General features: G+C 38.3%; 1 protein-coding gene across 1 annotated transcript; it reads left to right on the top strand.

Annotated features, from left to right (window-relative positions):
- Positions 1-267,547: 267,547 nt before the first annotated feature.
- Positions 267,548-575,325, top strand: PDE1A (phosphodiesterase 1A). The gene is made up of 15 exons (XM_055397831.2): positions 267,548-267,981; positions 449,017-449,130; positions 476,134-476,316; positions 483,564-483,630; positions 487,696-487,812; positions 488,650-488,790; positions 497,104-497,204; positions 502,641-502,766; positions 508,299-508,400; positions 508,509-508,629; positions 523,252-523,333; positions 525,371-525,491; positions 526,559-526,704; positions 570,760-570,873; positions 573,179-575,325. Exons 1-14 carry the CDS (start codon positions 267,929-267,931, stop codon positions 570,828-570,830), a joined length of 1,545 nt encoding a protein of 514 aa, XP_055253806.1. The 5' UTR covers positions 267,548-267,928; the 3' UTR covers positions 570,831-570,873; positions 573,179-575,325.
- The last annotated feature ends 1,391 nt before the right edge of the window (positions 575,326-576,716 follow it).

The following is a 576,716-nucleotide window of genomic DNA, read 5'->3' as shown; positions in this document are numbered from 1 at the left end:
ATGGTCTTGGTCCCTGTCTCCTGTACAATGTCACGAACCTCCGTCCAGAGTTCATCAGGCACTCTATCAATCAGATCTTGGCATGCCTAGTAGAGTTAAAAGATTATTTGAATTTCTGCTAGTTATGTCTTATATTTGAGGTGCAGATACTCTTTGAGGACTAAGTCAAAGGACATTTTAAAGGATCATTTTCATTTTGTATGTTAGTTAGCATCTCCTCCTAGGGCATGAGAAGAGAGGAGCCTGATTCACTTCATCATTTATCTATTTTGGGTGAGCATGTGTCAGTTTATAACTCTGACACATGCTCACCCAAAATAGATAAATGATGATTTTCTTATGTTTTTTTTTCAGTTCAAACACATATTTAAATGGTTTCAAAATGAAGTTATAGAATGTGCACTATACATAAACCTCAAGATGGCTGGCTGATAAAAGTAAGATTAAGTCAAATCATTCAGATTTTCAGAGATTTTAATTGTAACAAATGTTGTTTTGCTACATAAATATGTCCTTCAGGAGTCTAAGTTTTTTTTTTTTTTTTAGGAGAAAAGTGATGTATTGGTGCTAAGTGAAATGAGGATAACTCATGACACGATGTGGTGTCACTATGGCTAAGAAGCTCACCTGTGGTGGATGGATGTGCAGCAGGTAGAAGGTAAAATACTGGGTAGTGCTCGTCATTAAGTGAGGTGGGGGTGACAAGGACTATATCTAGTCTGGACTACCTTAACTGCTTTGGAAGTCTCGAAGAAGGAGGACCACAGGCTCAGATCAGCCAATTATCAACTCAGGCCAGTGAGAGCCAGAAGACCTTCACAGCAGTGTTTAAAGTGACTCTCATCTCTTAGGGCCAGAGACCAGACTGAGGCTGGAACTGAACTGGACGGTAGAGAAGACGCAAAAGAAGTGGAGAGAAGAGCCCAGACGGGTCTCCTAAGTTGGAGTCAGGGCCCTGAGAGCGAGGACTTGAGAAATAGGATGAGGAAACTGGCCGGATGTGAAAGAGACTTTTTAACTCTTAATTCTCTTGGGCTGGTAGAAGTGACACCTATCCATGTGCTAGAAAAGAGCAGAATCTCTTTGCCTACATGAGAGACCTCAACAGAGCCAAATGCCTTGAAAAATGATGCTTTTCGTCCTTAATAGGTATTCCTTTCCTTTATTGCCTAGAGATGAGACTCAAGTGTCAAATCTAAGCATAACTAAGATGGAAGGCCTGGGGGAATAGTTTACTTTTCAAAGAAATGCAGGATCTGGATATGATATACCAGCTGGAACTGGGGAACATGTGTGGGTGTAGACCTTAAGGGGCTTGGTCTCAGGCTTGCGCAGAATATAAGGCTGGAAAGTGGAGAGTTTACTGACTTGTCTTTATGTTCCCATGATTCAAGGTTTAACAAACTCTCCAAGACACCTGGAGCCCACCCTGATGGTCTTTGTGATAGCTTTTTGAAGCTAAGTGTAGAAAACAAAATTTCCTTGACAGATTATTGAGGAAAGGAGTTAGAAGTTCAAGGAGGTTGGCATGTTAGAACAGATTTATTATGAGAGACTAGAGAACCCATCCCTGACTCTGTTTCCTGGAGAGGAAACATGCCATTCCCTAAAGCAATATGGAATGCACTGTTGAGGGAGACATCGATACATTTGAGAGGTTCTGCCATGGCTGTCCTCTCAAGCTGCAGTTGACAGTTGGACACTGCCATCTATGGCTGCCTAAAGAAAATGGGAATTATAGGATTCCAGAATATCTGAAGCCAGATGACGGCATAACCTTGATAATATATTAAAAAGCAGAGACATTACTTTGCCAACAAAGGTCCATCTAGTCAAGGCTATTGTCTTTCCCGTGGTCATGTATGGATGTGAGAGTTGGACTGTGAAGAAAGCTGATCGCCGAAGAATTGATTCTTTTGAACTGTGGTGTTGGAGAAGACTCTTGAGAGTCCCTTGTACTGCAAGGAGATCCAACCAGTCCATTCTAAGGGAGATCGATCCTGGGTGTTCATTGGAAGGACTGATACTAAAGCTGAAACTGCAATACTTTGGCCACCTCATGCGACGAGTTGACTCACTGGAAAAGACTCTGATGCTGGGAAAGGTTGGGGGCGGGAGGAGAAGGGGACAACAGAGAATGAGATGGCTGGATGGCATCACCGACTCTGTGGACATGAGTTTGAGTGAACTCAGGGAGTTGGTGATGGATAGGGAAGCCTGGCGTGCTGTGATTCATGGGGTCACGGAGAGTCAGACACGACTGAGCGACTGAACTGAACTGACTGAATTTCAGTTGTGTCCAACTTTTTGCTACCCTACAGACTATAGCCTGCCAGGGTCTTCTATCCATGAGATTCACCAGGCAAGAATACTGGAGTGGGTTACCATTTCCTCCTCCAGGGGATCTTCCTGACCCAGGGATCAAATCAGAGTCTCTTACATATCCTGCATAGGCAGGTGGTTCTTTACCACTATCGTCACCTGGGAAGCTTAATGACGGCATATGTTGTTGTTGTTGTCACCCAGTCCTGTCCAACTCTTTGGGACCCCATGGACTGCAGCATACCAAGCCTTCCTGTCCCTCACCGTCTCCTGAAATTTGCCCAAGTTCATGTTCATTGCATCGGTGATGCCGTCCAGCCATCTCATCCTCTGACGCCCTCTTCTTCTTCTGCCCTCAATCTTTCCCAGCATCAGAGACTTTTCCAATGAGCTGTCTGTTCACATCAGATGACCAAAATACTGGAGATTCAGCTTCAGCATGAGTCTTCCAGTGAATATTCAGGGTTGATCTCCCTTAAGATTGACTGGTTTGATCTCCTTGCTGTCTAAGAGACTTTCAGTTTTCTCCAGCACCACAGTTTGAAGGCATCAATTCTTTGGCGTTCTGCCTTCTTTACAGTCCAGCTCTGACAACCATACGTGACTACTGGGAAGACCATAGCCTTGACTATATGGACCTTTGTCAGCAGAGTAATGTCTCTGCTTTTCAACACGCTGTGTAGGTTTGTCATCGCTTTCCTGCCAAAAAGCAATTGTCTTCTGATTTCAGAAGATGATGGCATACAACAAAGTCAGAGTGATTTAAAAATACTGCTTTGACCCATTTGTGGCATGACTTTGATGGTTGCCAGTTTCAAGTGGGGCTCATAGCAAAAGAGTACACTGCAGCAAGTCTAAGCTGTAGTGCAAGCTACCCTGTCTCTCAGGTAGAAACTCCTGATTTTATTAAGAGCTTCTCATGGCAGTGGACCAGCAGCTAAGGAGAGGAATTGTTATATAGGGGAAATGAGCCTTAAGATCATGGAGATCTAGGACTGCTGTTAGACAGTGGAATTGAGGAGATACAGTGGTGTTCACAGGTTTCCCTGGTGGTTCAGATGGTAAAGAATCTGCCTGCAATTCAGGAGAACTTGGTTTGATCCCTAGATTGGGAAGATCCCCCAGAGAAGAGAATGGCTACACACTCAGTATTTTTGTCTGGAGAATGCCACGGACAGAGGAGACTAGCAGGCTACAGTCAATGGGGTTGTTAAGAGTCAGACATGACTAAGCAACTAACACTTTTTTAGTTATGTTTTCAAGTCTGGTGATATTTATGAACCAGCAGTTGCAGTGACCATAGCATGATAAAAACAAAGCAAATAAATGCTCAGATTCTCAGGTTGAAGATCTGGATTATTTCACTAGGCAAGCAACTTGGATAAGCTCAGAATGGAGTGAGCAACCTGGAAGACAGAACAGAGAAAAATACATAAATGGTAACAGAGAAGTGAGATGATGAACATGAATTTTGGTTTGGGTATCAATTGCAGCATTTATAGATTGCACCTCTATGCTTTGTGTACTAAGCTTTCTGGAGAAGCAAACACCTTGAACATTTAGTGATGGATTGTATTTAAAGTAGCACACAAGTTGGTCTGAGTTGTACCAGGGTGGATTTATCAAGGTGACTCTGTTATACACTCTTAGTCATTTTTCCTAGTCCCGTTGTGGCTGCGGAGGATAATTCCGAGTATCTTTTGACCCACTTTTTACTGAAAGCAGGGTGCCTCAATGTATTGTATGTCTCTTATTTCAAGCTCAGGGCTCCACAGATGTTATGCGTAAGTTCAGTTCAGTAGCTCAGTTGTATCTAACTCGTTGTGACCCCATGAATCACAGCACACCAGGTCTCCCTGTCCATCGCAAACTCCCGGAGTTCACCCAGACTCATGGCCATTGAGTTGGTGATGCCATCCAACCATCTTATCCTCTATCGTCCCCTTCTCCTCCTGCCCCCAATACCTCCCAGTATCAGGGTCTTTTCCAATGAGTCAACTCGTCGCATGAGGTGGCCAAAGTATTGGAGCTTCAGCTTTAGCATCAGTCCTTCCAATGAACACCCAAGACTGATTTTCTTTAGGATGGACTGGTTGGATCTCCTTGCAGTCCAAGGGACTCTCAAGAGTCTTTTCCAGCCCCACAGTTCAAAAGCATCAATTCTTCGGTGCTCAGCTTTCTTCACAGTCCAACTCTCACATTCATACATGACCACAGGAAAAACCATAGCCTTGACTAGACGGACCTTGATTGGCAACATAATGTCTCTGCTTTTTAATATGCTATCTAGGTTGGTCATAACTTTCCTTCCAAGGAGTAAGGGTCTTTTAATTTCATGGCTACAATCACCATCTGCCGTGATTTTCAGTTCAGTTCAGTTCAGTTCAGTCGCTCAGTCATGTCCGACTCTCCGCGACCCCATGAATCACAGCACGCCAGGCCTCCCTGTCCATCACCAACTCCCGGAGGTCACTCAAACTCATGTCCATCGAGTCGGTGATGCCATCCAGCCATCACATTCTCTGTCGTCCCCATCTCCTCTTGCCCCCAATCCCTCCCAACATCAGAGTGTTTTCTACCTCGTCGCATGAGGTGGCCAAAGTATTGTAGTTTCAGCTTTAGCATCAGTCCTTCCAATGAACACCCAGGATTGATCTCCTTTAGAATGGACTGGTTGGATCTCCTTGCAGTCCAAGGGACTCTCAAGAGTCTTCTCCAACACCACATTTCAAAAGCATCAATTCTTTGGCGATCAGCTTTCTTCACAGTCCAATCGTGATTTTGGAGCCTCCCAAAATAAAGTCTGACACTGTTTCCACTGTTTCCCCATCTCTTTCCCATGAAGTGATGGGACCAGATGCCATGATCTTAGTTTTCTGAATGCTGAACTTTAAGCCAACTTTTTCGCTCTCCTCTTTCACTTTCATCAAGAAAGTTTTTAGTTCCTCTTCACTTCTGCCATAAGGGTGGTGTCATCTGCATATCTGAGGTTATTGATATTTCTCCCAGCAATCTTGATTCCAGCTTGTGCTTCTTCCAGCCCAGCATTTCTCATGATGTACTCTGCATTTAAGTTAAATAAGTGGGGTGACAATATATAGCCTTGATGTAGTCCTTTTCCTATTTGGAACCAGTCTGTTGTTCCATGTCCAGTTCTAACTGTTGCTTCCTGACCTGCATATAGGTTTCTCAAGAGGCAGGTCAGGTGGTCTGGTATTCCCATCTCTTTCAGAATTTTCCACAGTTTGTTATAATCCACACAGTCAAAGGCTTTGGCATAGTCAATAAAGCAGAAATAGATGTTTTTTCTGGAACTCTCTTGCTTTTTCGATGATCCAGTGGATCTTGGCAATTTGATCTCTGGTGCCTCTGCCTTTTCTAAAACCTGCTTGAACATCTGGAAGTTCACGGTTCATGTATTGCTGAAGCCTGGCTTGGAGAATTTTGAGCATGACTTTACTAGCATGTGAGATGAGTGCAATTGTGCGGTAGTTTGAGCATTCTTTGGCATTGCCTTTCTTTGGGACTGGAATGAAAACGGACCTTTTCCAGTCCTGTGGCCACTGCTGAGTTTTCCAAATTTGCTGGCATATTGAGTGCAGCACTTTCACAGCATCATCTCTCAGGATTTGAAATAGCTCAACTGGAATTCCATCATCTCCATTAGCTTTGTTTGTAGTGATAGTTTCTAAGGCCCACTTGACTTCACATTACAGGATGTCTGGCTCTAGGTGAGTGATTACACCATCGTGATTATTTTGGTCGTGAAGATCTTTTTTGTACAGTTCTTCTGTGTATTCTTGCCACCTCTTCTTAATATCTTCTGCTTCTGTTAGGACCATACCATTTCTTTCCTTTATTGAGCCAATCTTTGCATGAAATATTCCCTCGGTATCTCTAATTTTCTTGAAGAGATCTCTAGTCTTTCCCATTGTGCTGTTTTCCTCTATTTCTTTGCATTGATCACAGAGGAAGGTTTTCTTATCTCTCCTTGCTATTTTGGAACTCTGCATTCAAATGGGAATATGTTTCTTTTTCTCCTATGCTTTTCACTTCTCTTCTTTTCACAGCTACTTTGTAAGGCCTCCTCAGACAGCCATTTTGCTTTTTTGCACTTCTTTTCCATGGGGATGGTCTTGATCCCTGTCTCCTGTACAATATCATGAAATAGGCACTCTATCTATTAGATCTAATCCCTTAAATCTATTTCTCACTTCCACTGTATAATCATAAGGGATTTGATTTAGGTCATACCTGAATAGTCTAGTGGTTTTCTGTACTTTCTTCAATTTAAGTCTGAATTTGGCAATAAGGAGTTCATGATCTGAGCCACAGTCAGCTCCCAGTCTTATTTTTACTGAGTATATAGAGCTTCTCCATCTTTGGCTGCAAAGAATATAATCAATCTGATTTTGGTGTTGACCATCTGGTGATGTCCTTTACGTTATGCGTAAAGGAGGTATGAAATCAGAAGCTGAAGTTTGGATCCAGTTTCTAGGAAGTAGGTTTGTAGAGGAAAATTAAAAGTGTTGTCAGACTGTATAAAGTATTTGAAGACATTGGAGGGAAGGAACTTCCTTAGGTAGAATTTCAAGTGAAAAGAGCAAGATCATGGGGAAATGTCCCAAAGAATATGCGAGCCCATAGATGGAAGCCCACCAGGCTCCGCCGTCCCTGGGATTCTCCAGGCAAGAACACTGGAGTGGGTTGCCATTTCCGTCTCCAAAAGAAAATGTAAAACATTCATATTTGAGGAACAGCTACTATGTGTGCAAAGAGGGAAAACTGGCAAAAGTCTTGAAAAGTGGCTGTGATTGTACCAGGAGAATGCTTAACATTTTCTTTCAAGGATGGTCTTACTTAGCCAAACTCACTGATCTTCTCAACTTTATATAGAGAACAGAAATAATACACACGCATAGTTCTTTACAGTTTATGAGGTCCTTCTAAACATTTTCACATTTGATCCATAAAAGTATATTAAACAAGCTCAGATTTCAAAATTATCCCCATTTTAGAGATAAGAAAATTGGATCCCTGACTTTATTGATGAAAAGGGAATAGCTGGATGTTAGAGCAAAGCCTACCTCTTGCAAAACTGTAGGAAGTAAACTGTTCATCCTTTTAGACTTTGAGTTTAGTTTCTGGTTTAAAGTCTGCAGCTTCAGCCTTCACATGTTGTTTATAAACCTGCTCCTATCATGCCTTTTTCTGTGCCCTCATCCTGACCTGTGTGTCTTAAACAGGCCATTTCTAGTCACAACTCTATTTTAATCAGTATAGGTTGATTCATTTATTTGTAAAAGTATTTATTAGGTATTCTCATGCATTGTTACAGTATATATTACAGCCTTCACATGTTACAATAACAAAGAGTATTTTGGGAGCTTACAGACTGAAATGGACTTAATATTAATATAAACTGTTGAGTCCTGCCCCAGGTCCACTGGTGCGAGGCCTCGTACCAAAGCCACAGAAGAGGAGCCCAGAACAAAGGTCACCTCTGAAGCTGACTGAGCCCCTTTGTAACTGTTGTCAAAAGCTCCCCCTGTCATCACTAACAGGGTCCCTGAACCCAAATCAGGCAAAGATATCCACTCCAGTAGCCACTGTTTAGCACTCTAACCAATCATCTAATGCTACCCTCCCAGCAGGAATTTTCTTTGTCATGAGGCTATAAAAATTGGCTATTAACCCATGAAAACTGTTGACCCTCCCTGGCCTTCAGAAGTTGTTGGTCCGCTGCGCTCACAGTGCCGACATTACCCCTGCCCTTTGTTCTTAATAAACCTACTCCTTTCTGCACTACTCTGTCTGGAAATTCTTTTCCAACCTGCATTTGTACAGCCTCAGCATAAACAAATATGTATAAATAAAAGACGAACTAGCTTACTGGCATTAAATTTGCTTCTAATAAAGTTGTATGTGTAGACCATAGCAAAAGTAAAATAAAAAGGCATACATTGAAAAAAATTTTTAGTTTTTTGATTCTATGTAAATAAGTAATATTCAAAGATTTCTGTTGGGGGAAAATAATTATGCTAATTTTTATAGATACATACTTTTTTTTTTGTAGCAGCAATAAACAAATTTGCCACATTTCTAAATTTAAAGAAACATAGCCAGAAATGGTCAAAACAATTTTCCCTTGATTTGGTATTAAAAATACAAGCAAGACTCTCTGACATAAATCACAGCAGGATCCTCCAAGACCCACCTCCCAGAATATTGGAAATAAAAGCAAAAATAAACAAATGGGACCTAATTAAAATCAAAAGCTTCTGCACAGCAAAGGAAACTCTAAGCAAGGTGAAAAGACAGCCTTCAGAATGGGAGAAAATAATAGCAAATGAAGCAACTGATAAAGGATTAATCTCCAAATTATACAAGCAGCTCCTGCAGCTTAATTCCAGAAAACTAAGTGACCCAATCAAAAAATGGGCCAAAGAACTAAACAGACATTTCTCCAAAGAAGACATAAAGATGGCTAACAAACACATGAAAAAATGCTCAACATCCCTCATTATACAGAGTGAAGTAAGCCAGAAAGAAGAACATCAATACTGTATATTAACGCATATATATGGAATTTAGAAAAATGGTAACCTGAACCCTGTATAAGAGACTGCAAAAGAGACATAGGCATTTAGAACAGTCTTTGGGACTCTGTGGGAGAGGGTGAAGGTGGAATGATTGGGGAGAATGGAATTGTAGCATGTATATTATCATAAGTGACCAGTCCAGGTTCGACGCATAAATTTTCCTCTGTTCATTTCTTTGCATTTGTGCTTTTTTAATAAAAATACTTTTAACTGTTAAAAAAAAAAAAAAATACAAGCAAGACTCTAGAGGGCACTCTACTCCTGTTGCTTTTCAAGAAGTACAATTTCTTTCAAATGCAGCAATGAATGTACATCTAAAATTCATTGTGAATACTTTCAAAGAAGGTTAGAATTCTTTTGCAAGATCTTGAAATTAGTATGTGTTAGTCAAACTTTTGTGTCTTATTTTATGTGCTTTCCCTTGGGATAGTTTATGTTCTTTAATGCCTAGGATGTTCTCAGGAGAATATTTTAAAGCTATATTTTAAAAGTTAAATATTCTAACATGCATAGGTCTAATTGTTTTCTCTGTGTTGCTTACTTATGTTTAATTTCTTTACTTAATTGTTATTACTAGTAATAACATATTATTGTTACTGTTATTATTAAAACTCTTTTGTCAGGGTTTTGGGATTTTTCTGGCAGTGAGGTCATCATGTTACTTTGATCCTTCCCTAATTACATGCACATTAAACGTGTATGGAAAGCGCTCATTTGGTGCCTGGACTACACTATGTGTTAAATGAATGTTCCTTAAATCTTAATCTGAAGGTTAAAAAATCTTTCAATATTAAGATATTTATGTCTGTGCCCCCTTCCAACGGCCATTCATGGGTTTGGTGATGGTAAGAACCTCGTCACTCAGGGTTTACTTTAGCTCTCTGAAGCAGGAAATGTCACCTGGAGTAGGAAATGTCACCCACTCCAGTATTCTTGCCTGGAAAATTCCACAGGCAGAGGAGCCTGGCAGGCTACAATCCACGGGGGGTGACAAAGAGTCAGACACTGAACGACTGAGCACACAGGTTATAAAAACTCTGAGGTTGAATGCATTTAAGCCATTGCATTCTAAATTCTAACAGCAGTCACGTTCCCTCACTGTTGTACTTTACCTTCCTGCTACTTGAACAGTTCTGTGTTCTGAAAACCTCTGGATACATCCAGAATCTTTTGCTGGTAGCAGATGTCTCTGTTAAACATCATTTTGTGTGAGTAAGTGTTGCCTCCTTAGTTTGGTCTATCGACTCCTGTGTATAAATCTCTGGCTTCCTGAATCCCTCCACTTTTTAAGCTGAGATCTTATTTCCATTTGGACCCTTAGCTTTGCCAGACTGACCAAGGAAAACTGAAGTTTTAGGAATAACTCACTTTTGTTTTTCCTATTCTGACTTTGCTTTCAGGGCTAATATCTTGTGTTGCATAAAGCTCTTCTCATGAGTTCCATCCATTTCCAGAAAGTGGGCAGCTTCAGCCTTCACATGTTATTTATAAACCTACTCCTATTATGCCTTTTGTTGTGCCCTCATCCTGACCTGTGCCCCCCGATATCTCTGAATATTCCTCCCCTCCAATATTTCTGAATCTTATCTTGGTTACCTATCAGCTACCCAATTCATCCCCAAGTAACGTGAATCTTGCTTCACTCTATAAACAGTACAGCACCTGGAGATGGTAGTTGCAGGTAAACTACAGGCCACTAGAGGGGGTACGTTATCTCATTTGGTCCCTAAATCGTGTCTGAATCTTTGCAACCCCGTGGAGTATAGCACCTTAGGCTTCTCTGTCTTCCACTGTCTCCTGGAGTTTGCTCAAATTCATGTCCACTGAGACAGTGATGTCATCCAACCATCTCATCCTCTGCTGCTCCCTTCTCCTTTTGCCTTTAATCTTTCCCAGCATCAGGGTCTTCTTCAATGAGTTGGCGCTTTGCATCAGGTGCTCAAAGTATTGGAGCTTCAGTTTTATCATCATTCCTTCCAATTAATATTCAGGATTGATTTCCTTTAGGATTGACTGGTTTGATCTCCTTGAAGTCCAAGGGAATCTGAAGAGTCTTCTCCAACACCACAGTTCGAAAGCAGCAGTTCTTCGGCGCTCAGACCTCTTTATGGTCCAACTCTCACATCCGTTCATAACTACTGGAAAAACCATAGCTTTGACTATATGGACCTTTGTCAGCAAAATGATATTTCTGCTTTTTAATATGCTGTCTCTGTTGGTCATAGCTTTTCTTCTAAGGAGCAAGTGTCTTTTAATTTTCATGGCTCAGTCACTGTCTGCAGTGATTTTGGAGTCCAAGAAAATAAAATCTGTCACTGTTTCCATTTTCCTTCCTTCTATTTGCTGTAAGTGATGGGTGGGACTGGATGCATGCAATGATATTAGTTTTTTTTTTTTTTAAATGTGAGTTCAAGGCAGATTTTTCTCACTCCTCTTTCATCCTCAAAAGGGTCTTTAGTTCTTCTTCACCTTCTGTCATTAAAGTGGTATCATCTGCATATCTGAGATTGTTGATATTTCCCCCAGTAATCTTGGTTCTAGCCTGTGACTCATCCAGCCTTGTATTTGGCAAGATGCACTCTGTGTAGAAGTTAAATAAGCAGGGTGACGATATACAGTCTTGACGTACTCTTTTCCCAATTTGGAACCAGTTCGTTGTTCCATATCCGGTTCCAACTACTGCTTAACACACAGCTTTCTCAGGACAAGTAAGGTAGTCTGGTATTCCCATCTCTTTAAGAATTTTCCAGTTTGTTGTGATCTACACAGTCCAAAGCTTTAGTATAGTCAGTGAAGCAGAAGTAGATGTTTTTCAGGAACTCCCTTGCTTTCTTCATGATCCAATAAATGTTGGCAGTTTTATCTCTGGCTCCTCTGCATCTTTGAAACTCAACTTGTGCATCTGAAATTTCTCTGTTCATGTATGGCTGAAGCCTAGCTTGAAGGATTTTGAGCAGAACTTTGCTAACCAGTGAAATGAGCACAGTCGTACAGTAGTTTGAGCTTTCTTGGTATTGTCTTTATTTGGGCTTAGAATGAAAACTGAGCTTTTATAGTCCTGTGTCTACTGCTGAGTTTTCCAAATTTGCTAGTATATTGAGTGCAGCACTTTAACAGCATCATTTTAAGGGTTCCACATAGCTCAGCTAGAATTCTGTCACCTCTACAAGCTTTGTTTGTAGTAATGCTTCCTATGGCTGAACTTGACTTCACACTTCAGGATGTCTGGCTCTAGGTGAGTGACCACACCAATATAGTTATCCAGGTGATTAAGAACTTTTTTTGTATAGTTCTTTGTGGATTCTTGCCACCTCTTCTCGGAGAAGGCAATGGCAAGCCACTCCAGTACTCTTGCCTAGAAAATCCCATGGATGGAGGAGCCTGGTAGGCTGCAGTCCGTGGGGTCGCTAAGGGTCGGACACGACTGAGCGACTTCACTTTCACTTTTCACTTTCACACATTGGAGAAGGAAATGGCAACCCACTCCAGTGTTCTTGCCTGGAGAATCCCAGGGACGGGGGAGCCTGGTGGGCTTCCGTCTATGGGGTCACACAGAGTCGGACACGACTGAAGTGACTTAGCAGCAGCAGCAGCAGCCACCTCTTCTTAATCTCTTCTACTTCTGTTAAGCCTTCATTATTTCTCTCCTTTATTGAGCTCATCTTTGCATGAAATGTTCCCTTGGTATCTCTAATTTTCTTGAAGAGATATCTAGTCTTTCCCATTCTATTGTTTTCCTCTGTTTCTTTGCACTATTCATTTAAGAAGGACTTCTTATCTCTCCTTGCTGTTCTCTGGAAATCTGCATTCAGTTGGGTATATCTTTCCCTTTATCCCTTTCCCTTCTCTTTTTTCCTTAGTTATTTGTAAAGCCTCCTCAGACAATTACTTTGCCTCCTTGCATTTCTTTTTCTTTGGAGTGGTTTTGGTTACCACTTCCTGTACAAGGTTGTGAACCTCAGTCCATAGTTCTTCAGGCACTTCGTCTGCCAGATCTAATCCCTTGAATCTATTTATCACCTCAGCTGTATAATCATAAGGGATCTAATTTAAGACATACCTGAAAGGCCTAGTGGTTTTTCCTACTTTCTTCAATTTAAGGCTGAATTTTCAGTAAGAAGCTCATGATCTGACCCACAGTCAGCTTCAGGTCTTGTTTTACTGATTGTGTAGAACTTTTCAAAATTTGGCTGCCAAGAACATAATCAATTTGATTTTGGTGTTGACCATCTGGTTATGTCTATGTGCAGAGTCACCTGTTGGGTCATTGGAAAAGAGTGTTTGCTATGACCAGAATGTTCTCTTGACAATAAATACTCTGTTAGCCTTTGCCCTGTTTCATTTTGTACTCCAAGGCCAAAGCTGTCTGTTTTTCTGACTTCTGACTTATGCATTCCAATTCCCTATGATGAAAAGGACAACTTTTTTTTTTTTTGGTGTTAGTTCTAGAAGGTGCTGTAGGTCTTCATAGAACTAGTTTACTTCAGCTTCTTCAGCGTCAGTGCTTGGGGCACAGACTTAGATGACTGTGATGTTGATTGCTGCCACTTAACTGCATTGTTCGGTTCTTCCGATCTGTATTCCCATTGTGGTACTTCCTCACGCACCATTAAGGACATGCCTTGTTGGATTCCCCTGACACCAACACTTGGCCTCATGTTCTTTACTTGGTAGTCATCATCCCTTACATTTATGTAGCACTTTCAAAACATATTGTTTAACTCACTAACTGTATCAGCTCTAATAATAAGGGTTGCTGCTGCTGCTGCTGCTAGGTCACTTCAGTCGTGTCCGACTCTTTGTGACCCCATAGACGGCAGCCCACCAGGCTCCCCCGTCTCTGAGATTCTCCAGGCAAGAACACTGGAGCGGGTTGCCATTGCCTTCTCCAATGTGTAAAAGTGAAAAGTGAAATAATAAGGGTTACAAATTGGATATCATCACTTCTTTTATAGAGGATAAAAATTTGGCTGAAAAAGTCAAAATTTGCATCCATGTCTTCATATTGCAGATAGCAGGTTGCTTTGGTTGGTTGTTTAAAGTAATTGCAAATGGTAATATACTGTAACTTATCTGAACTGCTTAATAACTAGGGTTACTTAATAACTAGAGTCTGCTTAAGCTCTCACCCCACATTGTGAGGCCTCGATAGTTTTGTTCTGCTCATCAGAATCAGATTTCCTATTCTGACTCCTACAGTTGGATTATGATCTTGTTAAGAATTAGGTCCACAGAGACTTCCCTGTAGCTCAAACGGTAAAGAATCTGCCTGCCATGCAGGAGACCAGGGTTTGATTCCTGGGTTGGGAAGTTCCTCTGGAGAAGGGAATGGCAATTCACTCCAGTATTCTTGCCTGGAGAATCCCATGGACAGAGAAGCCTGGTGGGTTACAGTCCGTGGGGTCGCAAAGAGTCGGACACGACTGAGCAACTAACACACATACACATTCCCAAGGCACAGAATTTCACAATAAGCCCATAAAGGCATCTTCTCAGCTAATAACTTGACATTTTCTTTTCAAACAGTGTATTCCAAGCTTACCTGAGAAGAATCTCTGTGGTCTTGTTATATGTGCAGATTGCCAGGTTACTGGATTTCTTCCCTGGGCACGCTGTAGCTTAGCAGGTCTGGGCTGAGGTCTGAGAAATTTAAAACAAGTGTCGTAGATGGTTATCCTTAAGCAAATTTGAAAATCAACTTCTTAGAGCAGAACCTCTTAGAAGGGTGTGAAATTAACCTGTTCATGCTCCTTTCCTTCTCTGTGACTATTTTCCTCACTAGATGAATTTGAGTATTTTTCTTTTTCCCTCCTCCTCTGCCTAGCTCCTACTGTCAATGACAGAATTTCATTGATAGCTTATCAGCCCACTGTGTAATTTCAATCTTGAAAGTTATTTGATCTACAGATGCTCCTTGTTGTGAATTGAATTGTAATAAATGATTCTGAAAATGTACCCATTCAAGGTAATTTGTGCCACAGCATTTCTAAAGCCTCATATTAATGAATGAGTTTTGGAGCCATATGGTGTTGGACTTACATTCTTTCCTCTTCTCAGAAGAAGGTGACACGCTTTTCCTCAAATGACCCTATTCCATCCTTGCAGAAGCTGCCAGGCTATCTCAATGATGCTTAAGTTAAATTCTAGAGACCACTGACACATTATAAAGACAAATCACATATCTAAAGATTCCCACAAGAAAAATGACAATGAATGTAGTGTGGCTATTTGTGTGGCTAAGTTTCCTGTTTTTTTTCTTGACACAATTTCGGGAGGCACTATCAGTGTTTGTAAACAACTGTGATTTTGTAGTATTAACCTTTCTAGTTAAGACATAATTTCTTCAGCTATATTTTAATCTTTAATTGAATTACATTTATATTTCATTGACTTGGAAGTTAATACCTTTTGGAGTGACTTTGTTTGACTATTGGGGCTTTTCTGGTGGCTCAGATGGTAAAGAATCCGCCTGCAATGCGGGAGACCTGGGTTCAACCCTTGGGTTGGGAAGATCCACTAGAGGAGGGCATGGCAACCCACTCCAGTATCCAATATGTTTAACTATTACTGTAATTATCCATGACAAATCTGATCTGTATTCTTATTGACCTAATTATACAGAAGAGTGACTAAAGACCTTTCTTTCTTTTTCTTTTTACACTATACCCTTTCATTTATTGGAGAAGGAAATGGCAACCCACTCTAGTATTCTTGCCTGGAGGATTCCATGGACAGAGTAGACTGGTGGGCTACAGTCCAAAGAGTCACAAAGAATTGGAGATGCCTGAGTGACTAACACTTTCATTTATGTATCTTTTATATCCTTAAGTAGACTATTATAAGTTATTTCACACTGAAAAATAATAGAAAAGCTGTGGATCACTAATTCAGCGATTTAGAAAAAGAGAAAATTTATTTTAGAAAATTCTTTTCTTTTGGATGACACTAAGATGAATAATAATTTACCTTATTAGGAGAGAGAATTTGAAATATGGATTTCTCTTAACAATGGAACAAGAAGCTATTATAACTTTTACTGTTTCCATCAGTCATTTTAATCATTCCAATTATATTGTTCTTGGATTTAGCATATTTTGTTCAGTATTGGCCACATTTGTTTTCATTAGGAATTGAAGACAAACAAGGTAATCTAAAAAAAGATCATGTTTTATTTACTTTAGATATCCATTTTTTGGCCAATTTTTTCCCCTGAGCATAATGATATTGATTAACAGTGTTCTACTATTATTTGAATATCTGGAATTCTTTCCATTAATATTCCAAGTATTACTACAGTTGACTTCAGTCTGACAGAAAAAAAAACAGTAAGTTAGCCTGGCCCCCAACATTATGGATGTGTTTTGAATAAGAAATGTCAGCCATGGTTCTGTGGCTTTGTACAGATGAGGAAAATGTGAAAAGAAATAAATTGGCAGTGATAATTTTATGATAAGTGACAATTTTATTAGAAAGAATAACCCAAAGAAATAATATTTCATCAGGCAAAAAGGAATATTTACAACAACCCATAACAGAAAGCAGTTGCAAAAAATGGGGAACATGTGGGTGTGCCTGAGGATGTAGGAAATGATTTATGCTATTTCAAATTGCTATGCTTTCGAAAATTGAAATAATTTAATAGCATTATTTATCTTTCAAATATATGTGCTCACATAATTTTCCTTATTTTAGAATCCTCTTATGTTCAAACATTTTGGCGAGTTTCACTGGCCTTGCTTATGTCTTAAATAGGACTGAGAAAGAAGAGCAGACCAGACACGTCCCCTGAAATAACTCAGGATTCTAAAGTGAGTGTGAACGCCTTCAAAGAAACCCTTTTCAGAACTTTTAAAGCTTATTTAACCAGTTTTGATATCTTAGCATACTAGGCAGCATATTAAAAACACAGATGTCACTTTCCTGGCAAAGGTCCGTATAGTCAAAGCTATGGTTTTTCCAGTAGTCATATACAAATGCTAGAGTCACACCATAAAGAAGACCGAGTGCTGAAGAACTGATGCTTTTGAATTGAGGTGCTAGAGAAGAGTCTTGAGAGTTCCTTAGACTGCAGGGAGATCAAACCAGTCCATCCTAAAGGAAGTCAACCCTGAATATTCATTGGAAGGACTGATGCTGAAGCTGAAGCTCCAATACTTTGGCCACCTGATGCAAAAAGCCTACTCATTGGAAAAGACCTTGATGCTGAGAAAGATTGAAGGCAAAAGAAGAAGAGGGTGGGAGAGTCTGAGATGGTTAGATAGTATCACCAACCCACTTGACATGAATTTGAGCAAACTCTGGGAAATGGTGAAGGACAGAGGAGTCTGGTGTACTGCAGTCCCTGGGGTTGCGCAGAGTCAGACATGACATAGAGACAACCACAACATCTTAGCATCAAGTATAAGAGAAAAGAAAAGCAGAGAACCCTCTTTAGCATCACTCTTTTAGGGCCCCATCCTTCTCTCATTTCATAACAGTTAGGTAGGCTTCGCCAGTCCGTATGCTATCAATGCCACTGGGCTTATGATTCAGGTCTGACCATTCAGGGCACTGTGTTCCCCTGACTTCAGTGCTTGATACAGGGATGAGCATGTAACTCAACACGGGTGACTCAGAGACTGCCGGGTTTCTAACTTCTATAATCCATATGGTTTTAGGGATACCTGAAACCATTTTGCTGACACACAGATAAATCCCATGTGATCTGAAGCAAAGCAGAGGCAAACAGAATCAAACTCAAAGATACAAGAAAACAAAGTTCTGCTGAAATTGTTTAAACCCCTGAACTCAGCAGGAGATACACTTTTTGGTCTTCTAGATTACATTTTTTTTCTGTCATCTGATACTGAAAATGTTTTAGCTGGAACAGTTCCATGGTGTTAAGCTCCAAATATTTCTCACTATGTTATGTAGTTTATAATCTAGCTGAACAAAAATAAAAGAAATATTTTTTCTCTAAAAATAATTTAATATTCTAGGATTCTTTATCACATGTAGACTCTGCTGAGATATTTGCTATAGTTTAACAGACAAATAAATTTGTCCCATGAAGCTTATAATGAAAATTTTTTCTCATACAGGTCTTTGTCTTTTATTAATTAGGTTAAATGCAATCACTCAGTAAAGAAAGTTTCTACAGTGACTTCAAGTATGCCAGAGTAAATTAGGAAAACGTACAGATATTCTTTTATGTGTCTTTTGACAACTGGAGATTATTTAAACTGTTAACTGTGAAGACATATTTCGTCTCAGATACCATGAATAGGAGCTATACTGAAGTGCCAAACTTTTCAAGTGATTATCATGTCTGTTTAAGAAGAGTAACAATAAAAATGTTAGTTGCAAACAATAATACGTTTTCTTACCTTGGAAAAACTTTGCAAAGTTCTTTAATCATAGTTGTAAAATTAACTCATTATATGAAGATGTAAAAGAAGACTACTGGTACTCTTGGAATATGAAACTATAATAAATTATTAATTATAAATTCATTTCCTTCTCCTTGTTCATAATAATGATTAATTTTTAAAATCTTGGACGTATAAGCCCAATTAACTAATTTTGATTAGAGGCTTGCTCTCGGTTAAAATATTTCCATTTGTATCTGTTTTTTTGGGTGAGGAATGTTGACATATCCAAGATATTGGGAAATATTTAATAATCACTTTAATTTTCTATTAGGTATAAAATATTGGGCATAACTTAACTATGATATGACAACAGATAGAAAGTGGGCCTAATTGTTAATGACTGAATATATTTTTAACACTATATTTAAATCCATTTTTTGATTAGGTAAGAGTAAAATTAATTTAATTAAGCAGAAAATCTAAACCGTCATTTTGCCCCATATACTTAGTTCAGTTCAGTTCAGTTCAGTCGCTCAGTCGTGCCCGACTCTTTGCGACCCCATGAATCACAGCATGCCAGGCCTCCCTGTCCATCACCAACTCCCGGAGTTCACTCAAACTCATGTCCATCGAGTCGGTGATGCCATCCAGCCATCTCATTATCTGTCATCCCCTTCTCCTCCTGCCCCCAGTCGCTCCCAGCATCAGACTCTTTTCCAGTGAGTCAACTCGTCGCATGAGGTGGCCAAAGTATTGGAGTTTCAGCTTCAGCGTCAGTCCTTTCAATGAACACCCAGGATTGATTATTTACTGTGATGAATTTCAGTTGCATCAATAACTTACATATAAAAAAGAAGCCATTAAAATACTAGATGAAAATTTATTTTTCAGTAGAAAGAGTTTTCTAACTATGAATCAAAAAACAAAATCTGTAAAAAAATTAGTGAATTTGGAACTATATAAAAGAAAAAATTTCTTCATGACAAAAATGCCACATGGTAAGTAAAAAGACAAATTGCAAACCTGCAAAAATTTTGCAATCCATATCACAGGCAAAGAATGACTCTTATCGTTATACAGAAAACTCCTAGAGCTCAACCAAAAACCAACAGCCTAAAGTATGAGAGCAAAAAATACAGATAGCTCACAAATAACAAAATATGAATAATTAAAAAATGTAAAAAGGCAGTCAACCTCGCTGAAAATTAGAGATTTTGATAATGAAGGGTATCCAATTGATTTATTGTTCTAGATTTTAAAATTCAAATTATGCTATTGAGATCCTATAAGTTGCATGATATTACTTACAATAATTGCAACTGCAGTTTATTTTCACACAGACTGACATTTTATACTCTCTTTTATTTTGCACCTGTTTTCAATATTTCTGGAACAGGTTCCAATCGCTAGGATGAATGTAGCAATTAAGGGCCCACTAAAGATGAATCATCCATATTTGTGTGAATTTGGATCGCTCTAATATCTGCCACTGGTATTATAATTCATTCTCATTTCATCAAGTATTCTTTCAGACTTATTTTTCTTTTAGTCCTGACATTAGAAAACTGTTTTTCTCTTTGAGGATCACAAAATGCTACCCATGTGAGATGAGAATTTTGCATTCAAGGCAAGGGTAACATTATTTCCTGAATAATAGTGACACCTGCAATCCTTGCTATCACAGAAAATGGTAATTGGATCAGCTTTGTGTGACAAAAATGACAGTTGAAACCCTCCTTTGGCAAAGCAGTTCTCTTGCTACTACTTGGTTTGTTTCATTTGTTTGTGTTCTTATTCTACCCTGTTCCTGAAGTTATTTTCATTTCCTCCAACATTTGGTATCTTAGTATTATAACCATATTGGAGATGGATGGTTATAATACATCCTCCTTTTTTGATCTCTTCTGCAGAGACAGTACCCTGGGACAACTGGATTTTCCTAGGTCTGGCTCAAGCTTTACTGAGTTATACTGGTCTATGAGATCACATTTTACTGAGTAGAGGCTCTCTAAGCACACCTTGACTTATCCAACTGGCCCACTAAACTGGAGTTCTACATTCCCTCTGTACAACATAGCCATACCAGAGCAAGCTGAATGCAGATGACTGAGGCCTTCTCTCTCAAGCACTCTGCTCCTCCTTGGACAGTTGCACACTTATGTAAATCAGGACACCTGGGGACTTCCCTGGTGGCACAGTGGTTAAGCCTCTGTGCTTCCACTGTAGGGGATGCAGGTTTGATCCCTGGTCAGGAAACTGAGGTCCCACAGATTGTGTAGCATGGCCACAAATAAAGAAGCTTGTTCCCACACTTGTTAAATTGTCAGTTTCACTGTAATCACAACAAAATAATTTTAATTACATATTCTGTAAACTGATAAATATATAGAATGAAAAGAAAGTGTTATTGTTTCTGTGACAACTAAACTGAATGCTTTGGAAAAACTCAACCAGAAAGGTCACTTAAAAATTCTGTCAGACATTTCTCTGGTCAACAGGCACATGAAAAGATGTTCATTACTAATTATTGGAGAAATGCAAGTCAAAACTACAATGAAGTATGACCTCACACAAGTCAGAATGGCCATCACAAAAGGTCTACAAATAACAAATGTTGGAGAGGGTGTGGAGAAAGGGGAACCGTCCTAAACTGTTGGTGGGAATGTAAATTGGTGCAGCCAATATAAAAAATAGGACAGAGGTTTCTCAGAAAACTAAAAATAGAATTACCTTATGATCCAACAGTCCCATTCCTGGGCACAAATCCAGACAAAATTATAATTAAAAAAGATACATGCATCCCCTATGTTTATAGTAGTACTATTCACAATAGCCAAGATGTGAAAGCAACCTAAATGTCCATCAAGAGATAAATGGACAAAGAAGATACAGTACATATATACAACAGAGTAGTCAGTTTAGTCACTTAGTCGTGTCCAGCTCTTTGTGAACCCATGGACTGCAGCCAGGCTTCCCTGTCCATCACCAACTCCCGGAGCTTACTCAGACTCACGATCATTGAGTCGGTGATGCCATCCAACCATCTCATCCTCTGTTGTCCCCTTCTCCTCGTGCCTTCAATCTTTTCCAGTGTATTACTCATAAAAAAGAACAAAATTATGCCACTTGCAGCAACATGGATGGACCTAGAGATTATCATACTAAACAGAGTAAGTCAGAAAGACAAAGGCAAATACCATATAATATCACTTACACGTGGAATCTAAAATATGACCCAAATGAATTGATCTATGAAACAGAAACAAAATCAGGGACATAGAGAATATACTGGTGGTTGCCAAGGGGGAGGGTAGGAGTGGGAGTTTGGGATTAGCAGATGCAAGTTGGTGTATATAGAACAGATAAACAACAAGCTCTTACTATACAGCACAGGGAACTATATCCAACATCCTGTGATAAACTATAATTAAAAAGAATATGGAAAAGAATGTATATGCATGTATAAATGAGTTGCTTTGCTGTACAGCAGTAAATGGCACATTGTAATTCAACTGTAGTTCAATAAAAAGAAATTTAAAAACTTGAAAAAAAGGAATATTAAAAAAGCATTAAAAAAAACTCTGTCATATTAAGTATTGGTGAGATACCAGTAGAGAAATGATACACTATGAAAGAAATTTTTTATTCAGATTGTCTGAAAGACATACCTGAGATTTCTGTTTATATTAAAAAACTAAAATGCAGTCTAGAAATCCTAGACAGCATTGTGAGTTTGGTTCATGAAAGGTAACATACAAAACTCTAGTCAGTAGACTCCCAAGTTGTCAGGACACACAGAAGTTTTGCTCTACGTGAAAAAAACTGGAAAATGAATGCATATTTGTATATTTTAAATTCAGGCAACATATTTAAAGTATGTGTGTAACACTTTTAAATGATTCAACTGTTTATACCAACTAATTTTGATGAATTGAGCAGTTACAAATGCTGATGTGTCAGATAAGACAGTTTGTACTGAACTTGAATTTGAATGGTGTCCTTTTAAAATTTTCATGTGGACTTAAGTTTTTCGAGATAGGTAGAAGTTTGTTTTTGGAAGAATAAATGTTCTTTTAGAATGCAGGAGAAGTGAGTAGAAAGATTTATGAGATTATCTGAAATAAAGGCAGGATAAAATAGAAGTGGGAGCAAAATGAGAAAACTGTGGACCTAGAAGTCATTCTTCCTAATTCTGCTGGAAGAAATCTATGACTTAAAAATCATAACTTAACACCTGTTCTCTTCCCCTCCTGGTTTCTTTTAATATGAGACAAAGACTTTGAAGCTAATAGTAAGGATACTCCAATTACAGGTAACTGTACATAACACTAGTCACTTCTATTTTAGTGTGAATTTGTTTTTAGACTTTGTGTAAATGACCAAGACTAGTGAGGTTTCTGGACGGTAACGTGAATAAGAAACAGGAAGAAAAGTACAAACACCAGGCTAGACCAGGGTGAGAGGATGTACCTTCTTAAAGTAGTATTATATAAAGAAAATCTCTTTGACTACATGGATGAAGCTGTTATTTTCAAAATTTTCCACGCAATCAGTGCCACATTGTTGATCTGAGCAACTGAAATCTTCTTGATGTTGTGCTCTTTTGCTCATTTCATGCTGACCTGCTATCACTGTGACAAGATGTATTAATTGTATTTGAGTAAGTCTATTCATCAAGCCATTTTATTTTACTTTGTTTTGATTGTAGCAATTGGAGCCGATATTCATCTTTATTTGTAATCTAGAAGGATTGGAAAGTAAGTCTTTAAGACCTAAATGGATACAACATAACCTGAGTGCTACAAATTATGTGCTTTGAGTTTGTCATGTCATGAAATCATTCTCCTTTTTCTGAGGTCCTGGGAAAAATTATGCTTTTTATTTAATGAACTAAGAAATTCAGAGAGAAACAAAGCAATATTGGCACCTGATAGCAGTCATAATTTGATATCATCTTATAATATCATAAACTTGATCCCTTTACATAAAATTGAGGGGTACTATGTAAACTATGTGTTTATAAGAATAATAATCTTTTAAAATAAAATTTGAATTATTACAAATAATTCTCTGGTGAATTTCATTTTCTTTCAGTTATAGAGATACTTGAAAAATAATTTAACTCTGTAAAGCTAGACAATTACTTATAGTAAATCTAGGACCCATTTGGGCACCGAAGCTGTGAAGGGAAGAAGACATAATTTTCAAGGTAGAAGAATATTGCCTCTTGCAGTGTCTTACAGAGCTATTGTACTGCTAGAGTGAGAAAAACTGTAGCTAGAGAAGCAGGGAACACAATTACAAGCAAAAAGGGAAATATAATTATAATTGAATTTATTGTCAAATGTTTAGAAAGTTTGCAGTTATTCTTCCATTTACTCAGGTGAATGATAAAATCTTGCACAGTTGATAGCAAAAACCTAGGATTTTATATACTCAGCTTTGAGGGTAAAATTAGTCTAGTTGAAATAGACTGGCAATTAAAATGCTTATTTTCAGTGGTAGTACAGTTAAAGAAAGCATACTGTGTTTTTGTTTGATGTTAAATCTGATGAAATATTCGTCTGGAAGAAAAATACTCTTGATTTTGTGTGTATGTCTGTGTGTGAGTGAAGTCGCTCAGTCGTGTCCGACTCTTTGCGACCCCGTGGACTGTAGCCTACCAGGCTTCTCTGTCCATGGGATTCTCCAGGCAAGAATATTGGAGTGGGTTACCATTTTCCTTCTCCAGGGGATCTTCCCGACCCAGGGATCGAACGCTTTAACCACTAAGCCACCAGGAAAGCCCCATGTCTGTGTGTAAGTGCATGTAATTGCTTATGTGTTATCATCCCAAGGCTTTCTACCTTTTCCATTCATCTCCTCACAGTCCAAACCAATTCTCTCTCACATTCTATATACTTCAGTCTAGAAGTAAATAAAACCCTCCTAAAGTTGTTTACAATTAGTAGTAAAAAGGGGGAAATAAAGCATTGACTATAATATAGTATTAATGTATCTGACTGCACTGATTTGATTAATAATGCTTCCAATTTGTGGAAATTATATAAGAACAAATGGTCATTACTGCCCTTTCTGCTGGACTTTGAGTTCAACCTACATTTTTGAGAATAGTAAATATAAATTTTTATAATTTTATGACATTGTACTTGACAGAAATGTAGAGAAATACTTTTCATGTGAAAAGTTTGCCAGAGAGGAAGGAAGTGAATTGTAGCAAAGCTTTTGTTTGCTTTCATATAAAACTAACTTTTACTAACATAACTTCTGTTAAAGCAAATCCCCAAATCCATAGGACCTCAACATGTTTAAATGCTTTGCAATTGTGGGAACTCAAATTCTCACTAAATGAAAACAACATTAAAAATAAAGGAGAAAATGGAGGGGAAAAGGAGAAATGAAAGTTTGGATAGAAAAATAACATTAAAATGTGAATCTTCTCAATGTTAATATAGAAGCAAAATTAGTTTTTAATCAGAACTCACACACTATTTTTTAAGTCAGTTGAAGTGTTTTAAACATTTTTATGAAGATAAAAATGCATGTGGTAAGGTAAGATATTTTTGGAAAAGAGGACTAGAGAAGGAAAACTTGCTCTGCTAGATGAGAACATGCAGTAATTTACTGTATTTGAATCAATATGGCATTGGCATCAGAACAGACCAGTGGAAAAGAATCCAAAATCTGAAAATAGATTTGGTGAGAATGAGAATTTAACATATGGCAAAGGTGATATTTTAGCTCATTGGGAAAGTGTTTTTTGCAGCATAAAATGCTAACATGATTTACTTCCTGATTGGCTACCCATCAGGAAGTACATAATATTTTACCGGTACCTCACACCATATAGACAAATTTGGATGGATTAAAAATTAAACAAAAACACGGTAACAAACACCTATAAGAAAATATAGAAGACCATGGGTATAAACTGAGTGAGGGGAGTGAAGGAGAGCTTTAAATTTTTAAAAAGTACATAGAAAAAGTAATATATTTCAAAAAGATATTTGTATGTAGAATGCAGATAGAAGATTAATATTTATAATATATAAAGAGTTCTTAGAATTGACAAGGAGATATTACAAAAGCAAGTGGGCAAAGGATTATAACTAAGCAAATCAGGAAGTAACTAATCCAAAAATCTCAACCTCCTTTTAGGCAAGCAAAAGTTAAATGAACTAAAATCTGTATACCTCTCACACTGGCCAAAATTAAAAACAAGGAAAACACCACTTTCTGTCCAGAAATGGAGATGTGAGAGTATTTTGTTAGTATGTCACTAACAAAAATGTAAATTATTGCATCCTTTTTGGAAAGAAATGTGGTAATGTCTATTTAAAGAAACAAATGCATAGTCGATTTTGATCTTGCAGTCCCTCTGTTAGGAATCTAGCTGGTAGAAATAATAGCACCCATGAAGATTCTGTATACAGAATATTCTGTTACAGCATATTGGTTGTAATGTTATTCATAGAGGCAAAGAACTGGAAACAAAAATGAACACTCATCATAGCACATTAATACCATGAACTATTTTGTAGTCATTAAAAAGACTGTATTAGAACGATTCTAGGATACTTGTAAGGAGCAGGCAATGGCACCCCACTCCAGTACTCTTGCCTGGACAATCTCATGGACAGAGGAGCCTGGTAGATTGCAGTCCATGGGGTCGCGAAGAGTCGGACATGACTGAGCGACTTCACTTTCACTTTTCACTTTCATGAATTGGAGAAGGAAATGGCAACCCACTCCAGTGTTCTTGCCTGGAGAATCCCAGGGATGGGGGAGCCTGGTGGGCTGCTGTCTATGGGATCGCACAGAGTCGGACACGACTGAAGCAAGTCAGCAGCAGCAGCAGCAGCAGGATACTTGGAAGGATTTCCATGAGGTATTGTTGAGTGAGAAAAGCAGAATACTGACGATACTGCATAATATTCTAACTTTTGAGATGTAAGTAAAATCCCTCACTATAAACATATATAGGAATTTTGGAAATACTTACAGTTTTATAATCTGGGAAATTCTGCCACCTGGGTTACCTAGGTGGTGATGGTGCTGGTGATGTTGCAGCTAAGAGAAGTAGAGAAAGGAGAAAGGTAATGTATTAGTTTTTTGTTGTTGTGTAACAAATTAACTTCCTTAGTGGCTCAGCAGTAAAGCATCTGCCTGCCAATGCAGGAGACACAGGAGAGGTGAATTTGATCCCTGGGTAGGGAGGATCCCTTGGAGAAAGAAATAGCAACCCAGTTAAGTATTCTTGCCTGGGAAATTCCATGGACAGAGGAACCTGGAGGGCTACAGTCCACGGGGTCGCAAAGAGTCGAACATAGACTTAAAACATCATACAACTATTTTCTCACAGTTTTTGTGTGTCAGGAGTCACATCTGCTAAGCTGAAAACTCTGCTCAGTGTCTTATAGGGCTGCAAGCAAGGTGTTGGCAGGACTGATGTCATTTCTGGAGTTCATGATGCTTTTCTAAGCTCACACGATTGCTGTCAGAATTCATTTCCTTGCAACTAATAATTGCAGGCCTTGGCTTCTCTGTGGCTGTTGTCTGGAGGCCACCTTGATGTCCTTGAGGCCACCTGCAATTCCTCATCACATCCTTTTTCATAGACAGTTCAAAACACAGCTGTTTGATTCTTCAAGGCCAGTAGGAGAGGCTCCTGTTGCTAAATCAGTAAGATGTCTTATAAAATGGAATATAATCATAAGAAACAACTCATGCAATCACTTTTGCATATTCTACTGGTTAGAAGAAAGACATAAGTTTCACTAACATTCTAACGCAGATTATTACAAGGTCATGGATCACTGGGGGCAGTGGGGAGATGAAGATTAAGAGTGTGTTTTGTTGTAGAAAGCCAAGCAAATAATGAAAAGAAACAATATTTAAAAAAGACCAAAAACTAACTTAAAACAGAAACTATCAAGATTCATGTGACCATACATATATATAATAAATAAAATGTGAAAACAAAGACCTTTAAAAAAAGAAAATGATTGCCATGTGTCAGATCATTAGTGTTATGCATTTCCTTGTGTTCTTTACAGACCATTAATATGACATATGGTAACGTGTGCTTCTTTGGCTTCTTCATGAAGAATGTGCTTTATTGTTTTCTTTCATATTTCAATCCATTCTAAATTTCATTCATTCAAAAATTCTCAATTTTCAGAGACCCATTATTTTATGTATAACAATGAAAGAAAAAAGAATTTTAGTTAAGCTGAGATTTTCAAACACCATCAATTATGAAACATATGCCAATATCAAAAACTTGAAAACGTGAAAATATATTCAACTAAGATTTGACGAAAATTTCTAGGGGAAATTTTCTCCTTGGGAAGACTCTCTTTAGCTTCCTGCTGGAGGCCCTTAAAATCCAATGGGTTACCTCCTCCCTCTCAGACATTGCCTGCTGAAAGCCATTGCTTGCATCACATTCTTCTATTTCCTAGTCAGATTTAGAAGAGGTTAGGCCAAAGCAGAAATGATGCTCAGTAGTGGACGTGTCTGGTTGTGAAAGTAAAGTCCAAAGCTGTAAAGAAAAATATTGCATAGGAACCTGGAATCTTAGATCCATGAATCAAGGTAAATTGGATATGGTCAAGCAGGAGATGGCGAGAGTGAACATCAACATCTTAGAAATCAGTGAACTAAAATAGAAAGGAATGGGTGAATTTAATTCAGATGACCATTGTAACTACTACTGTGGGCAAGAATCCCTTGGAAGAAATTGAGTAGCCCTCATGGTCATAAGAGTCCAAAATGCAGTGCTTGGATGCAGTCTCAAAAACAACAGAATGATCTCAGTTTGCTTCCAAGGCGAACCATTCAACATCACAGTAATCCAAGTCTATACCCTAACCACTAATGCCGAAGAAGCTAAAATTGAATGGTGTTGAGAAGACATACAAGACCTTCCATGGGATTGAAATGCAAAAGTAGGAAGTCAAGAGATACCTGGAGTTAACAGGCAAGTTTGACCTTTGAGTACAAAATGAAGCAGGGCAAAGGCTAACAGAGTTTTGTTAAGAGAACACACTGGTCATAGCAAACACTGTTTTCCAACAACCCAAGAGAAAACTCTACACATAAACATCACCAGATGGCCAATAGTGAAATCAGATTGACTATGTTCTTTGCAGCAAAAAATGGAGAAGCTCTATACAGTCAGGAAAAACAAGATCTGGAGGTGACTGTGGTTCAGATCATGAGTTTCTTATTGCAAAATTCAGGATTAAATTGAAGACAGTAAGGAAAACCACTAAGCCAATCAGGTATGACCTAAATCAAACCCCTTATGATTATACAGTGGAGAAGATGAATAGATTGAAAAGATTAGATCTGGTAGACAGAGTATCTAAAGAACTATGGACAGAGGTTCATAACATTGTATAGGAGGCAGTGACCAAAACCACCCGAAAGATAAAGAAATACAAGAAGGCAAAATCTTTGGCTGAGGAGTTCTTACAAATAGCTGAGTAAAGAAGAGAAGTGATAGGCAAAGATACACCCAACTGAATGCTGAGTTCCAGAGAATAATAGAAAGGAGAGATAAGAAAGCCTTCCTAAGTGATCAATGCAAATAAATAGAGAAGAATGGGAAAGACTAGAGAGTCCTTCAAGAAAATTAGAGATACCAAGGGAACATTTCATGCAAAGATGGGCACAATAAAGGGCAGAAATGGCAAGGACCTAACTGAAGCAGAAGAGATTAAGAAGTGGTAAGAACATGCGAGAGATGCCGGCCCCAGTGGCGCAGACGCGAGAGACGCTGCCCCTGCGCAACTGACCACGCAAAGAGGCGCGATGGTGAGGAGCTACCCCACGCCTGAGGCCAGGGCCGGCGGCCGAGAGGAGCTACCCCATGTCCAATAGGCGGTGGCTGCGCGGGCACAGGAGGGCCGAGAGGAGCTACTCCATGTTCAAGGTCAGGAGGGGCGGCCTTGAGGAGATACCCCTCATCCAAGGTAATGTGCAGCGGCTGCGCTTTCTTGGAGCAGCTGTGAAGAGATATCCCAGGCCCAAGGTAAGAGAAACCCAAATAAGACAGTAGATATTGCCAGGGGGCATCAGAGGGCAGACACACTGAAATCATAATCACAGGAAACTAGTCGATCTGATCACATGGACCACAGCCAAATGTGGTCCACTGGAGAAGGGAATGGCAAACCACTTCAGTATACTTGCCTTGAGAACCCCATGAACAGTAACAAAGGGCAAAATGATAGGATACTGAATGAGGAATTCCCCAGGTCAGTAGGTGCCCAGTATGCTACTGGAGCTCAGTGGAGAAGTAACTCTAGAAAGAATGAAGGGATGGAGCAAAAGCAAAACCAATACCCAGTTGTGGATGTGACCGGTGATAGAAGCAAGGTCCGGTGCTGTAAAGAGCAATATTGCATAGGAACCTGGAATGTTAGGTCCATGAATCAAGGCAAATTGGAAGTAGTCAAACAGGAGATGGCAAGAGTGAATGTCGACATTCTAGGAATCAGTGAATTAAAATGGACTGGAATGGGTGAATTTAACTCAGATGACCATTATATCTGCTACTGTGGGCAGGAATCCCTTAGAAGAAATAGAGTAGCCATCATGGTCAACAAAAGAGTCCGAAATGCAGTACTCGGATGCAATCTTAACAACGACAGAATGATTTCTGTTCGTTTCCAAGGCAAACCATTCAATATTACAGTAATCCAGGCCTATGCCCCAACCAGTAACACTAAAGAAGCTGAAGTTGAACGGTTCTATGAAGACCTACAAGACCTTTTAGAACTAACACCCTAAAAAGATGTCCTTTTCATTATAGGGGACTGGAATGCAAAAGAAGGAAGTCAAGAACACCTGGAGTAACAGGCAAATTTGGCCTTGGAGCATGGAATGAAGCAGGGCAAAGGCTAATAGAGTTTTGTCAAGAGAACGCACTGGTCATAGCAAACACCCTCTTCCAACAACACAAGAGAAGACTCTACACATGGACATCACCAGATGGTCAACACTGAAATCAGATTGATTATATTCTTTGCAGCCAAAGATGGAGAAGCTCTATACAGTTAGCAAAAACAAGACCAGGAGCTGACTGTGGCTCAGATCATGAACTCCTTATTGCCAAATTCAGACTTAAATTGAAGAAAGTAGGGAAAACCACTTGACCATTCAGATATGACCTAAATAAAATCCCTTATGATTATACAGTGGAAGTGAGAAATAGATTTAAGGGACTAGACCTGATAGATAGAGTGCCTGATGAACTCTGGACGGAGGTTCGTGACATTGTACAGGAGACAGGGACCAAGACCATCCCCATGGAAAAGAAATGCAAAAAAGCAAAATGACTGTCTGAGGAGGCCTTACAAATAGCTGTGAAAAGAAGAGAAGTGAATAGCAAAGGAGAAAAGGAAAGATATAAGCATCTGAATGCAGAGTTCCAAAGAATAGCAAGGAGAGATAAAGCCTTCCTCAGCGATCAATGCAAAGAAATAGAGGAAAACAACAGAATAGGAAAAACAAGAGATCTCTTCAAGAAAATTAGAGATTCCAAGGGAACATTTCATGCAAAGATGGGCTCGATAAAGGACAGAAATGGTATGGACCTAACAGAAGCAGAAGATATTAAGAAGAGTTGGCAAGAATACACAGAAGAACTGTACAAAAAAGATCTTCATGACCAAGGTAGTCATGATAACGTGATCACTGACCTAGAGCCAGACATCTTGGAATGTGAAGTCAAGTGGGCCTTAGAAAGCATCACTACAAACAAAGCTAGTGGAGATCATGGAATTCCAGTTGAGCTATTTCAAATCTTGAAAGATGATGCTGTGAAAGTGCTGCACTCAATATGCCAGCAAATTTGGAAAACTCAGCAGTGGCCACAGGACTGGAAAAGTTCAGTCTTCATTCCAATCCCAAAGAAAGGCAATGCCAAAGAATGCTCAAACTACCACACAGTTGCACTCATCTCACACGCTAGTAAAGTCATGCTCAAAATACCCCAAGCAGGTTTTAGAAAAGGCAGAGGCACGAGAGATCAAATTGCCAACATCCTCTGGATCATGGAGAAAGCAAGAGACTTCCAGAAAAACATCTATTTCTGCTTCATTGACTATGCCAAAGCCTTTGACTGTGTGGATCACAATGAACTGTGGAAAATTCTGAAAGAGATGGGAATACCAGACCACCTGATCTGTCTCTTGAGAAACTTGTATGCAGGTCAGGAAGCAACAGTCAGAACTGGACATGGAACAACAGACTGGTTCCAAATAGGAAAAGGAGTACGTCATGGCTGTATATTGTCACCTTGCTTATTTAACTTATATGCAGAATACATCATGAGGAACGCTGGGCTGGAAGAAACACAAGCTGGAATCGAGATTGCTGGGAGAAATATCAATAACCTCAGATATGCAGATGTCACTACCCTTATGGCAGAAAGTGAAGAGGAACTCAAAAGCCTCTTGATGAAAGTGAAAGAGGAGAGTGAAAAGGTTGGCTTGAAGCTCAACATTCAGAAAACAAAGATCATGGCATGTGGTCCCATCACTTCATGAGAAATAGATGGTAAAACAGTGGAAACAGTGTCAGACTTTATTTTTTTGGGCTCCAAAATCACTGCGGATGCTGATTGCAGCCAGGAAATTAAAAGACGCCTTCTCCTTGGAAGGAAAGTTATGACCAACCTTGATAGTATATTAAAAAGCAGAGACATTACTTTGCCAACAAAGGTATGTCTAGTCAAGGCTATGGTTTTTCCCGTGGTCATGTATGGATGTGAGAGTTGGACTGTGAAGAAAGCTGATCACCGAAGAATTGATGCTTTTGAACTGTGGTATTGGAGAAGACTCTTGAGAGTCCCTTGTACTGCAAGGAGATCCAACCAGTCCATTCTAAAGGAGATCAATCCTGGATGTTCATTGGAGGGACTGATGCTAAAGCTGAAACTGCAATACTTTGGCCACCTCATGCGACAAGTTGACTCACTGGAAAAGGCTCTGATGCTGGGAAAGGTTGGGGGCAGGAGGAGAAGGGGACGACAGAGAATAAGATGGCTGGATGGCATCACCGACTCTGTGGACATGAGTTTGAGTGAACTCCAGGAGTTGGTGATGGATAGGGAGGCCTGGCGTGCTGTGATTCATGGGGTTGCGGAGAGTCGGACACGACTGAGCGACTGAACTGAACTGAACTAAGAACATACAGAACTATACTAAAAAGTTCTTAATGATCCGGATAACCATGATGATGTGTTCACTCAGCTAGAGCCAGATGTCATGGAGTATGAAGTCAAGTGGGCCTTAGGAATCATTTTGATGAACAAAACTAGTGGACATGATGGAATTCCAGATAAGCTATTTCATATCCTAAAAGATAATGCTGTGAAAGTGCTGCACTCAACAGGCCAGCAAATTTGGAAAACGCAGCAGTGACCACAGGACTGGAAAAGGTCAGTTTTCATTCCAATTCCAAAGAAAGGCAATGCCAAAGAATGTTCAAACTATCATAAAATTGTACTCATTTCACATACTAGCAAGGTAATACTCAAAGTCCTTGAAGACATGTTTCAATAGTATGTGAACTGAGAATTCCCAGATGTACAGGCTGGATTTAGAAAAGGCAGAGGAACCAGAGATCAAATTGCCAATATCCATTGGATCATAGAAAAAGTGATGCAATTCCAGAAAAACATTTGTTTGCTACACCAAAGTCTTTGACTGTGTGGATTACAACAAGCCGTGGAAAATTCATAAAGTGATGGAAATACCAGACCTCCTGACCTGCCTCCTGAGAAACCTGTATGCAGGTCTAGAAGCAATAGTTAGAACTGGACATGGAACAATAGGCTGGTTCAAAATTGGTAAAGGAGTATGTCAAGGCTGTATATTGTCACCCTGCTTATTTAATTTATATGCCGAGTACATCATGTAAAATGCCAGACTGAATGAATCACAAGCATGAATCAAGATTGCCGGCAGAAATATCAGCAACCTCAGACATGCAGTTGACACCACACTAATGGCACAAAGTGACGAGGAACTAAAGAGCCTCTTGATGAGGGTGAGAGAGGAGAGTGAAAAAGCTGGCTTAAAACTCGACATTCAAAAAGTTAAGATCATGGCATCCGGTCCCATCACTTCATGGCAAATAGATGGGGAAGAATTGGAAACAGTGGCAGATTTTATTTTCCTGGGCTCCAAAATCACTGCAGATGGTGACTGCGGCCATGAAATTAAAGATGCTTGCTCCTGGAAGAAAAGTTATGACAAACATAGACAGCATATTAAAAAGCAGAGACATAACTTTACAGGCAAATGTAAATATTTTCAAAGCTATGGTTTTTCCAGTAGTCATGTATGGATGTATGAGTTGAACCGTAAAGAAAGCTGAGTGCTGAAGAAGTGATGCTTTCACACTGTGGTACTGGAGAAGACTCTTGAGTGTCTCATGGACTGCAAGGAGATCAAGCCAGTCAGTCCTAAAGGAAGTCAACCCTGAATATTCATTGGAAGGGCTGATGCTGAATCTGAAGCTCCAATACTTTGACCACCTGATGGGAAGAGCTTACTAACTGGAAAAGATCCTGATGCTGGGAAAGATTGAGGGCAGGAGGAGAAAGGGGTGATGGGAGATGAGATGGTTGGATGGCATCACCAACTCAACGGACATGAACTTGAGCAATTTCTGGGAGATGGTGAAGGACAGAGAAGCCTGGTGCGCTGTAGTTCATGGGGTCACAATGAATTGGACTCAAGTTAGTGAATGAATGACAACCACAAGGATAAGTTAGTTTCTGAGAGCAGTTTCCTTAGTGGTTTTATGGTACCAGGCTTCCATTTTCACGTTAACTATGCAAACTCCTCTAAACACATATTTTACTTTAATTTTTGTAGAAAGAAGCATAAGGTGAAAATAGTATAACAAAATTTTTGAATTAATTTTAATTGTCAGCTGCAACTGCTTGGGAAACTTTTTTTAGCTAAGCACAGCAAACAGATGTAATTATAATACACTGTGTTAGTAGTGTTTTACCTTAGATAAAATGAATCCTAATCAAACTTGTAAAGCAATTTAAATGAACTACCTGTTATGGCAATTTCAAATGCACTGAATGTGAGTTAATTTCTTTAACGAGACAGTATTTTTAAACAAGTAGGTCATTTCCTCCTTTACTTGACTATTTCTTTGCTCAAAGTCTTTTGTTTATAAGGAAACATTTTTCTTATGGGAATTATAGGTTGCTGCTAAATTTTTATGTGATATCTATTAGCATTCTACAGATAAAGTCTGTTACCATGTTTTTTCATACCTTAGTATTAAAAACAAATTTAGGTAACTTTTGCTTCCATTGTTAGTTTGTAGATCTGAACAGTTTTCTCTAAACCATTCTCTGAAATTGAATTTCACAGTGCCAATCTAGTTTTCATCAACAAAACACTTTAACTGGAACTCTAAGAATTTATATATATTTCCTGTTTCAAAGTGACCTGAAGCAATCTGGTGTCTAAGTTTTCTTTTTCTTTTCAGAAATCAGTGACAGCATGTCAGATATAGCTTCAAGCTGGAGTCTAATTTTCAGTCACTTTACATACCTCCCATATGCAGATGCCCTACAGATTTCAAGGGCAGAGATGAGATCAGCAGAATCAGTTACCCATTTGTGCTTTGTCAGTGTTATATTTACTATTGTAGGAGTACCTTTTCTTTCTCTCTGCCTTTGTCTCTGATCTTAAGAACTGCTTGAATTTTACCCTTATAAATCTTCTTAATTCCCTGTTCCTTTTTTGATGTTCTCACACACAGGCAGTAACAGATGCTGGTGTTATGGCACACATTGTTGTCTCTGAGGAAGGGTGTCCTTGTTAGTAAATATAAATGCTTGGGTTTATTTTCTTCTGGGTTAGAGTATATGATGGCTTGACCATTTAACCCTGGGGCCCTCAGAAATATACCTTGGCTTTATGATATATGATATTGACAAGGTGAAAGCAACAAACTGATCTTACATTTTCAAGTTTTTATGAAAATAAGCTGAAAGATTTAGCCTCACCCAGAACTGGTGAGTGGAGAAGGAAATGGAAGCCCATTTCACTATTCTTGCCTAGAGAATCCCGTGGACAGAGGAGCCTGGTGGGCTGCCGCCTATGGGGTCGCACAGGGTCGGACACGACTGAGCAACTTAGCAGCAGCAGCAGCAGCAGAACTGGTGGTGCTGCTGCTGCTAAGTTGCTTCAGTCGTGTCCGACCCTGTGCGACCCCATAGACGGCAGCCGACCAGGCTCCACCGTCCCTGGGATTCTCCAGGCAAGAACACTGGAGTGGGTTGCCATTTCCTTCTCCAATGTGTGAAAGTGAAAAGTGAAAGTGAAGTCGCTCAGTCGCGTCCGACTAGTAGCAACCCCATGGACTGCAGCCTGCCAGGCTCCTCCGTCCATGCGATTTTCTAGGCAAGAGTACTGGAGTGGCTTGTCATTGCACCTATATCCAGCCAGTCAGCTAAGGATTATTTCCCCAACCTAATGAAAATTGGGGTCACCTGTATCTTGCACCTTAAAATAGAGACAGCACTTTTCACAATAGCACTCTTACACATAGGCAGCTGCCCCAAACTCAGTTTCACCTATCAAAAATCCAGAGGGCTATACTACAATGTGGGTGAAGGCGATGGCACCCCACTCCAGTACTTTTGCCTGGAAAATCCCATGGACGGAGGAGCCTGATGGACTGCAGTCCATGGGGTCGCGACTGAACTAGTTCACTTTCACTTTTCACTTTCATGCATTGGAGAAGGAAATGGCAACCCACTCCAGAGTTCTTGCCTTGAGAATCCCAGGGATGGGGGAGCCTGGTGGGCTGCCGTCTATGGGGTCGCACAGAGTCGGACACGACTGAAGTGACTTAGCAGCAGCGGCAGCATACTACAATGTAAAACAAAGAGTTTTAAAAAAAGTCCTTAGAAGGCAACGGATATTTGGAAAAAATATTAAGGCTTCCCTGGTGGTTCAGATGGTAAAGAATCTGTGACTTTTAAAAAGTTCTATTGAAAATAGTGCCCATTGGTATCCGTGATACCAATATGAAGACTCATTTTATAAATTCTTAGGATTTAGTGTTATTGGCAAATATTTCCCAATGCATTGGTATGGAGCATTTAATTATTGGTTAACAAATACTGTGGCTTCTGTATTTTCTTTTGAGTAAAGATTTCTTCAATAAATAGCTGCATTTATGAGTAGAGGCCTCCACCTGGGCCTTGAGCATGTAGCAAGCTTATTATTATTTTAAATCAGGAAACCTAAAGCTAATTTCATGATGGGTGATACTGAGTACATTTTTATCTTTTTTGAACTTCACTCTAAAAGGGCAATAAAACCTGTGTCATCATTTACAGGGTTTGTATGAGATCCAAGTGAGATGATTTTATAGAAATTATATAAAACAGTGTTTTTCTGAATAATAATGTAATTCAAATAGCTCAGGCTGCAGCCTGTGGGCACAAATAAAATCATTGGTATTGATATCCAAATAAAAAGGGTTTTTAAGCGATAGCCTGCTCATGAAAGACTCTCAATCCCTGAGACCCTCCATGTATACTCACCTATTTCCTGAAGATTGTCTCACAGGTGTTCAGGGAGCCTCTGTGGCCTCTCGCTTATATCTGTTCTATGTAATAGAAGTCAAGTTGCTGGTGACAATCCTAAGCCCGAGGGCTTAACCCTAGTCTGTGGAAGACCAGGTAAGATGTTGTCTACTTTAATTATTTGGGGTTGTTTTCTGTCTCTTAGGCCTGATGCTAGTCTCCCTGAGACTTCTGCCTGAAATGCAACTTAGGCATTGCTAGAGAAGTATACTAGGTCTGTCTGCTCCCAAATGTCTGGGCATGCTGGGTAGTTACCATACTATCAACTCCATCCTCATTTCTGCTCTCACTAACTTCCCAGTCCCATGCATGCATATGCCTGCATATTTATGTCTTGTCCTTCTCCTTCTTCTCAGATCCCAGAACTTTCATGGATGTCAATTCATGCACTAGAAAATGCCAGATTTGCTCTCCAACTTCTGCAAACAGTAGGTCAGTGTAGGTTTAAGCATAACACTTCATTATACTAATATTGATCTTGTTGAGGACCATTTAGTATAAAGTCACATCATGTTTTGATTGTTGTTCTAACTGTGCTCCACACTCACAGAGTCTCTGCTGTTACTAAAACGCTTTCTTCCACTGAATATTGCTCTTTGAAACTCCACTTTGAATAATTTCCTTTGATTTGTCTATTTTTTGTTGTTGACCCTTTGTTTCTGGTCCCAGCTTTCTTCTCGTATTGGACCTATTTTTATATATGGCTTTATCAGACTCTAGTTTCTGGGCCAGCATTGTATTCCATTAAGTCTAGCTCAGCCTTCCAATACCCTAAGCCCTAGTCAATGCCTTTGCTTTCTACTCACCAGGGAAGGGATATTGGTAGCTTGGATGTAGGATGGTACGAACTGATTCCTAAAAATAATATGCAGTCATTTCTGTCATTTCTATAGAGCTTTGCAGAAAATTTGTTAATTTTTAAATTGTGAAAGACTGCTTCTCTTGGTAAGGACTTAGTTCAGGATAGTTTCTTATTCATATGGAAAATTATCTTTGTATAGTTTTCCTTCTTGTGTTTATTTGCTCCTTGACCTAATTAGATCCAGCACACTCATCCCTAGCTGCACATTTTAAATCATCTCAAGTGATTTTGAAAAAATGCTTTATTCTAGATCAATTGAATCATAATTTCTACTGGTAGATTCAAGACATGAGTGTTTAAAAAAAATCTTTCTAGATATTTCTAATATGAATCTAGGATTGAGAATGACTGGGATTAAAAGAAGGTTTCAAAATAATTGCTTGCTTTATAACTTTAGATATTAATTCTATCTCATACTAAAAACCTCTTTTATTTCCAATCTATTATCTTTACAAGTAAAAGTATTTAAAACATAATTATGCCTCCATTTTTATCTAAGATAGAACCTTTGCATATCTGGAAATGGGCTAACTAGTCTATGATATTCAATAGTCTATAAATGAAACCATAATTAGATTTTCAAATCTCATTCTCTAAAGTCATGAAAATTATCTCCTGAGGCTATTTCCATTATTAAGTAAATGGATTATAAATTAGGAAACCATAAGACTATGTATGAATTATAATTCATATCCTGTAAATTTCAGACTAAATCAGAAACGTTGTTTTTCTTCAGGATATATTGCTATATGCTTATCTACCTATCATAACTTAATTATGTAGAAATTAAATTTTTTGAAATCCTTAGGAATCTTATAATGTTGATAAAAAACAGAAAACATCTTGTTGTATTCACACAAAAATCAAGATTTTAAAATTCCTGTTGGAGACCAAAATTATCACAACACCCTCAAAGGGAGACAGAAACAACAGTTGAAAGAAAAGTTGTTTTAAATATTTGAAAACTACTTGATGCACATAGACAATCACCAAGTAATAAACAAAGATTGAACCACTATTGAGAAATCATTAAAAAATAAAATAATTAAAATTCAAATTAATACAGAAATGTATCAGTAATTACATTCTTAGAGATGCAGACTCATTCAATTCCTATTTATTGAATAAATACATTTAATAAATTATCAACCTTTTATTTATTTTACGAGATCCTGCACTTGGCTTCAGTTCAGTTCAGTCGCTCAGTCATGTCCGACTCTTTGCAACCCCATGAATCACAGCATGCCAGGCCTCCCTGTCCATCACCAACTCCCGGAGTTCACTCAAACTCATGTCCATCGAGTTGGTGATGCCGTCCAGCCATCTCATTCTTGGTCGTCCCTGTCTCCTCCAGCCCCCAATTCCTCCCAGCATCAGTCTTTTCCAATGAGTCAACTCGTCGCATGAGGTGGCCAAAGTATTGGAGTTTCAGCTTTGGCATCAGTCTTTCCAATGAACACCCAGGATTGATCTCCTTTAGAATGGACTAGATGGATCTCCTTGCAGTCCAAGGGACTCTCAAGAGTCTTCTCCAGCACCACAGTTCAAAAGCATCAATTCTTTGGCGATCAGCTTTCTTCACAGTCCAACTCTCACATCCATACATGACCACTGGAAAACCATAGCCTTGACTAGACGGACCTTTGTTGGCAAAGTAATGTTTCTGCTTTTTAATATACTATCTAGGTTAATTCCAATAAAAAATCCCAGCAGATCTTCTTGTGTGAAATCCCAGTGGTATGAATTTCTTCTGAACTATCATGTAAATGTAATGTATCAGAATGAAATTTCAATAAAACAAATAAAAATATATTTTGTAAAAGATGATTTACAATAATGTAAAATCTTAGATCTCAGTGTTTCACAAAGAGCATTTCCCAAACAAAAATAATTTGTTTTTTTAATGTAGGTATCCATTCTATCGGAGAAGGCAATGGCAAGCCACTCCAGTACTCTTGCCTAGAAAATCCCATGGACAGAGGAGCCTGGTAGGCTGCAGTCCACGGGGTCGCTACGAGTCAGACATGACCGAGTGACTTCACTTTCACTTTTCACTTTCACACATTGGAGAAGGAAATGGCAACCCACTCCAGTGTTCTTGCCTGGAGAATCCCAGGGACGGGGGAGCCTGGTGGGCTGCCGTCTATGGGGTCACACAGAGTCGGACACGACTGAAGTGACTTAGCAGCAGCAGCAGCAGCATCCATTGTATCTGCAGTTCTGAAAAAATCTCTACCATCTCCCTTTGTCACTTTGGTTTGATCATGTGACTCTGTTCTTCTGGCTACTGAGGGGTTTGTGTGGTTGTACATTCCTCTGCTTGTGTGAATCACACAGTGTATTCTCAGAACTTGCCCTTTCTTATTTTCTGAGGTATCTATAACACTTTTTGGACATGCTCACACTTTAGAATTTCACACATCAGTAATGTTTCCCCCTTAATTTGGAGGAATTATCACAGTGTTATAATTTTCTATCTGGCCAAGTAAACAAACTGATTACCATCCATTCTTATCATATTGAATAAATGTATATTTCCATTAGAGGTAATAAACAAGGAAAACATAACTACAGAAATTAAGAATGTGGAAATAATTTAATTTGGATCAACTTGTTATAGTATCTTTTTTTATTTGAATTGCAGAGAAATCTGACAACTTAAGTACTGAGTGGCACTGGACCAAAGCCTGGAATTTGGGAGTCACTGCCCTAGATAATGCCTCCTTGTTCTGGCCAATTTCAATGGTGCCCATAATTCTAAGATGGTGTCAGAAGAGGGATTGTCTTTCTCTAAGGTTTATCTTCTTTTTGTAGGGCATTCATTTATTTAACAGACACAATCCAGGCCTGTGCTTTGTGCCAGGGACATAGAGATAAAAGTCCCTGCCTCCTCAAACTCAAAATCTGTAAACAGATAATTTTTCACTTGAATCCTACTGTTACTGACTCATGTTCCTGGAAATAGCTGCATATATAAAAAACATGAAGGAGAAATATAATACATACCACCTTTTAAAGCATTTAACTTATTGTCAACATGCAGAGACAACTTTCAATTATTTCTAACTTTATTAAATTCTCATTTATAACTACTCTTTTTTTTTTGGAAACAGAATCCTAATTTTTATAACAATTCTTACCATAAATTTTTTGACCATTTCTCTTAGACTATTATTGCATACTGCTTGCCTTCCTCACCACTCTTTCAACTTATACTTGGAACCAGTTTGTTATTTTATGATCTTTCCCCTGTTTTTCCCCTATACTAATTCCTTCTTTTGGTTGCAATTATTTTTGGTTTTCCAGTAATTTCTTTCAAATTAAAAAGTGAAACATAATAATGCAATATCCATGACCTCAGAGAGGGAAAACAGGAGAAATGAGAAAGCAAAGCAAACAAGATGAGTATAAAATACTGAAGTTTCTCTGCTGCTGATATTGGATCTTGATCAACTTCCTATCAAGGATATTTGAGGTTAAAAGAAACTGAAAGTAACAAGCTTCAGATGTGAGTTTACAATCTGGCAAATGTACTTTAGATGTAAGTACAAAGTCCTGTGGGAATATGAAGGGCAAACATGTACTATAGATGAAGTGTGGAGGTTTCTGGAAGCAAATGACATTTGAGACAATTTCAAAAATGAGGCAGATTGAGTTGACGATGAATATGAGTAAAGACATTTCCAGAAAAGGAAAAGCTGATGTAAAGACATGGAGAAAGGATGCTGCTGCAACTCAAAAAGAGAATTACTCAGGATGGGGACCATTCGGTTCTTCACAGAGGAGATGATTTGAGCTGGGATTACTGACTGAATAGCCACATGAAAAGTACATGAAATTCCAAGATCACTCTCATTTCTGATGTCAATTGCAAATTGATGCCACTCTCAGGCTTAATAACTCCCTATAAAGACACAAAACTCATCAAAGTCATTACATTCATGGTTATCGTTGATACTCATACATGCTTGCCAAGTCACTTCAGTTGTTTACAACTCTTTGTGACCCCATTGACTGTAGTCTGCCAGGCTTCTCTATCCATGGGATTCTCTAGGTGAGAATACTGGAGTGGGTTGTCATTTCCTTCTCCAGAGGATCTTCCTGACCCAGGAATCAAACCCATATCTCTTATGTCTCCTGCTTTGGCAGACAGGTTCTTTACCACTAGAGCCACCTGAGAAGTTCCATAGTTTATACGCATGGTTATAGTTTATTACAGCAAAAGGTAGATTTATATGATGTAAAGGTTGAAGTGTATAGGTAAGGGTCCAAGAGTATAGGTAAGACTCATGATTCTAGGCATGAGCTCACAGTTTTTCTTTTCCAGTGGAATCTTGAGGACAGCACTAAAATTTCCCAGCAATAATATGTGGCAACACTCCAAGGGTATTGCCAACAAGGGAAGCTTACTTGAAGCTTGGTGTCCAGAGTATATTTTGGGGCTTGGTTATGTAGGCATGTCTGATTATTCACAGGGATGACCTTAGTATTCAGTCATCGGTCTGACACCTTGTGTCTCAAGGCTCTCCAACCATAATTACATTAGCACAGACCATGTGACAATGTCCAAAGTTGTCAAATAAACAAACGCACTCTTATCAGACAGGACTTTTCAAAGACATTGAAGTTACCTCCCAATTTGGGCAAGATTCCACGTCCAAGGTAAGAGAAACCTAAGTAAGATGGTAAGTGTTGCGAGAGGGCATCAGAGGGCAGACACACTGAAACCATAATCAAAGAAAACTAGCCAATCTGATCACACAGACCACAGCCTTGTCTAACTCAATGAAACTAAGCCATGCCGTGTGGGGCCACCCAAGATGGACAGGTCATGGTGGAGAGGTCTGACAGAATGTGGTCGACTGGAGAAGGGAATGGCAAACCACTTCAGTACACTTGCCTTGAGAGCCCCATGAACAGTATGAAAATAGAGAATGATAGGATACTGAAAGAGGAACTCCTTGGGTCAGTAGGTGCCCAATATGCTACTGGAGATCAGTGGAGAAATAACTCCAGAATGAATGAAGGGATGGAGCCAAAGCAAAACCAATACCCAGTTGTGGATGTGACTGATGATAGAAGCAAGGTCCAATGCTGTAAAGAGCAATATTGCATAGGAACCTGGAATGTTAGATCCATGAATCAAGGCAAACTGGAAGTGGTCAAACAGGAGACAATAAGAGTGAACGTCGACATTCTAGGAATCAGTGAACTAAAATGGACTGGAATGGGTGAATTTAACTCAGATGGCCACTATATCTACTACTGTGGGTAAGAATCCCTTAGAAGAAATGGAGTAGCCATCATGGTCAACAAAAGAATGTGAAATGCAGTACTTGGATGCAATCTCACAAACGACAGAATGATCTCTGTTCGTTTCCAAGGCAAACCATTCAATATCACAGTAATCCAAGCCTATGCCCCAACCAGAAACGCTGAAGAAGCTGAAGTTGAACAGTTCTATGAAGACCTACAAGACCTTTTAGAACTAACACCCAAAAAAGATGTCCTTTTCATTATAGGGGACTGGAATGCAAAAGTAGGAAGTCAAGAAACACCTGGAGTAACAGGCAAATTTGGCCTTGGAGCACGAAATGAAGCAGGGCAAAGGCTAATAGAGTTTTGGCAAGAGAAAACATTGGTCATAGCAAACACCCTCTTCCAACAACACAAGAGAAGACTCTACATGTGGAGATCACCAGATGGTCAACACCGAAATCAGATGATCATATTCTTTGCAACCAAAGATGGAGAAGCTCTGTACAGTTAGCAAAAACAAGACCGGGAGCTGACTGTGGCTCAGATCATGAACTCCTTATTGCCAAATTCAGACTTAAATTGAAGAAAGTAGGGAAAACCACTAGACCATTCAGATATGACCTCAATCAAATCCCTTATGATTATACAGTGGAAGTGAGAAATAGATTTAAGGGACTAGATCTGATAGATAGAGTGCCTGATGAACTCTGGACGGAGGTTCGTGACATGGTACAGGAGACAGGGATCAAGACCATCCTCAAGAAAAAGAAATGCAAAAAAGCAAAATGTCTGTCTGAGGAGGCCTTACAAATAGCTGTGAAAAGAAGAGATGCGAAACGCAAAGGAGAAAAGGAAAGATATAAGCATCTGAATGCAGAGTTCCAAAGAATAGCAATGAGAGATAAGAAAGCCTTCCTCAGTGATCAATGCAAAGAAATAGAAGAAAACAACAGAATGGGAAAGACTAGAGGTCTCTTCAAGAAAATTAGAGATACCAAGGGAACATTTCATGCAAAGATGGGCTCGATAAAAGACAGAAATGGCATGGAACTAACAGAAGCAGAAGATATTAAGAAGAGGTGGCAAGAATACACAGAAGAACTGTACAAAAAATATCTTCATGACCAAGATAATCACGATGGTGTGATCACTCACCTAGAGCCAGACATCCTGGAATGTGAAGTCAAGTGGGCCTTAGAAAGCATCACGATGATCAAAGCTAGTGGATGTGATGGAACTCCAGTTGAGCTATTTCAAATCTTGAAAAATGACACTGTGAAAGTGCTGCACTCAATATGACAGCAAATTTGGAAAACTCAGCAGTGGCCACAGGACTGGAAAAGGTCAGTCTTCATTCCAATCCCAAAGAAAGGCAATGCCAAAGAATGCTCAAGTTCAGTTCAGTTCAGTTCAGTTCAGTCGCTCAGTCGTGTCCAACTCTCCGTGACCCCATGAATCACAGCACGCCAGGCCTCCCTGTCCATCACCAACTCCCGGAGTTCACTCAAACTCATGTCCATCGAGTTGGTGATGCCATCCAGCTGTCTCATTATCTGTCGTTCCCTTCTCCTCCCGCCCCCAACCTTTCCCAGCATCAGAGTCTTTTCCAGTGAGTCAACTCGTCGCATGAGGTGGCCAAAGTATCGGAGTTTCAGCTTTAGCATCAGTCCTCCCAATGAACACCCAAACTACTGCACAATTGCACTCATCTCACACGCTAGTAAAGTCATGCTCAAAATTCTCCAAGCCAGGCTTCAGCAATAGTAAGCCGTGAATTTCCAGATGTTCAAGCTGGTTTTAGAAAAGGCAAAGGAACCAGAGATCAAATTGTCAACATCCGCTGGATCATGGAGAAAGCAAGAGAGTTCCAGAAAAGCGTCTATTTCTTCTTTATTGACTATGCCAAAGCCTTTGACTGTGTGGATCACAATAAACTGTGGAAAATTCTGAAAGAGATGGGAATCCCAGGCCACCTGACCTGCCTCTTGAGAAACCTGTATGCAGGTCAGGAAGCAACAGTTAGAACTGGACATGGAACAACAGACTGGTTCCAAATAGGAAAAGGAGTACAACAAGGCTATATATTGTCACCCTGCTTATTTAACTTATATGCAGAATACATCATGAGAAACGCTGACTGGAGGAAGCACAAGCTGGAATCAAGATTGCTGGGAGAAATATCAATCACCTCAGATATGCAGATGACACCACCCTTATGGCAGAAAGTGAAGAGGAACTCAAAAGCCTGTTGATGAAAGTGAAAGAGGAGAGCGAAAAGGTTGGCTTGAAGCTCAACACTGAGAAAACTAAGATCATGGCATCTGGTCCCATGACTTCATGGCAAATAGATGGGGGAACAGTGGATATAGTGTCAGACTTTATTTTTCTGTGCTCCAAAATAACTGCAGATGGTGATTGCAGCCATGAAATTAAAAGACGCTTACTCCTTGGGAGGAAAGTTATGACCAACCTAGATAGCATATTAAAAAACAGAGGCATTACTTTGCCAACAATGGTCTGTCTAGTCAAGGCTATGGTTTTTCCAGTGGTCATGTATGGATGTAAGAGTTGGACCATAAAGAAAGCTGAGCATCGAAGAATTGATGCTTTTGAACTGTGGTGTTGGAGAAGACTCTTGAGAGTCACTTAGACTGCCAGGAGATCCATCCAGTCCATCCTAAAGGAGATCAGTCCTAGCTGTTCATTGGAGGGGCTGATGTTGAAGCTTAAACTCTAATACTTTGGGCACCTCATGTGAAGGGCTGACTCATTGGAAAAGACTCTGATGCTGGGAGGGACTGGGGGCAGGAGGAGAAGGGGACGACAGAGGATGAGATGGCTGGATGGCATCACCGACTCAATGGACATGAGTTTGGGTGAACTCCAGGAGTTGTTGATGGACAGGGAGGCCTGGAGTACTGCGATTCATGGGTCGCAAAAAGTCGGACACGACTGAGTGAATGAACTGAACCGAACTGATCTGAATCCCTTATTGTACACCAGAAAGCTCAAAAATTCCACCCGTATTTCTTCAGGTAAAGTCTGAGATAAGGTGTGTCTCATTGGATCAGTGTTCATATCCATTGAGATTTTCTGGATTTCAACTCTGGCTATATATTGGGCTTACTTAGGAGTACTTAACAATGATGATGTTTAAGTCTGTATCCTCTGATCAAGAGATTTTTATTTAATTTGTATGTGACAGGTCTAGAATTTGTATGATTTTAAAGTTCTCCAGGTGATTCCAATTTGTGGTCAAGATTGGGAACCACTCACTATTGGAAGTAACTGGGAGAATTCTGTTGGTAAAGAAACTCTCAGGAACATGATGCTCTCTGTTGAAGTGTCAGAATAAAAGAAAAAGTTGCCTCTTGCAGTGGGTCTAGACAAAGGTGCAGTCTCAGGAGGAGAATCGTAAACAGAGATGCTGAGTCAGGAGAATGCTTTTCTACTGGAGTTGCTGAGATATCCAAAGAGACATGCCAGTTCTCATGAGGTGTTACTCTGCAATTGCTAAGCTGGTTTTCTTTGTTTCTTTATCCTTAGAGTGGTTATTAACTATCAGAGGTCATCTGTGCTTGTGCTATGCAATTTGATTGAGTTTACCTAATCCTCTGGCTGCTGCCTCTTACCTCTTGGGGCAGGTTAGTTAATCTTTTAAGCTCCAGTTATCTCATTGGTAAATGAGTAGATACCCCATAAGATATTCTAAGATTAAATAAAACCTAGCCGCTATGCCAAATTGTTTAACTTAATACATGGTTTATTTAATTTTTGTAATGTCCCAAAGAAATAAGTGCCATTTTAACTTTCATTTAATAGCTGAGAAACTAAGACTTCTTAAAATTCAATAACTTGTTCAATATTGTTCATGCTTTATTTCATTAATAAGGCTACTAATGAAGTTAATTTATTTGATATTCTTAATCTACTAAGTATATTATTGTCAGCATGTTTATTTAACTTATACACAGAGCACATCATGAAAAATGCTAGGCTGGATGAGTTACAAGCTGGAATCAAGATTACCAGGAGAAATATCAACAACTCAGATATACAGATGATACCACTCTAATGGCAGAAAGCAAAGAGGAACTAAAGAACCTCTTGATGAGGGTGAAGGAGGAGGGTGAAAAAGTTTGTTTAAAACTAAATATTAAACAAAACTAAGATCATGGCATCCGGCCCCATCACTTGATGGCAAATAGAAGGGGAAAAGGAGGAAGCAGTGACAGATTTCCTCTTCCTGGGCTGTAAAATCACTGTGGATGTTGACTGCAGCCATGAAATTAGAAGACAATTGCTTCTTGGCAGGAAAGCTATGACAACAAACCTAGACAGTGTGTTAAAAAGCAAAGATATCACTTTGTTGACAAAGATACGTATAATCAAGTCTGTGATCTTATCAGTAGTCACGTACGATTGTGAGAGCTGGACTGTAAAGAGGGCAGAGCACCGAAGAACTGATACTTTCAAACTGTGGAGCTCGAGAAGGCTCTTGAGAATCCCTCGGACAGCAAGGATATCAAACCTATTAGTAAAGGAAGTCAACCCTAAATACTCGTTGGATAGACTGATGCTGAAGCTGAAGCTCCAATACTTTGGCTACCTGATGGGAAAAGCCAACTCATCAGAAACGACCCCGATGCTGGGAAAATTGAGGTCAGAAAGAGAAGAGGGTGACAGATGGCTGGATGACATAACCGATGCAATGGACATGAACCTGGGCAAACTCTGGGAGATGGCGAGGGACAGGGAAGCCTAGCGTGCCACAGTCCAAGGGGTCATGAAGAGTTGGTCATGACTTGGCAACTGAACAACAACAACATCTGCTAATAAGTTTCTTATTTAGCATCTGATGATATATGGTTTTGTATTGGTTTTGAATTTTTCCAAGTGTTGTAGTTTTGTCTTTCCAGTGAAATTATAAATTTTATATTCCCCATAAGACTATAACTTTCCAATAAGATATAATATACAAGTAACCAACTCTTATATTTTGTTTGCATCCCTTGTTGCTCTTGGAGCAGGAGGAGAATGATCCTGTTATGTTAAAGAGAAACAAACTGATACCTGGGAAGGTCAAATGATTTGAAGTTACTCACTGAAGGGGAAGTAGAACCTCAGTCTATACTGGCTTTTATTCTGGAGATTTTCACTGGACCTCATTCTCATGGAAACAGGAAAGAAATTTATGTAACAATTGCACACCTTCTCAAACCATCTGCCATAGCTACATGGTTTTGGAAAGAGTGAAAATGACATAATTCTGAATTCAATTACAAATGAATTTTCAGGAAAATAGAGTATTATAGTTAACCAAATATTCCGGTTAATGAAGACTTTCTATACATGTCATATAGGAATTATCTACTTAAAAAATCCCATTTTATGAAAACTATGCAGCACATATCATATTTATGTTTGATAAGTCATAAAGGTTTGTTGCTGTGGTTTAAGACCACAGGAGCATCACTCAGGTAAGACTGAACAGATAAACTAAATTACTTTAAATACTATATAATAAAGTAACTTTATAAAAATAGCAAAGAAAACATTTTCATATAATACTACTGCAAAAATGAAAAAATAAGTTAATCAGGAAGACAGAGAATTAACATTTATAGAGTTTCTATGATCATTATTTTATTTTATTTATTTTTAATTTAATTTAATTTTTTTTATTGGAGGCTAATTACTTTACAATATTATATTGGTTGGTTTTGCCATACATTGACATGAATCCGCCCCAGGTGTACATGTGTTTCCCTTCCTGAACCCCCCTCCCACCTCCCTCCTCCCCTTATCCTCCCTCTGGGTCATCCCCGTGCACCAGCCCAGAGCATCCTGTATCCTGCGTCGACCTGGACTGGTGATTCTTTTCACATATGATAATACACATGTTTCAATGCCATTCTCCCAAATCATCCCACCCCCACCCTCTCCCACAGAGTCCCAAAGACTGTTCTATACACCTGTGTCTCTTTTGCTGTCTCATATACAGGGTTATTTTAGATACTTTTACATGCAATAGCAAACTCCTCCTTTCTGTTAATATTTTCTTACCTTGAACACATGTGAAATTGATGTCTCTGTCTAAGCAACCTGATAATATACAATTCACAAGGACTAAATTCTTATATATTAGCCATGTTCATTCAAAACATAGATTCTTATAGATGAGACTGACTAAATAATCTTTAGTTTTCTCTGAATACTGAAATACTGCACATACATGTCTATTTTGGTTGCAGTTAGTACTGGGCTCATGTCCTTTGTGAAGCAAAGTATATTTGGGTTGACTCTTTGTTGTCCTATTACAAGCTGTTGCTTTGATACAGTTCAGTGTTGAGACTGAGACTTTATCAGCAGGACACAGAAAGTGTCTGAGCAGCAGGCCTAGCCAATCTTGTTTTTAGTAAAGTCGTAATTTGGCCAAACATTATCATTCATTTATATTTAACTTTGCTGCCTGAAGTCAATGATCAGTTTCAGGTATTACAATTCTTAATATTTGTGTACTTTTGTACTTTTGCAATTCTTTTGCTTTCAAATAAATCTGATTTTTTCTTTTTTCCTCATTCTCCCCCAGTACATACCTCATGGCAGGGTAAATTGTTAAATTTAAAAACAATGACTAAAGGAAGGTATAAAATCACCATTTTTGGAAGTCTTTAACAATAGGATAGATTTTCTAGGGTTATTTTATTAGGCCATAGGTTAAGGCAGAGAAGAGACTCTTCCTGCAATGCAGCAGAGTACTAGTTTCAACCAAAATAGATATGTATGTACAGTACATACTGTGCTGGGTTTGACCTGGGTTTGATCCCTGGGAAGATCCCTTGGAGAAGGGAGTATATTCTTGCCTGGAGAATCCCATGGAAAGAGGAGCTTGGTGGGCTACATACAGTCCATGGGGTAGCAAAGCGTTGGACGTGATCGAACTACTGACACTTACTTTTTTGGGAGGGGAAATTTTAACAATAAGACAGATTTTATAGGGTTATTTTAGGCCATAGGTTAAGGCAGAAGAATAAATTTGTGTAATTTTCAGAGTCTACTAGCCTTAAGGTTCTGGAATCAATGCTATATCAAGCAAAATGAAAGATGAATTGAGATTTAAATTTACTGACTGCTGGTATTTGTTGAAAGTGAAAGCCTCTCAGTCACGTCCGACTCTTTGAGACCTCATGGGCAGTACAGTCCAGGGAATTCTCCAAGGGCTTCCCTGGTGGCTCAGACAGTAAAGCATCTGCCGGAAACCTGGGTTCAATCCCTTGGTCAGGAAGATCCCCTGGAGAAGGAAATGGCAACCCACTCCAGTACTGTTGCCTGGAAAATTCCATGGATGGAGGAGCCTGGTAGGCTACAGTCCATGGGATCACAAAGTTGGACATGACTGAGCAACTTCATTGGTACTGGTTGAGAAGATTAGATCAATGAAAAGTATAGCAAAAAGGGACTACTGTGCATGGCATTACTTTATGGTGAATCTTTTGGTATTTACATTTAGATACATTTTTTGTGGGGAATGTTTCCCTTCTCTGGAATCACTTTTACCTAGTTTTATATTGAAGCTAATTCTTCCTTGATTTTCCCTAATTCTAAACTTCCCACATATCCACACTGTAGGTGGTAAATAGTTTGGAATTCTGTGTGACTTAGATGCTGAGTAATTCTATGTTATATAGTGCCTTAAAATGTCAGTAAGTGGAATTAGCAGTGGACTTAATCAGTAATTGCACACTTTAGGTATGGAGGTCAGGGGACTGGAGGGCCAGGGAGACAGAAAGAAAATTGGGCACTATAGGGGCACAGCACACATTCACTGCCTGAATGTTGGTATGTCCAGGAGGGATGAGTGAGGGGAATGAGGGACAGAGGTGACAAAGGCTGTCTCTAAAGGCTTTGATGACCTCAGATTCTGCTTTTAGGCTTAAAAACTCTCCTCAGATCTTATGACAGTTCTATTTTTAATTTTTTGAGGAATCTTCAAAAAATTAGGTCCACGCACAGTGGAATAGGGTTCTGTTTTCTCCACATCCTAGCCAACACTTGTTATTTCTTGTCTTTTCCAATTATAGCCATTTTGACTAGCGTGAGGTGATATCTCATTGCGGTTCTGATGTGCATTTCCCTGATGATTAGTGACGTTGAGCATCTTTCCATGTGCCTATTGGCCATCTGTATGTCTTCTTTAGAAAAATGTCTATTCAGATCCTCTGTTCAATTTTTTAAATTTATTTTTTATTGAAGGATAATTGCTTTACAGTATTTTGTTGTTTTCTGTCAAACCTCAACATGAATCAGCCATAGGTATACACATATCCCCTCCCTTCTGAACCTCCCTCCCATCTTCCTCCCCATCCCACCCCTCTAGGTTGATACAGATCCCCAGTTTGAGTTTCCTGAGCCATACAGCAAATTCCTGTTAGCTGTCTATTTTACATATGGGAATGTAAGTTTCCATGTTACTCTCGCCATACATCTCACCCTCTCCTCCCCTCTCCCCGTGTCCATAAGTCTATTCTCTATGTCTATTTTTCCATTGCTGCCTTGTAAATATTCTTCAGTACCATTTTTCTGGATTCTGTATATATGTGTTAGCATATGATATTTATCTTTCTCTTTCTGACTTACTTCACTCTGTATAATAGGCTCTAGGTTCATCCACCTCATTAGAGCTGACTCAAATGCACTCCTTTCTATGGCAGAGTCATATTCCATTGTGTATATGTACCACAACTTCTTTATCCACTCATCTGTCGATGGACATCTCGGTTGCTTCCATGTTCTAGTTGTTGCAAATAGTGCTGCAAGGAACAATGGGATGCATGTGTCATTTTCAATTTTGGTTTCCTCAGGGTAAATGCCTAGGAGTGGGATTGCTGGGTCATATGGTGGTTTTATTCCTAGTTTTTTAACAAGTCTCCATACCATTGTCCATAGTGGCTGTATCAATTTATATTCCCACCAACAGTGCAAGAGTGTTCCCTTTCTCCACATCCTCTCCAGCATTTCTTGTTTGTAGACTTTTTGATGATGGCCATTCTGACATGTGTGAGGTGATATCTCACTGCAGTTTTGATTTGCATTTCTCTAATAATGAGCGATGTTTAGCATCTTTTCATGTGTTTGTTAGCCTTAGCCATCTGTATGTCTTCTTTGGAGAAATGTCTGTTTAGGTCTTTTTCCCGCTTTTTGATTGGGTTGTTTGTTTTTCTGGTATTGAGCTTTATGAGCTGCTTGAACATTTTGGAAATTAATCCTTTGTCAGTTGTTTCATTTGCTATTATTTTCTCCCAGTCTGAGGGTTGTCTTTCACCTTGCTTATAGTTTCCTTTGCTGTGCAAAAGCTTTTAAGTTTAATCAGGTCCCACTTGTTTACTTTTGTTTTTATTTCCATTACTCTAGGAGGTGGGGCATAGAGGATCTTGCTTTGATTTACATCATCGAGTGTTCTGCCTATGTTTTCCCCTAAGAGTTTTATAGTTTCTGGTCTTATGATTAAGTCTTTAATCCATTTTGAGTTTACCTTTGTGTATGGTGTTAGGAAGTGTTCTAATTTCATTCTTTTACATGTAACTGTCCAGTTTTCCCAGCACCATTTATTGAAGAGGCTGTCTTTGCCCATTGTATATTCTCACCTCCTTTGTCAAAAATAAGGTACCCATAGGTACATGGGTTTATTTCTGGGCTTTCTATCTTGTTCCATTTTTGGTCTATATTTCTGTTTTTATGTCTGTACCATACTGTCTTGATGACTCTAGCTTTGTAGTATAGTCAGAAGTCAGGAAGGTTGATTTCTCCAGCTCCATTCTTCTTTCTCAAGACTGCTTTGGTTATTGAGGGTCTTTTGTGTTTCCATATGAATTGTGAAATTTTTTGTTCTACTTTTGTGAAAAATGCCATTGGTAACTTGAAAGGGATTGGATTGAATCTGTAGATTGCATTTGGTAGTATAGCCATTTTCACAACATTGATTCTTCCTACCCAGGAATATGGAATATCTCTCCATCTGTATATGTCATCTTAGATTTCTTTCATCAGTGTCTTATAATTCTTTGTGTATAGTTATTTTGTCTCCTTAGGTAAGTTTAATCCTAGATATTTTATTCTTTTTGTTGCAATGTTGAATGGGATTGATTCCTTAATTTCTCTGATTTTTCATTGTTAGTATATAGGAATGCAAGTGATTTCTATTCATTGATTTTGGATCCTGTGACTTTGCTTAATTCACTGATTAGTTCTAGTAATTTTCTGATACTATTTTTAGGGTTTTCTATGTACAGGATCAGGTCATTTGTAAACATTGAGAGTTTTTCTTTTTCTTTTCTGATCTGGATTCCTTTTATTTCTTTTTATTCTATGATTGCTGAAGCTAGGACTTCCAGAACTATGTTGAATAATAGTGATGAAAGTGGGCACCTTTGTCTTGTTCCTGATCTTAAGGGGAATGTTTTCAGTTTTTCACCATTGAGAATAATTGTTTACTATGGACTTATCATACATGGTCTTTACTATGTTGAGGTAGATTCCTTCTATGCCCATTTTTTGAAGAGTTTTAATCATAAATGGATGCTGAATTTTGTCAAAGGCTTTTCCTGCATCTATAGAGATTATCACGGAGAAGGCAATGGCACCCCACTCCAGTACTCTTGCCTGGAAAATCCCATGGAGGGAGGAGCCTGCTAGGCTGCAGTCCATGGGGTTGCTATGAGTTGAACATGACTGAGACTTCACTTTCACTTTTCACTTTCATCCATTGGAGAAGGAAATGGCAACTCACTCCAGTGTTCTTGCCTGGAGAATCCCAGGGACGGGGGAGCCAGGTGGGCTGCCGTCTATGGGGTTGCACAGAGTCAGACACGACTGAAGTGACTTAGCAGCAGCAGCAGTAGCAGAAGCAGCATAGAGATTATCATATGGTTTTTATCTTTCAATTTATTAATATGGTGTATCACATTGATTGATTTGCATCTATTGAAGAATCCTTGCATTCCTGGAATAAACCCAACTTGATCATTGTGCATTAGCTTTTGGATGTGTTGCTGAATTCTGCTTGCTAAAATTTGTTGAGGGTTTTTGCATCTATTTTCATCAGTGATGTTGACCTGTAGTTTTCTTTTTCGTGTTGTCTTTGCTGGTTTCGGTATAGGGTGATGGTGGCCTTATAGAATGAGTTTGGAAGTGCTCCTTCCTCTGCTAATTTTTGAAAGAGTTTTAGAAGGATAGGCATGGAATATATACCCCTCCCCCACTTTCAGTCTATATGTGTCTTTAGGTTTGATGTGGGCTTCTTGTAGACAGCATATATATGGGTCTTGTTTTTTGTATGCATTCAGCCAGTCTGTGTCTTTTGGTTGGAGCATTTAATTCATTTAAATTTAAAGTAATTATTGACATATATGTTCCTTTTGCCATTCTTAATAGTTTGGGGTTGATTTTGTAGATCTTTTTTCTTCTTTTGAATTTCTTGACTATATAAGTTCCTTTAACATTTGTTGTAAAGCTGGTTTGGTCGTAGTGAATTCTCAATCTGTCTCTCCACAGTTAAGAGCAGCCCTCACCCAGGGATTTCTCCACTACCCCTAATCTCTAGCTTCCAGCTACTGGACATTCCAGGGGACCAGTGTTCCTGTCCAGGGTATGTATGGCTGCGGCAAAGACTGTCTGATGCTCATTCCATTTAGGCTGCCACAGATCAGCTGTTTCAGCCTTAAATGTTTCTCCTCTGACCCAGACAACTGCCCTGATGTGGAGACTGGTCCCCTGCTTCAGCTGCGCCACCTGCCGAGGGCAGGTCCAGTCCTAGTAACACTCTTGTTTTTTCCCCTAGCTCTTTAGTCCTACTGAGTTTTGCGTGGTTCTATATATTCTTTTCCACTGGTCAGGTACTCCTGTCTGCTCTCAGCTGATGTTCAGCAGGCACTTCTGTGTCTGAAGGTGTATTCCTGATGTATCCGTGGAGACAGATGTACTCCTCGTCCACCTACTCCTCTGCCATCTTGTTTCCCTCTCCTCTGTCCACTTTTTAATTGGCTTCTTTGTTCCTTTTGATATTGGCTTGTATGAATTCTTTGTATATTTTGGATATTAACCCCTAATCAGATACACCATTTGCAAATAAATACCCTCTCCCATTCAGTAGGTAGTCTTTTAATTTTATTGATTTTTTTTTTTTTTTACTGTGCAAAAGCTTTTAGTTTTATTAGGTCCCATTTGTCTATTTTTGCATTTGTTTCCCTTGCCTGAGAGACAGATCTAAAAAAGTATTTCTAAGACTGATGTCAAAGAGAACACTGCCTATGTTTTCTTCCATTTCTGTGGTTTCCAGTCTTAAATTTAGGTCTTTAATCCACTTTGAGTTTATTTTTGTATTTGATGTGAGAAAGTGTTTTAATTTTATTCTTTTACATGTAGCTGTCTAATTTTCCCAACACCAGTTTTGAAAAGACTTCTCCCCCTCCGCGCTTATGTTATTGCCTCTTATGTTAGAGGTTAATCCAGCAATTCCACACCCGGGTATTTATTAGAAAAAAAATGAAAACACTAATTTGAAAAGGTATACATCCATCCCAATGTTCAGAGCAGAATACTTACGATAGCTAAGGTATGGAAGGAACCTAAGTGTCCATCAACATATGAATGGATAAAGATGTGGTACTGTGGTATATATAATGGAATATTAAAAGTGAAAGTGAAGCTGCTCAGTTGTGTCCGACTCTTAGCGACTCCATGGACTGCAGCCTACCAGGCACCTCCATCCATGGGATTTTCCAGGCAAAAGTATTGGAGTGGGTTGCCATTGCAAGCCATTAAAAAGAATGAAAGTTTGCTATTTGCAACAACTTGGATGGACCTGGAGGGTAATATGCTTAGAGAAATGAGTCAGACAGAGAAAGACAGATATGTTTTCACTTATATGTGAACTCTAAAAAATATAGCAACTGAGCAAGTATAAGGCGAACAGAAACTGACAGATACAGAGAACAGACTGCTGGTTGCCAGAGGGGAAAATGTTAGGGGTAGGTGCTAAAAGGGTGAAGGGGATTAGGAGAAACAAACTGCTGGGTATAAAATAGATCAGTTACAAAGATGTAATGTCGTTCCCTCAACGTCCTCATGTTCTCCATATTCCTGAACTGAAAAAATGATTACTTTGGTCATTTTAAATGGCTCTTGGTAGGAAATGCATTTTTTCCTCTTCCCTGAATATGACTGTCTTCTGTGATAATGAAATGACTGACATGTATAAAATAAACATCATTCAGTTGCTGTTCTGACCAATTTCCAAAAATTAGCAAACTTCCCCTTGAAATTAATTGTGTAATGTCTTCAATTTTCTATTGCTGGTTTAATCATGGCTCAAAAAGATGATAACGCTTTGAAATTGTTAGACTGGTTGCCCAAACACTTCTACATATGAATGAAATATCTATTTTAATGCACAGAAACCACAAGTTAACCAAAATCATTCCAAATAAAAAATTAAGATAACATTTTATTATAATATGTAATTAGAATCACTTTCAAATATGAATTTGAAATTCTTATTCTATATTGCAATTTCTCCATAATTTATAGTTTCAGTTCAGTTCAGTTCAGTTCAGTCGCTCAGTCGTGTCCAACTCTTAGAGACCCCATGAACCACAGCACGCCAGGCCTCCCTGCCCATTACCAACTCCCGGAGTTCACTCAAACCCATGTCCATCGAGTCGGTGATGCCATCCAGCCACCTCATTCTCTGTCTTCCCCGTCTCCTCCTACCCCCAATCGCTCCCAGCATCAGAGTCTTTTCCAGTGAGTCAACTCGTTGCATGAGGTGGCCAAAGTATTGGAGTTTCAGCTTTAGCATCAGTCCTTCCAATGAATACCCAGGATTGATCTCCTCTAGAATGGACTGTTTGGATCTCCTTGCAGTCCAAGGGGCTCTCAAGAGTCTTCTCCAGCACCACAGTTCAAAAGCATCAATTCTTCGGCGATCAGCTTTCTTCACAGTCCAACTCTCACATCCATACATGACCACGGGAAAAACCATAGCCTTGACTAGACGGCCCTTGGTTGGCAAAGTAATGTCTCTGCTTTTTAATATGCTATCTAGGCTGGTCATAACTTTTCTTCCAAAGAGTAAGCGTCTTTTAATTTCCTGGCTGCAATCAGCATCTGCAGTGATTTTGGAGCCCAAAAAAATAAAGTCTGACACTGTTTCGACTGTTTCCCCATCTATTTCCCAAGAAGTGATGGGACCAGATGCCAGGAACAGTGTATAATTAAAAAAAATTTTTTTTGCTAAAAGCTACATTTTAAGTGTTAGTCACTCAGTTGTGTCTGACTCTTTGTGACTCCATGGACTATAGCTGACCAGACTCCTCTATCATGGAATTCTCCAGGTAGGAATACTGGAGTGGCTTGTCATTCCCTTCTGCAGGGGATCTTCCCAACACAGGGATTGAATCTGGGTCTCCTACATTGCAGGCAGATTCTTTATGTCTGCACTACCAGGAAAGCCTCACGTTTTAAGAAATAATCTATAAATTATTTAATAAAATATATATTTTAATTCAATGAAATATTAGTGGTTTGAGATATTTCAGAGTAAAATAAGATTGCAGACATCACTCTATGAAATTAGAAGTTTAATTTGCTGTAATTTTAAATCTTATTAATACGTTGACTCTTAGTATGGAATTCACATTTTTGGATGATATTTCTAATTGGCATGAGTTTTACCTTTAAAAATGAATTTAAGAGCATGGGAAGATGGGGGAGGAATAGGATGGGGTGACCACTTTCTCCCCCACAAAATCAGCAAAAGAACATTTGAACGCTGAGTAAATTCCACAAAACAACTTCTGAATACCGGCAGAGGACATCAGGCACCCAGAAAAGCAGCCCATAGTCTTCGAAAGGAGGTAGGAAATAGTATAAAAGATAAAAAGAGAGACAAAAGAGGGAGGGACGGATCTCCGTCCAGGGAAGGGAGGCTTAAAAAAAAAAAGCGAAATTTCCAAACACCTGGAAATACGGGCAAGTCTGTGGCGAGCCTTGGAACCTCAGAGGGCCACATAACTGGGAGGCAAAGACATAAATAATTAAAACCCACAGACTAAGTGCCCAGAGGAAACTCTCAGCGGAGAAACGGTGCAGACGCCCGCACCCTCCACTAGCAGGCGGGGGCTGGGCAGGGAGGCGCAGCAGCAGTGCTTAGAGAGAGGACCGGGCCTGAACGCCCCGAGGGCAAGCTGAGGGCGCTAACAGGAGATAACTAAGCACACTGTGCAGCAAAAAGCCCCAACCTAAGACTCTGCCAGCCCTGCTCACAGAACACAGGACTGAGCCGAGCCAGTCGCCTGTGGGCGGCCCATCCCCCAGCCCCCTCCGGGACAGACAGGGTGGGCAGCCAGCGTCGGAAGGGGCACCCGCGGCCCCAGAGAGGCTTCCAATACCAAGCTGCAGGCAGGCTTCATTGCTAACCAAGATTTCTTGGGTTGGGGCCGGTCGATATCCACCTGAGAAGGTGCACCGGTTGTACACCCAGAAAACCGAGTGGCAGGGACCAGGGAGGTGAGAAGTCGCAGCGACCACGCTCGCCAAACACCTGGTCACCTGAGCTGCTTGGACCAGGGAAGGCACAAAATGCAGGCCCAGCCAAGTCTGCGCCTTTGTGGAGTACCTAAGAACCTGAACCTGAGCCGCTCAGACCTGGGAAGTGCATGCAACCCAGCACTGGCCGCGGACAGCTCCCGGCAGAGCAACCTAGAGCCTGAGCAGCATAAACAGAGATAGCACACATGCTGTGAGCGGGAGCATTCCCAGAGTAGTCGAGACACTGCGAGCACTCCCCATAGACACCAGGGATATTTGTTAGCAGCGTTCCTCCCTCCCCACAGCAGGACTGAACAGGTGAGCCGGTGTCCACCACCGCCCCCTGGTGTCAGGACGGGAATTAGACACTGAAGAGACCAGCAAACAGAAGAGCTTTTACAACAGAAGGAACGGCCTTGGAAGTAACAGAGGGAGAAGTCTTGAGCCTACCGCAAAAACAATACTGAAAACCAGAGGCAGAGGCTTAAGTCCAAATCCTGAGAACACCAGAGATCTCCTGTTTCAGAGAACATTAATTGATAGGTGCTCACCAAATGCCTCCATACATACACTGAAACCAGGCACCACCCAAGGGTCAACAAGTTTCAGTGAAAGACATACCACACAAATTCTCCAGCAACACAGAAGAATAGCACTGAGCTTCAAAATACAGGCTGCCCAAAGCCACTCCAAACCCATTGACATCTCAAACTCATTACTGGACACTTCATTGCACTCCAGAGAGAAGAAATCCATCTCCACCCACCAGAACACTGACACAAGCTTCCCTAACCAGGGAACCTTGACAAGCCACCCATCAAACCCTACACACAGCAAGGAAACTTCATAATAAAGAGAATTCCACAAACTGACAGAAGACGGAAAGGCCACCCCAAACACAGCAATATAAGCAAAATGAAGAGGCAGAGAAATACCCAGCAAGTAAAGGAACAGGATAAATGCCCACCAACACAAACAAAAGAGGAAGACATAGGGAACCTACCTGATAAGGAATTTCGAATTTTAATTGTGAAAATGATTCAAAATTTGGAAAGCAAAATGGAGTTACAGATAAATAACCTGGAGAAAAGGATTGAGAAGATGCAAGAAATGTTTAATAAGGAATTAGAGGAAATAAAAAAGAGTCAATATACAATGAATAATGTAATAGATGAGATCAGAAAGACTCTTGAGGGAAAAAACAGTAGAATAACGGAGGCAGAAGACAGGATAAGCGAGCTAGAAGATAGAATTGTAGAAATAAATGAAACACAGAAAAAGAAAAAGAAAAACGGATTAAAAGAAATGAGGACAATATTAGAGACCTCTGGGACAATGTTAAACGCCCCAACATTCGAATCATAGGAGTCCCAGAAGAAGAAGACAAAAAGAAAGACCATGAGAGAATACTTGAGGAGATAATAGTTGAAAATTTCCCTAAAACGGGGAAGGAAATAATCACCCAAGTCCAAGAAACCCAGAGAGTCCCCAACAGGATAAACCCAAGGCGAAATACTGCAAGGCACATATTAATCAAATTAACAAAGATCAAACACAAAGAACAAATATTAAAAGCAGCAAGGGAAAAAACAACAAATAACACACAAGGGGATTCCCATAAGGATAACAGCTGATCTTTCAGCAGAAACTCTTCAGGCCAGCAGGGAATGGCAAGACATACTTCAAGTGATGAAAGAAAGTAACCTACAGCCCAGATTACTATACCCAGCAAGGATCTCATTCAAATATGAAGGAGAAATCAAAAGCTTTACAGACAAGCAAAAGCTGAGAGAATTCAGCATCACCAAACCAGCTTTCCAACAAATGCTAAAGGATCTTCTCTAGATAGGAAACACAGAAAGGGTGTATAAACTCGAAACCAAAACAATAAAGAAAATGGCAACGGGATCATACTTATCAATAATCACCTTAAACGTAATGGATTGAATGCCCCACCTAAAAGACAAAGGCTGGCTGAATGGATACAAAAACAAGACCCCCATATATGTTGTCTACAAGAGACCCACCTCAAAACGAGGGACACATACAGACTGAAAGTGAAGGGCTGGAAAAAGACATTTCACACAAATAGAGACCAAAAGAAAGCAGGAGTAGCAATATTCATATCAGATAAAATAGATTTTAAAACAAAGGCTGTGAAAAGAGACAAAGAAGGAAACTACATAATGATCAAAGGCTCAATCCAAGAAGAAGATATAACAATTATAAATATGTATGCACCCAACATAGGAGCACTGCAATATGTAAGAAAATTACTAACAAGTATGAAAGGGGAAATTAACAATAACACAATAATAGTGGGAGACTTGAATACCCCACTCACACCTATGGATAGATCAACTAAACAGAAAATTAACAAGGAAACACAAACTTTAAATGATACAATAGACCAGTTAGACCTAATAGATCTCTATAGGACATTTCACCCCAAAACAATGAATTTCACCTTTTTCTCAAGCACACACGGAACCTTTTCCAGGATAGATCACATCCTGGGCCATAAATCTAGCCTAGGTAAATTCAAAAAAATTGAAATCATTCCAAGCATCTTTTCTGACCACAATGAAGTAAGATTAGATCTCAATTACAGGAGAAAAACTATTAAAAATGCCAACATATGGAGGCTGAACAACACGCTGCTGAATAATGAACAAATCATAGAAGAAATCAAAAGAGAAATCAAAATATTCATAGAAATGAATGAAAATGAAAACACAACAACCCCAAACCTCTGAGACACTGTAAAAGCAGTGCTAAGGGAAAAATTCATAGAAATACAGGCACACCTCAAAAAACAAGAAAAAAGTCAACTAAATAACCTAACTCTATATCTAAAGAAACTAGAAAAGGAAGAAATGAAGAACCCCAGGGTCAGTAGAAGGAAAGAAATCATAAAAATTAGGGCAGACATAAATGCAAAAGAAAAAAAAGAGACCATAGCAAAAATCAACAAAGCCAAAAGCTGGTTCTTTGAGAAGGTAAATAAAATTGACAAACCACTAGCCAGACTCATCAGGAAACAAAGGGAGAAGAACCAAATCAATAAAATTAGAAATGAAAACGGAGAGATCACAACCGACAACACAGAAATACAAAGGATTATTAGAGAATACTATCAGCAATTATATGGAGATAAAATGAATAACTTGTAAGAAATGGACAAATTCCTAGAAAAGTACACCTTTCCAAAACTGAACCAGGAAGAAATAGAAAATCTGAACAGACCCATCACAAGCACGGAACTAGAGGATGTAATCAGAAATCTTCCAGCAAACAAAAGCCCAGGTCCAGACGGCTTCACAGCTGAATTCTACCAAAAATTTAGAGAAGAGCTAACACCTATTCTACTCAAACTCTTCCAGAAAATTGCTGAGGAAGGGAAACTTCCAAACTCATTCTATGAGGTCACCATCTCCCTAATCCCCAAACCTGGTAAAGATCCCACAAGAAAAGAAAACTACAGGCCAATATCACTGATGAACATATATGCAAAAATCCTGAACAAAATTCTAGCAATCAGAATCCAACAACACATTAAGAAGATCATACATCATGACCCAGTGGGCTTTATCCCAGGAATGCAAGGATTCTTCAATATCCACAAATCAATCAACGTAATACACCACATTAACAAACTGAAAAGTAAAAATCATATGATTATCTGAACAGATGCAGAGAAAGCCTTTGACAAAATACAACATCCATTTATGATAAAAACCCTCCAGAAAGTGGGAATAGAATGGACATATCTCAACATAATAAAAGCTATATATGACAAACCCACAGCAAACATTATCCTCAATGGTGAAAAACTGAAAGCATTTCCCCTAAAGTCAGGAACAAGACAAGGGTGCCCACTCTCCCCACTACTATTCAACATAGATCTGGAAGTTTTGGCCACAGCAATCGGAGCAGAAAAAGACATAAAAGGAATCCAAATTGGAAAAGAAGAAGTAAAACTTTCACTATTCGCTGATGACATGATCCTCCACACAGAAAATCCTAAAGACTCTACCAGAAAAGTACTGGAGCTAAGCAATGAATACATTAAAGTTGCAGGATATAAAATCAACACACAGAAATCCCTTGCATTCCTATACACTAATAATGAGAAAATAGAAAGAGAAATTAAGGAAACTATTCCATTCACTGTTGCAACAAAAAGAATTAAATACTTAGGAATATATCTACCTAAGGAAACAAAAGACTTGTACATCAGTTCAGTTCAGTTCAGTTCATTTCAGTCGCTCAGTCGTGTCCAACTCTTTGCGAACCCATGAATCACAGCAAGCCAGGATTCCCTGTCCATCACCAACTCCCGGAGTTCACTCAAACTCATGTCCATAGAGTTGGTGATGCCATCCTGCCATCTCATTCTCTGTCGTCCCCTTCTCCTCCTACCCCCCAATCCTTCCCAGCATCAGAGTATTTTCCAATGAGTCAACTCGTTGCATGAGGTGGCCAAAGTATTGGAGTTTCAGCTTTAGCATCAGTCCTTCCAATGAACACCCAGGATTGATATCCTTTAGAACGGACTGGTTGGATCTCCTTGCAGTACACTAGTGAAAGTAATCAAAGAGGACACTAATAGATGGAGAAATAAATATAGTGTGTTCATGGATTGGAAGAATAAATATTGTAAAAATGAGTATACTACCCAAAGTAATTTATACATTCAATGCAATCCCTATCAAGCTACCAATGATATTTTTCACAGAACTAGAACAAATAATCTCACAATTTGTATGGAAATACAAAAAACCTCCAACAGCCAAAGCAATCTTGAGGAAGAAAAATGGAACTGGGGGAATTAACCTGCCGGACTTCAGGCTCTACTACAAAGCCACAATCATCAAGACAGTATGGTACTGGCATAAAGACAGAAATATAGATCAATGGAACAAAATAGAAAGTCCAGAGATAAATCCACGCACCTATGAACACCTTATCTTTGACAAAGGAGGCAAGAATATAAAATGGAGAAAAGACAGTCTCTTTAACAAGTGGTGCTGGGAAAACTGGTGAGCCACTTGTAAAAGAACGAAACTATAACACTTCCTAACACCATACACCAAAATAAACTCAAAATGGATTAGAGAACTAAATGTAAGACCAGAAACTATAAAACTCCTAGAGGAGAATGTAGGCAAAATACTCTCCGACATAAATCACAGCAGGATCCTCCAAGATCCACCTCCCAGAATATTGGAAATAAAAGCAAAAATAAACAAATGGGACCTATATAAAATCAAAAGCTTCTGCACAGCAAAGGAAACTATAAGCAAGGTGAAAAGACAGCCTTCAGAATGGAAGAAAATAATAGCAAATGAAACAACTGACAAAGAATTAATCTCCAAAATATACAAGCAGCTCCTGCAGCTCAATTCCAGAAAAATAAATGACCCAATCAAAAAATGGGCCAAAGAACTAAACAGACATTTCTCCAAAGAAGACATACAGATGGCTAACAAACACATGAAAAAATGCTCAACATCCCTCATAATCAGAGAAATGCAAATCAAATCCACAATGAGATACCATTACACACCAGTCAGAATGGCTGCTATCCAAAAGTCTACAAGCAATAAATGCTGGAGAGGGTGTGGAGAGAAGGGAACCCTCTTACACTGTTGGTGGGAATGCAAACTAGTACAGCCACTATGGAGAACAGTGTGGAGATTCCTCAAAAACCTGGAAATAGAACTGCCATATGATCCAGCAATCGCACTCCTGGGCATACACACCGAGGAAACCAGAATTGAAAGAGACACATGTACTCCAATGCTCATTGCAGCATTGTTTACAATAGCGAGGACATGGAAGCAACCTAGATGTCCATCTGAAAATGAATGGATAAGAAAGCTTTGGTACATATACACAATGAGGTGTTTTTCAGCCATTAGAAAGAATGCATTTGAATCAGTTTTAATGAGGTGGATGAAACTGGAGCTCATTATACAGTGAAGTAAGCCAGAAATAAAAACACTAATACAGTATACTAATGCATATATACGTTATGCATATACGAGACCGCAAAAGAGACATAGGTGTATAGAACAGTCTTTGGGACTCTGTGGGAGAGGGTGAAGTTGGGATGATTCGGGAGAATGGCATTGTAGCATGTATATTATCAAAAAAGAAAAAAAAAGAATTTAAGTTAAAGCAACATCTTGTAGAATAAAATAAACCTTCTGTGACTTAATTTAGACAAATTACTTTTCTATTTTGCTATTCTCACAGTTTGCATTTTACTTTAGTACCTTATGTACACTCTGCAACTGTTAATAACCTTTACTCATCCCTCCTTTTTCATTTTCTGGTGACCAGTATAGTTATATTTGGGCTTCCCTGGTGGCTCAAATGGTAAAGAATCTTCCTGCAATGAAGGAGACCTGGGTTTGATCTCTGGATCAGGAAGATCCCCTGGAGAAGGGAATGGATAGCCACTCTAGTATTCTTGCCTGGAGAATTCCATGGACAGCAGAGCCTGGTGGGCTACTGTTCATGGGGTTGCAAAGAGTTGGACACGACTCAGCAACTAACACTTTGACTTTTTCATCATTATAGTTAATACCATTTTCATGGAGTGAATATCAGCAAATCCAGTGACATATTCCTCAACCACTACTTACTGATAGGAAACATGAGAGAACTTCTAGAAGCAAGGAAAGACATAGTACACCTCAGTTATGACCATGAATTTTTCTTTCCATTGATCTGGCCTATCTTTAGACCTGACCATATTGCCTTTCAAGTTGATATCATAGATGAAAGATATAGGGAATATTTCAATGGCCCCTACCATGGCATTATTTTCTTTCTTTTTTCAAGTACAATCCAGTGTCCACTCCTTAGATGCTCAGAAATTCTACTGGGTTATCTTATACGCTTAGATTTAATATAATTGGTTTCAATGTCCAACCTGAAGATCTGGGTGTAGAATATATGATTTCACTTTTTGATTCCTATAGAATCTATAGGTTCTATAAACTATATGTCTGAACTACCAGGAAAGATTCTATAAACTATAGAGTTTAGTACTCTGACATATGTAGTTATTCAGAAATATCATCAGATATCATATTTTAATCTTTAACAGCCATAATTGAACCTCTCTGGTACCTATATCACTAGGGTATGTGCTTGAGTAGGGTGATCTGATAAAATGTGGGACATTCAATTACATTTGAATTTCAGATAAACTATAATTTTTTGTGTGTGTAAGTATGCCCTAAATATCGCATTGGAGATATCTATTTATGCTAACAATGATTGATCTGAAATTCAAGTTTAATGGGGAATTCTGTATTTTTATTTGCTTTTCTGACAACCTTGTCAGCTTAGAACAACATGAAGCTTAAGAGTCAGGATACATACATAAAAAGTATAAGGAGAAACACAAGGAAATACCTTGTGGTGGTTTAAACACACATATCTACAAATTCTTGGGCACTCCGTCATTGAGAGATGGAGAATATGTCTCTTTCTTTGAATCTGGTTTGAATTTAGGGATTTCCTAGTAACCAAGAGAATGCAGAGGAGATGCGACTCCATGGCTATCAAGGCTGGGTCATAAAAGGCAATGTGTGCAGACACTTACTGCTAAAGCACTGAGCTACCAGATAAGAAGACTAATTACCCTGGGGCCTCCATGCTGTCTGGAAGCCTAGGCCACACAGACAGGCTCAAGTGGCTTCTTTAGTTGACAGCCCCAGCTTAAGTCCCAGTGAGGTCACAGCTTAGAGCCAACATCAATCACTAGGCCTGTGAATGAAGTCATCTCCAGCTGGTTTCAGACCCTAGCCGCTGAGTAATTCCCAGCTGAAACCCAGATATTGTGGAACAGAGATAAGCTATTCCTGTTGTGTCCCATCTGAATTCTTGACCTACATCATCTGAGAGCATAATAAAGAGGTTGTTTTAACCACTAAATTTTGGGATAATTTGTTATGCAATAATACTGATTGTGATACACATGTTAAGCACAAAGTGAATGGTTAACATAACCTGTGATTCAGTTTAATGGAGGGAGAAGTCACCAAAAGCTTGGGTAGGGATGAGGCTCCCCTGCTTGGCTTCCCACACTTGAAAGGAAGTGCAAGACACTGACAATGAGAAAAGGACAGTGTGAAAGCAGGTTTAACGACAAAGATATTTGTTCTTTTTCCTTTAAAATTCTTCTCTTAGAGTAATAGGGATTTAAAATAAATCAACTTCCAAAGCAGTGGGAAAAAATATTAAAGGTTGAATGGAGAAGGAATAAATTAAACTCCTGTCTTCATTTGTGGACTATGCTTCTGAGTGTTTAAAGATGAAGCTACTATGACTGTGTATAGGACTTAATAATCTTTAGGCAGACTGATAACCGAGAAAGAGATTGCTGTACTTTTGGTTTGGTGACCCACTAGGCTGACTCAGTCACTTAAATTTCACATTTCTTTAAGATTCTGAGACAAGGGCATTCTTAAGTGTTCTTTTAAAAGAACAGAAGAGTTTCATGGGAGAGCAAAGCAATCCGCAGGACAGGGAATTTTCTTCATGATTTAATGCCTTTGAGGAAGTTTCCAAACTGCAGGATGATGAACGATAAAGGCAAAAAAGATTATTTTGACTTTATTTGTGGAAAGATTTTTTGGAGAGATATCATGTGCAGATAGTGTGACAAAAGATACTGAAGGTTGAGTCCTTTTCTTTGAAAACTTTATAATGTCAGGAGATGTTTATAATGTGAAGAATGTTTGTACAGTTTTCAAAGCTAAAACCTAGAGATTGCTATGTACAGAGATAGTACTACTTTGTATTTTAGGAGTGGACTCCGAGCAAAATGTTGAGGTAGGTGCTGCTGAAACAGCTTCCTTCCTCTCACTGTATTCTTACCCTACATACTCCTGTGCCCTCACACCTCACTGGACCTTCCCAGAACCCCTCAGTTCTCACCCTGTCTGGGCCTATCTATCGATCCCTCCCTTTCTCTACTGCACTTTACCAGCACTCATTTCTCTGAGCTTCCTCCAAGCTATGCTTTGAGGCTATCGATGGCTCCTTCACATGTGCCCATCCAAATAGATGTGTCTTTCCTTGGTGAGATGTGGCAATGACATTGGCTGGGTTTTCCAGGATAGGTATTATACAAGTAATCCCATTATCTCCTTACACTGAAATTCCTCAGAAATCCCAACATTTTGATATTAAACTGTACATCTCAGAAATTCACTCAGATTGAAGAGGGACCCCAAATCCTTTTAGATCATGTGCTTCGATTCCTTGTGTTAAAAATTCTTGTCCTCCATACCTCATTACCCTATCTTTTTAAAAGTCAGTTTTCTGGTTACTCTACAGCTTTCATTGGAGACATGGACTCTTCTTTACTCTTCTTGTCCTTGCCCAAGTTATGGTATTTTCTCATCCACCCACCCATCCATCCATACGCCCAGTTTTCTATTCATGTGGACAGCTCATGTTATACCATAGCTTCATAGTTACTTGTAGTTCTTAACTTTGATACCTTTATTTCTTTTTCACTTTGGTTATCTTGCACATAGTGAACATTACGTTAAGGAAATAAAAATACTTAAATACAAGCATCCACAGATTTTTGTAACAGATGGAATCATCAGGTACTGATATCACAAATTTCACTCACCCTCACTCTCTCTAAGGATGTGGTACTTTTATTGTTGTTGTTTAGTTGCCAAATCATGTCCAACTCTGCAACTCCATGCACTATAGTCCTCCAGGCTCCTCTGTCCATCGGGATATTCCAGACAAGAATAGTGAAGTGGGATGCCATTTCCTTTTCCAGGAAATCTTCCTGACCTAGAAATTGAACCAGCATCTCCTCTAAGCCCTGAAAATTTTCACCCAATTAAGACTTGAATCTCTTTGAATGTGAGGGTGGTGGTGATGTCTTATATATGCCTCAACAGAGTGTCAGGTTCAGTCGCTGTACATTGCCTCTCCTAGTTTTCCTCTGTCACTCCATGAGCTTCTCAATCTCCTTTGCCTGAGGGGATGCTTGTCAGTGCTCTACCTGCAGGTTCAGTTCAGTTGCTCAGTTGTGTCCGACTCTTTGCAACCCCACGGGCTATAGCACACGAGGCCTCGCTGTTCATCACCAACCTCCAGAGTTTACTTATACTCATGTCCATTGAGTCGGTGATGCCATCCAACCAGCTCATCCTCTGTTGTCCCCTTCTCCTGTGCCCTCAATCCTTCCTAGCATCAGGGTCTTTTCAAATGAGTCAGTTCTTTGCATCAGGTGGCTAAAGTATTGGAGTTTCAGCTTCAGCATCAGTCTTTCCAATGAATATTCAGGACTGATCTCCTTTAGGATGGACTGGTTGGATCTCCTTGCAGTCCAAGGGACTCTCAAGAGTCTTCTCCAACACCACAGTTCAAAAGCATCAGTTCTTCAGTGCTCAGCTTTTTTTATAGTCCAACTCTCACATCCATACACGACTACTGGAAAAACCATAGCTTTGACTAGATGGACCTTTGTTGGCAAAGTAATGTCTCTGCTTTTTAATATGCTGTCTAGATTGGTCATAGCTTTTCTTCCAAGGAGTATCTTTTAATTTCATGGCTGCAGTCACCATCTGCAGTGATTTTTGAGCTCCCCAAAATAAAGTCTATCACTGTTTCCCATCTATTTGCCATGAAGTGATGGGACATGATGCCATGATCTTAGTTTTCTGAATGTTGAGCTTTAAGCCAACTTTAAAGGTACCTGCAGCTATCTTCTGTGAAAACACCCATGCTCATGCCACAAGTTCATTCTTTTAGAATTTCCATGTTTTCCAGATCTTTAGGTAGGAAAGAATGCAACCTATTCAGTTACACTTTTGTCTTGGTGACTCAGCAACTTCACTAGGCCTGTCTTATCTCAAATATTCGTTCATGAAACAAATGGTTTTTACAGCTTTTAACTTTCTTGTGCTGTAGGCTTTTAGCAGTGGTTTTCAACCTGGAATGTGCATTAGAATCACCTAGTTAAACCATCTATTTAAAAATGCTGATGCCCCACCCCCCAGAAATTCTGATTTAATACATCTGGGTGGGACCAACATTAGGTGATTCTACTGTGCTGTGAGGGGTGAGATCTTTGGTTTTTAGGCATGATAGGAGGTGGACATAGTGCTTATCTCCTCCCAATCTTTCTTCCAGGTGCCTTCAAAATAGTATTTCTCTTCCTTTGGATCAGAACAGCCTTCAAACTTCAGCAAATCTTATCAAAGCACCTACTTGATGGTGAGAGAAGTCTGAATTTTAGTTTGGTGCTTAAAGTAAGAATCCACAGAAGTTTTTATAAGAATAAATTCCAAGCACAGACTTCCTGGGGGAGAAAAAGCCTTACTGGTACTGGAGGCTTCCCCATTCTAAGCTATCAGAAAAATTTTTGGTCCAGTTTTGAAAAACATCGATAAAAAAAAAAAGCATGTACTACCTCATTTTCATCTTTAACCTATCTGATTTTTCTATTAAATGTATAGGAACACAGTTAATGTCACATATAATATTAATTCTAGATTTTGATAGGTTTTTCAGTTTCCCAGGGTCACAATTTAGACTGAGCACAGGCAAATCATTTGAAAAGTCAATCAATTGTGTAATTTTCTCTGAATAATCTGCAAGGTGGATTTAGTGATGACAATAAAGTTGGGACCTAGAAATGTTGGGACTTAGAAATGTCTCCCTATAATCATACCTTTGTAAAATTTTTATAAGAAGGTTTTTTTATGTTAAGAAGGATTTTCTTCCCCAAACTGCAAAAGCTTCAGCCCTCCCTCAACATGATTATGTGGAAACTTTGAGAGTTGTGTCAAGGTGAAATAGTTCTTATTTTAATGTTTTTATCTTTCATTTTCTTTTCTACTAGAAAGAGTAGCAAGAAAGACTTAACACAGGCTTAATTTAAGACAATATGTGCCACTAACGGTGTACAGTTGTTAAATGAAGTACCACCCTACCTTTTGGTAAAAGAGCCATGCTTCAAGCCCCCAAGTAGCCCCCTATAATACCATTCCATCTTACTGGTTGTTCCCATGAAGCTGATTGATGCCTCCCATGATCCAACCCCTAACAAGGCAACATCCAGCATACCAGGGAGCTCTTCAGAACTCTGTCAGTGCTATGGCTACCAGCAACCAATCTGATTGGTCAATAGTGCTAAATGAATTATTAAGTATGTTGATTATTATTCTTGCTTAAAAACAACTTCAATATTCTGCAGTTATGTATCATAGATAGAAGACTAAATGTTTAATAAAATATCTTTATACAATAAGTGACACTATAAAAAAAACCGATCTCTTTTAGAAATTATTTTTGGAGATCTGTTTTGGGCCCATTCAATATCTGGTTTATATATGACTAAGAAAATTCATATCATATAGAAACCGGATCTCAGCTCAGTCAAAAAGGATTTGAGGAATACCTTAATAGACCTTTAATTTACAACTAGGATATTTCTTAAACTATATTGAAAGAAGGAAGCCAGCTGCTAACATAAAGGTATACACAACTCAATAGACATTGTGTAGGAGTTGCTGTGAGGGTTGGAAAGGAGACAGCACAGATAATCAACAATTGCTTAAATCTTTACCAAGAGATACATTTGGGAAGGTGCTGTACTTAAACTCTATTTAGAGCTGATCCACATTTTAGGTTTAGAGAGTTATGAGCTCAGGGCATTCTATGCATAATTTGGCAACCTAAGAGTTAATACATCTTTTGGATCAGATTTGATGCACATGAATGTTGAAAGTAAATGAAAAATTAAGACTAAGTTGTTTAAAACATATAAGCTCACTTTAGAACATAAATCATAGCATAACCTTTGAAAAGAATAATCTCACATTATTATTTTCATGGATATTTTAATTGTAAACTGAAAAGAATCTTTGGTTATACTATTGGTGTTTTGTTGTTTAGTCACTAAGTTGTGTCTGAATCTTTGCCACCCCATGACTGTAGCTCGCCAGGCTCCTCTATCCATGGGATTTCCCAGGCAAGAATACTGGAGTGGGTTGCTATTTCCTTCTTCATGGTTACTCTATAGTTATATATTTAAGAATCCTCATTTGTTGTTCAGTCACTCAGTCATGTCTGACTCTGTGATTCCATGGACTGCAGGACTTCAGGCTTCCTTGTCCTTCACTATCTCCTGGAGTTTGCTCAAATTCATGTCCATTGAATTGGTGATGCCATCCAACCATCTCATTCTCTGTCATCCCCTTCTCCTCCTGCCTTCAGTCTGTCTCAGCATCAGGGTATTTTCCAATGAGTTGGCTCTTCTCATCAGGTGGCCAAAGTATTGGAGCTTCAGCATCAGCATCAATTCTTTGGTGCTCAGCCTTCTTTATGGTCCAACTCTCACATCTGTACATGACTCCTTGAAAAATAATAAATTTGACCATATGGACCTTTGTTGGCAAAGTGATGTCTTTGCTTGTTAATATGCTGTCTAGGTTTCTCATAGCTTTCCTTCCAAGGAGCAAGCATCTTTTTATTTCATGGCTTCAGTCACAGAAAAACCCTTTGGTAGTATAGTTATTAATAAACAGGTAAAAATAAGCAACAAAGGGGACAGGTAAAAGATACCTTTGGATAAAAAATCATGACATAAATACTTTTTCAAGGCAGGTTCATTTGAAGTTTCATAAATGTCCCAAAATCACTCAAGGGCATACTCAAATTTATAGATGCCAATAGCTTTTCTGAGTAAAAATCTGTCTATTCATTCAAGATTGAAAAAATACCCTTTATTGAGTATGTAATATATTCCAGGTATTGCATTAAACTATACATACAAAAGGATGAAGATGACACAGTCCCTGTCTTAAAGGGCACATTCTCAGTGGTGGAGACAAGCAGGTAAGTAGAAAGTTCCGTTCAGTATAACATGTAAATGGTTTGTAGAAATGAACTAGTGTTCTATATAATTATACATCTTTTTAGTATAGGATGCTGCTTGGCAGAAACTCCAAAGGAGTTTTCAAACCCAACACGCATTCTCTCCCACGAGTATGACTCATCAGGAGAGATTATTCTGTCCTTGTTAAATGGAATCACATTATGCTTGGAGTCCAGATTCCCTGAGTATTTAAATGGTACAACAGTGCAGCAATGGGGATTCCATTTGATCTCCGCCAATCTCTCCCATTTTTCTGGTCCATCTGTACTGCTCTTCTGCCCATATTTCTGAGACAAATACTATCTGTTCTCTGCTTCTTTCATAATGAAAGAAAACTTAGCCATAATTGGATTCAAGTGCACACTTGCTCAGTTTAATCCCCAGTTTGAATCCCAATCCCACCAGCAGGTGGTAGGGAAGTCAAACAGAGTACACCTGTTTACAATCGTTTTGGGCTGAGACCACAGTACAGTAATGATTTTGACACTTCTGGGTAAAAAACATCTTCTATGTTTATAATAACACTTGTAGATATTGTTCTTGATTACTTTATTTGGCTCCTAAAATTTGTGTATTTTTTTGAATTACATTTTCAGTCTCAGAATTTCAAGCATTAGCGTTATTATTGTTGTTAAATAATACTGTGTGAGTGTATTTTTGTTTGGCTATTTAAAGCTTACTTAAAGTGAGTCCCTGGTGACTCAGTTGGTAAAGAATCTGCCTGCAATGCAGGAGACCTGGGTTCGATCCCTGGGTCAGGAAGATCCCTTGGAGAAGGGAATGGCAACTCACTTCAGTATTCTAACCTGAAGAATTCCATAGACAGAAGAGCCTGGCAGCTACTGTCCATGGGATGACAAAGAGTTGGACACGACAGTGCGACTAACACACACACACACAAAGCAGCCATAGTCTTTATTTTCAAGAAGAATACCATTTTAAAATCTGAAAACATAATTCATATGTGTAAGTACAATATATAGCAAAGTTCTCTTTTTAGAATAAAAAAATCTGAGAGTCTATATGGTTGCATTTTATGTATACTTTGTACCAAATATCTCCATGAATGTATTCTGAAAAGCAATTATTTTTAAAGGGCACAAAATCTAGGGTCTGTCTACTTTTTTTTTCCCACGTTGCAGGTGGATTCTAATTTATTTTTGTATTTTATTGGAGGCAAATTACCTTACATTAATATATTGATTGGTTTTGCCATACATTGACACGAATCCTCCCCAGGTGTACATGTGTTCCCTTTCTTGAACCCCCCTCCCACCTCCCTCTTCCCCATATCCTCTGTCCAGGTCATCTCCGTGCACCAGCCCCAAGCATCCTGTATCGTGCTTTGAACCTGGACTGGTGATTCATTTCACATATGATAATATACATGCTACAATGCCATTTTCCCAAATCATCCCACCTTCACCCTCTCCCACAGAGTCCCAAGACTGTTCTATACACCTATGTCTCTTTTGCTGTCTCGTATACAGGGTTAAGGTTACCATCTTTCTAAATTCCATATATATGTGTTAGTATAATGTATTGATGTTTTTCTTTCTGCTTACTTCACTCTGTAAAATAGGCTCCAATTTCATCCACCTCATTAGAACTGATTCAAATGCATTCTTTTTGATGGCTGAAAAATACTCCATTGTGTAAATGTACCAAAGCTTTCTTATCCATTCATCTGCAGATGGATATCTAGGTTGCTTCCATGTCCTGGCTATTCTAAACAGTGCTGCAATGAACATTGCAGTACATGTGTCTCTTTCAATTCTGGTTTCCTCGGTGTGTATGCCCAGGAGTGCGATTGATGGATCATACGGCAGTTCTATTTCCAGTTTTTTGAGGAATCTCCACACTGTTCTCCATAGTGGCTGTACTAGTTTGCATTCCCACCAACAGTGTAAGAGGGTTCCCTTCTCTCCACATCCTCTCCAGCATTTATTGCATGTAGACTTTTGGATAGCAGCCATTCTGACTGGTGTGTAATGGTATCTCATTGTGGTTTTGATTTGCATTTCTCTGATTATGAGGGATGTTGAGCATTTTTTCATGTGTTTGTTAGCCATCTTTATGTCTTCTTTGGAGAAATGTCTGTTTAGTTCTTTGGCCCATTTTTTGATTGGGTCATTTATTTTTCTGGAATTGAGCTGCAGGAGCTGCTTGTATATTTTGGAGATTAATCCTTTATCAGTTGCTTCATTTGCTATTATTTTCTCCCATTCTGAAGGCTGTCTTTTCACCTTACTTATAGTTTCCTTTGCTGTGCAGAAGCTTTTGATTTTATATAGGTCCCATTTGTTTATTTTTGCTTTTATTTCCAATATTCTGGGAGGTGGATCTTGGAGGATCCTGCTGTGATTTATGTATTTTGCCTACATTCTCCTCTAGGAGTTTTATAGTATCTGGTCTTACATTTAGCTCTCTAATCCATTTTGAGTTTATTTTGGTGTATGGTGTTAGGAAGTGTTCTAGTTTCATTCTTTTACAAGTGGCTGACCAGTTTTCCCAGCACCACTTGTTAAAGAGACTCTTTTCTCCATTGAATATTCTTGCCTCCCTTGTCAAAGATAAGGTGTCCATAGGTGCGTGGATTTATCTCTGGGCTTTCTATTTTGTTCCATTGATCTATATTTCTGTCTTTATGCCAGTACCATACTGTCTTGATGACTGTGGCTTTGTAGTAGAGCCTGAGTCCGGCAGGTTAATTCCTCCAGTTCCATTCTTCTTCTTCAAGATTGCTTTGGCTATTCGAGGTTTTTTGTATTTCCATACAAATTGTGAGATTATTTGTTCTATTTCTGTGAAAAATATCATTGGTAGCTTTATAGGGATTGCATTGAATGTATAAATTACTTTGGGTAGTATACTCATTTTCACAATATTTATTCTTCCAATCCACGAACACGGTATATTTCTCCATCTATTAGTGTCCTCTTTGATTACTTTCACTAGTGTTTTATAGTTTTTTATGTACAAGTTTTTTGCTTCCTTAGGTAGATATATTCCTAAGTATTTAATTCTTTTCGTTGCAACAGTGAATGGAATAGTTTCCTTAATTTCTCTTTCTATTTTCTCATTATTAGTGTATAGGAATGCAAGGGATTTCTGTGTGTTGATTTTATATCCTGCAAATTTACTGTATTCATTGCTTAGCTCTAGTAGTTTTCTGGTAGAGTCTTTAGGGTTTTCTGTGTGGAGGATCATGTCATCAGCGAATAGTGAAAATTTTACTTCTTCTTTTCCAATTTGGATTCCTTTTATGTCTTTTTCTGCTCTGATTGCTGTAGCAAAAACTTCCAGAACTATGTTGAATAGTAGTGGTGAGAGTGGGCACCCTTGTCTTGTTCCTGACTTTAGGGGAAATGCTTTCAGTTTTTCACCATTGAGGATAATGTTTGCTGTGGGTTTGTCATATATAGCTTTTATTATGTTGAGATATGTCCCTTCTATTCCGACTTTCTGGAGGGTTTTTATCATAAATGGATGTTGTATTTTGTCAAAGGCTTTCTCTGCATCTGTTCAGATAATCATATGATTTTTACTTTTCAGTTTGTTAATGTGGTGTATTACGTTGATTGATTTGTGGATATTGAAGAATCCTTGCATTCCTGGGATAAAGCCCACTGGGTCATGATGTATGATCTTCTTAATGTGTTGTTGGATTCTGATTGCTAGAATTTTGTTCAGGATTTTTGCATTTGGGACTAGGGTGATGGTGGCCTCATAGAATGAGTTTGGAAGTTTCCCTTCCTCAGCAATTTTCTGGAAGAGTTTGAGTAGAATAGGTGTTAGCTCTTCTCTAAATTTTTGGTAGAATTCAGCTGTGAAGCCGTCTGGACCTGGGCTTTTGTTTGCTGGAAGATTTCTGATTACATCCTCTAGTTCCGTGCTTGTGATGGGTCTGTTCAGATTTTCTATTTCTTCCTGGTTCAGTTTTGGAAAGGTGTACTTTTCTAGGAATTTGTCCATTTCTTCCAAGTTATTCATTTTATCTCCATATAATTGCTGATAGTATTCTCTAATAATCCTTTGTATTTCTGTGTTGTCGGTTGTGATCTCTCCATTTTCATTTCTAATTTTATTGATTTGGTTCTTCTCCCTTTGTTTCTTGATGAGTCTGGCTAGTGGTTGTCAATTTTATTTACCTTTTCAAAGAACCAGCTTTTGGCTTTGTTGATTTTTGCTATGGTCTCTTTTTTTTCTTTTGCATTTATCTCTGCCCTAATTTTTACGATTTCTTTCCTTCTACTGAACCTGGGGTTCTTCACTTCTTCCTTTTCTAGTTTCTTTAGATGTAGAGTTAGGTTATTTAGTTGACTTTTTTCTTGTTTTTTGAGGTGTGCCTGTATTGCTATGAACTTCCCCCTTAGCACTGCTTTTACAGTGTCTCAGAGGTTTGGGGTTGTTGTGTTTTCATTTTCATTCATTTCTATGAATATTTTGATTTCTCTTTTGATTTCTTCTATGATTTGTTTATTATTCAGCAGCGTGTTGTTCAGCCTCCATATGTTGGCATTTTTAATAGTTTTTCTCCTGTAATTGAGATCTAATCTTACTGCATTGTGGTCAGAAAAGATGCTTGGAATGATTTCAATTTTTTTGAATTTACCAAGGCTAGATTTATGGCCCAGGATGTGATCTATCCTGGAAAAGTTTCTATGTGCACTTGAGAAAAAGGTGAAATTCATTGTTTTGGGGTGAAATGTCCTAGAGAGATCTATTAGGTCTAACTGGTCTATTGTATCATTTAAAGTTTGTGTTTCCTTGTTAATTTTCTGTTTAGTTGATCTATCCATAGGTGTGAGTGGGGTATTCAAGTCTCCCACTATTTTTGTGTTATTGTTAATTTCCCCTTTCATACTTGTTAGTAATTTTCTTACATATTGCAGTGCTCCTATGTTGGGTGAATACATATTTATAATTGTTATATCTTCTTCTTGGATTGAGCCTTTGATCATTATGTAGTTTCCTTCTTTGTCTCTTTTCACAGCCTTTGTTTTAAAATCTATTTTATCTGATATGAATATTGCTACTCCTGCTTTCTTTTGGTCTCTATTTGTGTGAAATGTCTTTTTCCAGCCCTTCACTTTCAGCCTGTATGTGTCCCTCGTTTTGAGGTGGGTCTCTTGTAGACAACATATATGGGGGTCTTGTTTTTGTATCCATTCAGCCAGCCTTTGTCTTTTGGGTGGGGCATTCAATCCATTACGTTTAAGGTGATTATTGATAAGTATGATCCCGTTGCCATTTTCTTTATTGTTTTGGTTTCGAGTTTATACACCCTTTCTGTGTTTCCTATCTAGAGAAGATCCTTTAGCATTTGTTGGAAAGCTGGTTTGGTGATGCTGAATTCTCTCAGCTTTTGCTTGTCTGTAAAGCTTTTGATTTCTCCTTCATATTTGAATGAGATCCTTGCTGGGTATAGTAATCTGGGCTGTAGGTTACTTTCTTTCATCACTTGAAGTATGTCTTGCCATTCCCTCCTGGCCTGAAGAGTTTCTGCTGAAAGATCAGCTGTTATCCTTATGGGAATCCCCTTGTGTGTTATTTGTTGTTTTTTCCCTTGCTGCTTTTAATATTTGTTCTTTGTGTTTGACCTTTGTTAATTTGATTAATATGTGCCTTGCAGTATTTCGCCTTGGGTTTATCCTGTTGGGGACTCTCTGGGTTTCTTGGACTTGGGTGATTATTTCCTTCCCCGTTTTAGGGAAATTTTCAACTATTATCTCCTCAAGTATTCTCTCATGGTCTTTCTTTTTGTCTTCTTCTTCTGGGACTCCTATGATTCGAATGTTGGGGCGTTTAACATTGTCCCAGAGGTCTCTAATATTGTCCTCATTTCTTTTAATCCGTTTTTCCTTTTCTGTCTCTGTTTCATTTATTTCTACAATTCTATCTTCTAGCTCGCTTATCCTGTCTTCTGCCTCCGTTATTCTTTTTGTTCCCTCGAGAGTATTTCTGATCTCATCTTTTGCATTATTCATTGTATATTGACTCTTTTTTATTTCCTCTAATTCCTTATTAAACATTTCTTGCATCTTCTCAATCCTTTTCTCCAGGTTATTTATCTATAACTCCATTTTGCTTTCCAGATTTTGAATCATTTTCACCACCAAAATTCGAAATTCTTTATCGGGTAGGTTCCCTATATCTTCCTGTTTTGTTTGTGTTGGTGGGCATTTATCCTGTTCCTTTACTTGCTGGGTATTTCTCTGCCTCTTCATCCTGCTTATATTGCTGTGTTTGGGGTGAACTTTCCGTCTTCTGGCAGTTTGTGGAGTTCTCTTTATTATGTAGTTACCTCGTTGTGTGTGGGGTTGGATGGGTGACTTGTCAAGGTTCCCTGGTTAGGGAAGCTTGTGTTGATGTTCTGGTGGGTGGAGCTAGGTTTCTTCTCTCTGGAGTGCAATGAAGTGTCCAGTAATGAGTTTGAGATGTCAGTGGGTTTGGAGTGGCTTTGGGTAGCTTGTATATTGAAGCTCAGTGCTATTATCCTGTGTTGCTGGATAGTTTGCGTAGTATGTCTTTCACTGAAACTTGTTGACCCTTGGGTGGTGCCTGGTTTCAGTGTATGTATGGAGGCGTTGATGAGTACCTATCAATTAATGTTCTCTGGAACAGGAGACCTCTGGTGTTCTCAGGATTTGGACTTACGCCTCTGCCTCTGTTTTTCAGTCTTATTCTTGCAGTAGGCTCAAGGCTTCTCCCTCTGTTACTTCCAAGGCAGTTCCTTCTGTTGAAAAAGCTCTTCTGTTTTCTGGTCTCCTCAGTGTCTAATTCCCGTCCTGACTCCAGGATGCGGTGGTGGACACTTTTTTTTTTTCTCGGCTCACCTGTTCAGTCCTGCTGGGGGAGGGAGGAATGCAGCTAACAAATATCCCTGGTGTCTCTGGGGAGTACTTGGATAAAATCTTAAAAACGACAGAATGATTTCTGTTCGTTTCCAAGGCAAACCATTCAATATTACAGTAATCCAGGCCTATTTTCCAACCAGTAACGCTGAAGAAGCCGAAGTTGAACAGTTCTATGAAGACCTACAAGACCTTTTAGAACTAACACCCAAAAAAGATGTCCTTTTCATTATAGGGGAGTGGAATGCAAAAGTAGGAAGTCAAGAAACACCTGGAATAACAGGTAAATTTGGCCTTGGAGCACAGAATGAAGCAGGGCAAAGGCTAATAGAGTTTTGTCAAGAGAACGCACTGGTCATAGCAAACACCATCTTCCAACACAAGAGAAAACTCTACACATGGACATCACCAGATGGTCAACACCGAAATCAGATTGATTATATTCTTTGCAGCCAAAGATGGAGAAGCTGTATACAGTTAGCAAAAACAAGACCAGGAGCTGACTGTGGCTCAGATCATGAACTCCTTATTGCCAAATTCAGATTTAAATTGAAGAAAGTAGGGAAAACCACTAGACCATTCAGATATGACCTAAATCAAATCCCTTATGATTATACAGTGGAAGTGAGAAATAGATTTAAGGGACTAGATCTGATAGATAGAGTGCCTGATGAACTCTGGACGGAGGTTTGTGACATGGTACAGGAGACAGGGACCAAGACCATCCCCATGGAAAAGAAATGCAAAAAAGCAAAATGGCTGTCTGAGGAGGCCTTACAAATAGCTGTGAAAAGAAGAGAAGCGAAAAGCAAAGGAGAAAAGAAAAGATATAAGCATCTGAATGCAGAGTTCCAAAGAAAAGCAAGGAGAGATAAGAAAGCCTTCCTCAGTATCAATGCAAAGAAATAGAGGAAAACAACAGAATAGGAAAAACAAGAGATCTCTTTAAGAAAATTAGAGATTCCAAGGGAACATTTCAGGCAAAGATGGGCTCGATAAAGGACAGAAATGGTATGGACCTAACAGAAGCAGAAGATATTAAGAAGAGGTGGCAAGAATACACAGAAGAACTGTACAAAAAAGATCTTCACGACCAATATAGTCACGATAACGTGATCACTGACCTAGAGCCAGACATCTTGGAATGTGAAGTCAAGGGGGCCTTAGAAAGCATCACTATGAACAAAGCTAGTGGAGGTGATGGAATTCCAGTTGAGCTATTTCAAATCTTGAAAAATGATGCTGTGAAAGTGCTGCACTCAATATGCCAGCAGATTTAGAAAACTCAGCAGTGGCCACAGGACTGGAAAAGGTCAGTCTTCATTCCAATCCCAAAGAAAGGCAATGCCAAAGAATGCTCAAACTACCGCACAATTGCACTCATCTCACACGCTAGTAAAGTGTTGCTCAAAATTCTCCAAGCCAGGCTTCAGCAATATGTGAACCGTGAACTCCCAGATGTTCAAGCAGGTTTTAGAAAAGGCAAAGGCACCAGAGATCAAATTGCCAACATCCGCTGGATCATGGAGAAAGCAAGAGAGTTCCAGAAGAACATCTGCTTCATTGACTATGCCAAAGCCTTTGACTCTGTGGATCACTAGAGACTGTGGAAAATTCTGAAAGAGATGGGAATACCAGACCACCTGACCTGCCTCTTGAGAAACCTGTACGCAGGTCAGGAAGCAACAGTCAGAACTGGACATGGAACAACAGACTGGCTCCAAATAGGAAAATGAGTGCGTCAAGGCTGTATATTTTCACCTTGCTATTTAACTTATATGCAGAGTACATAATGAGGAATGCTGGGCTGGAAGAAGCACAAGCTGGAATCAAGATTGCTGGGAGAAATATCAATAATCTCAGATATGCTGATGACACTACCCTTATGGCAGAAAGTGAAGAGGAACTCAAAAGCCTCTTGATGAACGTGAAAGAGGAGAGTGAAAAGGTTGGCTTGAAGCTCAACATTCAGAAAACAAAGATCATGGCATCTGGTCCCATCACTTCATGGGAAATAGATGGAAAAACAGTGGAAACAGTGTCAGACTATTTTTTGGGGCTCCAAAATCACTGCAGATGCTGATTTCAGCCATGAAATTAAAAGACGCTTACTCCTTAGAAGGAAAGTTATGACCAACCTTGATAATATATTAAAAAGCAGAGACATTACTTTGCCAACATAGGTCCGTCTAGTCAAGGCTATGGTTTTTCCAGTGGTCATGTATGGATGTGAGAGTTGGACTGTGAAGAAAGCTGATCACCGAAGAATTGATGCTTTTGAACTGTGGTGTTGGAGAAGACTCTTGAGAGTCCCTTGGACTGCAAGGAGTTCCAACCAGTCCATTCTGAGGGAGATCAATCCTGGGTGTTCACTGGAAGGACTGATGCTAAAGCTGAAACTGCAATACTTTGGCCACCTCATGCGACGAGTTGACTCACTGGAAAAGACTCTGATGCTGGGAAAGGTTGGGGGCGGGAGGAGAAGGGGACGACAGAGAATGAGATGGCTGGATGGCATCATCGACTCTGTGGACATGAGTTTGAGTGAACTCTGGGAGTTGGTGATGGACAGGGAGGCCTGGCGTGCTGTGATTCATGGGGTCGCAGAGAGTTGGACACGACTGAGCGACTGAACTGAACTGAACTGTGGGGAGTGCTCCCAGTGTCTCGGCTACCCTGGGAATGCTCCAGCTCGAGGCGTGTGTGCTTTCCCTGTTTATGCTGCCCAGGCTCTGGGTTGCTCTGCCAGGAGCTGTCCGTGGCTGGCGCTGTGTTGCATGCACTCCCAGGTCTGAGCGGCTCAGGTTCAGGTCCTCGGGTACTCCACAAAGGCGCAGACTTGGCTGGGCCTGCATTTTGTGCCTTCCCCGGTCCCAGCAGCTCAGGTGACCAGGCATTTGGCGAGTGTGGTCGCTGCGACTTATCGCCTTCCCGGTCCCTGCTGCTCGGTTTTCTGGTTGTGCAACCGGCACACTTTTTCAGGTGGATATCGACCGGCCGGAACCCAAGAAGTCCTGGCCAGCAAGGAAGCCTACCTGCAGCTTGGCATGGGAAGTCTCTCTGGGGTCGCGGTTGTCCCTTCTGGCGCTGGCCGCCCTCCCTGCCTGTCCCGTCAGGGGCTGGAGGATGGGCCACCCGCTGCCGGCTCACTCTGCTCAATGCTTTGTTCTATGAGCGGGGCTGGCGGAGTCTAAGTTTGGGGCTTTTTGCTGCCCAGTCTGCTTCGCTCCGGCGCTCAGCTTGCTCTCTGGACGTTCAGCCGGTTCTCCCTCTAAGCGCTGCCGCCCGCGCCTCCCTGCCCAGCCCCGGCCTGCTAGTGGGGGATGCGGGAGTCTGTGCTGCTTCTCCGCTGAGAGTTTCCTCTGGGCACTTAGTCTGTGGGTTTTAATTATTTATGTCTTTTGTCTCCCAGTTATGTGGCCCTCTGAGGTTCCACTCGCCAGTGTTTCCAGGTGTTTGGAAACTTCTTTTTTTTTTTTTTAAGCCTCCCTTCCCTGGACGGAGCTCCGTCCCTCCCTCTTTTGTCTCTCTTTTTATCTTTTATACTATTTCCTACCTCCTTTAGAAGACTATGGGCTGCTTTTCTGGGTGCCTGATGTCCTCTGCTGGTATTCAGAAGTTGTTTTGTGGGATTTACTCAGCGTTCAAATGTTCTTTTGCTGATTTTGTGGGGGAGAAAGTGGTCGCCCCGTCCTATTCCTCCGCCATCTTCCACACCTTCCTCGGTCTGTCTACTTTTAAAATTGACCAGTTATGGTTTCTTTTCAAGACAGGATCCGACTCCAGTGAGAAACTGTTTGGAATGAATAAAAAATTAGCCAGTTAGAGGGACAAGTAGAGGACCAAACAAAAATGTTTAGGTAAAACTGGGGAAGAAGACAAGACATGGGAAATCTCAGCAAGTTGTCTTATTACTTACCTTTCTAAAAACCACTCCCCAGAACAGGGAGCTCTGAAGTTAAAAAAATATCTGAATTTAATGTCCTAAAAATTAATGAAAACCAATTTTACATAAAAACCCCAGAAACTATTCATGTCAAATCTAAAAAAATCATTATAAGAATAAAAGAGAATAAAAATGAGAATAACATTTTTATAGATAACACAGCTCTGTTAAAAAGACATGTTCCTAAAGCAGGTAAAAGTGGTAAAATCTATTATACTACTTCAAAATGAGTTGACAATAAGAAAATGGTGCAAATTATGAAAATAATATAGTTAGAATTAGAAACTCTAAGAAAGTAAGTTATAGAATGTGAGAATTAGAAAAGATAAAGAAATGCAAGAGTTAATAAGTACAACAAATAACGCTTTAAGAGAAATATGAAACAAAGAGGAGAAAAAAGAATTAAATCAAAAAGAAAAAAATTAGGATTTGAGAATAAATTATAGATGCTGAAAACAAGCAGAATCTAATATAACGACAACAGAAGTCACTTGAGAAGAAAAATTAAAGCAATGAAGTAAAATAAATATCATAATATGAAATTTAAGAAAAATCTCCTGAATTTATAGAATATGTATCTGAAACTATGTTTTTGAAACAGCATATAATGAACCTGAGGATACAGACCCAAGTGACCACCACCAAGACATATAGTAATGAAATTATTGAAGGAAGAACTCCTATATTTTTTAATTGAACATTACATGGAAACTAACAATTGTATACCTCTTGTTTGAATGATCAAACTTGTATGTGATTAAATAGAAGTATGTAAAAGTCTAAATGTGACAAATTTGTTAGGTATCTTGAAAGCAATTACTTCAGATATTTTGTCTGTTTACTGGATGTTTGAGGCAGGAGGGTAGGTTCTGCACCTGGATTGCCTTCTTGACTAGAAATGGAAGTGCTGTTTGGCTGCCTTTTAGTATGTCTTACTTTATCTGTGCTTCCACAAGACTCAAATCCACAAAATCTTAGACAGTGTCCTCAAAGCACAGGAAAATATCTGTATTTCTACATAAAATAAATGATTCTTTGACATTAAATTGTTAAGTTTGAGTGTTTTTCCCTGATGTTCCTTGTCAAATCACCAAATTGTCTGTTTACCTTGTATGTTCATACCAATCTTCAAGGAATATTATAATATTTTGTATTGTTGCTGCAATACATTATCACAAATTTAGAAGCTTAAAACAATCCAAATTTATTATCTAACAGTCTGTTGATCAAAAGTTTGGGCACGGAGTGGCTTGAATGTTTCCTTTGTTTCCAGCCCCGCAAGGCTGGAATCAAAGTGCCAGCTGGTCTGTGATCCCTCCTGTAGGCTCTGGGGGAGAATCTGCTCCAGGGCTATTTGTGTTGTAGGCAGAATTTAGTTCCATGCAGTTGTAGGACTGAGGTCCCTACTTTCTAGGTATCAACTGAGTGGGGGGATGCCCTTGTCTTCAGAGCAGGTGAAAGCTGGAGTCTGTACTTGCAAAATGTGTTTCTTAGCACATCACTCCTGACTTTATCACCCAGAGGTGACATATTTAGACAATGGCAACATAGCACTATGGTTTCCCATTGGGTGGAGCATAGCTTAGAGTGTTCCCTCCTTCTCTGTTGGCAGGAGGATCCAAAAGTGAAACCCAAAACATGCTAAGTCAAACAAACTCATTTCTTTCCCCAGACGCATTAATTCTTTTCTTTTCTTTTAGAAGGAATTGAGTAATGAGGGAATTGAGAGACATCAGGAAAATGTAAGATGAGGAGTAACATTCCTTCTTCTCCCCATCACCAGTTTATAGGGATGTGTGATTTCTAATCATGGACAAAAGGTTCTTTCTCCCATGCAAGTCAACGAAAATGGTATTAGGAGTGTATGGGAGGGATTACCCTATTCCACATATCATAGGTACCACACCTCTAGCTCCCTTGCTACAATCTCCTCTGAGAAGATTCTTTGTAGTTCTTGCATAGATGTCCACTCTCACCAAAGAATTTTTCCTTGGGAGAAATAATACTATAGTCTTTTCCCTGGGGGCATATAACTCTCCATATATCCTAAGCAGTTAGTAAATATGAATGGTGTTTTGTGTAGATAAGCTTAGCTGTTGCGTAGAATTTGCTCCAGTTTCTCCTGAGATTTCAGTTGCATTTGTTTCTGGGTGGGTTATTCACACACTGGCACACCTTCATGGATAAGGCCTCTGGGTCATCTAGATCGTTTACACTTACAGTTCTTTGGTGGGTAGATTAGAAGGTCTCAGTACACTGTCCAGGGAAGAAGAACAGTATGTGTGGAAGAGATATCTGTCTTGATAAAAGTATCGATTGTACTCTATTCCCTCCCTATTTTACTTCCTGATTCCCTCTTTCTTTTTCTCAGCATGTCAGTCATAAAGTCTCTGCCACTCTGCCCAGGGGTATAATTTATCGAAAACATCTCCATGGGGCTGTGATTATTTAACTGGATTCACTTGATTTGGCCGGTCCTATTTTTGCTTGTGTTTTATAGAGAAGAAAGTAGCTGCAGCACATCTAATCATGGATGGGGACTAGCCAGTTTTTATCAGCATAATCATTACTTTACACAGGTCTGGCATAACTAAAATTGAAATCAGAATAATCTAAAACCATCTCTCAGTTTTCATTTAGGGTAGTGACGGGAAGATATGCATCAGTCCTCAGGTTAAAGAGCCCATATGCAGATATTCTTCACTACTCAAATCTCATTGTCCAAATATTTACTTTACATATTTGCAAAAATTTTTCCTCATAATTCATTGAACTGTAAACCTTCTATAATAAATGTGTTTGTGCACCAGAAAAATCAGTTTAATTGGGCAGGACTCAGGGGGAGAAGGTGTAAAATATTCTGCATCTCAACTGTTCTCCTAATAGAAATAGCGTATGTGTGCTTTTCTTGTTCAATGAGTTTGCGTTACTGCTATCAGGTTTATTACTTTTGCCCTGAGAGTTCAGCCTTTAAGTTTCCCAGTGTCTGTCTCCGTGAAGTACCTGCAGGTCCTGCCAACCTGGAGTCTAAATTAGACAAATGTTAATTTTATTGGAAACCAGAAGGATGGTTAGTTAGCATTTGAAATACTCTAATCAGGCCTGCTCTCTCAACACACAGTTAGTTAGCATTTGAAATAATCTAATCAGGAAAGCACTCTCCAGAGGCACCTGCTACTAGCACTTTCACTTTCTGCATCTAGATCAATACCAGTAGATGTCCTAATTACAGCACATGGGAGGTTGAAATGATTTTTCATTGGTGAAATGATTGTTCAAGGTATATGGGTTGGTTAGAACTACTGCAAAGACATACATTAAAAGAGCCGAGGTGACCCGTGATCCAAGCAGCCTAGACTGGGGGTTCTTGACTAGGGGGTAGTTTTTCAGTTTGGTAATGTTTATAGTTTTGGTTGTCTCAGTCGGAAGGAGGGGCTGCTACTGACATCTTGTGGGTAGATGCCAGGGATATTACTTACAGTGCTATAATGTACACAACCTCCGCCCCACCAACATCCTCCCAACAAAGAATTCAGTTCAGTTCAGTCACTTAGTTGTGTCCCACTCTTTGCGACCCCATAGACTGCAGCACACCAGCCTTCTTTGTCTATCACCAACTCCCGGAGCTTACTCAAATCGAGTCGGTGATGCCATCCAACCATCTCATCCTCTGTTGTCCTCTTCTCCTCCTGCCTTCAATCTTTCCCAGCATCAGGGTCTTTTCAAATGAGTCAGTTCTTCTCATCAGGAGGCCAAAGTATTGGAGTTTCAGCTTCAACATCAGTCCTTCCAATGAATATTCAGGACTGATTTCCTTTAGGAAGGACTGGTTGGATCTCCTTGCAGTCCAAGGGACTCTCAAGGGTCTTCTCCAACACCACAGTTCAAAAGCATCAATTCTTCGTGCTCAGCTTTCTTTATGGTCCAACTCTCACATCCATACATGACTACTGGAAAAACCATGGCCTTAATGAGATGGACCTTTGTTGGCAAAGTAATGTCTCTGCTTTTTAATATGCTGTCTAGGTTGGTCAAAGCTTTTCTTCCAAGGAACAAGCATCTTTTAATTTCATGGCTGCAGTCATCTGCAGTGATTTTGGAGCCCCCCTCCCCCACCAAAAGAAGTCTCTCATTTTTTCCCCATCTATTCACCATGAATTGATGGGACTGGATGCCATGATCTTAGTTTTCTGAATGTTGAGTTTTAAGCCAACTTTTTCACAACAAAGAATTATCCAGCTCGAAATACTGGTAGTGTTACGGTTGAGAAACCCTCGCCAGGACTCTTCAGGATGGTGCCCTAGGTCTAGGGATTTATTTGTCTGTATGCATCTCTATTAACTGAGGATTTTGTCTTCTGCTTTTAATTAGAAGTTTAGCTGACATTGGCTGCCAGTATACTGCTACAATTCCCTCAAGTAAATCTTTCATGAAGGTGCTACCTGGAGTTCACAACAGGTCAGAGAACTGAGACACCACTATTTTTGTGCCTGCTTGCTAATATACGTTTGAATGGAAAGAACAAATAATCAATATCATGGTCAAGGTGTCCATTTGAGAAAAGCTGGCTGATTATTAGGTGTTATTATCTTGTTAAGTGTGTAATCATAAATCCTGTGAGGTCACTCTGAGAGTGGATGTGCTAATCACTGATATGATGAACTCCCAGCAACTAGACTCACGAGTTCTGGTTCATCAGACTGATGAACAGAATACATGTTAATATACCAATATTTATGAGTGTTGGCATAATCAGGGTATTCTTGACCTTCAGGCACATCTATTTGGAATCAGAATCAGGGCACTGAGATTCAGACACAAATTTCTTTAGTGTGATGTATCCATCTCCCTGAAAGGAAGAATATTTTTCCTGAGAATGCAGTACTGTAAGTGTAATTGGCTAAGATGTTTCCTCTCTTGAATAAAGTTTGTCTGGGCACTCCTTGTTTTTACTCCTTGAATTTTCAGCTTTGATAATTTCATGAGAGAACACTCCTACTTTTCCATGTCCTCCATCAATTTATGATGGACACATTCATTCTTTAATGGTATCATTCATTCAGATTGAATTTTGTCCTTTTGTCCAGGAATCTGTGTACTCATGACTTAGTTATTGACTTAAAATCGCTGTGAAGACTGTCACATATACCGTCGATGAGTTACACCATTGACTGTGCTTCCTTTCCGTCTTCCCTCCTTCCCACCCATCCTCTTTTCTTTACTTTAATCTTCTGTCTCCCTTTCTCTCTTCTTCCCTTTCTTCCTCCCTCCCTCTTCCTTCCTTCTTTTCTTTCATATCCTTTTCCCCCTCTCTTTCAGAATCATATCTACTCTTGTTAAATTTAAAAAATTATAATAATATAATTGTGACAAAATATCATAAAAATTTACTCTTTTAAATTATTACTTTTATTGAGTGCCACTGCAACTTTTAATAATATTAGGAACAACGAATTAAACCTCAATCCTCCCCTGGTAGATTTAGAAACTTAATTAGACATTCAAATATGACCACTTAGACAGGCTGAGATACCTTCTAAAATCTAGACAATAGATATGATAAAATTGTCACACAGGTGTTTATTTTTAAGAATCTTGCAGTGATATTTAAATTTATTTCTGAAGAGAAAATTTGACAGAAGTTAAGAGCTTCAGGGGAAGATTAAGTTTCTAGTACTCAAAAGGTCTTCTAAACATTCAGAATAAGAGAAAGAATTTATGGAAATTTAATACTTCAGGAATTTTTTTACCTAACAGAAAATTCAGCAGACAAGAATTGCTTTGGAGTGTGCTGAGGGTCAAAGACAAGGGGCCCTGGCCCACTTCTTGATGTAGATGACTCTTAATAGAGCTGGAGGGAGAAGTTCATCTTTGCTCTATTTTCCCCAGAGTTCTTTTCCCTTGTTTCATGCTATAATGAACAGATGATAAGGCGGAAATGCTTTCATATTTATTTACTTTCAAATAGACACTCTACAAAGCTTTGCTTTGGGCTATGGTTTTTCCAGTGGTCATGTATGGATGTGAGAGTTGGACTGAGCGCTGAGCGCTGAAGAATTGATGCTTTTGAACTGTGGTGTTGGAGAAGACTCTTGAGAGTCCCTTGGACTGCAAGGAGATCCAACCAGCCCATCCTAAAGGAGATCAGTCCTGGGTGTTCATTGGAAGGACTGATGCTGAGGCTGAAACTCCAATACTTTGGCCACCTCATACAAAGAGTTGACTCACTGGAAAAGACTCTGAGTAAGGATAGTTAATAGCAAAGCAGTGCTACCAGTTCTTCATTCTTCAAATTCCAAACTGATTCCATCAAAAACACATTCTGCTAAGACACAGTAACCCCTCGGCCAAAACATTCTCTCAATATGTTGAGCTTTCATTTGACTTTCTTGTCAGTGACTCAGATAATACTCAAAGTCACATCAAGTTGTTTTCTCTCTCATACTAAATGTCCTCTTTAGTTGTGTGGTATATAGAATAAACATTACCTGTATATTTAATGTTTTTAATTCACAAAAGAACTAAATTCAATGCTTACATAATGGATGTATTAGACACTTAATTAAAAAAAATTATGTTCTTATGATTCAGAACTGCCCAATTGAATTTTAGACAAATATAACAAAATATAACGTCAACTCTTGGAGAGGGGAAGTCAGTAGGCTTTTTTCAAACTTGCTTTTGATTTGCTTCCGTCTTGGTTTCATCTGAAAGTGGCAAATTAATGATATACTTGCCTTATTTTCTTATAGAACCTCTTGGAGCATTACTTGAATTGGTATACAAAAACTTGATTTGATTATAACCACATAAAATATCTTTAGAGTTACTTATGTAACAGTTAAAAAATATAGGATAGTTTTAGTTTTAATTACAGAGATAATTTTCATTCTATTATGGATAGACCTGAAACATTGATGGCTTCTGTCTGTACCTGGTTAAACAGTGAGAAACTGGAGATGTTTTGGGCTAGCATAGACACATTTAAGGACTGACTTACAGCAGAAAAACAATTATCTGAAGTTACAAAAGTCGCAGCTCCCTTGTCCAGAGTCATTGTCTTGAAGGGCAAGACCATGCTGCTGCTGCTGCTGCTAAGTCACTTCAGTAGTGTCCGACTCTGTGTGACCCCATAGACAGCAGTCCACCAGGCTCCCCCGTCCCTGGGATTCTCCAGGCAAGAACACTGGAGTGGGTTGCCATTTCCTTCTCCAATGTGTGAAAGTGAAAAGTGAAAGTGAAGTCGCTTAGTCATATCCGACTTTTAGCGGCCCCATGGACTTTCCCTGGATTTTCCAGGCAAGAGTACTGGAGTGGGTTGCCATTGGGAAAGACCATAACTCACCACTAACCCTAGAATAAAGTCAAAACTCTTTAAATATGAAACACAAGACCTCAAACTACCATACAATTGTGCTCATTTCTCATGGTAGCATGGTAGAATGCTCCAAATCATTCAAGCTAGGCTTCAACAGCACATGAACTGAGAACTTCCAGATATTCAAGTTGGATTAGAAAAGGCAGAGGAACCAGAGATCAAACTGCCAACAACTGTCATGAAAAGTGACAGATTTTATTTTTTGGGGGTTCCAAAATCACTGTGGACAGTGATTGTAGCCACAAAATTAAAAGATGCTTTCTCCTTGGAAGAAAAGCTATGGCAAACCTAGAGGGCATATTAAAAATCAGAGACATCACTTTGCCAACCAAGGTCCATGTAGTCAAAATTTTTCCAACAGTCATGTACAGATGTGACAGCTGGAGCATAAAAAAGGTTGAATGCTTAAGAATCGATTCTTTCAAATTGTGGTGTTTGAGAAGACTTTTGAGAGTCCCTTGGACTGCAAGGAGATCAAATCAGTCAATCCTAAAGGAAATCAACCCTGAATATTTATTGGAAGGCCTGATGCTGAAGCTGAAGCTTTGGCCACCTGATGTGAAGAGCCGACTCATTGCAAAAGACCCTGATGCTGGGAAAAATTGAGGGCATGAGGAGAAGGGGGCAATAGTAGATGAGATGGTTGAATGGCATCACTGACTCAATGGACATGAATTTGAGCAAACTCCAAGAGATAGTAAAGGACAGGGAAGCCTGCGTGCTGCCATTCACAGGGTCACAAAGAGTCAGACATGACTCAACCACAGCAACAACAAAACCTCATGTAATCTGGTCTCTGCTTGTTTTCAGTGCCCCAGTAATGCTGAACTGCTTTCTCACCTACAGGTTTTTGCTTCATTGTCCTCTTTGTCTAGAACAGTTTGTCCCTCTTTAATTTTTCACTGAGCTGATTCCCACTCATCTTTTTGATGTCCGTTTAAGTGCCTCTTCTTTTGTGAAAGCCTTGATACCCCAAACTGTGTCCTTTCATTATGCTCTAGCACCTCTGTGGTAATATTTTACATACTAAATTGTAATTGACGGTTTTCTTGTCCACATCTATAACTAGACTTCAGGTTAGGAAAGGATAAACACTTTATCTTTCTTACTTTTGTATTCCAGTGCTTGATACACAGCATGCATCTGGTAGACATTTACTGAGTAAATTGATGCATAAATAAACAAATATGAATGTAAACCAGTGGTTTTCAACTGTGGTGCTTGATCTTGCTTACCAGGGAACATTTGGCAATTTCAGAAACATTTTAATTAAGATTTGGGGGAGGTGGTACTATATCATTTAGTGGGTAGAGGCCTGGTATGCTGCTAAAAATCCTACAGTGCACAGGTCAGCCTCCCATAATAAACCATTATCTGATCCAAAATGTCAGTAGCATCAAGACTGAGGAACCTGGAGTGAATAATACATGGTTACTGTAACACAGAATACAAAAGTGTTAGGAGTAAGTAATAGAAAAAATGGGTAGCAAAAGTAAAGAATTGGCATGTTTGCAAGCCATTCAAACTGAGATACAAGGAGAATTGTTCAAAACTAAGGTCATGGAGAGCAATAAGAACCAATCTTCCTGTGACAGTGGTACTATGTGTTGTGGATTAAGTAGCAAAGTTCAAAAGTTTCACGCTTAGATATGCTCTCTGATATATTTGTTGTTCTTTTCTTATCCCTTCTAGTTACTGCTTTTTTGTTTTGCCTTAATTTCTCCCCACTGTCCATTAAATATTTGTCACTCAATTCTGAAGTTTAAAAAAATGTTCTTTTTGAATATTTCAGACTGCGTACTGAGGAGGAAAACTGAAAACGAATTCCCCATAATTTGTAAGAAAAAATTGAAGGAGATAGTGATGGCTTATGGTGAATGGTATCAGATTTGTGATCTCCCAAGATTTAGCTTTAGGACCAGGGACCAGGCTTGATCACTCAAGAATTTTTGTGTAGCAGGGTTTTTGTAAAGTGGAAAAGGGACAGGGAAAGCTTCTGACACAGACATCAGAAGGGGGACGGAGAGTGCCCTCCCTGTGCTAGTTTTAGCAAGCTGTTTTATGTCTGTTAGAAACCTATTAATCAGATAAGAGAGACACCTCAACGCTGAAGGATTTTCACCAGGCCCCTCTCCCACAATGTGCATTTTTGAGATAGGATGGCACGATAGGATGGTGTGTCATCCCCTAGCCATAAAACAATTGATACGAATACTGGTTTGTTGAGCTATTATCAGCCCAAGGTTTGAAAAACGTTACGTTCAGGTGGAACCAGGCGTCGTCATGGTAACAAAGAATTTTAAGAGACACTTGCAGCCTATTTCATCCTGCCATTTAAGGGAGAGATAAAAAATGTCTGACACTTGCAACCTATTTCCTCCTTTTGGAGACCCCTGACTTTCCTGCCTGGTACCCTCTCAATAGAACCTCAAGTGTTTCCTATATAAGAATAGAGAAAACATTGCCTTTCTGGTCTGTCTTCTTAGAAAACAGGGATATATTATGTTTTACAGTCTATATTACATTTTCCTTTGATCATGTTTTGTCTAAAGTTAAACATATTAAGACTATTTTTTCTATATATACAGTTGAAATGCATCTAATGGTAAATAAAATAGGCCTTTAAAATCATATTCAGTATAATAAAAATGGAACCAATTTGTAAATAAGAAAATGTTCAGAATATTAAATAAGGACAGATGATATTTAACTGGCTTTGTAATTTATGGTCTATCATTCTGATTAATAATCAGACTTACTGTATCTATGGAAACGAAGGGAAAATTACTTCTGTTTCCAACAAATGTACAAAGATGAAAAATATTTTGCTTCTCTAAATAACTAGCACAGATGTTGCCCTCTTTGTTAACATTGTGTTATTATTACCTGTTTTATCACAAACAGAACAAAGTCATGTGGGTGGAGATCAAAAGATGTAAGATTAAGAAAATGTACTGAAGATAACTTAAAGAAAATTGTATACTATCTGTTAACTGAGGAAATAAAAATTGTCCAAATCTAGATGGTTTCTAATCAAGTCTGTGACTTGACTTATAAATATGACCATTTTCTGTATACTTTTAAGAGAAAATTTTATAGAAAATCTTTAAGATTAAGAACACACAAAAAAAAAAGAACATGAAAGAATAAAAATTAGCCAAAGTGGGAACCCAAAATACATTTCATAAAGATAATATTCCATTAATTTTTAAATGAGATGTCCTATGAACCATGGTGATACCATGAATCTGGTTTTCATTAGGATCTATAGTTTGATGAGATTTCCTGAAAGATATCAATACTTTCCAAGTTATTCTCACCAGATATTAAAGAATAAAGAGAATTTATATGAGAATTGGGCTTCTCAGGTAACACTAAAGGTAAAGAACCTGTCTGCCAATGCAGGAGATGAAAGAGATGCCCTTTTGATCCCTGGGTCGGGAAGATACCCTGAAGAAGGGCATGGCAACCCACTCCAGTATTCTTGCCTGGAGAATTCCATGGATAGAGGAGCCTGGAGGGCTACAGTGCAGTCGGCCATGACTGAAGCAACTTTGCTCGCAGGCATGCATATGAGAATTAGGGCTGAAATGCAATTTCTACCACCCCACATTCATTGTCCATCTCTTGTCTCTCTAAAGAAGTTAAAAGATTGATGTGTTCCTCTATTTTGGCTTCAAGGTTTTATAATCAATATAGCTTTTTAAAAATCAGGGAACTGAAAAGCCCTCCTATTTGCTTATATCAGGCTTTTTGTTTGATTTTGTTTTGTGGTTTTTATGGAGGGGAGGGAGAAATGAAGTTTTTCTCATATTGCTTTTCATGGTGGATTGAATTACTTCTGTCTGCACAGTTAATGATTGGGCTTGGTTCTTTTCTTATGCTCTAGAAAGTTCGAAGCACTGTTCTCTTGGGTTAAGGGAAAGGAGAGACAGTTACCTCATGGATCCAAGCAGGTGCTCCATCTAGACGTCTTGCTAAGAGGTAAGTCACAACTGAAAATGCTGACAGGACCCTGGTAAGAGGCTCCCATCACTTTAAGAAGAAGGGGAGGTGGTGAGAGCAGAGTTTCCCCTGGAGGAGTCTGTCTTTGCCTTAGCACATCTTGTCAATGCCCTTGGTAAACATTGCAGCTCTGCACAGCCATCTACCACTCTATTGGACTGAGACGGTACTAAAGGCCACCATTTTCCTCAACACATTTCCTCACATACAACCCACACAACTCCCTGACCAAGGGAGTAGGTGTATCTTGTTTCGTAAAGACAAGGAAATAATTTGCTCAAAGTCACATGTATAATCAGTGGTAGAGTTACATTTCAAAATGAGGTCTCTCTAACCCCAACACTGCTGTGTTCTCTCTCTACAACTCCTTATGGCTCCTTGCAAATACTCCAGAGTTGTCTTTCCAACTAAATGAGGAAGTAGCATTGGTCATATTTGCAAGTCAGATCACACAGAAAGTTTGTTTTCTAGTCTGGCAATCAGAGGCTAAAGGATTTTATAATATTCTAGAATCTCTTAATTAAAATCTTGACTCAATTATATTGTTAACTTTGAATAATTTTGACTTTTTCTCTGCAAAAAATTCATTGCTCCAGTGTGTTATCTCATACGGCGGATCTGTGGAAAACTTAATGGATGATCTTAAAGTTTCTGTCATGAGACATCACATGATGAAGAGAAAGTGTCATCACTGACTGGGAACACAAAATAGCAGGAATATATCACTAGCTTTTGATATCATTAATCTCAACGAAAAACTGCACTGGACAAAGAGTAACAAGTAGGGAAGGCTTTGCCTCAAGACTACTGCAACCGATGAGAGACACTGAACTCAGTTTCAGTGAAACAAAGGGCTGTAGGGTTTTTAAGAGTTGGGATGAGGAGAATCACAAACCATCTGTACCTCCCAACTGTCCTAACCTAAAGAAAAAGTAAACTTTCGCACATCTTTATGACAGAAAGAAGTCTTGTGGCAAGGTACCCACTGAAATTAGGCTCTAATCCTTGCACAAACTCTGAGAGATAGGGGCACTATCTTCCTTAATGCATGTGATTCAAAATGATGACTGTCAAGGCTTTGGGAAAAGACATTCCCAAAGACTGGGTCATAAAACTAGCAAGACACTTCTAATGAGATCTCTATACATTTCAAAGAGAGCAGAGGAAGAATTTGTGATTGCAAGTTTTGTAAGGTAAATGCTCTAAGAAAAGGGATTGCAGTGTGGAAGAAATGTATTTAAAGTTTAGTCAAGCTGAGGGGAAGGTTGAGGTCATCTTGGTCATTAACAATAAGGCTTTTCTAAAGCCTAAAATTAGTGCTATATCTGTTATACATTACAATGAATATTTGGGAGCTGGTGTTACTTGTTTCCCAAAGACCTATGGGCTCTGAATAATCATATTTCTTTGAAGTCTGCAGATCAAGAAAGAAAAACCCAGATATTTTGGATAAACAGACAACCAGATCTCCATACATGTAGCATAGTCACAAGTATGTAGTAGGCACTCAATAGCTTTTTGTTAAATTACATCGGTCAGTTTTTATGTCTCTTTGGAGAGAATACCCACATCATCATGCCAACTGACATAACTTTAAAGATTCCTGTCCAATTTCTTGCTTTATATTTCCAACTCTTTGGAACGGTCCATCTAAATGAACATTTTGATCCTTTCCACCTTTGCATTTAAGGACAGAACAGCCTATAATGTGAAATCTTGGAATGTGAGTTGCAAGTTAGAGTGAAGGGGGCAGGCAAGTAATTTGCCTTTCTTTAATAGCAGACCAGATCACTTAAAATTCTATAACATAAGAAAACTATTGCTCACTTTGGTGCATAATTCAAACACTGCTGCTGCTGCTGTTAAGTCGCTTCAGTCGTATCCAACTCTGTGTGACCCCATAGACGGCAGCCCACCAGGCTCCCCCGTCCCTGGGATTCTCCAGGCAAGAGTACTGGAGTGGGGTGCCATTGCCTTCTCTGAACTCAAACACTACTTTAGGTAAAAACAAAAAAATAAACAGATTGCTGTCAGTATTCACAGATAATGGAATTCTTATACAAAGTCTCTTCAATTGTGGAATATGTTTGCTTAGCTGGTGCTGCCCATTTTTCAAATCTACAGAATGCTGCTGAATGCTGATTGAGTCTGCAGACTCTCCCCTTGGGATGAGAGAATCTCCATGAAGTAATTGGTGTTTTTTCCCATTCTCTCCTTTTCTGAGTCTACTCTCTAATAGTTAAAACTATGAGAATACTTCAATAACCTTTATTTTTCCTTTACTAGGTATTTCTGGGGGAGTCCTTATTCACTGAATTTGTGTAACACCTATGAAAAAAAGTATTTTGCCCAGGGACTAAGATTTGCTTTGGTATAATTAAAACCAGCTAATGGGTACAGTTTTAAGTTACTAAATTTTCTCTCATCATTTTTTATTGCCATAAAACTCAATTTGTGAAGGAAATTATGACCGCTTCTGTGATTATCTTATTGGATATTATCTAATATTGTAACCTAGACTGAAAGCAGTAGAAATGGGATAACACACTTTAGACTGGGAGAATAAGATTGACATGATACAGAAAAGGCACGTTTAATTTTACAACTGGAGATTATTTTTGCAAGGCATACAATTTACATGGAACAATGGGAAAAAAGAAAAGCTTAAATAATCTCTAAATTCAGTGAATAATTACTCTAAAAAAAGATAAACAATGAAGCTATACAAGACTAAAGCTTTTGTTGAGCAGGTGTTAGGCAAAGAATGTTTATAAAAGCTGTTGAAAAGAAGTCCCCCCTTTGTTAAAGATCTCCTGGATTTTAGTAATGCTCTTTTATTAAAAACTTCACTATACATTATTCCTGGTAGTTAGAATGACACTAAATACATTGAGTAAGTTGGTTGACAGCACAGTTTTTCATTAAAGTAGTAGTAAAATCTTTTCTTTGACCTTGTTATGAGCTGAATTATGTCCTCCCACATTCACATATTAAAGTCCTAAACCCCTCAGCATGTGGCTATGTTTGGAGATAGGGTTTTTAAAGAAGTGCTTAAGTTAAAATGAAACAATAGGATGGGTCCTAATCCAAATGACTGGCACCCAAATGGCTTCCCTGGTGGTTCAGAGGTTAAAGCGTCTGCTTCCAACGCAGGAGACCCAGGTTCGATCCCTGGGTTGGGAAGATCCCTGGAGAAGGAAATGGCAACCCACTCCAGTATTCCTACCTGGAGAATCCCACGGACGGAGGAGCCTGGTAGGCTACAGTCCACGGGGTTGCAAAGAGTCGGACACGACTGAGAGACTTCACCTCACTTCACTTATAAAATGAAGGAATCTGGACACAGACAAGCATAGAGAGAAGACAAATATGAAGACACAAGGTGAAGATGGCTATCTAGATATCTTAGATAGATATCTAAGCCAAAGAGAGGCCTCAGAAGAAACCAACCCTAACAACACCTTTATCTCAGATACTAGCCACCAGGGTGAAAATAAATCCTTTTGTTTAAGCCACTCAGCCAATCTGTGGTACTTTGTTATGGCATCCCTGCTGCTGCTAAGTCGCTTCAGTCATGTCTGACTCTGTGCGACCCCATAGGATACTATATAATCCTTGAGATTAGAATTCAGTAGTTTCTGAATGATTTGCTTGGATTTTATGAAAGGAAAATGAGTTTATTAATAATTTTAAGTCATTTATAAGAAATAAAGATGTAATGTCAAGTTTAAAACTAGAGGCTCCTAAGCATCTTAGGTGGCTGTGGCTCAGATCATGAACTCCTTATTGCCAAATTCAGACTTAAATTGAAGAAAGTAGGGAAAACCACTAGACCGTTCAGGTATGACCTAAATCAAACCCCTTATGATTATACAGTGGAAGTGAGAAATAGATTTAAGGGACTAGATCTGATAGATAGAGTGCCTGATGAACTATGGACAGAGGTTTGTGACACTGTACAGCAGACAGGGACCAAGACCATCCCCATGGAAAAGAAATGCAAAAAAGCAAAATGGCTGTCTGAGGAGGCCTTACAAATAGCTGTGAAAAGAAGAGAAGCAAAACGCAAAGGAGAAAAGGAAAGATATTCCCATTTGAATGAAGAGTTCCAAAGAATAACAAGGAGAGATAAGAAAGCCTTCCTTAGCGATCAGTACAAAGAAATAGAGGAAAACAACAGAATAGGAAAGACTAGAGATCTCTTCAAGAAAATTAGAGATACCAAGGGAACATTTCATGCAAAGATGGTCTTGATAAAGGGCAGAAAGGGTATGGACCTAACAGAAGTAGAAGATATTAAGAAGAGGTGGCAAGAATACACAGAAGAACTGTACAAAAAAGATCTTCATAACCAAGATAATCACGATGATATGATTACTCACCTAGAGCCAGACATCTTGGAATGTGAAGTCAAGCGGGCCTTAGAAAGCATCACTATGAACAAAGCTAGTGGAGGTGATGGAATTCCAGTTGAGCTATTTCAAATCCTGAAAGATGATGCTGTGAAAGTGCTGCACTCAATATGCCAGCAAATTTGGAAAACTCAGCAGTGGCCACAGGACTGGAAAAGGTCAGTCTTCATTCCAATCCCAAAGAAAGGCAATGCCAAAGAATGCTCAAACTACCGCACAATTGCACTCATCTCACATGCTAGTAAAGTCATGCTCAAAATTCTCCAAGCCAGGCTTCAGCAATACGTGAACCGTGAACTTCCAGATGTTCAAGCAGGTTTTAGAAAAGGCAGAGGAACCAGAGATCAAATTGCCAACATCCTCTGTATCATGGAAAAAGTAAGAGCGTTCCAGAAAAACATCTATTTCTGCTTTATTGACTATGCCAAAGCCTTTGACTGTGTGGATCACAATAAACTGTGGAACATTCTGAAAGAGATGGGAATACCAGAGCACCTGACCTGCCTCTTGAGAAACCTGTATGCAGGTCAGGAAGCAACAGTTAGAACTGGACATGGAACAACAGACTGGTTCCAAATGGGAAAAGGAGTATGTCAAGGCTGTATATTGTCACCCTGCTTATTTAACTTATATGCAGAGTACATCATGAGAAATGCTGGGCTGGAAGAAGCACAAACTGGAATCAAGATTGCTGGGAGAAATATCAATAATCTCAGATATGCAGATGATACCACCCTTATGGCAGAAAGTGAAGAAGAACTAAAGAGCCCCTTGATGAAAGTGAAAGAGGAGAGTGAAAAGGTTGGCTTTAAAGCTCAACATTCAGAAAACTAAGATAGTGGCATCCGTCCCCATCTCTTCATGGCAGATAGATGGGGAAATGGTGGAAACAGTGGCTGACTTTATTTTTCTGGGCTCCAAAGTAACTGCAGATGGTGATTGTAGCCATGAAATTAACAGATGCTTATTCCTTGGAAGGAAAGTTATGACCAACTTAGACAGCATATAAAACGCAGAGACCTTACTTTGCTAACAAAGGACCATCTAGTCAAGGCTATGGTTTTTTCAGTGGTCATGTATGGATGTGAGAGTTGGACTGTGAAGAAAGCTGAGCGCTGAAGAATTGATGCTTTTGAATTGTGCTGCTGCAGAAGACTCTTGCGAGTCCCTTGGACTCCAAGGAGATCCAACCAGTCCATCCTAAAGGAGATCAATCCTGGGTGTTCATTGGAAGGACTGATGCTGAGGCTGAAGCTCCAATACTTTGGCCACCTCATGCGACGAGTTGACTCACTGGAAAAGAGTCTGATGCTGGGAGGGATTGGGGTGGGAGGAGACGGGGACGACAGAGAATGAGATGGCTGGATGGCATCCCCGACTCGATGGACATGAGTTTGAGTGAACTCCGGGAGTTGGTGATGGACAGGGAGGCACGTCAGTCGCTCAGTCGTGCCTGACTCTTTGCGACCCCATGAATCACAGCACGTCAGGCCTCCCTGTCCATCACCAACTGCTGGAGTTCACTCAAACTCATGTCCACAGAGTCGGTGATGCCATCCAGCCATCTCATTCTCTGTCGTCCCCTTCTCCTCCCACCCCCAACCTTTCCCAGCATCAGAGTCTTTTCCAGTGAGTCAACTCGTCTCATGAGGTGGCCAAAGTATTGCAGTTTCAGCTTTAGCATCAGTCCTTCCAGTGAACACCCAGGATTGATCTCCTTTAGAATGGACTGGTTAGATCCCTTAAAATAGTGCCAGGCACGTAAGTTTTCAATAAATGAGTTAGGTGCTGTGCTGTATGATTGTTTTGTTTCAAGTAGCTCCTAGTGAAACAGAGACATAAACTTCTAAAAAATTAGCAATTAGCCTAGCTAATGAAATCTACTTGAAACAAAACAATAGAATTTAATTTTAGAGATTGTATTTTTTGAGGTCTGTGCAGAACTTTACATTTTTTCTTTACTAGGTTAAAAAATTACAGAGCAGTACTTAACTGTTGCAAAAGATTGAAATATGTGTCTTTAAATAAAGAGCCTGATCATTTCCTTCAACTCTTCCTCCGGTCCTAAACTAATTAATATTTATATCCTACTGTCTGCCCTTCTATATTCCATTCCAAGTAGGAACAAAGTATATACATTTCTACAACTTGCTGTTTTTTATTGAGCAGAAATATCATTCCCTCACATTCATATGTAAAGATTTATTTTAAAAATAACGTAATTTTCCATTGTATAAATGCACTGATTCAACCATTTCCTTAGTGAATGGTTTTCAGGTCACCTGTCCCCTTTGTTGTTAAAAAGTGAGTTTGTTGGTCAAAGTATACGTAGATTTAAAAATAGATGTTGACAGATTATCCTAATTTACTTTTTTAACCCTTTATAATGTAGACTTTCTTTTTGAAATTATACACTATTGCTTTTTATATATGTTGGAAGTTTTAAAATCTCTATTGCAATCTTTTACTTGTCTGTTATATCCAGAATAAAATTCATAAGAAACTCAAGTGATATGCTCAGTAGATATATAAATCTAAAAGAAGACTCTTAATCTTGCTTCATGATTCCTTCCAAAATGTAGAAAGGAGTTTGGAAGAAAATAGATTCATGTTATATTTTATTATGAAGGTTCCATGATTTAGGTTGGGTCATGATTGAAGGCAGGAGGAGAAGGGGATGACAGAGGATGAGATGGTTGGATGGCATCACCAATGCAATGGACATGAGTTTGAGTAGGCTCTGGAAGTTGGTGATGGACAGGGAGGCCTGGTGTGCTGCAGTCCATGGGGTCGCAAAGAGTTGGACACGACTGAGCGACTGCACTGAACTGAACATGACCTTGGGTTCCTTCTAGACCAAAGCTCACGTTTCAGAAAACGGGGAGAAAAAGCTTTCTTTATGGTCCCTGTGCAAAGATACTTTTTATTTTAACTAAATTCTTACTCACTCTTATTTATTGAAAAGGTTGTGCATCCAACTGTCTTTGGCAATTTCATAAACTGCTGAGTGCAATTTTAGAGACTATCTCAAACAATGGACCTGCTGCCATATTCAAACATTCCTTGACTATCATAGTGTTCAAACCCTTCAACTCTTTGCTTAGTTATTCCAAAAAGTGACAGTCTGCCAGAAGTTGTGTCTGTTTATCTTTCCCTGAGTCTAAGTACTCCACATGTCAATGAAGATTATATGTAAGACATTTGGCTGTCCAAGCTCTGCCATCTGGGGAAGAGTATCTCTTAATCAATGTAATCAGACTGTATGTAGAACTGAGAAATATGCACATTCAAGATGGGACAGAAAGTTTATTCTAATTAATTCTTAATTATGTAAAATATAAATATTTGTATCAGTACTGCAGCATAGTTTAGTAGAACGATTTGAAACTCAGCTTCACTTGGTAGTAGCTGTGTGGACTTGGCCGAGTTAATCATATTCTCCAAGCTACAGTTTGCTCAGGTATAAAACTGGGTTATAACACCAATCTCTCAAGGTAATAGAAAAGGAAACCAGACAGTAACAAAAACAAAATTAGATAAACTACATCAAAATTAAAGACTTTTGTGCATCAACTAGCATAATCAGTAGTGTGAAAACCAACCCATAGAAGAGGAGAAAAACATCTGCAAATCATTACCCTGATAAGGGGTTAACATCCAGAATATATAAAGAGCTACAAATCATAACCCTAATAAGGGGTTAACATCCAGAATACATAAAGAACTACAAATCATAACCCTTATAAGGGGCTAACATCCAGAATACATAAAGAACTACAAATCATAACCCTGATAAGGGGTTAACATCCAGAATACATAAAGAACTACAAATCATAACCCTGATAAGGGGTTAACATCCAGAATACATAAAGAACTCCTACAACTTAACCACAACAAAGATATTCCAATTTAAAAAACTGAGGAAAAAACTTGAATAGACATTTATCTGAAGAAGATATACAAATGGCCAATAAGGCACATGAAAAGATGTTGAACATCATCACTCATCATTAGAGAAAAGCAAATCAAAACCACACAGCCACTGATACAACCATAGACTCATTAGGATGGCTACTGTCAAAAACTAAGAATATAAAAAATGTTGGCAAGGATATGGAAAAATTGGAATCTTTAGGCACTACTTGTGGGGATGTAAAATGGTACACCCACTATCCTCAAAATTTTTAAATTAGTATTACCATATGATTCATCAATTACACTTCTGAGTATGTACCCAAAAGATTTGAAAGCTTGACCTTTAAGAGATACTTGTACACCCAGCTATATAGAAGCATTCACAATATCCAAAAGGTAGAAGTAATATGAGTATCCATAAATGGATAAATAAAATTTGGTATATACGTACAAAGGAAAACTATTCAATCTTAAAAAGGAAGAAGATTTTGACACATGCTCTATCACGGGAGAATTTTGAGGATGTTTTGCTAACTGAAATAAACTGGTCAAAGAAAGATAAATGCTATATAATTCCACTTACATAAGGTATGTAATGAGTCAAATTAATAGAGACACAAATGTGTGTTTATGATATTTGTTTTTCTCTGACTTCCTGCACTCTGTATAACAGGTTCTAGGTTCATCTGTCTCACTAGAGCTGACTCCAATTCATTCTTTTTACTGTACATTTTATATACAATATCCCATTGTATATATGTACCACATTTTCTTTATCCATTCATCTGTCGATGGACATCTAGGTTGCTTCCATGTCCTAGCTATTATAAATAATGCTGCTATGAACATTGGGGTAGATGTCTTTTTCAATTATGGTTTTCTCAGGGTATATGCCCAGTAGTAGGCCTAGAAGAATGGGGTGGGGGGAGGGGAGAGAAGCTCAGGAGGGAGGTGATATATGTATAACTATGGCTGAATTGCTTTGTTGTATTGCAGAACCAACACAACACTGTAAAGCTATTATCCTCCAGTTAAAAATAAATTTTTAAAAGAAAAAAAGACTAATAACAAAAAAATTAATAGAGAAAGAAAGTATAATGGTGATTGCTAGAGGCTGCAGGAAGGTGGGTATGAAGAGTTATTGTCTAATGGGTATAGAGTTTCAGTTTTCATGCTGGAAAGAAATCTGAAGATGGGTGGTGGTGACGGTTGGATAACAATGTGAATATACTTAATGCTTACTAAACTGCATACTTACAAATGATTAAGACAGTAAATTTTATTTTATGTGTATTTTAACACAATTTTGAAAAAAGTGAATCAGGTAATGTATGTATGACAATTGGTATGGTTTCTAGTTATATTATAGCAGATGATTAGTATATAGTTTTTTTTTTTACTAACAACAGTGCTAATGTTTAATCTCAGTGGATTACCACTTTTCTCTGATGTTTTATTTTTAATTAAAAACATCCTTTTATATATATAAGTTTTAAAACATATGGAAAAGGTGAAATAGCAAAGTAAACAACTATAGATCCTTAGCCAAGTGCACCAGAATTAACTTTTTGTCATGTTTATATCTACCTATCCATATATTTATGTGTTTATGTATGTTTGTATACATATATTTGCACCTATTTGACTGATACGCTATTGGAATTTTATATATTATATAAAATATATTTGTACTGAACCATTTAAGCTACTTAAATTGAAATCATCACACTGTACTAAATATTTTAGCATACATTTCTTAGGAATAAGAATGAACTTCTACATAATCATAAGACTATTGTATTAACTAAGAAAATTATGTATCACTCATTCATACACAAATATTATGTCCAGTTATCTCCAAAATATTTTTAACAGATTTTTACAAACCAGGATCCTTTCAAGATTTATGCATTACATTTGGTTATTATATCTCTTTAGACTCTATTCTAGTTCAGTCCCATGTTTGTTTTTTCCTGTGACACTAGTTTTCTAAAGAGACCAGTCTAGCTGCTTTGAGAAACATCACATATTCTAGACTTAAAAAAAAATTATATCCTTAAAGCATGGTTCAGCTTGTTCTTCTATGTCTTCTGTTTCTCTAAAGCGGGAAGTTAAGTCTAAAAACTTGATGATATTCATATAAAGTATTTTTAAAAATAACTTTATTGAGACATCTTTGAAATATAAAACCTATATATATTTAAGGTGTGCATTTAATGTTTTAATATATGTGTACCTTGTGGAAACATCACCAAAGTCAAGCTAAATATCTTATTCTTCACCTCTACATAGTTACCATTGTGTGTATATGTGTGTGTGGTGAGAAAATTTAAGATCTACTCTCTTAAAAAATTTCAAGTATATAAGAAAAAATATTTTGGCAGGAACCACCTTACCAGTAATGTCTTTATATTAGCTCCCAGTTCAGTTCAGTTCAGTTCAGTCACTCAGTCATGTCCGACTCTTTGTGACCCCATGAATCACAGCATGCCAGGCCTCCCTGTCCATCACCAACTCCCGGAGTTCACTCAAACTCATGTCCATAGAGTCGGTGATGCCATCCAGCCATCTCATTCTCTGTCGTCCCTGTCTCCTCCTGCCCCCAATCCCTCCCAGCATCAGACTCTTTTCCAGTGAGTCAACTCGTCGGATGAGGTGGCCAAAGTATTGGAGTTTCAGCTTTAGCATCAGTCCTTCCAATGAACACCCAGGATCGATCTCCTTTAGAATGGACTGGTTGGATCTCCTTGCAGTCCAAGGGACTCTCAGGAGCCTTCTCCAGCACCACAGTTCAAAAGCATCAATTCTTCGGCAATCAGCTTTCTTCGCAGTCCAACTCGCACATCCATACATGACCACGGGAAAAACCATAGCCTTAACCAAGGTCCGTCTAGTCAAGGCAATGGTTTTTCCCGTGGTCATGTATGGATGTGAGAGTTGGACTGTGAAGAAGGCTGATCGCCGAAGAATCGATGCTTTTGAACTGTGGTGTTGGAGAAGACTCATGAGAGTCCCTTATACTGCAAGGAGATCCAACCAGTCCATTCTAAAGGAGATCAACACTGGATGTTCATTGGAGGGACTGATGCTAAAGCTGAAACTCCAATACTTTGGCCACCTCATGCGACGAGTTGACTCACTGGAAAAGACTGTGATGCTGGGAAAGGTTGGGGGCGGGAGGAGAAGGGGACGACGGAGAATGAGATGGCTGGATGGCATCACCGACTCTGTGGACATGAATTTGAGTGTACTCCGGGGGTTGGTGATGGACAGGGAGGCCTGGCGTGCTGTGATTCATGGGGTCGCGGAGAGTCGGACACGACTGAGCGACTGAACTGAACTGAACTGAACTGACTAGATGGACCTTTGTTGGTAAAGTAATGTCTCTGCTTTTTAATATGCTATCTAGGTTGGTCATAACTTTCCTTCCAAGGAGTAAGCGTCTTTTAATTTCATGGCTCCAGTCACCATCCACAGTGATTTTGGAGGTCAAAAAAAAAAAAAGTCTGACACTGTCTCCACTGTTTCTCCATCTATTTCCCATGATCTTTGTTTTCTGAATGTCGAGCTTCAAGCCAACCTTTTCACTCTCCTCTTTCACTTTCATCAAGAGGCTTTTGAGTTCCTCTTCACTTTCTGCCATAAGGGTGGTGTCACCTGCATATCTGAGGTGATTGATATTTCTCCCAGCAATCTTGATTCCAGCTTGTGCTTCTTCCAGCCCAGCATTCCTCATGATGTACTCTGCATAGAAGTTAAATAAGCAGGGTGACAATATACAACCTTGACGTACTCCTTTTCCCATTTGGAACCAGTCTGTTGTTCCATGTCCAGTTCTAACTGTTGCCTCCTGACCTGCATACAGGTTTCTCAAGAGGCAGGTCAGGTGGTCTGGTATTCCCATCTCTTTCAGAATTTTCCACAGTTTATTGTGATCCACACAGTCAAAGGCTTTGGCATAGTTAATGAAGCAGAAATAGATGTTTTTCTGGAACTCTCTTGCTTTCTCCATGATCCAGCGGATGTTGGCAGTTTGATCTCTGGATCCTCTGCCTTTTCTAAAACCTGCTTGAACATCTGGAAATTCATGGTTTATGTACAGTTGAAGCCTGGCTTGGAGAATTTTGAGCATTACTTTACTAGCATGTGAGATGAGTGCAATTGTGCAGTAGTTTGAGCATTCTTTGGCATTGCCTTTCTTTGGGATTGGAATGAAGACTGACCTTTTCCAGTCCTGTGGCCACTGCTGAGTTTTCCAAATTTGCTGGCATATTGAGTGCAGCACTTTCACAGCATCATCTTTCAGGATTTGAAATAGCTCAACTGGAATTCCATCACCTCCACTAGCTTTGTTCATAGTGATGCTTTCTAAGGCCCACTTGACTTCACATTCCAAGATGTCTGGCTCTAGGTGGGTGATCATGCTCCACATAAAAGCAGGTTTTGCTTCCATGAGTTTGCTAAGATATATCAATGGGGTAAGAGAGGGTTGACACATCTTTGTGCTATAAAGGATATAATGTGATTGCCAAGCAATCTGATAAAAACATGTGTAAAGTCTGAGTCCTACCAGCCTTACTGCACATGAAAGTGTAGTGAAAGTGTTCGTTGCTCAGTCATGTTTGACTCTATGAGATCCATGGACTGTAGCCTGCCAGGCTCTTCTGTCCATGTAATTCTCCAGGCAAGAACACTGGAGTGGGTAGCCATTCCCTTCTCGAGGGGATCTTCAGGAACCCAGGGATTCAATTGTGTCTCTTGATTACAGGCAGACTCTTTAACATCTGAACCACCAGGGAAGCCCTTACTGCACCTACCTTTAGCATTCGTTGATTAAATCAATATTTCAGAGGGTGAAGGTGGGATGATTTGGGAGAATGGTATTGAAGTATGTATATTATTATATGTGAAACGAATCACCAGTCCAGGTTCGACACATGATACAGGATGCTCGGGGCTGGTGCACGGGGATGACCTGGAGTGAGGATATGGGGAGGAGGGAGGATGGAGGGGGGTTCAAGAAGGGGAACACATGTACACCCGGGGCGGATTCATGTCAATGTATGGCAAAACCAACCAATACATTATTGTAAAGTAATTAGCCTCAAAAAAAAAATGGTGATGAATTAGAATTCCACCAAAATAAAAGAGCAAGTTAGATATTGAATTCTTCCTCTTTAATTATCAATTTTCAGGGTTAAAATTGGGAAATAGCTGTCTCTTCCAGGGGTGGTAAATGAGATTTGTCTTTCACTTTCAAACACTGTAGGTCATATAAATGTATAGCAACGGATTTTACAACAAAATTAACAATTCTTAACAAGTGCACAGCTGATATCTTTCCATAATTCTAAATTGGGTTATAGTGATCATGATTTAAGGTAACAAACTCAGATCTAAGAAGAGAAGGAGCCTGTTTATACCAACAGAGGATTAAGCAACCTTCTCTTTCCTTTCTCCTTTACCAGATCCCTCCAGAGTTACATCAAATTATTCCCCTTGGTGGAGAGGAGAGATTATTGTATGAATCTCTTCCTCACTCTTCTTTAGTGAATACTCTTTATTCCTTTTCCTTCTGCCCCTCCTGTTCATACAAAAATGATCCTTACAAGCACATAAAACCTACCTCTGGGAATACCTTCTGCTGACTTCCATTCTTTCATCAGCAAACCATTTTGAACAGTTGCTTAACGAAAGGCATATACTCAGTTTCTGGATCTACATAGAGATAAAAAGCACTGTCCTTGTCTTTCAGGAGCTTATGATTCATTTTGAAACTATCTTTTGAAGAGCAGTAAGGTGATGTTTCAAGTATAAGAGAAATAAGCTATGACCAATCAGGAGGTCATTCCAAAGATGACAGCTAGGCATTCGTAGGAAGTGAACACAGAAAAAGGTCAATTTTAAAAAGAAAATTATTGGGATAATTAGACAGAGTTAAGCTGGATCATGGAAAAAGCAAGAGAGTTCCAGAAAAACATCTATTTCTGTTTTATTGACTATGCCAAAGCCTTTAACTGTGTGGATCACAATAAACTGTGGAAAATTCTGAAAGAGATGAGAATACCAGACCACAAGACCTGCCTCTTGAGAAACCTGTATGCAAGTCAGGAAACAACAGTTAGAACTGGACATGGAACAACAGACTGATTCCAGATAGGAGAAGGAGAATGTCAAGGCTGTATATTGTCACCCTGCTTATTCAACTTATATTCAGAGTACATCATGAGGAATGCTGGGCTGGAAGAAGCACAAGCTGGAATCAAGATTGCTGGGAGAAATATCAATTACCTCAGATATGCAGATGACACCACCCTTATGGCAGAAAGTGAAGAGGAACTCAAAAGTCTCTTGATGAAAGTGAAAAAGGAGAGTGAAAAAGTTGGCTTAAAGCTCAACATTCAGAAAACTAAGATCATGGCATCTGGTCCCATCACTTCACGGCAAATAGATGAGGAAACAGTGGAAGCAGTGTCAGACTTTATTTTCTTGGGCTCCAAAATCACTGCGGATGGTGATTGCAGCCATAAAATTAAAAGACGCTTACTCCTTGGAAGGAAAGTTATGACCAACCCAGACAGCATATTCGGAGAAGGCAATGGCAAGCCACTCCAGTACTCTTGCCTAGAAAATCCCATGGACGGAGGAGCCTGGTAGGCTGCAGTCCATGGGGTCGCTACAAGTCAGATATGACTGAGCGACTTCACTTTCACTTTTCACTTTCACACATTGGAGAAGGAAATGGCAACCCACTCCAGTGTTCTTGCCTGGAGAATCCCAGGGTCGGGGGAGCCTGGTGGGCTTCCGTCTATGGGGTCACACAGAGTCGGACACGACTGAAGTGACTTAGCAGCAGCAGCAGCAGCAGACAGCATATTAAAAAGCAGAGACATTACTTTGCCAACCAAGGTCCATCTAGTCAAGGCTATGGTTTTTCCAGTTTTCATATATGGATGTGAGAGTTGGACTGTGAAGAAAGCTGATCGCTGAAGAATTGATGCTTTTGAACTGTGGTGCTGGAGAAGACTCTTGAGAGTCCCTTGGACTGCAAGGAGATCCAACCAGTCCATCCTAAAGGAGATCAGTCCTGGGTGTTCATTGGAAGGACTGATGCTGAAGCTGAAACTGCAATACTTTGGCCACCTCATGTGACGAGTTAACTCACTGGAAAAGACCCTGATGCTGGGAGGGATTGGGGGCGGGAGGAGAAGGGGACGACAGAGAATGAGATGGCTGGATGGCATCACCGACTCGATGGACATGAGTATGAGTGAACTCCGGGAGTTGGTGATGGACAGGGAGGCCTGGCATGCTGTGATTCATGGGGTCGCAAAGAGTCGGACACGACTGAGCGACTGAACTGAACTGAACTGAAACTTGATACAATTGACATTATTTTTGTTTTTTCAATACAAATTTATGGTATATTTAGTAGTGGTGTTGGAGAAGACTCTTGAGAGTCCCTTATACTGCAAGGAGATCCAACCAGTCCATTCTAGAGGAGATCAATCCTGGATGTTCATTGGAGGGACTGATGCTAAAGCTGAAACTGCAATACTTTGGCCACCTCATGCGACGAGTTGACTCACTGGAAAAGACTCTGATGCTGGGAAAGGTTGGGGGCGGGAGGAGAAGGGGACGACGGAGAATGAGATGGCTGGATGGCATCACCGACTCGATGGACATGAGTTTGAGTGAACTCCGGGAGTTGGTGATGGACAGGGAGGCCTGGCGTGCTGTGATTCATGGGGTCGCGGAGAGTCGGACACGACTGAGCGACTGAACTGAACTGAACTGAACTGAACATTATTTTTTCCTAATGTACCAGGAGAGTACCAATTCGTGTTACCTTTAATCCACTAAAAAGTAGTTCTTGCATTTTGCCAAGATTTTCATTTTAACAATGACAGAAAGAGATTATCTTTCTTATAACTCGTGACAATTGTTTTCACCATTCCATACTCACTTTAGATAAAGAAATTAAAATAACTGACTAAATAAATCTCCAAAATTGCACAATTCATAGATGACCATCTCATGTCCTTTTCTTGTACTTCTTTTAGTTTGGGCATACCAACTCTTCTATCATTTTATTCAGAGAATAATACTAAGTATATTTGTATTTTCCTTTTTCATTCTTTTCTCCTTGGTAAGACTACAATGACTCAAGTTTTATCTTTTAAATTAATTAATTTATTTCAATTGGAGGTTAATTACTTTACAATATTATAGTGGTTTTTGCCATACATTGACATGAATCAGCCATGGGTATACATGTGTTCCCCATTCTGAACCTCCTCCCACCTTCCTCCCCATTCCATCCCTCACGGTCATCCCAGTACACCGGCCCTGAGTACCCTGTATCATGCATCGAACCTGGACTGGCAATCTGTTTCACATATGATCATATACATGTTTCAATGCTATTCTCTCAAATCATCCTACCCTCACCTTCTCCCACAGAGTACAAAAGTCTGTTCTTTACATCTGTGTCTCTTTTGCTGTCTTGCATATAGGGTCATCGTTACCATCTTTCTAAATTATATATATATATGCGTTAGTATACTCCATTGGTGTTTTTCTTTCTGGATTACTTTACTCTGTACAATAGGTTCCAGTTTCTTCCACCTCATTAGAACTGATTCAGATGCATTCTTTTCAATGGTTGAGTAATACTCCATTGTGTATATGTACCAAAGCTTTCTTATCCATTCATCTGCAGATGGACATCTAGGTTGCCTCCATGTCCTGGCTGTTATAAACAGTGCTACAATGAACACTGGGGTACACGTGTCTCTTTCAATTCTGGTTTCCTCAGTGTGTATGCCCAGCCGTGGGATTGCTGGGTCATATGGCAGTTCTATTTCCAGTTTTTTCAGGGATCTCCACACTGTTCTCCATAGTGGCTGTACTAGTTTGCATTCCCACCAACAGTGTAAGAGGGTTCCCTTTTCTCCGCACCCTCTCCAGCATTTATTGTTTGTAGACTTTTGGATAGCAGCTATTCTGTGTGAAATGGTACCTCAGTGTGGTTTTGATTTGCATTTCTCTGATAATAAGTGATGTTGAACATTTTTTCATGTGTTTGTTAGCTATCTGTATGTCTTCTTTGGAGAAATGTCTGGTTCTTTGGCCCATTTTTTGATTGGGTCATTCATTTTTCTGGAATTGAGCTGCAGGAGCTGCTTATATATTTTTGAGATTAATTCTTTGTCCTTTGCTTTGTTTGCTATTATTTTCTCCCATTCTGAAGGCTGTCTTTTCACCTTGTTTATAGTTTCCTTTGCTGTGCAAAAGTTTTTAAGTTTAATTAGTCCCACTTGTTTATTTTCGCTTTTATTTCCATTACTCTGGGAGGTGGGTCATAGAGGATCCTGCTGTGATTTATGTCAGAGAGTGTTTTGCATATGTTTTTCTCTAGGAGTTTTATAGTTTCTGGTCTTATGTTTATATCTTTAATCCATTTTGGGTTTATTTTTGTGTATGGTGTTAGAAGTGTTCTAGTTTCATTCTTTTACAAGTGGTTGACCTGTTTTCCCAGCACCACTTGTTAAAGAGATTGTCTTTTCTCCACTGCATATTCTCGCCTCCTTTGTCAAAGATAAGGTGTCCATAGGTGAGTGGATTTATCTCTGGACTTTCTATTTTGTTCCATAGATTTATATTTCTGTCTTTGTGCCAGTACCATACTGTTTTGATGACTGTGTCTTTGTAGTAGAGCCTGAAATCAGGCTGGTTGATTCCTTCAGTTCCATTCTTTCTCAAGATTGCTTTGGCTATTCAAGGATTTTTGTATTTCTATATAAATTGTGAAATTATTTGTTCTAATTCTTTGACAATTACTGTTGGTAGCTTGATAGGGATTGCACTGAGTCTAGAGATTGCTTTGGGTAGTATACCTATTTTCAGCATATTGATTCTCCCGATCCATGAACATGGTATATTTCTCCATCTATTTGTGTCATCTTTGATTTCTTTCATCAGTGTTTTACAGTTTTCTATATATAGGTTGTTTCTTTAGGTAGATTTATTCCTAAGTATCTTATTCTTTTTGTTGCAATGGTGAATGGAATTGTTTCCTTAATTTCTCTTTCTGTTTTCTTTGCAATGACTCAAATTTTAAAACAAAGCACATGAAAAACATTATTCTAAAAATTTGAATTGTAGAGTAAAACCTTCAGTTTCTTTCATGATAATGGTTCTTGCCATTCTCTTCACAATCAGGAAGAACTGAGTGAATAACTTGTGGGCATCTATTGAGATAAAATCCTTGGCCTGCCTTCTCAATTTTCTGTAAGCATTTCAACATTACTGTCTGTTTAACATAAATTAGTAACTATTTTACATAGCAGTTTTCATATGCCAGCTCTTGTTCAGACTTTATCAACATTACTGTTATAACGCTCATATCAGTGATATGGGTACTATTATTATTCTCATTTTGTAGATAAGGAAATTAAAGCAAAGAAATCTAAAGTAACTTACTCAATGCACTACAGCCAATTATTTGGCAGAGCCTGTGCATTTATCTCTATCCTGTGCCGCTTCCCCACACAGTGTCACATGTCAAATATATGGAAACATTCACCTTAAACTTTCCACCATCTGGCCTACCTCAGAAATGAGGTTAAGAGAGTGTTACATATTGATGACTTAAGGATATGTTCCAATTATTTTTATTGTGTCTATTAATATGATTATTCTTTATTTCAAATAATAAGAAGAATATTAAAATGATTCTCTATAAAACAACTTTCGCTGCTGCGTTTGATGTCATGCCTTTTACTGATGAATTCTATAATATTGGCCTTATAAGCCCATCACTGTATTCGACATGGGAATGCTACCAAGGACATTCTCTACTGTATTACTGAGTCCTGCATTATTAAGCACTGAGTGAGAAATTCCTTTTAAAACTTAGTGATAGGAAAGGGATTTACTTTCACTGATAATTCCCCCTCCTTCACTTTTCAATAGTAATTTATAATTGGTCATATTTCCCTTTTCTATTTAGCTACCAGGAATAGCACATGCAGCTTAGTCAAATATGTTTTTTGTTAAAAATGCAGCCAATGTTAAAAGTTTTAAGAGTTGGTGCTTACAACCTCCGTTTTTATATTTCTTACTTTGTACTTCTGTCCTCTTTATGTCTCGGCTTCCTATTTTAACTTTTATTTTACCTGCTCCAGTTTTTAGTGCATATATTATTACTTTTGAATATTCTCTGTAAGTTATCTCAAATGCCTCATGGAATAAGACAAGTACAATCTCATGTCCCAGGGATGCAGAGAAGCAAAAGGCATGGTGTCTGATCTTATGAAGCTCAGACATTACATCATTGGAAACAGCACACAGTCACAAAAATAAATTACTAATGAGACTGAGCACTCTATGAGTTCCAAATGAGTGGTATAGATAAAAATTTCTATCTGAATCTTGAGTGAAGTCCAAGGAAGTTGGAAAAAATAGAAAGATATAGAAACTAAGTTGGACACTGAAGAAAAGCTAGAACTACAATAAGAATAATATGGGAATGGAGGAAGACATTTTAGGAAAGGAAATTTTGCTGAACAGAGATACAGAAATGGAAATATGTTTTAGTTGAATAACAATGGATATAAAGATATGGCAGAAGAGTGTTAGTTCCTTGCTCTGACATTCATTCTCCTGTTTTTCAATTGCTGAATCTTAGTTTTATTTCCAGTAGTCATGTACGGATGTGAGAGTTGGTCCATAAAGAAGGCTGAATGCTGAAAAACTGATGCTTTCAAATTGTGGTGCTGGAGAAGACTCTTGAGAGTCCCTTGGACTGCAAGGAGATCAAACCAGTCAATCCTAAAGGAAATTAACTATGAATATTCATTGGAAGGACTGATGCTGAAGCTGGAGCTCTAATACTTCGGCCACCTGATGTGAAAAGCTGATTCATTGGAAAAGACCAACATGCTGTGAAAGACTGAAGGCAGGAGAAGAGGGTGACAGAAGATGAGATGGTTATATAGTATCACTGACTCAATGGACATGAATTTGAATGAACCTGGGAGATACTGAAAGACAGAGGAGCCTGGTGTGTTGCAGTCAATGGAGTCACAAAGAGTTGGCCATGACTCAGTGACTGAAAAACAACAACAATTTTATTTCAAAGTCAACATGCAGCCACATTAAAAAAAATATGTTTTCCAGCTTCACTTTGAAACTAAGTTCAGCCAAGTATTAAGCTTTTGGTAGTGACATATAAGTACAGGTGTTATGTCACTGCATGGGACTTTTAGAAGGTCTCCTTTAAAAGAAGGATGATAGAAGGAGATGTCCTCCTTCTATGTTGAAAGACATAGAAGGCCTTCCAGCACCCTACTGCCCAGAAGGCCAGAGAACAGTTGGAGCTCAAGTGGGCATCTTAGACCTTCAGGATAAGGGCCACACATAGCCATGAAGCTGAGAGCTGAAAGCAGCTTGGGCCCCTGATGCCTTCCATCAGTAGCCAGACAGCTCTGGACTGCCCACTTCTAGACTGTTTTTTGTGAGAGACTAAAGCCTCATGAATTTAAGAGGAATCTTTTCTAAGTTGCTCTGACTAATGCTAAATGCAGTTCTTCCCTGATAAAACCATTAGCTGGAGTAGAGAGCATACTGAAAAATTTATATAGAGCATAATGAAAAATTGAGGGTCAGAGCAAATATCCGGCAAACAAATACAGACTTTATTACTGAAGAAAACTGATTGTATGTGGACTTTCAAAGAAAAGTTTCTAAGTTGTTTTACTCAGTTCAGTTCAGTTCAGTCACTCAGTCGTGTCCGACTCTTTGAGACCCCATGAATCGCAGCACGCCAGGCCTCCCTGTCCATCACCAACTCCCGGAGTTCACTCAGACTCATGTCCATCGAGTTGGTGATGCCATACAGCCATCTCATTCTCTGTTGTCCCCTTCTCCTCCCGCCCCCAATCCCTCCCAGCATCAGAGTCTTTTCCAGTGAATCAACTCTTCAAATGAGGTGGCCAAAGTATTGGAGTTTCAGCTTCAGCATCAGTCCTTCCAATGAACACCCAGGACTGATCTCCTTTAGAATGGACTGGTTGGATCTCCTTGCAGTCCAAGGGACTCTCAAGAGTCTTCTCCAGCACCACAGTTCAAAAGCATCAATTCTTCAGCAATCAGCTTTCTTCACATTCCAACTCTCACATCCATACATGACCATGGGAACATAGCCTTGACTAGACGGACCTTGGTTGAATGCTCTTAGAGCTCCCTCAAATCACTGATGTGTGGTTTCAATGCTAATGTGTTTATTAATCCCTTCACCAACAGGCTACTTTCCAGCCATTGGCCACACCCTACCTGCTCAAAAGGTAACCATTACTTTGTCCTTTAAAAAGGTAGATTAGATTTGCCTATTTTCAAATCAGATTTGTTTTAACAACACCTAATGTAATCTTTACTGTGAACTGTTTTCCATTTTTGTTGTTCAGTCACTAAGTTCAGTCTCACTCTATAACCCCATGGATTGCAGCATGCCAGGCTCTTTTGTCCTTTACTATCTCCTGAAGTTTGCTCAAATTCAAGTCCATTGAGTCAGTGATGCTATCCAACCATCTCATCCTCTGCTGCAATCTTCTCATTTTGCCTTCATTCTTTCCCAGTATCAGGGTCTTTTCCAATGAGTCAGCTCTTCGCATCAGGTGGCCAAAGTAATGGAGATTCAGCTTCAGCATAAGTCCTTCCAATGAATATTCAGGACTGATTTCCTTTAGGATTGACTGGATTGATCTTCTTGCTGTTCAAGAGACTCTCAAGAGTCTTCTCCAGCACCACAATTTGAAAGGATCAGTTCTTTGGTGCTCAGCCTTCTTTATGGCCCAACTCTCACATCATATATGGCTACTGGAAAAACCATAGTTTTGACTATGCAGACCTTTGTCAGCAAAGTAATGTCTCTTATTTTTGATATGCTGGTTGTGTTTATCATTGCTTTCTTTCCAAGGAGCAAGCATCTTTTAGTTTCATGGCTGCAGTCACTGTCCGCAGTGATTTTGGAGGCCAAGAAGATAAATTTGTCATGGCTACCACTTTCCCCCCTTCTATTTGCCATGCAGTGATAGGACCAGATGCCATGATCTTAGTTTTGTGAATGTTGAGTTTAAGGCAGCTTTTTTACTCTCCTCTTTCACCTCCATCAAGAGGCTCTTTAGTTTCTCTTCACTTTCTGCCATTAGATTTCTATCACCTGCATGTGTGAAGTTGCTGGTATTTCTCCTCACAATCTTTATTCCAGCCTGTGATTCATTTAGCCCAGTATTTTGCATGATGTACTGTGCATAGAAGTTAAATAACCAGGGTGACAATATACAGGCTTGTCATAATCTTTTCCCAATTTTGAACAAATTCATTGTTCCATGTCCAGTTTTAACTTTTGCTTTGACCTGCATACAGGTTTCTCAGGAGACAGGTAAGGTATTTTGATATTCCCATCTCTTGAAGAATTTTCCACAGTGTTTTGTGATCCATACAGTCAAAGGTTTTTTCATAGTTCTGTTCCGTTCCGTTCCGTCGCTCAGTTGTGTCCGACTCTATGCGACCCCGTGGACTGTAGCCTACCAGGCTTCTCCGTCCATGGGATTCTCCAGGCAAGAATACTGGAGTGGGTTACCGTTTCCATAGTTAATGGAGCAGAAATAGATGTTTTTATGGAATTCCCTTGCTTTTTCTATGATCCAATGAATGCTGGCAATTTGCTCTCTGGTTCCCCTGCCTTTTCTAAACCAACCCAACTTGTACACCAGGAAGTTCTCAGTTCATGTATGGTTGAAACCTAGCTTGAAGGACTTTGAGCATAAGCTTAATACTACTAACATGTGAAATGAGCATGACTGTTCAGTAGTTTGAACACTGTTTGACACTGCCTTTCTTTGGGATTGTAATGAAAATCGACCTTTCCAGTCCTGTGGTCACTGCTGAGTTTTCCACATTTGCTGACAGATTGAGTGCAGCACTCTAGTGGTATCATCTTTTAGAATTTGAAATAGCTCACCTGGAATTGCATCACCTCTACTAGCTTTACTCATAGTAATGCTTCCTAAGGCCCACTTGATTTCATACTCCAGGATGTCCGGCTCTAGGTGACTGACCACACTATCACGGTTACCCAGGTCATTAAGGCCTTTTTTGTACAGTTCTGTGTATTCTTGTCGCCACTTCCCATCTCTTCTGTTTCTGTTATTACCATTTCTGCACTTTATCATGCCCATCCTTGCATGAAATATGCCCTTGATATCTGCAACTTTCTTGAAGAGGTCTCTGGTCTTTCCAATTCTATTGTTTTCCTCTATTTATATGCATTCATCATTTAAGAAAGCCCCTTCTTTTATTTTAAATCTCTCCTTACTAGTCTCTGGAACTCTGCATTCAGTTGGGTATATCTTTCCCTTTCTCCTTTGCTTTGCACTTCTTTTTTTAAAACATTATTAATTTTTTAATTGAAGGGAATATTGTCACCTTGCTTATTTAACTTCTATGCAGAGTACATCATGAGGAATGCTGGGCTGGAAGAAGCACAAGCTGGAATCAAGATTGCTGGGAGAAATATCAATAACCTCAGATATGCAGATGACACCACCCTTATGGCAGAAAGTGAAGAGGAACTCAAAAGCCTCTTGATGAAAGTGAAAGAGGAGAGTGAAAAGGTTGGCTTGAAGCTCAACATTCAGAAAACAAAGATCATGGCATCTGGTCCCATCACTTCATGGGAAATAGATGGAAAAACAGTGGAAACAGTGTCAGACTTTATTTTTTTGGGCTCCAAAATCACTGCAGATGCTGATTGCAGCCATGAAATTAAAAGACGCTTGCTCCTTGGAAGGAAAGTTATGACCAAACTTGATAGTATATTAAAAAGCAGAGACATTACTTTGCCAACCAAGGTCCGTCTAGTCAAGGCAATGGTTTTTCCCGTGGTCATGTATGGATGTGAGAGTTGGACTGTGAAGAAAGCTGATCGCCGAAGAATTGATGCTTTTGAACTGTGGTGCTGGAGAAGACTCTTGAGAGTCCCTTGGACTGCAAGGAGATCCAACCAGTCCATTCTAAAGGAGATCAACACTGGATGTTCATTGGAGGGACTGATGCTAAAGCTGAAACTGCAATACTTTGGCCACCTCATGCGATGAGTTGACTCACTGGAAAAGACTCAAAGACTCTGATGCTGGGAAAGGTTGGGGGCAGGAGGATCAGGGGATGACGGAGAATGAGATGGCTGGATGGCATCACCGACTCGATGGACATGAGTTTGAGTGTACTCCGGGAGTTGGTGATGGACAGGGAGGCCTGACGTGCTGTGATTCATGGGGTCGCGGAGAGTCAGACACGACTGAGCGACTGAACTGAACTGAACTGAACTGAACTGAACTGTCAAACCTCAACATGAATCAGCCATAGGCACATATATATCCCTTCTGTTTTGAAACTCCCTCCCATCTCCCTCCCCATCCCACCCCTGTAGGTTGATAGTGAGCCCCTGTTTGAGTTTCCTGAGACATAGAGCAATTTTCAGTTGGCTATCTATTTTACATATGGTAATGTAAGTTTCCATGTTACTCTTGCCATACATCTCACCCTCTCCTACCCTCTCCCCCTCTCCTCCCCTCTACCCGTGTCCATAAGTCTATTCTCCATGTCTGTTTCTCCACTGCTGCCCTGCAAATAAGTTCTTCATTACCATTTTTCTAGATTCCGAATATATGCATTAGTATACGATATTTATCCTTCTCTTTCTGACTTACTTCACTCTGTACAATAGGCTTTAGGTTCACCCACATCAATAGAACTAATTCATATGTGTTCCTTTTTATGGCAGAGTGATATTCCATTGTGAATATGTAGCACAATTTCTTTATCCATTCATCTATCAGTGCACATCTAGGTTGCTTCCATGTTCTAGCTATTGTAAATAGTGCTGCAGTGAACACTGGGATAAATGTGTCTCTTTCAATTTTGGTTTCCTCAGGGTATATGCCTAGGAGTGGGATTGCTGGGTCATATGGTGGTTTTATTCCCAGTTTTTTAACAAATCTCCATACCGTCTTCCAGTGGCTGTATCAATTTACATTCCCACCAGCAGTGTTAGAGCGTTCCCTTTTCTCCACACCCTCTCCAGCATTTATTGTTTGTAGACTTTTTGATGATGGCCATTGTAGTTTTGATTTGCATTTCTCTAATAATGAACGATGTTGAGCATCTTTTTATGTGTTTGTTAGCCATCTGTACGTCTTCTTTGGAGAAATGTCTGTTTAGGTCTTTTTCCCACTTTTTGATAGGGTTGTTTGTTTTTCTGGCATTGAGCTGTATGAGCTGCTTGTATATTTTAGAAATTACTCCTTTGTCAGTTGTTTCATTTGCTATTATTTTCTCCCATTCTGAGGGTTGTCTTTTCACCGTGTTTATAGTTTCCTTTGCTGTGCAAAAGTTTTTAAGTTTAATCAGGTCCCACTTGTTTATTTTTGTTTTTATTTCCATTACTCTAGGAGGTGAGTCATAGAGGATCTTGCTTTGATTTATGTCACTGAGTGTTCTGCCTATGTTTTCCAGTTTTATAGTTTCTGGTCTACATTTAGGTCTTTAATCCATTTTGAGTTTATCTTTGTGTGTGGTGTTAGGGAGTGTTCTAATTTAATTTTTTACATGTAGCTGTCCATTCCCAGCACGGTTTATTGAAGAGGCTGTCTTTGCCACATTGTATATTCTTGCCTCCTTTGTCAAAAATAAGGCACCCTTAGATGCATGCGTTTATTTCTGGGCATTCTATCTTGTTCCATTGGTCTATATTTCTGTTTTTGTGCTTACCATACTGTCTTGATGACTGTAGCTTTGTAGTATAAGCCGAAGTCAGGATTATACTTCTTCTTTCATTCTTCTTTCTCTAGACTGCTTTCGCTATTGAGGGTCTTTTGTGTTTCCACATGAATTGTGAAATTTTTTGTTCTAGTTCTGTGAAAAATGCCATTGGTAACTTGATAGGGATCAGATTGAATCTGTAGATTGCATTTGGTAGTATAGTCATTTTTACAATATTGATTCTTCCTACCCAGAAACATGGAATATCTCTCCATCTGTTTATGTCATCTTTGATTTCTTTTATCAGTGTCTTATAATTCTCTGTGTATAGTTCTTTTGTCTCCTTAGGTAAGGTTATTCCTAGATATTTTATTTTTTTTGTTGCAATGTTGAATGGTGTTGCTTCCTTAAATTCTCTTTCTGATTTTTCATTGTTAGTATATAGAAATGCAAGTGATTTCTGTTTATTGATTTTGGATCCTGTGACTTTGCTAAATTCATTGATTAGCTCTAGTAATTTTCTGATTCTACCTTAGAGCTTACTATGTATAGGATCATGTCATCTGCAAACAGTGAGAGCTTTACTTCTTCTTTTCTGATCTGGATTGCTTTTATTTCTTTTTCTTCTCTAACTGCTGTAGCTAGGACGTCCAGAATTATGTTGAATAATAGCAGTGAAAGTGGCCACATTTGTCTTTTTCCTGATCTTAGAGGGAATGCTTTCAGTTTTTCACCATTGAGATTAATGTTTGCTGTAGGCTTATCATATATAGCCTGTACTATGTTGAGGTCAGTTCCTTCTATGCCAATTCTTTGAAGAGTTTTAATCATAAATGGATGCTGAATTTTGTCAAAGGCTTTTTCTGCATCTATAGAGATTATCATATGGTTTTTATCTTTCAATTTGTTAATACGGTGCATCACATTGATTGGTTTGCATATATTGAAGAATCCTTGTATTCCTGGAATAAACCCAACTTGATGATGGTGCATGAGCTTTTTGATGTGTTCCTGACTTCTGTCTGCTAAATTTTGTTGAGAATGTTTGCATCTGTGTTCATCAGTGACATTGGCCTGTAGTTTTCTTTTCTGTGCTGTCTTTGTCTGGTTTTGGTATCAGGGTGATGGTGGCCTTGTAGAATGAATTTGGAAGTGCTCCTTCCTCTGCAATTTTTTGAAAGAGTTTTAGAAGGATAGGCATTAGCTCTTCGCTAAATGTTTGCTAGAATTCTCCTGTGAAGCCATCTGGTCCTGGGCTTTTGTTTTTTGGGAGATTTTTGATCACAGCTTCAATTAAAGTACCTGTAATTGGGTTGGTCATAATTTCTAATTCTTCCTGGTTCAGTCTTAGAAGATGGAACTTTTCTAAGAATATGTCCATCTCTTCCATGTTATCTATTTTATTGCCATATAGTTGTTCATAATAGTCTCTTATAATCCTCTGTATTTCTGCATTTTCTGTTGTAACCTCTCCATTTTCATTTTTAATTTTGTTGATTTGATTCTTCTCTCTTTTTTTCTTGATGAGTCTGGCTAAAGGTTTGTCAATTTTGCTTAGCTTCTCCAAGAACCAGCTTTTAGTTTTACTAATCTTTACTATTGTTTCTTTCATTTCCTTTTCATTTATTTCTTTGCTGATCTTTATTTTTTTCCCTCTGCTAATCTTCAGGGTTTTTGTTCTTCTTTTTCCAGTTGTTTTAGGTGTAAAGTTAGGTTGTCTATTTGACGTTTCTCTTGTTTCTTGAGGTAGGATTGTATTGATATAAACTTCCTCTCAGTACTGCTTTTGCTGCATCCCATAGGTTTTGAGTTGTCGTATTTTCATTGTCCTTTGTTTCTAGAAACTTTTTGATTTCCATTTTGATTTCTTCAATAACCTGTTTGTTATTTAGAAACATGGTGTTTAATTTCCATGTGTTCCTGTTCTTTACAGGTTTTTTCTTGTAGTTGATATCTAGTCTCATAGTGTTGTGGTCAGAAAAGATGCTTGATATGATTTCAATTTTCTTAAATTTACTGAGGTTTGATTTATGACCCAAGATAGGGTCTATCCTGGAGAATGTTCCATGTGCATTTGAGAAGAAGGTGTATTTTTCTGCATTTGGATGGAATATCCTGAAGATATCAATGAGATCCATCTCATCTAATGTATCATTTAAGACTTGTGTTTCCCTATTAATTTTCTTTTTTGGTGATTGTCACTTGGTGTGAGTCGGGTGTTAAAGTCTCCAACTATTACTGTGTTACTGTCAATTTCTCCTTTTATGTCTGTGAGTGTTTGTCTTATGTATTGAGATGCTGCTATGTTGGGTGCATAGATATTTACAATTGTTATATCTTCCTCTTGGATTGATCCCTTGATCTTTATGTAGTGTCCTTCCTTATCTCTTGTAATATTATTTATTTTAAGTAGTATTTTGTTTGATACGAGGATTGCTACTCCAGCTTTCTTTTGCTTTCCATTTGCATGGAATATATTTGTCTACCCTCTCACTTTCAGTCTATACGTGTCTTTAGGTCTGAAGTGGGTTTCTTGTAGACAGCATATATATGGGTCTTGTTATTTGTATCCATTCAGCCAGTCTGTGTCTTTTGGTTGGAGCATTTAACCCACTGGCATTTAAAGTAATTATTGATATATATGTTCCTTTTGCCATTTTCTTAATTGTATGAGGTTCAGTTTTGTAGATCTTTTTTTTCTCTTGTATTTCTTGACTATATAAGTCCTTTTAACAGTTGTTGTAAAGCTGGTTTGGTGTTAGCGAATTCTCTTAACTTTTGCTTTTCTGAAAAGCTTTTTATTTATCCATCAATTTTGAATGACGTCCTTGCTGGTTTCAGTAATCTTGGTTTTAGACTTTTCCTTTTCTGTACTTTCAATATATCCTGCCATTCCCTTCTGGCCTACAGAGTTTCTGCTGAAAGATCAGTTGTTAAATGTATGGGGTTTCCCTTGTATGTTACTTGTTGCTTTTCCCTTGCTGCTTTTAATATCCATTCTTTGTGTTTAATCTTTTTTAGTTTGATTAGTAAGTGTCTTGGCATGCTTCTCCTTGGGTTGGACTTCATTGACTATTTCCTTTTTCATGTTGGGGATATTTTCAACTATAATCTCTTCAAAAATTTTCTCATATCCTTTCTTTTCTCTTCTTTTTCTGGGACCCCTATAATTTGAATGTTGTGTTGATATTGTCCTAGAGGTCTCAGAGACTATCCTCAGTTCTTTTCCTTCTTTTTACTTTATTCTGCTCTTCCAAAGTTATTTCCACCACTTTATCTTCCAGCTCACTGATTCATTCTTCAGATATTCTACTATTGATCTCTTCTACAGTATTTTTAATTTCAGTAATTGTGCTATTTGTCTCTGTATGTTTATTCTTTAATTCTTCTAGGTCTTTGTTAATTGATTCTTGCATTTTCTCCATTCTGTTTTCAAGGTTTTTGATCATCTTCACTATCATTATTCTGAATTCTTTTTCAGGTAGTTTTTCTATTTCCTCTTCATTTATTTGGACTTCTGTGTTTCTAGTTTGTTCCTTCATTTGTGCAGTATTTCTCTGCCTTTTCATTATTTGTTTTAAAACTTATTGTGTTTGAGGTCTCCTTTTCCCAGGCTTCAAGGTTGAATTCTTTCTTCCTTTTGGTTTCTGCCACTCTTAAGGTTGGTGTCGTGGTTTGTGTAAGCTTCATATAGGGTGAGATTTACGTTAAGTTTTTGTTTTGTTTTCCCTCTGATGGACAAGGCTGAGTGAGGTGCTAATCCTGTCTGTTGATGATTTGGTTTGTATTTTTATTTTGTTTATTGTTTGGATGAGGCATCTAGGGTCTTGGAGTCAGTGCTCCCATTCCAAAGGCTCAGGGTCTGGGTTTGAATTTTTTGTGGTCCTATATATTCTTTTCTGCTGGTCAGGTACTCCTGTCTGCTCTCAGCTGGTGTCTGCATGCACTTCTGTATCTGAAGGTGTATTCCTGATGTATTTGTGGAGAGAGATGTACTCCACATCCAGCTCTTCTCTACTAGAGTAGATGTACTCTACTCCTCCACAGAAGTACTGTACAAAAAAGATCTTCATGACCAAGATAGTCACGATAACGTGATCACTGACCTAGAGCCAGACATCTTGGAATGTGAAGTCAAGTGGGCCTTAGAAAGCATCACTACGAACAAAGCTAGTGGAGGTGATGGAATTCCAGTTGAGCTATTTCAAATCTTGAAAGATGATGCTGTGAAAGTGCTGCACTCAATATGCCAGCAGAGTTGGAAAACTCAGCAGTGGCCACAGGACTGGAAAAGGTCAGTCTTCATTCCAATCCCAAAGAAAGGCAATGTCAAAGAATTCTCAAACTACTGCACAATTGCACTCATCTCACACGCTAGTAAAGTCATGCTCAAAATTCTCCAAGCCAGGCTTCAGCAATATGTGAACCGTGAACTCCCAGATGTTCAAGCAGGTTTTAGAAAAGGCAGAGGATCCAGAGTTCAAACTGCCAACATCCGCTGGATCATGGAGAAAGCAAGAGAGTTCCAGAAAAACATCTATTTCTGCTTCATTGACTATGCCAAAGCTTTTGACTGTGTGGATCACTATAAACTGTGGAACATTCTGAAAGAGATGGGAATACCAGACCACCTGACCTGCCTCTTGAGAAACCTGTATGCAGGTCAGAAAGCAACAGTCAGAACTGTACATGGAACAACAGACTGGTTCCAAATAGGAAAAGGAGTACGTCAAGGTTATATATTGTCACCTTGTTTATTTAACTTCTATGCAGAGTACATCATGAGGAATGCTGGGCTGGAAGAAGCACAAGCTGGAATCAAGATTGCCAGGAGAAATATCAATAACCTCAGATATGCAGATGACCTCACCCTCATGGCAGAAAGTGAAGAGGAACTCAAAAGCCTGTTGATGAAAGTGAAAGAGGAGAGTGAAAAGGTTGGCTTGAAGCTCAACATTCAGAAAACAAAGATCATGGCATCTGGTCCCATCACTTCATGGGAAATAGATGGAAAAACAGTGGAAACAGTGTCAGACTTTATTTTTTTGGGCTCCAAAATCACTGCAGATGCTGATTGCAGCCATGAAATTAAAAGACGCTTGCTCCTTGGAAGGAAAGTTATGACCAACCTTGATAGTATATTAAAAAGCAGAGACATTACTTTGCCAACAAAGGTCCGTCTAGTCAAGGCTATGGTTTTTCCCGTGGTCATGTATGGATGTGAGAGTTGGACTGTGAAGAAGGCTGATTGCCGAAGAATTGATGCTTTTGAACTGTGGTGCTGAAGAAGACTCTTGAGAGTCCCTTGGACTGCAAGGAGATCCAACCAGTCCATTCTTAAGGAGATCAATCCTGGGTGTTCATTGGAAGGACTGATGCTGAAGCTGAAACTGCAATACTTTGGCCACCTCATGCGATGAGTTGACTCACTGGAAAAGACTCTGATGCTGGGAAAGGTTGGGGGCGGGAGGAGAAGGGGACGACAGAGAATGAGATGGCTGGATGGCATCACCGACTCTGTGGACATGAGTTTGAGTGAACTCTGGGAGTTGGTGATGGACAGGGAGGCCTGGCGTGCTGTGATTCATGGGGTCACGCAGAGTCGGACTGAGCGACTGTACTCAACTCGTCCACCATCTTGTTCTCTTCATTTTTCTTCTTTTTTTAGCTATTTGTAAGGCCTCCTCATACAACCACTTTGTCATTTTACATTTCCCTTTCTTTGGGATGGTTTTAGTCACTGCCTCCTGTACAATGTTAGGACCCTCCATCCATAGATCTTCAAGCACTCTGTCTACCAGATCTAATCCCTTTAATCTATTCATCACCTGCACTGTATAATCATAATGGATTTGATTTAGGTCATACATGAATGGCCTTGTAGTTTTTCCTACTTCCTCAATTTAAGCCTGAATTCAGCAATAAGGAGTGGATGATCAGAACCACAGTCAACTGCAGGTCTCGTTTTTGCTGATTGTATAGAGCTTCTCCATCTTCAACTGCAAAGAACATAATCAATCTGATTTTGGTATTGACCATCTGGGGATGTCTATGTGTAGATTTGTCTCTTTTTTTGTTGGAAAAGGATGTTTGCTATGATCAACATGTTCTCTTGACAAAACTCTATTAGCCTTGCCCTGCTTCATTTTGTACTTGAAGATCAAGCTTGTTCTTACTCTGGGTAGCTCTTGACTTTCCACTTTTTTATTCCAATTCCCTATGATTAAAAGGACATTTTTTTTGGTGTTAGTCCTTGAAGGTCATGTCTGTCTTCACAGAACCATTCAATTTCAGCTTCTTCAGCATTAGCAGTTGAGGCATAGATTTGGATTACTATGATGTTGAATGGTTTGCCTTGAAAATGAACTGAGATCATTCTGTCATTCTTGAGATTGAACCCAAGTACTGCATTTCAGACTCTTTTGGTGAGTATGAGAGCTATTCCATTTCTTCTAAGGGATTCTTGCCCACAGATTTAGATATAATGGTCATCTGAATTAAATTTGCCCATTTCTGTCCAATTGAGTTCATTGATTCTTAAGATATCTATGTTCAATCTTGTCATCTCTTGCTTGACTATGTTCAATTTACTGTGATTTATGAGTTTAACATTCCAGGTTTCTATGAAATATTGTTCTTTACAACATTAAACTTTACTTTTATCACCAGACACATCCACAACTGAGTGTCATTTCTTCTTTAGACAGCCTCTTCATTCTTCCTGGAGAATTCTATTAGTAATTGCCCTCTCCTCTTCTCCAGTAACATACTGGACACTGTCCAACCTAGGGGTTCTCATCTTCCTGTCATATCTTTTTGCCTTTCTTACTGACCATGTGGTTCTCCAGGCAAGAATACTGGCATGGTTTGCCATTTCTTCCTCTAGTGGATCACGCTTTGTCAGAACTCTTCACTATGACCCATCCGTCTTGGGTGGCCCTGCATGGCATGGCTCATAACTTTACTGAGTTACGCAAGGCCCTTCATCATGACAAGGCTGTGATAGATGCTTAATGATATTTGTGAAATTCATTCATGTTATAGATTCATTCTAATTCCTGTGCAGAACTTCACTGCATGACTAAAGCTGAAACTCCAATACTTTGGCCACCTCATGCATCGAGTTGACTCACTGGAAAAGAGTCTGATGCTGGGAAGGATTGGGGGTGGGAGGAGACGGGGACGACAGAGAATGAGTTGGCTGGATGGTATCACCGATTCGATGGACATGAGTTTGAGTGAACTCCGGGAGTTGGTGATGGACAGGGAGGCCTGGAATGCTGTGATTCATGGGGTCGCAAAGAGTCAGACATGACTGAGCGACTGAACTGAGTGCACACTTTATCCATTGTACTGTTGTTGGGAATTTGTGTATTTTCCAGTTTGGGGCTACTTGAATAATGCTTTAATAATAATTCCATCAAAGTTTTTGTTTTTGTTGGATACAGGCATGCATTTCCATTCGGAATATACCTAGGATGGGTTTGTTGGGTCAAGAAATATGAGTGTGTTCAGTTTAAGCAGACGTTGCAACATAGTTTCCCAGAGTGGTTGTATCAGTTTACATTCTCATCACTTCTCATCAGGAGTTGTTGTATCAGTTCACAATTCTCATCAAGTGTTTGAGAATTCTGGTTGCTCCATATCTTCACCAACATTTACTATTGTCTATGTAATTTCAACTGTGCTTTGTAGTCAGAGTGATTTTTATTAAAGCCATAAATAAGATTACATCTCTTCCTTTCTTAAAAAACCCTGCAGTACCTTCTAATCCCACCTAGAATAAAATCCAACCTTGTTGTGATTTATAGATGCCTGGTGTGCTGTGATTCATGGGGTTGCAAAGAGTCAGACACGACTGAGCAACTGAACTGAACTGAAAGCAAAGCCATTACTTTGCCAACAAAGGTCTGTCTAGTCAAGGCTATGGTTTTTCCAGTGGTCATGTATGGATGTGAGAGCTGGACTGTGAAGAAAGCTGACTGCAGAAGAATTGATGCTTTTGAACTATGGTGCTGGAGAAGACTCTTGAGAGTCCCTTGGACTGCAAGGAAATCCAACCAGTCCATTCTAAAGGAGATCAGTCCTGGGTGTTCATTGGAAGGACTGATGCTGAAGCTGAAACTCCAATACTTTGGCCACCTCATGCGACGAGTTGACTCACTGGAAAAGACTTTGATGCTGGGAGGGATTGGGGGCGGGAGGAGAAGGGGACAACAGAGAATGAGATGGCTGGATGGCATCACCGACTCGATGGACATGAGTTTGAGTGAACTCCGGGAGTTGGTGATGGACAGGGAGGCCTGGCGTGCTGTGATTCATGGGGTCGCAAAGAGTCGGTCACGACTGAGCGATTGAACTGGACTGAACTGAAATGATCTAGTTCTGCCCATTTCTGATTTTACTTTCTGTCAAAATCTCCCTTATTCTCAGGATTCTAGACTCACAGACCTTATTTCTGTCTTTTGAAAATTACAAACTCTGTCTCACTTAAAATTTTACTCAAGGTTTTAATCTCAGATCTTTACTTATCCAATTTGCTATTTTAATTCTAAAAAGCTGATTATTTAGCCAGAAATAAGGAGAACAAACATGATTTGAAAAGTTCACTTTGATTGGGATATTGTATCAAAGTTTGAAAACAGTGAGACTTCAAACCTCCATTTTGTTTTCCGTCTGGATTTAGGTTTAGCCTTTGTTGGTAGTGAGGATCATCAGAATGTGTTGCCCACGTAGTGTTAGTAGCTCAGTTCTGTTCGACACTTTATGATCCCATGGACTGTAGCCTGCCAGGCTTCTCTGTGCATGGAATTCTCCAAGCAAGAATACTGGAGTGGGTTGTTATTTCCTACTCCAGGGGACTTTCCCTATCCAGGGATCAAACCTAGGTCTTCAGCATTGCAGGCAGATTCTTTACCATCTGAGCCATGAGGGAGAAGAGAAAACTCTTCAATAGCCTTTTGGAGTCACCAGAGTAGAAGTGTTGATATTGACTCAAACCCACTTCCTGATCTGCATAAATTTCTTTTCCAAATGGAGACAGGAGGGAGATTGCATTTTTTTTCCCCTGTGGAATACTACATGGTATGAACACTGACAGTTTAAATATTGTACACTGTTATTTATGGCGAAATGGAAAGAACATCTATTATGCTTGGAAATCTTTTCTCTTCAGCATGGCTCTTACAAATCATTCTTGTCATGCACTATGAAAGAACCATTGGACATTTCATTGTTACTATAGTCTTTGTCAGTGTTCTGAAATTTTAGTTGATTACATATTTGTTGAAAAGAAAAGATTGACAAGATCATGTATCTTTTACTTCTGGTAACAGTACTGGTTTTACGTTGATTTGAAACAATTATGACTGAAGTAGTATTTATATGCTAAAATAATTCATGATTATTAAAGCTTTAATATTTGTGTTTTTGTATTATTAAGAACTGGTAAAGAGTTAAATATGGAAATACAGTGGCAGTGAATACAAATATTAAGTAAGCATATGACGTATGTAAGTTTGGAAAGATCCAACATATTCTTTTTGAATCAACAAATATTAATAAAATATAAACATAAAACAATAATAGATATTAGATTCTAATTCTAATCTTTGTAGACTCACTTGTTGTGCTTGCCTTATAAAAATTAGTTGTCAAACTGTTTCATATTTCTTTGAAAATTCTTCACATCTAATGAGAACAAATTAACAGAAAGATACTGACCTTGTCCCTTCTAAATTTACAAGGAAGACAAATCCTACAAAATTATATAAAGCATCAGTGATAAATAATATTCAACTCAAACACAGAAAAGAACATGAAAATATAAAGAAGGGTGTTAGAGAAAAATAGGACATCCAAAACACATTTTGTACTTAGTATTTGGTACAAAATGTTCAAAACAACAGATTTTTATAACAACTTCTTAAAAAGAAGAGCGCAAATTTTTGTGGCTATGGCAGTTAAGAATTTCAACAGAAATCATGTTGAAATGATTGCTACAGACTGCTAGCCATTTTCAATAGTTGATAATGAAACCTTTTAAAGATTTGCTTAAGTAATGAAATGTTAGCATAAAATTCTCTCTAGGAAATATACTGCTAAAAACTGTTTCCTGAATTATATTCTTCAGAGCATAGAGAAGTTAAATACATTATTAAGTGGACCAATTGAAGTAGGAATCTATTGTATACTGACTGCAAGAACAATCTAGAGATGATAGGGCTGACAACTTATTCTGACAATGATATAAAAATTTAGAAAACTGAGGACTAGATTTTTAAATAACCTGAAGCAAAAAGTATTTTTGATAACATTTTATTTATTCTTGTGTGATGCTACAGCTGAAACTGCAATACTTTGGCCACCTCATGCGACGAGTTGACTCACTGGAAAAGACTCTGATGCTAGGAAAGGTTGTGGGTGGGAGGAGAGGGGGACGACAGAGAATGAGATGGCTGGATGGCATCACTGACTCGATGGACATGAGTTTGAGCGAACTCCGGGATTTGGTGATGGACAGGGAGGCCTGGTGTGCTGTGATTCATGGGGCTGCAAAGAGTTGGACACCACTGAGCGACTGAACTGAAGATGCTTTTTCCATGGTGATGATACTTGGTTTTGAAAGTGAAAAGTGAAAGTTGTTCTGTTGTGTCCTACTTTTAGTGACCCCATGGACTGTATAGGCCATGGAATTGTCTAGGCCAGAATACTAGAGTCAGTAACCATTCCCTTCTCCAGGGGACCTTCCCAACCGAGGGATCAAACCCAGGTCTCCCGCATTGCAGGCAGATTCTTTACCATCTGAGCCTTCAGGGAAGCCCAAGAATGTTGGAGTGGGTAGCCTATCCCTTCTCCAGCAGATCTTCCCAACCCAGGAATTGAACTGGAGTCTCCTGCATTGGAGGCAGATTCTTTAACAGGTGAGCTACCGGGGAAGCCCTATTGGCTTTGAGAGAATATTAATTCTAACAAAGCTTTGTGGAAACACATATTTATGGCACCACCGGTTTTATATATTCATTAATAATATGCATGTACTAATAGTCTGAGGATTTTAAGTTCAAAGCCTACTATATTAAGTATACAGTAACTTAAATGTATTACAAAATGGGCAGAGAAATGGAAATAAAGGCTAAATGAAAAAGACAGAGTTAAAAATGACATAAACAGTATTTTTAAATGTCAGTTAATTATCATGATTTCCTAATATCATTAAGTAATATTTAAATTTTAATTTATTTTAAGAAATAAAATGAAGAAAATGCATTCATCATAAGTAAAAGTTAATGTAAATCCATCTTATAAATAGCCTTCACAATTTTAGATCTTTAAGGGGATGATTAGGCTGTCATTACTTTAAATTCTTACTGTGGCTATTGAAGAGTGCTTCCTAACAGGAGAAGTGTTAACTTCCTCCATTTCTTACTGTTTGCTGTTACTTGTGGTATTATTATATAATTAATTTTTAATTTATTTACAGGAATATTTTTAAACCATTTCTGCATGTTCTGAGAATGATTCAGTTAACAGTATAGAATAACCTATAAATCAGTTTAACCATTTATAGGTAAACCATGAAGACTTAAATATTCTGGTGGCTTGAAACTCTGTTCCTCTCTCACTACCACGACAACCAAATTGTCTTTAGAACTCAGCCTCATCACCATACTTTCTTTTGGTTATGGTCTTTGGTGGGAACCTTTCAGCTCAGATCAGTCGCTAGTTGTGTCCGACTCTCTGTGACCCCATGAATCACAGCACGTCAGGCCTCCCTGTCCATCACCAACTCCTGGAGTTCACTCAAACTTATGTCCATCGAGTCGGTGATGCCATCCAGCCTTCTCATTCTCTGTCGTCCCCGTCTCCTCCTGCCTCCAACCTTTCCCAGCATCAGAGTCTTTTCCAGTGAGTCAACTCGTCGCATGAGGTGGCCAAAGTATTGCAGTTTCAGCTTTAGCAACAGTCCTTCCAATGAACACCCAGGATTGATCTCCTTAAGAATGGACTGGTTGGATCTCCTTGCAGTCCAAAGGACTCTCAAGAGTCTTCTTCAGCACCACAGTTCAAAAGCATCAATTCTTCGGTGCTCAGCTTTCTTCACAGTCCAACTCTCACATCCATACATGACCACGGGAAAAACCATTGCCTTGACTAGACGGACCTTGGTTGGCAAAGTAATGTCTCTGCTTTTTAATATACTATCAAGGTTGGTCATAACTTTCCTTCCAAGGAGTAAGCGTCTTTTAATTTCATGGCTGCAATCAGCATCTGCAGTGATTTTGGAGCCCCAAAAAATAAAGTCTGACATCGTTTCCACTGTTTTTCCACCTATTTCCCATGAAGTGATGGGACCAGATGCCATGATCTTTGTTTTCTGAATGTTGAGCTTCAAGCCAACCTTTTCACTCTCCTCTTTCACTTTCATCAAGAGGCTTTTGAGTTCCTCTTCACTTTTTGCCATAAGGGTGAGGTCATCTGCATATCTGAGGTTATTGATATTTCTCCCAGCAATCTTGATTCCAGCTTGTGCTTCTTCCAGCCCAGCATTCCTCATGATGTACTCTGCATAGAAGTTAAATAAGCAAGGTGACAATATACAGCCTTGATGTACTCCTTTTCCTATTTGGAACCAGTCTGTTGTTCCATGTACAGTTCTGTCTGTTGCTTCCTGACCTGCATACAGGTTTCTCAAGAGGCAGGTCAGGTGGTCTGGGATTCCCATCTCTTTCAGAATGTTCCACAGTTTATTGTGATCCACACAGTCAAAGGCTTTGGCATAGTCAAGGAAGCAGAAATAGATGTTTTTCTGGAACTCTCTTGCTTTCTCCATGATCCAGCGGATGTTGGCAATTTGATCTCTGGTGCCTCTGCCTTTTCTAAAACCTGCTTGAACATCTGGGAGTTCACAGTTCACATATTGCTGAAGCCTGGCTTGGAGAATTTTGAGCATGACTTTACTAGCGTGTGAGATGAGTGCAGTTGTGCGGTAGTTTGAGCATTCTTTGGCATTGCCTTTCTTTGGGATTGGAATGAAGACTGACCTTTTCCAGTCCCGTGGCCACTGCTGAGTTTTCCAAATTTGCTGGCATATTGAGTGCAGCACTTTCACAGCATCATCTTTCAAGATTTGAAATAGCTCAACTGGAATTCCATCACCTCCACTAGCTTTGTTCATAGTGATGCTCTTTAAGGCCCATTTGACTTCACATTCCAAGATGTCTGGCTCTAGGTCAGTGATCACATTATCGTGACTATCTTGGTCGTGAAGATCTTTTTTGTACAGTTCTTCTGTGTTCTTGCCACCTCTTCTTAATATCTTCTGCTTCTGTTAGGTCCATATCATTTCTGTCCTTTATCGAGCCCATCTTTGCATGAAATGTTCCCTTGGAATCTCTAATTTTCTTGAAGAGATCTCTTGTTTTTCCTATTCTGTTGTTTTCCTCTATTTCTTTGCACTGATCGCTGAGGAAGGCTTTATCTCTCCTTGCTATTCTTTGGAACTCTGCATTCAGATGCTTATATCTTTCCTTTTCTCCTTTGCTTTTCACATCTCTTCTTTTCACAGCTATTTGTAAGGCCTCCTCAGACAGTCATTTTGCTTTTTTGCATTTCTTTTCCATGGGGATGGTCTTGGTCCCTGTCTCCTGTACCATGTCACGAACCTCTGTCCAGAGTTCATCAGGCACTCTATCTATCGGATCTAGTCCCTTAAATCTATTTCTCACTTCCACCGTATAATCATAAGGGATTTGATTTAGGTCATATCTGAATGGTCTAGTGGTTTTCCCTACTTTCTTCAATTTAAGTCTGAATTTGGCAATAAGGAGTTCATGATCTGAGCCACAGTCAGCTCCTGGTCTTGTTTTTGCTAACTGTATACAGCTTCTCCATCTTTGGCTGCAAAGAATATAATCAATCTGATTTCGGTGTTGACCATCTGGTGACGTCCATGTGTAGAGTCTTCTCTTGTGTTGTTGGAAGAGGGTGTTTGCTATGACCAGTGCGTTCTCTTGACAAAACTCTATTAGCCTTTGCCCTGCTTCATTCCGTGCTCCAGGACCAAATTTGCCTGTTACTCCAGGTGTTTCTTGACTTCCTACTTTTGCATTCCAGTCCCCTATAATGAAAAGGACTTCTCTTTTGGGTGTTAGTTCTAACAGGTCTTGTAGATCTTCATAGAACCGTACCAACTTCGGCTTCTTCAGCGTTACTGGTTGGAGCATAGGCCTGGATTACTGTAATATTGAATGGTTTGCCTTGGAAACGAACAGAAATCATTCTGTCATTTTTAAGATTGCATCCAAGTACTGCATTTCGGACTCTTTTGTTGACCATGATGGCTACTCCATTTCTTCTAAGGGATTCCTGCCCACAGTAGTAGATATAATAGTCATCTGAGTTAAATTCACCCATTCCAGTCCATTTTAATTCACTGATTCCTAGAATGTCGACATTCACTCTTGCCATCTCCTGTTTGACCACTTCCAATTTGCCTTGATTCATGGACCTAACATTCTAGGTTCCTATGCAATATTGCTCTTTACAGCATTGGACCTTGCTTCTATCACCAGTCACATCCTCAGCTGGGTATTTGTTTTGCTTTTGCTCCCTCCCTTCATTCCTTCTAGAGTTACTTCTCCACTGATCTCCAGTACCATACTGGGCACCTACCGACCTGGGGAATTCCTCATTCAGTATCCTATCATTTTGCCCTTTAATACTGTTCATGGGGTTCTCAAGGCAAGTATACTGAAGTGGTTTGCCATTCCCTTCTCCAGTGGACCACATTTGGCTGTGGAAATAGATACTTATTTCTTAAGGTTCCTCTTGCTCCATGTTTGTGGATACTTTTCAAATAATTTTAATGTAGTCATATGTGACTTCTTTTCAGTTCATTTCAGTTCAGTTCAGTCACTCAGTCTTGTCCGACTCTCTGCGACCCCATGAATCAAGCACGCCAGGCCTCCCTGTCCATCACCAAATCCCGGAGTTCACTCGAACTCATGTCCACAGAGTCGGTGATGCCATCCAGCCATCTCACTCTCTTTCGTCCCCTTCTCCTCCCGCCCTCAACCTTTCCCAGCATCAGAGTCTTTTCCAGTGAGTCAATTTGTCGCATGAGGTGCCCAAAGTATTGCAGCTTCAGCTTTAGCATCAGTGACTTCTTTTAAGTACTAACAATTTCATTGTTGGCAAGGATTTTAGATCTAATATATGTCAACTCCCTCGTTTTAGTATTTGATTTCCTTCTATTAATAATGATTTAGCTTTAATTTTTTCCCTCTTTAACGTTCCAGTTCTTCTGTTTTTCAGCTATCTTGCTAATTATAGACTGCCTTATTTTTAAGTCAAAACAATGCTACATTCAAAGAATATTACTTTTAAAAAATTCCTGATAACTAATAATGACATTTCAAACATTTCCTTTGTTCTAAACATATTTTGGCAAACATTTTCTCAGTGCAAAGTATATTTATTCTCAATACATGCATGTTTTTAAATGGTGAAGAAACGATTTTATGATTTTTAAGACAGTCATTTTTTTCCCCACTGCACTATAGGACATGTTTTTAAAAGAACTGAATAATTTGCATGAAAATAGAAGTTAATTTACATATACAAGAATTTACTAGTTATGGCAAGTGGCATCTACACGGATTATAAATAATTTATTTTATTGTTGTTCTTGAAATCTTGATTCTATTTTCTTACTTCTATTATCAAATGCTCTGAGTATCTTGACAAAACATTTCCAGCCGTGTGTTTGAAAAATGTAATGAACCTCATCAGACAGCATGCAATTTGTTTCCTGTGAATTAGAAAGAAACTTCACAAAAACCTCTCTCTTTTTTTTTTTTTAAGTTAAGGTTCTGTTTATTGTCTAGAGGGTTTTGAGTCAATTAAAAGCTCTGAAGTCAGGGAAGCAATTACTGAATCTATTGAAATTAAATTTGTCATACAAGTCATTGCCCAGTTTTGACGTCAGGTAATAGATTACGTTTGTTCACATTTCTTTACTTTACATGAGTGTTTCAAAACAGATAGCAATGATAAGGTTTTATGGATTATTTAATATTTCAGGTCTTTCCTTATTTATACTTTTGAAATCTTGAAATCCTAACAGGGTATCTATGACATTATGCACATTCTTTGCAAGGAATTCCTTTCAGATTTTATGATGAAATATGGCTAATGAGTGGAACATTTATTTTGGCAAATTTCATCCTGAAACCAAATTTTTCTATCGGATGGTAGAAAGAAGAAATTTTTGAGGCAGCTATCCAATACTGAAAGATGATGCCTTGGAAGTTAATAATAATAATAATGGCATGAACAAAAATAATGATAATACTATCAATCATTTATTGAGGAGTTACTCAGTTTTGGGCACTGTGCTGAGTGCTGCACATGCCTTATTTCTTTAGTATAACACTATGGGTTAAGCGGCAATATTATTTCCATTTTATAGATTAAGATTCTGGAACTCTGAGAAAAAAGTTACATAATTTGCCAAAGTTCACATGAGTGGAAGCGATGGAATAGGAATTTAAATGTAGGTGTGCTTAATTTCAGAGCCCACGCTCTTAACCACCTATCTAGATATATCCTTCTTGGAGATGCAAGCCTAGACCAGAAGATGGCTTGGCAAGGATATGCTAGAAAGGCTTCCAATATCAGCTGGATGGTTGAACCAAGTGAATTAAAACTTTCAAACCCTGAGAATCTGTGATTCTATGTTTATATCACTAAGAAATGTATTTTTATGTACCTTTAAACTTCAGAAGAAGAATCGTGACTAGAGTTTCATCAAAGATGGATTTAAAATCAGTTTTAATTTGAAACACTAAAAAGGAATATGAAATAGTTTAGAAAATTTGGTTCCAAAACAAATGTTCCCTTCAAATTGTGAGTTAAATTTAGTCAAAGAAAAATGGTGCAATGCCTTTGAAAGATGCCTTGTTTCAAGCCCTTGTATCTCATCTAAATATTGAAGTTCCTTCTCCACTGGTCTCCCTGCCTGAGACTAATTTCAATGTATCATTTACTCCAATCATGTCAATCACCACAGAGAGTCCCAGATTTCCTGGTCAATCCATCTTCAGAAAAATCCTGATAATTATTGACTCCTTGAATGGTCCCTTTACCTTCTTGCTCCAGTGGAAATTGGCCTTTCCCACAAGAGCAGTGCTTCCCTGCAGGCTTCTTAGGTTATGGCTGCTTTGTATCCTACAGTTCTTATACAGGTTCCCCTGAAGAAGAGGACAGACATTCTCTGTCCCTAGCTGCTGTTTTCACATAATTCTTTTCTCATCCTCTCTAAAGCTCTGAACTCCATACCAAATTGCCTACTGCTTCTTCTTATTGCTGTTATTAACTAATTCACAGGATACCCCCAAACCTGTATTCTCTATGATTTTGGTTTCTGGCTCAGAATCCACTTTCCTTAACATTGTGACATTATCGGTAAAGATGAAGATCAATATAATTGGCATCCTACTTCTTTGATCTTCTCTTCTCCAATGATCTATCATTCACACTACTTCAGTCACCAACAGCCATTGTCTAAAAACCCTTCTCCCTCTCACCATACTTTGTGTTTTCTTTCCTTCTCTCCCCTCTAGCCCCAGCTGCAACTGTATTATTTTTTACCTTATAAAAGACTATACAATTTAATTCTGTTTTATTCTGTTTTTGTTTTCCCCCATATAGAATGTAAATACCTCAAGACCAGAGATTTTTTTTTTTTTTTTAAACTGATTTCAGGAAGTATTGGCTAGTTATTTTTCAAATCTTTCTTCCTGGGTACACAGGTAGACTGTATTTCACAGTTACCCTTGTGATTTGTTTTGGCTAAGGAAATGTGAATAAAGTGATATGCACCATTTCGAGGCCTGACTTCCATGTTCTCTCTCTTCCTCCATCTGCTCTATGAATATAGAGAATTCAATCTATGACTGATGTTCTCTATATGGTAGTGGAGCCACAAGACAGTAATAACCTGGGTTCCTGAATCACCTCCTGATGGTAGCTCAGCAAACATACTCACTGATCTTTTTACCTGACACAGAAGTAGAGTTCTATTGGGTTAAGCCTTGAGAATTATTGAGTTGTTTGTTATGGCAGTTAGCTATCCTGACTCATACAGTGTTATATCTCAAGCACCTGGATTGTGATTGAAGCATGATAATTGTTCATAACAGATTCATTTTTCCTTTACACTTCAATATGATGGAATTAAAGATCATAAAATAGTTAGCACTTGCTCAGCTAGAATTTCAAAACTAGTCATATACTAAGGCTAGTATAGCTTGGCTCAATTGCCCTGAATTTTTATGAACTATTCCAAGAAAGAAGTAGCCCAGGGCATGATTTCCCTGGAAAATCAGGTTTTACTCTGGCTGTAACAAAATATAATAGAGATGCTAGTGAAATACTCTTATGAATTAATCTATTCCAGACTAAGTTATTTATTTCTTTTTTCTTAGTATTTAATACCTTTGTTTAGTGCTGAGGACATTTTTGATGTGCTTGGAAAGACCAATTCAACTGATTATCTACCATTCTCACATTTATTTTATTTATAGTAATAGTTTTCTAGTATGCCGAACATAGTTGAAGCCCTATTTTAATGCCAATCTTATGATTTTCTTAGATATCTGAGTTTAGAAATATACTGCTTCTTTTCTAGGAATCTCCAAGATTTGCCAAACATTTGCCAAAAATATTTCTCTTTTTATTCATAAATGGATAAAAAATGTGATGACTTTGAATGACAATGAATATATAAGTAAAAAAGTTGCCATGGAAAAGCTAATTACTCTATAAAGATAATACCTAAATTCAGAATAATAAGGCTTTCTACCTGATTTCATGTGTATATCAACTTACCTTAATCAAATGTTATTATTTTCACAAACAAAATTATATGTCACAGACAACACAAACCATTTAATAACCCTGTCCATAAGTGACATGAACACACACACACACAAACAAACCAAGAAACATCTCATTGAAAGAACCCTAATAACTTGGGATTTAAAGGAAAGTAATTTATGTTAGCGGAGAAGGCAATGGCAAGCCACTCCAGTACTCTTGCCTGGAAAATCCCATGGATGGAGGAGCCTGGTAGGCTGCAGTCTGTGGAGTCGCTAAGGGTCGGACACGACTGAGCGACTTCACTTTCACTTTTTACTTTCACACATTGGAGAAGGAAATGGCAACCCACTCCAGTGTTCTTGCCTGGAGAATCTCAGGGATGGGGGAGCCTGGTGGGCTTCCGTCTATGGGGTCACACAGAGTCGGACATGACTGAAGTGACTTAGCAGCAATATATGTTAGGAATACTATTGTGGCTTATTTTTTCTGTATTATATCTATTTAATTTCAAATATTAATAGAGTTTCTCAGTTTTGCCCTTACCTATAGTGAGTGACTTGAAGCAATAATAAAATCTAGACTGAAAAGACATTTGTTTTTATATTTAAGTACACAATTTGATCATATTTACAGACATTTGCCAGAGATCTGCAAATCATATTTTGATTTCCTAATTCACTCTTTTCTTCTACCACATGCTATATATTCACGTATAATACAATCCTCCGTTGCTGATTACATTACCATTAATTCATGACTTAACATATGACTTTTAAATAGCTTGTGTTCTTTCAAAAGTACTGGCTTTATTTCTTTTTAGATTATTAGTCAGTCAGTTTGTCATTCAGTCGTGTCTGACTCTTTGCGACCCAATGAACTGCAGCATGCCAGGCTTCCCTGTCCATCACCAACTCCTGTAGCTTGCTCAAACTCATGTCCATCAAGTTGGTGATGCCATCCAACCATCTCATCCTCTGTCATCCCCTTTTCCTCCTGCCTTCAATCTTACCCAGCATCAAAGTCTTTTCCAATGAGTCAGTTCACATCATGGCCAAAGTACTGGAGCTTCAGCTTCAGCATCAGGCCTTCCAATGAATATTTAGGACTAATTTCCTCTAGGATTGACTGGTTTGAGCTCCTTGCAGTCCAAGGGACTCTCAAGAGTCTTCTCCAACACCACAGTTCAAAAGCATCAATTCTTCCATGCTCAGTTTTCTTTATGGTCCAACTCATCCATACATGACTACTGGAAAAACCATAGCTTTGACTATACAGACCTTTGTTGGCAAAGTAATGTCTCTGCTTTGTAATTATTATTATTAGATTATTAGTAATGCTTGTAATTTAAAGAAGCAAAATATAAATTAATAGAAACATAGCTCTGGTTTGCAAGTTAAAGTAGAGACTATCTCATAAAAACCTTCAACAGGAATTGACTGTGTCTGGTGTTATATTTTTCAAGATTTTTCTTGAAAAGGCTATTCAAATATATTTCTAATACTTTTTGAAACATTCCCCCCAACAAAGAATATGTTTCTCAAGGTATTATGAAACACTGATGACTTAAGGTTTCAAAATTTCTATAATCCAAACTGTATTACATTTGAGAACTTCAAAGTAGCTTATAAATGTTAATTTGTTTTGTAATGTGTACTAGTAAACAATTATCTTCACTCTGTATTATAAGCTGGACTTAAAAATATTTAATATGTCTCTTGTTAGTCTTGTAAATTGTGATTTTAGGAAATGTTTTTTAGTTGGCTATCCCATGGAACATTCCTCCATTGCAGTAGAAATCTCCAAACATTTAGAGAACATGTACTGGTCAGTTTTTCCATTGTGGAGTTGCTATTTGACCTTAGCATGACCTATCTGAGGGAACCCAGAACCGCAAGTGGAATCTGATTCCAAGTGGGAAAAATATCTTATAGTAGTGTGCATGAACTAGGACACTACCGAAGAGTCCTAAGCTACTCCATATGGAAGTTTAGTCATTGAGAGAAATAATTTCATCCACAAAGGTACAAATCTTTAATTTGGGGGAAAGTGCCCTAGCATCCTTATTAAAAAAAAAATCCCTAAAAATGCAAAGAGAAGCAGCATCTGCCTCTTTGTTCTGTGTGTGCTTTTGAATAAACTCCCCAGTGTATCTTTGACCTCAGCACAGCTTATTAAGAGCAGTTGGCAGGCACAGATCTGGGCCCACATTTTTCTAATCTGCCTTCCAAATTCCTTCTTGCATTTTACTTGGTTGTATCCTGTGCACTTCAGCTTGGCATTTTAGCATTTGTCACTGATCCTATTTTAAAAATCTAGCTTGCTGTTGTTTTGGCTCAGGTACTTTAAAAACAAAAATTGAAAAGCAACCAACTATTTAGGAGGTCTTGGGAAAGAAGGCAGGCCAGCAGCTATTTCCTGTTAGTAAGAGTTGAATGTGTAACACAGGATTTCTTCAGGCTCTGGTCTCATCTTCTGTACACTATTTCTCCTCTGATGTCTAAGAAAATATCATATCAACTGAGTTAAGATGAGAATAAAAGCAAATTCCCGTTCCAAATTTCAGGGAAGTTCTTTTGGAAAAACACAAGGTTATGAAAGGAGTTATGTTTATTTTAAATATGAGATAAGAATTAAATGGAAGAGAAGTCTGATCTTGGAGAAACTGTGATATTTGCTTAAGGGTAATGATCACCGAAGAATTAATGCTTTTGATCTGTGGTGTTGGAGTAGACTCTTGAGAGTCCCTTGGACTGCAAGGAGATCCAACCAGTCCATTCTAAAGGAGATCAATCCTGGGTGTTCATTGGAAGGACTGATGCTAAAGCTGAAACTGCAATACTTTGGCCACCTCATGTGACGAGTTGACTCACTGGAAAAGTCTCTGATGCTGGGAAAGGTTGGGGGCGGGAGGAGAAGGGGACGACGGAGAATGAGATGGCTGGATGGCATCACCGACTCTGTGGACATGAGTTTGAGTGAACTCCGGCAGTTGGTGATGGACAGGGAGGCCTGGCGTGCTGTGATTCATGGGGTGGCGGAGAGTCGGACACGACTGAGCGACTGAATTGAACTGAACTGAACTGAAGCCATTTCCATTTCCAGGGAGGCGTGGTGTGCTTCATTCTGTGGGTCACAAAGAATTGGACATGACTTGGTGACTAAACAGCAACAACTCTTAGTCTCCACTTGCCTGATCCTCAGATAAGCAGGGTGACAATCTACAGCCTTGATGTACTCCTTTCCCGATTTGGAACCAGTCTGTTGTTCCATGTCCACTTCTAACTGTTGCTTCCTGACCTGCAAACAGGTTTCTCAAGAGGCAGGTCAGGTGGTCTGGGATTCCCATCTCTTTCAGAATTTTCCACAGTTTCTTGTGATCCACAGAGTCAAAGGCTCTGGCATAGTCAATAAAGCAGAAATAGATGTTTTTCTGGAACTCTCTTGCTTTTTCCATGATCCAGCAGATGTTGGCATTTTGATCTCTGGTTCCTCTGCCTTTTCTAAAATCAGCTTGAATATCTGGAAGTTCACGGTTCATGTATTGCTGAAGCCTGGCTTGGAGAATTTTGAGCATGACTTTACTAGCGTGTGAGATGAGTGCAATTGTGCGGTAGTTTGAGCATTCTTTGGCAAGGCCTCCTCAGATAGCCGTTTTGCTTTTTTGCATTTCTTTTTTTTTGGTGATGGTCTTGGTCCCCGTCTCCTGTACAATGTCATGAACCTTCATCCATCGTTCATCAGGCACTCTGTCTATCAGATCTAGTCCCTTAAATCTATTTCTCACTTCCACTGTATAGTCATAAGGGATTTGATTTAGGTCATAGCTGAATGGTCTAGTGGTTTTCCCTACTTTCTTCAATTTGTGTCTGAATTTGGCAATAAGGAGTTCATGCTCTGAGCCACAGTCAGCTCCTGGTCTTGTTTTTGCTAACTGTATAGAGCTTCTCCATCTTCTCCATATACAAGGCTGTATATTGTCACACTGCTTATTTAACTTATACTCAGAGAACATCATGAGAAACGCTGGGCTGGATGAAGCACAAGCTGGAATCAAGATTGCCAGGAGAAGTATCAGTAACCTCAGACATGCAGATGACACCACCCTTATGGCAGAAAGTGAAGAAGAACTAAAGAGTCTCTTGATGAAAGTGAAAGAGGAGAGTGAAAAAGTTAGCTTAAAGCTCAACATTCAGAAAACTAAGATCATGGCCTCCGGTCCCATCACTTCATGGGAAATAGATGGGGAAACAGTGTCAGACTTAATTTTCTGGGCTCCAAAATCACTGTAGATGGTGATTGCAGCCATGAAATTAAAAGATGCTTACTCCTTGGAAGGAAAGTTATGACCAACTTAGACAGCATATTAAAAAGCAGAGACATTACTTTGTCAACAATGGTCTGTCTAGTCAAGGGTTTTTCCAGTGGTCATGTATGGATGTGAGAGTTGGAGTATAAAGAAAGCTGAGCACCGAAGAATTGATGCTTTTGAACTGTGGTGTTGGAGAAGACTCTTGAGAGTCCCTTGGACTTCAAGGAAATCCAACCAGTCCATCCTAAAGGAGATCAGTCCTGGGTGTTCATTGGAAGGACTGATGTTGAAGCTGAAATTCCAAAACTTTGGCCACCTGATGAGAAGAGCTGACTCATTTGAAAAGACCACAATGCTGGGAAAGATTGAGGGCAGGAGGAAAAGGGGACAACAGAGGACGAGATGGTTGAATGGCATCACCGACTCAATGGACATGGGTTTGCGTGGACTCTGGGAGTTGGTGATGGACAGGGAGGCCTGGCGTGCTGCAGTTCATGAGGTCGCAAAGATTCGGACACGACTGAGTGGCTGAACTGAACTGAACTGATCTTCAGATACTGTTAAGATAAGCACTGTTAATTTAACTTTCTTGAAGGTCCTTCTTCTTCAAAACTTACTTATAGTATGTACTAACCTCTCAGACAATTGTAATTCATTAATTGATCAATTAATTAATGCAAAGTTTTGAAAAGTAACTCTTAAATGCATTGGCTTTTAATTTTAAGTAAGCAGCACTGATGCACTTTATCCTAATCATAGAGATTTTCAGATCTGTAACAGGTCATTTCTGAGGGTCGTTTTGCTCAGAGTGGGTCTTTCAGTAGCTGCCAAATCACATTACATAGGCAGCAACAGCCTTAATCTCTTACATGGGAATGAATGTAGACCTATATTTTTTAGGAGGTTTGTCCATGCATACTTCCTATGCAATCTAAAGAGTTTGACAAGTGTCTCTATGAATTACTTGGTTTAGTTAGCCCTTTCTGGTGCTGTTGGTAAAGTAGGCCTGGCTTCTCTTTCTGGTTCTTCTCAGAGAGATAAACATGGAGAGAATCAAGAAGACACAGATAATATATGCAGAAAAGCAAAGCTAGTAACTGCAATTATAAAGTGTTGAAACAATATTACATACACAGCATTTTAAAAGACATTCTCCCAACTGAAATGAGAAGAAGGAGAAGGGACTGGGAATGAGAAAGAATATATATCAAACAAACCCACCTCTACTGCATTTTTTTTCCCTTAGGCTGACCTTGATTTCTCGCCACCAGAGCAGGTTCCACAGATGTTTAATTTTCTGAGCTAGCCATATGTCCCCAAGGTCATGTTTTAATGAATATTGTACACAACATTTTTTCTTATGACTTAAAGAATCTTCTAGATTCAAGGATGTACGTTCGGACAGTAGAAGGAACCATAAACAATGAAAGGAAGCATCTCTGTTCTTATAGAAGAGAAAATCCTTAAAAGTGGGCTATAAACAGGGGAGAGAAATAAGATGACTGTATCGTGCTTTAGTTCTTTTTTGTTTACTCCTGTCAGGGATAGGCTAGCTGCCGCTCTGAGAAATTTGCTCTGCTTTAATTTTGTCAGTTTCTATTCATCACCTAGCCTTGGGCTCTAATTATGGTCAAGGAATTGCTTCTCACCTCTAATCTCCATTTGGAAATGTTTATATGTTGATAGCCCTATAACTTTAAGCAGGTCACCAATTTTTAATAAGGTTAGGGATCTTTTTATTTTCTGCTTTTTATGATTAAGAGATCCTTATTGAAGAACACAGAGACCACTGTTAAGTAATTTATACCAAAGGCACCCAATATCATGACAGAATTCAGGATGTGGTGGGAGACTGGCAGGTGGGGAAGGAGACAGAGAGGAGTAGTTGGCAGGACCTGTGTGTATCATCTTCTTAGTTTAGAAGCCCATATGGTGCTTCATAATGCTTTGCTCAATTGCCTTATAGTTTTAGTCTAAATCCTATTAAAAATAAACTCTAATAGGAAGAACATTTCAGATAAATTATAAATCTCATAATCTACAAGAATTTTTAAGTAAGAGTGTTTTGAGTTTAATATAGACTAACCTTGAAAGATAAGACATTTACTTTTTTCATGAAAAAATATACTTATTTCTGAAAGGGGTTTCCACTATTTAAAAGTTACATGTTTTTGATTAAAATAAGGGTAAGTGCAATTTTAATGTCATGAACAAAATAAAACAAAACAAGACATAACAAATAACCCCCACCTCCCAAGAAATTCTCCCGCACTCTATTGTCCATCATGGAGTCACGCTTTGCTCCTTTTGTAGCCTGATGCATAAAGATGTAAATCATAATTTTGAACACTGGGGATGATGTACCCCAGAGAAATCACAGTTCTTGACTTTCAGAATCTTGTCATTTAGTTTGTCTGATTAGATACAGCTATAAGAGCAAGTTGTAGTGGCTCACAACAATAGTCAGTAACTTCTTAGGGACTAATCTTACAGTTGACAGTGTGCTGCTTGGAATTAGTCATACCAACCTGTGAGTTCTATTTATTTTTTTTGGACAAATTTTGGAAAACATAAATAAATGTAATTAAAATATTGATATTTTTATGTCTGAGCCATTTACACCATCAACATTTCATATACAGTCCGCTACAAAGCATATTTGGTGGTCTTCAGTATTTGCATTGACTGTGTCAGTGTCAGAGGCTCACCCTGTCTCTGATGGCTGTACTTCCTACTGCCCAATGCTTCCTGGATTTGCAACAATAAAACAGAGAAGCTGACTTGAGTAGACTTACTCAGAGCACACTCACAAAACAGAGACTTCTACAAACGCCAAAGGGAAAAAGAGATATGGAAGTAATGAACATCAATGATAATTTTGATAAATGTACTCACCCTCTGATCTGCTTTATCATTGTCCTGTAAGTTCTGGCTTTTGAATCTGGAGACATATGCTTATTTTCATTAGCATGATTTCTCCCTAAAAGACAAACACATGGGTCTGGCAGAGAGTTCTAAACAAATGTGGAAACTGAGAAACATCCAAGTTCTTATCTTGACAATTGACTTTTATGCACTAGCTGGACATATTTAAGAACTCAGATTTATCACAAATTGACGTAAGTACATGGTGTGGAAATTCTAAAGATATGCCATGGAACCAAGAGATTTCTATTCCCAAAACAAGTATTATTATTATTTTTTAATTAATATTTATTGGAGTATTGTTGCTTTACAATGTTGTATCAGTTTCTGCTGTACAGCAAAGTGAATCAAAGTGTATATACATATAACCTTTTTTTTTCTTTGGATTTTCTTCCCATTTGAGTTACCACCGAGCATTGAATAGAGTTCCCTGTGCTATACAGTAAGTTCTCATTAGTTGCCTATTTTATACATAGTGTCAATAGTGTATATATGTCAATCCCAATCTCCTATTCTTCCCATGCTGTTCCCCACTTGATATCCATACTTGGCTCTCTACATCTGTGTCTCTATTTCTGCTTTGAGAATAAGATCATCTATACTATTTTTCCAGATTCCACATATATGTGTTAATATATGATATTTGTTTTTCTCTTTCTGACTTTCCTCCCTATGTATTACAGTATAACAGACTCTAGGTCTATCCACATCTCTACAAATGACCCAATTTTATTCATTTGTATGACTGAGTAATATTCCATTGTACCACATGAACTACATCTTCATCATGTACCACATCCTCATCCATCCCTCTGCTGATGGACCTTTAGGTGCTTCCATGTCCTGGCTGTTGTAAACAGTGCTGCAATGAACACTGGGGTGCATGTGCCTTTTTGAATTATGGTTTTCTCTGGGTATATGCCCAGTAGTATGATTGCTGGACCATATGGTAGTCTGTTTTTAGTTTTATAAATCTAAAAAACTTCCCTACTTGTCTCTGTGGTCACTGTATCAATTTACATTCCCATCCAACAGTGAAAGAAGGTTCCCTTTTCTCCACAGCCTCTCCAGCATTTGTTGTTTGTAGGGTTTTTGATGATGGCCATTCTGACCAGTGTGAGGTGATACCTGATTGTAGTTTTGATTTGCGTTTCTCTCATAATGACTGATGTTGAGCATCTTTTCATGTGTTTGTTGGTCATCTGTATGTCTTCTTTGAAAAATGTCTGTTTAGCACTTCTGCCCATTTTTTGATTGGGTTGTTTGTTTTTTGATATTAAACTGTGTGAAATATTTGTATATTTTAGAAATTAATCCTTTCAGTTCAGTTCAGTCGCTCAGTCATGTCCAACTCTCCGCGACCCCACACCAGGCCTCCCTGTCCATTTGCAAATATTTTCTCCCATTCTGAGGGTTGTCTTTTTTTTGTCACACTTAAGGTTTCCTTTGCTGTGCAAAAAATTTTTAAGTTTAATTAGGTCCCATTTTTTGAGTTTATTTTTATTTTCATTGCTATTTTATTTTTAATAGGATAATAAAATATACTATAAAGAATAAAAATGAGATTCATAGTAATCTCAAATAATAAAATAGAAATAATATAAGAATGCAATCAAGTTTTACATTTCGAATATATGAAGTATTACATATAATTAATTCACACAGAGCAAATGAGAGAAAGAGACTGGCAAATCAAATATTCTGGTTGATAGTAACAATGTGAACATTAATAGTCTTTTAATGAGGTCATTAGTATAAGCAAACAGGTTACAAAATTTGAAAAAAATTGCATTTAATATATGCATAAACTATTTAGTTTTTCTTTCCAGATTCCAAAGTTATGTCAGGCTTATTACTTGGATCATAAATTAGTTTCATATAGCAACTAACTAGCATGGTACTCAGTAAAAATTTGTAGAAGAATAAATATCTGGAATCTGGAAATATCTGGAAGAATGAATATCAGATGGTAACATGATTCTGCTTGAGACAGTGAATGGCTAACATATTATATAGAATATGTAGCACTTACATTGACTTTACAAAAAAATTTAATTTATACATAATGTTAAATATTTTCATACATTCCTAGTGATTTTTTTTATCCCAAATTTGCTTGATAAAACTACTTGGTAGCAGTTTAAAAAAATTGGCATTTTCTCTACGGTTGTAATTTGGTCTTAAAGCACATACATAGATACATCTGTCAAATAAAGGCTAAAGACACATCTATTTTTTGTTAAATTGAGCATAGTTAAAAATAATCACAGAATATATGTTAACATATATTGAAGTATTTAAAGTTTAGTTTTTAGCTTTAAATATTTTCCTGAAATTAAATAAGCTTAGATATTATAAAATGACAACCTAATTTGAAAAGACAATACCTAATTTAAAAATTATCTAATAAAATCAATGTATTTTATAATTATATAAATTACACTAGGTTTTAAAATATTTTCAGTAAATATTTCTAAATACAGAATGTATGACCCTCAAATTGATTTTAATTTTGAAGCTTTGGACTTAGAATTGATAGGTTTATTAGTTGGAAAAGGAATTTTATGTCCAGGCACAGTCTTAAGGCAGTCATTTCCTGCTCTATTCACATAAAGCTTCATTTACAGTAGTTAATTTTGGATTTTAAAACTTAATTAATATTTCCTTTTCTAACATTTGGAGGTAATTAAGTCAGAGCAGATTTGCCTATAAATATTCATAACTAAGTAACTAAATACTTCTAGAGTTTCTCCTGTGTTCATTGCATTAATACTCTATTATCAGTTAAATTAATTAAGTATGAACAAATATAGGCCTAATGGTCAATCTGGAATGGCTTTAAAAGTAATTTAGATGTATAATAAATTTTCATAAACATTAGCGGCTGAGCCTCACAAGAACAGTCCAAGGTTGGCAGGGTGGCTTTTCTTAGATCGCCTTATTTTGTAATGATAGTTCTCACTTGTTGACTCTTTCCTGCAGTGAAGGACCATGATGACTATGTCACATGCATTACCTCTCTGTGACTTCATGACAAGCTAATGAAGCAAGTTCTATTATTAGTGGCACATTATAGTTGAGAAAACTGGAAATATTAGGTATAATAATTTCCTCTAAGATTACTGAGTGGGTAAATGGTGAGGCTAGAAATAGATATCAGCTTATCTTTACAACACTTTGGCTTCTTATTTATAGACTAAGAAATTCAAATATAAAAAATGCATAAGATGACTAGCAAAATTAGATTACTAGCAAGGTGTAGGGTTACAAGCTGAACTCAGTATTAGTTCTAAAGTATTTCCAATGAATATTTAGATTTAAAAATCTCTATTCACACGTATTGAAGTGTTGCTGTGTCAAGAGTCCATTTGTAAGATATGAATAATTACTAGATTAATTTTGGAATTCAAAGCAGAACATTTGAAAGAAGCCAAATATTTAAGCTATTTTGCTTATATTGCACAAAGCAAATAAGACTAGAGATGAAGTTCCTGCTCTATTTAAAAAATATGGTTTTTAAAAAAAATTAAAAATGTGAAACTGGAGAAGAAAAAAAAATCTAAATTCTCTAAATTAACTGTAGGTCAATATCCTTTCATACATTATATCACTTAATCTTCACAATATCTATGGAAGATGTGGTTGTTCATAACATTTACTTAACTAATATTGGTGGAGCACCTACTTTATTTCAAGCACTGTTCTAAGTGTTGTAGGCATATCAACAAGCAAGAAAGATATGGTCCCTGTTTTTATGGAGCTTACATGGGAGAAAGAACAACACGCCACAAAAAAGTAAAATACAGGATGATGCGACTGAAAGTGTCACCAGAAGCAGACTGGCATTTTTGGTTGGATAGAGAGACCAAGGATATCAACAGAAGCACACATTTGAAGGTATGAGACAGGTGCTGGTGAAAGGGAGAGGAATCGCAAAAGCCCTAAGTGAGGCAAGAGCTTTGTATGTTTGTTTAATCAATGGGGCTTCCCAGGTGGTACAGTGGCAAAGAATCTGCCAGCCACTGCAGGGGATGCAAGAGACTTGAGTTCAATCTCTGAAAGATCCCCCAGAATAGGAAATGACAACCCACTCCAATATTCTTGCCGGGGAAATCCCATGGACAGAGGATCCTGGTGGGTTACAGTCCATGAGGTTTCAAAGAGTCAGACATGACTGAGTGACTGAACACACATATATACATGTTTAATCAGCAGAAAAAAGGCTAGTATAGCTGGAGCAAAGTCAGTGAGAGAGACAATATCAGGGTAAGTCAACCAGAGGGTGCTTTTAGTACATAAATCAGAACCCTCAACTCTCTCACTCAAAATCCTTCAAAAGTGTCCCATTTACACCCTGGTGGCTAAGTCAGTAAAGAATCTGCCTGCGATGCAGAAGACTCAGAGATACAGGATGGATCCTTGGGTCAGGAAGATCTCCTGGAGAAGGAAATGGCAACCTACTCCAGTATTCTTGCCTGGGAAATCCCATGAACAGAGCAGCTGGGCAGGTTACAGTCCATGAGGTCTCAAAGAGTCAGACACGACTGAGTGACTAAACCACTACACCCACACATAGAACACAATCCTTCAAATTTTCAAAGGCCTCTAAGGTTCCACATGGATATAACTCCTGGCATCAATCCAATCACTCATCCTCTAGTTTGCTTTCTAGCAACCTAGCCCCTTGCTGGTTGTCCTGTGTGCCAAGTATCCCTAGCCTCAATATGCTTTTTTTTAAAAAAAAAATTATTTATTTTCTATTGAAGGACAATTGCTCCAGAGAATCCTGCCGTCCTCTGTCAAACCTCAACATGAATCATCCATAAGTATACACATATCCCTTCCCACCTCCTTCCCCATCCCACCCCTCCAGGCTGACACAGACCCCCTGCTCCAGTTCCCCAAGCCACACGGCAAATTCCCGTTCACTATCCACTTTACACATGGTAGTGTAAGTTTCCATGTTACTCTCTCCACACATCTCACCCTCTCCTCCCCTCTCCCTGTGTCCATAAGTCTATTCTCCATGTCTGTTTTTCCACTGCTGCCCTGCAAATAAAATCCTCAGGACCATTTTTCTAGATTCTGTATATATGTGTTAGCATATGATATTTATCTTTCTCTTTCTGACTTACTTCACTCTGTATAATAGGCTCTAGTTTCATCCACCTCATTAGAACTGACTCAAATGCACTCCTTTTTATGGCAGAGTCATATTCCATCGTGTATATGTACCACAACTTCTTTATCCACTCATCTGTCGATGGACATCTCGGTTGCTTCCATGTTCTAGTTGTTGCAAATAGTGCTGCAAGGAACAATGGGATGCATGTGTCATTTTCAATTTTGGTTTCCTCAGGGTAAATGCCTAGGAGTGGGATTGCTGGGTCATATGGTGGTTTTATTCCTAGTTTTTTAACAAGTCTCCATACCATTGTCCATAGTGGCTGTATCAATTTATATTCCCACCAACAGTGCAAGAGCGTTCCCTTTCTCCACATCCTCTCCAGCATTTATTGTTTGTAGACTTTTTGATGATGGTCATTCTGACGTGTGTGAGGTGATATCTCACTGCAGTTTTGATGTGCATTTCTCTAATAATGAGCGATGTTGAGCACCTTTTCATGTGTTTGGTAGCCATCTGTATGTCTTCTTTGGAGAAATGTCTTCTTTGAGGACCTGTTTAGGTCTTCTTCCCACTTTTTGATTGGGTTGTTTTCTGGTATTGAGTTGTATGAGCTGCTTGTATATTTTAGAAAGTAACCCTTTGTCAGTTGTTTCATTTGCTATTATTTTCTCCCATTCTGAGGGTTGTCTTTTCACCTTGCTTATAGTTTCCTTTGCTGTGCAAAAGCTTTTAAGTTTAATCAGGTCCCACTTGTTTACTTTTGTTATTCTCAGGATGCTTTTATTTGCTGTTAACTCTGCTTGGGTTTCTCTTTCTATGAATATGAACATGGCTTCTTCAAGCTTCCCAGGTGACTCAGTGAAAAGGAATATAGTAAAGAATCTGCCTGCAATGCAGGAGACATCGGTTTGATCCTTGGGTCAGGAGGATTCCCTGGAGAAGGAAATGGCAATCCACTCCAGTATTCTTCCTTGGGAAATCCCATGAATGGAGGAGCCTGGCTGGCTACAGTCCATGGGGTTCCAAAAGAGCTGGATATGACCAAAAACAACAGCAACATGGCTTTTTCATGGTTTCATTCACTTCATTTTCATTCTCTGCTCACGCGTTGCATCATTGGAGAAGCCTTTCCTGATTATCAATGAAATCTAATGCCTTCCTATCACACGCTTTTCCTTTACTCTGCTTCATCCAGTTTCTAAGGCTGCATCAGAAACCGTACCAAAAGTTAGCTGCTTAAAACAGCAATAATCATTCTCATCTCCCACAGTGTCTACAGGTGAGGAATTTGAGAGTAGCTTAACTGGGCAGTTCTGGCTTGGGGTCTCTCATGAAGTTGCAGTCAGACAGTTGTGTTTGTCTGGGGTCACCTCTCAGCCTTCATTCACATGACTGGCATCTGGTCTGGTTAAGACTCAAAAGACTGGGAACTGGAACAGCTGGGTTTCCTAAGTTACTTTTCTCTATAAGGTCTCTCCTGCATGGCCCCTTCAGGACAGTCAGAACAATTACTCAGAGAGAGAGAGAAAGAGAGGCATAAGCCATATCACCATTTATGACCTAACCTTGGGAAATCAGGCAATGTCACTTCTGCTGTTTTCTGTTAGTTGGGGCAGTTACAAAATTTTACCCAGCTTCAAGGGAGAGAAGGATATAGGCCTTGTATCCTGATGGACACCCACTCCAGTGTTCTTGCCTGGAGAATCCCAGGGACGGGGGAGCCTGGTGGGCTTCCGTCTAAGGGGTCACACAGAGTCGGACACGACTGAAGTGACTCAGCAGCAGCAGCAGCAGCAGCAGCAGCATCCTGATGGACAAGTGTCAATATATTAATTGTAAGACAAACACGTGGGATGAGAGATATATATTCTTCAATATTTGGAATGTAAAATCTGCCACATTACTTTATTCTTTCTCCAAAGCAGTTTTCACTGTGTTTATTACCTGTTTCTTACAACTCTTGATGGTCTTCTTTGTTGCTGGTTAATCATCTTTACTACCCAAATCAATGATTAGCATATAGTAGGCACTTAATATTTTCTACTATTGAATAAACAAATATTTCTTGCAAAGATCTATCAAGCACTAGTGTTTTAGAGATGGAAATTTTTTTTATAATATTCTGTAAACTGTTCCAGAAATGTAGTCAAAGAATAGAATATACTAAAATTATGCTAAAATTGAGTAGGCACATGATGCGTGCCTAAACAGAAAAATAAATGCCTCTTTTATAATATTTTGGAAAACTTAAGACTTTTTAATGACATACTTACTAAGTTTTTGGTTGATACAAATCACAATAGTAAAAGAAGTGTAAATTTAGGATGTAATCTGCTTCTGTGCAGATTACAACATTGCAAATAGCACATTAACCTTGTAGTCACAGCTGTAAAAATGCCATCATTCAGCTCATTCTAATATCAGTGAAGATGAGCAGGGTCCTTTACTCTATTTTTGACTCTTCACTTGACCATTTTCAGTGGGCCTAAATTTTTGCTATTTTCTAAAATTGAAGTATAGTTGGTTTACAATGTTGTGTTAAATTCTGCTATTTTTTTGACATCCAGAAGGAAAGTATTTCTTTGATCTTTACAGAAAAAAAAATGTAATTTTTCTGAATCCAAGAAATATACATTTGAAATTCATTCTTCATAAGGGTCAGTTAGTGATTTGTAACACAGCCACAGGAATGTGACTTAAGGTTGACACTTTAAGAATAAGTCTTGAGGACACGAGAATCACTACATGAACAAGAAAAATGGGTGATTTTTTGTTCATTCAAATTTAAAACAACCTAAATGCTCACCAAGAATAGTCGAGAAATTAATTATGTACCACAGGTTAACATACAGGCACTTAAAAAGATGTTGCAAAAGAGAAGGCAAAAGATAATTTTTCACAGCTGGTGGGATTACCTAAACTAAACTACCTAAAGCTCCACAATAATTAACTAAAAAAATCAGAACTAATATAAAATTCATTGTTGTTTGGGTAATATGAATTATAAAAAATGAATAGATTTTTGATAAGCAAAATAGATTTTGATAAGGCATAATGGGAAAGTAAGAAAGCATAAAAGCAATGAAATATAAAACAGGACTGACGACGAACTGAGATGGACCAGAGACAATGCAATAAATTTAAGTAGCTCAGCCCTGCTCCATACTCAGCCCCTCAGCAAATGGGCTGAATGGGTCTGCAGACCTTAAATGACAAAACTGTCCCTGGTGACAAAAGTATAAAAAATTGCGATTTTCTGTTTTCACCACCAGCACTTACCATAAGAGCATCTATTCTTTTTCTGATGCAGAGTTTGCCATCCAAGAATGCAGGCAAAGCTAGAGGACTTTTCAATTTCCTTTGCAGGGTACAGATACACAGGATTTAACATCCTAGCATGAGAAGTGAGCCTCAGGCTTGTTTTGCTTTGAAGATACCACTGGGTTGGAAAACTCTCCTCAAATCTGGACCCAGAAAGAATCAAGTGGACACCAAAATGACCAAAGGAATTCTCCAGAAACAGCAGTGGGGCAACCCCCTCCAGAATACATGAAACAAGCCTTTGAAGACAGGCTTCCTGCAGTCAGACTGGGCTGCCCTGTGTGGCCTGGACACCTCAAGCTCTCACAGGTTCAGGATTTTTTTAAAAAACAAATGGCACCTCCAAGGACCAACATCTGGTTCTTATTCTTCAGACACTCCTTCCATAAACACATCACACCCACCTAATTCCTAGAAGATCCTTCAGGGATGCTGTCCCAAGACAGGAGTGGAGAGTCCTCAGAGGCCAGCAGAGAGGAAGGTCCCCAAGCAGACCTACCCAGCTTGACCCCTTCCCTGCTCGACACTTCTGCTTCTGTGAATGTGGCTGCTGTCCCTTGGAAGGACTCAGAAGGGAAAGGCTCATGGTCAAAAAGTCGACCCTTCCAGGTGTGGCACATGAGGCCAGAATGTGGCTTCTCTGATGATACCACCAACAAAATGCTTTCCTCACCAAAGATACCTGACGTAGTGTGTTGAGGATTACACAGAAAAAATTGAAAAGGAAGGCTAGAGATACCAGACACTGTAGGCCCATTCAGGAGAAAAACTCAAGCTCACATATGAAGAGACTGCCCAAATCTGGAGCAAGGCCCAAGTGGAGGCCTTGGCCTTCCAAGTGATCCTGAGGAAGAACCATTCGCTCACTGGAGAACACTCAACAGTAAACTAAAGAAAATGATGAATTGACCAGAATCTGTTGTTTATCTCAGGTATAAGATCTGATGTAGAATTTTCTGACCAATGTCCACCTCTCCCTCCTGTCTGTCTGTCTGGTTCTCTGTTAGACGGTTTCTTGTTCTTCTCTCTTGACATCAACTTGTTTTTAAAATTGATTGCTTTAAAAAGAAGAGTAAAGAGGATGGACCTAGAGATTAGCATAGTGAGTAAGCCAGATAGAGAAAGAAAATATTGCATGATACCATTAATATGTGGAATCTAAAATGATATAAATGAACTTATTTATAAAACAGAAATAGACTCAGACATAGAAAACAAACTCATGGTTATCAAAGGGGAAAGGGGCAGGTGAGGGATAAATTAAGAGTTGGGGATTAAAATATACACACTACTATATATAAATTAGATAACAAACAAGGACCTACTGTATAGCACAAGGAATTACTTTATACTCAATATGTTGTAATAACCTATAATGGAAGAAAATGTAAAAAAGGAATATATATATGTATATAAAACTGACTTACCTTACTATACACCTGAAACTAACACAACATTGTAGATCAACTATATCTACAAAAAAAAAAATTAAAGAAAGCTTCCCTTTCATAAAAAAAGAACTTAAGAGTACTAGTTTTGGAATTAAAAATTTCCCAAGTAGCACAGTGGTAAAGAATCTGCCTGTCATTTGTGCAGGAGACACAAGACATGTGAGTTTGGGTTTGATCCCTGGTTCTGGAAGATTCTCTAGAGTAGGAAATGGCAACCCACTCCAGTATTTCTGGCTGGAAAATGCATGGACAGAGAGCCTGGTGGGCTACAGCCCATGGGGTTGCAAAGAGTCAGACACAATTGAGTGATTGAACACAGACAAACAGTTTTGGAATTACACACTAGATTTAAATTCTGATTCTGTCATGTATTAGCCATAGGGTTCAATCTCTTCTACCTGTTTCCTTATTGATAAAATGAGCATAATTATTGAAATATTGATGCAGCATTGATAGAGATGTATGCCTGGAAAAGGCAATTGAAAATAATATCTTTTAAATATAGTTTAAAATGCATCAATAGCTTATTAGTAACTATCTGTGAGACATATATCAGACAGATGGAGCAATAAAATAGTACAGATCCTTCAGGGATAAAATTCTAGTATGTATAAAAATATAATGTTTGATAAAACCCACAATACAAATCAGTGAGAGCTGAAGAAAATATTCAAAAAATGGTTTTGGGTGAAATCTTTGGGGAAAAAAAGCTAGATGTGTGCTTTTAATGTAAACACACATAAATTCCATAAAAATTAGATTGTTAAATAAATAAAATGAAACTATCAATCAATTAGAATAAAATTGAAGTCATTATGTATTCGCTACTGATATGGGGGAAAACCTCTAAGGCAAAAGAACAATGGCAGAAACACAAAGAAGAGACAGACAGATTTGACTACACAAAAAACTGATCACACCAAAAAATATAATGAAAACTACAAAAGGTAAACTAAAATAATACTTGCATGCACTACATGCACTAAACATTCATGAAGAACACAGGTTAAAAATAAATACCTAAAGAACATGTCAGTTCAGTTCAACTGCTCAGACATGTCCGACTCTGTGTGGACTGCAGCACACCAGGCTTCCCTGTCTGTCATCAGCTCCTGGAGCTTACTCAAACTCAAGTCCATCGAGTTGGAAATGCTATCCAACAACCTCATCCTCTGTCATCCCCTTCTCCTCCTGTCCTCAATTTTTCCCAGTGAAAGGTTGTTGCTGAACCACGAAAGATGCTGGGATTCTTGGCGGCTGGAGAAGAAGAATTCAATCCAGGGCCAGAGACGAGGCTTAATAGATCAGAGCTTTCATGTAATAAAGTTTTATTAAAGTATAAAAGAGATTGAGAAAGCTTCTGACATAGACATCAGAAGGGGGCAGAAAGAATACCCCCCTGCTAGTTTTTAGCTGGATGTTATACAGCTACGAAGAGACGCTGGCTCCCACGGCACAGACATGAGAGACGCCGGCTCCAGCGGCGCAACTGACCACATGCAGAAGTGAGGCTGAGAGGAGCTACCCCATGCCCAAGGTCAGGGCAGTGGCCGAGAGGAGCTGTCCCACGTCCAAGAGGAGGTGGCTGCGTGGGCACAGGCGGGCCGAGAGGAGCTACTCCACATTCAAGGTCAGGAGGGGTGGCCTTGAGGAGATACCCCTTGTCCAAGGTAAGGTACAGCAGCTGCACTTTGCTGGAGCGACTGTGAAGAAATTCTCCACTACCAAGGTAAGTGAAACCCAAATAAGACGGTAAGTATCGGGAGGGGGCATTAGAGGGCAGACACACTGAAATCATAATCACAAAAAACTAGTTTATCTGATCATATGGACCACAGCCCTGTCTAACTCAATGAAACTAAGCCATGCTGTGTGGGGCCACCCAAGACGGGTGGGTCATGATGGAGAGGTCTGACAGAATGTGGTCCACTGGAGAAGGGAATGGCAAGCCACTTCAGTATACTTGCCTTGAGAACCCCATGAACAGTATCAAAAGGCAAAATGATAGGATACTGAATGAGGAATTCCCCAGGTCGGTAGGTGCCCAGTATGCTACTGGAGATCAGTGGAGAAATAACTCCAGAAAGAATGATGGGATGGAGCCAAAGCGAAACAAATACCCAGTTGTGGATGTGACTGGTGATAGAAGCAAGGTCCGGTGCTGTAAAGAGCAATATTGCATAGGAACCTGGAATGTTAGGTCCATGAATCAAGGCAAATTGGAAGTGGTCAAACAGAGGATGACAAGAGTGAACGTCGACATTCTAGGAATCAGTGAATTAAAATGGACTGGAATGGGAGAATTTAACTCAGATGACCATTATATCTACTACTGTGGGCAGGAATCCCTTAGAAGAAATGGAGTAGCCATCATGGTCAACAAAAGAGTCCAAAATGCAGTACTTGGATGCAATCTTAAAAATGAAAGAATGATTTCTGTTCATTTCCAAGGCAAACCATTCGATATTACAGTAATTCAGGCCTATGCCCCAACCAGTAACGCTGAAGAAGCCGAAGTTGAACAGTTCTGTGAAGACCTAAAACACCTTTTAGAATGAACACCCAAAAGAGATGTCCTTTTCATTATAGGGGACTGGAATGCAAAAGCAGGAAGTCAAGAAACACCTGGAGTAACAGGCAAATGTGGCCTTGGAGTACAGAATGAAGCAGGGCAGAGGCTAATAGAGTTTTTTCAAGAGAACGCACTGGTCATAGCAAACACCCTCTTCCAACAACACAAGAGAAGACTCTACACATGGACGTCACCAGATGGTCAACACCGAAATCAGATCGATTATATTCTTTGCAGCCAAAGATGGAGAAGCTGTATACAGTTAGCAAAAACAAGACCAGGAGCTGACTGTGGCTCAGATCATGAACTCCTTATTGCCAAATTCAGACTTAAATTGAAGAAAGTAGGGAAAATCACTAGACCATTCAGATATGACCTAAAACAAATCCCTTATGATTATACAGTGGAAGTGAGAAATAGATTTAAGGGACTAGATCTGATAGATAGAGTGCCTGATGAACTCTGGATGGAGGTTCGTGACATGGTACAGGAGACAGGGACCAAGACCATCCCCATGGAAAAGAAATGCAAAAAAGCAAAATGGCTGTCTGAGGAGGCCTTACAAATAGCTGTGAAAAGAAGAGAAGCGAAAAGCAAAGGAGAAAAGGAAAGATATAAGCATCTGAATGCAGAGTTCCAAAGAATAGCGAGGAGAGATAATAAAGCCTTCCTCAGTGATCAATGCAAAGAAATAGAGGAGAACAACAGAATAGGAAAAACAAGAGATCTTTTTAAGAAAATTAGAGATATCAAGGGAATATTTCATGCAAAGATGGGCTCGATAAAGGACAGAAGTGGTATGGACCTAACAGAAACAGAAGATATTAAGAAGAGGTGGCAAGAATACACAGAAGAACTGTACAAAAAAGGTCTTCATGACGAAGATAATCACAATGGCGCGATCACTCACCTGGAACCAGACATCTTGGAATGTGAAGTCAAGTGGGCCTTAGAGAGCATCACTACGAACAAAGCTAGTGGAGGTGATGGAATTCCAGTTGAGCTATTTCAAATCCTAAAAGATGATGCTGTGAAAGTGCTGCACTCAATATGCCAGCAAATTTGGAAAACTCAGCAATGGCCAGAGGACTGGAAAAGGTCAGTTTGCATTCCAATCACAAAGAAAGGGAATGCCAAAGAATGCTCAAACTACTGCACAATTGTACTCATCTCACAGGCTAGTAAAGTCATGCTCAAAATTCTCCAAGCCAGGCTTCAGCAATATGTGAACCGTGAACTTCTAGATGTTCAAGCAGGTTTTAGAAAAGGCAGAGGCACCAGAGATCAAATTGCCAACATCCGCTGGATCATGGAGAAAGCAAGAGAGTTCCAGAAAAACATCTATTTCTGCTTCATTGACTATGCCAAAGCCTTTGACTGTGTGGATCACAAGAGACTGTGGAAAATTCTGAAAGAGATGGGAATACCATACCACCTGACCTGCCTCTTGAGAAACCTGTATGCAGGTCAGGAAGCAACAGTTAGAACTGGACATGGAACAACAGACTGGTTCCAAATAGGAAAAGGAGTACGTCAGGGCTGTATATTGTCACCTTGTTTATTTAACTTATATGCAGAGTACATCATGAGGAACGCTGGGCTGGAAGAAGCACAAGCTGGAATCAAGATTGCCGGGAGAAATATCAATCACCTCAGATATGCAGATGACACCACCCTTATGGCAGAAAGTAAAGAGGAACTCAAAGGCCTCTTGATGAAAGTGAAAGAGGAGAGTGAAAAGGTTGGCTTGAAGCTCAACATTCAGAAAACTATAATCATGGCATCTGGTCCCATCACTTCATGGGAAATAGATGAGGAAACATTGGAAACAGTGTCAGACTTTATTTTGGGGGGCTCCAAGATCACAGTAGATGGTGATTGCAGCCAGGAAATTAAAAGACGCTTGCTCCTTGGAAGGAAAGTTATGACCAACCTAGACAGCATATTAAAAAGCAGAGACATTACTTTGCCAACAAAGGTCCGTCTAGTCAAGACTATGTTTTTTCCCGTGGTCATGTATGGATGTGAGAGTTGGACTGTGAAGAAAGCTGATCGCCGAAAAATTGATGCTTTTGAACTGTGGTGTTAGAGAAGACTCTTGAGAGTCCCTTGGACTCCAAGGAGATCCAACCAGTCCATTCTAAAGGAAATCAATCCTGGATGTTCATTGGAAGGACTGATGGTAAAGCTGAAAGTGCAATACTCTGGCCACCTCATGCGACGAGTTGACTCACTGGAAAAGAGTCTTATGCTGGGAGGGATTGGGGGTGGGAGGAGAAGGGGATGACAGAGGATAAGATGGCTGGATGGCATCACCGACTCGATGGACATGAGTTTGAGTGAACTCCGGGAGTTGGTGATGGACAGGGAGGCCTGGTGTGCATGCCAGGAGATATTTGAGCATGACTTTACTAGCATGTGAGATGAGTGCAATTGTGCATTGGTTTTAGCATTCTCTGGCATTGCCTTTCTTTGGGATTGGAATGAAAACTGACCTACTATATCCCTACTAGCAGTCTGCTAATTAAAGAATGGAAATGTCTCAAAACTCAGAGAATGGCACTAAGTCCCTCACTTACAAGATGCATTTTGAGATAATCTTGGCACCAGGTGAGTCATCCCAGGCCATAAAACGATTGACATGAATCTTGAAGAAAGGCAGATTCCCATACAAATATAGTTTCATCAACATAGATGAGGAGAACAATGTATGAGTATAACATACTGGTTTATCAAGTCGGTTCTGAGCCTTTAGGCAGAACTGACTTGAAGACAGAGTCTGGGGTAAATGCAAAGTACATCACCATAGTTTAAGACAAACATTTCCATAAGAAAAATGCATTGGTTAGCTCAAGGTTTGAGAAAAGTCAAGTTCAGATGAAATCAGGTGTGATTATGGGAAAAAGAATTTTAAGAGAAACCTCTTTTTAAATTTGTATAGAGGAGGGGAAAAAATGTAATACTAGTTTGTTTCTTCCTGCTGCTTAAGAGAGAGATAAAAAATGTCTGACACTTGCAGCCTATTTCCTCCACTTGGAGACCCCTGGCCTTCCTGCCTATTAGCCTCTCACCAGCATCAGGGTCTTTTCCAGGGAGTCAGTTCTTCGCATCAGGTGGTCAAAGTATATTGGAGCTTCAGCTTCAGCATCAGTCCTTCCAATGAACACCCAGGATTGATCTCTAGGATGAACTGGTTGGATCTCCTTGCAGTCCAAGGGACTCTCAAGAGTCTTCTCCAACACCACAGTTCAAAAGCATCAATTCTTCGGCGATCAGCTTTCTTCACAGTCCAACTCTCACATCCATACATGACCATAGCCTTGACTAGATGGACCTTTGTTGGCAAAGTAATGTCTCTGCTTTTTAATATACTGTCTAGGTTGGTCATAACTTTCCTTCCAAGGAGTAAGCGTCTTTTAATTTCCTGGCTGCAATCACCATCTACTGTGATCTTGGAGCCCCCCAAAATAAAGTCTGACACTGTTTCCACTGCTTCCCCATCTATTTCCCATAAAGTGATGGGACCAGATGGCATGATCTTAGTTATCTGAATGTTGAGTTTTAAGCCAACTTCTTCACTCTCCTCTTTCACTTTCATCAAGAGGCTCTTTAGTGAATCTTTGCTTTCTGCCATAAGGGTGGTGTCATTTGTGTATCTGAGGTTATTGATATTTCTCCCGGCAATCTTGATTCCAGCTTATGCTTCATCCAGCCCAGCATTTTGCATGACATACTCTGCATATAAGTTAAATAAGCAGGGTGACAATATACAGCCTTGCCGAACTCCATTCCCGATTTGGAACCATTCGTTGTTCCATGTCCAGTTCTAATTGTTGCTTCTTGACCTGCATATAGATTTTCAGGAGGCAGGTAGGGTGATCTGGTATTCCCATCTCTTGAAGAATTTCCCGCAGTTTGTTGTGATTCACCCAGTCAAAGGCTTTGGTGTTGTCAATAAAGCAGAAATATATGTTTTTATGGAATTCTCTTGCGTTTTTGAGGATCCAATAGATATTGGCAATTTGATCTCTGGTTCTTCTGCCTTTTCTAAAACCAGCTTGAACATCTGGAAGTTCACAGTTCATGTACTGTTGAAGCCTGGCTTGGAGAATTGTAAGCATTACTTTGCTAGCATGTGAGATGAGTGCAATTGTGCAGTAGTTTGAACATTCTTTGGCATTGTCTTTCTTTGGGATTGGAATGAAAACTGACCTTTTCCAGTCCTGTGGCCACTGCTGAGTTCTCCAAATTTGCTGGCATATTGAGTGTAGCACTTTCAGAGCATCGTCTTAGGATTTGAAATAGCTCAACTGGAATTCCATCACATTCACAAGCTTTGTTCATAGTGATGCTTCATAAGGCCCACTTGACTTCGCATTCCAGGATGTCTGGTTCTAGGTGAGTGATCACTCCACCGTGGTTATCTGGGTCATCTAAATATTTTTTTGTATAGTTATTCTTTTTATTGTTATCACCTCTTCTTAGTATCTTCTGCTTTTGTTAGGTCCATACTGTTTTGTCCTTTATTATGCCCATTCTTACATGAAATGTTCCCTTGGTATCTCTAATTTTCTTGAAGAGATCTCTAGTCTTTCCCATTCTTTGTTTTCCTCTATTTCTTTGTATTGATCACTTGGGAAGGGTTTCTTATCTCTCCTTTGCTCTTCTTTGTAACTCTACATTCAAATTGCATATATTTCTTTTTCTCTTTTGCCTTTTGCTTCTCTTCTTTTTTCAGCTATTTGTAAGGCCTACTCAGACAACTATTTTGCCTTTTTGTATTTCTATATCTTGGGAATGATCTTGATCACTACCTCCTGTACAATGCCATGAACCTCCATCCATAGTTTTTCAGGTACTCTGTCTATCAGATCTAATCCCTTGAATTTATTTGTCAATTCCACTGTACAATCGTAGGGGATTTGATTTAGATCATACTTGAATGGTCTAGTGGTTTTCCCTAGAAATGCAAATAAGGAATGTTTACAAATTAATAATAAAAATTGTAAACCCTCTACGAGAAAAATGAAGAAACAGTGGAGCAAGTATTTTGCTAAAGTGGTACAAAGAGCCAAAAAATACCCCAAAACAGTACAAAAAAATCTCAACAGCAAATTTAAAGACATTTTTTGCTTATCATATTGGTAATAATTCAAAAGAAAAGTGGATAATTAGTATCATTATTAGTCAGGGTACACCAAAATTGGAGCATTCACAGATTGCAGATGAGAGAATAAATTTGAATAAATCTTAAGGAAATTATACTAGATTTATAACTCAACATAAATTTTTTCTACAAATTTATCTTAAGAAATAGAGAATCAACCAAGCACTGATATGTCAAAATATTCATTATTGGATTATTTAAATAAAGGAAAATTGGAAAAAATAAATGGGGATGGCTTAAATTATGGTACAACCAAATGATGGTATACTATGCTGTAGTTAGATGGACAATTTTGAAGTCAAGTTAAGGTAATGGGAAAATGTTCATGGTAAAATTTTAAAAGTATAAAGGAGTACACAATCTTATAAACTTCTATATCATAATCTTCTTTTTAGTGGTTATTTTCTCTCAGGGGTTATGGATAACTTTCATTTTTTGCTTTGCATTTTTTTGTATTTTTTAAAAATTGTCTTTAATATTGATATGTAGTTTTATATTTGGTGCTTCCCTGGTGACTTTATATGTAGTTTTATATTTAGGAAATGTGCAAAATGCTGCTCTTCATAGTAAGTAAGTAAAACTATGAAATGTACGTGCAGATGGTCCTAACTATATAAATGAAAATATCCATTTTAAAATCATTTTAAAGAAAATATAAAAAGGAAAGAGCCTGAGAAGAAAGAGTTTTAAGTTTATTGGCATCCAATGGACAACCTGAGAATGTTTGTGGGAAGGGCATCATGTGATCAAAACAGCAGTTAAGATGAATCACTTTGGAGGGATCTAGAAGGGGACGACAGAGGATGAGATGGCTGGATGGCACCACCGACTCGATGCACATGAGTTTGGGAAAGCTCCGGGAGTTGGTGATGGACAGGGAGGCCTGGTGTGCTGCAGTCCATGCGGTCACAAAGAGTCAGACACGACTGAGCGACTGAACTGAACTGAACTGAACTGAATGGCTGTTGGGTAAAGATGACTCAGATCAGGTTGTGGTAGAGAGAATGGCAAGAAGGGGTTAATATTGAGTTGTTACTCAATGTCAGGCATAGAACTGAAAGTATTTGGAGAGTGGGAGTGGTACATGAAGGATATGTAGGACCAAGAACAAAATTTCCTAAATATTAAAAATATATATAATTATTGTACAAAATTGAAGTTATACAAAAAATACAAAAAAGCAAAATAAAAATAGCAGTAAATATTTAAAAATAAAGTGCCAGTTTACATGGAAATTTGGAGGAAAAGCTGGTTTGCAATAGATGATAAGTTAATTTTTAAACTTAAGTGGATATTTATTTAAAAGATACATAAATTGATAAATTTTAGAATCTGTAGAATTCTAGGAAAAAATAAAAATCAAGGCCACAAGAAAAATAAATAAAATAAAATAAACTTAAGTGGAATGTGTGCCAATAGGGTTCTAAAGATATATTCAAATATCTCCTTTAGTTTTTATTATGTAATATCTGAGCATAGTAACAAAAATCAAATAGAGAAAATTATACATTAATATCAAATTTTGCACTGACTTTCCTATACTACAAGTCCTACTCTTCATTAGTAACCACCTTCAATTTTCATTTACTTTCTCTGGTGATCAATTCCATATTTATGGAACTAAAATCTCGATATTTTGATCTCTTAATATCAAATGCTACTTATTTTCTTCATACTCTGAGTGACCTGGAAACTGTCCTCTCTTAATCTTATGTTAATAATTACTTTTGGATATTATTGGTAATAATTGTAGCATATTATATGTACACTTCTGTAAAAAGTTTACACAGAAACTTTTATGTTTCAGTTGATCAGCTTCAGACAATATTGTTGAAATCCCTCGATATAAACTGAGTGTATCTATGACTATCAACTTTCTTCCACCTCTCATCCCTCTGTTTTTTTCCCCTGTATCTACCAGTTAAACTATCACTTTTAGTAAGGTTTAAAACATTTATATTTTACCTTGTAACTATAATAAAATAATTTATATTTTGCCTAGAGGTTGAATTCTAAAAAGTAAAACTGATAAATAGAATTTAAAAATTGTATAATTATGTAAACATTATTGATGTAGAAAATATTCAGGACCCATTGGGAAAGAAATAGAATTTTTTTTCTTTTCTTTTTAAACAACTTGCACACTATAAAATTCACCCATTTTGAGTATACATTTCAAGATACTTAGTGAACTTACCAAGTAGTGCAATCTTCACTGTAACCCAGCTTTGGAACATTTTCATCACTCCAATAAGGTCCCTCACATCTATTTACAAATAATCCCCTTTCCTACTCCCAGCCTTAGGTAAACATTAATCTACTTTCTGACTCTATAGATTTGCCTTGTCAGATTTATTTTTCTCTAAGAAAAATGGTTTTAAGATTTGTAGATGTTGCAGCATGTACCAGTATTTTGTTCCCTTTATTGTTAGATAGTATCACCTTATTTTGGTTTATCATAACACAAGTTGATGGACCTATGAGGTTTTTCCACTTTTTGGATATTATGAAGAACTCTACTATGAACATTTGTGTGCAGGTATTTGTGTGAACTTGTTTTTTATTTCTCTTTGGTTGATACTTAGGAAATCTAACTTTGTATTTTTCTACACTAGTCTACTCCTGCAATATTGTACAGGTGTTGGGTGACCAAAACCATCCCAAAGAAAATGCAATGCAAGAAGGCAAAATGGTTGTCTGAGGAGGACTTACAAAAAGCTGAGAAAAGAAGTAAAAGGCAAAGGAGAAAGGGAAAGATACCCAACTGAATGCAGAGTTCCACAGACAAGCAAGGAGAAATAAGAAAGCCTTATTACATGAACAATGCAAAGAAATAGAAAACACAATAGAATGGGAAAGACTAGAGATCTCTCCAAGAATATTGGAGATACCAAGGGAACATTTCATGCAAGGATGGGCACAATAAAGGACAGAAATGGTATGGACCTAGCAGAAGCAGAAGAGATTAAGAAGAGGCAGCAAGAATACAAAGAACTGTACAAAAAAGGTCTTAATGACCTAGATAACCTTGATGGTGTGGTCTCTCATGTAGAGCCAGACACTGTGGAGTGTGAAGTCAAGTGAACCTTAGGAAGCATTACTATGAACACAGGTAGTGTAGGAATTCCAGCTGAGCTAGTTAAAATCCTAAAAGATATTGCTCTTAAAGTGCTGCACTCAATATGCCAGCAAATTTGGAAAATTCAGCAGTGTTCACAGTACTGGAAAAGGCCAGTTTTCATTCCAGTCCCAAAGAAAGGAATGCCAAAGAATATTCAAACTACCATACAATTGCACTCATTTTACAGGCCAGCAAGTTAATGCTCAAAATCCTTCAAGCTAGGCTTTAGAAGTATGTGAACTGAGAATTTCCAGATTTACAAGCAGGATTTAGAAAGGCACAGAAACCAGATTGCCAACATCTGTTGGATCATGGAGAAAGCAAGGGAATTCCCAAAAGCATTCTGCTTCATTGACTATGCTAAAGCCATCTTACTTGTCACCTGAGAAACCTGTATGTGGGTCAAAAAAACAACAGATCCAGACATGGAACAATGGACTGGTTCCAAATTGGGAAAGGAGTATGTCAAGGCATACATTGTTAACTTATTTAACTTAGAGGTAGAGTTCAGTTCAGTTCAGTTCAGTCGCTCAGATGTGTCCGACTCTCCGCGACCCCATGAATCACAGCACGCCAGGCCTCCCTGTCCATCACCAACTCCTGGAGTTCACTCAAACTCATGTCCACAGAGTCGGTGATGCCATCCAGCCATATCATTCTCGGTCGTCCCCTTCTCCCGCCCCCAACCTTTCCCAGCATCAGAGTCTTTTCCAGTGAGTCAACTCGTCACATGAGGTGGCCAAAAAGTACATCATGGCAAAAGCCTGGCTGGATGAATCACAAGTTGGAATCAAGATTGCCAGAAGAAATATTAACATCCTCATACACGCAGATAATACCAGTCTAATTGCAGAAAGTGAAGAGGGACTAAAGAGCTCCTTGATGAGTGTGAAGGAGGAGAGTGAAAAATCTGGCTTAAAATTCAACATTCAAAAGACTAAGATCAAGGCATCTGGTCCCATCACTTCATGGCAAATAGCTGGGGAAAAAGTAGAAACAGTGACAGGTTTTATTTTCTTGGGTTTCAGTATCACTGTAGCGATGACTGCAGCCATCAAATTAAGATGCTTGCTCCTTGGAAGAAAAGTTATTACCAACCTAGACAGCATATTAAAAAGCAGAGACATCACTTTGCCAACAAAGGTCTGTATTGTCAGAGCTATAGTTTTTCCAGTAGTCATGTACAGCTTTGAGAGCTGGACCATAAAGAAGGTTGAGCACTGAAGAACTGATGCTTTCAAACTGTGCTGGAGAAGACTTTTGAGAGCTCCTTGAATAGCAAGGAGATCAAACCAGTCAGTCCTAAAGGAAATCCTGTATACTCATTGGAAAGACTGATGCTGAAGCTGAAGCTCCAATACTTTGGCCACCTGATGCCAAGAGCTGACTCACTGGAAAAGACCCTGATGCTGGGAAAGTTTGAGCAGAGGAGGAGAAGGAGATAATAGAGGATAAGATAGCTGGATGGCATCACTCACTCAATATGCATGAGTTTAAGCAAACTCCAGGAGATGGTGGACAGGGAAGCCTGGTATGCTTAGTCCATGCGGTAAAAAGAGTCGGAAAGAACTCAGCAACTGAATGACTGATGACTATCCAAAGGAAAATGTCCCAATTATTAAGAGCTTCTGGAGTTTTTTTTCCCTTATATGTCATTAATTAACTTTGAATCATTGCATATTTTATTATCTAATCATGTTTTTTTGTTCAGATATTTTCCCTTAGAGATTCAAAGCAATTTTAAAATTAATATTGCATAAATGCTAAAAGTATAAAGATTTTACCCATAAACCTCCATATTTACACATGCTTAAGAAATAAAATACTTCCAGAACAGTTGATGAACCTTATGGATTTTACCTCAATAGCATCCCCTCTCTTCTTTTTAGAGATTACCATTATCTAAGTTTATCATCTTTATGCAGTTTTAAAAACTTTTAGTAAGTATATAAGTATTTCTCAAGTAGTTAAAAACAAATATTTATGCAGTTTAAATTCTAACTGGACTTGATTTTTTTTCTCAACATTTATTTGAGATGTATCCATGTGGATAGTTTTTTTTTTTTAGCTGAAAATCATACATTTTAATTGCCATATTGTATCCCATTTTGTGAATATGCCAACATCTACTCATTTTTCGGTTAATGGGAAATTAATGCTTTTTTTGCCACTATAAACATTCTTTGTCCCTGACCCAAGAACGTCTTCTATCAGCATCCAGCAAACTGTTGTAGGCTGACATGACATCCTGTATAAATGGTGATATCTCAGAACAGTAACAGCTCTTAACATTTTATTTATTAATAAGATATAGCAATTTTATTGATCTTCTCTAAGAACTAACTTTTTATTTCATTGTTGTCTCTATTGTTTTTGTTTTCTATTTTATTTATGTCTGCTCTGATATTCATTTTCTTTTTTTAAACTTCTTTTGTGTTTAAGTTTCTCTTTCTCTTCAAGTTTTTTAATGTGGATCCAGAAGTCACTAATAGGGGAGCTTTGTTTATTTCTAATATACTGACATAGTGTTGTAAATTTTCCCATAAGTACTGCTTTAGCCACATCTCATAGATTTTAACATGTTGTGTTTTCACTTTCATTCAGTTCAAAATACTTATTTGTGTCCCCATCATTTTCTTCTTTGACTTGTGGGTTATTTAAAAGTATATTATTTAGTTTCCAAGTATTCGGGGATTTTCCAGAGAACTTTCTGTTAGTGACATCTAATTTAGTACCACTGGGGTGAGAGAACCTACTTGGTATGATTTTTAAAAAATATTATTGAGACTTGTATTATGGTCCAGAATGCAGATTCTTTTGGTAAATATTCAATGTGTGCACTTTAAAATAATGTGTATTTTGCTGTTGTTGAGTGACGTATACTATAAATGTCAGTTATGCAAGACTGTTGATAGTGTTGTTTCAGATATTTTATATCCTTAATGGGTTTCTATCGGTTTTTAAAGTGAGCAATGTTAAATATCTGACTATTTGAGTGTAATTGTAAATTTGTCTAGTTCTCTTTAAAATAGCATTATTTTTGCTTCATGTATTTGAAACTCTGTTATTATTAATATGTGCATCTTCATTTGACACCTTCATTTTATAAAGGCCCGCCCCTGCATTCAAAATTACATTTATTATTATTTTCCAAGATTTGAAAATGTTTTTTAGCCTGGAAAATTTCTGCCATATTATTAAAATTTATATCTTTTCTGGATTTTCTCTTGTCAATTAAAAATAATGTGCTTTCATTTAGTCAATAAAATAATTAATGTTTTTAGTTTGTTGCAATTCTTGATAAATTTAATTCTTTTTTTTTTTTTCTTGAAGCTATCCCTTTGGTTTCTTGTTTTAATTTGAATGAATTTCTTCTTAACAATTCTTCACAGATGTAAACCTGGGATCTTGTTTTTAATCTCATGGCTAGGTTAGGTAAATGCCTCTGATTTTTGTCACTAATCACTTTTTTGATTTTCAAGTATACTGACTCATGCAATTATTTTAGAAAAGTATTTGAGTGATATGGTTTTTGAATTTGGTGCTTCTGAATGTCATAATTTATCTTTGTCATTATATTATAGTTTGCTGGATGTTGAATTTTAAGTTTAGAATTGGATCCACAGTTTATGCTGTATTATATTTTGACATCAATAGATACTGAAAAATCATTCTATAAATTCTGTCAACATTCCAATTAAATATTAGGTAATAAGAATAAAGGAACTTCTTATTATAATAGAGATAATTTATGTGAATATAGAGTTAAAGTAAGAGATGAAACACCTGAAATAAGAGACATATTAGATCAATTTTTGTCTTATATTCAGGACAGAATATAAGAACTTATTTAGAATTTATTTTCTAAATTCTTTTCATAACTAACATTGAATGTTTTGTATTGGCAAGCATATTTTAATTTCTTAGAATCCATTCTTGTTGTCTTATTTCTTTTTCTCAAGTCAAACTTTTTTGATTTAGTTTAATTTTACAAATGCAACATTTCAAAATTTTCTCAACATATTAATTAGAAAAAAGTTATATGCTATTCCCTATGTTCTGCTCTGTTCTCTTCAAAGTGATTTATTTTTTTTATTTCATTAGTATAACTTGCAGACAACAGTTCAGTTCAGTTCAGTCGCTCAGTCATGTCCGACTCTCCAGACAACAGTTAGAAATTAGAAAATAAAACTTTTGAATACTATATATTGACAGAAATAGCTTTTGATGATGCTTAAGGCTAAGGATTATTTTGGCCAAGTAGTTAAATAATAAGATGTTTTATGTAACTTATTCAAAAATTTTTTTATGAAAATTTAAGGCAATAATTAAGCATTTTTGTGTTTTAAGTATGTAATCAATATAGTGTGAGTTCTTAAACATCAATTCAATATATGATAGAAGTAACATACTGAAAGCAAAGGGCAAGTGAATTTTAATGAGGAGATAGCATTCACCAACAAATACGTGAGTAGAATAGACCGCACTCTTTACATTACAATATTATTGGTGAGCTGGCCAATGCCAGGGCTTGAAATTTCAAGGTATGATTAGAAAATCACTTGTAGCTTCAAGGACTTTATCTTGACTCATAAAATAACTGTGGTGGAGTACTTGCTTTTTATGGATATTTTCACTGTGATTCGTCTTTGAGAGACGGATTCAGATGTTTGTTGACTATCTCATTACAACAGAATCAGGTAAGAGATTATTACGTGAATGTAGCTACAATTATAAACGAAGGCACAGTGAAGGTAAAATCAGTGCTTTCAGAGCAAAGACTAACTTACTTCTGACAACTCTGGCAGCTGCTCATAAAAGGGAGGCTGTGATTGTGTAAAGCTGTCTGCTAGCTAAAGACATTAAATTCAGGTCAAGTTCAGGAATTACCTTTTCAGAGAGAGGAAAACTGGGGTTTCACTTGATTCAACCTCTTCCCCCCCTGCCCCTCCCCTGCTCGAAACCGTTTATTCCGTCAACGTTATTTCTACCCCGTGTTTAGAGTCTGAGGGAGAACAGCTTAAGCCCACTCAATGGGTGTTTCTACCCGTTCAGTCAGAGTGGCGGGGCCGCACACAGCCATTGCTGGCACTGAGGCTCGTCTGCAGTGGGGAGCTGCTGGGCGGGCACAGAGGACTCGTCTGTGACCTCAGATGCAGTAGCAGTGAGTCCGGGTGTGAAAGTCCCCCTCGGTCACACCTTTTCCAGACCAGCCTGCTCTTCCTTTCTGTCTCTTCTGGGTCTCTGTGGAAGTGGAGGCCCGGCTGACCTCTCAGGATTGTTGACAAATGATCCTTCCGCGCATGCGCAGAACTTTCCGGGCTAGAGTCTGTCTCGTTGCCCTCTGGAGGTGCTGGCCCTGTCCAAATGGTGCAGAGGAGAGTCTGTGTCATCCAGGGCTAGATGGGCGAGTTCACATAAGAACCTCAAAGGCTGGTGGTCAGCCCTGGGATTGGTAGCCGCTTGAAGCTGTTGCTGTGGAAAGGCTGCCTCTATCTGGTTAGTGAAAATTCTAGAAATGAGGCGGCCAGTAATAGGAGTGGCCTCGGTGGCAGCAGCAAACTTCAACACAGCTCTCTGGCCAGTATCCCTGGAAGATATGATACTGGCATCAGTCTGTTTTAACAGTGGAGCTGTGTGAGGAGGCATCTCATGTTCTCCTCAGATTTCTGAGGCAGATGCCCTCACTTTTTATCTTGTAGATAATTGGTCCACTTGGAAATCAAGGTTCGTGCCACCTCAATAATTTCCTGAGGACATTCTCTTTGAGAGAATTTGAGGACATTCTCTTTCTTCATTTGCAGTATGTCAGAGGCTCAGGACATGGTGAAAATTACCCTTTGAGTTACCACAGGAACCCAGACAAGGTATGTGGACCATTATCTGAGTAGCAGTGAAAAACCGTCTCTTCTAACTTGTTAATCAGAGGGAAATTCAAAGATCCTTTTTTTTCTACCGCTGACCCTTGAACAACACATGTTTGAACCTGTGTGGGTGTGCTTATACATGGATATTTTTCAACAGTTAATACTGTAGTACTACACTGTTGTAGCCACACATTCTGGGAAATAAACTCACTCAGAAGGACAGTGCAGATAGTGGAGGCAGTTTATTACACCGATGGGCCAAGGCAGAGTCTCCTCTTAGCCAAGGACCCCGACCAGTTTTGGTGGAAACCTTATATATCCTAAGTGTACATGCACAAACCCTCCTCTCCAAATTCCCTGACGATCAAAGTTAACCTGCGATTCATATGCCTTAAGCCTAGGTAGTTAACAGTGGGCAATTATCAATAAGCCTGTGGTCACACCCCAATAAGCATAATATAATGTATGATTCTATTTGGTTACACAGATAATTAGGGGATTCTTTTAGGCGATGGACAGCCCTGGAGCTCTTCCTTCCGGGGGCCTGGTTTTACAGTTGATTTTTTGTTTCCAGTCCAGCCCAAGTTGGAGTCCTTCTTTCAAGACAGACCCTGTTCTGTTTCCTCCTTCAACACACTCTGCTGAAGGGGAACTGTGGATACTGAAGAATAGTGAATAGTGAATACAGATATGGGGAACAATGTGTATGTCAGGCTGATTGCAATTTAGATGCAGATTTTCCACTGAGGGCTGGGTTGGCGCCCCTAGCCCCTGAGTTGTTTAAGGGTCTACTGTTCATAGGAGAAGGAAATGGCAACCCACTCCAGTATTCTTGTCTGGAGAATCCCATGGACAGAGAAGCCTGGTAGGCTATAGTCCATGGGGTCTCAAAGAGTCAAACACGACTGAGTGACTGAGAACCCACACACTACTATTCATATTACAACTTTACTAGTTGCAGTCAATGTTTCTTAGACATAGTAGCTTTATAGTGGAAGGATTCTTTGACAGTAAAATCATAGTGCTTATTTTAAAGGATTGGATTTAAATCTAAGGACTGTCTTTATTTCTTAGTTTTAACAATTATTAAATGGAAATATTACCTACCTCATAGACTTGATAAGATTTGAAAAAGTAATATTACTAGGTACTGGGAATAGTGTCCGACACATAGTTCAGTTCAGTTCATTTCAGTCAGTCATGTCCGATTCTTTGTGACCCCATGAATCACAGCACGCCAGGCCTCCCTGTCCATCACCAACTCCCGGAGTTTACCCAAACACATGTCCATTGAGTCAGTGATGCCATCCAGCCATCTCATTCTCAGTCGTCCCCTTCTCCTCAAGTCCCAATCCCTCCCAGCATCAGAGTCTTTTCCAGTGAGTCAACTCTTCGCATGAGGTGGCCAAAGTATTGCAGTTTCAGCTTTAGCATCAGTCCTTCCGATGAACACCCTGGACTGATCTCCTTTAGAGTGGACTGGTTGGATCTCCTTGCAGTCCAAGAGACTCTCAAGAGTCTTCTCCAGCACCACAGTTCAAAAGCATCAATTCTTCGGTGATCAGCTTTCTTCACAGTCCAACTCTCACATCCATGCATGACCACTGGAAAAACCATAGCCTTGACTAGATGGACCTTTGTTGGCAAAGTAATGTCTCTGCTTTTTAATATGCTATCTAGGTTGGTCATAACTTTCCTTCCAAGGAGTAAGCATCTTTTAATTTCATGGCTGCAATCAGCATCTGCAGTGATTTTGAAGCCCAAAAAAATAAAGTCTGACACGGTTTCCACTGTTTCCCCATCTATTTCCCATGAAGTGATGGGACCAGATGCCATGATCTTAGTTTTCTGAATGTTGAGCTTTAAGCCAAGTTTTTCACTCTCCTCTTTCACTTTCATCAAGAGGCTTTTTAGTTCCTCTTCACTTTCTGCCATAAGTGTGGTGTCATCTGCATATCTGAGGTTATTGATATTTCTTCCAGCAATCTTGATTCCAGCTTGTGCTTCTTCCAGCCCAGCGTTCCTTATGATGTACTCTGCATATAAGTTAAATAAGCAGGGTGTTAAATAAGCAGGGTGATAATATACAACCTTGATGTACTCCTTTTCCTATTTTAAACCAGTCTGTTGTTCCATGTCCAATTCTAACTGTTGTTTCCTGACCTGCATATAGGTTTCTCAAGAGGCAGGTCAGGTGGTCTGGTATTCCCATCTCTTTCAGAATTTTCCACAGTTGATTGTGATCCACACAGTCAAAGGCTTTGACATAGTAATAAAGAAGAAATAGATGTTTTCTGGAACTCTTTTGCTTTTTCCATGATCCAGCGGATGTTGGCAATTTGGTCTCTGCTTTCTCTCCCTTTTCTAAAACCAGTTTGGACATCTGGAAGTTCATGGTTCACGTATTGCTGAAGCCTGGCTTGGAGAATTTTGAGCATGACTTTACTAGCGTGTGAGATGAGTGCAATTGTGCGGTAGTTTGAACATTCTTTGGCATTGCCTTTCTTTGGGATTGGAATGCAGACTGACCTTTTCCAGTCCTGTGGCCACTGCTGAGTTTTCCAAATTTGCTGGCATATTGAGTGCAGCACTTTCACAACATCATCTTTCAGGTTTGAAATAGCTCAACTGGAATTCCACCACCTCCACTACCTTTGTTCGCAGTGATACTTTCTAAGGCCCACTTGACTTCACATTCCAGGATGTCTGGCTGTAGGTGAGTGATCACACCATCGTGATTATCTTGGTCGTGAAGATCTTTTTTGTACAGTTCTTCTGTGTATTCTTGCCACCTCTTCTTAATGTCTCCTACTTCTGTTAGGTCCATACCATTTCTGTCCTTTATCGAGCCCATCTTTGCATGAAATGTTCCCTTGGTATCTCTGATTTTCTTGAAGAGATCTCTAGTCTTTCCTGTTCTGTTGTTTTCCTCTATTTCTTTGCATTGATCGCTGAGGAAGGCTTTATTATCTCTCCTTGCTATTCTTTGGAACTCTACATTCCGATGCTCATATCTTTCCTTTTCTCCTTTGCTTTTCACTTCTCTTCTTTTCACAGCTATTTGTAAGGCTTCCCCAGACAGCCATTTTGTTTTTAAAGTCCGAAATGCCGTACTAGGATGCAATCTCAAAAACGACAGAATGATCCCTGTTCGTTTCCAAGGCAAACCATTCAATATCACAGTAATACAAGCCTATGCCCCAACCAGTAACGCTGAAGAAGCTGAAGTTGAATGGTTCTCTGAAGACCTACAAGACCTTTTAGACCTAACACCCAAAAAAACATGTCCTCTTCATTATAGGGGACTGGAATGCAAAAGTAGGAAGTCAAGAAACACCAGGGGTAACAGGCAAATTTGACCTTGGAATACGGAATGAAGCAGGGCAAAGGCTAATAGAGTTTTGCCAAGAGAACGCACTGGTCATAGCAAACACCCTCTTCCAACAACACAAGAGAAGATTCTACACATGGACATCACCAGATGGTGAACACCGAAATCAGATTGATTATATTCTTTGCAGCCAAAGTGGAGAAGCACTATACAGTTAACAAAAACAAGACTGGGAGCTGACTGTGGCTCAGATCTTGAACTCCTTATTGCCAATTTCAGACTGAAATTGAAGAAAGTAGGGAAAACCACTAGACCATTCAGATATGACCTGAATAAAATCCCTGATGATTATACAGTGGAAATGAGAAGTAGATTTAAAGGACTAGATCTGAATGATAAAGTGCCTGATGAACTATGGACAGATTTTCGTGACATTTTACAGCATTGGGCCTTGCTTTTTCACCAGTCACATCCACCTGACGCATAGTAAGTACTCAATAAATAAATAAGTAACAATTAGACATTGTTACTTATCTACTGTCTGTGAATATCTGTACCGTAAACCTTAGGATAACAGACAAGCTTTCATGCAGGGAGGAATAAAACTACATTTGTGTCTCTAAACAAAGTGGTATTGCTTTTAAGTATATTTTTCTTAGCAGCTTGCATATAGCAATAGCTGTTTTGAAGCGCATACTCAAGGTCTGTGCTTGTTTCAAAGAAAGCTCACCATGTGTTGAGAGTTTGGCAGATGACTCAGTTCTGATCATTTTATGTCCACTTTCTCTCATTTGTCTTCTGAAATGCACAAGCAGCACAGCATCGTTTTCTCTCTTCTTCTCCATCTTCTCTTCTCCCTCTGTTCCCCCTACCCCTCTTTCCCTTCAACACATGCACGCAGGCATACACGTTAGTTTTCTCTTATTTGGTTTTTAATCCCCAAGGGACTCACGAAGCAGTCTGTGTGCAGCTGCTGTGTTTTCCACTTGTTAAATTGGCAGTTACCTACTGTGTAGAGTTGCTAGGAGAAGGTGAAAAAGCATGATTGGAGCATCATCGGTGTACATATTTTTTTCTGTAACAACCTGTGGAGCTCTGTGGTCTGTCTTCTGTATGGCTCTTATGTTATTTTTCTCACTGTTGTCATTAATATTTGTTGAATTTATCGTTAGAACCGTGTATATTTTTAACTCTTTAAATTCCAGTTCAATTGAAAGACAGAATCCTTGGCATTTAAACCAACCACTTTTTTCTCAGGGTGGTGCTGCGGATACTCGTTCCTACCATCTGTTTTCTTATTACATCCAGCCCTCCTTCCGTTGGTAGAGAGGAATTCAGCTTCTTCTGGTGCGCTAAAAGTCATTCATGTTTCTCTTTTGAATAATAGATCTCAGAAACTGTAGGCATTCTGATGTGCTTCAGTGCATGGAACAGGAACAGATGAGCTGCTTTGGGGAGAGCTGGAGTGCTCAGTCGGTCAGTAGTACAGTAGCAGGCTCACATGTGCCGGTTGTTTCTGTGAGGTCAGAGGATCTGTTTATACTGCTGTCTGCCTGAAGCGGGGGGAGGTGGGTGATGTGGTGAAGAGTGGATATGCCTGTCAAAGTCAATAGCAATTCTGGCAGAAGCTGCCGTCAGCTTAGCAAATCTGCAATGTTTTGATAGATAAGAGATGCTACTGTATAACTGTTTAAGATTTGTAGTGGACTGAGGAATGCTTGTTCTAGCTGCTGAAACTGACTGTAAATGTATTGCCTTAGGAGTGTCATCATGGGGTCTACGGCTACAGAAACTGAAGAACTGGAAAACACCACTTTTAAGTATCTCATAGGAGAACAGACTGAAAAAATGTGGCAACGCCTGAAAGGAATGTGAGTAAGCTCTTTGCTTGGTTCTGTGTTTTGATCCACCTCTCTGATAAAAAAATTTTTTTTGAGTATTAACATGTTGAATTATTGGCACTTTCTGACTGTGGATTAGTGTTTCCTTTAGAAAGATTATCTTTTAAAAAAATGTGTCAGTCTCAGCTAACAACTTGCTTGAAGGGTGAATAGTTTTTTGTGCAGGTATATTTTATGTAAAGTAAGGTAACTCCCTGAGAATTCACTTCATTGTTAGACTGCATGGCTTCTTTTATGCATTCTGTATGTGTTACTTAGATACGTGGTTTAGATATGCAGAAAAGTAATTAGAAAAGCTGCTTGCCGGGGTATTTGCAGAAATAAAATTTCTCTCAGATAAAAAGAGAGATTGCTATTAGCACTTATTTCTTTGTGATTAGATTTTGAAGAAAAAGGACAGGATTAGTATGATAATAGATCATTATATTCCATTGTGCTTATTCATTATGCTTTAATTAATAATACATTTTTAAGGAGAAAAAGTTTATGTTGTAAAATTACTAGCAGCACGCGAAACTTGCTTGAGAGTTTTGGCTTAAATCAACCAACTCACTTCTGAGAGTACAGAATAGCTCATGGTATAAAATAGACTTTTGTAGATGGGTCAAGAAGTGTGCTTATGTCCGCATGAAATGTAAATACCAGAGTCAAATTTTAATTGCAGTGCTATTTACCTTGCTATTTAAACAGCATCTAGGTTTTTTCCCCAATGTTTGTAAATTATTCCTGCTTAGTGTTAGCACACTATGTTTTATGCTTTATTTTAATTATGTCATAATTGTAAAATCATATTTAATATTTGGATAAAAATATGAAATATGAATATTTACAGGCCATTGCAATTACTTAGCATATTTGCAGACTTCAAATGAAAATCTATTTGCTTTTCTATAATAATAGCTGAAGGAATCTTATACTATGAGATACAGAGGTTTTTCAGGATTCTTATTTCTAATGTTATGTATACATATTGTTGTATAAAATGCAACATTTGAGTAAATTTAATGTTGCTGTCTTGATATATATGAGTTTTTAAAAAGAAAAATTATATCAAACTATGTTAGGTAAAAATTCTACTTTCCTCTATTTGAATGTATTTAGTGATGTTTATATGATTAGTGTTCACTGTATATTTTCTTACACTTTGAAGTAGTACATGGTGTTACAGGGCACTGGTATAAAAGCACACTAATAATGCAAACAACGTTTAACAGAGAATCACTTTTAAAAAGGAAGCCATCTTTACATCATTTGAATGAATTAGAGAAATATGTTTCCAAGACTCATTGAAGATTTAGAAATCTCGGGTTTTCTTTTTCTTTTTTGCAGAGGTGGTTCTCTAGTGAAAAAAACAATCCTAAAAAGCAAATAACAGCTTACAAAATTATTCAGCATAGATGAAAATTAGACATTGGCAGTCATCAGATGATTTGCATCCTAACCTAATGAGTGGTTGAACATCTGTACTGGAAAAATTATATTTCATATTTCTACCTAGTTTAAGTTTTCTTCTCTTTAGCAGGACAGGATGGCTTTGGTTTTTAGTTTGTTCTGTTTTTCTGCAGTTATTTGAATGCTTGAAGATGTATGGTAGTGAGTTTATGCATATGTCTTTAAAAAACTTAAAAAGTGAATGTGGATCTATCTAACATTTTAGGGCAAAGTTATCCAACTTTCACTTTAACTCTTGATCTCAAAGATCAACTTCTCTTTTGTTTTTGGAAGAAGGTGATAGAGTCATTTAGCAGTAGCACTTCATGACTTGATATTCAACATGGATGTAGGATATTATTATATACGTACCTATATATTTTGAATTCTGTCTACGTGGAGCCACTGAATGACCATATAGAACACTGAATGACCAAATTACTAACCAGTTTTTCTTTTTTAATTATTGCTAACCTGATGGAAATAACTGAACACTTTTGCATCCCAAAGCAGGAAAGAATTTCATTTTGACATTATTTTAACTTGTACTTTGACTTAAGACTTTTCCAGTATTCCAGGTTTAGAATTGTCAAAACTAAAAGCTCTACATCTAAAATCTTCATGACTAATGACAACCAAATTGCTTAATTATGGTCTTTTGTGTAGTCTGCATTCAAAGGCATGATGTGAGGGACTCCCTATTCCATTGCTGAGATTATCTTGCTTATTTAAAATGTTATATTGACTCAAACAGAATTTTAGCTTATTGAAATGTCTAGTATTATAACTCCAGTTTTAAGTGTTGGCAATTAAAATTATGTGCCCATGAATGAGATCAATTAATTTTGCAATAGTTTTCTTAGTTTTGCAAAAAAAGACTCAATCCTTCAGATGTTTGTTTGGAAAGTAATTTTTAAAAAGTTTTCCACTGCAAAATGCAAACTTTACAAATGCATTACTTTTACTTTTTTTACTTTGTTTATTTACTTCAACAGGATATTCTCTTTTTAAGTGGGTTTACAATAAGTACATTTCTGAGGTTAAACAAAAATAGAGACAAAGGTTAAAGTAAAATAAGGTAATTCCAGTATGCCTTAAAAATGGAAACAAAGAATCACTACAGGTGTATATTTACAGAAAGTATTTCATAGGTGTATTTATATAACATTATATTTTAGATGTTTATATTTATATAACATTATATTTAAACATTATATATTTTTTTCAGTCCATAGAAGTAAGTCTTACGTTTTGTAGCATATGTGAAAGTGTTGGTAAACTGAATTAAAATATCAATTCTTCTCTATCGTTTTGTTGATTTCTTTCACTGAACTTTTAAATCTCCTTCATACAATATTAACTGAAACAGCACATGCAGTGATGTGCTAGGAAATCTCTTATTCCTTTGTGGGAGCAAAGGTGAAACAGTTTTCTTTTCCCGTTTCTGATATAGACTTGTATGCTTCATTCTATTAATTTACTTTTTATAGTTGCGGCTCTTTTCTTTAGCTTTCTTCAATCTATCTTCTACTACTAATTTGTCACTCAGTATGACAATTTAGGTTCTACACAATGACTCACCATCTCTGATGGTAGAAGTGTTAGCAAATGACTGTGGCATCGTGTTCTTCATAAACTACCTTTAAAAAGAATCGTGTACGTGTCCATCAATTACCAGGGTTTAGGATTTGGAAAACACTTCCTAATTCTTTTGCCATTTTTACATCTGATAAAATTTCTGGTTCAGAAGTTTCCTGTGACTCTGGGACCTATATTAACTTCTTACACACTGAGAATAGTTTTCTAACAGTAGTCTTTGCAAAGTTGTTAAGTTTCTTATTTTCTATGCAGAAAGTTGAAGATTTTATATTTTTTTCATTTACAGATAGTAGTTTTCTCAATTTAAAAATAATCTTTTTGTGTGTCATGATAAAATTCCTGATAAATCCCAGTCTCTATTCTCATGTGGATGATTATGTGACTCTTTTGATGGTTTAGCCAGGCAAATCAGTTAAGAAAATCAATTCTTTAGTCATGAAACTAATTTGAAGAAAACCATCTCATGAAGCTTATATTGGTGTGTAGATAAAATATTAATATAAATCTCCTTGCATAACATTATGTTGTGCATAATATTATGTTACAGTTTCTCTAATGGGCATTGTTGAGGCGAAATACCTTAGAGATTAAGAAATTGAACTCTGGAAAGAGGTATTTTCTAATGCTATCCATCATTTAACTGAGTGACTGTGGAAAGATTCTTAGCTTTTCGAACTTCACTTATTTGTAAAATTGAATTTTTATTTAATCATTCATTCAGTCATTCAATAAATACCTACTGATTGTGTAGTGTGTCAGGCACAGGCACTTACATTCTTGATGAGGAAACAACTGACAAAAAAGTAAATTACAGAAAAGTAAGCTCAAATGGAGTAAGAAATGACCTGAAGAAAATGCACGAGGTCATGTGATCAAGAGTTACTTGGAGAAGATATTTTGGATAGTCAGGGATGACTTCTCTCAGGAGATGACCCTTCAGCCAAGATGGACAAAAATTGATATCTGTCCCATTAGATCTTGGGACAAGGGAGGCTAATGAATGACACATATAACCTTTGCCCAAGTTTAGAATTAAGTGAGGGACAGATATAGGAGTCCATAGATAGAGATAGAAATGACAGTGAAGTATGAAAGTGTTAGTTGCTTAGTTTTGTCTGACTCTGTGCAACCCCATGGACTGTAGCGCACCAGGCTCTTCTGTCCATGAGATTCTTCAGGCGAGAATACTGGAGTGGGTTGCCATTCCCTTCTCCAGGTGATCTTCCTGACCCAGGAATCAAACCCAGGTTTCTTGCATTGTAAGCAGATCATTTACTGTATGAGCTACCAGGGAAACCCTAGAAATGATAGCTTTATTGCAAAACTAAACTTTTAATGGAGGGTAGGATTTTTGGTTTGCAGCAAAAGAAGCCAAAATGTTTCCGAATTCAACTTACTCCCCCAAACTGTGAAAGTGAAAGGGACTCGGTCGTGTCACTCTTTGTGACCCCATGGACTATAAAGTCAATGGAATTCTCCAGTCCAGAATACTGGAGTGGGTAGCCTTTCCCTTCTCCAGGGCATCTTCCCAACCCAGGGACTGAACCCAGGTCTCTCGCACTGCAGGTGGATTCTTTACCAGCTGAGCCGCAAGAGAAACCCAAACTGTAGGCTTTCCCAAACAGAAACAAAACCACTTCTCCTAACTTTATCTTGTGATCTTTAACAGATGAGATATGCTTTCTTACAAGTAAAATATACCTTCCACACCTCCTGAAAAGGACAGCTTAATATACCTAAGTTTAATTCCTTCTGCACAATTCACCAACCAAATGTTGCATCTCTTCCTTTGTGAGTGTGAAAAGCAGCAAAGAGAGGTCTGGAAGGCTTTTCCAATAAAAGGTCTTTCCACCTAGAAGGAAGTTTTAGGATCTGGGAATCTAGATGTTGCCAGAATCAAGATAGTGAAAATTATAAATAACGTATAACTGAAAATGGGAATAATATCCTTATCAATTTTATAGTTGTTGGGAAGATTAAATGCATTAATGCTTATAAACTTCTTAGAACAGTGTCTAGACTTCAAGAAACCCTAAATATATCAACATTAGTACTAATAATATATGCAGAAGCAGAATATTATTTTTTAAGGTAATTTTCTTTTCAGAATTAGTAGGTAGAGGGCTTCCCTGGTGGCTCAGAGGTTAAAGCGTCTGCCTCCAATGCGGGAGACCCGGGTTCGATCCCTGCGTTGGGAAGATCCCCTGGAGAAGGAAATGGTAACCCACTCCAGTATTCTTGCCTGGAGAATCCCATGGACAGAGAAGCCTGGTAGGCTACAGTCCACGGGGTCGCGTAGAGTCGGACACGACTGAGCGACGAAACGGATGGACGGACGGAGGTAGAGCAGGATTGTCAAGATGAGAAAAGAAAGCTTTCTTTTAGCTCAGGGGAAGTGGTCTCACTGAGAGCCCCAGGTTTCTCTTTACCAGAACAATTGCATGCAAGGATTTACATTTCTCTGGGGCAAGAGCCTGTTATGTCAAGATAAAGTGCTGAGGAAGAGAAGCAAACTGGTCTCGAGAGTTTCACTGATAGACAATTGCCTTGATGGATTCATTGTCTTTTGTTCAGCATTTTGTACTGGTCTTAGAATAGATTTTAGGTCTCCATAATCAGGTATGACCTAGGGCTAATCTGGTTTCCTGAGTCACTCAGGCTTGAAAACCACTCATTAGGTCTTTTCTTATCCCTGTCTAGGTCTGATTCTTAAGAGAGTTTATTTGCAAGTAATTATTGTCATGTCCCATGGTCGTTCTTTTTGTCAATTCATCTTAGAATATACCAAATTACCATTATGTTATTAGATTTTGTCCTTTATTCTAACATATTTCAGTCAGCTAATCAAATTTAAATATTTGAGCAAGTCTGATTCCCACCCAAAAGGACTGTGCTATAAGCCATTTGGATTTGAAAGGAACTGTTCATTAGCATTATTAAACAGATGAGAGTGCTAAAGGCTTATGAGAATCCTAGTATTCCTCATACCTGATCTGAGAAATAACTATTTATTGTTAAGAAAGGTTATAAAAATGTTAACAAGGTATAAGAGGCATATTTGTGAGACATTTTGATTCTTGGTTTCTCCTTTAAACTACAATTTCTTGAAGTTGTTCAAAGAGATTATATTTTATTTTATAATCTGTAAAATATTTAAAAACAAATTTTTATTAAATAGATCCCAAAATGCTCAAAGCAAATAGTTTCTTGTGGGTAAAATTTTCATATTTATAGTTATTCAAAGAAAGTTCATAACGAGTCATGAAAAAGTAGTAAAATCTCTAAGTGCCATTTTCTACAGGGCAGCAAAACAGAAGTCCGCCTTAATTAAACTCTACATAATCATGGAGCATTAGAAGATTCTTGGAATTTTATATATGAATCAGGCCCTTGATAAATTAGAAGAAAATCACAATAGACTCCTTATTAGAAAAGCAACAGTATTATTGAAATTGGACTTTCTAAGACTTGGTTAAAAATAAACTGCATTTGGAGCAAGCCAAGAAAAAACTACTTAAAAATCACCTTATAAGTGTATCATAGTAATAATCACACTTTATAATTCTTTTGTGCTTTATTCCTTCTAAAATATTTTTATTTTGATCTATATAGTTCAGATTTACATGGTTCAAATTATTCTGTTCTTCTGATGAGAAAACTGAGCCTCAAAGACATTAAATAACCTGACTAATGTTCCTCTATTAGTAGGAGAACAAGATACCTGGGCCCAAACCTATTTCATTTAATACTGACTTAGATAATTTCATTTAACATTTGAGACTCACTGTAAAACCTGACATTTCAGGAGTTAAAAACTGCTCTCTTATTTTGATTTTTCCACAATCCTGCCATCTGTTTGCCTAATTCTGAATACTCAAAGATGAATACCAAGGGGAGTTATCACTTGGCATATGCTTTAGATGTTGGAAACTCCCCAGTTCTATTTCTCTCCTTTTCTAGGGTATGTACCACCATTATCCCTTTAATTAATTATTTAAACAATGATCCTAGCTAAAATTTAAAAAGGAATTTGACCTTTCCTAAACATCATTGCCCTTTTCGAGCTTGTACTCTTACAAAATTATTCTAATTTATTTGGCCTTTAGTAAGCCAAACAACAGAGAAAGATAACCGTGCATGGTAGAAACATCAGGATGTCTGTCTCTGAAAATTTTTATTTAATAAAGCCAGGAGTTCTAATGATTAACACTAAATTATTTGCTATGCTTTCTCTTCTTTCCGTGTTATAAAGGATTCTAAGCATATGATACAGTTCTTTTTTAAAGTGAGCATTTCTCTTTTTGTTTATTTTAGAAAAATCACCTAAGTGGAGTTTATTCTGCTTTATTGCCCATAGTTAAAGGCACATAGTATTTTCTTCATTGTTTCTTAGAGTGTATTTGGAAATGGTTACTAGATGGGTTAAGGAGGTCTTTTGAACTCTAAGAATTCTCAAAATCTTTGGTACCTCTTGGTGATTCCAATTGCAAAAGTATCTTTATTTGCATGACCCTCTTGATATCCATCCCCCAGCACATCTCTGCTTTAATATCTCAAGTTTTCCAAAGAGCTGTCTATTTTCCAGGAATTCTTTCATGATGTTGTTTACTATTACAATATGGCCTAGTTTGGTCATTACTCCCTCTATCCACTCTAGGATTATCCCTCCCATACTGACCCTGAGCTTGTGTATTGGCTGACTTGCTTTGGCCAATGGGATGTTACCAAATGAGATACAAACAAAGGTTTGGGAGGGGCTTATGTTTTGGGGTTTACTCTGTTATGTTGCTGTTTGGAACTCTCATATTAGTGCTGGAAGAAGCCTGGTTAAGCCTATTGGAGAATGAGCATGTGGCACAGATATAAGCCATTTCCAGCTGAGGCTCCTCTAGACCAACCAGACCATCAACTGTCAGATGTGTGAGTGAGATCTTCCCAGATTATCCAGTTTCCTCAAAATCATGACAAAATAGTCAGTGTTTATTGTTTTCGGCTACTAAGTTGCAAGATGGTTTGTTATACACATACGTAGACCCCCAGACCCCCACCATGACATCAACTGATATATAATTAAAAATCAAACTTTTAGCCTCTAAATTTTTTGTATACTTCTCTGGCTTCTAGATTTTTCCTATTAACTCTCTTCTTTTGTCTTTCATCATCTCCTATCATTCATATCTTTTACTCAATCAAAACTTGGGAAATATTTCAGAGATTATAAAAATAAAAATGGAAGTCCCTTTTTCAGAAAGTTAGTTCAATAAAATTCTCTTCCATATTATTTTCACCAGTAACAATATCCATGATACTCACACACACAGTATTTCTTCCAATACATAATCACTCAGTAGCCTGTGCATTCAAGTTTTATTGCTCTTAGATTTCTTTGAACAAATATAATTTTCCACCGAATAGAAGAGAAACATAGAATATGGCAGAGAAACTGAATAGTTTCATAAGAGAAGATGGTTCATATCCCGTTACCCTGGCAACAGGCACTGGGAAAGCCAGGGCTCCCCACACATCCTGTTGCCCTGACAACAGGTCAGGCAGGGCATGGGAAGGCCCAGTTCCCACTCTTCTAGGCCTTTTCCTTGCAACCACAAAGAGAAAGGAGAAAGTGATTTTGCATCTTGTTCTTCCCTACTGGAATATTTCTTCTATTATCTGAATCATTCTAGTATAAGATTATCTTTCCAGATGTAGGAGAGGGTAAGAAAATAGTGACCTGAATTTTTATATTCATAATCTCTGAAACATTTGCTAATTTTTGACTGAGCTAAAATGATAGGAAAAAAAGGAGAAGGAGGGAATAAAGCAGTAGAGGTAGTAAATTGTGGAAACCAGATCAGTAGTATACGAATACGGCAGCCAAGAGCTGATTTGGAGTCTGTGTCACTTATCTACATTGGTTAGGCTTAGCTAATTTTTAAGGAGCTCATCTGAGAAAGTCAAATCTGTGAAATGGTTGCTTATTTGGTTACCTGTATTTTGTGAACAGGCAGTGCAGAGCCAAACACTATAAAATGACATTCTGTTATAAATTTTTTGCCCAATTAATTTTCAGTTCTGTACAACTTCCCCCCCGCCTTTTTTTTTTTTTATTATTATTCAACTTTTATTATCTTTCATCACTTATCTTTTCTTATGATATAGAGTTGACAAGAAAGCAAGCTGACTGAATTCTTAGTTTCCTTCCCTCTCTCGTTGTTTAAGTAATTGGTTTGATTATGTAAAAGAAATACACTTTGAGGGCTGGAAGTTATTTTGTCTTTATAATTTTTAGTTTTGTATAAACTAGTTGTCTGTATAAAACTGACAGAAACATTTGTTGTTGTCGTTTAGTTGCTAAGTCGTGTTTGACTCTTTTGTGACTCCATGGACTATAGCCTGCCAGTTTCCTCTGTCCGTGATTTTCCCAGACAAGAATACTGGAGTGGGTTGCCATTTCCTGCTCTGGGGGATCTTCCCAACAAAGGGTTGAACCTGTGTCTCTTGCACAGGCAGGTGGATTTTTTACCACTGAGCTTCCAGGGAAGCCCATGACAAATAACATCAGTTATGCTAGTAAAGTGATGCTCAAAATTCTCCAAGCCAGGCTTCAGCAATACATGAACCGTGAACTCCCAGATGTTCAAGCTGGTTTTAGAAAAGGCAGAGGAACCAGAGATCAAATTGCCAACATCCGGTGGATCATTGAAAAAGCAAGAGAGTTCCAGAAAAACATCTATTTCTGCTTCATTGACTATGCCAAAGCCTTTGACTGTGTGGATCACAATAAACTGTCGAAAATTCTGAAAGAGATGGGAATACCAGATCACCTGCCTCTTGAGAAATCTATATGCAGGCGAGGAAGCAACAGTTAGAACTGGACATGGAACAACAGACTGGTTCCAAATAGGAAAAGGAGTACGTCAAGGCTGTATATTGTCACCCTGCTTATTTAACTTATATGCAGAATACATCATGAGAAATGCTTGGCTGGATGAAGCACAAGCTGGAATCAAGTTTGCCGGGAGAAATATCAATAACCTCAGATATGCAGATGACACCACCCTTATGGCAGAAAGTGAAGAGGAACTCAAAAGCCTCTTGATGAAAGTGAAAGAGGAGAGTGGAAAAGTTAGCTTAAAGCTCAACACTCAGAAAATTAAGATCATGGCATCTGGTCCCATCACTTCATGGGAAATAGATGGGGAAACAGTGGAAACAGTGCCAGACTTCATTTCTTTGGGCTCCAAAATCACTGCAGATAGTGATTGCAGCCATGAAATTAAAAGACGCTTACTCCTTGGAAGGAAAGTTATGACCAACCTAGATAGCATATTAAAAAGCAGAGACATTGCCAACAGAGGTCCGTGTAGTCAAGGCTATGGCTGTAAAGAGGAAGTATCTTTGGGAGACTGTAGCTAAGTTAACGGAGAAGACAATGGCAAGCCACTCCAGTACTCTTGCCTGGAAAATCCCATGGATGGAGGAGCCTGGTGGGCTGCAGTCCATGGGGTCACTAGGGGTCGGACACGACTGAGCGACTTCACTTTCACTTTTCACTTTCACACATTGGAGAAGGAAGCGGCAACCCACTCCAGTGTTCTTGCCTGGAGAATCCCAGGGACGGGGGAGCCTGGTGGGCTTCCGTCTATGGGGTCACACAGAGTCGGACACGACTGAAGTGACTTAGCAGCAGCAGCAGCTAAGTTAAAGCTGAATTTCTGAAAGACCAGGTGGGAAAACTGAAGCCTAATCAGAATATCACTAAAATCCCTCAAAAAACATTCAAAACTATGTGAGACTAGATAAAATGACCCATCTAGGTACTCTAATTGTACTTCATGCATTATTACTGGGGGTTTCCCTTGTGGCACAAAAGGATTTTCTGCCTTCCTGGTAACCCTTCCAACTTCCCAAGAGATAGCAAGAGGGGAGAGGTAGTATCCATTTGCCATTTGTTTAGTATTGTATTCTCAGTACCTTAGAATAGTACATTACGTAAAGTAAGAACTTAAAAATCTGTTTCACAATATTAAAAACCAATAATTAGGCAATGTGTAATAGTAAAGCTGTATTGTTTCAGTTCAGTTCAGTCGTTCAGTGGTATCTGACTCTTTGCGACCCCATGAACCGCAGCATGCTAGTCCTCCCTATCCATCACCAATTCTCGGAGTCCACCCAAACTCATGTCCATTGAGTCAGTGATGCCATCCAACCATCTCATCCTCCGTCGTCCCCTTCTCCTCCTGCCCTCAATCTTTCCCAGCATCAGGGTCTTTTCAAAGGAGTCAGCTCTTCGCATCAGGTGGCCAAAGTATTAGAGTTGCAGCTTCAAAATCAGTCCTACCAATGAACATGTATGGATGTGAGAGGTGGACTATAAAGAAAGCTGAGCACCGAAGAATTGATGCTTTTGAACTGTAGTGTTGGGGAAGACTCTTGAGAGTCCCTTGGACTGCAAGGAGATCCAACCAGTCCATCCTAAAGGAGATCAGTCCTGGGTGTTCATTGGTAGGACTGTATTGTTAATTCAGGCTGGAAGGTCAAGAAGTTCTGATGGATTGGTAGAGATTATTGCAGATGAGATTACATGACAAACAAAACCAAAACCAAAAGATAAGCCTTATAATACAGTACTTAGAATCTCAGAGGGTGGTCATATTTGGCTGTTCAGTCTCTCAGTCATGTCTGACTCTTTGCAACCTCAAGGACTGCAGCAGGCCAGGCTTCCCTGTCCTTCACTCTCTTCCAGTCTTTGCTCAAACTAAAGTCCCTTCTCGGTGAAGCCCTCCAACAATCTCGTCCTCTGTTATCCCCTTCACCTCCTGATTTCAATCTTTCCCAGCGTCAGGGTCATATTTTCTAGTAAGCTGGATCTTTGCATCAGGTGACCAAAGTATTGGAGCTTCAACTTCAGCTTCAATTCTTCCAATAAATATTCAGCGTTGATTTCCTATAGGATTGATTATTGATTTGATCTCCTTACAGTCCAAGGGACTTTCAAGAGTCTTCTCCAACACCACAGTTCAAAACGTCAGTTCTTTGATGCTCAGTCTTCTTTATGGTCCAACTCTCACATCCATAGATGACTACTGGAAAAACTGTAGCTTTGACTATATGGACCTTTGTTGACAATGTATTGTCTCTGCTTTTTAACATGCTGTCTAGGTTGATCATAGCTTTTCTTCCAAGGAGCAAGTGTCTTTTAATTTCACGTCTGCAGTCACCATATGCAGTGATTTTGGAGTCCCCAAAAATAAAGTCTCTCACTGTTTCCATTGTTTCCCCATCTATTTGCCATGAAGTGATGGGACTAGATGCCATGATCTTTTTTTTTTTTTTAATGTTGAGTTTTAAGCCAGCTTTTTCACTCTCCTCTTTAACTTTCATCAAGAGGCCCTTTATTAATCTTTGCTTTCTGCCATAAGGGTGGTGTCATCTGCATATTTGAGTTTATTGGTAGTACTCCTTGCAATCTTGATTATAGCTTATGCTTTATCCAGGCTGGTTTTTTGCATGATGTACTCTGCATATAAGTTAAATAAACAGGGTAACAATATACAGCCTTGACGTACTCCTTTCCCAACTTGGAAAAGTGAAAGAAAGTGAAAGTGAAGTCGCTCAGTCGTGTCTGAGTCTTTGCGACCCCGTGGACTGTAGCCCACTAGGTTCCTCCGTCCATGGGATTCTCCAGGCAAGAATACTGGAGTGGGTTGCCATTTCCTTCTTCAGGGGATCTTCCCGACCCAGGGATCGAACCCAGGTCTCCCGCATCTCAGGCAGACACTTTAACCTCTGAGCTACCAGGAAAGCCCAACCAGTCCATTATTCCATATCCAGTTCTAAATGATGCTTCATGACCTGCATACAGGTTTCTCAGGAGTCAAGTAAGTAGTCTGGTATTCTCATCTCTTTAAGAAGTTTCCACAGTTTGTTGTGATTCGTGCGGTTAAAAAGGCTTTAATGTAGTCAGTGAAGCAGAAGTAGATATTCTTCTGATATTTCCTTGTTTTTTCTATGATCCAACAAATGTTGGCAATTTGATCTCTGTTTCCTCTGCTTTTTCTAAATCCATCTTGAACATCTGGAAGCCTAGCCTGAAGAATTTTGAGTGTTACTTTGCTAGCGTGTGAAATGAGTGCCATTGTGCAGTAATTTGAACACTTCTTTAGCATTGCCTTTCTTTGGAATTAGAATGAAAACTGACCTTTTCCAGTCATGTGGCAATTGCTGAATTTTCTAAGTTTGCTGCATATTGAATGTAGCACTTTAACCACTTCATCTTTTAGGATTTGAAATAGCCAACTGGAATTCTGTCACTTTGACTAGCTTTGTTCATAGTGATGCTTCCTAAGGCCCAGTTGACTTTGCATTCCAGGATATCTGGCTTTCGGTGAGTGATTACACCATCGTGGATATCTGGGTCCTTAGGGCCTTTTTGTACAGTTCTTCTGTGTATTCTTGCCACCTCTTTTTCATATCTTCTGCTTCTGTTAGATCCATACTGTTTCTGCCCTTTATTGTGCCCATCTTTGCATGCGGTGTTCCCTTGGTATCTCTAATATCTTGAAGAGGTCTCTAGTCTTTCCCATTCTATTTCCCTCTGTTTCTTTGTACTGATCACTTAGGAAGGCTTTGTTATCTCTCCTTGTTATTCTTTGGAACTCTACATTCAGATGCTTATATCTGTCCTTTTCTCCTTTGCCTTTCATTTCTCTTCTTTTCTCAACTATTTGTAAGGCCTCCTCAGACAGCCATTTTACCTCTTTGCACTTCTTTTTCTTGGGGATGATTTTGATCAGCACCTACTGTTCAATGTTGTGATCCTCTATCCATAGTTCTTCAGGCACTCTATCAGATCTAATCACTTGAATCTATTGTCACTTCCACTGTATAATCAAAAGGAGTTTGATTTAGGTCACACCTGAATGGCCTAGTGGTTTTCCCTACTTTCTTCAGTTTAGGTCTGAATTTGGCAATAAGGGGTTCATGATCTGAGCCACTATCAGCTCTCAGTCTTGTTTTTGCTGACTGTATAGTGCTTCTCCATCTTCCACTGCAAATAATATAATCAGTCTGATTTCGATATTGACCATCTGGGTGATGTCGATGTGTAGAATCATCTCTTGTGTTTTTGGAAGAGAGTGTATTCCATGACTAGTACATTTTCTTGGTAAAACTCTGCTAGCCTCTGCCTTGCTTCATTTTGTTCTCCAAGGTCAAATTTGCTTGTTACTCCAGTTATCTCTTCCCTGATTTAGACTTCCTTGGTGGCTCAGACAGTAAAGCATCTTGCTTACAATGTGGGAGACCTGGGTTCGATCCCTGGGGCAGGAAGATACTCTGGAGAAGGCAATGGCAACCCACTCCAGTACTCTTGCCTGGAAAATTCCATGGATGGAGGAGCCTGGTAGGCTGCAGTCCATGGGTTCACAAAGAGTTGGACATGACTGAGCGACTTCACTTTCCAGTTATCTCTCGACTTACTGCTTTTTCATTCCAGTCCTCTATGATGAAAAGGACATCTATTTTTTGTGTTAGTTCTAGAAGATATTGTAGGTCTTCACAGAACTGTTCAACTTCAGCTTCTTCTACATTAGTGGTTGGGGTATAGACTTGGATTAAATGATTTGCCTTGGAAACAATCAGGGATCATTTTGTCATTTTTTGAGATTGCACCCAAGTACTGAATTTCGGTCACTTTTGTTGACTATGAGGGCTACTCCATTTCTTCTAAGGGATTCTTGCCCACAGTAGTAGATATAATGGTCATCTGAATTAAATTCACCCATTCTGGTTCATTTTAGTTCACTGATTTCTAAATGTTGTTGTTCACTCTTGCCATGGTAATTAAACCACTTCTGAATTACCTTGATTCATGGGCCTAACATTCCAGGTTCCTATGCAATGTTGTTCTTTACATCTTCAGACTTTACCTTCACCACCTGACCCAGCCACAGCTGGGCATTGTTTCCACCTTGGCTCAGGCTCTTCATTCCTTCTTGAGCTATTTCTCTGGTCTTCTCCAGTAGCATATTGGGCACCTGCCGACCTGGGGAGTTCATCTTTCAGTGTCATATCTTTTTGCCTCTTCGTACTGTTCATGGGATTCTCAAGGCAAGGATGCCGAAATGGTTTGCCATTCTCTTCTCCAGTGGACCACGTTTTGTTAGAACTTTCCACCATGACCCATCCATCTTGGGTGGCTCTACACAGTATGGCTCATAGTTTCATTGAGTTAGGCAAGGCTGTAGTCCATAAGGTCCAGTTTGGTTAGTTTTCCACGATTGTGGTTTTCATACTGTCTTCCCTCTGATGGATGAGTATGAGAGGCTTGTGTAAACTTCTTGATGGGGGGCACTGACTGTGGGGAAAACTGGGTCCAGCGTCTTGCTATGGTGGGCAGGCGACGCTCAGCAAATGTTTAATCCGTTTTTCTGCTGATGGGTGGGGCTGTGTTCACTCCCTTCATTTGACCTGAGGCCACACTGTGGTCTTGTTTCCCTGGACTGTTGGAGTTGGTGCTCCTGACCCAGCATCAGGCCACTGTAGACCCACCCTTCCACCAGTCCTCTGAAACAGACTCTTGTGCCCTTCAAGAGTCTGTTTCCCCAGTCCGATGGGAGTTCTGTAATCAATTCCCATTGGCCTTCAAAGTCAAATTTCTGCTAAGATGGTGAAGTAGAACGATGTGTGCTCATCTTCTGCAAGAACACCAAAGTTGTAGCTGGCTGCAGAACAACCATCAACAGGTTAGTAAAGATAGTAGCAGGGGAAAAATTGTGTTTAGGCTCAAACTTCATACTCACCAGAGATGCTGGGAGGGCATAAACAAAAGCTTGTGCACCCTGGGACCCAGGGAAATGAGTACTGACCCCCATAAGAGACTGAGCCAGATCCGCCTTTGAGTGTTTGTGTGTCTCCTGCAGAGGCAGGGTTAGCAGTGGCCTTCCACAGGGACAGGGGCTCTGGCTGCAGCAGACCTGGGAGGCACAGCATGTGGCATAGTCCTCTTGGAGGAGGTTGCCATCAGCCCCACCATAAAGCCAACCCACAGACTGTAGATGATCCACAAACTGAGGAAATACCAAAGAAGTTCTCACCCTGCTGCAAAAGTCCTAAGGCCCACAATAGATTTCCCAACCCGGGGATCCAGCAAAGGGACTGAGACCCCCCCAGGGAATTTTACTTTGAGGGCCGGTGAGATGGTCATGAGGGATAAAATAATGCAGTTAAAGTGCCCATACCCTGTGTCTGGCACAAAATAAGCATCTGCAATTGTAAATTGCCTTTGTGGAACAATTATGTATGAGACAGTGTGTTTGTTTTTGCCCATTCCTCTGCCAAATATAGATTGAGATAAAAGTTGACCCTAAGAACTGTATGATGGGTAGAGGCAGAGCAGATTAAACATTGAGTGAGCTTCCTACTCCAAAACTCTGATTTCCTAAGTTCTATAGAACTCATATCCTTGGAAAACTCAATTTTCTGTTCATTATGTAGTTGAACTGTTGGGATTGTACTGAGAATATCTTTCAGTGATTAGTGAATATTCTGAGTTGACATGGCCCCGTAGCCCATAGAGTTCTTGGCGAGTGAAGACTACTGTGTATCCCATGAGAGTTAGTTTCCTGCTAGAATTTCCAAACTAATGAGTCAGACAAAAGGTGATAAGCTAACCGAATTTGGAGGAGATCAGCTTAAATACTTTATATTGGCTTCTGGGCTGTAGCTGTTTGTCTGCTGCTGAGTTGGAGAAGACAAACTAATCCTCTTTGCACAGTTCCTCAAAGAGAGATTTTGCAAAAGAAGTCTAAAAATGTCACAATTTGACTGAGCAATTTTAACAGTGCTTGAAGTTTATTTTTACCAGACATTCAAGTCCAAGGTGTGTGACAAGGCTTCAATTAAAGTCATAATTTTCAAGCTGTCATTTAATATTTGTGTTCTCTGATTTCATGCCGTCATGTGAATATTTCAATTCAGGATAAATATTTGCAAAATGTGTATCAAAAGATGCCTCTGAGAGCAAACCCTTCTACCATTAATGGAGTCATGAATTAAAGAAAGATCATATATACTTAATGAGTGAGAATGTTCCAAAATGAAATTCATAACCAAAATAGTAGTATACCATTTAAAGAATTAAACTATAACTTTCATTAGTCCCCAAATAACTTTATTATATATATTTTCCCTCTGTTTTACCTAAGGTATTATAACAAATTTTGATTTGTTACCAAAATGGTTTTAGTTTAAAAAAAAAAAGATTAAATAAAATGCTAAAAATTCTTTTGTTTACCATTTTCTAATAGTTCTTTAATTTGTATCTATAATAAATTAGCATAACATCACATTCTCTTATTAGATAAGTTGGTTGATCCGTTGATATTTATAGCACGTGGAAAATAAGAAATAACATGGAATTACTTTAGAGCACTTTGGAATTAGAAACAGGTTGCCAAGTAATCTTAGTTCACTAGAAAGAGGGAATGTTTAAGTTTAGAAATAGGGAATTAAGAAAAAACTCTCCTTGATAAACTCAAATTTTTTTGTTAAGTATATGTCTTATGGGTATCAAAGTAAACACTAATTTACACAGTGTGAGTCAAACTATAGTGATCTTAGTCACTGATTCGAGCTATCGTAAAAATGAGAGTAAGAAATAAAGTTGTAGCAGAAGTTCATCAGGACTATACTGACATTTGTAAAGATATTGAGGTATTTTGTAAAGTAGAACTAGTATTATTCAATTTGCCCAATTCAGATGACTTGTTAATAAAATTTAATCATTTGTTCATTCAATGACTATTCATCATTGGGCACACAGAGGGCTCCAGCATCATTCTAGGCACCAAGGATACAATGATAAAGCATATAGTCATGATCTGTACCTACATGGAATTAATTACATTTTGATGGTGAGGATGGATGATAGACAAACAAAAATATGCAATGTAATGTTAATAAAGGCAAATAGAATAAAATGGCAGTGTATCTGGGAGGTTCAAATGTGGCTATTTCGGTAGAGTGCTCACGGAAGGGCTTCCATGACACTGACTTGTGAAGAGGGCCCTTAGTAAAGTGAGGAGTGAGCTCTGCCAAGACCTGAAGTAATGGGGTCCTAGGGAGAGGGAATTGAGGGCACGGCCCCCATGATGGTGCATGTGGCCTGTTGAGGAAAAGCAAGTCCAAGAGGATCTTGGATCACAGTGGGTGAGGAAAAGAGAGGAAGAATTTTGTGTGGAGAGAAAGGGAGAAGCCAGATCATCTAAACCCCGACAGGTCATGATAATAAATTAGGATTTTATTCTGAGCCTGGTAGAGAGACTTTGGAGCTTTGAAGCAGTGGAGTGGAGTGTTTGACTTAAGTTTTAAGAAGACTTCTCTGGTCATTTTGTGGAAACTAACACTGAAGAGGGGGAAGGCAGGGAAGAACAGATTAGAAATAGGATATGTTAAGAGGTTATGGCAATTGTTCAGTTGGTAGCTTTGGTAACACTGGTACTTATAGAATTGGTAAGAAATATTCAGATTTAGGACATGTTTGAGTTTCAAGCTGGTAGGACTCACGGCGATTTGGATTGGGAACATGAGGTTTGAAAAGAATGAGATGTAATGCCTTATTTTGTATGTGTACCTGTGTATGTGATCCTGATCAGCTGGGTCTGTGCTCCCTTGTCTGAAATCCTTGGACTGAAATGTGATCTGAATTTATAACTTTCCAGATTTTAAAATAGTAATAAGATGCCTATGCCAAAACTTACTGAATATTCCCACTGGAATCCAGGGTACCTACCAGTGAATAATTCTGCAACAAAACATGTCAATATTCACTTAATAAAGACAAAAGTCATCAGTGTTCAATTCAGATTTTGTTGCCACATACGTTCAGGTTAGATCAGATTTTACTGCCAAATGAAAATGTCTGTTTTAGGATTTTCAAAGCTATGGATAAGGGATTATTATTAATCTGTTACATTTCCCCAAATGAGGAAGTTGGTGGTGAAGACAAAAAGTTCTTTTGGAACCATGAATTTTCAGATGCCTAGTAGACATTCAAGTAGCCTTGCAAATAAACAGACAGCTGGAAAAATTTGAGGTCAGGGATGAAGATATAAATTTGGGAGTCATCAATATATGGATATAAAGTCATGGAGCTAAATGAGATCATCTGCGGAGTTAAAATTGGTGTAAGTGAGAAGAGAATCAAAAGTTGAGCCCTCAGCCACCCCAATAATTAAAGGTTGGGAAAGGAGACAGTGAACGACACCGAGGAGTAGCCATTGTACTGTGGCATCTTGGAAGCCAAGAGAAGGCTTTTAAGAAAGTCAGTGTTTTGTCAAACATTGCTGAGGGGTCAGGCAGCATGAACTGTGCCTTGACTATTGGCTTTTGTGTTGTAGAGGTCTTTGGCTACTTTGGCAAAACCCTTTCAACGAAGTGAATGGACGAAAGTCTAATAGGACTGGGTAGAAGGGAAGATGAGGAAAAGAAGTAGGGGCAGCATGAACAGCTAACTCTGCAAAGAATTTTCTGCAAAGGACAGCATAAAGGTAGGGTGATGGCGGGGGGTGGTTAAGGGTAAAGGTAAAGAAGTTTATAAAATAGAGAGATGCTATTAGAGGATTCTGGTGGGAATGATGATAGAAATGATTTTTCAGAGAGTGAAAAATCAGTGCAGAGAAAGAGAGAGAGATCTACAGCTCCTTGAGTAGGTGAGAGGTAAGGGCTGCTTAAGCAAAGAGACTGGATCTAAGAGCAAGATTGATCATCCATGGCAACAGGAATGAAGGCGGGATGTTTGGGAACACTTGCAAGTAGGTAGGTGTAAACATGGTGATGGTCCCTTCTGGTTACTTTTATTCCCTCACAGAAATGAAATAAGAGGCTACTTGCAGAGATTGAGAAAGGGAGAAAGGAGTGGAGATTTGAGGAGAACATGTGAAACAGTCACCTCAGAAAGGAGTGTGACTGAGGTGGAATTGATGGGCAGTGCTATGCATCCACTTCAAGGGTATATTCAAAATGACATCAGTCTACATCCCTTTTGCTTTTTTTTTCCTGCTTCTATGGATGGTTAGAGCAGATGTAGAAATGGATTTACAGAGTTACTATTTTGTCAGAAAATGTAAATGCAATGGATGAAGAAGGGGGAACTGGGGTTGAGGGCCTCTTTAAGGTTAAAGGTAAGGGGAAATATGAGAGCGTGGGCAGAATGATGGCCAGTGAAAAAGTGGACAAGGTCAGAAGATTGGATGTAGAGACAGAAATAATGAATTTCTGGAATGAGATGCTAGAATCAGTGACCTTTTTCTCTTCTCAGAGACACAAACTGATATAATAAACACATATTACGCATAGACAAGCCTATACAAGAAATACAATTTGTGAAATGAATCTATGGTAGATAATTTTATTTTCCCCCTCTTTACAAAAGTCTGCTCTGAGCTCCTTTACATTTTGTTACTAGGCTTTGTCTTCAAAACAGAAGAGGCTGTTAGAAGTGTGACCATTCCTGCAAAGAAAACAAAGCTGTCAGATCTAATTTTAGGATGCTTTTCCTTGACAACAGCCTTTTAAATATTGCTTATACAACAATATAAATTGGCTCCAGAAATTAATGAGAGTGCATTTGGTCAAGGAGTTTCATTCTCTTTTATACTTGAGCTTTTCACAGTGTCATGAGAACATATAATAGGGTTTTTCCTTCACCTTGCTCCAGTGACTGATATTTTACTGTTTATGGCTTTCTGCAAGGAGATCCAACCAGTCCATTCTAAAGGAGATCAATCCTGGGTGTTCATTGGAAGGACTGATGCTAAAGCTGAAACTGCAATACTTTGGCCACCTCATGCGACGAGTTGACTCACTGGAAAAGACTCTGATGCTGGGAAAGGTTGAGGGCGGGAGGAGAAGGGGACGACAGAGAATGAGATGGCTGGATGGCATCACCGACTCTGTGGACATGAGTTTGAGTGTACTCTGGGAGTTGGTGATGGACAGGGAGGTCTGGCGTGCTGTGATTCATGGGGTCGTGGAGAGTCAGACACGACTGAGCGACTGAACTGAACTGATGGCTTTCTTGGTGGTAGATGGTGAATTTTAATATATGTATCAGTAAAACAGGTTGAACATGAAATGAAGGACTGCTGTGAAGTATGGTTTTAACCATAGGATATGGAGGTTGTTTCACTACATAAGGGTTGTTGTTCCTCTTTATATCAATGGTAGCTTGCTGCTGCTGCTGCTAAGTCACTACAGTCGTGTCCAACTCTGTGCAACCCCATAGACGGTAGCCCACCAGGCTCCGCCGTCTCTGGGATTCTCCAGGCAAGAACACTGGAGTGGGCTGCCATTTCCTTCTCCAATGTATGAAAGTGAAAAGTGAAAGTGAAGTCGCTCAGTTGTATCCGACTCTTCGCAACCCCATGGACTACAGCCTACCAGGCTCCTTCACCCATGGGATTTTCCAGGCAAGAGTACTGGAGTGGGCATAAGCTAAATAATTCAGACTTTAAGTTCCTGCTTGAGGACCAAATCAAGTTGTGAGTCTGTACATGCTAAGCAACTACTTGTCTCTTTTTTAAATGATTTTATTAGCAAGAGTAAAATTTGCTTGGTTGAAATTTTATAATAAAGCAGTCACATACATAAATACACACATATTCACACAAAATAATGATATTTAATTATGTACTTTCGTATAAATGCAACTTCCATTTAGTAACTATATTTAATATTAAGCTGATCAAGTGAATTAAACACTGTAGTTTCTTTTGATCTTTATTTATTTATTTTTGACCACACCATGCAGCTTGAGGGACTTAGTTCCCCGACTAGGGATTGAACCTGGTCCCAGCATGAAAGCACTGAATCCTACCACTGGCCTGATTTTTATTATGGTGTCATTATATACAGAATGGTAGGTCATGACATTAAACAGTTGTAAGATTAAAGGTAAAGATCACTTGTAGATAGACTTTATGTTTACTCTTCCCAGTAAATTGAATCTTCTGTTTTTGTGAAATAAACTAATTTGAGGATAATCATATGTGAGTTCTGTGACTATCTGAAAATTATTCTTCTAAAATGGTTGCTGTATTTTCTGTTTGGCATTTGAGGGTTGATCTTATTTGAAATTTGGTACCAGGTTGCTTGCTACTGCTCTTATAATTCTTAGACCCTTGTAGAGATGTCCCCATCAGTTCAGTTCAGTTCAGTCTCTCAGTCGTGTCCGACTCTTTGTGAACCCATGAATCACAGCACGCCAGGCCTCCCTGTCCATCACCAACTCCTGGAGTTCACTCAAAATCAAGTCCATTGAGTCGGTAATGCCATCCAGCCATCTCATCCTCTGTCGTCCCCTTCTCCTCCTGCCCCCAGTCCCTCCCAGCATCAGAGTCTTTTCCAGTGAGTCAACTCTTTGCATGAGGTGGCCAAATATTGGAGTTTCAGCTTTAGCATCAGTCCTTCCAATGAACACCCAGGACTGATCTCCTTTAGAATGGACTGGTTGGATCTCCTTGCAGTACAAGGGGCTCTCAAGAGTCTTCTCCAACACCACAGTTCAAAAGCATCAATTCTTCTGTGCTCAGCTTTCTTCACAGTCCAACTCTCACATCCGTACATGACCACTGGAAAAACCATAGGCTTGACTAGACGGACCTTTGTTGGCAAAGTAATGTCTATGCTTTTTAATATGCTGTCTAGGTTGGTCATAACTTTCCTTCCAGGAGTAAGCATCTTTTAATTTTATGGCTGCAATCAGCATCTGCGGTGATTTTGGAGCCCGAAAAAATAAAGTCTGACACTGTTTCCACTGTTTCTCCATATATTTCCCATGAAGTGATGGGGCCAGATGCCATGATCTTAGTTTTATGAATGTTGAACTTTAAGCCAACTTTTGTCCCCATCAGTTCAGTTCAGTTCAGTCACTCAGTCGTGTCCGACTCTTTGCGACCCCATGAATCACAGCACGCCAGACCTCCCTGTCCATCACCAACTCCCGGAGTTCACTCAAACTCATTTGTCCCCATAGGTAATGCTATTTATTTCTTCAGTTCATGGAGCTATTCCCTCTCGATTTTCCACCCTTTGAGGATTGGCATGAAGATTATCTGAAACTACATGACCCCTGTTTATTTGCCATCAAAGCTGTGCTTGAATGTCTAAAAATGGCAGTCACATGTTTTGTCTGGGTCTTTAGAGAAATGTAAACTTGGCTTCCTTGATACTAATCCTGTACATTGTAGAACACTTTTAATTTCAGAAATTAATTTTCATTTTTATTAAAGCATTAAAGTAGTACTGTAAGACAAGGAAACAAGTTTACTTCCCCACCCCTTGATTCTACCTGGGTCATCTTCCTGAGACATCGACTTTCACCTTTTAACTCTTTCTTCCTATAAGTTGTCTATAGTTTCAAATACCAATTTTACATAGTTGTTCCTTGATTTATCAATTTTGAACATTATTTGACTTCATATAGCAATGGATGAAAATGTAGCACTCTTAGACCAAGTTCTAACCACTCCCTGCCTGACTTACTCACCCCTCATTTTTCTACTGCAGTTCTGTTACCATTCCAGTGAATCATTATTTGGTGCTTTTGGTATAGACTGAATTGTCTTCACTTCCAAGCCAAGACATGAAATATGGATATATTTCCTGTAGAAATAGCCCTTTGTTTTTTTCCTGAAATTAGTAACTATTTCATTTTAATTGTTAGTTTATTGACCTTGATTACTATATACCTATCACTATTTTTATCCAGAGTCATCAAAAAAGTTGTAAGACACTCCTCAATATATTTTCCACATTTCCAAGCACACCATGTGCTTTTTCTGTCCCACTCTTCCTTGGAGACATTGCTCTTTGAGTCTTTGTCCCAGCTCCTTCCGGAGCTCTCCATGCCCAAGGCACAGCTCTCCCCTGAGACTTCCCATTGCCTTCATTCTGGGAAGTACCATCAACACCCTCAGGAGTTGGGTCTGTTATTTCCTGGGTTTCATTCTTTTGTGGTTTACTTTCATTTAGGGTATGAGCTTCCTGCAATAGGGCACTAGAGAAACACACTCTCTTAAAGTACATTCATATACGAAAATATACTTTTTCTTTTATTTTGCTACAATTTGATAGGCTCTGAAACAATAAGTTAAAATAATTTTTTCTCAGAATTTTGAAAGTATTGCTTCATTGTATTTTAACTTTTAGTATTGCTACTAAGAAGTCTGATGCTGTTAAGCCCTGTTATTTTTCTGTGATATTCTGCCCAACCTCCATAAGCCAGGACTTTGTTTTTATTCCCTTTTCTTCAGAAATTCCATGATAATAACATTGGTGTGTGAATTTTATAATGGAAAATTGGCTGGTCCTTTCAGTCTGGAAACGGATGCCCTTCAGTTTGGAGAAATGGCTTCTTTTATTTTTTATTTGATTATTTTCTTCTTGCCATTTCCTTCATTTAATCTTTCTGGGATTTATATGTTTTTTCTTCTGCATTAGGTCTCAAATTTTCTAATGTTTACTCTCTTCTTGTCCATTTTTGCTTTTTAATTTTTATTTATTGAGGCAACATTGGTTGATAACAAGTTTCATGTGCACATTATATTTCAACTGCTATGTATACTAACAGCATGCTCACCACCAGTTATTTTGACCATATAGTCATTTTTCCTTTTTTTAAAAAAATTAAAAACTTTAATGCTTATCTTTCAGTATCTCCAATACTTTCCAAGACCTGATCTCATTCTTATTTTAATGGCTTTCTATTTGTAGCATTCCATTTTTAAATATTAATACATTTAATAACACTTCATATGGCTCTGAAATTCATTTTTGTTGATTAATGTTTTCCTTCTATTTGAATAGATTCCACTGAGTTGCTGTTTTCTGTGTGCTTGTTTCAGTTTCTTTCATGTTACAGACTCTTCTTGAAGGTCTGGTGATTCTTGACTATCTGCTCACTTGTAAAAGGGAGACACTGAAAAGCTAGCTGATGCTTACTTCATGTGAATGGATACCGTTTGTAATGTGTGGGCTTCTTAATTGGATGTGAAGTGCTCAGTTATTTAGATGATTACAAAATGCCTGTGATCAAAGGTGTTTTCTTTGGAGCTACTTATCTTCTATATGGAAGATAGTTTAATCACCAGTCTAAAGATGTTAAAACCTTGTTGTCCTTATTCTAGGACTAAGAGTTGGGCTCATATATTTCATTATGTAGTTTTAAACTTAGTTTCCTTTCTGGCTTACTTCACTCTGTATAATAGGCTCCAGTTTCATCCACCTCATTAGAACTGATTCAAATGTATTCTTCTTAATCCTGAGTAATACTCTTGATGAAAGTGAAAGAGGAAAGTGAAAAGGTTGGCTTGAAGCTCAACATTCAGAAAACAAAGATCATGGCATCTGGTCCCATCACTTCATGGGAAATAGATGGAAAAACAGTGGAAACAGTGTCAGACTTTATTTTTTGGGGCTCCAAATCACTGCAGATGGTGATTGCAGCCATGAAATTAAAAGACGCTTGCTCCTTGGAAGGAAAGTTATGACCAACCTTGATAGTATATTAAAAAGCAGAGACATTACTTTGCCAACCAAGGTCCGTCTAGTCAAGGCAATGGTTTTTCCCGTGGTCATGTATGGATGTGAGAGTTGGACTGTGAAGAAAGCTGATCGCCGAAGAATCGATGCTTTTGAACTGTGGTGTTGGAGAAGACTCTTGAGAGTCCCTTATACTGCAAGGAGATCCAACCAGTTCATTCTAAAGGAGATCAATCCTGGGTGTTCATTGGAAGGACTGATGCTAAAGCTGAAACTGTAATACTTTGGCCACCTCATGTGACGAGTTGACTCACTGGAAAAGACTCTGATGCTGGGAAAGGTTGGGGGCGGGAGGAGAAGGGGACGACCAAGAATGAGATGGCTGGATGGCATCACCGACTCTGTGGACATGAGTTTGAGTGTACTCCGGGAGTTGGTGATGGACAGGGAGGTCTGGCGTGCTGTAATTCATGGGGTCGCGGAGAGTCGGACACGACTGAGCGACTGAACTGAACTGAATACTCCATTGTGTATATGTACCACACCTTTCTTATCCATTCATCTGCAGATGGACATCTATGTTGCTTCCATGTCCTGGCTATTGTAAACAGTGCTGCGATGAACATTGGGGTACATGTGTCTCTTTCAATTCTGGTTTCCTCGGTGTGTATGCCCAGGAGTGCGATTGCTGGGTCATATGGCAGCTCTATTTCCAGTTTTTAAGCATATATATGGAATTTAGAAAGATGATAATGATAACCCTGTATACGAGACAGCAAAAGAGACACAGATGTATAGAACAGTCTTTTGGACCCTGTGGAAGAGGGCGAGGGTGGGATGATTTGGAAGAATGGCATTGAAACATGTATATTATCATATGTGAAATGAATCGCCAGTCCAGGTCGATGCATGATACAGGATGCTCGGGGCTGGTGTACTGGGATGAACCAGAGGGATGGGATGGGGAGGGAGGTGGGAGGGGGATTCAGGATGGGGAACACATGTACAGCCATGGCGGATTCATGACAATGTATGACAAAACCAATACAATAATGTAAAGTAATTAGCCTCCAATTTTAAAAAAAAGTACTTAAAAAAAAAGTTTCCTTTTTTACAACATAGAAACTCACCTCTCTCATCTCGGTGGCTTAATGTCACTCAAAGATAAACATCTAATAAACATCTGTCTTCCATAGTTATGTGAAGCAGACAGGTAGTAGCCAGATATTAAGGAGGAAAATGAGGAAAATCCTACTTTCAGTCTTACTCTAATTCTCTGACTTTTGCAGTCTGGTGCCTCCAATTCCTGTGTCTTTTCATGGTTCTTAGCATGAAACATTTGTTTCTAGCTGATGTTCTTTGTTAAGATTTCCACTCTCCTGTTTCCTTTCCAAGTTTCCAAAAAATGAGTTGATTCTCTTGTGTTCTGCTTGTTTTTTCCCACTTGTAATTATGGGAAATTTACAATGTCTTTGTGTCTTTACAGTCATGATAGTGGAGTTTTAAGTTAGCAGTGATAAATGCATGTTCAATTAGCATAATTAAAAAGATATGTTTGACTGGGTCCTTTTGCTGTTCACCTGAAGCTATCACAATATTGTTAACCAAATACAAAATAAAAAGTTTTAAAAAACTATTTCATAATTTTAAGATTATTTAGGATAAATTCAGGATATCTATTCTTTATGACTCTCCATAAAAATCCAGTTAAATGGCAATTTAATCAAGTTATTCAGTAAATCATTCCTATACTGGAGGTTAGCATCTGATTTACATTATTAAAGATGAGCATTATCAATAAGGTATCTTACTATATATGAGAGTGTGTTAACAACTTATGAAGTATGTATATACTTGTTAAAAAAAATGATAAATTTTGTTTAGTAACTAAATCTTACTTAAATGTGTATATGTTCATATTTCACATTCTAAATGTTTCTTATTTCAATGTCTCTAAATAAATGAATCTAAATGGAAGTAAGGCTGAAAAAGCAAATTAAATGACACCAAAGAAAAAGCCTTTGAGTTGTATAAATTTCTCTAGGAAATAAACATATAACTCTTCACTTTTGAATATGTACTTATTTACCTAATAAGAATCCTAATAAAGAAATGTGTAACATCATTAACCACAGGAAAGAGAGATGCATTAAAGTTTTTCAATATTTTTAAAATTAGTCCAGATTTTCTTTTTCTCTTTAATTCTCTTGAAAACCTGTGAGGTAAGGACATAAGTCCTTATAACATGTAAGGTAACAAAAAGAGGTGATCTTAGAGATGATATTCTCAAAGAAGTAATTAAATTACACAGGGTTTAGTGCAGGAAACAGAAACCATGCTGGCATTTGAAATAGAAGGGGACTCAATATAGGAAATATATGTTTACAAAATCATAGGAATGTTTGCAGGGGCTGGCTGTCAGGAGCCACCACTGAACTGGCAAACTGAATGTGAAGATACTACAGCTGGGCTTCCATAACTAGTGCTACAACCCCACTGCCTCTAGACACCTGCAGAGCGAGTGGCTGGTGATAAAACATGGGGTCCAGCCAATAGAATTGTCTCATGGCCTTGTCTGTCAGCCAAAAACAGTTGCAGGAACATAGCTTCTCCTAAAATTTAAACATTTAATTATAAAGGAATAAAAAACACATTCAATTTTTGCCCAAATGAAATGAGTATCTAAAATACAATAACAGTGTAATTGGCAAGTTTTCTTTTAAGGCTTTTGATCCCAGCAGTATTTGGTAATATTGAAATGGAAGATTTTATTTTGATTTTCATTGCACAGAGCACTTGGACCTATATTACATGCTGAACATTATAGTAGACCACTTGAGGAAAACAGAAGTAAAAGTCTTAGTCTTTAAATGGGTGGATAAAACTAACTTGTATCAATTTGTGTTACATGATAAAATATGGAAGATAAATATTTTCTTTGTGGATGAGAAAAAGACAGTTTGCATGTCAGGAACTATATTTTAATCTTTTTAAATCTTCACATAAAATTTGTAAGTTAAAATTGCCATCCCTAATTTAGAGAGCAGTAAATTGCCACTCATGCCACTTTGGCCACTTCATGAGAAGAGTTGACTCATTGGAAAAGACCCTGATGCTGGGAAGGATTGGGGGCAGGAGGAGAAGGGGACGACAGAGAATGAGATGGCTGGATGGCATCACCGACTCTATGGACATGAGTTTGAGTGAACTCCGGGAGTTGGTGATGGACAGGGAGGCCTGGCGTGCTGTGATTCATGGGGTGGCAAAGAGTCAGACATGACTGAATGACTGAACTGAACTGAACTGAAATTGACACTCAAAAAGTTTAGGGAACTCACCAAATCATGCTTGCATTGGACTGCAGAGTAGGATTTAAATATTAGACTCTTTCTTTTATAACAGTATCCCTCTTGAGATTGAATATGAACCTGCAGGATATGAACATCGACATTTTGTTCAAGCTGCTTTTAGAAAAGGCAGAGGAACCAGAGATCAAATTGCCAACATCTGCTGGATCATCAAAAAACAAAGAGAGTTCCAGAAAAACATCTATTTGTGCTTCACTGACTATACAAAAGCCTTTGTGTGGATCACAACAAACTGTGGAAAATTCTGGAAGAGATGGGAATACCAGACCACCTGACCTACCTCTTGAGAAACCTGTATGCAGGTCAAGAAGCAACAGTTAGAACTGGACATGGAACAACAGACTGGTTCCAAATAGGAAAAGGAGTACATCAAGGCTGTATATTGTCATCCTGCTTAATTTATATGCAGAGTACATCATGGGAAATGCTGGGCTGGATTAAGCACAAGCTGGGATCAAGATTCAGTTCAGTTCAGTCGCTCAGTCATGTCCGACTCTCCGAGACCCCACGAATCACAGCACGCCAGGCCTCCCTGTCCATCACCAACTCCTGGAGTTCACTCAAACTCATGTCCACAGAGTCAGTGATGCCATCCAGCCATCTCATTCTCGGTCGTCCCCTTCTCCTCCCGCCCCCAATCCTTCCCAGCATCAGAGTCTTTTCCAGTGAGTCAACTCGTCGCATGAGGTGGCCAAAGTATTACAGTTTCAGCTTTAGCATCAGTCCTTCCAATGAACACCCAGGATCGATCTCCCTTAGAATGGACTGGTTGGATCTCCTTGCGGTACAAGGCACTCTCAAGAGTCTTCTCCAGCATCAATTCTTTGGCGCTCAGCTTTCTCTACAGTCCAACTCTCACATCCATACATGACCACGGGAAAAACCACAGCCTTGAGCAGACGGATCTTTGTTGGCAAAGTAATGTCTCTGCTTTTTAATATATTATCAAGGTTGATCATAACTTTCCTTCCAAGGAGTAAGCGTCTTTTAATTTCATGGCTGCAATCAGCATCTGCAGTGATTTGGAGCCCAAAAAAATAAAGTCTGACAGTGTTTCCACTGTTTTTCCATCTATTTCCCATGAAGTGATGGGACCAGATGCCATGATCTTTGTTTTCTGAATGTTGAGCTTCAAGCCAACCTTTTTACTCTCCTCTTTCACTTTCATCAAGAGGCCTTTGAGTTCCTATTCACTTTCTGCCATAAGGGTAGTGTCATCAGCATATCTGAGGTTATTGATATTTCTCCCAGCAATCTTGATTCCAGCTTGTGTTTCTTCCAGCCCAGCGTTCCTCATGATGTACTCTGCATAGAAGTTAAATAAGCAAGGTGACAATATACAGCCTTGACGCACTCCTTTTCCTATTTGGAACCAGTCTGTTGTTCCATGTCCAGTTCTGACTGTTGCTTCCTGACCTGCATACAGGTTTCTCAAGAGGCAGGTCAGGTGGTCTGGTATTCCCATCTCTTTCAGAATGTTCCACAGTTTATTGTGATCCACACAGTCAAAGGCTTTGGCATAGTCAATGAAGCAGAAATAGATGTTTTTCTGGAATTCTCTTGCTTTTTCCATGATCCAGCGGATGTTGGCAATTTGGTCTCTGCTTTTTCTGCCTTTTCTAAAACCTGCTTGAACATCTGGGAGTTCACGGTTCATATATTGCTGAAGCCTGGCTTGGAGAATTTTGAGCATGACTTTACTAGCGTGTGAGATGAGTGCAATTGTGCGGTAGTTTGAGCATTCTTTGGCATTGCCTTTCTTTGGGACTGGAATGAAGACTGACCTTTTCCAGTCCTGTGGCCACTGCTGAGTTTTCCAAATTTGCTGGCATATTGAGTGCAGCACTTTCACAGCATCATCTTTCAAGGTTTGAAATAGCTCAACTGGAATTCCATCACCTCCACTAGCTTTGTTTGTAGTGATGCTTTCTAAGGCCCACTTGACTTCACATTTCAAGATGTCTGGCTCTAGGTCAGTGATCATGTTATCATGACTATCTTGGTCGTGAAGATCTTTTTTGTACAGTTCTTCTGTGTATTCCTGCCACCTCTTCTTAATATCTTCTGCTTCTGTTAAGTCCATACCATTTCTGTCCTTTATCGAGCCCATCTTTGCATGAAATGTTCCTTTTGGAATCTAATTTTCTTGAAGAGATCTCTTGTTTTTCCTATTCTGTTGTTTTCCTCTATTTCTTTGCATTGGGATCAAGATTGCCAGAAGAAATATCAATAAACTCAGATATGCAGATGACACCACCCTTATGGCAGAAGGTGAACAACTAAAGAGCCTCTTGATGAAAGTGAAATAGGAGAGTGAAGAAGCTGGCTGAGAACCCAACATTCAAAAAATGAAAATCATGGAATCCAGTCTAATCACTTCACAGCAAATAGATGGGGAAACCATGGAAACAGTGAGAGACTTTATTTTTTTGAACTCCAAAATCAGTGCAGATAGTGACTGTAGCCATGAAATTAAAGATGCTTGCTTCTTGGAAGAAAAGTTATGATCGACCTAGACAGCATATTAAAAAGAAGAAACATTACTTTGCCAAGAAAGGTTCGTCTAGTCAAAGCTATGGTTTTTCCAGTAGTCTCGTATGGATGTGATGGTTGGACTATAAAGAAGCTGAGCACCGAAGAATCGATGCTTTTGAACTGTCATGTTGCAAAGACTGTTGCAAGTCCCTTGGACTGCAAGATCAAACTAGTCAATCCAAAAGGAAATTAGTCCTAAATACTCATTGGAAGGACTGATGCTGAAGCTGAAGTTCCAATACTTTGGCTACCTGATGCAAGTAATGACCCCTTAGAAAATACCCTGATGCTGGGAAAGATTGAAGGCAGGAGAAGGGAACAACAGAGGTTGAGTTGGTTGGATGCCATCACTGACTTGATGGATATGAGTTTGAGGAAGCTCCAGGAGTTGATGATGGATAGGGTAGCCTGGTGTGCTGCAGTCTGTGGTGTCACAAAGAGTCAGAAATGACTGAGCAACTGAACTGAACTGAACTGGAGGATATAATTGGATTTGGATGGAGAGAAGAGAAGGTCAGAGTTGAGTCAAATCCCATGTAGGCCATTGTTGAGGAAGGCGCGTTGAATGGTGACTATGGCAACTCAGAGGATACCTGTTGCCTCTTTAGTCTGCAGCCTGTTAGTTCAGCTTCTATTAGTTGTTGAATCACCAGATAGCCTTGGAAATAGCTGAGAAAAGAAAGTGAAGCAAAAGGCACAGGAGGAAAGGAAAGATATACCCATCTGAATGCAGAGTTCCAGTGAAGAGCAAGGATGAGAAATCCTTCCTAACTGAACATTGCAAAGAAATAGTGGAAAATGCTTCTTTCAAGTGGAAAGACTTGAGAGCTCTTTAAGAAAATTAGAGATACCAAGGGAACATTTCATGCCAATAAGGGGCACAATAAACGGACAGAAATGGTATGGACCTACAGAAGCAGAAGATAGGAAGAAGAGGTGGCAAGAATACACAGAAGAAACTATACAAAAAATATCTTAATGACCTGGATAGCCATGAAGGTGTGATCACTCGCTTAGAGCCAGATAGCCTGAAATGTGAAGTCAAGTGGACCTTAGGAAGCATTACTATGAACAAAGCTAGTGGAAGTGATGGAATTCCAGCTGGACTACTTCAAATCCTAAAAGATGATGCTGGAAAAGTGCAGAGTGAACTGGTGGAGTTGGGGATAAAAGAGGGAGTCCTGAGAGGCAGAGAACAAAACATCACCTGCCCTAGGAACTGCAGTCAGAGGACCTAGAGGGAAATTTCCAAAAATCCTGTTTGTGTTGGGATCACACCAGAGTAAAAGTCAACATCTAGAAGGAACCGACTTAGCAAATCAGTTGTACCTGCTGTATAAAACTGTGCTATTTCTCCTAATTCCCTTTATTATTTCTCCTAATTCCCTAGTGACTTAGAGAGTTGGGCAGGGCTGAGCTTGGTTGGGGGTGGGGGGATGAGGCTGGAAAATGTTTCATTTGGAAAAAACATGTATTTCTAATTATTACATTGGATGTTGGACATTTTGACTTCTACAGTGAAATTCATCTTGTAACTGAGAGGGACCAGAAAATCTGTGCTAGCTGACTTTCATCTGGTAGTGGAAACAAAGAAATTCAGAGGTTGGGTGTGAAGGGACAATGTGGGAAAATAATAAAATTTTCCTGACTGATTCTAGCATGTTTCTTCAACATATATCTGTAGGACATGTCTGCAAGCGAAGACTGTGTGTCTTCATTTGCAATCTTTGGGACAGAGAAAGACAGTTGTTTTGGGGATGGAGCAAGCACGGGATGAGAATGTATAATCAATAACACTAAGTAATAAAAGCTTATAAAGCTTTCTGCATAAAGATTCAGCATTCTATTTTGCCTTTTTTTAAAAAAATTGTAGAATCCAAATGACCTTGTAAGGTCCTTACTTCACATTTAGATGCGTGAACAAAATTGAGAGTGCTACTGCTTTTACACAGGTAGATGGTTAACGTTTATCTTCGCTTAGGAGATAGCGCAATAAAGATCATTCAACTTTTCTTCAAATGATAACACATTACTCACTGACGACTCAGTAAATGATTTTGTAGCTCCTTTGGAGTCCACTGCAGTTGATTTTTAAGATGTACACTTTTATGATGTTAAAACATTTTTCAAAGTTTTAACAATATCATCAAATTAAAGAGCAGTATTGTTTTCTGATTACATAACTTTTGAAGTGTGATCATCTGGAATTTGTTCAAATAGTGGTATAAAATGCATTGCCAAAGATCATCTGAAAAGACCTCTTGCTGATTGCAAGTTTGTGTAAGTGAAGGGGGAATTTGTGTTATGTATGGCAAAGAATGCTTTGACTAATTGCTAATATTTTTGCTTTGAATTCCTGTTAGTGTTTTATTATCTTGGACTGTGTAGCTTCTGCAATGATTATGACTGAGGTTAGCACAGAGTAGATGTTTTACACAATAAAGACAGTGTGGTTGAAAAGCCTGCTGGTCCCCTGCCCATTTTCTGTCACGCCAATAGAACACATGGGCATTGCACTGTCTGACACTCATTCTTAGCCTGGAAATTGTTTGTGTATCCCCACACAATTAAGTATGTGAGTAACAAAGGCAGCACGAATGACTTTTTGGCATGTGGATAGCCCTTGTCACAGAAATCTCTTTGAGAATCAGGCTTTATTTAAAAGCATGTTTCGCTGGATTAAAAATAAAATTCATTTAGCATTGTTTTGAATCATCAAAATAAACAGCAGTTTGTGTTTCACAAAAGCACATGATAGGAAAATTGATTCTCCCCTAAGTGAAACTAATTCACAAGATGAATATTTTTCTTTTGATCCACAGTCTGTTTTAAGGTTATACAGGCAAAGGTTCTAATTTATGTGATGATTTTATAACCCTAAAACACTTAAATCAATAGGTCAGGCAGTTAAATTCAATTCCAGAGTTTGATAGACTCTTGCTACTAGAAATTTTATGTAAGGTTTAGAATTGAAATTTGAAAAGTGTACATAGATCTTCATTTAATCATTCATCATCCATTAATTCACTCCCTGAGTCAACTCACTCATGCACTCATTCAGTAAAATGTACTGAACTTCTACCAGGAGAAGCCTGCTTTTTAGGTAAATAAAAAGAAGAATCTGAAACCTTAGGAAGTGGGCGCTTAAAATCTAATAAGAGAATTTGACATTAGCACAAATAATCAGATGAGATATAGTTATATATTTGTAATATGTGTTTATGTAAGCACATATTTATATATGTATGAACACATACAATGTGGTATGCATGCAACTTGGTGTCTGACTTGTTTTTGTTACATTTTATTCACTGCTGCTTCATTTTCTTTAAATATTATGTTTTACTTGGTAACATGGTGTTTACTGTTTCTTTGTTGCTAGACAACTGTGTTGTTTCTAATTTAGGGCTGCTGTATAGATAACACTAAGAAACATCTTTTCCATAGATTATGTTTTTCTTTCCAACACATTTCCAGAAGTAGGTATGCTGGGTGAAATCTAAATTTAAAGTGGCCAAACCTCCTCTTATTTTTAAGCCTACTCCTCCCAGCACCTCAAATCCAGGAAGTTTTCACCCTCCTGGGACCTCCAATTCATTATCCCTTTCCATTACCTTCTCTTTGCTCCCCTCATGTGGTCATGTTTCCCCGACAGTCTTTAGATTTGTTAGTCCATTCTCATATTTCTTGCTTGTGTACTTGTTGACTCCCTTCTTCCTCTCATAGATACAATTCCAGAAAAATTCTATTTCTGGTTAGTTACACTTTTTGATCATTCATGCCTACACTTATGTAGGTGAGTCTGGCTAGACAAAAACACACTTCTATGCTGACTGCTCTTACTTTAAATGCAGGGCTAGGAACCTCAAATGTACCCTGCTGCTGCTGCTGCTGCTAAATCACTTCAGCCGTGTCCGACTCTGTGTGACCCCTTGCACAGCAGTCCACCAGGCTCCTCTGTCCAGGGGATTCTCCAGGCAAGAATACTGGAGTGGGCTGCCATTTCCGTCTCCACAAATGTACCCTAATTGTCCACAAACACATTTTTGTGTTCCCTGTAACCAAGAATGGCTGTTCTGGGCCATCTCCTACCTCCTGAAACCTTAGATGCTTTCTCCCTACTTCTCTGAGCAAATGTATTACTACCCAGAACCCTCCCCAATCATGTCTACAACCCCACAGGTCTATCCCCACCCATATTCTGCCTTCCCATCTGTTACAATGAATGAACTCCCCTATCTAAGAGCACCCCCTATTCATGTACTAAAGTGTGATTGTCACTCAAAGACAACATTCCTATAATTATACCTGCTTTAGATTGCGTTTCCCTCTTTTCTACCATATAATCATATCAGCCTATAAGTATATGGTAATAATTCCAAGTTGTGTTACCTTCCATCTAAGTCAGATTTCCCCTTTACAGTAAAACCTTTAAAGAGTTGTCTGCACATACTGTTTCTACCCACTCTCCTTCCATTTGTTCTTAAATCCACTTTAATAATTTTACATATTATTTACTTGCTAAATTTTTTTTCTCCCATAAGAATGAAAACTTCATAAAAGTAGTCACCTTTTTTTTTTGATCATTCTCTCTTTCCAGGGCCTGGGTCATTACTACAACCTACTTGACATCTCCCACTTTTTTTTGTTCAGTGGATGAATCAATAGCATTTTTGCATTCAAATTGTTGAATCATATTATCAAAGTTTATACTACATAATTTCTGTGAGGGCTATTTTCATTGCAAACCTACAGGTATTGCATATTATTTTTAACTCTTGCTAGTTTAGAAAAATAAAATTTTGATTACTTATAAATTCCACCTTTTATTTTCACAAAGCTAGTGGAAGTGATAGAATTCCACCTGAGCTATATTTCAAATCCTAAAAGATGATGCTGTTAAAGTGCTGCACTCCATATGCCAGCAAATTTGGAAAACTCAGCAGTGGCCACAGGACTGGAAAAGGTTAGCTTTCATTCAAATCCCAAAGAAGGACAATGCCAAAGAATGTTCAAACTACCATACAACTGCACTCATTTCACATGTTAGCAAGGTCATACTCAAAAATCTTCCAGCTAGGCTTTAACTGTATGTGAACTGAGAACTTTCAGAGGTACAAGCTGGGTTTAGAAAAAGCAGAGGAACCAGAGATCAAATTGCTAACATCCGCTGGATCGTACAAAAGGAAGGGAATTCCAGAAAAACATCTCCTTCTGCTTCATTGACTAGGCTAAACCTTTGACTGTGTGAATCACAACAAGTTGTGGAAAATTTTTAAAGAGATGGGAATTCCAGACCACCTTACCTGCCTCCTGAGAAACCTATATGCAGCTCAAGAAGCAACAGTTAGAACCGACATGGAACAACGGACTGGTTTAAAATTGGGAAGGAGTATGGAAGGCTGTATATTATCACACTGCTTATTTAACTCTATGCATAGTATATCATGGGAAATGCTGGGCTGCATGAGGCACAGCTGGAATCAAGATTGCTGGGAGAAATATCAGTATCCTCAGATATGCAGATGACACCACCCTAATAGCAGAAAGCGAAGAGGAACTAAAGAGCCTCTTGATGAAGGTGAAAGAGAAGAGTGAAAAGGGTGGCTTAAAACTCAACATTCAGAATACTAAGATCTTGGCATCCGGTCCCATCACTTCATGGCAAACAGACGGGGAAGCAATGGAAACGACAGACTTTATTTTCTTGGGTTCCAGAATCACTGCGGACAGTGACTATGGCCATGAAATTAAACGACCCTTGCTCCTTCGAAGAAAAGCTATGACAAACCCAGATAGTGTTTTAAAAAGCTGATGTATCATTTTGCTGACAAATGTCCATATAGTCAAAGCTGTGTTTTTTTTCAGTAGTCACATACAGAGATTTGAACCATAAAGAAGGCTGAGGGCAGAAGATTGATGCTTTCACACTGTGGTTCTGAGAAGACCCTTGAGAGTCCCTTGGATAGCAGAAGGATCAAACTAGTTAATCCTAATGGAAATCAACCCTGAATTGGAAGGACTGGTGCTGAAGCTGAAACTCCAATACTTGGCCACCTGATGTGAAGAGCCAACTCATTGGAAAAGACCCTGAATCTGGGAAATATTGAGGGGAGGAGAGAAAGAGGGGTGACAGAGAATGATATGGTCAGTCACTGACTCAATGGATATGAGTCTGAGCAAACTCCAGGAGATAGTGAACAATATGGAAGTCTGGCGTGCTGCAGTCCACGAGGTCGCAAAGAGTTGGACATGACTGAGCAACTGAACAACAACACTTTCTAGTGGGAGTATAAGAGCAATTGCATCTTATTTTGACTTTAATTTATATTTCTCTAAAGACATAAGTGTGAACACCTTTTCATGTGCTCATTACTTACTTGTGTAGTTTGTTTCACAGAATATCTATTCAAGTTTTTGGCCCATTTTAAAAACTGTGTAACTTATTGTGAATTTTAAGAGTTCTTTATATACTTTTGTTGCAAGTCTTTTATCATAGCTGATATACAACCTACAAATACATATATTTTTCTCTATTGCTTGTCTTTCATTTTCTTAAAGGTATCTTTTGAAGAGCAAACCTTTTTAAATTTAGTGAAGCTCAATTCATTATTTTTTTCTCATATAGATTGTGGTTTAAGTATTATATCTAAAAAAAATTTGCCTAATCCAAGGTTATAGGATTTTTCTGCTATTTTCTATTAGATGACTTTGTAGTTTTAGGTCTCACATTTAAGTCTGTTATCCTATTTGAGTTAATTGCTATGTATGGGTTGAAGTAAGTGTCTACGTGCATATATTTGCATGTGGATAACCAACTGACCTGTCAACATTTGTTGAAAAGACCATCTGTTTTTCACTGGTACCTTTATTCAAAATCAATTGATAAAAATGTAAGAATACATTTCTGGTCTCTTAATCCTGTTCTATTTATCTATGTGCCAATTTACACAATCGTCTTAATTATTGTAGCTGTATAGTAAGTTTGAAATCACACATATAAACCTCTCAACTTTGTTCTTTTTTTAAAAAATTATTTTGGCTATTCTATGTCCTTTGTAATTGCATATCAGTTTTAGGGGGATCAGCTTTCCAATTGCTACAAAAATGCCTGGTGGGATTCTGATAGGGATTTTATTGCATTTATAAATCCATCCTAGGGAATTATCATGTTAACAACATAAAGTCATCAGCTCATAAACATGAAAAATTCATTAATTTTTATTTTCTTTAATTTCTCTCAATAGTATTTTTGTAGTTAATACTGTACAAATCTATGCTTCTTTTATTAAATTTATCCCTTAGTATTTTATTCTTTTTAATGATATTTTGAATGAAATTTATTTTTTAGTTTGAATAGTTATTATAAATACCCATGTCTGACTCTTTGTGACGCCATGGACTGTTGCCCTCCAGGCTCCTCTGTTCATGGAATCCTCCAGGCAAGACTACTAGAGTGGGTAGTCATTCCCTACAATTGAATGCTAGCTAAACTTAATGTGGTAATCATTTCACATTAAGTTATGTAAGTTAAACCATTATACTGTATACCTTAAACTTATACACTGCTGTATATCAATTGTATCTCACTAAAACTGGAAAAAACATTTATAGGCAGAACAATAAAAAATGGAACACTATAATAAAAAATATAAATAAAAAAATGCAGTTTAACTTTTATATTGATTATGTATGCCCCAAACTTGCTAAACTTATTTATTAGCCTCTAGTAGGTTAATTTCAATAGTTCTTTAGAATTTTCTATATACAGGAACATATAGGCTGTGAATAAAGGTAGTTTTATTTCTTTCTAATTTGTATGCTTATAATTGTTTTAGTTGCCTTATTGCCCTGGGTCAGTCTTCCAGTGTGATGATGAATAGAGTGATGAGCACCGAGGTCCTTGCTTATCTTAGGTGGAAAGCATTCAGTGTTTCCTTTTTCAACCAAAGATGCTTTTAAGTTGATGTTCCTTTTTATGCCTTGTTTGTGAATATTTTATAATGAATATGTGTTACATTTTGTGAAACTTTTCTTGCATCTATTGGAATGATGATATGTTTTTGTCCTTTATTCTATTAATATGGTATATAATATTAATTAATTTCCACATTTGAAACCAAACCTTCATTTCTAGAATAAATTCCACTTGGATATTAGGTATAATCCTTTTATATATTGTTGGTTTGTTTTATTTTGTTAAGGATTTTTATATCTTTGTAATTTTCTTTTCTTGTGATGTTTTATCTAACTTTGGATTTATAGAATAAGTTGGGAAATGTTCTTCCAAATGCTATCAGATAAAAGAATATTATTTCTTTAAAAATATTCTAGAATTTACTGGAGAAGTCATCTGGGCCTGAGTTTTCCTTTTTGGGAAGATTTTTAGTTACTTATTCAGTGTCTTGGATTTCCCTTGTGGCTCAGCTGTTAAAGAATCTGTCTGCATTGTGGAAGACCCTGGGTTCGATCCCTGGAGAACGGAAATGCTACCTACTTCAGTATTCTGGCCTGGAGAATTCCATGGATTTTATAGTCCGTGGGATCACAAAGAGTCGGACACGGCTGAGCGACTTTCACTTCACTTCACTTCATTCAATGTCTTTACTTGTCACAGATTTATTCAGAATTCCTGTTTCTTCATTAGTCAGCTCTGATGATTTATATCATGCTAAGAATTGTCCATTTAATCTAAGTTGTCTAATTTTTATTGTAGAGTTGTTCAAATTATTCTCCCATTGTCCTTTAATTTCTGAAGGGTTGATAGTGATGTTTATGTTTTTATCCTTAATTTTAGTGATTTGTGTCTCGTCTCTTCCTGGGTAATCCAGCTATACAAAAAATAATTTTGTTCATCTTTTCAAAGAGCCAACTTTTGATTTCATTAATTTTTCTCTATTGTTTTATGTTATTTATATCATGAATTTCTGAATTGTTATTATTTTGCCTTTTGATGCTTAGGATATAATTTGGTTTTCTTTTTTTAGGTTATTAAAATGGAAACTTGGATTATCTTTTGAAACTTTAATTTTTTTCTAATATAAACATTTAGAGATATACATTTCCTTTTTAACACTGATTTAGATGTGTCCCATACAACTTGATATGCTGCATTTTCATTTGTTAGGTTCCAAATATGTCCTAATTTCCATTGCAATTACATCTATCCATGAGTTATTTAGAGTATTATTTTTTATATATTTGTGAATTTTCTCAATTTTTTTTCTGTTGTTGATTTATAATTTAGTATAGATGTAGTTGGTAGGAAACCATACTTGAGTGATTCCAATTATTTAAAATTTATTGAGACATATTTTACCAGCTAGCATATGGTCAATTCTGGAGAATGTTTGTGCACTAGAAAGGAAAGTATATTCTGTTGTTTTGGGGTGGCATGTTCTTTAAACGTCAGGTCTAATCGATTGATTGTGTTTTTCAAGTTTTCTAATCCCTGTATATTTTCTGTTTAGTTTTCTATCAACTATTGAAAGTCCATTGTTGAAATATACAACTCTATTTGTTTAATTTTCCATTTTCTTTTTAATGTGGTCAATTTTGCTTCAGGTATTTGGCGCCTCTCTTTGGTATACATTTCTATGTACTTTATTTTCCTGATGTATTATGAATGCTCCTCTTTGTCTATGGTTACATTTCTTGTTTCAAAGTTTGTGTTATATGATATAATAGAGCCAGGTTACATCTCTTATGATTGCATGGCATATCTTTTGCCAGTGGTAAACAACCCACCTGCCAATGTAGGAGATGCAAGAACCGCAGATTCCATCCCTGGGTTCCATCCCCTGGAGTAGGAAATGGCAACCCACTTCAGTATCCTTGCCTGAAAAATACCATAAACAGAGAAGCCTGGAAGGCTACAGTTCATGGACTTGCAAAGAGTTGGACACGGCTGAGAGACTTAAGCATGCATGCACACATGCATTTTCAACTTATATCTTGTGTGTCTAAAGCATGTCTCTTATAGATAGCATATAGTTGCATCTTGCCTTTTGGTGTAGTCTGACAGTCTCTACCTTTGGAATTTTTAATCAAATCACATTTAATGGAATTAATATTGCTGGATTAATGTCTCTTATTTTGCAGTTTATTTTCTCTATGTCATATTCCTTTTGCCGTCCATGTTTTTGTTGTTGGTCAATCTCCAAGTCATGTCCAACTCTTTGTGACCCCACGGACTGCACCTCACCAGGCTCCTCTGTCCTCCACTGTCTCCTGGAGTTTGCTCAGATTCATGTCCATTGAGTTGCTGATGCTATCTAACCATTTCATCCTCTGCCTCCCCTTCTCCTTTTGCCTTCAGTCTTTCCCAGAATCAGATTCCAATGAGTCAGGTCTTTGCATCAGTCAAAGTATTGAGTTTCAACTTCAACATCAGTACTTCCAATGAATATTCAGGACTGATTTCCTTTGGGATTGACTAATTTGATTATCTTTCAGTCCAAGAGGCTCTCAAGAGTCTTCACTAGCACCACAGTTCAAAATGATTAATTCTTTGGTGCTCAGTCTTCTTTATGGTCCACTCTCACATCCATACATGACTACTGGAAAAAACATAGTTTTGACTATGTAGACCTTTTTTGGCAAAGTAATGTCTCTGTTTGTTTATATGCTGCCTGGATTTGTCATAGCTTTCCTTCCAAGGAGCAAGCGTCTTTTGATTATTTCATGACTGCAGTCGACATGCACAGTGATTTTGGAGCCCAAGAAAATAAAATCTGTCACTGTTTCCACTTTTTATTCTTCTGTTTACCATGAAGTGATGGGACCAGTTGCCATGATCTTAGTTTTCTGAATGTTGAGTTTTAAGCCAGCTTTTTCACTCTCCTCTTTCACTTTCATCAAGAGGCTCTCTAGTTCCTCTTCACTTACTGCCATTATAGTGGTGTCATCTGTGTATCTGACTTTGTTAATATTTTCCCCAGCAATCTTGATTCCAGCTTGTGATTCATCCAGCCCAGCACTTTGTATGATGTACTCTGCTCATAAGTCAAATAAACAGGTTGACAATAAACAGTCTTGATGTACTCCTTTCCCAATTTGGAACCAGTCCACTGTTCCATGACTGGTTCTAACTGTTGCTTCTTGACCTGCATACAAGTTTCTCAGGAGACAGATAAGGTGATCTGGTACTCCCATCTGTTCAAGAATTTTCCACAGGTTGTCATGATCCACGCAGTCAGAGACTTAAGCATAGTCAGTGAAGCAGAAGTAGATGATTTTTGGAATTCCCTTGCTTTCTCTATGATGCAACAAATGTTTGCATTTTGATCTCTGGTTCTTCTGCTTTTTCTAAACCCAGGTTGTACATCTGGACATTTTCAGTTCACATACTGCTGAAGCCTCACCTGATGGATTTTGAGCATCACCTTGCTAGCATGTGAAATGAGCACAATTGTATGGTAGTTTGAACATTCTTTGGCATTGCCCTTCTTTGCCCTCCATATTCTGCTCCAGATCAAGTTAGGCACCTCCAGCAATGAGGTTCCTGGTTTTAAGGCCAGCATCACTGTGGTAAAACTATTAATGTTGATCCAGCTAAAGTGGTAGATGGAGAGTAGCTCTAGGTTAGAATGCCATAGACTCTCAGCTTTAACTGATGGTCAGAGTTTTTGGTGAATGTATGCTTTTAAATTTGGGTACTTTTTTGCCTTTGGTTAATTTCTACAGTCTTGACAGTAGATTGTTTTTGACAGTATTTCACCAGTTGCATAACATTTGTTTTTATGGAGAGTATTTTCATTCTTTCACTACTCCATAACCAGAATTCCCCAACATTTTAGATTTCATGAAACGTTTTGATGAAATATGTGGGCTTTATTTTTTTCCAACAAATAAAATACAGTAACTTTAAAATCCTATATTTATATTCTTTTCTCTTATAATTGATTAGATTGTTAAAGTTAAGATAAAGGTCTTGGGAAATAAAAGTTATCCTCAATATTGATATGCTGTTTGATCTTATAGCAGTCCAAAGAAAAGCTGATGACCTAAAAGCTATATAAATTTTATAAAGCCTAAAATTTATTTTTTAAATCCATACATCCTACAGTTATTATGGGGATAGTTTATTTTGTTAGTGTGCTTATATTTTTGGTTTTGTCAGATTCTAAATTGTAATTAAAGGTATACAAAGTGTTAATAACAAAGTGAAGTGATTATGTAAAAATTCTACTTTGTTACTAATACGTAACAAAAGCAAGGGAAAGGCAGAGACTCTTCACATGGGCTTTTAGTTAAATCTTTGGTCTATTCTTTTAGATTTTTGTCCCTGCAGAGCAGACAGCTCAGGGCCCCCTGTGTATGCTTTGTTACATAGGGTTAATCAGAAGGAGACTCTCTCATATGACTAATAGGAGATATCTCTTTGGTGGGTAAGAGCTTTAATTTTAGAATCAGGCAGACATGGATCTGCTCTGCCCGTTGGTAGGGTTGGGTGACCAAGCAAAATTAATTTATCCCTAGTCTTAGTTTCTTTGTCTATCAGTTGGGTTGCTAATCACAGGGTTTTCATAAATAATATATACAATAACATATTCCAAGCACTTGAAACAGCACTTGAAAATTAGTAAACTTTTGATAAATGCTGGTTATTATTTGTTGATTTTTAAGTTAATTCAACATATATTTAGTGATTACCTCAGTTCAGTTCAGTTCAGTTCAGTCGCTCAGTCGTGTCCGACTCTCCGCGACCCCATGAATCACAGCACGCCAGGCCTCCCTGTCCATCACCAACTCCCGGAGTACACTCAAACTCATGTCCACAGAGTCGGTGATGCCATCCAGCCATCTCATTCTCTGTCGTCCCCTTCTCCTCCCGCCCCCAACCTTTCCCAGCATCAGAGTCTTTTCCAGTGAGTCAACTCGTCTCATGAGGTGGCCAAAGTATTGGAGTTTCAGCTTTACCTACTATATGCCAAATACTGCACTAAATGTTGGGATTATAAACAGTAATATTTGTTGGGAACAAAAAGCTATTAAAAGCAGTCAACAACACACATTTTGGCTTTCATGGAGCTTATAGACTAGTGGAAAATTCTAGATAGATATGCACATAAATGTATAAATATATGAAAGGCCATTTGTGCTATTATACTTTTAATAATAAGGGAAATGTACAATATTTCTTGCGGTCTAACCATACATTTTTTCTATAATTGTACCTGGTTATGTTATTAAACATCTATCTTCCACACAAAGTGAAGAAATGAAGTGAAGTCACTTAGTCGTGTCTGACTCTTTGCGACCCCATGGACTGTAACCTACCAGTCTCCTCGGTCCATGGGATTTTCCAGGCAAGAATACTGGAGTGGGTTGCCGTTTCCTTCTCCAGGGGACCCAGGGATCAAACCCGGGTCTCCCGCATTGTAGGCAGACGCTTTACCATCTGAGCTACCAGGAAAGCCCCCCTTAATAAAATATCAGTGGCATTAGAAAACTTAATCACTTTTGGTTATTAAATTAATGCCTTTTGTTTCATTAAGGCTTGTTCCTGTTCATTTTAAACTATCAGTCTTACATTCAATTTAAAACTCTTCTCATCCCTTCCTTAACCCTAAGCGCAAGAGTAGAAGGAATGGCTTTTTCTATTCAGACAACTTGCTTGCCGCACCTTCCTCCTTGGTGCCAGATGCTCTGATATTAACCTGGGAAAAGAGCAGGACAGGCCAAGGGTCCCCAAGTTACTGCAAAGTACGGGTGATGGCACTAGCAGAGAAGGAGGGGAGGGAATATCCTTTCCAAGAATGCAGCAGCCTTTCCTAAGAAGTGACCTCCTTCCCATCAATCATTCCTTTCTATCATTCTTCTATATTAGGAGACATCTGTGTGTGTATGTCAATATTTCTAGTTCTGTTAACCAGTCCTTTTTAAGAAAGCCCTTCAGGTAGGTGGTTATCTGTAACAGGTGAAGCTCTCTGACCTTTGAAAATGATCCTTGTAATTTGTGCTTTTGCTCTTAGCTATAGACTTTAATCACCATGTACAGCTTTCAGCATGTGGCACCACTCTGTTCCTAGCTATTAAATAAAATAAATGTTACTTGACCACATAGTACACATGTTGGTAGTAGAATTTTGCCATTGGGAGGGAATATGATACTGGATTCTTTTTTATAGAAAAATTACTATTTTTTTTAATAAACAAACTTTTCTTTTAGCTGTCATATATGTAAATACTATTGATGATCTAACTGGTGATAGTCTATTTACTTTTTTGTTGTTATTCTTGAACATAATGGTGCTGAAGATGTAATTGCAAAAATTATTTGTAATTAAAAGGAGAAGAAATTTACACCATGATTTATTAAGAAGTTCTCTTCTTCATATGAAGCAGATGTGGTAGAATCATTTTTTACCAGGTTACCAATGACAATAGGACAGAATTTATATCTACTAACTCTGTTAATATCCTGTAGAAGTTTACATTGCGTGTCTTCCCTGTATATATAAAGGAATCAAATGATTTTGCAATAAAAGCCTTTTACAAGGATGTTATGATAATGTAATAAGTAAAAACAAGAAATTGTGATGCAAAATATGATATATATGAAAAAAAGTGAAAGTGAAATTTTGTTCTGCCAGAAGAAAAAGGGTTTCCCTGGTGGATCAGCTGGTAAAGAATGTGCTTGCAATTTGGTAGACCTGGGTTCAATCTGTGGATTGCGAAGATCCCCTGGAGAAGGGAATGGCTACCCACTCCAGTATTCTGGCCTGGAAAATTCATGGACTGTATAGTCCATGGGGTCACAAAGTGTTGGACACAACTGAGTGACTTTCACTTTCACTTTCGTGATTATACATTTCTATAACATTTCTAAGACACTGTGTATACTTTATTATATGTTCAATATTTATTTAATAAATGCAGAGTACAATAAAAACAGATGCATTGTATGTTTATCTTTTCTTTAAACTCTTTTATAGTATTTAGTGTTGTGCCAATTGTACTTTATGCATTTTCATCTTTTGAGACTAGATCTACATCAGTTATAGGTCCTAAGCTTGCCTGTCTTCTTTATTTATTTTCCTGTTTTTATTTTTTCATGAAGAAAAGGACAAAATTACATCTGCAAACTTGACACTAATGATTTTGTAAATTAGAGGTTCAATTAGAGCTTTCATATTTCATTAAAACTTGTAAAATCCAAGTTTATCTAAGAATTATTGTAAGTGTGAGTGTGGTAAGCTGTCAACTTAAATATCTTTTGGATGAACTTTCAAGTGGGAGTAAATGTAAAGACAGGCATATTGCTTTCATATATTCTTGAGGTTGCCTACAACTGTGGATTTTTATAAAAGTGAAGTTTGCTTTCCATGCTTTGGGATTGTCTAAGAAAATTCTAACACCTCCTATACAGATTGTCCTATAAACATGTTCTGAAAGGATTATCTTTTGCTAGAAATAACATTGATGTCTTTTTGAAGTACTTTAGGCTGTCATCTTTTATCTTCATTTCTAAGTGGGATCAACAGGAAGTGACATATATGTGTGGTTTCAGTAACTTCAAGTTAAAGGAAGCATCATCAATCAAATGGAGAAGGCAATGGCACCCCACTCCCATACTCTTGCCTGGAAAATCCCATGGACAGAGGAGCCTGGTGGGCTGCAGTCCATGGGGTCGCTAAGAGTCAGATACGACCAAACAACTTCACTTTCACTTTTCACTTTCATGCATTGGAGAAGGAAATGGCAACCCACTCCAGTGTTCTTGGCTGCAGAATCCCAGGGACGGGGGAGACTGGTGCGCTGCCGTCTATGGGGTCACATAGAATTGGACACGACTGAAACGACATAGCAGCAGCATCAAATCCAATGTGTTTTGGCATAAAATGGTATATATTTTCTGTTATAAAATAATACAACAGGAAAGGAGTCATTTATCAGACATCGTGACATCATATTTTTAGTTTGGACAGGAAAGTGTTTTAATAGTCAATTCATCAAAGGCAAGAACAGAGGCATTCCCCACAGTGAAAGATGATGCTGTGAAGATCCCATGGGACAGAACTAAGACTTGACATAGCCAAATAACATTAAGAAAGAGAATGCTCCTAAAATGCGAATTGTGTACATGTGGCATGCATGAATTTCTCTGCCAAGGTCAGACACTGTTCATCTACCATAGCACCCCTTCCCAGTGAGTCTGGACAAGTCCCTCAACACAGGGCTCCAGGTCTGCTGCTAGTCTGCTAGAATTAGGAAGAGCTTGTGTGTGTTTGTGTGTGTGTGTAACAGGAGTAACCAGCTGAGTACTCACTAGTGCCCAATGGATATTTGCTTCATAAATGAACTGAACAAGATTGTCCACAATTCATACAACTTTCTTGGTGCTTTGTGAGTTGTGGCAAATACAGCCCAACAAAGAAATTTCTCTTTGAAATTATTTTCAAACTTCCGGTCAAAAGAAATACTTCTCAAGAAAAACACAGAAAATTTAGTAATGGATCCCTTATGTTTGTTTATATTGGTTTGAACAGCTTCCTTTCAAGATTAATTTCAACCCAACTTGCAGATGCTCTTTTGCTCCCCTCACATGGAAGAGAATCTGTCCTTTATCATGACAAGAATATTGAAGCATGTTCCATGACTTCTGCTCAACAAAACCTCCCCCTTTTCTCCTATGTACCTGATATCTAGAGAACAGAGGTCCTCCAGGCCTCCACCGATGACACCGACTGAATGACCTTTTCGTGACTGTGTTTTGAACTATGCCATACAGCTTCTGTCAAAAGCATAGAAGGGTTTGGGTTTTCCAGTTTTGATAGCTGTCCAGTTTAAGCTAACTATGCAATTCTGGGCTTATATGACTTCAGTTTTCTTATCTGCAAAATGGACATTGCTAGATCCAACCAGTCCATTCTAAAGGAGATTAGTCCTGGGTGTTCATTGGAAGGACTGATGCTAAAGCTGAAACTCCAATACTTTGGCCACCTTGTACGAAGAGTTGACTCACTGGAAAAGACTCTGATGCTAGGAAGGATTGGGGGCGGGAGGAGAAGGGGATGACAGAGAATGAGATGGCTTAATGGCATCACCGACTCGATGGACATGAGTTTGAGTGAACTCTGGGAGTTGGTGATGGACAGGGAGGCCTGGCATGCTGTGATTCATGGGGTCACAGAGAGTTGGACACGACTGAGCGACTGAACTGAACTGAACTGATAGTAGTGCTATTTACTGTTAGGAGTGGTTTTATGAAATGAAATTACATATGTGAAGATGCTTATAAAGTTGTAAAGAAGTGTCAGTTAATATTCAGGCTGTGCACTATGTCTTTTAGAACATGTCACTTAACAAATGGGGAGGCAGGATAATGTGAGAGTTGAAAGCATTGTCTTTGAAACCAAACACTTTAGGGTTTGCGTGTCAGTTTCAGCATTTACTAACTCTGTGACTCAGCGTGGATTTCTTGACCACTCTGAGTCTCACTTTCTCCATTTGTCTAGAGGAAAGCCAACTGTTATAAGGGTTAAATTGTCCCATGTTTAAAGCACTTGGCTCCTTGCTGATGTCAAGTAAATAGCCAATTAACAACAGCTATTAGTTTTTTACTATTTTATTTAAAAATTTATTTTATTGAAGTATACCTGATTTACAATGTTGGGTTAGTTTCTGCTGTACAGCAAAGTGATTTGGTTATATACACACACATATAAATACATGTATACATGCATATATTTTTTATCTTTCTCTTTTCCATTATGGATTTTCAAAGGATATTGAATATAGTTCCCTGTTCTACACAGTTGGACCTTGTTTGTCCATTTTGTATGTAATAGTTTGCATCTACTAATCTCAAACTCCCAGTCCATCCCTCTTCACCTTACCTTCTCCCTTGCAAACACAAGTCTGTTCTTTACGTCTGACAACAGCTGTTGTAATTGATAAATACTAGTTCATGTAATGAAAATTATAATCAGAGAAATGCTATCCACTATAATTTTGTTTGGGCAGGTGGGGCTTCCCTGGTGGCTCAGACAGTAAAAGCGTCTACCAGCAATGCTGGAGACCCAGGTTCATTCCCTGGGTAAGGAAGATCCCCTGGAGAAGGAAATGGCAACCCACGGTAGTACTCTCACCTGGAAAATTCCATGGACTGGAGCTTGGCGTGCTACAGTCCATGGGACCGCAGAGTCGGACACAACTGAACGACGTCACTTTCATACATATTTTAGTGTAGCGTGTGTCAGAGAATCAAAAAGCTACATGCATGAACTGCTATTTATCATCCCGCCCTACAATTATCACTGCAGCACATCAACTTGCTTTGATTGGCTTTGTATTGATGATCTTTTAAAATGATGAAAATACATGAATGCCTTTGAATTATTATGCTGCTCATTTTGTTCTTTGGTTTCCTTATATAACAACTCGTAACAAAGTCTTAATAGAATCTAAATATTAAAAAAGTTTCTTCTGATTTATGAGGTGAAATAAGTTGTACATAATGCATAACATTTCGCTTTTTACCTCAGCTTCAAAGAAATTTAGAACAATGCTTAATTCACAAAAGCTTTAGTGATATTAAGAATTGAAATTTCCTTATATAATTATTGCTCCTTGATCACTTATACTATTGATCATTACATTTTCATGTTAAAATATTCCAGTTCTATAGATTAATTTTTTTGGTAAACAGGCACGAGTCTCTTTTTAAGTAGATGGATCACTGAAAATTAGAAGACTATAAACTGCTAAGTTCTGATAAACTTTGATTCTCCCTTTGCTATCTTGTAACATTTGGATTTAATTTTATTAGATCAGGGTTAATTTTGAGACTTAATTAAATGAAAGGCCCCAGTGAGCAAAGCAATGTGTTGTATGACAAAATGAGTGCATATGAATTTAGCTTAAAATGCTATGCTATGCTAAGTCACTTCAGTCGTGTCCGACTCTGTGTGACCCCATAGACGGAAGCCCACCAGGCTCCCCCGTCCCTGGGATTCTCCAGGCAAGAACACTGGAGTGGGTTGCCATTTCCTTCTCCAATGTGTGAAAGTGAAAAGTAAAAGTGAAGTCGCTCAGTCGTGTCCGACCCTTAGCGATCCCATGGACTGCAGCCTACCAGGCTCCTCCGTCCATGGGATTTTCTAGGCAAGAGCCTTAAAATAGGTAACACTAATTATGATAAATATATTTTATGCTAATTGACAGTTAACTTGTAGATATAGAAAATACATATTTTTTGTCCCAATATTTCCTTTAAAGGAAAATTAGTCACAATGTTAAATAGCCTTTTCAATATTATTATGATTTTTTGAGCACATGGATGAAATTTAACTTTTAGTTTTCTCTTGGTGAGAAAATAAGAAAATTTGTTTTATTCTCCAGGGCTTCCCTGGTGGCTCAGATGGTAAAGAGTCTGCCTGCAATGCAGGAGATCCAGGTACAAACCCAGGGTCAGGAAGACCCCCTGGAGAAGGAAATGGCAATCCATTCCAGTATTCTTGCCTGGAGAACTCCATGGATGGAGGAACCTGGTGGGCTACAGTCCATGGGGTCACAAAGAGTCACACAAAAATGAGCGACACACTTTCACTCTTCACTCACACCTTTAATGCACAAAGTTCTTTATAGGTATCCTACCTTCTGATTAGTTTTACTATGTTATTTTAAGGGCAAAACTGAATTAACTGAAATATTATTATATAACATTTTAGGAAGTAAACATTTAAGGATTAAAAAAAAGCCCTCTAATTTCATTCCATAGTACTGGAGAAGGCAATGGCACCCCACTCCAGTACTCTTGCCTGGAAAATCCCATGGACGGAGGAGCCTGGAAGGCTGCAGTCCGTGGGGTCGCTGAGGGTCGGACACGACTGAGCGACTTCACCTTCACTTTCCACTTTCATGCATTGGAGAAGGAAATGGCAACCCACTCCAGTGTTCTTGCCTGGAGATTCCCGGGGACGGGGGAGCCTGGTGGGCTTCTGTCTATGGGGTCACACAGAGTCGGACACGACTGAAGTGACTTAGCAGCAAGCAAGTACTTTTTACTAAGTATATAGTCTGAGGAAACTGAGAAAACACTTTTGATAAGTGAAATAAAATAGAGTTGTTCCTTATTTTCATTAAAGGTAAGAGAGTTGAAAAACAGGTCTGTTGTATCTGAGAAACATTTTGTGGTACTTGTTTAATGATGGAAGAAAGAGTGATGAGAGTATTTTTTTCAAAAGGTTGTAAAATAATTTCAGTCACAAAGAAATGTAACCCTAGCTTTTCTAGAATGTACAATATTAGTAATATATCAAAGCAGTAATGGAAATGGTAAAACAACGTAACCCAACTCCCAGTTCCAACCCCTTGGAGTTGCTTGGGCTGCAAATCCCTTCTCATCTTTCATATTTATGCTCCTCAGTCAGCTCCCTTTGTAAATCATCAGGACTGTTTGGGGTTGGAGTCTGGGCAGAGGAAGCAGGGAGATTCAATAAGTGTTAGCTCACATCTCTTTCAGGCTTCCCATATGGCACAGTGGTAAAGAATCCGCCTGCCAATGCAGGAGACGCAGGTTCGATCCCTGGGTCCAAAAGATCCCCTGTAGGAGGAAATGGCAACCCATTCCAGTATTCTTGCCTGGAAAATTCCATGGGCAGAGCAGCCTGGTAGGCTCAGTTCATGGGGTTGTAAAGGGTTGGGAATGATAGAGCATGCACACACACATGCACACACATCTCTTTCCTGGTCTAGCCTCTATCAGTGGTGTTAATCAACTAATCAGTACTCCGTCACCTGATGGTCTCCAGCTGCATTTTTTCCTTAGCCCAAGCAGCACTGATCTTGGTCTTTTATCTGGGGTCTCACCTTGACATTGTTGATACGAAAGTCATCCCACTGTTGTCACACACCTTAGAGTAAGAGAAGATTCTGTTTTCTCATTAGGCTTCTAAAAGGGTTTAACTTTCTTTCATCTTTTTTTAAAGAAGCTATAGTCAATCCTTAAGACTAGAGAAGAAGCCATCCAGGGGCAACAAAGAACTACATCTAAAAATGCTGTTCCAAGAGGTCCCTTAGAATGATACCCAGGTTCCAGCCATACTGACTCTTCTTTCTCAGAGACTGTCCATTTTCCATTGGACATGCGAGAGATTGCAGAGGTTTTTCTCTTCACTTTTCAAGGGAGTCTTAATTTCGGTACACCTGAGCCCAGTTGTCCACATTACTATATTCTTCTCTTAGAGTACCTTGTGGTCTTCTGTAAATAGGACTCTTCAGGGTCAACTTAGACAATGGAGAGTTTCTGGGCCTTCTCTCTCTCTTTTTTTTTAAAGAGCAAACTAAGGCATCCCATCAAGGTACCTATATATATATGAAATTGTTTTCATATTCTGTAGTTTCCTTTTTCCGTCTTATTGAGGATAAGCATCAACTTTAGAGGCCTCCTCTATGTCACCAAAATAAATAACCCTGTTAAGCAGCTAGTATGTGCTTCACAATAATCTCCTTGAATTTTCACAGAATTCATGAAAATAGAAATGTGCATTTTATGTATAAAGAAACCAAGATTCAGAGTTGAGTAGATTGCAGATTTACTCCTCAGACTTTTAGAGAATTGAATATCCTGCCTTGCTGTCATACGTTATATGAATACATTCCTATTGGTTCTTTCCTTTGACAAAAGTGTTTACAAAGACATATTTCTCCACTCAGAAGTGAGTCTGTCTTAAATAAAAAGTAAAAATTTCATGATAGTAAAATACCTAGATCCAAGTAAATATGTATCTCTATGCTTATTTATCACTTTCCACGGAAGAGTTATACAATATATAAGCATCAATTAATTGGTTATATTGAGGGAAGCTTATGAATCTGGATACTAAAGGTGGATCATTATATTAAAGAAGTATCTCTTTAAGTTTTAAATGGATTTTAAGATAAGAAAGTTTGAGAGGAAGAGAGTCTCATGAACCTCTCTTTGCAATCACGTTGCTGAGCCACTGACTTTCCTATTGATATTCACTAAAGAGTTGGAACACCAAAGGGTGTGATAATTTCTTTCCTGTTGAAAAAACTTTCAGCAAAAGAGTGTTTTTTAAAAAGAAGAAAATGCCAACTTAAAAAATTCTCTTCTCAGAGTTCAGTATAACCTAGTAGTGAGCAGTGCAAAGCATCTGAATGTGTATAAAGAATTGGGTTGGCATATCTTGAAGAAGAAATACTTAAGAAACTTGTACTTTACTTTCCACCCTTCACTCAAAGGTGATTCTCACTTTAACCCAGATTTCAGAAGTCAAAATTCAGATTAAAGGGATCTCTTTGTTTTGCTTTATTTCAATTGGGCTTTTTATGACAATAGCCAATAATTGTACTATTTATAAAAGAATCCTGGGGACTTCTAGTAGTTGTGGGATTAGATGAGGTCAGTTCTTTAGTGGGCATAGGGAAAGTTTCCTGTTTGTATTATTTCATCTGCTTAGTAAGTATTAACTTTGTGATATGTTATGCCTTTAATTCAATGAACAATTACTGAAATTTATCTCCATTATAATTTTTATGTGTTCCAAACTATGTATTATACTGGTGGTTTTAGAGAATATTTTTCCTCTGGATCTAAATGTATCGATCTGTAAAGAGAGTTGATTTCCCTGAAACTATTTGGGAAATTTAGTTCACTCACTTGTGAAGATTGTCATTTCCCTACCCTCTGTGTTCTAGATAAGTGTATATAATTTTAACTGTTTGAAATGTTATTCCACCTACATGCAGCACTCAAGTACAAAAATCACTTGGAACACAGACAAGGTAATTCATGAAAAACAAATCACTTTATCAAAATAGTCACAGTATCACTGTAAAATGTGAAGTCAAATGTCATCTCCCACTGGCCTGAGCCTGATGTGCCATGTGCAAAACCTTTTATGCTAAGTGTTCTGTGACGCAGTAGAGGCTCTCTGCACTCTGTGAATATATCCATTTATATTTCCCACTTGTAGTTCCTTGAGCAGTGTGTATTCTCTCTTGCAACTACACTCACTCCTGCAGGTCAGCCCCTCATCCTAGGGTCTCAGTTGACATCAATCCACTCTCTGAAGCTTTCCTGGACCACAAGCCTGGGTTAGGGGTACCTCAATTTTGACTTCACAGCACTGTGTATTTGCCGACATCACAATGTTAGTCATGTTTTTATTGAAATTTCTGCTTTTCCTCTTTCACTAAACTCTAAAGTTCTCAAAGAGAGAGGCTATCTTCTTGTTAATTGTTAAATATTTATTCCTATAATAATTGCTAATAGATGGTAACTGCTCGATTAATATTGAGCAGAGAGTGTTTCATTTAGAATTTTATATTGAGAAATTTATTACCCTGACACAGTTCATGATGGGAATTACAGGCAATAGCCTGAAACTACCTAAAATGCCTAAGTATGCATCGCTAGATTGATTACAGTACTACTGCCTGCACTTCACATAGAAATAAGACTAGCCCAGTCCACTAAAAGGTTTTATGCATCATCCTGTTTCACATAGGCTATGTAGACCAGTAGCTCTGTGGTTGTTGAGTGAGTGAGTGATGCGTGCTCAGCCATGTCTGACTCTTTGCAACTCCATGGACTGTAGCCCACCAGGCTCCTCTGTCCATGGAATTTCCCAGGCAAGAATACTGGAGTGGGATGCCTTTTCCTTCTCCAGGGGATCTACCCAACTCAGAGATCTAACGCACATCTCCTGTATCTCCTGCATTGGCAGATAGTTTCTTTACAGCTGTCAACTGGGAAGCTCTGTGGTTGTTGAACATCTTTCTAAATCCACAGTAGCATTTGAAAACAGACAATTTGAATTTATGCTTTTTTTGAGATTTAGAAATAACAAATATACAGTACATTCTTTTCCTATTGAAGCTCAGGTTCTAAAACTATCATGTTAAAGAAAAGTTGATAAAATTTTTCCTGGAAATCTACTATTTTCAAGGAACTGGGCTAAACATTGTTTTAGGTATGAAGGTAAATGAGTCATTGGTCTTATTAGCCAAGATTCTTAGAGAAAATTATTTACTATTAGGTAAAATCTGAACTGAAAATCCATAGATTCTTAGAGATGAACTTTTTGCAATTTTCAGTTCAGTTCAGTCGCTCAGTCGTGACCGACTCTTTGCGACCCCATGAATCACAGAACGCCAGGCCTCCCTGTCCATCACCAACTCCCGGAGTTCACTCAAACTCACGTCCATCGAGTCGGTGATGCCATCCAGCCATCTCATTCTCTGTCGTCCCCTTCTCCTGCACCCAATCCCTCCCAGCATCAGAGTCTTTTCCAGTGAGTCAACTCTTCGCATGAGGTGGCCAAAGTATTGGAGTTTCAGCTTTAGCATCAGTCCTTCCAATGAACACCCAGGATTGATCTCCTTTAGAATGAACTGGTTGGATCTCCTTGCAGTCCAGCAGAACCTAAAATTTTCATTATTTTTGTAGTTGTCTAATTACAACTTTGGTGTTTTAGAGGAGGCCATGATTAGTACCTATGCCCCAGTGGAATTTTGCTTCTGTGCCTTTGCTATTGTAGGATTGACCTGCTCCTTAATTTTTCTGAGTTTTCTAGGAGAACTGAAGTCCAGAGAGGTGGCAAAGATTGATCATTGTCAAACACTTGAGAGAATTGGAATAAGAATTCAGATCTAGAATTTTTCTCTCTTAGTCTAAATAGATTTGATGTGGTGAGAAATAGGGAGCCTTTTTAGGTTCCTAGGAAGATAACTCATGTGAAGAAAATGTGATCTAAGCAAGATAAAAATGATATCTTTAAATATTAGGGAGCAAGATGAAACAGAGCCAAGAGCCTTTAGGTATCCCTGAGAACACAGGTCAGGTTAGATTGTGGGTCAAATAGAAAGTTATGAATCTAAAGATATTGCAAAGAAAACATGTAAGACCTTGGGAAGTAAGAACTGGCAGGACACAAAAGAAATAGGATTGGTCCTGCCTTAAAATGCTTGCTCTAGATCAGCATCAGTTCAGTTCAGTCGCTCAGTGGTGTCCGACTCTCTGTGACCCCATGAATCAATCATATTATGTCTGGTATAATAAATATTAATGTATTTTTATCTATTTATATAAACTATTTTTACCACTTAATGTTTCCAGATTTATTCTAGATACTGGGGACACAAGCCTGAATCATTTATTTAATGATGCTCTCACCATCAAAATACATATGCCAGAGTTTTAATAGGATTGTTGAAAAAAAATTTTGATTCTGCTGTTATTTTTTAAGAGAGGAAGTCATAATTCTGAATCTGGAAATACTTATAAATAGATTCCAAGTTTGTTTGTGGATAACACCATTCAAGTAGGCATGAAAACAGAATATATGTATTTTTGTTTAATGAGGACAAAAATTATTGCTTTAACTTGCACCAAAAGGCTTTAAATTTAATGTTATTAGAATAATTTAAGTAATGCTATTCTCAAATACCATACTTGACAAAGAATAGGAAAAAGAAAATGCTTTCTAAACTGAAGAGAATTTTTTATCCTCTTTAAAAAATACTTATAATTCCTGTGGTTTGGTGGAAGTACATAGCTCCTCAGTATATCAATATTATATATGTAATTAAAAATTTTGGGGACACTACTTTAAATTTTTTTATCAAAATATACTTCAGTTTCTCAAATCCCAATTCTATTATATGTATATTTGGAAAGGAAAATTGTAAAATCATCAGATATAGTCATTGACAGGATTTTTGGCAAAATGCAAAACTGGTCACTCTGCGTTGACCAGCAAACTTTGATATATATGATGGGCCCAAATTCCTGTTACATTATTATTGGTAGAATCTTTATGACCCAAAGGCATTGTCTCTTCTTCTGGCTCTAATGTCTCAGAATGAAGCCAAAGAAAATGAGGTAATATTTAGGTAACCAACCCAAAATGATTCCCCAAGAAAAATGAAACAAAAGTAAAAGGCAGTGAAAAGTACACATTCTGACTATTTCTGTTTAGTAGTCTTTAAGTCTCACTCTTTGTCATTCAGTCAACACATTGTTGAGGGCTCACCATATGTCAGCCTTTGCACTTTGCAGGAGAAATTCGGAGGTGAAAAACGCAGAGGGGTCCATCCATAACAGTGCTTTCTTCTAGATAGTGAAGACAGGTGTGAAAGAGTTAGCAAATAAGTAAACAGGATGCTTTCAGAAACTGACAAGTGACTTGAAAGAAATAAGCTATGGAATACAAAATCAGGAGCTGTTGGATCTATTTTATAAGAGGGTAGCCAAAAAATGTCCTACTGAGATGTATTACTTGAACTGGCCTGTGGAAGAATTAGACTTTACAAGATTCACAAAATTGGATGCAGGAGAATGGACTTAGCTTTGTAATGTTCCCAAAATAAATGAGTCCCTTATAATAGATTAGGTTCTGAAAGAAAGTAGCTTTGCCTTTGCATCCAGGATGACATTTCAGTTTTGACACCTTCCCTACCCGTATGACAGACTTTCAAAAGACAATAAGAACAAGGCAAATGGAGGACAGTGTTTCTGGAGGTAATGATAAAGTTTGGTCTTTACATTGTTTTCCTTTCAAAAGTGTTATTTTTACAACTAAAAACTTATCCTCTGGATTTGAAGAATGATTCTGAATATGGTATCTATGTACCATTAAATTTTTTGATTTGGGGATTTAAAAACAATTTAAATTTCTAGACTCCTTTTGTTTCCTATACCACCCAGTTTTTCTGACCATAGTACATCTTTTGAGTTGAGTGGAAATTTGCTGTTTCTATGGTAACTTACTGTGACTAGAAAGAAGTTATATTAGTCGAAAATAAGAATAATCACTTTGATAAGCATTTTTGTTATTTAATTAAAAGCAAAGTTGAATGTACTCAAAAAGCATCCTGAAATGCTTAATGGGTTGACAAAACTGAAGTGGTTTTTATAATAGCCAAATTATTTATCAATAACTCTCTCTCCAGTCCCCAACACACAAATATTATCTCTCTTTCTCCCCACGGTTTCTTAGAGTCACTGTGTTTAAAGAAGGGCGATTTCAGTCTTCAGTCAGAAGACTGATTTTCACTCTTAGGTAGAACAGTTCTTAAATTGTTCTATATAGATGTACATTCTCTTCCATTAAAAAAAAATCTTTTAAGAAGAAAATGTTATGTTCTCCTTTAATAGCCCATTTCTGGCATGAGAGCCTTTCTCTGTAGAAATAGAAAACTGATGGTTTTGGAATATCCACTCAGAGTTTTAAGGGGTGGGAAATTCTTCTAGTTTCCACGATACCAGTAGCCCAAAGAAAACACAAGGAATTTTTTTTTTTTTTTTTTGAGTTCTGGGTCCTTGGTGTTGTGTGATGTAAATGACCAGAACAGGATGCAGAAGAGAGATTTGGTAGAGTCAGCATAGTCATCACCATGGCTCTCAACTCTTATTCACTTCTCAAATAGATAGTGAGAGATGCGGCTGGCATAGAAACAATTTTGTCCACATCATTACCAGCTTAGTCCTGCTCCTGGAGTTTCCCTGCCATGAGATAACTCAGTTACTAAGGGCTCCCAGAAGTATTCCTTGGCAGCTCTGAGTGAATCTAGAGTGTGATTTCATGCTTCTGCTTGTGTTGCCTGTGATTTTTGAAAAAATATGAATTTTTAATTATTTGTTCATATTTTGCTTATTATCTGAACTCTATAGGGACTTGGACATTATCTTTTATGTATTTGTCAGCTTTAACAAGACAAAATTTTTGCCTCTTGAAATGCACTTTTTCTTCCTTATATAGAGCAGTATGTGTGAAGGAAGATTCTTGAATTGTTGCTACTTATCTCTGCCAGAAGAAAATAAAAGTATGTCTTCCATAACCATTTTCTTATGGTATCCAGTGTTATTTGAGGCTATTAAAATGCCAGCAAGTGGCCCCCTTTCTGGTCCAATCCAGTGCAACATAAATATTCTCTTCTTTTGCATAAAGCAGCTGAATCAGAGTGAATTTAATTCCTATATCTAAGGTTAAAAGCTAAGGGATAAACTGAGCACAGTATATTCTTTGTGATGTGGATGCTGTAAGATTCCTGGGGATGAGACATAGGTTAGCTCTGTAATAATTTATTTTTTAGTAAACTAATATTTTTAGATACACTGAGATCCTTAGGTTTGAGGTCATTTTATTAATAAAATGCAGAAGATCAGTTGTAGAAAAATATATTTAAATTTGATTTGAAGCTCATAAATATAAAACATATTGTGAAAAAACATAATCGTTGGGTTGATAAACTGTAGCAAATCCATACAATAGAATATTATTCAGTGCTAAAAAAAAATGAGAAGACATGGAGAAAGCTTAAATGCATATTACTATGTGAAAGAACCTTATCTGAAAAAGATATATACTGTATGATGCCAACTGTATGACGTTCTGGAAAACACAAAACTATAGTAACTGTAAGATCAGTGGTTACCAGGGTTTGAGGAGGAGGAGGAAGGATGAGTAGGTAAAGCACAGAGGATTTTAAGGGAAGTGAAAATACTCTGTATGAAACCATAATGTTGGATACAGGTCATTAACATTTTTTATAAACCGATGACACCATCCTTATGGCAGAAAGTGAAGAGGAACTAAAGAGCCTCTTGATGAAAGTGAAAGAGGAGAGTGAAAAAGTTGGCTTAAACCTCAACATTCAGAGAACTAAGATCATGGCAACTAGTCCCACCAATTCATGGCAAATAGATGGGGAAACAGTGGAAACACTGACAGACTTTATTTTCTTGGGCTCCAAAATCAGGGCAGATGGTGACTGCAGCCATGAAATTAAAAGACACTTGCTCCTTAGAAGAAAAGCTATGACCAACCTAGATGGCATATTAAAAAGCAGAGACATTACTTTGCTACAAAGATCCATCTAGTCAAGGCTATGATTTTTCCAGTGGTCATGTATGAATGTGAGAGTTGGACTATAAAGAAAGCTGAGAGTCAAAGAATTGATGCTTTTGAACTGTGGTGTTGAAGAAGACTCTTGAGAGTCCCTTGGACTGCAAGGAGATCCAACCAGTCCATCCTAAAGGACATCAGTCCTGAATATTCATTGGAAGGACTGATGCTGAAGCTGAAACTCCAATACTTTGGCCACCTCATGCAAAGAACTGACTCATTGGAAAAGACCGTGACGCTGGGAAAGATTGAAAGTGGGAGGAGAAGGGGACAACAGAGGAAGAGATGGTTGGATGGCATTGCCAACTCAATGGACATGAGTTTGAGTACACTCTGGGAGTTGGCAATGGATAGGGAGGCCTGGCGTGCTGCGGTCCATGGGGTCACAAAGAGTTGGACACGAAAGAGTTACTGAACTGACTGACTGATCTCTAGTCTCTTTTTCTTTCAATAATAGATCTAAACTGCTTTTGAAAGCCAGCCCTCATCCATTATTATTGGTTGATGGAATTGACCTCCATCCCAACACAAGATGGACAGGAGGGCAGGAGGAGCCCTAATTGGCCTCATCCAATAAGGATGAAAAGGTTGGCTTGAAGCTCAACATTCAGAAAACAAAGATCATGGCATCTGGTCCCATCACTTCATGGGAAATAGATGGAAAAACAGTGGAAACAGTGTCAGACTTTATTTTTTTGGGCTCCAAAATCACTGCAGATGCTGATTGCAGCCATGAAATTAAAAGACGCTTGCTCCTTGGAAGGAAAGTTATGACCAACCTTGATAGTATATTAAAAAGCAGAGACATTACTTTGCCAACCAAGGTCCGTCTAGTCAAGGCAATGGTTTTTCCTGTGGTCATGTATGGATGTGAGAGTTGGACTGTGAAGAAAGCTGATCGCCGAAGAATCGATGCTTTTGAACTGTGGTGTTGGAGAAGACTCTTGAGAGTCCCTTATAGTGCAAGGAGATCTAACCAGTCCATTCTAAGGGAGATCAATCCTGGGTGTTCATTGGAAGGACTGATGCTAAAGCTGAAACTGTAATACTTTGGCCACCTCATGCGACGAGTTGACTCACTGGAAAAGACTCTGATGCTAGGAAAGGTTGGGGGCGGGAGGAGAAGGGGATGACAGAGAATGAGATGGCTGGATGGCATCACTGACTCTGTGGACATGAGTTTGAGTGAGCTCCGGGAGTTGGTGATGGACAGGGAGGCCTGGCGTGCTGTGATTCATGGGGTCGCGGAGAGTCGGATATGACTGAGCGACTGAACTGAACTGAACTGAATAAGGATGAGCTACCTCCCTGTTTCTGAGACTGGTTCACAGATGGGCATGTAACCCTGTCAGAACTATAAGATACAAAAGAATATTTTGGTAGCTTCTGAGAAAAAATAGCTAGGGTCGTCCTTCTACTAAATGTGGGAGTGAGAAGACACAAGGATTAGAACTGTTTGGCCTTTTTGCTACCAAAAGGGATTTACCGCGAGGATGAAGCTGACTCACAGAGGAAAGCACAGCTGAGACTCACAGAGAAACCAATCTTGATGACATCATTTCAGACTCTGGGTCAAATCACAGCTGCAGGAAGCACTAGCCCTGAATCATCCTTTTATAGGTCTGCATATTTCCTATTTTTCTTTAAATCAATTGAGTTCAGTTTTTGTTACTTGGAAAACAAGGATGCCCCTGAGCCCTTATAGCAAATAAGCTAATCTCTGATACATGTAATGCCCTTTGAGCCTACCAGCTGAGCAATATGCTTGCTAAGAATCTATGTTTCTTTCCAAACTCATTAAAGCCCATTGTGCTTTACATAGTAATTATACAAATTAGCTAAATGTTAAATTAATGAAATGTAAGTATGAAAAGAAAGTTATTGTTATATCAAAACTAAGTTTAATAGTTTGAAAAGACTCATGAAATTAAGTCATACTAACAATGTATCTAATTTAAAATGAAAAAGATAAGACCAAGTGTTTGGAAGAAGAATTGAACAAAACTAGTATGATCTTGACCTTAGTTTGCTTGCAGATACCTTAAATTCTCATTCCACTTAAAAAAAACACAAAACCGAAACTAAGGTTCACAGAGAAGCAATTTGATTGCAGTTTATACTAAAAATTGAATTGATGCTCCGATTAGCAGACTCATGCAAAGAAAAAGTTCTGCTTCTAAGCAAATGATTGGCAAATAAAAGCATTTTCACAAATTTCAAGTTAAATTAAAAGTTGTTAATCATAGTTTAATGCTTTCCTGTTTTAACCAACACTTTGGATGACAACTATAGGTTTCCAAATTCTATGCAATCAGGGGTTTTTACTGCTCTTGATTGGAAGGAGGAACCTGGGATGAGAAAGTCTCATTGATGAAGTGAGGCTCGAACTGTCCCAGGAAATGAATTTGCGTCTGTTACAGGAGAGGCTGGAGGCACTGTGATGAGGAGAGACGGTTAATTAGGGCATTGAGGTGTGAGATGTTCTCCTTCATGCCTTTGACACAGGTAACCCTTGTATAGCAGTCAGCAGCTAATTACTGATGGATTTTTAGGCAGATTTACATTGTAGAAAAATCCCTCTGGTGGTACGTAGGAAGATGAATTGGAACAAGCAGGAACTATATTAAAGGAGGATTGTGTCAATGGATGTGGTCCCCAACTAAACAGCAAGAGTGAGGAAAAAGCAGGAACAAAGATTGGCTTGGCAGTTGTCAGTGAATGGAGAATGAGGTGCCTAAGAAATAGACTCTTTGACATAAAGAGTTTAAAGTTGAACAGTGTGCTGAGATGAACGAAATATTTATTGGGCCCTTTTGGTGCTAGATATGGTGCTGGGTACAATAGGGAAGATTACTATTCTCTAGAAGCTCAAGAGTTTTGAGAAAACATGCTACAGTGGATATCTTCTAGGGTTTAAAATTATTTATTTTTGTTTGCTCACATTCAACCCTTTTTGTAGAATTCCCCATGGGATGTTAGCAAAAGGGTTGTTTACCTCCCATTATGGAGGCCAAAGGTGGCCAGACATTTCCTTTCCCTTCTCTCTGAAAGTTATCATTCTTTAGGGGACCCGAGATCAGCCAAAGGGATTTTCTTGCCCAGCCTCAGAATTTGGAGTTATTGATTGGATGGTTAGAGACATTTAGGGTGAGAGTCCAGCTACATAATAGCCTTCCAGTAAATTCCTTTTGTGCCCAAGTTTGATCAGAAAGATATAAATACAGGCATTACAGGATAGAACACAAAGCATGGTTTCATAGACTAGGAAAGGGAGAGACCGTTAAAACATGCCATCACTACTGAAGGAAATTCTCTTGGCCCACCTTCCTTCTACTACGCATTAGGAAGACCCTTCTCAAGGGGGATGCTGATAATATTCCCTCCTCTGAGAGCTTAGCTTACAGAGGAGCCCTGTATTCTTAAGATATTAAAATTTTAGAATTGTATAAGGACTTCCGTCTTTGGCATTGGTATATCAAGCTTTCATTAACTGCCTATTGACAGCTTACACTGGGAACATCTACATGTTTGTTAGGGTTAGTTTAATGGCAGATATAAATGAAATAAGTCAAACAGCGAAAAGCAAATACCACATGGTATCACCTAAATGCAGAATCCTAGAAAAAAAAAGAATTCATAGAAACTGGGTAGAAAAATAGTTGCTGGGGGCTAGGGTGTGGGGGAAATAGGAGAGATTGGTGAAAGGATTCAAACTATCAGTTATATGATGAATAAGGTCTGAGAGTCTAGTGTATATCGTGGTTACTATAGTGAATTCCGTATAACTGAAGCTTTCAAAGAGAGGAGAACTTAAATGTTCTCACACAAAAACGGTATATGTGTAAGGGGATAGACTAGTAATTAATTTAATGAGAGGAGTTCTTTCACAGTGTATACATCTGTCAAATCATCACATTGTACATTAAAATATCTTACAACTTTATCAGTTATACCTCAGTAAAGCTGAAAAAATAATTTATTAGCAAATAATAAGTGTATGTATTTTACATTTAAGGGATGAATGAAAATTGTTATAAATAAAATGCATTTAAAAAAGAGTTTATGAGTTCAGGAAACAGATTGCAAATGAATTTATTATGTTTATATGTTTTTTTAACTATACTGTATAAAAGTGAAAATGGAAAAGAGGAAAGATATTAAGCTTAATAGAATATGGTAACTCAAAATCTGGACCACTAATAAATAGAATATCTGTGATATTCTATTTATCTGGCACAGATAACTATCTGGCATAGTTATCTGTGCAATGAAAGCACTTAGCATCATTTTAATTAGTGTAAATTAGTGTAAATTTATAATGTTGTTTTTGCTCCCTGGTGTTTTTTAAAAAGTAGTTGCCTACACATCAGTCCTGGCTTCTCTCTCATTTTGCTCTGTTAAGGAAACCTCTTCAAACCAGAATAATTTCTCCTGATCAGATTTCGATGGTATAATAATATGAGTACAAGGCTGAGCTGGGAAACTAAGACTTAATCCTGGACCTGCTTCTTCCTGTTGTTCTCTCTGGGCCATAGTTTTCTCATCTTAATATAAGACTCAGCTGAACCCATTTTATTTCCTTCAGAGTGCTTTTGTGAAGGTTAAAGTGATGACAGACAAAGAATATCACCTCATCACTTTCCTTCCCCCAACACTGATGGTTTATTCTTACAATTCCTCCTATCCCTGCTGTGTTTGCTTACCAAATTATTCTCTACCTGAGCTAGAATGGAAACTCCAGGAACACGGGGGCTTTATGAGTTTTGTTCACTACTTTATTCCGAAAGAATAGAGTGGTTCCTGACACAGAGCAGGTTCTGAATAAAATTTGGTCCACCTCATGTGAAGAGTTGACTCACTGGAAAAGACTCTGATGCTGGGATGGACTGGGGGCGGGAGGAGAAGGGGACGACAGAGGATGAGATGACTGGATGGCATCACCGACTCGACGGACATGAGTTTGGGTGAACTCCGGGAGTTGGTGATGGACAGGGAGGCCTGGCGTGCTGTGATTCATGGGGTCGCAAAGAGTCGCACAGGACTGAGTGACTGAACTGACTTGAACTGAACAAGTGAAAACAAATATTGCTACTCTGAGCTGTGAAAGCCTTTCTTGGAAACTTTGTCTTGGATTGGGGTTAGGCCCGAAATCTTTGATTCAAGGAAGTTTTTTCATATTTGATGAATGATCTTGTCTGTTTGTTTTCCATTGTACTAATATTTTCCCACATTATGTCAAGATGAGATCGACTGCATCTTCCTGAGATTTTTATGCAAATTATTTGCTATAGCTACTGTTTTTTATTTTTAGGTGAATATCTCAGTATCTTTATATTGTTTTTATTTGCTAATATTGGTACCTTATACATGGCTGTTTCCTTTATTGGTAGAGAAATATATGGGAATTTTGGCTCAAACATGACAGAACCAAAATTTTACTTTGCCCAACACATCATAAATAAATTTTTATATAGAAGTTAGTACATTTTTAGAATCAAAGTTGCTACAAAGGACACTCTTGGGGAAAAAAGACTTCAAGGGCATAAGTGAGAAGCAGGAATTTAATCTTTGAAAGGGCAGCATGTGTCTGTCTTGTTACTGCTGTCTAACCAGTGCACAACAGAAATTCTAGCTCCGAGTTGGCACTGATTTGAACGAGGAAGGAGAGATGCTTGAAAAAGGCAGTACAGAGTGGAAGTAGTAAGGAAGCAAAGCAGTAAAGAGGGCAGAAGAGAGTAAATATTCTCAGTGCAAAGTCAGCTCTGAACTGGCACTGGAGACAGCAGCACTGCACAACTCAGCTTCCACGGGTTACTCTTGATCTCTTTCCAAATTCCTTGTACCATCGAGATTTTAAGTAGCCAGAAGATAAGCTGTGCCCTGTGTGGCTTTACACTGACCTCATGTCCCTGTGGCCGCAAGTCTCTGACCCTGGCTTGAAAGAGGAGCAGGATCCCCTCTAATTCATGATTTCTTATATAAGGTGAGGAGTGTTTAATACATTGCAGTGATTTTTATAAAAAATGGTTAAACATTTAAAAAAGGCTGAAAGAATCCAGCTTCAGTTACCTAAACAAATAAGATATGGTATTTTCTGATGGTCACAGTTGCCAACAAAAATACATTTGGGGACAGTGTGTATTTCTGCATTTCTCTTTATATATATGCAAGTATATTATGATACATTTTAAATATTTTTACAAGAAGAAAAATACCTTTCAAGTACATATTTCAATAGCATTGGTCATTGAAATATAATTAGGAACCCAGACTCTAAGTTCAATGGCAGTTACAGAATACAGGCATGCATTCTTGGTAAATTAAATTTGTTGGAGGAAGGCACTTGCTGATGGTGATTCATGTATTTTTGCCTTTCTCTATGATTTTTAGAAACTGGTACACCAAATAGTGCCAGATGTAGTTATCTATTTTCCCCGCTTTGTAGTCAAGATACTTTAACTATTTACAAATGTAAGCAATTCTTATTTTTTTGTGGGCTTCTCATCCTTTTTACACATAGTGAAAAGACAGCAGCTCACATACTGTACTGCTAATGTAACATCTCTGATGAATAAATTATAATTTCCGAAGCATGACTCCTTGGAAATTTGAAAAACAAAACAATAGCATTAAAAGGAATGAGCCTGATTTGATCTTAACCAGTTCTTGATTTAATCAAACTGCAGAGGATTTTCATTTCCTTAGTAATGTTGTTTATTTTATTAAAAAAATATTTTCGAGAGCTAGCTTGATGTCATTAGTATATTGTTTCCTTCCATAAGCCAATAAATTCACTTTCATGGGTAAATACTTAGTTTTTGGCCGCTAGGCACATGAACTGAGGTGGAGTTGTAAACTGGCGAGCCCTGAATTCTGCTCAAGGAGGATTTTATAGTATTTTCTCCAACTGGAAACTATCTGGCTCAATTTGGCACTTTATGTCCCCATTTCTTCTATTTTTCTTTCATCTATTCCATCATTCTCTCTAGTTAGTAATTTTTTATGAGTGCCATAGTCTTTTGAAGACATGATATTTGCCTGAGGATCCTTTTATTTCCTTTGATGGGAAAAAAAAAAGAAGGCAGTCGGCATGCATACTTGCATGCTAAGTCACTTCAGTCGTGTCGACTCTTCATGACCCCACGGACTGTAGCCCGCCAGGGTCCACTGTCCATGGGATTCTCCCGGCAAGAATACTGGAATAGGTTGCCATGCCCTCCTCCAGGGGATCTTCCCAACCCAGGGACTGAACCTGCATATTCACTGACAGGAGAATTCTTTACCACTAGTGCCACCTGGGAAGCCCAGGCAGTTGGCATAGGAATAATTAAGAATAACACTGATGAGAGTAATGATGATGATAATGAAAAAGTCAATACTTATTGAGCTCTTGCTGTGTACCAGGCACTGCACTCAGAAATGTATGTTTGTACTATCTTATTTAATCTTGACAACAACCCTATGAGGTAACAATAATTTAACTAACATGTTTTACGTGGTAATCAATATTATAAAGGTTTTAAATGAATTATCTAAGCTGATTTAATTTGATGTGTTATAAACATTTAGGCTGAAGTCTAAACATTTTCAAAAATTTAAGTGCTATACACATTATAGAAGTGTAAAACTCTATTGTGATTACATTTAACTATTAGGGCAATCCTATATAGGATTTATTATTCTCAAGTCTACTTTACAAATATGGAAACTGAAGCAAAGAAATGAGAAAGTTATCCAAGTTCAAATAACTAGTAGGTGGTGAAGGCCACTATTCAAACCCAGGTCTTTTTCATATTGTTTTTTTATGAATATTTATACTTCATGTTGCTTCTCAGTAATAGAAATACAGATGAACATGCCAAAAAGTGTTGAGTCCCTCTCAGTGACTTTGGAAAACAAACCTGAAAGATAGATATACTTTCTCCTTTCAACTTGAATTGCTTTTGCCAATAATTAGACCTCAAATACCCTCTTTCTTGCTAAAGGAGTAGGGTAGAGGTAATGAGGGGAAGGAGTTATTTTTCTTTTCCTTTTTTACTGTTAATGACATTGAATGAATTTTTCATTGAGGTTTCACTTTTTTTTTTTTTAAAGCTGAGTTGATGATCTTTTCATTTGCTTTATTGGTGTATTTCCCGGGTCAGTATGGATATTTGGCAGGGACACTTCCACATCTGGGTGTATTGTCATTTTGTGATACCTTTTCTTTATAGGCTTGTTACAAGAACTTAGAAGACTAGTATCTAAGATCTTGAGGGGTTTCTGATCTGTGTGTGTATATGTGTGTGTGTTCCTGTAGATTGTATAATTCTATCAATCGCCAATAGTTATTTTAAATTTAAAGTTGCATTTGAAAATATAGAGAGGAATTAACTTCAAATTTGTGAAATAGAGGGAAAGGAAACTGCTTTAGTGTATCTTATGGCCTCAGTTTTCCCCAGAGGAAAATACAGGGTCTGAAGTACTGATCAATGTTTTCTATAGTACTTCATATTGGAACCATAATACATGTTTGCACCTCCCATTGAACGGAATCATAATAGATTATGACAATTTCTGTAATACGTACAACCTTTAAAAACATCATTTAGACTTCAGCCATTAAGCCACGCTAAATTAATTTAAAACTCTGTGGAAAAGAACTGTAAATGAATGTATTTGTTTATAGATGAACCCTGGTTGGCATGCACAGTCATTAGGAGTGGGTGATAATTTTTTTGAATGTAATGTGGAAAGAACAGGGAGCAATTTTGGAATGCCTTTGAAGTTTTTCTTTCAGTTCTAAATATCTGAGATTCTTTGCATTTTTCACAGCAGAATGCTCTATAATTTTTCGTGGGTCTTAAAAAGTTACATATGCTTTACACTCATGGAATTTCAGGGTACTTGTAAATCAGACTTCATTAAGAAAACTTGTAAGTTGAAAAGAGTAATTCAAAGGTAACTCTAAATTCCATATCTTTAAAGGCTGCTGTTAATATGAAAAAGTAAAAACAATCAAACTGATAAGATTAAGCAAATCACATGGTTTTAAGTTTTTTTTTTTAATTTGAAACATATGCTCCAACATGGTTCAAATGGTTTAAAATAAGAAAGGAAGGAAGAAAATCAAAAGTTACTGAGCATACCCAATGTGCCAAGCATGAGTGTCAGGAGCTTGAAATGTTAGGAAAGCCAAGGATTTGCATAATTAGAAGAGTCATCGACTTCATAATGGAGTGCTCAAATGCTAAAATGCAGCTTCAGGTCATATGGAGTGCCTGGAATCTGTGAGAAGAGCCGTGACATTCAGGGACGTGGAGTAAGAGCTTCCAAGGAGATAAAGCCCTGGCTCCAAGAAAAGCTTGTGTTTTCCAATGTCAATGCTCATCAGAAACATCCTTGTAACAGAATATGGACAGAGCTATGAAGCACAGACTGTCCAAACAGTTTAGAAAAAGTTCAAAGGGGGCTGGTTGATATTTATTTATTCATTCACCTATCCATCCATTCATCAAGTTAGTATCTACAGTGTACAGAGGCCTAGGACAGAAGATGTCAGGGCCATAAGGAGCAGAAAGTGATTCATGTCATTCGAAGGTATACGTCAGTCTTGTGACTTTCCACAGAGTGGGGGGCACCAGGGAAAACATCATTGAACAGACAGGCTTTGAGCTGAACCTCACGGAGCAGGCTTGGATGTCTCATAGGGAGGTTCCTTTGGTATCCAAGACTTCCTAAGTTAGGATCCTTACTGGGAAGTGTGCGTGTGTGCCAAGTAGCTTCAGTCATGTCTGACTCTCTGTGACCCCATGTACTGTAGCCTGCCAGGCTCCTCTGTCTGTGGGGTTCTCCAGGCAAGAGTACTGGAGTGGGTTGTCATTTCCTCCTCCAGGGGATCTTCTGGACCCAGGGGTCAAACTCGTGTCTTATGACTCCTGCATTAGTAGGCAGATTCTATAAGGGTCTGCCTGGAATGCAGGAGACCCGGGTTCAAACCCTGGGTCGGGAAGATCCCCTGGAGAAGGAAATGGCAACCCACTCCAGTACTCTTGCCTGGAGAATCCCATGGAGGGAGGAGCCTGGTAGTCTGCATACAGTCCGTGGGGTCGCAAAGAGCTGGACACGACTTCACTTTCCTTTCTTTCTATACCACTAGCACCACCTGGGAAGCCCAGCAGGAAGTGTAAAGACTGATTTGGTGGTGGATCCCCAGCATGTATCTTCTTTGCCTACTTGTGATATTTACTCCCATCAGCAAACAGGCATCTTTATGAACTGAAGTAGGGAGGCTTGGTGAGGGAGGTTAGAATTTGGTTGTAAGGGGGAGAAGCTGGGGAAGGGGGTCAGGGTGTATCTGTTATCTGTAAAGACACCAGCTCATTCTTTTATGGTTTCTTTGGATGGCCATCTCTCTTTCACCTACTTGGAAATTACTACTCATAGATGACATGAGCTATTAGGACATCAAAACTAAATGCAACTTTATCTAGGAATATTTGGTAATTGAGAAATGCTAAAATTTATGGGAAGGGGTTCCTTGAAATAAAGAGAGTAATGTAAAATATGAACAGAGTATACATGTATATGTGTCTTTCCTTCTACCTTCCTAGTTTTTTCTTTTTTAAAAAAATATATTTATTTATTTTAATTGGAGGATAATTTCTTTACAATATTGTGGTGGTTTTTGCCAAACACCAACATGAATCAGCCACAGGTGCACATGTGTCCCCCATTCTGAACGCCTGTTGCACCTCCCTCCCCACCCCATCCCTCGGGGTTGTCCCAGAGCACCAGCTTTGAGTGCCCTGCTTCATGCATCGTACTTGCACTGGTCGTCTGTTTTACATATGGTAATATACCTGTTTCAATGCTATTCTCTCAAATCATCCCACCCTCACCTTCTCCCACAGAGTCCAATAGTATGTTCTTTACATCTGTGTCTCTTGCTGCCTCGCATATAGGATCATTGTTACCATCTTTCTAAATTCCATATATATGCTTTAATATACTGTATTGGTGTTTTTCTTTCTGGCTTACTTCATTCTATATAATAGGTTCCAGTTTCATCCACCTCATGAGAACTGACTCAAATGCATTCTTTTTTATAGCTGAGTAGTGTATGGCAACCCACTCCAGTGTTCTTGCCTGGAGAATCCCAGGGACGGGGGACCCTGATGGGCTTCTGTCTGTGGGGTCACACAGAGTCGGACACGACTAAAGTGACTTAGCAGCAGCAGCAGCAGCAGTGCTCCATTGTGTATATGTACCACAGCTTTCTTATCCATTCATCTGCTGATGGACATCTAGGTTGCTTCCATGTCCTAGCTATTATAAACAGTGCTGCGATGAACATTGGGGTACATGTGTCTCTTTCAGTTCTGGTTTCCTCGGTGTGTATTCCCAGGAGTGGGCTCCGCTGGGTCGTATGGCAGTTCTGTTTTTAGTTTTCAAAGGAATCTCCACACTGTTCTCCATAGTGGCTGTACCAGTTTGCATTCCCACCAATAGTGTAAGACAGTTCCCTCTTCTTCACATCCTCTCCAGCATTTATTGTTTGTAGACTTTTTGATGGCAACCATTCTGATCAGCCTGAGATAGTACCTCATTGTGGTTTTGATTTGGATTTCTCTAATAAGAGTGATATTGAGTATCTTTTCTTGTGTTTATTAGCCATCTGTATGTCTTCTTTGGAGAAATGTCTGTTTAGTTCTTTGACCCACTTTTTGGTTTGGTTGTTCGTTTTTCTGGTATTGAGCTGCATGAGCTGCTTGTATATTTTGGAGATAATTCTTTGTCAGTTGCTTTGTTTGCTATTTTTTTCCCATTCTGAAGCTGTCTTTTCACCTTGCTTGTAATTTCCTTTGTTGTGCAAAAGCTTTTGGGTTTAATCAGCTACCTTTCTAGTTTTGATAGCCAGATAACAGGTAGTTTAATAGGAGAAAATATATGTAAATTTATTAAATTTTAATATTACTTGCAGGAGGGCATAACAGGAAAAAAGAGCTGAAATTCAAAAAAGCATTGAGAGTTGAGATCTTATATACTGTCTTAATTAGGGACACACACACACACACAAATATATGAAAATTGTGGTTCATTCAGCATTTAAGAACTGTGATGCAAAGAAAAAAATTCTCAAGATAAATATTTTTACCGTGGTATCCTGAATCTAATCAAATTGTAATTCTAGACTTTTGTGTATAGATTAAGATGAAAAACAAAATATTTGCATTTGCCAGGTATATATATTATCTCATTTAAAACACACAAAAACTCCCATGTAGGTGGTCACCACTATTATTCCTTCTTTGCAGGTGAGGAAATTGAAACTCAAATTAAAAAAATATCTTTCCAAACACCACACACCTTGTTAGAGAAGGGGCTGGGATTCTAACCAGTGTAGGTCTTTTCAGAGATTTGATGTTCTTTATATCAAAGAAGGTATCATTTAAAGGTGCATAAGAGTATTTATGCAAACATTTAATCATTTGAACTTAACATTTCACATGTGTTATGTGGGTCAGTTAGTAACAAACAACAAAACCACCAAACTTGTTAATTATACTTTTATCCTTCCATTTCCTTGCATAAAGCAATCTGTCCATCTGAATAGTTATTCTTTGCTTCTCAGTAAATGGACATTGATTGTCAGTTCTTAAATCTAACATTTCAGAGAATTGTTGGTCTCAGACGAGGTATGTTGTAGTAAACACTCCCGACCAAAACAGGAGAATGTACTTAATTTAACAAATGTTTAATGTCATTATTTCTTTCCACCCTTTGACCTGATTTTATTTGTAGTAAGTAACATGCCTTTATGTGATCAGTGGCTAAGATAAATTTATCTTTGTCCTGTGTTAACTGAACCTTGTGAGAATATTCACGTCACAGGTATGCTGTTCTAACAGAGTGGAGTCGTCCACAGTCTCTTCCAGGCAGGAGGTTTGGTATCTCCTTTGGTATCTTCCTTTTCATCTAGGAAGCTTTTTAAGATACATAAAATATTCCTGTTAAACCATTGCTAACCATTTTACTTTTTAATTAGTTTATTCTACTAAATTAATAGTAAAAGTTGAGATGATATAAACATGATGCCAAGACTATCATTTAAGCTGAAATGAATTGAAAAAAAACTTATTTTTACTTTTATCTTGCATATTAGCATTTTAATTAGGATGACACTTGTATTTTATCCTGCATATTAGCATTTTAATTAGTGATAAATACTGAATATTCATGTCCCAGCATGCTATCATTTCTATCATAACTAATTGCCTAATAAGGTTTGATGAAATTTTGTTTTGATGGTAAAGGCCTTTGACCATACATATCAAACGTTTTAAAATATTAAGTCATGATGAGGGTTAAAGAAAATACTCTTAAGAGGCATGAGTAATTTTATGCCAGCACGCTAATCTTTAAAACAGCCCAAGTATTTCTGAGCTGCAATAATGGAAAAAAAAACAATATTGGGCAGGAATGAAACAGGAAATGTTTAAACTCTTATTGCCCTAAGCAGAAACTGATGTAAGTAATGGTATTAAAATACAGTATTTTGTCTCTTAATATTGCCAGAATATAGACTTTCCTCTTTTGTATAGCTTTCGTATTGAAGCTAATTTGATTTTTATTGGCATAAGATATTTTCCTTTAAACTCCCAGATCAGCTAAAACAATATTTATAGGTTTCAATTCTCCTGAAGGGAATCACCAACATTCATGGACCCTAGGAAAAATAACCTTGTTTAGAAGGAAAACAGTGTCATTTGATTCTCTGTCAGATGGGAAATGGAATGTTTATTTTGAGGAGATAGCTCAAGGCATAAACTATTTACTCTGATTTGTTTTACTGTTGTTTTTATACCAATAAAACATTGACTTCAGACCATTCTATCAACTCTGTTGAAGTCTTTATATTTAGAAAGAAATTCCTTTATATTTCCTCATTGTCTTTTGCAGATATTTGTATTTCTATGTCTTCAATAAGAAGTCTTAAGTTAAACTCCATTGCCTTTTACCTGCATTAGCCTCAAGTGCTGAGAAATATACAGTCATTCACTTTTCAACATATACTTAAATTATTTAGTTGCACTGAATGCTCACACATCATGTTATATATTTCCAAACACAATTATAGTATGGCCCAATGTAGTCTAAAATTCCATTTTCCACAGCCAATAAAAACAAGTTTTTGGATCAGGTCCAAGGTATGCCAAGTTTAACTTTTGTATCACAGGACTGATTTAGCATATTAAACCCCAAAGGGTTAGCTATCTTTTCCACTCTTTCCCCCTTGTTCTTCTAAAGAAGAATTAGAGTGCTAAGTTAAATACTGAAGCCAGTCTCTAGGAAAATATAATTATATATGCATCCATGTATGTGTGAGCAGATGATAGATATGTCGGTAGATAGGTAAGTTTCTTATATTAGAGGATGGTATGTAGAAGCCAAGATCTGGGTGCTGGATGTGCCCATTTCCACTGAACTGTCACTGCTTGAAGACCTGCCAGTAGACAGAACAAGGAAATGAGAGAGAGAGAGATTTCTCCCCAAACTCAAAATTCATAGGTAGCATTTTGAAAAAGTACAGTACAGATAGGCATTTAGTCATTGCTAATGTATTTTATGCAAGGCAGTGAAAGATGTTTGTTATTTCTTCAACATCAGACAGGAAAGTTACAGTTAATGGTGGACCAAAAGAAGTTAAAAAAAAAAAAAAGATATTGCAGTTATGCTGTAGATTCCTTAGAGGTAAGAAGTGGAAGTAAGGATGCTCAATGAGCAGAGAAGGACATCCATATCAGAGCTGGTTCTCAGGGAAGGCTCTCAGAAGCAAGGGATATCCACATTGGGAGTTGACCAGTAAGCAAGAAATGGCTGGGGGAAGAATTTGAAGGAAGTGTGTTCTAGACTGAAGAACTCAGAAACTGTAAATTTCTATAGAGAACATGATCTAAGTGAAATGAAAGTAATTTAGTATGGTTGTATATCTGTGTAATGAGTAGTGGGTGGCAGATTTTGAAAGATATAGCTGGAATATATAATATGTATTATATATATAAAACATATAATATCATGTAATATATCATTTTATATAATATGATGTTAAAGAGTTTATACGTTGTGGGCATCTGGGAATCACTGAAAGATTTTAAGCAGATTGGAATTCTACCTAAATTTAAAGAGCTTTATTTAGCTCATTGTCAGAGATAATATGTGTATAAATAACTATTATCCAAGACAGAAGGTTTTATATATTCCAGAAAAGTTAAAGAAACAGTGGTATATAAGCTAAGAGTTAAAAGATTATTCCTACTTGAAGAGCTAAGGGAAACCTTTATGAAGGAGAACATTTGGTTGGGCTTACAACTCAGCCCAACAGCAGACTGGTTCCAAATAGGAAAAGGAGTACGTCGAGGTTGTATATTGTCACCCTGCTTATTTAACTTATATGCAGAGTACATCATGAAGAACGCTGGGCTGGAAGAAGCACAAGCTGGAATCAAGATTGCCGGGAGAAGTATCAGTAACCTTAGATATGCAGATGACACCACCCTTATGGCAGAAAGTGAAGAGGAACTAAAAAGCCCATGTCAATGTATGGCAAAACCAACCAATATAACATTGTAAAGTAATTAGCCTCCAATTAAAAAAAAAAAAGAAAAATTGCAGGAATAGTACAAAGAACTCCAGGAGCAATCGTTTATATTTTGCTCCATTTATCACTCTCTCTCTACATAAATATATATATATATATATAATTATTATTTTATTCAATGGGTAACAATAGATTATAATCATTATTTACATTGGTGCTCGAATTTCCCATATTTGATCAATGTAGCCTCTTTAAGCTGTTTCCTATATTTTTTAATGTCTTCTTCATTCTTTGAATGTTTCCTTACAGGTTTATCTTGTGTGTTCCTTCCCCAGCCCTAGATTCTATTTTTTAAGAAATTCTGATTTCTTTTAGTAGTGAGTGGTATAGAAAACAAAATTTGAGTGATTGTCATGTTAATTGTTAATGGTGCCTCATTGCTTCTCAGCCTCCTCAGTGAACATAGCTAGACTTATATTTATTACCTATAGCTCATACCGCTATCTCTAACTTCTTTGCAACATCACAAGATAGTCTTTCACTTTCCCATATGTGGAGTTCCCTTCTCCACTCATGAAAAACTAACTCCTGGCTCTTTAACTTTTTATATTTGATAAAAGAAGAAAAATTGATATGGAAGAATTACTTTTGTGGAAGAATAACTTGTATATGTACTGAAAAAAATGTTGTGGGAAGGGGGAAAAACTGAAGGTGGACTGGTAGCTACCCAGTGTTCAAGCATACTGAAAACTTTGTTAAATAAGCCAGTGTGATACTGGGGCACAAAAATCAGCAGAAGAGAAGAGACTCTGGGCCAAATAAACATGAAAATTGAATGTCTGTTAAAAGTGGTGTTTTAAGCTAAAAGAGAGAAATAAACTAAAGGAGAACTTTTGTCTTACTGAACATATGATTGTTCCAGCATAGAAATTGCTTTTGTTAAGGCCACCAGTCACTTTTATATTGATAACTTTGATAGAGGCGTTTCTGATTTTTTTTTTCACTTCTCTTTAAAGTTTTAATTTGTTCTCTTTTTAATTTCTCTGCACATTTGGTACTAGTGACACCTTTCTCTTCCTTGACCTTCCCTCTTCTTTTTTGTAGGACGAACTTTCCCTCCAACTTTCTAGTCTCTCTGAGATCTTCACTGGATATGCTTCCCTCTGTATGTCAGGTTTTATTCTTGAGTCTTCACTCCTCTAACTTACGTGTTCTTTCTGAGCAATATTATCCACATTTGTAGTTTTATACTTAGGTAGCAACACCTCCACCTTCCACATGCTTATTTTATCTGTATAACTGATTTCTTTACTCTCTCCCTGTAATTTAAATATCTACTTGTCCATGAAACAGCTCCATTTGGGCCATCCTTTGGTATTGCAAATTCATTATGCCCCATCAATGAACTTTCGATTATACTTTTTTCTTTTTTATACTTTCATTATTTGTATTATTTTATACTTTAATTATTTATTATTTTCATTTTTTAAACTTTAATTATACTTTTTTATACTTTCATTATTGCTCTTTTTACTATTTGGTTCTTCCCAAATGGTGGTGGTACCATCCACTCAGATAATAAGCCAGAAATGAAAGTATTGTCTTTAAATCCTTTTCTTTCTCATTCAGTATAACAAATCATTCACTAAGCCCTATGCTTTATGGGCTTCCCTGGTGGCTCAGATGGTAAAGAATCTGCCTGCAATGCAGGAGACTGGGTTTGATCCCTGGGTCGACAATATCACCTGGAGAAGAGAATGGCAACCCACTCCAGTATTCTTGCCTGGAGAATTCCCTGGACAGAGGAGCCTGTTGGGCCACAGTTCATGGGGTCACAGAGTCAAACACGACTGAGTGACTGGCACTTTCACTTTCACTTAATGCTTTGTACCTGTTAGTATCTGGAAGAGGCTCCTTCTTTTCCAGTTATATCTTTATCTTACTTTAGGTCATTATCATCTCTTACCAAGATTACTCTAACAGACCTTTTACTGATACCACTATACCTGGACTTACTCTTCTCAAAATGTCTCCCACATTTTTATCAGTAAGATTTTCCAAGACTGTAAAGCTGAAGGAACCATTTCCCTGACTATAGCCCATCAGTGACTACCCATTGCTTGTTGGATATAGTCTAAGCTCCGTATATGGCACATACAATTTGGCATTTGTTTATTTTCCAGCTTTATTTCCTGCCACTCTCCCTCACAACTATACCCTCAGTCATAGCAAGATATCTATCAGTTTGTGAAACTATGGTATTTCATGCTTCTACGTTGTTTTTCATCTTCCTTTGCCTAGACTTCCTTCACTTCATCTTGCTAGTAAACAATTCTCCCTTGCTGAACTTCTACTTACTGGATAAAACTTGCTAAAAAATAATAAATTCCTCTGTGAGTCTTTATTTCTCTCTCTTCTGAGTTTCTTCTGTCCCTTTTATTTTATTAAATCACTTATTGTATTGGATTGAAGTTGCTTTTAAAAGGGATTCTTTCGTTCCTTTTAAACTTGAGCTCCCTGAGGAAAGAGCCTGTGTTTTAATAATCATTGTTCCCTTAACCTTTAGTACATCCTTTGTCACACTGGCTAGTGAAATTAAGCTGTGCTGTCTTTAAAGGTAGTGTATAAAAGGCAAAAAATTTACCTAAAATAAAAATTTACTTTTCAATGTGCATAAACATTTGAGACTATATTGAGTCTAAATACTACTTTTCTGTACTCCCAACACAGCCAGTTTTCCCTTTGTTGCTGGAAGAGACTGTTGTTTGATTGTGTACCAGGTGTAGAGGTTAGTATACAAAAATAATGTTGAATGCTATATCTTAAAACAGAAATAGCATTCAACAAGATGAAACTCTCATGTTATAAGAGGTTCTTGGGGAATGGAGATCAAAGAAACAGCAGATTCATTTCTTCCAGCTCAGAGGCATTGTAAGCCCTTTCTGAGAGGAAAAGCAAGAGGAATTCTGCAAAGGTTTGGAAGGTGAAAAACTTAATGGCAAAGGTTCCTTTGCATTCCAGGAGTCTATGATTCTATTTATAACAAGTAACTCATTACCTCAAGGCCAAAAATAAAAGTCCATGAGCTCTTATACTGAGACAATGTGTACATTTAAAACAATAACAGTGTTCTGTGTTTGTGAACAGCTGAGGAGAGTGAATGCGCAAGCAGCCACAGTTTTAAGAAGGTTAGACCTGACGATCTTGGAGCTCATCATTGGAAAACGGAATTGTTCATGAAGCAGGAAAAAAAGGAGAGGGAGAAGATTAAAAATTACCAAGTGACCCTGAGAAACAGAGAAAAGGAAATCAAAGTGAATCAGATAGCCCTGATCATGGGAGTCGTTAAATGCACGGGCAATGAAGGAGGGCAGTCCTGGGCTTAAATCTTTGCTTGACCAGTCCCAGCTGTGTAACGACTCCTGTCCCAGGTTGCTGTCAGGAGAATTCAGTGTAATAAGTTTTGTAGAGTCTTCAGAAGTGCCTGGCTCATAGGATGTACTTAGTGAAGCAGCAGTTGTCAACATTATCCTTGTTGTAGACTATAGAGGGTAGGTAAGGCAGCTCTGAACTTTACAAGTCTATGACCCATCCAACTTTCTGATGAAAGTTAAGTATCTAATAATGCAGTTTTGAAAGAGGGTAAGGAATTCTAATTAATGGATTAACTTTTTAATGATTTGGGTTTCTTGTAAACATGATTTTAAAGAGAGGATTGCATTATATACATACACCTCAGCATTGCAGAGTCATTCTGTATATTGGGGATAGAACCACAATTTCATTTACATATTTAATCTGGCTTTTCTTCCCCCTAGAGTTTCTCAGTGATATTTTGACCAAAGTTTTATTTATCCATGCTTCTTCAGTACAGATTATACAGCAAAGAATAGTAAAACTTAAGCTCTAAGATCTTGATGTTTAATTTTCTATTTTTCTTCTGCTTTTTGGGGTTCACTTATCCATGTATGTGTGAGGCCTATATTGTGAGAATGACCCAAAGCAAGCTAATGTGTCTCTGAAATTAAGCCTGTGTTCTCTCTAGGGCTGTACCTAATTCAAATGGTCAGTATTATATTTTTCAAACTGTGGTAGTAAACTAACATGCCTTTTTCTTTAAGGCTGCTATGAAAACACATTCTAATGTGATCATGAGGAGGCAGTGTTACTAAGAATTAAAATATCAGCATCAGACAGAATTGGATTTAAACCCTATTACTGTAACATATAAGATATACAACCTTTGGCAACTTATGTAGTTTTTCTCAACTCTAGTTTCTTGAGTGTGCCTTGAAAGTAAGAGAATCTGCTTTCTAGGTGTGTTGTGTAGAATTAACTGAAATGGTGCATGTAAGGTATTCTGTCTAACATACAGTGAATGATTGATAAACACATACCAACCCCCTTGCTTCTATACTTTCCATTGGGCTAGATGGAGAAAAGAATGGATGGGGGAAGACTGTCATTTTATGACTATACAGCTTGATAGAAGTTAATAATGTTTAGAAAAGATGCAGAATTTCTAAGATAGACATCGTTTCCAATATTTTGATAGGTATTGGGCCTTGTGTCAGATGATATAGTAGAAAATATATTTGGTGTTGGGCCTGGGAAAATATTCAACGATCAGTTTAAATCCTCTATGAATTTAAATTTAGACTTTAATTTAATGAATGTAAAAATAAATTATGATAAGTATAATATGTCATGGAATAATTGACAGAAATGATGTATTGATATGATAAATAAGATATTTAAGCCAGAGATGAGATTGGCAAGGATAGATCATTTCAGTGGATGCGGAGGAGAAGAAAGTCAGCAGAATTAGAAAGAAAAGCTGAAGCTGGACTGAGGTTTTTGAGAAATGAATGGAAGTAATGTTACAAAGTATGTATGGCCTATCATTTCAGTTCACTTCAGTCGCTCAGTCACATCTGACTCTTTGCGACCCCTTGAATTACAGCACGCCAGGCCTCCCTGTCCCTCACCAACTCCTGGAGTTTACCCAAACTCATGTGCATCGAGTCGGTGATGCCATCCAGCCATCTCATCCTCTGTCATCCTCTTCTCCTCCTGCCCCCAATCCCTCCCAGCATCAGAGTCTTTTCCAATGAGTCAACTCTTCGCATGAGGTGGCCAAGTATTGGAGTTTCAGCCTCAGCATCAGTCCTTCCAATGAACACCCAGGACTTATTATAAAATAAGAGTTTATATTTTAAAAAGGTGTAAGCAAATACATTTGAGTTATTTATCAAAATATAGAACCTACCACACATATTATTATAAGCTTGGCAAACTGAGTGGCTGTTTCTATTCAAAGTCACGATTATCTCTATTTCTGTCTAATTCTAAAATCTTGGAGAGTCGATAGGTTAGCATTTAGGAATTTTCCACTTACTGACATTGATTCAATTCATTTCTTGGTGGTAACTGCACACATTTATTCATAGGCATTACTGGAAGCTTAAGACAGATTTTTTTAAAACTGCTAATTGGATTTAAAGTCATGTTGAAACCCAGCTTAAAATATGGAAGAAAGCTGGTAATGATGACTCAGTACTGATGCTAAGTTAATGATTTAGAGATGAATTTCAGATCTACAAGGAAACTGAACCAGCCTCGGTGTTTAACTACCTTTGGACAACTTCCACTGACTGAAAAATTGCAGATAGCATTTTTGATGTGTTTGGAGAGTAATGGAATCCTTTCACTCAAATGCCTTTAGACCATGATATCACATTATTTTCCTAATTGCGCCCACTCTTCTGTTCTGATGGTGGAGTCTGTGATTCTACAGGCTAATGTGATTGGAATTAAGCCACACTGCTTCAGTCATAGTGTGCCCTCCAAATCCTGTGTTGTTGCTGCATGCTTAGGGATGAAAATACCCTGCTTGCCTTTCCTCTTAGCCTGCTTGTTGAATATCTATTCATCCTTCAAGCCTCTGTCCAACCATCTCTGTCTTAGTCCTCTGACTCAAAGGGCATTTTATATTAAGGAGGTCTCTCTTTGTAAGGTTTATTCACTATGTTTACTCACTATGCAAAAGCCATTTCCTTTTACAGTAGATTTGCGGTTTGTTGATACACATTGGTGTGTTGGTGTTTGGCTGTGAGAATATTCTTTAAATGATTCTCTTTGTTGTTGTTGATGATGATATTTTCTCAGAATGTCACATTCATTCAAAGGAAGTTGAATAACTGCCAGCACTAAAGGCTGTCAGAACTTGTGTGAATGCTAGGTGGAACCAATCAAACTTTAGTTGACCTGTTTGTATACTTCAGTGACAAAGAGGAATTTGTCCTACTATTTGAAGCGAAAAGGCTCAATTCTTATACCAGGCTAAAGGGTTAGCCAACTTGAAGAACAGCTTTTTCCTTGCCACTTGAATCTATAAATCTGGTCTTCTCTATTAATTAATTTTGGAAAATAATTCTGATTTTTTTTATTGACTAAATGACCAATAAGTGTTAAGTTTGACACACAAGATAAGAAAATCTAATTTAAATCTCTTAGCTAGGTAGGTGCTTTTTGCCCCTAAGGCAAAAAACATTTCTTAATCAAACTGAGAATCATTTCCAAAGTGATTTTTAGTTGCCTTGTCAATTTTAATATTCCTATTGTATTTATTATCAGATAAGTAGAGTTTCTGATTTGAAGAAGTGTAATGACAAATATTTTAAGATGAAACACATATGTAATTATCAGAAAATATTTTGAAGCATTGCAAGAGATCAGTGAGTTTATTTTTAGGTTATTACAGACACACGTGAGGACAAACACATTTTCAGAGTAACTTGATTTATTTTTAAGGTAGTCAGGAACAGTTAGATGTTCTGATCTTTCCCTCAGTTTATTGCATGCTGCAGAATGAATTCATTCATTGAACAGATGGATTTGTAAATGAATATAATGCAAACTATGATACTTGCTTTGAGGGAGAGTACTGAAAGTATATAACATTCATATGGGCTTATCAGAGGAGTCACCTCTGGGAGGCGGGAAGATTGCAGCTACATATGAGCAGTGAGCAGGAGAAAGAACATTTTAGGCAGAGGGAACAGTACATGGGGAAAAGGCAGGGAAGACTGTGGAGTGTTTGAGGAACAAAATGCCAATCTGGCTAGGGAAGAATTAACCTAAGTGTTAGGGTTTCGAGATGGAAGTATAGGTAGGTGAGGGCTAGATAGGGCAGATGGTTACTATCATGGTATAGTTACTCACTATGTACCCACTGAAATGAGTGAATAAGAAAGCTTCATAACATAATGGGAACAATGTGATTTTCTTTCTTTCATTTTGATGTATATGATCTTTCCTTTTCTCCAGTCTGTCAGGCATCCATTTGCCTCATGCAGTGTGGTGAGAGGGGTTAATGTTAGCCAAGTTGAAAGACTGAGACTTAGAGAGTCTTGCAGTAACCCTGAGATTGGGCTCAATGAGAAGGAGGTGACCACTGTTCCCAAACTGAGCCAACTGAACAGACCAGCTACATGTCAGCAGTAGATGTCAGCAAGGAGTGAAGTGACCAGACAGTTAAAGGACATTGTTGCAGATTCCAGAGAACACAAAGGAGAGCAGGAACCTGCTGGTTTGGGTTTGAGGCTACCTTTTTCCTGCCGCTGTAAGGTCAAAGAAGCCCACCTGTCTGTAAACTCAGATACCTCTTTGAAGAAAAATAGTGGGTTGGAGGAAATACATAAAACTGAACATTTACCAGATATGATCGAGTTTTTAGAAAAAGAGTATACAATAATATAATGAGGTAGCATTAATTAGCACTTTGTGTTCATTCATTCAATAAATAACCATGACCGTCTCTTACATGGCTTCCCTGGTGGCTCAGTGGTAAAGAATCCGCCTGAAATGCAGGAGACAGAGAGAGGTTTGATCCCTGGTTTGGGAAGATCCTTAGAGGAGGGCGTGGTAACCCACTGCAGTGTTCTTGCCTGGAGAATCCCATGGACAGAAGAGCCTGATGGGCTACCATCCATAGGGTTGCAAAGAGTCAGACTTGACTGAGGTGACTGAGCACACATTCATGCCTCTTATGTATTGTGCACAGGGAATACAACAGACACTAACCCTTGTCTTCCTGGAACTCACATTCAAGTGAGACTAGTTCCCAGTTGAAGCTATAGAAAGAAAGAAAACTGCCTAATTAGAAAAATGAATATGTAGTTGCACATTCAATAGTAGTATGTTCAGTTCAGTTCAGTCGCTCAGTCGTGTCCGACGCTTTGCGACCCCATGAATCGCAGCATGCCAGGCCTCCCTGCCCATCACCAACTCCGGGAGTTCACCCAAACTCATGTGCATCAAGTCAGTGATGCCATCCAGCCATCTCATCCTCTGTCGTCCCCTTCTCCTCCTGCCCCCAATCCCTCCCAGCATCAGGGTCTTTTCCAGTGAGTCAACTCGTCGCATGAGGTGGCCAAAGTATTGGAGTTTCACCCTCAGCATCAGTCCTTTCAGTGAACACCTAGAACTGGTCTCCTTTAGGATGGACTGGTTGGATCTCCTTGCAGTCCAAGGGACTCTCAAGAATCTTCTCCAGCACCACAGTTCAAAAGCTGGATAGCTTTAATTTCACAACAGTAGTAACGAAAATATTCTGGTGGTATGCATGACATTGTTGTGGGCAAGAAAAGCTAAAAATGATTACAGAGATTATTCTTGCTTGGACACTAAGTTTAAATAACTTGACATCTTATCATATGTCAGTCATAGAGTCAAAAAAGTTAGGACTGGAAAGGATCTTAGAGGTCATCTAGCCTGACATCTTAGTTTCGCTGGTAAGGAAACAGATATTCATAGAATTGAAGAGGAAATCACTACTAAAGTTGGGATTTAAATATGTGTTCCTTGACATTAGTTCAAGGCTGTTTTTAATGGAAAAGAGTTTCCATTCAGATCTTTGTAGAACATATTCATTGATTATTTCACCTTGATATCAATAGACCATTTCTTGGGCTGGCTCTTGTAAGTATTGGAAACATAACAGGTCATGCACTGATGTTTAAGTAGGGAAGGGGATTAGGAGAAGAATAGACACCCATTAGAGGGGTTAGTTTCTTTTGTTTCTCTTTAGAATGTGAATGATAGCTTAGAAAGGACCCAATGCCTACATTTTACCCCTACTCAGTAGGGGTAAAAGCAGGGGCTCAGGAACAAGGCATCTGAGTTCATATCCGAGCTCTACCATCCATAAACTAGCTTCATCATCAGTGTGAAACCTGTAAAAAAAATTTAGATCATATCGTATGTACACAACGAGAAAATCTATAATCCCATCTGATCATTTCTTTCTTGTACTTCCTTCCTCTTTCTCCACTTAATTTAAAAACTCACTTAAACATATAACTTGTAGCGTTGTGTTTAATTGAATTGTATTGGAAAAAAAGCACACACACTTTGTCTCAGACTAATATTTGACTAGAGTTCTGTGGTAAAGTAATAACCAGTAGCTGCATTCATTTTCCAGTTCTTGGACTGACATATTCAAAATACTATATAGTTTTTCTACTATTGCATGCTGTTTAGCTCTTGTATCGGAGAAGGCAATGGCAAGCCACTCCAATACTATTGCCTAGAAAATCCCATGGATGGAGGAGCCTGGTGGGCTGCAGTCCGTGGGGTCGCTGGGGGTTGGACACGACTGAGCGATTTCACATTCACTTTTCACTTTCATACATTGGAGAAGGAAATGGCAACCCACTCTAGTGTTCTTGCCTGGAGAATCCCAGGGACGGGGGAGCCTGGTGGGCTTCCGTCTATGGGGTCACACAGAGTCGGACACGACTGAAGTGACTCAGCAGCAGCAGCAGCAGCAGCAGCTCTTGTATATTACAAACAGGGCCGAAGAATAGATTATTACAATAGAAAAACAAGGAAAAGTAAAGTTTATCATTTTCCATGAGGCTTCACACAAAATGCCATGACATACTTAGTATCCACTTGGTTGGAAAAATCATGCAAGTTAATCCATGTTTTTCATCATATAAAATGAGTTGGTTATGATGGATATGTTCTGTGTGTTGTGCCAAGAATTCCAATAAATTAAGAAATGTTTACTGAGCACCTATTCTAACAGTCTAACAGTGCTGAGTTTGGGAGTGTGCCTGTATATGCATAGGTGTGTGCATGTGTGCAGAAAGTATTGGTAAAAGTGTTAGGCTAAGTCATACTGAGAGTTCACCTTCATAGAAAAAATATAAAAACAATTTCTGACAGCCAACCCCTGGAAAAACTATTCAAAATATACTATACTTGGCATATTTTAATAGGAGACAGCCTGTATGATAAGTTTTAGCATTTTTCACAATACAGTTGTGTTAAAGACCATGTTTTCACAATTTAAGCAACAATAGTGAGGTTATTTCATCTTATTGAATATTACATTAAATTAAGTTAATAAAGCAAACTTTTCCTTCCAATATTAAGTTTAAATGCTGTTTGAATAAATTTTTTTTTCTATTTTTAAGAAATAGAAAAAAATTTTTTGTGTCAAGTGACTATTTAACTTATTGTTATCTTCTTATGGCTCCTTAAGTTTTAAGATTGGATTTTAAAATAAATTTAGTGCTTGATGTAAGTGAGAATCTAAGTTTTCTACTTTAACTTCAGAGCAAAAAGAATATGAACCTAATGCAAACAATGATGTTATGGATTTTCTGTAATTAGCTTAATAGCTTTCAGATTCTGTGGTTAATAATCAAGGCTTGAGCCTCAAGTAAGATTGTGTGCTTGCTTCTCATTTGAATTGTACCTTGGCTAGATGTTTATTAGTATTTTGTTGAGTTCCTTCCAACACGTTAATGAAGAAGTCATCACGCTTTTCTAAATCAAAAGTAGACAAAGTGAAAGTTATTTTTAATTAAAAAAAATTTTTTTTTATTGGAGGCTAATTATTTTACAATATTATATTGGTTGGTTTTGCCATACATTGACATGAAGCCGTCCTGGGTGTATATGAAAGTTACTTTTTAAAAGTTGATAGGCATATTTTTCTCTTGGGTTGTTCCTCAGGGGTATTTATGCTAAATTAATAGTGATATAGATAAACCATGAGTACAGAAATTGAATGCCATCCATAAATGCAGAAGTCTTTCCAGAAGATCTGTGTAATGTGCTATTATATATACAAAGAAAGCAAAAGCATATGGTTGTAATGAAGCCACTACCCTAAGATCTGCATGTCAGTTTGCATGTAGATGGTCTCTGGATATAACTGCAGTATTGCACACATGTCAAATTATGATTGAATGCTATTGATGGTGAAGAAAACCTTGATTTATACATCAATACATTGACACATAATAGCTACAAAAATATGTAATATAAAATTATCTTCCTTTTTATTTATGACTTCATATAATGAAAATGTATTTTTTGGAGTATCAGGTACCATAACGCCCTTGCTAGTATCTCTGCAAAAGCAGACTAATCATACTTAGAAAGAGTCTGTTGGAACGACTAAAGCTGGACAGGAACATAGAATTCAACTAATATTATAACTTTATTTTACAAACAGAAACTGGAGCTCAGATAAGTCAAGAAATTTCTCACAATGGCCCAGCATATTCATAATAGAACTAGGATAGAAGCCATTTATTTTATTTTTAGTTCATTGCTTTCTCAGACTGATTCCATTTCCCAGCATGGATTAGAACTGCTCAATGTAATCAGTGATTTATTTTTAATTCTCTTTTTCTTCGTCTCTCCTGTGGGAGGAAAATAAAAAGGTGTTCTTGCTTCTGTGGACATATCTGGAGGATGCTAAGAGCTACAGACTGCTATCATATAGAGCATATCCCTCTTTGTGACATTTAAATCTTATTTTTATGGGTCATTCAATGAAAGCATGTGTGTTTCTCAGTTTATTCTCCTTTTAACTCATGTACTTTTAAAACATTTAATCATGCTTTGAGAATTTTTCTTTTATTCATAACAAACCTCTAGCCTGGAATCTCATGACATTACTGATTGAGAAGAAATTTGTTAGTGATTTAGATAGAAGATCGTCTCCAGAATGTTATATTAAAATATGAGGATTCACCTTATTTGTAACTTAAACAAAAGTCCCTGCATTGTGAGTCTGTCTTCCAACTAAAACAATTTTTAATGTTTATTTTCAGTTGTTCACAACTTTTCTCTTATGCCTACTTTTCTTCCTTTTTATTTTCATAAATTAAAATTTGATTTTATAATATAAAAACATTAGGTTCCTAGGGAGTTTGGGGAACTAAAAAAATGTGTGATGTGTGTGTGTGTTTCCATATCTTTTTGCAGTGTCCTTTCTTAGTTGAAAAGCTGCATTTGGGTACAGTGTCACTGATGGAATTGAGCAATTTTTGTTTTTCTAACTTTTGTAGCTCTGGCCAGCTTCACAGGGCTTCTATCAGTTGAAATGGCATCTTTGACTTTAGACAAGTGTAGGTTATTAGGTTATGAGTGCCAAAAATGATGAGTTGTCTCCACACTTCATCCAGCATGAATAAAAGCAAGATTGTAAAATAATTATAATCTCTTGGAGCAAAGCCAGCCATGCAGCTTCAGCCTATCTTTCTTCATTAATTTGTATACAGTTCTTATTTTAACAGAACAAACTTTCTGAGGGTACTCACATGGGACTGCTGAACCAGCTGTACAACTTTTATTTTGAAGAAAAAAAGTTGAGCCTCGGAACGGGCTGTTTTAAAGACAGGGAGGGACTTAGCTTTTCCGAGCTTGACCAGCATGTGGAAGGAGTGCTCTCATGGCTGCGATAACTTAGGGAGCTCCTACCTGGGTGCCACAGGGGCCGGAAAGTTTCTGTTTGCTCTGTTCTGTTTCCGAGGGTCCCGTGCGCTTCCCCTGCCCGTGTCAACGTGACTCTTGGTGTTTTTGCACACCCTGCTCTGTGGGGGAGTGCCCCATCGTGTCTGTCTTATGTGGCCTCTATGGACACATTGCTCAGCTGGCAGAGAGCAGGCAAGTTTTCTCCCAGCACCCAAAAAGAGAAAGAGGAAACTACTTTTGCCTTCTGGGCTCCTTGCAGGACAATAGATCAGGATAAGCTTCCACATTCTCTCCCTGGATTTCTGGAGTGGTTTCCAGGAACAAGCTAAACTTTCACCTTTAAATGGATGACCATGTCACAATCAGGAGGAAACATCTCCAAAGACCCATCTTTAGGTAAGTCATGATGTATCCTAGATGGCTCCAGGGCTATCAGGAAAAATAATTTCTTTTTCATCCTTAACTTGTGAATTCTGGCACTAAGTTATAACAAAGCAATAAAGACTGTGCCTTAAGTGTAACTTCATGCATACTGAAGGAGTTCTTTTATTTTTTATTTTCTGAAACCCTATGCACAAGCTTTGGAAAATACAGTTTTCCAAAATGTATTTTAAAAACGTATTAGCTTTTCATGTACTTCAATGACATAGCACTAGAAAAACTTCTGAAACATTTTGCAATCCCTCGCTGTTTCTAGTGGTTGCATAGCCCTGTAAATGGGAAATGTGTGGTTCTTTCAACTGATTTCTCTCAGAAGTAGTATTTTAGTGCTGTGAATGCTACGCTTTTTTGCAGTAATGTATGGGGAGACAAATTTGAACTTGATGGCTATTGTACTATAGTATGTACATTTTGCAGCTAATTTAGGAGTATCTCTATAGCAGTTAAGGAAACAGCAGGGCAACGGGAGATATTTCGCACTGGGGTGGAATCTTTGGCCAGGCAGAATGTAGATCTCGCATAACAGATTGGGCTAAGGTTTTATTTTGGGGGGGTAGAGATTCTTTCACGAAGAGACAGCAACTTCTTCTGTCTTGATTCTTTAGTTACCTGTTATGTAATTTAGAATCCAGAATTTGGAATTAAAGTTAACCATATATCAAATTTGGGCCTCCCCCCAATAATATCTTAAATATAGCAAAGATATCACATGTTGACAATAATAAATGTTAAGGTTAAGTTGTAGTCACTGGCTGTTGATCTTGAATTAACTACAGGATTGTAGAAGTTTATGGATGAAATTCCTGACATTCTGTGGTTGTTAAATAATAAGAGTGGGCCTTCAAGGAATAGAATTATATATAAAATGTTTCCATTCTTATGTATTAAGCATCACTACAGTATTGCTAGTAATATCAATATACTTTCATAATGCTTAAAACAAAATGTTACCTCAAATCTGTTTTAAAATCTTTTGAAGATATTTTCAGACCTACATTACAAATTTAATATTATGTGTCTGTTTAAATATGCATTTGTAAATTTAACCAAAAATCCAAAAGGTGTATTCACCTCCTGTGTTTCCTATGGCAGGAGCTGGAAATGTTCTTTCAGTTCCTGTGCAGTTCACTACTATTTTCTTTCCAAGTGCATGTGTGACTTCAAGGAGGCGTGAAAGTTGCACAGACAATTCCAAACTCAATGCCACTGAGACATCACTTAAAGAGGGTACCTACAGAAGTTCAGGAAGGCAGGGCCGTATTGGATAAAATCAGATTCACTTAGCCATCAACTTAAGTGTGTTATTCCATTGTGGACCTGTTGCTGGCAGGTGGTCATTCACTGCTTTAATGCCAAATCCTAGTCTCCTGCTGACAAATTATATGTTAAGGTGCCACTCTCAGGGGAATTGTAATTCAAGTGTGCTTTTCTTTCATATAAAGAGCAGATCCTTTATTGAAGGTGGGATTTTTTGTCCAGATGATTAGAATACAGTTTGCTAAATTCAAATGATTGTTTCATGATACTGATGGCCTAGAACAGAAAACACAGCTACCAAGGAGGACATACGTTTACCCAGGCAATTATTTTAAGCAAGTGCTGAAATGGGTTCCCGATTGAAAACAGATTAAGGCCAGATGTGGGATCATGGGTCTACTGGAATATTGATAGCTGGCTTTGCTTTTATCAAGATATGACTGTTACGAAGGAAAGGAGGGTGGAGAGTATCTTAAAAGGTCCAAATGACTAGACATACTTTCTCAGAGAAAGTTTTAGGCTGTTCTTTAGTGAAATGCAGCATGGGCTTTCTAACAGCTAGTTGTGCTTTTGGGCAAGCTGAGAAATGGGTTAAGCTTTCCTTTGGCATCTTTGGGCTTCTCTGGTGGCTCAGACTAGAGAGCCACCATTTTTTACTCTGGTGGCAGTAAAAAATCTACCGGCAATGCAGGAGGCCTGGATTCTATCCCTGGGTCAGGAAGATCCCCTGGAGAAAGGAATGGCAACCCACTCCAGTATTCTTGCCTGGAGAATTCCATGCATAGAGAGCTTGGTGGGCTACAGACCGAGTCCACGCAGTCGCAAAGAGCTGGACATGACTGAACGACTGACACTCTCTCTCTCGGCACCTTTGGCTCTTATCGCGTGTCCCACTTTATTTTCTCCGTTATCCTCCTCTCCCAGCTCCCCTGTTCCCCTGGCCTTCTCCTGAGTCATCCAGCCTTTCACACTGAGACATCCTTCTAGGCCTCCTATTCTGGTCGGAGTCCCAGGCACAGACTTTCCCTTCTCAGTATGTATAGTATGCACACCCCACTTCCTGAGAGATTTGCGCCCCTGTTCTCAATCTGTAAGCAAGTCTGTGCAAGATTGTTTCATATGTGCTAGTTACAAGTTTAATAGGAATTTTGTGAAATATCTTTGCTATTTTTTATTAAAAACTCATTTAAAATTTAAGTCTTTAAGAGATCAGCCTAGGATTTTTTTTAAGAAACATCTGACCTATTGACACCATTCAAATTTCTATATATAGGCTACTTTCTTCTGCAGTTGAACCCACAGCTTTAATTCAATTCACCTGTCATTCTCTGCTCGAGTAGACATGACCATATCTAGGGGGTGGCACTGGGGAGGCCAGGGTTCCCAGGTGGCACCAGTGGTAAAGAATCCACCTGCCAATTCAGGATATGCAAGAGATGCGGGTTTGATCCTTGGGTGAGGAATATCCCCTGGAGTAGGAGACAGCAATCCACGCCAGTATTCTTGCCTGGAAAATTCCAAGGACAGAGTGGGTTACAGTCAATGGGGTCACAAAGAGTCAGACACAATTGAGTATGCATGCACCATTGGTCTTAGAGGCCAGACACAATAACAAAAAAGCAACCTTACCTGCCCTTACAAAGCATATTATCTAGTGTATATTTAGGTAACCATGACGCAGGCAGGTGATGGGTACCAAAAAGAAGATAACAACATCCTGGGGAATTATAATGGAAAAGACAAATTTCAGCGAAAACTCATTCTGGCCCCTAAGTGAATTGAGAAAGATAAGAGCAACATTTTCAATAATATTATTATTTTTTAATGTTGTATTTCCTTCATTTTCTAATTTTTAAATTAGTTTTTATTGGAGTACAGTTGTTTTACAATGTTCTCTTAGTTTCTGCTAAGATAATTATTTTCTTTTAAATTTAATTTTTGAGACAGAATTAATATCAATTTTTCATCAGCATGATCTCCCTAAATTTCAAATAATAAAAATCATCCATCAGGTATAAAAAATTAGTTGAGAGGTTTTAGAGAAGATGATGAATATTGAAATTCCATGGCTGGTATGCTATTGGGAAGGCTGGGAGGAGTCTTATATGCTATTTAGAAACTATCTTTAAGAATGTCGTGGTCTCCTACAATGCTGATTCCCAAATCATTTCACACAGTTAGGTTATCAAATCCATGTTTTAAAAGTCTTCCATGGAAAATTTAGATACACATTTTCATGTCAAACCTTTGAAGCTAGAAACAAAGGAAAGGCTTCTTTTATGGCCAAGGCTGGAGTCTGTATGCACACGTTTCATACATTTTGCATGTTACTTTGGGATAAATGAGACTGTTCAGCCTGGAGCATATAGAAATGATGCATCTCAGACACATTTTGTGGTTCACTCTGCAGATGTTCTTGCAGCTCAGACTTGTACAGAGAAATCACTCTCCCTTTACTCAAGAGAAACACTTTAGGTTTTATAATTTTCCAGGAAGGAAACACTATTATAAAACATATATTAATGTGATTTCCGTCAACAACACTGAGTTTGTTCCTCAGCACTTAGAAAATGAATTTGTATAGCTCTTTAAAAATCTAAGATTTGAATCAGCTCTCTGATAACACACATTCTTTAGATGTTTAGAAACTTCTTTTTCTGTGTTACCACAGAGTTCGATCTCTAGTAATTACAATTAATCTCTTTATATAAAAAGACTCATCAATTTATAGCACATTTCAGATGAAGTACCTTGGTCTAACTTCAGTAAAACAATTGCTGAAGATACTTCCATCTTATTGCATGCTCATATTGCTTAGTGAACTTTCTATATTCCCAGAATATTACTCAATCTTAAACTCTGATACCAAGAAAAATCTATTCCTCCTAATAAAACTTCATCAGTGAAAATAATTCTTACCTGAATTACCCTGCTATGAAATATATAAGTCTGGGTTTTTGTTATGATTATCTCCCCCTGCTTGATTTGATATTTTATTTTTGTCAAATTCTACTATATATGCATCTTTTTTTTTCTGTTTGTTGCTTCAAAATCTTTCTGGGAGTATGTAGGAAAAATGAATTAAAAAAATAAATAGAAACTTTTTTCTTACATGGTAAGCCTTATTTAGTGTTCTTTGGAACCAACAACCTTTTGAACCTCTCTCAGGATTCAAAAGTGGATGTTATTTTTGTGGTGACTTTTCATTAGAAGTAGCATGAAAAAGCCACAAATGAAGTCATGCAAATGGCCCTTCCTCAGCCCTAGAACTGAGAATTGGTCTATGTATCCAGGAGCTGAGATGGTAAAGTGCAAGTCAAATGGCTGCCAGGGCCCAAGACCAATGAAAATCATGTTGGGTTCTTCACAGCATTTAGAACATGCTGTTTCTTCTCTTTATGCCTTTTCAAAGTTTTATTTTTACAAGTGGCTGTTAGCAGAGGAATTCTGAGTGTGTTTTTGGCAGGCATATTCTCTTCACATGGAGATGTGGAAAGCAGGGAGATGCCTAGGAAAAGAGAGGCAGTCCTAACTTTGTTTGTATACCTAATGGGGATAGTTAGTACCCTATTGCTGGGTCTGAATTCTTGTTTCAAGGTTGTGATCTATGCTTTATGGAGAAATAGCATAAAATATCTATTATATACTTAAAATTGTATACCTTTTGGAGTGTAATCATTTTTATTCAGTCCCACATTTAAGCTCAGTGTGTTAACATTGGTGTCAAAGCTAGTTGAGAAGTTGCAGAGGTGACACCACATTCCTGGGTGTTCACTGGAAGGACTGATGCTAAAGCTGAAACTCCAATACTTTGGCCACCTCATGAGAAGAGTTGACTCACTGGAAAAGACTGTGATGCTGGGAGGGTTTGGGGGCAGGAGGAGAAGGGGACGACAGAGATTGAGATGGCTGGATGGCATCACCGACTCGATGGACATGAGTTTGAGTGAACTCCGGGAGTTGGTGATAGACAGGGAGGCCTGGTGTGCTGTGATTCATGGGGTCGCAAAGAGTCGGACATGACTGAGCGACTTAACTGAACTGAACTGAACTGAATATTACTAATTTTCTAAAAAATTTTTAAACAATAATAAAGTGGAACACCTGAACACTTTGCCGATTTACAATAATTTTCTAGGCAGTTTTCTACTCAGTGTTTCAGAGCCATTTACTTCAGTGTTTTGGGAATAATAGAAAATGGGAACAAGTAATATAAAATGTAAACTCACCTCAAAATTTAAAGAAATTTTATTGCTAATACATTATTGATATTGGCATTTTCATCTCATAAATATGTATCTATGATATTCTGTGCTTTAATTTCTTTTTAACACTTCCTCAACAAAAAATATGTACTTTAGCCAGAAATTTTAGTACAAAGTCATCAGAGTGAAAATTACATAGAAAAAATTAACTGGTGAAGTAGTATAATATACTAGGGCTTCCCAGGTGGCTCAGTGGTAAAGAATCTGCCTGTCAATGCAGGAGACTCAGGAAACACAGGTTCAATCCCTGGGTTGGGAAGATCCCCTGGAGGAGGAAATGGCAACCCACTCCAGTATTCTTGCCTGGGAAATCCTATGGACAGAGGAGCCTAGCAGGCTACAGTCCATGGGGTCGAGAAGAGTCAAACACGACTGAATGCACACACATACACACCCACCCAAAAATGTGTGAGTCAGATAGAAATGTATATAGTACAAAGTCATCAGAGTGAAAATTACCTAGAAAAAATTTGTTAACTATGACAGTAGTAGAATATGTTAAATACCTTTTCTTTTATGAAATATATTTTCTCCTAAGAAAAAGTTCTGTGTAAATCAAATCCGAAACTTAATACAACTTTATATATATGAACATATTTTGCCAGTTTTTGTTTCTAAGTCAAGTGATTGGGAATTCATTTATTTAAGAGAGAAAAAGGAAATTGAATTGACTTGCAATGGTTATATAGTTATATACTGGAAATTTAGGTTCAAGAGTTTTCTTTAATAAATGATAATTTTAAAGTAAGTAACAATTGATAGAACAAAATAATTGCATTTATTTCTACTTGCGATGAAAGTGAAAAATACTTCTGGAAAATAGACATAGTGATATGAATTTAAAGTTTATGACATTATAAGACATAATGCTAATTAATAGAACAAATATATTTTATAACAGACATTTATTAATATTTTTATTGTCAAGAGACTGCTGCTGCTAGTCAGAAGTCATTGTGTGACTTTTAAGGAAGAAATAATTGCAAATTGATCTTCAAAATAAATTACGAAGGTCAGAGTGAAACAACAAATACATTTGTAAGGCAGGATATATTTATCAAGAAAACATCTTAGACATTGTTGAGCCTTTTTTTTCCCATTTGTGATAAAAGTAACTAATTTTTAAGTGGTCATCACAAATAAACTAATTTGTTACACATTTTGTAGTCAGGCAATGAGTAATCTACTCCCATAGTATTACTTCATCCACAATTTGCAAAAATTTAAATTATTTCCAATAAACTTATAACAGCAGCAGTAGATATTAAAATTAATACCAAGAGCTACCATTCATCAGAATCTTAGCATATTTTTAGACAAGATACAAACATTCCAATCCCAAAGAAAGGCAATGCCAAAGAATGCTCAAACTACTGCACAATTGTACTCATCTCACACGCTAGTAAAGTCATGCTCAAAATTCTCCAAGCCAGGCTTCAGCAATATGTGAACCGTGAACTCCCAGATGTTCAAGCAGGTTTTAGAAAAGGCAGAGGCACCAGAGATCAAATTGCCAACATCCGCTGGATCATGGAGAAAGCAAGAGAGTTTCAGAAAAACATCTATTTCTGCTTCATTGACTATGTCAAAGCCTTTGACTGTGTCGATCACAATAAACTGTGGAACATTCTGAAAGAGATGGGAATCCCAGACCACCTGACCTGCCTCTTGAGAAACCTGTATGCAGGTCAGGAAGCAACAGTTAGAAGTGGACATGGAACAACAGACTGGTTCCAAATAGGAAAAGGAGTACCTCAAGGTTGTATATTGTCACCCTGCTTATTTAACTTATATGTAGAGTACATCATGAGGAATGCTGGACTGGAAGAAGCACAAGCTGGAATCAAGATTGCTGGGAGAAATATCAATAACCTCAGATATGCAGATGACACCACCCTTATGGCAGAAAGTGAAGAGGAACTCAAAAGCCTCTTGATGAGAGTGAAAGAGGAGAGTGAAAAGGTGACTTGAAGCTCAACATTCAGAAAACAAAGATCATGTCATCTGGTCCCATCACTTCACGGGAAATAGATGGGGAAACAGTGGAAACCGTGTCAGACTTTATTTTTTTTGGCTCCAAATTCACTGCAGATGCTGATTGCAACCATGAAATTAAAAGACGCTTACTCCTTGGAAGGAAAGTTATGACCAACCTTGATAGTATATTAAAAAGCAGAGACATTACTTTGCCAACAAAGGTCCTTCTAGTCAAGGCTATGGTTTATTCCCATGGTCATGTATGGATGTGAGAGTTGGACTGTGAAGAAAGCTGATCGCTGAAGAGTTGATGCTTTTGAACTGTGGTGTTGGAGAAGACTCTTGAGAGTCCCTTGGACTGCAAGGAGATCCAACCAGTCCATTCTAAAGGAGATCAATCCTGGGTGTTCACTGGAAGGACTAATGCTAAAGCTGAAACTCCAATACTTTGGCCACCTCATGTGACGAGTTGACTCACTGGAAAAGAGTCTGATGCTGGGAGGGATTGGGGGCGGGAGGAGACGGGGACAACAGAGAATGAGATGGCTGGATGGCATCACTGACTCGATGGACATGAGTTTGAGTGAACTCCGGGAGTTGGTGATGGACAGGGAGGCCTGGCGTGCTGTGATTCATGGGGTCGCAGAGAGTCGGACACGACTGAGTGACTGAACTGAACTGAATTGAACTGAACAAACATATAATATTCAGGGCAACTTCATGAGGAAGTATTAAATTCATAAATAATAATTTTGGGTATAGGGCTTCCCTGGTGGCTTAGATGGTAAAGAATCTGCCTGCAATAGAGGATACCCAGGTTCAATCCCTGATTTGGGAAGATCCCATGGAGAAGAGAATGGCAATCCACTCTAGTATTCTTGCCTGGAAAATTCCATGGACAAAGGAGCCTGGAGGGCTATAATCCATGGGGTTGCAAAAGGTTGGACATGAATGAGTGACTAACATACACACACACATGGATCCAGGAACAAGGAATAGATGAAACATAAGAAAGCACTTCTCACTGGGGAGCTATGTAAGTCCTATTTTCTAAGCTAGAGATGCTTGGTGCTGTTTGCATTTATCTTGGATATTGGTATTGTTTGCTCCTGCTGCTGCTGCTAAGTCACTTCAGTTGTTTCTGACTCTGCAACCCCATAGATGGCAGCCCACCAGGCTCCCCCGTCCCTGGGATTCTCCAGGCAAGAACACTGGAGTGGGTTGCCATTTCCTTCTCCAAAGCATGAAAGTGAAAAGTGAAAGTGAAGTTGCTCAGCCATGTCTGACTCTTAGTGATCCCATGGGCTACAGCCTACCAGGCTTCTCCATCCATGGGATTTTCCAGGCAAGAGTACTGGAGTGGGGTGCCATTGCCTTCTCCATTGGTATTGTTTAGAAACTGCTTTTCAAATGTTTGTAATGTTTGAAATGAGGAAAATCAAGATTATGCTGGTAAAATGATCTAGTGGGGATAATTTTATGGTTTATATCATCTTGAAAATTTTTTATTTGAAATAATCAGCCTATTACTTATAGTGTTCAGGTAAAAAACAATGAAGAATAGTAATAATAGCAATGAAAAAATAATAGTAAGCTTAAAAAGACCTATTGGTTTACAGAGAACAAGGTTAAAAAAAGTCTGCATTATTTATAAACCTAGTCTCTGGTTCTGTGACTCGACGTGACATAATTTCGATAGTTCTCATGGGAAAACTTCAGTTTATTTATATATTTGATTAAGTCCACTTGGACATTATCTTTAATTGAGCAAAATCCAACATTTCCTGGATGGGAGCTGCTGCAAGTGTAGGGGCAAGTCTACAGTGCTTTTGAAGGAAAAGATGATAAAGCTTCCAGAGTTATCTTTGAAATATCCCAAGTGTGCTTTGTTGGAGTCATATTTTTGTTATGAAGAAGTGTTAATTCTGAGTCAAATTTGTGTCCATTTTTGCTATTTTGGTGACTCTAGCTTTTAGGATATTAAGATGATATTTTTAGACATATTGTTTATTAAATCAAAACAGATATTTAAATGTTAATTATATATTCATTAACCAAGTGTCTGGTAGGCATTGAAAGTCATGGACTTTTATTATGAAAATCATCACCTCAGCTTTAAAAATATGAATATTTAACACTTTTAAGGATTAGAGAGCTTAGAACAAATTGTTTAGAGACCACTGGTAATAAAAAACAATAGAATTGTATCTTCAACGTACAAATGTGGTGATTTTCTGAGTCCTAATTGATCTGACTAATAGGTCAAGTAACTTTTTTAATTGTATCATTAAATTAAAATTTGTATGAAAGCAGGTACATGTGACAGTCTGGACCACCTGTTTGTTGGTGATCTCTAATGAAGATTTCAAATGCTTATAACAATTCCAGTGGTGATGTCTTTGAGAAACAACATAAAAAGAAGTCTGTAATTTCTCTGCCTACTAATTGCGCATTGGCTTCATAATCCAGCTGCATGTTTCTAATTCTGTGACCCATCTCATTTTATCTGTATCTTTTTCACTGTGTATTTTACTTCAATCTATTATAGTTACCTAAGGAGATCACCTCTTCTCCAAAACTATAGGATTGCTGAGGCTAGAATCCGTATTGAATCTCTGTATTTCCTATAACTTTTGATAGAATGTGAGTCATAAGTAAGAACTTCAGTTCAGTTCAGTCGTGCAGTTGTGTCCAACTCTATGTGAGCACATGGACTGCAGCACGCCAGGCTTCCCTGGCCATTACCAACTCCCAAAGCTTACTCAAACTCATGTCCATTGAGTCAGTGATGTCATCCAACCATCTCATCCTCTGTTGTCCCCTTCTCCTCCTGCCTTCAATCTTTCCCAGCATCAGGGTCTTTTCTAATGAGTTAACTCTTCCTATCAGGTCGCCAAAGTATTGGAGTTTCAGCTTCAGCATCAGTCCTTCCAATGAATATTCAGGACTGATTACCTTTAGGATGGACTGGTTGGATCTTCTTGCAGTCCAAGGGACTCTCCAACACCGCAGTTCAAAAGCATCAATTCTTCGGTGCTCAGCTTTCTTTATAGTTCAACTCTCACATCCACAAATGACTACTGGAAAAACCATACCTTTGACTAGATGGACTTTTGTTTGCAAAGTAACGTTTTTAATATGTTTTTTAATATGCTGTCTAGGATGGTCAAAGTTTATCTTCAAGGGAGCAGGCGTCTTTAAATTTCATGGCTACAGTCACCATCTGCACTGATTTTGGAGCCCCCCAAAATAAAGTCTGCCACTGTTTCCACTGTTTCCCCATCTATTTGCCATGAAGTGATGGGACAGAATGCCACAATCTTAGTTTTCTGAATGTTGAGTTTTAAGCCAACTTTTTCACTCTCCTCTTTCACTTTCATCAAGAGGCTCTTTGGTTCTTCTTCACTTTCTGTCATAAAGGTGGTGTCATCTGCATATCTGAGGTTATTGATATTTCTCTTGGAAATCTTGATTCCAGCCTGTGCTTCATTCAGCCCAGCATTTCTCATGATGTACTCTGCATGTAAGTTTAATAAGCAGGAGACAATATACAGCCCTGACATACTCCAACCAGTCTGTTCCATACCCAGTTCTAACTGTTGCTTCTTGACCTTCATACAGATTTCTCATGAGGCAGGTCAGACGGGCTGGTATTCCCATCTCTTGAAGAATGATCCACACAATCAAAGGCTTTGGCATAGTCAGAAAAGCAGAAGTAGATGTTTTTCTGGAACTCTCTTGCTTTTTCAATGATCCGATGGATGTTGGCAATTTGATCTCTGGCTCCTCTGCCTTTTCTAAATCCAGTTTGAACATCCAGAATTTCACAGTTCATGTACTGTTGAAGCCTGGCTTGGAGAATTTTGAACGTTACTTTGCTAGTGTGTGAGATGAATGCAATTGTGCAGTAGTTTGAACATTCTTTGGCATTGCCTTTCTTTGGGATTGAAATGAAAACTGACCTTTTCCAGTCGTGTGGCCACTGCTGAGTTTTCCAAATTTGCTGGCATATTGAGTGAATCTCTTTCACAGCATTGTCTTTTAGGATTTGAAATAGCTCAACTGGAATTCCATCACCCCCACTAGTTTTGTTCTTAGTAATGCTTCCTAAGGCCCACTTGACTTTGCATTCCTGGATGTCTGGCTCTAGGTGAGTAATCACACCATTGTGGTTATCTGGGTCATGAAGATTTTTTTTGTATAATTCTTCTGTGTATTCTTGCTACCTCTTCTAAATATCTTCTGCTTCTGTCAGGTCCATACTGTTTCTGTCTTTTATTGTTTCCATCTTCGCATGAAATATTCCCTTGGTATCTCTAATTTTCTTGAAGTGATCTCTAGTTTTTCCCATTCTATTGTTTTCCTCTGTTTCTTTACACTGATCACTGAGGAAAGCTGTCTTATCTCTCCTTGCTATTCTTTGTAACTCTGCATTTAAATGGATATACCTTTCCTTTTCTCCTTTGCCTTTAACTTCTCTTCTTTTCTCAGCTATTTGTAAGGCCTTCTCAGACAACCATTTGGCCTTTTTGCATTTCTTTTTCTTGGAGATGGTCTTGATCGCTGCCTCTTGTACAATGTCATGAACTTCCATCCATAGTTCTTCAGGCTTTCTATCAGGTCTAATCCCTTGAATCTATTTGTCACTTCCATTGTATAATGTAAAGGGATTTGATTTAGGAAATACCTGAATGGTCCAGTGGTTTTCCCTATTTTATTGAATTTCAGTCTTAATTTGGCAATAAGGAGTTCATGATCTAAGCCACAGTCAGCTCCCCATCTTATTTTTGCTGATTGTATAGAGCTTCTCCATCTTTGGCTGCAGAGAATATAATCAATCTGAGTTTGGTATTGACCATCTGGTGATGTCCATGTGTAGAGTTGTCTCTTGTGCTGTTGGAAGAGTGTGTTTGCTGTGACCAGTGCGTTCTCTTGGCAAAACTCTGTTAGTATTTGTCCTGCTTCATTCCGTGCTCCAAGGCCAAACTTGCCTGTTACTCCAGGTGTTTCTTAACTTCCTACTTTTGCATTCCAGTCCCCCATAATGAAAAGGACATCTTTTTTGGGTGTTAGTTCTAGAAGATCTTGTAGTTCTTCATAGAACCGTTCAACTTCAGCTTCTTCAGCATTACTGGTCGGGACATAGACTTGGATTACTGTGATATTGAATGGTTTGCCTTGGAAATGAGCAGAGATCATTCTGTCGTTTTTGAGATTGCATCCAAGTATTGCATTTCAGACTCTTTTGTTGACTATGATGGCTATTCCATTTCTTCTAAGGGATTCTTGCCCACAGTAGTAGATAAAATGGTCATCTCAGTTAAATTCACTCATTCCAGTCCATCTTAGTTCACTGATTCCTAAAATGTTGATGTTCATTCTTGACATCTCCTGTTTGACCACTTCCTATTTGCCTTGATTCATGGACCAAACATTCTAGGTTCCTATGCAGTATTGCTCTTTATAGCATGGGACTTTACTTTCATCACCAGTCATATCCACAACTGGGTGTTGTTTTTGTTTTGGCTCCCTCTCTTCATTCTTTCTTGAGTTATTCCTCCACTGATCTCCAGTAGCATATAAGGCACCTACTGACCTGGGAGTTCATCTTTCAGTGTCCTATCTTTTTGCCTTTTCATACTGTTCAGAGACTGAGATTGTATTTGAGTGTCTTCTGTGGAGGTACGGGTCAGCAGTGGCCTGCCACAGGGGCAGGGGCTCTGGGTGCAGCAGATGTGGGTTATGGCATAAGCCCTCTTGGAGGAGGTCACCATTACTTCACCACAGAGCTGCCAGTACTTACACAGAACTGGGGAAACAGACTCTTGGAGGGCACAAACAGAAGCTTGTGTGCACTAGGACCCAGGGGAAGGTAGCAGTGACCCCAAAAGAGCCTGACCCAGACTTTCCTGTGAGTGTTTAGGAGTCTCTGGCAAAGGTGTGCACCAGTGGTGGCCTGCTGCAGCGTTGGGAGCACTCAGTGCAGCAGTGCATGCATGGGACCTTTTGAAGGAGGTCACCATTATCTTCATCACCTCCACCATAGTCTGACCTCACATCAAACAACAAGGAGTGATCACAACCCTGCCCATCAACAGAAAATTGGATTAAATGTTTACTGAGCATGGCCCTGCCTGTCAAAACAAGACCCAGTTTCCCCCTCAGTCAGTCTCTCCCATCAGGAAGCTTCCATAATAAACTTCTTATCCTTCTCCATCAGAAGGGCAACAGAATGAAAACCACAATCACAGAAAACCAACCAAACTATTCACATGGACCACAGCCTTTCCAAACTCAATGAAGCTATGAGCCCTGCCATGTGGGGCCACCCAAAGCAGACAGGTCATGGTGGAGACTTCTGACAGAATGTGGTCCACTGGAGAAGGGAGTGGCAAACCACTTCAGTATTCTTGCCTTGAGAACCCCATGAACAGTATCAAAAATAAGAACTTACCCAGTCTTTAAACTTAAATACCTAAAAAAGCCAGGTCAGTATTATAAATGTTTGAAATATAAAGTGTTGGGAACTGTGATAGATGAAAAGCAAAAAGCATTTGGCCTCACATTTTTAAAAAACACTGATAGACTACACAAAATCCAACTGTAGTCTGCTGGCTGATGACTTTTAAAACGAATGAATGATAGCACAAAGAATAATTTGTTTCCTTAGGTCCTCATAGTGGTTATGTCTCCATTTTCAAGCTGAATTATGGGGGTAAATCTTGACTGAGAATTCTGGCAACTATATCCAAGAGGATTACTAGTGGAATGGGCACATGACTCTTGATTCTAATGTCCAGTTAAAGGATGAGAAAACCACTATAATCTACAACACACTTGTACTGATAATCTGTACATAATTTTGTACCTCTAAAGGGATAGATGAAGAAACATATAATGATTAAATGAATAAAATAGATTCATTTTAGCCCCATCTTGAATCATCCTAGAATCGGGGAATTCAATGTCTATAGCCCTATCCTTGAACAACTATGACTTGTTAGAAAGTACTTTGCCGAATGGAAATCTGTCTTTCTATCAATACAATCTTTTTTTCTCCCTTAGTAGAACTGGCACACGAAGGATCCAAATGCTGTCTACAACAGCACAACCTTTCAAACACTGAAGACAATTGTGTCTGCTTTTAATGTTTATAAATCTCCCCAATGTACTTCTCATGTGACTCAGTGGTAAAGAATCTGCCTGTCAATGCAGGAGATGCAGGTTCGATCCCGGGGTTGGGAAGATCCCCTGGAGCAAGAAATGGCAACCCACTCCAGTATTCTTGCCTGGGAAATTCCATGGACAGAGGAGCCTGGTGGGCTTTAATCCACAGAATCACACAGCATCAGACTCGACTGAGCATACACACAAAGCATAGCAACTTAAAATGACCTGAGTCTACAGATTAAGCCAAGAGGTTTGGTAATCTGTGTCCAACTCAATAGATTTAAGTGGAGCTTTCTCATACATCTGTGACCAGATGATGAGTTTGCTGTGAGCTGGTTGGTCTAGGAGGACCTTGGTTATATCAATGCAACTTGGGTTTCCTCCATGTGTCCCTTTTATCCCTTCAGCAGATTAGCCTGGACATGTTCTCATGGTACTAACAGGAATCCATGAGAAGAAGCATAAACCCACAGTTTTCAAGGCTCTGTTTCAGTCACCTTTCTACTTCCCTTTGGAAAAATCAGACATGACAACCCCAGAATCGGGTGGACGGCATTAATAAAAAATACACATATGCCTGGATCGATTAATATAATTAATGCTCTTTGAAAGCCCTTATGCTCTTTCTGATTCTTCTTTCCTTTAGTCCATCTATAGTTCATTCAACCATTGAAGAGACAGCAATAATTTGAATTTTCCTTTCATTCTATTAAAGTTATCTGAGTGACCAGGGAGAATAGGAAATATATATATATATATATAAACAGAATAGTGAAGTCCAGTTGTCCATTAGGTGGCTAATAGGCCAAATGTGGTTCACCTGACTTCAGGTTATAGCATGCCTGAAATTACTGGTTTAAAAAGTTAAAAAAAAAAAAACTTTAAAAGTTTCACTTAATTGCCTAAAACATGAGCTATTAAACCCATAATGATGGCCTATACTTTCCTAATTCCTTTTGGAGAATTGATTTTTACTGTATCATGCTAACGGACTTGAGAAAATTAGTTGTCTTAATAAAAGCTGAATAAAATTTATTACATGATTTTGGGCAATTCTATTGCAGTTCCACTAAAACTATGACTTAGAAAAAAGGCCTTGTAAATAGTAAAATAAAATAATACTTCCTTTTGCATTTGAATAATAAAGTTTCATCAATAATGTGTCTTCTCTAGGGATTTATGATTATATTCTTTTAAAAAGGATTTATTTTTTATGAGATAGATTTATATTGTTTTCTATTACTGGACCCTCCAAAACAGTATAATAATAAGTAAGTGTTTTCATAAAAGCAACACATTATAAAATTCCTCTTTTAAATCAGTGATTCACGGAATGAATGTTTACTATTGACACTAGAATTACTGCTTACAAAACTAAACTAAACTGAACTGAACTAAACTAAAATAAAACAAACTTCTGAAGTCCTAACCTCAGAGATTCTGCTTCTGTAGGTCTGGAAGTAGAAAGCTTTGATTATTTTTACGTGCTCCCCAGTCTATTGCTGATTCATAGCTAGATTGGGAGCCACTTTCCGTAATGGTATAATTTACATACAATAGGAATGGAAAAGCAGAGTAATTTGGAAAACCTTTTAATAAGATTAGCATCAACATTGGAAATATAAGCCAAATAATTTTTTTCAGGTTAAATGAATGTTGTTAATTAAATAAACCGGTAATTAGTTTTGTTTAAAGCAATGTATCCCTTCCCCTCCCCACCTCTGGCAACCACCAATCTGTGCTCTGTATCTATGAGCTTCTTTTGTTTTGTTCTAGAAATGCATAGGAGAGGGCATATGGTATTTTATTTTTTCATTCAAAAATTTCTGTGAGTACAGGGGACCTATGAATATGAAGAAGGCTAAGTTTCTCCTCTAAAAAACCTTAAACCCTTTTTTAGGATGTAGGTCTATAAAATACAGAAACAAATTACCGTGAAATCCAAAGCAGTGGTTCTCAGCTTTGGCTGTTTTACAGTCACTTGGGAATTAAAGATCCCCACCTATTATATCAAAATTGCTGGATGAGACTTAGTGACAAGTGTTTTAAAAACTCTGTAATTATTCCTAATGCATTAGGAATACAGCCACATTTGAGAACTTCCTCCTTTAAGAGAAGCATGCATGGAGGACGGTGACAGGAGAGCAGGAACAATTGAACACTGAGCAGTACTAGGATTCTGACAGGCAAGTAGAAGAAAGAAGGGACATCAAAAAGATGGCACAGCATAGGCAAAGGCATGGGCATACAAAAGTACATGAAGTGTTGGAGAGTATTTTGCCAATAGGGAGAATTTCTGAAAGGCTAGCATAGAACTGAGCTTCTGTATGTGGAAAAGGCTTGTAGCTGAAAGCTTGGTTAGGGCTAGTGAGTCAAAGTCCACACTACACTTCTTTTGTAAAGATGTTCTGTCACTCCCCTGGTCTGTTGTTAAAACTGACAAAACTAATGAATCAAACTCCTGAGCTCAGTATTTCCAAAATGCTATTTTGCTGTAGAGCACTATTCCCGAGATACTCTGAACAAAACCATTGAATAAGTTTGGAAAATACTGCCTGTCATATGTATTCTCTTCTTAGAGATTTATACGGAATATTAGAATTCTTGCAGTAAAGCAGGTTTTTTACTCCAGTATTACCCAAATCATAGTGTTTCTATATGATACTTATTAATAATCTCCAGAAATTAATGCTTCAAAGTATACATTTTTATTCCCCTAAATTTTTTTTTTCCAAAAAATGGCTCTTTTATTTTTCTGAAATTCATTTTATTTTTCAGGTAGTCTTGTTTTCTTCCTTTAATTATTTCTTCTCTTATTCATGTTACTTAGAGTCTGACCCCAAGAAATATCTTCATAGTTAACACGTTTTATCTACTCTTAGAGAAACGTAGGTAAAAAATGTTGCCTCGTTGAGTGAATAGCTAATGTTCCATTACATAACTGTGATGGTGTGACTTTAAAAAAGGAAAAGAAATATTTTGAAAAGGTTGAGAAGTAATGAACAACGTCACATTATTGAAACAGCTGAGAGCAAATTAAGAAATAACAGATGGGAACTATGTGTGGATTGTCACACGCAGGCATCACTATACATACAAAATTGGCTGCATTTTACCCACGTCTTGTGCTTCACTATCTGCAAGGTTCTTTCTGCTACCTAGCAAAATGAAGTTTATATTATGGTAGACACAAATCTCTTCTGATTAGAAACATTTTCAAAGTAGCCATCTGAACTATACCTCTCTATTCCCTCCTTTTTAATTCTTCTAAAGACAGTATTTTATATCCTAAAATTCCTAGTAAGGGCTTTAAACGTGACATGTCAAAACTGTATAGTTCTCACAGTAAATCATGTGGCTCAGTAGACACATAGTAACTTACGTTTACTTCTGCTCTGTTTTTCCCTTGCTTCACCTCGAGAAAGGAAAATGTTCATGTATATCATGTGTATTAAGTAACTGTGAGTAGCTGATTTTTAAAAATGATTCAGATGACTACACTGTCAAACGAGAATGCGTTATGCCTCAAGGGATGATTGTATAACTGCCTTGACATCCACATTCAGTTCTCCTAAACGTTATTTGTTATGAAGGTGCAAGCTATAATGGAAGCCACACTTAAATGCTTGTTTTTAATGTTAGCACTCTTCACTGTTTCTTCCTTTGACTTATTGAGACCCCTTAAGTGACAGTTTCTTTCTTCACCTATGAAATAGTTTTCATTCTATTTCATAAGGATATTATGTGAACAGATAGTATAACAGATGTAAAAAAAATTTTTTAAGGCCTTGACATGAGATTCTACACAAGCATAAGCCATTATTATTCAAAATGGTGTTATTTGTAGATTAAACAGTCTACATTTCACTAAACATGAATTTAAGGGCAATGCTTTTTTTAAGCATTTTGCTGGCACTAAGTACATTCACATTGTTGTACAATTCTTACTATCATCCATGTCCTGAATTTTTCACTTTCCTAAACTGAAACTCTGTTCCATGAAACACAAAGTCCCAATTCCTCCCACCCACATCGTCCCTGGCATCTACCAATATACTTTCTGACTCCATGACTCCACTATTCTAAGTACCTTGTATACGTAGAATCAAACATTATTTGTCTGTACCTACTGTATATTGGAATGCATTTTTAAGGTTAACTTTAATGTAGTACAGATCGTACAATGGTGCCACGTGCAGAGATGGAGATGGACCTAGACAGTGTCCTACAGGGAGAAGAAAATCAGAAAGAGAAAAACAAATATCATATTAATATATTAATGCATATATGTGGAATCTAGAAAAAATAGTACAGATGAACCTTAAACAGAAATAGGGATGAAGATATATAGAGCAAACGTAGATATCAAGGCAGGGAAGAGGGTGGAAAGAACTGGGAAATTGGGATTGATATATATATAAAATAGACAACTAATGAAAATCTACTGTATAGTGCAGGGGAAAAAAGATCATTCTTGAGTGCCATAAATATTCCATGTTTTGTTATTTTAAGATATTTTACTTTATTGTGATAGCTTTTCTAAAAAGTTATGCTAAACATCTATTTTTTGGAGGGAAAATATTAGGTCGGTGCAAATGTAATTGCAGTTTTTGCATTGTTGAAATTTGACATTTGATATTGGAATACATTCTTAATAAATGTGGTTATGTTACACATCATTTTCATGCCCATTTCTTGCTTTATGTTTTTACTAATGACTTATTATAACTTGTTGTTTATTTTATATTTATTTTAGACTATGGTAATGTTGTTGTTAATAGAAAACAAATTCAAGCAAATTTTTTAATTTGAGTTCAAAATGGGTTATAAAGCAGCAGAGACAACTCACATCAACAACGCATTTTGCCCAGGAACTGCTAACAAATGTATAGTGCAGTGGTGGTTCAAGAAGTTTTGCAAAGGAGGTGAGAGCCTTGAAGATGAGGAGCATAATGGGAGGCCATTGAATGGTGACAACAGCAAATTGAGAGCCGTCATCGAAGCTAATCCTCTTATAACTATATGAGAGGTTACTGAAGAACTCAGCAGCTGACCATTCTACGGTCACATGGCATTTGAAACAAATTGGAAAGGTGAAAAAGCTCAATAATTGGGTACCTCATGAGGTGACCACAAATCAAAATAATTGTCATTCTGAAATGTCATCTTTTCTTATTCTATGCAACAACATGAACAATTTCTCAATTGTATTGTGATGTGTGATGAAAAGTGGTTTGTATACAATAACCAGTTATGACCAGCTCAATGGCTGAACCAAGAAGAAGCTCCAAGGCACTTCCCAAAGCCAAATTTGCACCAAAAAAAGAGGTCATGGTCACTGTTTGGTGGTCTGCTGATGATTTGATTCACTACAACTTTCTGAATCCCAGTGAAACCATTATATCTGAGAATTATGCTCAGCAAGTTGATGAGATGCACTGAAAACTGAAAGGGCTCAGTTCTTCTCCACAATAGTGCCCGCCCACATATCACACGATCAATGCTTCAAAAGTTGAACGGATTGGGCTACAAAGTTTTGCCTCATCAGCCCTATTCATCTGACCTCTTGTCAACCAGCGACCACTTCTTCAAGCATCTTGACAACTTCTTGCAGGGAAAGCATTTCCACAACCAGCAGGAGGCAGAAAATGCTTTCCAGGAGTTTGTTGAATCTTGAAGCATGGATTTTTATGCTACAGGAATGAGCAAATTTATTTCTCATTGCCAAAAATGTGTTGATTGTCATAGTCCCTATTTTGATTAATAAAGATGTGTTTGAGCCTAGTTATAATCATTTAAATTCACAACCACAAAAAGTCCAAAAGCCACAATTACCTTTGCACCAACACAATAATGCTACATTCTATTAGGCATACAATATAGTGCACTTGTAAGGCTATTTTCTCTGTCTTAAGAATCAAATATTTAGGAAAGTTTAATAAAGGATATTTATTTTGTGGTACAGGGTGATAAAGATGCAAGTTGTTTAAAATATATCCCGTTTCCAGAGTGGATTAATTATTTCTTGATATTTGCTTATTTAAACAATGGAAAACACTTCTTGAGTACATTCTGAGGATCTAAACAGCTGTTGTTACTAAATAACAATTGACCTAAACTTTACATAAAAATTTCTATTAATTCTGTATATGGACTTTTTAGACAAACTCATGTGGAATTTAAATTGCTAAAGCTGAATAATTTTGATTAGTGTGTATAATCAGGATAATTTGTTCTGCTTAACCCTTCTTCCAACACATTATTCTCTCTCTTTTTAGCCCAGTTGGGAATTCAGCTCCATTTACACAACTTGTCTAGATAAAAATTAATGTTGCTCCTTCATACCACCTGCTCTTTTCTTTCCTCCTCCTCTCCTGCCAGACCCCAGAATGCCTAGCATTTCCTGTGTGAGAAGAATTTACTAAGAAATCTAATAGTTGTGCCAATTAGTGTGTTTTCCTGAGGTGTTCTGCCTCCAAGTATAAACATTAGAACATTTAAGGCCACCTTAGAGCTGTGAGTTTAAATCTGAGACAGTGGCCTTAGGAGTATCAGATCTGAATTTCCCCTTACATATTGAGATGTCAAGAGAAGAATCTGGAATTCCATATTTAAGACTTGTCTTAGACTAAAATGTTTAGGTGACAGCTCCGTAACTTACTGACTGACTTGAAGACCTCATTCTGAAACAGGTTTCCCTTAGTTTTCTAGTCTGTCAAGTTACAGTTCAATCCCTCTTCCTTCTATGCATTAGTCTTTAAAATGTAGACTTTTGTCTTATTAACTTCTCCAGTCCCTTGAAAACCATCTCCTTTTATAATCTCAGTGATCTACTCTGTTAGGAGATCCTAAATTTACATTTATAGATCTCAGCTCTATCCAGAGTGACGGTATCTTCCCACCTCAGACATGTTCACCTGAATGACCTCCTGATGTGTGCTGTGCTTAGTCGCTCAGTCATGTTTGACACTTTGTGACCCCATGGTCTGTAGCCTGCTAGACTCCTCTGTCCATGGGGGTTCTCCAGGCAAGATTACTGGAGTGGGTTGCCATGCCCTCCTCCAGGGGATCTTCACAACCCAGGGATTAAAAACAGGTCTCCCACATTGCAGACAGATTCTTTACCAACTGAGATACCAGGGAAGCCCTGACCTCCCAATACCTGATACTAATCTACCTGAAAGAGATTTATTATACCTTGAACTTACTTTGTAAGAGTAAGTTCAGGAGCTTATGTGTGCCTGTCTCTTAAAACTTTGTCTCTTGTTACGTAAGTGCCCCATGAAAATTAATAATTTTACACACACACATGTATATACACACACACATTTCACTACACTATTTCCTAGAACTTTATCATGTTTATGTTAAATTAAATATTTAGGAGGATGAGATACTATTTAGTGTTTCTTAAATTGATAGTGGAACTCTTTATGTCAAATAACTACAAAGATTTAAAGTCTCCAATAATATTTTTTGAGAAATATTGTTTAGATGAACAGTTTAAGCCTAGATACTGTGTTGATAGCTATTAAGGAAAGCATAGCTTTTTTCCCTGTCCTTTTACTTCTGTTGCCATTTAGACTTGAAATCTCAGTTATTTTTGATGCCTCCCTACTTCCTATCTTCCATAACAAAACAAATATCAAGTTCTTTCAGTTATGTCCTTAGAAAATTGCATATTTCTCTCTTTTCTTTGTGACTTTTTACTTCAGAACCCTTTCTCCCCATCTAAAATGTTATGATATTTTCAAACTTATTTTTTAATTCACGCCCCTGCCTTTCACAATTCCTTGTTTCTAGAGTGATCAGGTTAGTCTTTAGATCTCCGCCATAGTTATGTCACTACCCTCTTCCATAATTTACAGTGACCCTTCATTTTCAGTTAAGATACCTGTTGATTCTTCTGGCACTCCAGGCACCTTCTACCTACACTCCATTACCTTATCTGCTTCCTCCATTCACAAATCCCAAGCTACAGTCATGTCTGAGGACTCATGTTCCCATAAGACCGTCTTACGTTTCCCTTCTTGAGCTGATCCTGTCCACTCTGCTTCAGTGTTTCTCCTCCACCTCCTTTCTGAACTTTAGCCTCTTCAAGTTGTGTTTCAAAGGCTACTGTCTTCATGAAGTGTTCCCCGATTTTTCCAGCTTCTCTTCTCTTGAGCTGTAATGGTAATACACCATTTTTTCTTGTAGCTCTGTATTTCTGAGTATATTTGCAAGAAATTGGTTTGATTACTTATTATTTAGTATATATCCTATCTTCCCTTACTATGAATTTGTTGATGACTGAAGCTTTGTCATGTTTATAGAATTATAAAATGATTAAGTTGAATGCTTTATATCTTGTGAAACTCTTTTTTCATAGATGAATAAACAAAAAAACTTTAAGACACTGAATTTCTTGACCAAGTTCATACATATCATATATTCATCAAAGACACGTACATACATATAACATATCAAAGACATGTACAAGCATGTTCTTAAAAACAGTTTGTAATAAACTATCGTCAAATGTTCTTCAAAAGTAGAAAGCATAAATACATTGTGTGGAATGCTATTCAGTTCAGTTCAGTCACTCAGTCGTGTCCGACTCTTTGCGACCCCATGAACTGCAGCATGCCAGGCCTCCCTGTCCATCACCAACTCCTGGAGTCCACAAAACCCATGTCCATTGAGTTGGTGATGCCATTCAACCATCTCATCATCCTCTGTCGTCCCCTTATCCTCCTGCCCTCAATCTTTCCCAGCATCAGGGTCTTTTCAAATGAGTTAGCTCTTCGCATCAGGTGGCCAAAATATTGGAGTTGCAGCTTCAAAATCAGTCCTGCCGATGCTATTAAGCAATGATAAATAATGAACCAAAAATACATGCAATAATATGTCTAAATATCACAAAGATCTGTTGAATGAAAGAATTCAGACACAAAAGAGTATATATTGTACAATTCAATTTAAGGTTTAGATACAGGGAAAACTAAATTAGGTATTAAAAGTCAAAAAAGTGGTTATCTTTGGAAAAGAAGCATGAGAGGAGATTCTAGGCATGGCAACATATTTTTATGTGGCTTCTTGTTACATCAGTTCAGTTCAGTTCCTCAGTAATGTCTGACGCTTTGCAACCCCATGGACTGCAACACACCAGAGTTTCCTGTCCATCATCAACTTCCGGAGCTTGCTCAAACTCGTGTCCATCGAGTTGGTGGTGTCATCCAACCATCTCATCCTCTGTCACATCCCCTTTTCCTCCTGCCTTCAATCTTTCCTAGCTTCAGGGTCTTTTCCAGTTAGTCAGTTCTTCGCATAAAGGGGCCAAAGTACTGGTTTCTGCTTCAGCATCAGTCCTTCCAATGAATATTCAGGACTGATTTCCTTTAGGATTGACTAGTTTGATCTCCTTGCAGTCCAAGGGACTCTCAAGAGTCTTCTACAACACCAGAGTTAAAAAGTATCAATTCTTTGGCACTCAGTTTTCTTTATGGTCCAACTCTCACATCCGTATGTGACTACTGGAAAAACCATAGCTTTGACTAGATGGACCTTTGTTGGGAAAGTAATGTCTCTGCTTTTTAATATGCTGTCTAAGTTTGTCATAGTTATTCTTCCAAGGACCAAGCATCTTAATATCATGACTGCAGTCACCATCTGCAGTGATTTTGGAGCACAAGAAAATAAAATCTGTTACTGTTTCCATTGACTTGCCATCTACTTGTCATGAAATGATGGGACCAGATGTCATGATCTTCGTTTTTTGAATGTTGAGTTTTAAGTAAGCCAGCATTTTCACTCTTCTTTTTCACTTTCATCAAAAGGCTCTTTAGTTCCTCTTTGCTTTCTGCCATTAACATGGTATTGTCTTCATATCTGAAGTTATATATATTTCTCCTTATATTGTTGACTCCAGGTTATGCTACATCCAGCCCAGCATTTGGCATGATATACTCTGCGTAAGTTAAATAAGCAGGGTGACAATATACAGCCTTGATGTACTCCTTTCCCAACTTGAAACCAGTCCGCTGTTCCATGCCCAGTGTTTCTAACTATTGCTTCCTGACCTGCATACAGGTTTCTCAAGAGACAGGTCAGGTGGTCTGGTATTCCCATCTCTTGAAGAATTTTCCACAGTTTATTGTGATCCACACAATCAAAGGTTTTAGCATAGTCAATGAAGTAGATGTTTTTCTGGAATTTTCTTTTTTTTTCTATGATCCAATGCATGTTGGCAATTTGATTTCTGGTTCTTCTGCATTTTCTAAATCCAGCTCTAACATCTGGAAGTTCTCTGTTCATGTACTGTTGAAGACTAGCTTGAAGGATTTTTAGCATTACTTTGCTAGCATGTGAAATGAGTGCAATTCTGTGGATAGTTTGAACATTCTTTGGCATTGCGTTTCTTTGGGATTGGAATGAAAACTGACCTTTTCCAGTCGTGTGGCCACTTTTGAGTTTTCCAAATTTGCTGGCATATTGAGTGCAGTACTTTCACAGCATCATCCTTTAGGATTTGAAAAGGCTCAACTGGAATTCCATCACCTCCCTTAGCTTTGTAGTGATGCTTCCTACGGCCCACTTAACTTCGCATTCCAGGATGTCTGGCTCTAGGTGAGTGATCACACCATCGTGGTTATCTGGGTCATGAAGATCTCTTTCGTACAGTTCTGTGTATTCTTGCCACCTCTTCTTAATATCTTCTGCTTCTGTTATGTCCATACCATTTTTGTCCTTTATTGAGCCCTTCTTTGCATGACATGTTCCCTTGGTATCTCTAATTTTCTTGAAGAGATCTCTAGTCTTTCCCAGTCTATTGTTTTCCTCTATTTCTTTGCACTGATCACTGAGAAAAGCTGTCTTATCTCTCCTTGCTATTCCTTGGAACTCTGCATTCAGGTGGGTATATCTTTCCTTCTCTCCTTTGCCTTTCGCTTCTCTTCTTTTCTCGGCTATTTGTAAGCCCTCCCCAGACAGCCGTCTTGCCTGTTTGCATTTCTTTTTCTTGGGGATGGTTTTGATTACAGCCTCCTGTACAATGTTGCAAACCTCATCCATAGTGCTTCAGGCCCTCTGCCTATCAGACCTGATCCCTTCAATCTATTTCTCACTTCCACTGTGTAATCGTAAGGGATTTGATTTAGGTCATACTTGAATGTCTAGTGGTTTCCCCTACTTTCTTCAATTTGAGTCTGAATTTTGCAGTATGGATTTCAGCTCCCGGCCTTTTTTGTTGTTGTTGACTGTGTAGGGTTTTTCCATCTTTGGCTTCAGAGAATATAATCAGAGTTCGGTATTGACCATCTGGTGATGTCCATGTGTAGAGCTGTCTTTTGTGTTGTTGGAAGAGGGTGTTTGCTGTGACCAGTGTGTTCTCTTGGCAAAAGTCTGTTAGCCTTTGCCTTGCTTTTATTTTGTACTCCAAGGCTAAACTTGCTTGTTACGCAGGTCTCTCTTGATGACCTACTTTTGCATTCCAGTCCCCTATGATGAAAAGGGGATCTTTTTTTGGTGTTAGTTCTAGAAAATCTTGCACGTATTCATAGAACTGTTCAGCTTCTTTGGCACTAGTGGTTGGGACATAGACTTGGATTACTCTGATACTGAATGGTTTGCATTGGAAATGAACAGAGATCATTCTGTTATTTTTGAAATTGCACCCAAATACTTCATTTCAGACTTTTGTTGACTGTGATGGCTACTCCATTTCTTTTAAGGGATTCTTGCCCACAGTAGTAGATGTAATGGTCATCTGAATTAAATTTGGCCATTCTGGTACATTTTAGTTCACTGATTCCTAAAAATGTCAATGTTCACTCTTGCCATCTCCTGTTTGATCACTTCCAATTTACCTTGATCCATGAACCTAACATTCCAGGTTCCTATGTAATATTGTTATTTACAGCATTGGACTTTGCTTTCATCACCAGTCACATCCACAAATGGTTTTGTTTTTGCTTTGGCTCAGCCTCTTCATTCTTTCCCGAGGTATTTCTTTGCTCTTCTCCAGTAGCATATTAGGCATCTACCCACCTGGGGAGTTCATCTTTCAGTGTCATATCGTTTTGCCTTTTCATACTGTTTAATACTGTGCCTTTTCATACTTTTCATACTGTTCTGTTTACGTGTGTATTTTATTTTCAAAAATTCATCAGCCTAACAAATGATTTGTATGGCTTTTCAGTATGAATGATATAATTTAGTGAGAAGTTAGAAGAAAACTAGAGCATTTTCTGTGGAAAGACCCAAACACTCCATATTAACTGACTGCAGATGAAGCTTCAGGGAAAACTGGATTGTGGTGCTGGAGAAATTTTGACGGGGATACATTTTGCAAATGATTCTAGATTGTGTGGGTGGACATGAAAAGAATGAACAATACTTCTCTTCTATGCCCTGTTAATGGAAACCTATCAGAGAAATTATTAATAAATATAGAGGACAAATTAGAAGTTGATGGGAATACATCTAATTTTTAAATTTTCTATGTTTATCCACACATCTTACAAGCTTTATTATTTTATGTCATTAATGAAAGTGATTAAACTAGTCTCATGGAGTAAAGTTTGAGAAATGGAAATGCTTTACACATAATGACACAGATCATGTATTCCCAGATATATTATTCTATTATATAGCTATATATTAATTATATTGTGATTTTTATATGTTCATTAGCCAGATATCCCCACATTCATATTTAGATTACCAGTCATTATTTTATAGTTGGGAACAATTCATATTAAGGTACAGGCTTTATAGAAGATAAATTATACTTCAACAAATGTTTAGTTTCAAACTCTGGGTATATTTTAAAATGATGAATTCATTGATCTTTTATTATACACTTTTGAATTTTTTCACAAGTTTATTCTTATTCAGTATCAATTTAGAAACGATTCATTAGGAGATATCAGGTGGAAGCATGAGAAATGCCTGGTGTTAGGGGGAGAGAGGAGAGTTAGGAATGGAGGAAGTCACCAGAGTGCCACAGAGCAGCGGCTGTCTGGTAATGAAAATGGAGCAAGAAAGGCCTGCTTTGGAACAGATCCGTGTCTCTGCCCAGCCTCTAGTTAGTGAGACAAATTGCTTCACTAGTCCAAGCTCCAGTTTTCTTTTGAAGGGTGAGTGAATTGGCCTCAGGCAGATTTTGCAGCCCCTGAATGTGTTGAACCCTTTCTGAGAGAATGAGCAAAGGCCGTAAAGTTGATCTTTGTTGATAAGTGAGACCTTTAGAAGAACGGAAGGAAGCATGAAACTATGTGGTACTAAAGAAGGGGCAATGAGTGTGGGTCATTTATATAAATAGTTTATAAGAAACTACATTTTTAGCAAGAAAGATATCACGATTAATTTTAAATGTATCTTAGGAAAATAACTTCTTCCTTAACAACTTCCCTGGTGGCTCAGATGGTAAAGTGTCTGCCTATAATGTGGGAGACTCGAGTTCAATCCCTGGGTTGGGAAGATCTCTTGGAGAAGGAAATAGCAACCCACTCCAGTATTCTTGCCTCGAAAATCCCATGGACAGAGGAGCCTGGTAGGCTACAGTCCATGGGGTTGCAAAGAGTCAGACATGACTGAGCGACTTCACTTTCTTTCACTTTAGGAAAATAAAATAAACACTATGTTTAGTCCATCACTTATCACAAGTAATTGCTGCCCAAGGAATTTGAAATATTTAAGAGTTGGTAGGAGATGGCAGGTGCGTGCCCACGACTAAAGGATAATCATGATAGTTATGCTGAATGAGCACCTAAAGAGTAAAAGTGCCTTTTCATTTGTTATGTGTGTAAGTTTTGTCATGTTCGCAAGTATTTTTTAAAGTTGAAAAACTAAAATTGAAGGGGTAGCTAACTTGCTTACAATGTCACAGTCAGAAAGCTAGAAAGTAGCAGAGCCAGAACTCAAACTCAATCTGCCAGACTATACAATCCATGCAAAGTCTAAACACATTGTATTGTCTCAAATAGCTGAGAATAATAGTGTGGGGAATACAATATGGTCGAAAGATTAGGTAGCCACTGTTTTTGAATTGACCAGTACTTTAAATATTATTATCTTTGCATAAATTAACTGACTAAATCTCTTTGGCCCAAACCAGTGGAAATTGGCAAGTGTGGGACAGGGCAGTTGTCCTTAGGGGCAGTCAGGCACTATGGCTGACATTTCCCATAGAGAATTTAAAAACAGTAATAACCTGCTAAAAGTCAGCTTGCTTTTAATTATTACCATGTTCCAGCAACGCTAAGCAATATCAGTCCTAATACCTCCTAACTCCTAAATAATTGGTTTAACTCCTGAAGAATTGCTATGGTACTGATGAGTTTTAATATTTACATATCTATACACATTATACATGTTTACATGTATATATCATGTGTATTTGTATATATATATATATATATATATATATAGTATGTGTTTGTGTTTATACATATATACATTTATTACTCATTCTTTAATAAACATTATGTTCTTCATGGGAGATACTTCGAGGGAAATTCCACTTAGTCTCCCAGTAAATGAAGACTCAGCTACATCCATTTCTTTCAAAAGTAAGCAGTCAGCCAACTTTTGTTTTTTTGGTCACTGTGTAACTAAAAATGTGGTCTGGCTGCCTTATCATTTATACCCAATTGTCACACAAACATTGTACATGCGCTTTTAGCAGTAAACTTAAAGCCAGCAGTGACATACATCATGAGTAGTTATACTCTGTGACAACTTAATTAAACAGTTTTTTCCATCTTGAACATTGGAGTCAAAATTATGGTTAGAAACAAAATAACACCGTCCCATTAGAATTCTCTGTTATCAAAATCAGATCAATATTCCAGGAAACCTTTGTTTTCTAAACAGAGAGAGAAAAGAGCAAATTCAGTCTTACATCAATTTACTGTTAAACAAATTCTTTACCTAAATAAATTCAGTATAATCTTAATCCTGAAAATGTAAAAATTCTTTTCTCAATGTTCCTTTTTCACAAACTTTTTTTTATCATTTTCTGGATCCATATAATTCTTTCCCTTTTTCCCATCCAGAAACAACCAATTGTAGGACAAAGTTAATCATCATTTTTCCTCAACAAAAATATCTCCATTCTTTATAATTTCCCTCTCTGACAACATATATCCTACTTGCCTCACACACCGAAATGTCTCCCTGATGGTTTGTACTTATTATGATTTTTAACCCTTGAAAACTTCAATGAAACCTAGAAACAAGTGATTGGAATGTTATACCAGCATTTTCTTGCTGGCAGACTTAAGAACATATTCCTTCATAACACAATTTCTCTTTATTATGGTACAATGTGTATTTAATAAACCCAAATATCTTTAGTTTCCCTCTTGGTCTTGTAAGAAGACAAATGTAAGTAAATTTAAGGAACTGGAGCCTATTATACAGAGTGAAGTAAGCCAGAAAGAAAAACACCAATACAGTATACTAACGCATATATATGGAATTTAGAAAGATGGTAATGATAACCCTGTATACGAGACAGCAAAAGAGACACAGGTGTATAGAACAGTCATTTGGACTCTGTGGGAGAGGACGAGGGTGGGATGATTTGGGAGAATGGCATTGAAACATGTAATTATCATATGTGAAACGAATCACTAGTCCAGGTTTGACGCATGATACAGGATGCTCGGGGCTGGTGCACGGGGATGACCCAGAGGGAGGATAAGGGGAGGAGGGAGGTGGGAGGGGTGTTCAGGAAGGGGAACACATGTACACCCAGGGCGGATTCATGTCAATGTATGGCAAAACCAACCAATATAATAAAAAAAATAAAAATAAATAAAAAACAAATAAATACATACATACAGTATTCAAAAAAAGTAAGTAAATTTAAATTTGACTTATAAAGCACTTACTTTTTAAAGACAATTAAATAGAGCTCTTTATAAATTAACCTCATCAATATTATCCAAAGACACGTATTGAGACATACATACATCCAAACAGAGATCTCATTATTTCATCTTTTTACATTTCATGAATTAGGCATTGCAGTTAAACTTATCAGTTTGTGAATAACAGTCAAAATTATCAAATTTATACATTCAATTTTAAAAGGCTTCTTTTTCGTCCCTCCCTTCCCCCCTCCTTGGCTTGAAGTTTTACTAATTAACCAAAAGCTGAGGTCCCGGCAAAGTGGGCTATGTTTGTATTTTAAGGACATGATTAGAGTTAACTTCAAGTTTTCTCCTAGGATATTTTTGTTTTCTTAGGATCAGAATTCTGAAAAAAGTATTTTATCAAGCTAGTTTTCTCTAACTGTATGTGCAAAAAAGAACTTTTGGCATTTGCAATAGTTTCATCTTAAGCAATTTTTTCCAGAGTCTAAAGAATACTGTTGCTGTATATCAGTTTAAAAAAAAAAAATCTTCTTTGGTCATAGTTTTATAGCTTAATGAATTGAACCTGAATTTCTCATTTTATAAAAGTCAACAAGAACACCAATCACATTGATAGAATACACCTTCACACACCAGAACTGTCACAGTTCTGCAAGAGGATGACAGATACGAGGCCCAAACACTGCTCTGACACAAATGGTCCTTAATGGTAGGCAAACATCAGAACCAATTGGCAAAATGCCCCAATGACCCTCAGTGCTCACGAATGATTCTCAGTATTAGACACACATCAGAACCAGTTGACAGAAATGCCCACATAGCACTTTGTACTCAAAAGAGAAGGTCTGGGTGCCCACTGGTGAACTTACGTTGTCTTGGAGCTTGTCAGCTCAGCTAGATGCATGTTTCCATCCCACCAAGGAAGAGCATAAGTTGGCAGCTAGTGACAAACAGGGGAGAAATAGGGAGGATCCCCAAAACAAATGGCTTTGGCAGCAGCTGAGAACATCCCCTAAATCCCCTTCTCTGGGCTAGCTAGCCATAAGAATCTAACTCATTACAACCATCCTGGTGCTGTCATGCCTGTGACTCTACTCTGGGAAACCCAGGGGAGCGAGATGTCACGAGAGCACAGGAGCTGCAGCAGCCCCATATTGGTTGCCAAAAACTGCAACTGAAATTGGGGTCTGGCTGCTCGCCACTGAAAAGCCATTAAAGAGGCAAGGTTGGTGGAAAGGAAACTTTGCTCTATGTTGGGTACCGGCAACCACAGTGGGGAGTGGGTAGGGCAGATGCCTGTCCAAAGGCCACATCCCCTACCCTCTGACAATCAGTGGGAAAGTGGCTGAGGAAGGGGGCTACATGCAGAAATAGCATAGTCAGCTCTTAAAGTTGCCTTGCAATTGATCATCAGTGGTCTGATCAGTCATCTTGATTGTCTTAAGTACTGTTAATCTTTAGTTTCAGGGTCGGCTTGTTTTCATTTCCAGAGGCCAGTTCTAGAAGTTGTTGCAGTTTTTATCCTGGCTACAGTCTGGTCATCCTGTAGTTAACTTCTTCCACATGGTGGGGGTTTCAGTATCTATAAGATAGCTCACAGGATGTGGCTCAGAATAATATCTACAGCCGTTGAGAAGGACTAAAAGTCCTTGACTATGCTCAATAACAAGACTATAATTATTTGGTCTCCTTTGACTCTTTTTGCTTCTACATTTTCTCACTTCTCTGATTAACCTTATTTGTCGGCTAAAGTTTTTCTGCAGACAAAAGGCAGACTGAGGACATGGTGGAGGTGGTGGTGGGGACCATAGAGTCCTGCTCTGTTTCAACTGGACTATCATTTATTTCAAATGTACTGTTTAAAATGTGTTGAAGAAAGTAAAAACTGTACTTAAATCAGACACAAACAATTCTGAGCAATTATAAACTTTGGAAAAGTTTACCAAGTGTAATACAAATTAATGCAAACTTTTCCAGTAAAGATATTTTAGTGGCAATATTCTGACCAAAGAGGTATTTGAAAGCTATTAGAATCAATTCTGAAGAAACAGAGACATGAGCAACATTTTATCGTTGAGATGGAATTTCATAAATCTCTGCCAAACTTAACTTTAATACTTTTCCTATAATTTGATATCGGTTGCGTCCTGTGAAGGAGATATTTTTAGAGTAAAATTCAGATAAAGTGCTTTTTGAATTACTCTGAGCAAAGATAGATCAATTAATCTGGTTACCCTGTCTGCTGAAGATGACTATGTAAAGAAGATCAATTTTGACAATTTTGTTGAAAAATATCCAGAAGTTAAGGCTCAAAGGAAAAACTGTAATATTATTGATGTCTTTAATAAAATCCTATGTAGATATACTTTTGCTACCTTTCATAATTAAAAAATCAATCCATTCCTTTTACACTTTTCTGTAATATCTCTAATACATTTGAAAAATTTTTTTATATCTGTATATGGGTTCAGTTCAGTTCAGTTCAGTCATTCAGTCGTGTCCGACTCTTTGCAACCACGTGAATAGCAGCACGCCAGGCCTCCCTGTCCATCACCAACTCCCGGAGTTCACTCAAACTCACCTCCATCGAGTCGGTGATGCCATCCAGCTATCTCATTCTCTGTCGTCCCCTTCTCCTCCTGCCCCCAATCCCTTTCAGCATCAGAGTCTTTTCCAGTGAGTCAACTCTTCGCATGAGGTGGTCAAAGTATTGGAGCTTCAGCTTTAGCATCAGTCCTTCCAGTGAACACCCAGGACTGATTTCCTTTAGAATGGACTGGTTGGATCTCCTTGCAGTTCAAGGGACTCTCAAGAGTCTTCTCCAGCACCACAGTTCAAAAGCATCAATTCTTCAGCGATCAGCTTTCTTTACAGTTCAACTCTCACATCCATATATGACCACTGGAAAAGCCATAGCCTTGACTAGATGGATCTTAGATGTATACGGGCACAATTTATCCAGAGAAAATGTTTACTCTCTATATTTCTTTTCTGGCCATTTTTATTATTGGTCTCATTTCATGATTATTCCTGAGAACAACTTTTTCATATATATAAGAAGATTAAAAATGACCTACTTTGGGTATCCAATGGTACTAGATGTGCCACTGGCTAAAACAGTTGTTTTTTTAAAATCTTAAATGATTGTGGAAAACAGCTTTTTATTGCTTTGCTTCCACCAGAGATCCGAGCATAGCTGTTGATCATACATACTTATTGAATGAAAAGAAAAATGATGAATGAATAATAAACAAATGCTTAAAATAAGCCATGTTTGGTCTGCTAAGATTACTGGAAATCTACATTTTTACTGTGAGCCAAGATCCTAAAAATAATTTGACTGCTTATCAAAACTACTTCTTTAGGTTTATGGCTGAAGATGAAAAGTACTAAATAAATTCAATAAACTTTAGAATTTTTAAAGCCTGATCCCTTAAAAATAATCTGTAAAGGATTTTGGAATTTCAGTCCTGGCTTGACCTTTTGTTTTCTTCATTTAGTGAAGTGAGAATAATATTAGTAGTGCCATATAAGTTTGAAATGAGAGTAAAATGAGATAATACAGAGAGAGGATTTAACAATGCTCAAAATAGTCTAAGCATTTGGTAAATTATAGCTATCACGATCACATAGAAACTTAATTTTTTGGTTAACTTACTCTGACCTAAAATGAGTCCATAATCCTTTCCATTTGAGGTGAAAATATTTGTAAGCCAATGTTTTTTTTTTCCTTAACACATCTTAAGACACTAGGACTCGGTGACTATAGTTCTTGTCAGAATTAAATGAAAGCCAGAAAATGATGAAAATGGGAAGGAATAAAAACATAAAGTAAACAAAGTAATTAAATCTTTTGCGAGAGACAGTCATATTTATAGTTGCCTGCAAGCTAACATTGTGTCAGACCACTCAACAAAATCCTAGAATTTAGGCTTATGAGATGCAAGTTTCCACCAACCCTGGTGGCATCTTGCAGTGTACAGCAGCAGTAGGCTCCCTTTCAGGATCAGCTCTGTCTTATTGTTTTCCTTGTATAAATAACACTGGAAACATAGAAGAGTAACAGTTCATTTATTCATTTAATTTCCTGCGTACTTCTCATTTGATCCTGAGATGGGACTGTGCCACTGAATTTTATATATTTCTGTACTATTGAAACTTTGTTCTTAGTTATGCCATCCACGAACACAGCCGTGATGTGCCTTCACTGCCTCAAAGTGTACTCCACTTTGTGTGATTCATTCTGTTGTCATTTGGATGTTATTGACCCATAGCAGACTCTCTTTATTGCCTGCTTGTTTTGGGAAAAGCAGTAGTCCTCTCTCACATTTTTTTCTTTAGGCCAATAAAGAAATAATAAAGTTAACTAGTCTATTTCTATAGTTCATATACATTCTTCTTCTATTGTTTTAGATTTAAATCTGACACAAATCCCAGAGGACGAGGCAGCACTTATTATTCTTCCTACATATATCACAAAAGAGATGGGTATAGGTTGGAGACCGTAAGTGCAGAGTCAGGAGTAAGATGTTTAGTAAGTAATGAATTCCCATCAGGATCACCTTAGAGTTTGTGATAGAAATTTGCGGTGAAAATACAGTTCGTAGCAAAACAATATTGGATTGAGAAGGTACAATATAAGATGATAAAAGCTAACTAGGAATTTGAATTTTAGTTTGAAACCAAGATCAAAATTTCTGTTGAACAAATAATCATGTTAAGGGAGTGATTGTATTGTTATTACTGATACAGTAATAATTCCACCAGTGTGGAAGTCTCTCAAGCAACTCCGAGAGAACAATTTTGTGTGACTCATTTTTCATCACTGTTGTATTTCAGTCATTTTGAGAATAGGGGACACGTTGGCCACCAGTAAAGCAGCAATCGAAATTTATGCCCAAATCTAATTCTTGACAAGCAGTCTTCTGTTACTTTGACTTATAATCATTGTGAGACTAAGCAGTTTATTTTCTCTTGACTTCAGGTCCTCCCTGCTAACCTGCACTTCTTATTTTACCCTTTTACTATGTGCTGCACTGGTATTAAACATCCCCAAGCTTGCAGCTTATTGAGCTTCATGTTTTTCTTAAATAGAGCTAGAAATAGTGATGTACTGGTAAATTACCTCTATAAAGAGAAATATAAAAGCCTTTATTTGTAGCATTAGCCAGTTTTCATGGTGTAAATATTTCCCTTATGGACTTCAAATTGGGAAGACATAGCACAGTGAGCTCTCAAGAGCTGGAGGGGCTGGCTCCAGTCCAGGACAGGGAAGGGGGTCAGAGACCACCCCACTCTGACCTCATAAGTCACAGAGGAGGAAACTGAAACCAAAACAAAAGTGAATACTCACCCTTTCTCTCCTTTTTCTCCAACTGTGGGTACATAGTTTAGTATTTTACTATAAACTACGTGAGGGCTAAGCAGCTTATCCCAAAGAGGAGGTAGAGGTAAGTAGAGGGCAGGATTTTACTCTATAAAGTATATATGGTGGATCAGTGGTAAAGAATCTGCCTGCTGGTGCAGGAGACACGAGATATGATTTCAATCCCTGAGTCAGGAAGATTGCCGAGAGAAGGAAACAGCAACCCACTCAGGTATCTTGCCTGGGAAATCCTGTGGGCAGAGGAGCCTGACAGGCTACAGTCTGTGGGATTACAAAGCGCTGGACGTGACTTGGCAACTGAGCACGAGCATGGGAGACGAAATAAAGCTAAAGTGTGTTGACATCCAGAAGCCAAAAGAGCTGATGACAGAAAAAGGTTCTTCTTACCTATAGATGTTATTCTGTAACCAAACAGATTAGATTGACAAATTAAAAATCATTGAGCATTGGACTGATGCTTGGAGCTCTGATGCTCTATGTTTTTAAATATTTATTTATTTGGTTGTGTCAGGTCTTTGTTGTGGTGGGTGGGATCTTTCACTGTGGTGCATGGACTATCTAATTGTGGTGCACAGGCTCAGTGGTTGTGGTGTGCGAGCTTATTTGCTCTGTGGTATGGGGGATCTTTGGAGAAGGCAATGGCAACCCATTCCAGTACTCCTGCCTGGAAAATCCCATGGGTGGAGGAACCTGGTAGGCTGCAGTCCATGGGGTCGCTAAGAGTTGGACACGACTGAGCTTCACTTTCACTTTTCACTTTTATACATTGGAGAAGGAAATGGCAACCCATTCCAGTGTTCTTGCCTGGAGAATCCCAGGGACAGGGGAGCCTGGTGGGTTGCCGTCTGTAGGGTCACACAGAGTCGGACACGACTGAAGTGACTTAGCAGCAGCAGCAGCAGCAGCATGGGAGATCTTAGTTCCTTGACCAGGATTGAAGCTGTGTTCCCTGCATTGCAAGGCAGATACTTAACAATTGAACCTCCAGAAAAGTCTCCAGAGATATCTGTAGCTTTAAGTAATCTGTTACAAGTTTGTATTTTTCTATCACATTGATTGGCTAAGTCACAGAGTGACTTCCTTGTTGTTGTTCTGTCGCTCAGTATTTCTGACTCTTTGCAGTCTCAGACTGCAGCACACTAGGCTTCCCTGTCCTTCACCAGCTCCCAGAGCCTGCTCAAACTCATGTCCATTGAATCAGTGATGCCATCCAACCATCTCATCCTCTGCCATCCCCTTCTCCTCCCACCTTCAATCTTTCCCAGCATCAGGGTCTTTTCTAATGAGTCAACTCTTCCTATCAGGTGGCCAAAGTATTGCAGCTTCAGCTTCAGCATCAGTCCTTCCAGTGAATTTTCAGAACTGATTTCCTTTAAGATTGACTGGTTTGATCTCCTTGAAGTCCAACAGACTCTCAAGACTCTTCTCCAACACCACAGTTCAAAAGCATCGATTTTTCAGTGCTCAGCTTTCTTTATGGTTCAACTCTCACATTCATATATGACTACTGGAAAAACCATAGCTTTGACTAGATGGATCTTTGTTGGCAAAGTAATGTCTCTGCCTTTTAATCTGCTCTCCAGGTTGGTTAAAGCATTTCTTCTAAGGACCAAGCATCTTTTATTTCATGGCTGCAGAAACCATCTGCAGTGATTCTGGAAGTCAAAAAAATAATGTCTGTTACTGTTCGCATTGTTTCGTCAGCTAGTTGCCATGAAGTGATGGGACCGGATGCCACGATCTTTGATTTTTGAATGTTGAGTTTCAAGCCAGGTTTTTAATCCTCCTCTTTCACTTTCATCAAGAATCTCTTTAGTTCCTCTTCACTTTCTGCCATAAGGATGGTGTCATCTGCATTTCTAAGGTTACTGATATTTCTCCTGGAAATCTTGATTCCAGATTGTGCTTCATTCAGGCCAGCATTTCTCATGTACTCTGCATATAAGTTAAATAGGCAGGGTGACAATATACAGCCTTGACGTATTCCTTTCCCAATTTGCAACCAGTCCTTTGTTCTAACTGGTTCTAACTGGTTGCATCATCTAGTTCTAACTGTTGTTTCTTGACCTGCATACAGGTTTCTCAGGAGGCAAGTAAGGTGGACTGGTATTCCCATCTCTGTGATCCACACAGTCAAAGGCTGTGGTCAATGAAGTCAATGAAGCAGAAGTAGATGTTTTTCTGGAACTCTCGTGCTTTTTCAATGATCCAGGATATGTTGGCAATTTGTCCTCTGGTTCCTCTGCTTTTTCTAAATCCGTCTTGAATATCTGGAAGTTCTCTGTTCATGTACTGTTGGAGCCTCGCTTGGAGGATTTTGAGCATTACTTTGCTAGCATGTGAAATTAGTGCAACTGTGCAGTAGTTGGAACATTCTTTGTCACTGCTTTTCTTTGGATTGGAATGAAACCTGACCTTTTCCAGTCTTGTGGCCACTGCTGAATTCTCCAAATTTGCTGGCATATGGAGTGCAGCACTTTAACAGCATTATCTTTCAGGATTTGAAATAGCTCAGCTGGAATTCCATCACCTCCACAAGCTTGTTCTTAGTGATGCTTCCTAAGGCCCACTTGACTTTGTATTCCAAGATGTCTGGCTCTAGATTAGTGATCACACCATTGTGGTTATCTGGGTCATTAAGATCTATTTTTGGTATAGTTTTGTGTATTCTTGCCACCTTTTCTTAATATCTTCTGCTTCTGTTAGGTCCATACTGTTTCTGTCTTTTATTGTTCCCATCTTTGCATGAAATATTCCCTTGGTATCACTAATTTTCTTGAGGTCTCTAGTCTTTCCCATTGTACTGTTTTCCTCTATTCTCTGTATTGTTCATTTAGGAAGACTTTCTTATCTCTCCTTGCTATTCTCTGGAACTCTGCATATGACTATATCTTTCCTTTTCTCCTTTACCTTTCATTTCTCTTCTTTTCTCAGCTAGTGGTGAGTCCTCCTCAGACAACCAGATTGACCTTTTGCATTTCTTTTTCTTGGGGATGGTTTTGATCACCGCCTGCCATACAGTGTTATGAACCTCTGTCCATAGATCTTTAGGCACTCTATCAGATCTAATTTCTTGAATCTACTTATCTATTTGTATAATCATAAAGGATTTGGCCCACCTGAAGGGCCTAGTGATTTTCCCTACTTTTCTTCAATTTAAGTCTGAATTTTGCAATATGGAGTTCATCATCTGAGCCACAGGTAGCTGCCAGTCTTGTTTTGGCTGACTGGATAGAGTTTCTCCATCTTCATCTGCAAGAATATAATCTTTTTGATTATGGTATTGACCATCTGTTGTTGTCCATGTGTAGAGTCATCTCGTGTTGTTGGAAGAGAGTGTTTGCTATGACCAGTGCGTTCTCTTGGCAAAGCTCTGTTAGCCTTTGCTCTGCTTCATTTTGTACTTCAAGACCAAACTTGCGTGTTACTCCAGGTATCTCATGACTTCCTACTTTTGCATTACAGTTTCCTGTGATGAAAAGGACATCTTTTTTTGGTGTTAGTTCTATACAATCTTGTAGGTCTTCATAGAACCTTTCAACTTCAGCATCTTCCGCATTAGTGGTTGGGGCATAGACTTGGATTACTGTAATGGTGAATGGTTCACCTTGGAAGCAAACTGATATCATTCTGTCGTTTTTGAGACTGCACATAAGTACTGCATTGGGACTCTTTTGTTGACTATGAGGGCTATTCCATTTTTCTAAGGGATTCTTGCCAACAGTAGTAGATGTGATTATACCCTTAAGGTAATACAAATAGATTAATAGACTCAAGGAATTAGATCTGATAGACAGAGTGCCTGAAGATCTATGGACAGAGGTTCATAACATTGTATGGCAGGCAGTGATCATCTGAATTAAATGTGGCCATTCTGGTCCATTTTAGTTCACTAAAATGTAGATGTTCACTGTTGCCATCTCCTGTTTGACAGCTTCCAACTTACTTTGATTCATGGACCTAACATTCCAGGTTCCTATGCAATATTGTTCTTTACAGCACCTGACTTTACTTCTACCACCAGACACATCCACAACTGGCTGATGTTTTCACTTTGGCTCAGATTCTTCATTCCTTCTGGAGCTATTTCTCTGCTCTTCTCCAGTAGCATATTGGGTACCTACTGACCTGGTGAGTTCATCTTTCAGTGTCGTATCTTTTTGCTTTTTCATACTGTTCATGGGGTTCTCATGGCAAGAATACTGAAGTGGTTTGCCATACCCTTCTCCAATGGACCACATTTTGTCAGAATTCCACCATGAGCCATCCATCTGGGGTGGCCCTACACAGCATGGCTCATAGTCTGATTGAGTTAGACAAGGCTGTGATCCATGTGATCAGTTTGGTTAGTTCTGTGATTGTGGTTTTCATTCTGTCTGGCTGTGACTTTCTAGTGGTTCACTTAGATGCTGATCCAGTGATGGTTTTGTTGCTGTTCCTCCTGGACCACACTTAACCAGTTGAGTGTTGGGTTTTATCTCTAATCCTTAGCTTTTCATTTGCACTTGGTAAAGTTAACTGGGACTTATGCACAGGTGAGGCTTGACACTGCCATTGTTTCAATTCAGTCTTTCTGGCTCTTCATGTCGTTTCTGACATCTGTTAGGCTTGCTTTTTATCATCTCACTCCTGGTTCTTCCTCATTACTTTTTTGAGATCAGTTCTGCTGGGTTATTCTTTGACTCCTATGGGATTATCCACCTTTCAATGTTCTACTGCTGTCTTCTGATATCTTCTAGATTAGCTAACTCTTAGCTTTTGCTTAGCAGGCTTCCCAGGTGGCTCAGTGGTAAAGTATCTGCCTGCTAATTCAGGAGACACAGGACTCCCAAATTCAATTCCTAGGTTGGGAAGATCCCCTGGAGGAGGCAATGGCAACCCACTGGCATTTTTGCCCGGAAAATCCCACGGACACAGGAGCCTGGTGGGCTCCAGTCCATGGGATCACCAAGAGTTAGACCTGATTTAGTGACTGAGCATGCACTCACCTTTTGTTTAGCGCCTAAATCTCCTAATCTGTGCTCTATCTCTGGTTTCCCCATCTACCATGCCCATGTCTCTGGTCTGAAATTATCAGATATAAGTTGAAAAGGATAAAGACATAATTTTTTGTCTAATATATTACTTAATTATAATTTTAAGAATTAGTTAGTCGAAATATGATTTAATTAAGATTCTCTCAAAAGGCTAAAGACTTCTAGTCAATAAAGTTGAATAACAGCAATAAAATGGATGTATTCCATTCTGTATTTGACCATTTTTCCCAGATATGGGAGACTTGAAATATTGACTAAAAGTGAACTGTCAGTAAAAATCGCAACTGTCAGGTGAAAGAAAAAGTTGGACTTTTTGGTATAGAAGGGTCTTCTTGGGATGTTCTTTTGTGTGCCAAAGTATGAGTCATCTCTCTTGAAATATGGTCTACAGGATGTAAAGAATTTTACATCCTTCTCATAGTAACTTCCTTCTGCTCTTCTCTTGGGCCATTTGTCAAAAGATATCCAAGAGAGAAAAAGATGGAGCTACCAGGTTTGGAGCTTGGATGAACTTCTAGTCTGTCTGTAGCATGGAACTTCTTGGCTTATTTCATATTCACTGAAGCCATTTTCAAAGCATACTTTTCTTCTGATAGAATATAAATTTTTTAAAAATTTATTTTTATTGATATGTGATAGCCCAGATTAAAATAAGCCTTTTGCCTTATTCTGTGAACTGAACTGAACTGATGAAGAAAAGCCTTGGAGATAGACAGTTTTTTCATGTGCACTTATGATTCACAAATAAGGACATAGCAAAATGTGAACACAGTGGAATAACAAAAAATCCCCTTTAGTAGGAGCTGTTTATGTTTTGCACTGGACTTGAAGGCCAAAAATGCTGATATTTTTGACAAAGTTGATATTTTCTACTATGTGGAAAAAAATCTCTGTGGCAGGTTTAGAGCAGGTCAACCAAGATAGTGCCTCCCATTATTCATCCCAGAAAGCAGTCCTTCTCTTGCCTGCTGTTTTGGTCTCATTTTCCTAAACTTTTCCCCAACCTGTCCTTCCCGTCATTGTATTAAACTCAAAATATATAATTTCACCTTTTCTTCTGGCCATAAGAGAATGATTCCTTTGAATAAAAACACTGCTATGCTTAGTCCTTTTGTGGCTTAATTTGAATCTCTCCCCTCAGGCTTGTGCTTCAGTCATCTGAAAAGATAATTAGGGCTACAGCATCTAAGGAGACATTCACAGATTAAAGCAAGTCAAGCTGTAAAGAGGTAGGACAGTCATGATATGCATGCTGGAAGGCTCTTCCTGCAGCCGTAAACAAAGGCACATTATCTGGGAGCATTATTCCTAAAGGGTTTATCTAAAGTTACTATAAAACAGATGAAGCAAGCATTTCTCATTTTGTAGAAGTCTATATTAAAATGTAAAAATCTACTGCCACCATGTCAGAAAGGTTGCTAACTTGAGACAATGCTTTGGAAAAGAAAATGGGAAATTTTAATGTAGTTTGCTCAGTATGTGCTGTATATCAAGGAAACTTACTGTTCCTTTAGTTATGTGAAAACTCAGATTGATAGAAATGTGTTCAATGACATGAACAAGAAACTAAAGATTAAAATCAATTACTACTAATTATTGTGAGTCATGTTATGACCAAACTTCTCCCCAGCTATTGAAAAGAATGAAATAAGAGTTCTGTATTAATCTAGTGTGTGTCTTCAGTCAGTTCATTGGAAGGACTGATGCTGAAGCTGAAACTCCAATACTTTGGCCACCTCATGCGAAGAGTTGACTCGCTGGAAAAGACTCGGATGCTGGGAGGGATTGGGGGCGGGAGGAGAAGGGGACGACAGAGGATGAGATGGCTGGATGGCATCACCGACTTGATGGATGTGAATTTGAGTGAACTCCGGGAGTTGGTGATGGACAGGGAGGCCTGGCGTGCTGTGATTCATGGGGTCGCAAAGAGTCAGACACGACTGAGCGACTGAACTGAACTGAACTGAAAGGTTGACACATGAATCTGTGCATGTGCCAAAATTCATAGAATTTTACATCAAAACACATTTTATTGCATATGAGTTTGTATTAATAAGAAACTATAAAAATCAGTGAAGGAAAAAATTGAATGATTTTTAAAAGTTGAGAACTGGATAATAAAAAATAGTCTCCCCAAATCTACTAATTATAGACTGGACTAAAAGACAATTTTTTTTCCAAGAAAAAACTATGCTATTGTGTTGAAAGCTTTGATATTATTTTCCAGTTTGAGCCCACTTAGTCATTGTTGGTCAGGACAGTTAAGTCAGTTAATTGATAGGATAGGGCAATAGGTGTTATTCACCCAGTTGTATAAATAGCAAAACTAAAGCTTAGGAAAATTTAGTAATTTATCCAGAGCTACATAGTTAATAGGACTTCAAGTTGAAATCCAAACTTCAGGGAAAAAAGGAGGTCAAGATTTTTAGAAGTGAAAAATACATGGGATACAAACTGTAAGATTTAACTATAATGTCAGCAACGAAAAAGCTAGCAAGATTTGAGATAGCAATATACTCCTTTACAATAACAGTAATAAAACGACCATAAACATAAGTAGTTACCCTTCTCCCCAGGCACTCTTGCAGGCACTATGGATAAGTGAACACAAATTATTGGAATTATCCAAGTGTAGAGTTCCATGATGCTGAAAATAAAGTAATATAATATTTTAATAAAAAATCTTAATTCTATTCTGCAAAAGAACTTGACCTACACACTAGCAAAAATCCATTAAAAAGTGAAATAGTGGAGGGTAGAGTCAATGGTCGGAGAAGGCAATGTCAGCCCACTCCAGTACTCTTGCTGGAGAGTCCCAGGGACAGAGGAGCCTGGCAGGCTGCCGTCTATGTGTTCGCTAAGAGTCAGACACGACTGAGCAACTTCACTTTCACTTTCCACTTTCATCCATTGCAGAAGGAAATGGCAACCCACTCTAGTGTTCTTGCCTGGAGAATCCCAGGGACAGGGGAGCCTGGTGGGCTGCCGTCTATGGGGTCGCACAGAGTTGGACACGACTGAAGGGACTTAGCAGCAGCAGCAGCAGAGTCAATGGTAAATGATTTAACCTGGGGTCTCTGAAGTAAGGAGAGTATAATAAATTTGAAGTCTGCTTGGTAGTGCTACATTAACATCTTATGACAATGTTGAACCCTGTGTTTTCATATCAACAGGAGTTAAGTGAAAGAGATCAGAGTTACACAGTCAAAGTTGACAGTTTTCATTGTAATTCATAGATATGTACATTTCTGTACTAATAGTGAATATTAAATATCTGTCTTTCTTTTAAGTGATCATAATTTAAGACAGTCAGTCATGCTCAGTTACTCAGTTGTGTCTGACTCTTTGCGACCCCGTGGACTGTAGCCCACTAGTCTGCTCTGTCCATGGAATTTCTCAGGCAAGAATACTGGAGTGGGTTGCCATTTCCTCCTTCAGGGGATCCCCACCTTTCTTGTCTTCTGCATTGGCAGGTGAATTCTTTACCATTCAGGCCACCTGGGAAGCCCTATAATCAATATAGCACATTGTAAATATAAACTGTTTTACAAGAGTAAAACAGAAATGTCCTCACTGACTTCATCCAAGTCAAGATTATTAATTTTTCTCTTAATTTCCTTTTATTTTTCTTTTTCATTGTCAGACACTGCGTGTCATTTTTGCCTCATCTTTCTAAATTGTGTTCATCCTTTCTGAGCTCAGTTGAAAATTTTTATGTAAACCTCTTTGGAAATGACATTTTTTATTTTCTAAAATCTTACCATACTTAGTATAGTATGTTAATTTCATCTCTGCAAACAGATGTGAGTAATTTAAGCGCAGAGACAATATCATCCTTTGACAGTTGCCTAGCATCCATTCATTCAAGCAGTTAATAGGCACTGATCACCTTCTCTGCTCAGGGTACCATACTAGCTGGGGAAGGAGATACAAAGATAATCTATAATTTATCTTGATTTTAAAGCAGTGATTCCCAACTTTTTTGGCACCAGAAATCAGTTTCGTGGAAGACAGATTTTCCACGGATGGGGTGGGAGGATGATTCAGGGATGATTCAAGCACATTACATTTATTGTGCCTTTTATTTCTAAACTAATGCTGACCCTGGTCTGACAGGCAGTACCATTCTGTGACCCCGAGTCTGGAGACTCATGCTTTAAAGAATTTATCACTCAGTAGAAGAGTTAGAACTTGCTGTTTATGTTACTCCATTGTGTGGTACAAAGTGATGAAAAAAGATAAAAAGACACTGGAGTATTGGTACAATTGGTGGAGAGTATTTTTTCTGATTTTTGAAACATTTAATGAAATTTCTATCCTAGTCTGGTTTATTATCCCAGAAATTTTCCCTTATGTCTGACACTAACAATAAAAATTATATGTAACTTTTTTTTCCGGGAAAGAACTTACTGAAAAATACCATTCCCCCCTCCCCAATTCATTGTAATGATGTATAATCCCCTAGATTACAATATACATGAAATTAGGTTGTGTCTTTTAATAAATGATGTCTTATGATACCTTTTGAGAAGATGACAATCATGACATATTAAGTTAAACAATATGAAACTGATATCAACATTTTTTGGCCTACAAAACCAGCAATTTTATATGACATAATTGCCAGCCCATTTGTAAATTTTGTTTTTTTTCCCATTCATCTTCTCATCAACTCAGGTGATGTTAGTTATATCATGGTTACCATACATGTTGAATTATTAATTGTCTGTGAAGAAAGGCATGAAAACAGAGCAGTGGGCCCTATATTTGACATGGTAGCAAATATTCACTGTGGGCTTCCCAGGTGGCTCAATGGGAAGAACCCTCCTGCCAGTGCAGGTGACGTGGATTTGTTCCCTGGGTTGGGAAGCTACCCTGGAGAAGGAAATGGCAACCCACTCCAGTATTTTGCCTGGGAAATCCCATGGACAGAGGAGCCTGGTGGACTACAGTCCATGGAGTGGCAAAGCGTCAGACACAACTTGGCGACTGAGTATGCATGAATTCACTATGGGGTAAATGACATCAATTATCCATTTTCTTGCAAATCAATAACCAAAGGCTTGAAGAGATTTCTGAGGTGAGAAACACAGGTAGATAAAACTGTGCTATGTTTTTCCTTAGGTATATGCACAAACATTGCTTTTCCCCTCCAGCTAACACAACTGAAAGTAATAGCAGTTTGCAAAGTCACCTGGATGGTGAAATAAATACCAAAGTGATGATAAGTATTCCAAAGTGACCATCAGTGTCATGCAGGAATATTGTAAAATCATTTTTTAATAGTTTAATTGACAATTTTTGTTTCTTTTTTACTGATATGAAATTAATAGTGTCTCACAAAGTTTTAGATCCAGTGCAACTGAATAATTTAGATATTTGTTCTTTCTTTTAGACACTTGTTCTTTTAAAAACATTTTAAGAGTTGTTTACACAAATTATACTATTAAGAAATATAGATTGTTCAAATGACTATATGCTTTAAGTTCAGTTGCTCAGGCGTGTCTGACTCCTTGTGATCCCATGGACTGCAGCACGCCAGGCCTCACTGTCCATCACCAACTCCCAGAGCTTATTCAAACTCATGTCCATTGGGTCAGTGATGCCATCCAACCATCTCACCGTCTGTTGTCCCCTTCTTCTCCCATCTTCAATCTTTCTGAGCATCAGTCTTTTCAGATGAGTCAACTCTTTGTGTCAGGTGACCAAAGTGTTGGAGTTTCAGCTTCAACATAAGTTGTTCCAATGAATATACAGGACTGATCTCCTTTAGAATGGACTGGTTGGATCTTCTTGCAGTCCAAGGGACTCTCAAGCGTCTTCTCCAGCACCACAGTTCAAAAGCATCAATTTTTTGGTGCCCAGCTTTCTTTATAGTCCAACTCTCACATCCATACATGACTATTGGAAAAAACATGGGCTTAATGAGGTGGACCTTTGTTGGCAAAGTAATGTCTCTGCTTTTTAATATGCTCTCTAGGTTGGTCATAACTTTTCTTCCAAGGAGTAAGCATCTTTTAATTTCATGGATGCAGTCACTATCTGCAGTGATTTTGGACTGTGGCTCAGATCATGAACTCCTTATTGCCAAATTCAGACTTAAATTGAAGAAAGTAGGGAAAACCACTAGACCATTCAGATATGACCTAAATCAAATCCCTAACGATCATACAGTGGAAGTGAGAAATAGATTTAAGGGACTAGATCTGATAGACAGAGTGCCTGATGACCTATGGACTGAGGTTTGTGACATTGTACAGGAGACAGGGATCAAGACCATCCCCAAGAAAAAGAAATACAAAAAAGCAAAATGGCTGTCTGAGGAGGCCTTACAAATAGCTGTGAAAAGAAGAGAAGCAAAAAGCAAAGGAGAAAAGGAAAGATATACACATTTGAATGCAGAGTTCCAAAGAATAGCAAAGAAAGATAAGACAGCTTTCCTCAGTGATCAGTGCCAGGAAATAGCGGAAAACAATAGAATGGGAAAAACTAGAGATCTCTTCAAGAAAATCAGAGATTCCAAGAGAACATTTCATGCAAAGATATGTTCAATAAAGGACAGAAATGGTATGGACCTAAGAAGCAGAAGATATTAAGAAGAGTTGGCAAGAATACACAGAAGAACTGTACAAAAAAGATCTTCACGACCAAGATAATCATGATGGTATGATCACTCACACTCAGCTAGAGCCAGATATCCTGGAATGTGAAGTCAAGTGGGCCTTAGGAAGCGTCACTATGAACAAAGCTAGTGGAGGTGATGAAATTCCAGTTGAGCTATTTCAAATCCTGAAAGATGATGCTGTGAAAGTGCTGCACTAATATGCCAGCAAATTTGGAAAACTCAGCAGTGGCCACAGGACTGGAAAAGGTCAGTTTTCATTCCAATCCCAAAGAAAGGCAATGCCAAACAATGCTCAAACTACCACACAATTGCACTCATCTCACACGCTAGTAAAGTCATGCGCAAAATTCTCCAAGTCAGGCTTCAACAGTACATGAACCGTTAACTTCCAGATGTTCAAGCTGGTTTTAGAAAAGGTAGAGGAACCTGAGATCAAATTGCCAACATCTGTTGGATCATCAAAAAATCAAGAGAGTTCCAGGAAAACATCTATCTCTGCTTTATTGACTATGCCAAAGCCTTTGACTATGTAGATCACAATAAACTCTGGAAAATTCTGAAAGAGATGGGAATACCAGACCACCTGACCTGCTTTTTGAGAAATCTGTATGCAGGTCAGGAAACAACTGTTAGAACTGGACATGGAACAACAGACTGGTTCCAAATAGGAAAAGGAGTACGTCAAGGTTGTATATTGTCACCCTGCTTATTTAACTTATATGCAGAGTACATCATGAGGAACGCTGGGCTGGAAGAAGCACAAGCTGGAATCAAGATTGCCAGGAGAAATATCAATAACCTCAGATATGCAGATGACACCACCCTTATGGCAGAAAGTGAAGAAGAACTAAAGATCCTCTTGATGAAAGTGAAAGAGGAGAGTGAAAAGGTTGGCTTGAAGCTCAACATTCAGAAAACAAAGATCATGGCATCGGTCCCATCATTTCTTGGCAAATAGTTGTGTTATATTAGACATACGGTTTCTTTATAACTATGAAAATTCAAATAATTCATATAGCAATAATTCCCTATATTTATGATATGATCTCTGTCCTCAATGAATCTATAATCCATAGAGAAATGAGTTAAGTAATAGTTCTAGATGACTTTAGAGATGACTGAATAAATATGGTGGCAAAATAACTGAGGGAGACAAGAAGTGCTTAGGAATTCACAAAAGGAGATGATCTTGAGAGTGGGAGAAGAATTTCAGGAAGGATTTTGTGTCTTGAAAGATGGGTGGCCAAACATTTGTTTAGGTCCTTTGCCTATTTTTAGATAGGATTATTTACTTTTCTGATGTTGAGGTATATGGATTCTTCATAGAGTTTGTATGTTAACCCTTTATTTATGTGATGGATATATGGCTTGCAAATATTTGTGAATAATTTCTTAGATTGCCTTTTCATATCAATTTTTGTGTATGTTGTGAAATAAGGATCCAATTTCTTTGTTTTGCATGTAGATATTCAGTTTTCCTAACACCATTTGTTAAGAAGACTATCTCTTTCTCCTTGTGTATTCTTGGTATCAAAGATCAGTTGACTACATATGTGTGGGTTTATTTCTCGGATCTTTATTCTGTTCCACTGGTTTATCTGTTTTTCATGCCTGTACCTTACTGTTTTGATTCCTATAACTTTGTAGTATGAAATCAGGGAGCATGATACCTTCATCTTTGTTCTTCTTTCTTAAGGTTGTTTTGGCTATTCGATCTTTTGTGGTTCTGTTACAAATTTTAGAATGATTTGCTCTTGTCCTATGAAATATGCCATTGGGATTTGATTGAGATTACATCAAATTATAGACTGTTTTGGGGCATATAGATACTTTAACAGTATTGATTCTTCCAATCCATGAACATTGAATATCTTTCCATTCTTTGGTGTGTACTCTTCAATTTCTCTCATCTATGTCTTAAAGTTTTCTGAGTGTAAGTCTTTTACCTTCTTGGTTAGAATAATTCCTAGGTATTTTATTCTTTTTGATGAAATTGTAAGTGAGATTTTCTTAATCTTTTCCCTGCTAGTTTGTTATTAGAAATGCCACTGATTTCTGTATGTTTATTTTGTATCCTGTGACTTTGCTGAATTCATTTAATTACCACTCTTTTGACGGAGTCTTTAGGATTTTCTATAAGTTGTATTATGTCATCTTCAAATGGTGACAGTTTTACTATTTCCTTTCTAATTTGCATGCCTTTTTTTTCTTTTTCTTGATTAACTGCTGTGGCTAGAACTTTCAATACTCTGTTGAATAAAAGTGACAAGATTGAGCATCCTTATCTTGTTCCCAGTCTTAGAAGAAAAGCTTTTAGCTTTGATTTCTTTGATGGCCCATTTATTGTTTAGTAGCATGTTGTTTAATCTCGATATTTTGTGATTTTTCATGCTTTTTTATTCTTGTGATTCTTTTCTAATGTCATACCATTGTTTTGGAAAAAGATGCTTGATACAGCTTAAACCTTCTCAAATTTATTGAGACGTTCTGTGTGAGATAATTTGTAAATAGCTTTTTAATTTGGTAAAAAATTAGCACACATGCTATTGTTCTCAAAATGAATAAGGACATGTATCACAGTGGTATGAATGAGTAGAGACAACAGTCTATTCTACTAAGACAGGAGAGAAAGAAAACTTGGAAAGTTTAAAGAACAGCTGGGTTTTTTATGATGAACTAGTTTTGGAGAGGGGATCAGGGCAAGCAGGAATAAAGGCAGAGGTACATGAGAGAGCAGGGGACTATAATGGAGAGACTAAAGAGAAGGTCTAGGAAGAGAAGATAAAAGAAAAGAAGACAATAAGATTTTGGTGGATCTGATCTATAATGCTTAGAAGTGTGTCATATTGATGGTGTTCCAGATTCTTCAGGTTAGCCTATGATTTGCTGCAAAGTAAGGTGTTCATTCAAGTCTTTGGACCATCACAAATGAATAGAAAATATTTCATCTTGACAGAATCCACACTGACTTCTTTAGGCCAAAGAAAGATGATCCTGACAAATATTCACTTTTGAAAAGAAAAGATATTTTATAAATAATGCATGTTTATCTTTGAAGTAAGAACAGCCCTGTTGACACTTACTGCTTAAATATTTATTTTATATTATGTTCCTGTACATTTCTTTCTACCTAAACTTTACAGAATGATGCATTTTTATTTCCTCCATTTGCTGGATTATTTACTCCTACAAAATCCTTGCCTGTGAGCATTGCTTTATTCCTGTTTGTGCTGTTAAAGTTAAGCCAGATGGAACTCTTCCAAGCCCTCATTTTGGTCAGACATTTGAGCAGCTGGGATTGTGTTGTTTCTGAGTTTGAAGGAAAGAATCTGTAGAGCTTGTGTCAGCAAGGGCATGAGCTCTCAGGATCTCTCTCAGTAGTTATATATTCACTGCTGCTAAGTCGCTTCAGTCATGTCTGACTCTGTGCGACCCCATAGACAGCAGCCCACCAGGCTTTTCCGTCCCTGGGATTCTCCAGGCAAGAATACTGGAGTGGGTTGCCATTACTTTCTCCAACGCATGCATGCATGCTAAGTCGCTTTAGTCGTGGCTGACTCTATGCGACCCTATGGACAGCAGCCCACCAGGCTCCTCTGTCCAAAGGATTCTCTAGGCAAGAATACTGGAGTGGGTTGCCATTTCCTTCAGTTTCACTTAAAAAAGACTAACATCTTAATTTGTGCCAAGATCGAGAAAGTGAAAAGAAATTGCATCTAATATCTGACTTTTAACATTTCAGGCCACTTGTGATTGCTTTATTAAACTCACTTTAGAAAATTGTAATGATATCATTTTTCTATCTTGTGAAGTCACTTGGTGTGAAATATGTATTAAAGTGGCTCTAGGATAATTTCTTTTGAAAGGGGTTGAGATTCACTATGTTCAACTTAGATCATTAAGTGGAAGATAATTATGAAAAATTGGTGTTGCTGTAGCATGCAAGATTTATCTCAAAGACAATAATTTCAAAAAGTATTCTTTATACTATTAAAAAGTAGAGTTTATTTTAAATTCTGATAGTTGTTATACATGAGATTTAACCAAAATGTTCTTTCTGTTCTCATTTTTAATAGCTTAATATTTGTAAAAATGGGAAATTTAAAAATAAATTTTAAGATAAGTAAATAAATTCCCACTTATTGAGTGTAATTTTGTGAGTCATGTTGGAAGTCTAAGCAAATTCCATGATCAGATTAGAAACTACCCAGTTTTGTTGCAGATAAAGTTATGTGAAAATAGTATTGGGTCTTAAAAATAAGGTAATATTGGATAATAAAAAGATTTCATAGCAAAGATTTGTAATAAAAAGCAGGATTTTAATAGTAATATAATTCTGACTGGAGATGAAATGAGAAGTTGGGAAGATTGAGAGCCTTTGAATAATACAGTGAAAGACATATGAGTCACAGCTCATTAGTTGCAATTTGAAACTCAATAAAGAGCTATGTGATGTTAAACTTCTAAAATAATAACATGAAAATAGCTCTAAGTATAATCTATGGAGTCCCTTCAATAATTATTTTCATGGAAGCTAATACTTGAAAAATTGTTACAGTTTTGATGAAAATTTTAGAATAGAAAGGGACTCCTAGAAATCATATGGTTTAATTTCAGTTCTGTTTAATTGATTGAGGCATAATTGACATACAGTAAAACACAGATTACCTTGGATGAGGGGTATCTCCTCAAGGCCGCCCCTCTTGACCTTGAACGTGGAATAGCTACTCTCGGCCCTCCTGCGTCCGCGCAGCCACTGTCTATTGGATGTGCGGTAGCTCCTCTTGGCCGTCGGCCCTGAGCCTCAGGCGTGGGGTAGCTCCTCACTGCCGTGCCTCTTTGCGTGGTCGGTTGCGCCGGGGCCTGCACGGCTGCGCTTTCTTGGAGCAGCTGTGAAGAGATATCCCACACCCAAGGTAAGAGAAACCCAAATAAGACGGTAGGTATTGCGAAGGGGCATCAGAGGGCAGACACACTGAAATAATAATCATAGGAAACTAGTCGATCTGATCACATGGACCACAGCCGAATGTGGTCCACTGGATAAGGGAATGGCAAATCACTTCAGTATACTTGCCCTCAGAACCCCATGAACAGTATCAAAGGGCAAAAGGATAGGATACTGAATGAGGGTCGGTAGGTGCCCAGTATGTTACTGTAGATCAGTGGAGAAATAACTCTAGAAGGAATGAAGGGATGGAGCAAAAGCAAAACAAATACCCAGTTGAGGATGTGACTGGTGATAGATGCAAGGTCCAATGCTGTAAAGAGCAATATTGCATAGGAACCTGGAATATTAGGTCCATGAATCAAGGCAAATTGGAAGTGGTCAAACAGGAGATGGCAAGAGTTAACATAGACATTCTAGGAATCAGTGAATTAAAATGGACTAGAATGGATGAATTTAACTCAGATGACCATTATATCTACTACTGTGGGCAGGAATCCCTTAGAAGAAATGGAGTAGCCATCATGGTCAACAAAAGAGTCCAAAATGCAGTACTTGGATGCAATCTTAAAAACGACAGAATGATTTCTGGTCGTTTCCAAGGCAAACCATTCAATATTACAGTAATCCAGGCCTATGCCCCAACCAGTAATGCTGAAGAAGCCGAAGTTGAACGGTTCTATGAAGACCTACAAGACCTTTTAGAACTAACACCCAAAAAAGATGTCCTTTTCATTATAGGGGACTTGAATGCAAAAGTAGGAAGTCAAGAAACACCTGGAGTAACAGGCAAATTTGGCCTTGGAGCACGGAATGAAGCAGGGCAAAGGCTAATAGAGTTTTGTCAAGAGAACACAATGGTCATAGCAAACACCCTCTTCCAGCAACACAAAAGAAGACTCTACACATGGACATCACCAGATGGTCAACACCGAAATCAGATTGATTATATTCTTTGCAGCCAGAGATGGAGAAGCTGTATACAGTTAGCAAAAACAAGACCAGGAGCTGACTGTGGCTCAGATCATGAACTCCTTATTGCCAAATTCAGACTGAAATTGAAGAAAATAGGGAAAACCACTAGACCAGTCAGATATGACCTAAATCAAATCCCTATGATTATACAGTGGAAGTGAGAAATAGATTTAAAGGACTAGATCTGATAGATAGAGTGCCTGATGAACTCTGGACGGAGGTTCATGACATTGCAGAGGAGACAGGGATCAAGACCATCCCCATGGAAAAGAAATGCAAAAAAGCAAAATGGCTGTCTGAGGAGGCCTTACAAATAGCTGTGAAAAGAAGAGAAGCGAAAAGCAAAGGAGAAAAGGAAAGATATAAGCATCTGAATGCAGAGTTCCAAAGAAAAGCAAGGAGAGATAAGAAAGCCTTCCTCAGTGATCAATGCAAAGAAATAGAGGAAAACAACAGAATAGGAAAAACAAGAGATCTCTTCAAGAAAATTAGAGATTCCAAAGGAACATTTCATGCAAAGATGGGCTCGATAAAGGACAGAAATGGTATGGACCTAACAGAAGCAGAAGATATTAAGAAGAGGTGGCAGGAATACACAGAGGAACTGTACAAAAAAGATCTTCACGACCAAGATAGTCACGATAATGTGATCACTGACCTAGAGCCAGACATCTTGGAATGTGAAGTCAAGTGGGCCTTAGAAAGCATCACTACGAACAAAGCTAGTGGAGGTGATGGAATTCCAGTTGAGCTATTTCAAATCTTGAAAGATGATGCTGTGAAAGTGCTGCATTCAATATGCCAGCAAATTTGGAGAACTCAGCAGTGGTCACAGGACTGGAAAAGGTCAGTTTTCATTCCAATCCCAAAAAAGGCAATGCCAAAGAATGCTCAAACTACCGCACAATTGCACTCATCTCACACGCTAGTAAAGTGATGCTCAAAATCCTTCAAGCCAGGCTTCAGCAATATGTGAACCGTGAACTCCCAGATGTTCAAGCAGGTTTTAGAAAAGGCAGAGGCACCAGAGATCAAATTGCCAACATCCTCTGGATCATGGAGAAAGCAAGAGAGTTCCAGAAAAACATCTATTTCTGCTTCATTGACTATACCAAAGCCTTTCACTGTGTGGATCACAAGAGACTGTGGAACATTCTGAAAGAGATGGGAATCCCAGACTACCTCTTGAGAAACCTGTATGCAGGTCAGGAAGCAACAGTCAGAACTGGACATGGAACAACAGACTGGTTCCAAATAGGAAAAGGAGTACGTCAAGGCTGTATATTGTCACCCTGCTTATTTAACTTCTATGCAGAGTACATCATGAGGAATGCTGGGCTGGAAGAAGCACAAGTTGGAATCAAGATTGCTGGGAGAAATATCAATAACCTCAGATATGCAGATGACACTACCCTTATGGCAGAAAGTGAAGAGGAACTCAAAAGCCTCTTGATGAAAGTGAAAGAGGAGAGTGAAAAGGTTGGCTTGAAGCTCAACATTCAGAAAACTAAGATCATGGCATCTGGTCCCATCACTTCATGGGAAATAGATGGGAAACAGTGGAAACACTGTCAGACTTTATTTTTTTGGGCTCCAAAATCACTTCAGATGCTGATTGCAGCCATGAAATTAAAAGACACTTACTCCTTGGAAGGAAAGTTATGACCAACCTTGATAGTATATTAAAAAGCAGAGACATTACTTTGCCAACCAAGGTCCGTCTAGTCAAGGCTATGGTTTTTCCCGTGGTCATGTATGGATGTGAGAGTTGGACTGTGAAGAAGCCTGATTGCCGAAGAATCGATGCTTTTGAACTGTGGTGTTGGAGAAGACTCTTGAGAGTCCCTTGGACTGCAAGGAGATCCAACCAATCCATTCTAAAGGAGATCAATCCTGGGTGTTCATTGGAAGGACTGATGCTAAAGCTGAAACTGCAATACTTTGGCCACTTCATGCGACGAGTTGACTCACTGGAAAAGACTCTGATGCTAGGAAATGTTGGGGGCGGGAGGAGAAGGGGACGACAGATGATGAGATGGCTGGATGGCATCACCGACTCTGTGGACAGAGTTTGAGTTTGAGTGAACTCCAGGAGTTGGTGACGGACAGGGAGGCCTGGCGTGCTGTGATTCATGGGGTCGCGGAGAGTCGGACACGACTGAGCGACTGAACTGAACTGAACTGAAAGCGCAGATTATGTGTTTATTCCAATGAATTTGACAGCTGGACTTCTGTCTTAGTCCCCTTCACGAGTAGTGGGTAGATTCCTCACCTGTACATTTTGCCAGCCTCAGTCTCTGTGCTTATGCCATCCCTGCTTCTGGGTTGTCATGTGCAGTCTTTCCTCTATCCATGAAATAGTCTTGCCTTATACTTCAGGTTGGTGTTTGAGCATTTTCTGCTCATGGGAATGCTCCCCAGGTGATAACCACTTGTCTGCCTTACTCTTGAGTGTTCAACATGGTTGTGAAGTTCTCTGTGGTTCTCCAGTATTCTCAGATTGGTTATCTAGAATGAAAGGGTTTTGAATCTGAAGCAGATGTGTGGCATTGCACCTTCTTAGACACTGTGCATTCTCACCCTGAAGAGCCAGGCCTGGGTTGAAGTGTGTCTCTCACGTCTCTACCCTTCCTGGCCCTGGATTCCTCAGTAATTCAGAATGTTGTGGTTCCTTTGTACTTTAGGAGCTGCTACGATACTGGTTTTTAACAGTGCTATCTGTTTAATTATTTGCCATTACTATTTTCACTGTTTCAAACAATTCAGTGTCTGCTGAGATACAGCAGGGAGAGTTTGCTCTTACTTTATTTGCAGTTGTTGGTATCTTATCTCAGTACAGTCCTTTCCCTTCACTCAGCTCCCTCAATCCTGTTAATAGTAAACATTTATCAGAATAAGTTTTCATCTCAGGAGACCTGATAGTCATATTTAAAAATAACATTTCAAATAAGATATTGCTTGGAAGTTTCTTCTGATTTTCTTTCCTTAACAAAACAAAATTTGGCAGGATCTTGATCTTAAATAGAAACTGATGCCTGTAGGTATTAAAAGAGTAATTTAATATGGAAGAAATCTATATTTAATAAATGTTTATAATACGTATTTTATAACCACTTTTTCCATGATCTTTTTTGGGACTCATGTTCTAGTGTTTTTCAGTGATGTTAAAATTGTGTGACATTAAGTTGTGATTCTACCCAGCTGCTACTTTGGATAGGCAAAGACTGTGTGCCTAGTCTGTACCTCTGGGAAAGTTTTTTCTCTTTGTAATTCTCAGACATGTTAATGTATCCCATTTGATTCATTCTCCCTTTCTTCTTTTCCATCTCATGGTAAACGTTATAAAGCTTCTCTCTGAAGTTTCTTTCTTTCTTCTTTATTTGGCCTTTGTTGGAAGGTCCCTGAAGGCGTCTAAAAGATCATAGTTTCAGTATCCTCAGTAATAATCCATTTAACAAACTCTTAATAAATTCTCTAATCCAGTGATTTCCCCACCAATGGGGAAATTATTTCAGCAACACACTCCCATAGTCCTATTTTTGAGATCTTGAGTTTTGAAAGTTCCTTTCTGGCCACAGTTTTCTTCCTATCCTTGCCTGAAATCCTCTAGCTGTTCATAATTCTTCTTTCCAGTTTGTTGCCTACTCTAAGCCTTCTTTCTCTCCCTGCCCTGATTGGAGAGTGTTTTAATCTCTTTAACAGCAGCCTCACCAGTAACAACAGCCTCCTCACATTCTTTGAGTCCTGCCTTCTAGAGTCAATCATCAGCTTCCTCTCGGCGTGCTTCTGGTCCAAATGGTGCTCAGGATGGACTGGCTGACATCATTGCCAGTGGTTCTTAGGAAAACTTCCAGTCACAGTCCTTCTTGATTTCTAATTGATGTTATTCATATTTACTTACTAACTCATAGGAATCTTTACAACTTTTCTCAAAAACCCAACACTCAACAAGCTATCCATTTATTGAATATTTAAAAAACTGGAATCCATTAGGTATAGTCCCTATTGATTTCATCCATCTTCATCTCAAAGTTTATCTAATTAATCAGCCATTTTTTCTCCTCTTATCTGAAAAGGAAAATCTGATATTTCTTTTCAAGACTTTCTTCATACTTACCTTCATTTTAAGTTTTGAATTCATCTGCAGTCTTTCTGTTGCCAACAAACTTAATTTAAATTCATCGTTTCTCATGTATATTCAGTTCAGTTCAGTCGCTCAGTTGTATCCGACTCTCCGCGACCCCGTGAATCATAGCACGCCAGGCCTCCCTGTCCATCACCAACTCCTGGAGTTCACTCAAACTCATGTCCACAGAGTCGGTGATGCCATCCAGCCATCTCATTCTCGGTCGTCCCCTTCTCCTCCCACCCCCAACCTTTCCCAGCATCAGAGTTTTTTCCAGTGAGTCAACTCGTCGCATGAGGTGGCCAAAGTATTGGAGTTTCAGCTTTAGCATCAGTCCTTCCAATGAACACCCAGGATTGATCTCCTTTAGAATAGACTGGTTGGATCTCCTTGCAGTCCAAGGGACTCTCAAGAGTCTTCTCCAACACCACAGTTCAAAAGCATCAATTCTTTGGTGATCAGCTTTCTTCACAGTCCAACTCTCACATCCATACATGACCACGGGAAAAACCATAGCCTTGACTAGACGGACCTTTGTTGGCAAAGTAATGTCTCTGCTTTTTAATATACTATCAAAGTTGGTCATAACTTTCCTTCCAAGGAGTAAGTGTCTTTTAATTTCATGGCTGCAGTCAGCATCTGGAGTGATTTTGGAGCTCAAAAAATAAAGTCTGACACTGTTTCCACCGGTTTTCCATCTATTTCCCATGAAGTGATGGGACCAGATGCCATGATCTTTGTTTTCTGAATGTTGAGCTTCAAGCCAACCTTTTCACTCTCCTCTTTCACTTTCATCAAGAGGCTTTTGAGTTCCTCTTCACTTTCTGCCATAAGGGTGGTGTCATCTGCATATCTGAGGTTATTGATATTTCTCCCAGCAATCTTGATTCCAGCTTGTGCTTCTTCCCGTCCAGCATTCCTCATGTATATTACCATATGTGAAATAGATGACCAGTCCAAGTTTGATGCTTGAAACAGGGCACTCAAAGCCAGTGCACTGGGACAACCCAGAGCGATGGGATGGGGAGGGAGTGTGTTAGGAGGGCTTTGGAATGGAGGACATGTGTACACCCGTGGCTGATTCATGTCAATGTATGGCAAAAACCACAGCAATATTGTAAAATAATTACCCTCCAACTAAAATAAATTAATATTTTAAAAAAGAAAAGAAAAAAATTCATAGTTTCTAATTTATTCCTTATGCCACTGCAGTTTAGTTTTCTGTGTGTGCTGTGCTTAGTCTCTCCTTTTCTATCCTATGGACTGTAGCCCGCCAGGCTCCTCTGTCTATGGCGATTCTCCAGGCAAGAATACTGGAGTGGGTTGCCATGACCTCCTCCAGGGGATCTTCCCAACCCAGGGATCGAACCCAGGTTGCCCACGTTGCAGATGAGTTCTTTACCATCTGAGCCACCAGGGAAGCCTTTAGTTCTTATCATATCAATGAAACTGCTCCAAAGTTGAGGTTATCACCTGATGGCCCATGTTCAGTTTCTGAGTCTCCTTTTCTTCTCACTTCCCTTGACCATGCTGCAGGATTTATCCTTGTTAATCACTTCTCCAACCAAATATTCTGCTTCCTTCATTTTTATAACACTCCAGAGACCTGAAATCCACTTTAGCTAATCTTGGTAAGGATGTATCTATATCAAGGCATCCCTCCCTTTTTCCAATAAAGCCTTTATTAAACTGGAAAAGGATCACTTTACTTATTATTGCAGCTACATTTTAAGCAATTAAACAATTTATCATAAGTAGGCTGACCTTAATTTTATGTCATGCAAATGTAAATAGATTTTAGCAAAATTAAGCAATCACAAAACATGTGTGATAAGAAGCTATTGTAAATTAAAAGAGTGTGTCAAGAAGATTAACTTAGCAATGATATATTGTTCTAGGTGGTGAAAGGGGAAGATGGAGTCATGGAGTTCAGGACAGCTGCCAGGTGCCTTTTAGGGTATAGATTAGTGTAGAGACAGATGGAATACAGAGCTAAGGAGGAATAACAAACATCCTACCAAATCAGGCTTGCTAAGCTGAATAACATCTAGATTAGAAAGATGGGGATAGAACCAAAGTTAGTAGACAACTGTTGCTATTGTTCAGTCACTAAGTCATGTCCAGCTCTTTGCGACCCTATGAACTGCAGCATGCCAGGCTTCCCTGTCCTTCACATCTCCTGGAGTTCGCTCAAACTCATGTCCATTGAGTCAGTGATGCCATCCAACCATTTCGTCATCTGTTGCCCCCTTCTCCTCTTGCCCTCAATCTTTCCCAACATCAAGATCTTTTCCAACTAGTTGGCTCTTTGCATCAGATGACCAAAATATTGGAGTTTCAGCTTCAGCATCAGTCCTTCCAATGAATATTCAGGGTTGATTTCCTTTAGGATTGACTGGTTTGATTTTCTTGCTGTCCAAAGGACTCTCAAGAGTCTTCTCCAACACTTCAGTCCCAAAGCACCGATTCTTCAGCACTCAGCCTTCTTTATGGTCCAACTCTCACATCTGTTACATGACTACTGGAAAACCACAGTTTTGGCTAGACAGATCTTTGTTGACAAAGTGATGTCTCTGCTTTTTAATACACTGTCTAGGTTTGTCATAACTTTTCTTCCAAGGAACAAATGTCTTTTAATTTTGTGGTTGTAGTCACCGTTAGCAGTGATTTTGGAGCCCAAGAAAATAAAATCTGTCACTGCTTCCATTTTTCCCCCGCCTATTTGCCATGAAGTGATGGGACCAGATGCCCTGATTTTAGTTGTTTGAATGTTGATCTTTAAGCCAGTCTTTTCACTCTCCTCTTTCACTTTCTTCAAGAGGCTCTTTAGTTCCTTTTCGCTTTCTGCCATTAACATGGTATCATCTCTATGTCTGAGGTTATTGATATTTCTCCCAGCAATCTTGATCCCAGTTTGTGCTTCATTCAGCTCAGCATTTCACATGATGTACTCTGCATATAAATTAAATAAGCAGGGTAACAATATACAGCCTTGATGTATAGCTTTCCCAATTTTGAACCAGCCCATTGTTCCATGTCTAGTTCTAACTGTTTCTTCCTGTCCTGCGTGCAGGTTTGCATTGGAACAATGGAGTCTTAGTCACTGGGCCACCAGGGAAGTCACTAGGAAACAATGACCACTATTTGATTTGATATTCAAAAAATTTAGTGACTTTTCCCATTAAGCCTGTAGAGAAACCAAAATATGCTGGTATTTTAGATTAAAACCGACATAGTATTTTCCAGATGCAAATAATATAACTTGAAATATTGATTTAAAAGCAGCTACCATTCAATGGACACTTTATGGGCAAGGAAGGAATTTATTATTCTTATTTTTTAAGTGTGGAAAATGGGACTCAGAGAGTTTAGGTAATAGGTCTAAGGTCTAAGGTCTAAGAACTGGGCACTGAGCCCAAAGTGTCAATCTCCAGACTTTTGCTCTTTCTGTTCCTCACTTGTATAAGGCTCTAGATTCAATAGCAGAGAATCTGAATTCCAGTCCTATGCTTCTGTAATTTAATTGTGGAACAACCAATGAGTCCTTTAATCTCTTTCAGCCCCAGTACAATCTTCTGTTTAAAAAAAAAAAGGAGGTGATAAGAAGGAGAAAATTCATGAAATCCAAAGTATGGGAATTTTACTGGACAAATGACATAACATTTTTCACAAACAAATACTTGGCATGAATAAAAAGGCATGCAGAGATTAAAAGAGACTTAACAGACATATTGGGGTTGGGGGATGGGACTGTTCCTGATTTAAATAACAAACTGAGGAAAAAAAAAAGTGTGAGAAAATCATAAAATTTGAACATTGATGATATTGAGGAATCATTAGTAATACTGTAAAATGTGATAATGAAATTAGGAAATGTTATGCACAAAGTGTTACCTACTAATGATACATACAAAAGGGTAAATATTGGAAGTGATACTAAGTGTGAAATTTGTTTTAAATATAAGTGAGGTGGAGACAGATGAGAAAAGAAATCAGCATATGCTGATAATCGTTAAAGCTGAGTTGTGTGTGCTTGGGAGTTCATTATACTAATTGCTCTTCTTTTGTATGTGTTTTAAATTTCCCATAACAAAAGTTTTTTTTAAAAAAACAGACAAGAAATAAGAATGGCAGACAGATATTTCAAAGTTTACTTTCAGATGTAAGAGTGAATCATGAAGAAGTCAGATATGATATTTCATTATTATTGTCTCTTACATCGTTTGTGTAAGGCAAAATATAGTTTTGTTTCATTATTTTTAAGATATTAAAGAATAGTTGGATTTTTAAAACTCACCCTAATCTATAAATATCACTGTTTCCACCACATGCAATTCACACGTAAATTGATTTTGCTAAATATACTTGTCAGGACTGTCCTATCAAGAAATTAAGTACCTGAAATGCAGGAACATTCTTGAATTCTACCTCACTGATTTTGGTGGGAAAACAATTTCTCATCGCAAGAATTTAAAATTTATTAAGAGTGTTGATAATGTTTAATATAAATTCTAAAATTTTAATGTATATTTGAAATAGAAATAGATGAAAATAAAAGGATTCTATAAACCATGGTTAGCAAATTTGCTGATTGTATCATGTAATATGTGTATCATGCCCTGAGAACAAAGGAGCAAATTATTTTACATCTGACTGTTGTCATAGGAGTCAAAACAGTTGAAAGGTTTAATAACAAATCAATAAGAGATGACTTTTATCTCAAGGATCATTAATATTCACACTCATTTGGGATATACATTTTTTCATCTTTTCATCTCGTTTCCAAATCAAAAGAATCAATAAAACAGGCTTGTTAATTTTTCTAAATTGCCAATTTTATGAACTATTAAATATTCTTGACCAAAAGAAGTAGTCTGCTTTTTGCCATAGTGGCCAACAGTAATTTGAAGAAAGATGGTCAACAAGTACTTGAAACTTGCTTTTATAGTTTGTAGTGTTTTGTCAGGTTTACAGCTATCTTGTCATAATAAAAAAGCCTATGATGACTTAACATGGGCTTGTGACAATGATGCTTTAGTCTGTTTATTTCTGAACCACTCTGGTTGCTGAAGGAGCTGCTCTCTTCATCCCACATTAGCCACGACTGCCAAGTCTACTAGTCAAAACAATTTTACAGTTGAACATTAATGGACTCAAGAACATTAGCAGGAGCAAACATAAGCAGGATGCCATAGTAACCCATGGTGTCTGAGAAAATGATGTTCTATTAAAGGGGCAGATAATGTCCAAAAATAAAGCTTTACATAAACAGATTGATTTCTCATATTTGAAGTATCTCTTAATGTGAAATGAGCTTCCAGTATTTCTTACTATCATCACAGTACTTCAAAAATTCTGTTAATGCTTAATTCATTTTTAAAATTTAAGAATGATAGATTATTAAATTAATTGGGGGAAGAAGATACTGTTACATTATATAGAGGTAGTTTAGAGTTTTTAAAGTTGTCTGATTAAAAAAATAGGCAAATCATAGGTAATAGATTACTGTGATTTTAGATTCAGCATTCACAGAAATGTTATTTCACCTGTAAAGGCTCATATGAACACACCCCTCATTCTATTTCTTTTTTCTCTTTTTAATTATTTTTGTCAGTCACCTCTCTGCAGATATTTATTGCAGTGGATTTCATACTTTCATGTTTGAAGCAAACTCTTTAACACTAGAAGTTTTGGAGTCTCCCTTGAAAGAATATTTTAAAAAGAATACCGCTAAACACAGAAGGAATAATTAAATTTTCAAAACTACTCCAGTAGAGATACTTCTTATAGAGTCTACTCCTATAAAAGTAATCACAACTGCACAGAATTCATGTTATCACCTTTCAACAGCGTGTCACTGAAAATAACTGTTTATTGCCACATGAACCTCTTTTAGTACTTAGGCAAATTCCTGCATATTGCACACACTTTAGCATCTTTCAACATTTGGCTACATACCTAGGAAGAATGTGGTAAACAGCAGAGGTGAGAACCACTGGTTTATTGAGTGTTTACCGGGTGCAAAGTCCTGTTAATAAGTTCCATGCACTCTCTTCATCTCCTACTTTGAGTTCAGTTTCCTTGAGGGCAATAAAAAATGAGGAATACCTTTCTATGCAAGGGACCCAGCAAGAGGGTTTTTGTATTATATTCAATTAGGATTCTAGGATGAGTCAACACATTTTTAATATCGAGAAAAAAATCACAAATCTAAACAATATTAATTCTGTTATTACAGGCCCTAGAAACTGGTAAGGAGGCAGGGGAGTTAAGGAGACGAATATAGTATAAACAGGAAGAAGGAAAGATAGGGCCCATGTAGAGTCTGTGATTCACAGGCAAGAATTAACTTAGGAAGGTGCTTTTCCATTAGTTTTATGTCCATTTTGTGACTGAGAGGCTTTAGTTTAGAAGATTTAGTTTCATTTGATTCTCCTTGCTTTGTAATACATAGTGAATACATTTATACTCAGCTGAGTTAAATGTGCAGTGCTCAAAGTCATGCCAGCAGAGGCATGATCTAAAACAACACAGTTGTATTTAATTTCATGAAGACAGGAGAAAACAGTGATAGTATTTTGAAATCATCAGTTATTTGAAAGAATGGTTTGTAAAGGAGGAATCACATAAATTCATTGTGACCCATATGTAGGATGCTATTTACTTATTTTGCTGTCATTATCTCAGTTTATGCTTGCTATCTCCCCATGTTTGCTAAGCGTGTCCTATTTCATTCTTGGAAGTGTTCTGGCATGCATGATTAAGAATACAAACATCCTTTTCATGTACTAAAATCATAGTGATACAGATTTATTAATTCAAATTTAGAAAGAACTTTCCGTAAGTAAAAATTGTTCAATAATGGAAGGAATTGCTTTAAAAGCCAGTTGAAATGTTTGTAGTTCTCAATCAGATGCAGAAAAATGATTAATCAAGGTGCCTAAATCAGATAATGGGCTTCCCTGGTATCTCAGACGGTAAAGAATCTGCCTGCAATGCAGGAGACCTGGGTTTGATCCCTGGGATGGGAAGATACCCTGAGGAAGGCATGGCAACCCTCTGCAGTACTCTTGACTGGCAAATCCCCATGGACAGAGGAGTCTGATGGATTACAGTCCATTGCGTCACAAACAGACATGACTGAGCAGCTAAGCACAAACCAGATAATGGTGACAGCAGTAGATTTATTAACTTGAATTACACAAAGGTGCCAATATTTATTAAATTTGAAAAATGTTATTTTCATATGGTTCAAGCGAATATAATGACTGTCAAACTCTAGGAGTCTGTATAATGTTTATAGTCTCTGAAAAGATGTAGACAGATTATCTATGTCTATTTGAAAAGTAATCTACAAATTGTTTTATTTTGAAATCTTATCAAAAGTAATGTTTTCTGATGAAAACTTCATCAGAAATAATAAAAATTAAACTATTCCCTTATGTGCTATGCCTTTAATGGAATAATAAAATGTATGAGTCAGAGAGACAGCCCTGAAAGCTTAGGAGAAACGTTGAATGTATTTTGATGCCAAGCTGTCATGAAATGTCAGAGCGCTATACTAGCACTTCCTGTAAGGGATAAGGTTCCTAGAAAAGAATTCAGAGTACATTTTTTAAAAACAAAGTGTTCTAATGTAGTCTGGGAATGCTATAAAAGCCATGTTAAATTAAATCATGATTGATAACAGTTAAGATTAGTGAGAGGCTTAAAAAGTAGATGAATATTTATTGATTTGTAAGACTACATTATAATTGTGTTTTCCAAACAGATAACAGTCTCCAGGGCTCCTGTTATCTGGGAAATTGTACTGAGGCAATGGTCGCCTGTAAGCATATTAACTGACAGACATCCTCAGGAATGAAAGAACAAAAAGACTCACAGACCCAAACAAAGACACTTGAATCAAATGGTTTATTGAACCAAAAGAAAACACACAGCAAGCAGCAAGGGAAAGAGTAGAAGATAGGTTAACATACTTGGGATAGAATACTATCCAAATCCTGTATTGCAGAATTTGTATTTGTTCTGCCTCTCTCTCTGCTGCATCAGACTTTCTTACTGAAGGTGTGATCAAATGTTACATTGAACAAGGGGGCTTAGGGAAGGTAGGTGCTTGATACCAACACATTCTTGTTCTGTTTAGGAGGAGGACCTAATCATTTGCTGTCACTTTCATATGACCTGGTGAATAGCTTTGCCTTTTCTCTGTACATGTGGGGCAGAACACGTGTGGAACCAGTATGAACCATGATGTGTGTCACAAATGGCTGGCTGACTTAGTGATGATGTTCCTCTCAATCTGAAGGTGTCTTGATTTATGTCTTGTGACTTGGTCCTTCTCTTTCCATCTATAAATGATACTCCTGTTTATTCCATTCACTTTAAATCACATATTCTATATACTCTCTCTGTCTATAATAGAGATATCCTTATCTTACAAGTTATTAATTTACTTTTTGTCTATACATAGCACCTGAATTTTACCTAAGTCTGAAACTACTTGCTTGCTCACTATCTCATCTTAATATTTCTTGTGAATTTCATTCATTTCATTTTGTTTTCTACAAAGCAGAATTGAATATTCTTAAATAATATGGCAAATATACATTGCAGTCCCACAAGAGGAAAATAAGGAAAATAAGCGTGAAAGGCTGGACATCTCTATTTCAACTTCAACCTGAGTAGCTATAATTTGTACTTTTACTATTTTGTATATTTTGTATGAGATCTTGGGCAGCTTAGTGGTGCTAATAAAAGAATCTGAAAGCCAGTGCTACAGAAGGTTATCTACTTCATCATTTAATATTTAGATTTGATTAGTTATTTCATAATTATAAATGAAACTTTAAAATGCGTGATTGCAAGTAAGTCAGAAAGAGAAAAACAAATATTGTATATTAACACATATATATGGGACCTAGAAAAATGGTACTGATGAACCTATTTGCTGGGTAGGAGTAGAGATGCAGATACAGAGAACAGACTTATGGACATGGCAGGGGAAGGAGAGAGTGGAAGGAGAGTGTAACATTGAAGCATATACATTATCATGTGTAAAATCGATAGCTAGTGGGAAGTTGTGCATAATACAGGGAGCTCAATCTGGTGCTCTGTGACAACCGAGAGAAGTAAAGACTCTATTAAAATGCAGTATGATAACACTCTTAAGGGATCTGTTTTAGAGACAGAGGAGGAGTGGAGTGGGGGGAAATGTAAAGGAAAATTTCATAGAAGAATGTTGAAGAAGGATTGAAGGAGATCAGAAAATAATTAGAACAAGGATAGGAGAAACACTCATAGACAAAGGAAATGGCATTGTTGAGGGCATAAAGGGAAAACAGATGCAGATTCCAGATACAGAATTATCAGGATATGAGACCAAGACACATCTGGTTATGAATAACTTTTATGCTATGAAATAAAGATTAGAACTCACTCTAATGCTGAAAAAGAGTATCTGAAGAATTTTAAGAGAATAGTATTATCATGTGAATGTATTTACAATTGGAAAGATAACTATGGGAGAGAAGAATGAGAAGAAGCAAGACTCAATTGATTAATAATCCATGATAACAATCCAAACAGAAAGCAAGGGGGGGAGAAGATGCTCAAGTTATTTAGAGAGCTTGTTTTTGTTTACTTGAGAAGTCATGTCCGACCCCATGAATATACAGGCAAGAATACTGGAATGGGTTGCCATTTCCTTCTCAAGAGGATCTCATGACCCAGGGATAGAAACTGCATCTCCTGCATTGGCAGACAGAGTCTTTACCACTGAGCCTCCTGGGAGGTACATTTAGAGAGCTACTGAGGATTAGTGGAAGGACTGATGCTAAAGCTGAAACTCCAATACTTTGGCCACCTCATGCGACGAGTTGACTCACTGGAAAAGAGTCTGATGCTAGGAGGGATTGGGGGTGGGAGGAGACGGGGACGACAGAGAATGAGATGGCTGGATGGCATCACCGACTGGATGGACATGAGTTTGAGTGAACTCCGGGAGCTGGTGATGGATAGGGAGGCCTGGCGTGCTGTGATTCATGGGGTCTCAAAGAGTCGGACACGACTGAGCGACTGAACTGAACTGAACTGAGGATTAGATCACATCTCCTGACTTCTAATTAGCCCAGTACTATTTCTAGCTCTTCATACCAGCACCATTACAGACCAAATACTGGCTAATACCATACACATCTGTAAGATTTGCACTTCAATTTAGAAGATGTGTGTTGACTTTTTAGTCATTTCACATGTTGCATCAGAAATGTTTTCTCTAAGCTTAGCTCCCTGTAATGAAATTTAAAACTGTTGAAGTTCACATATATTTGTAAAATGCAATTCGTTTTCCATATTAATATCCCTGTAGTTAATATCACTGTTGCCTCTTATTGAGATACAAATTACTATAAACATAAAATGATGTTGTTCGTATTATAGAGAAGTTATTTTCTAAAGTTATGTTCATTTTTAAACACTGTAGGTACTGACTGTCTCTCTCCTCAATCTATAAACCTCTTACTCATCAGAGCTCTAAGTCTTTCAAACCTTGTGTCTATAATTTGTGGTAAGCATGCCTTAGTGAGACCATACCCTTGTTAGTCTCTAAATGCGTTAGTTTCTAATTCTTCCTGATGAAACCACTCCATGATTAATTTTGTCTTTCTAGTCAGTGTTACATGCTGCAGCTAAATAGTCTAGGAGTATTTGAATTTTCTTTCTGACTTCATCTCTTACTACTCTGTCCCCAGCCCCACACTGGACTTCACTTTCCCTCAGATATGCAAAGCTTGCTCCCTGATTAGAGTCTCTGTCTGTGTTGTTCCCTTTGCCAGGAACACACTGCTCCCCAGTGATCCATGTTGCTGATTTATTTTTAATAATACCTCATTCAAGTCTGTGTTCAAATATCATCTTCTTAGTAAGCTTCTTCCCTGAATATCTTCTTAAAGTTGCTTCCTTGGATCAGTCCCTCTCCTCTGTTCTAGTTTTTCAATGATACTTAGAAATCTATAGTATGTTTCAAGTTTCACTTATTTATTGTGTTTATGTTCTATCTCTCTTCTTCCATTAGGACAAAATGTCATTGAGGTAGGGATCTGTATCTTGTTTTCTTCCCTCTGTTCTGTATAGGGATATATGTGCATGTATCTGTATGGTTATTAAATATCAACAACTGCATTCTCAATAAATAAATTTGAAAATAAAAGGAAGATAAGAAAAGAAAATTGAAAATTAGACAAACATCTTTGGCATCTTATTATGGTTTGCCTGGGACATAGTTTTTAGCACTAAAAATCCTGTGTCTTGGGAACCCTTTTAACCTTTAGCAAACCAGGACAGTAGGTCACCTTTTATTCTTATAATTGCCTGTCATTGTTTAATGTTTTTATCACCGATTTCTGCTTTGGTGTGAGATGGCTATGCCACTGCTGATCTCTGTGTTTCGAATAATTCTTAATAACATTGTGTATACTTACCCCATCAATGGCCTGAGGGGCTTCCTCCTTTATCTGACGAATTTCTAAGTGGTCATTTCTTTGTCTTCTGACTCGCATTGCAGGATGAATGCATGTTCCTCTCACTAATGCTTCTCCTGTTATTATGAAGGAATGACAGACTAGTAAACAAATTCTGCCACTAATCTGCTCAAATCATTTCACTACTCTAGCCTTGGCTTTCTTCTTTCTTAAAGTGAAGAGAACAGATGTTAAACCACATCCTTTTCACCACTAACATCCTAGGGGTCTAGTCTGTGGGTTTCTTCTGACCTGCAATTGTAATTGTTTGTTTTGCTTGGTGATGGCTTAGCCACTTTATCCCCTCACCTGGAAAACTGGGCACTTGGGAAAGAGCAGGAGCCTTCTTGGGCCATAAAATGTTGAAAAAATTTTATTTTTTCTTATCTTCTCTATGTTAGAGCCTTATCTACCCTTTTCAGCTAAGATTTCCACATGAAAAACTGTGGTATGTGTCTCTTTCAATTCTGGTTTCCTCGGTGTGTATGCCTAAGAGTGCAATTGCTGGATCATAAGGCAGTTCTATTTCCAGTTTTTTGAGGAATTTCCACACTCTTCTCCATAGTGGCTGTACTAGTTTGCATTCCCACCAACAGTGTAAGAGGGTTGCCTTCTCTCCACACCCTCTCCAGCATTTATTGCATGTTGACTTTTGGATAGCAGCCATTCTGACTGGTGTGAAATGGTATCTCATTGTGGTTTTGATTTGTGTTTCTGTGATTATGAGGGATGTTGAGCATTTTTTCATGTGTTTGTTAGCCATCTTTATGTCTTCTTTGGAGAAATGTCTGTTTAGTTCTTTGGCCCATTTTTTGATTGGGTCACTTATTTTTCTGGAATTGAGCTGCAGGAGCTGCTTGTATATTTTGGAGATTAATCCTTTATCTGTTGCTTCATTTGCTATTATTTTCTCCCATTCTGAAAAGAGACACATGTACTCCAGTGTTCATTGCAGCACTGTTTATAATAGCCAGGACATGGAAGCAACCTAGATGTCCATCTGCAGACGAATGGATAAGAAAGCTTTGGTACATATACACAATGGATTATTACTCAGCCATTAAAAAGAATGCATTTGAATCAGTTCTAATGAGGTGGATGAAACTAGAGCCTATTATACAGAGTGAAGTAAGCCAGAAAGAAAAACACCAATATAATATACTAACGCATATATATGGAATTTAGAAAGATGGAAATGATAACCCTGTATACGAGACAGCAAAAGAGACAGAGATGTATAGAACAGTCTTTGAGACTCTGTGGGAGAGCGTGAGGGTGGGATGATTTGGGAGAATGGCATTGAAACATGTATATTATCATATGTGAAACAAATTGCCAGTTCAGGGTCGATGCATGTTACAGGATGCTCGGGGTTGGTATGCGGGGATGACCCAGAGGGAGGATAAAGGGAGGAGGGAGGTGGGAGGGGGATTCTGGAGGGGGAACTCATGTACACCCAGGGCGGATTCATGTCAATGTATGGCAAAACCAACCAATATAATATTGTAAAATAATTAGCCTCCAATAGGAGAAGGCAATGGCAAACCACTCCAGTACTCTTGCCTAGAAAATCCCATGGATGGAGGAGCCTGGTAGGCTGCAGTCCGTGGGGTCGCTAAGGGTCGGACACGACTGAGCGACTTCTCTTTCACTTTTCACTTTCACACATTGGAGAAGGAAATGGCAACCCACTCCAGTGTTCTTGCCTGGAGAATCCCAGGGATGGGGGAGCCTGGTGGGCTTCCGTCTGTGGGGTCACACAGAGTTGGACATGACTGAAGTGACTTAGCAGCAGCAGCAAAGAAAAAAAGAAAAACTGTGGTATGACTCAAAAACATTTTCTTCTAAAGTGGCTTTGTTTCCTGCTGGATTAATTTGTTTTTTAAAGGACCCAACTGTCTTTTGAAAAATTTAAAACTTAATTTGAATTTCATAATTTACCAGCAAGTTCCTCATAAAATACACATGTGCATGACTGAAATAAAACACACATCTCTGAGACTGAACTGTGTATGTGTATAGATTAAAGGAAATCTGACAGTTCCTGTATTTTCCTCCTTTAGATTTATACTATAGTTTTATGACTTTGACTAAAACCTGGATGACAAACAATTAGTTTCATTTATATACAGCTCTCATATTTAGATCGAAAATGTTTGGGGGAAAAATGTTAACAAAAGCAAATGTCATAATTTGCGATTAAATGCTTTACATTTAAATGAAGCTTAGGTATTAAGAAATCTCTTCCTTCATCTATGGATCCTCATAATGACTCTGGAAAGAGGAAAGGTATTCAGATGAGACTGGGTTCATATGCCTGCTCTGCCACTCACTAATGTGGCTCACTGGGGAATCGGGTCAGCTCTCGATCCTCAGTATGGGCAGGGATATGATGGTGATTGCAAAGTCTGCCTCATTCAGTTTAACCTTTCTCCACGTTGTTGTCGGACTAAATAAATTAACACTTGTACCTAGGACAGTGTTAAATACATAGCCACTGTTATTATTACTGCTGTTTATAGAGAAAGAAACTGAGGGTAGAGAGGTTAAGTGACTTTTCCTTTGTTTTTTCTTCTCAACCTCTTAATGTATCTCTCTCCTTCTATCTTTCCCCTTTGGTAACCATGGTTTGTTTTCCAGGTCTGTGTGTCTGTTTCTGTTTTGTATTTTTTATTTTTTTAAATTTTTTATTGGAGGCTAATTACTTTACAATATTATATTGGTTGGTTTTGCCATACATTGACATGAATCCGCCCTGGGTGTACATGTGTTCCCCTTCCTGAACTCCCCTCCCACCTCCCTCCTCCCCTTATCCTCCCTCTGGGTCATCCCGTGCACCAGCCCCAAGCATCCTGTATCATGCGTCGAGTCTGGACTGGTGATTCGTTTCACATATGATAATATACATGACTTTTCCAATTCACAAAACTCCTAACTTGCAGAACCAGGGTTCTAGTCTAGGGCGTTTTCTCTGACAGCCACAGTAATAATTTGAAGCTTGTCAAGAATCAACTCAGCAAAAGTTTACCTAAGTTCAAGGCTGCGTTATGCCTTTCTTGGGCTGTGGACACTTTGCTTTCATGGGTTTCTTTCACCTTAGAAAAAAGTCCAGGTGAGATTCGTTGCAATATATGCATTGCTATTATATTTACTTTTGTTCATATTTTAAGGAAATTAAAATTAGAACATATCCATGGGTCTGTAAATATATCATGGACTCTAGGCACTGTACTCACTGTACCTAATGGTTAAATGAACCTTAAGTTAGAAAAAACTTGCTTTGTACTGAGACAAGCAATAAAATAATGCATTCTTCTCTCCTGATGTTTGGTCTTGCAATTCAGAGTGTTCGAATGAGGTCTTTTAGCTGCCCCCACAGTGCCTTGCAAAATATGCTATGGTTAGCTTCAAAACTAAGTTAGACAAAACTGGGACATCAGCCAAATCCTATTCCCTCACTCTCTGAGGATGATGGACAGGATTACACAAATTTAAAGAATCATGATAAGGAAGTTAATATTTTAAGACATAAAATTCAACAATTCTTCCCTATGTCAGATAATGTAATCTAAGATTAATCACAAACAAATGCTCACTAGGAAATGTAGTAACTCATCATCTGTTCTCCAGAAGTGGAATGTATGTTGAAAGTTCCCAAACAGTGTCAGAGTCAGTGTAATCAGGAAAGAAAAGGAGCCTGGAGTTATGCATTTTAATCCTGTAGATGTCCTATGCTAATTTCTATGAGGAAGAGGAACACTACAACATTTGGGTTCCACTTTGAAGACTATAGAATTTAGGAACTGAGGGCTTGACCTGTATACAATCATTGGACCATCTTCAAGAAACAGAGATAAATAAACAAGTCATTGCTGTGTAATCTCAGGATAAACCTACCCTTCTTTGCTGGGTATTTTTTGGTGTGGCGTGACTCCCCAGACAAGAAGGTTTATGAATGCAGGGAATAGAAGCTCATGGGAAAATGCCTTCTGTAACCTTTTCCCTGTTGCTTTTCTTAACTAGTGGGAGTTTTATTCTCAGCAGCATAAAGTGTGTCTACGACACACAATCCTGTACAGATTTTAACTACTCAATTATTATGCTGACATGGACATCAAACAGCAAAAAAAAAAATACTGTATTAAAGTGACATCAGTAATCTTTCTGATACACAGAATGCTGCTTCAAATTGGGGGAAATGTATTAGTTCAGATATAAACTTAGGCATCTGAATTGTTACACCCAGCAACTGATCTCAAATTGAAAAAGTTGTTTACGTTAATCATTGAGGTGTCAGCTGAACCGTTATAAATTTGTCATCTCTAAAAGAGGTTTTATGTGATAGAGTCACTAAAATGAAACCCTTCAAGTATGAGATGGAAGGGTTTATTGCCATTATTTATTACAAGTTCTAACATAATCATTTTTGTTTTTCCCTTAAAAAATCAATTAAATGAGTTAGTGTGCTTTGAAAGCGTATACTTAAATTTTGCTTCAAGTGGTTTCTGGTTTTCATCAGTTACAAACTAAGGAAACAGAACTGTTTATATATAATCTACTTAGATCTATCATACTTTTAAATGTTTGTTTGGGAAGACACTGTGCCTACCTTTACCTGAGATCCACTCATGTGTGTTCAAACAGTGTTAATTAATTTGTTCAAGAGACATTCCGAACTACTATAATAGGCGATGAAAAGTGGGAGAAAGAGCAAAAGAAAGAAAAAAGGAAGGAAAAAGAGAGGGTAGAGAATTAGTTAAGAATGAGGGTTATGGAGTCTGATGGCTTGAGTTTGAATATTATCTCTTCCAATAATGAATGAGAAACAAGGCCTTGAGAAGTTTACTTCTCTCTGCCTTAGTTTCCTCATCTGTAACACTGGAATGGTAACAAGGTTGTTTTAAGGATCAGATGGGTTTGTGCATTTTAGGTGCTTAGATTCATGCCTGGCACTGAGTAAGCCCTCCACAAATGTTCGCCATTAACTGAGTATCCCTGCTGTCAAGAAACTCATACTATGTCAGGAAAAGAGCAAAATACAAATGCAGATATACCATATAATACAATACTATAAATACTATGATATAAATCTGAACAAAGTGCTAGAGGAGGCACAGAGATGATTCTAAAGGAAAAAAAAATAATAGTAATAGGCAATGGAGGTGACAACTGATAGATTTTATTTTCTTGGGCTCCAAAATCACTGTGGATGGTGACTGCAGCCATAAAATTAAAAGGCACTTGCTCCTTGGAAGGAAAGCTTTAATAAACATAGACAGTGTATTTAAAAGCAGAGGGATCACTTTGCTGACAAAGGTCTGTATAGTCAAAGCTATGGTTCTTCCAGTAGTCAGGTACAGATGTGAACCATAAATAAAGTCGTGTGCTGAAGAATTAATGCTTTTGAATTGTGGTGCTAGAGAAGACTTTTGAGAGTCCCTTGGACAGCAAGGAGATCAAACCAGTCAATCCTAAAGGAAATAAACCCTGAATGTTCATTTTAAGAACTGTTGCTGAAGCTCCACTACACTGGCCACCTGATGCAAAGAGCCAACTCATTGGAAAAGACCCCGAACCTGGAAATGATGGAAGGTAAAAGAAGCGGGCAGCAGAAGATAAGAGGGTTAGGCAGCATCATCAACTCAATGCACCTAAATTTGAGCAAACTCCAGGAGTTGGTGGAGGATAGAGGAACCTGGCATGCTGCAGTCTGTGGGAATGCAGAGTCAGACATGACTTAGGGACTAAACAACTGGATAACACAAAGGAGGAGAGGTCAATTCTGATTAGTGAGTCAGACAAAATAAAAATGTAAGTTGACTTAAGAAATGTCAAACTGTAAGGTGTCCCTCGAGGGAGGGAGTGGCTGAGTGGAGGGAGATGAGTCTGGAAAGGAAAGTTAGAATCAGGCAGTCTGGGGCTTCTGATTAACATATGAGGACTATGAAGCCATTAAAGGAATTACCTAAAAAGGTGATACCACTGGATCTGTCCTTGGGGAAAAAAAAAAGAGCGTAGAAGAGTAGAGTTAAGCACAATCAAATGGAGCTGGGAAACTAAAGTAATTATGAAGAAAATAGAAGGTGGCTAAGAAATGGTTGAAAAGCAACCAAGTGTCCATCCACTAGAGGTAAGAACTGCAACACTGCTCATCAGAGTGAAAGAGGTGTCCACTGCCCATCCCACTTCCATCTCCCTTGATCTAGAGTTCAGTGGCACCGAATGCTACCTTGGAGCAAAATGCTTAGAAATCTATTTCTTTCATGATCTACTGATAATAGTTTATTTCTCTGAGGCATGTATTTAACTCAGTGGAGTTACCTTTGAAATGCATTATTGTTATTCAGTTGCTCAACCGTGTCCAACTCTTGCCACCCCATGGAATGCAGCACGCCAGGCTCCCCTGTCTATCACCAACTCCCGGAACTTGCTCAAACTCATGTCCATTGAGTCGGTGATGCCATCCAACCATCTCATCCTCTGTTGCCCCCTTCTCCTTTCACCTTCAATCTTTCCCAGCATCAGGGTCTTTTCAAATGAGTCGTCTCTTCGCATCAGGTGGCCAAGGGTTGGAGCTTCAGCTTCACCATGAGTCCTTCCAATGAATATTCAGGGTTGATTTCCTTTAGGAGTGACTGGTATGATCTCCTTGCAGTCCAAGGGATTCTCAAAGATCTTCTCCAACACCATAGTTCAAAAGCATCAATTCTTCAGTACTCAGCCTTCTTTCTGGTCCAACTCTCACATCCATACATGACTATTGGAAAAACCGTAGCTTTGACTATATGGACAAATATATGGACTATATATTTGGACATATATATGGACATATGGACATATATTTGACTATATGGATTATATTACTTTGTTGGCAAAGTAATGTCTCTGCTTTTTAATATTCTGTCTAGGTTTGTCATAGCTTTTCTTCCAAGGACCAAGCGTCTTTTAATTTCATGGCTGCAGTCAACATCTGCAGTGATTTTGGAGCCCAAGAAAATAAAATCTGTCACTGTTACCATTGTTTCCCCATCTATTTGCCATGAAGTGATGGGACTGGATGCCATGATCTTAAGCTTTGAATGTTGAATTTTAAGCCAGCTTTTTCACTCTCCCTCTCACACCTTCATCAAAAGTCTTTAATTCTTCTTCACTTTTGGCCATGAGGCGGTATCATCTACATATCAGCAGATGACAGATCAAGCAATCTTGATTCCAGCTTGTGCTTCTTCCAGCCCAGCATTTCGCATGATGTACTCTGCATTTAAGTTAAATAAACAGGGTGACATCTTTCAAATCCACATTAAACATCCAATAACCATTCAAGTGGCATCACCGACTCTGTGGACATGAGTTTGAGTGAACTCCGGGATTTGGTGATGGACAGAGAGGCCTGGTGTGCTGTGATTCATGGGGTCGCGAAGAGTCAGACACGACTGAGCGACTGAACTGAACTGAACTGAACCATTCAAGACACTTTCTCCAAAGAAAAGCTGTAAGAGTCTTAAATATGCTTCTGTATTATCTGTAAACTTTTCAAAAACACTTGGCATATAAAGAGATAATAAATACTTAGGCCACAAAGTTTGCTCTTTTCCATAGAGCATCATAATAACACTTTATTAAATTTTGTGTTTTAGTTCAAGTCTGGAATCTTCCGTTACTTATGCAAAACAGTTAGTTATAAAGCTAATTTTTTCCAGGCTCCCTCCAAAGCAATTCTTTTTAATTTATTTTTTTTGTCATGGGGAGAGGGGAGGAGAGGGTGAGATGTATGGAAAAGAGTAACGTGGAAACTTACATTACCTCAAAGCAATTTGATAACTAAAATAAAGTATGGATATAGTAGTATTGTATTCTTAGTCTTATGGGTTACATTACTGGTTAGATTTTTAATAAAGCATTATTATGAGGCTCTATGGAAAAGAGTAAACTTTGTGGTCTAAGTATTTGTTATCTGTTTATATGCCAAGTGTTTTTGAAAAGCTCACAGATAATATAGAAACATGTTAAAGACTCTTACAGCTTTTCTTTGGAAAAAGTGTCTTGAGTGGTTATTGGATGTTTAATGTGAATTTGAAAGAATTATTGTTTTGTACTTTTGTCTTTGGGCTTCCCTGGTGGCTCAGACATTAAAGCGTCTGCCTCCAATGCAGGAGACCCGGGTTCGATCCCTGGGTCGGGAAGATCCCCTGGAGAAGGAAATGGTAACCCACTCCAGTATTCTTGCCTGGAGAAGCCTGGTAGGCTACAGTCCACAGGGTCGCAAAGAGTCGGACACGACTGAGCGACTTCACTTCACTTCACTTTTGTCTTTTAAAGTTGAGTTGTGTCAGTTTCAAAAACATTGAGAGGTATTTTGTGTAAACACTTAAATTTCTTGTAATTCTTTTTAGGAGGGCAATATTAATAGTCTTTTCCTGCTGAGATTTGATATTAATAAACTAGTGATATTCTTATATAAATCATAATGATCCTAATGGCCAAAGAAATAAGTAAATTTTCTGCAACTCTCAAAAGCTTGTTAGTAGTATAATTCAGTAAAACTTAGTCTTTTAATATTGTAGGTTGACTTCTTATTTTAAAGAAAGGCCAGTGAATTTGTGATAAGTAATGTTTCAGATTTCTCCCTATACACATGTCAACAAGTTATTAATCAGTTAATTAATTAATCTAAGAAAGAAATGGAAAATTTTATTTGAGTCATATTTGAAGATTATAACACAGGAAGAGCACCTCAGAAAGCTCTGAGAGCTATTCCACCAGTCAAAGCACAATTGTGTAAGTTTTTTGAGACAGGAATGTACATTAAATGATGTTATTGACAGCTTAAAATCCAAATCTAAATGTCATCATGGCCCTTTCTATGATGGAGAAGGAATGTTGTCTTTTTAAGGACTTGTCTTGTTGCTGCTAGAGAATATTGGTCTTTATGGCTGAGCAAGTATTTCTGTTGATGCAGGAGGCTTGGTTGATGTATAATGTAGATACACAATGCACAGTGTATGGAGACACGAGGCCAAAGGACAGAGAAAATTTTTGGTTAAATTTTCCTTGTCTTGCCATAAAATATAAATTTTATTTCACATCAGTTCAGTTCAGTTCACTTCAGTCACTCAGTTGTGTCTGACTCTTTGAGACCCTGTGGACTGCAGCACACCAGGCTTCCCTGTCCATCACCAATTCCTGGAGTTTACTCAAACTCATGTCCATCGAGTTGGTGATGCCATCCAGCCATCTCATCCTCTGTTGTCCCTTCTCCTCCCACCTTCAGTCTTTCCCAGCTTCAGGGTCTTTTCAAATGAGTCGGTTCTTTGCATCAGGTGGCCAAAGTACTGGAGTTTCAGCTTCAGCATCAGTCCTTCCAATTAATATTCGGGGTTGATTTCCTTTAGGATGGCCTGGTTGGATCTCCTTGCAGTCCAAGGGACTCTCAAGAGTCTACTCCAACACCACAGTTCAAAAGCATCAATTCTTCAGTGCTCAGCTTTCTTTATCATCCAACTCTCACATCCGTACATGACTACTGGAAAAACCATAGCTTTAACTAGATGGACCTTTGTTGGCAAAGTAACGTCTCTGCTTTTTAATATCCTGTCTAGGTTGGTCATAACTTTTCTTCATTACACTAAGATAATTTAAAGCAATAAACTGATTTCAGGGATGATGAAAATATTGATGTCATCTAAGTATTTAGACAGCTAACTCTCTTCTCTCTGGTATTCCTTTTGTCATTCCCCTCTTCAAAAAATTTTCTTCCTTGTTCTCTTTCTCATAAAATGTTTATCATAACATTTATCATAAAATAACTAGATCATAAGACGTCAAGGAGAAATTTCTATTTGGGTTAATAAGTTATTAATTAATAAGTTATTATTAATAAGTTATTAATGAGTATAATACAATTCTCAAGATTATTATTTTTTATTTTTAAATGGATCCAAAAAGGTATTTAACATAGGCATATCCCCAAGGTCATGTAATCTCTTATTTCTTTGATTTTTTGCTCTGTAGCTTATTACACTATCAAAGCATTTCTTAATTATTATTAAAGTCTTCTGTCTCTGGAATTCAGCAATTTTGTAAAATATCTTTGCATTTTTTGTGTGGTTCAATTGTTTCTTAATATCAACACTCAGCAGGGTAGATTAAAATCTCTTATTACAGTCAAACTGACCTTTAGCTGTTTTCAAATTGTGCAACTTTACATATGAGATGTTATCCAACTTGGACTTCCCTATCCTGGAATGTAAACAACTCATAAAATTGTTGGTAAGTTTTGTTTCTTTCCAAATCCCTATAACTCAATGTGACTTGAAAGTTATGCAAACAAATCATTTTAAGGGGGAGAATCATATGAAATTAAAAGCCTAAAATTTCATTAAATGTGTGCTCCATTAGAATTGTCCACTTTGAACATTACATTGAAAGAACTACACTGAAACAATGAGTTGTCATAGAAATAACATTGCTACCAAAACTCTACCTTAATTAAAATAATTTAAAAATATGTGCCATGAAATTATTTTTAAGAAACAAATGCCTTAGGCAATTTAAATTTGATAGCAATGATTTTAGGATTAATGGATACATGTAAAATTCAGATGAGGATAATATATAATTATAATAAAAGCCACATAAACCATGGAGATGTGAAATCCAGTCATTTAGAAATGACTGAAATCTTCTTTTGAATGTTTCGTAGTTTTATAATTTTATTTTCAAAGCTAGACTCATTTTATAAGAACAAGAAAAATTGCAGTAAAATTTCCTGTTTAGAATGACAGTAATTTTTACCTATTATTTTATAATGCTTCCATACTCTTATCATCTTCCTGTGCTATGAATACCAAGACAGATTCTGAAATTGATTAATTTGCATATTGATGGGAATATGGTACTATGCTTTAAAGATAGAAATACCCATATTTATTTTAGTGTAACTGAGCTATTGATAGAACTGTCAGTAGAGTATTCACATATATACATTTCATTTTCATTTAATTACATTTTGGGGGGTGTATGAAAAGATGGGCTAATAGCAAATATTCACGTGAGTTAAAATATGAGACCTTTACATATATTCTGTTTGTGTATTCACCAAATTCATCGACAAGTTAGTAAACTGTATTTTATTTATACTTCAGTTCAGAACGGCAAGAGTTAGAGCATACATATTCAGATGTGGAGTGATCAGAAAGTAAACCTATATTTGCATTCCATCAGTTTACTTGATTTTCATAATATGCATTTCACACCAGAGAAGTCTGGACTTAGCAAATGCTCTTAGGCTACTATCTTTGATAAATGTTGGCTATCTAAACAGTTAATTAACTGATTAATTTTTAGAATACAGGTAAAATAGAAGCATAATTGAATTCAACGTGCCTGTCTACTATGGCCATTAGTAAGCAGTTTTCTGGTTTGTTTTTTAGTTTGTTTTATGTTTTCACCTGTAAAATAGATGTGAATTTTCCATGTGTAATTGTGATACTAGTTGTCAAGGCACATTTTTGCCTATCCAGATGTTATAATTTAACTACTATTACTTTGTAGTTACAATGTTTCATTGGAACTCTAAGGTCCAGCCCAAATGAAATGTGTTATTTAGTACTGAATTTTGATTTATATGAGTCACATATTTGAGATACACTATGTTAAGTTGCTGGCTTAACTTTTTTATGATTTTAAAGTTCTCACTTTTAAAGCAGATTGGCTAATGGTTTTCTTGACTCAAGATGAAATGTGTTTACTGCTTAAATAAATGCAGCAGCTGTGTTTTGTTTACAAAATCTTATCTAAAATAATTGCTTTCTGCCATGTATCAAGTCAACTCTTGTAGGCAACTCCTTTAGTCCAGCTGGCAATTGGGCAGAACACCCATACAATTAAAAGGAACTTTGCCAACCAAGGTCCGTCTAGTCAAGGCAATGGTTTTTCCCGTGGTCATGTATGGATGTGAGAGTTGGACTGTGAAGAAGGCTGACCGCCGAAGAATCGATGCTTTTGAACTGTGGTGTTGGAGAAGACTCTTGAGAGTCCCTTATACTGCAAGGAGATCCAACCAGTCCATTCTAGAGGAGATCAATCCTGGATGTTCATTGGAGGGACTGATGCTAAAGCTGAAACTGCAATACTTTGGCCACCTCATGCGACGAGTTGACTCACTGGAAAAGACTCTGATGCTGGGAAAGGTTGGGGGCGGGAGGAGAAGGGGACGACGGAGAATGAGATGGCTGGATGGCATCACCGACTCTGTGGACATGAGTTTGAGTGTACTCCGGGAGTTGGTGATGGACAGGGAGGCCTGGCGTGCTGTGATTCATGGGGTCGCGGAGAGTCGGACATGACTGAGCGACTGAACTGAACTGAACTGAACTGAACACTTTTTAAGCAGATGAGCATTAGTTTACAGTAAGTTAAATGTCCTAGTCTTGATATCTATGATATAGTTTCTTTCCTTTTATACCTTAGTTTATTTCCTTCTTTCCATTTTCCTTGGAAATGAAATGTAATGTTTATTTTGTTTCAGTATTTTATATTTGTATCCCTTTGTCTTGGAATAGATTAACCCTGTGCTCAGTCGCTCAGTCATGTCCAACTCTTTGCGATCCTGTGGACTATAGCCTGCCAGGCTCCTCTGTCCGTGGTATTTCCCAGGCAAGAATGCTGGAGTGGTTTGCCATTTCCTCCTCCAGGGGATCTTTCCCACCCAGGGATCAAACCCACGTCTTCTGTGTCTCTTGCATTGCAGGAAGATTCTTTACCGCTGAGCCATCTGGGAAATTCCAGATTTAACCCTAGTTACAAACAAATAAATTAGCCTATTACTGCTTCATAGATGCTGGCAGAAGACATGAGACTTCTAGGTCAGAAGCAAAAACTTTATTACTCAAGGCACTGCAAGCAGCATGAGTATCAGCATGTGTATTTGCTACCCATAACCCCAAATCCCACAGGCCAACTTAATATGGATTCAAATGGACACGCCCACGTAGTGACTTTATGTCATAGCTAAGGAACACTGTGCTAGAGGAACCCACCTTTTTATAGCAAATAGTAACCAAGCCTTTTCTTTGTCCTAAAGAGAGACATTATTACTTCTTCCCTCAAAGTTGTTTACTGCAGACGCAACCTGAGAAATGGTTTGGATGAAAAGCAGCCATTATCCTGAAAGCATACCCAGCAGGACATGCAGGAGAGCTAGAGACCCATGGAGGCCCCCATCACATAGCACCCTTATGTGTGGATATTATAAATGCTTTGACATGCATAACCCTATTTTAAGGAGGTATGTGTGCATATTTTTCACATTTTTTTGGCATGTGACTGAATGTGTATATGACAAATTATATATTTACCAGTTCACCTTATCAGTCCAGGTAATGTCCTAGAACATTAGCATCAAGTAACTTATCAACATTAATTTGTTATAGTTCAGGTTCATTGCCTTAAAAAATCAACTTATAGGTTCAATAAAGTTTATATGCACACAGCAGAACAGATCAGGGTCTCGAGTGTGGTTTTACATTCAGAAGCTAGAGTAGACTGCTGTGACTGATCATAAAATGTCTGTGTAAGGAACCCATGCTGACACCTGAAATACTTCAAATGAAATGATTAGTTTGTGATATGTGGAAAAGCATTCCAAATTTTGGAAGAAAAATGACTTATTCTCTGATATGACCCTGCTGAACATTTTCACTTAATATCCACTGTTTGGGCTTCCTTGGTGGCTCAGAAGGTAAAGAATCCACCTGCAATTCAGGAGACCCAGGTTCAGTCCGTGGGTCAGGAAGATGCCCTGGAGAAGGAAACAGCAACCCACTCCAGTATTCTTGCCTGGAGAATGGAGTACAGCCCATGGGGTTGCATGGAGTCTGACACGACCAAGCGACTAATAGATTTCATCAGATCCACTGTTTAGTTTTTACATTCCAAGCTTCTATTGATAATCAGATCCTAAAATATATCTTCCAGATGTGGGCAATCACCTGACTTTCAGTTATTCTATGAGAAATTGACTTTCATTGGTTTGAGACATTTAGAGAAAATTAAACGTCTAGAAACTACCCCTAACTGACCATTGTTAATGTATTATAAAATTTAAGCACTTATCTGCATTTATGGCTATTGAAAAAAATGGAAAATTTGATAACTACTTTGATAAACAGCAGATTAAATTGTAGAAGCAGTGATCTAAGTGGGCAAAATTGTTTATGCTGCTCAAGTGGTGCTAGACATCAGAGTTTAATGAAAGTATTTTTAAAATCCCTAGAAGTCAGAACCTGCCTATTTCAAATGCATTTTTGTCTTCAAATTATCCTAAGAAGAACATGTTCTGTTGTTCAGTGTGCTTTTTGTTAAATTGCTGAAACAATAAAAAAGCAAAATGGCCATCCTTTGCTATGTTGGCCTTTAATTTGTCATAATTCATACAAATAAAAAGCTGCACAAGTTGTAGTAACCACAGTCATTCTCTGGGAGTAAGGAAAATCAGGGATCAGAATATTGTAGGTTAGAAAGTAAAGACAGATGGGTGTGTCAACTGGTGTGTGTGATAACAGTGGTGGTTGTGTCGGGGGAGTCAACCGTCCTTGCAGTTGAGAGCTGGGGGCCTCCACCCTGGTTCCTGCTCTACCTCCTCTGACCACGCCCACCTCACAGAGGCGTCCACAGAAGCAACTGGAAATGTCCTCTTAGAGCCTCTACATGCCTCAATTCTTTTTTTATAATTTTATTCTTTTAGTTTTGGCTGCCGTGGGTCATCGCTGTGCATGGGCTTTCTCTGCTTGTAATGAGGGGGGGCTTCTCTCCAGTTGCAGTGTGTGGGCTTCTCATCACCGTGGCTTCTCTTGTTGTACAGCCCAGGCTCTAGGCGCCCAAGCTCAGCACTTGTGGTGCGTGGGCTTAGACGCCCCACGGCATTTGGGATCGTCCTTTACCAGGGATTGAAACCCGTGTCTGCAGGACTGGCTGGCAGACTATAAACCACTGGATCACCAGGGAAGTCCACAGGCCTCTCTTCTTGACCACATATGAGGAGCTTGGAATGCCAGGATTCCATACCCATGTGGATTAGGATATGATTCTAGGCCCTGCAAGAGATCCTTCCCCAAGTCTGTCTTCCTGAGAGCGGACTGATCACCTCAGTAATAACACCATTTACTTCCTCTCCTGTGATGTAGTTTCCTTCACATATATTTTGCTTCAGTTGAGTCTCGTGGTTTCAGAACTTTTCCCTCAGGAAAAGGCAGATTTCACCTAAATGTCTCAAAATTCTGTCGCTAATATCTATAGGTCTAACTTTACTTTCCTTCACTCATTAAACACTATAAATAATTATATTGCAAGTGGACTCCATTGAGAGCTTGCCACTCTTACTGTGGCTGTTTCTGTTGGCTGGATCTAATTTGTAGAACTTTAATCTACAAACATGTATTGTGTGATTTCTCTCTGAGGACATGCTTGACTTCTGAGAGTTCTGGAAATTTCCTTTTCCTTTTCCCCTTAGCTGACCTCCTGAACTTGACTCTTGGCTTGCTTTTGCTACTCTTCAGCTCTCTTCTTCTCAGAAAGGCTCTTGTCCTGGCTCTCTTTGATCAGGCTGTAGTACTTTCCCTTTCTTTCCACTATCATTTAGTTTTCTCTGGATATTGTCTTTTACATAATTTTCTCCTTTTTCACCACAGAGATGCTTTTGTTCCTGAATTTAGTATTTCAAATATAATTGCAAATATTGCAGAAACAAATAAGGAGGTAGAAGGGGTTTACCACAAGCATTTCTTTAATATAAGTCCCCTTGAGAGGAATGGCCAGTTTTTGTACATGCCTAGGGATGGTTTTTGGACAAGGCAATGGCACCCCACTCCAGTACTCTTGCCTGGAAAATCCCATGGATGGAGGAGCCTGGTAGGCTGCAGTCCATGGGGTCTCTAAGAGTCAGACATGACTGAGCGACTTCACTTTCACTTTTCACTTTCATGCTTTGGAGAAGGAAATGGCAACCCACTCCAGTGTTCTTGCCTGGAGAATCCCAGGTACGGCGGAGCCTGGTGGGCTGCCATCTATGAGGTCGCAGAGAGTCTGACACGACTGAAGTGATTTAGCAGCAGCAGCAGCAGCAGCTTAGTCACTCAGTTGTGTCTGACTCTTTGCAACCCCATTGACTATATGACCCTCCAGGCTCCTCTGTCAACAGGGATTCTCCAGGCAAGAACACTGGAGTGGTTTGCTGTGGCCTCCACCAGGGGATCTTCCCAACCCAGGGATCGAACCCAGATCTCCTGCTTTGCAAGAGGATTCTTTACAGTCTGAGCTACCAGGGAAGACTGAATGCTGTTATAGTCACATTTAAAACTGATATTCTACAACATAGATATAGAGGGCAAAATTCCTGCTAATAATTTTAACTTTAAAATTTTTCTTTACTGGAAATCTAGTTATATACCAAGTCAAGAGGAAGACCATAGGAAAGAGGAAAAAATTACACCTCTAACTGCATTTTCCTGCTTTTTAAGAAGGGAGCATTGTATTTTTATTTTGTACTGTGCCCTGCAAATTTTGCAGCCAGCCCATATGTAGACATTCTTTGTGAGAAAACACTTCTTATGCTCAAATAAGAATGCAACAGTTAGCACACTAATGCTGAACAGAACATGCTGATAAAATCCAGCAATTCAACTCATAGGGAAATACCTAATAGAAATACATAATATATTCATCTAAAGACATGCACAAGAATAGTCATAGAAGCACTATCTCTTATAGCGCTAACCTGAAAGCTATCCAAAAGCCCAATAATTGTGGGAAAAAAATCACGTCTAAAACTAACAATATGCTAAGGAATCCACAAAGAGCATGATGAACGAAAGAATCCAAATATGGAAAATTGTATACAATATAATTCCACTTATATTCAATCAAAAACAGGCACAACTAATCTATGGTTTTAGAAGTCAGGATAATAGTTACTATTTTGAGGGATTGGGTAAGTACAAAAGGAAGGCATAAGTGGAAATTTTGAGGTACTGATAATATTTTCTTTCTTGATCTTGATCCTGATGTAAATGATATGTTCATCTGTGAAAAATTATCAAGTTGTAACTAAACATTTGTGCACTTTCTGTACATGTATTAGAGTTCAATAAAAAGTTGAAAAAATGTAGCATGAAACAGCCTCCCTTCTCTTCACCGCTATTATAGAGTATGACCTGACTCTGTTCATGTGGAGTTCAGTGGAAGAAATAATATAGCAAAATCAATTTATTTTCTTGTTTATGCTAAAGTTGCTATCAGTTCAGTCGCTCAGTCCTGTCCGACTATTCGCGACCCCATGAATCGCAGCACACCAGGCCTCCCTGTCCATTACCAACTCCCGGAGTTTACCCAAACTCATGTCCATCGAGTCAGTGATGCCATCCAGCCATCTCATCCTCTGTCGTCCCCTTCTCCTCCAGCCCCCAGTCCCTCCCAGCATCAGAGTCTTTTCCAATCAGTCAACTCTTCGATGAGGTGGCCAAAGTATTGAAGTTTCAGCTTTAGCATCAGTCCTTCCAATGAACACCCAGGATTGATCTCCTTTAGAATGGACTGGTTGGATCTCCTTGCAGTCCAAGGGACTCTCAAGAGTCTTCTCCAGCACCACAGTTCAAAAGCATCAATTCTTCAGCGATCACTTTTCTTCACAGTCCAACTCTCACATCCATACATGACTGCTGGAAAAACCATAGCCTTGACTAGACAGACCTTTGTTGGCAAAGTAATGTCTCTGCTTTTTAATATGCTATCTAGGTTGGTCATAACTTTCCTTCCAAGGAGTAAGCGTCTTTTAATTTCATGGCTGCAATCAGCATCCGCAGTGATTTTGGAGCCCAAAAAATTAAAGTCTGACACTGTTTACACTGTTTTTCCATCTGTTTCCCATGAAGTGATGGGACCAGATGCCATGATCTTACTTTTCTGAATGTTGAACTTCAAGCCAACTTTTCCACTCTCCTCTTTCACTTTCATCAAGAGGCTTTTTAGTTCCTCTTCTCTTTCTGTCATAAGAGTGGTGTCATCTGCATATCTAAGATTATTGATATTTCTCCCGGCAATCTTATTCCAGCTTGTGCTTCTTCCAGCCCAGCGTTCCTCATGATGTACTCTGCATATAAGTTAAATAAGCAGGGTGACAATATACAGCCTTGACATACTCCTTTTCCTATTTGGAACCAGTCTGTTGTTCCATATCCAGTTCTAACTGTTGCTTCCTGACCTGCATACAGGTTTCTCAAGAGGCAGGTCAGGTGGTCTGGTATTCCCATCTCTTTCAGAATTTTCCACAGTTTATTGTGATCCACACAGTCAAAGGCTTTGGCAGAAGAAAAGAATAAATAGATGTTTTTCTGAAACTCTTGCTTTTTCCATGATCCAGCAGATGTTGGCAATTTGATCTCTGGTGCCTCTGCCTTTTCTAAAACTAGCTTGAACATCTGGAAGTTCACAGTTCACGTATTGCTGAAGCCTGGCTTGGAGAATTTTGAGCATGACTTTACTAGCGTGTGAGATGAGTGCAATTGTGCGGTAGTTTGAGCATTCTTTGGCATTGCCTTTCTTTGAGATTGGAATGAAGACTGACCTCTTCCAGTCCTGTGGCCACTGTTGAGTTCTCCAAATTTGCTGGCATATTCACAGCATCATCTTTCAGGATTTGAAATAGCTCAATTGGAATTCCATCACCTCCACTAGCTTTGTTCGTAGTGGTGCTTCCTAAGGCCCACTCGACTTCACATTCCAGGATGTCTGGCTCTAGGTGAGTGATCACACCATCATGATTATCTTGGTCATGAAGATCTTTTTTGTACAGTTCTTCTGTGTATTCTTGCCACCTCTTCTTAATATCTTCTGCTTCTGTTAGGTCCATACCATTTCTATCCTTTATCGAGCCCACTTTTGCATGAATTGTTCCCGTGGTATCTCTTAATTTTCTTAAAGAGATCTCTAGTCATTCCTATTCTGTTGTTTTCCTTTATTTCTTTGCATTGATCGCTGAGGAAGGCTTTCTTATCTCTCTTTGCTATTCTTTGGAAGTTACTATAGGGCTTGTAAATAAAGAAGAAACCTTTGTTTTTGATTAAAACTTTGTAAAAGTATAAAGAATAACCAGAGGCAAAATATATTTCTATCACAAAATCCCTCTAGACAGCAATTGGTAATGCCTTGGAAGGGGTGACATTATAAGAGATGTCCTATGGAGTATAGTTCATGAATTAGAACCATCCTTGTGAGGTTAAAGCCATGTGGTTTTGTAATTAAACTAAAAATGGGTGTATAAGAGAAATGTACTCCTGTTGGTTTAGTCTAATTATATATTTTCTCTCTTCTGTTAATTGTCAACATTGATTTACGAGCAATTAATTCTGGCAGTTTTCAAATATCCTCAGACAGTTTTCTCATAGGAGCAGTGAAAACTTTGTATATTAATAGATTTTGGCAAATTGGAGAGGATCAGACAAATACAAATTCTTAATAAAGCATAAATTTGTAGAATATTTAAAATAATTAATCTCTGCTTTCCAATATTTGACATTTATTATTGTCAAATAGTTTCAAGTCCATGAAGTTTGAAGTATAATAGAAAAATAAATGTCTGATGATAGAATATTTAGCTAATTTATTATTATCTGTCCCTATCATATTTGCAGATTCCTATAGCGTTTCTCTGGAGAAGGCAATGGCAAGCCACTCCAGTACTCTTGCCTAGAAAATCCCATGGATGGAGGAGCCTGGTAGGCTCAGTCCGTGGGGTCGCTAAGGGTCGGACACGACTGAGCGACTTCACTTTCACTTTTCACTTTCACACATTGGAGAAGGAAATGGCAACCCACTCCAGTGTTCTTGCCTGGAGACTCCCAGGGATGGGGAGCCTGGTGGGCTTCCGTCTATGGGGTCACACAGAGTCGGACACGACTGAAGTGACTTAGCAGCAGCAGCATAGCGTTTCTCTGGGGCTTCCTAGGTGGGTCAGTGGTAAAGTGTCCTCCTGCCAATGCAGGAGTTGCTGATTTGATCTCTGGGTCAGGAGGATCCCCTGGAGAAGGAAATGGCAACCCACTCCAGTGTTCTTGCCTGGGAAATCCCATGGACAGAGGAACCTGGAAGGCTACAATCCATGGGGTCCCAAAGAATTGGACATGACTTAGCAACTAAAGAGCAGCAGCAGTATAAGGTTTTTCTGCCAGTGGTCTCTTTAGACCATTTGTCGCAAGTTAGCATCTTCAAAAGCAAATCTGATAATATTAATTTTGTAGTTACAAGTTTGACTTCCTATTACCTTTTGAATAAGATCCAGTTTACTTAATCTAGTCTACAGTGCTCTTTGCAGCTTGTTCCTAACCTGGTCACAAACTGTTCCTTTGAGAAGAGGCAATAAATTGAAATTCCAATCTGCTTCTACTATATAACTTCAGCACAACGAAATAGTCTCCTACTGTTACCATCCAGAGACTTTAAATATCTTTCCTTTTGAACATATGTGTGTGTGTTTGTGTTGGTGTTTTAATTTCCAGACTAAGTATCATATCTAGCAGCCTATAGCTTTGGAAAGGAATGCGGTTTGACAAATCTTAATCTTCCTAATCAGAAAATTGATGGTTCACAGAAATTTCAAGTGCCTTTCAACGTCCGAAATACTACGAAAAATTCCACCAACCTGATCTCTGACCAAGTACAACAAAAAACATGACAAAAAAAATCTAAACATAAATGCCTGTCACTGGAAAGCTTTTCCATTCAATTTGTTGTTGTAGTTAAGATCCCAAGGACTCAATGGCCATATTATTTTACTGACCTGTACTGGCTCCATTGGAGGTTAGTACATGATTTTGGCAAAGAGAAATGGAAAGTGTGTCTTTTTCAGACAGATTCTATGTTTGTCCTGTTTACTTATAATATTAGAAAAAATTATATTGTTCACCCACAGATGCTTCCCTTTTCCCCCACTGAGCTCCATTTTGTAATCTGGACTTGAGCATGTCAAAATCCTGCTCCTGGCATCCACAGCCAAGAGCCTTCTGACTAAATAAATTTAGCAGTCAAAGGTCTGGTCTGTACACTCACTTGGGTTATTTTCAATTCTCCTGAGACTAAAATCACCATAGCAATGACATTTTATTCTACCTACCTCCTTATTGGAGATGCCTATTAATATACCATTTATCAGAACAGATTAGTTTATTTTGGTACTACAATAACACTTTTTACAGGAATTCAAACTATCCCTCCTCTTTTGCACAGCCTTTTCTTTCTTGAATTCTTTCCTCTGGTCACAGACAAAATCAATCTGTTTCACTATGGAAAAGTACAGAGCAATTTGAACCCCATGTTTAGAGTAAGATACAATTACTGTCCCAGGTGTGTAGGAGTCCAAAGCTCTGGCACAAGGTAAGACTTTGAGATGCAGGGCTAGAACTTACAGTGTAACTGGACACAGAGCTGAAGGGAACAGACTACTCTGTACTGAAGGAACAGAATGGGTAGGATCATGTGCAGTCCAGAGAGGCAGATGGCTAGATGTGATCCACACACTTCAGTAAAATGTGCCAAAGAGAGGAAATACATGTGTGAGGAATGAGGAGAAATCCCCTAAGCCATGTGACAACATAGAGGAAGCTTTTCTAGGGAATCTGTGGTCCACTGCTAGGTGGTCTGAGCTGATTGGTATGGGAAATAAATATGCCCAAATGCCAGACTTAATTTTTCTGGGCTCCAAAATCACTGCAGATGGTGATTGCAGACATGAAATTAAAAAATGCTTGCTTCTTGGAAGGAAAGTTATGACCAACCTAGACAGCATATTAAAAAGCAGAGACATTACTTTGCCAACAAAGGTCCATCTCGTCAAGGCTATGGTTTTTCCAGCGGTCATGTATGGATGTGAGAGTTGGACTATAAAGAAAGCTGATCGCCAAAGAATTTATGCTTTTGAACTGTGGTGTTGGAGAAGACTCTTAAGAGTCCCTTGGACTGCAAGGAGATCCAACCAGTCCATCCTAAAGGAGATCAGTCCTGAGTGTTCATTGGAAGGACTGATGTTGAAGCTGAAACTCCAATATTTTGGCCACCTGATGTGGACAGCTGACTCATTGGGAAAGACCCTGATGTTGGAAAGATTGAAGGCAGGAGGAGAAGGGGACGACAGAGGATGAGATGGCTGGATGGCATCATTGACTCAATGGACATGGGTATGGGTGCACTCCAGGAGTTGGTGATGGACAGGGAGGCCTGGTGTGCTGAGGTTCATGGGGTTGCAAAGAGTCAGACACGACTGACTGACTGAACTGAACTGAACTGAAATGCCAGTAACCACCAGAATACTGGTGTTCTATGCATGTTCTTGGCCTCATTCACCTTTTCTATATGCTCCTTTCCTCTTAACTCTGATCATTTCTCTTTCTTACTGGAAGGATCTAACAATCTCCCTGAATTCCTGAAGGTTTTTATCAATATACACAGAATAGGAAAGTGACCCTTTTCTGCCTTTTGCATTCTTTCATTTGCCCATCCTGATTTCCTCAGGTTATTGATGTAAAATCAGTATATAATTTAACCAGTATATTATTTTTTCTTATAAGATTTGGGTTTACAGAGAAGAAGTAGGTCCAAAACAAATAGCAAACATACTGTTGGCTTTACATAATCATAGCATTATTGAGTTTACTAATGTCTTCAAATTTCCAGGAGTGGATTTATTTCATTTGTGGTTAGCACTAATTTTTTTCCTATAAAAGTACTTGTTGCTTCCTTTAAAAATGATCTTATACCACCATAACACTGTGCCTTTTTCTTATGCTTTTTCTCTCATCTAGCATAAATATTTAAAATTTTTCAACTTTCAGGTCCCTCCTTCTTGATGCTATTTCTGATCCTGTCTAAATCAACGCTTTCTCTTAAGTGCTCCCATTGTACTTTGCATTTATCTCTTTGTTAATGTTTTTACATTGTGATCGTTTATGCATTTCCCACCAGATGGAAATCTCTTTGAGAATGGAGAACATGCCCTTTTCATTACTATTGTACAGTATGCAGTATGGCATCTGTCTCAAATTAGGCATTTGATGTATATTAGAGAAAATTCATGCTACAATTAACAAAATTTTCAATCTGTAGTTGTATCAGAGGCAAAGGAAGTAATAAGTTATTAAGATCGTAAGAGAAACATAATTTTAACAAAATGAAATAGATATCCAAGTGCATTAATATTGATACTGAATAGATGAGTTATATAGTAGGATAGCACACATTAGTTATAACAGGGCAGTCTCCAAAGGCTTTAGTATCAATTTCAGAGTTTACAGCTTTAAATTAGATTAATAGTTGAAGTTAGCAAGTTGCTTTCTTTGTAGCAGAGTCTGTGTACACTCCCTTCCCCTTGGGTTATTAATGAGAGATAGGGCCAGTTATCTATTAAAGGAATATCTGGAGCTTTAAATAAAATTACAATTTAAAAAATTTCATATCAGGATTTAAATTAAACATTTTTATGACAAAATAGCTTTTACATTTAGGCCACAGGGAAAAACAAAACTCAGTTTATTGTTGTATTCTTCTTTCTCACATGGATGAGGATTTAACCCTTAACGTTCAGGTATGCCTTTAAAGACCTTTATCTCAGATCTTATTTTGAAGAAATTTATTGGAAAAAACTAACAGAAGGTCTAACTACTTACTTCTTAACTAGCTGTCAAATGAAAGAAAAGTGCTTCTATGGAGGACAAGTCAATTTCTTTTCAGCTCTCTTGGGGCTTCCCTGTTGGCTCAGATGGTAAAGAATCTGCCTGCATTGGAGAACCAGGTTCAATCCCTGGGTTGGGAAGATTCCCTGAAGAAGGGAATGGTTACCCATTCCAGTATTCTTGCCTGGAGAATTCCATGGAAAGAGGAGCCTGGCGGGCTATAGTCCATGGGGTTGCAATGAGTTGGACATGACTGAGCAGCTAACACTTTCACTTTCTGGGTGAAATACCTGGATTTTTTCTTGGCATGGGCTTTAAAAATCAGATAGGCAGTAGCTCAGATGCCAGTTCATCCATTTATTTTCTGAGTGATTGTGCGATTGTCATTCAGACTGAATTAATTTTCTTATTTTTAAAACAGGACTCAACTATCACTGGTGTAAAAACATGTCAATATGCATACATTTGTATGTGTGTGTGGATCACTTCTAGAAGGTTTTCAAAGAAATAGCTATAGTCTTTCCCTCCAGGAAATAAACAGGTGCCTTCTGGGTGTCAGGAATGGAGGACAGATGTATTTCTTATGGTGTATCCTTCTGCACATTTAGAACATTGTATCATTACATGTATTATCCTTTACCAAAGTAAGTCTCTTCATTAAAAAAATCAAACACAATAAAATATAAAATGAAAATTTGAACCCAATTCCTGACCTGGCTGGGGAAGGGATAGGCTACCCACTCCAGTATTCTTGGGCTTCCCTTGTGGCTCAGCTGGTAAAGAATCCGCCTACAGTGTGGGGATCTGGCTTTGATCCCTGGGTTGGGAAGATCCCCTGGAGAAGGGAATAGCTACCCACTCCAGTATTCTAATCTGGAGAATTCCATGGACTGTATAGACCATGGGGTCACAAAGAGTTGGATACAACTGAGTGACTTTCACTTTCCTGACCTGGTATTCAATAAATATTATTCTTTACACCTTTTCTATCCCATCTTATAACTTACTCTCACTGAACTGATATCCATGGAAAATATACACACTCTTCTATGAAAATTTTAATTCTATTATATTTTATCTCAATTCATCTTTGGGTTTCACCAAAGGAAGTTTTAGATTTTACTTTTTCAAGCGTTTGTGACCATCAGTTCAGTTCAGTCACTCATTCATGTTCAACTCTTTGTGACCCCATAGACTGCAGCACGCCAGGCCTCGCAGTCCATCACCAACTCCCGGAGTTTACTCAAACTCATGTCTATCGAGTCAGTGATGCCATCCAACTGTCTCAACCTCTGTCGTCCCCTTCTCCTCCCACCTCCAATCTTTCCCAGCAACAGGGTCTTTTCAAATAAGTCAGTTCTTCGCATCAGGTGGCCAAAGTATTGGAGTTTCAGCTTCACCATCAGTCCTTTCAATGAATATTCAGGACTGATTTCCTTTAGGATGGATTGGTTGGATCTCCTTGCAGTTCAAGGGACTCTCAAGAGTCTTCTCCAGCACCACAGTTCAAAAGCATCAATTCTTCAGCACTCAGCTTTCTTTATAGTCCAACTCTCACATCCATACATGACTATTGGAAAAACCATAGCTTTGACTAGATGGATCTTTGTTGGTAAAGTAATGTCTCTGTTTTTTAATATGCTGTCTAAGTTGGTCATCTCATGCAAAGAGTTGACTCACTGGAAAAGACTCTGATGCTGGGAGGGATTGGGGGCAGGAGGAGAAGGGGATGACAGAGAATGAGATGGCTGGATGGCATCACCAACTCGATGGAGGTGAGTTTCAGTGAACTCTGGGAGTTGGTTATGGACAGGGAGGCCTGGAATGCTGTGATTCATGGGGTCACAAAGAGTTGGACACGACTGAATGACTGAACTGAACAGAACTGAAGTTGGTCATAACTTTTCTTCCAAGGGGCAAGCATCTTTGTGACCATGAAAAAGTTCAAGGTTTTTTGTTTTTGATTGTTACTTCTTATGGATAGGGATACTATTTTAACTTTAGAAAGTTAAATCTTTTAGGCTATTTCAGCTAAAATGGATAAATATTAAAGATATTGATGTTTTAGGAAATTCACATTTTGAGGGCTTAGCTTATCATAATTTTGTGCAATGAATATATATACATAAAAGTCTGATAGTAGCACATTCATTCCTCTAAGAGATGTATATGTGTGGGTGTCTATTTTAGCTGTGGGTGTCTATTCTAGACTCTTGAACAAAAAAGATAACTATCCTTCTCCTTGCTGAGTTTACGTTACATGAGACCGATAATAAACAATAAACATGATGAATAAGCAAATTATTTAGTATGTTAGGAGGTAGAATTTGCCATGGAAATAAGACAAATAAGATCAAGATAAGGAAAAATGAGGGTGCCAGGATTTGTGATGACATTCAGTACAGTAGTCAGTGCGGTCATATTGAGAAAGACTTGAGCCAAGATCTGCAGTAGATGAGAGAATCAAACCGCACAGATCCCTGAAGGAAGAATAGACAGAACAACCATTTTAGATTCTAAACAGAAGCATGCCTGAGTGTTCAAGTAATAGCGAGTGAATGATGCAGGAGGAATGAGCAAAAGGAGCTGTGATGGGAGAGGAAGTTTGGGAGCAAATGGGTTAAGATCATGTAGAGTCTTGTAAGATGTATTAAAAAGAAATCAGTTTTTGCTCTGAGTGAGATGGGGAGGCACAAAAGACTTGGGCAGAGGTTGGCTGATCAGTTCAGAATAGACTGTGTGAAGGCATGAAAGGAAGCAAGAGCTAGTGTTTATCAGTGCACACTGTAGGCAAGGAATTGTGTCCAGAGTGGAGGTGTTGGACTTGATAGGGGATATGATTGACAGGCAAAGCCCAAAATAGCTTGAAAATATGTAAGTGGAACACCTGGAAGAATGGCTTCTTCATTAACTCAGATGGGGATAACTGAGAAACAGTTGAAGATGGAAGAGGTGATATTGGGAGTTCATTTTTACACATATTAATTATGAGATATTTATTAAGTATCTAAGTGAAGATGGTGATGAGGCAGACAGGTTCAGGCTAAAGATATAAAAGTGGTAGTCATCAGTCCAAATAAAGACTCTGAAGCTAGTCACCTCCTTCTAGCCCCCCAAAAACAAGTTCAGGGATCTATCTACCTGTAAAGGAGATCCTCGTTGATCTTAAAGCAGAGAGTACAGACCTCGTAGAAAGCCAAGGGAAAGGGCAGTGGTCACTGTATCAGGATGCAGATCACATAGTTGTCTCTGTGGCTGCTTAAGAATTAAGTGGCCATTTCTATATACTGTGTTTGGGACCAGCTCATTTTTTGTGGGAAGACAAATAACCAAAACTGGCACTTTGAACCAGACCTCTGGATAAAAATACCCTTCTGAAATCTTTGAAATCTTATGTGTGTGTGAGAGAGAGAGAGAGGGAAGAAACGAGAAAAACAGGCAAAGAAAACCCAACACACACCACACTATTACTTTAAAGATGCAAGCAGTTTTCTGTCTTGCAAAGATAAAGATACCTTTAGTGCAAAATATTTCTTTGTCCAGAGGAAAGCACAAAAGTAATGACATCACTGTGAAGCAGAAGCCATGGCTGGAAGTGGAGGTGTTTAAAAAGCCACGGCAACAATGAGCTGAATGCGCTGAGTGATTGTGTACACAATGGTGGGGATTTGGGGATGCTTACGGACTACATTTCCTCTGTAAAAGATATAGTTGTAATCATTAAGTTGTATTAGTGATTTTTGGTCTTTAACAGGGAATGGTTTCATATTAAAGCCTGAACTTAATTGTGCTGTAGGATTTAGAAGGGAAAGTTTGCTGTCCACATTGTGGCCATTTCGGTCACTAAATGAGTAGCAGGCTCCCATGCAGGCATCAGGGCCCAGGGCAGTTGCAAGTGAGCTGCGAGGGTGTGCTGAGGGAGGTGATAATGCAGTGCTCATCAAACCTGGGAAGTGATACACTTACAGCTTGGACTTCCAGATACACCTAAGGACAGAGGAAACCCAAAAGGAAGCTGCCTAGGTGGAGGTCAGAGCTGGCAGAATCTTGGCATACATATGAATGTGATTTTATTCATACAGTTAGGGTGGTCAAATCTGGAGACAAATTCTGACTGAACTGAAGTAATAATAGCTAAGAGGATTGAAGCCAGTTTGCAGTCATTACTAAGAACAGTAAAAGTAACCATGCAGTGAATTTGTATATGCTGATATATATTTTTTAAACTGGGGAGTGGGGGTAGGGTTTAAGCTTTGTTCCTTTCTCCTTGTAAATATTTCACTGCATATTTGAAAGCTTTCTCATATTCATATATTTTATAGCATAATTCAAGATATAAGTAGTATTTTTTGATAGATATTAATGATGGTATTAAAAACATTGTGAATACTGTCTTACATGTTGTTATATAATTCAGAAGAAATATTAAATATAGACTATGGATAATCTTGTCAAAGATGACATTTACTACTTAATTCCTAAAAATGAGAAATCATAGTTATAATAATTCTCCCACTTTGGTACTCAATTTAATCATGATGACTTTGATAACTATATCCCCAAACACTTTAATAGTCTGAAGATTATAAAAAGGCTGTATAAAAATCCAGCCTTGTCAATTAGGCTGCAAAAACTTTAAAAGTAATAATTTTTAAAGATGGGGCAATTTCAGTGACAGGTTTTCTAACTTTTTATATTAAAGGAAACATAGCATTCTATGGTTTCTATGAGAACAAAATTCAAAAGAAGATCACCTAGTTTGGTCTACTGCTTATTAAATTATACTGAACACCCTCAAACCCCTTTTGTATTTAAAGGATTTATTATACTATAAAGTGGCTAATTTCATATAGTGTTGTATATCCATCCAATAATAAAATTACCAAATGAATACCATATGCTTGTATAATAGGCATTAAATGATTATTGAATTTAATTTATAAATCAGCCCATATTTTCTGATTTTTGTTTCTCATGATATTATATAAAGATGTTTATTGTATTAAAATTTTCACTTTCAAACCATAGACCATATGAGAAAAGCAATATATACTTTGCAACTTTTTCTAATTTCTTGAAATGAATAATATATTCATTGTTAGCCTTCTTCATTTCCAATATCTACATTTAGTGACACATGCATTTTCCTCTATTTTGTATTTTCTGCATATAAAATAGCATTTTTGTTAATAATTCAGCTCAAAAATAGCTTGTATAAGATTGTACCTGACCCATAGATTAATCACAAAGGTATTTCTTAATTTCCAAGCATATAGGGGATTTTCTACTTATTATTTTGTTGTTGATTTCTGTCAGTGAACTGCAAACACACTCTGTTTCCAAGTCTTTGAGATTTGCTTTATAATCCAGGTTCTCAGTAGCAAATGTAAGCAAATTCTGCTACTATAGAACAGGTAACTAAAGAAAAAAATGTACCAAATTTAAAAGTTTTTTCAAAGAAATTGTACCATATAAACACAATATAACACTAGAATAAGAACAATTTTCTTCCTGTGAAGTTAGAAAGTTTTATAGGTAAAGGCTTATGCTATGTCTGGGTAATAGCAAGAACAAAACTGCATCTCACACTCTCTACTGAAATCTGACCAGGTCAGGATGGAGTTTCTGGGGATGCTGAATCTCAGGGAGAGTTACCAGAAGGTAGACTGTAGAGGTCCCATATGAGATCAACACGTGGGTACGTACTGATGATAGAAATGTGACATCTATAAACACGTCATTAAAAGACATGCAGGAGTTAGAGCCACAGATATTTCTATTTCTTTCATAGTTAGAAACTTAGAAAAGTAATCTACCTCTACAATAACCATGACTCAGAAATGACTTCATTAACAGAGTGCACTGGTTGGGAGATCGGAAAACTGATCTCCTAAACCAGATTAGCTACTCCCTGCATTTATAATTTAGGTAGGACTCTAATGCCCTTGACTTTTGGTCTCTCCTTAGTGAAATGAAAAGAATTCCTACTGCCCCTCCTCTCAAGAGATACTGAGAACTGGGAATCAAAAGTTATGGTGTTTGAAAAAGACATTTTAGACTGTAAAGTATTATTAAAAATTTAGATTTTAGTATTAATGAATAGCCTAGTGTCCACAGGCTCAACACCACGTTAAGCAGTACCAGAGGATGCCAGAGAAACATAGTCACTGACCTGAAAAAAAAAACAGTGTGCTTTGAAAAATTCTAGGAGAAAAGCATTATTTTAAGTCAGAGTGCTAAGAACTCAAAAAAACATTAGAATTTTAAATTACATATCCAAACTCTCCATTTTACAAATGCAAATTCTAAGACCTAGAAAGATCTGTTTGACTTGTTCATGGTTCCACAACTAGTAAGCCTGGCAAAACCAGGCTTTATTACTCTAGGATGGTCTTACCATACCATTACATTGGCTAGTAAGGAGGCAAAGTATGCCATCAATAACATCTCATTCTTTGTGTGACATTTCTAAACATTCATGTTAAAGTTGAACATTTATGTTGATCTAATATATGTAAATATGTAATGAAATGCTTGTTTAGAATTTGAATTGGATTACATAAAAATTGGGCGTGGGTTCATCAAATAACAAATTTATATTTTAAAAATATAGTAACTTGTGTGCCAAGTAAACTGTGGGATGAGCCTGCTCTTGTTGAAAAGGCAGTTATCACATTTTGGAGCCTCTTTAACCTTTCTGGTAATTTCCATCCATTTAACAGTATTTCAGGGTGTCAATAGAGAGAAAATGTATCTTAAAAATTTTTATTTTTAAATATTTTCTCTTGTGTTTCTTATAAAAAAGCCTACAGAGTAAGAATGTATTTATATTCCTTTTTGCATAGGAAGACAACTTTCTGCCATGTCTTTTTCTGAATTCAAGGAAATATTTTATGCAAGTCCAAAAGGTTTCTAAATAAAAGTTAAAAAATTATCTACATTTAACCCATTTGATGTGTGAAAATATTCATCCCATTAATAAATTATTATATTATATTCAGTTCACATAGTTCCATTTATTTCTCCCTGTTTTAACATCAGGGCTATTTTCCCTGACATTCTAGCTATTTTAATGTCATGGCATAATCATACAATTTTTAGGATAAAGTCTTCCTTAAAAACTTTTCCTACATGAAAATCTGAAGATGCTATATCTGCTTAATATCGAGCTTTTTTTTTGTATTCTGTTTTTAGTTTCAAACTTTTCATTTTCTCCTGTTTTACAAGGGGTATTTTATGAAGTGAGTTTTATTAGACAAGGTGCTTTGGGCTTAGATTAATGGCCAAAAGTAAAAGGAGGATTCGGGGACCAAAATAAGCTTCAGAAATTTTGTTCTTCAGAATTTATTCCTCTGGGAAGCTCTCTGAAAGTTTGACAGCAAGTTAGTCTTCAATGATGAGAGCAAACATTAGCCATACAGAAGTTATGGTTGTGCATTTTATTAGACAAGCTTTTTGAAGAATAATATTTAAATTTGATGTACTATCCCTGAAAGCAAATGAAAACACACATGTTTTATTTTTTACAAATGGCCTTAAAAGTATCTATTTGGTTATTTTGAAACTATTTATACTTTTGAGAGTTCATAAATCCTGCAGACTGAATATACTTCATTTTACTATTTATCTTGGCTTTATCATAATTCTACAGTCCCCATAAACTATTCTTCAACAAAAGCTGCATTTTATAGTATAATCTCAGTGATCTATGCCCAAGCTATGAAACAGGAGATTCTTTTATCACCTCGAGGCAGTTTTATATCTTTACAATGATAGGATAATGAATATATGATTATCACTCCCTCTACTCCAAGTAAATTAAGACCTTTAGAAAATAAAAATTACTTTCCTTCTTTCACAAAATGTAAATATAATTGCTTTATGATTCACCTTATGAAATTCATACAAAGCAGACCTGCTCAAAATCTCATGAAGTGTTATTATTTTTAAAAAAGTTCTGCAGGTATTTATGATTCAAAAGTTTTGTGAAATTTTGGTATAGATAGAAGTGGAATGTTTACTTTCCCCTGAAATTGGGATCTGCCCTTGCCTTATAATTCCTAGTCATTCAAGATTTAAAAATGCATACACTTCCCCTAGATTGAACAGAACACTTAGAACTTGGAACACTTTTATGTTAATATTTTTACCCAGAGAATTGGATCGAGTCGCTTTTCAAAGGAATTACATTCTGATGATTATTCAAGACTACATATTGTTAATGAAAAATTTTTATACAAATTAGGTAAATTTAATTTTGTTGCATCTAGATCACGTTTAAAATTTATAGCTCCCTTTAAAGTGCTTTTCAAGAACTAGATTTTATTGCCATATTTTCATTTATAAAGTGGAAATTTAAGGGTATTTCATAACCATAACATCTAGTTTATACTAAACATTTCATTCAGTTCAGTTCAGTTCAGTCTCTCAGTCATGTCTGACTCTGTGACCCCATGAACTGCAGCACACCAGGCCTCTCTGTCCATCACCAACTACCAGAGTCCACCCAAACTCACATCCATTGAGTCGGTGATGCCGTCCAACCATCTCATCCTCTGTCGTCCCTTTCTCCTCCTGCCTTCAATCTTTCCCAGCATCAGGGTCTTTTCTAATGAGTCAACTCTTCCCATCAGGTGGCCAAATAATTGGAGTTTCAGCTTCAGCATCAGTCCTTGCATTGAATATTCAGGACTGATTTCCTTCAAGACTGACTGGATGGATCTGCTTACAGTCCAAGGGACTCTCAAGAGTCTTCTCCAACACCACAGTTCAAAAGCATCAATTCTTTAGCACTCAGCTTTCTCTATAGTCCAGCTCTTACATCCATACATGACTACTGGAAAAACCATAACCTTGACTAGACGGACCTTTGTTGACAAAATAATGTCTCTGCTTTTTAATATGCTGTATAGATTGTTCATAACTTTGCTTCCAAGCAGTAAGCGTCTTTTAATTTCATGGCTGCAGTTGGCATCCACAGTGATTTTGGAGCCCAGAAAAATAAAGTCATCCACTGTTTCCCCATTATATGAAGTGACAGGACTGGATGCCATGATCCATGATCTTAGTTTTCTGAATGTTGAGCTTTAAGCCAACTTTTTCACTCTCCTCTTTCACTTTCATCAAGAAACTTTTTAGTTCCTCTTCACTTTCTGCCATAAGGGTGGTGTCATCTGCATATCTGAAGTTATTGATATTTCTCCCAGAAATCTTGATTCCAGCTTGTGCTTCCTCCAGCCCAGTGTTCCTCATGATGTACTCTGCATATAAGTTAAATAAGCTGGGTGACAATATACAGCCTTGACGTACTCCTTTCCTGATTTGGAACCAGTTTGTGGTTCCATGACTAGTTCTAACTGCTGCTTCCTGACCGGCAGACACATTTCTCAGGAGGCAGGTCATGTGGTCTGGTCCCAGCCCTTTAAGGATTTTCCAGAGTTTATTGTGATCCACACAGTCAAAGGCTTTGGCATAGTCAATGAAGCAGAAATAGATGTTTTTCTGGAACTCTCTTGCTTTTTCGATGATCCAACAGATGTTTGCAATTTGATCTCTGGTTCCTCTGCCTTTTCTAAAACCAGCTTGAACATCTGCAAGTTCATGGTTCATGTACTCTTGAAGCTTGGCTTGAAGAATTTTGAGCATTACTTTGCTAATGTGTAAGATGAGTGCAATTGTGTGGTAGTTTGAGCATTCTTTGGCATTGCCTTTCTTTGGGATTGGAATGAAAACTGACCTTTTGCAGTGCTGTGGCCACTGCTGAGTTTTCCAAATTTTTTGGAATATTGAGTGCAGCACTTTCACAGCACCATCTTTTAGGATTTGAAATAGCTCAGTTGGAATTCCATCACCTCCACTAGCTTTGTTCATAGTGATGCCTCCTAAGGCCCACTTGATTTCACATTCCAGGATGTCCAGCTCTAGGTGAGTGATCATACCATCATGATTATGTGGGTCATGCAGATCTTTTTCCATAGTTCTTCTGTGTATTCTTGTCAGCTCATCTTAATATCTTCTGCTTTTGTTAGGTCCCTACCATTTCTGTCATTTATTGTGTCCATCTTTGCATGAAATGTTCCCTAGGTATCTAATTTTCTTGAAGAGACCTCTAGTCTTTCCCATTCTGTTGTTTTCCTCTATTTCTTTGCACTGATCACTGAGGAAGGCTTTCTTTTCTCTCCTTGCTATTCTCTGGACTGTGCATTCAAGTGGGTGTCTCTTTCCTTTTCTCCTTTGTGTTTTGCTTCTCTTCTTTTCTCAGCTATTTGTAACGCCTCCTCAGACAGGCATTTTGCCTTTTTGCATTTCTTTCTTGGGGATGGTCTTAGACCAGAACAAGACAGTTGATTTATAGTGTTGTGTTAACTTCAGGTGTACAGCAAAGTAAATCAGTTATATATGTACATATACCAATTCTTTTTTGATTCTTTTCACCTATAGGTCATTACAGAGTATTCTATAGGGTTCCCTGTTTGGTTTTTATTAGTTACCTATTTTACATATAGTAGTATATATATGTCAGTCTCAGGCATACAGTTTATTCCTCCCCACCTTCCCCCTCTGGTAACCATAATGCTATTTTCTACATGTGTCACACTATTTCTGTTCTGTAGACAAGTTCATTTGCACCATTTTGTTTTTAGTTTTCACATATAAGTGATATATGATATTTGCCCTTCTCTGTCTGATTTACTTCACTCAGTATGACAATCTCTAAGTCCATCCATATTAATGCAAATGGCATTATTTTGTTCTTTTTATGGCTGAGTAGTATTTCATTGTATACATGTGCCTATCTCTCTTATTCATTCCTCTGTCAATAGACATCTAGGTTGCTTCCCATTCCAGTTGCCTGGAGGAAACCATAATTCAAAAAGATATATGTACCAATGTTCATTCTAGCACTATTTACAATATCCAGACATGGAAACATTCTAAACTACTTCTTTCTGATATGTTTCTGTTTCCTCTTAAGTTCTTAGATATCTGAAAGTATAAGACGAAGCTATTCCTAATTATTTGTTTTTCGTTGTTCAGTCACTAAGTTGTGTCTGACTCTTTGCAGCCCCATGGAATGGAGCACTCCAGGCTGCCCTTTCCTTCCCTACCTCCAGGAGTTTGCTCAAACTCATGTCCATTGAGTTGGTGATGCCATCCAACCATCTCATCCTCCATTGTCCCCTTGCCCTCCTGCCCTCAATCTTTTGCAGCATCAGGGTTCTTCCAATGAGTCAGCTCTTCACATCAGGTGGCCAAAATATTGGAGCTTCAGCTTCACCAGTCCTTCCGATGAATATTCATAGTTGATTTCCTTTAGGATTGACTAGTTTGATCTTCTTGATGTCCAAGGTACTCTGAAGAGTCTTCTCCAGCACCATATTTCAAAAACATAAATTCTTCTGTGCTCAGCCTTCTTCTTGGCCCAACTCTCACATATGTACATTACTATTGGAAAAACCATAGCTTTGACTATAAAGATCTTTCTGGAGAAGGGAATGGCTACCCACTCCAATATTTTTGCCTGGGAATTCCTTGGACAGAGGAGCCTGGAGGGCTACAGGCCATGGGGTCATAAAGAGTTGGACAAGACTGAATGATTAACCTAAGAAAAAAACAGGCTCTTTGTCGACAAAGTGATGTCTCTGTTTTTTAACACACTGTCTAGGTTTGTCATAGCTTTCCTTCCAAGGAGCAACCATCTTTTAATTTTGTGGCTGCAGTCACTGTCCACAGTGATTTTGGAGAACAAGAAAATAAAACCTGTCACTACTTCCACTTTTTCTCCATCTATTCGCCATGAAGTGATGGGACTAGATGCCATGATCTTCCGTTCTTGAATGTTGAGTTTTAAGGGAACTTTTTCGCTCTCCTCTTTCACCCTCATTCATGTCTCTGTGCTTTCTGCATTAGAATATTACCATCTGTACATCTGAGGTTGTTGCTATTTCTCCTGGCAATCTTGATTCCAGCTTGTGATTCATCCAGCCCAGCATTTCACATGCTGTTCTCTGCATATAAGTTAAATAAGCAGGGTGACAACATACATCCTTTTTCTACTCCTTTCCCAATTTTGAACCAGCCCATTGTTCCATGTTCACTTCTAACTGTTGCTTCTTGATCTGCATACAGGTTTCTCAGGAAACAGGTAAGGTGGTCTGGTATTCTTATCTCTTTAAGAATTTTCCACATTTTGTTGTGATCCACCCAGTCAGAGGGTTTAGTGTAGTCAATGAAGCAGATGTAGATGTTTTTCTGGAAATCCCTTGCTTTCTCCATGATCCAGTGAATGTTGGCAATTTGATTTCTGGTTCCTCTGCCTTTTCTAAACCCAGCTTGAACATCTGAAAGTTATTTAGTACTGCTGAAGCTTAGCTTGAAGGATTTTGAACATTACCTTGCAAGTATGTGAAATGAATGCAATTGTATGGTGGTTTGAACATTCTTTGGCATTGCCTTTCTTTGGGATTGGAGTGAAAGCTGACCTTTTCCAGTCCTGTGGCCACTGCTGAGTTTTCCAAATGTGCTGACATATTGAGTACAGCACTTTGACAACATCATCTTTTAGGATTTGAAATAGAGCAGCTGGAGTTCTATCATCTCCACTAGCTTTGTTCACAGTAATGTTTTCTAAGGCCCATTTGACTTTACACTCCAGGTGTCTGGCTATAGGGGAGTGACCATACCACCATACCACCATGGTTATCCAGATCATTAAGGGCTTTTTTTGTATAGTTCTTCTATATATTCTTGCCACCTCTTCTTTGTATCTTCTACTTCAGTTAGGTCCTTGATGTTTCTGTCCTGTATTGTGCCCATCCTTGTCTGAAATGTTTCTTTGGTAGCTCCAATTTTCTTGAAGAGATCTCTAGTCTTTCCCATTCCTGTCTTTTCCTCTATTTCTTTGCATTGTTCACTTAGGAAGGCTTTCTTATCCTTATCCTTGCTATTTTCTTGAACTCTGCAATCAATTGGGTATGTCTTTCCCTTTTTCCATTGCCTTTTACTTCTCTTATTTTCTCAGCTATTTGAAAAGCTTCCTCAGACAACCACTTTGTCTTGCATTTCTTTTTCTTGGGGATGGTTGTGGCCATCACCTCCTGTGCAATGTCACAAACGTCCATCCATTGTTCTTCAGGCACTCGTCTACCAGATCTAATCCATTAAATCTATTCATTACCTCCACTGTATAATCATAAGGGATTTGATTTAGGTCATTCCTCTTTAATCAGGCAGCATTCAGTCTAGTGACAGAATGGATCTCTGAGGAGTTGTACAAAATGAAAGACTTTACAAGCAAACTCCAGGGAGCAGAAATAAGGAAGCACTAATAAAAAGTTGATTGGTTATGGCAAGGTCATGTTCCTTTAGGGGATGGCAGGGGTCCATCAAACCACCTCAGTAGTCCTGATCTAGGGATTCTGGATTGTTGGGTTTAAGATTCCATTTCTGGGAGAGGCCAAAGTTAATTCACTTGTCTCAGTTTGGTGATATGGGGCTTAGCATATATGACTCCACTCTGAGTCTGTTGTCATATTTTTAACAGTGGCAACACTGGTGAAAGCTAATTTCCAGATTGCAGAGGTTAATATTCACAGTTAGGAAGATAAAGTGACATATTATTTACCAAAAACTTCAGGTAATTAATAATTTTATGACTTTGAAATGACAGAATTATTCATTATTCTGTCAAAGATTCCACACAGACTTTCCATTTAGATGGAAAAGTCAATGTAACTTAGTCTTATGATGTGATAACCTAAATATATTCCAAATAATGTTAAATGAAATTAACTGTGAAACTCCTTTATTATATAGGAGATTTTTTTTCCTTCCCATTTAGTTTACTGCTGGCTTTTCTTTTGTATATCTTTCATGTAAAAGTTCACAGTCTTTCTCTCTGCTCAAATTTGAGAATTTGTGCTTTACACTGTAACATATAATGCAAAGGGAACAGATTCAAACCCTAGGTAAGGAAAATAATGCCTGACAGGTACCTACCATTTACAATGTAGCAGGTACTCTTCTAAACACTTTATAGTTTTATTGCATTTTAATTCTCATAGCCAACTTATGGCATAGGGGCTATTTTTTAATCCATTTTCATAGATGTGGAAACTAAGATACAGCAAATTTACCCAGTTACTAAAGTATGATGCTTCTGATCAGCTGCTCTGTAACTGTGTGATTTCTCATTGTTGTTTAGCCACTAAGTCATGGCCGAATCTTTGTGACCCCATGGACTGTAGCCTGCCAGGCTCCTCTGTCCATGGCATTCTCCAGGCAAGAATCCTGGACTGGGTTGCCATGTCCTTCTCTGGAGGATCTTCCCAACCCAAGGACTGAGCTAAGAACTTCTCTGTGCCTCCCTCTGCTCATCTGTTATGGAGGTAGTAGAAATACCAAGTAAATAGATGAGCTTCAAAGAGCTCGGAGTCTTCTGGGTAGAGATGTGGAGTGACAAGTTAAAATGTGACTCTGGAATTGAAGAGGCAAGGTAGAGCTCTAAGTCTGGAGGCCAGTCACAGAGAGCACCAAGGAAGCCCTGAGGGTGAATGAGACCATCAGGAGGAGCTCACTGAGGGAGCGAGATTGCCAAAGCAGGACTCTGTGGGGTAGGGGGAAGAGGAGGTGTGATCTGGGTACCGAAGGATGAAAAGCAGAGTGCGGGAGGGAGATTAGAGAGGCTGGAGCAGCACTGAGGGATGCTACTGAAGCAAAGGACCTGACCAATAAGGTCAGACATAACTTTTTATATTTAAAGCCATGTTGTTGTGTTTGGTGATGAGGTCATCACTGACCTTTTGAGAGACGTCTTCCTAGAGCTGCAGCGGTGGAAGTGGGCTGGCAGTAGATTCTGAGGAGGGAGAGGAGGAGGCATAGGCAGGGTGGGGAATGACTGTCCAAGCAGTCTGGTGTAGAGGGCGGGCTGCAGCCAGAGAGAATGCAGTGCTGGCTTGTGGAGAGGGCCCATCTGTGTGTGTTTCTACACAACATTTAAGGATCAGAGGGAGAACAGGGAGAGACTGAGAAGAGGGAGGGCAATAAAGTAAACTTCAGGAGAAACAAACATGCCTATAGCCCTTCTGAAAGCATTTGCATTTTACCAGTTTTTCAGTGCTATTGCTCAAGAAATAACTGATGAAAATTTCAGATTCATTCAACGACTAATTTTTATTGTCGTCACAACATATCTGATACCACTTTAAGTGCTGGAAATCCAAAAATGATAGCAAAAACAATATAAATAAAATTCCTGCTCTTAGGACACTTTCATTATAGAGACTGTGAGGGGGGTTCAAGAGGGGGAACACATGTACACCTGGGGCAGATTCGTGTCAATGTATGGCAAAACCAACCAATATATTAATGTAAAGTAATTTGCCTCCAATAAAAAAAAATAAAATAAAATAAACAAGAAACATGCAAATGAATGGATAGAAAGTGTTAGCATGTCCAGTGGAAATATATAGTATGAAGAAAACTGAATTGGTGTGAGGGGGTAGAACTGACCCTCAGGGGGTTGGGATTGCTGTTGTTGATGAGGAGTAGGAAGGCTTATTTGACAGGGAGATGTTTGAGTGGAAATTTAAAGGAATGAGAATCTGAGTTTTATATATTTATAATATATGGTGAGAAAATATTTCAGACAGATGAACATGAATGCCGCAGGCTATAAGTGCAAAGATTCTGTCAGATTCAAGGAATAGCTACAAAGCCCCTGTAGCTAAAGTGAAATGGGCAAAGATGCCAGTGGGAGCTTGGCAAATTTAAATTGTATAAACAGGAGTCCCTATGCCTATAGGTAAACACAGCCTTAGCCTTAGGAATGCATTGCATTTGAATGATTATTTTACTTTGGTTATAATTTCTTATGCCTTGGTAGTAGTTTATATATTTGGGGATATAAGCCCATTGTGAGAACCTAATGAAAGCCATGGATTCTTAAAGAAAAACAAACAAAAAAAAGGACGTAGGTACCCAAAGAGAAGAAGTTGCTTACAATTTCAGAAGATTCTGGGATTTCTAAAATCCTTTCCATAGACTCTAGGTTAAGAATTCTTACTTTAGAGGAAGAGTTGGAGAAATGGTTTCCAGCACTGTTCTTCAATGTCACTCTGATTTAAATAATGCAGAGACCCTCGCTCACTTATCCTTGAAGAGTTAATCGTCCACCTCACTGCTTCTCCACATAGAATACTGTCATCTCAATTCCTTGATCACATCAGCCATTCTCAACCACCTGCTGCCACGATCATACTCTCAACTTAATGACTGGCCCTTCCACATTCTCAGCTTCTAGCCTCTCAGTTTTTAAAATAGCTTCCTGTTTTTCCAGTTCACTCCCTCCAGTGTCCCAGTTGCAAAAACCTTGAACCAAATGAAACCTACTATCCATTAATCCATGGGCTTCCCTGGTGGCTCAGACAGGAAAGAATCTGCCCACAATGCAGGAGATCCCAGGTTGATCCCTGGGTCGGGAAGATCCCCTGGAGAAGGAAATGGCAACCCACTCCAATATTCTTGCCTGGAAAATCCCATGGGCAGAGGAGCCTGCTGGGCTACAGTCTATGTGGTCACGACTGAGCGACTAGTATTTTCACTTTCATCCATTACTCCTACCACCTGTTTATTTGCCCCTGTCCTTGAACTGTGTCCTTATTTCTCTCCTCACACAAATACTCAACAGCCCATAATTGCATTCATGACCTTCCTTGCACTCTCAATGCCCTTGTTACCATTACTTTCTATATGATTCTTCTGGCAAAACCCTGACACTGTTAAATTCCAAACTATTTGTACCAGTACTTGGCAAATGTGGCTGAATAAAAACAAAGTCATGATTAATATTCTATGTTCGAATTCATAATCACAACCTCAAATAATCGCTTAAGCCTGCCTGGCAATCATACTGTTTCCCTACTGCTTCAGGCTCCAACACTCTCCTAGAAAATATTTTCCATTTTCCTAGTCTTTCCTTTCATGTTACCTGTCCCTCACTCTCAAGTGGAGTCTTTGTGACTTTGTTTCCTATTTCACTGAGAAAATAATTCAGGAAAGAACTTGCAAGATTGATAGCATACCCACCCTCCTAATTACACCCATGTTTATATATTCTGCCTTCAGTCCTGTAAATGTAGATAAGCATGCCCATGAGAGCCATCACTTCTATTTTTACCTTAATTGTATTCCTTTTCTCCTTCTCAAAGATTTTATCCATCACTCCCTCTTCCCCACATCATTTGTCCTTTTGGACCAGTGCTTTCAGCATAAAAATATACTTTTGTATTTTCCATTTAGAAGAAACTATCCTCAAACTTAAATTGAAGAAAGTAGGGAAAACCACTAGACCATTCAGATATGACCTCAATCAAATCCCTTATGATTATACAGTGGAAGTGAAAAATAGATTTAAGGGACTAGATCTGATTAATAGAGTGCCTGATGAACTCTGGACGGAGGTTCGTGACATTGTACAGGAGACAGGGACCAAGACCATCCCCATGGAAAAGAAATGCAAAAGAGCGAAATGGCTGTCTGAGAAGGCCTTACAAATAGCTGTGAAAAGAAGAGAGGTGAAAAGCAAAGGAGAAAAGGAAAGATATAAGCATCTGAATGCAGAGTTCCAAAGAATAGCAAGGAGAGATAAGAAAGCCTTCCTCAGTGATCAATGCAAAGAAATAGAGGAAAACAATAGAATAGGAAAAACAAGAGACCTCTTCAAGAAAATTAGAGATTCCAAGGGAACATTTCATGCAGAGATGGGCTCGATAAAGGACAGAAATGGTATGGACCAAACAGAAGCAGAAGATATTAAGAAGAGGTGGTAGGAATACACAGAAGAACTGTACAAAAAAGATCTTCACGACCAAGATAGTCACGATAACGTGATCACTGACCTAGAGCCAGACATCTTGGAATGTGAAGTCAAGTGGGCCTTAGAAAGCATCACTATGAACAAAGCTAGTGGAGGTGATGGAATTCCAGTTGAGCTATTTCAAATCTTGAAAGATGATGCTGTGAAAGTGCTGCACTCAATATGCCAGCAGATTTGGAAAACTCAGCAGTGGCCACAGGACTGGAAGAGGTCAGTCTTCATTCCAATCCCAAAGAAAGGCAATGCCAAAGAATGCTCAAACTACCACACAGTTGCACTCATCTCACATGCTAGTAAAGTCATGCTCAAAATTCTACAAGCCAGGCTTAAGCAGTATGTAAACCGTGATCTCCCAGATGTTCAAGCAGGTTTTAGAAAAGGCAGAGGCACCAGAGATCAAATTGCCAACATCCGCTGGATCATGGAGAAAGCAAGAGAGTTTCAGAAAAACATCTATTTCTGCTTCATTGACTATGCCAAAGCCTTTGACTGTGTCGATCACAATAAACTGTGGAACATTCTGAAAGAGATGGGAATCCCAGACTACCTGACCTGCCTCTTGAGAAACCTGTATGCAGGTCAGGAAGCAACAGTTAGAACTGGACATGGAACAACAGACTGGTTCCAAATAGGAAAAGGTGTACGTCAAGGCTGTATATTGTCACCTTGCTTATTTAACTTATATGCAGAGTACATCATGAGGAATGCTGGGCTGGAAGAAGCACAAGCTGGAATCAAGATTGCTGGGAGAAATATCAATAACCTCAGATATGCAGATGACACTACCCTTATGGCAGAAAGTGAAGAGGAACTCAAAAGCCTCTTGATGAAAGTGCAAGAGGAGAGTGAAAAGGTTGGCTTGAAGCTCAACATTCAGAAAACAAAGATCATGGCATCTGGTTCCATCACTTCATGGGAAATAGATGGAAAAACAGTGGAAACAGTGTCAGACTTTGTTTTTTTGGGCTCCAAAATCACTGCAGATGCTGATTGCAGCCATGAAATTAAAAGACGCTTGCTCCTTGGAAGGAAAGTTATGACCAACCTAGATAGCATATTAAAAAACAGAGACATTACTTTGCCAACATAGGTCCGTCTAGTCAAGGCAATGGTTTTTCCAGTGGTCATGTATGGATGTGAGAGTTGGACTGTGAAGAAAGCTGATCACCGAAGAATCGATGCTTTTGAACTGTGGTGTTGGAGAAGACTCTTGAGAGTCCCTTATACTGCAAGGAGATTCAACCAGTCCATTCTAAAGGAGATCAATCCTGGATGTTCATTGGAGGGACTGATACTAAAGCTGAAACTGCAATACTTTGGCCACCTCATGCGACGAGTTGACTCACTGGAAAAGACTCTGATGCTGGGAAAGGCTGGGGGTGGGAGGAGAAGGGGACGACGGAGAATGAGATGGCTGGATGGCATCACCGACTCTGTGGACATGAGTTTGAGTGAACTCCGGGAGTTGGTGATGGACAGGGAGGCCTGGCGTGCTGTGATTCATGGGGTCGCAGAGAGTCAGACATGACTGAGCGACTGAACTGAAATGAACTGAGCTGATCCGATCCTCAAACCACATTTTTCTCCAGCTTTCTCTCCATTCTTCTTTACCATTTATATAGCAAAATCCTAATGTGTTATCTGTATATGCTTTCTCTACTTCCTTTTTGCCCCGTATTTCTCAACCCCCCTTGGATCAGGCTTTATTCCCACCTCTCCACTAAAATGGCTGTAGTCACTCTTCAATGACTTCACATTTCTAAACCCATTTCTATCTCTGTCTGCTCAGAAGAACTATCAGCAGCACTTGTAATAACTAAATTCCCTCTCCTAATTGACATGATTTCTTTTAAAAAAAACAAAACAGCAACAGCACTCTTTAGTTATTTATTTTTGGCTATGCCAGGTCTTCATTGCTGCGTGAGCTTTTCTCTAGTTGCAGTGAACAGGGTCTACTTTCCAGTTGGCCATGCACAGGTTTCTCGTTGCAGTGGGACCTCTCATTGTGGCTCTAGGGCGCACCGGTTTCAATAGTTGCAACATGTAAGCTCAGTAGTTGCAGTTCCCGGACTCTAGAGCACAGGCTTATTGGTTGTTGCTCACTGACTTAGTTGCTCATGGCATGTGGGATCTTCCAAGACCAGACCTGTGTTTCCTACATTGACAGGCGGATTCTTTACAACTGAGCCACCAAGGAAACCCCCTGAGATAGTTTCTTTACTTAGTTCCACCTTCATCTCATTGGTGACTCTGTCTCAGTGACTTTTATTGTTTCTCTCTCACCTTCTTATCTTTAAAATTTGGAGCATTTTTTAAAAACCTCTGCTGCATTCATACTGACTTCCACACTTTCTTGAATGCCTGTGTTTCCTTATCTCAGGGCTTCAGCAATTCAGTTTTCCTCTGCCTGGAATCCTCTTCCTGCAGAAATCCACATTGCTTACTTTTCCTTTCATTCAGATCTTTAATACCACGTTATCACTTTTTTTTTCAGACAGGTCACTGGCCACTTCATAAAATATCCCTCACCCTGCTCTCACCAAGGCAGTCCCTTCTCCCCCTTGCACTGCTTTATTTTCCTCCAGCATTGATCACCATCTAACATTACATATTTACTCAGTTGTTCATTGTCTGTCTCTCCTCAAATATGTCAGTTGTATTAGGACAGGAACTTTGCTTTATACACCATAGTGTCCCCAAAGCCTAGACTAATTCTTGGTGTGTGCTAGACATTCAATAATTGTTTGTTGAATGAATGAGAGAAAACAAACTGACGTAGCATCACAGGTTTGTGTGTGGTGTACTGTTTACTCAAAATAGCCTGTGACATTTTGAGAACAGGAGCCATGACTTCCTTGTGCTATAAATAGTGAACCAAAACCTTAATACATAACTATAAAATGTTGAATAAATGAACAATAAAGCAGCTGCATTGCCAGTATTAAAGTAATGTGTTCCTTCCCTCAAACTTTGACCCCAATACACACAAGTACATTTTTTTAAAGAGTTGTAAGCTCAAGGGTTGTGAGCGCCACCTTCTTAAGTAAATGCAGGCATATATATTTTTAAATTGTGGTAAAATATACATAACTTAAAATTTACTATTTTATTAGTCTACAGTTCCATGGCATTAATTACATTCATATTGCTATGCAATTATCACTATTATTCCGGAACTTTTGGATCATCATCCCAAACTGAAACATTATACCCATTAAACAATTCCTCATTCCTGGTAACTACTTATTCTAGTTTGTTTCTATGAATCTGACTACTCTAGGAATTTCATGTAAGTGAAATCATAGTGTATTTGTCTTTTTGCCTCTGGTTTATATTACTTAGCATAACATTTTCAAATTTCATCCATGCTGTAGCGTGTACTAGAATTTCTTCCCTTTTAAGGGTAGATTATATTCTGTTGTATGTGTATGCCACATTTTGTTTATCCATCCATTCATTAATGGACATTTGGTTTGTTGCTATCCTTTGGTTATTATAAATAATGATTCTATAAACACTGATGTACAAATATCTGTTTGATGTACAAATATCTGCTTTCAGTTCTTTGGGGGTATATTCCTAGAAGTAGAATTACTGGTTCATATGATAACTCTATGTTTAATTTTTTTGAGGAGTTGTCATAATATTTTCCACAGTGACTGCACCATTTTATGTTCCTATCAGCAATACACAAGTGTTTCAATTTTTCCACATTCTTGCCAAGGCTGCTTATTTTCCGTTTCCTTGTTTTTTTTTATACTAGCCATCCTAATGGGTGTGAATTATAATCTCATTGTAAATTTGATCTGCATTTTCTAATTATTAGTGATGCTGAGTATCTTTTCACATGTTTATTGGCCATTTGTATATCTTCTTTGAAAAGATTATTATTCAAGTCCTCTACCCATTTTTTAATTGGGTGGTTTGAGTTGTTGTAGTGAGTTATAAAAGTTCTTAGTATATTCTGTATGAATTCCTTATCGGAAATATGGTTTGTGAACTCTTCCTCCGATTCTATATCTTGCCTTTTCTTTCTTTCTTTTTTTTTATAGTGGTCTTTGATGCACTTTGCTGTTCTTCAATCTCTCAGTCGTGTCCAACTCTTCACAACCACATGGACTGTAGCACACCAGGCTTCCCTGTCCTTCACCATCTCCCAGAGCTTGCTCAAACTCATGTCCATTGAGTCGGTGATGCCAACCAGCCATCTCATCCTCTGTCGTCCCCTTCTCCTCCTGCCCCCAATCCCTCCCAGCATCAGGATCTTTTCCAGTGAGTCATCTCTTTGCATCAGGTGGCCAAAGTATTGGAGCTTCAGCTTCAGCATCAGTCCTTCCGATGAATATTCAGGGTTGATTTCTTTTAGGTTTTTAATTTTGCGAAAACCGAATTTTTCTCTTGTTGCCCAAGCTTTTGATGTCATTTCCAAGAAATCATTGACAAATCCAATGTTATGAAGTTTTTCCCATTTCTTCTAAGAGTTTTGTAGTTTAAGCTCTTGTGTTAGATCTGTGATCCTTGTTGAGTTAGTATTTGTATAGAGTACAAGGTAAGAATACATGTATACTTTTCAGTCATATATGGTTGTCATGTGTTGGCACAATATCTATATGTCACTAAATTATTAATCAAAGAGTCTATATTTGCCAATAATTATCATATTGAAACTTAAATCCTCCTACTTATAATTTCTCAACATGGTCATCCTTTATTACACTTTTTGCTCCTGTTAACTTAATAATGGCATCACCGACTCAATGGAAATGAGTTTGAGTAAGCTCTGGGAGTTGTTGATGGACAGGGAAGCCTGGCGTGCTGCAGTCCGTGGGGTCGCAAAGAATCGGACATGACTGAGTGACTGAACTGAACTGAATTTAATAAGTGTTTATTCATAGCCTAAGATGTTAACCAAGATATGTTGTTGGTATAGAAAAAAAAAATGAATTCAAAATCCAAGCGTGGATTAAATCCTGGCAATAACTAGTTCCATGATGCTGAGCAAGTCATTAAACATTTCTGAGCTGCAGGAGTAATTGTGCCTACCTCAGAGTTTGTTGTGATACCTTCTGTTAAAGCAACTGGCACATAATAAACACATTAATGTTTGTCGAATCTATTGCCCAACACTGACCCTCTAATTTATTCTGAATGACTAATCTCAGCTGACTAGTCTTGTGTTGAGGGCAGTCAGCAATGCAGTAGACAGAGGGTGGAGAGGGCAAACCACCCACTCTGGAATTGCAGAGGACGGTGCCGAGGGATATCGCAGAGGAACGTAGGTGTGGAGTGAGCACGCTTACTTCAGTAGGGACCCGCAGAGCAGTGGTTTTGTTTTCTTATGGATTGGGGCCAAAATATAAAACTTCAAGCAAAAAGTAATGGCCATAACAGATTTGATCTCTAAAATAGAAAAATGCTTGGCATTAGGTAGAAAGTACAGTGTTTGGATTGGGGAGAAAGTCTGAAGTTTTAAGATTTACTAGGAAATCTCTGATTTCCATCTCTTAAGTTTTCTCACATACAGGTAATTATTAAAAGTAAGTTTTCATATTTTGAAATCCCCAAAATTATGCATTTAAGTATTTTATGCATATAATTTTTATAATTAGCATAATTACAATTAAAAAATACCCCTAAAGTTGTATCCATTGATCTGAAAATGCATGATCCCAAAATGGAGTTTAAAAGAAAGGATTAATATGAGGGAGTCAATATCTAGTGAGGAAATTAAAATTGGATAGATTCTGTTCCCTGATACTTAACTACTGAGACATAAAACTTTTAGTGTTATAGTCTCTCCTCAATAAAACTGAAATAATATTTTTATCTCCCTCACAGTACTATCATGAGGTTTAAATGAAATGAAGCATATAAACTTGTAATGAGTATTTTTTTCCAGGTACTAGCCTTAAAAATGGACAGTAAAAATTAATAGCACCAGCACCACTAATATTTATGGCTCTGTCTTCCACTCTCCTACAGTATTACAAAACTGGGATGTCTCCTCTCCAAGCTGGACTGAGTCTCTGATTGATTCCCTAGCTCACTAAGAAAATCTGTGCTGTACCTGAAAAAAAATTGTCTATTACTCTAGAAATCTGCAGAGCAGAGCTTCATTGCCAGGCTCTGTAGCTTTGTGTAGGAAGGTAGGGCTATACCCTGGCCTAGCCTGCTGGGATATAGGGCTCCTGCCAGAAGCCCCTTGAAACTGATGCAGCCTCTCACTGCTAGAAGCAGGGCCGGCGGATGGCTGCTCTCAGCATTCCTATACTTTTCAACACCATTTTCCTTGTGGTCCTTGGGGACTTCCTGGCCTTGTTTCATTGATGGCAGTTGGGCATACTTCCCCAGGCAGGCTCTACAAGCAGGGCTTACATAGGAGATGGATTTATCCAGTTCTCCTCTGACAGACACTTATGTCTTTCCAAAGAATTCCCCCTTCTCTCCATAAACCTGAAAGAAATTTTTACCTCCAATTGCTAAACATTAGGACAGCAGTTGAAATGTTTTCCAAAAAAATTTGTTTGGGCTGGTTTCAGTCTGTGTTCAATTTCCTAACTGTCCCTGTGTTTCCTCTTAGAAAAATGTTCATTATTTTAGTCATTACTTCCTTAATAGAGAACTTCTCTATATAACTTTTGTGATTGAATCCCTACCAAAAAAACAAAAACTAGTTCCTTATTTCGGGAGGAAAAGTGTGAGTTTTTTCTCTTATATTAATATCATAAGATGTATTAACCAGCATTGACAATAAATGAATATTTTAAATTATTAGATAAAGAGGAAAGAAACTGGATGTGTTTTCCTATTCTTTACTTGTATATATCTTCTTGAAATATCCTTTTCTTCCCCCACTGCTTTAACTTGTTCACAATACGAAAAGCCTTTACAAAGCCATTTATTTTAGATGTGTTTGTTAAAACTCATTAGAGTAAAATAATATTTCCTTATTTTGAAACTTCCAGCTTCACCATTAGAAATTAGAAAAACAAAACATTTTGTAAAACAGTTGTATTATACATAACATTCAGAATATTGAGCACTCTTGGGCATTCAGCTAAAATTCATTTTGTAGGAACTAAATGTGTTTAAAATTTTATTAACTCAGGTAGTTACAGTATTACTTTCATGGAACACCATCTCTGATTTGATTTCTGTGTCTAAAGCCTATTTACTTATTCATTTCTGAGAAGCCACTTAATTTCTCTCTATTATTTCATAAAATAGAATAATAAAAAAAGAATATAGCTTCACTTATTTATTCCACTGGCCTGTTCTACAAATATTTTTACTAAAATGCATGAAATGTCTCAAGTAAAAATTCCATCAAGTTTAAAATGAAAAATATTGGTGAATCACATACAACTTTACTTGTGTAGCAAATTTTACATCATGAGAAATGAATTCAGCTTCTAATAATCCAAGAAACTGTGAAGTCTGGGATTGATTCTGTGGCTTATTAGTTGTCCAATACTATAGTAAGAAATTTCCATACAACACTGGATTTAATCCTAAGGATGTAGAGTCTACACTCATCTCCTTTTATAAAAGAAGTCTAGGGAAAAAACCTAAAATATCCAAGATCACCTAACTGGTAAGTGGCAGGGAAGGACTTAAAGTCCACTGTAACTTGATAGCTCTCATTTCCAATGATTAGTGACAGACCAACAACTTTTATTCTAAAAATAGTTACTTTGAAGTTATAAAACCAGAGGAAGACAACATCCCAGAATCTTTGAATGGTGAAGCTGGAAGAGATCTTAAAAGATTACCTAGCAGTTTATTTTTTTAATTTATTATTTTATTTTATTTTTTTTATTGGAGGCTAATGACTAAATTATTTTACAATATTATATTGGTTGGTTTTGCCATACATTGACATGAATCCGCCCCGGGTGTACATGAGTTCCCCTTCCTGAACCCCCCTCCCACCCCCCTCCTCCCCTATCCTCCCTCTGGGTCATCCCTGCACACCAGCCCCAAGCATCCTGTAAAATTACCTAGCAGTTTATAAACTGGTTCTTAACCTTGAAACTCTGCTGCTGGTACTGCTGTTAAGTCGCTTCAGTTGTGTCCGACTCTGTATGACCCCATAGACGGCAGCCCACCAGGCTCCTCTGTCCCTGGGATTCTCCAGGCAAGAACAATGGAGTGGGTTGCCATTTCCTTCTCCAATGTGTGAAAGTGAAAAGTGAAAGTGAAGTCGCTCAGTCGTGTCCAACTCTTAGAGACCCCACGGATTGCAGCCTATCAGGCTCCTCCGCCCATGGGATTCTCCAGCAAAGAGTACTGGAGTGGGGTGCCATTGCCTTCTCCAATCCTGCTGCTAGGTATTCACAATGACACCTGTACATGAGCGCTTAAGCAACTTTATTCATGATTGCCCAAACTAGAAATAGCTCAAATGGTCTTCTGATGAATGGATAAACACACTGGTGTGTCCCAACAAAGGAATATTTGGCAATAAACAGAACTAAGTGCTGACACATGCCACAACAGGAATTAACCTCAAACACACTCTGCCAAGTAAAGACATCGAGCCCAAAGGGCTGCATACAGTACAGTTCCATTTATGTGACACAGATAAGTGACTGCCAAGGGCTAGAGGAAATGCTTAGTTACCAAGGGGCATGGTGAAAGTCCTTAGGGGATGAACCTATTCTACACCTTGATTGTGATAGTGTTCCATAACTGTAAAAAGTCGTGGAATGTACACTAAACATGGGGGCTGTTAATATGCATAAAGTTGAAATAATTTAAAAAGAAATTTGTTTGGAAAACAATTTGGCAGTTTCTTATAAAGTTAAGATGACCCAACAATTCCATGGCTAGCTATTTACTCAAAAGAATTGATAACAAATATCTACACCAAGACTTATAAGTGAATATGTGAAGTGAAAGTCACTCAGTTGTGTCTAACTCTTTGTGATCCCATGGGCTCCTCTGGCCACTGAGTTCTCCAGGCAAGAATACTGGAGTGGGTTGCCATTTCCTTCTGCAGTAAGTGAATATACACAGCACTTATATTCATAACAACTGAGACACACAAAAATACAGATGCATCTCAAAATCATGCCGACCAAAGCCAGATACAAAGGAACATGGACTGTAAGACTATGTGAAATTCTAGAGATGGCAAACTAATCTGCAGTCACAGAAAGCAGATCAGTGACTTTCTCAGACAAGAGTGGATGTCGACTGCCAAGGGACACAAGGAAAATTCGGTAGTGACAAAAATGTTCTATATTTTTGCGGGTGATTTTTGACCACGGTGTATGGCTTGTGGGATCTTAGTTCCCTGAACAAGGATCAAACCTGCCTCTCAGCAGTGGAAATATAGAGTCCTAACCACTGGACCACAAGGAAACTCCCTCAAAATATTTTATATCTTGATTGAAGTAAAGATACTCAAAAGGGTGCATGCTTTGGTCAAAACTTGAACTACGTACTTAAAAAAAAACTCTACCTGTAACTAAAAATTTAACTGGTAGCTCAAATATGTATTTGGAGTCACTATGCAAGTTCAGAGAGCTCTATCAAAAAGAGTAAGGGCAGAAGGTAGCCTTGTGCAATTCTCAGTTCGAGGTGCTTTCTGAGGGAGTCCCAAAGAATCTTTCCAGAATCAAGTCCTAGGGGAGTAATTTGGAAAACCACTGTTAAGGTCCAATTATATTCATTCCAGAAATGAAAAACAACAACAACAGATTTTTAGTAATGTAGTTAAAATGAAAGAAATGCTATCCAAGTGATAAAGACTCCCCTGTTTATGCTTTATCTCTCTCATCGCAGATCGATATGGCAGGACACCGACCACACTTTTTTCTTCTTTTAATTACAGAAACTCATTACCAGCTGCCTGGCACCTAATAGGAACTCAACATTTTTGTGTGAATAAATTAAAGAATAAATGCACAAGATAACTTTCTTTAAAATGTGTATGTATATGCTAAGATTTGTGGGGGGAAAGTCATTTTTATAGTCACATGTATATCTGTAAGTAAAATCTTCAGTCTTGCTCCAACACATTGCCTTGGGGAGAGCTTGTGAACTATTAAAAATGGGACACAATGTCCCTTCACAGAGAAATAAGCAAGAAGTAGAGAAATATGCCAATTGGAACTCCAGGAGAGTTCAGAAATTTTGGCTGTGATTTCATGAATTGGAATCTGGACAGAGGGCATCAGTAAATGTTCTTAGTGGAAAATGCCATTACTGCTGTTTCTAATGACACTTTTAGTTTTATATCTTGCTCAGTATGCAAAACATCTATCTACTTTATAGTCACACAGAAGTCATTAGCCGTCATTTGCCCTAAATAGTATTTTTTGCTTCTCATTGAAAGCAGATTTATTTTCCTCAAAGCTCTTTATTATCACCTATTGAAAGAGATTGAATGTGTAAACATTAACATAAACTGATATTTAATTATATTCCTGCTAGTGGTATTGGACAAAATATTTTGCAGATATGTAATAATTTACTTGCAAGATATTTCTGGTTTAGGGTAGCAACTTGGAGATCATCCCATGGAAATTAAGGAGTCACAGAATCAGAATGGTGAATCCACTATTCTAACCCCTCAAGATAATCTGTCAAATAATATGTGTAACTTTATGTTTAACAGAGGCTTTTGTAAAAAGTAGCCCATTTGCAAATTGTTCAATTGAAGTTAGCTAAGAGCAAAGGAAAGGTGATTCAATACTAAAAATAACAGTTAAGTTTAAAAAGCTAGTTTTATTTAGTCCCCCAAAAAGTAAATTCAAAACAAATTCATACTTGTAGGTAATGATATCTACTTATTGAGGTAATAAAGATAAATATAAATTTTTAAAAACATATTTCTTTTGTTCTAGAGAATATTGTTCTTTTATTTGATTTGTAATATAGCTTTACAACATAATAATTCAAATATTTCTTAAGCCCGTGGAAAGCCATACTTTTCTCTCAAGTTTCCTTCCATAAGTTTCTTCCTGGTCAATGTGGCCAGACAGAAACCTTGCATCCTGCACCTCGTAGAGGCTCTGGTACATTACAGTAGTTATCTGCTGCATGAACACATAGGTGCCACGGCTTGCACATCTTTGTCCACTCAGACAACCTACTAAAGCAACCTGGCACATTCTTGGCTCTCTGAACTTAATACAAAGAAAATGGTCAGGAGTCTCCCATACTGAGCTTGTTTGTCATTAATTTCAGAGTCATACCAAGTGTCATTAATGACTTTGAATATTGACTAATTAAACAATTACTGCATTTTTCCCGTCTTCACTATGAACCAAGACAACTTGTGTACCTTCCAGCTGGCCCTTATTTTATAGACCTTAATAATGACAGTCACTGACATAGGCTATTCAGAGCCTACCAGTGTTCAGTCCAAGAGATGCAGACCACAGACATAGTTTATATTCTTCTATAGAAGGAACTTCAAAGTGGAAAGCTGCTTTCTGATTTAACATAGCCTCAGTGGCTCAGATGGTAAAGAATCTGCCTGCACTGGAGTAGACCTGGGTTTGAACCTTGGGTCTGGAGGATCCCCTGGAGAAGGTAATGGCAACCCCCTCCAGTATTCTTGCCTGGAGAATTCCATGGACAGAGGAATCTGGTGGGCTACAGTTCATTGGGTCACAAAGAGTCAGACATGACTGAGCGATTAACACACACACACACAGAATCCAGCAGAGACTGAATAAATATTCAGAATTTTATGGTCTAAACACTGAAGGAAATAATCCCATTGTATGACAATTAAACAATATGTATCATATTTATTTGCTTTATCATGCCAATTTTCAGAGGAGCTACAACTATTTGTTGTTCCTTGATGGGTTTCTGTGCTTGTCAGCAGAGACTGAAGTCATTCTGGCAGCTTCTTAAGAACAGCTGTACAGATAAGCATGACTTAGCCAAGAGAAAAAGGAAGAGGGCTTAAGTATACTTCCCACTCCTCATAGTGTCCCTTTGAGCCATCAGAAACTCTATCTAGGCAAAATTGTCTGTTAGGTTGGTTACCACAGAAGTTAATTAAGTCCATGTAATGATAACACCATTTTAATACATTTATTCTAATTTTTTAAGCAAAGGAATTCTCATACAGAAGTATGAGAGTAAATAAAAATGCAAGTACTACTAAATATAAACAGATTTAAAATGCAAAATTAAGGGCAAAACCATCCTGAGCATTTTAAAATTTGTTGATTAAAGGCAGAAAAGTTAAACTAGAATTTTATGATTAATTCATTATAGAATCTTTAAAAATAATCTCCTTTAATAACTAAGACTTTCATCATCAATGCTGTAGATAACACAAGTTTAATAATATCAATTAAACTTGGTAGAATATGTTTAGGTTTTGTAAAGATTAGGTGTTGGTTTTTCTCCTGTGTGGTTTAATTGCTAAGTCATGTCAAACTCTCTGTGACCCCATGGACTGTAGCTCACCAGGCTCCTCTGTCCATGGAATTTTCCAGGTAAGAATACTGAAGTTGGTTGCCATTTCCTTCTCCAGTCTGCTGAGCATTCAGCCAGCAAATCTCCTTATACAAATTAAAAAGAATCAATTTGTCCTTGTAGAAGAGGCATATTGCGTGATTTTTTTTTTTTTTTGCAAAACCAGAAATTATGAAAGCAAGAAAATCAATACATGATGAGAAATAACCTTGCCCTTTCAAGACATAAAAGCATGAAGGGTAAAATGAGAGAGGGGGCGATGGAGTGAAAAGAAAATATTCATTCTCAAAGGCAGTTCTGAATACATTTACATATACATGGGAAGGATGACTAAGAAAATAGGATAATGAGTAATTCATGTTGAGAATGCTAAGATGCTGAAACAAATATGGGCTTAGCAGAATCTTCTTCGTTTATAAAAATGAACAGAATAAACAGCCCATATCACATAGAATGAATCATATGTAACTCCAGAGGAAATTAGGACCACTGATGTCCTCCAGAATTTTAGAAGCCTGGAATTATCATGTTGTTAAAAGATGTTACTTTCCCCTTGGAGTCTCTGTGACATTGAAGTATTTGGCAGCAGTCTCCATCCTGTGGGCTTCTCTGGTGGCTCAGACGGTAAAGAATCAGCCTGCAATGATCTGGGTTCGATCCCTGGGTTGCGAGGATCCCCTGGAGAAGGCAATGGCAACCTACTTCAGTATTCTTGCCTGGAGACTTTCATGGACAGAGGAGCCAGGTGGGCTACAGTCCATGGGGTTGCAAATAGTCAGACACGATTGACCGAATAACACTTTCAGTTTCTGTTCTGTGGGTGAAGATCTTTTCATTCACATGGTTGTCAAAGGAGCATCAAGGTGAGAGTGCCAGAGAGAGTGTGAAACCAGCATGCTATTACTGTAGCAATGAATTTTCAGGGAAAGAGCCTTCCTACCTCTTATCAATGCTTTCGCTGAAAACTTGTTTCTTGATTATAGAGATTTATATATATAGTCAATCTTTTGAAATGTGGGGGGTACCAAAAATGGCAAACATTAGGACTCATTTCTTCATGTCAAACAGCATTAGAATATATTAGGCTAGGGGATAGCTTGGTGTGGTTTCAGTTCAGTTCAGTTCAGTCGCTCAGTCGTGTCCGACTTTCCGCGACCCCATGAATCACAGCACGCCAGGCCTCCCTGTCCATCACCAACTCCCGGACTTCACTCAAACTCATGTCCACAGAGTCGGTGATGCCATCCAGCCATCTCATTCTCTGTCGTCCCCTTCTCCTCCCGCCCCCAATGTGGTTTAGTAATTTTTAACTGGGGTAGGGGAGTGCATGTACGTTGAAAAGTACATAGTTGGCATTGTAATTTTATATTTGGAAATGAAAATGTATTACTTGATTTATATTTCCAACTAGAGAGGCTGAAAACCTTTGCTAGTGAAAATTATAGTGATTTATATTGAGGGAACATATTATATCCACTGTAAGTGTGGGGTGAGATTTTCATGTTTGTGAAAGGGAGAAGGAGGTTTTAAAACTTGGAGAAACCAGTGTAATTAAAAGAAAATGCATATTGTAGCCAGAAAATCCAGCTTGATTCCCAGCTCTGCTGCCTGTGTGGCCTAGAGCAACTGAATTCTACTGAGTCTCTTTGCATTGATCTTTTAAGTGGAGACGACCATATCCTCACACAGTTAGACATTCGTATCTATATATTTTTTAAAAGTTATAGTACTTAAGGTGCCTGACACATGAACTAGCCAAATAATAATTCAGGCTCTCCCTTTCTCTGCCTATTTTCCTCTCTCTCGAATGTTTGTTCTTGCTGTCTGCCTGTCTATTTTTTCCCCACCTAGCATATAAGCATACACCAGAACTAGTTGAAAACTAAAGAGAGTACCACCTCTTTTGTTTTAGGTTCCCCACCTTGTTACCACTCTGGCTGTCTTCTTCCCTTCACAATACAACTTCTTGGTTCACATTCACTGACTCCACCTTCCCATCATCTGATCAAGCCTCCACCCTTTGCAACTGGCTTTGTTCTCCATCATTCCAGGGTAACTGGCCCTGTGAACGTCCCCGGTTCCCTCAGTTGCCAAATTTAGTCAGTAGTTTTCAGGATTTTCTTTCTGGACCTCATCTGGAGGAGTACCAACATTCTAACTCTTCTGATACACGCTGCCTTGAGGTTTTCTGCCCCAGGCTCCTCATTGCCCGTTCATTTCTCTCTCCTTACATAGTCTGTCTTTTCTTGGCCATCCTGTAAATAATGTCATTTTCATGATTCCAGCTTTAATGTCCTTTCTTTCTGTTTACAGAGTCTTCTGGAGGTGTTTATTCACATCAACGGCTTCCACTACTCTTCATGACTGAGTATGTGGTTTCTGAACAATTGCTTTGGAGTCACTTATGAACCCTTTGTAGAAGTGCATGTCTGAGGCTCCACCAGACCCTCTTCTGCTCATATTCTAATATATTTCAAGTACATGTCACCACTTCAGATCTCTCTCCTGAATGACAGACCAAGTACCCTGCTCCTTCTCAGTATTTTTGCTTGGGTGTCCCGTGAACACCACTTGCTTAAGGTGCTCGGAAGTGAACTGGTCATTCCTCTCAGCCTACTCTGCCATGGCCACCCTCTGGGTGATGCTCACTAATCTTCAGTTTCTAGATTTTAGCATCTCCCTCTCTTTCTCAGATGGTAAAGTGTCTGCCTGCAATGCGGGAGACCTGGGTTCAATCCCTGGGTTGGGAAGATCCCTGGAGAAGGAAATGGCATCCCACTCCAGTATTCTTGCCTGGAGAATCCCATGGATGGAGGAACTGGGTAGGCTACAGTCCACGGGGTTGCAAAGAGTCGGACACGACTGAGCGACTTCACTTCACTTCACTTCTCTTTCATCATCACATCCCATCAGTAATCAAGCTCCTCCTCTCCATTCTCACTGCCTTCTTGTGTTTCATACTTGGGTAACAAAATAGCCTTGGTTTCCCTGCCATAGTCCTACCTCTCTTAGATTTGTCCTTCAGCTTACTGCAATATGTCAGAAGTGGTATTCCCTACTTTATTTGGTTGCTGGCTCCCCTACAAACCTCTGAATAGATTCCAAACCTCTTCATGGTGCATATGGCCCCTACCTGTCTTCCAATATCAACTGCCACATCTCACAGGGGGGCCCTAAGATCCCTTGTGTTTAATGATTTGCAGTTTTTGCAGGCATCCTATTCTTACCTGCCTTCAAGCCTTTGGGCATATTATTCTTTATGCCTGGGTTTCTTCCTTCACGTGACTAATTCCTACTATATAGCTTCAGTACTCACTGCAAGGGTAATCCCAAAAGATCCCCTCAGGAAGCTTTCTACATCATCTGGCGTGAAAGATACACATGCTTGGTTTGTTTGTTTCATAATAATCTATGTTTTCGTTTGTCACAGCATTACTCATCTTATATGGTGACTATCAGAGCCCTTGTCTGTGTGCACGTCTAGTCTGGGGGAATGAGAAGAGCACCTTTCAATTAAAACTCTGCCACACCATGCACAGTACCTAGCACAGAGTAGGTATTCAACTGATACAAGTTTGTTAATGTACTAATTAGTGAGCTAATGGCTTTTTAGGTGGATGATGACAGCATTGTGAATGGAAAGAAAGATACTCTGGAATGTCTTAGCTCTCGGTTTGGTTTTTTTAATTGAACTGCAGTTGACTTTCAATATCATGTTAATTTCAGGCATATGACATAGTGACTCAACATTTTTATACATTATGAACTGATCACCATAATAAGTCTAATTACCAACTGTCAGCATACAGTTACTACAATATTACTGACTGTATTTCCTGTGTTGCACATTACAACCCATGACTTAATTTATATTTTTTTAAAGTTTGTGATAAATGTTCAAAGATCATCTGTTTTCTTAAAAAATTAATCATAAATATTTAAAATTTAACTCTGGAGCCACAAGTGTCATAAGGCATAAATGCGTGAGAGTATTAACATCTGGTTAGCCTGGAACTATGTTTAAGTGTGGGTATTAAGATGTGTTGCATAACTGAATGAGTCTAAACTTCAAACCAGCAATTTATTATTTGGAAGCAAGATGAAACCAAAATACAAGCCTTTTAAATCTAAACACAGCCTAACCAGAGGAAGAACAGTGAAAACATGTCCATTCTTAATGTCTTACAAAAGGAGATAAGCAACTTTTCATTTTTGTTAATGAATTCTGCAATCAAACAGGAATTTGGCAGATTTTCTTCACTTAATATTAAACTGACATATATCAGAGATGAAAGAAACATCCAAGGGACTCTCAAGAGTCTTCTCTAACACCAGTTCTGACAAACCTAGACACCATAGTAAAAAGCAGAGACATTTATTTGCTGACAAAGGTCTATCTAGTCAAAGCTATGGTTTTTCCAGTAGTCATATGTGGATGTGAGAGTTGTACCATAAAGAAAGCTGAATGCTAAAGAACTGATGCTTTGGAGTGTGGTGTTGGAGAAGGCTGTTGAGAGTCCCTTGGACTGCGAGGAGTTCGAACTAGTCAATCCTAAAGGAAATCAGGAAGGACTGATACTGAAGCTGAAGCTCCAATACTTTGGCCTCCTGATGCAAAGAACTGACTCATTTGAAAAGACCCTGATGCTGGGAAAGATTGAAGGCAGGAGAAAAAGGGGATGACAGAGGATGAGAAGGTTGGATAGCATCACTGACTCAGTGGACATGAGTATGAGCAAGCTCTGGGAGTTGGTGAAGGGCAGGGAAGCCTGGCATGCTGCAGTCCATGGGGTCACAGTCGGACAAGTCAGAGCAACTGAACAACAAATTTATTCAAATGATAAAAATATATGAATGCTCTTTGTAAAACTTTAAATGTATATAAACTAACATGTCAATATAAGTAATGCGTTGCAAGCTGAAAAAAACAATGCATTTTTTTCAAAGTTGACAGCATATATTACCTCATTTTTATAGAGGTAATCTGTTATCCTGTTGTTCATGAGGATGAATGAGGATAATCTAACACTGCACATTTATTTCTTAATAATCTGTGTATAATATTGACTCTAGATGCATCTTCCCAGCATAGGTCCGCTAGTCACATTTACAGCCTTACTCAATCAGTGCTGGAAACATTGGGATGATCCCTCTGAACTCACAAACACCATGCAGACTCTTCTGGTTCTGAAAAACTGATGCCTTGGTCAGTTTTCATTGCTTGTGAAGTCACTTATGAGCAGAACTTTGCCAAGCCCCTGCTGCCAGTGTCCACAGTGGAAATGATGATGTGTTTGCTTTGGGGTGCTTCTTCTGGCTCGTCTAACACTTCATCTCCCAGAATCCTCTCTTCTAAAACCAGATGGTAGTCCTGGAAACCTTGGGAATAAACATCTCTTTTCTACCGTGCTGTACTCAATTGCCTGAACAATATAGAATTCTGTTCATGCCCCAGAGTCCATCCCTTAAAAACCCCCAAGAAAATATTCCCAGACCACCCAGCTGTGTACTTTTTCTCTCCAATGGAATCAGTCTCTTAAGTGGGGCATGGAGAGAATCACTTCAAAAGAAAGTGCTGAACTGTTTTCTGCACTAAGCCCACCACTTTGTATTCCTATGACATATGAGTTTCAAGTTGCTCTATCTCTAGGTTTCTTCAGTCCTTTTAGATGTTACATTTTAATATTTGATTAATTCAATGTTTATGTAAACATTAAAATGATTTCTTAAGGAGACTGCTTTGTAATATCTTTTCTTCACAAATGTACTAATCTTTTATCCTGTACCTAAAATAGATCTATAATATCAGTCCGCTGATAAACAGAGCAGTATTCCCTATTAGCGAATAGGGCAGAAGCCTCCTGCTTTCTACTAATTCTCAATATGCTCATTAATGAAGATCAAGGTGGGATATGAAAGTGTACAGAGAGAAGCCAAATACAGAAAGGAAAATTTCTTGCCAATTAGAGCAAAATGGTCTTGTTTATCTGAAAAAAAAAAAAAAAACATTGGGAAATATAGTGTAAGCTGGGTTCCTAGGAGGAAAAGGATACAAGTTTTGTGAGTACACAGTAGCGTCTCCTCCCTAGGTATGGATCTGTGAAGGCGAGATGCGCAGTCCTAGAGTACTGAGGAGCCCATTTCCGTGCAGGAAGCTATAACATATGTAAGAGAACACAGGAGGAACTAAGAGGAGTACGCTGAATGCCAAGAGGTTTATATTGTCTTTGGGGCAGGAACTGGCCAAAGATGTCCTTGTAGAATAGGATGATACTTGCCTATTACTCAACGGTATGCTGAGGAATGAATACAGCAGTGCACTGAGGCTGTCTTTCAGGGTTTATAAAGCACCTAGTGAGCATATGGGGGCTTCCCAGGTGGTGCAGCAGTAAAGAATCTGCCTGCCAATGCAGAAGACGCAAGAAATATGGATTCGATCCCTGGATCAGGAAGATCCCGTGGAGAAGGAAATGACACCCCACTCCAGTGTTCTTGCCTGAAGAATCCCAGGTACAGAGGAGTTTGGCGGGCTGCGCTCCACGGGGCTACAAAGAGCTGGACACGCCTGAGTGGCTGAGTGCGCACACACACACACACACAAATGAACCTATGACAAATTTTGTATTAATTTTAAGTTTCTACAGTTGCACAACAATCGGTATTTTCAATGACTTTCTCTGGAAAGCTCAGATTTTTTCAGGAACTTTTGAATTTCACCAATAATTCCCTCCATACTCTCCAAAGGAATAGTTACTTCCTTTGCTTGTCTTATTCCTCTCTGAAAAAAAGATAATAACTTATGAACTATAAAGGATATGAAACCACAAGATTTCTTACAACACTTCTGTTCTTTGCAGTCCTAATGTGTTGAGGCTAAGGATGTAGTATTACCATCTGTGCTAATAAAAATAACGATAATGTGCACAAATAATGTTGAAATGTAGAATGATGAAGCATTATTTCAAAAAGTGAAATTAAGTCCTATTTTGTTTCTGCAGAAGTCGTTTTGCCTTTTTTGTGTTTCTCTTTTATCTTTAGTATGTTCATTGAGTCCTGCCTCAATTACCCAGAGAACTCTGCTTCTCTCCTTAGGGTTGTCTACCAGCTGATCACTTCTAAACCAATTTTCTTTGTTATATTGGCATTCTCTCCCTCTTTCTTTTTAAATTATCTTCTCAATAACTTTGAATCCAATTTTAACTATTTTATTGAGTTACAGAACAATTTTCACACCATTCCTGAGCTAGTCACATCCATCACTGTAGTTATTTCACCTCTCTGTATCTTAATGTGAGAAACACTCTTAAAATTGTCCTTTTGATATTTTGCCCAACTGTTTTCATGCATATTTTTATCTGGCTACATATATCTGCAAAGTAAAAGTTTCCTTATCAATTCACTCTTTTCAGCTTTTAAATAACAGCTCATTTTTTGAATGAGATTTTAACTGAAATGACTGGCTTGATATTCAGATTGAATAATTTATCCTTTCTCATCTTTGATGTTTTATCAGAGTCCACCAAACATGAACATGGCAAATACTTTATAATCTTAGAAGATAATTGTGATTCCATTACTGGGAAGCTGGTCATCAGTCTTTCTCCTTTCACTTTGGTTACCTATTTGTTTTTCTGCTTTCTAGGCTCTGCATTTCATTACTAAAAATGGAAATGTTTTGGTTAGGCATAGGAGCAATAAGTGATCTTTCATTATGTTTACCCATAATTTTTTTTTGTTTACCCGTAATTATGAAATTATAGTCACAGTATTATGTTCAATATTATTATGTATTCTAAACAACAAAATCTCAATATAAATATAAAATGCTAATTTTTCTATATCTAACTTGATACCATTTGAAGTAAAAATATATATGTTTATATCAAATAATGATATAGTTTATTGGTTTTCTTTTATCAGAATTAATAGCAAATTGAGTCTCATAAATAAACATAAAAACATATCCAACTTTTCACCTGAAAGGAAAACCTAGGTTTCATGAAATTCTTGAAGAGTGATTTGCAAGCCCTCTTTGTCATTTATTTTTTAATAAAAACAAGATTAAGGCCTACCTCATAGACCTGCAAAGTGCATGAGTGCGTGTGCCCTCAGTGGTGTCCAACTCTCTGCGGCCCTGTTGACTGTAGGCTGCCGGACTCCTCTGTCCATGGGATTATCCAGGCAAGAGTAATGGAGTGGGTTGCCATTTCCTCTTCCAGGGAATCTTCCTGGTCCAGGGGTCAAATCCATGTCCAGCATCTCCTGCACTGGTAGGTGGATTCTTTACCACCTAGCCACCGGGGAAGTGAATAGATGTTTATGTGGCCTTTATGAAAAATAGTAGAACTAAGAAGTAGGGACAAAGGAAATATTATTTAAATTTTAAAAATAAAAACAAACATGGCAGATCTGTATAAGTAATAGCACTAAGCTGGTTTTTTAGTAAATTCTAATAGCCTTTTACGGGATACAGACTGTGCTTTTTAATTATAGAGAAAAAAGTCATGTACATTTTGCCTTCGACTGAGTAAAAGAAATTGGTTGAATTGTTTCTTATGCTTTTAATGCTTTATAATGTAACTCATGTTGTATCTGGAAAAATACATAACTGGACAATGGGCTGCAGTCCGTAGGGTTGCAGAGTTGTCCATGACTGAAGTGACTTAGCATGGATACATAATTGGATGAAAATGAAAATTTTCAGTTGAACAAATTATAGATATAAGGAAGAATGATGCAGTAATTCCAAATACCATAATTTTTCTTTCTACCTATGAATCATATTTATATTATCAGTGTTGTTTAAAATTTTAAAAACTGTGCTTGGCCAAATTTTACTCCTAATTTTATAACTATTTATAATATAAATAGCTATTTCTGTTAATTTTTAAATTGTTCTATTAATCTTTTTATTTATTTTGCCTGTTTAAAAATGAAAGAGGAGGAATAATGATAAACATAAGCATTTAGCTAATTTACAATTGTTTAGTATGCAGAAATTTGGTTTTTAAAGTTTTCAGTGATGAGCTTATCTTTGTTTCTTTATTAAAAATTTCGTTGTATTTTATTTAGCACTTCAATCTCTAATTTTTTTAGCAAATTAAAAGTAATGATTTACATAACCTACATTCATTTTTATTGGAGTCAAGACATTTATATTACTACATAATTGAATTCATTATAACAGTATGCTTTAAACAATGACTTTTTGATGCTTCTAAGTTATTACATATGTTACATGTGGCTTGTCTTCCTGAGTACTCCAAGCTGAAAATTATTCTCTTCTGATTTAGGCTATTGCTATTAAACTTGTGCAGAATAATATTGTCAGCAAGTCCTGTCATCTGAAAAAAAATAATTTCCTCAGTGTATATTATTTTTCAAATTATGTTTTCAGTAAAACTGTCAATGCCTTAATGCTAAATATTCAAAAAGTTCACTTTTAAAGATAACCTATTACAAATACATTGTTTTGACTATAGAATACCAATTTCAAAATACAAAATCTTGGCAATTATTTTAGATTATGTATGATTTTTAGAAACTTTATTATCTCTTCATAGAGATATTCATAATTTCTTATGACTTGGAGAACTTTCTAAAGTGTTTCTTGAATATAGAGGCAAATCATACAGAACTTTAGACCATGAAAGAAACTTTGAAATAATTTAGGACAAGGATAAGCAAACTATAACCCAGGGACTAAATCTGGCTGTATTCTCTTTCTGTAAGCGAAGTTTTATTAGAACACAGCTACTCCCTTGTAAAACCTTCCCCTGCTCAACACCCTGGGGAACAGTATCTCTAATATAGCAGAATTGAAAGTTGAGTATGGAAAGCACCAATCACCCAAGTGGGTCACTGGGAGAGACAGTGCGAGGGACTACTTCTAGTTTGACTCTTCGTTCTCAGATCCATGTTTTCTAGCTATTTAGAGACACGTGCTGTGATGTGCTTAGTTGCTCAGTCGTGTCCAATTCTGCAACCCCATGGACTGTAAACCCACCAAGTCCTCTGTCCATGGGGATTCTCCAGGAAAGACTCCTGGAGTAGCTTGCCATGCCCTCCTCTAGGGGATCTTCCCAACCCAGGGGTCCAACCCAGGTCTCCCGCATTGCAGGTGGATTCTTTACCATCTGAGCCACCAGGGAAGCCCTTTAGAGACATAACATCACACCACAGCCACTGACTCTTAAAGGATAGACCCCAAGCCCACAGAGTAAGTGTGTTATTCATAAACTAGTGGTTTTCTTGTACCTCGAAGAAACACAAGATAAAATCCAACATTTTATCAGGCCAGCAGATTTGGGGTAATGCTATATAGAGTCAAATGAGTGATATCTCACAGCCATGCACTTTTTGTCACCTTTCCTTCACTGTAAAATAGGCCCTTTTATACCTGCAATCAAAAAGAAGTTATGCAGGATCCCATGACAGTAAATCTCCCATTCTTTGAGTTCTTGGATAGTATTGCTGGATGAGGCAATTAGGAAGAAAAGGCAAATCCATAACAAAATATTTATCAATTCCAGCAATGACAATTAATTGCCCTTTCCATGAAGGAAAGGGTCAAATATTACCAACTGGCAACCAATGACTGATTGATTTCCTCAAGGGACCGTGTCATACCAAGTCATCACTGTTGGTTTTTGATTATGACATTGGTCATTCAAAAGAGGTAATATTAATAGCTAGATTAGCTTTCAAAGAGAAAGCCCATGCATAGTCCACATCTGTAACACAATAACTATTTCTCCCATGGGCCATTACACAATAAGTGTAGCACCCACAGGGGGAAAACTTATTCCACTAGACAGGTAATTCTATCCATTGGTTATTCATTGTTTATACTCCAAGAAAACATTCGTACAAGAAATGAAGCTCTACAGACTTTGTGACTGCCTCCAGTAATTCCTTCCATTATTTCTTCTCTGGACACTATTATCTCTAATTTTCCAATGCATCTTTCCAAAGCCCTCAACCACACAGGCAGATCATTTACCACTGTTCAGTATTCAGTACATAGCCTTTGGTTCAGTTCAGTTGCTCAGTCATGTCCAATTCTTTGCAACCCCATGGACTGCAGCACACCAGGTTTCCCTGTCCATGACCAACTCCCAGAGGTTACTAAAAAACCTGTCCATCAAGTTGGTGATGCCTTGAACCATTTCATCCTTTGTCATCCTGTTCTCTTACCACCTTCAATCTTTCCCAGCATCACGGTCTTTTCTAATGATTCAGTTCTTCTCATCAGGTGGCCAAAGTATTGGAGTTTAAGCTTCAGCATCAGTCCTTCCAATGAATATTCAGGACTGATTTCCTTTAGGATTGACTAGTTTGATCTCCTTGCAGTCCAAGGGACTCTAAAGAGTCTTCTCCAGCACCACAGTTCAAAAGAATCAATTCTTCGGCACTCAGCTTTCCTTATAGTCCAACTCTCACATCATCTCACATACTAGAAAAACCATAGCTTTAACTAGATGGACCTTTGTTGGCAAAGTAATGTCTCTGCTTTTTAATATGCTGTCTAGGTTTTTCATAGCTTTTCTTCCAAGTACCAAGCGTCTTTTAATTTCATGGCTGCAGTCATCATCTGCACTGATTTTGGAGCCCAAGAAAATAAAGTCTGTCACTGTTTCTATTGTTTCCCCATCTATTTGCCATGAAGTGATAGAACCAGAGGCCATGATCTTAGTTTTCTCAATGTTGAGTTTTAAGTCAACTTTTTCACTCTCCTCTTTCACTCTCATCAAGAGGCTCTTTAGTTCCTCTTCATGTTCTGGCATAAAGAGTGGTGTCACCTGTGTATCTTAGGTTATTTATATTTCTCCCAGCAATCTTGATTCCAGCTTGTGCTTCATCCAATTTGGCATTTCACATGATGTACTCTGCATAACTTAAATACACAGGGTGACAATATACAGCCTTGACATACTCCTTTCCTGATCTGAAACCAGTCTGTTGTTCCATGTACAGTTCTAACTTGCTTCTTGACCTGCCTACAGATTTCTCAGGAGGCAGGTCAGGTGGTCTGGTATTCCCATCTCTTGAAGAATTTTATACAGTTTGTTGTGATCCACACAGTCAAAAGCTTTAGCATAATCAATAAAGCAGAAGTAGATGTTTTTCTGGAACTCTCTCACTTTTTCAATGATCCAACAGATGTTGGTAATTTAATCTCTGGTTCCTCTGCCATTTGTAAATCCAGCTTGAACATCTGGAAGTTCATGGTTCATGTACTGTTGAAGCCTGGCTTGGAGAATTCCGTGGCCAGTTTGTTCACACAGTTGGTGACCTGGTGCACTACTCAAATTCCCCTTACTATTGTCTTTCAGGACTGTCACTGAGATGTAGTGTGGTGTTTTCAGCTCCTAGCAATTTACTGCAATGGGTTATCAAGGAACCAAGCACAGATTTTTCTCTAGCTCCATCAGCTTGTCAAACAGAACCCGCCGTGAAGTCATAAGAGTGAGCTGAGAGAGGTGTCATTGCAGCACAGAAGTCTAGTCCACCTGTTCCTGAAAGTTACTTTCTCAGTATACTAAGTATATTAGGCTTTATCCCATAAGTAACATTGCCAAATGTGTTACGAAGTAAATGCCTTCAAAATGTGTTCCTTTCTTACTGCTGGAGGTGCAAAGTACAATAACATGCTCTTTATCTTGTAACATGTGCTCTGGCATGTTCCCGACAACAAGGCTCCTAAACCTTCACTTGAATCATTAGAGGATTTGTTTCTTACACTCTGTCAGACAGATGTCACAGTGTAAGTTTCCTTATCACTTGCTGCTGCTCAAGTTTGAGTAACATGCTATCATTAATAGAGTGGATTAGTGTGATGTTCTGCTGATTGTCCACATGGTCAAGGTCCCTGTATTGTGTCAGAGAGCAGGAGAACTAACAGTCCTGGGGCATAATCATGAACATGTGCTGCTATCTAACCCATGAATCTAAACTCCTTCTGATCCTCCTTTCTGAGGGATATTGAAAAGAAAACATTTACCACTTCTGGAGTTGCAGATCATGTGTCAGAAGCTTTGTTAATCTGCCCTAGAAAAGATAACACATTTAACATTGAAACTGCAAATGGAGCTATTAATATTATTTAATTTGTTTGTGGTTAGTTGACCAACATCTGTCATGATCTAGCCTATTTCCGCAGAGCCAGAAAGATAAATTCATCGTGGAGATGATGGAAATGACGGCCTCTGTATCCTTGTCTTCCATGGTGCATTAATATCTGCCACTACACCCAGAATGCTCTATTGCATTTGATTTACATTCCTCACCAGAGGGAAAGAAGAAGTTTTAAGGACTTGTACATGGTTTTTCCTGCCATAATGCTTCTTACTGTAAAGATTTAGAAATCAGTCAAAGATTTTGTCAGTTTACATCTGTCCAGATTCTGCGTTCAGAGACAGGGGAAATAATCACAGGATAGATCCATGGACACAATGGATCCACCATGAGATAGATATGAGCCAGGACTCCATTTATCTCCTTTCATCTACATATGAACTCTAAAAAAGTCAGTCCATGATGGTATTTACGGTCCCCTGATATCCAACACCCCTCAAAAATGTGAGAATTTTCTCCAGTGCATAGCAGTGCTGGTGTTTGGGGAAACTCAGGGCAATGTTGGGGAATTTCTACTCAGTATATTTGTTGTGCTATTGCAGGGTACTTCCCCGAGGGGACCCTGTTTCCCTAATTGATGGTTTTGAGTCTAGAACTAGTTCCGCTCTGGAAACTGGCGGAAAGATTTTAAATTTCCATTACAGCAGCAAATATCAAGCTTCTGTTCACCCGATCTCTTATTTAGTGTGTGTGTCTGTGTGTGTGCATGCATGCATACCAAGCTTAGAGTCCACTCCTTGTATTTCAGCCCTTATATTTCAGTTCTTATATATCAATTCTCAGGCATGTGCTCTCAGTTTTTGCTGTTATATAGTATCAAGCTCCTACAGCTCTTTGTGAATTATCTCTCTCCTCTTATAAATGAAACTATACTTCTCAAGCCAGTCCAAGCTAAGACTTGACTCTAGAGACTGGCTTGGAAGTAGGGAAGTAAAGTGAGGGATCAGCTTCTGAATCATTGGCATAGACTCCAGAGAAGAAAAGCCTGTTATCCTTTGACAAAGGAGTGATACACCTCTTTTAAGGTTCAAGGGAATTTGAGAATTGTTTACCAAGTACATCCACTCCACATCCTTTGGTCACATTCCTTTCTTAACAGGGCCTTATTGTAGCGTAAGGGACTGTCCACTTTTGTGTTTCAGTCTTTTCACAAAAAGGTCTTGGGACTGATCTACAACATATTCCTCTCATTATAGAAGATAAGTGTCTAAATGCTGCCATAAATACTTTATGGCCCTCACACCTTCATCTGAGTTGAGAATGGACTCAATAGACTGTCATTTTCTTTCTTTAAGCACTGGTTGACACTTAAAAATAAACATGCAGTTCCATAGTTCCTTTAATTACCTTTGATGCCATAGCTCTTGAATGCTATGCATAAGTACCTCCTTCTATCTTTTATCCCTGTTCTTCACAAGTGAGCTAGCAACTGTGATGCTGGAGTACACCAAGGATTATCACCATTGCAATTATAACCAGCAGTGGGATTCTTCTTACCATCTGGCTGGCCAGTTACCCAATTCCACTAACTCGTGTATCTGCTTTTTTAATACAGAAAAACACTGTCTTTGTTTATACCCTCCCAAAAGCTGATCAGCTGATCTCTGGAAACAGTGGTAGGGAAGAGATACATGGAAAGATGTGTTAGCAAGCAAGTTATGAGTGTGGGCAACTGGGATTTACAGAGAAATTCTAGGAAGCAGTGTGGAATGATGCCATGCAAAGGATGAGGGAAGTGGGTAATGATTATGACAACCATTGTGGTTGTCAGGCACTCCTCAAGGCTACTTCCAGAATCAGGCATGACAGAGCGGGCAGCGGCATCCGGAGAGAGTCTCAGGTAAAGATTTGTGGGTGCTGGTGTTGGAAGTGTAGGAAGCCTGGATGAAAGTAATAAAGCCTAAATAAATAGCACCTGGTGTAAGTGACTGGCCTAACATCTCAAAGTCTATATGTGGTAGAATGGAAACAAGAACACGGGCTTTCGGACTCCTGTTGTGGTGAACCTACACTAAGCTATCTTTCACATTCACTTCAAAATTCCAAGAATGTTGTCTAGTTTGTACTTGAGAGTGGCATATGTAATAATGACTCCCAATCAAATTTAATGAGAAAATCTCCTCTCTGTTGTCAGCTCAAGGATAAAAGAAAAATAGCTCTTGCTTTTTTCCCCTTCTGCGCTCAGGAAATGGAGCTCAGGACAATTAGCAGGGACAGTATCTTCTTGCCAGTGGGAGGAGGAGAGTGGAAAAGGGTATAACGATTTTTTCCGCTAATGGAAAAGAGCAAAACAAACAAAAAGGGACAGTGGAAGCTGGATGTAATAGGTAATAGTTTTTGTAACCCAGTGATAGCCAAAATTTACTTTATAGTTAACCAAGGCAGGAGCAGAATATACATCTTTACACACCCACTGCCTCACAGGTTAGATTTTAGAGCCTATAAAGGCAATTTTTCAGGCTATTCCTTACTTGAGGATGAGTGTCCTCTTTATTAATTGGCATTATTTCTCTTGGGAAAGAGGTCTTGGGCCACCCACTGTACACCCTTAAGGGAAGAATAGAGAGATACAGGAAGGGTTCTAGGAGCAGCCATGGTACACTGACACATCCTCATGCTTGCAAAACCAAAGGTGCTTTTTTCCTTCAGTGCACTTTTGTTGTTAGGCAAGCACTTGTGTGCCTTGCAGAAGGAAACGGCAACCCACTTCAGTATTCTTGCCTGGAGAACTCCATGGACAGAGGAGCCTGGCAGGCTACAGTTCGTGGGGTCGCAGAGTTGGACACAAATTGAGTGACTAACACACTGTGTGCCTAACCTCTCCTTCATCTTCCTATATATATCTGACAGTGAGGGGAAGTAACAAGACTAAGAGAAAGGCAGTGAAAATCTTCATAGTGGAAGATTGGAGCCCAGCAGCCAGAGAGCCTGTACATGCATTATGAACCAATCCCCAAACTCAAATGTAGCCAGTTTACTTTCAGTTAGTAGTTTCTGCTTCATTTCATGGATTCCAGTGCATCACATATACTTTTACTTCAGCTTGTTATTGATATATATTTAGTTTACTCATCAGTATTATGGTTGAAACTTTAAAGGCATTAATATTTAAGTAACTAAAATGTTTGAAGTCCTAATGTTGTTAAACCACTATCTTTGGATAATGTTTTAAAAATCTAAATGCTACTGTTTTCTTCTAATTTATTTTATATTTCTTTAGCCAAATTATATCCTGAAAATTTTCTTGGAGGCATTTATTAATGATGCAAGAGGTCTAGATTTTTTGTTGCCTGCAAATTCTATCCTACATTCAAATATGAATCTCTGAGGAAGGATCTGATGCAACTTGCTTTGTAGAGGATCCAGAGTGTTTAATTCTTAATTAGTAATTCTTAAAAAAAAAAAAGTAGCTGTGTGCATATGCTCAGTAGCTCAGTCATGTTCGACCCTTTGTGACTCCATGGACTGTATCCTGCCAGGCTCCTCTGTCCTTGGGATTTTCCACACAAGAATACTGGAGTGGGTTGCCATTTCCTCCTCCAGGGAATCTTCCCGGTCCAGGGATCGAACTTGTGTCTCTTGTGTCTCTTGCGTTGGCAGGCGGATTCTTTACCACTGAGCCAAATGAGTAGCTAACTTAAAAATAACAGATATGTAGGTTATTACTCTCCAGTAAGAAGTATAATTATCAAGAGGTGTGGAGCCTCGTGTTATTCATTAGTGTGCTGTGTCCCAGTACACGCTACATTCATGATAAACTAAACTGTAATCCAGTGCCTTGAGGATGGTGGAGGCTTGCAAGTCAGGGAAACTGGGTAGATGTCCTTAATCGCTGACATCTACATACTTGATTGCCCAATGTATCCATCTTCTATGGCTCACATTTTTAAAAAACTTTTTATTTTGTGTTGTGGTATAGCCGACTAATGGATAATGTTGTAATAGTTTCAGGTGAACAGGGAAGGGACTCAGTATGGCTCATTTTTTTTATTTATCCCATTTTTAAAATCACCACCTATTTAGAATTAATATTTTTAATACAGTATATGAAATTTAAGGGAAAATAGTATATATTGGATAAAGACTGGCATTTGAAGAACTCTTATACACTGAGTAACCTGTGCTCTCAGCCTGGAATACCCTCTCCATCTTTTCCACTAACCATCCCATCTGCCTTCCCAGCAGGGACACTGAGGTGAGTAAGCTGGGGCAAAGGCCAGGTTGAGGATTAAGGCTGCTACATGGGATGGATTTAGGGTGAAAAAGCTTATGTTTAAGATTTTATAATTAGAAGTGCACACTGTTTTGAGTCATTGCTTCTTTGTTCTTTAGCTAGCTAGCTATTTATATGGAAGAATGATAGGTAGGTACATAGGTAGATAGATAAATAAATACATAATCATTCTTTGTCTATTCAAAAAAAGTGTCATCATTGCAAATAAATAGCACATTTCTTAAGTACATGGGAAGTTCTTAGACTTCTTCATAATCCCCTGAATACCTAGCACAGTGACATTTGCCAAGATGATTCTCAAGTAATATGTGATTATTATAGTGAATAGAGGACTTCCCTGGTGGCTCAGATGGTAAGGAATCCTCCTGCAATGCAGAAGACCTGGGTTCGATACCTGGATTGGGAAGATCCCCTGGAAGAGGGCATGGTAACCCACTCCAGTATTCTTGCCTGGAGAATTCCATGGACAGAGGAGCCTGGTGGGCTATAGTCCATGGGGTCACAAAGAGTTGGACATGACTGAGCGACTGTGCACACACACAGCACATAGTGAAGAGTGGAGCAGAAGGGGTAATGTGATGACTAGCCCATAAGCTCTGAAATACCTCAGTAGCAATCCATGTAACTTTCTAAATGAAAGTCAAATGGTGAAACACTAGGATGGGTAGATATTCTGCTGAGAGCACAGATTTACCTTATATTCTAAAGGATTCCTTGAAAATCAAATAATAGGAAACAGACATCTAAGCATGTGAACAACCACATATACATTCTTGTGCTTTTCTCTTCTCTAAAGAATGCCTAAATTTCTTCATTCTGTTCCTAAAACTTGTTTCCAATCATAATTCATATTATGGAGAAGAAGTATTTATTACTATGACATTTTACAAGCAGAACCTGAAAATCATACAATAATAAAGTAAGGGGGCAAAGTTAGCACTATGAATTTAAGTAAAAAGATTGGTGATTTTTAAAAAATTTCTAACTGAATTCTACTAAAAATATTCTTGAACATATTCTTTTACATACTACTTTTTTAAAGAGAAGATGAACATTTCTTAGATAAAATGATAGTAAACAATATTTACTAGATGTTTAACATGTCAGACATCACTCTATACATTTATGTAAGTGGAATATAAACGAAGTTTTTTTGTTTTTTTAGAAACAGGTAAAATGAAGAGATAGGTGCTCTGTTAGAAAATACAATGTATATAATACTACCATAACAAAGAGACAATGCTATATCATAATAATAGAAAAAATAGGTTAAAAGTATATATAAGGTAGTATGTTGAGATTTTAATATATCATACATGTGAAATTTGAAACTAGTATGGGAAATATAGACTATAATGTAGATGATTTGGAAATACCAGTAATCAGTGTTCAATAGAATTAATTTATGCCATATTTCATAACATATTAAATTTCGGAGGTACTAAAGATCTAAAGACTAAATACACTTATGAGGGTAATTTTAAACAAAAAACTTGAAACAACCTATCAATTCTATTACCATGAGAATAATTAATACTTTTGAAATGAGATATGGTGGTATTGTATGATTATATTTATATAAATTTCTATAAGCTAAAACCAATCTAGAATGAAAGAAATAAGAACAGTAGTTGCTTGAGGTGAGGGTGGGTGATGCAGTGTTCTATGGGAAGTGATGCAAGAGATCTTTCTGGAGTGATGGAAATGTTCTAAATCTTGAGAGGAGTATCCATTTATACAAGTGCATACATTTGTTGAAATTTATAAACTGTACACTTGAGATTTATGTGTTTCACTGTAAGTAAATTATACTTTATTTTTTCAAAATGTTAAAAGATTTATAACTATATTTATACCATACTGAATTGAAAACCCAGCACTGAAATATGAATACAATTTTTAAAAAATATTGCAGAATAATGTGTAGACTATATCTCACTTTTATAACAAAAAGTTGTGCTATATATATGGATATTTGTAGGTAGACATATTGTTATAACCATGGGGAAAATTTTGGAATGAGAAGCATCAGGTTTCTAATTTAAAAAGACAGAGAGTTTTACCTCTTTATATTCTTCTAAATTACATAGTATGTGTGATTTCTACTTTCTTTTTTGTGTTTTCTGCATTAAGAAAATTAAAAAAATAAAATGCCACATTTTATATTATTATTCAGTAATACAGAGTTGTTGATGAAAATATATTCTGCATATAATATGATGGAACTATATACTATGAATGTTGAATATTCTTACTTTTGAAGAATATATATTCTAAAATGAAATCCTTATAAAAATTATGGCACAGATTACCTAAACAAAAATTAGGGCTTAAAATGTTAAATTTTGTTTTAATTACAAATAATAAATATATAAATTTTACAAAAAATGTAAGGCACTAGTAGTATAATTCTTTGTAAATGTCATAGAAATCTATCAGATCTATAGACACTACAGCCTTATGTTCATTTGTTGAAAAGTTAGACATACAGTGCAGTCAATACACATAACCCAGGAAAGATCTCTCCTAAACATCTGCAATATTACTTCATGTAAGATTATTAGAGAAAGAGCTTCTGGTCATTCAGAAATTTACACAGATAACATTGTGAAGTGATTCCACAAAGTATGTCCAAGAATCTAAGAATTAAAAAAAAAGAGAATACTTCCCACTTTTACTGGACAGATATTTATTTCCAAATTAATGATGCATTTTCATAGATCATACTGCACTGTGATCCTCATTTTTAAAAATCAGGAAATATGCCATTTTTGAAGTAACACAGGCTTTTTATAAGTAACACAGGCTTCCCAAACATGTTTTACACAGCAGCAATTCAAAAGAATATTTTCTTTTGAAAAAAGAAGGGAGAATGTAATAAATATATTTGTCCTTCAGGTTTCATACAAAAACATGATTAAAGAAATTTTAAGAAAAATCTTCTGAATGTTAGAATTTAAATTATATAAATAGACAAATAATAGTTTTCCCCCATATTTAATAGAATCCTTCCTGCAGACCCCCAGGATAGTGTTTTGTTTTTTTTTTTTTAGGAATTGTTCATTTCTTCTGTGCTTGTACTGTTGCAACTAGTTTCCTACTTGTTTTCTGGTTACCATTTTCCATATTCCAATTTATGCTCTAAGCTATTGTGGGGTTTATAATCCAATTTAAAAAAATTCTTTTGTTTCCCAGTGTTCTCAGAGGAAATTGGTGTATTTTTATGCTTAAAAATTCTGTTCACTCTTCTCAAAGATAAATAGCCACAATGCAAAGCCTCAAAGAGCTTACAATCCAGTATAGTCACGTAGACATATAATCATACAACAGTATAGTAAATACAGAGATATGTAGCATATACAATCACGCTAGCAGAAGGAGTTATTTAATTTTGTTTCAGTATGTCAAGAAGAAATCTCACAAAGGAGAATGCTTTTTATCTAATTGTTGAAGGCTGACTAGTAGTATATCATCTTCCAGGATATGATGAGGCATTTCCTTTCAGAAGTCCAAAGGCAACAGGGATCCTGAAGAGTTTTTACCTTGCTTAAATATGTGGTTTATTAAGATTATCTCAGTGGGAACATAATGAAGGATTGTTTAAAGCAAGAGGCTGGGAGCATCTAGAGGGACAGAACAATTTGTAGACCAAACTGGCAATCCAAGCAGGAGATGATCAGGATTTGAAGTAAAGTTATGACTGTAGATAAGAAGAGAGATTAAATGCATGAGGTATGAAGGGACATGAGTTTGAGTGAACTCCGGGAGTTGGTGATGGACAGGGAGGTCTGGCGTGCTGTGATTCATGGGGTTGCAAAGAGTCGGACACGACTGAGCGACTGAACTGAACTGAACTGATGAAAGAAACTTAGTGGCCTTCAGGTGGCTAGCTGAATATCATGGATTAGTGTTAAATGTGAAGTCTGAAATAAGGCTGATAACCACAGTTCTAACCTGCAGGACCGAATGGGTGGTGGTGCCATTATTTAAAATACAGTGTAGAGGGGAAAGAGCAGGTTTGGGGCTACCAAGCTCAGTCTGGAGTTATGGAGGTTGAGCTCACTGGGGGCATGTACATAAGGAACACAGGTAGGAAGTGCTAGAAGTTGGAACCTTGAGGAGGGGCAGGGAATGTAGATTTATGCTACCAGCATATAGGTGACAGTAGAATTTGGGGACATGTAGCCTAAAATGCGGAGAAGGCAATGGCAAGCCACTCCAGTACTCTTGCCTAGAAAATCCCATGGATGGAGGAGCCTGGTAGGCTGCAGTCTGTGGGGTCGCTAAGGGTCAGACGCGACTGACTGACCTCACTTTCACTTTTCACTTTCACACATTGGAGAAGGAAATGGCAACCCACTCCAGTGTTCTTGCCTGGAGAATCCCAGGGACGGGGGAGCCTGGTGGGCTTCCGACTATGGGGTCACACAGAGTCGGACACGACTGAAGTGACTTAGCAGCAGCAGCAGCAGCAGCCTAAAATGAGAAGAGAAACAAGTATATAATGCTGAGCAACATTAACATTTAAGCTGAATGATGAGAACAGAACTAGTAAGAGGCTCTAAAGCAGGACCACATGAAGCAAAATGAGAAGTCAGGGAGTGTCACAGGGGCCATGGGAATACAGGATTTCAAAGAGGACAACACGACAGGGTTGTTTATCCTTTATTTGTGAGGTAGAAACTGGTCTGCTGTTAGTTCTTCCATATTTTAAAATGAAACCAAAGTTGCTACTCACTATACCTTTGTTTCTTTCATTTTAACCCTGAAATGGCAACCCACTCCAGTGTTCTTGCCTGGAGAATCCCAGGGACGGGGGAGCCTGGTGGGCTTCTGTCTATGGGGTCACACAGAGTCAGACACGACTGAAGTGACTTAGCAGCAGCAGCAGCAGCAGCAGTGTTGACTAGGCAACAGTGTTGACTAGGCAACAGTCTTCAGCTTTGCAGAAATAAGTAAATATTCAGTTGAACTTTATTAATTGTGAGCTTTAGCGATTTAGAGATTATAAAACACTTTATTTTGTTTTGAATGTTGCATGTGCTGGATACTCACTTTGTTTAAAAAAAAAAAAAAAGACAATACAAACATTATCCATAGGATGCACACAAACATGCAAGTACATACATATTCTATATGCTTTTTTCCTCTAGAGTTTTATCATTAATGTAGATTAAAAGTAACAATAGACTCAAAGGTGAAGGGGAGAATTTTAGAATTAAGTACATTTGCCTTTAGTAGACAAAAGGCAATAATAAATTTCTGGTCTGGAAATCCAGTAAAATAAGTTGAACGAATTGTAAAAGTAGCTGTAGAAAATGTCCTTATTGTTAAATGTTAAAATGGTCCCTCTTGAAATCTGCTTTCTCTCGAAACTAGAAATGAAAACTAAACAAAGAACAGTTTGTGATTAGAGAAGACATCGAAATACTAAAACACAGGGAGTAATGGCTATCTCTAGTTTAAATATTTATACACATGTTTATTTCATTTGTTCTGGCTGTTGTTACCATTGCTCTTTTGCCTCTGTATCCTTCTATATGAAGCTGGCACTATGCCCCAAGTGACCTGAGGGACTCTGACAAGTAACTGCCTAAGATATCTTTCTTTTTGTTCTGCTTAATTTCCCCAAATCCCAATCACTGGAGACTTCAGAAGCTATGTTTTTAAATAAAATTTTTGCCAAGAAAGAGAAAGAAGTATTTCAGGCTTTAGCCTTTGTCCTTTTTCCTAATATCTAAGCAGATAGAGACAGAGAAGGTGATGGCACCCACTCCAGTACTCTTGCTTGGAAAATCCCGTGGACGGAGGAGCCTGGTAAGCTGCAGTCCATGCGGTCGCGAAGAGTCGGATATGACTGAGAGACTTCACTTTCACTTTTCACTTTCATGCATTGGAGAAGGAAATGGCAACCCACTCCTGTATTTTTGCCTGGAGAATCCCAGGGACGGGGAAGCCTGGTGGGCTGCCGTCTATGGGGTCGCACAGAGTTGGACACGACTGAAGCGACTTAGCAGCAGCTGCAGCAGCAGCAGCAAGCAGATAGAGAACACAGAAAATAAGGGTAATAAGATAGAAAAATATTGGTATTGTAATGGTAGTGAGAGAGGAATAAAGTAGCAGAATCAGAGAAGGAAGCAAACATAGTGGTCTTGGGGAATTACCTAGGAAAATAATGTCTTTGGAAGTTACATAGATCCCAGGAACCTAAGGAGTTATGAACAACCAGAAGCAGTAACAGGAGGAAATTGTGCTGTAACAGAAAGACCATGAATCCGGGAAGGGAAGCTGGAGTTCCAGTCCTCGCTGTCCCTAATGACAGACCTCTCTGAACTAATTTGTTTCACTGACAAAAGAAAGATTTTAAGCCCAATTAATGTAAAAACATCCTTCAACATATAAAATTCTGAAACGATGATGTTTTAACTCTTAATGTTGCAACCAGTTCTAATAATCTACTGCTTAAGCCAGAATGAGATTGGGAGTGTGGTGAAGTAGTCAAGTCAGAAAGGGAAGCAAGCATCACGGTTCATAGCAGCGCTAGAAGCAAAATGTCGCAACTCCTTGTAGATAACAGGCCTGGCACTGCCTCAGTGCTTTTGTTCAAGATTTCAAGTTTCCTGCAAGCTAGGAATACTCACCCTCTCTATCTCCTACATGCAGAAACTAACACTGCAGCTAGCTTTTACTGACTTGTTGACCATGAAGTAATTCTGAGTAGATTTGGCAAAATCGATTATGCCTCATATCTAGGCAGGAAGTATTGAATGACAGTGTCCTAAATAAAAGGGATGTTTTAGTAAAATGTTAGTATTCAAAATTTAGATAGTGTGATTGTTGATAGGCAAAGAACACTGTTTGCAGTTTTTTTTAGCACTTCAGGACATAGATATAACATTGTGGTTTGCAAATCATATTTGCACTGTGTATAGTAGTTACTCTTGATAGCTTTCTGATTTTAGGAAAGTAACAAACTCTTTTGCTTCAGTTTTGAAAACTCATATAGTTCTTATAAAGTATGCACATTCACGGACTGGCATATCAGAAGTTCTCAGCAATTATTAACTGCCATAAACTTATTACTTCAAACTTTCTACTGGAGAAGAAACAAAGTAAAAAATCTTAATTCCACATTTAATCAAACTAAATTACATTATTAAACTTATTAAATATTAAAAATGTCTTTCATTGTTTTAAGTATCAAGAATTTGGCTTTCTTTGTACCTCTGTGCTTTTTAACTTCTAATACACGTTATAAGTTTGTTTTACTTTTGCACTAAGATTTCTAATGTAAACTGGAAGAATAATTTATTTCATTAAACTGAAGAAGCTATTTTGTCCCAGACTTTAAAATTTAGTAGTTTCACTTCATGTAAAATTTTTATTTAGGGAGAAAAAGTCCTGAGTCAATAGAGAAAAGTGTATTATATTTTCTATCCCCAGACATTCCACTCAGATTTTTAGGTTCAGCGAGAAGTAAAGAGGACACAAGTTGGTCAGCTAAGCATTTATGCATAATTTGACCAGTTTGTTTCCTAGTAAATTTAACTTTCAGCTACAGCTATCTTTTGTAATGTTAAGAAGCAAACCTGCTTTGCCTTTTTCAGCTAAGTGGAGTTGGTTAGGGCATGAAAGTTTGCCTGCTCAGTGCCTAGAAATTTTAACAAACTTCATTAATGAGTCAAATTTGCTGAACACTACTTCATGGGAAATAGATGGAAAAACAGTGGAAACAGTGTCAGACTTTATTTTTATGGGCTCCAAAATCACTGCGGATGCTGATTGCAGCCATGAAATTAAAAGACGCTTACTCCTTGGAAGGAAAGTTATGACCAACCTAGATAGTATATTAAAAAGCAGAGACATTACTTTGCCAACAAAGGTCCATCTAGTCAAGGCTATGGTTTTTCCCATGGTCATGTATGGATGTGAGAGTTGGACTGTGAAGAAAGCTGATCGCTGAAGAATTGATGCTTTTGAACTGTGGTGTTGGAGAAGACTCTTGAGAGTCCCTTGGACTGCAAGGAGATCCAACCAGTCCATTCTAAAGGAGATCAATCCTGGGTGTTCATTGGAAGGACTGATGCTAAAGCTGAAACTCCAATACTTTGGCCACCTCATGCGACGAGTTGACTCACTGGAAAAGACTCTGATGCTGGGACAGGTTGGGGGCGGGAGGAGAAGGGGACGACAGAGAATGAGATGGCTGGATGGCATCACCGACTCTATGGACATGAGTTTGAGTGAACTCCAGGAGTTGGTGATAGACAGGGAGGCCTGGCGTGCTGTGATTCATGGGGTCGCAGAGAGTCGGACACGACTGAGCGACTGAACTGAACTGAACCATAAGGTAAACAGTGCCAGCATTTTAGGGTGGTAGATAAAACATGAAATGAGCTTTGCCTACTTATACTATGGGAAGAATAGATAGATAAATGAATAGTTACATAGATAGATAGGCAGATAGACAAATAGACTTACTAAGTAGATTCCTGATAGAAAGCAACATATCAAATTGTCATAAGATCTGTGCAGAACATTAACAAAGAAGGATGTACTAGAAAGTGACTGGGTGCCTATTTTAGATGGGATTGTCAGTGAGGACTTCTTTGAAGAGGTGTCATTTAAGCTGAAGTCTTAGTGGGAGGAAGGGTGCCAGCCATGTGAAGATTACAGAAGAGTGTTCTAGGAAGACAGAAGGGTCAGTATGAACACTCCAGGAAGGAATTCGTTTGAATAGTCAAGGAAACAAAATAAAATCAGTGTGAGTATCCCCTAGAGCATGATGAAGAGATAGACATGAGACAGATTCAGAAATGTAAAGCAAGGACAAGACTACAAAGCAGTGTGTAAGTCAAGGTAAGGAGTCTGGGTTCTAGTCAACACACTCCTGGGAGACGTTGGAAAATTTAAACATAGGAGTCAGATGATCCAATTTTTGTTTAACCAACAAAAATTCTGGCTCCTGCCAGGAATTGAATGGTAGGAGAATCAGTTCTGGAAGGACAGAGGCCAGCAAGGAAAGCAGGGCCATGTATGGCTGGCCGTCCATCACACCCATCACCTCTCTTTCCTTGGCACACAACTGGATAGCGCTTCTCAGTCTCCTTTAAAGCGAGATCTGACTGATTTCTGCTTGGTGTAAGATGAGTGGAAGTTATGAGCACCACTTCGATCTCTCAACCCTAATGCCTTCTATATACAACAATCTATGCTTTTTTCCACTCCATTGGCTTGATACATAAGAGTCCAGAGATCAGGGAAGCCAGTATTGAAAATAGTGGCACCATGTGAAGGAAGGAACTTAGGTCCTAAATCATTTACTAACCAGAAACTCATAGCTTGAATTTTTTATGAGAAATAAAGTGTGACTGTAATAAGCTACTTGGCTATAGTTTTATCTTTTATAATAGCGAGAAATACTTTAAAATTGGGACTAATGCAGTAAAATAAGTAAATTAAGGTAATAGCAGTAAGGAGAGGAGATGAACAAATGACATACATTGGAGGCAAAATTGAAAAAAAATGATTGAGGATTGGACAAAAGGGTTAATGAAGGAGGAATCAGAGGAGACAGTTTGACCACTTGTAAACTGTGTGAAATGGATTGCCATTTTCAGTGTTAGCTACCAAGGAGGAGGAAATATAATGAGCTCACGATAGCACCTGTAGATTTTAAGGTCTTTAAGTGACTTCACAGAGTAGTTTGCAGTAGCATATTTGAGTCTGGAGATGAGGAGAACATTCTTTGGTGGAATAATAACAGCAGGCATTCATTGGGTTCATATTATATGTCAGTTTCTCAGTCACTGTGCTAAGTACTTCACATGATTATCTCATGTGCTTCATTTCCTCAACAACCCAAGCAAAGCAGACACCATTTTCCTCTGACTTTACAAATGAAAGCACTTAGAATTGTGTTATGATAACTTATTTGCCATTTATCACAGTCTCACACTTTGATAGTGAAGCTGAACTTTAATTTCCTAGTCGTTTACAACATTTGATTTTTAAACCTTTGATTTTTTATTCATGGATCTGCATATCTGCAGTTTCTCTGCTGAACTCATTTGGGATCAGCTCAGCAGGCCTCCAGGCTGTAGGTTAGATTCTAGTCTGTTCCACATGGTTCCTCATTATCATTAGCCAGCTACGCCTTGGGGTATGTTCTTCTCCTGTTGGATCACAGGAACCCAAGAGAAGAAGGCAAACTGCAAATACATTCAAGACTGCCACTTGTTTCAAGAAACACATTGCATTGGTTAAAGAACGTGGTCAAGGTAAATATCGTTGTGGCAGATGTTTAGGAGGGGAGGGTTATACTCAGTCTATTGTACTGCACAGGCTCTTAGAAAGGAAAAATTGAGGAAGAAATTTTAGCACATAAAGATGATGCCAGAGTTAACAAGAAAGGAGAACATTCCAGAAGGCATTCAGAAATGAAACGTGCTGTAGAGTGTGAGAAGCATAAGAACAAAAGAGCATCCTTGGATGTAGCTATGAAAAAATCATGATAGGCAAGACTGGTTTCAGTGCCATGGCATAGATGGATGAGGATGGAATAGTGAACCACAAGCAAGAATGTGACTGTTTGTGGGGAAGTTTGTTAATGAAGGGATGGCAGAAGACTACAAGAATAGTAGCTAGAAAGGACCAAGGATAGCATGGTAATTTTTAAAAATTTATTGGTTTTGGTTGCACTGGTTCTTCATTGCTGATTGTGGGCTTTCTCTAGTTGCAGCAAGTGGAGGCTGCTCTCTAGCTGCGGTGCACAGTGACTTCTCACTGTTGTGGAGCACAGGCTAGAGGCTTATGGCTTCAGTACTTGCATCACACAGCCTCAGTAGTCGTGGCTCCCCGGCTCTAGAATAGGCGGGCTTCGGTAGCTGTAGCATGAGGGCTTCAGTGCTCCAGGGCATGTGGAATCTTCCTGGACCAGGGATTAAACCTCTGTCCCCTGCATTGGCAATGGATTCTTATCCACTGTACCACCATGGAGGTCCAGCATGGTAACTAGTACAATATTTAAGACTGCCTGGCTACCTATCTAAGAAACTACTTGCTAGTTGTGTGATCTTGGGTAGGCTACTTAATCTCCCACTCTCTCAGAATGCTCATATAAAATCAATATAAATGTAAAATTATCTAACAGGATTAATGTAAGATCAAATGAGTTGATAAGTGTAAAGCACTTTAAAGAGTTTCTGACACAATGTAAATGTTTAATAATTTTAGCAATTATTTTAGTGGGAAAATATTTAGCATGTTTATATGTTGATGACAGAAAGCTTATACAAAGAAATGATTAAAAACCTGGGGAAAGAGGATTTAATGTTATGTTTTTATTTGAAAAATCACCACTCATCTATATTTTCTATTTACTTATATGAGAAAATCTTAAATTTTTTATTTTCTTCTGATTAATTTAGCCAACACTTCCCTTAAAGCAACAACAGTTTGTTGCATATCTTATAGTTAATAACATTATAATGAAATTCCATTTATATTCATTTCCTTTTCAAATATATTATTACTCTGTAGCAAAGATTACTGAAAATAAAAAAAATTAGCCAATGATTCTTAAAGTTCGTGAGTTTGCTCAATTTGATTTTATGTGCTAGTTTTGTATTATAATTCTCAGTCATCTAATTAAACTCTTAGTGATACATCAGTTAATAAAAACCTCTAATGCAGCTAGTCACCTATAAGTATAAATATTACTTTGGATTTAAGATTCTTTCCAGCTAAAAATTAAGCCAGATAGTTCTATCAAAACTGCTTTTATCATGACCATTTCCTAAAATCACTCATGTAGTGTAAGGTCTAGACACCTTACTAGAATTTAAAATCATAGATAATGTGTCTTCAGTGAGGCCTTACCCCTTCTTGCCATCAGCACATCCCCATATAAGCCATCTCCTTACTTTACTGCCTATTGAATTCCCAAATTCATATATGCTTTCCTGCAATAGGACAGGTTAAGGCTATCAGGGCACTAGTTGCTTGAAAGTTGAGACCTAATTCAATTGGAGAAGGAAATGGCAACCCACTCCGGTATTCTTGCCTATTAAATTCCGTGGACAGAGGAGCCTGGTGGGCTACAGTCCATGGGTTGCAAAGAGTCACACACCACTCAGTGACTTTCACTTTCATGTTTTACAACTTTTACTATTAGAAAACCACCTCCTTGAGCTTCTAATGCCCCAGTTATCCCAAGTGCCATTAGGTGTTGGGTATCATTGACATTTTACACTATCCTTAGAACAAGATGTTAAAATGGTGTTTGATCATATACAATTTTTTAAGACAGGATGCTTTTCACAAGCGTGGGTTTGTTGCCATGGAGTTCTAGCTAACCACTAATTTAATCAAAAGCATTTTCCCTTGTCTGGCTTTCACTTTATAATTTTTAAATGTGTGTCAAAAAATGCCAAGTTATAGTGATGCTCCTTTGTGTCTTTTGTTTGGGGTTAGGACTGTAGTTCCTAAGAATGTTTTATTTTCTTCTGCAAGGAAGTGTTTTTTGCTTCCTTTTAGAAAAACTTCAGATATGTGTCTTTCTTTGTTAAACTAATGGTCACTCATGATTTGTTCTGAGTTAACAGTTGAAAAGATTTTAAAAAAACAGCTTCAGAAATAAAATCAAAAGCCCAAACAGAGCCCCATATTGTTTTATCATTTTCTCAAATCTGTTTGTATTATATAGCATTAATGAAAGTTTCCACTTGAGTTATAAAATGTGTGTGTGTTTGTGTGTGTGTGAAACTCAGGTACCCTTCAAACCAAAACCAAGTTTCCTTATTGATAAGGTAGACACCTTAAAGGACAATGTGTTGTCCCTTTTTTTGAGCAATGTGCTGTGTTATTCTGATAAAGATTTGGCTGTTGAAAAATTCCGTAAGAATCACTGTAATTATGCCATATCCATGACCATCTACTACTAAGTATAGGACTTATCTGGCTGTATGTATGTGGACACTCAGCAGGTGTCCAGAGCTGTTTACTTTGCTATCACTTTTACTAATCTTTAGGAGAAGGAAACAGTAACCCACTCCAGTATTCTTGCCTGGAGAATCCCATGGACGGAGAAGCCTGGTAGGCTACAGTCCACGGGGTCGCAAAGAGTCGGACACGACTGAGCGACGGAACGGAACGGAACGGAGGAATGAGTGCATCAAAAGCTGAGAGTTTAAACTGTAAAGATTTGGAAAGAAAATATTCTTTCCTGTTGCTTAGTGACACTGGCAACATTTCAGGTATTTGCTAAACATAATCAGTCTTTTATTTAGCTTGATACATAAGGAAAAGGCATGAATTTTTGAGAAAAATGGACTAGTTTTAGATATGCCTCTTCCACAGTTTGTATAGATGTGGACAGTTTAGTTAAAACTCTGAGCCTTGGTGTTATAACTTTGAAATTGAGAATAATTCGTTAAGGTTTTTGTGAGACTTAAACAGGTTTTATGATCTTCAGATAGATTTTAAATAGTTTTTTGAATAAACATGATAGCCGATGGTAATTTAGGACTAGGAGATTTATTATGAACAAGACTACATGTAGACTATTCATATATTGGATTAATCATTTATAAATTACAAAATATTTGATTAAATTCTTGGTATATGTAGGGAAATAGTGCCAATTTTGTCATGTGTGTGTGTAAATACACACACATACACAACTAACATAAAACTTCAGTGTTAGTGTGTGAGATATGGGTAAAAGGGGATGTCAGCAGTTGGATCCCAGGGTATGCTGTGTGCAATGGAACTGAGAGTTGGACTTCAACGGAAGTGATGCTTTTGTGCTGAGTTTTTTGTGTGGTTGAGTTAAGGTTGCTGCAAATTGTATATCATTGTAACAGAGACACCTATGAACCTAATTAGTTCAAAGGGGTGAGTTTCATCCACAAAGAACGTTTTTCTTAGGGAAAATGATTGATAATTCAAGTAAAGCTTTGAGATTAGAGGAAAGGTCACAATTAGAAAAGTACATGCGTATTAAGCAAACAGTTAACAATACTGTATTATATACCTAAAACTTGATGAAAAGATGAATCTTAAAGTAAATCTCACCCCCCATACACAAATAACTATATACATATGATGGATAAATTATTTAGCTTAATTTTGATCTTTTCACAGTGCATATTGATATCAAAACAAGTTGCATACTTTACATATATACAATATTTATATGTTTAATATGTCTCAGTAATAGTGTTCTTTTATTTAAAAAAAAAATAGGATGCAGTGACTTCCCTTGACAATGACCATTGCCTCTGAGAGGAGAGGAATAGCCAAGAATTAGCTGTGCATTGGTAATGGAGGAAGACTCACTATACATAACAGGAAATGATTAAAGGAGAAAGCTCAAGAGCAAGAAAATAATGAGGACGAGTGAGGTGAAGAGCAGAAGAGAGGTTAAGACTGTGGTTAAAAATCTTCTCTGTGAGGTTACTGAGTTGAGTCACCAGAGTTCACTGGTTGGATCTACTCCAACATCAAGATTGAGCTAGATAATTCTAACATTCTATCTGAAATAACATCACTGTATTGAGGGTGCCATAGTTTCAGATGATGGAAAGCCATAGGCACTGGGGGAACAATCTATATGGTCAATAAAAAACATACAAAACTTTATTGATAATGTATTGGTTTCTTGTTTCCAACATTTTAATTCAAGGTTTATTTCTTTAAAACGTCTTTTGCTGTAGTTCAGTCGCTAAGTCATGTCCGACTCTTTTCAACCCCATGGACTGGAGCTCGCCAGGCTTTCCTGTCCTTCACTGTCTCCCAGAGTTTGCTCAAACTCATGTCCATTGAGTCTGTGATGCCATCCAACCATCTCCTGTGGCTCCCTTCTCCTCCAGCCTTCAATCTAAGCAGCCACTGAAAGAGGTAGTTTAAAAAATATAAGAACATGTTTACAACCTCATTTCCTTGAATATACTGACATTTGTCACACACCATTGCTTTCTTCAGTTCTCTTCTGGCTGTAAATGCACTTTGTGAATGTAATGTACATTGAGTGTGAATAGCTAGTTTCCCTTCCTCAGCAGCAGTAGCAGCAGTGCATTTTCTCAACATCTGGCTCTTTCATGGGGCAACTGTTTGCTGGAGTTCAGATCAAGTCTTCTAGTCCATATGGTTAGCATTCAGATAGGTTTCTTGACATTACTTTCTATTTTGTCAGTATCATTTTAAAGTTGCATGACTGTTTTGCAAACTTGGTTTAAGTAATTGCTTTGAAAAGTAATGTTCTTTTAAATACCACTAAGATAAAGCACTCATTATAAGATTCTTCAGCATGATTTTTTCATGGGACATTTTAAAACCAAATGGCAGTAGAAAACCAGCATCTCTGTTACAGAACTTGCGAGACTATCTCACCTTCAGACAAAAATTCTAAAGTAACTGATGAAGACAGAAAATTAACGCTAAATTTAACAAAAGAAAATGACTCATGCATTTTAGAGTACACTGGCTTTTTCAGAGTCTGTCTCCCTGAGCCTTTATAGCCATAGTCATGGGGGTGGATGGGAGTAATGAAGTGGAAAACCATTGAATTGCATGCCAATCAAGATATTGTTTCTATCAATATATCAAACCTGATTCTCCCTACTATCCAAGTGAATTTTCAGCTATGATTCTTTCTTTCTTGTTTCTCCAGTCATTTTTTCAGCCCCAGAAAAAAGACAGTTTTTCTTCTGCTTGTGAAAACCACTCTGTAATCTTTTCAACACCAAATGGTTATGCCCATTTGTACCAACCCTCCGTTTCCTGCCTCATTATTAATATTTTGTTTAATTATTGAGGTACTTCATCAAAAATGAGTTTTCATCTTAGCCACACCTTATTATCTCCTTTTGTTAATTTAGTTATGCAGCAAGCAAAGAAAATGCTTACTTTTGAATAAAGATAGTGGCTTGTTATGTGAATCTTTTTTCCACTTGAGACCTCCTCTAAAATGATACTGCGGCTGCTGCTTCTAAGTCGCATCAGTCGTGTCCAACTTTGTGCGACCCCACAGATGGCAACCCACCAGGCTCCCCCATCCCTGGGATTCTCCAGGCAAGAACACTGAACTGGGTTGCCATTTCCTTCTCCAATGTGTGAAAGTGAAAAGTGAAAGTGAAGTCGCACAGTTGTGTCCAACTCTTCGTGACCCCATGGACTGCAGCCCACCAGGCTCCTCCGTCCTACAGGAGTAAAATTTCATAAACTTACAAAACCAAAAAGAAGAAAAAAGGAGGTATTAAAGAGTAGGATATTTTAATGAATTTTTGAAATATGAAAAACAGAAGCCTGTCAGAACAGAAGAAAGTGACCAAGGGCATTACTTCCTTTAACAGAAGAAACAGCAAAATTTTCAAATTTTGAGAGAAAATATTTAACAACTCTGTCAAACTGTCAATCAAATGAGAAGAAAGAACAATGATTTTTAGCAGAGATTCAGAGATTTATGTCACTTCCATATTTTCTTTGTAACTACCAGCAAAATGTGTACTTTTCAACAAAACATGGGAGAATTTAAAAATGAGAAAGACAGTAGAATTCAGAACCAGGGGCTCTATACTACTAGGGAGTGTGGCTAAAGGAAGCCTCAGGATGAAAGCTGTGTTTCGGATCTGGAAAATAACTCACGGAGATTTCAACCAGGAGATAGAGAACTCCAAGACAGAGTTCTCAAGAAACAAAGAAGGCACTGCTGGCTAGTATTTGGCACATGCAAATGAGATTTTACGGGAGAATTTAGAATAGACATAAAAACAATGATAGTAAAAAATGAAGCACTTAATAACTTCAGGTAGTTTGACCATTCTTTGGCATTACCTTTCTTTGGGATTGGAATGAAAACTGACCTTTTCCAGTCCTGTGGCCACTGCTGAGTTTTCCAAATTTGCTGACATATTGAGTGCAGCACTTTCACAGCATCAGCTTTCAGGATTTGAAATACCTCAGCTGGAATTCCATCACCTTCATTAGCTTTGTTTGTAGTGATGCTTCCTAAGGCTCACTTGACTTCACATTGCAGGATGTCTGCTCTAGCTGAGTGTGAGTGATCATACCATCGTGATTATCTGGGTCAGGAAGATCTTTTTTGTACAGTTCTTCTGTGTATTCTTGCCACCTCTTCTTAATATCTTCTGCTTCTGTTAGGTCATACTATTTCTGTACTTTATTGAACCCATCTTTGCATGAAATGTTCCCTTGGTGTTTCTAATTTTCTTGAGGAGATCTCTAGTCTTTCCCATTCTATTGTTTTCCTGTATTTCTTTGCATTGATCGCTGAGGAAGGCTTTCTTATCTCTCCTTGCTATTCTTTGGAACTCTGCATTCAAATGGAAATATCTTTTCTTTTCTCTTTTGCTTTTTACTTCTCTTCTTTTCACAGCTATTTGTAAGGCCTCCTCAGACAGCCATTTTGCTTTTTTGCATTTCATTTCCATGGGGATGGTCTTGATTCCTGTCTCCTATACAATGTCACGAACCTCTGTCCATAGTTCATCAGGCACTCTATCTATCATATCTAATCCCTTAAATCTATTTCTCACTTCCACTGTATAGTCATAAGGGATTTGATTTAGGTCATACCTGAATGGTCTAGTGGTTTTCCCTACTTTCTTCAATTTAAGTCTGTATTTGGCAATAAGGAGTTCATGATCTGAGCCACAGTCAGCTCCTGGTCTTGTTTTTGCTGGCTGTGTAGAGCTTCTCCATCTTTGCCTGCAAAGAATATAATCAATCTGATTTCAGTGTTGACTATCTGGTGATGCCCATGTGTGGAGTCTTCTCTTGTGTTGTGGAGGAGGGTGTTTGCTATGACCAGTGCATTCTCTTGGCAGAACTCTATTAACCTTTGCCCTGCTTCATTCGGTCCTCCAAGGCCAAATTTGCCTGTTACTCCAGGTGTTTCTTGACTTTCTACTTTTGCATTCCAGTCCCCTATAATGAAAAGAACATCTTTCTTGGATGTTAGTTCTAGAAGGTCTTGTCTGTCTCCATAGAACCGTTCAACTTCATCTTCTTCAGCATTGCTGGGTAGGGCACAGACTTGGATTAGCATGATATTGAATGGTTTGCCTTGGAAACGAACAGAGATCATTCTGTCATTTTTGAGATTGCATCCAAGTAGTCCATTTTGGACTTTTGTTGGCCATGATGGCTACTCCATTTCTTCTAAGGGATTCCTGCCCACAGTAGTAGTTATAATGGTCATCTGAGTTAAATTCACCCATTCCAGTCCATCTTAGTTCACTGATTTTTAGAATGTTGATGTTCACTCTTGCCATCTCCTGTTTGACCACTTCCAATTTGCCTTGATTCATGGACCTAACATTTCAGGTTCCTATGCAATATTGCTCTTTACAGCATCAAACCCTGCATCTATCAACCACACTTGGATTTGCTTCTATCAGTCCCATCCACAACTGGGTGTTGTTTTTGCTTTGGCTCCATCCCTTCATTCTTTCTGGAGTTATTTCTCCACTGATCTCCAGTAGCATACCGCTCTGGGGAGTTCATCTTTCAGTGTCCTATCTTTTTACTTTTCATACTGTTCATGGGTTCTCAAGTTAACAACACTGAAGTGGTTTGCCATTCCCTTCTCCAGTGAACCACATTCTGTCAGATTGGACCACATTTCTGGTTTCAGAAAAGGCAGAGATCAAATTGCCAACATCCGCTGGGTCAACAGAAAAGCAAGAGAGTTCCAGAAAAACATCTATTTCTGCTTTATTGACTATGCCAAAGCCTTTGACTGTGTCGATCACAATAAACTGAGGAAAATTCTGAAAGAGATTGGAATACCAGACCACCTGACCTGCCTCTTGAGAAACCTGTATGCAGGTCAGGAAGCAACAGTTAGAACTGGACATGGAACAACAGACTGGTTGCAAATAGGAAAAGGAGTACGTCAAGGTTGTATATTGTCACCCTGCTTATTTAACTTCTATGCAGAGTACATCATGAGAAATGCTGGGCTGGATGAAGCACAAGCTTGAATCAAGATTGCTGGGAGAAATATCAATCACCTCAGATATGCAGATGACACCACCCTTATGGCAGAAAGTGAAGAAGAACTAAAGAATCTCTTGATGAAAGTGAAAGAGGAGAGTAAAAATGTTTGCCTAAAGCTCAACATTCAGGAAAAAAACTAAGATCATGGCATCTGGTCCCATCACTTCATGGCAAATAGATGGGGAAACAGTGGAAACAGTGGCTGACTTTATTTTTCTGGGCTCTAAAATCACCGCAGATGCTGATTGCAGCCATGAAATTAAAAGACGCTTACTCTTTGGAAGGAAAGTTACGACCAACTGAGACAGCATATTATAAAGCAGAGACATTACTTTGTCAACAAAAGTCCATCTAATCAAAGCTATAGTTTTTCCAGTGGTCATATATGGATGTGAGAGTTGGACTATAAAGAAAGCTGAGTGCTGAAGAATTGATGCTTTTGAACTGTGGTGTTGGAGGACTCTTGAGAGTCACTTGGACTGCAAGGAGATCCAAACAGTCCATCTTAAAGGAGATCAGGCCTGGGTGTTTATTGGAAAGACTGATGTTGGAGCTGAAACTCTAATACTTTGGCCACCTGATACAAAGAGCTGACTCATTTGAAAAGACCCTGATGCTGGCAAAGATTGAGGGCAGGAAGAGAAGGGATGAGAGGGCAGAGGTTGAGATGGTTGGATGGCATCAATGACTCAATGGACATGGGTTGGGTTGGACTCTGGGAGTTGGTGATGGACAGGGAGACCTCTCGTGCTGCAGTTCATGGGGTCACAAGGAGTTGAACACAACAGCGTGACTCAACTGAACTGAACTGAATAACTTCAGGAAATGTTTTTAAAATCCAAGGATGGATATGTAGTCAATATACACTATTTGGCTATGTAATAAGCATTATATATGCTGTGTTTGGGCTTCCTTGGTGGCTCAGAGGTTAGAGCGTCTGCCTCTAATATCGGAGACCTGGGTTCGATCCCTGGGTTGGGAAGATCAACTGGAGAAGGAAATGGTAACCCACTCCAGTATTCTTGCCTGGAGAATTCCATGGATGGAGAAGCCTGGTAGGCTACTGTCCTTGGGGTCACAAAGAGTCGGACACGACTGAGTGACTTTACTACTATGCTGTGTTTTTTTGCTCAGTCACGTCCGACTCTTTGCAACCCCATGGACTGTAGCCCACCAGGCTCTTTTGTCATGGATATTCTCCAAGCAAGAACACTGAGTGGGTTGCCATACTCTCTTCCAGAGGATCTTTCCAACCCAGGGATCAAACCCAGGTCTCCCCCATTGCAGGCACAAGGGAAGCCCAAGCATTATATGCAGCAGCTGCTGCTAAGTCGCTTCAGTCGTGTCTGACTCCGTGAGACCCCATAGATGGCAGCCTACCAGGCTCCTCCATCCTTGGCATTCTCCAGGCAAGCATGCTGGAGTGGGTTGCCATTTCCTTCTCCAATGCATGAAAGTGAAGTCGCTCAGTCATGTCTGACTCTTTGCGACCCCATGGACTGTAGCACACGAGGCTCCTCCGTCTGTGGGATTTTCCAGGCAAGAGTACTGGAGTGGGTTGACTTTATACATAATCATAAAATGTAGACACAGATTATGTTATGAGTTGTATGAGCAGTAATAGGAATTTAGAGTAAAGTAAAATGGTTACTCAGAAATGTGAAACACCTAAGTCTTCAACTGTCATAACAGGAAGTTGATGGTTATCAAATATTAAAATCAAGAAATAGAAAAATAAGTATACAGTTGAAAAATAAGGAGAAAAATCCCACAAAAAGCAGCAAGTTAGTATTTTAAAGTAGATGTCTTCAGTGAACAGAACATGGCATGAGACTGGGTGCATGAAGAAACTGCTCATTTTTTTAGAAAAAGATTTCAAATATAGATAAAATTATATACTTCAATAAATAATTAAAAATAGATTATATATTTAAAAGTTCAATGTATGTATTTAATTTTGGGCATGATTTACTCTGGCTTCCCTGGTGGCTCAGTTGTTAAAGATTCTGCCCACAATGCAGGAGACCCATGTTCGATCCCTGGGTTGGAGAATGCCCTGGAGAAGGGCATGGCCACCCATTCCAATATTCTTGTCTGGAAAATCCCAGAGAGAAGAGTCTGGTAGGCTAGAGTCCTTAGGGTCACAAAGAGCTGGACACAACTTAGTGACTAAACCACCATGATTTACGTTGATAAAAATATTTTAAGAGTATAGGCCAACAAACAAGAAAAAAAAAAGAAAAAGGTTCATATTTTAATCTTACAAAAATCTCCTTATAATAAATCGATGCTATAAATTTGAAACCCCAAAGACTACAGGGTAGGAAACCAAGATGGATTCACTATAGAAAGAAAAGGAAAGCAGGATTCTGAAAGTTGGGGCCATGAATGTACTATCCATAAGGAGAATTACTCTTCCCAGCAACCAAAACTATCAATACTTGGCTTTGTTTGGTTATCAGCTACTCAGGAAACCAACCCTAAGAAAGAATGAGAGCCAGTGGGTCTTTGATCTTTGCTATTTGGTTACTGCTTTCTAAATCTGAGAACACGAGACAGGCCACTTACTATAGTATGAGATTATCTGGAAGTTGAAAAACAGGTATAGCTGTTAAGCCCAAAAGGGCATGGACCTTAAATAAATAGGAAGCAAAGAGAGAATAACCTTTTTAGCTTATTACATATCGTAGAGAGCCTTCTGATTCTGTTGTGGTGGGTGGTTTGTGAGGTTCTGTATATTATGATGATTTAGGTTGTGCTTGCTAAGTATTGTAAGATGATGCTCTTTTCCTCCTACTACAAGCTAATGTTGAAAATCTGCTCATCCTCTGCCTATTATCCATGAATATTCATTGCCTATGCAATAATATATATAATAAATATGATTTATATAATAAATCCAAGGTTAAAAAGTGAAAGTCTACTTTTTAAGACTCCTGTCTAGATACCTTATTTTCATTAAACCCCAGTTATTGTTTAGTAGAAGATAATTTATGGAAAGTCTCTAAGAAACTATGAAAGTCTGTTATTTGCCATGATAAGGGGTCTGGGAAAAAAAAAAGGGAGAGAGAAGTCAAGTTGAATCTTGGAATTTCAGCCTTAAACTTTCACATTAATGCTTGTATTTTTAAATTAAAAATAAAATAAAAAAACTTAAAGCCTTCTTGGGCTGGTCAGTTCTATCAGATTTTTCTCCCTGCACCCTCCTTCAAATTAACCACTGCTGAGCTACTATAAAGAATGAGATGGAGCTTACCAGGGTGAGGACTGTTTCTGGAAAACCAAGCAGGTGTTGACTTTTTTTTATTATTATTTTTTATTGGAGGCTAATTATTTTACAATATTATATTGGTTGGTTTTGCCATACATTGACATGAATCCTGCATGAAATACTGTCCATTTTTTTCTGAGCATTGACAAGAATCTGATATGATATGTATGTTCAGTCTCTCAGTCATGTCCACCTCTTTGCTGCCCTATGGACTGTAGCCTGCCAGGCTCCTCTATCCATGGAATTCTCCAAGCAAGAATACTGGAGTGGGTTGCCAAGCCCTCTTCCAGAGGATCTTGTTGAGCCAGGGATGGAGCCTGCATCTCTTGCATCCCCTGCAGGCGGATATTTTACCATTGAGCATCAGGGAAGTACAATGCAGGACATTCAGTTCAGTTCAGTTCAGTTCAGTCGCTCGGTATGTCCGACTCTTTGAGACCCCATGAATCACAGCACACCAGGCCTCCCTGTCCATCACCAACTCCCGGAGTTCACTCAAACTCATGTCCACAGAGTCGGTGATGCCATCCAGCCATCTCATTCTCTGTCGTCCCCGTCTCCTCCCACCCCCAATCCCTCCCAGCATCAGAGTCTTTTCCAGTGAGTCAACTCGTCGCATGAGGTGGCCAAAGTAGGGGCAGATAAAAATCTTATTTAGGAAGAAGTCTAGGACAACCAAGAGTAACAACTCAACACTGTCCTTAGAGGAGAACTTGGAAATGCCAACTCCACAAGACAGAACCTATGACAAAAACCCTTGAGGGTGGGACAATGGTCTTCACCCAATACCACAACGATCAAGAAACCAGGTGTTCTAATCTCTGGATTTCTCCAATGTTCTCTGGCCCAGCTGCATTTTTTCCAAAGACTGTGGATCACCAAACAGAAAAAAAGTGACACAGGACACTTTTGTGATCAGTAATACACCTTACCTTCATAATCATATCCCAAGAAGGCAGAATGCCGAAAATATTTGTTTTAAACACATGGTCTTTAGGAGAAGGAGGAAAAAAAAAGAGGTCTATTTCACACTTCAGCTTAAAATCCAGTCCTGCTCAAATGACGTCACTTGAAATGTCCTTGATGGAGCTCAGAGTTGGTCCCTTCTTCTAAGCTGGGTGCCTAGTCTTTATTCCCAATAATCCTAATGCAGGGTTATTTGTACAGTGTTTTCCTTGGAGGTCCTGGTGTAGAGATGTCAGAAATATTTGTCATCAGGACCCATGGGCATGCCAGTCATGAGCATGGAGTTCATGTTTATCTGTCCCATGGAACCACTGCTGCCATTCATATGCACCATACTATATGCTGCATGATTCCCCTGGTGGGCAAACTGCTGCTGGGAAAAGGAGCTGTTTCTGGCCAGGGTTCCTGATAGGCAGCCCTCCATTTCTGAGGACATGGGTGCAATCTGGGTGCTGCATCATGGGATTCTGGGAAACCTGACTCAATTATTTAAGCATGTTAATCACATTTTTAACCGTGCTTATTTCCGGATTAGCCTTTGTTTTGATGTAAATTGGAATCTTTGTGGAGTCGAAGGAAAGAACTAAGAATTATATTTTCTCAAGAAATTGACCTGTTTAATCACCATATTAGAGATGCTTTGTGAAGAAGTTCTGATCTTCCAGAAAGATCAAGATCTAGAAGTCATCATGGCCTCTTGTTCAGACACAGAGAACATAGATTTGACATAGGTCTAGTGCTGTGGATAGATTGACATTAAATAGACTAAGGGTTGAAAACTCAACATTCTAAACACTAAGATCATGGCATCTGGTCCCATTATCTCATGGCAAATAGATGGGGAAAAAATGGAAACACTGACAGACTTCATTTTCTTGGGCTCCAAAATCATTGCTGAGAGTGACTGCAGCCATGAAATTAAAAGACACTTGCTCCTTGAAAAGCTATGACAAAACTAGATAGCATATTAAGAAGCAGAGACATCACTTTGTCAACAAAGGTCCGTATGGTCAAAGCTATGATTTTTCCAGTAGTCATGTATGGGTGTGAGAGTTGTATCATAAAGAAGACTGAGCACAAAAGAATTGATACTTTCCAATAGTGGCTCTGGAGAAGACTCTTGAGAGTCCCTTGGCCTGCAGGGAGATAGAACCAATCAATCCTAAAGGAAATCAACCCTGAATATTCATTGGAAGGACTGTTGCTGAAGCTGAAGCTCCAGTACTTGGCCACCTGATGCAAAGAGCCCACTCACTGGAAAAAAACCTGAGTCTGGGAAAGATTGAAGGCAAAAGGAGAAGGGAGCAGCAGAGGATGAGATGGTTAGACAACATTACTGACTCAGTGGACCTGAATTTGAGCAAACTCAGGGAGATAGTGGCATTCATAGGAGCCTGGTGGGCTACAGTCCTTTGGGTTGCAAAGAGTTGGACACAACATAGTGACTGAACAACAGCAAAACCAAAGGCTGGTTCTTGCCAGGCACTCACCGTAACCTAGTTATGGCTGGGATTCAGAAGAGTTACACAAGGACCTTTATTGATTTTTGTGAATCATTCCAGATGAAGAGCTTTCTGATAGTGCTTAACAGCACATTATTGTCTCAGAAGACCATTTAATTTTATCTGAAATACTTGCTTAAACTCTAGCAGTGCATCTTAATACACATGGGGGTGCACTGACCTCAATCAAGTTGGAGGAATTTGCAGAAAAGCACCTAATGTGAGGTGTCACTCAAGTATCTAACAATTCTCTAGCCAGAAAATCTAGACCACTGAGAATTCCCTAAAAACTAGTCATGGGGAAAATTGGCCTAGGGCAGTTTTCTTATTGTTTAGCATATCAATTCATGTTTGAAATCAGAAATCTGTCTTACTGAATTACTTGTCTTGTTTGCATCAATTAGGAGCAATGGACTTAGAAACAAAAATATGTGGAGAACTCTGTTTATGACTGTGTAGTGAGAGTATGGAACAGGATCAATATTTGCTCTGTATTTTGAATAACAAAAAAATGCATCCAGGTAAGGATAGCAGCTGTTCATGGGGTTCTCAAGGCAAGAATACTGAAGTGGTTTGCCATTCCCTTCTCCAGTGGACCACTTTTTGTCAGAACTCTCCACCATGACCTGCCTAATTGGAAGGCTCTAGACAGTGGCTCATAGTTTCATTGAGTTAGACAAACTTGATCCATGTGATCAGTTTAGTTAGTTTTCTGTGATTGTGGTTTTCAGATTGAAGGCAAGAGGAGAAGGGGACAACAGAGGATGAAATGGTTGGATGGCATTACTGACTCGATGGACGTGAGCTTGAACAAGCTTTGGGAGTTGGTGATGAACAGGGAGGCCTGCAGGCTGCAGTCCATGGGGTCTCAGAGTCAGACACGATGGAGCAACTGAACTGAACTGAGGGTAGCAATGCTGCTGTGTATATCTGCTAGGAAGGTGCAGTTTCCCCAAATAGTTGCTATTTGGAGCATCTCTTATAGGGCCATTAAAATTTTTTTTTCACCTATATTATAGGAATTCATGACAGTCATGTCTTTATTAGTTTTGAAAGAAATTAAGAAAGACAGAGAGAAAGGAAACAGAGAGAAAGGGAAAGGAGAGAGGAAATATTTTCTGGTTTTATGTTCCTTCTTCCATTCTAGATTTAGTTGCATTTTTCATTGTTTTATGTGTTGAGGGTATTGGTATAAACTGTACAAAAATTTGTAATACTTTTGTTAAAATATACTTTTCAAAAAGGTAAAATCATGAGTCATGCAAATACAAATTAAATATGTACCAAATTTTTGCTTAAATCAATAATGAGGAGATCAGTAAGATGTTATGACTTGTTCAAAAGACATTTAAGAAAGTATACACAGACAATGTTCTGATAAGATTGCTGAGATAGATGTACAACTGGCTAATGCCTGCAAACAGATCTTAAACCTGTGAAGCTTTTTGTTTCACTGGATAAAACTGTTGTTCACTTCTACAATAGATTTCTACCAGGCAGAAATCTATAAGTACAATGAACAAATAGCTTCATTAAATTTGAATCCTTTAATCAATAGCAAGCTAAACTACATACATTCTCCTAGATAACTCTTGATTGGATTTGTCCAAATTGAGAAAGAAGATGTTATCCACCTTTCTACCTTATTTCCAAATCTCAGAAAAGATTTTTTACACTTTCTGGTTAATGTGTATTCAGATGCATGACTTGTTTGCCTTTGGATCTATTTCTTGTTCTATCCTTCCTCTGCTCTGTATCATCACAGCTGAATTTCCCAGCCTCCTTTGTCAACTGGTATCTGGCTGAAGTTAGCCAAAGGCAGACACTGTGAGGAGATTGAAGGATAATTGAGGAAGAAGAGAGAAGCCAGTGTATTTCTCCTTCCTTATCTGCCCTTAAGGAAGCCTTCTGTGCATCAGTTGCATCTTTTCTGTGATTCTAGATGCCCCTCCTGTGCTCTTTTTTTATACAGGAGCTCCCAAAACAGCAAGGATCTGGAGACACTGTCTCTTTCCCTTGATTTCCAAAGTCTCCAGTAGTTGCTTATTTAGAGGGATCTATGGATTCAGAACCTTGGCAGGAAAGTTATGACAAACCTTGATAATATATTGAAAAGCAGAGACATTACTTTGTCAACAAAGGTCCGTCTAGTCAAGGCTATGGTTTTTCCAGTGGTCATGTATGGATGTAAGAGTTGGACTGTGAAGAAAGCTGATCGCTGAAGAATTGATGCTTTTGAACTGTGGTGTTGGAGAAGACTCTTGAGAGTCCCTTGTACCGCAAGGAGATCCAACCAGTCCATTCTAAAGGAGATTGATCCTGGGTGTTCATTGGAAGGACTGATGCTGAAGCTGAAACTGCAATACTTTGGCTACCTCATGCAACGAGTTGACTCACTGGAAAAGACTCTGATGCTGGGAAGGATTGGGGGCGGGAGGAGAAGGGGACGACAGAGAATGAGATGGCTGGATGGCATCACCGACTCGATGGACATGAGTTTGAGTGGACTCCGGGAGTTGGTGATGGACAGGGAGGCCTGGTGTGCTGTGATTCTTGGGGTCGCAAAGAGTCAGTCACGACTGAGCGATTGAACTGAACTTAACTGATACTATTTTCCTGGTTGTCTTACCATCTTCCATCATTCCAGTAATCAATTTTCAGAATTAAATTTTCAGTTTTAAATGTTCACAGCTGTTATTTTTCCTGGGTAGAACATGACTAATTCATTCTAGAGTATTTTACTTTTTATTCCTATTGTTGAGTTCAGTTCAGTCACTCAGTCATCTCCAACTCTTTACGACCCCATGGACTGCAGCACACCAGGCTTCCCTGTCCATCACCAACTCCCTGAGCTTGCTCAAACTCATGTCCATCAAGTCGGTTATGCCATCCAACCGTCTCATCCTCTGTCAATCCCTTCTCCTCCAGCCCTCAATCTTTCCTAACATCATGGTCTTTTAAAATAAGTAGTTCTTCGCATCGGGTGGCCAAAGTATTGGAGTTTCAGCTTCAGCATCAGTCCTTCCAATGAATATTCAGGACTGATTTCCTTCAGGATTGACTGGTTTGACTCCTTACAGTCCAAGGGACTCTCAAGAGTCTTCTCCACACCACAGTTCAAAAGTATCAATTCTTTGGTGCTCAACTTTCTTCATGATCCAACTCTCACATCCATACATGACTACTGGAAAAACCATAGCTTTGACTAATGGACATTTGTCGGTAGGGTAATGTCTCTGTGTTTAACTGGCTGTCTAGATTTGTCTTAGCTCTTATTTCAAGGAGCAAGTGTCTTTTAACTTCATGGTTTCAGTCACCATCTGCAGTGATTTTGGAGCCCCAAAAATAAAGTCTGTCACTGTTTCCATTGTATCACCATCTATTCAAGTGAAGTGATAGAACCAGATGCTATGATCTTCATTTTTTTGAATGTTGAATTTTAAGCCAACTTTTCCATCTCATTTTTCACTTTCATCAAGAGGCTCTTTAGCTCCTCTTCACTTTCTGCTATAAGAGTGGTGTCATCTGCATATCTGAGGTTATTGATATTTCTCCTGGCAATCTTGATTCCAGTTTGTGCTTCATCCAGTTTGATATTTCACATGATGTTCCCTGCATATAAGTTAAATAAGCAAGGTACAATATACAGCCTTCATGTACTCCTTTCCCAACTTGGAACCAGTCCATTGTTCTATGTCTGGTTCTAATTGTTGCTTCTTGAACTTGTACACCAATTTCTCAGGAGGCAGGTAAGGTGGTTTGGTATTCTCATCTCTTTAAGGATTTTCCAGTTTCTTTTCATCCACAGTCAAAGGCTTTAGTGTAGTCAATGAAGCAGAAGTAGATGTTTTTATGGAATTTTCTTCCTTTTTCTATGATCCAACAGATGTTGGCAATTTGATCTCTGGTTCCTCTGCCTTTTCTAAACTCAGCTTGAACATCTGGAAGTTCTCAGTTCACATGCTGTTGAATCCTGGCTTGGAGAATTTTGAGCATTACTTTGCTAGCATGTGAGATGACTGCAATTGTGAGGTAGTTTGAGCATTCTTTGGCATTGCTTTCTTTGGGATTGGAATGAAAACTGACTTTTTCCAGCCCTGTGGTCACTGCTGAGTTTTCCAAATTTGCTGGCATATTGAGTGCAGCACTTTAACAGCATCATCTTTTAGGATTTGAAATACTTCAACTGGAATTCCATCACCTCAACTAGCTTTGTGTGCAGTGATGCCTCCTAAGGCCCACTTGACTTTGCACTCCAGGATATCTAGCTCTAGGTGAGTAATCACACTATTGTGGTGATCTGAATCATTTTTTGTATAGCTTTTCTGTGCATTCTTGCCACCTCTTCTTAATATCTTCTGCTTCTGTTTGGTCCATACTGTTTCTGTCCTTTATTGTGCCCATCTTTGCATGAAATGTTCCCTTAGTATTTCTCGTTTTAATGAAGAGATCTCTAGTCTTTCCCATTCTATTGTTTTCCTCTATTTCTTTGAATTGATCACTTAGGAAAGCTTTCTTATCTCTCCTTGTGGAACTCCACATTCAGATGGATATATTTTTTCTTTTCTCTACCTTTTGCTTCTCTTCTTTTCTCAGCTATTTGTAAGGCCTTCTCAGACAATCATCTTGTCTTTTTGCATTTCTTTTTCTTGGGGATGGTTTTGATCATCGCTTCCTGTCCATCCTCTATCCATGGGATTCTCCTGGCAAGAATAGTCAAGTGCGTTGCCATTTCCTTCTCCAGGGGACCTTCCTGACTGTGGGATCAAACCCTTATCTTGTATTTGAGGCAGATTCTTTACCACTGAGGCCACCAGGTAATGTTCCTATTGTTAAACTGTACTAGATTTGGGACTCAGTAGTTTAAACTAGTGATGATGCATTCTCAAAACTTGCCACATTGTCAGTGTCAATGTAGCATTCCTGAGATCTCAGAAGGAAAGAAAAATTTCTAATGATCCTGAGAGCTTATATATATGAAAGTTACATTTCTATGGAGGCAAGGAAAATTCTGCAAAATCAAACAGGAATATTTGTCTTCCAATTTTAGTAGTGTTTTGAAATCCAGAGTATTCATATACAATATGGAGGTGGGTGAGACTGGCAGGGAGAAGGGAAGGAGAGTAGTAAGTGAGAGTATTAGGGACAGGAAGAAGAGAGGGAAAGTGGGAGGAATTTGGGGAGGGATTGGGAGAGAAAATCAGTCAAATTAGGATAAAATGATTTTATCTAATACATACAGCAATCTTTGCAGTAAAAGCTGTCTTCTCAATCAATTTGTTGGAAGTCAGTTTGGTCACTTATTATTAATATGTCACCGATTTCATCCCAATGAAGGATTGCTCTTTCAAGACACTCTGCTTTAATTGGCCCCAATTTTCCTATCTCTGGGTGTTAAGATTAACAGGAGGGTTTCTCTATTTCTGTGCTTGCTGATAGGATTTTAACTGTATTTGCCATGGAATTATTTCTGCTTCTTAGGTTTTCTGATATTTATGATTTATTGTAATTGGAAAAATTCCATGTTGACCTTTCTCTCCATAGTTTCATATTTTCACAGGCATATTTCTTTAAAGATCTATTTTAATATGATTTTCCTTCTCTGGTAGTGTATTTTTAAAGCATTTTGGTACAAGTACTGCATTAATTAGGAATTAAAATTCCTTTGTTATTTTTGGTGGAACTCATGCTAGAGTTGCTTTGTCCAGCCAGTATAGTCGTAGACTTTGCTGGTTTCCAGTCCCTTATTCCTTTAGGAGCACTGCAGATTCATCATGTTCTTTCCATGCTCAACCTCTTGTCTACTAACTGTGTGGTTGTTCAGTCACGAATTTGTGTCCAGCCCTTGTGATCCCATGGACTGCAGCACACAAGGCTTCCCTGTCCTTCACTAGCTCCTAGAGTTTGCTCAAACTCCTGTCCATTGAGTCAGTGATGCCATCCAACTACTTTATCCTTTATTGCCCCTTCTCCTCCTGCCCTTGAACTTTCCCGACATCAGGTTGTACTAACTTTAATTCTTTCTAAATCACATCCTCATTTGACTTTTGTAGCACTGCTTACTATGCTTTTCCCCTTTCTCTGATTTTGCAAAAAATATGTAATAAATTCAGCCATCATGGTTCACTCTACTCTCATATTTTATACTATTTCCCTTTCTGTTTTTTCACATATTTCTTTTTCTGTGTCTGCCTCAAATATGAAATGTATGTGCCTGTTTTCAGTCAGTTTAGTCCATGAGCCTAGAACATGTGATGAACAGGCGTATATTGAATTATTATGTATTATTTTCTTTCCTTTGGCTTCACTGTGTGTCTAAAAGAGGCTAGAACAACTGGGCTTCAATATAATCATCAAATCATGATTGAGCTATTTTGTTATTTTGTACCCTTTTAAAGTCTTTGCTTGCAATTCAGGATTATGACATCTTGCTATTTTTCAGTCATTTAAATTTGTTGTGATCAGTGATTCCAAAAGTATTGAGTAATGAACTTGATTTCTAAGTTAAATGTGAGCAATTATTGTTTTGTGAATGATATATCAGATGTTATGCTTTAATAGGGGATTATTTCATTAAAACTCTTTTTATTATCAAAAAACAGCAATTTCCCAGAATTAAATAATCTCAGTGATTAAGTTCATTTTAGTTATTTTTTCTTTAGCATATTTCCAAATAATATGCCTTTACTACTTTTTGATTTATCAGTTTCAGACTTTTCCAACTGACATCTGTAATGTTAATAGAGGAAATTTCTATTCTATATTAATTTCAACTTCCCTAGGCTCATCTTTTCAAAAGAGTTTTATTGTATCTTATTTTGTTTTAAAATCACTGCTGTTTATAGCAGTGTGGTTTGTAAATATTATTCACTTCTCAGTCAAATAGAGTCAATCAAATGACTTATATCTTGTATAAATTTTTTCTTTCTCCTTGATTTCATAAGCAGTGTGTTTTTATAATTTTATGCTCAACTGATCTGTCGGAACAAAGTTCCGAACATCCCATCAGTTTCTTTGTTCATCAGTTCCATTTTTACCCCAGAGATGTCCCTCCTACTTCCTTTCTTCTGTACTCCTACTTCAATCTGGACTAGTTAATTCCTAGGATGCACGCATATCTCCTTTAGAGGCTTCTCTTTTTCACTTCTCTGTTAAAGTTCTTGCTATGTTCTTGCTTTGGTCAAATGCATCACCCAGTTGCTTCCTGAAATAGAATGCATAGAAAGTCAAATTTTTACAGTCATTGAATATATGAAAATGCTCTTATTCTTTCTTCAAACTTGATTGATAGTTTTACTGAGTATAGAATTGCAGGTTGACCCCAGGACCACCTACATAATATACAGGGCCCAGTGCAAGTTGAAACTGTAGGATTTCTTGTTCAAAAATGATTAAGAATTCAGAATAGCGACAGTAAAGTGCTAAACCAAGGGTCGGGGAGAGATTCTCCTAATTGCAAGGTCCTCTATGACTCTGAGGTTGCATACTCATGAAACTTACCCTAGTGGTTAATGGAGATCTTTAGTTCAGGAAAATTGTCCTTTTTTTGAGAATTTCCTCCATTCCTGGTGTCTAGAATTGTGCTAAGATATTAGATCTTCAAAACCAGAATTCTAATTTTATCATTATTATTATTCTATAATTCATTTTGCTGTCTTTCTGTCTACTTCATGGGTTATTAGACATAATCCTCTGCCTCTTCTTTTGACATTTTTATGTAAATAATCAGTTTCAATTCTAAGAGCTTTTCCATCACTGTTTATTCTATTTTTAAAACGTCACAGCATATTCTTCTCTCATGGATGAATCTCTTCACTTACTTTTCTCAGTTTTTGTAAAATGAAGTATAGTTGATTCACAATGTTGTTTTAGTTCCAGGTATACCACACAGTGATTCAGTAATTTTGTAGATTATACACCATCTAAAGTTATTATAAAATAGTTTGTTCTCTCTATTGACGAGTCTGTTTGTGTTTTGTTATATTCATTCATTTATTTTTTAGATTCCACATATAAGTGAAGCAGTCTTTGTCATTCTCTGGTCAGCTTATTTCACTAAACATAATACCCTACAGTTTCATTCATTATGTTGCAAATGACAAAATTTCATTCTTTCTCATGGCTGAGTAATATTCCATTATATATATATGTGTGTGTGTGAAACTACATTTTCTTTACCCATTCATCTATTAATGGATACTTAACTTGCTTTCATATCTTGGCTATTATAAATACTGCTGTGATAAACACTGTGTGTATATATGTTTTCAAACTTGTGTTTTCATTTTATTCAGATAAATAGCCAGAAACCTCCATACTCTTTTCCATAGTGGCTGTACCAATTATAGTCCCATCATCAGTGAACTACGGTTTTCTTTCTCCACATTCCTGCCAACGTTTATTATTTGTTGTCTTTTTTATGATAGCCATTCTAACAGGTATGAAGTAATATCTCATGTGGTCAGTTTTTGATGGTGGTTTTTTGTTTTCCCTTCGTCTCAATATTATTTTCGTTTCCTCTAAGTTTCTTTATTTTATTTAGATATATCAATGTCTTTCATGTTTGAGGTTTTTCTTCAAGGCTTGCTCATTGATGTCAGGCCATTAATATTGAAGAATGTGTCTGAAAAGTGATTAGAATCTCTTTGTCATAGGTGGTGCTTGTCACCTTCTGGGCTTCACTGAAAGGTGGAGGGAGAACAAGTACAAACTTTTGTTTCCAAAATTTTGTCTGGGGCTTTTCAGTCTCTCCTGTGGTTAATCCCAGAATCTCCATTCTGTCAATAGGTGGGAGAAAGGAACCTGAGGCATCATCACTCAATATGCTGATTTTTATTTAATTTCCCTGTTTCCAATCTGGCAATCTTGTCTCTTTTCCAGGTTTGCTACAGGAGTAGGTAAGGATAATCTTCTGCTACTTGGGGTGAAGAAAGGAATTGAAGCTGTCAAAAGATTTTCACCATTTTATTTTGAGCATAAAGACAGATCCTTGGATTACAAGATCTTTACTATCCCTATTTCCTCAGCTATTCTGAGCGTCTGTGGACATTAATCATCTTGCTTCTCTCAGTGATCACCCATCAAAAGCTCTTTGCTTTGTTTGTCTTTCTTGGTGTCTGCTGAGTCAGTTGCCGTTTGCACTATTTTTCCAGAAACTGTACTGTAAGCTTTTCTTCGCTGTGTTATCTTCTGTTCTTTCTCCTTGTACCTCTTTTATGTTTTCAGTCTGTTCATGTTACATTAGTGATGTCTCAGGGGTGAACAGTAATAAAGGCATTTTTTTAGTCCATCAGGCTCCACTACAAACCAAATTCTTCTTTTGTCTATTTCTTTCCTTTAAATTAAAAAAAAAATGATATCACACATTCTCTGACCCAGCTAGCATCAGCCAACCCCCATAAACTCTCCTTTCCAGAATCAGGCTCCTCCTGTGTGAGGGTGGCAATTTAATCCCACGGTTCTCCTGCATCTCCTACGAAGCATCTGGTCCTCAGCATTATGTGCAGCTTCCATGGGCAGAGCTCACTCTACAACTGATCACTACAGAAAACTGAAAGTAGCCCTCCATTTAGGGTGTTGCTTCTCTCCAGGAATACCAGGAAAAAGTGAATGTAAGTTGAGTGAGCCCCCACTGACTTTAAAGCCCTACAGTCTTTCCAACACTACACTAGGATTATACTGAAAGCCTCTGGTATGAGAGGGTGGTGCTGTAGGGAGTGTGGTAGAGGTTAGGTAAAAAGATTAACACAGTAAAAGCAGGTAATTTGAGGAGAATATTTAAAGTTGTTATACCCATGTAGGGAACTGCCAGGATAATGCAATACCTCTGGGCTGATAACATCAGGCTCCAGGGATGTGTTATACTTGGAAAGAAAAAGAGAGAGAGTTTGAAAGGGGACTCTGGAGAGGGTTGTTTGACAAATGACCTTCTGTGGTGGGTGCCTCTCCAAGAGGAGAGAAGAGTAACAGTGCCTTCATGCCTCCCTTCCTCCTGTTTCCTGAAATCAGATCCAAAGTCCACTGAGGTCTCTGCATTCTCCCCCTCAGGGCAAGGAGCAGGGCTGAGCCCAGTAGATGGGTCTGGAGGGGCAAGTGAAAGACATGTAACCCAGAGAGGCCACCTGAGCTCAGTGCTAAGCATGTGTTTTCCAAGGTCCAAGAGAAAGACGTAAAAGGTTAAACTGCCCTTCAGTGGGTTTGCTATGTATCACCCTATCCTGAAACCTTTCTGCCTTGGTTTAAATAAATACTTAGTAGTAGGTGAGAGTCACTACTTTTTCTTCATCGGAACAAATAGATTTAAATATATATATAAAATATAAACATACTTATATTTATCTACTTAATATATAAATATATTTACTATATAAAAATGGAGTTTACAAATATTTTATATTTTTACAAATATATATTTAAAATATTTATTTATATAGTCAAATATTTAAATATATTTAAATATGTGTATATTTGCATATGTATTTACTATACATAGTTTTTTAAGTATGTAATTTTTTAAAGAAAATCCTTGAGTTGATATAGCCTGTAGTATTTCAGAGGTGTGACAGTAACCAGACATAATTGATTGGCTCTCCCTTTAAAGTTAATATGGTCTTATTGTATTTTGCCTCCAAGGAGGAACAAAATTGATCTTGAAAGCATTTCTAACTATTCAAGTGTTTGTATTTCTGTACTTAAAAGGAATACTTCAAAATGTTGGGAACTATGTAGTGCCCATTTCTGTAATAAAAAGAACTCTCTTGAAGTAAAGTGATAAATAGTTAACCCAAACTGTGATTTGGAAGAAAAGGAAGATTAATTATATTTTTCTTTGCACTTAAAATTCATTTTTCCATTCTGCATTCTCCACTTTAGTGGGGTCATTTTGCTTCTTTAAACATAGAATGTAAATATATTTTAAAGGCCAATAATGTTTGCCATACAATTGTTCCCATTTTTTCAATGATACCAATTGTTTTGGGAGTTATTTATTCTATAAAATAAAGATATCAAGGGATTTTACGTCTATAACATTGGTCTTTGTGGGAAAAAAAAGTATCTTAAAAGACTTTCAATTTATAAGCCTTGCTTTTTCGACTAAGGTTAGAATTTAATTTCCTAAGCAGTGACCTGCAGAATAGACAAGAAAACTTCATTATTTAGTGGCTTCTTATCATCATTTTTTAACCATGTTAGAATTAGAGGCAAGCAGGACTTATTGAAAATGACATAGCAGCTTCTAGTTCTGGCAGTCCCAATTTGTGTGTCTTTATGCACTCCTTTGTGTGGCCATATTTTAATGTTAATGTTAATATCACTTATTCCTTTAGCATTACCTCTTCTGCTTCTTAGTGTGGCATTTTTACAACCATATCCTTCCCTCTTTTGTATTTCAATTATGTAAAAAATAGGGACATTGATAGAAGTATGATTATTTTCAATTCTCTTTTAAGTCAAAATTATTAACATACACATCACTCATGCTTTACAACATTAGAGATATCCTGGGCATTTTTATCCTAGAATTAATGAAGACATGCATAGACACATGGGATTTTTCAGTATAATATCCTTATTATGTAAGTGGTTCTTTTGCAAGATAGGGTTTTCTAGCAATATCTTAGAAGCTAAGTTCAGAGTATATGAAGTACTTGATTCTGAAAACATCATTTTACATTGCATATTTTTTCATTTGGAAAGTGGCAGTTCTATATTTGAATAAAAATACTCAAATCATTTTCTACAGCTCGTCACTCTTTGTTCAAAAGTAGAAATTGCTTTTCTTCTGTGACTGCTTGATTGGATCACAGATCTAATCAATTATTTTCAAAGACAGTTTCTATTTTCATTTCTGTCTTCTTTTAAGTGTTCTGATTCTTATAAGGTGAGGTAGTCTCACCAAAAAGCTAAGAACATCAAAACCTGTTCAGTACATAATATTCAGGCTGATTTTAAAAGTCTCATGAATTATCAAAGATTAGTGCCTTTCTTTTTGAAGAAAAATCATTAACAGTTTAATGCTGCTTTAGAGTTTTTCCAGTGTCTTTGATATTATATATTAAAAATTTAAGTATTTTAATGGAATTGATTAAAAGTAAAGATATGTAACAGAAGCATCTATTTTGCATATATCCATTTTCTATCTCGAATTACATATTTCATTTTATAATTTATAATTTGATAAGTATGAACATATGTAGGCACCTATGAAACCATCACCACAATCAAGAAAATTAACATTTCCATTACCATCAAAATTTCCTCCAGCTCCTTTGTAATCTTTCCCCTCCTGTCTTTCTTGATCTCTACCTCCTAATTCCCAGGCAACCTCTGATCTGCTTCCTGTCTCGATAAGAATACATTGCATTTAAAAATTTAATACAAATTGAATCATACAGTATGCATATATCCTCAGCATACTCAGCATCGTCATTATTCAGTCACGTCACTGTGTGTTCATTCATTATACTGCTAGGTAGAACTTCTTTGGATGGATATGGCCCAGTTTGTTTTCCCTTTACTTGTGGATGAATATTTGGGTTGCTTCCAGTTTGGGTCTATTACAAATAAAGCTGCTATGAACATTTATGCCCAAGTATTTGTCAGGATGTGTATTTAATCTCTCCACCAAAGAATAGAACAGTTGAGTCATATGACAGATATATGTTTAACTTTTTGGGCAATTGTTTTCCCAATTGATTGTACTTATTTACATTACCAGAAGCTGTGTGTGGTAGTTTAAATTGCTTCACATTTTTGCAGTATTTGGTTTGATCAGTTATTTTAATTTTAATCTTTCTAATAAGTATTTGATTATATTTCATTCTTTTTTTAATTTGAATTTTTCTGGTGACTACTGATTTTGAGCATCTTTTCATGTTTGCCATGAATATATCATTTTTGGTGGTACAAAAAATCATCAGCAGATTTTGTATTGGATTATTTATCTTATTATTGAGGTTTGCAAGTTCTTAATATGTTTTCTGAAAATCCTTTATCAGATATATGATGTACAAATATTTTCTCCCAGTCTGTGGCTGGAAGTTCTTAATATTGGTGAAATTCAACTTATTATTTCATTGCAGGTGTTGTATGTAAGACATCTTTGGCTTACCCAAGAGCACAAAGATTTTCTCCTATGTTTTCTTCTACATTTATAGTTTTAGGATATCCATTTAGATCTGTGATGCAGGTATGGAACAAAGTTCCTTTTACACGTGGATATTTCCAATTATCCAGCATAACTTGTTGTGAAGGTTATCCTTTTTCCTCTAAATTATCTTTACATCTTTTCCCAAAATAAATTAACTATATATTTGTGGGTCTATTTTTAACTTTATAAATCTATTATCTGTTCTATTATCTTGGTGCTAATAATGCAGTGTATTGTGCCACTTATACTGTACTGACTACTGTACCTTTAGAATGTCTTGAAGGCTTATGTCTTGAAGTAGTGTAAATTCCCCAACTTTGTTCTTTTTGTTAAATTTGACTATTCTAGCTCCTTGATTCAATGTGAATTTCAGAATCAGAATGTCAATATATACAATAACAAGAGAACCTGCTGGGATATTTACTGGGGTTACATTGAATCTATAAATAAATTTTTGGAGAAATGACATGAAAACAATGTTGAGTCTTTCAATCCATAAGCATGGGTTTATCTTTCCATTTATTTAGGTCTACCGTTTTTCCTTTCAGTGATGTTCTATGGTTTTCAGTGTATAGGGCTTGCACATACTTTGTCAGATTTATAGCTAGGAATTTTACATTTTCAGAACTATTGTAAATAGTATTGTTTTATATCTTAATTTCAGATTGTTCATTATAGCATGATATTGATTTTTGCATCTTTTTATATTGTAAACTTCTTAAAATCATTTATTACATTTTATCACTTCTAATAACTTTTTGGTATATTTCATCAGATTTGCTGCTTAAACAATCACATTGTCTGTGAACAAAGACAGTTTTATTTCTTTCTTTCCAATATGAATACCTTTTATTCTTGCTTTGTAGCTTTGGCTGAAAGATCCAGTGCAATTATGAATATATGTGGTGAGAGTAAAGCCTTGTTCCTGATTTTGGAAGGAAAGCATTCAGTCATTTAGCATTATTTATGACATTAGCTATATTTTTTAGACTTTTTCAGGTGAGGCAGCTCCTTCTTATCCCTAAAGTGCTAAGGATACATGAATGGTATATTTTTAAGCTGTTTCAAAGTATGAAACTTTTTCTTTTACTTTCTCATAAGAGGAAATTATACTGAGAATAATGTGTTTAGATTATAGAATCACAAACATGCCTTGAAACTCTGTGTGTTGCTCCACTATTATCATATTCAGCATGTTACACAAGCCTCAGGCCAGGCTTAAATTTTCCTTTCTAAGTAGCCTGTTTTAGTCTTTGATTTTTATTTTGTTTTGCTTTGCTGACTCTGGACAAATAAGACATTTATTGACACATGGAATTTATTTTGCAATGTTGTTGTCTGCTAATATTTTATCATACAAAAGTATGTGATACAAAAAGTAATTGTAGCTGCCTGGATAAGAAGTTTTAAGCTAGGTATGGCTCTTTTCACTGGAGAAATAAAGTTTCTTATGGATGAAGAAATGTAAAATACCATTGCTGAAATTTTTAACTTGTCTTGATACCCTAAACCTTGGTATTGTAAATCACCCAAAGTAAGTTTTTAGAGATTCTGTTACACTATCTTTAAGGCAGTGCCTAAAAGTAGATGTACTCCATTCTCTCTGAAATACCTTTTCTCAAGGAATTAAATTCTTCCTGCTGACAGGAAAATGGGTGAATTGTATTCGCAATGCTTATTTATAGTGTATAGTGACTAAAGAACATGTTTTCTTTTTCTTTTTAGTAAAGGGAAGTATCTTTAGAAACATTTGGTTTATAGTTAATGCACAGAAATTTCTAAAAGTGTTAGAAAATTATTGAGGTAATTTGTACTATTTCACTCCCTGAGATATCTATTTCTGCCTAAAAAATTATTCCAAAATGTAGTGACTTAAAATAACAGTATTAATTACATCACAGTTTCTGAGTCAGAAATCCAGAAATGCTTTAAAATTTCTCAAACAGTTGTGATACATGATTCTATGGGCAAAAACAAGAGAAAACATTTTGTAGTTTAGCCTCAACTGAAAAATCATTGCAATTAAAAACACTAAGCTTGTATACATATATTTTTTCTCATCTTAATTATATTTTCTTGAATCTTTTGCCTATTATTTTTGTTTCTACTGCTATAAACAGTGAATAATTGATACAATAGTGGTCAAAAGAGTACCTGTTAAGTATTTCTTGGTGCCAACTCTGAAGAAGCACAACAGCTATAGAATAAATTCTAGTATTAGGAATACTTTTATGAAAATACCTATATTGTCTGAATTTTCAGAAAACCGTGTTTGAAATATGGTACATAAACCTGCAACCTATAGCCCTAATATTATTGAAAGGTGAATTAATTTCTGATAGTTGTTTAAGTGATAAAGATTGATCTTAATTATACCTCAAATATACCTGGAAATATTGCTATTTAATAACCTGGAAAGATAAGTTGAAAGTTTAACCCAATTTGTATATTTAATATTGACTCTTTTCCTTATAGTCATGATAAATCTCTTTCTTTTTCCTTTTTTGGCTACTTTTTGAAATAGACTAAGATGCTTAGTGAAACAGCTGGAAAAAGGTGATGTTAACATCGTTGACTTAAAGAAGAATATTGAATATGCAGCATCTGTGTTGGAAGCAGTTTATATTGATGAAACAAGGTAAGTTTTAACCTCCTTGCCCTTTTAACTTTTTCGCTTGTCTCCTTTTCCCCCCACTTTTCTTGACCCTGCTTTCATATCTTGGCTAAGAAACCAACATCAAAATCTTATTAAAAATTAAAATGTTCTTCTTGATGTAGCTATGTTAAGAACTATGATTCTTTCTTTTAAAAAATACAATTTTAATCTAAATGCTTGAATAATACAAAACAGTCAATCAATAAAGTAATAAACAAATTAAAGTCTCCTCTCCCCCTGCTCTCACAGTCCTTAGTCCCAGAGTTTTAAATGTCAGAGATAGATGTAGGCTTACACTGATTTTCACTGATGTAAGAGTTTTCCTAATATCTCAAGATTTGAGTTCCTTCTGAGAAAAAGGTGTCACATGTCTATATATATTATCATGAGCAGTGTCTATCAGACACTATATAAGGGCTTGCCAAGTGGCAGTTCCCCATGTGTACTTGATAACCACCTAAACTCCATCATCCAGCCTGATAATTATTAATACCAGAGTGGTAAGGAGATTCGGAAATGGGAATTTGTTTGAAGAGGATGTTACCTTAGTCCTATGGCTCTCAATCAGGCCATTTGCTTTCAAGGTGTCATTGGGCAATTTCTGGAGACACTCTTGGTTTGGCTGATGGGGGCTGCTACTGTTATAATAGGTAGAAGCCAAGGGTGCCACTAATCATCACAAAATGCACAGGAAAATCCCCCACAACAAAGAATTATCTAGCCCCAAATGTTAATACCATAGAGGTTAAGAAACCTTGACCTAAAGGAGAACTGTAGAGGGATCCTGTTGAGAGAGAGACATGTACTTCCAGATGTTAGTACAGAAAAGGTACTGAGTTTTTCAAAGTCAAGAGGCAGTTGGAGGAGAGGTCCTTTGAAGGCATTGTCCAACAGATACAGATTTCAGAGGGTGAAAAACAGACTTCGTGGGGTGATTGTTGATATAGAAGACAGAGTAAGAATCAAAAATTCAGCAAAAATATCAAAGAACAAGGTACTCTGTTGGTGTAGGGTGTTGTCTCTGAAGGAAGCACAGAAGCTCCTCAGAAGAGGAAAAGTAAGCAGCATTTGGGTATTTGTCTCACAGATGACAACAAACCCACCAGTCTTGTAAGACCCTTTGACCCCTGTCTTCCCCACCACATTGCTGAAGAAGAAGCTGCATAGTGAGTGCGACAGGGGACCAAAATGGAGGATGAATCCATCACATTGTCTCCTCTGCAGGCATCTCTGCCTTGTTATGCTTGAGTGTGGGGCAGGTGAGAAGTGTTAAATCGGATGCGAGATTGAGGTGTACTGGACTTACACACACACACATGCGCGCTAATGTTATTTAGTAGGTAATAAATTCACAAATCAAAACTCAAAACAATATAAAATGGTACCTTATGAAAGTCTTTATCCACCTGTTTCCTAGTCTACTCAAGTTCCCTAACTCATAAATTTCTTATGAGTATTTTCAGTGATTTCTTACAAATTTTTATTTCATATTTTCCCTCTGGCTCTCATATAAGATAACATACTCTTCATAATTTTCATTTTGATTTTTCCCCTCAACAAGGAAGCTTGATCTTACCATATCATATACCAACATTTAAATTTTAGTCTGTAAGAATTTTTACTGGTAACTGATAGAAAAGGGTGTGGTGAAGACCAGGCTGCACAGTGATTCTTTTTCTCTAGAACAGAACTCCTCTGTTAAAGCACAGTGTGAAGTCATAAATTAAGAGAAAAACTCATAGGCACACTTTTAGAATGATTTTTAGTTAACTTTCACTGAATGTACATAAATGTATATGATTCTTACACATGAACAGAGATTCAATGTGTAAATTTTTTTAAAAATCAAGTATTTTTCCTATAATTTCCTTGCCTTCATTTTTGGGTGTCCTTTTTCTTATTTACAAGTTGTCCTTATTTCTGTTTTACAATTAAAAACTTAATTTAAAATTTCTTCAGTCTGTCCTGGACATTTCATTTTTTATACTTATTTGTAAAACTTATGAAAATTTGCCTTTAATAATTATTTGGAAATTTACACTATTCATTTTGTAATGACATAATACTATCCATTTTGACAGACTATCATGTGCTTTATTTATTAATTTTTCCTTTATGTTTTCTAGAAAATTATGATTACATAGATATTTTTAACTTAATTCCCCAGGATCCTTAATTCATTTAAACATATATTTCAAATTATAGTTCCTTTTCATTTGAAACTTGCTCTTTTATGGGAAGAAAAAAATGCTTCACTGCTTCAGGATACAAATGTGGGATTTTTTCATCTTTACAATGCAATAAAACATCCCAGCTCTTAACAACACATTATTTCCAAATGCTTACTCAAACGACACAAAACTTCTCACTCTTTTATTTTAATGCCTCAGTAGCATCATGAATTTTAAGTTGGATTAATAATAACACCCCACATAGGTAACATTCTTCCAAGAGTTCTTAGTTTCATTAACTTACAGTAGTCTCACCACAGTCCTGTGTAGTTGGCAGGGTGATCATTACTTTCTGTATTTTACTAATGAAAGAACCAAAGCTCATGAAGTAAACTGGTTTGCCAAAGGCCACAAACCTAGACTTTGGCAAAACTGGGACTAGTGGAAGTGAGAAATAGATTTAAGGGACTAGATCTGATAGAGTGCCTGATGAGCTATGGATGGAGGTTCATGACATTGGACAGGAGACAGGGATTAAGACCATCCCCATGGAAAAGAAATGCCGAAAAGCAAAATGGCTGTCTGAGAAAGCCTTACAAATAGCTGTGAAAAGAAGAGAAGTGAAAAGCAAAGGAGAAAAGGAAAGATATACCCATTTGAATGCAGAGTTCCAAAGAATAGCAAGGACAGATAAGAAAGCCTTCCTCAGAGATCAATGCAAAGAAATAGAGGAAAACAACAGAATGGGAAAGACTAGAGATCTCTTAAAGAAAATTAGAGATACCAAGGGAATATTTCATGCAAAGATGAGCTCGATAAAGGACAGAAATGGTATGGACCTAACAGAAGCAGAACATATTAAGAAGAGGTGGCAAGAATACACAGAAGATCTGTACAAAGAATATCTTCATGACCCATATAATCACAATGGTGTGATCACTCACACTCAGCTAGAGCCAGACATCCTGGAATGTGAAGTCAAGTGGACCTTAGAAAGCATCACTACAAACAAAGCTAGTGGAGGTGATGGAATTCCAGTTGAGCTATTTCAAATCCTGAAAAATGATGCTGTGAAAGTACTGCACTCAATATGCCAGCAAATTTGGAAAACGCAGCAGTGGCCACAGGACTGGAAAAGGTCAGTTTGCATTCCAATCCCAAAGAAAGGGAATGCCAAAGAATGCTCAAACTACCGCACAATTGCACTCATCTCACACGCTAGTAAAGTCATGCTCAAAATTCTCTAAGCCAGGCTTCAGCAATACATGAACTGTGAACTTCCAGATGTCCAAGCAGGTTTTAGAAAAGGCAGAGCAACTAGAGATCAAATTGCCAACATCCGCTGGATCATGGAGAAAGCAAGAGAGTTCCAGAAAAACATCTATTTCTGCTTTATTGACTACTCCAGAGCCTTTGACTGTGTGGATCACAATAAACTGTGGAAAATTCTTCGAGACGGGAATACCAGACCACCTGACCTGCCTCTTGAGAAACCTGTATGCAGGTCAGGAAGCAACAGTTAGAACTGGATATGGAACAACAGACTGGTTCCAAATAGGGAAAGGAGTACGTCAAGGCTTTATATTGTCCCCCTGCTTATTTAACTTACATGCAGAGTACATCATGAGGAATGCTGGGCGGGAAGAAGCACAAGCTGAAATCAAGATTGCCGGGAGAAATATCAATAACCTCAGATATGCAGATGACACCACCCTTATGGCAGAAGGTGATGAGGAACTAAAAAGCCTCTTGATGAAAGTGAAAGAGGAGAGTGAAAAAGTTGGCTTAAAGCTCAACATTCAGAAAACTAAGATCATGACATCTGGTCCCATCACTTCATGATAAATAGATGGGGAAACAGTGGAAACAGTGTCAAACTTTATTTTTCTGGGCTCCAAAATCACTGCAGATGGTGATTGCAGCCATGAAATTAAAAGATGCTTACTCCTTGGAAGGAAAGTTAGGACCAACCTAGATAGCATATAAAAAGCAGAGACATTACTTTGCCAACAAAGGTCTGTCTAGTCAAAGCTATGGTTTTTCCAGTGGTCCTGTATGGATGTGAGAGTTGGACTGTGAAGAGAGCTGATCACCGAAGAATTGATACTTTTGAACTGCGGTGTTGGAGAAGATTCTTGCGAGTCCCTTGGACTGCAAGGAGATCCAATCAGTCCATCCTAAAGGAGACCAGTCCTGGGTGTTCATTGAAAGGACTGATGCTGAAGCTGAAACTCCAATACTTTGCCCACCTCATGCGAAGAGTTGACTCACTGGAAAAGACCCTGATGCTGGGAGGGATTGGGGGCAGGAGGAGAAGGGGATGACAGAGAATGAGATAGCTGGATGGCATCACCGACTCGATGGACATGAGTTTGAGTGAACTCCGGGATTTGGTGATAGACAGGGAGGCCTGGCGTGCTCCGATTCATGGGGTCGCAAAGAATCGGACACGACTGAGTGACTGAACTGAACTGAACTGAAGTAAGGTTATGACGTCTTTCTTAGTGCTCTTCCCTCTATAACTGGCTTCTCTCAGAGTATTGTTACGAAGCAGGATGTTTTTCAATGAACCTGAAAGATTTAGATGACAATGTGTAAAATATTCTGATAGATTGTAAATTCTAGAAAAATAGTCCCTAACATTTATTACAAATAGCGTATTATTATATCTATATGCCAAGAACTCTTCTTAGCACTTTAATATACTATTTCATTTAATAATCATAGGAATCTAATAAGATTAAAACTTATTACCATTTTACATTTGAGCAAAGAGAATCACAGGAAACTTAGATGGCTTATGCAAGATAACACAGAGAATAATTTAAAGCGTGGAGTGAGGTCTTGGCAGCTTGACTCTAAAGGCTGGCTTTAAGCACAATTCTCATCTGCATCCTTTTAGTCACATATGACAAAAAGGTGATTTTAGAGACTTCCTGGAGGTTTTGATAAAAGGTCACATGCTGTCAGTATTGTCAGGCCCATTGGTTTGTTGACTGTGGTTACATCTTTTCTCAACTCTGCCTTCAACATCATTTGCTTGAAATTGCCTATAGGTAGAGTATTTATACGATAAAAGTTGGCAAATGATACAAATCAGGATTTGTTTGTTTGTTTTTTCCCGGTGAATATGTGGTTAACTATTTGTCATCATGCTACTGCTTCAACCCAACATTACTTTGTATGTATCTTCTAAAACTAGTTTGATGAATAAAATATCAGCTCAAGAAATTTTAAAGGAAAATTACTTGATATGGTTTGATTTCCTATAGATTTTGTAAGACACAGGGCTTCCCTGATAGCTCAGTTGGTAAAGAATCAGCCTGCTCTGCAGGAGACCCTGGTTTGATTCCTGGTAGGGAAGGTGCCCTGGAGAAAGGATAGGCTAACCAATCCAGTATTTTGGGGCTTCCCTTGTGGCTCAGCTGGTAAAGAATTCACCTGCAATGTTGGAGACCTGGGTTCAATCCCTGGGTTGGGAAGATCCCCTGGAGAAGGAAATGACTACCCACTCCAGTATTCTTGCCTGGAGAATTCCATGTGCTGTATAGTCCATGGGGTCTCAAAGAGTCAGACAAAACTGAGTACTTTCACTTTTACTTAGTAAGACATAGCAGCAAGCTGAGGATAATTTTTGTTGCCATGTGTATATAATTTTAAAAATTGCATTTGCCTTAGGGATATTAGTAAAACAGAGATAATTGAATAAGCATTTAGTTTCTTTTAAACTTTAAAAAGACTGATGACTTCTGAGATTTTTTATTAGAAAATTCTCTTTCTAGAAAAAAAAATGTTTCAGTAAGTATTCAAGAGAGGCATTTGGAGGTGGCTGGACCACAAAAAAAGATTAAAACATGATAAAGCAGGATAGAACAGAAATTATGAATTGGTTTAAATCCCCCCTATACACATACATGCATACATACCTTTTCCCACTAAGCTTTAACAACTGCAGGATTTCAGTTAAGAAGATAAATCAAAGCACAAAATCTCTCTTGAAATATGACTTGAGTAGAAAAAATAAAAAACAATTTCTTATAGAATTAGAATTCTGACTTTCTTTCAGGAATTAGATCTCAATTCCCTAATGAATATGATTGTTGGTTTTTTTACAAAACACTTTCAAATGCAAATACCAGCATTTTATGAGTCCTGCTTTCAAATGTATCACCAGAGGCCTTTGTTTTTCAAAGCTGCACAGTTAAAATCCAGAAACATGTGACCTACAAAAAGCTTTTGTTTGATTGTCCTTATTTAGATTTGGATATTGCCAGGAAAAGTAACATCTTTGACCTCATAAATTGCTATTCATGAGGGTAGGCAGCTGGCTGGGAGATACACTTTAAATGATGGAAATTATGCTTATTAATACTGCCCTGCAATACAATTTGAGGAGGGCATGGCAACCCATTCCAGTATTCTTGCCTGGAGAATCCCATGGACCGAGGAGCCTGGCAGGTTACAGTCCGTGGCTGCAAAGAGTCGGGCATGACTGAAGTGACTTAGCACACACACACAACACAATTTATAACTTTATTTTCTTAATTTGAATCAATCTAAGTCTTACAATTACCACTGTTTGATAACAGACTCCAAATTCAGAAAGAGTGGGTTGTTCAAAGTCAGGATGCTCCACTCATTACTCTCTTCTTAAGAGTTAAGCAAGTGACTTAACTTCTATATTTCCTAGCTTTATCTTTGTAGATTAACAATAATGGCAGTGCTAATTACAGAGTTTTGCCTTGAGAATTAAGTGTAACACCATATCTGACAGAATAAAAGTTAAATTATAGAGTAAATTTTAAGTTGGGACTTCCCTGTAGCTCACACAGTAAAGAATCTGCCTGTAAGGCAGGAGATCCTGATTTGATCCCTGTGTTGGGAAGATCCTCTGGAGAAGGGAATGGCAATCCACCCCAGTATTCTTGCCTGGAGAATCCCATGGACAGAGGAACCTGGCGGGCTACAGTCCATGGGGTCATGAAGAGTCTGACACCCCTGTAAGAAAGTGGCTTACACTACTAAAAGTTAAATAATAACAACTTTTTGTTGTACTAATAAATGGAGAGACTTCTGGGTACATAACACAATAAGATATATAATTTATTTTTAAAAACCAAATAATTTATTGAGAGCAATTTTTGATCCCGAGAAATGAAGTCAGGTGGGCTTAAGTTACCAGGAAAAGAGAACGGAGTGCAAACTGATGGGAAACAAACCTTAATAGGATACCCATCTTAATTTTTAAAAAAAAAATCTTTAATTGACTCCTGTGTCTTACTACATCTAAATATCCTTAATTTTGAGAGATTATCTGAGTGAGACTGCATGGATATCAATTAGTAATTCAAGAACTGTTAGTCTGCTAGAAATTGACTGAAATCCAGGGAACCTTGAAGTCCCTTGAAATCATCATGTACTAGAATTTACTAAGGAATGTTCACTCATAACACAAATACCTATTGAGTATGTGAAGTGAATACCAGACTCATCGCTCATCAGAATCCAGAGTACAACTGTGCAGATTATCTGGTCATTAGAAATGAGTCAAGAACTGGGAAGATAAATAGAGGAACGAGGACCAATACTGTGAACAAGAAACAGGAATGTTTGGAGTAAGAGAGAAACCCAAGCACACTGAAAGATCACAAGTTCAGCTCAGTTCAGTCGCTCAGTCGTCTCCGACTGTTTGCGACCCCATGAATTGCAGCACGCCAGGCCTCCCTGTCCATCACCAACTCCAGGAGTTCATTCAAGCTCATGTGCCTCGAATCGGTGATGCCATCCAGCCATCTCATTCTCTGTTGTCCCCTTCTCCTCCCACCCCCAATCCCTCCCAGCATCAGAGTCTTTTCCAGTGAGTCAACTCGTCGCATGAGGTGGCCAAAGTATTGGAGTTTCAGCTTTAGCATCAGTCCTTCCAATGAACACCCAGGATTGATCTCCTTTAGGATGGACTGGTTGGATCTCCTTGTAGTCCAAGGGACTCTCAAGAGTCTTCCCCAGAACCACAGTTCAAAAGCATCAATTCTTTGGAGATCAGCTTTCTTCACAGTCCAACTCTCACATCCATACAGGACCACTGGAAAAACCATAGCCTTGACTAGATGGACCTTTGTTGGCAAAGTAATGTCTCTGCTTTTTAATATGCTAAGTTGGTCATTACTTTCCTTCCAAGGAGTAAGCATTTTTTAATTTCATGAAGAAACACTAATTAGCAGCAGTAAATCATAACAAGAACATGGATATAAAATGGGATAGAAATTGTAGAGTTAAGATTCCAAACCAGGTATGGTTGGAATTACTTAATATTAATAAATGTAATTCCCCAGCAAAACTCCCTGTGCCTGTTCTCAAAGACATGGATTCTAATAAAAGGAATTAAGGTTAAAAAAAGGGGGGTCTGGCATGTGCTAGACATATGGACTCTAGAGCTCAGAAATATGGTGCCAGTTAGAGATGTGAATTTAGGGATTATAATCCAGGAGGCTCAGGATGTTTTTTTTTTTTTTCTATAATCAGAATTCATACGCTAATTCAATATGTTATGTGGGAATTCAATATGTCATTTAAAGTTAGGAATGGAGCAACTTCAGAGGACACTCAGGAAGTACAGACATAGAAGAAAGCATATCTGGAGAATCTGGAATAGCAAAGCCAGGGTTGCTAAAAAGGATGGATCAAAATGCCACAGAAGAACCACTGAATGCAGTTAGGAGATCCTGATGCCTCTGAAATGGAGTTTCACAAAGAGAAAAAGCCACCAGTCAGATTATGGTAATACGAGGAATTGAAGTGGAATGTCTCTAGAAGAAAAAAGTGTAGACTATTTTTCAAGAATTTCCTAGCCAGTAGGAAAAAGCAGCGATATAACAGTCTATTTAATAGGAACGAATTTTTTTCATGCTTTTTTTTTCAGAACAGAAACCTTCCATGAACCTTAAGATAAAAAAGAGATTCAGATTAAAGAAAAATAGTAAATATTGAAAGATTAGGTCAAGAAGTTATTCTTTGTAAGTTGGTGTAGCCACAGTGAAAAACAGTATGGAGATTCCTCAGAAAACCAAAAATAGAATTACTAGATGATCCAGTAACCCCACCCTGGGCATATATCCAGATAAAACTATAATTCAAAAAGATATAGGCACCCTTGTGTTAGCAGATACGTGTTTATGTATAGAATGCATGAAACAAGGTCCTACTGTATAGCATAGAGAACTATATTCATTATCCTATGATAAACTATGATGAAAAAGAATATTTTAAAAGTGTGCTGTTGTTGTTGTTTAGTCTCTAAGTTATGTCCAACTCTTTTGTGACCCCATGGACTCTTGTCCACCATTCTCCTCCGTTCATAGCATTTCCCAGGCAAGAATACTGGAGTGGTTTGCCATGCCCTTCTCTAGGGGATTTTCCTGACCAAGGATCAAACCCATGTCTCCTGCATTGTCAGGCGGATTCTTTACTGCTGAACCACCAAGGAAGCCTCCAGAAAAATGTACTGAATCACTGCTGTATTGTTGTTGTTGTCCAGTTGCCCAGTTGTGTCTGACTCTTTGTGACCCCATGGACTGCAGCATGCTAGTCTTCCCTGTCCTTCACCATCTCCCGGAGTTTGCTCAAACTCATATCCATTGAGTCAGTTTATAGTAGTAATTAGCACAACATTGTAAATCAACTATACTTCAGTAAAAAAGAAGTTAGTCTTAAGTTATCTTGGAAAGGAGACAAACAGCCAAGCATAGGTGGAAGATGAAAGTGAAGATGGAGCTAACTATAGCACATATCTAAGGGTCTTCAAATAAGCAAAACATGCATAGCACAATAAAATCAACAAGGTTAGTAAGCATTGGTTTTAAACTCAGTTGCTCAGCAAGAGTAACAGTGTGGCAATAATTTTGACAAAAATTATAGCCCATGGACTCTAAAACTCAGAGATCGATATGATGTAGAGAGCAAACCCTGAGTGATGAATCACTACAACCTACATGTCATGATGACACTGACTCTTGTGTAATCCTCAGACATTTAGAGCCAGAATAGGGAAATGGAGAAAAGAAAAGAGCTGGACTAATGAACATCTTTCATTAACATTTCAATTACAAGTAAAAGAAAAGCCAACAAAATCACCTTAAACAAACTCTCATTGCCAAAACACTGATGACTAGTGCTGACTATAAGCATTGGTGAATCAGGACAAAATGATATCAAGAGATAAATCTTTTTGTTTTCATTACTCTGGAAGGACCTCTCTCTGATGCTTTGAGGGTAGCAAAACAAGACAGGGGTGATATTTCCAAGCTGTACATCCTCACACCTTCAAATCCAGCAGGAATAAAAGAGGCTTTCTTTTCCAGCAGACGCAACTTTTCTGTTTCATTGGCTCTAGTTAGGTCATTCACTTATCGCTCACACAATTGTGTCCAGAGAAACTGACTATACAAGTTCACTGATAAAGCATCTTATGAGGCAGTTAAAAGGTGAATTTTATTTCAATCACAAGCCTAGAATTGAGAATGGAAGAGGTGCTTTCCTAAGCAACAATAGCCACAATAGCAGCAACAGCAATGCTCTCTCTAGAGTGAAAACTAAAATGTTGTTATTAGTCCATGCAGGCGGACCTGGATCAGAGTCTGTGTGGGATATTGAGCAACTCTTTTCCTAGGTTTGCTCCTGCGACAAACCTTTGGGCAAGAGATTTTTTTTTTTTTCTCTAGTCAGTGGTTTTCTTACACAGAGATGAAGTCACCAGTCCCTTTCTGTTCTCAAATTCTGTGGTTTTACCAATGGTCCCAAAGTCCCCTGAAAAGACCTGCTTATGCCTACGGTCACCAGGAGGGTGACAGAGCCTATTGTTTATCATATGCCTGGTGGGGGAGCATTTATAAATTTGAACTCTTGTGCTTTTTAGAGTTGTTTCCATTTGGAGGTATCCCTAAGGAAATCAGTTTGAAGGGTATGTGCTAAGGCATTGCTGGAGTTCAGTGAACCATTAAAAAGCAAATTATGATTTTTATGAATTCCATTTTTATGGTGTGAGTTGTAGGGAGGGGTGGCTGGAGTGCTGTGTTTGTAGGCTGTTCTCACCCTGTAGATGGAGTGTGAAAACCAGGCTTAGAAAAAGTTGCAGTAACTTTTGGTTGATTTTCATTTTTTTGGCCATCTGTGATGTGTTACTTTCTGCAAACTTTCAAAAACAGCCTTACTAGTGAAAGGGGGAAAAAAAATCTGACCAGATATTTTGAGAGATGGCTGACATAAAAAGGTCCACGTATTAGGTACGATAATATTTCCTGAATTTGAAAAAGATAAACTTTTTAATGTTATTATTTTCTAATGATGATATTAATAACAAGATTATTTGAGAGATGATGATTATATCCAAGGCAATACATTATGCAATTTGCATATATGATTCCATGTCTCAAAAATTCTGTAATATGTATATTATTTTCACTATAAAGTTAAAAATGTGAGACATGAAAAAGTAATTAAATTGCTTAGAATCAAATAAGTATTATATGTCAGAGACAAGTTTAAACTGAGATGGAGATGACCAACATCTATTCTTTTCTTCCTTGATAATAGAACCCTTTTTTCTTTTTTCAATTATTCACTCTTCTCTGGAAAGCCAGTGATTCATGGGAGACCAATCTTAGCCCCAGGCTTAGGATGGGTATATCCTAATTGATCCAGATCAGAAATTAGTCCTCAACTCCGTAACCAGCAAGTTTGGACATGGACATGTGATATCATTCTGGCCAATGAGACAAATGGGGGTTCATCAAAAGATTTCCTCCCCATGGAAAAGGAGTCCTTTGCTTCTGGGTATTGTATCTAGGTATGATGTTTGAAAATGATACAACCATCTGGCTGCAAGCTTAGAGCTAAAACCTAACACTAAAGTTGGCAGCACAGAGAGATGGAGGAAACCTGAGTCCTTGATGATACTGTTGACTACTGATTTTTTTAAAAAATCCCTACTGGAGTCTCCCTATCTTCAACTTTCCTGTTAAGAAAAATAATAAATCCAATTATTTAAGCCACTTTGGGTTAGGTTGGATGTCACTTGCTACCGAGAGCATCCTTATAGCCTTAAAGATCTCCCTTGCTCCACAGGCCATGTTCTTAATCTTCAAACCTTGTAGATAGTCACCTTATCCTAATAATAAGTCCTAACATAAATGTGTTAGCTAAGATATCTAAGATAACTATTTAGAATATATTTTCCCATGAAACAAGACAAGAGGTTGATTGAGTTTCCAAGGCAAATCATGAAATATATTGACCCCATGATACAGTTAAACAGCACAGGTGGTTCTTGGGCAAGTACCAGGTACTGAATGTCAGAGACTTGTTTTTTCTTATTAAAATAGAAAGGGGCGGTTAGGGGTTGGGCAGGGCGTCCAGCGTCCCTCTGCTCCAGGATCCTAGAAATGTACTGGGCTGTGCTATTTCCCCACTCAGTGTTTGACTTGGTTTGGAGAATTTCAGGTTGGACTCAAGTGTCCTTTCTCAAGATCTCGTCTGTCTTCCTGATTAATGGAGGGCTTCTTTGGATGATAATAGGAATAGAAACTCTGCTCTGAGTCATCACATATTCGTCCATTATTTTTGGGCTTTTCCTCCTTCTCTGGGGCCTAGATTTTGAAACTTAAATCCAGGAATAGGAGTTTTTCCTCCCCAAGTTATTCTGTGTCATACATAAAGAGTCAGTGAATGAAGACATGGCTAAATATATGGCCAGGGTAACAGAAAAATTTTAATCGTGAGATTATCTTTTCACACATGGAGCAAGACTTGACTGACAATGATTTTATTCCTCACCTAACTCCTGTGAGTATCTCAATATTCTATAGCCTCTAAGACCAAAGACTCTCTGCCTATGTTTCTATGCATTTATTCACTTACTCAACAACTATTTATGAAGGACACTATATACATTGGTAATTATTTTGGTATTCTGTTTGGCTATTGTTAACTCCTTCTTGTCATTGCCCTTAGTCTTTCAGCTTCATAGGTTTAGAAAGAAATATATTCCTTGTCTTCCTACACATCCCTGTCCTTCAAATATATCCCAGCTCTTCTTAATATCCATTCTCTGCTCTCCAAGAATTTGGCACCTCTGTACAGCGTGGTGACTCTAGTTAATAATACTGCAGTGCATTTTAAGAGTTGCTAAGAGAGTAGATCCTAAAAATTGAGAAATTGACTCTTCTATTTTTCAGTTAAGTACCATACAGATTATTCTTGTTCATAAAATGAGTTTAAAGCTTTATTAATTAAGATACTTTTACTGAGATTCTTCTGCTAGTTCCTTCCTATAGTGTTCACTTACTTCTCTCATAGTGAAATAACGGGCATAGGAAATAAGCATTACTGCTAAATCCACTTTGCAGAAAAAGATTAAATCTTACTTTCTTGGCCACAATCTTCCATTAATTGGCACACCATTAATGAGTGAGAGCAGTTCTCGAAGTATTCATCAGAATCACCTGGAGGGCTTGTTAAGTCAACAGGTCTGGAGTAGAGCCCTTGAAGTTCCGGGTTTAACAAATTCCCAGTTGCTGCCAGTTCTGCCAGTCCAGAGACCACACTTAGGAGAATGTCGAATTAGGCTACAATAGGAAAGATGTCTAGAGAATGTTGGGCTTCCCATGTGGCTTCAGAGGTAAAAAATCCACCTGCCAATGCAGTAGACTCAGAAGACATGGGTTTGATCCCTCAGTCAGGAACATCCCCTGGAGGAGGAAATGGCAACCCACTCCAGTATTCTTACCTGGAAAATTCCACAGACACAGGAACCTGGCAGCTACAGTCCATGTGGTCACAAAGAGTTGGACACAACTGAATAGACATGCAGACACAGAGAATGTTAGAAATCGAATGGCTAGAATTTTGAGGCCTTATCAAAGGAGTGTGGCCCAAATATTGCCCCAAGTTGTATATGAAGCTTGGGAGCTAAAATGCCTCCCCCAACCAGGAAATTTCATCATGCACTAGGAGCAGTAGGCAAGGGGTGCTGAATTGGAGATAAGTAGTGCCTTGAGCTGGAGAAGGCAATGGCACCCCACTCCAGTACTCTTGCCTGGAAAATCCCATGGGCAGAGGAACCTGGTAGGCTGCAGTCCATGGAGTAGCTAGGAGTCGGACACTTTTTTTTTTTTGCTCTGTAGAAACACTGTTTATTCAAATGACAAGCAGGAAGCAATGGCAGCAAGGGGTGAGGGCAGCCAGGTGGGGCTGCGCAGGTCAGCACTGCTCCCCTACATCCCTCGTCATCCTGCTTCGACAGCCACCCCGCTGTTGTCACCAGGGTGGAAGTACTCACCCTCCTGTCCCAAACTGAATAAATAGCATCCCTCTCCCCACAAGTGTAGGGGAGACTCACATGCTGAACTTGGCCCTGCCGCAGCCCAGAGTGAAGGGAGGGCAGAAGCTCAAAACGGCTTGTAGGGAGCAGAGCACAAAACTCCACTCTCACCTTCTTCTTCCTCTTCTTCCTCCCTGCCACATGCCACTCCCAGCCTGGTCCCAGGACAGGTGGTCAGTGAGGGCCTGGAGGGGAGGATTGTTGCCTAATGCACACTGAGCTCAAGTTCGCAAGGCCATCCAGCCTGCCGCCCATCCAGGCTGACCACCAAAGAGAACGTCAATTCACGCCACTTTATGGACAGAATAGGAGCGACTTCACTTTCACTTTTCACTTTCATGCACTGGAGAAGGAAATGGCAACCCATTGCAGTGTTCTTGTCTGGAGAATCCCAGGGACGGGGGAGCCTGGTGGGCTGCTGTCTGTGGGGTGGCACAGAGTCGGACACGACTGAAGAGACTTAGCAGCAGCAGCAGCAGTGCCTTGAGCAACAGCTCTTGGGCATAGAGGAGGCCTGTTCTTTGGTCTATGGTGTAATCACCTCTCCCAGATCTGGCAAACTGTGACCTGAGGCTTCATCTCTGGGCCACAACCTCAACTTTTTTCTTCAGCCTGCAACTTGGTGAGCCATGGAAGGACACTTACTTAAATTGACCTTGGAATACCCTCCTCTCTGTCTCATTACCTTGATTAGAAGAGGCAACATATCATTCTCTGAAAAGTGGGACAGGAAGATCAATACTAGGTAGATATTGTAGAATTGTCATAAAATGTAGCATAAAATGTAACATTTTCAGTGTACAATTCAGCGGAATTAAGTACATTTACAATGTTGTGCAACCATTACCACTATCCATTTCTAAAAGCTTTTCATGATCCCAAACAGAAATTCTCTACCATTAAACAATAACCCCCAGTCCCCCTCTCCCCTCAGCCCTGGGTAACCTCTATTCTACTTTCTGCCTCTATTAATTTGCCTATTCTAACGATTAAAATTTTAAAGTAAGTAAAAAATATTTTTGGAGTTCACTCCCACTTCTTCCTTACAACCCATAGAATGTATAAGTTTTTCTTTGGTTCCTGCAAGTCTACTTTGACTAACTTCTTCCTTTAGTGTCTGAAACACTTTCATCACAAGATACCTTCCTTTTACTGCACATCATAAATTGATCTGCTTAGACTAATTCATACAGGTGTATAAATGGCTGGGAGGTTACTGAGGGCTTGCTTTGTGTCAGACGCTATTCTAAGTGCTTTCTGGTGTTTACCTATTTCATCCTCCAACCCCACCACTAGAGATACTATTATTATCAGCTCTATTATCAGATAGTAAAGAATCTGCCTGCAATGAGGGAGACTTGAATTCAGCCCCTGGGGTTGGGAAGATCCCCTGGAGAAGAAAATGACTACCCACTCCGTATCCTTGCCCAGAGAATTCCGTGGACAGAGGTGTGTGGCAGGCTACAGTCATGGGGTCACAAAGAGTCAGACACGACTGAATGACTTTCGGTTCACTACTTATCACTATTATTATCTCTCTTTTATTGACAAAGAAACTGAGATTCAAAAGATGAACTGTTTTTTCCAAGACCACACAGCTAATAGGTGATGAAGCCAGGATTCCAACTCCTGAGGCAGTTCTCTTAACTGCAGAGGATGCTTACTAATCAGAAAAATTGGTAATTAATGGATGTCAGGCTTTGAGCCTAGAGGAATATTTTTAAAGATATTTTGAGCCAAAAGGACTTCCTGGTAGGAAGCCAAGAGTCATCAGTGAGGCCTAGGGCGGTTTTCTGCTTTACCCGTTCCCTCCATTTTCATCTCCCAACTGACTCCCTAAATACAATCTTGATCCTAACTCTCTGAGATCCTAACCCCTTCTCAGAGCCTCCCCCAGCATTTCCTGGCCCTTCTTTCCTGTCCCAGGGGATGACCCTCCCGTTCCTGGCATTCTGCTTCCTTTGGTGGGTGCAAAGGAGGTACAGAGCTTTGGGCCTTAGATTGGACAGAGGCCTAGTCAGGTAGACAGAAGAAGAAAATTGCCAAAAAGCAAAACCAAATATATAAAAAAAAAAGCTGTTGAAATAAATTTGCAAACCTGCCATTTTAAGTCTTTTGAAACAAGGCAAATAATAAATAAATAAATGTATATTGGTGGTGGCCTGGAAAAAGTAATTCAAATGTATTTAGTACTCAGGAAACAGGTTCCTAACAAGTCAACAAGGCTTTTCAAATTTATTACCTCTTTCCATCCTGACATTCAATTTATTATGCTGAATAAAGTACCCTGAAATTCTACCTTCCAGATGTATTTCTCTCTAAGAAAATGATTCAACACACCAGTCATGGAAAACAAATTTAAGCTTCCTCTATCATAATTCTGGTGAACCAAACAAACTCTTTTAAGATTTTTTTTTTAAGATCAGTTATTTTTAAACCTGAATTTCAGCGTAGAGATGGGATAGAGAATAATGATTGCTGATATTTTTTGTCTGAATTTAAAGAGAGTCTGGACACTTAGTGAACAAAACACACATATGAGGTAAAGAATATCTCATCAGTTAAAAACTCAGATACTGATATCAGAGAGACTTGAGCTCAAAAAACGGCATGGCTGCCTCTAGTTGTATGGTTTAAGCAAGTCCTTTGAGGTGTCTGTGCCTCAGTTTATTCATCAGTGAAGTGCAGGTACTGATAGGAATATCTTCCTTATGGTGGTGTTTTGAGAATTAAATGAAGTAAAGTGTGGCTCTTTGCCTGGTGCATAGTAAGTAAAGTGATAAAGTTAGCTGACATTATCATCAAATCCGTCTGCAGATGGTTCTGAAGTCTGAGTGAAGCTTGACAATTACCCTTGGGGTTTTTTGGTGGAGAAGGGGTGCATGGAGAGGTTGCAGGCACCTCAGAGCATAGGCATGTGTTAACTAAAGAAATAAAGCTAATAGACTTGATTATGAGGGAACCACTTACCTCCAAAGAATAACCATACTGTAGAAAGATCAACTTCTAATTCTCCCAGTTATCCCAGAAGGGCTCACTTGGAAGGTGTTCACCAAATATGAGGCCAGTACCACCCTTAGCCCAGTGCCAGTGGAACTGCTTCCCTGGACACTGTCCCCCACATTAGGATGCTCAATGATGGCCATCTTTTGGTCTGACCCTTCCCATGTGTTAGTTGGTCTCCAAGGCCAAGGAGAAACTGAGCTCGGGACTTTCCCTGCTGGATACTCACATCTTGGAATTCCCTGCCCTGTACAGTATGCCCCTCTACCATATTCTGACCCTGACACCCCAGAGTTCTCTACCCAAATGTCTATTAGCTTGTCTCCTAAGTCTTAATGGGCTTCCCTCCTTAGGTCTTTTCTCCTGAGGGGGCACAGGATACTGCTGGGGTGTACACCTCTCCACCCTTAAAGAATGGCCAAGAGACAGCTGCTTTTAAGCTTGGGTGGATTGACAGAGATTGTACTGGGACCACAGTATCCACCTGTTCATACAGCAAGGGCCTGAGCTGCAGGCAGGCGGGTGCAGTCCTGTCATACCAGGAGTTGAGAATTCTTGTTTCCAACCCAATTTGTCAGACATTTATGAAACGTATTAAAAGACAGAAGGATAGAACAAATGTAACTGTTTGTTCTCTTGATATATAGCTTTAAATATTTAGTGGTGAAATATTCAAAAATATGTGCTCCTACTGTGGGCCCAGCAAATATTAGAGGAAGAGGTTGAATGAGTTAGTTTTTTGTTGAAGTGTGTCCTTTCTAAGAATAAAAAAGCAGGAAAAAGAAAATTTCAAATTTAAATCAGTTTCCCCTAATTGCATTTGGCACTTGAATTTTGATACTTAATAGGTATAAACGTGGGCACTGAATGCCTGGAAATAACTGTTTGTGTACATGAGTGTTACTATTTTCCAAGAGTCTACTGTGGACAGAAATGTTTTCACTGATATAATTGTAAGAGTCAGAATCCCATGACCTCTCCTTCCGTGCCTGCCTCTTTCTTTATTCCCTTTTCCTACAAACTCTCTAGTTCAAAATATAAGCCCTTGGGGAATTGTGTCATCAGATTTCAAGAGAAAATTCGGAGTATAAATAGCTCCCAAGGATCAGTAGAGTGCTGATTGGAGGCAGGGTCAGTTTTCACAGCTCACCGGCCCCCCAGCTTATGTTTAGGGACCCCTCACTTTCTGCTTTATTGACCCCACTGGGACTAAAAAAAGTTGCATCAAATACCAGCTGAAGCATTTTTCAGAGGTCAACAGTGCTAACATTTTGGACGTATGCTCCTGGTCCTTCTTTTCTGTATAGTGCAGTTTAAGAATTCCCAAGGGAAATGTACCAACGATTTTTGTTTTCATGTTGTAAGTTTCTTAAACACAAAGTTTTCATTTTTTAAGAGCACTCATGGAATAAATATTTATGCTCACCCTGCCATCCAACCCTAGGATAAAGAGCAGTCAAGTGGTTGGATGTTTTGGAAGCAAGATTCATTATAGTATTTGAGATCCCATTTTAACGAGCTACTTGAACAAATGTATGTCAAAAATGAAATGAGGGCAAACTACTCTAAAATGGTTGACATGTGATAGTCTTATTTAGATATCTTCACATCTTAGATAAATGTATAGGAAAATTATTTCTGATAGCTCTCTAGCAGCCCAGAATTACAGGATTACTCTTTGATATTATACTGGAGTTTCCATTCCTGCCCTATCTAGCATGGTCAAATGAAATCTGAAGGTCTGCTTTTGTGTTCAAAAGAAAGAGTGTTCAGGGCAGGAGCCAGGAAAAGGAAAAATGAATAAGGGAGGAGAGGAGAAATATGCTCCATTAGGTGTATCTGTTTATTTTTAAAATTCATTTAAGTTTCATCCCCCTCCCTTTAAACTTTCTTCTGTCCAAACTTAATTAATTATCTTAACCCACTCCAGTACTCACCTGGAAAATCCATGGATGGAGGATCCTGGTAGGCTACAGTCCATGGGGTCATGAAGAGTCGGACATGACTGAGCGACTTCACTTTCACTTTCTTTCACAACTTATTTGTGTCTTTATTAGGAATTTCTTACCATGCTCTGGGCTTCCCTGGTGGCACAGTAAAGAACTGTCTGCCAGTGCAGGAGATGTGGTTTGATCCCTGGGTTGAGAAGATCCTCTGGAGGAGGGCATGGTAACACACTCCAGTATTCTTGCCTGGGAAATCCCATGAACAGAGGAGCCTGGCAGGCTCCAGAGGGTTGCAAAGGGTTGACACACCTGAGCAGCTGAGCATGAGCTTGAATGTTTGTTAATGTTGGAATTTGTTAATTCCAGACTCCTAATTTATTTCCCGCCAAATTTTTCCCCTTTGGTAATGATAGTTGTTTTGTTTTTGTTTTTTCCTGTGTCTGTGGATCTATTTCTGTTTTGTATATAAATTCACTTGTATCATTTTTAAAGATTCCTCATATAAGTGATATCATATGATATTTGTCTTTTTCTTCCTGGCTTAACTAGTATGTTAATCTCTAGGTCCATCCATGTTACTGCAAATGGCATTATTTCATTCTTCTTCTGTTGAATAGTATTCCATTGTATAAACATACTGCATCTTCTTTATCCTTCTTCTGCTGATGGACATTAGCTTGTCTCCATGTCTGGGCCACTGTAAGGAGTGCTACAGTGAGCATAGTGGTGCCTGAATCAGTATCTTTTCAAATTATGGCTTTATCCAGATACGCTTCCAGGAGTGGGATTGAAGGATCATATTGTAGTTCTATTTTAAGTTTTTGGGGAGCCTGGTGGGCTTCCGTCCATGGGGTCACACAGAGTCGGACACGACTGAAGTGACTTAGCAGCAGCAGCAGCAAGGAACCTCCATACTGTTATCCTAAATGGCTACACCAATTTACATTCTCACCAACAATGTAGGAGGGTTCCTTTTTCTCCATATTTTCTTCAGCATTTATTTTTAGTCTTTGTAATTATGGCCATTCTGACCAGAATGAAGTAATACTTCATTGAAATTTTGATTTGCACTTTTCTAATAATTAGCAATGTGGAGCATCTTTTCATGTGTTTTTTGACATCTGTATGTCTTCTTTGTAGAAATGCCTTTTTAGATCTTCTATCCAGTTTTTGATTGGGTTGTCTTTAGGTTATTGAGCTGAATGTGCTGTTTGCATATATTGGAGATTAATCTCTTGTCAGTTACATCATTTGCAAATACCTTCTCCCATTCTGTAGGTTGTCTCTTCATTTCATTTATGGTTCCCTTTTCCCTTTGCTGTGCAAAAGCTTTTAAGTTTAAGTAGATCCCATTAGCTTATTTTTGTTTTTGTTTCCACTACTCTGGGAGATGGATCCCAAAAGATATGGCTGTGATTTATGTCAAAAAGTGTTCTGCCCAAGTTTTCCCTATGAGTTTTCATAGTATCCAGTCTTACACTTGTCTTTAATCCAGAAAAATGTCTAATATTTTTCCAAGTCAAATAAATATTTCCCCATAATTTGCTTCAAAAATTGTAAAGAGATCACTCAAGAGCAAATTAACATAAAGGCAATAGAGATGATGGATAATAGTGAGCTACCCTCAGGATGCTTTTGTGCTTATCAATCAAATAATATGGGACTCTTTAAAAGACTAAAACTTCTTATACTATCTCCAGCCTCACGCCACTCCCCGAAGGTAATCACTTGTAATAGTTTTAGTGTAGATATTTCTGGATGTTGATTCCCCCAATCTGTGCCATACATTGCTGTAGATGCTGGTGATACAACAGTGCATAAGAACAGACCAACTCTCTGATCTGTCTTTATAGTCTACTGGATAAAACATTTTGAATAAAAAAACTAATAAACGTATGGCATTACATTAGCAGTAGTAAGTGCTAAGAAGTCTATAACAGGATAAAGAGAACCAAGGTGTTTACTATTTGAGTGGGGGGGGGGGTGGTCAACGAAGCACTTTCTACCTGAATTCAGTGAGGAAATGATCCACACATCTTGAGAAAGAGATTCTAAGCAGGGGAAACAGCAAGTGCAAGGATTCTGAGCAGAAGCAAGCTTAGCACATAGGATTATAGCAAGGAGGCCAGTGCCACTTAAGCAAAATGAATAAGGTAGAAATTTTTAAGAGATATAGGTAGAGATGTAGCTTGTGGTGTGCATCATAGGGCTGTATGAATTAAGCATTGGTATGGTCTGACTTGGGTTTCCCAGGTGGCTCAGTGGTAAGGAATCTGCCTTTCAATTCTGGAGACTCAGGAGATGTGGGTTTGATCCCTCGGTTGGAAGGATCCCCTGGAGGAGGAAAGGCAACCTACTCCAATATTCTTGCCTGGAGAATTCCATGGACAGAGGAGCATGGCTATGGTCCATAGGGTCACAAAGAGTGAATATGACTAAGCACACACGCACATGGACTGACATATACTATAAAGGAGGCAGACACTGGCTGGAAATTCTGACAGATGTAAATGTTGAGTCTGACTGTAGTTGAAGGCAAGATTTCTTCTTATTGTTTAAAGCTTTTGATTGGATCAGGTTCACTCACATTATGGAGGGTAGTCTGCTTTACTCAGAGTCTACTGATTTCAATGTAAACCACATCTAAAATATACTTCACTACAAGATCTAGACTGGTGTTTGACCAAACAACAGAGCATCGTAAGCTAGGTGTGTGAACATAAAAAATTAACTGTCACAGAGTTGCTTGTTGCTTTTTTGAGATTTGCTTTTTTATACATTAGAATATTTCATGCTTTTCTCCTTAGGCACTCTGTTCCTTTATTTTTATATTCATTAATTAATCTATATCACTCTTTTTCCCCCTGAAGTTACATGTTCTTCCCTCTCAATAAATGACATCATGCATGATGACTAAGAATTGCTAGACTCCTGCGTACCACATCTGTATATGAACTCTCATATGCTGCTTGATCATGTTTGATGAACTGTCATGGATAATTTATGATTTTAGGACATATAGTCCTAAAGTCCCCCACATCAGATTTGCAAAGGATCAATTGACAACCGTTACCGTGTGTCTGTCATTCTACTCAGCATAGTTGAAAATCAAGGCAGCAGTAGAATTCTTGGAGTGTGGCGACATCATCGGATTACACACAATGATTCCCATTCCACCTGTCCTGTTCTTTGGCTTTACTTGATCATTGCGTAAGGAATAATAGAAATGGCATAAAAAATAATAGAAATGGAATAAGCCCTGAAATTTTTAAACTATGTAGTAGAATGTCTTGCTGCGATTAACTGAGGAATCTAATTTTAAATGAACAAAAGGAGGAAAAAAACAATTTGCTTTGAATTACAATGTCCATGTGTTAGGTATAAATCAAAATCATCCAAATGTAAGAGCCAAATGAGAATTAAATATGATTTAGAGTAAGTATTAATATTAACTTCTAACTATGTCTTTCTCATCTTCATGTGTGTACATGTAATTTTGTACCTCCTGCACTTAAATTGTGTATATTTTTTCATAAGGTATTTCATGCATTCATACTTTTTTAATACTTTGAAAAATAAATATTGGCAAAGGACTGTCATCCAAACATTTATAAAATCCAGTGGAACATAGAGGAAGTCATATTATCTTTTGAGCCTCTTTTTGGTAGTTTCGGGTGCTTTCAACGAACTTCCTAGTTTTGTGTCCTTGATCCCTGCTCTCTAGAGATGATATGTGGCTTGTTCTGGAGGCTTCAGCACACGCTGTCAGCTCTGGCTACCTTCCCTCCATTGGCTCATAATCCTTAGGCCTCATTCTGTAAAAAAAGAAATCTACCAAAGCAAATGGAACCGAAAGGTCAAAACTAAAGTGTGCCAAAAATAGCTCTGAGTTATTAAATTGGTGCACCCACAAGGAAACAACAGTCAAGCAACAGACAGAGCTAGCCTGTGTTCTTCCTGGAGGCAAAGTTCAATTGCTCTGTAAAGTCTCTGTGTATTTTGTCTTAAGCCTTTCATACTGTTTTGCCAGTTCAGACCCTTAGGAAGTTCTGGATCATTGGAGCTGCCCAGTCTTAAGGCAGCTCTTATTACTGGCTAGTGCAATCAACGTTGTCTATCTGGGGCTTATACTGGAGAATGGCAGGGCAGTACTTTGAGCTCCTGGTCACTTCCTCCTCGCACAGCTGATTTTCTCAGCCAGCAGTTCTAATCCCATCAGATCTGCACCCTCAAGACAGATAGCATTTGCTCTAACTTTTCCACTTGACACTGGCTAAGTCACCTAAAATGAGCTTTTCCATTTGTTTTCATCTTTCTTTTTTTCACTTTCTCATCTGTGCTATTGATAACAGAATGAATATCTATAGAGTAAGTTATTGTTTTCCTAAAATTTAGGGATACGCATCAAATAAAATAACACATGGGAATGACTTTTGTAAACTCCAAGGACTATACAAATAGTTCTGTGCTCGGTATATACAAACTTATTAAATAGAAGACAATTTTTATAACTTCAATTCCCCTTTTTCTTTCCATCCAGTATATCCTTTAATAGACATCTGCTTATGAACTCTCTTCCCTATCTTATTTGTTGTTTGGTCACTAAGTACTGTCAGACTCTTTGTGATCCCATGGATTGTAGCCCACCAGGCTCCTCTGTCCATGGGATTTCCCAGGCAAGAGTACTGGAATGGGATCCATTTCCTTCTCCAGGGCCTCTTCAGGGATTAGGGATCAAACCCACGTCTTCTGCATTGGCAGGCGGATTCTTTGCTGCTGAGACACCAGAGAAGCCCCTTCCCTATTTTATCTTAGTTTTATTCATTATTTTATTCATCAGTCTTAATACTGATGATATTAACAATCAGTATCTCCAGACTGATGTCACTGTACTTAAATGTTTGGAAAGCTTCTCAACTGTTCAAGTCCATTAGTCTTTGCCCTCAAAAGATGACCGATTTGAGAAACTCACAGCCTTCCAAATATTAACCTAGTGATTTTTTGATATAGCTCGTATTAAAAGATGATCAGAGAGTGACTTGCTATACTTCAAATCTTATTTCTCTGCTTGCTTTGTTATTAGTTTTTCTTCACTTTTTCCTAAAGTTTAATCACTATAAATTTTTTGAGTTAATTAATTTTAATTGGAGGATAATTACTTTACAATAGTGTGATTGTTTTTGACATACAGAAACATGAATCAGCCACAGGTACACATGTGTCTCCCCATTCTAAACCCTCCTCCCACCTCCCTCCCCAACCCATCCCTCTGGGTTTTCCCAGAGCAACAGCTTTGAGTGCCCTGTTTCATGCATCAAACTTGCACTGGTTATCTATTTTACATATGGTAATATACATGTTTCAATGCTATTTTGTCAAATCTTCCTACCCTCGCCTCCTCCCACAGAGTCCAAAATTCTATTCTTTACATCTGTCTCTCTTTTGATGGCTTGCATATAGGGTCACGGTTACTGTCTTTCTAAATTCTATATATATGTGTTAATATACTCTATTTGTGTTTCTCTTTCTGGCTTACTTCACTTTGTATAATATTCTCCAGTTTCTTCCACCTCATTAGAACTGACTAACATGCATCCCTTTTGAGTAATATTCCATTGTGTAAAATAACACTACTTCCTTATCCATTCATCTGCCAATGGACATCTTGGTTGCTTCCAAGTCCTAGCTATTGTAAACATTGCTGCAGTGAACATTGGGGTACACGTGTCTCTTTCAATTCTAGTTTCCTCAGTGTGTATGCCCAACAGTGGGATTGCTGGGTCATATAGCAGCTCTATTTCCAGTTTTTTAAGGAATCTCCACACTGTTTGCCATAGTGGCTGTGTACTGTTTGCATTCCCACCAACAGTGTAAGAGGGTTCCCTTTTCTCCACACCCTCTCCAACATTTACTGTTTGAAGACTTTTTGAGGGTGGTCATTCTGACCTGAGTGAGATGATATCTCACTGTGGCTTTGATTTGCATTTCTCTGATAATGAGTGATGTTGAGCATCTTTTCATGTGTTTGTTAGCCATCTGTATGTCTTATTGGAGAAATGTCTGTTTTGTTCTTTGGTCAACTTTTAGATTGGGTTGTTGTTTTTTCTGGTATTGATGTGCATGAGCTGCTTGTATATTTCGGAATTTAATTCTTTGTCAGTTGTTTCATTTGCTGTTATTTTCTTCCATTCTGAAGGCTGCCTTTTCACCTTGCTTATATTTTCCTTCATTGTGCAAAAGCTTATAAGTGTAATTAGGTCCCATTTGTTTATTTTTGTTTTTATTTCCATTACTCTGGGAGGTGGGTCATAGAGGATGTTTCTGTGATTTATGTCAGAGAGTGTTCTGCCTGTTTTCCTCTAAGAGTGTTATAGTTTCTGGTGTTACATTTAGATCTTTAACCCATTTTGAGTTTATTTTTTTGTATGGTGTTAGAAAATGTTCTAGTTTTATCCTCTTACATGTGGTTGACCAGTTTTCCCAATACCACTTGTTACAGAGATTGTCTTTTTATTGTATATTGTATATTCATTGTGTATTCTTGCCTTCTTTGTCAAAGATAAGGTATCCATAGGTGGATGGATTTATCTCTGGGCTTTCTATTTTGTTCCATTGATCTATATGTCTGTCTTTGTGCCAGTACCATACTGTCTTGATGACTGTAGCTTTATGGTATAGTCTGAAGTCAGGAATGTCGATTCCTCCAGTTCCATTCTTCTTTCTCAAGATTGCTTTGGCTATTCAAAGTTTTTTGTATTTCCATATAAATTGTGAAATTATTTGTTCTAGTTCTGTGAAAAATACCATTGGTAGCTTGATGGGGATTGCGTTGAATCTATAGACTGCTTTGAGTAGTATACTCATTATCATAATATTGAGTCTTCCAATCCATGAACATGGTATATTTCACTATCTATTTGTGTCATCTTTGATTTCTTTCATCAGTGTTTTATAGTTTTCCATATATAGGTCTTTTTTTAAGGTAAATTTTTTCCTCAGTATTTTATTATTTTCATTGCAATGGTGAATGGGATTGTTTCCTCATTTTCTCTTTCTGTTTTTCATCGTTAGTGTATAGCAATGCAAGGGATTTCTGTGTATTAATTTTATATCCTGCAATTTTACAATATTCATTGATTAGCTCTAGTAATTTTCTGGCAGTATCTTTAGGGTTTTCTATGTAGAGGATCATGTCATTTGCAAACAGTGAGTTTTACCTCTTCTTTTCCAGTCTGGACTTCTCCTACTTCTTTTTCTTCTGATTGCTGTGGCTAGGACTTCCAAAACTATGTTGAATAGTAGTGGTGAGAATGGGCACCCTTGTCTTGTTCCTGATTTTGGAGAAAATGCTTTCAATTTTTCACCATTAAGGATAATGTTTGCTGTGGATTTGTAGTATATGGCTTTTATTATGTTGAGGTATGTTCCTTCTATGCCTGCTTCTGGAGAGTTTTTATCATAAATAGGTTTAATCACTATAAATTTTTTGTAGGAGACTGCTGGATACTGATGATGAGCTCAGTGACATTCAGTCGGATTCCGTCCCATCAGAAGTCCGGGACTGGTTGGCTTCTACTTTTACACGGAAAATGGGGATGATGAAAAAGAAATCAGAGGAAAAACCAAGATTTCGGAGCATTGTGCATGTTGTTCAAGCTGGAATTTTTGTGGAAAGGTAAGTGAACTTGTTGGTATATTAAGACAAAATTTAAAAGGCAGCAAATATACTTAATATATCAATATTATGACAGTCCTATAGTTTACTTATTGAGGAAAACTGTAATCATAAGTATACCTGGAATAAACAGATTTAGGACTTTATGAGGGAATTTACCTATAACAAAAAATATCTTGTCCTGGATTTATTTTTGTTTAGTTTAAATTAATATAAAGACTTAAATAAAGTATAGACTTTTGAATGGCCATTCTAAAATGAATCTTTATGAATAACTGTTTAAAAATAATTATAATACATTCATATGCTATAAACCTAACATTACCCAAATAGAATGTAGTGTTTGATAAGTTCTATACTACATAACAAAATCAAGCAGGCCTTTTCTCCACACTTAAGTGAAAAGGCCATCCTCTTACAACCCTGGAGTAAAGCTTTCTCATGTCCAATCTCCTTGAAGAGCTTTTTAACTTTTCTGTCACTGAAGCACTCTGTCACTTGCTGGTCCTTAGAAGCAGCAAGTCAAATCACTAGAGTTTCTAATGTGAAGTACATGTTAATATGACAGGGTTTTATATTATTTAGCCCTTAATAACATAGCTTATTCTTCTGTCTGGAAATAAGATGTTTCAGAACTCAAACTATAAAAAAAGTTGAAATAAACATCTTACATCTGACAATGTTGAGAACTAGTTCTTAAAAGTTACTAAGACTTATACTTACTCAGACTTAAAAACAACTATACATTAAGTTATAAATAAAAGAGTTTATTTTAATGTTATCAAAGCAAAATTAAGGAACAGAGAAATTTTTTATCAATGTGTTTAAAATTAAATTTAAAGGAGACCACATTATTTTTTATCTTCAGACGTCTCTAGTCATTACCTCTAATAAACTTCTTAAAGTTTCATCTTCTTCTGCTAAAAGAACAATGAGAAACCCTCTTGGGTTTCTAAAAATCTTAATGACAAGCATTGCAAGAAGTATTCGATGTGATTTAAAGATGTATCATAACCATAAGAAATAAAGCATCTAGGATCTTGGTTTATGCATTTATTACCCAAATTATTATTATTGAAATTACTTTGTGTATTTTTTAACCATATCTAATTGCCTTTGATAAAGAACCTTCGTAATAAGCATAATGAGCATGACTAGTTAGGTGAGATGACACCTTCAACACCTAGTGCGTAAACTGCTCCCAACTCTGCCAAGTGGTACCTGAAATTTGAAACAGACAAGTAGGGCTGGAGAGAAATAATTTTTATAATAATATTCCTATTTTTTAAAACAAGTTAGGTAAGTGTATGACAGTTGATTTTTCTTAATATCAGTTTGAAAACATCTAAATAGTAGTTCAGAAACTCAGTGAAAAAATCAGAGATAAAAGAGTATATGTTTGCTTTAATGAAGAAATGTATATTTTGCTTTTTTGTTTAAGAAAATATAGAATTTGGCAAACTGAAAAGTAAATTAAAATTATAAAAATAAACCAACTAAATTTCCATTCTCATTAAGTAGAAAATCAAAACAAATTCTGTGAAATATATTGATATGTTAAACTTTCATTTTTTTCATTTGCTACACAGAAATATCAAAACATACTTAAGGTAACCAAATTAGTAAGTAGTCTTAAAGAAATCAAAGTATTAAAACACATAGAAATGAAATATTTCTGTTACTTTTTGAATTTCTGTTAGTAAATATGTAAACAAAAGGATATGTTTATCTAGAATTTTCAAAAATAATCATCTTTGATCTTGAAAGTTAGAAAGGCTTCTTGAGTCTTCTCTCAAGTAGCCCCTTCCAAGAATCAACCCCTCAGCAAGTCCAAGTAATTTGCTTACACCAGTGTATCCCAAACCTACCCACTTTCTCATCTCCTCTCCAGAAACCCCAATCTAAGCCTTTGTCACCTGCCATTCGAAACGTGACAATAACTGTCAACTAGGCTCCGTTCTTCCTCACTTGCTTTCTCTAAGCAAGTCAGTTTCTACAGTGATTTTTAAAATGTAAATTCAGTCCTGTCATTCTTAAGCTTAAAATTATCTGATTGCCTTTACCATTTCACTGGATGTACCATTTCACCTGGAAGGCAACTTCTGTATCATGGCTTGCATGACTAGGCCCCCTTACCGTCTAGACTCATCTAATGCTACTATCGCTCTTCTCTGAATATCTATACTAGTGTGATTTCAACTCCATGAATATCCAATACTTTGGCCACCTGATGCAAAGAACTGACTCATTGGAAAAGGCCCTGATGCTGGGAAAGATTGAAGGCAAGAGAAGGGGACGACAGAGGATGAGATGGTTTGATGGCATCACCAACTTGATGGATATGAGTTTGAGCAAGCTTCGAGAGTTGGTGATTGGCAGGGAAGCCTGGCATGCTGCAGTCCATGCGGTCACAAAAAGTCAGACATGACTGAGCGACTGAACTGAATTTTCTTCCCTTGGGACCAGTAATTCTGCTCTTTCTTCTATCAGAAAAGATTTCCCCCAAACTTTACTCTGACTAGCCATTTCTATCTTTCCAGAGGCCTTTCCTGGTTACACTGTATCCTCTTCATCACTTTCTCTATCCCAGCCAGTGATTTACCTCATAGCATTTAGTGCGGTTTTTACTCATGTATTATTTCTTATTTATTGTCCCTCTTTACCACTAAATAAACCCCGTGAAAGCGACACATAGTTTTCTTATTCTCCACTTAATAGTCTCTTGTCCACCACAATGTCTGGCATATGATAGTTGTTTTTTTTTTTTTTAAGTTTTTGAATTATATTTTGCAACTGTAATAAGAAACCTTCCAAAAATAATCTTCCCTATTTCCAGTTGAACTTTTACCACTTATAGGAGAACAGGAAATTCATTGTTCTTTTTCAGCAACTTGTAATATATTGACTATTTACTCATATGTGAGACCACTGTATTAAGTTTTCTCCCACATTCATTCTCCAGAATGAGTCATCCTACTTTTCCACACTAATTTTCTAAGTTTTCATCCTAATACCCTATTCCAAAGTATAGAGTTAGGAAATGATAATAAAGTGGTTTCTCCTTCTCCTTAGAAGAGTAATCCCCTTCCTTCTCTTTCTTTATATATAATGTGAATATACAGGGATGTTCATTTCTCAGACCTGCTCCAAGTCTAAGAAACAGAGTTCTCACCAAACCCAAAGAGACTTGAAGAATGTCAGAACTGTAGCCAATGGTATTGGCTGCAGAGTAATGAGAACAGTAATGTTAATATTAAGAATACTGACATTCTGGGACTTCCCTGGTACTCCAGTGTTTGAGAATCCCTCTGCCAATGCAAAAGACACTGGTATGATCTCTGCTCTGGAAAGATCCTACATGCCTTGGGACAACTAAGGCCATAGGCCAGAATTACTGAACCCACGTACCCTAGAGTCAATTTCCCCTAACAAGAAAAGCCACCACAATGAGAAGCTGGCACACTGCAGCTTCTCTAGTTGCAGTGACCGGGAGCTGCTAAAGAGTAGTTCCTGGTCACTACAACTAGAAAGCCTGAGCACTGCAATGAAGACTCAGAACAGCCAAAAATAAAGAAGCATTTAAAAAATAATAACAGCTTTATTATATTGAGTACTTATAATAATGTTACACTAGGCGTTTATATAATTTATCACCATAAAAAGTGTATGATTATCCTTAGTTTACAGATAACTGACATTAGCTTTCCAGAAGTCACACAGCTAGTGATTAGTTAACCTGTGATCCAAGATCCAAATTGTGTGTTCTCTCTGCTACATAATACTGCCTCGTGTGCCATGAAGTTACACAGATTTAAAGTTACTTAATTTTTAAAGTTTCTTATTCCTGACCACTTATCTCCTTGCCCATCCAACTTCCATTACCCCTGTACCTCCAATTTTTAGAAATGATTCAAAAAATAGAAAAAACTATTTGTTTCTTCAAAAAAAAAAAAAGAAAGAAAACTAAATATCATTACTGAAAGTAATTATTTTCTGGGCCTTTTTAGTTCAGTTCAGTTGCCCAGTTGTGTCTGACTCTTTGCCACCCCATAGACTGCAGTATATCAGGCTTCCCTGTCCGTCACCAACTCCCGGAGCTTGCTCAAACTCATGTCCATTGAGTCAGTGATGCCATCCAACCATCTCATCCTATGTTGTCCCTTTCTCCTCCTGCCTTCAATCTTTCCCAGCATCAGGGTCTTTTCCAGTGAGTCAGTTCTTCGATTCAGATGGCTGAAATATTGGAGCTTCAGCTTCAGCATCAGTCCTTCCAATAAATATTTAGGTCTGATTTCCTTTAGGATGGACTGGTTTGATCTCCTTGCAGTCCAAGGGACTCTTAAGAGTTTTCTACAACACCACAGTAAAAAAAGCATCAATTCTTCGGCACTCAGCTTTCTTTATGGTCCAACTCTCACATACATACATGGCTAATGGAAAAAGCATAGCTTTGATTAGACGGACATTTGTTGGCAAAGTAATGTCTCTGCTTTTTAATATGCTGTCTAGGTTAGTCAGAGCTTTTCTTCCAAGGAGCAAGTGTCTTTTAATTTCATGGTTGCAGTCACCATCTGCACTGATTTTGGAACCCAAGAAAATAAAGTCTCTCACTATTTCCATTTTTTCCCCATCTATTTGCCATGAAGAGGTGGGACCGGATGCCATGATCTGTTTTTTGAATGCTGAGTTTTAAGTCAACTTTTTCACTCTCCTCTTCCACTTTCATCAAAAAGCTCTTTAGTTCCTCTTTGCCTGGGCCTTTTATATTGTGATTAAATTGTTTCCTTGTTCTGCAAGATTAAAATAATTATACCTATCTTGTGGAGCAACTAATGTTAGTATTTTTCTGATAGGTTGCTCTGAAATCTTCCAACTGATATAGAGGATTAGGATAATTTTTTATTATAACTGTTTGCCACATCTAAAAATTATTTAAGGTCATTTAAGACGAAACCTAAATTGTTGTTTTCAGTAGCTCAGTAGTGTCCAATTCTTTGTGACCCCACGGACTATAGCACGCCAGGCTTTCCTACTCTTCATCATCTCCCAGAGCTTGCTGAAACTCATGTCCACTGGGTCAGTGATGCCAACCAACCATCTCGTCCTCTGTCATCCCCTTCTCCTCCTGCCTTCAATCTTTCCCAGCCTCAGGGTCTTTTCCAAGGAGTTGACTCTTTGCATCATGTGGTCAAAGTATTGGAGCTTCAGTTTCAGCATCAGTCCTTCCAATGAATATTCAGGACTGATTTCCTTTAGGATTGACTGGTTTGATCTCCTTGCTGTCCAAGGGACTCTCAAGAGCCTTCTTCAACACAACAGTTCAAAAGCATCAATTCTTTGGCGCCTTCTTCATGATCCAACTCTTAGATCTGTACGTAACTACTGGAAAAACCATAGCTTTGTCTGTAGAGACCTTTGTTGGCAAAGTAATGTCTCTGCTTTTTAAAATGCTAAGTTTTTTATAGCTTTTCTTTCAAGGAGCAAGTGTTTTTTAATTTCATGGCTGCAGTTGCCATCTGCAGTGATTTTGGAGCCCAAGAAAATAAAGTCTGTCACTGTTTCCATTGTTTCCCCATCTATTTGCCATGAAGTAGTGAAACCAGATGCCGTGATCTTAGATTTTGAATGTGAATTTTAAAATGGGAACATGGAAATAAAGTAACAAGGTTTCTGTAATAAAATGGGAAGGTACTTTATCAAGAAAGCCTAATCTCTATGTAAGTAAATGCAATATTTTAATTCTGAGCATCTGAGAAGTGAAGATTAAAAAGGAAAACATGAAAAATTATTTGGCTTTTATTATCTTAAAAAAAGATAGCATTTACATAGGAACTGAGTAATGTCTCATGGATTTTTAACATAAGATACATTGAATCAAAAGGGTTAGTATTTCCCTTAGTGATTTTATAAAAGATGCAGAATATTTTCTTATATTCTTATATTTCTTTTTTTTAATTTTAAAATTTATTTAATAAATGGTACAAAGCACAATGCCAAAAACATTAACAGTTAAAATTTCACCAAAGGAAAAAATACTGTAGAATACACAGTTGTAAAAAGCTATATTAAGTTATTTTACAACTGCCTCAGGCTGCAAAAAGAAAAAAAACCCAATGCCATACCTAAGTTATCCCTCTCTCAAAATAATGCCATTTATGCTATAAACCATGAGTACCCCATCAAAAGACGGGAACTGCTTTTGTTAATTCATACATATATATATATGACTGTATCACTTTGCTATACTTCTTATACTGCTTATATTTCTTATATTGACTCCCAATATAATAATATAGTCATTAAATTATGGCTTTGTTCAGGCATCTTGTGGGGAGAAGTTACTCCAGTGTAATCTAGGAATGAAACTTGCTTGTGAGCTAACAATGTAAAAATTAAGGGACATGATTATTCCACGCTTTTCACAGGACTTTGTGGAGGAACCATGTTTCTTTTTGTCCTGGTTAGAAACCTATTGCTATTTCTACACATTAGGGTATCATGTTGATTCTATTTTTGCGCAAATCAGTGGAAGAGTTTCTTATATTTATTCGTCATCTTGGTTTTCCATTGAAAAATGGAACCAACAGATTACTGATTTATAAAAATATTTTTATTGTTGCTATTATAAAAATAAAAATATCCTTTCTGGATAATCTTTATTAAATAATATTAAAAGACAGTTTGAACAGACTTAAGCAACTTTTTAAAATATGGTTTATCCCAATATTCTTAACTAAAATAAAAAAAGTAAGGTGTGTAAATTCTGATGATGCTACATATTCCCTTCTATAATTTTCATTTTGTGAAAAAAGAAAGAAAACCTATAGGACTGTTTCAGTGACATTCAGCTTCCAGACTGAAAATTTTGTAACACAAAAGGACACAAAGCAAGGCTGCTCTGCTGTCTTGAATGTGATGGTATACTAAAAAGTATTGTTGCTGCACATGCAAATGACAATCCTTTGTTTTTTTTTGATGAGATGAAGTTTAGGAAAAGATCTCTTTACATAGAAATTAAAAGCATATTGACTTTATGTGTGGTTGTGAGTGAACAAAATACTATTTGCATTTACTACATTGTAAACATGTAATAAATAATGGCAATAATTATCATTGTTGTCAGAAAAAGAATCTGTATCTAATGATACAAGGTCAGCAAGTCAAAGGTAATTATTTCTTTGTTTTTAAGAAATAGTTAAAACTTTGAGTAAATGATTTTTATACATACACTTATTTTTCTTTTTTAGAATGTACAGAAAGTCCTATCACATGGTTGGCTTGGCATATCCAGAAGCTGTCATAGTAACATTAAAGGTAAAAAATTTCAATTATCTTAGTTTATCAAATAGTCATTTTTTCTAGTCTTTAAAATGATGGGAAGAAAATGAGAATAGGTCTTTGATATAGCTTACATATCAGAATATTTAACCATTTATACATGTCATGTGTTTCAAGTCATAACTTGTTGATTTAAATGAGGATCAGTTTGTTAATGTTTATACTAACAAACTGTATCAATACATATAGGTGTTTATCACTAACAACTGTAATATACATGTATAAATATACTTATGTGTGTGATGTTGTCTTTTTTGCTTTATGCTTTATTTAGGTGGATCTTGTATTCAACTTTGAGATGGCACCAGCATTTGTCAGAATACACATATTTTGTTACTATATATTATGAAACGAATGCATTATCAATGAAAAGACATTTCAGTCAAATATAATTAAAGGACAAAACTTATATCGAAGAAAATTGTTTAGAATTTTAGGTCTAAGAAAATATAAAAAAGAAGATAAAATTAAAAAGTAAACAAAAAAGAAATTTACCTCTTTTGTCTCTGACTGTCCCTGTGGTTGCCCTAGTCTGAGGCCCAATTGCAGTATTACATGTGTTAGAAATAGCTAGAGTTGAAAACCTGATGTGGTAAAAGTTTTTGACTCTTGTTCCCACTTTGTGTGTGTGTATGCGTGAACGCTGTTCCTAGACTATATTACTAAAGAGGCATTTTGCAGGCTTGTCACTCTACATCCCCTATTTCATCCTGTTGCTTAATTTAGGTAGGAAATTCAGCTTTGTCTCCTCTAAATAGCTTTATGGTGGTTTCCTGTATTAACCAATAATTTAAAGAATACTAGCAACAGAATATACCAAGTTACTTTATTTTTGATATATTAAACCCCTTTCCTAGTTTACATTTCTATTGATTTCTTTTGTTCATTAATTCCCTTTTAAGCATCCCCTTTGGATACCCTTTAGGTTGGGGGCGGGAGGAGAAGGGGACGACGGAGAATGAGATGGCTGGATGGCATCACCGACTCTGTGGACATGAGTTTGAGTGAACTCCGGGAGTTGGTGATGGACAGGGAGGCCTGGCGTGCTGTGATTCATGGGGTCGCGGAGAGTCAGACACGACTGAGCGACTGAACTGAACTTGGATCCCCTTTGCTTTTATCTCTGCATTTGTTTTTTCTCTGCTGCATATCAGATTTTAATCTTATTCACTTAAAAAAACAACTCGTTTTTCTCAGAAGCTTTTTTATACTCATGTTTCTAAAACTATAATACAGGAAGTATATAACTGAAAGGTCATATTATTGGATATGAATTATTTCTTAGTTCTTAAAAGATTTTTATTTCTTCATTATTTCCTCAACTATAGGCAAGAAAATCACTTAATTTTATTTTTATAGAAACCAGCTAACAGAATATTTTGGTATGAGAGAATGCAAGCAGATTTCAAAAATGTAGGCTAGAGGAAACATGAACCAACAGGTTGAGGAGAATTATCACGAAGAATGTTTTAATAATTCCAGTTTCCTGAGATACCTCCTTGCCTTGTTTGTTCTCAGTCTGACAAAGTAAAAGCAAAGCATCTGAAGAAGTTTACAGATATAAATTATCATTGCTGATTGAAAAAAAAAATGCCCCCAAATGTAGAGTTAACCTTCTGCTCAGTTGGAAACCCCTAGCAGGAACTGTAAACAGCAGCCTTATAACAGTCTGAACTGACTCCTCTGCTTTAGCTTTGGAATTTAGTAAGAGATTTGTTTGTCTCCTTTGAGCTTTATTAATGGCAAAATGACTTCTAACAGAACTCTGGGAGATTTTAAATTTGCAAACAGATCAAGCAAGTATTTTGGGATCAAATTAAGGCCAAATGCAAAGAATTTAACAAAGGTACACAAGCAAGCCAAAAAATATTTCCTTGGTGTTCCCAAATGATTAAAACTACATTTGGAGTTATTGTTACTGTTTGTCAAAAGAAAGAGTTTTAAAAGATGGCTTGAATACCTTTTATCAGATTTTCAGTTTATTTCCAGCTTATTACATTATGTATTGTTGTCTCTGTGAAAAATGCTAAATGAAAAGTTCTAATACAGGGCCTGCTTAAATTTGAAATTAATATACAGCTTTAAGGTTATCCACTTACTTTTCAATACTAAACCCATTCTGTGTGTGCAAACACTAGACTTTCTTTGCTAATTATTTCTGATAATCATTAGAACTGATTCTGCTGTATTTCTGTAGATTTCTAAGTTTCAGTGGTTTATTTATGATTGTAAACTCAAACTTTATCTTAATACATCTTTAATTTACTGATAACACTTGCTGCAAGTCCATTTGTGGTCTTCTCTGCAAGTTTTTGACCTGGAATTACCTGAATCAATATCGTTTGGTGACTGGAGTGGTTTGATATACCTGCTCATTGCCTTCTTTCCCACAGTTAGGGGGTGCTTTCATAGGGTATCTGTTTTGCTACAGGCCTGATCACTTCCCTGGAGAATTGCCTGAAATGCCAAAAACACTCTCCTCCTCCTCAATGAAGAGGCCCACTTCCTTTATCTCACCGTCTGACCCTGGTAAAAAGTAAAGATGAATCAGCCAAGGTTAGAGTGAGGAATAAGGTACTATTACTGTACCTAGGGAGAAGGGAATGGCACCCCACTCCAGGACTCTTGCCTTGAAAATCCCATGGACGGAGGAGCCTGGTGGGCTGCAGTCCTTGGGGTTGCGAAGAGTCGGACACGACTGAGCGACTTCACTTTCACTTTTCACTTTCATGCATTGGGGAAGGAAATGGCAACCCATTCCAGTGTTCTTGCCTGGAGAATCCCAGGATGGGGGAGCCTGGTGGGCTGCCGTCTACGGGGTCACACAGAGTCGGACACGACTGAAGCGACTTAGCAGCAGCAGCAGCACTCTACCTGGAAACAGTATTCTATCTCTCTAGAGCACCTGCATATTTTAAAAAGATTATTTATTTACTTATTCTTGGCTGTGCTGGTTACTCGTTGCTGAGCAGGTGTTTCTCTAGTTATGGAGAACGGGGTCTATTCCCCAGTTGTGGTGCACAGGCTTCTCATTGTAGGGGCTTCTCTGGCTGCAGAGCAAAGTTTCTAGAGCACGCGGGCTTCAGGAGTTGTGGCACGTGGGCTCCGTGGTTGCCGCTTCCGGCCTCTAGAGCACAGGCTCAGTAGTTGCGGCACACAGGCTTGGTCGGTCTGCAGTGTGTGGGATCTTCTCAGACCAGGGATTGAACCTGTGTCTCCCGCATTGCCAGGCAAATTCTTTACCACTGAACCGCCAAGGAAGTATCTGCATCTTGAAAAAAAATGAAGACTGAAAATATCAAAGGTCTAAACCAAGTTCAGTTTACTTCAGTCGCTCAGTCGTGTCCGACTCTTTGCGACCTCATGAATCACAGCACACCAGGCCTCCCTGTCCATCACCAGCTCCTGGAGTACACTCAAACTCATGTCCATTGAGTGGGTGATGCCATCCAGCCATCTCATTCTCTGTCGTCCCCTTCTCCTCCCGCCCCCAATCCTTCCCAACATCAGAGTCTTTTCCAGTGAGTCAACTCGTCGCATGAGGTGGCCAAAGTATTGGAGTTTCAGCTTTAGCATCAGTCCTTCCAGTGAACCAAGTTAGTAGCTCTTAAAAGGTGGACATTCAGAGCAGTATAGTAGGTGTGTGGGTGGGGAAGATAAATTGGGTTTATCTTCCCTCTATCCCTCAGTTAAATCACCCACATAACCTGGAATTCTACCATAAAGTTAGGCCCACTTTGGGAAAATAGTTTATGGCTTTCATTTGGAGAGAGACTAAGGATAAGGGGGTTATAGTTTATTATATCAAATTGGATAACCTTGGGATTAAGGGGAAACACTTCAGTATTATTGACTTCACTGTTGTGGATCCACAGACACTGTGTCCTTGTCATATCAGATGCTGGTGAAAGTAAAGTCTGATGTGCTGAATTGAAATCTGACCTGCTGGTTGTATGATTCCTGATCTTTCTAAGAATTTTTCATAGAAAGAAACAAAGCCATGTGATGTTGCCATCTAAAATATTTACTTTTTTCCTATAGGATGTTGATAAATGGTCTTTTGATGTATTTGCCTTGAATGAAGCAAGTGGAGAACATAGTCTGAAGTTTATGATTTATGAACTGTTCACCAGATATGATCTTATCAACCGTTTCAAGGTCAGAAACATGGAACAAATGTAAAATGCTCTTAGAATGAGTTATCTGTATAAGAGTGAAAATGCAGAACATTGATTCATTAATCAATTCATCTAAAAATGTTTCTGGGTTGGCAGATCACAGAACTGTGGGGATGAGTTCACCACATGATATGGCTATTCTCCACAAATCACTGACATTTCTTTATTTCAACTGTGGTATCAGAAAGCCATGATAGCATCATTGCAACAAGATGTGAATGTCACCTTGAATTATTCATGGAACACTCATGTAAACATTGGAATCTGTGTCTTAAAGAAATATGAGTTTCCTAAAATGCAAAATGAACTGTCTCTGGCAGCTTTTCTTAAAATGAAAGGGCTTCTAATTAACTTCACTTAGAGCTATCTCACCAACAAATTTGATTCAGATTTCTTAGTGTGTATCTATGGAGTCATGATATTTTTAGAGTTAGAAGTTACTGGCAGGTCATTTATTTTAACCTCCTTGAATTACTGATAGAAAAACTAGATTTTACTAGTTGTAATTGGAAAATTTTACACCTTTAAAAACTAGCCTTCTTATGACTCAAGAAGATACAAAAATTTAAAGACTACTATATGGTTAAGACTGTTATTTCATCTATCTTAATTAAACATTTGGGGGTTATAATTCTCATCAGCATTGAAAACTGACAGATTAATGAACTGTTTGATTGGAACAATCCACATTTAACTTTAAGAAACTACTGCCCACATCTGACTCACTAATGTGTCCCATCCCAAACATTTTTGTACTCATGTTAATTTAGTGCCACTCCTTTGGTCAAAATATAATCATAATTATTACTTTCTGCAGATTCCTGTTTCTTGCCTAATCGCCTTTGCAGAAGCTCTAGAAGTTGGTTACAGCAAGTACAAAAATCCATACCACAATTTGATTCATGCAGCTGATGTCACTCAAACTGTTCATTACATAATGCTTCATACAGGTATCATGGTAAGAAAGTCTTTGTGATTGAAGTTTGTTAGTTTGCAACATCTAATCCCATTCCCTTCTCATTGTTTCTTTAATGCTCATAAAAGTATTATAAGTAACTATCTTCTGGATTTTTGAGGGTTAACAAGTTATCTATAATATACACTTTTTAAAAAATATTTTAATTCAGTGATAAAAGATCTCCAGAGGCAAGTGAAAATATACTGCAAATTTTTCAAGTTTGGACCATATGACATTTTTCATTTGTAAATTCCTGTGGCTCAGATAGATGGTAAAGAATCCACCTGCAATACAGGAGTCCAGGATTCAATCTGTGGGTTGGGAAGATCCCCTGGAGAAGGGAATCACAACCCACTCCAGTGTTTTTGCCTGGAGAATTCCATGGACAGAGGATCCTGGCAGGCTACCTACTGTCTATGGTGTTGCAAAGGGTCAGACATGACTGAGCGATTAACACTCACTCAGTCACTTTCCCCATAGGTATCAACCCCCACAAAAGTGACCTGGAAAAAAAGCCTTTGGAATAAAAGTTAGTTGTAGTTCTTTTCCCTCATTTCATTAAGCAGGCTGACCTCACTAGCTTTTTCTCTTTTACATGCTTGTATCACTAAATACAATCAAATCCTAATAGATATATTTGTAAATTATTCATGTGGATTTTTCCAAATTCTTCTTCTTCCTCTTTGCATCTGAATGGATCAGTTGATGACTGAATAAATGGTTCAGCAGTGCAAATTCTGGGACAACAATGAGTAAATGATGGGAAGTCTGAGACTGCCTGGAATTCCTGTAATGTCTCAGCACAGGACGACTTCCAAGAGATAAAAAGGGAAGGGCAGTCCTTCCTTCTGAAGGTTCCAAACTGGGAGGGGTTCATCCCAGGGTATGAGTCATTGTTGAGATCCCCAAAATCTAAGTATATTTTTGAATTCTCATGTGTTGACCTACATGAAGCAGTACCATAAAACACCTGTAAGTAGAATAAGTAGAATGGTCCGGCAAACCCCATAACATACATTGCCTACCTGTTCAGATCTCAGACATCACATCCTTTTTATTGGTATGCATCATTGGCATTCAGAGCTACATGACTGGTACTTCTCCATATTTCATCATTCTGCCCCAGAGACTGTATTCTTTACCTAGTGCCATGCAAAGCCCTTACAGACATGATATGGAGCCCTGAAGATCTTGAAAACTTATAAGAGGTACACGATTCTTCAAGTTTATTGTATACCCGTGTGTTATATACATTTTCCCCCAAGACTCTGGTGTATTATTTACTACATAAGACCCCTTTGCTATGATTTGTCGAAAGGAGTCTCACACAATGACTAAAGAAATTATCTATTTTACTTCTCCATCTTTTTTTTGCCTCCTAAATGTTGCAGATCCATCAATGCTTTGGGCTCAGATTCCACTCCTGCCTGGTGTTTCAATTATCTGTTTCTTCAAAACAAACTACTCTAAACCTCAATGGCTTATAACAATAATTTATCATATTTCTCAAGGGTTGTTGGTTAGAAGGGTCCCAAACAGAAGGTTCTCACTTGGGGTCTCTCATGTGATTGTGGCCAGCTAGCATCTATGGACACAGATATCTGAAGACATCACTGGGCAGGCAGCCACAGTGGCTCAGTCATATGGCTGGCAGTGGACAATGGCTAGTAGCTGGGAGCTCAGCTGAGCTTTTAATGAAGAAACTTTTTGGAATATCACTGCCAATTCAATAGAAATTTGCATTATATTGACAGGATCAGCAAGTAATATAACTGCTTTGGAGTTAAGGCCTACTTTGGGGGAGGCAAAAACCAAAAACCTTTACTGGTGCAGTAGCAAGATTCTCTTGTAACCTTCTAGAAGGCTGAATTATATGTAATCGTACCTTTGTATTCTCTTAAGGCATAAATGTGCCCAATGAGCCAAATCAAATGTAGTCATGGTTGGACTTGGTCCTTGGTTGAAATTTACTCATAATTCATTTGACACTTAAAGGGAGGAAGTTAAAGTTAGCAATAATAAGTAGAAACAAACATTCAAGTATATAGCTTTAAAATATTGTACGATTTTAAAAAGTAGTATATATGACTTTCTTTATATCTGTTTCTCTTCCCAGCATACGTTCATATGCATACACATATACATACAAATTCTTTTAAAGCTCCCATTGGTTTAATCAGACTTCATTGTCACAGCTGTTCCTTGAACTCTGTTTTCCCTGGGTTTTATATCCATGGCAATTAGTGTGAAAAAGTGCCTCCTGACACCTGCACATGCTGTTACACTGGGAATAAATGCTGTAACATCTTCCTAGTTAGATCTGCTTGCTTTTTCCTTTCTAAGGCCTTGGTCTTGAATCTAATAGTGAGGTGGTTTTCATTTTACATGTTTATCATTTCCTATTTTCTGAATTCTGTGACACTGAAAAGTTAACTGAAAAATGAAATATTTAAGTGTTAATCTGAAATGGAAACTAAACTAATTACGTTTCCTCAGAACAAAATATAATGGAAAAGCTCTACCTACTTTGGTATAAAAATATCTGCTTTAATTATCAAATATGAGGAGAAGATATATGCCATTTCAGGGTGGTAGGTAACCAGGATGTTGTTTTAAAATACATTTTTGCTTAAGTACTGCAAGTGTAAAGGCAACCAAATAAAAGTCTCCTAGTTCAGCTTTGCAATCTCTGTGCTGAAGATGACATTAAACAGATGAGAGATGATATATTAGTGGGCAAATAGAGAAATTCAAACCCACAATGTGAGCTTACCCTCAGACTTGCAAGGAAGGCTTGTTCCAGAATCTAACAAGCTATTCCAACTTCTCTGGGAGACGGGAAATCTGGCCCAGCCTGGCATGACTCCTAGAAAGTTTAAATTGTTAGTAAAGATGACATAGTTACTTTTTGAGATACTAACTGATAAATATAACTTCACTATACTATGGCAGGTTTGGTTTAGAAACTTATTTCTAAATTCATCCTTTAACAAGAAAAGTATTGGTAGACTCAATTCTTATCCCTTAGCTTGGCCATTACAAAAATAGTTGAGTCGGAGACTGTCAGTGTTGTCTAGGATCAGGAAAATACATTTAAACTAATGTGAAATTTTATGATTGAGGATGAGAGGAAAAGCAAGATGAATTTTCAGTGTATTGACTATTTTGTCAAAACTAGGTTATACTACCAGCTCGACAGTTTTTTGCAAGTTATTTTAATAAGCTTTTTAGATTAAAAAAAAGTGGTAGAAGTTGAGTATTAATTTTCACACATATGAATGTATTTGTTCTTTGAAACAAACAAAAAAAGCCTTATAGAAATATGCATTTAGCTGAAGACTCAAAGATTTGATATGGAGAAGACAGGGCCACTTACATTAGTGTTTTAGTCAATGCCCTGCTGTTTCAGAATGGTCTTATCAGCATGACATTTATGGAGCACTCCAGTAGCAGCCTAACACTGTCAGGTGACCCGTGCAGCCTCTCAGCTGCAAAATGTTCACAGGACCATTGCCTGAAAAGGCTTAGATGAAGCCATTGTCCTTCAGTTTGTTAGCGTCATATTGCAATACTCTCAGGCCTGGAGTAGGCAGTGCAGAGCTGATAAGACAGCTGACCCTCTGTCTCCCTCTCTCTTAACTTGTTGCTCTGAGCAAGGTGACAGGGGCGTGTGGTAGCTTGAGCTATTTGCTACAGATCAAAGGCTTCACCATGTACTGCCAACCCACTTCCAAATGACTGAATATGAAACCATCTGAGGGCCTTGGCAAAAGAACACTCATGTTTGAGGGCTCCTGGCATTGTGTTCTCTCTGATACTCAGTCAAAGAGAAGTAACTTGAAAACTCTTCCTGTGGAACTTGAAGTCCACTGACTACACCCAGAAACAGCTGCTCATACTGTGAAACTACTCACATTTTCTCGTCTGCAAAAATTCGACACTATGTCTCTATTCTACAAACTACTTGGAAATTCTGTTCTTGTAAATGACTTCCAATACAACAGTGTTTGGAAGAGTGGACACAGTGTGGGCTTTCAAGGCAAGCAGATATTGATGTCAAACCTAACTTCCCTGCTACCTAGCTTCCTTGCTGTCTACTTCTGTTCCCTTGTCACTAAAATGTGGTTTAATAATGCCAACTGCCTTGCAGTATGACAGTGAGGAGTAATGATATCATATGTGTAAACCTAACCTAGTTCCTGAAACAGCAGCAATTAGTAAGAAATAGTATCAATTTATTTTACTATATATTAACTTATATGTATTATGTATTAATACTATTATAATATACTCACTCTCCACACTGGGTTATTTGTAGCAAACTAACTCAGTCTATTCAAAGGGATAGAGAAAAAAGGTTCAAAACTACCTGTATAATGTAAGGGGTTATTAATTATGCTTTTTTGGATACACCAGGAACTAACAGGTTAATGTGACTTTCTAACCTAAAATTCTCCCAGCCTTACACACACACACACACACACACACACACATTCTCTATTGTATACACACACACAAAACAATTCAGATATGAAAATTACATCGTAAGTCTTAAAGCTTTGTTAGCTTCTCTAGCTATCAGTGTATCCACTTAAATTATCTAGAAATTCTGCTTTTGAAACGTTAGAAGAATGTGTTTAACATATTGCTTCCCTTAAATAATGAAGGCTATTGTCATCCACAGAAAGAACATTGTGATCTGTTGAAAGAACAGAAATTTTGGAATCAGATTTCAGTTTGAATTCCTGCCCTGCATTTGAAAGCTATGAGACCTTCTGCAGATTGATTCACTTCTTTAGGATTTAGCTGTGTTATCTGCCAAATGAGATTTAAAACACTTACCTTGTAAATGGTAAATAGGGTGATTATAAAAATTAAATGAAGCCATCTGCCTAAGATGTCCAAATAATGTTAGTTCCTTCTCTTTTCTTTCCATCAACACTGTACATGGTGTTAATGGCAGTTAATACCTTTCTCTGGTATAATTTGAGGGCTCTACAAGTCTACCTGAGCACTTCTTTAGGCAAAATGCAGTTTAGATGAAGCACAATATCTATACTCCTCATGACTCTTCATTTTAACTCTATTTCCGTCCATTAGGAGTAAGAAGAACTTAGGTTATGTATTGACCACTGTTCTGGTTGGGAAGAATGATATGATTCAGGCTTATTCTCTGTGACTTGTCCTCATGAGTCATTTACAAAATCCTTGAATTTAAGCAACCATTTTCTGAGTTAGAATTCTCATTTGACACCAGTATAAAATAAATTGTCAACTAAGGAGATAAAAATCAGCCCCCAACTCTACTTTCACTAATATGAAATAGATGTATTTTTCAATTAAATGTGAATGTTCAATGTTTCTCTCTTCCCAAACTAGTTTGTTATGTTAAATTTAATTGTTAAGATGATAGTGTGACAATAAACAAGATGAATTCATGAAGGAAGTACTATTTATGGGCGGCAGAGATTAATAAGACCAAAAACAGGAAGCATATGTATAATCAATTTTGACAGCTAGGAAGATAATTTTAAATACTTTGAGATAATTTATAATTAAAATTTATCTATGTTTTCCTAATTTAATTTTTTTTACAATTGCAGCTTCATAGTCTCTGTTATCATAGTAGATATAAAATGTTGCTTTTAAAAGTCACAGGTAAGTCTGTAAATCTTAAATATAACCAATAGGAAATATTTAAGAAGATGGGTGATTTTTTTTTCTAACAACAATTTTCTTTAATGAAGCAATGGATTTCTGGGGGTTACAAAATCTGATTTAACTTAAATTGCTATTCATTTCATGGTTTTTAATTCCACAGTCTCAATGGGGACATTGGAATCTCAGTTCCAGTTCAGCCTGTAATATAAGCCTTTAATACGTCATTTTCTCTTAATGACTCACAATTAAATGAACCTATAAACACAGTGCAGCTAGTTATATCAACTCTTCTTGGTTCTGAATATCATTTCTGTTTCAGTCATCCAACTGTGAGGCATTTGTTTTTGAATTGCAATCAGTAAAGATATGTTGCTGCTGCTGCAGCTAAGTCACTTCAGTCGTGTCTGACTCTGTGTGACCCCGTAGACGGCAGCCCACCAGGCTCCCCCGTCCCTGGGATTCTCCAGGCAAGAACACTGGAGTGGGTTGCCATTTCCTTCTCCAGTGCATGAAAGTGAAAAGTGAAAGTGAAGTTGCTCAGTCCTGTCCGACTCTTCACGACCCCATGGACTGCAGCCTACCAGGCTCCTCCGCCCATGCGATTTTCCAGGCAAGAGTACTGGAATGGGTTGCCATTGCCTTCTCTGAAAGATATGTTAGCTCACTATTATTTTCCAGATTCAATACCTTCAACAGTGTATTTAAGGAAATGAAAGTCACTCAGTTGTGTCCATCTCTTTTCGACCCCATGGTCTATACAGTCCATGGAATTCTCTTGTCCAGAATACTGGAGTGGGTAGCCTTTCTCCAGAGGATCTTCCCAACCTAGGGACTGAACGCAGGTCTCTGCATTGCAGGTAGATTCTTTACCAGCTGAGCCACAAGGGAAGCCCATTTAAGGTAATAAGTTCAGTAAAATGCCATTTATTCTGTATTTACTATATGATAAGACTTGTGATAGGTGAAACACATATATATCAACTTTAAATTTCTTTTAAAGTCCACAGGGGAATGATCACTAATTCTCTTTTCATGGAAACTGTGCCTAGCGAGTAAATAATTTATTTGCCAGGTTTAAAACCAGAATTCTCTGATTGCACAGTCTCTTTCCACAATTCCCTATTACTTCCTCCTAATATTAAAACTGGTGAAATTCAATTCAACAGACAAATGTTAAGTTCCTACTATGTGCCAAATACCATGATGTGTTATATGAAAGAAGCAAAGATGAATAAGACTGTGCCTTTTGGCAACCATGAAACTCAGCAGTGTCACCTCCACTGTTTGATTCATAGACTTACAGTGGCTTCTCCTTGACTTTTATTCAAAATCCTAATTCATCAGCTCTAATCAGTTTATCTATTGACTCTTTCCCATACTCCACCTTCTTTTTTCAGTCTCCCTTCACTTGATTCTCCAACACAATTGTACTATTAGCAGTGCAATTTCCATATAGGCCTCTACAGTACCATTCCATATTTACTCTTTCTATTTAAAATCTCTCTGTTCTCAACCTTGCATTTAACTACCAATATTTGTCCGTCCTTCATCCAAGATCTAGGGCCACCAAATAGATGTCCTATCTACACCTTTTTTCTGTGAGTTTTCATCAAGTATGCATGTACTTTACATTGTATTTTTCTGCTACTTTGTGCAAAGCCTTTTCCATGTATATGGAATAAGACCATTAAGAGCAAGTTCCATGTCATTTTGGATCTTCCATTCCTGCCATCAAGTACTACCCACTTACAGCGCTCTCCAAAAGAACTTCCGTGGTGATGGAGATGTTTTCTATCTGTACTCTTCTATAAGATAGCCACTTGCCACTGTTGAGCAATTGACATGTGACTACTCTGACTGAAAAAGAGAACTTAATTTTACTTATTTTTAATTTAAACAGTCACATGTGATTATCATATTGAACCATGCAGTTAAAGTGTTACACAAAATGTGAGTGGTGAACAAACTATTGAATTACCTAAATGAACTTATAACAGCAGAGAAAATTTGTTAAACCATCCAATTGATACAAACAAAATATCAATGTATTTGAAGCAGTGCTCTGGATTTTATGTGAAAACATTTACTCTTTCATTGCTATTAAGTTCAACTGTATAGTCATAAAATAGGTGTATTATGAAGAGCAAACGATAAACTCTTGGAAACTCTTGTAAATTTCTAAATATAAAACTTAAGTTCAGTTTCTCTAATGAACCAGAGTAAACATTTTCAACTCTTTTCTCATAGTAAATTCTTCTACAAAAGTGGAGCTAAAAGACATTTTAATATTGTATGAGTTATATGTTAAAAATTACTAAACTCTAAATGATCTCATTAGAACCCAAATTGGTAAGGCTATAAATTCAAAATTCATTTAGAGCTCACCTTTTAAATGATAGAAAATTACCAGTTTCTCCAATTAACAAGGAAAATTATAATGTCTAGACTTTTAACTTACAAGTCATTAAACAATCATCAACCTTGTGAAGTATCCACTATTTACAGTCAATGGAGATGAAACAGGGAAAATTATTTAAACTTCATAAAAAGAATTTAATATAATGATTGATACTGTGTGCAATGAAACTTTCTGTAGAAAGACAACATTGACTCTACTTTTTGATGTGATGGAATTTTTCCTTAATTTAATAGCACTGGCTCACTGAACTGGAAATTTTAGCAATGGTCTTTGCCGCTGCCATTCATGACTATGAGCATACAGGGACTACAAACAATTTTCATATTCAGACAAGGTAAGGAAAAGGATTAACTTTTCTAAGTTAAAATTTGACATTTATTTTTCTGAGTATTATTCTTTAAGAGGATTTCAAAATAATAATGAAGATGTCTGAAAAAATGAATTTAATAGATTTTAGCAAAATGCCTTAAGCTGCAAACAGTTCAGTCAGTTCCTATTTATCAAGAATCTTGTATTTTTTGGTGCCATATTTAGCAATTTAAAGAACATAAAAATGTATAAGGTAGTTTTTCTCTGCCCAGAACTTATGTTAAACTGTCACACAAGTCAGACATTTATTCACTGGAACAAATCTGGCATCATTTGTTTGATGTCAGTTTGTCAGTTTCATGTCAAGGCATCACTTTAGTGTCATTATGTATTTGAAACAATGAAAATTTATTTTTTAAAAACAAATCCAAAAATAAAAGAAATCTTATTTCCAGGTTAATAAGAAATGTTAAATTTAAAACAATTAGAAAATTGGGTGTTTAATTGTGGTGATAATGGTAGTTATTAGGATCAAAATACCAGAGTAGAGGTGCATTAGTTGGTTAAGGCTGTCACACAATACTATAGTTTGGGTGGTTTAAATAACAGACATTTTCTCAGAGTCCTAAAGACTAAACATGCAAAATCAAAGTGTAAGCAAGTTTGGTTTCTTCTGAGTCCTCTCCCCTAGGCTTCAAGATGGCTGCCTTCTTGCTGTGTCCTCAGTGACCTTTTTTCTTGCTTGAGCATACCTTGGGGTCTCTTCCTGGTCTTACAAGGACACCAGTCATATTGGATTAGGGCCCCACCTTTATGACCTCTGTTAACATTAGTTATGTCTTTAAATGCCTTAGCTTCAAATGCAGTCACATTCTAAGGTACTGGGGTTAAGATTATAAACACAATTTTGGGGAATTCATTCAGTCCTTAATAGAAAGGGGCTTTAAGCTCTTTCTGGTTGCAAAGAGATCTCAGTGCTCGAGAGGCAGAATTTGGTCCAGGACCATCAGGATCCGATTCACTTGTGTACACAGGATCCTGAATTTCTGTGTCTTCCACTGGTCAGAGATGTTTAAGATGGAGATGTAAGTTAAGAGACTGATTTCACTCTGGAACTACTATAGAGCTCTCTTGTTGAGGGAAAACTAAGCTTAATTATTTTTTGTTGTTTATTTTTAGGTCCCCTAGTAGATTTAGATATACATAAAAATTTAACAGAAAGTACAGAACTCCCATGTACTCCTTCCCCAACCCCACAGTTTCACCTGTTTTTAACATCCTACCTCAGGTGTGATACAGTTGTTACAACTGATGAACCAGTATTGATGCATTATTATTAGCTAAGATCTATAGCCTACATTTGGAGAAAGAAATGGCAACCCACTCCAGTATTCTTGCCTGGAGAATCCCATGGACAGAGGAGCCTGATAGGCTGCTGTCCATGGGGTCGCGCAGAGTCAGACATGACTGAAGCGACTTAGCATGCATGCATAGCCTACATTACAGTTTACTGCTTGTGTTATATATTTTATGAGCTTTACAAGTGTATAATGTCAAGTATCTACTATTACAGTATCATCCATAATAGTTTCACTGCCCCAAAAGTCCCCTGCTTCATCTTTTCATTCCAGCCTCCCTCCTTCCTGCTTTAACCACTGCAATCCCTGATCTTGTTAAGGTCCCCAGTTTTGCCTTCTCCAAAATGTCATATAGTTGAAATAATACAGTATAAAGCCTTTTCAAACTGGTTTCTTCCACTTAACAATATGCATTTAAGGTTCCTCTATGTCTTTTCATGAGTTGATAGCTCATTTCTTTTTATTACTGAATAATATTCCAGTGTGTGGATGTCCCAGAGTTCACTTATTCAACTACTGAAAGATATCTTGGTTTCCTCTACATTTTAGAGCTTATGTAAATGTTCATGTGCAGATTTTTGTGTGGTCTTTTTTTTGTGTGCAGTTTTTTAACAGCAATATTTTAAAAACTGACTTCTTAGCTATAGGAATTTGTTGCTTTTATGTGGGAAGCATAGAAACATTAAAATACTTGGCATTTTAGAGCTTCAAGGGATCCTACAGTGACTGAGATGCACATTCTATAAGCTCTGGTCTCATCCTCACAGTCTAAGAAGAGAAAACAAAGATCTCAATAGAGGACATTACCTAACTATATGCATAGTCACCTGATGGCAGTCGCAGGGTTGAGAAACTGAGATGAGGGACGCTTGCTCTCAATCCAATCTACTTAAGGTAACTCTGCTCCCACGACCAAAGACAGACATATAACATTTATAACCTTTTATAGCCTTCAATGGATGGACTTGAAAATTATGGCCTCTTGACAGAGACAGAAGAGTTGGAATTCAGACAATGAAATGTTGGAGAAAGCATTCTGTCTATCCCTAGAGTCTCCCAGATTAAGAGAGCGTGAAGTGAACAGGAAGACCTTGAAGTCTGGTTGTGCAGCAAGAATGTTACTAACCTAACATTTATAGCATGTAGAGATGTCTTCTTTTCTTTTGTGTTCAACATAAAAGGAAAGGGAAACTATGCAGATCATTTTTGCTTAGCAAAGACTCTTCTACATCCATTAAATTCATAAGTGGGATTTTAAAGACAGCTCATTACTGAGCTGGGCCCCGAGTAGGGTCACAGTTTTGGGAATTAGAGAAGGGAGCAAGTGATTTGCTTCCAAAGAAACATTTCTTGCTCTTTCTACTTTGAAAAGTAAAGGCAATGGACTGGACTCCAGCAGCAGTATAAATGATCATTCTTAGCTTTCTCCTTTTATCATTGATTTACAACTGGATGAAGATTCGTAACTTACTTACACTTTAGACTGCAGAGAAGAAAAGTAGATGGCGAAAAAGAAGGAGGAGGAAGAGGAGGAGAAAGAGGAGAGGGAGGAGGAGGATGAAGAAGAATACACTTTTCACCATTTTATATTAAGAAGCTTTGTATAAAAAGTGAGGGAAATGTCTACTATTTTATTTATTTTCTTATAAATTTTCTATTAGGATCAATTATTTAATGGATTAATTCTACAAGAACTTGAACATTTTATGAACAAAAAGATCACAGATGTAACAATATGATGTGCTTTTAGAAGCTCTACTGGCTTCATATTTTTTCCAAATACATATTGGTCTTATGTTACTGATATTAATAATTTGTATTTTATATTATTCTTTGTACCTTGAATTTAGAGTTGCTTTTCTAATATGGAAACCTATTTACAAGATAATGCAAAATGACTGAAAAATAATTTAAAACATGGTGCAAGGCTAGATTTGAGTTCAACACAGACATTATAAGCCATAGAAATCCTTGAAAGTGTAAATAAATAGAGACAATTTCCTCTTTGTGAAAAGTAAATGCTAAGCGACATGTTACCATGGACACTGAGTATTGCTTAGAATTCTGTTCTTTCCATAGCAGACAGAGATTATCTCAAACATTAAAACCTTTCTGTATTCTCAGCATCTTGCTGGATTTATGAGATCAAAATCACATAGACTTTGCTGTAATTAAATCTGATTAAAAAACACATCTTTGCTTGTTGCTGAAAGGAAGAAATAGTGATGCTTAGATCCATATTATACAATAAACTTGACAAAACTGCCATGGCTAAATCTCAGACTGTATGATACAAAATATGTGATTTGCAAATCACAGTTTTACCCATGGTCTCAGCAAATTTATGAAGATACTTGGACAAAATATAATTAATTTTCTCTCAAAAGGATTGCATATATGTGTTCCTAGTTCAGTTTTCTGTATATTGAGCTATGATTATTGATAATAAAATTTAAAAGGAAATGACCTATTAGGAACTAGAATAGTTACCTCCTCATTTGTTTCCAGAACTATTATAAAAGTGGAATAACATATGCAGTTAGCTAATAGCATATATCACCTCCCCCCAATAGATTTCCTTTTAAATTTTATTTTTAACAAAGGAGCAAATGCAATACAATGGAGCAAAGATAGTCTCTTCAACAAATGGTGCCAGAACGACTAGACAGCCACATTTAAAAAAAAAAGAATCCAGACACAAAGCTTATACTGTTCGCAGAAATTAAGATGGATAATAGTCCTAAATGTAAAATAAAAAACTCTAAAACTCCTAGAAAATAACATAGGAGAAAATCTAGATGATCTTAGGTATAGCAAGAGAGTTACAAGATTAGCCAAAGAGTAGGAGAAAATGTTTTCAAAAGGTACATATGATAAAAGACTATTGTATAAGACATATAAAAAACTCTTAAAACTCAACAATAAGAAAACAAACAGCGTGATTTTTAAAATGCTCCTTAATAGATACTTCACCAAAGAAGACACACAGATGACAAATTAGCTTATGAAAAGATTCTCCATATTATATGTCATCAGGGATATGCAAATTAAACAATGAGATATCACTATGCATCTATTAGAAAGGCTAAAATCCAGAACATTGACACACCAAATACTAGTGAAGATGTGAATCAACAGGAACTCTCAGGCATTACTGATGGGAACACAAAATGGTACAACCATACTGGAAGACAGTTTGGTAGTTTCTTATGAAACTAAATATATTTTCACCATATGAGCTGATAATTACTCTCCTTGGTATTTACCCAAAGGAGCTGAAAACTTATGTACACATGAAAACCTGCACATGGATATTTATAGCAGCTTTATTCATAATTGCCAAAACTTGAAAGCTACTAACATGCCATTTAGCAGGTGAGTGGATAAACTGTGATACACCTAAATAATGTAATATTATTTAGTGCTCAGAAGAATTGAGCTATCAAGCCATGAAAAGATATGAAGGTAGCTTACATGCATGCTAAAAGGTACAAGAATCCAATCTGAAAAGGCTACACAGAGTCATATGATATTCTGGAAAAGGCAAAACTGTGAAGATAATAAAAAGACCTGTGGTTGCCAGGTATTAAGGGGATGGGAAGGGAAGTCTGAATTGGCAGATCACAAAGGATTTCTAAGGCAGTGAAAATGCTCAGTATAATACACTAATGGTAGATACATGTCATTATACATTAGTCCAATCCCATAAAATTTACACCACTAAGAGGAAACCCTTAATGCAAACTATGGTCCCTGATAACGATGTTTAACGTAGGTTCATCAGTTCTAATAAATGTACCTCTGTGGTTGGGAATGTTAACAATGGGGAAGGCTATGCATGTGTGGGACCAAGGGGTATATGGCAAGTCTGTGTACACTCTGCTCAGTTTTGCTGTAAACCTAAAATTGCTCTAAAAGATAAAGTCTGTTTTATAAAATTGTTACACATTTAAGAAAAAAGAAGGAAACTAACTCTGTAAATTTAGGTGTACAATTATTGGATTTTTACTGATATCATTATGCCTTATGACTTGAGTATTTTTAATAGATACTCATGAGGTCTGAAGAAATCCTCTAGTAGGCATTTTGCTTTTATTTCTTAGGTCAGATGTTGCCATTTTGTATAACGATCGCTCTGTCCTTGAAAATCACCATGTGAGTGCAGCTTATCGACTTATGCAAGAAGAAGAAATGAATGTCCTGATAAACTTATCCAAAGATGACTGGAGGTGAGTTTCAGAGGAAATATAGAGGAAATTTAATTTCAGGGAAAATGTTATGTGATTTAACATGAAGAAAACAGATGAAAGTCAATCCTTTAATCACAAAACAAACTAAATTCTCCTTTACTGGAAGATTATTCAGGAACAAGGCTCTGTAGATGGAGTTGAACTATTTCAAGGCCAATTCAACATCTATATGCATCATAACCAATCCATAAGACCACGTATCACATAACACCTTAAGATACATAATTACATACTCCTTGAAATGGTGTGGAAGTGCTTAGTCACTCAGTCGTGTCCGACTCTTTATGACCACATGAACTGTAGGCTGTCAGGCTCCTCTGCCCATGGACTTCTCCAGGCAAGAATTGTGGAGTGGGTAGCCATTCCCTTCTTTAGTGGAACTTCCTGATCTAGGGATCAAACAGCGTCTCCTGCAGCTCCTACTTTGCAGGCTGATTCTTTAGCATCTGAGCCACCAGGAAAAGCCCTGCTTGGAATGGAGTTCTGCTCAATTGTACCAATATGTGGTCTTACATTTATTCAGAATTTTTGTGTCTGATTCCTTCATATATTACTTTTTTGGACGTGGATATAAGCTTTTCTAAAAAACAAAATTTCATTATTTGGGGAAAAAACTACAAATATGCTAAAATGACCTAGATGCAGAGGGTAATCTTAAATATTTCTCCAAACCATCTGTATTCTTAAAAAAAATTTACATGAAAAGGTATTGCTTTTTGCCATGCAGGAGAAAATAATAAGATGTACCCCCCCCACTCAGCATAACATTTCCTCCTTTCCTCTTGATCCTTTGGTCATCATTATCCCCTTCATTTACTGTAGGATTGTCAGATATATCAAATAAAAATAAAGGGCATACAATTAAGTGTAAATTTCAGATAAACATAGAGATTTTTTAGTGTAAGTACATCCCTAGTTAGCTCTATGGTGGGGTTAATGGCAACCTCCTCCAAGAGGGCTTATGCCATACCCAAGTCTGCTGCACCCAGAGGCCCTGTCCCTGTGGCAGTGCCCTGCTGACCCATACCTCCACAGGAGATGATCAAGCACAGTTTTCTGTCTCAGTCTCTGTGGGGTCCCTGGGTCCTGGTGCACACAAGGTTTGTTTGAGCCCTCTGAGCGTCTCTGGCGGGAGTGGGGTTTGATTCTAAACGTGAATTCCCCTTCCTAACGTCTTGCTGGGGCTTCTCCTTTGCCCTTGGACGGGGGGTGTCTCCTCACAGCCGCTCCAGCACCTACCGTCTTGATCTGTTCCTTCACATTGGCTTTTTATGGGCTCCAACAATATTAGAGGGGCTACAAAATCACTGCAGATGGTGACTGCAGCCACAAAATTATAAGACGCTTGCTCCTTGGAAGAAAAATTATGACCAACTTAGCATATTAAAAAGCAGAGACACTACTTTGCCAACAAAGGTCTGTCTAGTCAAGGCTATGGTTTTTCCAATAGTCACGTATGGATGTGACAGTTGGACTATAAAGAAAGCTGAGCACTGAATAATTGATGTTTTTGAACTGTGGTGTTGGAGAAGACTCTTGAGAGTCCCTTGGAATGCAAGGAGGTCCAACCAGTCCAGCCTAAAGGAAATCAGTCTTGAATATTCATTGGAAGGACTGATGCTGAAGCTGAAACTCCAGTATTTTGGCCACCTGATGCGAAGAGCTGACTCATTGGGAAAGACCCTGATGCTGGGAAAGATTGAAGGCGGGAGGAGAAGGGGACGACAGAGGATGAGATGGTTAGATTGGCATCACTAGCTCAATGGACATGAGTTTGAGTAAACTCTGGGAGTTGGTGATGGACAGGGAGGCCTGGATTCCTGCAGTCCATGGGGTCACAAAAAGTCGGCCACGACTGAGTGATTGAACTGAACTGACATCCCTAGTATTCTGTGACCTACTTATATTTTTTAAAATGCCTTTATCTTTAACAAAGATCTTGTTAAATCAGTTAATGCGCAGAAAAATATCCAATTCAGATGCAAACATCAAAAGTTTGTTTGTTTCTTAATTTAAATCAAGCTAAAAGGAAATGTCCAAAGAAGTAACCTGGGATTAAGATCTGCTTTAAAATAAAGAAATAAGAGGTTAATTTAGAGCTTAAAAGAAGCCCTGATTTCCCAAGGTTATTTTTTTCAAACATTCAAACTTCCTGGATTTTCAAGGCCAGAAAATATATGTCACTTTTACAGACATAGAAAAAGCTCTAATGTGGGAGGCAAGAGGCACTTTCTTTTGGGAATCCAGTTCAGGTCTTACATTTCATTCCACAGGAAACATAGCCCAGTTGGGTCACCAACCTAGGAAGGCCAGGATCTAATCATAAAATGCACCACTGTTGGGTATGTGGAAGATAGAAAGGCAAGGGTAGAATCAGGTGCAGAGTTGGTTCCTAAGGTCTCAGGGATTGACTCTTTCCATCTAGAATATTAGCTTATTTCTTCGCCAGTGATTATCCTTCCCAGAGGTTATATTTGCATTATTAATTTTTGTTTTTCCTTCGAATTAACCCTCTTCTTCTCTAAGTTGATTCTGTTGCTGTTTCGGTGTGATATTTTTCTATTACACTTTTTTCTTCAACATCTTTATTATTTATTCTAAGAGTTTGCTTCTGTAATATTTTATATTTTTACACAGTAACAAGTAGCTTACTGTACAAAACATCCTAATTGAACAGTTTTATAAATTTTTTGGGGGGGCCACGCCATACAGTTTATGGGATCATAGTTCCCCCATGAGGGATTGAACCTGTGGCCTTGGCAATAAGCGTACCAAGTCCTAACAACTGGACTGCCAGGAAATTCCCAAATTTATTTAACAAATACCATAGTATTGTTACCAGGTCCAAGCTTGCTCTGTTTGCAGCACAATAGGCCAATGAATCCTAGAGACGAGGTGCTGAGGCAAGGGAGAGACTTTAATTGGGGAGCAGGCAGACAGAGAAGATGGTAGGCTAGCACCTCAAAACAGCCATCTTATTGATGTCTGGATGCCAGGTTCTTTTTATAGATTAGAGGTGAGGGGAGGTGAGAAATCAAAGTGAAAAGGCTATTAATATTGCAGTCATGTCCTAGAATGGCAGACCTCAGGCAGGGAATGTGTTAATTTCTTCCTTCCCGCCATCCACAGGTGGACAGGGTTGTGAACACAGGCACTTTAGTTTAACAGTCAGGCAGAGGGGCAAGCTTCTCTGAGGCAAGCCATTCTGTATGATTATAATAACAAAAGCAGTGAAAGGCAAATCAAAGAAAGTTCCAACATGGAGTCAGAATTGGCTTTCTCCCTGCAGCAATATCACATGATTTATGAGTTGACTTATGTATGATTTATGATATGGTAGAATTTAATAAATCCAATGCTGTTTCCAAAAGCTATAAAAATGTATTTGCTAGTATAATCCTTAATCCTATTTCACCAAGAATTAAAATATGGATAGCTTTTTAAAGACTTGTAGGTTTTCTGTTTGCATATCTATTTCTTCAAGTAACTTTAGTAACCATAAATGCAGCAATTTTTAAATTTTGGCAAGAAAAACTATAAAAAATACATTTCCTTTGTGAACTAGTTTATTGATGTATTATTAGTTGATTATTGATAACACCTAGCATTTACTGATTACTGTTACAAAACAGAATTCAACTAGTAAATTTTAAAGATCTTACTGACTTTATTCAACAATTTGTAAATTGGGCAACATCCCATTTAGCAGATAAAAAGGAGCTCCTAATAACTGTACAAAATGGCAGAATTTTATAAGTAGAAAGAGGCAAGAAAAGAAAAATTATTCTAACAAGGATCTGATTGTTTCAGGCAAAGTCACCTTTCTTTGGGGAATAATAGGGGTCTTTCAGGCAGATTTCCTCCCTAATGCTGACCAGATATTTGATTGGTTTAAGTTTTCACTCCTCAGTTCAGTTCAGTTCAGTCGCTCAGTCGTGTCCGACTGTCCACGACCCCATGAATCACAGAATACCAGGCCTCCCTGTCCATCACCAACTCCCGGAGTTCACTCAAACTCATGTCCATGCCGGGCATCTCATTCTCTGTCGTCCCCTTCTCCTCCCGCCCCCAATCCTTCCCAGCATCAGAGTCTTTTCCAGTGAGTCAACTCTTCGTTCACTCCTAGGGGAGGTTAAAACTATAAATTAGGTATTAAATCTTGGTTTGATGTGGGTTTAGCACAAATAATGCATTTTGGGTCTGTTGTTTCTTTTTTCACATTACATCTGCCAACTACAATGTATTTATTAAATCTTACAGATTTCATAAAGCTTTTCTCTCATTTTTCCTACTTAACATGAATGTTTTGGTACAGTTGGTATTGTAGCATGGATATCTCATAATTTAGAAGAAAAATGTAATTGAATAATTGTATTACCTTCTTTGAGAGCTTCCATTCCCTTAATATTTGGGTAAAAGTATATTCTAAGCAGGCTATCCAATATCATGAGCAGTGAGTAATCAGAGTATTGTTTTCTCATTGCTCCCATCTAAAAACCCAGATGAATTGAGCATTCTTAATTTTCAGCAAGAATCTCCAATATGTATTGTTTTTAAAACAAATCATTCAATCATACCAACTTTAGGTAAAACATCTTTGACACAAGATCATAATTCAAGTTTGCCATACACTTGTAATTTAGCTTACTCTACTGGCCACAGAATAAAAATAGAAGATGATTTCCAGCATAAGTGACTTTTTTACCTATCTGCACTGAGCAAGCAATGAATTGTAGAACACGCAAGGCTTTGCTGGGGTTACTCATCTCCTGCTTCGTGTGAGAATGATTTATTCACGCATTGGCTTTGTGATATGGTCATCATATTTACAGTGTCTTGGTTACAATTTCAACAGTACCAATAGCTCTGTCTATGATATGTAGGATCAAGGTCCCCAGAGCTTAAACGGAGAATTCCCAGTCACTTGTAGTCTTGATTTCCTGGCATTCTTATGATGGAAACTTGGTGCAACGGAGTGGTCCAGCTGTCAGCTTTGGTAGTACTACCCTTGCGGTTGAGTCTTATCTCTGCTATATACTAGCTGTGTGACTGGGCAAACAACTCAGTCCTCTTGGGTTGGAAATAATAGTGCCCCTCACATAAAAAGCACTTGAAACACTGTCTGGATTGAATAAATATTGAATAATGGTGGTAATTTTGTTAATAGTAAATTCTGCCTTTAGAGTGGTTTTTATCTAAAATTGGCTAGGATCCTTCTGATATTAATTATTTCTAGAAGTAATATTTAGAAAGTATGAGTGGGGAAGGGTTGTGTATATGGGCGGGAAAGCATCCAGTTCTTTAAAAGGAGATGTTACATAGCATCATTCACAGATTGCTCTCCTGGCGACATCCTAAAGCCAAACTTCTATAAGCTCTCTTGTATTTAAAACTATAGCATCTTTTCTGCTCATACCATTAGAAAAAATAAAATGTAATTCTTAATATTAAATATTTCACTTGAGAACAAAGAAAAAAGGCCAAACTTTTCTTCTTTTGATGACTCCACAGGGATCTTCGGAACCTAGTGATTGAAATGGTTTTGTCTACAGACATGTCGGGTCACTTCCAGCAAATTAAAAATATAAGAAATAGTTTGCAGCAACCTGAAGGGTAGGTTATAATTTTGTTTTCATATTAAAGATCTGTGGGCTTAGACTTGGAAAAGACTATAGTTGGTTACTTTGTTCTGATAATTTGAGCATGCGCTTGTTTTGACAGGCTTGACAAACCCAAAACCATGTCCCTGATTCTCCATGCGGCAGACATCAGTCACCCAGCCAAATCCTGGAAGCTGCACCACCGATGGACTATGGCCCTAATGGAGGAGTTTTTCCTACAGGTGCCTCTTTCACACTGTGTCTGTGCAAATGCTTTTGGAAATAGTGGCTGTGCATATTAACATACATCTTTTCTATACAGAATCCAGATCTTGTGACGTGATATTACCAACTGGCCACACCACATTCTTGGGACTCAGGCAGAATTTATTAAGCTCTCAGATAAACGTATTAAATAATCCTATGTAGTATTATACATGTTTTAAAGAGGGTCAAGTCTTGGATCTTAGATGTCAAGCTAAGAGAGAAAGAAATGAACAGATTAGAGATGTTATCTGCTATTAAAAGGTAAAATGCTAGGTAAAAGAGTTTTCAAAGACAGAAAATAGCTTTCATCATAAAAAGGGAAAGGGAGGATGTATTTTTGTTTGGAATTTACTTACACATGCATAGTTGCAAGGATAGCTGAGAAATATAGCTTTTAGCTGGGTGAACATGTGCCTAACTGCAAGAAGCTATTGTTTTGTGAAAAAACAAGCCTGTATATTGTCAACAAAAAATTAATCAATAGCCAATATAAGCGAGAAATGGAAAATTTTATTTGAGTCAAACTGAGAATTAAAATCTAGGAAGGTCTCTCAGAGTGTTCTGAGAGCTGTTCTGAAGAGGTAAAGGGGGAAGACAGTATACATGTGATTTTGGCAAGAGGGGTGCATGTAATCAATACATGTCTCCACAGAAAGTTGCTGCTAGTCACTAGGAACAGACATCTTAGTTATACTTTTCTAAGTATGGAAAGATACGAGAATCCAGGTTCATAAGAAATTTCTGCTGAAAATATTTAACTGTCTAGGGGCCAGTTCCATTCATTTCCCTAGCACAAAGCCCTCGTTCTACTCTTCACTCTGAATTCCTTTCAGTGTGTGTTATAAATCAGCAACTGCAGTGGCTAATGACTTCTTGTAGGACTGGATGGTGGGCAATATTCTTTATTTTACAATCCCTTCCCGTTAGGTCCTAATTTTGACCAAGATTCAGGAGACATTTCATGACCAGTTTGTCCCATGGTGCTAGGAATGCTCATTCCCATGTGAGGCAAGTGTTTCATTGATAACCCACTCAATATACTATTACTGTACTGTATCCATTAACAGTGGCCAAAAAATTCTGGAACACTTGTCATACTATTCTGTTATAGTTCAGGAAATGGTTTCATCTTGTTGCTTCTTCCCATACCTAGAGTTACACTTTTATAATCATTGATCCTATAGAACTATGTATTTGATCAATTGTTTCAAGCTGCCTAATCATTCATCTTATTTGAGTCTCAGCCACACATTTGGTAATACAAGGAATGATAATCATGAAAAATCAACAGAATACAAATGATAGAGCTAGTAACATTAATAAGTTTATAAGTGAGTACTTAAGAACTGCCGTTAGGTATGGTCCATATCTCCCCAGCTCACCTGACCAGTCTGTTTTGCACCAATCACTGTCTTTACGGGAAATGATGTATTGGCATTGTACATAAATTTCATCAAAGATGGCTGCACATACAAAGCAAGCAGTGGGTCATCTTGACTCCGTGTGACACTGAAAAAGTTATGTTATTTTCTAAGGAGTGACATGGCTGGTGCCAGAAGGAGAAAAATTCATCTTTAAAATGAGCAGAGCAAAAAATTATGTTTAAATTTTCCTTGTATTGCCTTAAAATGTGAATTTTTATTTCATCAACACGGAGAATGACCAGTGCTCTCTACAACATGTATACGTGTTTTTTCCTCTATGTGTCCCCCTTCTGTGTCTCCTCCCACTTGGGGTTCTAGAGTATAGTGAGTCAAGTAACTCAGGAAATTTCTACACTTACAATTATAATTTTGTTATAAAGAATACAACTCAGAACAGCCAAGTAAAGATGTTTAAAGGGCAGGGTTTGGAAGGGCCCCAGACATGGAGCTTCCACGCTCTCTCCCCATAGAGACAGGGTATGCCACCTTCCCAGTACAGTGTGTTCACCAACCAACATGCGCTGCTCAGCCTTGGGGTCAGGAGTTTTTATGGGGGGTTCATTTCATAGGCATGATTGATTAAATCATTGGCCAATATAATGGAAGTCAATTTCCCGCCCTCCTTTCATACCAGGAGGGCAGGCTGCCCCAGTATTCCAGGCCTGTAATCATGTGGTTCTTCTCTCTGGTGACCAGCTCCATCCTGAAGCAATCTATGGGGTCTCAGCCATGACTCACACAGTTGTTTTATTTTTATGTATTTATTTGAGGGGGCTAGGCCTTAGTTGCCGCATGTGGGATCTTCCCTGTGTCGTGTGGAATCTTTTCTAGTGGTGCGTGGACTCTGGTTGTGATGCATGTATAAGGGCCCATTTTTTAGAACGAATGAAGGAAAGTAATTAGATGAGCTAACTCCCTTAAGTTGTTTCAAGAAGGCCAAACTAGTGCATCTTCCCCTCCTTTCACAATTAAATTTCCCTAGAGAACTGGTGATCCCTCAAATTCTACCCTCAGTCTCAGAGTGCCCTTCATGCCTGTGGTCAGGAGCTTACTATGTGCTTGCTGCAGACGTTGCTTCTGAGATTAAAAGCTCTTCAGTGAAAGAGGTTTCTCAAGATATCTGTACTTCACCCTTTTTTTAATCTTTTCATTACTTTAAAACTATAGAAATTGTTTTGGCTTCAGAGAAAATGAAGAAATGAAAAAAGAAAAATGTGCCATTAAATCACTGGATTTGACATCTTGTTGACAGCTGTCAGAGCATTTCACTCTGTTAAGGAAGAGTTAAAATAATTACAGACATAATTCATTTATTGTGCCTCATTTTATTGTACTTTGCAGATACTACTTTTTTTGTTTTGCTTTACAAATTGGAAGTTGGTGGCAATCCTGCATATAGCAAGTTTTATCAGTGACGTTTTTCTGACAGCATTTGTTTACCTCATGTCTCTGTGTCACACTTTGGTAATTCTCACAGTATATCATGTTTTTATTTTTTTATTGGGATATATATTTGTTGAGGTTTCTCTGGTGGATCAATGGTTAAAAAAAACTCTCCTGCCAATGCAGGAGATAGAGTCTTGATCCCTGGGTTGGAAAGATCCCCTGGACAAGGAAATGGCAACCCACTCCAAGATTCTTGCCTGGGAAATCTCATGGACAGATGGAGCCTGGCAGGCTACAGTCCGTGGGGTCGCAAAAGAGCCAGACACGACTCAGTGACTAAGCAATAACTCAGCAGCTAAATATAACAATGTATTTGTTATATATTTTTCACTGTTACTATATGTATTATTATTATATGTATTTGTTATATGTGTTATATGATCAGTGACCTTTGATGTTACTATTGTAATCGTTTTGGGGTGCCACAGACCACTCCTATGCAAGAAGGTGATATTAATTGATAAATGTTGTTTGTGTTCTGACCACTCCCTGACTAGTTGGCCAGTCCCCTGTCTTTCTCCTTCTCCTTGGGCTTCCCTATTCCCTAAGACAGGACAATATTGAAATGAGACAAATTAACAATCCTATAATGGCCTCAAAGTGTTAATGGGAAGGTAAGAGTTGCACATCTCTCACTTTAAATCAAAAGCTAGAAATGATTAAGCTTAGTAGAATGTATGTGTTAGTCACTCAGTCATGTCCGACTCTTTGCAACGCCATGGACGATAGCCTGGCAGGCTCCTTTGTCCATGGAATTCTCCAGGCAAGAATACTAGAGATTCCCTTCTCCAGGGGTTCTTCCCAACCCAGGGATTGAACCCAGGTCTCCTGTACTACAGGAAGATTCTTTACCATCTGAGCCACCTGGGAAGCCCCAGCTTAATAGAAAAGGAACATCAGAAGCTGAGATGAGCTGAAAGCTGAGCCTCTTTTGCAGATTAGCCAAGTTGTGGATGCAAATAAAAAGTTCTTGAAGAAAATTAAAAGTGCTACTGCAGTGAACACATGAATGATGAGAAAGCAAAGTAGTTTTATTACTGATATAGAGAAAGTTTTAGTGGTCAAGTTAGATCAAAAATGCCACAGCATTCCCTAAGCCAAAGCCTAATCCAGAGTAAGGCTCTAACTGTCTTCAAATCTATGAAGGCTGAGAGAGGGGAGAAAGCTAGGGAAGAAACGCTTGAAGCTAGCAAAGGCTGGTTCCTGAGGGTAAAGGAAAGAAGCCATCTCTATGACATAAAAGTGTAAAGTGAAGCAGTAAGTGCTTCAAGATACCCAGAAGGTCTAAATAAAACAATTAGGAAGGTTGCTTCCCTAAACAACAGATTTTCGATGTAGGGAAACAGCTTTCTGTGGGAAGATTATGCCATCTAGGACTTTCATAGCTAAAGAGGAAGTACATGACTGGCTTCAAAGCTTCAAAGGCTGACTCACTTGTTAGGGGCTAATGCAACCGGTGACTTAAAGTTGAAGCCATTGCTCATTTACTGTTCTGAAAATCCTTAGGGCCCTTAGTGTCAATCGTTCAGTCGTATCCAACTCTTTGCAACCCCATGGACTGTAACCTGCCAGGCTCCTCCATCCATGGGATTTTTCAGGCAAGAATACTGGAGTGGGTAGTCATTTCCTTTTCCAGGGGATCTTCCCAACCTAGGTATCAAACCTGGGTCTCCCAAATTGCAGGCAGCCTCTTTACCATCTGAGCCACCAGGGAAACCCTTAAGAATTATGCTAAGTTTGTTCTACCTGTATGCTATAAACGGAACAAGAAAGCCTGAATGACAGCACATCTGTTGACAATACGCTTTACTGAATATTTTAAGGCCATTGTTGAGACCCATTGCTCAGGAAAATATTCCTTTTAAATTATTACTGTTCATTGGCAATGCACCAGTTATCTGAGAGCTTTGATAGAGATGTACAAGATAATGTTGTTTTCATGCCTGTTAACACAACATCCATTCTGCAGCCATGGATCAAGGAATAATTTCCACTTTCAAGTCTTATTATGTAAGAATTACATTTCATAAAACTATATCTGCCATAGATAGTGATTCCTCTGATGGATCTGAGCAAAGCAATTGAAAATCTTCTGGAAAGAATTCACCATTCCAGATGTCATTAAGAACATTCGTTATTCATGTAAAAAGTCAAGATATTGACATTAACAAGAGTTTAATAAAAGTTGATCCTAACCCTCTGGGATGATTTGGAGGAGTTCAAGTCTTCAGTGGAGGAAGTAACTATAGATGTGGAAATAACAGGAAAGTTAGAATTAGATGTGAAGCCTGAAAATGTGATTGAATTGCGGCAATATCATAATAAGAATTTAATTCATGAGGAGTTGCTTCTGATGGATGAGCAAAACACGTGATTTCTTGATATGGAAACTATTCATGGTGAAGATGCTGTAAAAATTGTTGAAATGACAAGAGAGGATTTAGAATATTACATAAACTTAGTTGATAAAGCAGTAGCAGAGTTTGAGCGGGTTGACTTCAATTTTGAAAGAATTCTGCTATGGGTAAAATGCTGTCAAACAACACCACATGTTACATAGATACCATTCAAGAAAGGAAGAGTCAACTGATGTGCCATATTCATTGCGTTCTTATTTTAAGAAATGACACAGTCACCCCAACCTTTAGCAACTACCACCCTGATCAGTAAGCAGGCATCAGTACTCAAAACCCACCACTAACAAAAAGATTACAATTCACAGAAGACTCAGATGATGGCTAAAATTTCTATCAAAATTTTTTAATTAAGCTAAGTGTATTGCTTTTTTAGGCATATGTAAGTACATACTTGTTAGACTACATTAGACTACAGAATGGTATAAACATAACTATTATATACCCTGGGAAACAAAAAAACTCGTAGCTCACTTTATTGCAATGCTTGCTTTGCTCTCAGTTCAGTTCAGTCGCTCAGTCATGTCCGATTATTTGCGACACCATGAACGGCAACATGCCAGGCCACCCTGTCCATCACCAACTCCCAGAGTCCACCCAAACCCATGTCCATTGAGTCGGTGTTGCCATCCAACCATCTCATCCTCTGTCGGCCCCTTCTCCTACTGCCCTCAATCTTTCCCAGCATCACGGTCTTTTCCAGTAAGTCAGATTTTTGCATCAGGTGGCCAAAGTGTTGGAGTTTCAGCTTCAACATCAGTCCTTCCAATGAACACCCAGGACTGATCTAAGGATGGACTGGTTGGATCTCCTTGCAGTCCAAGGAACTCGCAAGAGTCTTCTCCAACACCACAGTTCAAAAGCATCAATTCTTTGGCGCTCAGCCTTCTTTATAGTCTAACTCTTACATCCATACATGACCACTGGAAAAACCATAGCCTTGACTAGACGGACCTTTGTTGGCAAAGTAATGTCTCTGCTTTTGAATATGCTGTCTAGATTGGTCAGAACTTTCCTTCCGAGGAGTAAGCGTCTTTTAATTTCGTGGCTGCAATCACCATCTGCAGTGATTTTGGAGCCCAGAAAAATAAAGTCAGCCACTGTTTCCACTGTTTCCCATCTATTTCCCATGAAGTGATGGGACCAGATGCCATGATCTTTGTTTTCTGAATGTTGAGCTTTAAGCCAGCTTTTCACTCTCCTCTTTTACTTTCATCAAGAGGCTCTTTAGTTCTTCTTAATTTTCTGCCATAAGGGTGGTGTCATCTGCATATCTGAGGTTATTGATATTTCTCCTGGCAATCTTGATTCCAGCTTGTGCTTCTTCCAGCCCAGCGTTCCTCATGATGTACTCTACATAGAAGTTAAATAAGCAGGGTGACAATATACAGCCTTGACATACTCCTTTTCCTATTTGGAACCAGTCTGTTGTTCCATGTCCAGTTCTAACTGTTGCTTCCTGACTCGCATATAGGTTTCTCAAGAGGCAGGTCAGGTGGTCTGGTATTCCCATCTCTTTCAGAATTTTCCACAGTTTATTGTGATCCACACAGTCAAAGGCTTACATCAAGTAGCCAAAATTTGGAGTTTCAGCATTAGTCCCTCCAATGAATATTTGGGACTGATTTCCTTTGGAATGATTGATTTGATCTCCTTGCTGTCCAAGGGACTCTCAAGAGTCTTCTCCAGTACCACAGTTCAAAAGCATCAATTCTTCAGTGCTCAGCCTTCTTTATGGTGCAAGTCTACATCAGCACATGTCTACTAGAAAAACCATAACTTTGACTATATAGACCTTTGTCAGCAAAGTGATATCTATGTTTTTGAATATGCTGTCTTGGTTTATGATAACTTTCCTTCCAAGGAGGGAGCATCTTTTAATTTCATGACTCCAGTCACTGTTTGCAGTAATTTTGGAGTCCAAGAAAATAAAATCGGTCACTATTTCCACTTTTTCCCCTTCTATTTGCCATGAAGTGATGGGACCAGGTGCTGTGATCTTAGTTTTTTTAATGCTGAGTTTTAAACCAGCTTTTTCACTCTCCTCTCTCACCCTTATCAGGAGGTTCTTTAATTTCTCTTCATTTTCTGCCATTCAGTTCAGTTCAGTCGCTCAGTCGTGTCCGACTCTCCGCGACCCCATGAATCACAGCACGCCAGGCCTCCCTGTCCATCACCAACTCCCGGAGTTCACTCAAACTCATGTCCACAGAATCGGTGATGCCATCCAGCCATCTCATTCTCCGTCGTCCCCTTCTCCTCCCGCCCCCAGGTATAATATGTATATCTGAGGTTGTTGATATTTCTCCCAGAAATCTTGATTCCAGCTTGTGATTCATCCAGTTTGGCATTTTGTATGATATGCTCTGCACACCTAAGGCTTCCCAGGTAGCACAGGGGTAAAGAAACTGCCTGCTAATGCAAGAGATGCTAGTTCAGTCCCTGGGTCAGAAAGATCCCCTGGGGGAGGGCATGGAAACCCAATCCAATACTCCTGCTGGAAAATTCCATGGACAGAGGAATCTGGCAGGCTACAGTCCATAGCGTCACAAAAAGTCAGACATGACTGATCACATACATATACACTCTGCATCTAAGTTAAATATGCAAGGTGACAACATATAGCCTTTTTATACTCCTTTCCTAAGTTTGAACCTCTCCATTGTTCCATATCAAGTTCTGTTGCTTCTACATACAGGTTTCTCACGAAGCAAGTAAGGTGGACTAATATTCCCATCGCTTTATGAAAATTGACCTTTTCTAGCCTTTTGGCCACTGCTGATATTTCCAAATTTCCTGATCTATTGAGTGCAACACTTTAACAGCATTATCTTTTAGGATTTTAATGATCTAGGGATCTAAAATTTTGCATCAGTCACTTATCTGATTCAATGCATCAGAATATACGTGTATTCAGTAAGTTTTTTTATTTTTAAAAGTATTTTTTTGGCCTCCTATGGTTAGCATCCTCAAATTGAAGCACAACCCCCCAAAATATATAAACCAGTTGACTTACACAGTGTCTATTGCTTTTGACCCGGATTTCACTTTGATGAAAAGTAAATATTCCCTATTCAGGGACAGAATAAGAAAATTGTTAAGTTTGTCAAACTCATCTTCAGGGATCCTGACTCTCTCTTTACATATCTTTCCCTTTCCCTTAGGAGTCTCCCTTGTCCTCTAGGGTTCCTGGTTCCCTCAGAGTCTGGCTACAGGGCTCCCTACTAATCTTGTGCTCATAGCCTTTATTCACCCTAAAGAATAAATAACACTTTGAAATATTTATAAATAAATAATTAAGTCACCTTAGCATTCAATGAGTTTAGCAGTGGAAGTTTAATATTCTAAATCAATTGTGCAGTACAAGATGCAAGTATAATATAAAATCTCCTACTTCATCTGTAGGAAGATCAACACTGCATACATTTGTCAAATGCCTAAGTCCCATATGAAAATTTTAGCATCCAGCATTTTATGAAATTTAGTTCGTGGAAAATAAATCATCACAAGCCTTTTTAAGGCCCAAATGATCATTTTCATGTCAAGGAATTTAAATGCTATAAATCTGCATCTTTTAAAATATCACCAACACTGCAACAAATAAGAGCAATTAGTCATCTTTGCATATGTCAATTAGGAATTTCCAATATTGCATTTCCCATGGAGCATATAAGTATCTTTATTTCTATTTTAATAGTAGTAATGTCATTTTATTTAACAAGCTATTAATGATATTATTCTTTTACGTTGTTCTCAAAATGTTAAAATAAAATTCATAATAGTCTTTCAATCAAGCCCTCATACAGGTTGTCTTATTTCTATGTGTAGTCCCAAAGTCTCCCTTTCATTCAGGTTTGAAGCACAAGCCTCATCTTAACTTATCCCAAGTCACCCCATGCTGCCTACAAATTAATGTTTCAGAAACAGAATTCCTGTTATGTCAATTCCATCTAGGAAATAGAAAGGGAAAGCCAATGCCCCAGTCCAGGTAAATCAAGTACTAATCCTTTTTCTTGTAATTTAACATCATCCAAGATATGCATCAGTTCAGTTCAGTTCAGTTGCTCAGTTGTGTCCGACTCTTTGCGACCCCATGAACTGCAGCATGCCAGGCCTTTCTGTCCATCACCGACTCCCGGAGTCCACCCAAACCCATGGCCATCGAGTCAGTGATGCAATCCAAGCATCTCATCCTCTGTTGTCCCCTTCTCCTCCTGCCCTCAATCTTTCCCAGCATCAGGGTCTTTTCCAATGAGTTAGCTCTTCGCGTCAGGTGGCCAAAGTATTGGAGTTTCAGCTTCAACATCAGTCCTTCCAATGAACACCCTGGACTGATCTCCTTTAGGATGGACTGGTTGGATCTCCTTGGGTCCAAGGGACTCTCAAGAGTCTTCTCCAGCACCACAGTTCAAAAGCATCAATTCTTCGGCACTCAGCTTTCTTTATAGTCCAACTCTCACACCCATACATGACCACTGGAAAAACCATAGCCTTGACTCAGATGGACCTTTGTTGGCAAAGTAATGTCTCTGCTTTTGAATATGCTGTCTAGTTTGGTCATAACTTTCCTTCCAAGGAGTAAGTGTCTTTTAATTTCATGGCTGCAATCACCATCTGCCATAATTTTGGAGCCCAGAAAAATAGAGTCAGCCTCTGTTTCCACTGTTTCCCCATCTATTTGCCATGAAGTGATGGGACTGGAAGCCATGATCCATGATCTTAGTTTTCTGAATGTTGAGCTTTAAGCCAACTTTTCACTCTCCTCTTTCACTTTCATCAAGAGGCTCTTTAGTTCTTCTTAATTTTCTGCCATAAGGGTGGTGTCGTCTGCATATCTGTGGTTATTGATATTTCTCCCGGCAATCTTGATTCCAGCTTGTGCTTCTTCCAGCCCAACGTTTCTCATGATGTACTCTGCATAGAAGTTAAATAAGCAGGGTGACAGTATACAACCTTGACGTACTCCTTTTCCTATTTGGAACCAGTCTGTTGTTCCATGTTCAGTTCTAACTGTTGCTTCTTGACCTGCATATGCATCACACACTATCATTTCAGCTCAGTTCAGTCGCTCAGTCATGACCAACTCTTTGCAACCCGATGAATCACAGCACACCAGGCCTCCCTGTCCATCACCAACTAACAGAGTTCACTTAAACTAGGTCCATCGAGTCGGTGATGTCATCCAGTCATCTCATTCTCTGTCGTCCCCTTCTCCTCCTGCCCCCAATCCCTCCCAGCATCAGAGTCTTTTCCAGTGAGTCAACACTTCGCATGAAGTGGCCAAAGTATTGGAGTTTCAGCTTTAGCATCAGTCCTTCCAATGAACAACCAGGACTGATCTCCTTTAGAATGGACTAGTTGGATCTCCTTGTAGTCCAAAGGACTCTCAAGAGTCTTCTCCAGCACCATAGTTCAAAAGCATCAATTCTTCGGCAATTAACTTTCTTCACGATCCAACTCTCACATCCATACATGACCACTGGAAAAACTAGCCTTGACTAGATGGACCTTTGTTGGCAAAGTAATGTCTCTGCTTTCACACACTAGTAAAATCATGCTCAAAATTCTCCAAGCCAGGCTTCAGCAATACATGAACCGTGAAATTTGAGATGTTCAAGCTGGTTTTAGAAAAGGCAGAGGAACCAGAGATCAAATTGCCAACATCCGCTGGATCATGGAAAAAGCAAGAGAATTCCAGAAAAACATCTATTTCTGCTTTATTGACTATGCCAAAGCCTTTATGCGGATCACAATAAATTGTGGAAAATTCTGAAAGAGATGGGAATACCAGACCACCTGACCTGCCTCTTGAGAAACCTATATGCAGGTCAGGAAGCAACAGTTAAAACTGGACATGGAACAACAGACTGGTTCCAAATAGGAAAAGGAGTACGACAAGGCTGTATATTGTCACCCTGATTATTTAACTTTTATGCAGAGTACATCATGAGGAACATTGGGCTGGAAGAAGCACAAGCTGGAATCAAGATTGCCAGGAGAAATATCAATCACCTCAGATATGCAGATGACACCACCTTTATGGCAGAAAGTGAAGAGAAACTAAAAAGCCTCTTGATGAAAGTGAAAAAGGAAAGTGAAAAGTTGGCTTAAAGCTCAACAATCAGTAAACTAGATCATGGCATCTGGTCCCATCACTTCATGGGAAATAGATGGGGAAACAGTGGAAACAGTGTCAGGCTTTATTTCTGGGGCTCCAAAATCACTGCAGATGCTGATTGCAGCCATGAAATTAAAAGATGCTTACTCCTTGGAAGGAAAGTTATGACCAACCTAGATAGCTTATTAGAAAGCAGAGACATCACACACCATAAATACCTCTAATTTGCAGGTGCTTTTGCTATTATGAATTATGATTTTTGTTGTTGTTGTTCAGTTGCTAAGTCATGTCCAACCCTTTGTGACCCCATGGACTACAGCACCCAGGTTCCTCTGCCCTCCAGTATCTTAATGAAGTTTGCTTAAACTCATGTCCATTGAGTCAGTGATGCTATCTTACCATCTCTGATATTTGTTAGTTAGTATTTACTGACTAATGACTATATATTAGGTAGTATCCTTAAACTCATGTAAATTATCTTAGATAACATCAGGATAATTCTATTAGATAGATGAAGTTTGCTGGGAGTGGTCACAGAAATTCTTTCTCTGTTTTCTGTAAGTTGTGACATAGTGAAACATTCCTGTCTGTAGCTACTTGGCCTACTAATTCTTTGGTGACTGTTTCTAGATCTTCCCAAGCAATTCTGATTTTGAACTTTCTGCCCCTCGTAATCAGAGGCATGGTTTAAAGGAATTGCACCTGAAAATATCATCAGTAAAAACTTTAAAGCCACACACTGACATAATGTAAAGATCGTGATGAAAAGATGTTAGAGAAAGCAGACAAAGGAAACTGAAGTTCTCAGATAGGTGTTGCCTTATAACATGGGCTCTGTCCACTCCCTTTTGTCCCCTGATCTTAGGACCAGATCATATGTCCTAATAGTGGTCTTATGGGGCTTCCTGGTGGCTCAGATGATAAAGAATCCACCTGCAATGTCAGAGACCCAGGTTCTATCCTTGGGTTGGGAAAATCCCCTGGAGGATGACATGGCAACCCACCTCAGTGTTCTTGACTGGAGAGTTCCATCTGTCCTTTCCCCTCTTCGAGAGGATACTCTTGAAGTATCCTCTCTCTTCTTTCAAATCTCCTTGAATGCAAAGAGCCAATGTTTGATAAAGCTTATCATAATTAAGGGCTTCCCTGGCACTAGTGGTAAAGTATCCACCTGCCAATGCAGGAGACACAAGAAATGCAGGTTCTGTCCCTGAGTTGGGAAGATGCCCTGGAGGAGGACATGGCAACCCACTCTAGTATTCTTGCCTGGAAAATATCAAGGCCAGAGGAGCTTGGCAGGCTACAGTCCATGGGGTCACAAAGAGTCTGACATGACTAAGCAACTGAGCATTCAGTCACGCTATCATAGTAAAGAAGTTTTGTTCATAGTAGCCACCTTTAAATCTATTATCTCTTGTGATATTTAGTCCAACAAAAATGGAATTCTTCAATATTTGTGCTCAATTAATCTACAATTGATAAGATCAAATAGTAAAAAAATCATTGATATTTCAATTTTCTCTGATAAGACTACATTAAAATAAGATTTATGCAAACAGTAGCTCAGTTGATAAAGAATCTGCCTGCAATATAGGAGACCTGGGTTTGATCCCTGGGTTTGGAAGATCCCCTGGAGAAGGGAAAGGCTACCCACCCAGTATTCTGGCCTGGAGAATTCCATAGACTGTATAGTCCTTGGGGTCGCAAAGAGTCAGACACGACTGAGTGATTTTTGCTGCTGCTGCTAAGTCGCTTCAGTCGTGTCCAACTCTGTGCGACCCCATAGATGGCAGCCAACCAGGCTCCGCCATTCCTGGGATTCTCCAGGCAAGAACACTGGAGTGGGTTGCCATTTCCTTCTCCAATGTGTGAAAGTGAAAAGTGAAAGTGAAGTCGCTCAGTCGTGTCCGACTAGTAGCGACCCCATGGACTGCAGCCCACCAGGCTCCTCTGTCCATGTGATTTTCTAGGCAAGAGTACTGGAGTGGCTTGCCATTGCCTTCTCCGGAGTGATTTTTACTCACATGCAAACAGAATGTGAGAATATTGAATATGTTCCTCATTACTTGCTGTGGGAGTTTCAATAAAACTTGGCTTATAGGTAGAAAGATCTTTCAAAATGCTCATACACTTTTTTTTTTAAGTGTTTAATTTTATTTATTTGACTGTACTGGGTCTTAGTTGCAGCATATGACTTCTTAGATACAGTATTGGGATCCAGTTCCCTGAGCAGGAATCAAACACAGGCCCTCTGCCTTGGGAGTGTGGTGCCTTAGCCACTAGACCACCAAGCTGTTGCTGCTTATTCGCTTTCAGTTCAGTTCAGTTCAGTTGCTCAGTCGTGTCGTGACCCCATGAATCACAGCACGCCAGGCCGCCCTGTCCATCACCAACTCCCGGAGTTCACTCAAACTCATGTCCATCGAGTCGGTGATGCCATCCAGCCATCTCATTCTCTGTCGTCCCCGTCTCCTCCCACCCCCAATCCCTCCCAGCATCAGAGTCTTTTCCAGTGAGTCAACTCATCCCATGAGGTGGCCAAAGTATTGGGGTTTCAGCTTTAGCATCAGTCATGCCCTACTCTGTGCGACCCTATGGACTGCAACCTGCCAGGCTCCTCTGTCCATGGGATTCTCTAGGCAAGAGTACTAGAGTGGGTTTCCATGCCCCACTCCAGGGGATCTTCCTGACCCAGGGATCGAACCTGGGTCTTGCATATTACAGGCGGATTCTTTACTGCTGAGCCAAGGAGGTCCCTTGTAAGTTTAAATCCAATCATGAATTATTGATACTGAAGATCTGCTGATGTTATTTGGCATTGGGGAAAAAAGCAGAAAATTCATGAGCTAGATTATCAAATGTCAAATAACATACCAAGGTAATTAGTTTATGGTGACTTTAGAAAATTCCGAAGAACAAAGGTTTATATCTCTAGAATACCAATGCAGAGTCTCCAGGTGCTGAAAATGTTCATGTTATTTTACTTCTGCAATGTGTGCCTTATACAACACAACCCCAAAAGGAGACCAACTCAGTAAAGTTATGTGAAGTTGAATAACAGCTTTTGGTTTTATAATAAATACACAAAGTCAATTAAGAAATAAAATATGCAACTTTTTAAGGCTTTTTATCTAAGCTGTTATTATCTTAGTTTCTCCACACTGAGTCTGTACTAAAGGGCTTTTCTTTCTGTAGGGAGATAAAGAAGCTGAATTAGGGCTTCCATTTTCCCCGCTTTGCGATCGGAAGTCAACGATGGTGGCCCAGTCCCAAATAGGTAATACTGAGAATTGATGGTCATGGAGAGCAAGTGTGTGCCTGTTAGTTTTCAAATGGATACACAATGTTGTTCACTCATGAAAATCTACTCCATATGCATGATAAATTTAATCGTTAGACTGATCTATATGGAGGTGAATGGTAGGAATTTTGAAACTTTCTCACAAAATGAATCAACAGTAAATAATTGTTATTCTCTTTGTAATCCTTTTATAAAATACAGAGCTTTCTTCTCTTTCTGTGCAAGAGACAGCATTTTGTTGTTGTTTTGTTGCTGATTATTTTATGTAATTTAATTCTTTATATATGGAATAATCCAAAGAAAATATTAATGTATCCGTTCTGTTGTCACTAAATTAGAATAATATGCCTAATGTACTAGCTCATCTTCTTTTGTGAAAAAATTCTTAGGATATGAATATGTTAGGGAAACCAACAACAGGAAATTTGTAAAATGATATTGCTCCCAACCTTATTTATTCTTTTCATTTTTGTTTATGTTGGCAACTTCAAATCCAGCCCATGATTAAAACATATTATTGTTATTGTTAATATATTAAAATGGTATTCCCTGGGCCAGCATCTTCATGTCTGGCATATATGACCAATAAATGAAAGAATCACCGCCATACCTCTGTAGTTGGTCCTGCACCACCTCCTCCAAAGTGGTGATCACCTGTCAGAAAGCTTCTTGCTCTCACCTTTCCCCCTTCCTACCCATGTTCCAATAACTGTTTTCCTAGCTGTCATAACACAGGTGCCTCTCATCATTTACAAGGTATGAATATGGCAGGTTAAGGGCCTCTGTGGGCAGACTGAGAAAAATTAAGTTTCTGAGGCTTGTTGCTGTACTGTAATTGCTGCCATGTTAGTAAAGTTGACTCATTTGACAGTCTCTAGATCCCAAGCATTTAAAACCATAGACAAAACTTGAAAGAACACCCTGGTGGTCAGTTAACATTGACTTAACTAGAAGTCATCAATTAAAACACAAAACTACTGAAGTTTTTTGAATTAAAAATGTACCTTAATATATACTATGGTGAATCCAATTATTTGAAATGGGAATTACTTTATCCAAGTTTCAGATGAATAGGATATTTTTTAAATGTAGATATTTCCCAGGACACTGTCATTTAAAAAGCATACCTACAGTGTTCTCTTATATTCAGATGATGGTCTGTTGCTCCCAGTTTTGTTTAAGGCAACAAACATTTGATTTCCAGCACCGCACTTCTCCTGGGCCCTTGGGTGTTGAATGGACACAGAGCTTGTCTTCTTCTCCACCTAAACACAGATAGTAAATGCTCCCTAGAGGACCATGCCCCATTCTCTGTGTGTGTCATTTTCTAGTTTGATGTATACTTTAAATGTAAAAGTCTTTATTCAGTCCTGACAACTCAAAGTGGTGGGATTAATGCTGTCTCCCAGAGATGTTACTGTTCTCTGACAGGTTTCACAGAGTACACCCACACTCTGTGAACTAACATTTTATATCGTGAGAATAATAAACAGCTATTTGAAATATTACCTCACTCGCAGAAAGCTCTGACTGATGAGAAGAAAAAAAAGTGGTTGCCTTCCTGTGGCTTGAAAAAACAGTTCAAATGTTTAGTTTCTTTGGAGCTTGGTTATTATTTCTTGTTAGTCAATAACAAAATTCAACAAACAAGTGAAGATTTTTTAGAAAGGAGAGTGATCCCTTTCATTAACAGCGAGAAACAAATTGGTTAGTTTGAAGTTCTTGTTAACAATAATATGAGGCTGAATATCAACAGGAAACTCAATACACTTGAGTTAGCAAGTTTAAATTGTATCCCATTTTCACTGCTTGAGAGATGATTTTTTAGAGCAGTTAAACTCTCCTAAAGATTGTGTTACTGGATTACAATTAATTGCAAGGGGTAAACTAAGCCAACATTGTAGTTGAAAATTTCTATCAGGAGCGTCAGAATCTGAATTATTACTAATTTAGAATTTAGGAAATTATAACACTTGACTTTATTGATATTTATTTATGTTTTTGCTTTTGTAGGTTTCATTGATTTCATAGTGGAACCAACATTTTCTCTTCTGACAGACTCAACAGAGAAAATTATTATTCCTCTTATAGAGGAAGACTCAAAAACCAAAACTCCTTCCTATGGAGCAAGCAGGTTTGATTGTTTTCTTTTTGTGTGTCTCTTCTCTTTTACTTAAAATTATCTTTATTATTCCTTACATTAAGCAGGAAATTCTTAGAAGAATTACTAGGTAGTATTGCCACCTAATGGCTCTAAAATATATTGCATCTGCCTTTGGAATTAGGAACTTGATGTCTACTAGAAATAATATCCAAGTTTAATACTAAGGAGTATTATAGAATCGTATTCAGTACTCAGGAGAATAAATATTATTTGAATTTTTATTGAAATGTATGAATTATATCCTGGATATATTAACATATCCACTCGTGGTAGGCAGTTGGGAGAGGGGAATTGTGTTGTGTTGCTAACAAACAAATCAATCACAGCCCACTTGTATATCGAGAAAGATGCCTACTTCAAAGTTAGCCTTTTAGATGACATGAATACAATGGATCTGGATAATGTGTAATAGTAAAGTCTATTTACATACAATTTAAAGCGTTTCAATCTAGATTTTTTTATTGAAAAATTGTTAAAGGATATTATTTAAAACATCCAGTTGCAGAAAAATGATGCTAAATTCTTGCCCATATGAACACATAGCTGTTCCTAATAACATACCAACAGGGCCCTTAAGTGTTGCCCTAGTGAAGAAACAGAGGGGCTGTTCTACCTGAGAAAGATCCAGGTTACCTGGCGATCAAATGACGGAAGGAGGGACAGCAACGGTTATCTGACTTTGAGCTCCAGAATGCTGGTGTCTCTTTCGTGATGTTCACCAGTGGACTCACCACTAAGTCAGCTTGTCTCAAGATTCTGCTCCTCTACTTCAGCCTCACCCACCGTCGTCCCCACCCCATAACACATGCTAGGGGATTGTGACCTGCTGCTCTGGCCCTGTCCATGAGGGGAGGAAGGTGCGCGGTGAGCAGCACTGGGCCTGAGCTGCTGCCTTCCTGCTTCTCCAGCTGGTTTTGTAAAGTGTTTCAGGCTTTGCTTCCTCATCCCATATTCTGCCCTTGGCATTTTCTGGTTTCTTTGGTGGTTACTATTAGCTCAATAACCTGTGTGTTATCTCACGTTGCTGATTCCTTTAGACGATCAAATATGAAAGGCACCGCAAACGATGGAACCTACTCCCCTGACTACTCCCTTGCCAGTGTGGACCTGAAGAGCTTCAAGAACAACCTGGTGGACATCATCCAGCAGAACAAAGAGAGGTGGAAAGAGTTAGCCGCTCAAGGTACGGTTGCTTATGAGGCCTTCCTGCCGTCCCTCTCTGCCCTAATGCCTCCTCTGAGATGTTGGGTTGTTTTTCTCCCTAGATTTCCTCTTTTACAAAATATGCAAGCTCTTAGAAGTATTTATAATTTGGCTATTCATAAGAAAATTGACTCTTCATAAGACTTTGACTATTCATAAGAAAACTGGTTTGTCTGTTAAATAAAGAGAAATTCTGCTCTGTTTGTGCCTTGTAGGCTGTAGAGGTATTGATGTGGGTGACAGTAAAGTGGATGTGAAGGAAGGATGGGACAATAACGGTGACAAAGTTTCACATGGCACAGTATCCTCCCGTTCATTTCCAGAGGTGCTTTCGATCCTGTGTTTCAGGCTTTCCAGAGAGATTTTGTGTTGCACAGGAAAGCAAGACTTTGTGTCAGAGATTTGAGGTTTTGTTTTGTTTCCAGTTTTACTAAGTTATTTCTTTGGCTGACGGTTTCACTCATGAGTTTGAAAGATCATTTGTAATCTGCTACTGAAGAAATATGTCCCTGGCATATTACAGGTGCTTTAAAGTTATTTATTGAATGTGTTTTTGAATGAAAGAGTGAATTAATAAACTTTGCTTTGAATCTATTTATTCAGAAAGGAAAACAAATGAACATATTTTCAGAAATAGAAAGAAGACAGGAGGGAAACAAGATTTCTTAAATGCCTCCTATATACAAAGCATTTTACATATATTATCCTATTTCCTTTTATAACTGTCCTTTGAAATGGAAAATATTACCCTCATTTTACAGTCTGGAAATGGAAGATCATACAGCTTCTAAGCACTAGAGTCAAAACTGATTCTTTACCCAAGGTTTTTCCCACTGCATGCTATTTATTATACTGTCCTGTATCTTTCAGAAAGTATGAAAAAATTGAGTTGAAATATTTATATTCAGCAAATCCAAGAATCCAACTGACCAAAATGCACTCTTCTCTAAGAAAGTTTTAACTAAAATAAACAACAGTGAACCCCAAACATCAATCCATCACATAGAACCTATTTGTTATAAAGGAAGCTCTGTGTCAGAATTGGATTAAATACTACAATTGCTCTCTTTCTAATAAACTTTATTGTGTTGCACACAGTGGTAAACTTTAGATTTGCATAAAGTTCTCAACTTACATTTCTGAAATTGTGTGATAATAACTCAGTACTGCAGGTATAAAATGTAGAACCAAGATTTGAACATAGGAAGTCTGGCTTTAAGCAAATTAAAATCATGGAGCATTTTAGTAATATAATTTCCAAGGTTACTTATGTAGAGCATTCATTGTTTGAATGAAGAAACTTACCTTGAATTTTATTTATAAAAGTACATACTTGGTTTCTATTTCCAATGCAATGGTAAACTGCTGCTGCTGCTGCTAAGTCACTTCAGTGGTGTCCGACTCTGTGTGACCCCATAGACAGCAGCCCACCAGGCTTCCCCATTCCTGGGATTCTCCAGGCAAGAACACTGGAGTGGGTTGCCATTTCCTTCAATGCATTAAAGTGAAAAGCAAAAGTGAAGTCTCTCAGTTGTGTCCAACCCTCAGCGACCCCATGGACTGCAGCCTTCCAGGCTCCTCTGTCCATGGATTTTCCAGGCAAGAGTACTGGAGTGGGGTGCCATTGCCTTCTCCGAATGTTAAACTAGATAAACTTAAAGAAATTTTTGCAAAAAAACAACTAGCAACGCTGGATGAAATATTGCTGAAAAGAAATTGGCACCCGTAGTGAAAGTGAAAGTGTTAGTCATATCTGACTCTGCGAGCGCATGGACTGTAGCCCACCAGGCTTCTCTGTCCGTGGAATTCTCCAGGGAAGAATACTGGAGTGGGTGGCCGTTTCTTTCTCCAAGGGATCTTCCTGACTCAGGGATTGAACCCAGGTCTCCAACACTACAGGCAGATGCCTTACTATCTGAGCCACCAGGGAAGCCCTGGCACCCATAGGACCTGTTCAAATAAAGATAAAACAGAAATTCAGAGAAATAAAGAAACTTTGGAGCCAAGATCTCTCCTGAGGGCATCTGTTTACTGAAGTCATGGGTTTGCAGATTGAATTTACTACAACATTGTGTTTATGCCAGAAGCAGAAATTTGACTTTACATTTAAAGATTCTATTACTGCACTCATCATATTAATGATAAAAGGAAAAAGATGTGAGACCTCGAGAGATGCAGAAAGAACATTCAAGAAAATTCAGTATCCATCACTTTTTAAATTCAGAGGAACATCCCTAATCTACTATTTTTGTTTTCCCACTTGTCTTGCCTTCATTTTTACTGCTTGAGGTTTCTTCTTTATCCCAATATCTTTCCTTTATGGTTTGAAATATTTGTACTCTATTCCTATTATTTTCATAATTAATTAGAAAATGTTAAATCTAATAATAATATAATAGTAATTAATAATCAATAGTAAATAACAGAAAAGTTAGCCAGTAAGTTTACCTTTCTACCGAACAACAGAAAAACCTTAAAAAAAATTTAACTGATATTTTATTTTTTAAAGTTTTAGAAATAGACTTTATATTTAGTAATTAAAATTTAAAACGTCTTAAAATTCAAGAGGACATCTTTTTAACATTTTTTTGAAAAATCAAGCTCGTGCAGGAAGACCCCACCAAGGTTCTTCCTCTGCCAGCCAGATATGTTCCTCAGATAACCATCGGAGAGCTATATCAGACCTTCCAGGTCTGTTTGATTGCTGGGATTTGTTTGTTTGTTTGTTAAATCCTGATGGTCTAGTAGTTACTCCAAACTTGGACCACAATCTGAAGCTTGCAAAGCTGTGGGGTTTCCACATTTATTCTAAACTAAATCCACCACTTTATATTGGAGAAACTTTTTTTTTTTTCCTGTCTTATCCCAATACAAATTGCGTCTACCTGTGGCAGCAAAGCTGGTTTCCATTCTCAAGCTGGTATTGGCGGGGGAGGTTGAGAGCAGCTCCAGGCAAGAAGATACAGGTTCCTGCCGTTTGTACCAGAATTTCCAGGAATTTTTCAAAAATAAATGCTTCTCAAAGTGCCGTGTTGCCTTGACTGATTTCCAATGTGATGGAATAATTGTTTTTGTTCATGTTTTCCAATGCTGTGCTGCTTTTCTGTGCAGAAGAAACCCTGGGCCTCTTTATAACACACCAACAGGAAGTCCTTTCTCTCCACATGGGTTTTGGGAAAATTAAATAAGTTGATTTATATAATTTTCTTACAGGTACCTGAAATAGTAGCCATTATATGAATTGGCTTTCATTATTGTAATTATTACTTACTGTGATTCTGCTGTGTGTTCTAGGAATTAGTACAGTAAAAAAACAAACAAAGCAAAAAAAAACTAGAGACACTTACCTTCATGAAATAATTCAAGTTAGGAGCAAGATTACAATTTTAAATAAGGTTCTTAGGAAAGATTTTCCTGAGAAGGTAATCATGTAAATAAATGCATGAAGGAGGTTAGAAAGACCTGTGAGGAGGTCTGGTGAGAGGGGCTGGGGAATAAGTTTTCAGACAGAGGCAATGACCAGCGCTGGGTGGTGGAGCCTGGCTGACATGCGAGAAATAACAGGAGGCAAATGAAACGGGGAAATTAGGCAAGTGGGAATAATGCAGGCAATGTGATAGATGGGTAACGTGGCGCTGCGTCATTGGTTAGGGTCCAAGAGAGAAAGGAAACCTAATATAGTTTGAAAAAGAAAACTAAAATGATGTGAACTGAAATTTTGAAAGGATTGCTCTGACTAAGGAACGGAAACTATTATGTTTGTTAGGTAAAAATGAGAGTGGTGAGAAGAAGACAAGAAGCCTTCTTTGTTCAGGACCCAGAGCAAAGATGTGGGCTCGTTACAGGGGATGGTGGTGGAGGGACAGTGTCTAAACTGTGGACTCATGATCCAGTAGGCATGAGTGGGAAGGGACAGCACAGAGATTGGATTCTGGATGTATTCTGAAAGTAGAGCTGGTAGAATTTGTTAATAGATTAGATGCGCCATATGAAATCCAGAGAAGAGTTGAGAATAATGCCAGTTTTCAGTTTTCTTAAATGTTAACTATGTATGAGTAACTTTCTATAATCATTTTGCAGAACACTTTGGCATTCTCCAGCAAAGCTGAGGATGCAGTGCTATATTTCCCCCAAATCTCACTTATATGTTTTTACCTTAGAGAGACTTTGCTCTCGTGCATCAGAAGACATAAAACGTTCATTGCAGCATTGTTCATGAGTGCAAAAAACCTAGAAACAGTGGCAAAATGGATTCATAAACTGTGATTCTTATTCATGCTCATACAGCTGTTAATATAAACCTTCATTGTGAATATTAACAGGGATGAAAGACAAATAACAGTAAGCAAAATATGCAAGCTGCTGTGTAATATAGCAAGACACAATTTATAGAAAGTTTAAAAAATAAAAACTGAATAATAGGTTTTAGACTACACACTAAAGAATGATAGGGGGAAACATTCATCATTGTTCGAGGGAAAGGATGGAGAATTTATTTAGGAGTTAGTAATATTTTGTTACTCAGCTAAGGGTTGAGTTCTAGACACACAGATGTTCATTTGGTGGTTATGGTTATGCCTAACATACATGCTTTATATATGTAATATAATCCATTTTATGAATAGAGTATTTCATAGTAAAAGATTTTTTAAATGTGATCTGCTACAAAAACACAGCAACCAATACAGTCATCTGTTTTGAAGTCAGTGTGTATCAGATACTGCCATTATAATTTCCCATTGCCATCATCTCTGGTCTGAAATATAATGAAGATGAAGGTTTCCACTGTGAAGAAAGCTGAGCGCCGAAGAATTGATGCTTTTGAACTGTGGTGCTGGAGAAGACTCTCGAGAGTCCCTTGGACTGCAAGGAGATCCAACCAGTCCATTCTAAAGGAGATCAATCCTGGGTGTTCATTGGAAGGACTGATGCTAAAGCTGAAACTCCAATACTTAGGCCACCTCATGCGATGAGTTGACTCACTGGAAAAGACTCTGATGCTGGGAGGGATTGGGGGCAGGAGGAGAAGGGGACGACAGAGAATGAGATGGCTGGATGGCCTCACCGACTCGATGGACGTGAGTTTGAGTTTACTTCGGGAGTTGGTGATGGACAGGGAGGCCTGGCGTGCTGTGATTCGCAAAGAGTCGGACACGACTGAGCGACTGAACTGAACTGAACTGAACTGAAGATGAAAACAAGCAGGTTATATGATGCTGAGAACTTTGAAATATTAATCAAACATCAAGGTTCTGAGCAAATATTTAATCATCGTTATGCTACCTCTGGACTTGCCTGGTGGCTCCGACAGTAAAAGCGTCTGCCTATAATGCGAGAGACCCAAGTTCGATCCCTGGGTCAGGAAGATCCCCCTTGAGAAGGAAATGGCAGCCCATTCCAGTACTCTTGCCTGGAAAATCCTATGGACGGATGGAGGAGACTGGTAGGCCACAGTCCATGGGGTTGCAAAGAGTCGGACACGACTGAGCGACTACACTTTCACTTTCATGTTACCTCTGAAACTATATTTCATAGTTATCTCAGAAATATCCCACTAATCCTAGAGCTGTGGATGGTATGGATAACTAGGTTCCATGGTAGGTAGCTCCTGGGTCATCAATAAAACACTTTTAAAAAGAATAATTTCATTCAGTAAGTCTTCAGTTCAGGATTTGAGAACATCTGTTAAAGAACATTGTATGAAAATTCATTCCTTTTTTAAACTTTAGATTTTTTATTTTGTATTGAGGTGTAGCTGATTAACAATGTGATAGTCTCAGGTGAAGAGTGAAGGAACTCAGTCATGCATATACATGTATTCATTTTCCCCCAAATACCTCTCCCACCCAGGCTGCGACTTAACATTGAGCAGAGTTCCATGTGCTAAACAGCAGATCCTTGTTACTCTTCCATTTTAAATATAGCAGTGTGTACATGTCCATCCCAAACTCTCTAACTATCCCTTCCCCCTGTCCTTTCCTCTGGCAACTGTAAGTTCATTCTCTAAGTCTGTGCATCTCTTTCTCTTTTGTAAGTGCATCTGCATTATTTATTTTTAGATTTCACATATAAGGGATGTTCTACAATATTTCTTCTTTTCTGACTTCACTCAGTATGACAGTCTCTACGTCCATCCATGTTGCTGCAGATGACATTATTTCATTCTTTTCAATGGTGAGCAGTAGTCCATTGTATACATGTACCACGTCCTCTTTAGCCATTCCTCTGTCAGGGAACATTTACGTTGCTCCCATGTCTTCGCTGTTGTCAACAGCACTGCAGTGAACATTGGGGTGCAGTACCCTTTTGGATCATGTTTTTCTCCAGATATATGCCCAGGAGTGGGATTGCAGAGTCATATTGGGCTTCCCTGGTGGCTCAGAGATTAAAGCGTCTGCCTCCAATGCGGGAGACCCGGGTTCGATCCCTGGGTCGGGAAGATCCCCTGGAGAAGGAAACGGTAACCCACTCCAGTATTCTTGCCTGGAGAATCCCATGGACGGAGACGCCTGGTAGGCTACAGTCCACGGGGTCGCATAGAGTCGGACACGACTGAGCAACGGAACGGATGGTAGCTCTATTTTTATATTTTCACACATTCCTTTTTAAAGACAGGGTATTTTCAAAAAGTAAAGCCCTTGAATGGCAAAGACAAAAACAAAAAAAATGCTTTCTTCCATCCCAAACTCATTTTGGTTAAAGATATCCATTTAGAGTGAGTAAATGCCTTCATTATCTATTCAGCCTTCCTTAGCATCTTAAGTCTTTTCCCAATCTCTACCTTCTTCTGTACTACTTAGGAGCAGACAGGAGAGTTTAAGAGAGTATGTGGCTGTCTTTCTACTGAGGCATGTGGAGGGAAATGGTGAAGAGAGTCACTTTTCTATTTCTACCTACGGATTTCATACAAATCACATAGCTTTTCTTACCCTCGATACATGTTATTATTGGGAAAATCATATCTTTCCTAATGAAGGAGCAGACATTCCCATAGATTCTGACCAGTCTCCATTTATGCCCCAGAGTTCTGAAAGTCTATAGTGCAGCATTGAGAACAAGGCATCAAGGAAATGGGAAAAAAGAGTACATTTGATGGCCAGTGGGTGAGAGATACTCCCAATTAAGCACCAAGAAAATCCTTTACAGAAAAGAAGTGTCTACTTTATAAAGTGTCACATAAGAGTAACTCATTTTCACTGGTGACCTGCCTTCCTGTGTCATGAACAATGCCTGTGTCTGAAGCTGAGATGGAGAAGTAGGTTAGATTTTGTTTAGAACAGCCCCAAGTGGCAAACACAAATATCGGTTCTCCCTCGAAGCAAAAGAGTTTCTTTTTTAAGTCACCTGAGAGTCTGGATTCTCTTTAGACATGAGAATTCCAAATTGACCTAGGTCCACAAAAACTGAAACCTTAAATGAATCCCAGATCTTCTCAAAGAGAATGTGTACTTGAGAAAAGCCAATTACATCCCAGGGTGAGGTCTGAGTGGTCAGTCTGGGGTGGGATGCACTATGTTTCTTTCTACACTGAGTATATTTTATGATTTATTTGATATTGATTCAAACCCCAAAATACTAGGCACAGAGAAGATTAAGAAGTGCAAAAGGAGGGAACGTGAGGACCGAGAGGCTACTGGAGCTGCACTGAGCGCAAATCACAGCTGTTAGAACCAGAAGGCAACCTAGAGCTAGCTTAAGGCAAGCGTGACATTCTAGAATATCTATTAAAAATGTCAAACATACCACTGCTTTCTAGTTTCTTTTTGTGACATATTCCCTACATAGTTTCTCTAGAGGCATAGAATGTGTTCAGTATAATATCATTCATCTGAAACTTCGGAAACCTACTTTGGCTTAGTAGTTCATATGCTCCACCAAAAAAAGGAAAATAATGGAGCTTTTATTAGGATCTCTTTGATATAAATTTGGGGGAATTGTCATCTTTATGATATTAAGTCATCCTATTCATATTTATCTTATCATTCTTATGTCTTCTTTCATGTTTATCATAAAACTTATTTTTCTTTGGTATTAATAACAATAGTAATGATGACAGAAAATACTTGTTAGTGATATTAGATGTTAGGTACCCTACTAAGCATGTAATATATTATATAATCACTTAATATTTATGATTAATAATACTACATTTAACATTCCTGAGTATAGTTTGTTGGACTTTCCATTATACTTTATATTTTTATTGCTCTGTGACTATTTCTTGCAGGTGTATAGAAATACAATTTGCCTTTGTATACTTTTCTTCTACAAATCCCTGGAGAAGGGCATGGCAACCCACTCCAGTTTTCTTGCCTGAAGAATCCCATCAACAGAAGAGTCCATAGAATCACAAAGAGTCAAATATGACTGAAGCGACTTAGCAGGCACACACAGGCACTTCTACCAGTGACAGTTTTTTCTTCTCCAAATGTATACCTTTGATTGTTTCTTTTGAGCCAACAACACTAGCAAGTTTATCTAGAATGATCTGAAATGGAAGTAATGATGGCATTCAGCTTGTCTCCGAATTTAAAGGGAAGATGTTTGATGTTTCGGCATAGTGTGATATACCTTAATTTCGTTAATCTGCTCTTTATGAGGTAAATTATATTCCTATCAATATTAAGAAAATAAATTTGAAATAAAACATTTAGTTTTAACAAATGTCTTTTCTATAGCTTTTTAAAATAATCACATGATTTTTCTTTTTAATTAGTTCACACAGTAAATTATATTAATAGATTTTCTAATGTTGAACTACCTGTGTTTCTTAGATAAACTCAACTGTTATGTATTACCTTTGTAAGATATATATATATATGTATATATATGTTACTTTGGTTTGCATTATAAAATTTATATTTGTGGATGAGATTAGCTGTTGTTATCCTTTCTCATACTGACCTTGTCTAGTTTTAGTACTGAGATTACAGTAGCCTTATAAATGAGTTGGAGTTTGAAAATTTTTGACTTTTAGGTGAAATTGGTAGAACTACCTTTAAAATACCATTAAACTCAGTGTTTTATTTGTGGGTTAGTTTTTATTTGCTGATTCAATTTCCTTAATGTTTACATAGAATTTTTTAAATTATTTAGTGTTCAGGGTTCTTAAAATTTTGTGAGATACAGCATATTGCAAAATAATATATAAAAACATATATGCAGTATTTATAAGTTAATAAGAAAGTATCAGTTCAGTTCAGTTCAGTCGCTCAGTCGTGTCTGACTCTTTGCGACCCCATGAATCACAGCACGCCAGGCCTCCCTGTCCATCACCAACTCCCAGAGTTCACTCAAACTCATGTCCATCGAGTCGGTGATGCCATGCAGCCATCTCATTCTCTGTCGTCCCTGTCTCCTCCCGCCCCCAAGACTCCCTCAGAGTCTTTTCCAATGAGTCAACTCATCGCAAGAGGTGGCCAAAGTTACGGAGTTTCAGCTTTAGCATCAGTCCTTCCAATGAACACCCAGGATTGATCTCCTTCAGAATGGACTGGTTGGATCTCCTTGCAGTCCAAGGGACTCTCAAGAGTCTTCTCCAGTACCACAGTTCAAAAACATCAATTCTTCGGCAATCAGCTTTCTTCACAGTCCAACTCTCACATCCATACATGACCACTGGAAAAACCATAGCCTTGAATAGACGGACCTTCGTTGGCAAAGTAATGTCTCTGCTTTTTAATATGTTATCTAGGTCGGTCATAACTTTCCTTCCAAGGAGTAAGCGTCTTTTTATTTCATGGCTGCAGTCAGCATCTGCAGTGATTTTGGAGCCCCAAAAAATAAAGTCTGATACTGTTTCCACTGTTTCCCCATCTATTTCCCATGAAGTGATAGGACCAGATGCCATGATCTTCGTTTTCTGAATGTTGAGCTTCAAGCCAACCTTTTCACTCTCCTCTTTCACTTTCATCAAGAGGCTTTTTAGTTCCTCTTCACTTTCTGCCATAAGGGTGGCGTCATCTGCGTATCTGAGGTTATTGATATTTCTCCCAGCAATCTTGATTCCAGTTTGTACTTCCTCCAGGCCAGCGTTTCTTATGATGTACTCTGCATTTAAGTTAAATAAGCAGGGTGACAGTATGCAACCTTGACGTACTCCTTTTCCTATTTGGAACCAGTCTGTTGTTCCATGTCCAGTATTTAATAGACAGTCATTATAGTGGCCTATAAGCAATAGTGGACTTCCCAGGTGGTGCTCGTGTAAAGAAACCACCTGCCAATGCATGAGACAAGAGACCCAGATTCGATCCCTGAGTGGGGAAGATCCCCTGGAGGAGGTCGTGGCAACCCTCTCCGGTATTCTTGCCTGGAGAATCCCATGAACAGAGGACCCTGGAAGGCTACAGTTGATAGAGTCACAAAGAGTCGGACACAATTGAAGTGACTTAGTATGCATGCACACACAAGAAATATATGCTAGCAAAATTTAACAACTAGCTCAAAAATGTATGTACACACATACACACATATGTAAATATATATGTTTTTTATTATTATACAAGTCTATTACTATAAAGAATGTGTAGCACATAATTTATAAGTGCTAATATACAATAGTCTTATAAATTCTGTATAGCTAATTGATTCTCTCAGAATACTTTCCCCAATTTTTGACAAACTCTTGTGTCTGTTGTCAACTTATGGTTGCAACTGACAAATGGGTTTCAGTCAGACTGATTTTTTATTTATGTCAAGAAGGAAGATGAATGTACATGTCTGAATTTAAAAAGCATGAAAGGCATATTCAACTTCACTTGTTCATCAGAGATGCAAATGACTTCTTTGTTGTTTAATTGAATAATAGCATTTGAATAGTGGGGGGAAATTCCCTCAATATTTTGTACTATTTATAATGTAGCAGTTATACACATGACACACTTTTAAATTCAGTCTTTATTTTTATCATTATCTCCACCATTTTAGACAGGAATAAAACAAGAAATGAAGCCCCAGTTTGGAAAGTTTGATGATATCCATAATGTGAATATTCCCACCGTGGCCTGTTTCAAGCTGTCTATATAATTTCTCTAAACATGGAGTTAAGAAATGGCAGAAATAATTAAGTTCATGATATAGATAATAGTAAAGTGTATCAAAATAATTATCACGTGATGGTTTCTAAGTACCACCTTTGTTTTGAATAAAATTTATTTAATTGTAAGTTTATATAATTTTACTTTTAAGAAGAAGTCGGTTTAACAAATAGCTTGTAAACTTTCTAAAATGTTACAGACAGGGTTTTGATGCAGTGTGCTACGGCCTATAAAGCTTTATATGATCTGCCTTCACCTTCATCTTGCTGATTCAGCTTCCACTTCTCTTCTCCCTTGCTTGCCTTACTCCAGCCACGCTCACCTCCACACTGTTCTTTTGTTTCCTTTCTTACATGTCAGATACCCTTCTGCTTTAAGAGCTTTCACCCGAATCTTTGTTAGCAATGTCCCTCCCTCATTCTCCCTCTCTGCTTTCAAGTCCAGCTTCAGTTGTCACCTTCTCAATGAATTACTCCTCCCTTGGAAAAAATCTTCAAATGTCACCCATGTTCCTCCCTTGCCCCCTGATAGTCCCCACCAATTATTTTCCCATAACACATCATTCCATAGCCTACAAATACTTGACTTATTAGCTTTAATTTTTATTGTCTCTCTTGTCATTTTTGTTCAGTTGCTCAGTCATGTCCAACTCCTTGTGACCCCACGGACTGCAGCACACCTGGCTTCCCTGTCTTTTACACCCAGAGTTTGCTCAAACTCATGTCTTCTGAGTCAGTGATGCCATCCAACAATCTCATCCTCTGTTGCCCCCTTCTCCTCCTGCCCTCAATCATTCCCATTATCAGGGTGTTTTCAGTTCAGTTCAGTTCAGTCGCTCAGCCGTGTCTGACTCTGCAACCCCATGGACTGCAGCACACCAGGCCTCTCTGTCCATCACCAACTCCCGGAGTTCATTCAAACTCATGTCCATTGAGTTGGTGATGCCATCCAGCCATCTCATTATCTGTCGTCCCCTTCTCCTCCTGCCCAAGTCTTTCCCAGCATCAGGGTCTTTACCAGTGAGTCAGTTCTTTGCATCAGGTGTCTTTTTCCCAATAAAAATAAGGTTGGTGAGGACAGGGGTATTTGCTTCGATCACTGATGTATCCCAAGATGTGAGGCGAGTAGCTGTCACAAATTTGAAACTCAAGCAATTATATGTTGAAAGAAAAATAGGAGGCAGAGGAGGGGGGACAAAGGGAGGAAGAAGAAGGAGCAAAAGAGAAAAGATGGGAAGGAGAGAGAAAACCTACCATCAGGCCAAGAAATAGAATATTTCCATGGCTTAGTAGTTCTGTAGGTCCTTCTCTGACCACTTCTTCCCTTCTGTCCCTCCCATTATCTAATCATGACCCTGAATTTTGTGATAATTATATCTTTTCTTTTTTTTTTTAAAGCTGCTATTCCTATTTGTATCACCTTAAACAATGCATGGCTTAGTTTTGCTTATTTTAAAACCTGGTGGCAATGAAATCATGTCATTTCTATTCATTTATGTATAGTTTTCCACTCAATGCCATGTTTTGTGAGATTTATCCAAGATGACCCAAATAGCTGTTGCCTATTTCAACAAAGATTTTTGGATCCTGGCAGACAACATGAGGCAGAAAAAAAATGTATCCAAATACTGTACAGATTTTTAAAACTATAAGTGTTTCAGTTTTTATTTAATAAATAGTAGATAACTATACTATTTCTTAGTCCAAAAAGTGGGTGCACAAATAATGTAACTTCCATTCTTTTTCTGTGACCAAACATAGTTTCCAGCTTAAGTCCCTTTGTTGCATGATTATAGAAAGTTTGTGTGCATAAACTTATTTAAATGTTTTAATTGAATCAGAGTAATCTTGGTAAGCACTTCCCTAGTGGCTTAGGTGGTAAAGAATCTACCCACAATGTGGGAGGTCCGGGTTCGATCCCTGGGTTGGGAAGATCCCCTGGAGAAGGGAATGGCAACTCACTCCGGTATTCTTGCCCGGAGAGTTCCATGAACAGAGGAGCCTGGAGGTCTACAGTCCATGGGGTCGCAAGGAGTTGGACATGACTGAGCTACTAATACAGACACACACACAAACTTGGTAAATGTAGGATATTGGGGAGGAAAAATTAAGATTTTTTTTTTTTTTTACCTCCTTTTCCTTCTTCTTTAGCTGGCATCAGAGTCCCCAGAGATTAATGAAGTGTTATGGGTTTGGGATAAGCACAGTCCTGGTTTGACTTCTGGACACTTTCCCTCTCATCCTTCCAGACCGATATCCTCCCATCTGTTTCAGGCTGTTAGCTCCTGCTTCTGACCGTGAATCCCTCATTTCAATCACTATGGGCCATCAACACTTTGCTCTCCGCAGTCTGCTCACTCTCATTCTTCTTTACTTTTGATGCTTCTCAGGCCAAGAGAACAGGCTGCTCTTCCTCACATATGACTGAAAACTGCTTTTCCAGACTTTTTCTTTCACCTTCCATATAGTCAACTCTACTGTAGGCCTTGCATCTGAGAGCATCTACCTTGCTTCCACCTCTCAAAATTCCAGATATGGGAACTCTGAGGAGACAAAGTTCTCCTTAACTTGTAGATCCCTGATTTTGTTTCTAAAATCTTTCATACTTTCCCACTTAGAAATAATCCAAAATGTGACAGGTCTGACTAAACCCAGGGTCCTGTCTCAGAGGCTGTAAGTTTCTAGTTCAGTTCCATAGGAATGGGAAAAATTGCCACTGGAACAATGAATCAAACCTTTCCACCTCCAATCTGAAAGCTACCTTTAACTTTCATGTTATTCTTGGTAAAGACCTCAGCCCATGTCCATGAAATGAGAAACCTGGATCTTCTGGAGATATGAGTGGGGAAGTAAAGAACTTGACTAAGTATTTTTCAGGAAACTTTGTCCCATACATGGATATGGCTTTTGAGTCTGAAGGCTAAGACTACTTGCCTTGTTTCTGGGTTCAGTTCAGTTCAGTCGCTCAGTCGTGTCCGACTCTCCGTGACCCCATGAATCACAGCACGCCAATCACAGCACGCCAGGCCTCCCTGTCCATCACCAAATCCCGGAGTTCACTCAAATTCATGTCCATCAAGTTGGTGATGCCATCCAGCCATCTCATTCTCGGTCGTCCCCTTCTCCTCCCACCCCCAATCCCTCCCAGCATCAGAGTCTTTTCCAGTGAGTCAACTCGTCTCATGAGGTGGCCAAAGTATTCGAGTTTCTGCTTTAGCATCAGTCCTTCCAATGAACACCCAGGACTGATCTCCTTTAGAATGGACTGGTTGGATCTCCTTGCAGTCCAAGGGACTCTCAAGAGTCTTATCCAGCACCATAGTTCAAAAGCATCAATTCTTTGGCGATCAGCTTTCTTCACAGTCCAACTCTCATATCCACTTCAGTAATAATACCTATGTCTTCTTGTCTGAATAAGCAAGGACCTTGGTGACCAATAAGTACGAACAAAACCAGATAAGTTAATAGTTCACAGCATAAGTGCAACAAGGCAAACAGCTTTTGTAGTTCTTTCAGAAGAGAAATTAAAAATAAAGTGATTGTTAAAGTGACTTCATTTAAAATAATATTACTCAATTAACATTTATCAAGTGTTTTGCACTACTTTGCAAGAAAAAAAAATCAAAGTTTCATTTTTCTTTTTATTTGAATGATTTTAAATGAACTGGATCATGTAATACAAAATGAAATTAATCTTAAGTTCTTTGAGGTCTTTCAGTGTGGTTAATAGTTTTAAAAATTGTTTTGGAGGGAAACTGACATTTTTGATCATAGAAAAATCATTTTTTAAAAAAAGAAAGAGAGACAATCATCTCTTTGCTAGTAAGGTCAAGTGTAATCTTAAGACATGTTTAGGAAGTTGAATTCAGTTAAAATATCTTTTTCCTGTAAGTACAGGGTCCAAAAAGCCCATTTTAAGAATTGAGTGCTATACATAGTGTAAATAACCAGTCTGCTTCGTTTCCACTCGGTGTCTCACCTAGGGCACTTCAGGAACAATGTAAGAAACTTGTCTCACACACACAGGCATACGCACCGCCTGTGTGGATTGCTCCAGATTTTCCTGTCCTTTTTAAATGTTCTGCTACTTAAGTCAGGCTGATTCTTCTTTTTGGTTTCGATAAGGTGTGAGAGTTGCCTCTGGAGCAATCAGGAGTAATCCCATCTGAATGTCACATTTCTCTTCCTCCTTTGCTCCTCTGGGGGGAACCTGGATCCTTGGGCATTATCAGGAAACAAGGCTGAGTGACTTCAGGCTCTATTCCCAAAACCTTTAGGGCACTTAGAAAGCTTCCTCAGTGAATCATCATTAGAGCTGATAGATGATAAACTGCTCAGGAAGAATAAACTGTTAGCCTAAGTATCACACCCAAACCAGTGACACAGCAGTACTCACACTCCCAAACACCTATATCACTGTGCACTCATATCTCATAGAACTTTGTTAAATTTTTTTTTCTTATTTGCTAGCAATCCCTATTAGTCCCTAATAGTGCACCTCACTCTTACATCTGTTCCCTAGAGAGAATAAAAATAGGGTTTTTTTGAAAAAAACAAAAACATGTCCTTGTTACTTTGCATTGAATTACTTTCAAAGGTTGTTTATAAATATTTGTTCACAAAATATTGCAGTTACTCCTTTCCATTATCTTTTTATAAAACGTAATATATTTTATAACTTCTAAACCCACAGAACTGTGAATCTCCAGCCCATTTTTGAGAAAATATTGCATACTTTTTATATTTCAAAAGGGACAAGTAAACAAGCAGAGAGAAGCAAAGTCTTTCAGAGATAAGAACTAGAGCTCACTCTCATTTCCTCTCTAGTTATGGTTCAGAAGTGTAATTACCAGTCTAAATGAGATCTTGCCAGTAATTTTTAAGTCATATTTTAAATTGTGAGTAAATTATGTGTTCTATTATATATTTATTGTTCTTATTTCTAATTTAATCTCTTCGGCTATCATTCTACATTATATTATTAGTACAATAGAACAAGAGTATGCATTTTGTAGAATGGAACCTTTGGAAGATCAGAATTATAAAGTTCTAAGAGGTGGCATTCACAAAAGTCACTTAACCCTAGAAGAGCTTAAGAAACAGTTCACACAGCGAGTATGTGCTTATATGGTGCTCATTCATCCACTCTCTCACTTATTGTAAAGACACGACTCAGTTGTTTTCAACCCTGGCAGCGTGTTAGCATCATCAGGACGACTTTGTTTTTTAAAAGTTCAATTGGCTTGTCTCCAGTTCAGAGGTAGTTCAAAAATAGAACACTTCTGTGTGTTTAAATTAATATGGAGGACAGGAAGGGGAGAGTGGAAACTTGATCAGCTCATGGGCAAGACAAGCCAAGAACTGATTAGGATCTGAGCCAGCTTCACACTGGCAAACTGGACCAGGGAGTAGCAATATGTGCCTTGACAATTCTGTCCCATAAAATATCACCTTGGATCACATGTCTCTACCTCAGAATGTTTGCCTTCTCCTCTGAAAAAGTCAGTGTGTTCTCTCTGTACTTTTATCCTATTCTTTTCTCCTCATGTAATGCACTTCTTGGACCCCTCATTCACTTTGCTTATTAAAATCCTACCTATCATCCAAAACTCCATCAAAATGCCTTCTACAAGAAGCCTGTCACTTACATAATAAGTATAACTACCTCATTCATGTTTAGAATCAAACCCTATTCGCGCAAGAGACGTTCAGAGGGCTCAAACAAACCTTGTGCGCACCACGACCCAGGGACCCCACAGAGACAGAGACAGAATTATGTCTGAGCATCTCCTGTGGAGGTTCGGGTCAGTTTGGCCACAGGGGCAGGGGCTCTGGGTGCAGCAGACTTGGGTGTGCCATAAGCCCTCTTGGAGGAGGTCACCATTAACCCCACCATAGAGCTGCCAGAACTTACACAGGACTGGGAAATAGATTCTTGGAGAGCACAAACAGAGCCTGTGTGCACCAGGACCCAGGAGAAAGGAGCAGTAACCCCACAAGAGACTGACCCAGACTTTCCCAGGAGTATCTAGGAGTCTCCAGTGGAGGTGTGGGTCAGTGGTGGCCTGCTGTAGGGTTGGGAGCAGTAAATGTAGCAGTAAGTACATTCATGGGACCTTTTGAAGGAGGTAGCCATTATATTCATTACCTCCACCATAGTTTGACTGCAGGTAAATATCCAGTTGAGCTATTTCAAATCTTGAAAGATGATGCTGTGAAAGTGCTGCACTCAATATATCAGCAAATTTGGAAAACTCAGCAGTGGCCACAGGACTGGAAAAGGTCAGTCTTCATTCCAATCCCAAAGAAAGGCAATGCCAAAGAATGCTCAAACTACCACACAGTTGCACTCATCTCACACGCTAGTAAAGTCATGCTCAAAATTCTCCAAGCCAGGCTTCAGCAATATGTGAACCGTGAACTCCCAGATGTTCAAGCAGGTTTTAGAAAAGGCAGAGGAACCAGAGATCAAATTGCCAACATCTGCTGGCAGTTGGCAGCATGGAGAAATCAAGACAGTTCCAGAAAAACATCTATTTCTGCTTCATTGACTATGCCAAAGCCTTTGACTGTGTGGATCACAAGAAACTGTGGAAAATTCTGAAAGACATGGGAATCCCAGACCACCTGACCTGCCTCTTGAGAAACCTGTATGCAGGTCAGGGAAGCAACAGTCAGAACTGGACATGGAACAACAGACTGGTTCCAAATAGGAAAAGGAGTACGTCAAGGCTGTATATTGTTACCTTGCTTAACTTCTATGCAGAGTACATCATGAGGAATGCTGAGCTGGAAGAAGCACAAGCTGGAATCAAGATTGCTGGGAGAAATATCAATAACCTCAAATATGCAGATGACACTACCCTTATGGCAGAAAGTGAAGAGGAACTAAAAAGCCTTTTGATAAAAGTGAAAGAGGAGAGTGAAAAGGTTGGCTTGAAGCTCAACATTCAGAAAACAAAGATCATGGCATCTGGTCCCATCACTTCATGGGAAATAGATGGAAAAACAGTGGAAACACTGTCAGACTTTATTTTTGGGGGGGCTCCAAAATCACTGAGGATGCCGATTGCAGCCAGGAAATTAAAAGACGCTTACTCCTTGGAAGGAAAGTTATGACCAACCTAGATAGTATATTAAAAAACAGAGACATTACTTTGCCAAGGTCCGTCTAGTCAAGGCTATGGTTTTTCCCGTGGTCATGTATGGATGTGAGAGTTGTGATCGCTGAAGAATCGATGCTTTTGAACTGTGGTGTTGGAGAAGACTCTTGAGAGTCCCTTGTACTCCAAGGAGATCCAACCAGTCCATTCTAAAGGAGATCAATCCTGGGTGTTCATTGGAAGGACTCATGCTAAAGCTGAAACTCTAATACTTTGGCCACCTCATGCGACGAGTTGACTCACTGGAAAAGACTCTGATGCTGGGAAGGATTGGGGGCGGGAGGAGAAGAGGACGACAGAGAATGAGATGGCTGGATGGCATCACCGACTCGATGGACATGAGTTTGAGTGAACTCCGGGAGTTGGTGATGGACAAGGAAGCCTGGTGTGCTGTGATTCATGGGGTCGCAAACAGTCGGACACGACTGAGCGACTGAACTGAACTGAACTGAACTGAAATAGCAGGGAGGGAACACGGCTCCACCCATCAACAGAAAATTAGATTAAAGATTTACTGAGCATGGCCCTGCCCATCTCTCCCATAAGGAAGCTTCCATAAACCTCTTATCCCTCTCCATCAGAGGGCAGACAGATTGAAAAACACAATCACAGAAAATTAATCAATCTGATCATGTGGACAACAGCCTTGTCTAACTCAATAAAACAATGAGCCATGCCGTGTAGGGCCACTGAAGATGGATGGGTTATGGTGGAGCATTCCGACAAAATGTGGTCCACTGGAAAAGGGAATGGCAAACCACTTCAGAATTCTTACCTTGAGAACCCCATGAACAGTATGAAAAGGCAGAAAGGTAGGACACTGAAAGATTAACCCCCCAAGTAGGTAGGTGCCCAATATACTACAGCAGATCAGTGGAGAAATAACTCAAGAAAGAATGAAGAGACGGAGCAAAAGCAAAAACAACACACAGTGGTGGATATGACTGGGGATAGAAGCAATGTCCGATGCTGTAAAGAGCAATATTGCATAGGAACCTGGAATGTTAGGTCCATGAATCAAGGCAAATTGGGAGTGGTCAAACAAGAGATGACAAGAGTGAACATCAACATTTTAGGAATCACCAAACTAAAATTTACTGGGATGGGTGAATTTAACTCAGATGACCATTATGTCTACTACTATGGGCAAGAATCCCTTAGACGAAATGGAGTAGTCATCAGAGTCCACAAAAGAGTCTGAAATGAAGTCCTGCTGCTGCTGCTAAGTCACTTCAGTCGTGTCCGACTCTGTGCAAACCCACAGACAGCAGCCCACCAGGCTCTGCCATCCCTGGGATTCTCCAGGCAAGAACACTGGAGTGGGTTTCCATTTCCTTCTCCAATGCATGAAAGTGAAAAGTGAAAGTGAAGTCGCTCAGTCATGTCCAACTCTTCACAACCCCATGGACTGCAGCCTACCAGGCTTCTCCCTCCATGGGATTTTCCAGGCAAGAGTACTGGAGTGGGTTGCCATTGCCTTTTCTGCTGAATGCATTACTTGGATGGAATCTCAAAATGACAGAATGATCTCTGTTTCCAAGGCAAACCATTCAAGCCTATGTCCCTATCAGTAATGCTGAAGAAGCTGAAGTTGAACGGTTCTTTGAAGACCTTCTAGAACTGACACCCAAAAAAGATGTCCTTTTCATTATAGGAGACTGGAATGCAAAAGTAGGAAGTCAAGAAACACCTGGAGTAACAGGCAAATTTAGCCTTGGAGAATAGAATGAATCAGGGCAAAGGCTAACAAGGTTTTGCCAAGAGAATGCACATGTCAGAGCAAACACCCTCTTCCAAAAACACAAGTGAAGACTCTACACATGGACATCACCAGATGGTCAATACTGAAATCAGATTGATTATATTCTTTGCAGCCAAAGTTGGAAAAGCTCTATACAGTCAGCAACAACAAGACCAGGAGCTGACTGTGGCTCAGATCATGAACTCCTTATTGCCAAATTCAGACTTAAATTGAAGAAAGTAGGGAAAACCACTAGACCATTCAGGTATGACCTAAATCAAATCCCTTTTGATTATACAGTGGAAGTGAGAAATAGATTCAAGGGAGGGATTAGATCTGATAGAGTGCCCAATGAACTAAGGACAGAGGTTCATGACATTGTACAGGAGACAGGGACCAAGACCATCCCCAAGAAAAAGAAATGCAAAAAAGCAAAATGGTTGTCTGAGGAGGCCTTACAAATAGCTGTGAAAAGAAGAGAAGTGAAAAGCAAAGGAGAAAAGGAAAGATATTCCCATTTGAATGCAGAGTTCCAAAGAAGAGCAAGGAGAGATAAGAAAGCCTTCCTCAGCAATCAGTGCAAATAAATAGAGGGAAAAAATAGAGTGGGAAATACTAGACATCTCTTCAAGAAAGTTACTGATACCAAGGGAACATTTCATGCAAAGATGGGCTCAATAAAGCACAGAAATGGTATGGACCTAACAGAAGCAGAAGATATTAAGAAGAGGTGGCAAGAATACCCAGAATAGCTATACAAAAATGATCTTCATGACTCAGATAATCACGATGGTGTGATCAATCACCTAGAGCCAGACATCCTGGAATGTGAAAACAAGTGTGCCTTAGGCAGCATCACTATGAGCAAAGCTAGTGGAGATGACGGAATTCCAGCTGAGTTATTTCAAATCCTGAAAAATGATGCTATGAAAGTGCTGCACTCAATATGCCTGCAAATTTGGAAAACTCGGCAGTGGCCACAGGACTGGAAAAGGTCAGTTTCCATTCAGTCTTAAAGAAAAGCAATGCCAAAGAATGCTCAAACTACCGCACAATTGCATTAATCTCACACACTAGTAAATTAATGCTCAAAATTCTCCAAGCCAGGCTTCAACAGTACATGAACTGTGAACTTCCAGATGTTCAAGCTGGATTTAGAAAAGGCAGAGGCACCAGATATCAAATTGCCAACATCAACTGGAACATCAAAAAAGCAAGAGAGTTCCAGAAAAACATCTATTTCTGCTTCATTGACCATGCCAAAGCCTTTGACTGTGTGGATCACCACAAACTGTGAAAAATTCCGAAAGAGATGGGAATACCAGACCACCTGACCTGCCTCTTGAGAAGTCTGTATGCAGGTCAGGAAGCAACAGTTAGAACTGGACATGGAACAACAGACTAGTTCCAAACAGGTAAAGGAGTACGTCAGGGCTGTATATTGACACCCTGTTTATCTAACTTTTATGCCGAGTACATCATGAGAAATGCTGGGCTGGATGAAGCACAAGCTGGAGTCCAGATTGCAAGAAGAAATATCAATAACCTCAGATATGCAGGCGCCACCACCCTTAGGGCAGAAAACAAAGAAGAACTAAAGAGCCTCTTGATGAAAGTGAAAGAGGGGAGTGAAATTGGCCACTTGATGCAAAGAACTGACTCATTTGAAAAGACTCTGATGTTGGGAAAGTTTGAAAGTGGGAGGGGAAGGGGATGATAGAGGATGAGATGGTTGGAAGGCACAACCGACTCAATGGACATTAGTTTGAGTAAACTCCAGGAGTTGGTGATGGACAGAGAGGCCTGACTTGCTGCAGTTCATGGGGTCACAAAGAGTCAGACACGACTGAGCAACTGAACTGAACTGAACTGAACTGAACCATTTTTTCTGCAGTTAAAATATTTATGTTCTGCCTTCCAAGTCCCAGAATAGGAGGAGAAAAATATATTCAAAAGGAGTATACCAATATCATTGCTGGAATAGGAGTGGGAGTGGAGGAGATTCAGAATATGATGTCAATTACACATGCCTTAAAATTCTGATATTCCCCTTTGGAGATGGGCACCATCCTCCACCCAATGAGAACCACTGCGTACTATAAGCTATTACAGTCAGAAAGTGTTACACATGCCAAAACTACAGAACTTGATAAAATATCAACAATTGCTGATGAGGTCATTCCGAAAATATTTACAAAGGCCTACTAAGCCATGACATTAGAAGACGCTTACTCCTTGGAAGGAAAGTTATGACCAACCTAGATAGCATATTAAAAAGCAGAGACATTACTTTGCCAACCAAGGTCCGTCTAGTCAAGGCTATGGTTTTTCCCGTGGTCATGTATGGATGTGAGAGTTGGACTGTGAAGAAAGCTGATCGCCGAAGAATTGATGCTTTTGAACTGTGGTGCTGGAGAAGACTCTTGAGAGTCCCTTGGACTGCAAGGAGATCCAACCAGTCCATTCTAAAGGAGATCAATCCTGGGTGTTCATTGGAAGGACTGTTGTTGAAGCTGAAACTCCAATACTTTGGCCACCTCTTGCGACTAGTTGACTCACTGGAGAAGACTCTGATGCTGGGAGGGATTGGAGGCGGGAGGAGAAAGGGACAACAGAGGATGAGATGGCTGGATGGCATCACTGACTCGATGGACATGAGTTTGAGTCAACTCCGGGAGTTGGTGATGGACAGGGAGGCCTGGTGTGCTGTGATTCATTCACGACTGAGTGACTGAACTGAACTGAACTAAGTTGAAAACAAATACCTATAGGTTTTTTTGAGAGCAGAACTCATGTGATATTCAGTTTTGGATCTTCAGTGGTTACTGCTCAGGGCTGTGTAAGAGCTCTGTCAGTGTCAAGTAGAGGTGAGTTGACTCTTTTCTAGTAAAGTCTCATTTTACTGGTGAGTTCATATAAATGAAATGATGTTTTCCACTATGTGGTACCATATTTTTCTTTGTTAGCTTAAAGATCTAAAACCCACAGATAAATGGCAAAAGGAAAAAGTAAATGTGGGGATATTCCCCCTGAACTTCTCCCATTGCTCAATGTCTATACTTTTATTTTCCGACCCCCAATACCTAGTCCCTTGCTGTAATTCTACTTTGCAATAAACTGCAATAAGTAAGTGTAAGAGTTCACAGGAGATTTGTCGCCTCTGAAAACTCTGGGGTAAGAAGTGTGACAGTAGATATTTTGGGAATGGAGAAGGTGGTGATGGGGAAGTGTGTGCGGGGCTGGATGCTGCACTGTTGAGCAGAGATTATGGAGGGCAGAGGGGTCTAAAGAGTAGGGACATTCAGTAGGGAACAACTTTTGGAGACAGTTCTCCCTTCCAGGTCCTACTCTCTTCCAGCAAGTGTAACCAGAATTTATACTCAGAATTTGACCGAGTCCTTTACTCAAGATCCTTTCAGCTCCTCCACTAATTAACTTAGTTCCAAGTACATTGGAAGCTTTATTGTCTTAACATTATGCTTCAAAGCAAAAATTTAAATCATCATTTGTCACCACTCACCTCTGTTCTCTCTCCAAAACCTCTAATCTTTCATTTCTCTTGACTTGAGAGTTCTCTTCTTCTCTTTCTTCTCTCTGCCTCTAGAATCCCTAGTTGCACAGAGCAATGTAGTTCTGGCCTCTCAGATTTAACCCATTGAACAAAAGAAAAGCCTGACAATTGGCCTAAAGTATCTATAGTTCTTTAAGAATGCTCGAAAGTCTCTAGTGTGATCATGGTTTGTTTATTATTTTCAACTTCATTAAATCCTTATATAAACTTTAATTTTCTACTATTATCAGGACATTTTTTAAAAACTTCATCCCTATACCTATGACCTACCTCTGTAATTAGAAAATCATCATATGAGTTACTGATAAGTTGGATGCTTTCCTATTTTTAACATAATTTGTTTGAAATGTATTGAATATATAATAGCATTATAGTCAAACATGTTTACTTAAAATCATTTATTTTAGAAAAACTCATAGATTTTTCTCAAAAGGAAACAAAATATTCTAAAATAGCTCTTATATAATTGCTTGAAAAATTAAGCAAAACTGGAAGTCTTTCCCACCAGTAGTAAAGGAAACATTTAAAATTGATGAAAGAGCATTAAAATTTTAAAAGATCAAATTTGCATTATAATTAGCATGACATTTTAGTAGAATGTAATAGGTTCACTAATTAAATCTTACATATTGTTATTTGGATTTGAAATATCTTAAATTGCAATAGTGTATATTATATATAATAAGTGATTTTTGTTATTATGTTATTATTAGTGCTAAACAGAATACAAATTTATACTCCACTAAGTACATATTTACTGGCCAGGCAATATACTGAGTTCTTTCACAGTCATTATCCGTTTAACAGCAAAACAACCTTATGACTTAGGTATTATCACCATTTACTGCTGTGAAAACTGAGATCTAGTGGAGGTAAGTTAAGCCACACAAAGCCATAGATTTGCACATGCGTTATAAATGAATCAAGCTTCATTTCTTTTCACAGTTTCATATACTACACTGGAAATAGCAACATGGTAGGAGTAAACCCAGAAAAAGGAAACAAATTCTTTGAAAGCTTATTTAAGACTAGCACAATTGCTTTATCAAAACTATTTCTGTCCAATCCCAACATACCTGATCCTATGAAATTTCAAAAAACAGGCAAGTTATAGCTTAAAGACTTTTTTGTTTTAAAATGTTGAAAAAATATGAAATGTTGCATCATTGATTGATTTGCCCATTGGTCATTTATATAAACATTTATTATAGCAACTCTACAAGGGAAGAATTGTAGTCTAATAAAACCGAGGCTCAGTGAACCTAGATTATTTGTCTAAATTCACACAGTCTTTGAAAAGGCTGGGATTTGTACCTAGTTTGTCTATATTCAAAGCCAGTGATCTTCTGAGTAGTTTCTAGATTATCTTCAAAAAGTTATTTGTTGGTTCATTTGCATTTTCCAAACTGCTACATGTGAAAGTGAAAGTTGCTCAGCTGTGTCCAACTCTTTGCAACTCCATGGACTAGTCTTTCCTTCTCCAGGAGATCTTCCCAACCCAGGGATCGAACCCGGCTCTCCTGAATTGCAGGCAAATTCTTTACTAACTGAGCTATCAGGGAAGCCCCGAACTACTACATAGCAGAAGGCTTACTGGAACTGTTCGTTGATGGAGGAACTATAATAACTGCAGAATTTAGGGGTTTCTCTTGTGGCTCAGCTAATAAAGAATCCGCTTGCAAGGCGGGAGACCTGGGTTCGATCCCTGGGTTGGGAAGATCCCCTGGAGAAGAAAAAGGCGACCCACTCCAGTATCCTGGACTGGAGAATTCCATGGACTGTATAGTCAAAGGGGATCTCAAAGAGTAGGACACGACTGAGCAACTTTCACTTAAACGATTGCTCTGCTGCTGCTGCTGCTAAGTCACTTCAGTCGTGTCCGACTCTGTGTGACCCCATAGTGTGTGAACTCCTCACCTATATTTGCATAGATAATAAAGCTTGGAAAGAATGTAGGAGTCACAGGCTTGTTTCTGCTGGTGATTATTGGTTGGTTTAGGGATAATGAAGAAATGGTTTCCCCAAGGGTGGTAGGAGTTCAACAGGCAGAGATCTGGGCTGGCAGGAAGATGAGTGGAAGGAAGATATGGTCCTTACTCAATTTGGAAGTGGAGGTGGTCTTTGAAGCTGATGTATCCTGGGGCAATAACTCCCCATCCATCTTATTTTGGAGATTATTTTACAACGTATATAAATATTGAATTATTAAGCTACATACCCGAAACTAACATATAAACTAATAAATGTGTATGTAAATTATACCTCACTTTAGAAAAAAGACAGCACAGCTTATTAGATTCTTAGAGTATCTAGTTGAAATCAATTCAAATTGAGTCCTAGGAATCTTGGCATTTTAGGCAATAATTCAAATGCATAAAAAAATAAAATGAATTAGAAAAAAAAGAATCATCTTCAGGATCACCATTGATGAATAAAAAAAATCATGAAAGTTTTTAGGATCAAAGTAAAAATGTTAAAAATGAAAAATATATCAATTATATTTATCTTGATAATTTTACCACAATAATTCTTACAAACATGACTGGTCATAAGTGCTAATTACAGTTTAGCTTTTCACAATTTTTTTATATCATTTCTATAGATTGTTAAAATAAGATCCCTTTTTTTCCGAAGCAAAAACTAGTTCACAGAAGTGTTATGTTTTCCTGATCAGTAAACATCTTTAAGTAAAACCTCATGCATGGTGGCAGCTCTCATTTGACCAAAAGACTTGGAAGATTTCAAAATCTGTGGAGAGAAAGGGGATCCATTCTGCAGATTGCTTAATTAGTGTTGCCAACCACATAAACGACTGCTAAAAATTCGTTGGTTCACCTAACTCAGCTGCTATGACTATATCAGCATCTTTATGTTCTCAAATATTTGCTTAAGTGGCATTTTGTAGTATTTTTCTTTACTAAGATAATATAGTGTGTCAGTAAATAGTCTTTGAGCAGCTAATCACTAATTTTGTCATTTCTGCAATAAAGCTTATCCTTATATTTCTGCCTTCCAAGACACCAAAAAGGTAATGTGTTTTTCATAAACTTAATTTATATTTTATATTTTAATCTCTGTTCTGCTAACCAAATGCCTTAGTAATTTTCTGCCATTATAAATGATGGGACAGTTATCTTTGAAAAAATGTTTATACTTTAGTAGGTGTGAATGACAGGGGTAAAATAGCCTAATTATTTTTTGAGATTTGAGAATGACTTGTGCAATATATCAGTTTAAGATTAGCCAAAGTACTTTCCTCCTGAAAAGATTATTTTTTTGGAATCACTCTTCTACTCCTTTTTCACTGTGATCCCCTGACAGCTGACTTCATGGTTATGGTACTAGACTAGTAGAAACACCCCAATAATTAATTAGCTGAGACTGGCTGGGGTCTAATACTGAAGAATGTATTTTCACAGAGAAGTTATTTATTCTTACTCTCTGGATCCGCCTCCATAAAAATAAAAAGTGAGGGGAGCTATCATTTACGCATCAGATGTCATTTCAAAGATAAGGCATATAATCATACTGGGGAAAGAAAAAAGTAAATAAATAAATAATATAGCACATATTAAATCACATCCAAGTAAAGACTGCATAGGGTAGAGCTCAGATAAAGAAGCCTAGAACTAGACCATCTTATTCATCTCTGTTCCAGTCACTTATTTGCTAAGTAATCAACAAGTTATTTAATGTTTCCATTTGCTCATTTCTGAAGTGAGGATCTTAAAAATGACTGTTGTGAGAATTAAACGTCAATACATATCAAGTGTTTAGAATTTAGTGTTTTCTACTGTAATTCTTTTTATTCTCCTGGGCTCACATATATGTCTCCAAATTATATGGAGGTCTTAAAACGGAGGCCCTCTTAAGGAGTATACTATGGAAAAGCACTACCTACTCATAAAACTCTGAAATGAGTTTCTGCTTAACTTATGAGAAAATGTGCAGCAGATCAATTCCATTAATCAATTGAATGAATTACTGTAGAGTGAATTGGTCTTGACTCTTCTATCAACTTTGATTCTTAAGTTAATCCATCAAGATAGCCCACAGAGTACATCCCGCAAATCTCTCTCACATTCATGCAGTTTTCTGCATTAGTGAAGAAGGAATGGAATTGACTTACTCAAGTTACTCAATTTGTAGAGCTGAAATGTTCCACCTTTATCTAAATACTTTCTGTTCAGGATTCTGCCGCTTAAGATACTTGCTTTTGCTTTTTCTTGGTACAGAATCCTTTAGGAAAAGAAAACATTTCTAAAAAACTATTCTGCAGACCTAAATGCTCTCAAAAAGAAAACATTTTAGCTAATCCAGGAAACTTGGCTTGAGGCAATTCACTTTTTTCCCAAAAGAATATTTCACCATTGTAAGTATTATACCTTAAAGTGTGCCTAGAGTTAGACCTTATATATAGCCCAAACTTTTCAATTCTGAGTTTATTTCCTCTAGGAATGTTGTTCAGACTTTGACTAACATAATGTTGCCTTGTTAACTATGGTAATCTAGCAAATTCCCAGAAGTCATGCAAAAAAAAAGATCCATAGCTGAGGTATTTGACCTTTCTTCAGTCAGTTCCGTCACTCAGGCCTATCCAGCTCTTTGTGACCCCGTGGACTGCAGCATGCCAGGCTTCCCTGTCCATCACCAACTTCCGGAGCTTACTCAAACTCATGTCCATCAAGTCGGTGATGCCGTCCAACCATCTCATCCTCTGTCGGCCCCTTCTTCTCCCTCCTTCAATCTTTCCCAGCATCAGGGTCTTTTCCAGAGAGTCAGTTCTTTGCATCAGGTGGCCAAGTATTGCAGCTTCAGCTTCAGCATCAGTCCTTCCAATAAATATTCAGGACTGATTTCCTTTAAGATTGACTGGTTTAATCTTGCAGTCCAAAGGACTCAAGAGTTTTCTCCAACACCACAGTTCAAAAGCATCAATTCTTCAGTGCTCAGCTTTCTTTATGGTCCAATTCTCACAAGCATACATGACTACTGGAAAAGCATAGCTTTGACTAGATGAACCTTTGTTGGCAAAGTAATGTCTCTGCTTTTTAATATTCTGTCTAGGTTTGTCACAGCTTTTCTTCCAAGGAGCAAGTGTCTTTTAATTTCATGGCTGCAGTCACCTTCTGCAGTGATTTTGTATCCCAAGAAAATAGTCTGTCACCGTTTCCATTGTTTCCCCATCTATTTGCCATTAGCGATGGGAGTGGATGCCATGAACTTCATTTTTTGAATGTTGAGTTTTAAGCCAGCTTTTTCACTCTCCTCTTTCACTTTCATCAAGAGGCTCTTTAGTTCCTCTTCACTTTCTGTCATAAGGGTGGTATCATCTGCATAACTGAGTTTGTTGCTATTTCTCCCAGAAATCTTGATTCCAGCTTGTGCTTCATCCAGCCTGGCATTTTCATGACCTTTCTTAGATATATTTAATTTCTCTGAAGATATTATGAAAAGTGTAGGGGAAAAGAAAAATGATTCAATGCATCTCTTCAGGTGAGGTTAAGTACATAAGCTTTCTAGGGAAAATGGCAAAAACCTTCAAGAATCTGATGCTCAAACTATTTCCATATCATCTTCAAAACCCAACCTAGGTTCATTTTGTAGCAAGATAGCATATCGTGAGTGACCTTTGAAGAGTTGGACTACTTGTGATTTGTATCAGGAAACTTTTCTGAAAGTGGAAGAGAAAAATTCAGCACAAGAACGCACACAATAAAAATTTCCCATTACTCTGGATGTGAAATTCTTTCAGAAGTGTCTGTGTCCCCACGTCACCCTTCTGTCTGGACTAAACGTCTATGCAGGTGCTGGTTACAGAAAACCCAGAGTCATCCATAAGAAATGGAAATCTCATCAAATAAAAGAAGTTCAACAAAAATAAGGTAATAGTTTTGGTGTTTTCCTCAATGTAGAGATAAGAGAGTATCTGTAAACTCCAGGTTTTAGTGAAAGACAGGGAAGCCGATGGCAGAGTCGGACACAACTTAGTGACTGAAAAGTAATAGCAACAATCTAAAATAAGTTCACCTCTATCTTGAAACCTCCCTAGTGGTTCAGACAGTAAAGACTCTGCCTGCAATGCAGAAGACCTGAGTTCATTTCAGGTTTGGAAATATTTCCAAGGAACTGGAAATAAAGAACAATTTTTCCTTAAAAATAACTGAACATTCCCTTGGACTTCCCTGGTAGCTCAGATGGAAAAGAATCTGCCAGAAATGCAGAAGACCTGGGTTCGATCCCTAGGTCCAGAAGATCCCCTGGAGAAGGGAATGACAACCCACTCCAGTATCCTAGATTGGGAAATTCCATGGACAGAAGAAACTAATGGGCTGCAGTCGGTGGGATCGCAAGGAGTTGGACACGTCTAAGCAGCTAACACACACATCCATCATGAAAGTAATTCTGTTATATTAGCCATTGTGGTTTGCACCCCACTCCAGTACTCTTGCCTGGAAAATTCCATGTTCGGAGGAGCCTGTTAAGCTGCAGTCCATGGGGTCGCTAAGAGTCAGACACGGCTGAGCGACTTCACTTTCGCTTTTCACTTTCATGCATTGGAGAAGGAAATGGCAACCCACTCCAATATTCTTGCCTAGAGAATCCTGTGGATGGAGGAGCCTAGTGGGCTGCTGTCTGTGGGGTCGCACAGAGTCGGACATGACTGAAGTGACTTAGCAGCAGCAGCAGCCATTGTGGTTTAGAGATCACACTGCTCCCACAATCCTGGCTAAATGTCACAGATCAGTAAAGTGCTGTGTGACTAATTGCTTAAAGTGCTTTTATTTTAAAGCATGGATCTACAAATTATAAATGTACTGCATGCAATAGGAACAAATTGCATATATGACCAAGAGAAGCAATTTATTCCATTACTAATTTCAACTAACTATAAGTAGACAAGGTACTCTACATATTTTTTCTTCAAAATAGCCCCTCATCAGAGCCAACCTAAGTTAGGAGGAACATGTACATAGGAGAGAAAAAGTATCATAGAAGGCATTTTGTGAGAACATTAGTCTTTCTCATTCCAGATTAGATAGCTGGATATATGAGACTGGTTTCTACTTTGGCTGACTCTTAGACCTTGACCAATGTAGTTATCAACTAAGCCCTCTAAGATTTGGTGACTAAAACTAAACAAGACAGAAAAAAAAACAATTGTTTGGGCATTTAGTATTCTCAAGTCAATTCAGTCTGTATGTTTGTCAAAAAATATGAATAAAATGTCATCAGGTATATCTAAAGACTCCTCGAATTTTGGATTATGCACACCCCCAATATTTTCTGAATCTTTTTTTCTGTAGTAATTGCCTACTTGCTGAAAATTATTAGGTATTCAGCTTGATGAAGATTGTAAGTGGTTTAGTCTCCAAGGGGAAAATGGCAAACAAAATCAATTCATAACTCTTTCTTCTCTCGTCTTCTATAGATGGAAAATCATACCAAAAAGAATTTGATCATGAACACTAAAACATTAATAATTTGTGATGTTTGCAGTCTTAGCAACAATTCATTGTTCTTGCTATGTATGAATATGCATGGAAAATAGTGTATGCAGTTTGTGATCCCTAAGGTCTGGTGTTGCAGGATGGAAGTCAGACATCAGTGAGACAGAAATGATGGTGGAGTTTTCACATTTACACCTTTTGACTTTTTCACTGTACTTACCTCAGTCATATATTTATGCTAGATTTTAGGTAGAATAATTTCTCATTTCTCCCAGAGAAAGGGAATCTCTATTATTTCTTCTCCATGGTATGAGAGTATGGCAAGAGAATATTTGGGTCCTCCTTGCACCCTTCACTTTGAAATCCCCTGAGTATAGGCCTTGCGTGGGTCTTGAGATCTGAGTCTTAGCCTGTCTGTCCTGCAGGTGTTACTATAGAAAGTAATAGTAAAAGGAAAGTTTTGTTTTTTAGAGAGTGCTGCTCACCTTTCTTACTATCAAACTACTCATTCTTCTCTGAAGAACTGAATCTTGAATCTTAGTAGTTTGTCAGAACAAGAAGATTAAAAATGGCTTGTTTTTTCAACTTCAGTCTTTGCATTGTATTTCTCCAGGCAACACAGAATGCTATTGCTCTTTAAGATACAACAGAAACCTACCCCTTTGGGTCAGAGAGTTAATACTATGTGACTGAACTATTTGATTTAATACATGACTCTGAGGTTGAAGGCTTAGTTCGGCTCCTTAAATGGTATGTGACTTTGGGCAATAGAAATTTTTGGGAGGATTAAAGGGTAAAATATAAGGAGCATTGGGCATAGTGCTTGGTACATGGTAACTATTCTTTAATTATTAATTACTGTTTTTGCTGTTGCTGGTAATACTATTATTAATAGCAATAAACTTTGCAATTGTTACTTATATAAAGGACAGAAATGGTAGGGACCTAACAGAAGCAGAAGATATTAAGAAGATATTAAGAATACACAGAAGAACTGTACAAAAAACATCTTCATGACCCAGATAATCATGATGCTGTGATCACTCAGCTAGAACCAGACATTCTGGAATGTGAAGTCAAGTGGGCCTTAGGAAGCATCACTACAAACAAAGCTAGTGGAGGTGATGGAATTCCAGTTGAGCTATTTCAAATGCTGAAAGATGCTACTGTGAAAGTGTTGCACTCAATATGCCAGCAAATTTGGAAAACTCAGCAGTGGCCAAAGGACTGGGAAAGGTCAGTTTTCATTCCAATCCCAAAGAAAGGCAATGCCAAAGAATGCTCAAACTACCCCACAATTGCACTCATCTCACACACTTTATGATGCTTACAATTCTCCAAGCCAGGCTTCAGCAATACATGAACCGTGAACTTCCAGATGTTCAAGCTGGTTTTAGAAAAGGCAGAGGAACCAGAGATCAAATTGCCAACATCTGCTGGATCATCGAAAAAGCAAGAGAGTTTCCAGAAAAGCATCTATTTCTGCTTTATTGACTATGTGAAAGCCTTTGACTGTGGATCACAATAAACTGTGGAACATTCTGAAAGAGATGGGAATATCAGACCACCTGACCTGCCTCTTGAGAAACCTGTATGCAGGTCAGGAAGCAACAGTCAGAACTGGACATGGAACAACAGACTGGAAATAGGAAAAGGAGTACATCAAGTCTGTATATTGTCACCCTGCTTATTTAACTTCTATGCAGAGTACATCATGAGGAACGCTGGGCTGGAAGAAGCACAAGCTGGAATCAAGATTGCCGGGAGAAATATCAATCACCTCAGATATGCAGATGACACCACAGTTATGGCAGAAAGTGAAGAAGAACTAAAGAGCCTCTTGATGAAAGTGAAAGAGGAGAGTGAAAAGTTGGCTTAAAGCTCAACATTCAGAAAACTAAGATCATGGCATCTAGTCCCATCAGTTCATGGCAAATAGATGGGGAAACAGTGGCTGACTTTATTGTTCTGGGCTCCAAAATCACTGCAGATGGTGATTGCAGCCATAAAATTAAAAGACGCTTACTCCTTGGAAGGAAAGTTATGTCCAACATAGATAGCATATTAAAAAGCAGAGACATTACTTTGCCAACAAAGGTCCATCTAGTCAAGGCTATGGTCTTCCCAGTGGTCATGTATGGATGTGAGAGTTGGACTATAAAGAAAGTTGAGCACCAAAGAATTGATGCTTTTGAACTGTGGTGTTGGAGAAGACTCTTGAGAGTCCCTTGGACTGCAAGGAGATCCAACCAGTCCATTCTAAAGGAGATCAATCCTGGGGATTCATTGGAAGGACTGATGTTGAAGCTGAAACTCCCATACTTTGGCCACCTGATGCAAAGAGCTGACTCATTGGAAAAGACCCTGATGCTGGGAAAGATTGAGGGCAGGAGGAGAAGGAGATGACAAGAGGATGAGATGTTTGGATGGCATCACCGACTGGATGGACATGGGTTTGGGTGGACTCTAGGAGTTGGTGATGAACAAGGAGGCCTGGCGTGCTGTGATTCATGGGGTCACAAAGAGTCGGACACAACTGAGTGACTGAACTGAACTGAACTTATATTCTAACAGATCACTTATGATTTAATAAATTGATATGTAACAGCACATGTCATGTTAAAAGACATGTAGACAGATTTTAATAGGGTTTGAAGTTTAAAGTTGTTTATGTATTAATATTGTATACTTTTTAAAGGTTTAGTACAATGACCTAGTGGAGAAGGAAATGGCAGCCTACTTCTGTATTCTTGCCTGGAGAATTCCATGGACCAAAGAGCCTGGCAGGCTGCAGTCCATGGGGTCGCAAAGAGTAGGACATGACTGAGCAACTAATGCACACACACATAAAGACCTAGAGTTTAAAATCTGATCATGTCTTCCTCACGGTCATGTTTGGGCCCTTTTAAAATATAAGAGCTCAGAACCTTATGGAATATTGTAGGCCAGAGATTGCGGATAAGTGCGAAGATTATACAATGTGCTTGCAGCATTGGTTTTTCTAACATTATTAAAATTGAGTAATTTAAGAAATAAATTTCTGATTATAGTAGCATAGTGTTATAAAATTTCACACTGAAAGTAAAAACTTAAACTATTTTTTTTTAACTTTCAAAGTGAGTAGAATTGATGACAAAGCAGTAAAATAAAGAATTGATCTTTTAGTAGTTCCCTAGAGCCAGGAAACATGGATAATACTCTGTTCTACATGTATAGGGGAGTGAGAATTAATGACATGCTTAGAACAGTAACCCTCAGGGTTTTTGGCAGGGTTATCTATTATTAAAACAAGTTCAATTATGTTCAATATTCTCCATTTAGGCACAAAGGTAGATTTGCATTAAACATTTTTACTGAAGGCAGTTGAGATCTCTTTTTTTCTTAATCCAGGTTCAAATAGAAAACTCAATTAACTAGAATACTAAAAGCAAAGCCAAAATGTTTTAATCAGTTTACAATTTTTCCCAACTTTTAACTTTTGAAACTAGTTTAGATGAATACCCCAAATTAGTATTCTTTATGCATTTTTTTCTCTCTTCATCTGTAAAAAATAAAGAAAATGTGAATTTTTGGCACACTTCTCAGACTCAGTTTTCATCCTGTATTTTCCCTGATTGAGAAAGTAGAGAAGGCCCATATTGCCTTTCACATTAAATTGGTTCTAAGAGCCAGATCTTAAAATACCCACAACTGGTTCCCATCACTCTTTATAGCAAAGTATGATTTGAGCGATTTTCATTTCACTACCCTCAATCTTCTTTATCCATCTTTCCTGCCTTCAAAGATAATCAAGGCCCTTACATTTTCACCATCTCTCTGCCACCAGAGCCTACTTTCTAAAAATAGAACTACCATGTGCATGCATGCTTGATAGTTACAGTCATGTCTGACTCTGCGACTCAGTGGACTGTAGCCCACCAGGCTCCTCTGTCCATGGGATTCCCCAGGCAGGACTACTGGAGTGGGTTGCCATGCCCTCCTCCAGGGGATCTCCCCAACCCAGGAATCAGACCCAGGGATCAAACCCACGTCTCTGGCATTGCAGGCAGATATTTACCACTGAACCCCTGGGGAAACAACTACCATATGAACCAGCAATCCCACCACTGGGCATATACCCTGCTGCTGCTGCTGCTGCTAAGTCGCTTCAGTCATGTCTGACTCTGTGCCACCCCCATAGACGGCAGCCCACCAGGCTCCGCCATCCCTGGGATTCTCCAGGCAAGAACACTGGAGTGGGTTGCCAAAACCATAACTCAAAAAGACACATACATCCCAATGTTCATTGCAGCCCTATTTATAATAACTAGGACATGGAAGCAATTTAGATGTCCATGTACAGATGAATGGATAAAGAAATGTGGTATATATACCATGGAATATTAGCCATAAAGAGGAATGGAACTAGGTCATTTGTAGCAATCTGGGTGAACCTAGAGTCTGTAATACAGAGTGGAAATATGTCAGAAAAAGAAAAACAAAATATCATATATTAATGAGATAATTGGATGGCATCATTGATGCAATGGACATGAGTTTGAACAGACTGGGAGATAGTGAAGGACAGGGAAGCCTGGCATGCTGCAGTCCACGGAATTGCAGAGAGTTGGACATGACTTAGTGACTGAATAACAAAAACACATATATATGGAATCTAGAAAAATGGTACTGATGAATGTTTTTGCAGGGCAGGAATAGAGACCCAGACATAGAGAACTGACTTGTGGACACAGGGAGGGAAGAAGAGAGTGGAACACATTGAGAGAGTCGCATTGACATTTATGTTCATACACTACTATGTGTGAAGGGCTTCCCAGATGGTGCTAATGGTAAAGAATCCGCCTGCCAATACAGGAGGTGCAAGACACACAGGTTCAACCCCTGGTTCCAGAAGATCCCCTGGAGTAGGAAGTGGCAACCCACTTCAGGGTTCTTGCTTGGAAAATTCCATGGACAGAGGAGCCTGACGGGCTACAGTCCATGGGATTTCAAAGAGTCGGACACAACTGAACTAACACCATGTGTAAAATAGATGTCTAGTGGGAAGCTGCTGCGTAATACAGAGAGCTCAACTTGGTAATCTGTGGTGACCTAGATGGGTGGGATGGAGCGGGGAGCTCAAGAGGAAAGTCTACGGAAGATGATGATGGACAGGGAAGCCTGGCACGCCGCAGTCGGTGGGGTCACAAAGGGTTGGACACGACTTAGCTACTGAACCACAATAGGGGATTCACATTGTTGTGCAGTGGAAACTAACACCACATGGTAAAGCAATTATACTCTAATAAATACATTTTTAAAAAAGATCTGTGATTCAATCAGACAAATCCCATCTGGGAATAACTATTTTAATAGATATTAGGGCATTCTCTTACAAGAATGGTGCTGAAGGAGAAAGGATTGCTTTACTTATATTGGGTAGGAACACTAAGTCAAGTTTTCTCAAATGGGCTTCACTTCTTCCTTGGCACACCTCTTTCTTTCCGGTCTCCTGCCTTTTTTCCTGTTTGGCTTGTGCATCTCTCCTCCCTGTTCCCCTTGTTAGGAGAATATTCCTATTCTCATGCCACCAAAACCCATGTATCCTGTAGACCCAATTTTAGACTGAACTCTTTTAAGGAGCCAATTCATTACTTCTCTACATTGTTTTAACTCTAGTTTCAATGGAACTTTCAGATTTCTGGCTGTTTGATGTGGTACTGTTTCTCTAAGTTGAGTGAAATGTTATTGAAAGGCAGTTGAATATAGAAAGAAATCTTTACTTTCCACAGACCATGTCTAATCAGCTCTGTGTAGAACTCACCACATCTTTAGGTACCTAGTACATGTGTCCTGGGATTCATTCTGGCATTTGCCAATGTGAATCAATGTGTTTTGTGTTGCTTTAGTAAATCAAAAAATAATTAGCCACTTCTTGATTTGTGTCTTATGTAACACTTTATGAATTAAGGCATTACTTCCTCTAACTTTACAGGGTTGTAACTAGCACATTTGGAAGTGGTGGAATTTTTCTTCAGCAGCCTTACCTTTTTTTTTCTTCTCATCTCTCTTGGTGTTAGCATTCACTCCTTCCTTTTTTAACTATTACCTTCATGCATGAAGCAAAATTTATCCTCAGGCAAAAAATATACAACTATTTACTCTCAAGAGGCATTTAAATGAAGAGTAGTTTCTCCTGGTGTGAAGATTCCTTATTCCCAACCCATAAAGCAAATTGTATCATACAGATGCCGAAACACTGATTAGAATCAGAAGCACTTATTTATCTCATGTTACATTTCTCCAATGACTGTAGCTCTCAAATCCTAGATCATGTATTCTTTCTAGTAATTGGCAATATAAGCTACATAAATGGACCAAAAATAGAGCTGAATCAACCTAGACAGATCTACCTGCATGAGCAAACGCTGCTATATAAGCAAAAGTAGTATTTTTCCTTTTAAAAAAATATATTAATTTATTTGGTTGTGTCAGGAATTAGTTGTATCAAGTGGGATATTGTGTTATGTGTTACGTTGTGTTCAGTTCAGTTCAGTTCATTTCAGTCGCTCAGTCGTGTCCGACTCTCTGCGACCCCATGAATCACAGCACGCCAGGCCTCCCTGTCTATCACCAACTCCCGGAGTTCACTCAAACTCATGTCCACAGAGTCGGTGATGCCATCCAGCCATCTCATTCTCTGTCGTCCCCTTCTCCTCCCGCCCCCAACCTTTCCCAGCACCAGAGTCTTTTCCAGTGAGTCAGCTCGTTGCATGAGGTGGCCAAAGTATTGCAGTTTCATCTTTAGCATCAGTCCCTCCAATGAATACCCAGGATTGATCTCCTTTAGAATGGACTGGTTGGATCTCCTTGCAGTACATGGCCTCTTTAACTGGGGACACAGACTCTCTAGTTGTAGTGCTTGGACTTAGTTGCTCTGAAGCATGTGAGATCCTAGCTCCCTAACCAGGGGTTGAATCCACATCCCTTGTATTGCAAGGCAGATTCTTAATCAGGTGGACCACGAGGAAAGTCCCAAGGTATTTTTCTTATGAAAAAATGAGAATGCAGTGTAACTCAGAACTAGTGTTTCTGTTGAAAAGTTCATACAAACTGAATTTTGGCCAAGTATTTTTCAAACACTATTTGTTGTTGCTGCTAAATATGGAAAATTAACTGGAGTATTTTTAAGGGATACTTTGTGGGGCTGTCTCCCAAACGCTTCTAGGCCATGGTGCCGTGGAGTAGTCAGTTATCACTTCCCACTGCGTTTTTCTCATTTCTAAGATGGAAATTATGCTGATAGTTTTACTACTGTATGTAGGGATTGTTGAATCAGACAAGAGAGAAATATGTGAAGGCAAATATTGATATAAATCATTAAATTAAATCAATTATTTTGTTTTTTATATCTACAGAAGGAATTGTCCTTTTGTTAGTTATGAATTCTACATATTAGGAAAATACAACAAGCACATGAGCTCTGTTATTTCTTTGGGTATTTTTATTTAGAACAAAACTAATCTTTCAAAAGAGAGTAGGTTTAAAATCTGTGCATATAAAAATATTAGTAACTAAGAATAAATGACAGATACGGCAGGAATGGTGATGGTGGCATGCTAATGATTGTAGTTTGGGAAATGGTGAAGCTGGAGGGCAAGATTCTGGTTTGACTTGGTCAGAGATTCCGCCATTAAGTAGCCTTGACACCTGAGGCAGATGACTCGAGCTACATTTCTTTCTATAGTTTGCCATGAAGATTCAGGGAATTAAGATGAGTGAAGCACTTAAAATAGTGCCCACCACCTAGCAGTTGTTCACAAAATGTTGTCATTGTTCTATTTTCAACTGTATAATAATTTATCCCAACAGATTGTTTTTTAAATAAGAGTTCAACAAGACCACAACTGGACAACTGGAGTCTCTAATACCCAGCTGATCATGTGCCTTATTACACTATTCGCTGCAAATATTGTTTTTATCGTCTATCAGGCTAACTAACATATTATATTAGAGTTACTAATATAATAGTGAGCTCAGATTGCAGGCTGAGTTTAGATTAGCTAAATTGAGAGGATTTCTGTTTATTTGGGTAGGTCTGTCCCTCCTATAAGCACTAGCCTCTCCCTACACCCACAGATTTTAGACTATGTTTATAAAGCAAAAACTGTATTTCCATCCTTTTACAAATTACTTTTTTCAAATTTCAACATTTAGATAACACCTAAAAACTCTGAGATGAACAGAATTATGTTTCCTTACTTGCACTGCCTTTTTCCTGGCCATCAAAAGAGCTTCTACGCACTTGCTCTGAGCAAACCCATTGCATTCATTCCTAAGGTGTAGCTTTCTATGTTTGTGAACTTGCAAATCTCTTTACTAAAATGAAGTTCCAGGATCACCTTATGGGTTTCATTGAAATAATAGTGACTTGAAAGTAAATAACTTTGACTTCAGTTTATCTATTAATATTTGTAGTCTGCACTGAAGGAATCACTTGATTTCTGGGACTGATTCTTACCCATAAAATAAAGTTAGACTAGGTCAAAGATTTTAACCCAGGTTATATAGATGGAGTCTATGCATTTGGAGAGTGATTTTTTTACTGACCTGTAACTAAAATTTAGGATTTTCTTCATTTGTAGGCAACAGTACACAGAGTAACATTTGTGATATTTGTGTTTGTCACCAATGTTCTTAGTCACTTAGTCATATCCAAGTCTTTTCAATCCCATGGACTGTAGCCCTCCAGTCTCCTCTGTCCTTGGGATTTTTCATGAAAGTAAATTGGAGTAGGTTGCCAGTTCCTTCTCCAGGGGATCTTCCTGACCCAGGGATCAAACCTGTGTCTCCTGTATTGCAGGAAGATTCTTTACCTTCTGAGCCATTAGTGAAGCCCGTCACCAATAGAATCATCAATATTTTCATAACATTTAAATTCATGAAGAAACCTTATAGTATCCTTTGATCTTATTATTTCAGAATTATATAGATGATAGACCTGCAGCTAAACCTTATTATTTAATTAATGAAGAAGCACGTATGTTACTGTATCGTATCTTAAGGATTACTTGAAGATGTTGATAATTATATTTAATTTAAATGAAATCCTTTGTATTTCATTTATTTATGAATTTTATTTTAAGGGAATCATAGGTTTCACCAAACTAAAAGTGGGGACGATTCAAAACTGTGTGGGACCTTGCATTATAAGGATGTTTCTTAGAAGGTCGTTTACACAGACCACTCTTTGGTCATGAAGATTATCTAAAATGTGATGAATTTATCTTAAATCAATGAGTGTGATGAATTGGAAAATGCAAATAATTTATTCTTTTTTGACAGAATGATATCTCATATCTCAGAATGATACGGCTTTCTATTTTTATGAAAGCCTAAGAGTCACTGATGCTAAAGCTGAAACTGCAATACTTTGGCCACCTCATGAGACAAGTTCACTCACTGGAAAAGACTCTGATGCTGGGAAAGGTTGGGGGCGGGAGGAGAAGAGGACGACAGAGAATGAGATGGCTGGATGGCATCACCAACTCTGTGGACATGAGTTTGAGTGAACTCCGGGAGTTGGTGATGGACAGGGAGGCCTGGCGTGCTGTGATTTATGGGGTCGCAGAGAGTCGGACACGACTGAGTGACTGAACTGAACTAAACTGAAGAGTCACTTTCAAAGAGTATTATCCAAGTTAGTTGCAAAACCTTCTATAACTAAAGATTTATTAACTAAAAGTAATATGATTTGAATATGCTGAAGACCTGAATTCAGTATTTTCCTAAGCATTCTGGCTGACATGCAATTGACTGGTAATGTTGTATATGTGCCCCTGAAAACATCTAGAATTTTACAGTTTGAAGGAACACATTTTTTATTCCCCCAGGGTTACAAAAGTCTTGTCTTGGGTTGGTCACAGTTTTAAATTGCTGCTTTCCTAATTGTGTGTATGGAATTACTCTTGGATGTAGTCTATGTAACATTTTTGTAATGCTGTGTTTTAACCATTTGTTATTTTACTCCTCTTTCATTCTCGTATTACTGGTGAGCTCTTTATCTGCTAGAAATAAGAGCATTTGATTATTGGTAAACCTCAGTGTCTTTTGTCCACTGTAAAAGGGTCTCAAAAATTTTGAGAGTATTACTTAATTACTTATATTTCTTCCTTTTAATTCAATCTATTTTTTCCACTCAATTCTGTTCTATTCTATTTTTTCTGTTTTATTCTATTTTGTTCTGTTCTAATCTAGTCATAAGTAACAAGATTTAAATCAGAAGTTTAAGACAAGCTGCTGCTATTGCTGCTGCTAAGTCACTTCAGTCGTGTCCGACTCTGTGTGACCCCATAGACGGAAGCCCACCAGGCTCCCACGTCCCCGGGATTCTCCAGGCAAGAACACTGGAGTGGGTTGCCATTTCCTTCTCCAATGTGTGAAAGTGAAAAGTGAAAGAGAAGTCGCTCAGTTGTGTCCAACCCTTAGCGACCCCACGGACTGCAGCCTACCAGGCTCCTCCATCCATGGGATTTTCTAGGCAAGAGTACTGGAGTGGCTTGCCATTGCCTTCTCCGGTTTAAGACAAGACTAGATGATAAATGTCAGAAACACATTGACTTGGGAAGCAGAAATTTCAAAGAAGATGCAAAAGTCAATTATAGTGTGCCTGTAACCATCACCCAGTTCAAATAATTGAAAAGGTCAGGTTGTTGATGGTTAGAATAGGATTTGTGAGGAAGCGTTCTTTAACGCATTCTCTGCTATTGGGCAAGGTGTGGAAATTCTTCCCTCTTCACCTCAAATCAAAGGAAGATAGTTTCACCCTTGGAGAGCTTGAAGTAAAGGGGATATTGGGAATGGAATCTATATCTTATGTGAGAGATATAAAAGGTTAGAAGGTGACAGATAAGCTGAAGGAGAGGAAGCTATGTAGATTTCAGCCTTTCCTCAACTAATTTATAGGAATAAAGGCCTGAAGAATGTTTCATGTGAACTGAATGTAGCGTATCTGTATTTGGAAGCATGACAGGGCCTCAGGAGACAGAATCTGGAGATGTACTAACGCATTTCAAGGAGTTGTGGACATTGTAAAGGAACATGTGTCCATGCCAAGGTTGTAAGAAGTCTCCAACCATGGTCCTTGGCGAGAAGTCCCTGGAGAGCCCATGAATGTGTTCACAGAGCAGTCAGCTCTATACAGCTGCCAGCGCTAGTGAATCCAAAGCCCTCCTACAGTGGTACTCTTAGTCTTCCCTCTCTTGCTCCAGCTCAGGGGTCCAAGGTAGCCAGTTGACAGAGGACAAACAACACTGCTGCTTGCTTAATAAATCCTGCCTGCTTGAGCTTAAAAGAATAAATAAAGAAAGAAACATCAATCAAGCTTTCTTCCCCTACCCCCATCACCACAATTTCTAGGCTCCGCAACAAATCCAAGGTTGGGAAGAAGTTTTATCTGTTTTAAGGTTGATATATATTGTATGTGACCAGACCTAGCTGCTAAGTCACTTCAGTCGCGTCCGACTCTTTGTGACCCCATAGTCGGAAGCCCACCAGGCTCCCCCATCCCTGAGATTCTCCAGGCAAGAACACTGGAGTGGGTTGCCATTTCCTTCTCCAGTGTGTGAAAGTGAAAGTGAAGTTGCTCAGTCGTGTCCGACCCTTAGCGACCCCACGGACTGCAGCCTACCAGGCTCCTCCATCCATGGGATTTTCTAGGCAAGAGTACTGGAGTGGCTTGCCATTGCCTTCTCCGAAGAGACCTCTGGGACAACATTAAATGCACCAATGTTAGCATTATAGGGGTCCCAGAAGGAGAGGAGAGAGAGAAAGGACATGAGAAAATATGTGAAGAGATGATAGTTGAAAACTTACTTCCTTAACACGTGAAAGAAAATAGTCAACCAAGTCCAGGAAGCACAGAGAATCTCAGGCAGGATAAACCCAAGAAGGAATACACGGAGACATACAGTAACCAAACTGACAAAAATTAAAGACAGAGACAAAATATTAAAAGCAACAAGGGAAAAACGACAAATAACCTACAAGGGAAACTCCCATCAGGCCATACCTAAGACACTGGCAATTTAATGTGATCAAGCGATGTTTTTATTTTCTAAGAATGATTGGAAAATTCCTGATACTACCTAAAAAATTGAACCTGGGACAGAAGATAAGTTTCCCCTGCTAAGTATATTTTAAAGAGAGTAAAGGACAAAATAATTTTGCTTTGTGATAATACTCCCTAAGATCTGTATGTTCACTGATTTTATGAACTCAGTAAAATCTACTGCAGTTGAGACAATACAGTCTTACAATATATCTGGGAAAAACAATCTCAAAATCAATTGGCACAAAATTTAATTGTCAACATTTTCAATCAAATTTTAGATGGAAAGAACATTCTATCATATATGACTATGACTATTTTCTGAAATATCAAAGTATTTTGAGTAATTGACTCAAAAACTAACTTCCGCTAATTTTTAACTTTCTCTTTTATCTGTACATTTTGCTCTATGTTTCTATTTTTTTTTATAGCTTCCCTGCAGCTTCTCTAGAAATGTTCGAACATTTTCCATGCTACTTTTTTTTCAAAGTTTATATAGAAGCTGAGTGATTCTAAGATTATAAACTTCATTAGCTTGTTTTGGCAGATGATGTATCTTAAACATTACATTCTCTTATACTCATTTTTTAAAATTCATAGCAACTAAACAATGTGTGATATAAGACAATGAACATTGGAGGGTTTGAAAGAATATATTTCAATTAAAAATATTTTGGAAAAACATGCATAATTTTTATGTTTGATTTAATAGATGCTGGAACATGTCTCATCTGTTTCATTTCTGTATCCCCAGATTACAACTTCACAAACTTGTATAACCACCAGAAGATGACTTGTATACTCTATAAATCCACAGGCTGAAAAGAAAGTATTTGGTATTTTTGAAGAAATGTGCCACGGATCCATTATAAAATCTAGTCTTCAGTGTTTTACTGATTGCTTCAGTTTCCTGACCTAATTAGGTTTTTTCCCCCTCAGGTCTATTTTGTTTTTGTTTATTTGTTGTTTGTGTGCTTATTTTTCAGGTGAACCTGATCCCCATAAGAATTCAGATCTAGTAAATGCTGAAGAAAAATATGCTGAGACACATTCATAGGTTTGAAACACCTTAGAGACATCTTTCATTACAAGCATGGGAGGTAATCTTATTTTTTAGATGAAAAATTTATTTCTGAATTGCATGGTTTGGAGACTATCATTAGAAACAAAGTTATCTTATTTAAATGTCCTTTTGGATTCTTGTCTTTTAAATCTCTATTTTCTGAGGCAAACCCTTAACAGGTAAGCTTTAAATATTTACTGTTTACCTTTTCAAAGGATTCTTGACTTACTCTTCAATAAAAATTATATTTACTGACACATTTAGTCCTTTAAAAATAATAAGCTGTATCATATGGGGAGGTTTAATTCTGTTTTCTTCTACTACTTCATAAAAGAAATATGAATGTTTTATACCAGTTTCCTTTTCTACTCCATGTTGGAAATATGAGTGTTTACATTGGGTGATAATAACAAAGCAAGTACATATTATAAAACAACATCAATATTTGCTAAAATCCATGGAAATTGCATCAATGATTGTCTTTTTAAAAATTCAACTTCTAGGTCTCACCTTTGATCTACCAAATTATCAGCTCTGGGAGTGATGACTTAGGAATCTGATTTTTTGATAATGCAATCTGTTGCAATTTCTATATACTGAAGTTGAGAACCATTCTCTTGGGCAGAGAAGGTGCAGGCAGCTAGAAGGGAGTTAGAAGGGAGGAATGTATTTTTGTAGTGGAGATGTCTTAATGTCTGTTTAAAAAGTATAAAAATGAGTCTTGCTATTGGCTTTATGGTAGAGGCAAGAAAAATTGCTGCAGGTACCCTATCAAGTCTTTGAGATGTTATTAGTAGCGCCTCAAATCTTGCTTTGAATCGATGAAGTTAAAATGTGATTAGCCATAACTGTTTTGTGTATGCTGCATTTAGACTTACTTATGGCAAAGAAGGCATTTTTATTTAAGGAAACAAATTCACAAGAAATCATGAAGATATATAAAAGCTGCTGCAGCCTACCAGGCTCCTCCATCCATGGGATTTTCTAGGCAAGAGTACTGGAGTGGCTTGCCATTGCCTTCTCCCATATAAAAGCTACATAGGCCTAAAAAGCTAATTCAGGTCCCCATTGCTGTCACAAAGGACTGAACAGAACTCCCACCCCCGCCTTTTTTTTATCTAATGAAAGTGCCTTAGCATGGTTGCAGCTGTCACTACAGTGAGCTGTTTTACAGACGTTTCCACTGAGCATCACAATAAAGGGGACCTTGCACTATGAAAAAAAAGAGAAAAATGTGGCTAGCTTTTAAGATGAATCATTTCCCAGTATTCTTGAGTCAGTTGTAAGATTCTTTAATCGATACTAATAGTTTCACCAATAGCAACTATTAGTGTCAGGCACTGTGATGAAATCTTTTATTTAGTCCTATCAACAGTTCCAGAGTTGGTGACTGTGATTAATAGTTTACATATGAATTGTGGATAGAAATCAAATCACAAAGTGGATAGAAATTTTAAAAACCAGCTCTATATTAAAAATTTTTAAGATATTGTCTTGTATTGAAACTCCAATATTTTGGCCACCTGATGCAAAGAGCTGCTCGTTTGAAAAGTCCCTGATGCTGGGAAAGATTGAGGGCAGGAGGAGAAGGGGATGACAGAGGATGAGATGGTTGGATGGTATCACCAACTCGATGGACATGAGTTTGGGTGGACTCGGGGAGTTGGTGATGGACAGGGAGGCCTGGCGTGCTGCGGTTCATGGGGTCACAAAGAGTCGGACATGAGTGAGCAACTGAACTGAGCTGAACTGAACTTGTATTAGTTAACAACAATTTCTCTCCATAATCTCCATCCAAACTTTAGGCACATACACACAAAGGAGATAGGATGAGAAATTCCAACTGATATAAAAAGAATATCTCATTTTCTGATAATCTCTTATTTTTGCGAGGTCAATAAAGTGCAACATGAAATTGCCACACAATAATTGATGCCTATATATGACTACAACATGATCTTCCTTTTCACTTGGATTTTATTTCAGGATAATGACAATATTCTAGATCCTCAGTTTTTCACAACTCTTTTTCTCCTCTTTCAACACACACTCAGAACAGGCCGTTTTATGAACTCATATGAGATGAACATAAATTCTGAGCTAGTAATTCTAGTCACATAAATACACTCAAAGTTGCTATCAGAGATTTTGGCCAGTGCTTCTGCCATTGCTCTTTCTCCACAATTTGGCCTTCTTCAATCAAGCCAGAGAATTTTTAAGGCAAAAGTTGGACATTTTCAAATTTTTATCACTTTGAACCCAGTTATTACATAGGTGACTATGCAATATATGTACAGAACATGAGGCATTTAAAATTTTTACTTTCTTGCTTTGTTTTACAGAGTGCTGTAACTACAAAACTTTCAAGCTGCTAAGTAAAAGGAAAGCAAAAACAAAATTTTAGAAAAATATTTTTGCAGCTCTGAGGCTCTTTAGATTGTCCTTGTTGTTTTAAATCCATGGGGACCAAGTGAGAAGAGGGACCGCTCCGAAGTTGTAGTTGAAGTCCTAAGACAACAGTGAAGCACCAGAGCCCTGACTCTGGGGCCTGATGAACTCTTCATTGCAACGCTCAAGCTGGGAAACCACAGCGAAACCTGTTCCTGAAAGCAGTGAACCAACCTGCACCCACCACTGTTATTTCAAAGCACTAAAGCATCACTCACATGGGGGTCATCACAATGCAAGTCACACAAGACCTGTAATCCAAGATGACAAGAACCTCCAGTCCTTGTTGGAGACAGACACTAGAACTGAGAATGGGATTTACCTTCTGGGGTGTTAATCCCATCAGGACGTAACAAAATATATTACAGGTCAAGGGATAAGTGTCAAGAAGTGTGTGTGTGTGTGTGTATGTGTGTACTCAAAAATGTCTGTGAAAATGGAAGCCCACACTCTTCTGCACAGAGAACATTATTTGATGTGATTTATAATTTTCCTGCAAACAAACTGCAGCCATTGGAGACTACTTCTTTGTCATATTTTGCCTGAGCATGTGCAGAGCCTTGCCTTTGTTCCAAATTGAAGAACTACCTTTATTTGTTATTAGCTGCCAAGAAAGGTCAAGTCCAAGTAGGTGTTGTAATCTTCACTGTACCAAGTCTTCAATGATTGTGAGACTAAATGAATTTGTTTTTGTAAAAGGTAGAAATTAGATGGAAAAGATCAAAAGTAGTCATTGATTAAAGAAGAAAGTGAAGGTGGATATGTCCATCCTAATGAGTTTTCTGTTGCACCTGCTTCTTCCCTGGGTTCCACAATGCTAAGCAATATTTTAGAAATGGATGCAATCAGAAGCTTTTAAGTCTAAGTAGTGGGATTTTAAAACTCACAACTTAGATATCTTTTCATGTGTAAGCCATATTCTATTTGCATATTAGGTATGCATTTTTCTAATTTAAATATATTTGTGCATAGAATGTGTATAAGATGCTTTTAAATGTTCTGTGAATAAGGTCTTTAGCTTTTGTTTCACCTGAAGCATATGTAGAACACAGATAAATAATTGAATTGTATCATAGATATTATAATGCAATTGATATTTTAAATGCAAGCAGTAAAGATTGATCTATAATGGTTTGTTGCAGGGAAAATTTATAGACATGTACATCATGGTGACTTTTTGTCCTTTAACAATGGATTTCTTATTTCTATTTATGGAGAAACTTCAATTACTGCTTTTAATGTCTTTTTTAAGGTAGCTATTCACAAACTAGAAAATATTCTGCATTTAAAATAGAATCTGTCTGGGAAGTTACTATTGTTCCTATTTGAGCCAATTGTCTTTCATTAAAGGTATAGAATCTCTCAACAGAGAAATAAATTGAAACACTGCTTCTGAACTGTCATAGGAAACATGTCCGCTTTGTTCCTTTTAATACTTTAAGATATGTAGACTTTATAACTGAAACAATAGAAGAGTATAATGAACTCATTATTTTCTGGATATGGGTTTTAACCTAACTGTCCAGGTTATGTAACTTATAAAGCACTGTGACAGAACTTCCAGGGGATCCGAGAAAACATGCTCCATCCCTTCAGAAGAGTTGTCGCGCTGTTGATGCACTTATTCCTTTTAAACTGATCTCCCTGTCTCACTTCCCCTTTCCCTCCTTCCATTCCGTGCCTTTCCTTCTCTCTTCTGTATCTTCCTTGTTCCCTCTTCTCTCCCGCTAAGACAGCCACCGACTTGTCTTCATTAGCAGGAAGGTGGAAGGAGGGTAGAGGTGCCCACCCCTTCTTGCCAGCATAGTGTTGAATCCATCCTGAAGAGAAGGATGGATAAATTTGACTCCTGAGCCTTAAATGTTTTGCTTGGCATTGTACCTTCAGCTACCCAATATATATCTAACAATTTCATAGGCCTTTTTATTTAAGCAGTATCTCTTTTATTTAATTTTTAACATGACAAGCTACAATTCTTATGTTTTTATTCTGCTGTAATTTTCCATATTTCCTATTATATGTGATTGTTAAATAAATCTTACTGGAGGGAAAATATTGTGAACCATTTGGTGCCTGATGTAATTCGATTTGGTAGGACATTATAAAGTTGATGAAATCAGGGGAAACCAGAAGTACATCATCCTAAAAATTGATATGAGTTCTATCAGAAAGTGATTTTTACTCTATGAAAGAAATGTTCATTGAACATGTATTATTGCACCTATTATTTGCATGTTCATGATTAGGTGCCTGTGCATATAGGATTCTGGAAAGCTGAATCATTACTCTAGAAATTTCCTATTTTACAGAGGAGCAAATCTATACACATAAATAACTAAAATGCCACATATTAAGTAATCAGGTACAAATAAAATGCCCCTCTGGATATTAACAGAGAAGGCAATGGCAAGCCACTCCAGTACTATTGCCTAGAAAATCCCATGGACGGAGGAGCCTGGTAGGCTGCAGTCCGTGGGGTCACTAAGGGTCGGACACGACTGAGCCACTTCACTTTCACGTTTCACTTTCACACATTGGAGAAGGAAATGGCAACCCACTCCAGTGTTCTTGCCGGGAGAATCCCAGGGATGGGGAAGCCTGGTGGGCTTCCGTCTATGGGGTCACACAGAGTCGGACACGACTGAAGTGATTTAGCAGCAGCAGCAGCAGCCTGATATTAAAGGAGGTAAACACTGCCCTTATTTTCAGGGCTTCCAAAAATGGATGGCACATGAGTTGACATTTCAATAACAATAAACAAAAGCTCATATTCATGGCCTATTCTCTATACAAGCTCCAGATAAGCACTTAACAAATGTTATCTCTAATCCTCAGTCATCTGGTAAAGTGGGTATAAATATGAGTAAGGAAATCATGTCTCAGAGAAAGAGCCTTGTCTAAGGCCGTGTGGGTCTCCAGACTAGAACTGGTTCTAGAGCTCTTTGGCACCAGAGACCTCTTTTTCTTTCCACTGCACCTATACAGCACGTGGCAGAAGCACAGAGGGAAAGACAGTTCTGTGAAGAAGAAGAATGTGAATAAGGTAGCTCTAGAGAAAAAAAAAAAAAGAAGTGAAGAGTGTCAAGGTGAAGACCTGGAGAGTTTTAGTTAACTCAGTCAAGAGGAACGGGCTCAGTATGTGTCACCTCTTAGGCTGTGTCTTCACAATGCTAGAGCGTTCTCTATGAGAAAATGTAAAAATTCGTCTACTCGTCAGATGCACGATGCTTAAATTTCTACTTTAAATATGATTCCACGATAAATTTTCACCTAATATCAAAAAAGTTTTTGAAAGTCATATTTTAATTTTGAAAATAATTTAATTTTGTCTAATGTGAATATAAAACACAGCTTTCCTTTGGAAGACACATTGAGCCTTGCGTCCTCTGTTTAATTGCTTTCCTTAAATATCACAAAATTTATCCAGGATTT

The sequence above is a fragment of the Moschus berezovskii genome, chromosome 2, assembly GCF_049115385.1.
Source record: "Moschus berezovskii isolate FMDL1 chromosome 2, NW_MosBer_1.0, whole genome shotgun sequence".
Lineage (NCBI taxonomy): Eukaryota > Metazoa > Chordata > Mammalia > Artiodactyla > Moschidae > Moschus > Moschus berezovskii.
Note: the sequence above shows the minus strand (reverse complement) of the source record. Positions and strands in the feature narration are given on the sequence as shown.

Excerpts from the sequence above, each read along its gene's own strand:
- PDE1A (XM_055397831.2), top strand. The coding sequence starts at position 267,929 with ATGGATGACCATGTCACAATCAGGAGGAAACATCTCCAAAGACCCATC. Across the intron at positions 497,205-502,640 it reads AATTTTCATATTCAGACAAG|GTCAGATGTTGCCATTTTGT; the intron begins GTAAGGAAAAGG and ends TTTATTTCTTAG. Across the intron at positions 502,767-508,298 it reads TTATCCAAAGATGACTGGAG|GGATCTTCGGAACCTAGTGA; the intron begins GTGAGTTTCAGA and ends ATGACTCCACAG.